Consider the following 576716-nt stretch of genomic DNA (forward strand, 5'->3'; position numbering starts at 1 on the left):
TTGGCAGGCGGATTCTTAACCACTGTGCCACCAGGGAAGTCCACAGTCTTATCTTGAGTCCCATGGCACAGAACCAATCACGTACCCACCCTTAAACCAACTGCTATCAATGGGGTCATGGCATTACCATGATTAGCTTAGATTAACCATGGTCACATCCTGTGCAAGGGAGAAGGGCTCACCTTCCCTGAAAAAGTCACCACCTTTTTCGTGGAAAATCCCCCTTTCTGAACAAAATTGGGGTTCTGTTACAATGGAAGATGGGAGGAAATGGCTGTTAGGAGGGCAACTGCTCAAGAAGAGGGGGCACAATGAGGATGGGGAATTAGATAGGTGGGCCAGATCACAGAGAGCCTCATAAGGCGCGGCAAGGAGTCAGGATTTTATTCTAAGGATAACGAATGACCACTGCAGGGTTTAAGCAGAGGAATAACATGCAACAATTTATGTTTTTGAAATGCTGTGCTGGGTGAAGGACTGGAAGCAAGAGCGGCAGTAAAGAGACCAATTAGGAGGCTATGGTCCTAGGTCAGGAAAGAGATGACGGTGGCCTGGACTGAAGGGTGGCAGGGCAGATGGAGAGAAGGGTGTACATCTGAGACATGTTGGATGTAAACCAGCCAAACTTGGTGGGATATGGGCTGTAGAAGGTGAGGGGAAGGAGAAATCAGGGAGGACTCCCACATTTCTGGCCTTGCAAATTGGAGGACATGGGCGCCATTCACTGAGATGGGGGAAGATGTAGGGAGAAACAGATCTGAGAAAAGAAATCAAGAGTTTGGTTTCTTTTTACATGTTTGGGATATCTGTAGAACATTCAAATGAATAATTCAAGTAGATAGATAGAATGGCAGGACCTGAGCTCAAGAGAGGAATTTGGAAGTTATCACTATATAGATGGTATTTAAGCTTGGTAACAGGTGAGTTCACCTAGCGAGGGTGTACAGATGGAGAAACAGGCCAAGGATCAAGACGTGGACATCCAATGTTTAGACAAGAGAAAAGGAGGAATAAACGGAAAGGGGGGTGTGGGGATCCAGAGAAGCACAGCCTTCGGAGCCTAGAGAAAGGGTTTCCGAGCAGGAGAGGGTGTGGAATGCTGCTGAGAAGCCAAGATGAGGACAGCAAAGTGTACGTGGGAGTGGGCGACATGGAAGCTACCGGCGACCTCCAGGAGCTGTGAAGTGGGGTGGTGGGGAAGGACGCCAGACTGAAGTGGGCGGGAGGGTGACTGGGGTGGACAGTGGAGGCGGTGTGTGCCGACAGGACTTCTGAGTTGTTTGGCTGTGAAAGGGAGCAGAGATGGCGCAGGAGCTGAAAGACAAGGTACGATCGCAGGCAGCTTGTAGCTTTTTCAAAGATGACAGATAAGAGAGCAGGTCCGGACACTGCTGGAAAGATCCCAGGTGAGGTCTCTGAGAAGGTGAGAGGCTGGGAGCCAGAGCACAGGTGGAAGGACCGGGCCTCGGAGTTTCAGGAGGGATGAACCCGAGCACAGCTGCAGTGGGCTCGCAGCCTTAGGGGCTGGAAGGATGAGGGGGCTCCAGTCTGATGCCTCCATCTCCTCCCACACCTTGGTGAAGTCTGAAGTGAGATGCTGAGCTCAGGCTGAGGTGTGGGAGGGGAGGTGGGAGATCTAAAGGAAGAGAAGGGAAGAAATAGGCACCCTGCAGAGTGAAAAGTGAGTCTACTAGAGAAATAGACAAAAAATCTTAAAAGGCCATTGTCTTGAACTCCTATTTTCAGTTAGGCAATCTCCACCCAGCCTAAGGGAACACAGGGCTGAGGGGAACAAGGATCAATTGGGAAAACAGTGCAGAAAGCTTAGTTCCCGTTGTCAGGGCTCATCATTAAAGAGAAACTGGTACATTTCTATGGGGGTCTCTGGCGAGCATCTCTGAAAGGGTGAGTGCGGTCCTGTTTTGGTGAGTCAGCCCGCATTTCCCTACCAGCTTATATACAATTTCCGGGATGCTTCATCTTCATTTCCGAAGGATCTGTAATTGGCACTGGTTCTTAAGCTTGAACATAAAGTTTTCCTGTCCCTAAAGTCCCTCTGTCTAGTACTTAATGGCCTGTAAACTGCTTAAATAAACCAAAGGAGCTCCCATTTTAAGGGACCCAGCAGCAAATCCTTCTGTCAAGTGACTTTTTGTAACGCAAACAGTCTGGGCCTAGAGGTTTTCCTAAAGGGAGGGCCACTTGCATTCTGAGCTTTGTGGCCAAGAGCAAGCACAGGTGGTTTGTACTGACATCTTTTATTTCCTAGGACATTGACACACATCTGCTCAAATTAATGACTCTTCCAAGATCTCTCCCCTGACTCATTGGATGAGAACGAGAGCTCCTGGGCGGATGCGAATACAGAAGGGAGGGGGGAGAGCAGAGCAGAGCAGGCCTAGCAGAGCAGGCCTAAAACAGTCTGCAACGTCTCACGATGGAAGCAACAGCACGCCACCACTTACAACCGAAATGTTTGTCTGTGAGCATCAATCCAGAGCCACCTGGGACAAAGATAGAGAGAGGAGAAAGCTGTTGTGACAGTCCCGATCAGGGGAACTCCAGTAAGAAGGAGCGGGGAGAGGCAGGGAGAGGGAAGGAGGCAGAAGGAAGCTGGGGTGCACACTGAGTGCATCCACGGGGAACCCCGCCAACACGCTTTTCAGTTAAACTCCTGCCATGATTAGCACTATGGCTACAATGAGCAGATATCAAGAGGCAGGGCATGAAAAGGTAATCAAGTTACTCAGAGAGAAGGTGGCCACGGATGGATGATGCCCCCCAAGGCACCAGCTCCCCTGCTGACCAGTGGCACAGCCAGGCCCAGGCCCACCTGCCAGACTTTGGGAGGACGGGAGAAGGGGAGACAGATGTGGCCGATCTCCCAGTATGGTGACTGGCCTCAGTTTACCCCTCCAGTCGAGAAGGAAGCAGGTTAAGAAGCCAGATCTCCTGTGACTTAACCACTGAACAATAACCATCACAATTGTGTCTCTTGGCCTTAGGTTAGGGTCAGCCTAGAGGAACCCAGGGAAGGGAGGGAGCTGAGTATTAGTTAAGTCACACCATCCCTAACCTCTCCACATCTTCATTTAACCCCCCTTTAAAAGACAGATAGTGATACCCAACCCAGGGGTTGCTGGGAGAATCCACAACGTGGGTAAATCCCTTAGCGCGGTGCCTGGCATCAGTAAGGACTCCACAAATGAAAGGCTACGTGGGGCCTGGGGGAAGGGACCCCGTGGCAGAGGCTGCCTCCAAAGTGCCATCAGATCCCACTGACATGGGTCACTGAGTCGTGCGTGTATCACCATATGGTCAGCCTTGGGGCTCCCAAGAAGTGGCCTGAGTCCAGATCAGGAGGTCAGTAAAGTATATTCACGCATCCCCTGACTTAACTGAATCGAGTGCCAATTACATGTGAGGCACTGTGCGCAGCCTAGAAATACAGTATGAGGGAGGCAGCAGGCCAGCAGAAGGGAGCACCTGGACATCAGCGAGCAGGGACTCATCACTAAAGTTTCACCTGGAGCCGCCGACCCCAGGCCACCAGACTGATCTGCATGGTCAAGGGTTCCTTCTGGGTAGGAAAGCAGAGCCTGCCCGATTTCATTCTATTTCTCTGGGGAAGACAAAGCCGGAGGCTATGAGGAAATGTGCCGCCCAATCAGGATGAACTGAGAAACCAGGGTGTGGGGAGGGGCCTCCTAGTGCCAGCTGAAAGGAAGCAGAGGCAGGGGTAAGTGACAGCTGCTGGGGAGGGGCTGAAACACTCAGGAGAAAGAAGAAAAAGCCAATGGGAATTAATCCTTCATGGATAAAAAAGGCATTGAGACCTCCCAGGCCCAGACCTTGACTTTTGAGATAGGTTATTTCCTTGAGTCAGCAGGATACATCAGTCAGAAAGAGCAGAGTCCACAGCTGACTCCGCCCCTCCTTTGCCATGTGACCCTGCAACCCTTACCTCCCTCTCTGGCCACAGGGGTTTGGGTAGAATAACCTTTGAGGCTCCTTCCTGCTCTGGTCTCCAGAAGTGATGGAGAGAAAAGCCTTTACATGTGAAAATGCCAGCAGACCGAGCAGGGTTGTGTGTGCCTCCCTCCGGCCTTTTTGGCCATCAATACCTTTTAAATATATATTAAAAGAAACAAAAGCACTCTGCCCTGCTAAGGATGGTTGTTATTGCTAATGAGGGGCAGAGCGGGCAGAGGGGTGGGAGGCTAGTGAGATGCCCTGGGGGACCCTCTGTGGGGAAGGTCATGTTTTGTTTTCCGAGGTCCCCCTGTGAGCCAGGGAGTGCAAACAGGGAGTGCTCCCAAAGCAAACTGTATTAGGCTCAAAGTCTTTGTGCATTTTTCAAACCTTCTGAGCCCCGTCCTTCTGCAGCAGCTGCATCTAATTCTAAAGCTTGACTGGCAGCATGAGACACGGATAGCCAGCAGTGAGGAAGCTCCTAGGGCTGAGCCAGGAGGAGTTCCTGAGACTTTACCTTGGACCCAAAGCTTGCTCTCCAACCTGCCGAGCCCTCCTAGAAAGGTCTTTACTATTTAGATGGTGCCCAAGGTAGGACTTCGACCTCTGCTAGGAAGAGGCCAGGCACTGCATACCTACAGCCTGTAGACTGTTTCGATAAGCCTGGGCAATGAGTTAAATTTAGATCAGTGTTTCTCAAAGTGTGGTCCCCAGACCAGCAATATTGGCATCACCCAGGAACTTGCTAGACATGCAAATTCTTGGGCCCCTACTGAATCGGAAATGCTGGGGAGCAATGCTGGGGACCCAGCAATCTGTGTTTCACAAGCCCTCCAGGTGATATGGGTACCTGGTAAAGTTTGAGAACCACTGAGATAGTATAATAGGGAGGGGTCATTCTTGGGCCCAACACAAGCTGTTTTAACAACTAGTGTCTTCAGGGACTTCCCTGGTGGTCCAGTGGCTAAGACTCCATGCTCCCAACTCAGGGGGTTTGGGTTCAATACCTGGTCAGGGAATTAGATCCCACATGCCACAACTAAGAGTTCGCATTCCGCAACTAAAGATCCCGCATGCCGCAACGAAGATACCACACGCAGTGGTGAAGATCCTGTGTGCTGCAACTAAGACCCGGAGCAGCCAAATAAATAAATCTTTTTTTTTTAAAAAAAAACAACAACAACTGCCTTCAGCTTGGCCTACTTGGTGCCTTTATGTTACCAGCCAGCTGGGCCCCACACTGCATCTGACTTTTTTGACCCTTGGCAGAGAAGGTAGTTCCATTCCAAGCAAAAGTTCCTGATGACCAAATGTCATCGATAGGTGAATGGATAAACAAAATGTGGTATATACATATATACATACATCCACATACAATGGAATATTATTCAGCCTTAAGAAGGAAGGAGCAACAAATAATCCTAAAATTGATATGGAACCACAAAATACCCAGAATTGCTAAAGCAATCCTGAGGGGAAAAAAAACTGGAGGCACAACCCTCCCAGACTTCAGACAATACTACAAAGCTATAGTAATCAAAACAGCATGATACTGGCACAAAAACAGACAAATCAATCAATGGACCAGAATAGACAGCCCAGAAATAAACCCACACACCTATGGTCAATTAATCATCAAGAAACGAGGCAAGAATATACAATGGAGCAAAGACAGTCTTCAGCAAGTGGTATTGGGAAAGCTGGACAGCTGTATGTAAATCAATGAATTCAGAACACACCCCCACACCATACACAAAAATAAACTCAAAATGGCTTAAAGACTTAAATATAAGACATGACTCCATAAAACTCCTGGAAGAGAACATCGGCAAAACATTCCCTGACATAAATCTTACCAATGTTTTCATAGGTCAGTCTCCCAAGGCAACAGAACTAAAAGCAAAAATAAATAAATGGGACCTAATTAACCTTATAAGTTTTTGCACAGCAAAAGAAACCATAAACAAAACAAAAAGACAACCAGGGGACTGGGAGAAAATATTTGTAAATGATGCAACCAACAGGGGATTAATTTCCAAAATACACAAACAGCTGATACAGCTCAATAACAACAACAAAAACACAAACAACCCAATCAAAAAATGGACAGAAGACCTAAGTAGAAATTTCTCCAAAGAAGACATCCAGATGGCCAATAGACACATGAAAAGATGTTCAACATCGCTAATTATTAGAAAAATGTAAATCAAAACTACAATGAGGTATCACCTCACACCAGTCAGAATGGCCATCACCAAAAAGTCTACAAATAATAAATGCTGGAGAGGGTGTGGAGAAAAGGGAACCCTCCTACACTGTTGGTGGGAATGTAAGTTGATATAGCCACTATGGAGAACAGTATGGAGGTTCCTCAAAAAACTAAAAATGGAGTTGCCATATGATCCAGCAATCCCACTCCTGGGCATACAACCAAAGAAAACTATAATTCGAAAAAATACATGCACCCCAGTGTTCACAGCAGCACTATTTACAATAGCCAAGGCATGAAAGGAAACTAAATGTCCACTGACAGATGAATGGGTAAAGCATATGTGCCCACTCCCACAACACACACACAATGGAATACTACTCAGCCATAAAACAGAATGAAATAATGCCATTTGCAGCAACATGGATGGACCTAGAGAACATCATACTAAGTGAAGTAAGTCAGACAAAGACAAATATCTTATGATATCACTTATATGTGGAATCTAAAAAATGATACAAATGAACTTATTTATGAAACAGAAACAGACTCTCAGACATAGAAAACAAACTTATGGTTACCAAAGGGGAAAGAGGGGGAGGATAAAGTAGGAGTTTGGGATTAGCAGATACAAACTACTATACATAAAATAGATAAACAACAAGGTCCTACTCTATAGCACAGTGAACTATATTCGATATCTTATAAGAAACTATAATGGAAAAGAATCTGAAAAAGAATATATTTATATACATAGATACAAATACTTATATATTGTATTTATATATAAATGAATCACTTTGCTGTACAGCAGAAACTATCACACTTTGTAAATTAACTATACTTCAATAAAAAATAAAAATTAAACTATATGGGGAGGCTAAAAAATAAATCAACAAAATTTTAAAATAAAGTTAAAAAAGAAGATGGAAGGAGCTTAAGACATTATGCTAAGTGAAATAGGCCAGACACAAAAGGACAAATATAGTGTGATTCCACCTACATGAGGCAGTTAGAGTAGTCACATTCACAGAGACAGAAAGCAGAAATAGTCCCCAAGGGGCTGGGGGTGGAGGGTATGGGGAGTTAGTATTTAATGGATACAGAGTTTCCATTTGGGAAGTCGAAAACGTTCCAGAGATGGATGGTGGTGATCACACCACAGCATGTGAATACACTTAACGCTGTTGAACAGCACGCTTAAAAATGGTTAAAATGGAAAATGCTAAATGTTATGATGTGCATAGTTCACTGCAATTTAAAAAACAAAAAACAAAGCTCCTTGTGAGAGTTTGCCGATGCCACAGCTTCTCTGAATCATCTGCTCATAAAAGGCTCCCCCTTATTTCCAGAATGAAGTCCTAACCTTCTTTTTCATCTTGCAAGACTGAAACTCTATACTCGTTAAACAATTCCCTTTTGCCCCCTCTCCCCAGGCCCTGGCAACCAACATTCTACTTTCTCTATCTATACAGATAGACCGTATACAGACCTATACAGATTGACCGTAAACCTCATATAAGTGGAATCATACAATATTTATCCTTTGGTGACTGGCTTCTTTCACTTAGCATAATGTCCTCAAGGTTCATTCATGCTGTAGCATATGACAGGATCTCCTTCTTTTCTAAGGTTGAAGAGTATTCCATTGTATGTATATATATACATAAACCACATTTTGTTCATCCATTCATCCGTCAATAGACATTTGGGTTGCTTCCATCTCTTGGCTATTATGAACGGTGCTGCTGTGAACATGGGTGTATCTCTTCAGACCCTGCTTTCAATCCTTTTTTCGATATATACATAGAAGTGGGATTTCTGGATCATATGGTAGTTCTATTTTTAATTTTTTGAAGAACTGCCAGACAGTTTTCCACAGTGGCTGTACCATTTTACATGCCCACCACCAGTGAACAAGGGTTCCAAGTCACATCCCTGCCAACAATTGTTGTTTCTGTTTTTTGACAGTAGCCATCCTAATGGGTGTGAGGTGGTAGCTCACTGTGGCTTTGATTTGCATTTCTCTGACGATTAATGATATCAAGCATCTTTTCAAACACTTACTGGCCCTTTGTACATCTTTGGAGGAATGTCTATTGCCCATTTCTTAATCGGGTTATTTGATTTTTTGTTGTTGAGTTGTATAGTCCCGATTTTCTTAACGTGAAACCCACCGCCCTTCCAGACTCAGCCCAGCCAACCTTTCCACTCTAATCTCTCACCACCCGCTATGCCAGCCAGCGATTCTCAGTGGGAGTGACTTTGCACCCAGATGTTTGGCAAGTCTAGAGACATGTTTGGCTGCCACAACCTGGGGACTGGAAGGGATGCTACTGGCATCTAGTGGGTAGAGACCAGGGACGCTGCTAAATATTGTACAATGCCAGGACAGTCCCCACAGGAAAGGATTACCTGGCCCGAAATGTTAAGAACCCTACGCTGCTCCCTGACACCACACTCTTCCACTCGTTATTCCAAAAACCTTACCCGTGGCTTACACCCTTGACCTCCTGGAATGCCTCCCGGGCCCTGACGCCTGACTGAATCCTCCTGAAAACCCCACTGCTGCTGTAAGGCTTTCCCAACCAGTCTCGTTCATAGTAACTCCCTGACTCCGAGAACCGAAAGTTTAGCCAGTAAATACCTTGTATTATGCCTACTGCCTCCACCTCCCAGAATCCCTATCCGCCTCTGCTTGCGCACAGTAGGTACCAGATACACGCTCGCTCATTAGTCGCCAGGCAGTAAGAAAGAGAGTCGACTGGCAGGGTACTTACCTCACTGTAATACTCCAACACCAAGAACGCTCTACTCCAAGAAGCTTCTGCCGCAGCTGACCCCAAATCCAGGCACAGAGAAACCCGAGGACGGGAGGCATGCCAAGAGCACCCACCTAAGCTCTTTCCTCCCTCTGGATTCCGTGTCCTCCAGAGCAGGCCACACATGAGCAGAGACAGGCGCTCTGGACATCTGTGTCTTGTTCACCTCCGGCCACCCGCCCTCCTGAGTCCTCCAGAGCTCACAATGCAGACCCATACACAGAATCCAGGAATACGGTTGGGCAAATCCTGGCAGCCAAGCGACTGACAGCGGTTTTCACCCTGAGCCCAGCAGGGCTGGAACAATGAACACGTATCAGTTTGGAACGAGAAAGATCTCTTAATAATGCAGCCAGTGGCTCCGCAGTGGCAACCTCGTCCAACAAGGCCCCGCTCCTCTCACTCAATTCGAAAGGCAGCTCAGCAGCCTCCCTCCCTATGAAGACTTTCCCAGTACCTGGACAGGTAATCCAGCAGACCCAAGACACCACAACGTTAGGCGTATCTGCCCATCCGAGCCTCGGCCCGGCCAGCCTCAGGAAAAGACATTTTCCCCTACCCTTCACGTTTCCTCTGGTTGGTCTAAGAATCAAATTGACGTGAGACATTAACAGGAGAAAAATCAAATCAAAGTTTAATAACATGTATACCTGGGAGAGACCCAGAAACACTGAGTGACTCAGCAAAATGGCTGAAACCCTCACCTTAAATACCGTCTTCAGATAAAGACAAAAGAGGGTGTTGGGGGTAGTGGTCTGGGACCTCAAAGGGGAGGAAGGGAATTCACATCGATAGGGAAAAGCAAATGTTTGGTAAGTGTTTGGCAGAGACAGTAGGACACAGAGAGGAATTTTAAGAAACAGACTTTGCTGGGTTCCCCCCCACCCCACCCCCGTCTACACTATAGTTCATACTATAGTGATCTATGCTGATAGCTCCTGTCCCGGAACAGGTCCTTTATCTACATTCTGTTAGGCAGTCGGGGGAAGGTCCGAGATTCTTCCTGAGTCTCTTGGGCCTTAAAAATATTCAAGCCTAAATGAATCCTTATGCCAAAGAGACACTTTGGGGTGGCAAATTTGCTCCCTGACACTTGCAAACAGGGTCTAGGATAAATGGGCTGGGCCTGAAGAGCTCTTGACTTGCTACACAAGTTCCCAGCCCAAGCACCTTAGCACACCCATCCCTACCTAGAACCCCCTTCTGGAGCGATCAAGATAATAATGACGACATATGTCTGATACTGTGCTAGGCAATTCACATCTGCCATCTCATTAGGTACCATTATCCCTATTTTGGGTGTCAGAGACTTGAAGTAATTTCTCCCAGGTGACACAGGCAATAAATGGCAGAGAGCTAGGATTCAAACCTTGAGCCATCTGATCCAAAGCCCAGGTTCTTCTCCCCTTACAGTCTTATCATACAAATTACAAGCGACATTCTAAGAACCTTTTTTCCATGTCAAAACGGCTGCGTGGTTGTTTCCCTCCAACCACCCCTGCCTGGCCCGCGCTGCCTTCCCTGGGGGGCCTCTCACCCCTGATTGCCAGTGTCGTTACATTAGGCATCTTTTCAGTCCAGTTCCCATTATATCATCTCAGCCTGGCATCATAAAGCAGCCCCACCATAAACATCAGCTTGATTACAAGCAGCGACTGTTGCCTCCAATAAAGAAGCAGGCATAATGTATACAGAGGCAGAAAGAGACACCTCTATATTTTCAGCTTTGTGAAGGCAAATCACCTCAATTGTTTAATCAATAATAATGCCTCTCTAACTCCTACTGTTATTATGAAGCAATTTCAGACAGAGTGAGAAAGGAGCATCACATCTGTACTCCTGTCAGGACAGACGGGGTCTGATTAGGCCGACGGATGAAAGCTCAGACCTGATGCCGGTCCACTGAAGGCCTGTGTCTGGATCCCCATCGCCCCCACGCCTGGGCAGAAGAGGAGCTGCAGGGATCTCAGGAGCAACTGCACATCAGGTTTGGGGGAGGCCGGAGCACAGAGATATTCACCTAAATGGTGGGGTTTGATCTAATCAGGGGATCCCTGGGGACAAGCACACTCTACAGGTCACAGGAAGGGCAGCCTTGCTGGTGGCGCTGAGGGAGGGGAGACTAGGAGTAGAGGGTACTCATCCTGAAGGTCTCACGTCACCTCTAACTCTCCATCCCTCCAGCCACTGCCAAGTTCAGACACTCTGCATCTCGCAATGAACATGTGTCTCCTCACTGACCTTCCTGATTCCTGTTTCATGGCCTCTAATTCACACTGTGGCCCTGGTCATTTACCTCAAATAAACATCTGAAGGAACAAGGGATGGCCCCTCCCTCACAGAAAGTTTGCCACTGATTCCCCTGATATATACACGAGAAAGTCCAAGCTGCTCTCTCTATGTAAAGGCCCTGCCTGAACTGGCCTTGTCTTCTCCCAGACTCCCGTCAATCCTCCTACCCACGCACCTTTTCTCCAGCTGCTCCAAACTCTGAAATTTCCTGAACACCCTACACTTCATGCCCTAAAGCCTGTGCACATTCTGACCCTTCCCCTGAAATTTCACTCCCCAGATCTTCTCTTGGCAAACTCCTGCTCACCTTTAAGACCCACTGACTTGATGTCCTCCAAGGCCTTTCCCTGCTCCACCCTATACTCCTGCCCCAGGGCTCTGCTGCACCTTACACACACCTCTACCTCTGAATTCAGCACATAGCACTCTTAAGTGTCAGCTTACCTGTCTGTTTCTACGTGCCAATGACTTGTAAAATGTTTGTCTCCAGCCCTTACCTCTGCCCTGCACTTCAGACTCATATGTCCAGCTGTCGCCTTGCCTAATTCTCTCAGGCCTATGGGCACCTCCAAAATATAACTCTAAACTTCCAATTCCCAAACTTGTTCTCTCCAAGGGTACCCCATCTTAGAAAGTGGCACCCTGATCCAACCAGTTAATTGAGCCAAAGCTCACAGTCACACTTAATTCCTCCTTCTCCCTCATGTTCCACATCCAAAGACAAGTCCTGTCAATCCTATCTCAAAAACATTTCTAATGCAATGAACTATCAGAAAGAGAAATTAAGGAAACAATCCCATTTACAATCGCACCAAGAAGAATGAAATACCTAGGAATAAACCTACCTAAGGAGGTAAAAGACCTGTACTCAGAAAACTATGAGACACTGACGTAAGAAACTGAAGATGACACAAACCAATGGAAAGATATAATGTGTTCATGGATTGGAAGAATTAATATCGTTAAAATGACCATACTACCCAAGGCAATCTACAGATTCAACGCCATCCCTATCAAAATACCAATGACATTTTTCAAAGAACTAGAAGAAATAATTTTAAAATTTGTATGGAAACACACAAAAAAAACTGAATAGCCAAAACAATCTTGAGAAAGAAAAACAGAGCTAAAGGTATCATGCTCCCTAACTTCAGACTATAATACAAAGCTACAGTAATCAAAACAGTATATGGTACTGGCACAAAAACAGACACATAGATCAATGGAAGAGAATAGAGAGCTCAGAAATAAACCCATGCACTTATGGTCAATTAGTCTATGGCAAAGGAGGTAAGGATATACAATGGAGAAAAGACACTCTCTCCAATAAGTAGTGCTGGGAAAACTGGACAGCTTTTTATTCTTTATAAAAGAATAAAATTAGAACATTTTCTCACACCATATACAAAAGTAAGCTCAAAATGGATTAAAGGCCTAAATGTAAGACCAGAAACTGTAAAACTCATAGAAGAAAACATAGGCAGAACATTCTGATATAAATCATAGCAATATTTTTTTGGATCTGTCTCCTACGGCAAAGGAAACAAAACCAAAAGTAAACAAATGGACCTGATTAAACTTAAAAGCTTTTGCACAGCAAAGGAAACCATCAACAAAATGAAAAGACAACCTACTGAATGGGAGAACATTTTTGCAAATGATATGACTGATAAGGAGTTAATATCCAAAATATACAAACAGCTCTTACTACTCAACATCAAAAAATTAAACAACCTGATTAAAAAATGGGTAGAAGACCTGAAGAGCCATTTTTCCAAAGAAGACACACAGATGGAAAAGATGTTCAACATTGTTAATCATCAGAAAAAATGCAAATCAAAATCACAATGAGATATCACCTCACACCTGTCAAAATGAACATAACAAAAAAGAAACAGACTCACAGATATAGAGAACAAACTATGGTTACCAGTGGGGAGAGGACAGTGGGAGGGGCAAGATAGGGGTAGGGGATTAAGAGGTACAAACTACTACATATAAAATAAGCTACAAGCATACTTTGTATAGCACAGGGAATATAGCCAATACATCATAATAACTATAAATGGAGTATGACCTTTAAAAACTGTGAATCACTGTGTTGTACACCTGAAGCATATATTGTAAATCAACTATACCTCATCATCAACAACAACAACAAAAGAATGATAAATAGCAAAAAAGAAAGAAAGAAAACAGTCTCTGCCACATAATAAAAATGCAACAAATCTAGGACCAAAAAAATTTTTAATTAAAAAAACCACATCTAATGCAAAAGTAATTCAGTGGAAGAAGGATATCTTTTCAATAAGTGGTGCTGAAACAACTGTATATGCATTTGCAAAAAAACAAAAAGCAAAAAAAAACCAGAACCTTAACTCAAACCTCTCACTACATTAAAAAAATACCTCAAAATGGATCATAAACTGAACTTTGAGAGGAAAACATAGGAGAAACTATTTGTGACCTTGGATTAGGTGATGAGTACATAGATACGATACCAAGAGCACAAACCATAAAAGAAAAAATTGAGAAATTTTTAAATCAAAATTAAGAACTTCTGCTCTTCAAAAAGCACTGTCAATAGAATAAAAAGAATCCAAAAGGATTAAAAGCAGGGTCCCAAAGAGATATTTGGGATATCAGTTTTACAGCAGCATTATTCACAATAGCCAAAAGGTGGAAGCAATCCACGTATCCATGAACGGATGAATGGATAAACAAAATATGGTCTACACACACAATGGAATATTATTCAGCCTTGAAAAGGAAGGAAATTCTGATACTTACCACAAGATGGATGAACCTTGAGGGCACTATGCTAAGTGAAATAAGCCAGTTACAAAAGGATAAATACTGTACGATTCTACTTAATGAGTAGTCAAATTCATAAAGACAGAAAGTAGAATGGTGGTTGCCAGGGGGTGGGAAGCTGTTATTTAATTGGTACAGAATTTCAGTTTTCAAAGATGAAAAGGGTTCTACAGATTGGTTGTGCAATAAAGTGAATGTACTTAATGCTACTGTACTGTACACTTTAAAAAGTTTAAGATGGTAAAAATTACGTTACATGTATTTCACTACAATTTTAAAAAATAGAAACAACAAAATTTAGACCGTCAAGATAGGATTCTCAAAGAATCTCAGGAAGAAGCAGCGGTCTTCTGGAACTATTCTCTGAATGACAACAGAGATGTGGTCTCTGATTTTTAAAATTATATATTTAGTCTTTAGTCTTGGTTCTGTTTTCATAAATATACTTGGTTTTGTGATTTAATTAATTAATTAATTTATTTATTTATTTTGGGCTGCATTGGGTCTTCGTTGCTGCGCGTGGGCTTTCTCTAGTTGCAGCGAGCCGGGGCTACTCTTTGTTGCAGTACACGGGCTTCTCACTGCGGTGGCCTCTCTTGTTGCAGAGCACGGACTCTAGGTGCGTGGGCTTCAGTAGTTGTGGCATGCGGGCTTCAGTAGTTGTGGCTCGTGGGCTCTAGAGTGCAGGCTCAGTAGTTGTGGCACACGGGCTTAGTTGCTCCGTGGCATGTGGGATCTTCCCGGACCAGGGCTTGAACCCTTGTCCCCTGCATTGACAGGCGGATTCTTAACCAGTGTGCCACCAGGGAAGCCCCTGGTTTTGTGATTTAAAAGAGAGAGAAAGTGAGAAAGACACAGAGACAGAGACAGAGAGAGGGAAAGAGAAATCACAGACTGGGAGAAAATTCTTGCAAATCACATATCTGAAAAAGGACTTGTATCCAGAATATATAAGGAACTCTCAAAATTCAAAAAAAAAACACAAAAAACCAAAAAAACAAGAATACAGGAATGTATGAAAGACTTAAACAGATATATGACCCAAGAAGATATTGAAAATAAACAGATGAAAAGATACTTACAGCTTTAATCATCAGGGAAATGCAAATTAAAACCACAATGAGATACCATTATATATCTATCAGAGTGGAAAAAATTGCAAGGACAATATCAAATGCTGGTGAGAATTCAGAGAAACTGGAACTCACATACATTGCCAGTGAGAATGCAAAATGGTACAGCCACTCTGAAAAACAGGTTGGCAGTTCCTTATAAAGTCAAACATACACTAAGCAGATGGCCCAGCAATCCCACTCCTTGTATTTACCCAAGTGAAATGAAAACAGGTTCATGTAACACGTGTACGCCAATGTTCACATTCAGCTGAGCTTTACTTGAAATTGCCCCAAACTGAAAACAACCCAAATGTCCTTCAAGTGGTGAATGATATAGAAGCTGATATTTCCGTAGAATGGAATACTATCCAGCTGTAAAAAGGAGAGTGAACTCTTTAGATATATAGCAACATGGATGATTCTCGAACGCGCGATCCTAAGTGAAAGAATGCATTATGCTAAGACTCCATCCGCTATATACCATATGATTTCATTTATGTGACTCTGTAGAAAAGGCAAACCTATGGGACAAAAAGAAGATCAGTGATGGCCAGGGATGGAAGACAGGAGAACGGATGACCCAAGGGGCACAGGGGAGTTTGGCAGGTGATGCAATGTTCCATATCTTGACTGTGGTAGTGGCCACACGATGACATTCGGTTGTCCAAACTCCTCGCACTTTACACTAAACAGGGCACATTTTATTGTATGTAAAGTGTACCTTCATTAAAAAAAAAGACAGCACACGTATCTGGAATGTGCCCAACAGGCATCTGCTGTTGCCAGGGCCACTCTGTTCAAGCCTCCATCAGCTCTCACCCAGCCTACTGCTACCCATCGCCTCTTAACTTTTCCTCCCCTCTCATTTATTCTTAAAGAGCAGTCAGAATTACTTTTCGCAAATATAAATCAGATTATGTCTCTTCCCTGCTTAAAACTCCTCCAGTGCCTTCCCATCTCTGTTTAGAATGCAATCCAAATTCTTCCCAGGCCCAAAGAGCCTGCTGGCGCTCTGGCCTCCCCACACACCCTCCCCTTTGTCGGCCATGAGCCAGCCACTCTGCCATCCTCTGTCTCTCGAGGACACCAAGCATGACCCACTAGGGGACTCTGCTCCCGCCTAGTTCCCCTGTGCTGGAGGCTCTACCCTGACCTCTGTCTTACCTTTCAGGTCTGAGTAAATGTCAGTAAATGTCTCTCGCTTAGTTCGTCGCACCTCGTCATCCTGCACCCTAACCCCTCATCCAGCCCAGGGCTGTCTTTTTTTTTTTTATTGAACTATAGTTGATTTACAATGTTGTGTTAGATTCAGGTGTGCAGCAAAGTGATTCCGTTTCATATATATATGTATTTTTTTTCAGATTCTTTTCCCTTATAGAGTATTACAAGATATTGAGTAGAGTTCTCTGTGCTATATGGTACATCCTTGTTGATTATCTATTTTATATATAGTAGTCTATATCTGTTAATCCCAAACTCCTAATTTATCCCTCCCCCCTTTCCCCTTTGGTAACCGTAAGTTTGTTCTCTATGTCTGTGAGTCTATTTCTGTTTTGTAGATAAGTTCATTTGTACCATTTGTTTAGATTCCACATATAAGTGATACCATATGATATTTATCTGTCTCTGTCTGGCTTACTTCACTTAGTATGATAATCTCTAGGTCCATCCATGTTGCTGCAAATGGCATTATTTCATGCTTTTTAATGACTGAGTAGTATTCCATTGTGTATATGTACCACATCTTCTTTCTCCATTCATCTGTGGATGGACCTTTAGGCTGCTTCCATGTCTTGACTATTGTAAACAGTGCTGCATCGTGTTCTGATAATATTTATTTACCACTGGTCACCCCCGCTCCACAAGAGTACCATCATGCTGAGTTTATTCACTTGTAGATCCTCAGTGCCAGGACAGGTCGTGGCACACAGTGGGTGTTCAATTAATGCTGTTTGGGCTGTTATCTTCAGGGAGGAGTCTGTCTCTGAGCCCTCCTAGGCACTCACGGTGGGGCTGGGGTAGAGAGGGTCACTCAGACGTGAGGAAAGAACAGCACTGCCCGCAGGATCCCCTACCCGACTCTGGGTGGAGTACATAACCTGGAACTTCCACTGGCCGGTTAGTGACACAGCTCAAACCCAGCCCGTGGAACTGGTGGCATTAACAACCCTCTCCACCTCCTGCTCTGAGGCTCTACAGAGATGCGTCAAGCTGGAGCCATGCAAGAAAGGAAGGAATACACAGCAGGGCAGTACCAGGATCCTCTGGCCTCCTTGGCCCAGCCCATCCCTTAGCCCTGCCCACTCCCAGTAAGACAGGCTGGGACCTGGAACCCTTTGCTGCAATGCTTGCACCTGGACAAATGTCTCCTCAAGCAACAAAATACAAAGAAACTATAAGGGACTAAAAATAACTGCACACATGCACAGTTGGGGCAAATTATGGACAAGATACAAAAAGACCACAAAGCCAGCTGCCACTTTTGAAGAGCCAGGAGCAAAAGCAGGGTACTGCATATGCCCCTGCACACAGCATCACCTAAGGGGTGGGCAGACCACCTAAGCCACCCCTGGACACACCCCTACGCTCGCCCCATATAAGGAACCAGCTCATCCCACCTTCCCCACCGTGGAAGCAAGCGAGTGAGCAAGGGAACCTGTTACTTGTTCTTGCACCCTCTTGCCGCAGCAGGAGCCCCAGAAAAGCCTTGCCTGAATTTCTTGTCTAGCCGCCTATCAGTTTCTATTGATTAAGGAGGCCAAGAGCCCTGATGGTAACATTAGGTTCCAGGGCTGAGGGACAGCTGCTGAGCGCTTCTCGGATTAAGAATCTGATGAAAATAGCTGTACTGAGAGCCAGGCGTGTGTCTGACACTGCGTTAGGCATCTTTCAGAGAAGGGAAGGTGGCTGGCGTGACTTACTAGGTGTCTGTATGTCCTAGAAGCTCTAGCCACGTTGTCTCATTAACACCCACAACAACCCTGTGAGGCTGGCAATAGCATCCTCATTTTTATGTGACCTCAGAGAGGTCATGCATTTTGTAAGTGGCAGAGCCTTTTGGACCTGTGAAAATTAATAAATGGAAACCTCATTTAAACCGGAGTCAGGAGGCCAGAAGCGGGCGCTCTCAAATCCTGCTGCTCAGGTCAACTGCATGCTCCACAGGCACCATGCACTCCCAAACAGGAGATGCAACTACTTTACTCTCCAAAGGAAGAGTTTCTCCTCGCTCAGCAACAGCCCAGCCAATGAGAAGCCATCACTGCCCTGAACTCCTACTTCCATCCAATGAACTTTCATTTAGAACAGCCCCTCCCACCTCCCCCCTTTCCCTATAAAAGTAGCTTCCCTTCCTTTATTCTCTGGACATGCCTGTGGTTCCCCATAGGCTGCACATTCTGAGTTGCAATTCTTGGCTGTTGCCAAATAAACCCATTTTGCTGGTAAAGTAACGTGCTGTTTCAATAATTTAATTTTTGTTTTTTTGTTTTTTTTTTTTTGCCACCCAGCATGTGGGATCTTAGTTCCCCAGTCAGGGATCAGACCCATGCCCCCTGCAGTGGAAGTGTGGAGTCTTAACCACTGGACTGCCAGGGAAGTCTCTGTTTTAATAATTTTAGATGAATAGAGTCCTTGTCTAGAGCTGGTTCCATCACATGCCTAAGGGCAACTCTACACACATCCTCTCTCCAGCTTCTTGGGGAGTATTAATTCAGCACGTCCTCAATCTAAGAGTGGGGGAGCAGACCAGAGCCCAGAGAATCCTGCTGCTGTTGTAACATCAGGCCCCCCCTTTGTTGCCCCTGGGCTGTGCCCACTTCTGTCCCTTCATATTCTCATTTCCTGTCTCCTGTGAGAGCAGACTCACAGCTAATGAACCAATGTCCCTGCCCTCAGGAAGACAACTGGTGCCCTTCTGTCTCCCTGCCCCCGGCCTTGTGGCTCCCCTTCTCCTGCCCCCATCTCCCTATCTGCCCCGTGTCTCTCCCTTTGTCTCTGTCTGTTTCTTTGCCCTGTGCGTGCGCACGCACACACACACACACACACACACACACACACACACACACTCTCGCATACTGCCACCACCCCTTTTCCAACTCACTTCCTTCAACTGTTGAATTCACTCTGCCCAGAGGACAGGACCATGACAGATTAAGCCTCTGGATAACCTGCTGCAGGGACTCCAAGAGATCAAAAGACTGTCCGGGCCGCGGCTGTGGTCCCCTGGGCTGGAGCCGAGAAGCCTGTGCACCGCGCAGGGGCTCGTGGCCACCTGGACCCTGCTCCAGCATCACCCCTCTTCATGAAGCTCTCAGCCTTGCTAAGTACATACCAGTCCACCCGTTGGCCATGGCTGCACACCTGGTCACCAGCGGGGAAGGGCTCTGTCCAGCAGGTGCTCTGGGCCAGATCAGCTGCCGCCCAGTAGTGTGGTTGGGAAGGGCTAGAGAGGCGAAGGCAGGGATTGACATAATTTCACGTCTGGCCTTTCCTAGCCGACAGGCAAAATGACTCTGTGATCCCCTAGCTCTCTAAATTAGTTGTATTTTACAATCCCCCTGTCTGGCAGGAAATGTCCCATTAAATCTTAATGATCTTTCTTCCGACAAACTCCCCAGGCCCTCTGTCCCCTGGAGGACACCGAGCCCTGGAAAAACAGGGTGGGGCGCTGGTTGGGGAAAGGGGGAGATGAACACCCAGGAGATGGTGTCCGGAAGGGGCTCCCAACACCCTTCATTGGGCAGCTGTCTTCAGAACAGGAAGTAAGAAGGTCCTTCTGAACCAAGAGCTCTCCATCATTCCATGTGCTTCACAGGACCCAACCCTCCCTCTCTCCTCTCAGGCCACAGCCTACCCACCTGTCTGAAGCCTGCCTGGCCCCCTCCATCCCAGGCGCCTGCTTCTGTCTCTAGGCTACAGAAACCAACAGACTCCAACTCCACGAGGCAGAGAATTCGGGACAGAGCTGCACCCTGCCCCACTTTCCATGCACACAGCCCCGGCCAGGGGAGAAATCTCTCTGTGAAAGAAAGACGCCGCATGACCTTCAGGATTATTCAAATATTAACTACCTGGATAAACAGTTTCTCCTATATTCTCATTACCACCTCTCTGGCTGAAGCTAAAGTGCAATATTTCTCTTTTATATCCAGAGTGAAGATGCTTCTGGTGGCTCCTGGGGAGAGGGGAAGGATGACGAGAAAGAGAAGGAGAGGTCAAGCTTAAGGGAGAGCGAGCAGGATCCTTCCAGGCCCCTCCTCCCCCAATACAGGCAATCTGGACGCCCAGCAGGAGTTAAGGGGAGACCTTTAGCGGGAGGCTAAAGGCCACCCAGGCCAAACAACAGCCAGCATTGTCACTGGCCCAGCACAGACTGGTGGTCACAGAGGGGTCTTGGGAACACAGGCTCATGAGGCTCCATCCATCCACCTCCAAGAGCCCCTTGCATGACCTTGAGCTTGTCATCACTTGGGCCTGCTTCTCAGGAGGCACCACCACTTGCCCCTGGCCAGAGGGGCTGTCCATGACCATCAGAGCTGTAAGCAGTGCTCCTCCTCAACGACCTTCAAGTAAACACTGCACGTTCTTGGCTGGACCCTTTCTTTTCTCTCTTTATTCTCTTGTCTCATGTAACCTTTGGTCTCCACCAGGCCAGGATATGAGAAAGCTAAGCACAGGTGTGTGATCCCTCCCTGTTTCCTCCACCACCCCTGGCCACTCAACACTCTCCCCAGGTCAGTAGCACTGCTTCTCCACACTCCCAGCACGCCCTAGAAGGGGAAGAGAAAAGGGAGGCCTCCGTCCTCCTGAAGTCCAGCCTCGCCCAGGAGAGGAGACAAATCCATTACCAACCCGCATTATCACAGCCCATTTTAAAGTTACTACTGTGGATTCTTAAGATGTCGACAATGAGGAATCCTATCATCCCACTAATTAATTCAGCAATCTCCCTGAAATAATAGGAGTTGTAATTGCAATTCCAAACTCACCCCTCGACCACCGGCATCAACTAATTAAACAACCATCAGCCAGTACCAGGCTTTCATGAGGAAGAGGGTCTACACCTTTTTATAGCTGCAATTAGGAGACACATTCAATAATCAGAATGAAATACAAATTAACCCAGGAGCCCAGTAAATTATGGCCATTCATACTCTGTTTTCCTACGGTCGCCTCCCAGAAAATGAAAAGGGGGCTGCATCTTCCAGCTGCAGCAGGACGCCACCTGGACCACCTCTGAGCTGCCCCTCAGGGTCCTCCTCAACAGCTCTCTGCTGCTCAGTTCCGAAGCGCCAGGCAAAGCGTGAAATGCGCTGGATGCCCACGCCTAGTTCTGCCAGCATCCCAGGGGTACGCAGCAGGAGGTCAGAGTGGCTGGAGGCGAGAATCGGAGTTGTACACACTGTCGTGCCTGGATGGGTGTGTGACGCACACGCCCCAAACACACACTCATGCTCTCAAGAGCACAAGCCCTTCAGAACACCCTTTGCATTGTCTGCAAAAATGCCCCAGGGCGGGAGAAAGGCTTGGAACGTGGGGGGAAGACCCACAGGCCAGAGGGAAGAGATGCAGATGAGTTTCAGGAGGAGCCACTGAATAAGGTGTGAAAATTAAATCAGGCAAAAGGCAGTGGCTGGGCAGGGAGAGGGGAGGAGAGTTGTGAGAAGATACACACGGAGAGATACCAGCACCACCAAGGCGTCCTCGGCCCACCACAGGCCGAGCGGAAAACCTGCAGTCTTCAGAATTTGCAAAAACGCTCATGTCCTCAGATGGAGGGAGCAAAAGATCCCAGCATTACAGCACATCATCGAATCATCTCAGTTGGTCTACCTGAGCGATCCTGGGCATGGCAGGGCTCTCTGAAGTCGAGAAGGTTCCAGAGCACGGCGCCTGTTCGCCCCTTCCAAGAACTCCCAGATGGCAAAGCAAGAGTGATTGACCAAAAGCACAGGAGAGCTTTAGGAGAAATTCAAATGAAGGGATTTCTTGGCAGAAGAAACTGGAAACTCCTTGTGGTCGCGGGCTCCTTCCCTGTCACTCAGTAGAGACCTGGGCACATAGTAGGTGCTCAATAAATACACGTTAAGTAGAGGGGCTGGTTTCCGGGACACCTCTCTACTCAGTGGGCACTGCGGGGAGACGCAGAGGAAAGAGCCCCCCTCCCTGAATACTGATTGACAGAGTGCTTCATGGACCACAAGTGATGCTCTCAGAATGTGTTCGTTCGTTCATCCAAAAACATTCACTGAGCGTCTACTCCACACCACCTGCGTGCCCGGCACCAGGGGCTGCATATGAGCAAGACAGGCAGAGCCCTGCCCTGACAGAGCCCACAGAGCCAGGGAACAAACGGCCAGGAAGAGCGAGAAATGCAGCAATAAGGAGGTGGAGGGTTACAGCCTCCCCCAGAGGAAGAGAATTCAAACTGAGACCTGAGGAATACATAGCAGGGAGCCAGGTGTCTCCATGCCCTCATCTGTGAAATGGAAGTAATAGGAATGCCTGCCTCATAGGGTTGTTGTGAGAATCAAGGAGATGATGTACGAAGGTGTTCTACCAGGTCTGGTGCCCGGCACACATGGCTTAAGTGTTTGCTATTTTACTACTACTACTTCTACTACTACTCTTATTATTATTACTATCATCCCCTCTTCGGGAGAAGACCTCTAACTACAGAGGTCCATCCTTCCCAGAGGCTTAGTCTCAGATGCTCTTCCCAGCACCGTGCCCTGCCCATTTAGGCATAATCACACAGTGTGGCCCACTGTTCAGTTCAAGCAGCATTTACAGAGCCCCTGCTGCACACCTGGCACAGGCTGGGGTGTGTTTTGGACTTGCTCATGAGAAGCTTATGATAAGGGTGGAGAGAAGACACACAAATTACTAAATCTCATATTTCCCAGACTATCCCGGACGTACTGGTATTGGCCCTGGAGGTGAGAGGATTTGTCAGGCGATGTTCTCAGGACTGGAAGGCCCTCCCAGGGCAGCAGCTCCCAGCCCGTGAGCCAGCGGGGATGAGTCAGCAGGAGCCCCAAGGCCTGGCCACCAGCCGCCTTCTGTCTGGGCCCCTAGGATGTAGAGGAGCCAAAGTGAGAGGCACCTCCAGATATAAGGGGCTGGGAGAGGGTCCTGAGCCCCAAGCCCTGGGCCGCGGTGGCTCCCTGGCTCCCAAGTCAGGCCCGTCCACAAACGGTGCATGGCGGCCAGGACCAGGGCCTGCTGAGTCCCAGTGCAGCGTCCCCCCACTCCTCCTTCCTTTCCTGGTCTGCCCTCTTACGTACTCGCTCATGACCATTCTGAGTCTCACATGCTCCAATTCAGACTTCCCATCCCCATGTGCAGCTCCTCCTCCACCCAGGGAGACAAGATTTGAGCTGGACACCAAAGGCCCGCCAGCGAGAGCGGAGGGACGCTGAGCTGGGGTCCAGGGTCCCCAGCAGCTGTGGGGTGGCATGGGTGGGGCAGCGAGGCCTGGACTAATTCAGTGACTTCTTGTTTTCTGCTCAACTTCTCAGCAATAAATTGCCAAGGCCTTTTTCATACGCCCCAGCTCTTGGAAACCATAAAGAATCGGATTGAGCACGCTTAGCAGCACATTCAAGGGGGAATTCTCACACACATGAGTACAGATGTGTTCCCTGATGACAATGGCATATTAGCTTTATTGATCAAGCACCAGCGTCGTCAACAACAAACATTTATGGGGCTCTGGCTCTGAGCAACTGCCTGTCCTTCAGCCCAAACCGTGGACCCTGAGGACCCCATATTGAACGGGCAAAACCAACCAGAGATTCACATCCTCGGGGTGATTACAAGTCACAAGGGGTCAGTTTGCTTTAAATACAGTTGAAATACCTCAAATGGAAAGACACTGGGCTTTTATCATGCCTAGAACTCTACTAGATCAATAATAGACTACTGAGTAAATGAATGAATGAGTGAGTAAATAGTCACCTTCAGTGGCTTTGAGCCTCATTACCAGATTCATGGGTGACTGAAGCCTCTTGCTTTTCCATCTTCTTGTAGCAGAATATTTAATGGCCTTACTTGGGTCACTTCATTGCTCATCTGTACCTCAATCAGAAGCAGAAGGAGGGAGCAGAGGGGATGAAACGGGGAAAGACACAAATCATTCAGTCTTGTTCTATTTAGCAGCTCTGGAAAGGTCTTGTGGGTAGGCAAGATTGAGACGAATGGCTAAAGCCGGGCCTGGGAGTTATCCGTGGATTTTTATTTATGCAAGACTCCTGGCATGCATTGCCATCTTGCTTGCACTCGGCCTGGGAAACATCCCAAGAAAAGCAATGCTCTAGGCGGGGCATGAAAGAGGGACAGAAGGAAGCCGGGAAGGAGGAGGCAGCGTCCTTAAAGCAGGCCGGGCAAGTCCTCCCAGAGACAGCCCGCAGGAAGACAGGCCCTACCGCTCTGTTCAGCATCTCAACACGCTCTTACCCACTGAGTTACAAGGGACTTCAGAGGAGCCTCACTCTCTCTCCCACGCTCTTTACTCCTTTACCTGCGGGATTCAGGCCTGAATTCTTTCAGGCAAAGGCTAGTAGGCCTGTTGGAGAGGGGATCCCTCCACTGACTTCCTGCCAATTCAAAGGGGCATGAGCCAGGGGGAGGGATACATTAGGAGTATGGGATTAACAGATACATCATTATATATACAAAATAGGGAAACAACAAGGATTTACTGTATAGCTCAGGGAACTATATATTCCATATCTTGTCATAACCTATAGTGAAAAAGAATCTGAAGCTGTGCCTGAAAATAACACAATTTAGTAAATTGACTATAGTTAATTTAAAAGGGGAGAGGGGCATGCGCAGAGCTGGAGGACAGGCAAAGCAAGCTGTAGGACAGTGATGGCCTGGATCCTTACAAGGACCCTGGATCCTTGAGCCAGTGGATCTGGGTCCAAGTCACAGTTCTGCCACCTACTAGTGTGACATGTGCAAGGGCCCCACCACCAACCGGCCTCCCTAAAACTCAAAATCCTCCAGCAAGATGAAGGAATAAGAAAAAGGACAATGTGAGCTACAGAAAACAGGAGGGAGAGGGGACTGCTGAGCACCAGGTGCGGAGGGCACTGGTCCAGAGTGTACAGTGCCATTCCACAGACTGTGGTCACCACGCCCTCGGCCACTGCACATCTTTCGAACCCGAGAAAACTCCTGGAGAATGTGCTCCAACAAAACAATGGAGCAAACCAAAAAAGAAGATGGAAGATCCTAGCAATAGGGAATGTAAATCACAGAAGAGCAAAGGGAATTCCCAGGATCAGAGCAGAGGGAGGTCCCAGGATAACACAGCCGCAGGCCTGGGAACAAGCTACCCCAGACAAGACAGAACAGAGGTGTCTGGGAGCAAAGTTTCCGAGAAATCTACTGGAACTGATTGATTGCCTGATGAGAGTGACCTTGAGGAAAATTATTCTGAGAGGCTATCGGTAGACACAAAGAAAATTAAAGCAAAAAAATTAAGCAAAACAAGGCAGTTATTAACAAAAACAGGAAAAAAACAAAAACAAAAGAAACATAACCACAGTATAAAGGTCAGTTGTGAATAATATTCAAATAGGCGTAACATTGTAAATCCTGAATATTGATTTAAGTAAAATTTGAATACACTATATAAGGGGTAAGAATCAGAGAGGAAGGCAGTGTGAGAGGACTAAATCCTCATTACCATAAATAGTCAGTAGACAATATAACCAATGCATTAAACTATAACAATATATACATATAATTTAGAACTATGGAGATACCGAAATGTCAGAAGAAACAGCTGAAAAGTCGAAAGCCATTGTTTCTAGGAAGGGAGGCTGTGGGACAAGGGGGTTTAGAGCAGAGAAATACTGTCTATTGTCATAAGCCTTTTAATACAGTTTGACCCTTTTTTTTGGTATAACAGAGTGAATCAGCTATACATATACATACATCCCCATAACCCCTCCCTCTTGTGTCTCCCTCCCACTCTCTCTATCCCACCCCTCTGGGTGGTCACAAAGCACCGAGCTGATCTCCCTGTGCTATGCGGCTGCTTCCCACTAGCTATCTGTTTGACATTTGGTAGTATTTATAAATCCATGCCAGTCTCTCACTTCGTCCCAGCTTACCCTTCCCCCTCCCCGTGTCCTCAAGTCCATTCTCTACATCTGCGTCTTTATTCCTGTCCTGCCCCTAGGTTCTTCAGAACCAATTTTTTTTAGATTCCATATCTATGTGTTAGCATACGGTATTTGTTTTTCTCTTTCTGACTTCACTCTGTATGTTGTTTGACTTCTGAACTACGAGCAATTATTACAATTAGTTATTTTTCATTTTTTTATTGTGGTAAAATACACAAAACATAAAATTTACCATCTTAACCACTTTTAAGTGTACAGCTCAGTAGTGTTAAGTATACTCACACTGTTGTGCACAATTTAGCTTTAAAAGTCCTCAAACCCTGACCCTCTGGTGAGGGCCGTGGAGGGAGGCTCTCCAGTGAGGCAAGGCAGCAGCCTCCTTCTCCCCTGACCTTTGTCACCTAAGCTTCATCTTGTCCTGGGGGGGTCTCACTCTCTCACTCATTATGCTGACACCAGCAGGGTGGTCTCAGAGGCAGTCACCACCCCTTTCAAATAATGCTTTGCTGTGGACAAGGGTCCGCTGCCTTCATGCCAAGAAACACAACTAATGAGACCGGAATGATTAAATAAGACTTTTCTAAGAGCCTGGAAATACAAAGGGGAAAGGAACAAGGAACCTGGCTTTTTGTGGGTAGTCAGACCCTCTTCGGGGTTCCCAGTTCACGCTTACGACCTAGACCCTGCCTGCCCATGCAGAGACAGCACCTTTCCCTATGCCAAGCCTCCTCCAAGTCTATATTCACAGGAGTGGGGCCCAGAGCTTCTCCCCTGCCACCCTGGGGTCCTCCTGGCCACTCCTGTTTCCTGGCTAACAACGCTCCTCTTCTCTCAGTGACTGACCCTCGGCGACACTGCCCTTTAGGGACGCCCACACCTCCTCCCCCAAATCAGAAAGCCACACAAAATCCCTGACACTCACAAGGGGACACCCACATACAGAAATGGGAGGATGAGAGACGGGGAGCCTCTTCATCTTGGACAAAGTAGTAAACACCTGAAAGCCTCAGTTTTTTCATCTGTAAAATGGGGACTATAGTACCTGTTCCAATCTTAGAGTGCTAATCAGGACCAAGATAGAGATGGCTAGAAGGCAGCATTGTAAACCCTTACAAATGTGAATTATTATTGTTAATACTAATTTTTTTTAATTAGCAGACTATGAAGAGATCTTTGAGTGGCAGGAGAACTGCCACTGAAGTTAAACGTCTCCACAGCGGGCAGCCCTGTCCCTCGGTAACCATGGGGTGCTTCTTGGTCGGTCTACTCTTCTCCTACCTGCAGTGGTGCCGGCTGCCCCGCCTGGAGCTGCAGACGCCCCGGGCACAGACCTTGATGCCTCCGGTCTCTAAACACCTGTGCCATTTCCCCTTAATAAAATAAAGTCGCTCACGAATGCGCCTCTGCTCCTTTCATACAAATGGCAACAGCCGTTGTTCTTACTGGATTGTAGGTGAATCACTTGGAAAATATTTTGGGACACATTATAGAGGGAATAACATAAAAGAACCTGCAAAATGTCTCTGTGTTGTTTTCCACTTTGCAAACCCAAACTGGATCCTGGGGTTGAATTACATATTTTTGTCTCCTGTTTTTGAACAGAAGTGCTTTGCTCATTTCCTCTCCACAATGGGGAAAGGGATGCGTGAATCACTCCTGAGTGGGGTGTGAAACCCTCCAAAGGCCGAGCTCCGTCTTTGGCAGCAAGAACTTGAGTGAGAGGAGAGATGGGACTTACATACCAGCCTTCAAATCTAGGAAGAGTGACTGGGAAGATGGCAGTGTACACCTGTCTCCTCTGAGGACAGAAGAGAAGGGGCGGCAGCAGTGAGAAGTCAGGCTGGACCCCAGGAGGACCAGCCTCACTGCAGGGAAGTGAGCAACATTTGATCGCATCCCCTGAAGAGATTGCAAAGTCTTCGTTGGAGATTTTATGGGGCTAGACAACCATCTGTATGGGATGTTTTGGGTTTATACCTGCCTTGTGGCAGGTGAAGGGACAGATGACTTGTGAAAAGCCCAACAGTGTGACATGCTAGTTACACAGGAAACTCCTCCTGTTGACATCAGGTGACACTCGGTACCTAGGGCCAGGCGCGAGGGTCTCAGAAGGGAATATGGGCTTCTCTTTCTGTCCTGGAGACCATCACTTCATCAGCCTCTTCCTCTGTTCAGGAAGGGCCAGCTGGCCACTCTGTGGCCTCTCTTGGGGCCCTGGCACCCAAGGCTTCCAATCATGTGTCCACGAGTCCATTCTACACCCATAGTTCTGCTAACCTCCACAGAAATCCCCTCTCCAGCCCCTCTCCCATCCTGCTGAGAGCTTTTAAAGTATTAATTCCAACATCAACACACCAAAAACATAGAAGTGGGTAAGAACAAGGACAAAGTCCTGCTAACATGCTCCTAGAAACTCCCTCCTAGCTGACAGACATCAACCCAGCGACTGCTCAACCAACTATGAATCCACTTAACTCCACCATCTCCCGTTCAGAAAACTGAACCTAAGAAAGCAAAACTATGGAGATGATAAAAAGATCAGTGGTTTCCAGGTGTGGAGAGGGGGAAGAGATGAATAGGCAGAGCCCAGAGGATTTTTAGGGCAAAGTACTCTGTATGATACTACAGTGACGGATTTACGTCATTATACATTTGTCCAAACCCATTAATGTACAGCACCAAGCGTGAACCCTTAGGTAAACCACGGATCTATGGGTAATTATGACGTGTCAGTGCAGGTGCATCCTTGGTAACAAGTACCATTCTGTGATGCTGATGGTAGTGGTGCTGATAACGGAGGAGACTATACATGTGTGGGAGCAGGGGGTATGTGGGAAATCTCTGTACCTTCTCCTCAATTTTATTGTAAACCTAAAACTGCTCTTAAAAAATAAAGTCTTTTAAAAAAAACTGAACCTAAAGTCAAAAACAAGTTTGCATGCTGTTAGAATAGTTTGTGATGTACATGCCAAGCACCTTCCTGATTCCAACTCTGGTAGGTCTAAAACCACATCATATGTTGGCCCAACTAGCCCACAGATTAGTTTGCAATTACCTCAAGTAGACCGTATTTTAATACAGCATGGATTTATCTGACGTCCGAGGTCTTATTCAGAAGGGATGTGAGGTCTGGTCTCCTTTCTCAGTCACTTCCTGGCTGGATCACCCTGGACACTGGGCCCCCGTCACTTCCCTCTGAAAAGCAGAGGAAATAATATCTCACCTTGATCAGAAGATCTCTCGAAATCCCTTAGATTGTTGCTCAAGGGCTATAATTCCTCACTAAATGGCCTCTACAAATGAAAAATTTTTTCCCGTTTCATCTGTCAACTAAAATCTGAGGCCTAATAAAAAGGAACGAAATTGAGTTATTTGTAGTGAGGTGGATGGACCTAGAGTCTGTCATACAGAGTGAAGTAAGTCAGAAAGGGAAAAACAAATACCATATACTAACACATATATATGGAATCCAAAAAAAAAAATGGTCATGAAGAACGTAGGGGCAAGACGGGAATAAAGACGCAGACCTACGAGAAAATGGACTTGAGGACACGGGGAGGGGGAAGTGTAAGCTGGGACGAAGTGAGAGAGTGGCATGGACATATATACACTACCAAATGTAAAACCGATAGCTAGTGGGAAGCAGCTGCATAGCACAGGGAGATCAGCTCGGTGCTTTGTGACCAGCCAGGAGGGTGGGATAGGGAGGGTGGGAGGGAGGGAGATGCAAGAGGGAAGAGATATGGGGATATATGTACATGTATAACTGATTCACTTTGTTATAAAGCAGAAACTAACACACCACTGTAAAGCAATTATACTCCAATAAAAACCTTAAAAAAAAAACCCTGAGGCCTAGGGTAACAGGCCAAGTATAGGCTTTGGAGTCTGAAGGACCAAAGTACAGATCCACGCTGCCATTTACTAGACCCTGGGATGTATGACTTAACCTCTCCAGGCCTCGCTCAGATCTCTATCATCAAAATAATGACAGCTACTGGCACCACAGTTAATGCATAGTGAACACACGATCACCCTCCTTCCGGCTTGAGTACCAAAGATCTCCCCAAGCCCAGAACAGCTACGCAGCTCAGCTCTTTCTCCTGGATTTCCTGTCTCACCTTTTCCTCCCTTTAGGAAAAGATGGCTTTGTCCATTCCCTACCAACTAATGTGCTACTAGTTTTCTCTTGTGGACAGATATTACCTCTGAATTATAAGTGGAAAGACTGAGACGTAGGGAAAAGGGGGGGGGAGGTAGTAATTAAGGAGACAAAGCCTTAGGCCAGACCCTGTATTTCTGCTCATTAACCAGTGAGCGCTGCTCTGGGTTGGAGACCCTCTTCCCCTACCTGTCTCTCCGCATTCGGCTGTTCTGTTGTATCTCCTACAATACTGGATCTGTTAAATGCTGTATATTCCATTTGTCAACGCAGGGCTGACTCACAGCAAGATTGGGTTATTACAAATTCAGGAGGCACTACATACACGGCTGTCATGTTTCAGTTACCCTTTCTCTCGATTTAATAAAATTTGCCACACTAATACAAAGCCATCTTTTATCGTTCTCCCTTCAGTTGTAACAACTTGTCCAGCTCCCTCCTGCTAATTGAAGGAGGAGGGGATGCAGCAGCTCACTGGGAAGCGAGTTTCCAGGGAGGCTGTCATCTTTGCAGCCACTTAGCTCAGGTTCTTACGGACCTTTAACGGCCCTCTCCTCCATGATAGGAGCCCTAATGAGGTCAGCAGCTGATGGCGACACGGCAGGCAAAGCCCTGCTTGGCGCAGCCCAGGTACCTCCACCCGCTGGCAGGAGAGGAGCACAGCACTCCCCCTGGGCTGGATGACGTGGGCTCCGCAGTCTGTCCTCCCACGCCTGCCCCAGCATCACTGCCTAGGCCCTGATGTGTGTGACAGCCTCCCTGGCAAAGGGTCCCCAACAGAATATCGGGGATTGGGAGGTGGGCAGTTCCTCCTCGCCCCATCCCCGCCGCCCCCCCGCCGGGTGAAGCAGATAACCGGAAAGGGGGAGGAGGTGGGAGAAAAGGAAATGGAAAGGGAAAGAGGAACTGTAAACAAAGAGCTGCCCTTGTGCGAAGTCCTGAGATGGGTCCAAAGCAGCCCGCTTCCGGAAGGCCCACGCTTCGTTCGTCATCCCACTCGGGAGCCTTTAGGGAGCGAGGCAAGGAGAAGGGCGCCTGTCTTCACTGAGAACATCTACCTCCGCGCCGGTCCCCATCTGTCCAGCTAATTACCTGCTACGGCAGCCAGGGCCACTGCCCTTTAACAAAATAAGGAGGCGCGGGCGAGCGGGCGCATTATTATTCCGGGCGCGGGCGGCCTCCCCTGGCGGGGTGGGCAGGCACCGGCAGACTGTGGCCGCAGGAAGCCCAGGGACGGGGGCTACAGCGCCCTCAGGGCAGCGTGGGGAGCCGGCCCCGTCCTTCCCCAGGAGACACCTCCTCTCTGGGTCCTAAGACCCTTTCCATCCGTGCGCTTCGACCAAAGCAGGTCAGGCCGAGGTCAACTCTAGGGCGGGGGCGCTTGGGGCGGGGCGGCCCCTTCCCGGCCTTCGGCTCTGCTCGGGGCCCCGCTGATTAGCATTCGGCGGCCGTCGCCTCTCCCTTCCCCCGGCGGCGCCCCGGATTCCCCGGCCCTCTCGCCGCGAGCGCACACTAATAAGTTTCCAAATGGAAGCCGGTGGGGCCGGTTGCAATAAAAGGCAGAAGCTCCGCTCGGGCGCTTCAATGAGAGCATTTTCCCCCGTAACAAGGGGCTGGATTCAGCTGCCTGCTGCCGTCTGAGCGGGGCCAGTTGCCAGAGTAACGAAAGCCTAGCGCACACTTGGGGAGAGGGAGCAGGCGGGGGCTCCAGCGCGCGCTGCCGCCGCCATCCGTGCCCAGGCCCTGGAGCCCTTCCTCAAGCCCACAATCCGTTCTTCCTGAGCATCAGCTGCCCCTCCCCAACTTTCCACTCTGCACGGGCTCTTACGATCCTGCCCACACCGCACACCCCCGCCCCCAGCCTCTGAAAGGTTCTCTGGGAGCTTGTATTACACCTGAGACACACCTGGAGCACCTAGTCCGCGATGGATGATGTGCCAGGCCCCCCGGGAGTCAGCCGGGCGTCAAAATGGACCATAGCTGTGCTCACGGCAGGCCTGGGCAGCAAAACTGACCCCTGGTATGGCAGGTGCCAGAACGGGCACAAAGAGCCAGCGAGAAAGCCGAAGGGGATTCATGTCTGTCTGAACACCAGGTGGGCTTTTCTGAAGGGCGGGGAGGAATTCAGAGCTAAATAATCCGGAGCGCCCCGTCTGATTTCCTTGGATGGAGGAGGACCAGAGGACAGAGTTCCAGAAATGCTGGGGTCTGCTAAACTGAGGGAGGAGGCCAGCTGCGTGATGAACAAAGCCCACATGCCCCTCATAACCACAAGAGGGCTGCTGCTGCTCTCCCCCAGCCCTCGGCCTAAGCGTGGCCAAGACTGAACCTAGCTTTTGGTCCTCAGTTTTCAGAAGTTCCCATTTTACTCTAGAAAGGCATGGTTGTCATCCACCCTGCTTTCCTCCCAGGGTCCTAAAAATATAAGGAGTCCCTTATCTCCTTTTACAAGCTTCTCCTTGGGCACCAGGTTCACCCAGGCCCCAGAAGTTGTCCCCTAGAGCCCAGAGAAACTGGAGTATGGGGGAACCTGGAAGCAACCCCCAGGACCTCACAGCTCCTGTCCCAAAGCTAGGCTGAGGGCTTCAGGGCAGCTGCCTTCCAAACGGCCATGTGCTGGTATCCTAGGAGAAACTAGGTCCAAAAGCAGTGCTTACTGGCCAAGCAATCCTTAAGCCACACAGGAAAAGAGGACAATAATAGACACTGTCCATATGTCCAATACACGGAAAGTCAACTTCCTTCGTAACCGACAAAGAAGAGGTTGTGCCTTCGGGGAGGGCGAGGCGGGGAGGCCCACTTCCCTAGCCCAGCTCCCGGGAGCTGGGCCAGCTGGGTCCCTGCCTGCATGACTGACATCTCAATAGGCACATGCATCCCACAGCCCAGTGGTCATAATGCATCTACTGCACCCACATGAAGTCAGAACAGGGCCTGTGTCCGCGGTGAGGATCGCCACTGCCACAAAGCAGGCAGGCCACACATATCTGGGGACTGGCTGCCCATCCTGGTGCCCCAGGCCTGGCTCCTCCCTTCTCCACAAATGACACTCCCCATGTCCAATCAGCACAGAGTCCTATCAATTCTCCCTTCTAGAAAATCTTTCAGATTTGTCCACTTCCAGACCTTAGTTTAAGCCACACACGTTTCACACTGATGTCTGCAGTGGCCTCGTGGTTTTTCTGCCTTCTGTTCAGCTACCGAGAGCAGCGGTCCCCAACGTTTTTGGCACCGGGACTGGTTTCGTGGAAGACAATTTTTCCAGGGACCGACCGGGGGTGGAGGGGTGGGGAGGGGGTGTTTTCAGGCAGTAATGCGAGTGATGGGGAGTGATGGGGGGCGGCAGATGGAGCTTCGCTCGCTCGCCCACCGCCCACCGCTCACCTCCTGCTGTGCGGCCCGGTTCCTAACAGGCCGTGGACCAGTGGGTTGGGGACCAGAGGCTCTCAACCTGGTCCCTTTTGTATAAATCCCCACAGTGGCTTCCTGGTGCCTTTAGTCTGACATACAAGGCCCTTCACGATTTAATTCCTGCCAACTTCCTAGCTTCTCCCCTTGCACCCTGGTTCCAGCTGCTTGCTGTGACCCAAACACAAGTCCTCACTCGCTTCTGTGTGTTTGTTGAAGCTCTTCCCCCAGCCTCATGATACCCTACCTCCCATTCTTCCCCCAGCTGGCTCCTATACATCCTGCTACATTCAGCTTGGGCATCACCTCCTCCAGGAAGCCCTCCCTGGTTCCTTGCCATCCATCCTAGACTGAGCTCCCCACTCAAATATATTCATCTGCTCTCTAACTAGACTGCAAGCTTCTCGGGGGCAAGGCCTGGCTCCTTCAACTTTTCAGCAAGGCCTTATTGGCAAGTGATTCAAAGTGACTGAAAGCCAGATTTCTTAGCTCTTCCATCTGGGAAGGTCACTTAATTTCTCTGAATCACAGTTCCCTTATTTAAGTGGATAATAGTAATATCTTAAGGATCTTAGGGTTAAATGAATTAATGTGTTGAAAGGATTTAGCACAAGGTTTGACACAAGGTGAGACAGACTCTTCTCTTTACTGTTTGTATCTCCTTGGCATTCAGTGCATCTGGCACGTTCTAGCCACCAACTCACAATGGCTGAGTGAATGAATGCCTGAAAGGAAGAACATGACATGGTTCTGAGTTCCCTCACCACCTGGCCAATCTACCCTAGATAGGCTTGGGTTTGTTTGTAGCCCTTTTTGAGTGGGTCACAAAGAGCTGGTGACCAGCTGACATGCCCATCATCATTTGTCAAGAGTCAAACCCGGATACCTGCATGGGTGAGAGTCAAACCCGGATACCTGCATGGGTGAGGAGGCAGGAGAAAGCAGCACAGACGGGGCTGCAGGTGGGTGCCTGTCTCTGGGTCATCTCAGGGCTTGAGGGAGGAGAAAGGGAGCCATGGGGATGGTCAAGGTCTATAGAAAGAGACTTCACCCAGATCTCCTCGTCTGCTGTTTCCTGACCCCTGGAGATACATGTGCTGCCCCCTCTGTGTGGTCCGAGAGACCATTTCTATGCGTGAGACCCTCTCACAGCGTTTGCCATTGCTGGGGCAGGGGATGCCCAGAACAGGCTCCCCAGCTTCCCAAGTGGCTCTCCAGCAGTGCCAGGAACTATCAGAACTGATGCTTCCTCTGAGGTGGGGTGGGGGGCGTTGCCTAGCCGGTGGGTGGGTGAGTAGGCAAGAAAACCAGGTAGGAAGCCTAAAACAGGAGGCAAAGAAGAGACAGAAGGGCTTGAAGCCCGGTTGGGGCAGCCTGGATGCAGATCTAGAACACAGAGCGGGAAGCCGCCATCAAAACTTCCGAACTTCGGGCTTCCCTGGTGGCGCAGTGGTTGAGAGTCCGCCTGCCGATGCAGGGGACACGGGTTCGTGCCCCGGTCCGGGAAGATCCCGCATGCCGCGGAGCGGCTGGGCCCATGAGCCATGGCCGCTGGGCCTGCGCGTCCGGAGCCTGTGCTCTGCGACGGGAGAGGCCACGGCAGTGAGAGGCCCACGTACCGCAAAAAAAAAAACTTCTGAACTTCCAAGTGGGCCGAGCTGATGACCCGCAGTAACCAGCCCTCTCCTGACTGCCCTCAGCCCAGGGTCTGCTCCTGTTTCTGCTCCAAAGCTACTGCTAAAGTAACACACCATTGTAAAGCAATTGTACTCCAGTAACGATTTTTTTTCTTTTGGTGGGGGTTGGGGGGGCTCTCGCTGTTGTGGCCTCTCCCGTTTTGGAGCACAGGCTCCGGACGCGCAGGCTCAGCGGCCATGGCTCACGGGCCCAGCCGCTCCGCGGCATGTGGGATCTTCCCGGACCGGGGCACGAACCCGTGTCCCCTGCATCGGCGGGCGGACTCTCAACCACTGCGCCACCAGGGAAGCCCCAAGTAACGATGTTTAAAAAAAAAGTTGCTGCTGCCTGGAGCCCCTGCTCCACCCACCCTCACCCTGAGACCACACACCAGGGAGCTGGACAGGCTGACTCCCTCCCTCGCTGGTTTGCAATTTTAATTCCTCACCTTCCTAAACAGCCAAGATTTATGGCACACTCGACAGAAATATTTAATTTTCCAAATGTCTATTATTCAAAGGCTGTGGAAATCTCCAGACCTAACATTTCTGCATTAATATCCATCTAGCACTGAGGCCAAATAAAGATCTTCCCAGAGACATGGAAGGGGGAAAGGAGGCATGTAATCCTGGGCAGAAAGGAAGGGCCCCTACACAAACCCCCACGAAGCTCACACCATCCCTACCAGATGCACCAAACCAAACAGCGAAGCCTTTTTTTTATCATCATTATTAACATGAGCAAATGCTTATTATGTGCCAGGTATTGCGCCAAGCAATTTTAACAGCCAGGACCTCATTTCATCCTTACAACCCTACGAGGTAGCCACTATAATTATAATTATCCCATTTTTCAGATGAGGAAACTGAGCCATGCAGGAATCAAGATCACACAACCAGAACCCCAATTTCACTAACTCTTACCCACAGTCAGACTGTCTCTTTTGTATACATGATGGAAATGCTCTCTTTCTGTCTAGTGGTGTAACTATTTCTATTTCCAGCGGAACTAACTATTCAATTTAACTCTCTATCTCAGTAAGTAGATTCATTGATAAAGTCAATGTGTACCTGTGTGTAAGGACCCTGCTATACATGGAGCACTGCTGTGGGCAAAACAAATGTAAAGTCAGGTCGCCTGCGGACCATGATCTGAAAATCTGGAAAACTGGGCACATGGGCCAACAATGCAGCGTCGACACAGGTAGTACCGTAATACCACCCAGCTGGGGGCCTCAACTCTACAGAGATAAAGAAGGAAACGGAAAGGACTCAGAACAAACAAGGGAGACCCTCGTGGCCGCCACTCTAATCCTAAATCCAGGAGAGTTTGTTCCCACCAAGTGCAGAACAGGGAAGAGGAAAAGGGAGGTCGACAAGCTGGCAAAAGTAAGAAGAGACAACCAACGAAGGAGGAGAAAAGAGAAAAATCGCAGAAAGTGGATAAGGAACCCAAGGAGTTCCGCTGTGGGGGGAAAACAGACTATCCCACCAGGCTCTGGAGTACTGGCTTCTTAGCACACAGGGTAGTAGCTAACATTTACGATAACAGCCCTGAGTAATGAAAAAATGAACCAATTTTGTTCTGAGTACACTGGTTAAGAAAGCACGCATACTATTTTTTTTTTTTTTTGCGGTACGTGGGCCTCTCACCGCTGTGGCCTCTCCTGTTGCGGAGCACAGGCTCCGGACGCGCAGGCTCAGCGGCCATGGCTCACGGGCCTAGCCGCTCCATGGCATATGGGATCTTCCCGGACCGGGGCACGAACCCGCGTCCCCCGCATCGGCAGGCGGACTCCCAACCACTGTGTCACCAGGGAAGCCCAGCATGCATACTTTTAGTCACGCTTTGTTCATGTCCATTTGGATGGAAAGAGTTCATTAAAGTGGCCAAAATGTGTTTTTTTTTAAGTTTTGCTCCTTAAAGAAGTGAGTTACATTCTGTAACTGGTTCCGTAATTAAGTACCACAGCCAGTCAGGACCGGGAGCTCCTGGCGGACAAGAAGATTGTCTGGCCCTCTCTGCTCAGGGCCCAGCACATGGAAGGACCCAACGAGGGATGACAGTCCTGTGGCTGCTGGTGCCCACATGCCTTATTCACACTGAGAAGGTAGGGGAAGCCAGGGAGTCCGCGCCCCTCTCCCCCAAAGCCAGTCCTGGGAAGCCGGAGACCTCATTTCCCAGTTCCCAGGAGGCCACGCTTAGAGCAGAATTGCCACCACCTAGCCCATGGGGGCCTTTGCTAACCCCTCCGCGTCACCACTCCCAGACTTCTCTAGAAGGAGTCCTAATCAAAACTGTCAGCAGATAATAGGGGAGGTTTCTCTATTTCCCTTTGCCTAGTCCTAAATAGGTCTAGTCACTTGCTGCCTGGAAAAGTGACAGAAAAATTAAACGAAGCAAAAAGATGAGGCCCCATCACCATCACCATGGTGAGGCTTTACTGATGATGTCAGAAATCTCTGTAAAACCAAACGCTCACAGTTAGTGAGCCAGAGCAAGACAAAAAGTACAACACAAAAGACAGACCAATCTGTGAAACCCATACCACGTCTGGAAGGTGAAAACTTCTGCCCATTTTCTTTCTATGGTGAACCTAAAATATCCCCTGAATCTGTCTACCTCAATCAACTGAATTCATCCAACTGTTCCTTCTATATAATCTGATTGCCTGTTAATTTTCTATCATTTATGTTGTGTATAAATGCCACTACATCAGTACGGCTGAACCAAAAACACCCATGGGGTTTTTAACTTACTTCGTATGGGGGGAAAGGCACTAACATTTATAGAACATTTACTATAATACAGACACTTCACACAGGTCTCTCTCATTTCACCTCATAACAGCCCTCCAAGAGGGATATCATTCCCATTTTACACATAAGAAAACCGAGGCTCAGAGGGGTTAAGTAAGTTGCTCAGAGTTGCACAGCTAGTAAAAGCAGAGACTGTTTCAGGAGCATCTGACCCTGACTCCGATACCACCACCGATGCCTTCTTGATGTTATCACCAGCCAAAGGGCAGAGAGAGGCCTCTCAGGTGGCAAATCCGGGAACAAGGAAGACTGCTTCTGACTTCAGACAAAAATGCTCTTCCTTTTTGCCCTAAGCCTGGCTGGCATTTCGGGGACTGACTCACATGATGAATGGGCTCAGGGCACACACGAGATGTAATATGTCTTGATTTAGTGAAGCGCTTGATAGGTCGTCTGATTAAATTTTACTTGCAAAATTAATTCAGATTGTCTTGGCTGGGTGCTCCCGTCACCCAGACAGCTGAGAGGCTGGGAAGCCGTAAACAAGTGGTCAAGAGAAGAGGCTGGTGATGGCAGAGCACGGCGCCAGAGGCAGGGAACTGCGTCAGCAGGAGGTACTGTTTTCTCTACCCCAAGGCAGCAGAACTAGAGCCTGCGGCAAGAAGGGGGCAGGTAGATGGAAGGGCACCGTGCAGAGCAGAGAGTTCCAACGGGAAGAGGGCGCTTTCTCTGGTGGATGGTTGGAAGGTGCTAGCTGATGGCAGAGGCCAGGGAGGGGAAATGACCTCGTAGGCCTCCTTCCAGTCCCTGAATTCTCTGTGGTCATAACACACGGCCCTGAAACACACTGCTAGAGCCACAAGAGAAGAAGAGTCAGCCCTGGTCCCTGAATGCTGTGAGCAGGCAGTTCTGGACGGAGGGGGTGCTCCAGTGAGGATGTCAGCTCTCACTGGGAAGGGGCGGTCCACCAGGAGGCCAGGGACCCAGCATAGGGTCCTTTGTGCCACTGGCGGGGAGGGAGAGTGACGACTGAGGAGGAATCATAGGCCCGGTGCAGACTGGTGGGAAACTAGCACGGGGGTGGGAATGTGTGACTGCAGGTCACCATTAATGGAGCAGTGGAGAGAAGATGAATTACCGTAATTATGAACCTATGGAGCACAGCTTTTTTTAAAGTGTCCTCTTATGTGTGTACGCAGTAGGTGATGGGGGGCGGGGTTTGTCCTCCTAAATCAAAGGGTAGGGGTTAAGCCCCAGATATTGAGGACTTACGCAGAAACCTAGGGACTTTTAGAGAGAGTGGGTGGGCAGAAAGAAAACCAGGCAGTACCCCAAAGAAAGCAGGCGCCCAAGGAATCTTTTTTTTGCGGTACGCGGGCCTCTCACTGTTGTGGCCTCTCCCGTTGCAGAGCACAGGCTCCGGACGCACAGGCTCAGCGGCCATGGCTCACGGGCCCAGCCGCTCCGCGGCATGTGGGATCTTCCCGGACCGGGGCACGAACCCGTGTCCCCTGTATCGGCAGGCGGACTCTCAACCACTGCGCCACCAGGGAAGCCCCCAAGGAATCTTGATCCCCACCTCTTTGTGGAGTTGGCAGGAGAGAAGTGGAGTTGGCTGGGGTCGGGGGTGGAGGGGAGGTAGATGCTGCCTCCTGGATGTACTCTGCCTTAACCTTGTGAAATGACTTGATCTGACTCGCATTTTCAAGGTTTACTCTGGTGGTGATGTGAAGAACAGACTGTGGGGTTGGGGAGAGGGGTGAACAGGAACAGAGAGTTGAAGAGAGGGTGGTAGTTCCATCACCAAGTCTTGGGTGATGGTAACTAGCAGAAGGTGAAAAGGGACTAGATTTGGGGTCTATTTTTCAGGTAGAACAAACAGGATTGTTGAAGAATTGAATCTGGGCTGGGAGATAAAGAAAGGAATCGTAAATGAATGAATATATGCATGCCCCAGCCTGGCTGCGTTGTTATGCGGACCCAGTGGAATGACCTTTCCTTCTCCCAGGCTGAGCCCCGCTCCCCATCAATCTCCCCTTCAATTTAAACCTTGACCTAGTCTCACCCCTTCCAACTAGCTGATAATTTACTTTAATCCAAGTTAAACAGCCCTTTGTGTGCTGGCAGAGAAACCTAACCATCACCTGAAAATGTATTTCTATGAGAAAAACTGTTTTCAAGTAGCCAACAGCCAAGTTATAAACAAACTGCTAGGAATACAACCTGTACATAAGTGGGAAGTGCCTATATAAACACTGTCATTGCCTAAACCATCAAGTCCAAGGCAAAGCAATTTCTGTGGCCTCCGAGACTACTGGGCACAGCCGGGCCGTGATTCTCGGTGGGCAGAGCCAGCGACAGTGATGACGGTGGGAAGAAGCCCCAAGGCCTCTCACAATAACAGAACAGCTGGGGATGGAGGTAAAAAGGACTTGCGGACTTGACGCCACTCAGAGATTTCCCAGAGGTGCAAAGGGCCAGGGGTAAAGGGCAGATCTTCTGTCTGCCCACCCCCCCACCAATGCCCACCTCACCACCTAGACGCTGGGTGCTTCTCAACTCTCTTTGTCAAATAAGAAACTGCCCAGAAGGGAAAGGCAGGTGGACCACGAGAGAGAAGGATGCCTGCTGTGTGCATCTGGCAGCAGCCTCAGCCCCAGCGTGAATTCTACTGAGGGCAGATGAGAAGATCTGGGAGCGTTGGCTGGGCGAATGAATGGAGTAGGTAAACAGACCCAGGTGGAAAGCTTTCTCAGCGACCTCGATGCAAATCAGAATCGCAGAAACACAAGCCAGCCCTGTGACTGCTGTGTCAGCTCCAGAGAAGCCTTTCTACCCTCATCTGGCCCCATGCCTCGCTGTGGCTTCTGGTTCACCACCCGGTAACGAGAGTGCCCAGCCCTAATGAGTCAGCAGGAAGCTGCTGACTGGGCTCTGCATTCAGAATCCCCGCCAGCGAAAACCACCAGAAACGTGGGCTTTCTGGGGCTGGAAATGTCTCCATGTGCAGGAGGTAAGCGTGGAGTCATGGTAAAGACTGGGAGATAGCACAGCGACACCTGGGCTCTGACCCAAGTGTGCGTGACCTGCCCCATCCAGCAGACCTCTGTGGACCACCCTTCCGGGACACCCGGTTGCAATGTGGCTGCAGTCTGCTTGCCACACCCTCAGGCCGAGCAGACATCCCTCACTTGAAAGGAAGGGGAAAGGGGCATGGAAGCATCTGAGTCCACTCACAGGAGACTGGAAAGGAAGAGGAAGCCAGGCCTCCCCTGTGACTTTATGCTACACACCAGTTTGGGGAGTGGGGAAGAGAAACTGGGAGAAAAACAAAACCAAGGTGAAGGCAGGAGTCCATGCAGGGGCTGCAAGGTTGGGAGATACTGTCGTCCCGCGCTGACACCTGACAGCAACCCTGACACTAAAAGAGACGGCAGGACATGCTGTGAGCCCGCCGTAAAGGCTTTCACGGTGCAGAATAATGAGTCGCCCCTCCGACGATCCCGGGCTGTTTTAGAGCATAAACTGTCTCTGCCAAGACATCCTGGGCTCAGAACCTCACACAATCAACGGACCTTTCTGCCAGTCCCCTGGGGGCCTGACCCTAGGTGTTTTAATGTCAGATATTCATTCACTTTTCTTTTGTTCGTGGAGCCTTACGGGTGCCTGTAGCTCAGAACTACTCCAGGAACTGTGGCGGGTGTGAAACCCTTAACATTCTCCCCAATGTAAGTGTCCCTCATGCATGCACCCCCTCCAAAGTGGTTTCTCTGTGTGAAAGCTTGGCCTTGTCACCGAGGCCTGGACCTTCCTCAGCCCCCTCCCCCCGAGCCCCACTCTGCCAGTATCGGGAAAGCACTGTCTGCTTTACTACGGAGTGAGAAACCTCCAGGCACAAGTGACTCGTGGGCAGGCAATTTACACTCACTCGCTTGTTCAGACTCCACAGGACACAGCCCTCGCCCCGGCCTGGTCCTGACCCCTTTTCACGCCTCCTTCCACGTCTCCAGGCCCAGAGCGTCCTCTCACCCACAGCTCAGGGCCCAGAGGAAGCCAAGTGCTGTTTTCTGGTTCCAGATATAACCCCCAAGTTCAGGTCCTAACTTCAGGCCCTGTAGCCTCTTGGAAAATTAATTAAACCCACTTCTCATTTCTCCAGACTCAGGTCAAGTTCCCTCGTTTCTAACACTGTTAATCCCTCTGAACCCACTCACGGTCTCCCCTCCCTCCCCCTCCCCTCTTCACCACTAGGTCACCAGTGCCATCTAAAGGAATAATTCCCGCCTCCCAGGATGGCTGGCCTGTCCTGCTCCTCCTTCCTTTGGTTTCCGTGACACCACCTCTCCTGCATTCCTCCCTCCCATTCACCCCCAAGGCTCCTCCACTCACCCCTTAAATGTTGAGTCCCAGGGTCTGATCACTGGCCCTCTTCCTTCCCACGCCGAACCCTCCCTGGGCAATCTTGTCTAAACCCTTCACCAATTCCCCGCTGGCTGATGACCCCAAATCTTTATTTCCACCGTCTTTTCTATCTCAGGAGTTCTTGGATACGCATAATTATTACTCCTAATAACCTCTCCCTTGCAAATGACCTCAATCCCTTTGCCCCTTCCTCCCTCCTTCCACCCCCCAGGCTGAGCCCCAAGTCCACCTGAATCCAACTCTCTATCTTCTCCACGCCTGCACCTCAGCCCCCGAACGTTTCTGGAGGAGACCGCAGAGCCAGGCTGACTTCTCGCACTTTAATTTTATAGCCACAAGCTTCAAACAGGCACTCAGCATCGCCCCGTAATATCCTCCTACAGATCCCTGGTGAAGTTACCCTCCAGTGCTCTCAGACTGCTGCTTTATGCCTTTCCTCCTTCCTCAACTGCCCCCCGCACTCTCAGCTCTTTGCCTTACCTTGTCGTCCACCGAGAAAACAAGGTAACAGAAACCCCCTTAATTTCCTACCACCAAATCGACAGCCTTACCCCCGGCCTGATCTCATCTTCTCTGTCGTCCCTCCACTTATGCTCCCAGCAGAGGCCAAAGCAGTTGTTTTCCAACCCCTCCCTTTCATTCAGGAAGGGATCCCCTCTTTCCTGTATTATCAATGTATTCCCCCTCCACTAGATCATTCCCATCACATTCACATGCTCTGCCATCTCCTGTCTTTAAAAATAAAGTGCCCTCCTCAGAACCCACATTCCCCTCCAGCCACAGCTCCACATCTGCTCCTGGTCATGGCACACCTCAAAGAACCTTCTGCAATCACTCCCCTACTTCTCCCGTTCACTCTTCAGTCACGCCAGTCTGGCTTCTTAGCACAGTCACCAATGACCGCCATGTTGGACACTTCTCTGTTCTTCTTTGTGTGACCCCCTCAGCACCCCTGGACACAGCTGACCTCTCTCTGCTGGGTGCTGTGGGCCCACAATGCCCTGGCTGGGCTCCTCCATCTCTAGCCACTCTCTCTCCATTTCCATCGCTGGCCTCTCCACTTCTACCTGATTCTAAGATTGGCAAACTTCAGGGCTCTGCCCTCAGCCCTATATTTTCCTCAGCCTCTATATTTTCTCCCTATGTTACTTTGACTTTCTTCCTGACCACTGATGATGCCCAAATTAATCCTGACCTTTCGTATGGGCAAGAGACTGTTACCCAACTGCTGACTTGTTATCTCTGCTTAGTTGTCTCATCAGCATCTCCGATGGAACCTGCTCAAAAGAGAAATTCCAACCCATCCCACCCACCAACCCAACACTCCTCAAGCCCTGTTCCCAGTCAGCGTCACTAACGGCCCCATCCTCCTGCCAACCATTCCCATCCTTCCAGGCCACACACAGCAGTCTCGTTGACTCTACACCAGCTACCCCAGGACTTGGCTGACATCTGCCCCCTCTACTATGACCACCCGAGTTTAAGCCACTCCTTCTCCCATCTAAAGGGCTGCGACGGCCTCTCGAGGGGTCCCCCACTTCCACTCGTGCCCCTCTACTGCCCATTCTCACCCCGCAGCCAGAGTGATTTTTTTCCACGTGTAAATTAGATCATGCGTTCCTCAGCTCAAAACCCTTTAATAGTTTTTCATTGCACTTGGAACCAAATCCATTGCGAGTAACAGAAAACCCAACTCAAACTGGCTTAAATGATAAAAACTAATTTATTGATAGCAGAATGTCGGAAGCCGTTGCAGACTGCGTCTCTTTGCACCTCAATATCCAGGGGAGCCTTTTCCAAATGCCACGAAGGGCCCCGGAGGCCAGGAGCGGCCCTGGTGTCGGGCTGGAGTCCTCAGCGCCCAGGCGCTCTGGACGCTCGCGGATTTCCCTGGTCTCCCCTCATGCGTAGTGGCTGCCTCTCCCAGCTCCTCCTCACCACCTGGGCTCCAGCCGCTGCCCAAGCCACCCTCCTCAGCCTCTGCCCGTTCCGGTCCCAGGCTTCTGCTCTGCGCCCAGCAGCATTCTGTGGCATGTAACCTTTCCAGGCTTGGGATGGGGGTGTTTTTGCTGTGCCTCTCCCATTTCCTCTCCCTCCCCATGTCCTTTTAAAGGATGGAGACCTTTAACCATGGGCTGCTGCAGTCCCCATGAAGGGTTCCCTCTTTCTTGCTTAGACTCTGTGTTGGTCCTCAACTACCGTCTAACAATATCCGACGGGGTGTGTGTGCGGGGAGGGGGGTGCGGCATATTTCTTTGATAAGAAACAGAGTATCCTTCAGAGCCCCCGGGGTCCCATGGCTGCCTGGGATGACAGACGGTGGCCAGGCCTGCCGGGGCTGTGTGCCCACCCCAGCGTGTCCGACGGGCATCGTATGGTTCCAGGTTCCCATGGGGCACACGTGCCCCAATTACAGAGGTGCTCTCCCATGCACAAAGCCCTTTCTCCCCTGCAAATCTGCCGCCCCCGGCCTGCTGAGGGACTTCCCATGAATCACTGAGCCTCTCAGGGCTCGGTGTACTGTCCACGAAACGTAGGGGCTGGGAGGGTGATCTCTGGGCCTACTGTGGCTCTAACATGCGATGCTTCTCTGGCCTAGAATGTTGGTTTAGAGCTGTTTCCACACAAAAGGCCTGGCCCCAAAGAAAAAAGTTTGCTGATGCAACACAAAGGGTCTTGGGGCTGAGGCAGGTGCCCAGGGCCGCGCCTCTGCTCCACGGCGTCTGTGCCCAGAGCCACACACCAGGTAACAGGTGATGACTCACACAGAGGCTTTCATCAGGACGCCTGTGCCTGCATTTCCCCAGTGTCTGTCCGTCACGTGAGCCCTTCCATGGAGACCCTCGGGACTCACCCTGACAAAAGGCCAAGCAGCCCCTCTTGCCCTGGCAGGTGCCCAGTAGCGGTAGGTTACAGATTCCCTGCACACCCAGAGCATTTATCCCCCTGACGAGAAGTTTCTTAAAGCTCTAACCAGGCTCTCTCCATCGAGCAGGTTCAGGAACAGATTCTTATAAAAAATAAATTCAGCACATTAAACCCCGATTTCAGCACATTAGTGGGCTCATGGGGAGGGGACTGAATTTACCAAATATCAGGCCGTTGCTGTCTTTTAATTAAAAAATAATAATGATGAGCTGTTGTAATTTCTGGTCTCTCCCTAAGAAAGATTTTCTCGTTTTCCCACACAAGACATTTTGGTAGAAAAACTGCATGTTCATGTTGGGACAAAAACCACGTCTGAGTGGCTGGAATCAGGGCTAAGTCTTCCCCGCTTGGTCTCACCAGCTCCAACCTTCTTTCTCCACTTATCTGATCACTGCCTTGAAAGTGTGTGTGAGACTGCATGCCTGTGTGGGCATCTGGCCACCTCGGATGATGATGCTGCCTGAGCCCCGCCCCATGTCATTGTAGTATTCATCCCTCTGTGTCCCTCCAGCCATTCAGCCACCTGCTGTGGTCACTGCTGCTGGGAGCTAGACATGCCCAAGGCAAGGTCTCTGATCTCGGGAGCTCACAGTGTAGCTTCAAAGAGAGAAGTCAAAACAAACGAGCACAGATGCTAAAGGAGGCCGCAGTGGACACAAGCCCAGGGTGTTCCTGGGGCAAGAGGAGGGGACTGTTTCTAGGAAAGGCTTCCAGGCGAGGCTTCACAGAGGAGAGGGCCGCTGAGCTGGCTCCTGAGGATGAGTGGGGAGGCGAGGGGGGCAGGCACTTCGAGTAGATGGGACGGCCGTGCAAAGGGACTGGGGCACGCCAGGCAAGAGCTCACAGAGGGAAAGAGCCAGAGCCCAAGGGGCAGGCTACCAGGGGAGGCACCCCGGGCTCTGTAGGCAAGAGGCTTAAGCTGGACGGTCAGGCAATGCCAAGGCCCCCTCGCTGTTCTGAAGCTGGGCTCGGTCCCAGAATCTGGCGGGATTAGAGATCAAGGTCATATTTGGTTCCTCTAGCAAGATTTTGAATTGTCTTCTTTATATTTCTGTGCCATACCCAGTTCATGGAGGCCTGAAACTCCCCACAAATTCCATCCTTACACCTAATAGCCACATGGTGGGGAGGTGACTCTGGGAGGGGGTGGTATCTGTGACTCAGAAAAGGGAGTGACACAGTAGGTACTCAAGGTTAATGGTTGAGCTGAGAAATGCACAAGCAAACCCACATCTGCTGGGGCTGCACCAACTGAACAGGAATGGCCATGCCGATAACATGAGGGGTGGTTTTCAGTGAGAGATGCTGTCTGCAAACACCTCCCTTCTCCTCTGCGCACTGGCTCCTTAGAAGCTCAGGACTGCCGTGCCCTGGGGCCAACACCTTGACCGACCCATGAGGACCAAGAAAAGACTCTGGGCCATTGGCCACAGGGGCACCAAGGGGAGAAACCGAGGGCACCCGGGCCACACTGTGGGTACCAGACCACAAAGCAGAGCCCAAGGAAGATCAGCCCAAAGCCACTCCCCTTGCCAAGGACAGAGGGAGACCCTGTCCCTGGCTCATCCCTGTATGCACGCAGCCTCACCCAAGGGAAGGGCTCAGGATGGAGTTCACCTCAGTGGCTCTCAGTACCTCCTCTGTCTTCACAAAGCCTAAGTTAAAGAACCGCTAGGTGTTGTTACCTAAAGATTCCTGAAACTCATGGTCCCCACCTGACCACTATAGTCATGATTTCTCAGGTCTCGAGTAGGCAAAACCCACTCAACAGCTTCAACTCCTCCCTTTCCAAATCCATGGCTATTTGCTATTTCACACAAGAAAGAGGGAATTAAGAGCCTGGGCCCTGGAGTCACATGTGTATAGTAAGATCTCATCATTTCCTGGCTGTGTAACCTTTGCAAAGTTACTTAACCTCCCTGAGTCTGTTTTCCTCACACATAAAAAAGGGTTAATAATGGGGCTTCCCTGGTGGCGCAGTGGTTGAGAGTCCGCCTGCCAATGCAGGGGACGCGGGTTCGTGCCCAGGTCCGGGAGGATCCCACATGCCGCGGAGCGGCTGGGCCCGTGAGCCATGGCCGCTGAGCCTGTGCGTCCGGAGCCTGTGCTCTGCAACAGGAGAGGCCACAACAGTGAGAGGCCCGCGTACCGCAAAATAAAATAAAATACGACATTGTTTCTCCCCATCAAAAAAAAAAAAAAGGGTTAATAATAATAGTGCCTTAAAGCCCTTAGAATAGTGCTGACTACACAGCATTCAACACGTGTCAGTTATGATTATTAACATTATTATACACGGTAGGATTATGGGCCATTCCCACTCTCTTACTGTGTTTTCAAACTCTCTTCAATGAGCATATATCATTTTATAATAAGAAAAAATTGTCTTAGGGAAAAAACCTTCAATTAAATTAATTCAATATCGTTTCAGCCAAAAGAATATTCTAAAGACTAGAGATTAGGTGGTTTGGAGTGAGCAGAGCTCCATTTCTGGTGTGACTACGTAACGCACAGAAGTGCTCTCGGCCCCGTTTTCAAAATGACTCCCATGTCTCCTCACAACCGTGGCTGAAGAACTATACCCCCAGGTGAAGCAGGGGCCACTGGTCCGGCCACCCCCAGGCCAGGCCCAGACCCTCTCTGGTTCGCTCAAGCCTCTCTGACTCTGAGATGCGTCCCCCAGCGCAGCCATGGGAGACAGCCATGCCCTGCCTCGCAGCTGGACCTCTGCAGCCAAGTTCTGACCCCACCCACCACAGACAAGCTGTGTGGCCTCAGGTCAACAGTGCAACCTCTCTGCCCCAGTTTCCCCATCTACAAACTAGAGAAAACAGGAATCTCCAGCACAGGGCTGTTGTGAAGATCCAGGGAGGCACCTCGGGCGCCCCACCTGGCACTGGAAGGGAGCCTGGGCTGTGCTCAACACCTCAGGTCCCGCACGGTGTCCTCTCCTCAGGCCACGTGTGAAACAGGCCACACATGGTTCCTTGATGACACCTCTGGTGACTCTCTCCAACCCTCCATGTCCGGCCCTGACCCCTCTCCTACCTTAAGACCAGAGCTCTGATGACCCAGAGGACATCCCCCTTCCTTCCTTGCCCTGGTAACCAAACTCAGCCCGTTCCAAACCCAAGGAAATATCACTGGGGAGGAACACAGCTTTCCCGTAACAGCAGTGCTGCAACTGTTCCAATTGCCAAGCTTAAAACAAAGGGTATTTTTTCTTGATACCTACCTGGTGTGGCCATTTTGGTTGAAGGGGCTTATTCAAGTCCATATAACACATTTTACTGAAGGTGGACCACCCCTGCCCTCGAGAAATACTTAGTCTTCTGGTGAAATAAACACAGGAATAAATGATTTGAACACACTGAGTGGTAGGTGCTCTAGTAAACCTGTTTAAGCTTTGATGCTGGCTCAAAGAGGGGGCAGTCGGCGCTGCCCAAAGGGGAGGGGTTAGCAAGGCTTGAAATGGGTCTTGAAGGATGAGTAGGAGTTTGGTACGTGGGCAAGGAAGCAAAGACAGAGAGAGCAGCACTGGCAAAGCCCCTGAACTGTGAACTAGCACGTTCAAGGAAGCTGCGCCTAAATCCCGTGCCTGGTCCCCAGGCTTGGGGGGAGGTGATGTAATATGCTGGCCAGGGCCTTATGCAGCACACGAACAGGTGGTGCTTTGTATTTCTGAGGCCATAGCCCTCTGTGAGAACCTGATGGACACTATCGACCTCATACCTCAAAGGCACAGATTCACAACTTTGCATCCAACTCTGGAGGCTTCCCAGCCCTGAACCCTATCAATGACCCCTGCATGTTTATGACGCCCAGGTTATGAACCCTGGGCGAGCATCCTCAGGAAGAAACCTGGTAACAGGTGCTCAGACCCTGCAGCCTGTGGTGTGGGTTATCCTTCCCTAAAAGCATCCTGACACACTTGCTCGCGTTAAAGCCACCCTGCTCTTTGCCGGCCGCCTGCCTAGGCCGGCAAGACCTTTAGTGATCTCTGGCCAGAGGCCAGGAAGCACCTCCGACAAACCCAGGGTTACCGTCATTCCCACAGGTGCCACTCGGCCAGGAAACACCCCATTCTCTGCTCGTCCATCCCACCCTTCTCTTTCTGCTGCCAGCTTCTCCACCGGTGATCGAGTCATAGCCACAGCCCTACGGTAACGCAATCCTTTAAAAATTGCCTTTGGGACTTTCCTGGCTGTCCAGTGGTTAAGACTCTGAGCTTCCGCTGCAGGGGGTGCAGGTCTGATCCCTAGTTGGGGAACTAAGATCCCACAGGCCACGTGGCCAGAAAAAAATAAATAAATAAAAATTGCCTTTGGCAGGCAACCTTGAGAAGGCCTTTGGAAGGCAAGCAGGTTGGAGCTGTTGGTTCCCCTTTACCTGGCTGCCTCTTCCCCTGTCAGGGTCCCCACTCACACTCCCTGTGCAGAGACCCACCATTGGGCTGCCAGTGGAGGCGTCTGGATGATACGTTTGGTGACCCTGTTCAGCTGGGAAAAGCTGACATGGCTTTAAATATTCCACCACTTTAAACACATAGGTAATGATAATAACTTCGCGGATGGCATCTCGAATTAAGCTCCAGATCCAGTAAGATTTGTTGAAGCCAAAATAGTTCCAATTAAGTCCCTGGCCAGCTTCCCTCACAGCAGACGGCCACAAGGGACAGCTGTGTATCCCAGACAGACCGCTGGCCTTGGAGTCCACTTGCGAAGAGGGACAGATAGTACTCTCTCTCACTGCGTTGCTGTGAAAAGCATGAGATCGTGAGATCGTGTTTGCAAAACTGCTTCCTTTGGCGACCTGTTATTAAGTGGATACAAATGTAAGGGATTATTATCACGGAGAGTTTAAGATGCTCCCTACTCATGCGAAGGTTCCACGCTATGATCTGCCACACCTCTTAGGCTCAGGACTGTCCCACAGGCCCCCAGAAGCCACCCCAACTCTGGCAAAGGGGCTATACTCTCCTCCCACAGAGTGATTCTTCCTCTGAGGGTGCGGTCCCCTAGGTGCTACTTCCGACCTTAGGGAGCCCTCCCCCAGCTAGAACCTGGGCTGAACGCCTTTCACCTGCTCTGGACGTGGCTCTGCTCTTGATGTTACCAGCGCTGCTTTCCTGCCCTTGCATAGAGTTCCCCAGCCTGGGGAGTAAGGAGAGAAGAAACCTCTCATCTGACCTCTGGACCAGTGAGGACACTGGCCTTCTCTCTGATGCCTCCGTTGGGAGGACCCCAGCCCATCCTGGGATGCAGTCAGAGCCCTGAGCCCCGGCTGGCATCAGAAGAATCATCCTGCAGACTTAGTTAGATTGCTTTGACTTGCCAGTGGAGAAACGCAGCCCTTTTTTCTTTCTGACTTTCACCTTCTCTGGGGTGAGCCAGGTGCTTGAGCAGAAGAGCTGCCGGTTTACGGGTCTCAGACAAACAGCGACTCTAGCACCTGGCCCAGCTCTGCACTTGAGGAGAAGGGCAGACCCGGGGCAGTCTGCCCACCCAGCCCCAAGCAGCAAGGAAGCCAACGACGATGGCTAATGCAATACACATGATTTCATCACTAATGTGAAAACTGATTCTAACTCACGGAGAAAGAAAAAGGAAATCTGCTTGGAGCGTTAAGTCCCAAGGATTCGGAATGGTTGGATGGGCCTGTCCTGAGAGAGTGGGCCTTTTACAACGTAGACCTCATGGGGAGGTAATCAGATAGACACTTGGGTGGTGGACTGGGGTGGGGACAGTGTCAGAGGTGGAGGTGTCACCTGGACACTTTCTATTTCCCAGAATAAGTGCCCACCTGTCAGTAACTCCTATGCTCCACTGTTTCTTCCCAGGAGGAACAGCATCTCCAGAAACACGCCTCCTCCCCACTAGCCTGGTATCAAATCTGGCTGGGAAAACAGAGCCACCGGGAGACAGGCACATGTCCGGAGGGCTGTGAGGGGCTTCTGAGACTGTGAGTGCTGTCGGATACCCAGGCTTCTTCCTATTGTGAGAGGATAGGAAGACTTCTGCCCACGTTAGATCTATGTGATACACGGCTATGACATCAAAACACACTTTTGTTTACTAGGGCTAAATAATTAAGACCAGGTTTTTATTTAAACATTGGCCTTGGCAATAAATCATGAACTTGCTCTGTGGTTTTCCTTGCTGTATGATATACAGCTATAGATCCCCGCCCTCCACCCTGGGTCCGTCCCCTTAACAAAGAAACCTCATTCAAAGGTTTGTTTTCGTAAAGAACAAGCAAGTATGTGTTCCAACCTGTACAGAGAAGAATACATATTTATTCTACAGCAGATTCACTCATTCATTATTGAGCAGCTACTTTGTGCGTGGCACGGGGCCAGGGCTGAGGCTATGAAGGGGAGCAGGCAGCTCCACAGTGTCGGGGGAGGAGCTGCAAACGCCCATCCGCGATGCAGCCCGTCCACAATGCACTCCGAGCTGCCTGCTGATAGTGGCGGGTACAGCGGGCTTGGAGACCAGAGAAGCAATGATTAATTCTGCCTCGGGCTTTGGGGAGAACTTCCAGGAGGCATCTGCATTAGCTCCCTTTACTGTGGGTTTCCAAGTGGGACTCCCCCGGGCAGTACACAAGCTGCTCTGCTGAGATCTCAGACATTTCATTTGTACACACTCATCTGCCTTCTTTTCATGCCCAATAAAAAGCAATGCAGCAGCCTTACTCAGGCCAGTGACAGTATATTTGGAAGCTGGCTGTATGGCTGGGACCTGTGAAGCATTTGGCCATCCCCACCTAGAAGCTCCCCACCTGACACCAACCCACACTTCCTCCTGCTTTCCATTCTCTCATTTCTAAAGAAACTGCTAGCCCGGTAAGGAGGGAATGCTGGAACTGTGGAAAAGAAAAGGAGGGGTCCCCTGTGTCTGCAGATGGGGCAAAGAATAAGGGACAGTGACACAGATAAGTAAGGTTCTCTCTCCTAGAACCACACGGTGGACCTCCCAGTGTTTGAAGCAGTCACCCGGAGTCTTCTTTCCCACCTTCTGCAGCCCCCTGGCCATCTCGCTGGCTGGCTCCCGGATACACTGAGGTTTTGTTTTGTTTTGTCTTTATTGGGGTATAGTTGCTTTACAATGTGGTGTTAGTTTCTGCTGTACGGTGAAGTGAATCAGCTATATGTATACATATAATCCCCTCTTTTTTGGATTTCCTTCCCATCTAGGTCACCACAGAGCATTGAGTAGAGTGCCCTGTCATTGGTAGAGCAGTGGATCGACCTACAGACTGTCATACAGAGTGAAGTAAGTCAGAAAGAGAAAAACAAATAATATCATATATTAACACATATATGTGGAATCTAGAAAAATGGTACAGATGAACCTATTTGCAAAGCAGAAACAGAGGCACAGACGTAGAGAACAAACGTATGGACACCAAGGGGGGAAAAGGGAGTGGGGTGAATTGGGAGATTGGGATTGACATATATACACCTGCTGCACTGCGGTTTTAATTGACCTGTCTCAGAGTGAGGCACTGGGTCCTGGGCCCAGGGCGCCCCCCACCATGATCTAATCAGGGCGTGGAGTGGGGAACACACCCTTCACCTCAACACACCGTCCTTTTCTCAGATTGCATTGGGGCCACATGGAGCTTGTGTCAGCCCCACCTCCAAGTCCTCTGCCCTGAACGAGGCCAAGTCAGGCCTTCCCGTTCTGTGTTCATGTAATCGATTTTTTCAAAAATCTGGATGCGAGACTTCTCATCTGCACGTGGTTAATTCCATCGGGATGGTTTTGGCCCGCTGTTCTGCCCATCGATCATCCTACATACGGATTATGTCACCCAATGGAGTAGCTCCTCTCCCTCCCAGCCTGGTAGCATGCGTGCACTTAATAATCTGCCTTCTTTCTCTTCATCTAGGACATCCAAAGATACGTCACCCAGGACAAGCCCAAGGATGACACCCTTGGCCCTAGAGACCTACAGGAGGGGCTCAGTTAATATCTGTCACACAAATAAGTGAGCAACTGAATGGAAGCTCAGACAAAGGTGAGTTCCCTTTGGGTCCACCTTGATTCTTAGTGAAGGCTCTGGATCCAACTACTCAACCAGCTTTGAATCCACCTGTCTGTACATCAGGGCCATTTACAGGTTTTCTTCTTATTCCTAACACGCAGTCAAGACTTGGCTTAAAGCTCCCTGAAGTTAAGACCCCCGTGTCTACGATATTTAGGCTCAGTAAGTTTTTGAAAAAAAAACAGAAGGTGAGGCTGACCTGGCATGTTCTTTGTGAGCACTGCTGGCCCTGGTGAGCACCTCTGTTTTCCCAGAGCTCCAAAACTATCTGCTCCACTCACTCTTCCAAAATGTTGGAGGAAAATGGCCTAACACTTATTGCTTCATAATATTTTTTAATCTACCTTTTTCTTCTTTGTGAAAACATCTGCCTGTCTCCAGACTTCTGACACCTCTCATCCTCCCGGCAATTTCTCGGCACAGGGTCTCTAGAATCACGTTGATAATCTTCCACAGCTCCCCTAAGAATGACTTTATGGTTACCTTTGTTGGTCCTCATCTCAGCTTGATCCCTAGCTTTGGCCCACGGAGGTAGAACTGCAGCCTGTGGTCAGGAGCTGCCTGTCAGGCTCACTAATACTGTATTCATGTGCACTCACGCCTACCACCGAGAAATAAAAACGATGCCTGCTGATTGGAGGCGGCTGTAGCATCACTTTCATATCTTGAGGACCGCTCATTATGTGCGGCGATGCAAATGTGCGTGGGTATGCGTACCAAAAACATTCAACATTCATTGGGCTCCTGCCTTAATAAGAATAGTTCATGTTCACGTCACTTACTACGCTCAGGTACTAAGTGCTTCGTATGTTTTACTCGTTTAATCCTCACTTCAGCCCTGTGTGGTGAGTGCTCTCATTATCCCCACTTTACGGCAAACAGAAGCACACAGCTGGAAGCGGTACAGCTGGAATTGGAACCCAAGCAGCCTGGCACCCGAGTTTGGGGTCGCAACGACTGTTGTCTTAGGCGTGTTTGTTTACATCAGCAAGACCCCATCCCAAGATTTCCACTTCGTTTCCTTCAATCCACCAGCACATCTCACATTCTTTACATCTGGGCACTCCTCATTATTCCCTGAACATTCCATGTACTTTCACACCACTGTGCTTCTGTTCATGCTATTGGCTCTGTCTGGAACCCCCTTCTTCCTCTTCCCCACTCAGAAAACTCCTATTCATCCTTCAAAACCCAGTTCAGTGTCATCTTTTCAGTGAAGCATGTCCCACTCCCATCCTGGATAGAATGATTTATTCCCTCCCTCTGGTCCTATAGTAAGCTGTCTGCACTACACAATATCATAACTGGTTAGATCAGGCTTTATAAATAGTGCAAGATTCTGGAACAGGGGTGTAGGAGCCAGGCAGCTGACAAAAAATAGCAAGAAAAAAGTTTGCAGATTATTTGGGGCTTTCACTTAATTCATTCATTCCATACATACTTATTTAATGCTAACTGTATACCAGGGACTATTCCAGATACTGGGGATTGAGCAATTAACAGAACACAGAAACCCCCGCCCTCATGGAGCTTACATCCTAGTGAGGGGAGATAGACAGCAACAAAACAAATAAGTAAACATACTAGAAGGTAGTAAGGAGAAAAGATGGGAAGGGGCAGAGAGCACAGGGGAAGGACAGGGATGTTTCGCCGCAGGATCCTGATCTCTGAGACTTACGCTCAGTTGCCACTAGAAGGTGCCAACCAGAATGGCAAAGAGGGTGTTCCTTTAACTTCTCACGGAACTTGGCCCGGGTCTCAGAGAAAATGCGGGCCCCTCGGCTGTCTCATTCCTACCTCTAGCGGTGGTGATGGTGCGCCAAGACTGTTCCATCAATTTGAGGAGGCAGATGCAGATTAGAAGGGCCGGCCGACGGCACAGCTGGAACTGACCCACAGCCGCAGTGATGATAGCTAACATTAACTACCCACACGGGTACGCTGCCCAACACTTTACGTGGATTATCCCTTTGAATCCTCCCAGGTTTATAAGGTGAGTGCTATTATTATCCCCCTTGTAGAGATGAGAAAACTGAGGCTCGGAGAGGTTAAGCATCCTGGCCAAGGGCCCATGGCGTCTAAATGATGAGACTGGGACTCAAACACGGGTCTGTCTGACGCCGGGGCCACTAAACCCCTCAAGTCATTAGTCTAGAGCTGCCGAGAGTCTTTTTCTCTGGGTCCCCAAAACATGCCCAAGAGCAGAGACAAAGTACACCAGGAGGGAGCAGGGGGGACTCTCAAAGCCCAGCCCTGTTCCAAGGAGGGAGCCTGGATGGTCCTGGGGTGGCAGCGGGGCTCCTGGACTAGGCATTCAGTTCTGCAGCCAGGATGAGGGGCTTGGCTGACGGGAGGGGCTCCCAAGCCAGGCCTGACCAGGTGCTTCCCTCCTGGGCTCCCACACGCCTCTCCTGCCTCCCCAGACTCAGCCCAGTGTTCCCGAAACCACGCCCCATCCTTCCCTGCTCTGGAAGAGGGTTTCTCCACGTCCCTCGCAGTACGGCCAAGTTACAGCACAGACACATCTACCCAAATGTAGGTCACACGACTCCTGACCATTGTTTCATCTTTCCCCAAACCAGCACCGACTGTACAACTTGTACCCCCTCTCTCCCCAGCTGCCTACTGAGCCCCGTCACTCCCTAAATTCCTGTGCCTCGGAACACAGTGGGTCACTCACCCCTTCATTCTCCAGGCCCAGACCCGCTCCACACCCTCCAGCAGAGTCTTCCCTGCCCTGATTGGCCTGAAATTCATGGCCGATTGCCTCGCTAACCGTAACCCTGAGCCCTCCTAGCCCGCCCTTGTCCTTCGATCACCCCTGTCCTACCAAACCCCAACTGGCCAGCTTCTTCCCTCCCGTCTCCTCAGCAGCTTCTCAAGGCTGTCAGAACAGTGTGGTGACCGTACGTGCCACCACCCACCCCGACCTTCAGTGCTGCTCCGTGACCCTTGGGACCCCGGTCTGCTCCCTCCCCCTTCTCCTACAGGCTTTCCCAAACTCCTCCAGCCTCTCCCCTACCACCTACCCCCTTCACACTCCAAAAGCGAGTTTGCCTGTCCTTCCTTGAGACCATCAAGGCCGTGGCAAGGCCCCGATGCCCCCACCCTGCATTTGGTCCACCCTTGCCTCCTTATTCTGGTTCCCACTGAGGGGAAGCCCCTCCTGCCCCCGGGGGCCCTTCCTGGGCTCTGTCTCTCCCTACCCCCTACCCTCTGTGTGCTGGAGCTGGCCTAGACCACCCACAGACTAGGCTGTGACACCTCTTCCCAACTCTGGATTCAGTGACATCATGCTGGTAGCTTCCATGGGTCACAGCAAGAGTATTCACACCATGAGAATCAGCAAACGCTGCATATCAGGCTTCCCCCACAAGACCCCTTGTCCAGCACCGACCAGCTCACCATGGGACTGAAGCTCTCCCAGGGTGACCAATCGTCCCAGTTTGCCTGGGACCATCCTGGGTCTTAGTCTCGAGTCCCAGGCATCCGGGACATTTGGTCACCCGCCCCTCTTCACAGTAAACTGTGCTCAGGTCTCCCTCAGGTTGGAGGGGCTTCCCAGGAAGCTCCGCCCCTGCCCAGGACGCCTCCTGGTCTCTCCTCCCCTCTCCTGCCAGGATACTGAGACCACCTATTACAAGTCCTCCCCTGTCCTGCCCGACACTCCTCCACTACTGCAATCACCTCCTCCCCGTGCCCCGCCCAGTCTTCTCCCTGCAAGGTCCCCAAGGACCCCTGAGTTGCCAAATCCCTAAGCATGATTTGCCCTTGCCTTACTCACTGTACCTTTCTGTAGCGTTCCGCACTGTGGACCATCCCCCCACTTCTACCTGGGCTTCTGTGATACCTTTCTCTCCAGGCTGTCCTACCTCTGGCTCTTTCTTCCAGTCCCTTTCGTGGGTGGACTCAGGCCCTCAATGTGGGCAGGCTCCACCACCCCATCATCAGCCTTCCTTTCTTCTCACGCTAAACATTCTTTCAAGGGGAGCTCATCCAAACCCGTGCGCCCCCCATTTGCCCCAGTTCCAAAATCTGCATCCCCAGCCGTTGCCTCTCTCCTGGGCTCTCGGTGTGTATATTCAGCTGCTTGCTGGACATCTCCATGTGGATGTCCCTCAGTCACTTCAAATCAGCTAGTCTACAAGGGAACTGAATCCATCACCTTCTACTGCAATCTAGTCCTCCCCTGTACACCCTGTCTAGTGAATGACTCCCAGCTGCCCCAAATGAAGATGCTGAGATTACAAATGCTGGAGAGGGTGTGGAGAAAAGGGAACCTTGCGCACTGCTGGTGGAATTGTAAATTGGTGCAGCCACTATGGAAAACAGTATGGAGGTTCCTCAAAAAATTAAATATAGAACTACCACATGATCCAGCAATTTCACTTCTGGGAATACATCCAAAGGAAATGAAAACACTATGTCAAAGAGATACCTGCACCCCCATGTCCATAACAGCATTATTTACAATAACCAAGACATGGAAACAACCTAAGTGTCCATCGATGGATAAATGGATAAAGAAGGTGTGGCATATATAACGTATAACTGAATCACTGTGCTGTACACCTGAAACTAACACAACATTGTAAATCAACTATAGTTCAATTAAAAAAACAGATGTGGCATATATAAATAATGGAATATTATTCAGCCATTAAAAGAAAAATAAGACAGAGGCGAATCCTGCCATCTGTGACAACATCGATGGACCCTGAGGGCATGTTACTAAGTGAAATAAGTCAAACAGAGAAAAGCAAAAACTATATGATCTCACTTATATGTGGAATCTAAAAAACAAACAAACAAATCAAAATTATAGAAAAGGAGATCAGACTTGTGGTTACCAGAGGTGGGGAAGAGGGAGGGGGTACTGGAAGAAAATGGTCAAAAGGTACACACTTCCAGTTATAAGATAAATAAGTACTGGGAGTGTAACGTACAGCGTGCTGACTATAGCTAACACTGCTGTATGATATATAGGTAAGTTGTCAAGAGACTAAATCCTAAGAGCTCTGGATTTAAGGAAATAAAAAAAATTTTTTTTACTTTCTCTTTTTACTGTATCTATATGAGATTATGGATGCTAACTAAAGTTACTGCAGTAATCATCTCATAACATATGTAAGCTAAACCATTACGCCATACCCCTTAAACTAATACAGCGATGCATGTCAATTATATCTCAATAAAACTGGAAAAAACAGAAAAACAAAAACAACTCTGTCCTATTAGAGTAACTCCTATTAAGAATTCTGTTAGCCAATAAGCCTTACAGTGACATTTAGAGGGCCTGAAGTACCAGAATGCTTTTTTTTTATTAAATCATGTTTAGTTAGTTTCAACTTGTATCTCGTCTGTGTTTTGGAAAACATGCTATCAACGAATAATGCTAGTGAGTCAATGGTATATCAACTTACGGTCTTCAAGATTCGTGCCACAGCTGAGTCTTCTGGTCAGCAGAATCAGCATGTTGCAGCTTGAAGGGATTCCTTTCTCATTTTAGGGAACGCCAGTGTGAGGTCTTTATATGATAAAGATATTTTTACTGATTGGGGAACTGTGATATTGGGATTTATAATAAGAAATATAGATGTCTCCATTTCTGGCACAGAGCTCCTAAAAACCCTGGAATTTCCTAAGTGATGAGAGTGAAAAATTATCTTTTGTTATGTTAATGAGGTGATGTTTGGACCCCACCTGAGGATGGAGGCTGGTTGCCAGGAGATCTGACCAATAATTAGAGGGTTCCGGGAGAGGGGAGGGACCGGAGGTTGAATCAATTGTCAGCGGCCAAGGATTTAATCGATCCTGACTGTGTAATGTAACTGCCATAAGAAGCCAAAAGGACAGGATTCGGAGCTGCCAGGCTGGTGAACACGTGGAGGCTTGGGGAGAGTGGCACCTCTGGAGAGGGCATGGAAGACCCTCACCCTTTCCCGGTACCTCGTCCTCCGCACCTCTTCCATCTGGCTGTTCCTGAGTTACATTCTTTAACAGGTAATCTGGGAAGAAAAATGTTTCCTCAGTTCTGTGAGCTGCTTGAGCAGATTAATCAACCCCGAGGAGGAGGTGGTGGGGAAACTCTGATTTATAGCCAGTCAGTCATCCTGCGTTAGAGGGGATCGTGGGAACCTCCATCCTGGGCCAGTGGGTCAGAAGCACAGGTAGCAGCCTGGGCTTGCCGCTGGCATCTGAAGTGGAAGATGGTCTTGTGGGACTGAGCCCTTCACCTGGGGAATCTGATTCTGTCTCTCGGTAGATGGTGTCAGGATTGAGTTGAATTCTTCAACACCCTTTTGGTGTCTGAGAATTGCTTGGTGCTGTGAGGGAAAACCCCTCCTCCTCCACACATTGGAAATTACTCTCAGAACACCAAAAGAGGAACTGTAACAGGTAATCATTTGACTTCTGATGAGACTTTATCCATGCACTTTAACAAAATAAATTTTTGTAAACTTTTGGTTAAAAAAAAAATCTAAGAGTCATCTAAACACCTGCCTTCACCCACCGTCCCTCCGCCTCATCCAATCAACCCCTAGGTGTCCTGCAGATTCTGCCTGCCCCGTGTCTCTCGAGCCCGTGCCCGCCTCTGCGCCCGAATTCCCCCGCCTTAGCCAGCCCCCAGCCCTTCTCGCAGGGTCACTGCCCCGCTCAGGAGCTGCTCTCTGTGCCTCCAGTCTGGATCAAGTTCCACCCACCCTCCACACTGCAGCTAGAGGGATTATTTCTAAAAACAAACCTGATCAAGCTATTCCTCTGTTTAAAATTTCTCAGTGGCTCTCTGTTGCTTTCAGGATAAAGTTAAAACTTTTCAAAGTACACACGTAAGACCCTCCATAATCTGGTTCAGCAAGGACACCCCAAGGTCACTGACCCATCCCTTGGTGTAACATCCCTGGGACAGTCACAGCCATGAGGCAGCAAGATGCTGAAGGAGGTGGCACTCCTGAATCAGACACCTGAGGTTCCCGTCTCTGGTCCCTTCACCAGGACAGGTGGGATACAGCCTCCGCCACCTCAGCCATTAAAGGAGGTGCCAATGGCACCTGCATGTGGGGTTTGTTATAAGGACTAAACTAGATAATCCAAGGAAAGCCCTTAGACACTGCCCGACTCTCAGTGAGTCTCAATACAGTATCATGGTTGTAACTATTATCAGTACCTGGCCTGCCTCTCGGCCACCTCTCCCTCCAGGAGCCCAGCCATCACTCGCTGCTCGCTCTGCCTGGGATGCCCTCTGCCAGGCTAACTCCTCCTTGTCCTTTGAAATGCAGCTCAAGCTGTTTTGCAGGCACTGCTCCTCCTCCAGGAAGCCTTTCCTGCTGCCCACATCTGATTTCAGTGTCCTCTCAATGTCCCCATGATCCCCTGCCTTGACCATCACACTGCACTGTATCAGTTGTTCACTTCTCCATCTCTACTACAGAATGCTGAACTCAGGAATTTGTCCCCTGTGTGCTGATCACAGGGCCTGGCATAGAGCTAGTGCCTCGTTGAATGAATGAATGAATGAATGAATGAATGAAGCAGCAAAACCAGGGCTCATCCCCTAGGTCTCCTGGCCACTTCCCTTTCCACTCCTTTCCAGAGAACATCTCAAAGCATTTAAATCCCCAAAAGAAACGCACCAAGCAGACTCCGTCCTGGGTCTCCAGTCGAGGAATGAGTCTTGGGAATCCACTTGGGAGGGACTAAGGGCCACAGGGAGGCCAAGGTTGGTGCCAGAAAACAGAAGATGCTTATCACGAACCCAGTGAAATGAAGCTCAGGTTGGGGTACGGGGAAGCAGCCCACATTAGAGAAAGAAAAACGAGGACAAAGCAAGCAAGCTATTTCAGCAGTCGACGGAGACTCAGGGGGGAAGGACAGAATAAATCAAACCCCTGACAGGCAGTCAATGGATATTCAATTAACAGGTATAATATTACTAATCTACACAAAATGTCTAAGCAATACCCATTCTCCCCGCTGCCAAGACCTTGCATTCAGTGCCTCCCAGCTGTTTGGACTTTCCCTGCTAACACTGCAGGGCCACCAGGCCCCGGTGCCCACACCTGCGGCAGACCCCATGGCAGTGCGTCAGCCAGATCAAAAGGCGCTGGGGTGAAGGGTGGGCCTCCGCGAACACTCGGAGTCTGGCCTCAGGGCTGGGGAAAGCGGCAGGGCCACTGGGGAGGAGAATCGAGGATTCAAAGAGGCCAAAGTCAGAATCAGGCAACCATCTCTGCATCTACAGCCCAGGAGTCCGAGCAGCCCCAGGCCCCAGCTTGGCCTTTGGGCGTCTGGCTCCCCGCAGTCCGTGGTGCTTGGAAGGTAAAATGCTGGCCAGGGGCATCGAAGTCTTTCTTCCTGCTCAGAGCATCCAGAGATGGGGCAGGAGGAGGGTCTCCATTTGGGGGTAAAAGAGAGGAAGGGGGATGGTAGCCACGCCACAGGGACACCCCGAGGTCACTGACCCAACCCTTGGCATGGCAGCCGTGGGCCAGAACCTTGAGGCAGCAGGATGCTAGAGGAGCCAGGCAGAGCTCGGGTCTAACCATGACCTTGGGCAGGCCCCTCACTGCTCTGAGCCTCAGTTTCCTGCTCCAGTAAAATGGGATAATACTGGTGCCCACCTCAAGGCTGGCTGAGAACTGGAGAACACGTGTGCGGAGCGCTGAGTCCACGGTGCTGGCGACTCTTGCACCAAAGCACTGATGTGGGCGGCGCTGCAGAGCTGCTGTCCGTGGTGGGGGTGGGGAGGGCAAAGGGAGGGGGCAGGGGAGGCAATGTCACTCCTCGTCCATCACTGCTGATGGATGCAATCTAAAAGATGCTGCAGGTACTACCTAGACACGCAAATCCCAAACCCCCTCACATTTTCTAAGCCCTGCAAAAGCCCAGCTTTAAGCAAAGCCATTTCTTGAGGAAAGCATGAGCACTGTCTTCAAATACCTGAAAGGCTGTCATATAGCCCTTCGACTCACACAGCCCTGTTTTCCCCCTTGATCCTATGAAGTGAGCCCAGTGGGTCTCATCACCCCCATTTGATAGATGAGGAAACTCAGTCACAAAAAGGTTAAATGAGTTGCTCAAAGTCACACAGTAGCAGGTCTTATCTTTCTTAAATTATATTTTTTCCAGCCTGCGATGCTCCTGAGACACAGCAGGACAGATGAATTACGGGGACAGAGGTGCTGTCTATCGTAGGGGAGAGGCGTGGTCTGAGTCCCCTCCACTCCCCAGGGCCTGCTGTCTCTCTTCCTAATTCCCAGGCATCGTGGAGCCTCTATGTCCCTTCATTTTTCTTACAACCTTCTTAGGTCTCTGCCCTGCCCGGCAGGGCCCATCCTGCTCTATAACTCAGGTGTCAGAAATGGAGGCACGCATCGGATGGCAGGCATGGGACCTTGCAGGAAGCGGCTTTCCAAATTACAGATTTTAAGCACAGAAAACCGAAATAGACACTTGAGAGCTATTCCCCCAGCCAACAGCTACCTCCTCAGCCTGGAGATGCTGCCACCGTTGGCAAATGCGCTTTCAACAAATTTTAACATGCAGATTAATGACTTCTCGAACTGGACCAGGGAAACGACCAGGTGTGGAGAGCTGCCCCCCAAAATAAGCCCTCCCATCCCCCAGCCCAGTAAGGAACCTGCAATGGCTTAGCCCCCCGTCACTCGTCTCCATCCCGGCATCCTCTCCCCACAGGCCATTGACCAATTCATTTGCTCACCATTATTTTTAAAACTCAAATTTTATTAGCAGTGCAGCATGAGTAATAAATAATAATACGCTGTTTGCACTTGAGTTGGCCCTGCCCGTCCTGAGACCACAGGGCTATTTGTCAAAGCCAGACTTCCTCCCCACCCGCACTCTGTGGTCGGGACAGGCCTTCCAAGGTCACGGGCTCTCAGGGGCCAAGCAAGGACAGGGGTGTGCTCTGAGGACTCACACTTTGGGGTTCCCTGACTCCTAAGCAGGGCATTGAGCTGCCTGGAAGGAAGAGCAGCTACAGTGGGGCTGTAATGCTAGAAAAAGAACTGGATCCTAGCCCTGCTGCTTACCAGCTGTGTGACCTGGGGCATGTCGACTTAACCACTCTGAACTTCCGTTTCCTCATCTGTAAAATGGGCCAATAACACCCACCTCTCAGGGCTGCTAGGAGGATTAACTGAGAAACTGGATGTGAAAGCACCTAAAAGCAATTTGCACACAGTGGGGACAGTAGCTGGCGGGGAGACTTCTCTCCACCACGAGTCTAGGCCACCTGAAACCACCTCCATCCAGTTCCATGGAAGGACAAAGGATGGGCGGCACCTTTCCTGGTTGCCCCCAACTCCCGACAGGGGGCTGACACATTTGAACTTCCAGGCACATTTGTGGGACACTCTGATGCAGCATCTGTGTGCAGATGTCAGGAACTCAGCACTGAGCAAAACAGATGTGGCCACTGGTGCCCACACTGGGCTCTAGACTCCTGCCTCTACAGCTGTTTGGGGGCTCAGACTCAGCTGGAGGGAGTCATGGCTAAGGGCATTCTTCCCAGGGCAGGTGGACACAGCAACTGGGCTCCCAAACTGAAGCGCTGGAACCTCACCCCTCACTTTGGTGCTCAACGGCCTCACTTCTTTCAGTAAACATTCAGCAAGATCCTCTGTGTTAGAGGCTGTGGCACAAAAGTGGATGTGATGGCCCAATCCAATCCCTGGCTTCTCAGAGCTTGGTGCCCAGCGGGGGAGACTGAACAATGAACAGGCCATTACAGTGCAGTCTGGGGAGTGCTCCGAAGGGAAGGAGAGCAGGAGTGGGCGGAGCTGCAAGAGGGGCCCCCTTAGGCTGCAGGAAGCAGCAGGAAAGGGCTTCCTGGAAGAGGAATGGAGAAGCAAAAGTAGGAGAGGAGGTGGAGGAAGGGGTTCCAAGCAGGTGAACAGCATGTGCAAAGGTCCTGAGGCAGAGAGTCAACTCTACACTAGGGAACTAGAGCCAGCACTGCAGACTGGTACTTGCTACATGGAAGGAATCCCTAAGGAAGGTCCAGAGGAAGGGTCCTCATAGTCCCTGCCTTCAGCCAGCCTCCAGGCAAATAGGGGTGACAGGACCAACGTACTAGAGATAGACTTAAGATAAAAACAATCAGAAACAACCAGAACTTGCTAGTGTGTTTACTCTGTTCACAGTGTTTATGTACCTCCTTGCTGAGGGCTGGGATGTAACCATCAAGAGCTGAAGGGGTGGGCTTCCCTGGTGGCACAGTGGTTAAGAATCCACCTGCCAATGCAGGGGACACGGGTTTGAGCCCTGGTCCGGGAAGATCCTATATACCACGGAGCAACTAAGCCCATGCACCACAACTACTGAGCCTGTGCTCTAGAGCCCACGAGCCACAACTACTGAGCCCGCATGTCACAACTACTGAAGCCCGCACGCCTAGAGCCCGTGCTCCACAACAAGAGAAGCCACCGCAATGAGAAGCCTGTGCACCACAACGAAGAGTAGCCCCTGCTCACCGCAACTAGAGAAAGCCCGCACGCAGCCATGAAGGCCAAAAAAAAAAAAAAGAGTATGTGAATTATATCCCAATGAAGGTGTTAAAAAAAAAAAAAGAGCTGAAGGGGTTTATCAGGGCAGGCCTCCCAGAGGAAGTGAGCGGCTCTGCTGGCACAGACGCTGTCTGCCCTGAATGATGCTACCAGGCCCTCGTTTTCCCATGTGATTGGAAACATTAGACAACAATAAGGCTTTATCTGCTTTGCCAGTTGCATTTAAACGCAAACACAATGGCATCTCTCTCCCACTAGACAAGGGCACAGGGCAGGGCTGCTTAGTCTGAGTTCTGCTGACTTGCTTAGCCAAAGAATAAAGACAACGAAAGTGCCTGACTTCCCATCTTCCTCCCAGCCCCCAGCCCACCCCGGGAAGAGGCAAGTGTGCCCCCCGCTCCTCCTGGCACAGCCTCTGGGGGTCGGTGAAGGAATTCGCATTATGCAGAACAGCTCCCTCTTGCCCTGGCTGCTGGCAGGAGAAATACTGCCATTGTCCCTCTTACCTGGCAGGGATCTGCCCTGGAAGGTTTCAGCTGAGCAAGGCATCATTTGCTCCGGACCCCCCACATAGTCCCCTCCCCTCCCCACCCGGCCTGCACGATCTAGAGGCTCTCCAGACAAAGGCGTTCCTCTGGTTCCTGCTTCCCACTTATTCCCATCCTGGAGGCATCTCCAGATTGGGACCAGCTCGGGAACGGCGCTGTTCCGCATCTTCCACCACAAGCTGCGGGCCAGCAGGGCCCTGGTACCTTCAAGTTAAAAGACAACACAGACCCAGGAACCACCGCCCCCCCACCAACCCCAGTTAGCCGAGGAAGGGGTCAGGGCAACATCTATGTCCTTCATGCTCTACCGAGAGGGCCGCTCTGGAGTCAGACCCAGCCTGTGCCCACCTCTGCCCCAGGCTGGCTGACTTTGGACGACTTATATAACCTCTCTGAGTCTCAGTTTCCCCACTTATAAAATGGGGGCTGTGGAAGGATTAAATGAGAAAACGCATGTGAAGTGATTAGCACACAGCCTGAAATATTCCACAGAAACCCGCTACGATTTCTATTAACGTCATTCCAGGTCTCCTCGTGGACATTCCGTCAAGCGTCTGGCTGTTAAAACCTGGCCATTCTAAGCATTACAAGCACTTTTTTAAGAAAAAGTTTTTAAATTGAAGTATAATGTACGTACAGAAAAGTGCATATAAGTGTAGAGCTCAATGAATTTCCCACAGAAACAGCTCTCAGATAAAGAAAGAGCATTATGAGCATTCTAGAACCCTCTGCATCCCCCTTGTCCTCTTCCAAAGGTAACTGCTCTCCTGACTTTTATTACCATAGATTGCTCTGCCTGTTCTTGAATCTTACGTAAAGTCGTACAATACATACTGAAAGTACCTGACTTAAGAAGCCCTTCCATAGATGTTATCCTATTTGCTCTTCCCCAAGCCCTAGCTTACGTGTTTTATTATCCCCATTTTATTGCTGAGCAAACAGAGGCTTCAGACATAGTAACAGACTTGTCCAAGGCTGCAGAGTAAGTAAAGAGGTGGGGACTCTAACCCCAGGCTGGCCAAGGCGCTCTGCTGTCATCTTTCTACCACACCAGGCTACTTCTCATACATCACACCAGCCCACCCTCCACCCCAAGCTCCAGGGAAGTCCCCTCCTCCAGGAAGCTTCCTGGGATTGCTCAGAGGAGAGCCATCAGCCTGTCCCACTCTGCCCATTTCAGTCTGGACACTGGGTCTTAACACACGGCCAACTGGGCATGTCCCTGTCCCTGACAGGTGTGTGTTTACTGCCTCCTGTGGGTTTGCAAGACGTCTCTGCCCGTCTCTTCTCCACATGGCTCTTGGGATCACAACTCCCAGAGGGCAGGGCCTGCTCCCAGGCTCATTCCCTGCCCTGCCCAGGACCGATGGGGCTGGCTAGCAGCTAGGGAGCATGGGGGCACCAGTGAAGAGGGAGCAGTGGAGCAGGGCACTTGCTCCCCTGGTGTGATAAAAGACTCCTGGAGAGCCAATCTAGTGAGAGGCGTGAGACAAGGAAGAACCAGGGGCCAGGGCACCCCATTTCGAATCCTGATGATGCAAGTGATGTGACCTTGGGCAAGTTACTGCCTCTCTCTGAGTCTTATTTTCCTCACTTGTAAAATGAGCTGATTGGACTAAATCCAACTTGACAAATTTATTGCACCCTGTGCCCCTGGAAGACATCCCAAGTCAAACCCAGGCCCCATCCCAGGGAGCCAACGCTCAGACCCAGACCCCTTTCAACCCAGCACTGCAGGCACCGCCACCAATCAGCAGAAGTGGGCCAAGGAGGAAACCCAGCAGACACCACTGACCACAGCCAGCACTAGGCAGCGGGCGTCACTGGGACCCTGCATCCACGGGCAGCACCTGACTGTGCCCCAAGATCCAGGGGCTGAAAGGTCACGTCCCAAATCCTGGGGCCCTCCATCCCCACAAAAGGCAATTACGTTTTCCTAGGTCCTCTGCCCCACTGTCCTTACGCCCACCCTGCCCGCGGCCCTTCCACGTTAACTCTACCAGAAGAAATGAGTTCTGGAGGCATGCCATCCCTGGCTCCCACTGCGTGTGTAGGGGAGCAGCCCTGGCGCTCAGGCCTCTGCTCCCAGAGCCTCCTCCTGACTCACAGGAGCGGCAGTGTCCCCACCCTGAGCTAAAAGTCAGAGGTCTCCCCGCACATGCCACCCCCGCTCCCACTAGACACCCCCGTCCAGTCCCCCTCATCCCCTGATGCCAGGCTCGGCTGGGTTTGAGGAGGGGTTGAAGTGCTTGGGGCCACGGTCCAGGAGGACCCGGGCTGCCCTTTGTACTGGTTTGGCTCCATCACGGGTTGTGTTAATCCCACTATCCACCGGGCAAATGTGCTTTGAGATCTACACAACTGACTCTTTGGTCCCACACGTTTTTGAGCTGAAGCAGCCCATCCAAGCTTTCCAGAGCCGAGGCTCACTGCTAGCCCTGGGCTCTACCATCCAGGGCCTCTGCACACAGGGGCTCCCCAAAGAGGCCATTCATTCAACAAATACGTATTGAGCACCTACTATATGCTGGTACCATCCTAGCTGTTGGGGATGCAATGCTGAGAAACAGACACAGGCCCTGTGCCAGTGGAGCTCATGTCCTGGGGAGACAGACAATGACCTCTGCTGACCTCCTTGAAGCATATGACTGTGGCCTGGCTGGCTTCATGGTCACCTGCCCTTGACCCTCCCTGAGGTGAGCCGTTTAAGTTCCTCCCCTACGGGGACTGGAGGCTCAGGCAGAGACACCTACTGGCTCCTTGGAGAGGCACTGACCACCAGGAGAAGCCACAGGTACAGAAAAAAGGGGCAATGCTATGGTCCAGCTGTGTGACCTCTGATTACCCAGCTCTCAGAGCATCCGTTATCTTCTGGGTCAAATGGAACCAATAATCCCTACAGTGTAAGTTGCTGTGAGGATTTGCCAGGACATATGAGGATGGACACTTGAGATGTGACAAGAGGGACATGGGACAAAGGTCCACCCCAGTTCCTGAGGCCCAAGGTCAAGCCCTGAGCGACCCCCTCTGCTAAGCCCTCCCCAAAGAGGAGCTGGGGAGAAGAGCGAGCCCACGAGCCGCCAGCCTGGCTGGCCTCATGCTGATGGACGCGCACTTCCTCAGCTGACTTCCCACTACTCGCCTCATGCAATTGCCTTGTTTGCTTCCGACCTGCACCCTACCTGGCAGATCTCATGTTCCAGCCTGTTTACTCTGGACTCTGGCAAGACTCTTGCTTTTCAAAGGAGAATGGTACAGTGCTACTTTCCATACTCACCCAAACCAGGTGACTTTCTCCACCTAGTTGCCTACCCTTAGATTTGGGTCATCTGAACTTTTCGGCCCTCTGGTGGGGCGTCTGCAGCATCACCTGGCCTCACAGGAGCTCGAAGGAGCAGGTGGTCACCTTGGTCCTCAGTCCCCTGCCCCCAGGATCTGAGGCCCAATCCATCATCTGACAGATGCAGAAGATACTTCCACACACACTTAGTAAAGGCCCAACCCTGGGGGGCGCCCACCCAGTGCCACTTCGTGGCCATGCCTGCCACCTACGAGGCACTCGGGCGATGTGTGCTATACATGGACATGACCAAGCATCGGGCAGCATGGGTGAGCCTTGAACAGAAACCCAGGAAGAAGAAGGCTTTGCTTCTCGCTCACGAGGTGTCTTCACATCCCCAGGACTGGAAGGAGAAGAAGGGTAGAAGTGCCTCACGGGGCTCCAAGGAAGGGTGTAGAACAAGGACCCGTGGGAAGTAGATTTGGCTCCTATGAGGCAAAACCTTCTGATACTTTTGGAAGAGAATCATTAGCATTTCCTGAATACCTTCTACAGGCCAGGCAATGTGCTGGGTGCTCCCACGTGCTCCCTCATTAACAGCTTCCCCGGGGAGGGATGGCCTGCCTCACGAATGGTCAAAAGCACGGCCCAGACTGCTGAGTTTATACCCAGGCTCCACCGCTTACTGGCGTGTCACCTTGGGCAAGCTATGCAACTCTCTGAGCCTCAGCTTACTCACCTGTAAAATGAGACGATAGTCCCTACTTCATAGGGCTGTTGGAAGATCAACTTAATACATCTCAAGCAACTAGAACACAGTAAGTGCTCAATAATGTTAGCTTTCAGAGGATGAGGAGGGACTTCCCTGGTGGCGCAGTGGTTAAGAATCCGCCTGCCAGTGCAGGGGACACGGTTCGAGCCCTGGTCCGGGAAGATCCCACATGCCGCGGACCACCTAAGCCCGTGCGCCACAACTACTGAGCCTGCGCTCTAGAGCCGCGAGCCACAACTACTGAGCCCACGTGCCACAACTACTGAAGCCTGCGTACCTAGAGCCCGTGCTCCACAACAAGAGAAGCCACCGCAATGAGAAGCCCGCACACCACAACGAAGAGTAGCCCCCGCTCGCCACAACTAGAGAAAGCCTGCGCACAGCAACAAGACCCAACGCAGCCAAAAATTAATTAATTTTTAAAGCAAAGTATTATTAACAAATGTTTTTTAAAAAAAGAAGATGGGGAGGAGGGGGAGGAAGAGGTAGCTGGGGCTAGATAACTAGCCAGGGGAGATTCTGTCCGTGGACACGAGGAAGGCATAGGTAGGATGCTGACTGAATGACCTCAAGTTCCTTCCAGGAATAAGATTCCGTGATTCATTTAATCTCCCTGGGTTTCAGTTTTCCCAGCAATAAAATAGGCACTATCATTCTTGGACAAATGTTGCTTTATTCTGTGCAACGTTCTCAACCTGAGGAAGAGAAGGTGTGCCCTAGGACCACTGCTTCCACCATCCGCACAGGCAGCGGTGGCCTTCAGAAGGCCTCAGGAGTCCTGGGTCCTGATCCAACCTCTCAATCCCTAACTCTTGTTTTTGGCTAGTTACTGAAATTCTGAGAGTCTGGAATGATAATTCCTACCTACCCCATCTACGTCACAGGTTTGTGGCCCTGTGAGATCCTTGGGGGAGAAGAAATCACCAAGACATCACAAGTCTCTGCATATGTGATACCCACCAGGAAGGGGCACTGGCAGCCTCAGCTCAAGGGCCAGTTGTGCTGATGGAGGTTTGAGGTGGGGTGTGGGCCCGGTGACAAGCTCCACCCACGACCTCCGCCAGGAAATGACTCCATGGGGGCCTTCTGCCCCCGCAAACATACTCTAGCTCTCTCTATGCCCGAAAAAGTCTTTGCTGCCTCTAGAAAGAGAGATGCCCAAACTCCCCCCGTCACCACCTTTGCTGGGGACGGTCTTCTGCTGTGATCTTATGAACCACACTAGGCCAGGGAGATGCTGTAAAGATCAGTAATAACCACACCGTAACAGCAGGGTGCCTTCAGATTTTTTCCAGGCTCCACGATGCTTCTGAGAGTCCAAGACCCCAGGGAGATCCCCTGATACTCTGGGCAGCCACGCAGAGCAGCCTGGACCGGGGCCCTGGGGTTATAGTGAGCACACTGACCCTGGCTGGTCTGGGCAGGGTGAGGCCGAGGACCTCGCGGGGTCCCGTGTCACCTGAGCTCCATCACGCTCAAACTTTTCAGTTCACGAGAGTCTTGTGAAGGCTTCGCGTGGCTGCCTCCTCTGGCCTCCACCCCAGGCCCTCGCCTGGATGGCCTCCATGTTGGAAAAGACTGGCACACGATCAGGTACCGCTGCAGAAGCTCTGTTGGGGGTGATCTTTAATCGTTCCCCCAGTGTTGCCAGTGTGCCCTTACTCAGGGGTCAAAGGAATCAGGCCAAGGGAAGACAAGCACCGGAGCACCAAGAGTCCACTGCTCCCTTCCATGCCTGGCCTCCTTGCCTACAGGATGGGGAAGAGAAGTAGTGAGGGAGCCAGAGGGGAGTCTAGGAAATTAGGGGAGAATCAGTACACATTCCACATACATGTGCATGTGTGCACACACGTGGATGCATCCACACACGCACACAGAAATTTTACCACCAGAGTGTGAAATCAGACCGCCTGGGTATAAATTCCAACTCTGCTTCTTACTAACTATGAGACTTTGGGCCAATGAATCACGTGCTCTGAATCTCAGCCTCCTCATCTGTAAAATGGGTGTAATAACAGTACCTTAAAGTTACTGAGAGGATGAACTGAGATCACATATGGAAAGCACTGTGCATCATACTTGGTACGTAATAAGCAGTCGATAATTATTAGCTGTTATTATTGTCATTGGTGGTGGTGTTGTGAACTAACTTGTCCACTTAACAAGTATATCCTGAGTACCTACTATGTGTCAGCCACGTGCTAGAGACAAAAACCCAAGGCTGTATCCCTGCCCCCAAGGAGTGCACAGTCTGCTGCCTTAAAGAACAAGATCATTCTCCTTCTTAGTTCTAATCGGATCTTGTTTGGATGCCGAGATGGGACCAAATGATTTGTAGAAGTCTCTCTTTTCCAGCCTCTCACTCCTGTGTGGAGGGCCACAAAGCCCAGTGAAAAGGATGCCCCAGCTCTGCCACTCCCCGCCTTATAACCTGGACAAGTGACTTAAGCTCCCTGAACCTCAGGGCCCTCCTCTGTCAGCGGTTTGGACTGAACTCACTCTAGACTTCTCTGATGATTTCAAAATATGCCCCTGCTGCCTCCCAATAAGGCCTTCCCACCCTCTCACCGACCTTGCCAGGGATGGTATTCTGTAACATCTTAGGAACTGAACAGGGCTGGGAGAGACTCTGTAAAGATGAAAACGTAATCGTACTTCTAACAATAGCAACTGCAACCATTTAACAAGCACTTAGAGCACCTGCTGAGACTTACAGAGGTGGGCACGTCGCTCCTCAGCCCCTGGCCAACACCACACGATGGGACTGGAAGACCTGGGATTGGATTCCCGTGCAGTCTGATCCAGGAGTGGCCACCACCGCCCCACACAGCCTCTGGGGGAAGAACAGGCCCTGCTCAGGCCACCCGACAGGCAGAGAGAAGCAGAGAGCTGTCCCCAAAAGATGACAGCAGCACTTCATCCCTAAACCCAGCCTCCCCACTCAGGGGCCCTGCCAGGCTGGACAGCAGAAAGGGCCTCGGCTGCCCCGGCGCCTGCGATGTGTCCATCCCCCTCGGCTTCTTAAACTTCTCCTTATGAAGTGCGCTTTGTAGCCGGCCTCTCACGTACACACCGTAACCTCCTCTGGGCTATTGACTTCTCATCTTATTAAATCCGCAGCTTTAAGTCTGGCCCTTAAACTCCAATTCTAGGTATGTGTTTTCTCCACAGCCACTCTCCCTGTCCTGGGGGGTCACACCCCTCCCTGCTCCCTCCTCCGGGGAACCTCTACTCCACGTGATTCTCTCACTGAATCGGGAACCCATGATGTCGAGTTTATCGTAGGCCCCAGATTGTAGAGAGAGGAACCTGAGGCAGCGAAAAGTAGCCTGGATTTCCCGTTTCCAAGCCAGTTCTCCCCCACGGGTCCACAGCATACCTCCTCCCTACCCAAAATGCCCCCCGAGACTGTGCACACCCAGCTTCCCTTTCAGCCTCTCCATGGCCAAAACATCCCCCCAGCACCCCAAAAAGAGATAACCACCGACACCTGGTTTTCTCTGCTTTCTCTGAGCAAACTGCTCCCTGAGAAAAGCAGAAGGAATGAGAAGGCAAGAGGGGGGCTTCAGGTGAGGGGCGGGGCTAACCCCAGGTGAGGGGCGGGGCTAACCCCCCCCGGTGGGGGCGTGACTAACCCCCAGGTGAGGGGCGGGGCTAACCCTGCAGGTGGGGCGGGGCTAACCCCCAGGTGGGGGGCAGGGCTAACCCCCAGGTTGGGGGCAGGGCTAACCCTCAGGTAAGGGGCAGGCCAGTCTCAAACCCAGGACTCAGTAACAAAGGGAGGCCTACCAGCCTCTGGACCCTCGCTCCTTCCAGCATCCTGGGGAACAGGCAGGTCCAGCACTGAGTGGGGGGCCATGGCGGGGAGGAGAGAGTCACAGAGATCAATGCCCAGTGTGACGGAGGAGCTCGGGAACCCTCACTCCCAGCGGCTGAAGGCCCACCCAGCCTTCCTCTCCCCTCCTCACCCACCGTGTTCTACAAACTTATCTCTGCAACAAACACTTACTAAACACGAGTTGAGGCCACTTAAATAAGACAAATATTTATTTAGCAGCCGCTCTGTGCAAGGCAGGTCCCCTGGAGGTGACAGGCACACTAAGTGCTGGGCACAAGGGGCCCAGCACCAGGAGGAGAGGACAGAGCGGGCTCCTAGGAGGCTGGGGAGTGAGATCCAGGCATCAGAACCGCCTGGTACCAGCCCTCTGGGCAGCCCATGCCCCTAGGCACGCGCCCTCGCACAGACTGGTGGGCTGCTGTCCAGGACCCCACGGCCACCCAGGACGACGCCCCATCGCCCTGCTCACAGCACGTCTGGGAACACACTTCCCAGCCTCCCTCAGACCCCCAACCCCACCCTGGCCCCCGTGTTCCCGAAAGCGTTGTTGCCATCCTCCAGACCGAGACTAGAAATCTCTGGAAATCTCAAAGTTTCCTCCGACACTTCCTGCTCCCTCATCTGCGAGCCCAATCTGTCAGCACATTCTGCTGCTCCGTGGAAGTGTCGCTCAAGTGCACCCCCGTGCCGTCACCACCCTCCAGGCCCGCACCCCCCTTCAGGCACCGCTCTCCTCTGCCCAAGGATCCCGAACCCCTTTTCCTTGGCTCTCAAGGTCCTGCAGCCTCGAGTTAGCTCTGCCCCAGCCCTGCCCTGCTTCCTCCCCGAAGACAGGACCCTGCCTCACCTGCCCCGTCCCTCTGCCCATCACCCAATCCCTGGGACACCCCCTGTCCCCACTTGACCTGTGCAGCCCCTCCTCGCCGGGAAGTCCTTCCTCCCATCCCTGAGCTCCAGCCCTGTCTGAACACCTGCTCATCCGGAGGCCACTGCGAGTCCACACCCATGCCGCACGTGCCAGCCGTGCCCTCCTGTGCTCTCCATTGCTCATAACCCTGCTGAAGGAGGCCCTGCCTCCCCGAGGTGCTGGTAACCACACCCCCATCCCTGCTGGGCTGCATGGAGATGACAGAGGTGCTCAGCTGTTTAAAGAAAGCCTGGGACGTATCTTTTTATAAAGAGCCTCTCCTTCCCTTTTTCAGGCCCAAGTCCAGGGGAAGGAAGTGGGGTTCTGGAGCCCTCCCTGGTCTGTGACATGGCACGGAGTGGGCTACACCTACACCACAGGGCCCCCTGTGAACCCCCTTCCTCACCTGTAAAAATGGAGATGATCACGTCTAACTCACAGGGTCTCGGGGGTGACTGAGTGAAATGAGCAGACTTTGCAGGCGGTATAACATTAAATTGACTCTCTCCTTCCTTCCCATCATTTACCTCAGCTGGTACTGTGGTTTAAAATGTTTTTTTCATATTGGAGTTGCTACCTGTAAGGCATACCCTATTTTATGTAACCAAATATTTTTATCAAGTACCAACTATTTCTTAGTTCCTACTATGAGCGGGGGCCGATGTATGGGGTTCTGAAGGACAGGGCTTGCTCCATGGGAGCCAAGGATGTGAAAAGGCACCAGGCAAAGGCCTTGCTCCTCAGGGGACCTGCCGTCCAGGTGGGGAGACAAACAGGGACAGGTAATTCTCCAGAGCAGGTAGGAGCTGGGAGCTAAACCACAGAGGCAGTGTGGGAGGAGCCACCGGGGATGCTCCCCGGACACCTCCACATTCCCATTCTGCTCCCATTCATGCCCACAACAACCCTTTCAGGCAGGTGAGATTACCCCCATTTTACAGGTGAGGCAAGTGAGAGGTTAAGCAATTTGTTCAAAGTCACTCAGGGAGTAACACCAGAATAGGAACCCCAGGTCTACCCAGCACTTAGCAGCTGAAGCTGCCTCCACTTCCTGCTGGGACGGAAGGCCAACATGGGGGCGGGGGGGGATCCTTCCCAGCCTGCACCTTGTGTGGCTCCAGCTGCACCTTGAAGGCTGGGAAAGGTGTAGTCGGGCAGAAAAGAGAAGGAAAGGAAAAGGCGAGGCATAGAGTGTCTGGGGTGAGGGGGGCAGAGGGTCACGTCCAGAGGCATAGTCAGGGCCAGCATGTGGACGTCATAAACTCCAGGCCACAGTGTGGGAACTCTCTCCAGAAACCCGGGGCCGCCGACGCTCTGGAGACCTGGTCACACGTTACAAATACCATCCTTTGCAGGAAGGCAGGTGTGGCAGCCGGGTGCCTGCAGGCTGCCCAGGGAGAAGGGTGTGTTACCATAACCCAGGGGTGAGCCACTGGAGCCCCAAATGGGACAGTGGCCGGGGAGAAAGGTCAGGCTGGGCACCAGTGGGATGGGGGGAGCCGTGGGTTCCAAGGTGACCAGACCACGTGCCTGGGAGAACCTGGAACTCTCTGCAGGAGGGGGTCAAGAGGAAGCGATGCGCTGGGGTGAGGGGGGCAGGGCACCGGAGCAGCCAGTCTACGGGCAGGGAGAATGCAGAACCAAGGACCAGCCAGCCCCCAGAGCGGGGAGAGGTGCTGAGCTGACGCTGGAGAACGTGAGGGCTCAAGCACGGGATATGGAGAGGAAGGGCTGAACAGCTGAGACTTTAAAAAGCAACAAGTAGTAGCACAAGAGGCCTGGGCTGGGAGCCCAGAGGCCTCAGGTGTGGCTGCAGAGCCTTGGACAAGTCACTTAACCTCTGTGAGCGTCAGTTTCCGGGGGATCAATAACAGCTCCCCGCAGGGCAGTGGTACAGACAAAATGCTTGTCTGGTTCAGATCAAGTGAAGTAAATTTTTCTAAAAAGCATTTGGAAAACTGCAGAGCTCAGTCCCCACATAAGGGATCCGTACTATGCAGAAGCAACAAGAGATGTTTTCTTCCCACACATATTCCCTGCCACTACCCACTCGCACCAGCCACATGGCCAACGGCTTCCTACTCGCTGTTCCTCCTGTTTTCCGCACAGCTTTTCCCCGTCACCCAGGACAGGTCATCCTGCCCTTCTTCCTTCCTTCCTTCCTTCCGTCTCGGTCGGGCTGAGACCCACACCGGGGGCAGCTGAGGCCCACTGTCCAGGAGGCCTTGCACCCCAGCAGCTGGGACCTTCTCCCTGGAGCTTCCACTTCTCCCTCACCATGCAAAGTTCCCTTTCCATCCTCAGGGAAATCCACACTGGACAGCCAGACCAAGCAGCAGACCCAGTCTCTAGGAAGAACTCTGAGTGCTGGGGAAAATGCTAGCCAACGATCAAGATGCCTAGGGAGGTGGGGTGACAGGGAAAACAGAAAACCAGAACCTCCTTTCAACCCCCCTCCACAAACAAACCCAGACACTGTAATGTGTGCATATGAGATTAACTCTCCAAAGGGTCGTGACCTTGAGGAACACATCCAGCCAGCGAGGAACACAATAAACCTGATTAATGAAGAGGCATGGGCTGCAGCTTCAGCAAATACGAGCCTGATGATGGCCAGCGGAGTTCCCGGGGCTTCCTTTCCGGGTGGGACCAGAGCACAGCTGACCTCTCCCCGGCCCTCGCCCCATCCCATGAGCACAGACACTTAGGGAGCAAACAGGACCAGATTTCTCTCTCAGGTGCCCACTGCCAACCCAGGCATCCTCTATCCCAGGGGATACCACGCCTGCCGTTGGCAGGTGCTCCTGGAAGCATCCCTGTCTCCCAGGGAGCTTAGGTGAAGGTAGTTCTCTTCGTTCCTGGCAGGTCTCCGGGCTCTTGGCCAGTCCTCGGACCTCTCGGTCTGGTCTTGACTAGCACCCAGTGCCTGGCACAGGGGCCCAGCCAAGCCCAGAGGGCCCCTCCTCTTTCCAGACAACCCAGGCCCTTGGGAGACATGCTCAGGAGAGCCACTGGAGGGAGGCAGGGAGGTGGCACCTTGTGGCATCACCAGACAACAGCACCAGGAGGAAGATGGCAGCATAAAGTAGAGATGCCAAGAGCTGTGCAGCCAGAGGTCCGGCGGGAGGGAAGCCTGGCCGCATTGCCCCGCCACTGCCAGGCCGGCGGCCCAGAGGGCCCAGGTCCTCCCCTGCCGCGACCTCCCCAGCCCAAAGGCCAACTCTCCCCGGGCTCCAACTCCTCCCCTCTCACTTTCCTCAGCTCAAGGGAGCCAGAGGCAGAGACACAGGTGCTCTCGCAGCCCCAAAACCCCTGTCCCAGCTGTCGCAAGCTCGCCACCAACCCTGGCCAGGTCTGAGCCTCTCACCGCTCTGCCAGTCCTCACTGGGGAGGATCTCAGGCAGCTCCCCTCCCCCTCTCCTCGCCAGCCCCCTCCTGCATCATACGCCCAAATGCAGGTCTCTAGAGTTTCTCCCTCACTTCCCACTCGGGTGAACTAGGGTGGGATGGGTAGGAGCCTCATTAGTCCAGGGAGAGAGGGTCATTTCTCATAGGACGCTATTCCCCCGAAGCGAGACGGCGTGTAGGGTGGGGAGGTGGTGACAGGAGTCCACGGAAGGGGCCGGGGGCAGTCGAGGCAGATGGCAGTGAGGAAAGGCGGAGGGGGCTTCGTGGGCTCCGGGCTGGGATGGGGCACAGGAGCCGGGGACCGAGGCGACCGAAGAAGCGGAGGGTGACGAGGTGTGGGGAGAAGCGCGGGGTGGGGAAGGGGCCGTCATCCCTGCAGGGGGCAGAGGCAGAGCTGGGAGTTGTACAGGGGCAGGGGGAGGACCAGAGCGGGAGGACGGCGAGCCCGAAGAAGGGATGCGGAGGGAGGGAGATGGGGATGGAGACTGGAGGAACTACGGGCGCAGAGCGATGGGGGTTCGGAGCCTGATGGGGAGACGCAGGGACCGGAGTGCAGGGGACAGGCTGGCTGAAGGCGGGAGAGGGAGGGAAGGGCGCAGGGAAGGGGGGTGGGGGCGGGGGCAGGGGAAGGGTGCGGGGCCGCGGCCCCGGAGGGCAGGAGAGGCAGAGACGTCAGAAGTAGGGGATCCGGGCGCGCGCGGAGCTCCGCGCGGATGGGACGCGGGGGGCGCAGGGGCAGCGCAGGTGCGGGCCTGGGGCGCCGCGGCGGGCCCTGCCCTTACCTGGGCGGCTCCGCACTCCGGGGGCTGAGCTGGGGCTGGCCGCTGCTCCGCTGACGGCCGGGCTGTTGTTTCCCTTTTTTTTCTTCTTCCGCAGCAGCCGCGGCGGCTCCAGCGCGATCCGCTGGCAGCTGAAGGCAGAGTCTGTGTCCGGCTGCGAGCGAGCGTGGAGCCGGCAGCGCGGGAGGAGCGCGGTCGAGGCGCGGGGCGCCGCCCGGCGGGCAGCGCGGGAACTGCGACGGCCCGCGCACGCCAGCCGCGGGGGCGCCCCTTCGGGGCCCGCGCGCCGGGCCGCCGGGCCGCCGGGCCGCCCTCCCGCCCGCCGCCTCTCCCGGCGCGCCCGGGGCCCGTGTGCTGGAGGAGGGCAGCGGTGGCGGGGCCGAGCGGCCAGGGGCAAACTTGCCGCCGCCCCGGGGATGGACCGAGGCCGAGCGGGAGGCGCGGGGCCGGGGACGCGGCTCCGGGCAGGGGCGCGAGGGGCGCGCGCGACAGAACAGCCGCGGGACGAAGTGTGGGCGCTGCGTTTGATCGACCTCTGGGGGACCTGGGCGCAGCCCGCATCCTGCACCGCCCTGCGCAAAGGGGCGCCCACCCCGGCACAGAAGAGTTCGAGCCCGGCCTGCTTCGGCGGGCAAAGGACGCCTCCTGGTGGGGCTTTCGGGAACAGCTCGAGGGACGAGCGAGCTGGTTACTGGAGACTGTGGCCTCAGCGGTGGCGAGAATGGAGAGCGCGAGGTCTCAGGGAGAGAAAAGACTAAATTGTTCCAGGAGTTTGGAGAGAGACGGCTTGTATTTAGTAGTTCCAGAGCACTATTTTATGAATACAAACATCTTTGGAGGAGCCGTCATCCTCATGTCACGGATGAGAGCCCCGAGGCTCGGAGAGACCAAGGGACCAGCCCAGGAGCCCAGGGCTCCACGTGAACAGCGCAGCGAACGGCAGCACCGGGAGGGCAACCAGGCTTTCTGACACGCGGTCGTGGCTCATTTTACTGTGTCACAGCTGTCCTCAGGAGGAGCTGGGGAATCGGGGATCTTGAGGAGGGCGGTCCAGGGATACGTGACCTCCTCAGACGTGAGTTCCTCCTTTCCCACCCGCACGGTCTCTGTCTGGGGCAAACAACGAACTGATCACAGAGCCCTCCCATCGTCAACGTCTTGGGCCGCCTCACGCAACTCTCTGCCTACCCACAACCTAGTCAAATTCTCAGTGAAGTGTTTGTTCCCAGACGCCCTTGGTTTGGTCTTGGGCATGAAAGGCTGACATCTGGACTAGAGAATATTCGATGACGCTGCGTTCCCCAGGGAGAGCTAACCACCCTGCTCTTCCCACTTCTCTGCCACCCAGGCTGCAGGGAGGAACGTGGGTCACAAGAGTGCTGGCTTTCCATGCCCACCTCCACGCAATGGGCTTGGCGAAAGCTCACTAGGGAAAACACCACGTACCCCTACTGGGTGCCAGGACTACACCACTCACACGAGTAACCCTCACATCAACTCTGCAAGGGAGGTGTGAAGGCGACACGAACCTCATTCCACAGATAAGGGAGCCCACTAAAGCGTAGGATCCCCCTGAAGGCAGCCACGCCCTGGGGTGAACAGGCTGCACAGAACTATCTAATTCCAGCTCTGTTTCCTCACACGGGGCCTCATTTGCAAAGAGGCCAGACAGCAGCATGGACAAGCAGACTGGAGGAGTGAGGGGCATCCCTGGGACCCCGGGCAAGCTACTTCACGTCTCTCCCCTTCAGTGTTCGCATCCCTAGATGTGAGGGAAGCAGACTGAATAACCTCTGAAGTTACTTCAAACTCTGAAATGCCAAGCCTGCGTCCTGGGCCCTTTTTCCCGGAAAGATGCAAGATCAGCGAGACCACAGAGGCTTAAGTGTTTGGAAAGAAAAATACCATCTATGTGAAACGCTTCATCTTATTCCTTTGCCTCCTGATAACCTGGGGAGGGGGGGGCGGGGTGAGAAGGATCTGTCGGCGAGATCAGAGGGATTGCAGACAGGTCTGGAGGTAGACTCAGCTGTGGCCTAACGAGGACCCCAGTTTCTCCCCTTGCTGCCAGGATGATTCTTTCATCCCCTTCCTTAAGGCCTCTGACCCTAGAAGCAAGGGGCCCACGAGCAGTCAGATGGTGGGCAGCAGTGGCAGAGAAGCCTCCAGCCCCACCCTGGTTGTCCCCCATCCACCTTGCTGTCTCTTCCTTCTGCTACTATAACCCCGGAGTTCTTCTGAGTGATCACTGCTTGCCGTCCACTTTCTTTACTCCTGAAAGGCAGTGCCATTTGTCAATCAAAACTTAATTCCAGGCAAGCTAAGTTCCCAGCTCGACTAGGGGTGGGGTTGGGGTCGGGGAGGTTGGTCCAGATAAATTTTGGATCCCACAGCAGGGCTGGGTCGGAGGGGAATGAGGCCGGCCCAGCTGAACTACCTCGGAGGCTGCAGCCTTGAATGAAATAGCAGAAGGGTTGGAAATGGGGGTCCCTCCCCGAGAACCTCTCATCTGAAGCACCCACCACAGCCAGCTGCTGGGCTGGGCTAGACAGACAGCGTCCCGGCTGCTAGGGCATCATGGTTAAATCTAGTGGGTTCGAGCTCTTTGGTGGCTGGAGCCCACAGGAAGGAGTTTGTTCTCCTGGATTTATGTTAGCGTCTTCCTTCTTTGTATTTGCTTCAGGTGTATCCTTGAAGAATGCTTGATCTTAAATTTACCAACCTGTCTTTTCCAAAGGTCCGTTTGAAGGTTCATCACAAGTTCATAATGAACCCATGGCATAAGTAGGGCCAACTCGGGCACACAGTGACCCGGTGATTTGTCCTCACTTGCTTAGGGGCACATGCCATCCTCACGTCACTGTCTCTTAGAAACTATTGCAACAGTCTTCTAACTGACCTCTCTGCCTTTAGACTGGCTCCCTGCCCTTTAAGCTACTTCACACTCTGGCTTAAAACCCTTTCACGACCCCAGATGGCCCCTAAGGTAAACCCGAGTTCCAAACTGCCTAGCACAGTCTGAAAGCTCTGCTCACGTCTCCTGTCTCACCCGTCTTCCACCACTGCCCCTCTCACACTCCATCAATACCAAACGCTTACAGTTAGTCCTCTGGTCCTCCTAGTTTATGCCTCTCTGCCTTTAACACGTTGACTTCTGCCTGGAGCCCATCCCCCCACTCCCACCCCGCAACCCTCACACACAGATAGACAAGGTAATATTTACCTTTCCCAACTCAGTTTAGGAATCTCTTCCTCCTGGAAGTTTCTCCTGACCTGCCATCTGGTCCCTTCCCTACAGAATTAATCACTCTCTTCTCTAGACTTTGCTTGCACTTATTAGAGCTTATGGCTACTCGTTTCATGTCTGCTTTCACTAAGAGGCTATGAATTTGGTCTCCTGGATTTATTTTTCTCTTCTTCTTCTTTGTATTTGCCTCAGGTATATCCACAAAGAATACTTGATCTTAAGTTTACCTACCATCTCTTTTCGAAAGATCCCTTTGAAGGCTCATCACAAGTTCATGGTGACATGTTGCTGTATTAACGGCACAATGCCTGGGAGGGTACCGGCGAGTAAATGTGTTCAGTGAATGAACGGCCATGCAGTAAGAGTTAGTGGCTCTACAAGTCTGGCAAATCAAGTTGGCTTCTGTGGTTGGACCAAACGAGTCAGATGAAATGACCTAACTGGCAATATGAAGCGTTGGTCCCCGCTACATTGAAGCCTTTACAAACCTAAGCTAAAGTTGGGGTTCACGTTTGAGGGAATGAAGTTGAAGGAAGCAAGAGCCTGATTGAATAGCCTTCTTGCCACACAGTATTAAAATGCAGCAATCCTGCCAGAGTACTGCTGCACTCAAACTCCGGATTAAATGAAAATGATTCTCTGTGTTCTTCTTGCCACCTGTTTGGGGATGAATGGTTCCTTCGTAAAGGATGATGTCTGACAGAACCAGTTTAGGAGCAGAATTGAAATTAGAAAGAGAACTGTTCTTTGACTTTGATTTTTACTCATGCCTTGAAGGATGAGACAAGCCGTGGTTTTGCCCAATGACATTGTGGCCAAGTGTTGGCAAAGAGCAAATATACACGCATGTGAGTTTAGACTTCTGTAGCCTCCGAGCCTCCTAGCAGCAGGTCGCTCAGCCTAGCTGGCTGCAAAGACTCCATCTGATGCTAAAAAGCCCCACCTCCACTTGACAACTACATTATCACGCACTTCCCTTCCCCCAATGCCTCTTGTCTCCATTTTACGAGTCTAGGCATAAAGAATACTGCTCACATTGAAATTAAAATGAAAACTTGGATCATCCCTGATCAGAATACAACCTGCAGCCCTGCTCTCACCCCTAAGGGGAGAACCTAACTCATCCCACCATGTATCTTGGTTTCCATTTACCATCCAGCAGAAGAGATAAGCCGCCGTGGCAATTACTTCTTCTTCAAGAAATTGTTGGTGCCTATTATGTGCAGGCACTGGAGACAAAATAGAAGACAAGAAAACAGACAAATCCAGGGCTTCCCTGGTGGCACAGCGGTTAAGAATCCGCCTGCCAGTGCAGGGGACACGGGTTCCCCTGGACATGGGTTCCCCTGGATAAGGAATTCCCGGATCCCTGTTTCCAGGAAGATCCCACATGCCCGGAGCAACTAAGCCCAGACGCCACAAGTACTGAGCCTGCGCTCTAGAGCCCACACGCCACAACTACTGAAGCCTGCGCGCCTGGAGCCTGTGCTCCGCAACAAGAGAAGCCACCGCAATGAGAAGCCCGTGCACCGCAACGAAGAGTAGCCCCCGCTCGCCGCAACTAGAGAAAGCCACGCGCAGCAACGAAGACCCAACGCAGCCCAAAATAAATAAAAATAAAAGAAATACATTTACTTAAAAAAAGAAAGACAAATCCAGCGCTTGGCCTCTAGGAGTTCACAGTCAAGTGAAAGATATGGGAGAGGTAGACATTCTCCTTCTAACAGCTGTGGTCCATTCTGACATCAGGTATCTTCTGTATGGTATTTCACATACAGTTAATTCAGTTACATAGTCATAGTCTAGGTTGGCTGACTGGGTGTAGGTGGGGAGCAGACTGCAGGGGCGTGTGATTCATGGCAATTCCGGAGTTGGGACTGAGGGCCTTCAGCCCACACTGCCTCGGGCCCACACCCAGAATTCTCAGCCTGGATCTTCTACGGACCTACACTATGGCTGGAGGCTGCACCTTGGTGGGAAAGAGGGACTGGATTCACCTGCACTAGCTCTGCCCAAGTTTGAAATACTAGAAGAGATGCCTACCTGCTAGCTGCAATTGCAACAAAAGTATTGTATTGGGTATTGCATGGTATAACAATCATTTCCATTCTTGTTCTTCCAGATTCCAGGCAAAAGTCTTAATTTAAAAGGCTCCAGTTATCTTAATTTGGAAAAGACTAAAGGAAGATGTTGCAGCTGTCTTCAAATACTTAAGAGCTTTCCTACGTTGCTCCATAACCAGGACCAATGGACAGAAGTTACAGGCTGATTTTAGCTCAAATAAGAAAGAATTTATGAGTTGCCTCAGGCGATAATGAGCTCCCCAGCATTGGAAGTATACAAGCAGATGGATGGCCATCTGCTAGGATTGCTGTAGAAGGTATTCCAACATTGGATTAGGAGGTTGAATGAGCTACCTTCCATCTCTAAATTCTTGGGTTCTTAGCCTGTCTCCTTGGCCCAAGGCTAAAAGGAAATTTCAATCTCTGAAGACATGTAATACTTATTGTTGAAAGTAAAAACATGCCGTATGTATTTGGGCCTTCTTAGATGCATGGGCACTTTTCTTTAAATGCAGTGAAGACACTGAATACTAGAAAATGCAGTAATTACTTAAATGCTCTCTTGACAAAAGTGACATTATTGACACACTCAAGTGTTACTAGGTAAACAGCATTAACGACCTTGTTCGAAAAAGGGAATCTATTTACATGAAAGGAAGATAGTTCCAAAATAAGGCCAATCTGAATAGATGAACGTCGTGCTTGTTTTTTAAATGACTTCTCATAACACACACACATGCATACAGATGCAGGAATGGAAACAGTGAGTGGAGCAAAAGGAAAAAGTATCTCAATATATCTACTGCTTTTAAGGCTCCGAATCAGACTGTAGCTCCTGCTAGCGGAAGGATGGTTCTCTTCACGCATTTTCAAGCACTTGGGTGAAGCTTGGCACACACAATAATACCTTGTTCTTCAGCATACAAATTGACCCCAAGTCACCCTTCCCCCAGTCTGACGGATGCACTGCTTTTTAAATGCTAATTAATTAGGCGCACTGTAGAGGTGATTATGATTGACTTAAACATTTGGTGGGGAAAGAGGAATAAAGAAAGTAAATAGAAAAAAAAAAAACCACCACAACAAGAAGAAAGTAGATGCAAGCAAAATTGCCTACACAGAAAGACATTTAATAACCAAAACAGGAAGCAAGTCTTCCCTGTCCCAACTCCCAAGGACAAGATTTTTACTTTTCCATAGTGCTCTAGGGATCTGGTTTATGGAGTAGTTGGATAAAGCGGTAGTTGGGGGCAGGCGTGAGAGAGGTTATTAAATAACAGAAGTTCCTGCTGAGGATGTGTTTTCAATCTTCAGCTGGGTTTGGTGAACAGTTGCTTAGTGGCTACTACTAGGCACCAGGCCCTGTCCCAGAGGTGAGGGACACACATGGTCCCTCACCCCTGTGAGGTCCACAGAGTCAACCCCATTGATTCCAGTCTTCGTAACACTGCTGCCCCTGCACCTTCCTTATTAAAGGCAAAATAAATCTGAATGCAGGAGTAAATACGTTTGGATACATTTCTTACAAGTAAACATATGCAAATGGATAGTAAGAGTTCGCAGGATAAATACTCTTCAATTCTGTCATCAGGTAGGTGCCTAGTCCATCTCATAACAATTAACGTTTGTACAGCACTTCACAGTTTACAAAGTGTTTTCATGGCCACCATCACATGGGTTCCTCATCTCAGCGCTTGTGACAATGTTATCTTCATTTCAAAGTTAGGAATTAACCTGTTCAGTAGTAAATCATGAGCCCCCAAGTTGTATTTTCTGATTTTAAACCAGAAAATTCCCCTTCTATTATGGTTTTATATATATATATATATATATATATATATATATATATATATATTTTTTTTTTTTTTTTTTTTTTTTTTTTTTTTTTTGCGGTACGCAGGCCTCTCACTGTTGTGGACTCTCCCGTTGTGGAGCACAGACTCCGGATGCGCAGGCTCAGCGGCCACGGCTCACGGGCCCAGCCGCTCCGCGGCATGTGGGATCTTCCCGGACCGGGGCACGAACCCGTGTCTCCTGCATCGGCAGGCGGACTCTCAACCACTGCGCCACCAGGGAAGCCCTATTATGGTTGTATTTTAACTCTGCCCTCCTCATGTAATACATATAGAACCTGTGGTATAGAGGGTGTAACTGACAAAGCTATGCCGCTTCTTGGTTAGGTGAGCTACAGTCCAGACTTAAACTCCTTAAACTTCCAGGCTTTCTCCTTGTTAACAGAGCCAAGCCACCAATTTTGCCCTGGGCCAAATGAAAAGATCAAAACGTTCTTTGTGGAATGAAAAACGAGGTGAAACCAAAATACCTGGAAAATTCAACCTATCACTTGAAATAAGAGCAAAAGTTAAATGTTACTTTTAAATCAATCTTACTTTTAAAGTGGGTTCCCAGTGTATTTTATTTCTGTCTCTTATTTTGCGCCTTGTTTTATATACATCTCCCCCAGGGGCAGGGTCTAATGTTTATTAATTTAATAGAACATATTTGGAAAACATCCCCTAGGATGATATGCATTGTCCACTATACCTTTTTTTTTTTTTTTTTGGTCATTAGGGCTAAAACGCAACTCCCATGTACTCTAGGTTCTTAATCCAGAGAGAACTATGCTATTCTTCGTGTTTTACTGACCATATGGTTGCCATTTAATAAATGTTAGATAATAAAAATAGAAGCAGTGCTTCCAAGTGACAATATCTGAACATCTCATTAAGCATCAAGTAAGGTAAACGAGCTGCCATCACGCATCTGGATCTGCGCGCATCCCTAGGCTGCTACAAAAGACACAGACCGGTTGGTCTCCCGCCGGACGTGCTGGACAGCATTTTTCACTCACCGCCAAGGAGAGAGAAAGAAAAACCAGCCTCTTTTGTTCAGCTCTCTTCCCTAATTATACCTGGGATCCAAATAAAGAAAATACAGCACACATGATCAGAAATAATTGAGAAGTAAATGAAAAGCAACAGAGTGGAGGGTTTAATCACATTATCAGTAGCAGGGTCAGAGGGACAGATGGGAGCGTCAAATTATCTACGGTGGCATGAAACGGAGAAAGAGATTCAAAACCAGAGGAGACGATTCAAGAAATTAAGCTTGGTTTCCATGTTAATTCAAAACGGTTTGGGGGCTTAAGGAAGGAGGAAGCGATGATAACTCCAGCAGGGAAACTGCTCATTAACATCCTAGCAAAACAATAACCTCCGATAATAGGAAATATTATGATGTCTCCAGATAACAGAGAGAAATTCAGATTTATTCTCCCATCCGTGGAGTTCAGTTTAATAGAGTATATTCAACACAGCTGAAATAAATGTCAACAAGAAGGTTAAAACGTTGATTTGGGGCAATATTTCACACTCCTGACATCTGGAAACAAACCACTTAGAAAAGCAGGCGAGGACACTACTACATATAAAATAGACAGCTAATAAGGTCCTACTGTATAGCACAGGGAACTCTACTCAATACTCTGTAATGACCTGTATGAGGAAAGAATCCAAAAAAAGAGTGGATATATGTATATGTATAACGGATTCCCTGTGCCGTACGCCTGAAACTAACACAACCTTGTAAATCAACATACTCCAATAAAATTTTTAAACAAGGGCTTCCTTGGTGGCGCAGTGGTTGAGAGTCCGCCTGCAGGGGACGCGGGTTCGTGCCCCGGTCCGGGAGGGTCCCGCGTGCCACGGAGCGGCTGGGCCCATGAGCCGTGGCCGCTGAGCCTGTGCGTCCAGAGCCTGTGCTCCGCGGCGGGAGGGGCCTCAGCAGTGAGGGGCCCGTGTACCGAAAAAAAAAAAAAAAAAGCAGACAGGGAGATTTAGGTTCTTTTATTCCTCTGAAAGTAACACTGGCTGCTGTTCCAGCTACCCAGCAGGAGGGAATGAGGTAGGGGGTGGGGAGGAGGAAGCAGAGGGAATGAGAGGTGGGAGTGTATGCTCCCTTGGTGCAAAGCTATTGAAGGCAGCTACTACTGGGTTTATTACGGTATTTTATGAAGCAATACAGGAGATTACCCAGACATCTTCAGCTAACACCAGGATTGCACTAGACGTGTAATATGACAAACGGCTTGTAAAAGGTTACCGAATATTCTAGATGATGGAACCTGCATAAACCATGCAGATGATGGAAACTGCACAAAATTATGGGGCACCAAATCCTGTCTAGGATTTGGTGCCCCATAATTTCAGAGCACTTGTCTAACCTTCGCCAAAACAAGGATAAGAAGGCTGAGGTTAGGACAAGAATCTAGGAAACGACTCCTTGTTGCTTTCACACACTTTACCAACTATCTTTCTGTGTATGTCTTTTAATTACCAAAGAGCGTTGGGATATTAGGAAGGTTTGGGTCAGCTGCCTTATGCTAAGTAAGACTCCTGTCAACCCTCTTAGTGTTATTGGATCTTTGGGGGAGAATTAAATGCAAGCTCTCCGGCACCTTGCCTGGTCACCATACCGCTGTCGAGATCCCAAAGCACCTCGGATCCCTTGCCACCCTGTGCAGGTGCCTCTTGAAGGGAAAAACAAAACTGTTGGCAAATTGACATCATTGACAGTAAACGCATCAGTAGAGCCTATCAAGATTCTTAAACAAAACCAACAAAAAACCATCTTCACCGCTTGTTCCCATAATGTCATTGTCCTGTGCTCAACTTGGTGCTCTAGACTTTTGGGGCTATTGGACCACCAAATCATTAAGGGTAGTAATTGGGTCCTTACTAGGTATTCGGTGCTGTTGAAAGAGCAGGCGATAAATAACAAAAAACTAAGTGTTACCACTTAGGGAGTGCCGACTCTGCACTTTACATGCATTGTTTCATTTCCTCAGTGCACTCCTGTGAGGCAGGTACTATTATTTCCCTCATTTTGCAGGTGATGAAATTGAGCCTTAGTGAAGTTAACTAATGTGCCCAATGTCATGCAAGTTAGTAAGTGGCAAAGCCAAGACTGTCTGACGTCCAAAGTCCGTGTTCCGTATCCACTATGCCACATACACCAGTTAGAGGTCCAAAAACATGGAATGAGTTACTGTGTGAGAGAGTAAGTTCCCCATGACAGGAGATGTTTAAGCATCTCCAGTGTAAGTAGAGGATGGATGAAAGCATTGAATCCCTCGGTGTGGAGCCAGAGTAGGTGATCTCCGAGGTATTTTTCTCTTCCATTTTTTAAAAGGTATAATTCACATGCCATAAAATTCACCCTTCTAAAGTGTACAATTCAATGGTTTTTAGTATATTTGCATTGTTGTATAACTATCACCACTACCTAATCCCAGAACATTTTCCTCACCACAAAAAAATTCCAGAATATTTTAACCACTCCATACCCTTAGCAATGTCCCCTCTCCCCAGCCTCTGACAACCAGTAATCTACTTTCAGTCTCTGTGGACTTACTTATTCTAGACATTTCATATAAATGAATCATATAATATATGGTCCTTTGTAACTGGTTTCTTCACTTAATGTTTTCAAGTCCATCATGTTGTAGCATGTGTCAGTACTTCATTTCTTTTTGTGGCTAAAGAACATTCCATTGTACGGATATGCACATTTTGTTTATCCATCCATCAGTTGGCAGACTCAGTACTTTCAACTCTCAGAATTTATGAACACAAGGCTCCTGTCCTTAATCCAGCTGGGACAACTCACATGTACGACTCAACTCAAGTCAGCTCCGGGACTGTATTTGCAGCTTCTTGGTGGACATCCCCAAGCTGATATACTGCTGCCTAAAACTCAACGTGGCCAAGTTAAACTAATTCTCCCCTCAAAGTCTATCTCTCCTCCACGATTCCCGACTTCTGTTAAGGGCAATACCAATCTCTTAGGTCCACGAAACAGTCCTTTTTTATGTGTTTTTGATTTTTTATTTTATTTTTTGGCCGCACTGCACAGCATGCGGGATCTTAGTTCCCTGACTAGCGATTCCCCTGCAGTGGGAGTGTTAACCGCTAGACTGCCAGGGAAGTACCTTTTTTCTTTTCCTTAAAATTGAGGCATAGTTGATTTACAATATCGAGTTAGTTTTAGGTGTATAGCACAGTGATTCAGCCAGATTCTTTTCCCTTACATGTTATTACAAAATATTGAGTATAGTTCACTGTGCTATATAGTAGGTCCTTGTTGTTTATCTATTTTATGTATAGTAGTGTGTATATGTTAGTCCCAACCTCCTAATTTATTCCTCCCCCTTTCCCTTTCGGTGACCATAAGTTTGCAAAACTGTCATTTTTTTAAGCTCCTCCCTCTCCTATATGTTTAATATTAACTTACATGCCAACATCTGTAAATTCTATCTTAACTATACCATTTCCCCCCCATTCTGTCACTTAACCAAATTGGAGCTTCCTGTTGGATATTACAGCGGCTTCCACTAGTCTCTCTGCCTCCTAACTCTCCCATTTCTACTCTACACAACTCAGTGTAACTCAGTTGCTGAATTCATCTTTTTTATGTTCAGCTGCGTCCAAACCACTCCCAGGGTCAACCACCTTAAATGACATGCAAAGTTCTGCCCCTTAGCCCAGTGTAAGTAACTGCAGTTTAGTAAGGGAGAAAGGTAGAAAAGTGATATTCATGTGTTTGTCTTTGCCATTTGATTGTAAACACTTTTAAAAACAGTGGGGTGGGGCTTCCCTGGTGGCGCAGTGGTTGAGAGTCCGCCTGCCGATGCAGGGGACGCGGGTTCGTGCCCCGGTCCGGGAAGATCCTGCATGCCACAGAGCGGCTGGGCCCGTGAGCCATGGCCACTGAGCCTGTGCGTCCAGAGCCTGTGCTCTGCAACGGGAGAGGCCACAACAGTGAGAGGCCCGCGTACCACACACACACACACACAAAAAAAACCGTGGGGTGTCCTTTCCACAGTGGAGTGATAAAGACAGGCTTTGGTGGAAGACAGACCTTGCCTTGAATTCTGGCTGTTCCACTGGGAACATCATCATCACCACTAGCTTCAGTTGCCTCATCTATTAAAAAAGGGGAGAAGCACTTAGCTCTCAGGGTGCTTGTAAAGATTAGGGGTAGTGTACAGAAAGGGTGCAGCACCTAGCCCCATGGTTGGTACTAATAAACTGTGGCTACTCCTTTCACACTCATGGTGGAGGCCTCCCCAGACGTAGCACCCGGCACTGTACAGAGCGGGCCCTGGAGCATACTCATCCTCTAAGTGGAAATGCAGCGGTCAGGTGGGGTACAAGGGAAAACCATGACTGCAGGAAGAGTTAGGCCAAGGGAACAGTAACTAGTGGTTGCAGGAAATGAAAAGGGTGATCTGGAGAAGAGAAGCGGGATCCAGTTAGACAGAGAGGAGGACCAGGTGCATTTCAGATGACGGACATAGAAGCAAAGGTTGAGGCAGGACCTGGATGCCAGGTGAGGAAGGCAGGGAGGAGGCTAAACCCTCCTGGAGAAGCAGGTTCATGGCAGGCAGTAGAGGGAAATAAGGTTGGCTGGATAAATCATGAACATCTCAGACACTAAGCAGAGTTTAATCTCTGTAGAGCAGTAACCGTAAAGTCATCGTAGGCTCTTAGACAGGCAAATGCGACGATGAGCGTAGTGTTTTTGGAAAACCAGATGGGTAGCCGCGTGCGTGGCAGATGGGAGAGCACGAGGAGGCAATTCTCGCGGGGTTTTAGACATCCACACGTGTGGCAAAATGACCTGGCTCCAGCGGGAACAGAGCAAGGGCTAAATCAAAAAGACATTTTGAATGGGAAAAAAAAAAAAATCACAGGCCCTAGGAACAAGCACTGTAAATGAGCTTGATCCCTAGCCTCCCTTCCCTAAGGCCTATGTTTTCTTTTTTTTCTTAAACCATTTCAGACACTCTACTCCTCCAAGTCTTCGTTTTCTCAAACAAAGGTGGGAATCAGTTGACCAATTAATCAATAAACTCTTTAATCGCTGCTGCTAAGCTGTTCTGGCCCAAGGCAGAAAGATTCCTGCTCAGAACTTCAGAACTGAAGACAGAGGAAGAAGGAAGTTGGAAATGTAAGTTAATCCATCATAACTCATGTCTGAAGACCCAGAACCTTCCCTACACACTCCTCCTAGAACGCAGATACCCGTCCCCCTCCCCTCCCCGAAGCAAACATTAAGCTTTATATGTATTGCAGCTAAATGTCACTGACTGCTGTGGCAGGTTAGAATGTATCCCAAAGGGCACAATTTCTAAAAGAAAAAAAAGTGACAGTCAAGAATATCTGAGTCGTCTACTTTCAGTAGGTGGCATGGCATAGGAACAGTCTTGTCCTTGAGCTGTTAGTTTATAAATATTGGATTGCATGAAAGCTTCCAAGTTCTCTGGGACTTCTTGTGGCTGGACCAGTTTTTCTGATAGTGCATTTTCTTGCTAAATAATCGATCCAGCTAGCTCATGTTGTGGGCGCTCAACCACTGTAAATTCTCTAAGTTTCATAAACCTTTCAGAATTGGCCATCACTCGGGACATGAGCTGGGATGGAGATAAGATCTGTCAGCCTCCCCTCAGCCGATGCTCAGAAAGTCTCCTCTGAACCAGGAATGTCAGATCTTCTTCCAGAAAAAAAACCCAAGTTTCTCGTAAAGTGCAGCGAGATCAGGACAAAATAAAAATTCAAATAACACTTCATCAGACTATAGGTGACACTGAACTAGAGGAAGCTATCAAAATAAGAAGATAAATATTCCAAAGAATAGGAGAAAAAGAAATGTCCTTCAGTGAGTGATACTAAAATTATACTCTTATTTGGAGCAACATACGAGGTGGGGAAAGGATAGAGCCTCCCTGAGACTAGCCAGCAAGCAAGAGGTAAGCTGCCTCTAGGTTCCTGTGTCCATTTCACAGACTTGCTCAGTGTAAGGTGAGAAAACAGAGGCTCAGATAAAGTAAGGACTTCTTCTAGGTTAGACAACCTGCTAACAGAACAGAGTGGAAAGAACTCAAATATGGTGTGGTTCTGCTTCCCTGGCCCTATGTATGGTCCTCTTCCTATGGATAGGAGGGAAGGCAGAGAGAAATCCAGAAACCCTGCCACACACTGGGCTTCAGGCCATGAGGTCTGCGTTTGGCTTCTCCAGAAAAGGTCGTCTTAAAGTACTACCGTGATTTGAATATGAAAATCACTCATGCTCTTTAGTGCTGTAGGAGTGGTGATCAGTGCATTTTTAGGAAAACACAAACTCTCATTAAAATTACCACAATATAACTCTTTCTCCCATTAACTAAAAAGAATGAAAGCAGTCATATATTTTAAGAGAATAAAGATGTTTCAAAACTGCCAAGATCTAGCTTTAAATGGAAGATAAACCCAAGTCGTAGTAGCACATTTCATTATAGAAGGGGGCAAGATGAAAACCACTAATTCCACATGATTACTGAAATTTCTGGAACATCTACTACCACCACACTCCACCCCCTTATAATAGTAGCATCAAAACAGCACAATACACAGGTTTCTCTAAAACTGCACCGGTTTTTTGTCTCCCTCCCTTCCTTCCTTCTTTCCTTCCATTTAGAAGAACAATCAGGTTAAACAAGTGTATTATTATAGAGGTCAGCAACCAATTCTTTAAAAATGAACATACACACAATATCACACACCCTAAGAACCTAGGGTTTAGACACACAAAACCATTATAAAACATGAAATATGGCTGTATTGGTAAGAGATATTTAACATATTCTAAATTTATTAATCACTTTTCACCTTTCCTGCTTTAAGTACTTAAATCTTACAATGAAAAAAAAAACCTTTGGAGAGACACCAGTTACATATTTGACGATTTCTCACTTACCAGTTCTTCCAACAACTGTTAGGATAAGTATTATTTACCCCGATTTACAGATTAGAAAATGGAAACTGAGAGAGTAATCTGCTCAAGGTTGCACAGCAAGTAAGGAGAAGAGGTGGAATTGAACCCAGATCATCTAAGTCCAGGCCCTTTTCACTACATCAACAATTCTGCAAGTGTGGTCTGCAAGCCTCCGGGGTCTCCAAGCCCCTTTCATAGTGTCCAGGGAGTCAAAACTATTTTCACTACTAAGCGTCCAGGGAGTAAAACTATTAAACTACTAAAACATCATCTGCCTTTTCACTATGTTAACATTTGCACTAAGGGTGCAAAAAAGCAATGGAGGGTAAAGCTGCTGGCATCTTAGCCTAAATCAAGGTAATGACGGTAAAGTTCACTAAGAGTCACGGCTTTCTTCACTGCCACTCACTTGCAATACAAACACGGCCAGTTTCACTTCAGAATGCCCTTGATGAAGCAGTAAAAATTAAAAACTTTATTAAACCTCAACCCTTGAGTACACATCTTTTAACAACTCTGACAAAATGGGAAATATGCATAAAGCACCTCTGCCACGCACAAAAGTACCCCAGTTGTGTCTAAAGGAAAAGTACTTGTGCAATTGCTGGAGTTGGGAGCTCAACTAGCCACTATTTCCCCCCCCAAATGGAGGATTATTTGAACTTGAAAGAATGACTGCTAAGGCGATGCTATTCAGATTTCTGTATTTGGCATATATTTTCTCAAAACTGAAAAATGTGAGCCTGTATCTGAAGGAAAATAAATGTATTTGTTGCCAATGGTAAAGTGTGAGCCTTTAAGCAAAAATTAAAAGCTTTGGAAATTTGTATATACCACCATGAGACTTTTCTGATGAGACTGGCTGTTGACATTAACCAATGTGATTTTTTTGATATTATATAAAGAAATGTATTAACATTTGAAGACCTGAATAATTCAGTAAACCAATATTTTCCCAATGATCAATACAGGGTATTACAAGATCATGCATGGGATGGGAAAAATATTCCATTCTTCACACATTTAAAGTATTAAATGGATTGGTGCATTTGACTGTGACAAAGTATAAAAATTTCATTGATATGGCTTCAGATTCCACACTGCAGCTACTTTTTGTAAAAGTTACCACTTGTCGGGCTTCCCTGGTGGCGCAGTGGTTGACAGTCCGCCTGCCGATGCAGGGGACGCGGGTTCGTACCCCGGTCCGGGAGGATCCCACATGCCGCGGAGCGGCTGGGCCCGTGAGCCATGGCCGCTGAGCCTGCACGTCCGGAGCCTGTGCTCCGCAATGGGAGAGGCCACAGCAGTGAGAGGCCCGCGTACCGCAAAAAAAAAAAAAAAAAAGTTACCACTTGTCAAATTTCAGTGTATTATCAAAAAGAATATCTAAAATTATCTGAAAAAGCTATTATTTTCCCTTTTATAAATATATGTCTGTGTAAGGCTAGATTTTCCTCATCTATTTCAACCAAAACAATGTATCATACCAGACTGCACACAGAAGTAGATATTAGGATTCAGTTATCTTCTATTATGTCAGGTCTTAGAGATTTAAAAACTATAAAACACTCTTCTAAATAAAGAAGAGTGGAAAATATAGGATTTTTTCATAAAAACCTGTAATGGGTTTACCATTATTTTTAAATGAATTAGTGTTCTTATTACTTTTCTCATTTCTCATAAATTTTCTCATTTTAATTTCTAATAAAGTAAATATCGATAGCTACAATAATCCACATGAACTTAAGTTCCTCCATAAGGTCAATAATTTTTAAGAGCATAAAGTGGTCCTGAGATCAAAAAGATTGAGAACTGCCACATTCTATCATGCTAACTGCCTTTAATATTTAAAATAATAAGATAGTAGAAAAAATTTCTCTGTATAGACATTTCTCCAAAATTTTTTAAAAGATCACCAAGATGTACCGTAATTATTGTTACTGATCAGAATGTGTTCAGGCAGCCCCAACGCTGTGGTCACACCTACAAAGAAAGGGATCCTCTGAAATCAAATGCTGTAAAGGATGCCTTAACTTATGGGTTCAACAGCACCCCAATCAAATGAAGGGAAAAGACTAGAGAGCTCTGCCTACCTTTAAGGATTTCAAACCAAGGCCTCAGCTGATGCTCAGGGAATGATGATGTCTCGCTAGTAATAATAGGGGGCAAAATAAAATATTCCCTTGAAGTGTTTTCAATCAGTCACAAGAATTATACTTGACATTACAGAAAAAAAAAAAAAAGAAAAACACCTACATCTAGCTAGTTATCTGTAATGTTTTATGACATTTGTCATAATGGAAGATATCAAGTTCAATTGAAAAGCAAATTTTTCATCAGTATAGATCCTCTTACCTTTCAAGTCAGTATTAAAACTTTGGTGAACCAGTCATCTGGCTTAAAGAGGATGGCAAAATGTGGAAGTAATTGCTCACATGCAAAGACAGGGTTTGACCTTCTCCATTCCTGTAAGAAGACGGCTGTCTAGGAGCAAGTGGGAATAGTATGGGTATTTATTTCTTCTATCAGTTATGTTTATAAACAGGGCTAAGAGTACAGACAGGTTAATTTCTGCAAAGTACATTTGACTTAATTTTTTTTAAGGTTTAAAAGATCTACAAAATCCTAAGCATTTTTATTAATTTATTTTTTATTTTTTGGCTGCACCGTGGGGCTTGCGGGACCTCAGATCCCTGACCAGGGACTGAATCCTGGCCACCCCAGTGAAAGCCCAGAATCCTAACCACTAGGCAACCTGGGAACTCCCCCTAAGCATTTTTTATTATGCTTATTAGCTCTATCAGCCAAACACCCTGCTGAATGACTGGAAACTAAACTATTATCCCAAGAATAAATCAAAGTATACCTCTGTGTCAAAACCAACATACAAAAGAGCCCAAAACTCAAGGTTTTGAAATGGGAGAGTTGGAATGGGATCCATAAAAGCACAGAAATGTTGGTAGTCTAGGAAGTCCAACACTGAGGATAAGAAAGGTAATAAAGATGTCTTATTTCATTTAGGGTAGCGTTAAACCAAAGTTATATTTCAGTGAGCCATAAAAGCTGCCCCATTTATCCCACTAAAGTACACTTAAAAATTCTGTTATATATATTATACCATCATTAAAAAAATAATGTAATATATAAAAAAAATCATTGCATTGTACATTTTAAATGAGTAAATTGTATGTTACGTGAACTATATCCCAATAAAGCTGTTAGAAAAACAACAACAAAGCTGCCCCAGATGCTGGGGCAATTCCAGCTGTGAGCGTCCTCATGGAAGTCTATGTATTACGGAGATCAACTCGCTGGTCTCACTAGTAAAGATGCTCTAACAAGCAGGAAGATATCTGACAGTCACTGCCAGTAAGATCACTTAAGGCCTCCTTGGTGCTAAAACTTTTCTAATATAACTTGTATAAGACAAATCAAGAGGAATATAAATAAAAAGTCACATACTTGGTTCCTTTAAGCATATTTAATATTTGAACTCTCATTTTCTATTTTCCCAGACCCCAGAAAACAGAGTTTTTAGATGACCAATATTTTGTTCCAGAAACATACAGCCTTATCAGCTAATTCATAAAAGAGCTATTTTACAAAGGTACATCTGGATAATTAGATCAATAAAGTCTTTTAGGCATTTCAAAATGTGATCAGTAAAAATACATGATTATTAATAAAGTTTTTTTTTAAGATAGTTCCAGATTTCTTTAAAAGTAATTTCTGTTAAAGAGTACATGATTGTATGGTGAACAAGGAAAATAAAATGTTCTAGCAGGAAGAGGCTGACTAAGAATAACCCACAGTGTGCATTACAGTTATGTTCGCAGTACGTCTGCTTAGCCATTGGCACCTGGAAATGGTGGACAGGGCTTCCTTCTAGGAGGTACAATTTTTTCCTACCAATTTATTTTCAAAACCATCAGTACCAGTGGGGAAGAATGAGGCAAAGGAACTCTTTTCTTGAGGAAAAAACAATTTTTCAGATCACTTTGAAAAGGGGCAGAAAAGTCAGCAAAGACATGATTTACAAAACAAAAATTGTAATACTGGGGGCAAAAAAGCTAGCCAGCAGAAAGCTGACTGGAAGTTCCTGCTAATTTTCTGTTCGAGGTCTTCTGTACACAGTTCTGAACGGTGCCCCCCATGACATATAGGGAAGGAAATATTGACCAAAGCTCTAGTAGCTCAAAATAACATCACATACCACCTTCAAAGAAGACAGCTTCCAGTTTGAAATACAGACTCTCCACATAATACACCAAATTTAACAATATCAGAACGAAAAGAAAAGTATGTGAGTAAAAGACAACTCACAGGAAGCATAATTATTTTCTTTAGCTTTGAAAATAAGGAAAAAATGGGCTCTTCTCCTCTACTATCACACTAGCTCCCCACCCGCTTCCATAAACACATTAACAAAAAAACTTTAGAGGGACTCATCCTTTCTAACAGCTGTTAGAGTTGTTTTAGGGAAAAGAAAGCCCAAAAGCTTATAAAATATACCTTCTGCGCAGCATAATATAATAGTAACCGTTTAGGTCCTAATAGCCAAGACAACTCAAGCAGTCCGAGTTAGCTGATTTTAAAGTATGCCAAATATATCGTTTCTAGGGCAGTGATCATGACTTTAAATTACAGCACTCTGGGGGTTTGTTGATTTGCCTTGATTAATTCTGTTCTCTGAAAAGGAAGGAGACACTCCAAATGTAATTTGCCACTTAATAGCAAAGGAGCCATTAGGGCCACATGAGAGAGCACAGGGTCACGGCAGGTCACTACAATAGAGCTCAAACCCAGCTCTCCTGCTCCGGGAAGGTTGCTTTGTCTACCACCCTTGGATCTTTCCGTATGGAAGTAGATTCCAACTTCTGGTCACGTAACTTTGAGAAAATGGCTTCGATGGTAACCAGCCTCACTCAAAGACAGGGTGAATACCTAATTCCATCATTCTGAAAGGCAGGTAGAGTATCAAAGTCGAATGGATGTGATTATAATGGCCAAAAGAAAATAGAGGGTGTGGGAGGCCAGCATGAGAAGAAGGGAAGAAGTTAGGTTGGTAAGATAAAAAGAACACTCAAAATTGTGGAATCTTTTCAGAATTAGACTTCATCTGGGGGCTTTGTTTGACAATCTGGATATGAATTTATTTGGAAGTACTAGAGCTATGGTCAAAATATTTTTCCAGTTAGCCCTGGTTTTGTTCCAAGGAGAGGTTAAACTTCAGGAAAAAGAAAAGCAAATAGTTGCTAAGGACAAGGGACTGGCTGAGCTAGAAGAGAAACCAAAACTCTGCTAACCTACAAAGCTTCTTTAAAGGAATGAGTGCTAGAGAATTATGCAATTACCCTGTAGCGTCTGAAGTTAAGATGAAAGTTCTATTTGTATTTACCGTTCTCCTGATTAACTGTCCACAGATGGTATTAGTGTCAAGTAACTACAGGTGCAATTCTTTTAGTTGGGAGTGACTACATTATTTCCAGCAGCACAATGTAACCATTTGGTTTTTACTTGCTTCTCTTAAGAGATACAGAAAGTTCAAGTCCCAAGCTTTACTTATATATTAGCCTCTGCTTCTAAAAATTTTAATCCCATTTTGATTTAATTTATACTTGGGCTACAACTCAAAATAAAATTCTAATTTATAGATGAGGTCCAACAATCCAAGTTGGTCTACTTAAAAACACAGATCAGTTTTGGAAAAACGGAAACAGGAATCTGGACGTAGATGAGCTTGTTAAGTTGTAGTGGTGTTTATAAAAGTAGTTGGGAAACCTTACCACTTGTGATGAGGGGAAATTTATATATATATATATATATATAAAAAATATATATTATATATATATATAATATACAATATATATATTTTATATATATATATATATATTTGGGCAGAGGGTGGGGGGATGGCAAGGAAGAGTAAAATTACATCCTAACTACCCACAGAGTTCCGAGGGCACTACTGAAAGATATGAGCAGTGGATGAACTCCTTGCATACTAACAGAATTTTCATATTTGACAAATGATTTAGTTTTAGTTGGCAAAAATACTCCAAAACATACATACCTGATGCACAAAGAAAACCACAGAAAGCCACCAGAACTGAAGGAGTTCTCAAGTTACAGTTCTGAAACATTTATCCTCTGGAGGGTGCTGCCAGTACTACTATTCATTCTAGAGCAGGCAGTTACCAATGCCTTGCCTGCAGTATCCAGTGTATGTTCTGGTCTGCAATTTTTAAGGTCAGTCATGCACCAGTGTGGAAAAGGCTCCAGCAGTGAAGTCAGAGGAAGTGCTTCTGGAGCTGGTTGGAGCAGCTCTGTCTTCTCCACCACAGCTTTCTCCGCTCCACTCTCGGCTCTCTTTTTAACTCAAAGAGCCCTTTGGCACCATCAGTGCAAAAATTAGAGTCAAACCTCCAGGTACTAAAATGTTACTGGCCTTATAATCAGCAGTACCCGTGGCTAATGAAAGCCATTGTTCAACTCAGTAGTGATTCAGTTACACAACCTTCCCACACTCTCACCCGCTCCCACCCCACCTTCCTTCAGCGACCCCCACCCCTGCCACCACCTGAAGCATCGCCGGTTGCCTGTTTTTACTTCCTGCCCAATCTGCAGGGGTAATTTTACACAAGTGCCAAAGTCTAATGTATAATTATAAAAATGAAACAATACCAAGAATAACAAACTTATAGTCAAGAAAATAAAATTTGCTTTCCTCTCCCTCCCAAATCCCAACCCTCAACAGAAAAGGAGACAACAGAAGAAAATACACCCATTTTCAAGTGCCTGCTCTCTAGTACATTGAGGATTCCTGTTCATTGGGAGTGGATCCCAGCTACAGAGAAGAGGTGCTTGCCTCGGGTGGGAGGAAGCCCTACCTGGGAGCACAGAGCTCAAGTCCTCTGCACTCAGGAGTCCCAGCAGACTACGCTTTTGAGGTGACCCTCAGACAAGCAGCCTACTGGATGGCAGAGGGCACGGGATGCAGTTTGGTGGAGGCCACATGCTTCCCCCTGCCCTGCTTACCCCGTCCTGCTCTTCACCTCTCTACCCCACCTCCTAACACCCCACACTGAACTCTTTGCTTCGGGAGCAATCGATGCTTGGGTGTACTAAGTACAAAGGGCTAAAACTCTCACTACTCAGTTAAAACAAAACATGGCAAAATAAAAATTAAAATGTGCTTTCAAATACGGAATGAAGTCAAATAAATACATCTGATTTTCTCTTTGTCTTAAGTCTAAGTAAAATTTCATATTCTACACCCAAAGCTCTATACATTTGGTTTTTGTTCTGAATCAAAATGCATTTCTGATAGTGAGGAGAGCAGAGTGAGAGAATGGACGTCCCCTCACTGACAGACTAGTGCAGCTGCCAGGCTGTGAAGAACCAGTCCCGCTCCGGGCCCCTGGGGCGTGGCTACCCCAGGGTGTTCGCAGGCAGATCCTCTGTCACACACTCTCTCTGCGTCCACACTGGAGCCAGGACGTGGTGATACAAGGCCGATGCTCAAATCCAACAACCTGCAGTCACCTCCAGGACACGCGGCTCTAACTTTTATCTGGGAAGAACAAGGAGATGAGGAGATCAAATCAGGAAGAAAGAACGAATTAAAATGCACACTTAGGGAATATATTTGAAATGTGTGGACACTGTTAACACCTTTGTTTCTGGATCAGAACAGCCTCATCCAAAAGCATGAAAGCGAATGAGTACAAATGGCTGCACTGAACACAGATCCGTCGGTAGCCACAGGGGGACACCGCTTTCACCGTCAGGGGAGACACAAAAGCACAGCAAGACCTGAGGGGGACCTGCCTCCACCACTAGGGAGCCTCAGTTTCCTGGGCCCACCACAGCTCTGCCTTCTGCTTTTGCAAAGGTGAAGAAAGACAGAAGGAGGGTGGCGTGGGGACTGAGCTGAGTCAGCAGACAGCGGCCTCTGCTTGATATATGATGTTTGGAAACAGGCAGTTTTTCTAAGACAGAGAAGAAATGGAATCTCAGAAGGTTTCCACTTGAAAGAATAATAAAAGAATAATAAATCATTCAATGCACTGTTCAGGCAGGATGATGCTTGAGTCTGAAATCCACAGTTTTCACATACCTGAGTGCTTGTCTGTGAGGGCTGATCCAGCCAGCCTTTGGCAAAGAATGCTGTAACTTTCCTCCACCTTCTGTAAAATAAAACCCATAGGTTTTTCATTTGAACATCATGAAAAATTTATTTTGAAAATAGGAAAGAAGCCTTTTTTATATTATAGGGACATGCTTCCAAATTTCAACAATTAACATCATTAAAAATTTTGTTAGTAGGCGAAAAAAGTAAATTTCATTCCTTTTACCTGTTCCTCTCTTGAGTGAATAACTTAAAATGTTCCCATATAGAAGAAAGTAGAGGAGAGGGCAACCGGTAGAGGTGATTATCCCACCGCCCCCCCTCCCCGCCCGGAGTCACCCTGAAAATGGTCCCACATGCAGCATGAACTAAATTAGAGCCAATGTGCCCTCAGTGGCCTTTTAGAATCTCATCAGCCACAGGGTGACCCTACATATAACCATATGAAGAAGGGAAAACCTACCACATGAAGTTAAAAGAAAAAGTAAGGGAGACCAGTCTTTAGCTAAGAGGCTAAGGACACTTTAAACTCTGGTCCCTGAAACCTCTACTAAATGATGCCATGACAAACATTTGGGCTCTAGCAGCTGTGCCTACTGATGGCAAACTTATAAAGTCCTGTTGTCAGAAATGACCACACAGGTCAGTTTTGCAATGGTGGCTTATGCAGCGACATCTTCAATTATCAATTTACAGAACTCCCACTCACAGGCAGGCCTTTAAATTACAGGAGCCACTGGAGACAATTTCTATCTGTCACAGCACCTGGGAAACTACCAACATCACCTAACAATTCACAGATAATTAATAGGTTATGGCAAGTTAAAGCATTTCCCAGCCTAGATTCCTAACTACACAAACCCCACCTATCTCAGCTTACTGCCCACATCTTCTCATGGAGGCCGGCCAATCATCCCAAATATATTTAGGTTCTTAAACTTAGAAACCCATACAAACACACAGTTTACAGAGCTACAATTGTTTCTGTTCTTGTGATCAGATTAAAAAATGCCGATCTCAGTTTTTCATCCAGGTCTATTCACAGACAATCGTCAAAGAAAACATACAAATCTAGACCCTGAGCAAGGTTACTGACAACAACCTGTTAATCATTCTACACTTCCTCTCTGTTAAATGTGTTTTTTATATCCGAGTCCTAAGGATGTTGAAGTCTGAGGTACCTTTAAGTGTTCCAGGTCAGCCTCTATCTTACGAATGCACTCCATGATCTGGCTTTGTGAATCTGCACAAGAGGAGGGACTCCGGATCTCAAGACAGGAATCCTCCATAGCTCCCCAGCGCTGCTGGACCAGGAATTCTGGGGTGAAAGGTGAAACTGCCCCATCAGAATGAGCATTCTGGGGAGAACGCTGCTGCCGGCGGGTAGAGTCCATAGAGGGGATGCCTGTCGCGGGCTGCGGGGGAAGCGAGGAAGCAATCTCCTCATCCGTGGAGCTCTCCTGCACTGTTTCATAGCCATCAAGGATCAAACAGGTTCCTATCGATAGAGACAGAACAGTTGGATGAGATTAGTGCTGCCACCATCACATCAGAAAACAGACATGGGGTGATTTGCTGACAACTTTAAAAGTTATTAGAGAAGGGGAAAGGCCATTAATTCCCAAATTCCCAGGTTAAGTTTTAAGTACCTCAGAATTTTCTTACATCAGGTTAAAGGTAAACTTAGCAAACTTTCTTGGTAATTTCTGAATAACTTCATATTCGTTAGCATTTTAAAAGTGAAAAGCTGAAAACTACCGAGTCCCTACATGATCTTGCCACCACCCTCCCTGCCAAACACCTGCCTTGCTTCATCTGCCACCACTGTCTCCCTCACCCTGCACTCTTTAACCACAGAACGCCTGCTCCTGCCTCACAGCCTGTGCGCTATTCTTCTCTGCTGGAACACTCTACTTCCAGGTACCCACATGGCTTCTTCTTCACTTCCCTTGGGTCTCTGCTCCCATGCTACCTCCTGAGAGGCCTTCTTCCCTGATCACCTTGTCTGCCCCCATTACCCTCTGCCCCTCAGTCTGACTTATTTTTCCTCCTAATTCTTACTATCTGACATCTATTTATTTGTTAACTCATTTACAGTTAGTTACTCTTTCCCCAAGCAGTGCTTAAGCATCATGACAATGGTGGATTTTTCCGTGTTTTATTCCATGCTATATCTCCCAGCACCTAGGACAGGGTGTGGCATAGGGTAGATTCAGTATTTATTTATTGCATGAAAGCACAGATACTACACACACACACACACACACACACACACACACACACACACACACATACACACACACGAGAGAATGCTTGGATACCCGAGCGACATCCATTTCAGCACATAGCACAAATAACAATGATTGAAATCAAAGTTTAAATGTGAAAGGAACTTGCCTGAGATGCGCAAATTAACATCCTTCTCTTCCTTTTTAACTGCTCCATCACCTTCTGATGGATTATCATCACTATGTGCTTCACGGGCATCAAAAAAGTGCTCTCCACTCTCATCAAGACCCCCTTCTGGCTCTGCGGGAGGCATCTCTGGGGTCATAATCATGTGGTCCATTACTAAAATGTTACTTGCCTGGCTATCTTGGAATGCCAGTACCACTGAATCCCGTGGAGCAGAAGATTCAGTTGAAGTCCGTGGACTGTAACAAGTTGAAATGTCACCAGTTCCAGTTCTAAAGGGCATCTGTCCTTCACAAGGATGATAGGCCTTAATATTGCCAGGCTTCTGGGTTCCACTGTCTGCCTGCGCCCCCAGAGAGGCTGTCCTGCATCTCGGGAAATGCGGCCAGTCTTCCTGAGTGCTCTTCTCAGTCAAACCCAGCTGTTGTACCAGCAACTGCTTCAACAAACCCACTAAAGGATTTAGGAAGGGGGGAAAAGCACACGCATTCACAACTATAACCTCAAACTGACAGAATTAAATTAGAGGAATGATCAGTTCTCTTAAAGTAAGTACCTTTTTAGTAACATGCAGGCAAAAATATTAATTTCATACAGTCATTTTTTGTTTTGAGAAATGAAATAAAACACCATCTAGAGAAAATTTAACATCAAACTTGTCTTTAAAAAAATTTAAGAATTCTCAGTGGGAATCCTCTTATTATTCTCCTATATGCCTACCTCCACATTTTCTACCATATAACTGGAATAATACCGCAAAGGTACTTCTTAAAAGGATGTTGAAAAGCCGTGTTAATCTAGACAAAAGAACCTGAAAGTTCTGCTTTTTCCAGAAGCAGACACTATCTACATAGGCATTATTTTTTTCTAATTTTATTAGACACAGAGAACATTTACTTTATCATCTATAATAACCCAAAGAATCTCCTTAAATGGTGAAGAAGAAAATAAAACTGCCCTGCAAATTTAATTCCATGTTTGGTAGCATGCATAATTTCAAAGGATAAGGAAATATTTATTAGTTTTTTAAAATGACCTCACTAGTACCACAGCTTCCTTTGGTTGTTGAATATAGAATGGATTTAATTTTAAATGGACAAGTGCGTGCTGTGAGGTCACTCACCCAATGAGAGGGACACTGGGACAATGTTAGTGGAACCATCAGAAATCATTACCACTGTTAACTCTATGAGTCTAGAATAAATTAGGTTTTAAAGAACTTGACCAATTCCGTACTTTCAACTCGGCCTTAATTTCTGTCTTCTGTCTCTTTAAATAAAGTTTCCACATAGGTTTGGGTCTTTGACCCTCCTTCTTTTTGCTCTGCAGTCACTTCCTGAGAGACGCTATGAATACTTATGGCTTTGACACTCAGATCCATCTCTCTCCCTGACCTCCTCCAAAATTCCAGTCTTAAAACTCTCAACTTCCTGCTCATCCTTCCTCTTAAATGGCTTGCCATTCATTACCATAATCTCAACATGTTTTAAAATTAAGCCCATAACCTATGGCAAAGAAAAGAAGGAAAAAAGAAAGTGTAGCAGTGGTGGTTCTTTTCTAATTTTTATTTCTGACAAAAATACTGAAATTTTCTCTAAATAGTCCCTTACCTTTGCCCTCACAGCCAAAGAAGCCAATTGTTTTAAGTATCTGTTGGTTTCTCACTTTATTTTTATTCTTCTAACACCATTCTAGCCCAAACCCTTTTAGCCTCAAGCCCAGACCACTCCAACTCTATTCCCATTCAAATCCTTTCGCAGATCTCAGCCAGAGTAATCTTTTTCCATTAGTCATACACCCTAGCTTAGCAACTTCACATGGTTCTTTCTCTGCAGCTAAAGCAATCATTCTCAGCCTTTTTCCCACCTCCAATACACCTGAGACATGTGATCCACTCCCACTTGTAGCAGTGGTTCTCAACCAGGCTGGAGAGGGAGTGGGTGGCTAACCAAGTGGCAAGGACCACCCATTCGTGTGTGTGTGTGCGTGTGCATGCGTGTGCGAGTGCGTGTGCGAGAAGGATGGGGCGTGGTGAAGAATACTACAATCTCCACAAGAAAACAGAAGAATATCTGTAGCCTAAAGAGGTCCTCAAAACCCTGCAGCCTGCCACCCTTCAAGTCTGGAGGACTCAACGTGCTCTTTAAGGTCCACAACAGCTGGGCTCAACAACGCATCCTCCACCTTTCTAAGCTTGTCCCCCATGACTCCTTTAGCTTGTGCGGTCTGCCCCAGGCCAGCTGCCCTACCCGCTGCTCTCGGAACACCCTCAGAGTTTCTGCCTCTGTGTGTTGGTCCTATTTGGTCCTACCATTTTTCTTGTCTGACTGACTTCTATATATTCTGCTAAATACCTATCTGAATTTTACCCATTCTTCAAGGCAATAATCACCTCTCTCTTGTTTTCTAATGCCTCCCTTCTCTGGTCACGGCAACCAGATCAATTTTGACATACCTATAATGTTTTTTTACTTAAGAAGGTGAGGGAAAGTTTTCTCTCATCTTCCCAACTAGACTGTAAAATTCTTGAAGGGAAAATTCATGGTACATTATAAAACTCTGGTGCTTAATAAGTATCTGTATTAACTTACGAATAAAACTTACAATTCCTTAGTGCATCCAACGCCCACCGTTCTTCTGAGACAGGCAAGTGTGGATCTGGGACTGTGATTTGATAATTGACTCCAACTTCCTTTAGGGTTCCATCTGCATGCTGCTCCTTTGCAAACTGTCTGTCAGCCACAAAGAGGTCATCATCCACCTCCGATTTCCCAGAGGTATCCAGTGAATGAGATTGAGGTTTTGACGACATTAAAGGAGACTCTAATCCCAAATCTCTGTCTGTTCAACGGAACAGAAAAAGCAGAACGTATCTTAACAAAACTTTTAACGTGAAGCATTCAGGAAATATTTGGAAAAAAATAACCGCATGAGCTACAGAGATTGTCCGCTAAGTAAAATACATGGCACTCAGTGCAGTGTGATAATGGTATGCAGAAGGCGCACAAGCAAATTTTGTTAAAGTGAATAGCTGATGCCAGATCCTGCATAAACCAAAAGAGTTAACGTTTCTTCACATTTTATTGAGTAATATGTAGACTCCATTCTTCCGGGTTAATTTAACAGATCAGTTTACCTGGACTCTGCAGACCAGAGACTGAAATGCCATGATGTTCCACTTTTAATTTTGGAGGTTCTTCTTCATCATTGTCTCCTCTATGGAAGGGAAAAAAAAAAATCTTTCAGCTTCATGAGGTGCCTAAACATCAGTGCAACAAAATGTTTATAATTATCCATTCTTTCTCTGACCAAAACGACAAAGTCGTTCCTACTCGGAAGCAAAGGCACACTCACTCGCAAGGTGGTGACTGTGGCAGTGGAATTGGCTTTGTGGACTGCTCCTTCACTGATGCGGCCATCCGACAGATTAGGTCCTGCCAGCTGCAGGAAGTTTGAAAAGAATACAAAACACAGGAGGGAAAGGAAAAAGAAACACACTTTAAATACACTCAGAAAGCAAAAATAAAAACTAACAAACCATACCAGAAACCGAATCAAACCAACAGTCAAAAAACACTATTTCTGCCAGAGAATAGCTTTATTTTGGTGACATACTATTAAGTAGAGATTAGAAAACCTCACAATGTTATGGATACACTACCCATGAAAGAAACTTCACTTGAAGCTTCTGAGAATTTTTTCTTTAGGAAAGATACTTTCAATAGGATAGAACCAAAATAAGAGAGATCCATCTAAAAGGGAACAAATTCTTAGAAGAACACCTCTCAAAGAATATAGAGGAAGTACTTGTTTCCACATAGTTTTTGGTTTTCAAAGTCCTTTTACAAAAGCAGTTAAATTGTGGAATGTTATATTCAGGATAATAAAACATATTAGAGCAAGGTAGCTATATCCAGTACATACACAGTCTTTTCAGAAACTGTCTGTGCCACCAGTTCATAAATTTGGGCTCCATTGTCAGACATGGAGATGACGAATAAAGCTTTGTTATCTGGGAAAACAAGACAAAAATTACTCTAACAATATGACCCACAGAGGCTGGGAGAGATGTTTCTAGGGTCCTGGTATTATTCTGCATCTTAATCTAGGTAAAGGTTACACCTGATCACTTTGTAAACACACATTCACTTTGTAAAACTCATCAAACTATAACTTAAAATTTGTGCAAATTATTGTATGTTAAACTATATATAATATACTTTAATAAAACAAAGATTATAAAAGCTAGCACTAATTCCACAGTAATTTCTTAAAAACAAGTGTCAACGTATCTAAATTACTGAACTATAAACACTATTGCTCTTTTTGAATTTATTCAGAATTGCCCTTTTGCTAAACAGTTAGTCAGTAACATTCAGTGGGTGTTGGAGGAAAGAGGTCATAAATTTATCTTACCACTATGGAACTAACAAGTTTTAAAAGGGATCTCCTTATTAGTACAGTTAATATGTAACTTCCTAACTGAAACTGATTTTTAAAAACCTAAACCACACCTACTTCTTCAGTTTTTGCCTTTCCCCCACCATATCAAAAAATGAAACCTTTTCAACGGGATTACCTCCAATTCATTGTCTTCACTAGTGTCATCAATGATTTGAACATGACATAAAGATAAAAGTAATACGCAGAAAATTTTAAAATGCAGAAAATTATTCAGAGAATCTAAGCATCCTCAATAATTTTGGGGTATTCACGTTCTAAGCAGTAAATAAATTTCATTTAATCTGTATAAGAATAGAAAAGGAACAAAACTCTACGCCAGCTGTGCTACTTCAACGACACTGAGTATCTTATGCAATGTTACGATGAACCTGGAGGTTAGCGTCATTCAGCAGACATACTCGCCTGTTGCCACTTGTCGAACCAACACTGTATTCAACTTGATGACAGGGCTAAATGTGTGTTTGCTATCACCTGTAGATGCCAGAATCTTACTATGACACCTTAACACCAGTCTATCGTCCTGCTTTTGTAACAATACAAGAATATCTTCCAGCAGCAAAGTGTATAGATCTAGAAATAAAAATGTAGGCGAGGTGATCAGTACAGAAATTGAGATGTGTTTTATAAACTTTATAACAATTTGACATCAAAAACTGATTTCTGTTAAATCTAGTAAATTTTAAAAATGTACTTGCTATTGTATTTTTTAATTTCATTTTTTAATAATTCATTTTTAATGTATTACACCCAAGTGTCAGTTTGTGACTGACAAGAGATAAAAAACACTGGTTCTTCACCACAGATAGTTTGAGATACAGTGGTTTAAAGGAAGCTGAGACTCATTAGAATACAAGGATGGAGACAGGACTGAATCATGACAAAATTTTCTGCTTCATCCCTAAATGAGTATTTAACATGCTTCACATGTAACAAAATAACATAAGCAGATCTTCTGTAAATGAGTAATAACACCAAGTACCATTGCTAATTGCTGTCACTGAAAAATGTGAACGGCTATCTCTTCTCTTTGGCATAAGGAAAACTTCCTATTCTTTTCCCTTCTCCACTCTCCCCCAAACCAACAGACAGTACACCTACCAATAGTTTTATCTCTATTCACCTTCCAAACCAATGGCCCTTCGTGAATCATCTTCCTTTTTGTTAAATCCAAATTCTGCCAAAATAAAGAGAATTACACACAAATTATTTCCAAGCACTTAGTGAGACGATATTCCATTTAGTCTCCTTTCCAGAAATTCTTACTATAAAAGATACCGTTTACATTCACTATTATTGATATCTGTCAACTACTGAAAATGGAATAAAAATCAGGTTAAAGTAAGCTGCATAAAATTTTCTAGAAAGGAAAAAGCATCTTGCAGAAAAACATTCAGGAGTACTGTCTTCCAAATTTCACTCTAAACAGAGGTAACAGCTAATGAAAATGAAGCTGTAAATATTCAGCTACTAGATTCTCAACCCCTTCCTTATTTTTTCTATGAATAACTATCTAGATGAGGATGATGTATAGCTTATCTGTAAGAAGCCTCTGATCTAGGCTCTCATTCCAAAAAAAGTTCTAAGGAATAGCATTTCACAGAAGTCCAGCTAGTACTGAGGCTTGCTCTAAATATTAGTAACTTAATAAGAGAATCATCTTTTAGCATAAGTAGCTCTAGAAAAATCTCATTCTCTGGAAGTTAAGGGGCGCAGCATATTAGCATGCTTTTTGATAAGCTCTTAAAATAAATAAATAAAAGTCTATTTTAACAGCCACCAAATAAATCTGCCAGAACAACCAGTGAAACAGTATAAGAAAGACTTAAATTCCTAAGTGACTCAATACAAAAGCTCCATGTACTAGAAGGGGCAATTAATAAATATTTTACTATCATTCCTGTAATGGTTTCAACTTTTATGCTTTTGAAGAGCTTCATAGAAAAATAATTATCTTCCTTTACTCAAAAATCTGGGAAGTTCCCACAGTAAACAGCCTTACTCTTATTCAAACTACAGAACACAATAAAATTAATTTTAATAATAAGTAATGTTCCTTAGTCTCCTACAAATCCTTGTCACAAAAAGTTAGTTTCACATAAAATATTCCCCTATTGAAAGACTAAAGCAATCCTCACACAGACCAAGACATTTAAAAGGAAGAACAGAACCATAAACACAGACAATCTATGATGCAAGAACTCCTTCAGGTCATGTATGTTCCCACTGAGATGTTAATTACCTTCCAAGTCTTTAGCAAATTTTATGTTTTAAATTATGATTAGACCATCCCTTACCCTGAGCTCTTCAACATTTGGGTACTCTGACAACTTCAGATTGGAGGTATCAAGGCGACGCTGATAATCTTCTAAGCGCTGAAAATGAGACAGGACACGGCTAAGGTTACTGCTTTGGATATCAATGACCTCCCTGTTCCTAGATCAAATGGACACTGTACCTGCATTCTGCTGAACTCTCTGCAATATCAGACACAACCGACAACTCACTCTTCCTTAAAACACTCCCTTCTTTTGGCTTTGGTGATATTACCCTCTCCTAACTTTCCTCCTACCTCGTTAGCTGTTCTTTTCCAATCTTCTTTTCAAACTCTCTGGCTGCTAACTAGCATATATTTACTTTCTAAATATGTAAATAATGTACATGGCACAAAATTCAGAAGGTAATATAAGGCACACAATAAACAGTAAGTCTCCCTCTAAGCCTGTCCTCTTGCCTTCCCAGCCCCAATTTTCCCTAAAGAAGAAACCTCTAATACCCATTTCTTGCGTAGCCTATGAGAAAAACTCTAAGAAAAAAGAATACATATGGATGTAAGCACGCTTGGCTCTGTTGCGTGTAGATATAGCTTTTTAAAAAGAAATATATGGTAACATAATACATTCATATGTGTATTACTCATTCAAAAGGTAATGCAATATATTCATATACACATTTCTCTCTCTCTCTCCCTGTGTGTGTGTGTGTGTGTGTGTGTGTTTATCAGTCATCAATATATCTTGGAGACTGTTCCACATTAGCACATAGAGAGAGAGTAGTCTATTTTTCCAGTGGCTGCATGGTATTCAACTCTGTGAATGAACTATAGTTTTTTAACTACACCTTACTGATGGACATGTATATTAGAATAAATTTCTAGAGAAACAACTGTTAGACTAAAGGGTACGTTTTTCCCCAAGATTATAAAAATTTCCAAATATACAGAAAAGTCTGAATGTGTACAGTAAACACCCATATACCCACCATCTACATTCCACAACTAACATTTGCTACATTTGTCTTATCATATACCTATCCATCTATTCATCCCTCTATCTATCCATCAATCCAGCTTGTATTTTGGATGTGTCTCAAAATGATATAACACACTTTATCTCTAAACATTTTAGCATGCATCTCATTAACAAGAGTTCAATATTTATTGACAGTTCTTTTTTTAAATTAAAATTTACATACAGTGAAATGTACACACTTTAAGTATACCTTTCCACCAGTTTTTACCAATGCATATGCCTGTGTAATCAAGCTCCTATCAAGATATGAAATATGACCATCGATCACCTCAGAAGGCTCCCTCATACTTCCTCCTAGCTAATCTCTGTCCCCAGATCCCCAGTGACAACCATTTTTCTGATTTTTTCCACCATAAATTAGTTTAGCCTTAGAAATTCACATAAATAGAATTACGTATTTGTACTCTTTTGTGTCTGGTTTCTTTCACTCAGTATAATGTTTGTGAGAGTCATCCATTACTGCTAGTATTACTTTAGTTTATGACTATATTTGCATTTGGTTTATGCTATAAACATTCCTGCACAAGTCTATGGGCACGTATCTTCATTTCTCTTGGGTAAATCACCAGGAAGAGAATTGCTGGATCAAAGAATGGACGTGTGAATACGTACATTTTTAATTTAAGTATAAATTGCCGAATTGTCCTCTGGGGTTTTTATCATTTTACACTCCAAACAATACATTTGGAAGTTCCCGTTTTTCTACAGCCTCACCAACAGAGTGAATGAATGAGCAAACAAGCAGCTAGAGATGCTCAAAAAAGCCAAATACCACTCTGATGTTCTATCCCAAATTGATCCGGACCCACCTACTACATGAATAGTTAACAAATATCCCGCCCTTCAATTATGTAATAACAGATTCCAGGTAACACTAATTTAATATTCTTATTCTCACTGTCATCCTGTGTCTTCTTGCTTTTTCCTTCTTACCTGCTTGTTTTCTGCCTCCTTAACAGCCTGATTTACATAATTTAAGATCTGGCGACAGTGATCGGCAGCTTTCTTCACCTTCTCCCTTTCTGTTGGCCATTCTAAATACGGCAAAGAAATCCAAAATGTAAAATGGAGGAAATAAGAAAAGAATGTAAGTATATACATAAATGAGATACCACTTTATTTCAACAGTTATAAAAGCATAGTAAGACCTTGAATATTTTATTTATTTTAACTTTTATTTTTATTTATTTTTTATTTTGGCTGTGTTGGGTCTTCGTTGCTGTGCACGGGCTTTCTCTAGTTGCAGTAAGTGGGGGCTACTCTTCGTTGCAGTGTGTGGGCTTCTCATTGTGGTGGCTTCTCTTGTTGCGGAGCACAGGCCCTAGGCGCATGGGCTTCAGTAGTTGTGGCACATGGGCTCAGTAGTTGTGGCACATGGGCTTAGCTGCTCCGTGGCACGTGGGATCTTCCCGGACCAGGGATCGAACCTGTGTCCCCTGCGTTGGCAGGTGGATTCTTAACTACTGCACCACCAGGGAAGTCCAAGACCTTGAATATTTTTATACCAGGCTAAAATCCTACAGCAGAATCTCAATTCAGGTAGTCTTTGGACAGGTAAGACTTCTTATCATAGTACTTTAAGCATCAATACTAACCTTTAAAAAGAAACCAAATCCAAGGAGAGATGCTTTATATCAAGTATCAGGCCCACCCAAAGGAGTGGGTTTCATTCACATTGTAAGCTATACAAATGGGACCCCTTTCCCCCTATCAAAGTGCACAGCCTACATGATTATGGACAGTGGACCCATTAAACAATATATTTTGAATGATAAAACAATTCAAAATAACTCCAAAATATGTTTCTTTGAATTTGGTATTATATTAAAGAAAGAAAATAGTTTACAACATTTGTATCATTAAAAGAAGATGAACTTCACCAAAATGTGTTGAGATTATGTTGAGGTTCTATTTTGGTAAAGAATACCAAAATCAGAATATTCAAAATTACAATCCTCCAAACAATAGTCCAACTATACTGAATAAATACATTAAAGTATAAAAGTTAATGTGTATGAGTATTTTCAAATTCCCAGCCATAAGAAACAGGCGTTTGATTGCATAGAATTATTAATGAGAGCTAAGTATAGAGCTCAACTGAGAAACTCAGATTCACTTCACGTTTCAAAACAGGAGAGTTGGAACGATATGCATTGGTTGGACTTAATGAAAGTATATATGTAGATACAAAACATCTCTGCAACCCAGTATAAGTCTTCTTCAAAGCAAATATGATATATGCTAGAGGAAGTATTGGTAAGCTTTTTTTGTACACTTTATGGGCCATATGGTCTTTGTCACAACTACTCAGCTCTGCTGCTGTATTACAAAAGTAGTCAGAGACAACATTTCAACAAGTGAGTATGATTATGTTCCAATAAAACTTTATTTACAAAAATACATGGTGAGCCAGATTTAACCCGTGATCCAGAGTTTGCTAAACCCTGTGCTAGAGCTATTAACGGAGTACATTAAATCAAACAGCCCAAAGAAGACTGGATTGAATCTTGTTAGAACATCTTGCCGTACTATTTGGAAATTCAATGTCCACACACCAGGATGCTGTGAGAGATTATTCAGCAGAAAATGTGTTTTTGTTGTTGTTGTTCCTAAGCTCTTTAATTTCAGTGAGAATGCTGTACCTGTGTATTTGGCAATATTATCCAATAGAAGAGGGTACTTAGTAAGCCTCTGCATTTGGGTGGGAATGATGTCTTTCAGCTGCAGACGACGACACAGTGGATTACTCTCAGCATCCTAAAATTAAAGTCAAATAAGTGAATTTGTAATTCTTATTAGGACTATGATTACCTAACACATACCACATATTCATCATGTAACTATCTACAGCAACACAGTTCTGGTTATTAAATCAAGACTTAAAACCTGCCAAGACATACCACTGCCACTCTACACTTCTGCTTTCTCCTTTAATCACATAACGTTGCCTTTATCACTCAGCCAATGGCTTCTGTGTTATCTATTCAAGCAAAGACTGAGAGCATCCATAATCAACTCTAAGAACTGCTTTCTTGTGAAAAAAGTTTTATCTTCACGTATTAAAAAAATCTAGTTACATTTTTCAACGACTGGCATTCCTACCAAAAGCTAGTCAGTTAATTTGCTGTCTGCCACTCCAAGTAGGCACAACAGCTCACCAGTCTCGATATATCAGCTCAACTGTACTAGGGTTCTGTAAGCTTTTCAGTGAAGCGCCAGACAGGGAATATTTTAGGCTCTGCACGCCATCCGTCTCTGCCACAACTATTCCACTCTGCTGTTTTAACACAAAGCAGCCACGGACAATACACAGAGGAATGAACTTGGCTGTGTGTAGTGAAGAGTTCTAAGATGGCCTCCAAGATGCTCACTTTCTGGTGTACACACCATACAATCCCCGCCCCCCTTGAGTGTGGACAGAACCTATGAATATGATGGGTTATCACTCCTGTGATTAGGTGACTATCAGTTAACTCTGAGTCAATCAAAAAGGAGATTGTCGTAGGTGAGTCTGACTTAATCAGAGGAGCCTTTAAAAGAAAGCTCTGTCAGAGAGACCCATTCCTACTGGCCTGGAAGAAAAGGACACATCCATCTTGTAAACTGCCTACAAGGGCCACGTAGCAGAGAGATGTGGGCATTCGCTAGGAGCCGAGAGCAGTTCCTAGTCAAACAGCAAGAAGACAGGGCTCCCGGTTATAGTTACAAGGAAACGAATTCTGCTGACAACCAGTGTAAGCTCAGAAGAGTGGCAGCTGAGAATTGCAGCTGCAGGTGATACCTTGATTTCAGCCTGGTGAAAGCATGAAGAAAGGACACAGATAAACTATACCTGTACTCCTAAACTGTAAAAGCTGTGACATAATACATTTGCATTAAGTTGCTACATTTGTGGTAATTTGTTATGCAGCAATAAAAATATCGACTGTGTAAATACAGCTTTGTAAACTTTATTTACTAAAACAGGGAAGAGGCTGGATATGGCTGGTGGGCTATAGTTTCCTGACCCTTGGTCTACACCAATATATGCCCTAGTAAGCATGACTGCTTGTTACGCTCTTCCCTGGGCTTGATATAAGGCCATTCTGATGTTTTGACGGTATTATTTTAATAGTGTACATGGGCCATTTCCTGACAGTATCTCCATGGCAATGTGGACTTCTATGTCAAGTATTGTAATCCTGCCATATATTCTTTATTATTCACCATTCCAGTATCATCTTTATATTTTCCAGTAATTTAAGAGAAAATGTATGGCTTTAAAAACGTAAACACAGACATAATCCTTGTAAAAAATTTAGTCGTAGGATTCCCCTAGTTTGTTCCGTAATTGATAAAAAATGGCATTTCTTTTTTCTTACATGACTCACTCAACTCACTTGCACAAAAGTCTGGAATCGAGAATCCTTTTTCTGACGAGACTTGATCATTTCCAGGGCAAAGGGTTGGTTACTGCAAAAGGTAGCAGCAGCGTGTTTCAACTTTTCCTCCCCGGGTCCACTGAACTGTGCCAAGAACGCAAAGAACACAACAGAGAATGGGATACTGAGTCTATATGAGGCCAGGCAAAATGAGAGACAGCCACAATCCTTCCAATATTCCAATAAGTATCCTCAAGTGACAAGAAACAGAAATCTACACATTTTATGTGGATTATCAATGATTCTCCATTAAAAAGGGTCTGACCCTGACATATCCAGACCTTTCCTGATCATCGTCCAATGTTTTCTTGCTTGTAGCCTCTACCATAACTTACTACTTTTTCAGTCTATTCCACTTCTAAATCAGATAGAAACGTTGACACTTGGGGGAATATGAGACACAAAATGCTTAAAGACTGGGATTAAATTTGATTTTCTTAGAATGTGACACCTTCACAAAAATTACTGTCTTACTGCTCTAGGAAGAAAATCCTTGGGATTCTAAGCTTACTTTCTTACTGTGGAATCCGGGGCAGGTCATAACTTTTCTGGGTCACAACAAAATTAAATCACTGCTGCTTCACCCACGTAGAAGGTAGGGATCCATCCCTTGAATTTCTCTTGGGGAAGATTCATGAGCCTATGACCCTCTTTTACTAGAAATTATACTTTTTACTGATATTTTTCATTTGTAAATTTAAGTTTGTACATGCCACGATTTTAAGGTTTCTTATAAGACACCTAACAAGTGCTTCACTCATAATAGGTATTCTTATAAGTACAGGTCGAATAAATGATTTTTAAAACCACCTTTATATTTGTAGCAATTGCTTTATGGTTTATAAAGAAGCTTTTCATAAAAATCTCCCATTTAAAGCCATATTTCCAAAAGTTTATACACGAAGGCATTTTGTAAAAAATCCTTTTGTAGGGCGTTTGTAGTTAAATTCAGAGTATTTCTTCTTCAACTATGACACATACGAAGTGATATTTTAATAGGTTGCTCCAATGTTGTATTCTTATTCTATTATAAATATCACTCAACATATTTAGAGATGAGACTGGCAGCATTTTTGGTATGTTAGTCAATCCAGGTGTCACGCAATTACTAACAGTGGCTGTTTACAAAAGAAAATAACACCCTAGCCGTAAGCAGTTTTACAGTGGTTTTACTAGCAGCGTAAGTATATATAAGGTGACCTCAAGGGACCAATATTGGAAAAATATTCTCCAAAACTATTTTTTAAAAAATAGAGTAGGGCTTCCCTGGCGGCGCAGTGGTTGAGAGTCCGCCTGCCGATGCAGGGGACACGGATTCGTGTCCCGGTCCGGGAGGATCCCACATGCCGTGGAGCGGCTGGGCCGGTGAGCCATGGCCGCTGGGCCTGCGCGTCCGGAGCCTGTGCTCCGCAACGGGAGAGGCTGCAGCAGTCAGAGGCCCGCGTACCGCAAAAAAAAAAAAAGAAAAAAAAAAATAGAAAAAGAAATAGAGTAAATCTAGACACCTGTTTATGATTTTTGCTTTTAGTATTTCTGGCCAACGCTTTGCCCTAAATTAACCCTTTGTACCTAGCAGCTGCTAACCAAATTGGTTAGTCCATTCTGCTTTTCCTCAACATTTTATAGGCATATCACATTGGTCAAGAATACAATTCTTTTTGAATGTTCTAAAATAAATTTGTGGTCCCACTTTTAAGAGGTATCTCCGCTTTATTTCACCATGTAGTAGATTTATGCAGTCCAAAGGACTGTGGTAAGAGGACCAATGTACTTCTGTACCTTATTAATGATGAATCTCACTTGACACTTGGTGTTAAACATTATTTTTATTAGATGCAAATTAAACTGCTTAGGAATCAAGATTGATATCGTTAGGTCCATATGACTTACAACTTTTTAATCCAAACTTAACAAGAAAATTGATGCTACGCTATGTCATACTACGAATTTTCTGTTTCAAGTTGAGTAGAGTGCTGCCAAGGCAACAGAACTCAGATATCAAGAAACAAAATGAGTCCCACCATCACAGAGTAGCCACAGAATAAGCTGGATTTTTCAAGGAAGTTAAGTCTCCTTAATAACAATGATGCCAGTGTGGGTCTAAGGAGAAAATGCTTTGGAAAGTTCAGTAAATCCAAGATGAGACTGGATTATGATTCCCTGATCTTGTTCTACGTGTCAAGTGGCTAATGGCTAAGAAGAGTTCTACTAACAGATTAGGAGATTCTGAGTTACAGTCTCACCATCAATGAAAGGAGTAGGATCAAGATTGTTTTAGTCAACTTTCTAGTGTTTAATCATTGTAAAATTATCAATCATTGTAAAATTCCCAAAAAGTTATCATTGTAAAATTACCAAAATCTTGTGACATTTCCTCAGTCTACATATTGAAGTAAATATCTGTCGGCATAGCTAAACAGTTCTTGTTCAACCAGTGTTAAAATTTTGAGAACTACATCACATATTTTACTATTATTCACAGCCTTAACTATAGTACTTTCTTTAAATGTCTGGATCAAACCCACTTTCCCCTAGTAAGATTTTCTGTATGTTCCAGTTCAGGTCTCCTTGCTATCTATTCCCATAATAACCTGTATTCTCCCCTTTTTGTAACACTAATCACACTTGAAATAACTAACGACTGTTTTTTAATTACCCTTGTTCCCTGCATCGGCAGGCGGACTCTCAACCTCTGCACCACCGGGGAAGCCCCTAACGACTGTTTTTTAATTTTTTTTTCCCATTGACTATAAGCTCCACTGGCGCAGGAGCCATATCTGTTTTGACTGCTACTGCATCCCCAGTACCTAGAACAGTGCTTGGCACGTGAGTATATATTATGGAGTATATACTGATAAAGAGTCAGCTGGAAAGATAACTACAATTTGACAAACAGCTACTATAGTCTCTGAACTCTTTCCTGGTACGTAAGATTAAGTAATTTTCACCCTTCTACTTTTGTGATGGTAGTTTTGGATCTACAATTGTCTAATGTTTTACAGTACAATTCTGAGATTTTGACAACAGAAGACAGTTAAAATTCTACATCGGTTAAATTATTTTTTATCAATATCCATGTTACTCTACATTCTTTTAAACACAAAGAACTAGTACCTTTAATTTGATGAGAAAGGAGCATGTAGTTGATTGGGCACTTATTAGAAGAATAAGTAAGAATACACAGTTGGACCCCTTTTCATCTTTACATTAGCTTTGCAAAATGGAGGAGTTTGCATATTTGGGAAGGTTAGCAACTTAACCTTGAATCTGATCAAGTGTCTACGACAATTTTTAAATTAAATAGCAAATCTCCTTACCCAAGTCAGCAAATCTTCCCCAATCTGATCAATAACAGATGTCTCATTCCTCTTTCGAACAGCCTTCATTTGCTCATTCAACCCAACTAAGGGAGAAAAAAAACAATGAAAAAAATTAAGCATACATTCATTTCAGGCTGAGATACTGGTAATACCACGAACCTAAATTTAAAAAAAAAAAAAGGATTTTCAGAGTAGCATATAGCTGCTTCTGATGGCCTTAAATATAAATCTGGACCCAATTCCTATAAACCTAAATGTTTTGAGTTCTATCTGAAAAACAGTTGCCAAAGCATAAAACAATGTGGAAACTAGCACATTATACACACTGAGGTGCATCAAATACGCATTTAACCTCAAGACTCCATCTATAACCAACCATGTTCATAAAAAACAAAGTTCAATTGTATAGGTGACTCCATCCACTGTTCCTCTCAAAATGTGTGTGTTCCCAGGCAATGGACATCATCATGCTTGAATGTGTCCGTGCACACTGGTGAGACCTAGGATCACCCACAAAGGGTGGGTGATCCTAGGTCTCACCAACCATTTGGTGGGAGGGTGTTGGTAGGTGGTGATGGCATCCTTGATGAAAGATAGACTGAAAACTAAGGGTCCTGGAGAAACAGTGACTTAAAAAGAGTACCACTCTTTTGGTACCACTGCCTACAAAAGTCCAAGATAACTACAACCAGGGAAAGCCAGCAAGACATTCTTTATGTATTCACTCAAGCATTCCAAGCAACAAAACAATAAAATAATTTAATTCCTGAAAATATTCCCACCATGGGATTATATGCTGTATATTACTACTTACAAAATATATTTATACATATATTATTATATAGAATACATTTTTTAAAAACATAAATATTGTAATCAATAGGGAATTTCCAAGGGTAATTTTAACTATTCATGTTTTTCATCTCAGGCATTGACTTTAGGCCCTAAGTCCTGTGTTAACACTTTGTATAAAAAAGCCTGATGGGGGCGTGGGGTGGGGGTAAAGGGTTGGGGAGAAATTCAAAGATCCAATCATTTCTTTATGTTATGCTCACATTTAATTATATAATTTCAGGAAAGCTAACACATGGATACATTTATAAGGTTTTACTGTTATGGTCCCTTTACATACTCACAGTCTTTTATCTATTGGAAATGTTAGGGAAAAAGATCAGAGTCAATTTCTCTTACTGTGAAGTTGAAGAATATCTTCTAAGTTTGAAAAAATTTTCCGTAGTTCTGAAGGTGACAGAATTCCTTCTCTGGAAACTCGCTGATAGAACACTTGATCTAGAACCTTCAATGTTCGAACGTGAGCTCTTTCAGTGTAGAACAATTCTAAGTAGGAAAAAAAGGAAATGTAAAATGTTACCTTACTTAGAATGGGATCAAACATAGGCTTTAGCTGAAATTAAGTAGCAAATGAGTTATATAATAATTATTTGTAGTTTTGAAAGGATATAGTAGCTCTGAAGTCACTTCTTGATTACATTAAACTCTCCTACAGAGGTATAAATACTGGCAAATGAAAAATATCATCAAAACTATTTTGTACTTAAAACTTAACAACGTACTCCAAAATCCATTGGTTGGGAGCACCAACCAATCACAACTCCAGCATTAGAAAACTGTAAGCCCAAAGAGCACACAGACTTTGAATTGAACCCTCCTCAGAAATAACAGCACTCTGTGTTACCTAATTTGCCTATAAACTCTTATTTCTGAGGCCAGACTTTATAATCTCACTATGTCTCAATGCTGCTAGAGACAGGAAGGATATTTATCCAAATCACAGCCTAAAGACAGCAGCAGGTACAGCTTCCATGTCATCTCTCTGTCACATATATGCTAGGATAAAATAAAGAACATGCACGAGGATAAAGGAAGACCTAGATTCTAGTTTTCTTCCAGTCACTTATCAGCTGTATGATCTTGACTAATTCAACCACTCATCCTGAGCCTTAGCTTCCTCATTTACAATCTATGCATAAAAATAACTTAGCCTGAAAGTAAAGTGATGGGACAAATGTCTCAATGATTTTTCAAGTTGAAGATCTATAATGCTATGAATTTTAAATAACCTGAATGCTAAATGCATTTTCCTTTTAAATTATCAATAAGAATCATACAATCATTTGCATTTTTAAGTTGGAAAGTTCAAGGATCATCGATCTATTAGTTTAATTTCCTCTCTGTTCAAAACAAAAGGCTAGCAGACACTTCGAAGCAAACTCCAAGGCTCAGGGGTTGGTTTAACTCTAATAAAACTCAATATATGTGAATAACAACAACAAAAACTAATTGAACTCACCATTAATTACTTCCTGTCTTTTGATCTCACAAGGCTTTAGTGCCAATAACACTTCTCGACTAACGAGCTGTTGCCAGTTGGGTGGATCTGTCTCTAAGTCATTTTCAAACTGTTCATCCTCACTTTGACTTTCTCCAAAAGCTATGCTGTCAAACCTAATGAAGAAAAAATAATGGATTCTATTTGAGGATATCACATGGACAATAGCACAAGTCTTTACACTACAGTAAATCAGTCATATTTCTGAAGGACTGCTTTGCACAGAGCCTGAAACATCATCCTCTCTTACAAAACAGCTTACATGTGTTATAAATACATCATCATCTCCTACAAAACAGCTTACGTGTGTTATCAATACCTCTATATATATCTTTTAAATAATTGTGTTTATTAAGAAATTTCTTTTATACTATCTAACAGATTTGTGTACAGGGTTTCTTTTCCTTTAAAACTAGGACTTTGGGGAGAAAAGATATATTTCTTAAAATATACCCTATTGAAAGCTACTTTAGGAATACTTACTTTCGAAAGGGCTTTGGTGTCCCATGTTCAGTCACCCTAAAATGATGGAGAACAGAGAGTCAACACAAAAACAAAACAGAAATCAAGAAATTTATGACAAAGATACTCAAAATTGTGTTAAACTACAGTGGCTGATAAATAATTCTGGATATTGCAATGATTTAGTATCAAATAAATTAAAAAACATTTCAGTACCTATCTAGTATTTACTACCAGTAAGTTCTACTTCTTCCCCCAAAAAACACATGGGGGAAAAATGCTACGGAGTGTAGGCATACTATACAGTGAAAAGCTTTTAAGCAATGTCCTAAACGCCCCTAAGATATCACTGAATTACCTTTCCACTTCCCATTCCTCCTCCTGCACTTGGTCTAATGGAGGAGGTGGGAAGTCAAAGATGGTACTGGGAGTACGAGGTGTGCCATCTAAGGAGTCTCCAGATGCTGGCGTTTCTCCAACTTGCTTTGATCCTGAAAAGACACAAGTCAGACATTCAGGTGCTGTTACTAAAGACAATGATTAAAAAAAAAAAAAAAAAGAATTAGTAACCCAGAAAGTTTCCACCTCACCCATAGCCAAATTCTTCCTTAAATAATTGCAGGTTAGCTAGAAACAAAATTCTAATATAAAAATTTTAAATGCACTAAAAAATAAACAGGAAAATCATTTTTAAGCAGGTTTTAAAAAATCAACATAAGATATGGCAACAACTCAGAAGGGCGTATGATAAGGAGACACATTCTCTTACTTTATCCTTTTTTACCCCCAGTGCCAATCTTTTTCATTCAAATTTTAGTTATTATGGGGGTCTATCTCCAAATAATAACCTCATAGTTCTTTTTCTTGATTTATTATATTTAGGAAATATCTATCTCTTCTTCCTCCGAGGATTTTGCTCACTTATATGCCCCATCTTCACTTCCCTCCCCTTTTTCTTCCCACTGTTTAATAACTATATTATTATTCCTAGTTGGCTTATTTGTTATTCCCTAAGCTTAAATGATAGAATTATATACATATCTTTTTTCCAACAAGGTGTTAGTATCTTAATTCTCCTCTATGTCAAATTGGGTATTTAGTGTCCATAACCTTCTCTTTAATTATATTTCTTTCCTTTACAACTAAATATTCTGTGCTTTGCCTATTAGGTTGATTCTAAAAGTCTGAAAACAAATAGTGTGCTTACATTATTATGACCATACACATATTGTAATACAACATATATATACATATTATTCATGCCAGGTTAAGAGGCATGTTAGTTAGGATTAGGTTTTCTTTTCTACTGGTCCAATCATACAACTCCTAGGCCACTTGAAATAGAGTATTTATTACATTAAAGTCATATACTCAATCAATTACTTTAAGATTATGCCATTTTAAAATTCTACTTCATGTTCAAATCATGACAACTTTCTTGAACAATTCTGTTCTTCTTAGCATTTCTAAATGCCTTTCTTTTATTGCTGTCAAAGTAATATAATTTTACCAAGTCACAGCCTTTTTCATCTGTTACTATAAACTGCTTAAAATCTCCTTTTCTCTTATCCCCTAGGTTCTTCTTGTGTTCCAATCTGGAACAGCTGTTCCCTTGGCCTGTGACACAACTATCATCCTAGAACTGCCCTTCACCACTTTCCTGGGTTGTTTCCACTGTTTCCTGGACCCCATGAGATTTTCTTTCTTAAGTTTTCTCTCATTTTGCTGGAGTGCGTATCTTAAATTATTTTCAAGGAAAGGGTGCAGTTCAGTTAAACTCTGAATCCTGGAGTATCTGAAAATGTCTTTGTATCTTTCTTCATATTTGATGGGTAGTTTGGCTGGATATAGAATTCTAAGTTCAATGCCATTTTCTTTCAGCAAGTTGAAGGCATGGCGCCTTTGTATTCTAACACCTAATGTTCTGAGGAATGTGACAGCATAATCTCCACTTTCTTTCTCTTGAAAGCTCTCAGGGCTCTTTTTCTTTATCTCTGATGCGCTGACATTTCCAAAGCTACTCTAGGCATGGGTCTTTTTTTAAAACATTATTACTCATTGTAGTTGGTTCTGGGTGAGCCCCTTCTGTTTGAAAGACATGTATTCTTTTTCAGCGCTGGGAAGCCCTCTTCTGTCATTTCTCTGACTGCCTCTCCTCCAGTTCCTCTGCTGATGTTTTGTGAATCTCCGTGGTGGCTCTCTACATAATTCTTGCCTCTCCAATTTCTATCTCTTGATGTCTCTGATACAGATTCTGAAATATTTCCTTGACTTTATTTTTAGGGACTTCTTTTTTTTCTTCTTATTTAATTATTAGCAGCTGTGGTGGTCTGAAAATACGTCCACAAATTCTTTGCTACTCCTCCCTTCACAGCAGTGGCACCTAATTTTTCTCTCCTTGAATGTGGGCTGGATTTAGTGACTTGCTTCTAACTTGCTGAAATAAGGGGGTATATCCATACAGACTAAGTCATACAGAAAAACACTGGGATTTCTTTCTCGCTCTCCTTTGGATCACTCTGGGAAAGTCAGCTACCACGTCAGGGAACACTCAAGCAGTTCCACGGAGAAGCCCACGTGGTGCGGAGCCGAGGCCCCCAGCAAGGAGCTAAGTCTTCCTGCCACCAGCCACCTGCGGAAGCACGGAAGAGGTCTACTGGCCCCACTAAGCTTTCAGATGGCTGGTTGACATCCTGACTATAGCTTTATGAGAGACTCCAAGCCAGAACTGCCCAGCTAAGCTGCTCTTGAGTTCCTTACCCACCAAAAATGTGAAGTAGTAAATATTTTTTGTATTAAGCCATCAAGCTTTGGGGTAATTTATCACAAAGCAATTAATAACTAATAAAACAGTTATTATATGTAATAGTTACATTAAAACATTTTGCTCTCTGCTCCCTTTTTATAACATCCTATTCTTGCTTTAGATATAATAACCTCTTTAATTTCTTCAAGAATACTATCTAATTTAGAGGTATTTTTGTAAGTTCTTACTTATTGCCTAAATTATTTTCTGCTAGTGGCAGTTTTTGTGTTTATTTTGTATTTTCTTTTTTATGCCACTAATATGTTTGGCATTATGTATTATCTTAGGTCTGGACTCTAATAACTTTTGCCAACAGTGAGTAATGCTGTTCATATGTAAGAATAAAAGACTGGGCAGCTGACTTGGCTTTCCGTTCTGCTATGTGGAAGTAGGGCCATTTCAGCCGGAAGCTCCTCAGAGCAGGGTAAGCCCCTGGCATGCCTATTGTCATGCTCCAGGCCCCCTAAAGTGAGCTCCAGGGCACTAATACCATGGAGGACTTAACTCTTTATACAATTCACTCAACTTGTATAACAAAGAGCATATTCATTTTCTTCCGACACAGGAATGACACACTGCTTATATTCTACAATGTAAGGATCAGAAGCTGCTGACATAACTGTTTTGATTACAGACCTTCAATTGATTCATCATTTTCAGCTTTACTTCTTACTCATGTACTCCATAACTTATGCCAACTCTGAGCCCAAAGTCTCTCCTGGGTTCTAATTGACAGACTGGCTCCCACCTTGGACTCCTTAAACGAACTACAGGCTCCGACTTCCTTTATGTTGTTTTATCCATCAAACCACTCTTGCCCACTTTCAATCTCCCCAAAATTTGTTGAAATCTCTTACTGAATGATAATATCTTTTCTTCCTCTACTTCTTTTCTCTTTATGATTTTTGTTTATTCATTACCTACCATGCTTTTATTTCAATGAGACATGAGAGCCATGAATTAATGCATTACTCAGTCCTACATCTTCAGAATTCCATATAAGACAGAACCTCCACACTTCTCTACAAATGTCACCCCTACTTCTTTGTCTTGAGTAAAAACTTTCGTATCCCATGGAAGGTAACCTCTTCTGCTACAGCCCTCTCAAACAGAGACTGATGTTTCAGTCATACACTGTGTACTGCAGGGTGGAGATGAGATAGAGACCCTTCTTTTTCCTCAGTACTACTTTTAGACTATTATCTTACCTTCTTATAAAAATCCCTTGCTCTACTGAGGCTCTCACTCTCTGAATAATATCACATGTTCTCCCCCCACCAACAACCATCTAGCAACACTGAACCTTTGGCTGCTGGCTCACAGTCTTCCTCTCTGTGCTATTACCATATGCAGTGATCTCAAAGTCGGTGGTATAAAGGTATTCAAACCCTTGGTTCCTTGTTCCTTACCCTCTTCATCTATAGTAACCCCCTCTTTGCCACCTTGGTGACCACTCCCACAGATTTATCCTTGATCTTGTCATACCAGAAATTGAACTGCTTCCAAAATCACCAATATAGAGAAGCATTTCCTTCTCCAAATAAAACCACCTAATTCTTCCAGATCACTTGCTTCAGAAACCCATTATAACAAGTATGAAGAAATATGGTAATAAGCTCTTTCCTCAATTATCTACAATTACTTCCTATCTTTCTTTACTTTTCAAATTCCCTTGCCCTTCTCACTAAACCCTAACTCTCAGCTAATAACCTTGCCCTTCACATACACCCCACATATCATCGCTTCTCTCCTTCTCAAAACTTTGTTCTATTGGATACATAGTCCAGCTCCCGCATTTTCAACCTCTTCCTCTCCATTGGCTTCCCCTTAGCGTTAAAAAAAAAACAAAAAACAACCCTGGTAATCTTAGATTTTTTAAAAAGTCTTCTTTAGATGCACCCCGCTCCCCGCATACACACATCTGCCTCTGACTTCTGACCAGTCCTCTCAACACTCCCCACGATTTGAAGTTTTTATTTGTATGACTTATCTTCCCAGAAGACTAAGCTGCATGGGGCAAGAATCTACATATTACTCTGTATGATAACATCTGGCACAGAGCTAATGCCTGACAGAGGAGTCCGTAATAAACATTTTTTGAATGGATAAGAACGCAAAATTACCGTTCAGCACAGATTTGTCACTGGTTATATAATATTAAAATATTAAAACTAAAACTGGGATTCAGTCTCGATTTAAATAACCTGCCACTCTATTTCTTAGTATAGTTGTTTTAAAATCCTGACACTTAGCTAAGTTGAACTACAGCATTAGCTCACCCATATCATTCTCTTTCCCTCCTTCCTGGGAAAGAGTGGCCCCTGAAACCATGGAGGACATGGAATTGGCTGGCAGGTATCCAGTGTCTACTCCTTCACTTGTTAATCCACTCTGGCGCAACTTAGCAGAGTCCTGAGGTTCAGGACTCACAGATGAGGGTGTGGATATGTGCTTAGGGTGACGCTGCTTCTGTAGTTCCATGGCTCTGCCAACTGAACAGAAAGCAACAGTTAATAATTCATGCTGCAAAACAGCTTAAAAAAAAAAAGATGCTGAAAAGAATCTAGAAAAATGTCTGGAACATGGTGGGCCCTAGAAAAATATAACGTGAATTATTATACAGAGTGAGGGATAGATAGATAGATAAACAGATCGACAGAAAGAAGGGAGGGAAAGGAAAGAAAGGAAGATAGAAAGAGAAGGAAGGAAGGAGGTAGGAAAGAGAGAGCAAGAGAGAGAGAGAGAAAAAAAGAGAGAAAAGAAAGAGAGAGAGAAAGAGAGAAAGGCAGGAGAAGGTGAAGGAGGATGAAGAGAAAAGGGTGGGAGATGGTAGAAGATGAGGCGGGTGAGAAGAGGCAGGAGAAGAAGGGGCATGAGAAAAGGAGCTGAGGAGAGCAACAGTGGGTGGGGGCAGAGGGGATGCCGAGAGCCGGAGATGGACACGTACGAAGCTGTATTCATTTGTAAGAGAGAAGATGAAGCCTTTTAGCTCTGTGAGCTCTTAGCAAGCCCCTAGCTTCTCGCTAACACTCACAACTTCATCATCACGACATGCCTCAGAGACCATGCAGAATAATCCTTATGCTGCCCATTACCACTGTTCACATCAGTCACCATGAGAAGCTAACGACTCTCAGCTCATCGTCCCCCATAACCTGGCACATCCCCACACAGCTTTGTACATCTCTAATCCTAAAATTCTTCCTTCCCCAATTCCTACAATTCCTCTTCTGTATCCCTTGGAACTCATGGTCAGCATCTGTGAAATGCTCTGTTCTCCTCAACCTCTTCTCTAAAAATTTCCTTCATCTTCTCAGTGTTTCTCAGCAAGGGGCACCACTGACATTTTGAGTGAGAGTTCCTCATTGTGTGGGACATTCAGGTTCACTGTATCACAATACCCCCCCAACTCCAGCCCATGCCAATATTTTCAAATGTGGTACCTGTCACCTTGAAGACCACTATATGAGCTAATTTCTCTCCCCACAGCAGCTCGCCCACCCCTACTTCTCCTGCAGCCCTCTCTAGGAGACTGCCTCTCCAATAGGCCTGAGGGTGGAGGGACATCAGGAAATAAAACACAATGAAGAGGTGGAAAAACTGCAGAAGTATGGAGTAAGTGAGTAATGTATGTATAAAGAGGAAAAACAAAGTGTGGTGGAGAAATCCATGCACATCTTGTTTTATAAATTTAACAATCAGAATTTGAATGCAAACAAAATCAGAACAGGTAAGTAAACTATGTTATGGACAACTAATGGAATACTCTACTGACATTAAATAAGATGTTTATGACAACTGTGAAGTCACATGGGGCTTTAGTTCAGAAATCACATTGAATAGAAACAACGGAAGTTCAGTGGAAGCACTTCTGGAACACCTTTTTCCAGCAACCCATTCTAACTAAATGAGCCTAGATGTAAAGACGGCATGGAAGGGTGGGAATGCAGCATTTTAAACTTCAACGTACTTGCACTGTTGTCATGACGGCTTGGTCTCCTTGGGGGTCCCAAGATGCTGGGGAATCCTCTTCGCTTCCCTTTTTCTTCGCCTTCCCTATCTTTCTTCATACTTTGCTAGAGTTGAGGTACAATCAAAAAGATAACACATACGTAACAGAGTAGATTTCTTTTGTTGCTTTTAAACAGAAACACATTCTAATGGTCAGTTGAAAGAAACTGGTTAAATGTAAATGAAAGACACACACAGGGCACTCATCAGAGGCTGGCACACAGTACTATGCACATACCAAACTCAAGATGCCTTTTCAAACCCTTCAGAACTGACAATTTTGGAAATTAAAAGGTAGGTTTATAGCACATTTACTGGGAGCCTGTTCTAAGTAATTCATTCATCTGTTGAACAATATTTACTAAGCTAATAATGTACGAAGGCACTATGCTAAAAGCTGGGGATACAATGAAGGAGGTCCTTATCTTCATCCAGATTTACAATCTAACAAAAAAGAAACCAAGCCATACAAAATTACAAACACTGACAGGTACCATAAAAGAAAAGTATGAGGCCAGAACAGTTAGGGACAGCTCTCTGTATAAACTACTAGTTTCACTTTTCACACTGCCTAATAAATTAGCTTGTATGGCTGGATTTCTCACTAGATTTTGAGTTTCTTGAGAACAGGGACCACATCTTATTCCTATTGGCATGCCTAGCACTAATTTGCTGAAAAAGTAAATACTAAGAAGAAGGAAAGCACTGCAATCAGATGTAAAGAAGCATGGAGACCTTAACACACTATTATTATTCTAGTCTTACCTTGATTTTTGGAAGGAATCCAATCCGACCTCGCTTGTGCTCCAAATTTCGAGGTTCTTTCACTTTTACTCCCAAATGCTTCATGTACATGAGAATAACATATTGCATTGTTGAACTGAGGGAGAAAGGATTAAGTAAAATAAGACTTCTGGGAAGGGATGGTGGGTAGAATAAAGGTATCAAATGACTTCCAAAACCCCAATGCTGAAATTCTTAGAATTCATCAAGTGAAAAATAAGGAGCTATCTATTCACTGTGAATAGTAAAGGATTCTACTCAAGATACTAGAATATTAGTCAAGTAAAATAGAGGCCACCAGAGGGAGACAGTCTATATTTTTATGTTAAAAGAAAGAAATCATAATTTAGGGCAGGAGACAAGATAGTTTCTTTTTTCCTTAAAAATTCTAGGAAAAAAGTAGTTATATTACCTCTTATCTTCTTCTACAGCCTGAGCAGTCATTCTAAAAATAAAAACATTTAAAAATGAAACATTAAAGTTTAATAAAAGAGCTGTTATTAAACTCAGATAACTGAAACAGCAGAACAGAACCAAATGCTTTGGGACCCACCCCAAATCTCTGTCACCTGGAATAAAACATCAGAAAAATTCTAATCCCTGAAGGAACCATATGCTTTTCACACTCATGTCATCAACCGTAAATGTCTGATAGCAAGAAACATTTCCAAAGTCTGTGAATTGAAGCCAATATAAGTATTCAACCTGTTTTTGATCAGTTAGAAATTTTATAGTAACTCATTTTACCAACACCCAGAAAAAGAAATACAAGAACGTCATCGAAAGTATCAGCATAAATGTAAAATTCCAGCTTCTCAAGTATTACGACAGAATAAACAGCTCCACATAGACAACCTGACCCCCCTTCTAAATTTGTTCACTTTAAGCACAATTAGCATCTTAGTAGAGAGGGCCTTTCTACATGTATTTCTGTTACTTACAACACTTCTTCAATTTTGGCAACAATCTGCTCTGCACATGCCCGTTCCTTCTCCAAAGTTACCCGGTCCTTGTCTCTCTCTGCATCAATTTTAGTCAGTTCGCTTTCAGCCAACGTCAGCCCCATGCTACGTTTCTGTCTAAAGGGAATAGGAGAAATTTCCTGAGGTAGCCTAGAGAAAAACTACCTCCCTCTGGAGATGTTTCATCAGAGTTTCCATAGCTGTGAATTTCTAGCAACAGGCAAAATGTCACAGTTTTCTATTTGGGGGCCCATGTCACCTAGGACACTGGAGGAAGAAAATTCTAGAGGCCATCACTCAACAGAACGCATATCCTGAAGGACACACTTAGCACAGAGTACTAATACTAGGCACAATTGCTGACAGCGTAAGGAATGGGGACTGTGCACTCTCAGTACCACGCCAACCTTCTGACTGCAGATGTGCATTAGGCTTTAGTAACAGTGCTAAAGACGATATGCTGAGCCAAGGACTTAATGTATAACCTTTTCCTACTTAAAAAGAAAATTAATTCAGAACAACCATATCAGCTTACCACCAAGCTTACCGAAAATCTTCCAAGTGCCTTTGAACTTCTGGGTGGACTCTTTCTTGCATAGTTTGGATATAGTGGCGATGTAGATCCTCAGGAATAAGCTCGGGTCTTCTTTTTTCTGCATAAATAGAAGAAGTCACCTGATCTAAGGCATATTTTTTGCATTATAACTGGCACTATTTGGTGCAAACTTAACTTGAAGTAAGACAAAGAGAAGTTCAATACAGTTTATGTATTTCATCTCAGAATTCATCTTTCATTTACCCTTAAATGTATTATGGGCTTTTTTTCTGCTGTGAGTCATATCACCTACTAGTCACCACGCAACAGATAGAAACCTTAGGGAGGAGCTGAACTACGTATCTGTAGAGATGTAATTCTCCAGCATATTGGTGCTCCAGACTTACCTAGATCTACTGATATTTCATCAGGAACAGAAACTTTCAGGTGCTAAAACAAAAATGCAAACAAAAAGTGAAATAGTACTAAGAGTTTTTCAGGATGCATATAAGGACTTATACAAAATAAAGAGATACAACTTGAATATCTATTTTTACAAAAATATTCATGTATAAGCTCATTTTTTGGGTTTCACCCATCTAAATTTCATAGCTCTGGAATGTTCTATTGTTAAACTTGAAAATAAGCCTTTTTCCCAAGGATCATATTATAATGGAAACATCTACACTTGTTTTACTAGATGACTGAACGCTTCTGTGCCTTACTTATTCCTGTTGGCTTTAGTTTTCTGAAATGAATCAATATTGGCTTGGGCTTTCTAGAATCATTGGTTAAGATAATCAGTTATACATCATTTGAATCAATACAGGTAAAACCTCAACTATGTGTATATCATATGAAAAATTTACTCATATATAATGATGATTTTTATTTACTTTTTTGATATACTCACACTACAGACCATGATATTCCCAACCATTTTGCTGTGTAAAGCTAGAGAACCCTCACAGTAATAGTCACACTCCCAATGAGAAAGTGTTGCATATCAATGTTGAGGCTCTGGAGTCTTAAATCTCTAGTTCTTTCATGTGTAGCTCTTACTCTTGAACTAAGACGACTGTGTCATAATTTACTTCTTCTTAGCTAGGATTTGTTCACATAATAACTGCAGTTTTTGGTCCCATTACCAGATAATTATCTCCTGTTAATTTGGGAAATGTCTTGGAAAAAAATTGTTTTGCGTTTGGAGAAAATATATTAACTTCTTCATGTTTACTTTGTATTATACACCTACTTAAGTCATATCCTTTCAGAATTTAAACAATTAACATGAGACCTGAAGTTTTACATTTGAAAATAAGTCACTGCTAAAAATTATGAGATCTCTAATATTTATTTGAAGAACAGTGAAATGGATTTCAAAGCTTTCTCTTTAACTGAAGTTGCCATAAAGTAGCTCAAATCAACTTTCCTAAAAGTATTTCTAGCACAAATGCAAAAAAGTATATATATGTTCATTTCTGTATGTGGGTATTTATATGAAATAAATATGACCTGTGGCATAAAAGCATAATTAGCAAATTAATCTATCAGGGTTCTTACACTTTCATTTTGATAAACTTATATAGATCACGAGCAGCAAAATATAAAGTTCTGACCTAGCATGGAGCAAGCACTCTTAAGAAATGTGAAATACAAATATACTGTCATTTCTTCATGAAAGAAAGTTATCTTAATAAATATATTGTGTAATATTTTAAACAATGGCAGTGTTATCAGAACCCTACCTAATCCATTCAGTAACTATCTGAGTGACCACTCTGCCAGGATCTATTCAGTGCTGGTGAAATAGCAGTGAACAAACAGAACAAAAATATCTGCCCTGATGGAGCTTACATTTGGGGTAGAAGAGTAGGAATATAGACAAAAAATAAATTAAAAAAGAAAACATAAATTCTATAGACAAAAATAACACGGGAAAGGTGACAGAAAGTTGGGGGAGATGAAATTTTAAGTAAATTGGTCAGGGAATTCAGGCTTCACTGAGAAGGTAACTGTATTCAGCCATGTGTAGGTGTACAGGTAACTTTGCAAAAAATACAAAGAAAATGGGGCAAGTGCTGGAGGAAGAAGTGGAGCCAAAATGTTTCTATGTGAGTTTGTTTTAAGATAAGAGAACTAACCATGTCTGCATGCTAATATGAATGATTCAATAGAAAACAAAAAAACTGATGATGCGGGAGAGAAGAACTGCTAGAATAACTAATCTTTAAGTAGGTGTAAGAAAATACACTCAGGATAAACAGGGGAAGAGGTGGCCTTAGATAAAAGCAGAACAATCCCTACATAGCATCAGGAGAGAGGGCAGAGCATATGGTATGATAGAGGTAGGATGATATATCTGGTAGAAGTTATCTTCTGTGTAATTTAAATTTCTCAAAGAAACAGCAAGGTCATCAGTTGAGAAAAGAACAGGAGAGGAAGTGATGGAGAGTTTAAGAGAGAAAAGGTGTGAAACAGTCATCTAAGAGAAATGCAAATATGAAAGAACTAGGGACATGCAGCATGATTCTTCAAGAGGTATTAAGGGCTAACTGTTATTTACCCTATAGCAGGGCTAATAATAAAACATACTAGAGCAGAAGCAAGAAGAACTACGATCCTGCAGCCTGTGGAATGAAAACCACATTCACAGAAAGAGACAAAATGAAAAGGCAGAGGACTATGTACCAGATGAGGGAACAAGATAAAATCCCAGAAGAACAATTAAATTAAGTGGAGATAGGGAACCGACCAGAAAAAGAATTCAGAATAATGATAGTGAAGATGATCCAGGACCTCGGAAAAAGAATGGAGGCAAAGATTGAGAAGATGCAAGAAATGTTTAACAAAGACCTAGAAGAATTAAAGAACAAACACCTAGAAGAATTAAAGAACAAACAGAGATGAACAATACAATAACTGAAATGAAACATACACTAGAAGGAATCAGTAGCAGAATAACTGAGGCAGAAGAACGGATAAGTGACCTGGAAGACAGAATGGTGGAATTCATTGCTGTGGAACAGAATAAAGAAAAAAGAATGAAAAGAAGTGAAGACAGCCTAAGAGGCCTCTGGGACAACAATAAATGCACCAACATTCACATTATAGGGATCCCAGAAGGAGAAGAGAGAGAGAAAGGACCCAAGAAAATATCTGAAGAGATTATAGTCGAAAACTTCCCTAACATGGGAAAGGAAATAGCCACCCAAGTCCAGGAAGCGCAGAGAGTCCCAGGCAGGATAAACCCTAGGAGAAACATGCTGAGACACATGGTAATCAAACTGACAAAAATTAAAGACAAAGAAAAATTCTTAAAAGCAACAAAGGAAAAACAGCAAATAACATACAGGGGAACGGGAGCTCCCATAAGGTTAACAGCTGATTTCTCAGCAGAAACTCTACAAGCCAGAAGGGAGTGGCATGATATATTGAAAGTGATGAAAGGGAAGAAGCTACAAGCAAGATTACTCTACCCTGCAAGGATCTCATTCAGATTTGACAGAGAAATCAAAAGCTTTACAAAAAAAAAAAAAAGCTTTACATTTACAGACACGCAAAAGCTAAGAGAATTCAGCACCATCAAACCAGCTCTACAAAAAACGCTAAAGGAACTTCTCTAAGTGCAAAACACAAGAGAAGAGAAGGACCTACAAAAACAAAACCAAAACAATTAAGAAAATGGTAATAGGAACATACACGTCGATAATTACCTTAAATGTGAATGGATTAAATGCTCCAACCAAAAAACACAGGCTCACTGAACGGATACAAAAATAAGACCCATATATATGCTGTCTACAAGAGACCCACTTCAGACCTAGGGACACATACAGACTGAAAGTGAGGGGATGGAAAAAAGATTTTCCATGCAAATGGAAATCAAAAGAAAGCTGGAGTAGCAATACTCATATCAGATAAAATACACTGTACAATAAAGAGTGTTATAAGAGACAAGGAAGGACACTACATAATGATCAAGGGATCAATCCAAGAAGAAGATCTAACAATTATAAATATATATGCACCCAACATAGGAGCACCTCAATACTTAAGGCAAATGCTTGCAGCTATAAAAGAGGAAATCGACAATAACACAATAATAGTGGGGGACTTTAACAGCTCACTTACACCAATGGACAGACCATCCAGACAGAAAATTAATAAGGAAACACAAGCTTTAAATGACACAATAAACTAGATAGATTTAATTGATATTTACAGGATATTCCAGCTGAAAACAGCAGATTACACTTTCTTCTCAAGTGCACATGGAACATTCTCCAGGACAGATTACATCTTGGATCACAAATCAAGCCTCGGTAAATTTAAGAAAATTGAAATCATATCTAGCATCTTTTCTGACCAGAACGCTATGAGGTTAGAAATAAATTACAGGGAAAAAAACGTAAAAGATCAAACACATGGAGGCTAAACAATACATTACTAAATAACCAAGAGATCACTGAAGAAATCAAAGGGGAAATCAAAAAATACCTAGAGACAAATGACAACAAAAACACGATGACCTAAAACCTACAGGATACAGCAAAAGCAGTTCTAAGAGGGAAGTTTATAGCAATATAATCCTACCTCAAGAAACAAGAAAAATTTCAAATAAACAATCTAACCTTACACCTAAAGGAACTAGAGAAAGAAGAACAAACAAAGTTAGTAGAAGGAAATAAATCATAAAGATCAGAGCAGAAATAAATGAAATAGAAACAAAGAAAACAATAGCAAAGATCAATAAGACTAAAAGCTAGTTCTTTGAGAAGGTAAACAAAATTGATAAACCTTTAGCCAGACTCATCAAGAAAAAGAGGGAGCGGGCTCAAATCAATAAAATTAGAAATGAAAAAAGGAGAAGTTATAACAGACACTGCAGAAATACAAAGCATCATAGAGACTACTACAGGCAACTCTATGCCAATAAAAGGGACAACCTGGAAGAAGCGGACAAATTCTTAGAAAGGTATAACCTTCCAAGACTGAACCAGAAAGAAACAGAAAATATGAACAGACCAATCACAAGTAATGAAATTAAAACTGTGATTAAATATCTCCCAACAAACAAAAGCCCAGGACCAGATAGCTTCACAGGCGAATTCTATCAAACATTTAGAGAAGAGCTAATACCCATCCTTCTCTAACTCTTCCAAATAATTGCAGAGGAAGGAACACTCCCAAACTCATTCTACGAGGTCACCATCACCCTGATACCAAAACCAGACAGGTACTACAAAAAAAGAAAATTACAGAAAAAACAAAAACATATTAGTTTAAAACCTTACTAAGATTTCTACCGGTAAAATAAAACACTACTATTATCTATTATCATTTATACTAGTAAGATCTTTTCCACCATTTTTCAGTTACCCTTGTGCCTCCAAACTTCAAAGAGGCCAACCAGAGTTCAATTACACAAATATTGCCCTTTCAATCCTAATATATATGTATATCATTTATGTTCTCTTTTTCACTCCCTCATCCTAAATATGCACATGTATAAACCCCAATATACATATATATCCCTTGAAACTTACCGTGAGAATTCATATGCCTACAACTAACTTAGAAATGATACAAAAATTACAGTCAAGAATAATCAGTAATTGAGATATAATATAGATGTCAGAAAGCACAATGAAGTCCAAAAACATGGGAGGGAAGACTAGAAGTAGGAGGCCAATACTTCAATGTACTAAAGCAAAGATTATAATATTAACTTGGTAACTTACTGCAGATCGATCCAGGAAGAACTGATGAAACTCAAGGAAGACACGACGAGTCTCCTTGGAATTGGTCTGTTTATACAGGTCTGAATAGAGATAACAGAGCTGTAGTAGAGAAAGAAATGGGGGAGAAATCATGAAAAATGTAATCTGCTGGATCCTCGTCAAGTAGGAATGCCTTGAACAAGTAGGTCACCATAAACAATGTAGTTATTACCATATAACCAAGTCTTATAAAAAAATAAATTAGTAACATTTTAATCATCTTTCGTATCTAATATGTTTAGAAACCTGAAAGAAGTCCATCCACTCATCTTGCTGAAGTGAAAAGTTTTATGGTATATGAATCAATGTAAGAACTCTGAATTGGTGAAATCATAAAATATATTACCAATGTTGCAGGGTCAAACTGTGAAACTACATGGTGTAAGAAAACAGCCAAGTGAGCAGGGCGAGATTTTAGCAGTTCAATGCTCTGGAAACAGCTGCACTGCCCATTGATCTAGAAAAAGAGGTAATTATACATCAATAATGCCAATATATAAATGCAAAATGTAATGTCAGCTCAATTAAACGTAACTGTCCAAATTTCACTTTAACCTACCCTAAAAAAATTCAAGATTTAAAAAAATTTCACTAGAATTTATTAGCAATACAGGCTATGGACTCTCCTCCTCTGAAAATAATCTCTTGGGAATAGGATGGAGGGAAGGCCATCCTGGGAGAATAAAAGTCCAGAAGATGATTATCAAAGAGCTCACATGTCTACAAATCAGTATGCAAAAAAACAGGCTAATAACACTTCTAAAAATGCAATGGAAGGCTTTTTGCCTAATAACAAAATAGCTGTCTTCCTTTCGAGCTAATCGTAGAAATGGTGGTAGGAAAGGGAGCTGTATGATTTTAAATAAGACAACTCCTAGAATACTTGTATATTCCCAAACTACACTGAACACAGAAAACAGCAATAGTTAAACTTAAGGTAACCTAGAATCATATAAGTTAATCTAAACAAATAATACCAATTCTACACAATCTCTTTCAGAAAATACAAGAGGAGTAACACTTCTCAACTCATTCTAAGAGTTCAGCATTACCCAAGTATCAAAACCAAAGACATTATTAAAAAAAAAAAAACTACAGACTAATATCCTCCATAAACACAGATGCAAAAATCCTCAGCAAAATAAGAGTTAATTGAATCCAACATTATTATGAAAAGGAAAATATATTATGACCAACTGTGGTTTATCCCAGGAATACAAAGCTGTTTCAAAATGCTCATAATATCAATTAATGTAATTTACCATATTGAAACTAAATTTTAAAAAACAACATATGATCATCTCAGTCATTCAACAAAAGTCAACATCCATTCATGATAAAAACTCTTATCAAACTAGGAATAGAAGGAAACTTTCTCAATTAAAAAAAACAGTATCTACAAAAAACCTATAGCTAACATCATACTTAATAATAAACGACTGAATGCTTTCTTCCTAAGATCAGGAATAAGACAAGGATGTCCTGTCTCACCACACCGATTCAACCTCATACTGGAAATCCTAACTAGTACAATAAAGGTAAGAGCAAGAAATAAAAGATAAACAGATTGGAAACAAGGAAATAAAAATTGTCTCTGTTCGTGGTTGTCTATGTAGAAAATCCTAAAAAGTTACTTTAAAAAGCTCTTAGAAGTAGTGAGTTTACTAACAAGATCATGGGATACAAGGACAAGAATAAAGCCAATCATATTCCTATATACCATCAATAAACAACTGGAATTTGAAATTTTTTAAAAAATTTATAATAACATACCCCTCTCCCAAGATGAGATACTTAGGTATAAATCAATGACTTCTTATCAGCTTCAAAAGCGAAGCCATTTCTATTGGTCAAAGCTAAAATAAGCAATTAACCTGGGTAATTAGCCAATTAATTAATCTTAGTTCTAAGATTTTAGCTTCAAATCCTTGTAAATATAATTTCAGTCTCCAGAAAGTGTTCATTTTTGCAAGAAATCAAACATCTCAGAAAATTAATAATTTGTTTTTTAGAAAAAAAGTCATCACCTGTTCATGTTCAGTACCAAAGTCATCATCCTCTGCTCCAATAATATGAGGTGCTATACGGGTAGAGGGACTCCCAATAAGTGATTGAGTGTCCTGGTGACAAGAAAAGGAACAGAAAAATTAGCCAGTGGTCAATTTCAGAGACAGGATAAAGCCAAACCATCACAAAGACATGTTTCACTAAACTGACTGGATTTCTTTTTATTTATCTTCTTTAGGTACTTTATTTTCAAAGTGGTTCTCAAATTTTCCAGTGTTGACTGTTTCTTGGGGGTGGGGGGCGGGGGAGAACATTTCCCCTGGAAATCGTAAACACCCTTTGCTTACTACACCCTTGGTTATCTGATTCTAATCCCTCTCTGTATACTTCATTTATTATTTCATACATATCTAGACCTTGTTATAGAAAGAAATAAAGCTGGCTTACATAAATAGTTAACAATTTTTAAAAGTTAGTTTAAAAGTGAATGAAGACAACAGGACAAAGGAAAAATGAGAAGAGAAGTAAGTTTAGCAGAGAGGTTAATACAAAAATTTCTATTAAGGTCATATAATTAAAAGCTGTCACTGAACCTTATTTTTTCGTTTAAAGTTCATTTTCATAAGCACACAATGCAGCGTTTTCAATCCTGGTACTGTTGACATTTTGGGCCAGATAATTCTTTGTTGTGGAGGCTGTCATATGCATTGTAAAATGTGGAGCAGCATCCTTGGCTTCTCCCCACCCACTAGATGCCAGGAGCAGCCTCCCAGTCATGACAATCAAAAATGTTTCCAGACATTGCCAAATGTCCCCCAAAGGACAAAATCACTCCTAGTCGAAAATCACTGCCATAATGCAATAAAATGTTCAAGTAATCACACAAACACTGCTATAGAAACAATGACAACAAGACTGTAAAAATAAATTGTAGGTCGGTAGATCTCACTCCGGTGCAATAGCTCATCTATGTGTCAATTCACTTACAAATTTGGATTTCACATGAAAAAGGCAGCCGTGGAACATTACTGTGTAGTGCAAAAAATAAGGAATATTTGAATACTACCAACACTGAAATCAGAGACCATACCGTATTAAGAGAAATAGAAAATTTGGAACAAATATGAAAAAAATGAGTTTGGCTTAAATATGACAGCAGTTGAATGCTGTACGATCTGGATTTGAGCAAAGAGAGTGAGGCTCTCTTTGATAGTGATTTGGAAGTTATCTGTACAGTAGTTACAGTTGAAACTATATACATGGACCAACAAGTTATAAATTAAGTGAATAATACATAGCTGTAGTTTTTCTTCCTTAAGTGTGTTGCAACGCTATGTATTTGCATTTCCTGAACTTGATTCCGCCTTTTTTACTCTTGTTTTTTAAACCATAAGCCTTTAATAATTTTTTTAAAAAATCAGGTATAACAACAGAAATTTGTTTAGAGTATCAGTGAGACAACTTTTTATTTTGTCTTTGTTTATTTTGATGTGATACTTCTGATTTTTCAACAGTCCTTCCTTATGTTGCTAATAATAGATGAATCACAATATGCTGTTCAATCTTTTACTATAAAACTTTATACAAGTCCTAATTAAAAAATAAACTCAGAATGCTAAAAGTATTCAATTAAGAAGATGCAAGATCTAGCAATTCCATTCTGAGCATACACCCAAAAGAACTGAACGGAAGAACTTGAACAGATATTTATTTGTACATCCATGTTCAGAGTAACATGATTCACAACAGTCAAAAGGTGGAAACAACCCAAGTGTTCACTGATGAATGAATGGATAAACAAAATGTGGTATAAACACAAAATGGATTATTATTCAGCCTTAAAAAGGAAGGGAATTCCGATACATGCTAAATCACTGATGAACACTGAAGACATTATGCTTAGTGAAATAAGCTGGTCACAGAAGGACACATATTGTATGATTCTACTCATATGTGGCTCCTAGTCAAATTCAAAGAGACAGAAAGTAGAATGATGGTTGCCAGGAGCTGAACGGAGAGGATAATGGGGAGTTAGTGTTTAGTGGACACCAAGTTTCAGTCGGGAAAGACGAAAAAGTTCTAGAGATAGATGTGGTGATGGCTGCACAGTGATGTGAATGTAACAATGCCGATGAACTTAAAAAAGGTTAAAATAGTGTATTTTATGATATGTGCACTTTATTATAAAAAAAATTTAACCACCTAATATTACTAACTATAGAGTAGCTCTCCATTTACCAAATCTTTATTAAGTTCCTTTAATAAGTTTAAGCTTTTGCTCCAAAAAAAAATATATATATATATACACACACACACACACAAATATCATATATCTCTGTCACTTAAGTATAAGGAAAGCTAAAGAAAACATTATCATTTCATGGAATTCATACTCACAGTGTCCTGAATTACTTCACTTTTCTCTGGGTTTTCCTCTAGATAAATCCTCTCTTTCAGGCCACTCTTGGGACTCTAATGAGGAAAAAAAAAAAGACATTCGTTTCATTTCGATAGGCTCACCAAAGGAGATAAAGAAAAATTGTGTGAAAGAATAATGTTCTGAATTTCATATCTGTGTTTGAAACTACTGAATATCTTTCATATAATACTTGGCTCTGCTACTTTTTACATGACTTTGGCAAGTCACTCATTCTCTTAGCTTTTTAGTTTTATGTTGATAAAACAATATAGAGTAGTTTTATTTCATCTTTAGGCCTGAGGGTTAATTTCTATCAAATAACTCTAACCAGATATATTATATATCACAAATTCATTATGTCAGGGCTTCCCTGGTGGCACAGTGGTTAAGAATCTGTCTGCCAATGCAGGGGACACAGGTTTGAGCCCTGGTCTGGGAAGATCCCACATGCCATAGAGCAACTAAGCCCGTGCGCCACAACTACTGAGCCTGCGAGCCACAACTACTGAAGACCACATGCCTAGAGCCCGTGCTCCACAACAAGAGAAGCCACTGCAATGAGAAGCCCGTGCACCACAACAAAGAGGAGCCCACACTTGCTACAACTAGAGAAAACCCGTGCGCAGCAACGAAGACCCAACACCGCCAAAAAAAAAAAAAAAAAAAAAAATTCTTCATGTCAAAATCAAACTGTATCTTTATCCATTTCCTCTAAACCTTTCTGCCCCAAACTATTCTTTCTAACCAAGTTAAAAGCATTTTGGCCTATTTATAGGAATGAAAATAAGCTTCTATTTTTCTGTTACTACCTCATGTAAACTGATCTACGGATTTTTATAAACTTTACATGGTATGTGTGGGATGACCTAATGTAAAATACAAACTATATGATACACAGAACTTCAATTTTGGAGGGATGAAGAACACCCCAAGCAACGGGAGCCATTCTTCAGAGCAGCTGAAAATGAGATACAAGAGATTTTTGTGTGAATGCCTATATGGAAGATATATGCTACCCATACATATGCCTAGATACCGCAAGATAGAGAAAACAGCAGTTTCAAATATAAGCCCCACCTGGGAGAAATGGATGACTCTGGGTCAAGAGATATAAAAGATAAAGTGAGAATAATTTTGTCACACCAAAATGAAAGAAAGCTATGTTACTGGGGAGTCATGTCAAAAGAACATAGAAGACAAATTGAGGGGACTACCACCAGCCCCAAAAAAGGGACAATTTAATAAGTATCAAAAAGAATAATGACTGCAATGGACTGAAATGCAAAAGGCAAATATGTTAAAAATCTATAAATTCAAAATATTACACAGGTACACACATGTGGGCACACATCCCACATTAGTGACCTTTGGAGTATGTTAGGGCATCAACTCTTCTGAAAACACACACATAAAGGAAAATAATCAAATGTTTATATATAAGCTATATTTTAGGGCAACTTAAAACTAGTAAGGGAAAATTCTTCTTTATAAAATAATTCCATCTAATAAATACAGAATGAACAACAATATTATATTATCATTTTGAAACCTCTAATTAAATAACGGATGCAGGCAGTTTGCTATCAATGGCAGGTAAAAACATTAGATAAAAGCTTAATGGAGAAATTTATAATGAAGGAATCATGCTGACATCATCTGAACACCTTATACAAACTTAACAATCACAAAAAGACAACCAGACGTTCTCCTCCTGATGTGATATGACAGGATATACACAGTACCACCCATGAATTGTTCTTGCCAAACAACAACTCTCAAACGTTAATCTGTTCAAGACTCTAGATCTTACTACCAATTTTCAGCAAATATATACTCAAGGAACATGCTAAACAACACCATGAAGATACAATTAGAATGTGGGTGGTTTTACTGGACATGTGACCCAGTTTAACAACAACAACAACAACAAAATAGCAAAAAAAAATAAGAGGAGGGAACTATTATAACTTAAGAGACTTATCAACCAAAGGCTGAAGACGTTGACTGGATCCTGATTCAAATAAACCCACTGAAAAAAGATCATTATAAGACTATTGGGGTAGTCAAATTGCATATTAAGAAAATATTAATTAAGATTTGATAATGGTATTATGGCTATCATTTCTTTGTCTTTTCTCTTAAAGATGCGTATCAATGAAATACTGTCTTAGACTTACTTAAAAATAATCCAGCATTTGGAGGGTATGAGGAATGAAGGAAGACAGACAAAAACAAGTTTGAGCACTTGTCGATGACTGCTGAGCTGGATGATTAGGTACATGAGGGGAATCATTATCTTAGTCTAGTTTTGAATAGGTTTGAAAGTTTTGAAAATAATTTTTAAAAAGTCAGGTGCAAAATGAAAACCAGAGAGGCAGATGTTCTAAGTTTGAGATGATGATTTGTGATCAGGTTGCTTCTCTTGTGAGAACCAGAAATGTGGCTATTCTTTAAAGCCTTCTCTGAGGTGATCAAAAGCAGGGAATTTTACAATGATAATGATATCACAAACACCATAAAGAGATTATTTTATAAAAAAGGAGCAGAAAATTGAAAAAAAAAGTTAAAAGCATTGATCGGTTCCTACAATCTTAATACAGTACAACTGAAACAAACATGGAAATCTGTAAGCTAAAAGCAGCACATCTCTAGCTTCAAAAAGACACCTGTACGAATTACACGAGTTTGTTAGGTGTTCAGCGAATATCCTAGTCTGCACCATATCATCTCTCACCTGGATTTCCACAACATCCACTTATTTGGCCTCAATTTCCTCAAGATTACAATGAAAGTTAAAAAGAATATCTGTAAAGCATTAGGTACAACCGCTGTCACAAAGTAGGTATTCAATACATGGTGACAATTTATCAGCCATTTAACACACATTTGTTAAGTTCCTCTTAAGCCAAGCAGTCTTCTTTTCCTGCTGATCTCCTGTCTCTTTACTCCAATTCATCTTCCACACTGACATGTTTCTGACTGTGCCTCTTTCCTGTATGCATGATAAAGCCCAAACTCTTTACTCATTCATTCTGTTGTTCAAATACCAATTAAACACCAATCATGTGTCAAACAGTCTTAATTCGCTGGAATGCCTGTTCCTACACTTGCCAATTCACTCTGTATTTCATAAAGTTATATTTCTAAGCCACAGATTTTATTGTTAACATTTCTCTAAATACAAGATAAAATTCAAAATTTTCATTTGTATCACTTGTTCTGAATTCCTACAATCTGCCAGTCTTTGTAGACAGAAAGTCAAATATGATGGGTGCTTGGCTCTCAAGAAACTTTCCATCTAATGGTAGAGACAAGCCATGCAAACAGAGAGGAGAGCCAGCACTAAATCAAAAAGGAAAAATGTGAGGATTCCCAAAAGCAGTACTGCTGAACAAGTTATAACTTGGACTCAAGGCTTTGCTTCTAAGATCAGTTCCAACCATTTCATCTATAATCCTAGTACACCTGTAAAATTCTCACTGTTCTCCCCAAATGTTATGCATTTGCATACCTTGGAGCCTCTGAGTACTGGTACTTTGAAACTAGGTAGAGGCAGATCACTTATTAGCTGGGTAAGCTTGGCAAGTTAGTTAACTCACTTTGGCCTCAGTTATTTCTTTTATTAAGCTGTGATAACAATACTACTACTTCATAAGGCTGTTCTGAGAATTAACTAAGATAAAAAATGTATAACACATATTGCAGCTTATGGTATATATGCCCAATAAACATAAACTACTATAATTGTTTTCTTGAGTCAAAATTGAAATCTTTCATTAAGACAGCCTATCCAATCATAAGATTCCTATCAACATCTTTCAAAAAAAAAAAAAATCCTCAAATTTTCCTTGCATGAGGAACTGAGTCACTGAGCGTTAAGCCTCAAAAGATACCCTGAATGATGGCTTAGAACAGTGGTTTTCATTTTTTTTTTTTTTACAACCTCCAATAAGAGAAATTTCACACTGCTAACCAGCATGTGCCCACATGCATACACACACACACTGATATATGTGTACATATACACACATGTGTATATATGTGTGTGTACAACAGAAGTCAAAAAAAGTAACACTTAGCTCTTCTACATGAAAAGTATTCATACTTCCTATCCTATTATTTTTTTTAAATGTTGGCCCCAACCCACTAAATTGATTTTATGACCCACATTGGGGGAAAAAAAAAAAACTGATTTAGATTACTTTCCTCATCACTTTTAAAGAGGGTGATCTATTTTTAATTCATTATTCCTATTATTGCACACTACTTACAAAGTATTGCTGAGTAGGTAACACTGAACTTAGCTTTTAAGTATTCATATAACTACGGTGCTACATCATATTCAGCTTAAAAGACTTTCTGATCATCTTCTTAACAAAAATCCACGTACATCTGGTAATTTCTGGGTTAATCAAGAAAGCATTACTAAACATGGGCTATTAACTAAAGTCTACCTAAGAGGACTAAGGCTTTTCCTCTTTGTAATGGCAAAGTGCCCCATGATTCAAGACTGAGTCACTCTGACCACAAATGGAATATTAACATGCTCTTAAAGATATCAACAGTTGGCCTCTCGGTTCAGTAAGAAAGCACTGGCATTATTAACTTCTCTACCCACAAATAAGACGCCTGCTGGGAAATTCCATCTCCTCAAAAGAAACATTTGGCAATGGTGTCCAAGGGAAAAAGTGAAGTCTGGAATTAAAAGCTCATATACAACGGTATCCAGAATTTCTGTTCATCAAATTGCTGTATTAAAGATGGTGACAATAAAAAGTAAGTAATAAGAAAACACCTGTAGCTCACAAAACTTACAATCAAATCGAGAAAGAGGCTGTAGAGAAAAATACAAGAAGATAAAGGGGTAGAACACTTACATCTGCACTTTCACTACTGGGCCGAGACGCATCTCCACTGCCATAGTCAATTCTGCCTAGTCCATCACCAGGATCTGCTTCTATTTCACTGACTGCTAGCCCATCGCCTAATGGCTTGGAGGATGTAACTGCAGCTCCATCCTAAAACAGATCAAGCACACACACACACACACACACACACACACACACACATTAAAAACAAACAAACAACAAAAAACCCTTTCATTATGGACTGTATAAAGAAACAGAGTTGCACTGCAACCTCAATGGAGACTGTTTAAATTCACCCAGTTTGATGTAATCAAGAATGCTAAAAGCTCTAAAAGTCAAAAGCGTAAATGACTACTAATTCTGGGGTTCTCAAATGGCATGACCTTAAAGACAGGGAAAGTGGTATTTCAGTAAAGAGAATAAAATCTCAAACTTCAAATAAAGCAAAAAGATAAAACAGTTTAACATATAATTTATATTCCCTGCCCTTTAGTAAAGATTATGACACTATAACTTGTGGTTAACTGCCTTCCAACACTTTAGAATTTCAATAAATTGCCAATTCTGGGACACAATGCTATACCATAAATTATTATAAGCTTTTAAATCAGGAACAACAGTCTTACTATTCAAACAGAGTAAGATTGTTGTCTTTGCTCAGTAATAACCACAACATAAACTGTCGATATTACTGAGGCGGAATACTCAAAACTTCATATAGCTAATGGGATTAAAAGTAACAACAACAACAAAAATGTGTAATGAGAAGTACACTGAACCAGGAAGTCGGGAGGCCTTACAGATGTGTGACCTTGTTTGAGTAACTTAACCAATTTAGGCCCTAGTTTTCTCAACCATTGCATGATTTTTTTTTAACTTTAAAATGAGCAGATTAGGATAGATGATTTCAAAGAATCCTTTTAGTTCTGTGAACCTACAGACCTAACTCATGAAGAATAACAAGTAAGCAGCTTTTACTCATTTCTAAATATTATAGAACATAAATCTGGTTGATGTATAAACGCTAAGCTATTTTTCTAGTGAGACTACCATCTTCAAAACATATCTATATAGCAAGTCTATTGAAATCTATTTTAAAATTAGAATAAAAATAGTTATTAATATGAATGTGCTTTGAATTCATCAGACTGGGTTTAAATACCAGTTCCATCACGTTTGAGCTACATGACCTCAGACAAGTCATTTAATTTCTCTGAGTTTCTCTAAGTGTTTATGTAAAATGGGGGGAAACAACAGTAACATCTAATCTCAAAGGGTGTTGTGCAGATTAAATAAGAAAAATCGTACGTCCCTACTTAAAAAGATAACTGCCGTTCTGTTTTACAATGGCAGAATACATCTCAAAAATGTAAATATATGTATCTAAATATATTTTTGTAATCTGTGATATCAAAGCAAAAACACTCAATTCTTTCTAAAATTACTGTGGAACAAAGAAGCATGGTATCATGAGCAAGCAAACAATGAGAAGCCCACATTTCTTTTAGTTAATCATTATTTCTGTAACATCCAACACAGGACCTCCTGTTGGCCTATGCTAGAAAAAATAACTTTAAAAAAAGGCAACTGCAACACTCTCTGACACATTCCCAGAAGAAAATTCTCCTGCAAAAGGTTGGGTAGCACTTTTAATAGCGATGCTACCTGAGCAGAGCCTGTGGCTTTGGATAACTGCTCTTGCAGTTGAGGAATGTGTTTCTTGGCCTCTTGGATCTCTTTTAGCAATCTTTGGGCAGGTGTTCGGCTGTAATCTTCCTGCAATAACTGAAAAGTTATAAAAATATTTCAAGAATTAATTACTTATGTCAAGAAAATCTTTAAAAGTCTATTCTTAATCAATAAAATAGCTGATGGCGTTGATTACAATAGTGCTTAATTATGATTATAATAAATACCAACTCAACTATGCCCACTCACATTTTTACTAGTCTATAAAACAGCCCCATTTCTAACTTAGTACCTGTAGCCGTTCCTGTTCTTTCTGTAACATTTTTCTCAGAATTTCTACTTTCTGGTTATGAACCACATTGTTTTCCTCCTAGAAAAAGACAAAAAAACAAACAAAAAGACAAGAACCAATACAAGGAAAGTGAAACTAAGTATCGAAAATGAGTCGTACAATGTTACATCTCAGCTCCAATTTTCAATACCTATCAGGATTTTCTTATTTCTGGTGGTTATGAAGACAAACTTTTAAACATGACACTTAAAGATAAAAGGTTACAGGGAAATGTCAACTCTTCTATTTCACTTTTGCTAAACTACGTTCAAAAAACATTAAATATTGATATTAGTTGAAAAAATGAAGTTGCCTTAAGTATAAGACTAATATCTTGGGCTTCCCTGGTGGCACAGTGGTTGAGAATCTGCCTGCTAATGCAGGGGACACGGGTTCGAGCCCTGGTCCACGAAGATCCCATATGCCATGGAGCAACTAAGCCCGTGTGCCACAACTGCTGAGCCTGTGCTCTACAGCCCGTGAGCCACGACTACTGAGCCCACGTGCCACAACTACTGAAGCCTGCACGCCTAGAGCCCCTGCTCCGAATGAGAAGCCACCGCAATGAGAAGCCTGCGCACCGCAACGAAGAGTAGCCCCTGCTCACTGCAACTAGAGAAAGCCCAAGCACAGCAACAAAGACCCAACGGAGACAAAAATAAATAAATAAATAAATAAATAAATATTTTTAAAAAAAGAAAGAAAAAAAGAATAATATCTTACACTTTCCCTCCTTTGGATTTTTACTATCAACCCCCGTGCATGGTTCAAATTCCCAGTATTTCCTACCTGAAGTATTAAGACAGATCCCTAATTCATCTCCTGTCATTTCTCCTTGTTTTACAACCCTATAATATTTTATCAAATAAGTCTTCCTAAAATCCTGTTATAATCACATCACTCTCTTCCTCAAAAAATTTGTAATATATGCTTACTGCCCATTCAGTTACTTGTAAATTAGCCTCGTAGTTGTGACTTTTCAAAATAAATAGTCTTACTTTTTTCTACTTTTTCCTCATCTCCTACTTCATAAATCTTTAACAGGCAACCAGCCAAACAAGAGTCCTGGCTATTTCCCCAAAATACTTGATGCTTTCTTGGCTCTTTACGTCTGTTAATCCTGCTTCCTCTACCTGGGTTGCCTTCCTCCCCACTGCCACCATTAGAATGTTAACTGTTTTTCAAGGCTCAATTTAAATAATAGCTTTCCATAAAGTCATTCCTTATCACAACTGGATATGCTTTCTCCCTCCTTTGAAATCTCATAGAACTTAATATTTTCCTTCTCATAATGTCTACAGCTGCCTCTGTAGTAAAATTACTTGTATACTCTTGATTCAATCTCAAACAACAAAGGTTTATTAAGTACTTAGTACTATATGCCAAGCAATATTTCAGGCTCTGGGGACACAACAATAAATAAAATAAACAAAAAGACCCTGTCCTCTTAGAGTATACATTCTAAGATAACAAAGGACCTTGAACATAGGATATCTTAATTATATTTTTGTGAGTGGCACCCTGTTTTGTATACGGCAGGTGTTAAATATTTGTTGAATTATATCTGCTATCTCAATACCCTGTAATCATTCCAAATTATTAGGTAATTATTTTTATCAGCAAGTTATTTTCTAGAATCTTAAACTTAAATTTGTTTATCAACTCAACACTTTGAAACTCAACATGAAGCAAAAGCATTATTATACAACTGAGCATTTACAAAGACGTTTTCCCACTCTTACCCCCATGAGCACAGGGCTAGTAATTCTCTCCATATTCCCAGATGCTCCAGGTGAATGAGGGGATGTCATGATGGGAGACATATGTCCAACGACTGATGGCTCTACTTCAGAATCAGCAAGTGGAAACTGGGGCGACCCAGGTGGGCGTCCCTGAACAGTGAGAGCTACATAGGAACCCGCTTGGGGTGGGCAGATGGAAGAAAGGGGAGGGAAGGGAAAATAACATTGTCAAAAAATTTTTACTACTCAATCTTTGATAGTTCTAAAAGATCCAGTTATATGAGAAAGTTTCATCATCTGCTAATCATTTCTCCACAGAAAAAGAATCCTATTTGTCATTTCTCTTTTATGGCTCCCCTAAAATTCTAAAAGAACAATGCAATTTTCAGATAGCAAATCACTTACTCATAAGGTCAGATATTACTTAAAAGCAAGTAAGATTTATAACTCCAGTAATTTTTTTTTAATTTAGAGAAGAATAAGTTATTATCAACTATCTACTAACGGCTATGTTCAATCAATTTCTCAAATGCAAATTTTAAAAATCACCATATTAAGATGATACTAATTAGACAAGGTTTAACTAATTTTCTGTAGTGATACAATTTTAAATTAACTTTAAAAAATGTGTGTGACAAGAAATATCCGACAAAAAGCAGAAAAAAAAAACCACAACAAATAAGTTGTGAGTTTTAATTTTAAAAATTTGGAGAAGACAAATTCACTAGGCATTTTACAGGGAAAAAACTATGGAAAGCAAAATTACCCATAACCAGAAAGACTCTGAAACAGACATTCATGAGTTATCTAGAATCAAGAAGAAATAATGCTTTCCAAATAAAAAACTTTTCTAGATAACTGACCTTTAATGACAAAATCTTTCTCTTAGACTTTTCAGTAGAACTTTAAATTGTATTTCATACTTTTTCTCCCAATTTAATCCTCCCATGAAACTCGCTGGTAATTATTTCACAGTGTTTGGGGTTCTAAAAAATTTTTTATACTTAATGATCACAAATGCTGTGATACTGGGGAGATTTTAAGCACATACACTTTTTAAAGTTTTTCAGTCATATTTCTCTCTGTCACAAAGTCATCTAATATATCTTATTGACTTATCCATGTGCTTGGTTCTCATAGCCTCCTCGTTCTTCCCTTCTCTTCTTTAGATGTTTTTAAACTGGTTTGATTTGAAATCACTTTTATTATGTCTAGAATATGCATTGAAGAGTAGGACATGAGGGAGCTCTACTACAAGTATAGCCCACAGGGTTTAGGCATTTCAAATTTATATCTGTTTTCGATACTCAGAGTGTTTTATGCTTATTTTGAGTTTTTAGCTAGGCTCTTGTTATTGGATAAGTAATCTATTGCTACAGTCTTAGGATTTAATTTTTTAAGTAAAATTGATATTGGAACAAGTAAAATATATAACCTAAAAAGCTAAAGAAATAATCTTTTCATACTCTGCAACAGTTAGTTACCAAGCATATATTTATTATCATAAACCATCATATTTATGTAGCACATAAAAATTCATAAATCACAATCTCATTAAATAAGTAATCAAATTTATTCTAGTATGAGGATCTAATTCTGATCATCCCATTGCTTTTTAAAATGTACTAAAGTTAAGAACTAAGATCAAAGTGATCATTTTAGAGCACTGGTACTCTGATGAAGAGATAAAGGGATTCACAGGTTGCTTTATCTGAGCAATAATAAGGCCAAGAAGGATTTGTTTATTAAATTTATTCTAAAGATGTCCACTTAATGAAAAGAAGTAATATTAAATAAAAAAGTAGTGTTTCTGCTTGGCCATAAACAACTATCTCTTAACTGTAGTCTATTACACTGTGAAATAGTCTGATGCAGAAGACTACAAATTCTTAACCCTGGAGATTTCCAAGAGAAGACCACTCCCCTGGATTATTTAATCATTTACTTATCTGAGGGAACATGATTATGCTACATGATTTTGAAAGTTCCATTTCAGTTCATCCAGGCCACTGTGTCTGATTTCTCAACCTCTTCTCTTTCAGGTCAACTCATGCATTTCTTTCAAATATACTTTCATTATCACCAAGAATAACAAGGATATTATAATCAACCACATAAATGAAGTGGACTAAAGGTAGTTATTAGTAAATTAAGAATTTTCACCTCAGACTTTCCTTTAATACAGGGGTCAGTAAACTCCAGCCAAGGGACTAAATTCAACCCACAGATTGTTTTGGCAAATATTTAGTTTTACTGAAACACAGCCATACTCATTCATTTATGCATCGTCTATGGCTGCTTTCACATTACAATGAGAGTCGAGTAGTAGATTATCTGACCCACAAAGCTTAAAAAATTTACTATCCGGCCTATTGCAGAAAATGTTTGCTTATCTTTGCTCTAAGGGTTTCAGAAAACAAAACTGAGGATAACATTCACCTACATTTGATTAGCTTCACCACTTCCAGATGGTTTGAATGAGTCACCAGAGTTCCATTCACCTGTAAGAAAATGAAAATAGTGTCTGTCAGATAATTCTAGTTGAGACAATTAAACTGACTTCAGGAATTATCATATGTAATACAACCAATTATAACATAGTAAACAGGACTATATTAAAATGCATATATATTTGGTTCAATAGTCACTTTTACCACTATTCTATAAGGTAAACTCAGCAACAAAATGAACTTGAGCACAAAAAAAGGCCTTGATTTAAAGAGATGCAAGAGCCGGGGTGGGGGGGCGGATATGGGGATATATGTATACATATAGCTGATTCACTTTGCTATACAGCAGAAACTAACACACCATTGTAAAGCAATTATATTCCAATAAAGATGCTTAAAAAAATAAAAAGGATGTTATAACTATTATAACTTATTCACCATGAAAAATGACAAAACATACTATGCAACAGACCTGCAAATCCTTCACAGTGAAGAACCCTTGCAAATTAAAAACTCCCTTTGCTTTTAATTACAAATTCACTGATTTTCCAAAGGCATAATAAATTTTTTAAAAGATGAATAAGCAATATTTCTCCAATAATATTCAATTTACTATTAGTTTTCCAATCATCACCTAACCTTTACAAAGAAAATTAATTTTCAGACACGCTAAATGTAGGATGTGTTATCCAAAGTTTCCACTAAACCAAACAAATTAAGGTAAAAATATCAAACATGAATCTAACATTATTTTTTCTCTGATGCAAGTAACACTAATTTTTACAAGTTCAAATATATCGGGGTATAAAATAGAAGTAAAAGTACACTTGTCATGCCCACCAGAGATGATCACTGTTAAGCATGATGTTTAATCTGAGACATATTCTAGCATACACACACCAGATACACAGACACACATACATATACTTTGTAACTGCCTTTTCCTGCAAATAAAAAAGCACTGTTTTATTACATCATGGACGTCTTTCAATATAGGTACAAACAGACCTAATCTATTCTTTTTAAAAGCTGGAGGTGAAATGCAATTTATTTCTTTAGCCCTCAGTATACGCATATTTAGATTGTTTACAAGTTTTCGATACAATAAAGCTTAAATGAATTTTCCTGTACACGTATCACTTCACATTTAAACACCTATTACCTTAGATAAGCTCCTAAAAGCAAAATTGTGGTCAAAGGTTATATACTTTTTTAAAATATGTAACTTTTGATACACAGTCACAAATTTCCATCCAAACAGATTTTACCTAATTTATATTCACAACAAGTTTATGAGAGTAGCCATTTTACCACACCCAAACTATGCCAAATGTGTATCATTAATCTTTAACATTTCTGACAACCAAATATATTTTCACCTATCATTTAATTTCTACTTCTTTCTTATCAGTGAGGTTGGACATATCCTCATTGATATATTATTTCAATTACTTTGGAGGATTGCCTTATAAAATTCTTTGCCCTTTTTTCTGTCAGACTATTTATACTTTTGTTAGTAATTTGAAAGTGCTCTTTACAATTAAGGCTATCATATTCTGTAATATATTTCAAATATTTATTTCCAGATAGTTCTTTGTAAATATGTTCATGGTGTCTTTTCCTGTATAGTAATTTGATTTTAAGTAATCACATTAGTTAGTTGTCTTAAGAGTAATTAGTGACTAATCCATTCTTTCCCTACTGATCAGAACTTAAGGGCTGTTTCTGGACTCTCTATTGTGTTCCACAGATAGGTCCATAGGTATAATAGAGTCACTTGCTTCAAATTAATCTGCACCATCTCACCTCACACTTATCCATACACATAATAATACCTTTGCAAAGTTCACTTAGAACAAATAATCATTTGGAAGCTTGACAAGGAATGGCACACCTCCCCAAATTTATTAATAAATTTTGAGGGAATTTCTTGCTAAGAGATTAACTTGGAGAAATATGATCTTTACAACAGCGAGTTATGACTCCATTTATTCAAGCCTTTTATTATGCTTTTCAGTAAAGGGTAACGCTAATTTTAGAATGAATGAAATAAGTTTTTATAGTCAATAAATCCATCATATATAATCTGTAGCTTTTAATGAAAATCCAAGTTAAAAAAATCAAAATATGGCTAATATATGCTGTTTTTTAATTGTATCATAAATTCCATAATAGTCTTTTCCTTACCTTGATGATTCGATCACCTGTCTGTACGCCAGCCCGCATGGCTGCTCCATCTGTAAGAGAAATTAATTCTTAAAATGCAATTCATTTACCTTCACTGATAATCTTCTTGAAAAGAGGCAGTGTAACAGAATGGTTAAATACATGGATTGTAAAGTCAGGCAGACTTAGGTCCAAATCCTGCCTCTGCCACTCACTAGTTGGTTGGATGACCATGGACAGATTTTATGTTTTTTTTTACTCTAAGCCTCGATATCACCTGTAATATAGAGATAAAAAATACCTACCTCAAATTACAGCAACCAAGATAAAGGAAGTATTCAATACATGGTAATAGTAGTTCAAGATATTATTGTCATTTGGGAGAAAAGGATGGATATTTTTGAGTCTACAGCCCCTTCTTTAATCTGTCTCTACCCAAATATCTCTGGTGCCATTAAGAAATAAAATTCCACAAACTTCTATAAGTGATGATGAGTAAAGTATCATGACTAAGGAGTCATATGATTTCTAAAACAATATAGAACTGTTTTCTTTCCATAAAGTACAAAAGAAAATCAACTGGGGTAAATTCATGCCTATAACCGTAACACTAGAGACAACTCTAGCACAATAAGGCCATATGACCTGTAATGTATGTGATTATTTTATTCTAAGCAATAGACATTTTTAAACTATTCTATTCTTACTCTGCTCCCAAGTGACAAGACTGTTTTTAAAAATGCCTTGCCTTCTTTGACAGACTGTACGAACACTGGATTGTCTCCACTGACCGTCAGCCCAAATCCATTGTCATCCTTCTGGATGATCACACAACGCTGAACAAGACCTGCACAAGAACCAAAGGGTAAAGAGAGAAGGAAAGAGAAAACAGAGAAAAAGACAATAATTACATATTAGTAATGAACTGTAGTCTGTCTGGAGAAACACAAGGTAGCACATGAAACCCATATAAAAAATAAGAGCACTAACCCCATAAGCAAAACAAACACAAGAATATCACAAAGAATCGTATATACTGGTTTCTCACAGGGGAGGTACAGCAGAATTGCTCCAAGATTAAAAACAGCTAAGGCAAACTGGAAAATATGAAGTATTAGAGAGGAGACAGACAGAATGCCCATTCACATCTATGCAATTAATTTGTAATATAAAATCCTCCCCCACCTCCCTGTGTTTTTGGTGCTCTAACTGGTGTTTAAACCCAAGATAATCAAATATTTTGGGACATTAGGCTAGAAGCATCCCATGGTAAACTCTAGAGAAGTCCAACCTTACTCTCAATAAAATATACTCAGAAAAACAGACTATAAAAAAGAAGGAAGTGCTTACAGAGCACCTGCAGCTCTTCTCCTGAAAGGGAGAAAGAAAAGGAAAAGTCCAAAGGAAAGAAAAGGAAAAGTCCAAGGGAAGAAAAACTTTGGCTCATAGAAAAAATAAAAAGAAAAGAGAAAAAAAAGTAGGAAAGATAAAGAAAGAACCTGTGAGTTCAACCAACTCTTTGATTTCTTTCATATACTTACCTGATTCCTACAGAGAATTTGTTTTCCTTCTAGTTAAATAGCAAACAAAAATTGTCAAGGCAAGGTGAGAAAAAGAAGACCACAACCAAAGGAATAGGGACGTCCCAAAACAGAACCCTGATTAGTGCCCAGGGCTGTTTTATCGTAGATCAAGATCAGAAGATCCTGAACTCTTTGTTAGCCAAAGATTTAATATATACTTCCAGCTTTTCAGAATCTAAGTGTTTTACCAAAAATCAGTATGCAAAACATGTAAACTAACACAAGTATAATGATTAGAAAACAAAAACTACTTCAAAATTAAGATTTTTATACAAAGAGCCATGATCTTTTAAATAAGTCTGATGTACAAAACAAAGGAAACGCTAAAGATTGCACGTTAATGAATATATATGCATATTTCTTGTTGTTAATGAAATGACACAAGTATGAGCCTACTACAGATGAAAAACTAGAATAACTGGATCCCAGAATAGAAAACACAAACTTGAACCTTAATTTATAACCCTACACAAAAATTAATTTACAGCAAATTATGGACCTGAACATAAAAGCCAAAACTTTTCATAAGAAAACATAGGAGAAAAGCTTCAAGACCTTAGGATAGGCAGAGATCTTTTAGGATGCAAAATGCATCCATAAAAGAAAAAACTGGTAAATGGGACTCAAAATTTTAAATAGCTGCTTTCCTAAAGACACTGATAAGAAAATGAAAAGGCAAGCACAGACTGGGAGAAAATATTCACATTACAAATTATCTGATAAAGCACTTGTATCCAGACATATATTTAAAAAAACAACTCTACAACCCAATAATGGAAGACACATTTTAAAGGGACAAAAGATTTGAACAAAGAAAGATACACCAATGGCCAATAAGCACATGCAAAGGTGCTCAACATTTGCAGTCTTCAGGAAAATGCAAATTAAAACCATAATGAGATACCACTACACACTAACTGGAATGGCTAACAATTAAAAGACTGATAAATACCAAGTGCTAACAAGGATGTGGAACAACTAGAACTCTCATACGTTGCTGGTGGGAATGTAAAATGGTGGAAATTTCTTATAAAGGCAAGTATATATTTACATATGACCCAGCAACTTCACTCCTAAGATAAATGAAAACTCATGTCCACATAAAGACTGGTAAACAAATGTTCACAGCAGTTTTGCTCATAAGAGACAAAAACTAGAAACAACTCAATTGTCCATCAACAGACAAATGGATAAACAAACTGTGGTACAGCCATTACAATAAAATACTACTTAGCAAGAAAAAAAGGGAACTACTCACACAGGCAACAAACATGGATGAATCACAAAAACATCATGTTAAGCAAAAGAAGGCAGATACAAAAGAGAGTACATACTACATGATTCCAGTGTAGAACAGGCAAAAAGTAAACTAGTAAGGAAAAGCAGATTAGTGGTTGCCTAGGGGCAGGATGGGGTGGAGAGGTAAGAATGACTGCAAAGAGACATGAAGGAACTTTTTGGGTTGATGGAAATGTTCTATACATTAATTAAGGTAATGGTTACATGAGTATTCATCTGTCAAGTCAAGACAACTGCAGCACTGAATATATATATTTTTCGTGCTATAATCATCCCTCCCAGTTATCTCATCTCACTTCCAAAGGGCTGAAAATGAGTGAACTGAAGGATTCTAATATTGATGTTTCCTGTGCTAAGCCACTGGGCTTCTTAAGCAGACTTTCTTCCAGGTCCCTGTAGTGAATCGGGTACTTGTACACAATGAGGGAGAGGAGTAGTGGGGGTTAAGAGTTTGCTATGTTTATGTATTTCACTTGAATATAATGTACCTAAAGTATTTAGCTTAATGCCTGACAAATACTAAGGGTTCATAAATGTTAGGTATTATTTTATTATGACTAGGGGTGGGTTGTGCTTGGATTTTCCTGCTCAGAAATACATTACTCATTTACCCATGCCATCAATTAAAAATACATTTGTGGGGGCTTCCCTGGTGGCGCAGGGGTTGAGAATCCGCCTGCCGATGCAGGGGACACGGGTTCGTGCCCTGGACCAGGAAGATCCCACGTGCCGCGGAGCAGCTGGGCCCGTGAGCCATGCCCGCTGGGCCTGAGCGTCCGGAGCCTGTGCTCCTTAACGGAAGAGGCCACAGCAGTGAGAGGCCCGTGTACCAAAAAAAAAAAAAAAAAAAAAAAAAAAAAATACATTTGTGTTAACGAACTCCTATCATTAATGTAAATGCTCCTCAGAAGGATCAATTCTCATTTATGACGTCTTTGTGTGAATTTTGTTTTGGTTTAATAGACCAGCAAATTACTTTGAGATGGGGAAGGAAGTAAGGAAATTTTACAGAGCTTCTTGTGATAGGTAACTTTAGAAGATGAGAGACAGCATGACGCCCTCAAGAAACAAATCATCTCCTCTTATAAAACTTTCCCTAAATATCAAGACGGTGTTAGGTGCCCCCTTCTAGACTCCCACTGCACCCTCTATTTACTCTCAGAGTATCTTTGTCACTCACAACTGATTTGTATTTGTTTCTATCCTCTCATTAGATTAAATACTCCCCTGAAAGGTTCAGGGGCTCTATCTTGTGTACAAACTTATCTCAGGACCTGGTATATGTTCTGGCATAAAAGGAAATTTTTTTTAATTGCTAATGAATTAACGAAAATCACAAAAGTATAGGAGTCTAGAGATGAACGGAAGCTCAGAAAGGGAGGCGATCAGAGAGAAAAAAAATACAACTACACACAGTTAACTTTAGCAAATATGCTTAGGGTCCTAACAGACTGCTAAGCACTGAAAGAATTTATTAGGGTTGCCTCAGAATACTGCAAACCTGTATTCTCCAATTCAAAACTGTTCAGCATGATAACTTTCCCCTTTAATTCTACATTAAAAGGAGAAGATAAGGAACAAAGAAGAAAGAGGAAAAAGGGAAAGAGCTATGTAAGCATCATATTCATCTTTTTCCTCTCCTCAACACCACTATACTGTCCATTTATCAATATTATTATTCTAAGTCCATCTACTAATCTGAGACTCTGATATACTTGAATATCTAAGAATTACTAGACTACCAATACAAAAAGAAAACATACATACATAGCCAATTCAGAATCTGTAGAATTCAAATTACTGAAATGTTCTACTTATTGTAGACCAGAAGCTATTTTAACCCACCACACAGGATAAACTCCACCCTTAACACTGACATCACCAATACTGACTATCATATTTTTGAAATGTCCTTTTTGACAAAAAAAAAAAATCCACTTTGTTTTAGCAAATTTGTATTGAGCATCTGTCTGCTCGTTATTTAACACTGTAACCTGCAGGTGTTATGAGGAATACAAAACAACTAGGAGTCTTTGCTCTCAAAGAACTTAAAATCTTGAAAGGGAAGGATAATAGAGAAACAAAGAGAGAAACAATGGCAACATCTAACTAAAATGATATGATAACAGGCCCTATATGTTATTAAAGAAGGGAGAGAGAAAAGGTGGACTCCTAATTCCAAAATAATCATTTTTGAATTTCACTAATTAAAAAAAAAACAACTTTCCATCATTTTAACTTTTTCTGGTTCTTACAAACACATATAGCCCATGGTTTGTTTGTTGGCTTATTTTGCTAATTCCCTTATTCTCTGGTATAAAGAGTATTAATTATAATCACCATACAAGTGTGTTTATCTCTGAATTTTCTTTTTGGGCGGTACATGGGCCTCTCACTGCTGTGGCCTCTCCCGTTGTGGAGCACAGGCTCCGGACACGCAGGCTCAGCAGCCATGGTTCAGGGGACCAGCCGCTCTGCGGCATGTGGGATCCTCCCGGACTGGGGCACGAACCCGTGTCCCCTGCATTGACAGGCGGGCTCTCAACCACTGTGCCACCAGGGAAGCCCCATATGAACATTTTTTTCCACAACTATCTAGTTTTTTGTTTTTTAAAAAAATAAATTTATTTATTTATTTTTGGCTGCATTGGGTCTTCGTTGCTGCGCGCGGGCTTTCTCTAGTCGCGGCGAGCGGGGGCTACTCTTCGTTGCGGTGCGCAGGCTTCTCATTGCGATGGCTTCTCTTGCTGTGGAGCACGGGCTCTAGGCAGCTGGGCTTCAGTAGTTGTGGCACGCGGGCTTCAGTAGTTGTGGCTTGTGGGCTCTAGAGCGCAGGCTCAGTAGTTGTGGCGCACGGGCGTAGTTGCTCCGCGGCATGTGGGATCTTCCCGGACCAGGGCTTGAACCCGTGTCCCCTGAATTGGCAGGCGGATTCTTAACCACTGCGCCACCAGGGAAGCCCCACAACTATCTAGTTTTTAAGTGCATATGGAATATTGGTAACCAAGTGCATCTCTATTATCATACTTACAAAAAAGCACTTCTTTTGTAGCAGACTGTAAACTTCTAGAAAGCAGGTACAGTCTCCTATTTTCTTGATATCTATCCCTTAACATAGTACCTGGCATATAATAGGTGCGCAATGAATATTTACTAAGTAAATCTGAACTTATTTTATACATAAATCATACTCAGTCACTTTTCAGGAAAAAGTAAAATCATATCCATGAAAACTATGCCAAGTAGAGAAATACTTCTACACAGACACTAACCTTCTGCCCTGGCTAAATTCTAACCAAAGTAATTTGATACTCCATCTACCCTAAAATAACTCCTCTAGTTCTTTACTTCCTGCCTTTTAAGGAATATGATATTTCACCTGGAAGCTGATAATAAATGTCATGCTTCATATTATCAGTGAAGTAAAGATAGATAGTCTATCAAATTTATGTAAATATTATCCTTTCCTACTTTTTTTCTCTTTAGAAACAAAGGACATGTTTTCCTGTTATAATAATGTGACTTTTTTTCTTTTTAAATGCTTTTTTACTGAAGTACCATTAATTTATAATATTCTGTTAGTTTCAGGTATACAGCATAGTGATTCAGTATTTTTGTTATAATCTATTACTACAAGATACTGGATATAGTTCCCTGTGCTATACAGTATATCCTTGCTGCTTATCTATTTTATATATAGTAGTTTGTATCTATTAATTCCATACCTCAAATTTGTCCCTCCTCCCTTCCCTCTTTCCTTTGGTAACCAAAAGTTTGTTTTCTATATCTGTGAGTCTGTTTCTGTTTTGCATATATTCATTTGTATTATTTTTTAGATTCCACATATAAGTGATATCACACAGTATTTGTCTAAGCATAATGCTCTCTAGGTCCATCCACATTGCTGCAAATGGCATTATTTTTCTTTTATGGCGATTTAGTTATATACATATATATATTTTCAGATTTTCCATTATAGGTTATTACAAGATGTTGAGTGTAGTTCCTGTGCTATATACATCTTCTTAATTCAATAATCTGCTGACAAGCACTTGAGTTGCTTCCAAACCTTGGCTGTTGTAAATAGTGTTGCTATGAACATTGTGGTGCACATGTCCTTTCAAATTAGTGTTTTCGTTCTTCCAGATATATAACCAGGAGTGGAACTGCTGACTCATATGGCAGTTCTATTTTTAGTTTTTTAAGGAATCTCTAAACTGTTTTCCACAGTGGCTGCACCAATTTACATTCCCTCCAATGGTGTACAAGGGTTCCCTTTGCTCCACATCCTCTCTAACACTTGTTATTTGTAGACTTTTTTTTTTTGCGGTACGCAGGCCTCTCACTGCTGTGGCCTCTCCCATTGCAGAGCACAGGCTCCGGACACGCAGGCTCAGCGGCCATGGCTCACGGGCCCAGCTGCTCCGCGGCATGTGGGATCTTCCCAGACCGGGGCACGAACCCGTGTCTCCTGCATCGGCAGGCGGACTCTCAACCACTGCGCCACCAGGGAAGCCCTAGACTTTTTAATGGTAGCCATTCTGACAGGTGTGAGGTGATACTTCATTGTGGTTTTGATTTGCATTTCTTAATAATTAGCAATGATGAGCACCTTTTCACGTGCCTGTTACCCATCCGCATATCTTCTTTGAAAAATGTCTATTCAATTCTTCTGCACATTTTTTGATTGGTTTGGGTTTTGTTTTGTTTTGTTTTTCAATATTGAATTGTATGAGCTGTTTGTATACTTTGGATATTAACCCCTTGCTGGTCACATCATTTGCAAATATTTTTCCCCATACCATAGGTACTCTTTTCGTTTTTTGCTGTGCAAAACTTTTAAGTTTAATTAGGTCCCACTTGTTTATTTCTGCTCTTATTTCTTTTGCCTCAGGAGACTGATCCAAGAAAACTTTGTTACACTTTATATCAAAGAGTGTTCTGCCTATGTTCTCTTCTAGGAGTATTATGGTTTAAGATTTTCCATTTAGGTCTTTAAACCATTTTGAGTTTATTTTTGTATATAGTGTGAGGGAATGTTACAATTTCATTGTTTTACATATGGCTGTCCAGCTTTCCCAGCACAACTTGTTGAAGAGACCTGTCTTTTCTCCATTGCATACCTTGCCTCTTTTGTTGTAGATTAATTGATTGTAGATGCATGGATTTATTTCCGGGCTCTCTATTCTGTTCCATTGATCTATGTGCCTGTTTCTGTGCCAATACCATGTTGCCCTGATTACTGTAGCTTTGTAGTACAGTCTGAAGTTTGGGAGGGTTATACCTCCAGTTTGTTCTTTTGTCTCAGGACTGCCTTGGCAATTTGAGGTCTCTGGTAGTTCCATATAAATTTTAGAATTATTTGTTCTAGTTCTGCAGAAAATGTCCTGGGTACTTTGATACGGACTGCATTTAAATCTGTAGATTGCTTTGGATAGTATGGCCATTTTAATATTAATTCTTCCAATCCAAGAGCCTGGGATATCTTTCCATTTCTTTGAATCATCTTCAATTTCCTTCATCAGAGTTTTACAGTTTGCAAAGTAAAGTTCTTTCACTTCCTTGCTTAATTTTATTCCTAGTAATTTTATTTTTTTGATGTCATTTTAAACAGAATTGTCTTTTTTACTTTCTCTTTCTGATATTTCATTATTAGTGTATAGGAACACAACAGATTTCTGTATATTAATCTTGTATCCTGCATCATTCCTGAATTCATTTATTAGTTCTAGTAGTTTCTCAGCAGAGAATTTTGTATTCTCTATATAGAGTATCATGTCATTTGCAAAGTGTGACAGTTTTACCTCTTCCCTACTAATCTGTATACCTTTTATTTATTTTTCTTTTCTGATTACTGTGGATGGGACTTCCAATACCATGTTAAACAGAAGTGGTGAGAGTGAGCATCCCTGCCTTGTTTCTGAATTTAGCAGGAAGGCTTTCAGCTTTTCACTGTTGAGTATTAGGTTGGCTGTGTGTTTGTTTTATCTTTACTATGTTGAGATATGTTCCCTCTATACCCACTTTGATGGGAGTTTTCATCATGAATGGATGCTGAATTTTGTCAAATGCTTCTTCTGCATCTGTTGAGATGATCATGTGACTTTTGTCTTTCCTTCTGCTAATGCGGTGTATCACATTGATTTGTGTATGCTGAACTATCCTTGTGACCCTGGAATAAATCCAACTTGATCATGGTATATGATCCTTTTTATGTATTGTAGGATTTCGTTTGCTTATACTTTGTTGAGGATTTTTGCATCTATATTCAGCAAAGATACTGGCCTGTAATTTTTTATAATGTCTTTGTCTGGTTTTGGTATCAGGTGGCCTCACAGAATGAATTTCGGAGTGTTCCCTCCTCCTCAATTTTTTGGAATAGCTTAAGAAGGATAGGTATAAGTTCTTTATATGTTTGGCAGGATTCCCCTGTGAAGCCATCTGGTCCAGGACTTTTGTTTGCTGGGAGCTTTTTTTTTTTTTTTAAAATCATAGACTCAACTTCACTTCTAGTGTTCAGTCTGTTCAAGTTGTCTGTTTCTTCTTGACTCAGTCTTGGCAGGCTGTACGTTTCTAGAAATTTGTCCATTTCTTCTAGGTTGTGCGATTTGTTGGCATATACCTGTCCATGGTATTCTCTTATGATTTTCTGTATTTCTGTGGTATCAGATGCTATTTCTCCTCTTTCATTTCTTTTTTTTTTATTTGTTTGTTTTGTTTTTTGGTATTTTTTTAATTGAAGTATTGTTGATTTACAATGTTGTGTTAATTACTGCTGTACAGCAAAGTGACTCAGTTATACATATATACACATTCTTTTTCATATTCTTCTCCATTATGGTTTATCACAGGATATAAAATATAGTTCCCTGTGCTACACAGTAGGACATAAATGTTTATCCATTCTATATATACCAATTTGCATCTGCTAATCCAAAACTCCCAATCCATCCCTCTCCCACCCCTCTCTCCCTTGGTAATCACCAGTCTATTGTTTACGTCCGTGATTCTGTTTCTGTTTCATAGATAGGTTCGTTTGTGTCGTATTTTAGGTTCCACATGTAAATGATATCATATGGTATTTGTCTTTCTCTTTCTGACTTACTTCACTTAGTATGATAATCTCTAGCTGCATCCAAGTTGCTGCAAATGTGGCATTATTTTGTTCTTTTTTATGGCTGTAGTATTCCATTGTATATATGTACCACATCTTCTTTATCCATTCATCTGTCAATGAGAGTTTGTCTCCATGTCTTGGCTATTGTGAATAGTGCTGCTATGAACATAGAGGTGCATGTATCTTTTCGAATTATAGGTTTGTCTGGATATATGCCCAGGAGTGGGATTGCTGGAACATATGATAATTCTATTTTTAGTTTTCTGAGGAACCTCCATACTGTTTTCCACAGTGGCTGCACCAACTTACATTCCCACCAAAAGTGTAGGAGGGTTCCCTTTTCTCCACACCCTTTCCAGCATTTGTTATTTGTAGACTTTTTAATGATGGCCATTCTGACAAGGGTGAGGTGGTACCTCATTGTAGTTCTGATTTGCATTTCTCTAATAATTAGCGATGTTTAGCATCTTTTCATGTGCCTATTGGCCATGTGTATTTCTTCTTTGGAGAAATGTCTATTTAGGCCTTCTGCTCATTTTTCAATCGGGTTGTTTTTTGTTGTTGTTGTTGAGGTGTATGAGCTGTTTGTATATTTTGGAAATTAAGCCCTTGTCGGTCACATCATTTGCAAATATTTCCTCCCATTCTGTAGGTTGCCTTTTCATTTTGTTTATGGTTTCCTTTGCTGTGCAAAAGCTTATAAGTTTGAACAGGTCCTATTTGTTTATTTTTGTTTTTATTCTCTTTCATTTCTCATTTGCATCCTTTTTTCTTCTTAGTGAATCTGGCTAAAGGTTTATCGATTTTGTTTGTCTTTTCAAAGAACACCTTTTGGTTTCATTAATCTTTTCTATTGTTTTATCTCTAATTAATTTATTTCCTCTCTAATCTTTACTATTTCCTTCCTTCTACTGACTGTGGGCTTTGTGTGTTCTCTTTCTAAATCTTTTAGGTGGTTAGGTTGTCTTTTGAGATTTCTCTTGTTTCTTAAGAAAGGCCTGTATCACTATAAACTTCCCTTAGAATTGCTTTTGCTGCACCCCATAGATTTTGGAAAGTTGTGTTTTCATTTTCATTTGTCTCAAGGTATTTCCCAATTTCCTTTTTGATTTCATCATTCACCCATTGGTTTTTCAGTAGCATATTGTTTAGTCTCTACATGTTTGTTCTTTTCCTGTAGTTGATTTCTAGTTTCATACTGTTGTGGTTGGAAATTATGCTTGATATAATTCCTATGCTCTTAAATTTGTTGAGGCTTGTTCTGTAACCTGGTATGTGATCTATCCTGGAGAACGTTCCATGTGCACTTCAAAAAAATGTGTATTCTACATTTTTGGGGGGAATGTGGTGTCCTGTAGGTATCAATTAAGTCAAAGTGATCTACTGTGTCATTTGAGACCTCTGTTGCCTTACTGATTTTCTGTCTGGATGATCTGTCCATTGAGGACAGTGGGGTGTTAATGTCTCCTACTATTATTGTATTACTGTCAGTTTCTCCCTTTACATCTGTTAGTATTTGCTTTGTATATTTAGGTGTTCCTATACTGGGTGTGTATATCTTAACGAGTGTAATACCCTCTTCCTGCATTGATCCCTTCTTCATTGTATAATCCCTTGTATTGATTCCTTTATCCCTTCTCTGTCATTATAGCTTTCGTCTTAAAGTCTACCTTGTCTGATATGAGTATTGCTACCCCCACTTTCTTGTTGTTTCTGTTTGCATGAAATATCTTTTTCCCTCCTCTCACTTTCGGTCTGTGTACATCTTTCACCCCGAAGTGAGTCTCTTGTAGGCAGCATATTGAAGGCTCTTGTTTTCTAATCCAGTCAGCCACCTTATGTCTTTTGATCGGAGCATTTAGTCCACTGACATTTAAGGTAATTACTGATAGGTATGTACTTATGTCATTTTATTCCTTGTTTGGCAGTTGTTTTTGTAGTTCTTTGTTCATTTCCTCTTCTTTTTGTTTCTGCCATTGTGGTTTGATGATTTTCTTTTGTAGTATGCTTGAATTCCTTTCTTCCTTTCTTTTACAGTACCCTCTACTGTAGGGTTTTGATTTGTGGTTACCACTGGGTTCATATATGTTGACCCATAATTGTATCTACTTGCTTTAAAATGATAATCATTGAAGTTCAAACATTCTAAAAGATCTACATTTTTTACTCCTCTCCCACACATTTTGTGTTTTTGAGGTCATATTTTATATCTTCATGCTTATCCCTTTACTGTTTATTGTATTTATAGTTGCTTTTACAATTTTTTAAAAGTGATCTTCAATCCTTACTGTATATTTACCATTCCCATTGGGATTTTCCCTTTCCTGTAGATTCTTACTTCTTTTCCATTTAGAGAAGACCTTTCAACATTTCTTTTACGGTAGGCTTAGTATTGCTTTATTCTTTTAGTTTTTGCTTCTCTGAGAAATTATTTACCTCTCCTTCTATTCTAAATGATAATCTTGCTGGGTAGAGTACCCTAGATTGCAGGTTTTTCCCTTTCAGGACTTTGAATATACCATGCCACTCCCTTCTGGCCTGCAAAGTTTCTGCAGAGAAATCAACTGATAGCCTTATGGGGATTCCCTTGTGTACACCTCTTTGTTTTTCTATTGCTGCCTTTAGACTTCTCTCTTTACCTTTAACTACATTTTGCCATTTTAATTATGATATGTCTTGGTGTGGGTCTGTTTGGGTTCATCTTGTTTGAGACCCTCTGTACTTTCTGTATCTGTTTCCTTCTTTAGGTTCGAAAAGTTTTCAGTCATAATTTCTTCAAATACATGTTTGATCCCCTTGTCTCTCTCTCTCCTCTTTCTGAAACCCTTTTAATATAAACATTGGCATGTTTTATATTATCCCGAAGTTCTCATATGTTGCTTTCATTTTTTTTTATTTGTCTTTCTGTTTGTTGCTTTATTGGGTGATCTGCATTATTCTATCCTCTGGATCACTTATGCATTCTTCTGTGTCATTCAGTCTGCTATTCGTTGCTTCTAGAGTGCGTTTTATCTCAGAAGTTGAATTAGCTATTTTTTATTGGGTCTTCTTTATGGATTCTAGTTCCATGTTAAAATGATCTGTGCTTAGATCAGTTCTCTTTCTTAATTCATTTAGCATTTTTATAACAAACTTCTTGAATTATTTATCTGGTAGACTGATTATCTCTGTTTCATTATTTATTTTTTCAGGGGTTTTCTCTTGCTCTTTTGAGAGTAGTTCCTCTTCCTTACCATTTTACTTAACGTTCTCTGTCTCTATGAATTTAGGTGAAACAGTTATCCATTGTGGTCTTGAGGGATGTTTTTATTTGGGAGCATCCCACTGTAGACTGTATATGCCACTGTCTCTGGTGTGAGGGCTGAACTTGATGTAGATGCCAGCCACATTTTTCCTCAGGGTATGCTAGCCACTATCACCTTGATAGGGAGTGTGGCTGGTGTTGGGGGAACTAGAGGCTGCACAGGGTCTAAGGCTAGATTTCCTCTCTACTCAGTGGCAGTCACCGCCTTGTCAGGGGTGGAGTCTGCTCTCAAATTGTTCAGAACTGCTCTCAAGTTCAGAATCTCAAGATTCTGAAGCAGAATCTCTGATGGTCAGGCTCCAACTGGCTCTGTTCCTTTTAAATATGTGTTTTGATGGCAAGCCAGTACCTGCATACTCCTCACAAGTCGAGTCTAGGCTTCTCCAGCCTTTCTATTTGTCCCACTGGTTCTCCAAGCAGCCAAGGAGGCCTGTCTCCTCTACACAGGATCCCAGAACTGGGATGCCCAGTCTGTGGCTCCCCAGGGTGAGTGTCCACCCATGCTATCTCCCTTTTCCTCTTAGTTCCCTTCTAAGGGAAGAGATCTCAGCCTGATGTTTTTCTTCCCATCCTACCCAATTATGTGGGAATCTTTCTTGTAGCCTTGGTTGTATAGGAGTTTTTCTGCCAGATTCCAGTTAGTTTTCAGTGAGAATTTTTCCTCATGTGGATGTATTTTTCATGTTTTTAGGAGTAGATGAGCTCCATATCCTCTTACTCTACCACCTTGATCCCCCTTTCCAATGCAGCATTTGAAACCCATATAAAAAAGACTGTTTTTTTTACTCAGAAGTGAATTACCAAGGATTGTATTTTGAAAGTGAAAAAAATTAAGTCTTTGTAATGCTTTGCTGTGGGGAGGGGAAGAAGTCTTTAAGGTATTCTGAAAAGGTGAAAAAGTACTCTCAAGTTTCACTGTAATACATTCCTTGAACAATACAACAACTATATTGCCAAACAGAAAACTAATGAAAATGCAAGGCAACATGCTAAACCTTTCATACTGCATTTACTTTAGGAAAAGCACATTAGTCTTTCTTCACCTTTGATTTTATTGCATGACCAAACTTCTCTAAGTCTCACCTCTTAAAAATTAGCTTCAGGGAAGGGTGTGGAGAAAGACCATGTGCAACTCCATAAAAACAGCTCATTTTTAAACTGCTGGCAGACATCATGTTTTATGAGTTAGACCTCAGATAATCCTTTGATTAAGAAGTTTCTTGATTCTAAATGCATAATGCTGCCAGCAAGAGGAGGCTTAAGTTCCAAGCATGCCGATTTCATTCTTTTAGACTATAACCAACAGTAAGTCTCTTTTCAAAGTTACATTTTCTTCTACCTTAAAATTTTTCAAAGGAAAGAAAAATCCAATTATGATGAATCAACATTGTATTCCATCAATTCTCTTTACTAAAATACTTCATCCCAATCTCAACAACCACTCATTCAAATCTCACTTAACTGAGTGACTCCAGTGTGTCAGGCATTATGGGAGATGCAAAGATGAATATAAATACAAATAACTTGATACAAAGCAGGATGTCGAAGTTGAGACAACAAAAGTAACTGGGTAAACCTAGGAAAGCCCTATGAAAGAGGCAGTATTTGAACCTAGGCCGTGAAGGATGGGGAGAATTCTAATAGCGAGTTATAGGAGATAATCCATTCAAAACAATGGGAATGGCATGAGCAAAGAAAGAGGACCAAGCCACATTTGGGAAAGGAAAATTTGGAGGACAGTCTGGTACCTTTGGGTGAACCGTACTAGATTGATGGAGAATGATGAATTGGAAACAAATTATGGCATATCTTAATAACTATTTGTACTTTCCCAAAAAGTGAATGACCAAATCCTTACTTTAGTAACACTCATCTGACTGAATACAGTAGAATGGAGAAAAGGAAGTGAATCAATGTGAAATAAACATGAAAGAAGGTTATGGGTCTATGAAAATAGTCTAATGACATGATGACAAACTGAACAAAGCAGTGGAGATGAAACCAAACAGCAGGGGGTGAAAAATAATGTGATGGCAGAACCAATTAAACCTGACAAGTAGTTGACAATAAGGGACAAGAGAAACGGAGAAGTCAAAGATAAATTTAAGAAAATAAGACTAAGTAAATGGGAAAATGACCAAGTCATTGAAAGAATCAGGGAAATCAAGGGGAAGACTGATTTCCAGCCATAGTTAACAATGATAAATTCCAGATTGCTCATTTGGATTTTAAGGATAGTTAGAGTGCAAGGATTCAGCAAACAGTTATAAATATGAGACTGGAAACAGGGAGAAAGATCAGGGACAGAAACTTGAGTCATGCCTATATTTATAAGAAGGAAAAAGAAAGCAAGTACAGAAAAGACAAAACCATTATAAAGAGAAAAGAAATAGGTTGATTTAATATTATATACACCAAAGAAAGGGCATCAACATTGCCTAATGGCACAAGGGGAAGGTGAGAACTGAGAAAAAGTTCATAAATTTTCAAGTTGGATATTTTGATTCACCTTCCAGATAGTACGTGTTCAGATTTTAAGAGGTTAGGAAGTGAGTGATTTATGAGGACACAGAAGGTTCATGTAGAATGCTCTTTGCAAGGTTGAAGAAAGAACAGGGAATAATAACTTGGTGAGAGTAAAAATCAAACCAAGAAGTTTTCATTTGACAGATATGAGAAGCTGGAATAAAAAGAAATATGAATTAAAAGAAAAGACACTCTGAAGTATCCAAACCTGGATATTTCAAGACCTAACAATTCACTTCTGTTATGGACTAAATGTTTGTGTCACCCCCACAAAATTCATATGTTTAAACCCTAACTCTCAACATGATAGTACTTGGGAATGAGGCCTTTGGGGAGGAACTGGGGTTAAACAAGGTCATAAGAGTGAGGCCCTCATGCTGGGATTAGTATCCTTATAAGATACCAAACAGTTTGTTCTCTGTTTCCCTCTCTACACATGCTTGCACCAAGGAAAAGACCATGTGAGCACAAAGCAAGAAGGTGGCCGTCTTTAAACCCAGAGAAGAGCTCTCACCAGAACCTGACCAGTGCTGGCAGCCTGACTGCATATTTCTAGTCTCCAAAACTGTGAGAAAATGAAGTTCTGTTGTTTAAGCCAAGTCTCTGGTATTTTGTTACAGAAGTCTTTTTGAAATAGACTAAGACAGTTTCAAAAAGACATGGTTTATTTTCTTGTACATAATATCATCAGCTGTAATCTCTTCAGGACACCAAGACAGAAGCTGTAGACTAACTCAAAATTGCCCTGTTAAATCTCTCATATTCCTCAAACCCCCACAAAATTTCTCTATTACGATATTAGTAAGGAAAATAGAAAATTAAGCGTCATTAGAATTGCAGATCAGAAAATATACCTGTACATGGTCAACAGACTCCAAAAGGTTCAGAGGGGAAAATAAGGGGAAAAGGAACAAATATTGACCTACTGCGCTGGGCAGAAACTTAACAAAGAAGTGAATACAAAACAAACATTTGGTTTCCTCTTAAAATGAGCAAAGTAAATCTATCTCACAAAATGGCTCTAAAAATGGCTAGGAAAGTTTAAATAAATAATTTGTAAGTGAATGACTAGTATTTGTGTGAAGTACCCAGCTAACAATTTTACCCCAAGAGAAGACAATGTATAATCTTAGAAGTTAAAAGTGGGCTTGTTAAGAGACCCTACACTAAAGCAATGTCACCAGTTGCTATGATTCTACTCAGTCATATTCCAGTATTTCCAAGCTTTCCATAACTCTCTAGAGATTCCTTTTCACCCACGCTAACTGGACACAGTCTGAAGAAGTCTATTCACACAGGTGATAAAATATTTGTAATGTCGAAGAGATTTAATTTAGCATGCTAGCTCTGTTCTGATCAACTCATCCCTCTCAAAAGTTCTTTTTGAGAACTCATGGCTCAGTTCCTTCCAAAAAAGGTATTTCAAGGGTTCTCAAGAAACAAACACAGAGAAGCCACACCTTACTTCCCCATTACCACTTAAAATGTTTCTATTACTACCAAGCCAATGGCATGTCTGAACTAGTGTTAATATTCCCATCTCTGGTAAGAAAAATCTTAGTATACTATTTCTAGTCATGGATTCCTAAATTGTTAGTCTCATCCAAAGCAAACAGCAAGCTTTTGCATACATACCACAGATCTAGGAAAATGGTGGGGGAGATGAAATTACAACATTGCAAAGGTTGCTGGAAAAGAATGGTGCTATAAAGATAGTGTTCACATTCCTAAGAAGAGAATAAACCATAGGAAGTTCTTTATATAGAACAGAAAGACACGGTCTCAAGAACTTATGAGGAGCCAAATACTTTGGAAGGAAGAAAAAGCATGAACTTGACATGCTATAGGGCATGGTACACATTTCCTGTTGAACTACTGTAAAAGGTTTAACTACACAGAAAAAGTACTGGTCACATAAACCCAAGCAAAGAACTATATGTATGTATCTAACACAAAATCATTAACTGATTTATAATCAAACACAGGCCTCAAAGTACTAAATAGTATCTGACATTATGTGTTCAAGTGTCAGGAGATATAAATTATAAAGTGTCTTAAAAGAGAAAGGGGGCATTTTCATGTATTTTTTCCTTTCATGTGTATATCAAGCTAGGAAACAGCTACACCTAAGGAAACTTCCACTTGATAGACTTTCAGCCTCTATTGGAGAAGACCTGGTTTTCCTTTGAGGCCAAATCTGGATTCTTCTTTTAAAAAAAAAAACTTACTGGTCTTTCAGAGATTATTTTAAAAGTCTAGGGCTTCCCTGGTGGCGCAGTGGTTGAGAGTCCACCTGCCGATGAGGGGGACACGGGTTCGTGCCCCGGTCCGGGAAGATCCTACATGCCGCGGAGTGGCTGGGCCCGTGAGCCATGGCCACTGAGCCTGCGCGTCCGGAGCCTGTGCTCCGCAACGGGAGAGGCCACAGCAGTGAGAGGCCCGCGTACAAAAAAAAAAAAAAAAAAAAAAAAAAAAGTCTAGGTTCCAGGCAGTGCTTCTCTTATCCACTTTCCTCAAAACACTAATTAGATGCCAAATCAAGAAAAGAGGACACGTAAAACTATGCAGAAGAAAAGGAAAAGGAAAAATATGTCTGAAATTCACAAACATGGTTTATATTATCTTTGGAAGACAGGACATAGCCTGGAAATATTAGTGTTTTAATCATCTGTTGCAAAACTTGACCATTCAGGTTAAAGCTGCTCTTTGCGAAGATTATTTTTTAAAGGTGTCATTTTGAAATTTTCCCATTCAGAATAAGCTTTAGGGAAACTTATGAAAGGCAGAGACATTCTTCATGCTACAAAAATAAAATACTTAGGCTATTTTTGCTGTTGTAGATAAATTACACAAGAACAGCATTTCCAGATGATGAGGCAATTAAAAATAAACAATTAAAAATAAAATTAAAATTCCAAAGAACTGCTAACACATCAAACTATACCAGTACTATACTTAGAGAAAAAGACTGGTAGCACTGATGAAATTCTACATGATCCAAACTCTGCAAACGGGACATGGGAAGAAAATGCCAAGAATTCAAAGCTCATCCATGTTATTTGGAGAAACTTGACCCAAACATATTAGAGATAATCACTTTCCTAACATAAACAAGACGAAAGAGAAGATGGGTAATGTGCCTATTCTTACTCTCCAATGTTAGTTTCTAGCAACCTTAAGCTTCCACATCACAGCCACATTAAAACCCCAGGCTCCCTTTCCCTGCAATAGATCATGCCATGCAGAGCAGACACAAAAGAGACTGCAGTTAAAAAAAAAAAAAGAAAGAAAGAAAAGAAACAGCATGAAGCAAGCTCCAAGGTGCAAGGCTGAATTGGCTACATTAGCTTACCATATATCTCGGGCTACATTAGCTTACCATATATCTCGGATCTACTCTCCTCTGAACTAGACTTTGTCTTCTTGGAGGAGCTATCTGCACAGGAGCGGGAGAAAAGGAGAGAGATATAGAAAATATGGAGACCAATGTAAGGGGAAAAATTCATGGGGGAAAAAAGAATGAATCATGAACAAGTTAAATCGTGCAAACACAAAGTATGAACATCACAGGTGATAGCCCTTAGAATAGTCACGAACAGCACAGGTAATGACATATTTTAGATTTATCAAAGAAAAGACAGTGCAATAAAAATATGTAACAAAACAATACATGGAAAGTCTACAAAATATATCATCTGACAATTGTAGAGATGACAAAAGCACTAAAAGCTGTAATAATCTCATTATGAGGCACTGAATACCACTTTGCTAATCTGTCTTTGGAGATAGGCACATCACAGATGACCAATACAGAGTTAAGTCAATCTAACAAGACTATAATGCTTCGATGAGCACAGGGCAGAAACATGTGACCCTAATTATCAAGACAGTAACTAATCATATAAATGAAAGCCTCTGAGCCCTATGACATCAAAATTAGGTGTCAGAAATAAAGGATTTTTCTTAATGGAGATGCAAGAACTTACATATTACATACTTCCACCACCAAAGCCTCCTACATTGATGACTGGGATTTTTCACCTACCACCCAAGATGCAGGTAACTTAGTAGCTATTCACCTCCCATTCTTCCCTTCCTAGATAATATTTATATTTTTCAAAATAAACTAGCAGTCTATACTAAAAGTATAAACAGCCTTAATTAGACACAAAAAATACTCCATTAAAAATTAAAAATTTTACTTCTAAGTGAAAATACTTAAAAATAGATATATTTATGTATCTGAGACCTTAGCATTTACTTACTTCATCTTTTGTCATAGGAACATACAAGTATAAAAGAGTATATGAACAAAGAATAAGTTTCAAATGACAAAAGCAAAATTATCAAGCAATTTTTATAAATTAAATACTGAGTGGGTTTACAAGGGGAAAGCAAAGGCCTATATATTACAAGGGGGTTCAACCTATAGATACAAAATTAAGAATATAAACAGTCAAAAGTCCACCAGCATGAAAACTCTAGGAAAGATCAACACTACTGAGGTTGAAAGACAGCTGTCTGAGTTTAGAATACTCCTTGAAGAAAAAGGGATTTCTATTTATTTGCTTATTCTAAAATGAGATGATCATCAATTTTAAATTATTTTATCTAATACTCCAATTTACCATGATCACACCTGAATTTTTAGATGACTACAGAATATGTAGTTGTTATCAAGCCTTGATTATAGCCTTGATTTTATAAACATACTACTGTTCATACCTAGGATTTACCCAAGTTCTTGGTCTGACCAAAATCTCCAATTATGATACAATAACCGTTTCTATTATCATCATTATTTTAAAATATAATAGAGTCTATAACGATGCTTCCATAGTGGAATCCATAGTGTTGAAAGTTAAAAATGCTTGTATTCCTCCTGAGTGCAAAGGTTTTATATTATGTAATTGAAGAGGAAGGAGAGTCTTAAACAGATCAAACAGCTACTGCTGAGTGTTTCAGGTGGTCATGCAGCTTAAAGTGTTATTACTGGAAACTTCACTACTCTCAATATTCTTTGGCAGAACAAAGCGCTTTACCTGTGGGGTCAAAATCATGTGATGTACTGCGCTCAACTTTCTGCTTCTTATCTGTTGGTGACTCTCGGTTCAAAATACTTCCATGCCTAAATTAAATAAAAGCAATTAAATATTTTATTATAAGGAAATAATTGGAATAAAAACTTAATTTAAAAATCCCAAGTGTGTCTTACAAAGAGAAACCAAGAAATCAGTTTACCTTACACAGTCTCATAAAACTCTCTAATTTATATTTTTCAAGAAGTTTTAAAATTCAGTCTATACTATGTTTAATACAGAGTCTATTTACCTGGTTATAAAAAGTGCTTAAAAATAATGAGCGGTATTTAGTAATAAAGTCTATTTTATTCTGAGAAATAACTGCTTAAAACCTTTTAGTGGTTTTCACAGGTTAATCACTATTATTTCCATTTAACAGATAAGAGAACAGTACCTAAAAGTAATTAAACATATTCCCCAACCCTATGTATATTATGGCCAGGTTCAAAAACACTGTGTAACTACAGCATGGATGAGAACAGTTTTAAAAAAGAAAAATCTTAGGCAAGGCTTTTTTTTTTAAAAAATTGGGGTATAGTTGTTTTACAATGTTGTGTTAGTTTCTACTGTACAGTGAAGTGGAGTTCCCTGTGCTATACAGCAGGTTCTTTTTAGTTATCTATTTTACACATATTAGTGTATACATGTCAATCCCAATCTCCCAGTTCATCCCACCCCCCCACCCCCACCCCCGCCCCTGCTCTCTCCCCTTGGTGTCCATACATTTGTTCTCTAGGGCAAGGCTCTCTTAAAGCCTGCCTATAATTCTTGCCACAGAAGTCTTTCCAAGGCCCAGATGGCATAAGAATTATTATTTTTCCTATGACCTACCCAATTATACTTGATCAGATAATGGCTGCGAAGCAAACAAGACCACTACTGTAATACATACACTTCTAATTACTTGAAATGCCAAGATTAGCATTGGTATCCTGGCCTATGCCATCACTAGAAATGATAAAAGTACTGTAATAATTAGGAATGACATACTACCTACATTTTAAATAATACATACAACAATTAAGATGAAAGAGAAAAAAGATGCTGAAGAACGAGTACTGAGGAAGAGCATTTAATCCCAGGAAATGAATAAATATGGAGATACAGGCACAGACATATTTGGACATTTTGGATTTTTTCCTTTACTGTCTTAGGGTAATTAAGACTGATCCAGTTTGTCAAAGTTCATTAACTAAAAAGGCAGTTACAGTTACCCAAGTGATAAAACACATCAAAAACTGGCAATCCATTTACACTCCCCAAGCTACTCACAACTGAAAACAGTCACAATAGATTTTTAAATTAAATCTCTTCATAGGGAGTGATCTTAAGTATCAATTTGAACAAACTTTTAAAATGCTTATATTAAAAACACTGGAAATGTTATCAAAATAATGCTGTCTTCCAGAAAAAATATGCAACACCTGTTATATTTTAAATTTGTAAAACATTTTGAAACTTTAAACTACTTAAATCCACATTTTCTAAAACCACAAAAATGTACCATAATTTTGAAGGAACACGTCTAAGTAAAATTTAACCTAAACATATGAAGTGCAACTGAACAACTTACCTTATAGGTTTTTTGAGGGGAAACCTGAAACAAAGAAAAAACAAAAAGAATAGATGTAGTTATTTCACTTGCAAGATTGTTATTAAGCTTATTCATTCTACAAAACCAGGATAAGGGATTTAAATCTTATACTAACTTTCCCAAAGCAAGATTCAACAAACAGGTGGAGTTGGATACCATTTTTTAACATCTTAACTACTTTGTTAAATCTTAAATTGCAGGTGTATTTACCATCAGCTGTCCCTGAGTATGGGTTCTCTTTTTAAAAATTCAAATAATAATAGCAATAGCTACATTTATTGAGAGCTTAGTAGATGCTAAGCACTATTCTAAACTGTTCACTTGTAATATTTTTTAATCCTAAAAAAAACTACGAAGATATTATTTCCATTTTACAGATTAAAAAAACTTAAGCAAAGAGAAATATTTTACCATTAAAATATTATATTTAGTTTTCCTAGCAAAAGTTCCTTCTTTACCTTTCCCCATTCAAAATATCTGGATACTTATTACTGCTCTATTGGTTGGTCTGTGTCTAACCTTTGATCATGATTAAATCATTCTTCTCAATTATTTATGTTTAGGTAATACCAGAAATCTAGAAAAAATTACCACTGGGGTACTATCAGTTATTAAAAATATATTCCAAAAGTAGAAAACAAAGGTACTTTAAATGTTTTTTCAGTTTGTAAGCTAAAAGAACTACAGCCTTTTCTCCTGGTTGTCTTTTTTAAAGGAAATATTACTGGAAGCTTCTTGATAAGAGTTTGATGCTATACATAAATGCTAACCTAAGTCTAAAAGAGTGTTCTCAAACATCCTCCCATTCCTCTTCTCATTTCTGTCCTTTTTAGAATTATCTCAACCTATAACATTTTATGTAGAGATTATTTAGGTGATAAGAACAGGGCTTATTAAGAATATCAGTAAATTTTTTTACGGCTACTAGTAACAGTAGTAAGAAATAAACATAAAATGATACCTGACTATTTTATTTGGCATGGAGGTAGTTTAGTTTAAAAAAAAAAAAACCTTAGTCTAAATATAACTTTAATTACAAATCCCTTTACCTCCTATATAAATAAAAATTGATTCAAAGAAAAAGACAGAGAATCTAAAAACTTCCCTAATAAGCGATAGCATATTAACTCTACGACCAAGTTAGGGATAATAAGGAAAGGGGGTTCTGGGATAAAAGAGAGGACACTGCTCTAGAGAATATACTGATTACAAAAGATAACCAAACCTTCAGAAATAAGAGTTCCTAAGTAGTCCATCCTTACTTGTTGGGGGAGGTGGGAGGGAATGGGATTTAAATTTAAAGATGAACATAAAAGTTGGCAGAAAAGAATTCCCAGCTGCATTTCTGCAAAGGACAATACCTGCAGTTAGCAACCTTAGCCACTTGGCCTGACAGCCATTATAAAAGCTCCTACCCAAAAACAATGCTGCTTGCGTCAGAAACTGCATCATCCAGAGAGATTCTGGTAAAGAAATCTGGAAGTTCCCAGACTACTGACTGTAAACCAGTTTCCTGAGTTATTTTCTCTTACAAGGGAATGGAAAGGAAGGGAAAGAGGACAAAAATGGAATGAAAAGATAAAGAAGGACCGCCCTACAGTATAACTTGCTTATCATAATCGACTTACTATATTCAGAAAGTACAAAGAACTTTTCTCAAGAAAAGCTTTATTTACATCACAATACTTTTTCTCTAGTCACCAAATTCCACTTTAAAGTATGTGGTAAAACAAACAAATATGTATGTACCTATGTATGTGCAGTTGCATGTATGCAAGTAACAAAGTCAACGGCCCTCCTGGCTATTTCATTCTTCCCTCTGCTCCAGCTAAGAAAATCACCAAGAGAATCCCATGGTTTTGTAAAATCCCTACCATCTGCTGGATATTGAGATGAAGATGTAATCAGATAGCTTGAAATAGAAAGCTAGAACTCCAAAGAAAAACTTGGGGCTAGAGTTGTAGATTTGAGTCACCAACCCCTGATGGCCATTGAAATTTGAAACAGCAGGTAAGGAGAAAACACCAAGGATCAAATCCTGGGGAAAAGAAACCTAGCTTCCGAACAACTGAGAAAGGATGTGAGAGCCAAAGAAGGAGATTAAGAAGATAAATCAGAATGGAGAAAGGGTTGCCCTAGGAACCAATAAAGAAGAGACAATACTATCAAATGCTATAGAAAGGTAGGTCTAAAGGCTAAGAAATGGCCATATTCTAAGCAACAGAGTAACCCAACACAAGGCTGATGAAACAATTCTGGTGTACAAAATCCCATTTTCAAGTCCCTGTCCATTGTATAGTCCAATCATAAAATTGTGAAAATCTCCTTTGGTTAGATATTTAAGTAGAACAGCTGTATCTGAATGCTGACATGTTGGATATGCCTAATTAATCAAACGTGTCTGGCTTTTGAAAGTATCATATTGATGACATGGACATTTAGCCAACAATGAACATGTTTCGTGCATATTTATATATGTGTATATGTATTCTGCTAGTTATAAGACAAAGTCAAACTGCCAATATGAAGAACCATAATATGTAAAGAAAAGGGTTATCAGGAATTTGAGCCATTGGGATAAGGTGACTAGATGCCCCTATTTTTGATTACCTATACTAAGCATACTCGTATGCCAAAAATCCTAACCAAGGGCCTTAAATGTCACAATACTTTCACTCACTTGACTCAGGATGCCTTTTCCTTGTTAGTTCTGAGCTCTAGCATTAAATCACTAGGTAGCAATATACAGAGGCCTCCCCCAATTTTTTATTTTCCCACTCCTCCCAATATGTTATTATAGAGGGAAATGTGATTTGGTAATTAAATAACCCTAACCTATAATTAATATATACTGGAGTAAAACTTCCATTTTTTAGCCAGGTTTTTGTTTTTTTGGGTTTTTTTAATAAACTTATTTATTTAGTTTTATTTATTTTTGGCTGTGTTGGGTCTTCTTTGCTGCACGCAGGCTTTCACTAGTTGCAGCAAGCGGGGACTACTCTTCGTTGCGGTGTGCGGACTTCTCATTGCGGTGGCTTCTCTTGTTGCGGAGCACAGGCTCTAGGCGCGCAGGCTTCAGTAGTTGTGGCATGTGGGCTCAGTAGCTGTGGCTCGCGGGCTGTAGAGCGCAGACTCAGTAGTTGTGTTGTATGGGCTTAGTTGCTCCGCGGCATGTGGGATCTTCCCAGACCAGGGCTCAAACCCATGCCCCTGCACTAGCAGGCGGATTCTTAACCACTGTGCCACCAGGGAAGTCCCAGACAGGTTGAACTATTCTACAATATACATACACATACACAATGCTATAATTGTTTTTAAGATTTTAAAACTTAAAACTTTTAAGATCGTTAAACAGAATTTCTTCTGGATCTAAAATATTGCAAAGAACAGCCAAAGTTTTGTGTCATCACATATTTGCTTATAATAAATAGCCTACTAGAAATCGTATTTTCCTTTTATTGATTTTGGTGAGAAAAGCTAGCCTTTTGATGCTACTCCAGTGAGAAGTGTTCTGAAAGCAGAAATAGGGATATCACAATCAAACCTTAATTCCTACTCTCTGCCTCCTCCAAGATATTAGATTTTTCTCCCTTGGGTTTAGTTATGATGAGGAATTTGGGAGTTAGATGGTTCTTAATAATGGATAACTGAAATGAAGGGGAGGAAGTTAAGGAAATCTTACCTACATTGGATAGTGGTCAAGCTTTTATTAACAAACAATGTTAGCTACTAAATTTAGAATTCTCAAAAATTCCATTGTAAGATACATCCTGATTTTAGTGATATTAAAATGCAGGGGGAAAAAAATCACTCCAGTGAGGAGAGTTACTAGACAAAGAACTCTGCAAAACAGATAACAATTAAGATAATTCTAAGGCTCAACCCCTCATAAAGTGATAATAAACAATAGTGGAAAAAACAGACTATTCCAATATTGTTATAGTCGATGAAAATTACAAGTGATCTCAGGGCCTTAGGTTCAGGGACTCCTCAGGAAAAATATAACTAGGTTCATATTCTAGTTTCACAATGAGAAGGTACTTGAACGTGGGCAAGTTGCTTAACCTATCTGTAAAACAGTGACAATACTAGACCTACCTCACAAGTCTGTTTTGAGGATTAAATCAGAAAATGAGAAGGATTAAATGAAAAGCACTGCCTAGCACATAGTAACCACTTAATTATTATTACCTATTAGGGAGAACAAAAATAAAATCTGAACTTTAGCTGCATGACTTCAAATTCAATAGAAAATAAAAATAAAGACTAACAATATTCCAATTCGTTTTTAGCTCAGTAAAATCCACAGAAATGCATAATTCAAAGCCAGTGATGAAACTATAAACTTAACTTGCCAAGTCATATTACATAAAATTAAGGGCAATACTCAAGTTAACAAACTTCCCAGATGCTACAGGGTAAGAAAAAATATCGGGTTACGACCAAAACTTTTAATTTTCCTGGCAAGTAAGGTCAGTGATTTTTATTTAAACATAGTGAAATTATGTTGACCATACCTGCCACTTAGCAAAAAAGTCCATTATTTCCTCATCTCCTTTAAAATATCAAGAATGATTAAGGCATTCTGTGTCCCAGATGTAAATCGAGCTTTTCATTTATACATTTCTATTAAATAATTTAAATAACCTGAAGTATAGCACTTAATTTTGAAATTACTCTAATATGAATATGAACCAGCTAGCTCAAGTATTATATCATTTTTCACAAAATAACAAACATAACAGCTAAAAGAACATTTGTCTACAATACACAGCGCCCGTAAGTATAGGGATTCAGACCATGGTACTGACTTCAGCTGAACTGTTAATTCAATCTTTAGATCTCTGGACAGCAAGATTCATAGAACCAAAAGTAGTAAATGACCACTACCACTTCCCTCCCCCCCCACCAAAAAAAAACCACACCAGTCATAAATTCTTATGCCACCTATAATTTATAACTGGTCTAGCTTAGAGTCACTAAAAGAACTAAAAAATTTGGAACTAGCCAAAAAAAGAGTCTGAACATTATCTACCATTGTACTTTTTTATTAGCATATAGATCCAAAGCATGAAAAGTTTAGCAGAGCTGGCAATAAAACATTAATTAGTTATATCAGACAGGCTCTAAAGCAGAAGCTACAGCTGACAGGATGACTCATGGAGAATTCTTCATGGTGTTATTAGTTTTAAACTTGTGGACCTTGCAATACAAACCACAGAATGACAAGGAACAAGGAGCTCAGTTCTGTGTAAAATCCAAAAATGATTCACTAGAATGTAATGTAAGGTCTCAAATTAACTTTTAAAACATAGCTTAGTATACTGCCACTTTTACTGAAGAACTTAAACACAAGACAGACCCTAAGTAAATGTCTCTTACTTCTTGGACATACTTTGACAAATCAAATAGTAAATTCTAAATTATTTTAATTCCCTCTGCCAGAGCTATTATAAACTGCATATTGGTTGTTTCTGAACTGGAAAAAGTAATTCACAATAAAAATAACAGCTTATTAAACTTTCACCTTTTTATTGACAATCTGGAACATTATCATTTTTGTGAGTATTTCCTGTAAGGGTTCTAAATAAATTTCCTTTGAGATCATGAGTATCACCATTAACTTAGTGTCTTTTTAGACTTCAAATTATTCACTCCAAAAGAAAAAAGAGTAAAAAAAAAGAAACTTGAAAAAGTCTGAGACCCTCAAACTACTTAAGTATCCTCATCTCATTAAATACCATTCAAGCCATCAAATCCATTATTAAACAAATATCAGCAAGAAACTGGACTCTACGGAATAATCTCATGACTTATAAATCAGGGACAACGTATGATTTTCATTAGATAAGGATTTAAATCTTAATCTTGTTTCACAATTCCCTATTTCAGGGTATGTTTGTGAAAATAAAAATGAGAGAGAGAATAAAAGGCCTCAATCTGGGATAGACATGTTTCCCAACAAGATTTTACATAACATATATTAATATTAAATGTTCATATTTTGTAAACTGAAGTGACAATGTGCAAAATTTGTTAGGACAAGCTGCTTTCTGCAAATTTGCAGAAAGATACAATTTTGCTTCTGAAGAAGTAGAAAGTCTTAGTTATTAGCTTTTTACCTTTTGCATTGAGGTGCCACTGAGACAAGCTTCAGCATTAATCAGAGCTTGACAATTTCATAAAATATAAAATTATAATATAAAATATGTCAAATAATATTTTATTTTCTATTATATAAAAAAGTTCTACTCAAAATTTAAATTATTATGTATCAGTTAAAAAATAGAATTCTGGGGCTTCCCTGGTGGCGCAGTGGTTGAGAGTCCGCCTGCCAATGCAGGGGATATGGGTTCGTGCCCCGGTCCGGGAAGATCCCACATGCCACGGGCCGGCTAGGCCCGTGAGCCATGGCCGCTGAGCCTGCGCGTCCGGAGCCTGTGCTCCGCAACGGGAGAGGCCACAACAGCGAGACGGCCGCGTACCAAAAAAAAAAAAAAAAAAAGAATTCTGTAGCAAGGAATATCAATTAAACAAGAAAACAAATTATAATGGATTTATCTCAAGTGCGCCTAAACATTTCTTATCAAGTGTCAACACAATTACAGGAATAGGACTCTTTTATTTCTAAAATCTTGGGAGAAGGAAAAATAACCAAAACTACACTAACTCCCAAATCACAAAAGATTATTCTTGATCTCTGCTTACCTTCAGGTGTTGGTACTTGGTGTGCACTCATTCCTTGAATACAGGAAGGCTAATCACTGCCATAGCTATACTTAACCCAAGTTAAATGGCAAGGATTGCCCCCAAAATCACAAGAAAATATAGGGAATGAGAAAAGTATAAACTTAGTTCCCACATACTCTAAAAATGTTCACAGTTTCCTTGAACTAAACCAACATATGTCTATTTCTTTTGAGGAGATAAAAACCTCATACACTTTCCAGGAAGAACTCTAAGGGAATAAGGATTGAGCATATTCTATGTTTTCTACTTACGATTTGTATAAATTATATAAGAAATGCTTTATGGGTAAGTATTTTGATTACATATCCTTATATTTAAGTCATATTCCTTAGTTGGTGAAATATTTCTATAAATAATGAAAATTTAGAGGCTATACAGATATAAAATATAGGTAAAGATAAGACTACTAAAAAAACTGATCAGAGCCAATATCATTACAATTAAGTTTTCTATATAACGCACCTTCCACATCCATAAAAGTGTTTTATTTTCTTCTGAGGAGATTATTTTTCATTGAAAATACTTTTACTGTCTATGTATACAATGAATGATCTGATGAAAATTTTGGTTTTAAACTAGAGACATTTCTCTTCATAAACACTTTGGTTCTGCCATCAAATATTAACAATTCCTCAATTCCTCTTAACTGTCCACTTAGTTTACCATAAAACCACACTTTCTGCTGCCAAACCTGAATACCCCAAACTTTCAAACTACCGCAAAGAAAAAAAAAAAAACCTCTGATTTTGTGGAGCAAAGGTGAGAAAATTAGTGATATGCATGCCATCTCACCCTTTCTTCTACAGAAGTTTTTCTTGATCTAAAACCAAGGAACTAGAGTTGAGGTATACTCTTATCAGTAACAATGGCTCGCCTCTGGAAAGGTGGAGAGAAAGGGTGTTTTAATTATTTTGACATTCTTCTTACATCATCCCAGAATTGAGGATCATTGCTTTACAAAGTTCAGTTCATTCTGAATTCACTGACATTCAGTTCCATTTTCTCCCTTAGATGCTAAAAATGTGACTTATCCTAACATGCTTAACACATAAGACTACTGATATTAATAATTTCTAAATAAACCTATGCTACTAATATCATTTTTATAACATTTTCAAGATAATTCCTCTCTCTCAAGGGATTGAGGAATGAAACTGTTATCTTTCCCAAAATGTAAAGTTTCCTATTAAGCAATGGTTCTCTACTTTTTAATATGAAAGAATATCTTTTATTCCCAAAGAAATACATGTACACAATTTAAAAATTAAAGACAAAACAGAAACCAAAAATCAGCTATAATCTCAACACCTAGCATTTTAATGAATATTTCCCCCATCTTTTCTCAAGATATAGATTACTGTATTTGTATATAGTATAAATACAGTGTATAAAAGTTCTTTTTATAAAACTTAAAGCATAATGGACATATTGTTTTGGTCATTTTTTAAACTTAATATCAACATAATTTTACATCATTACATTTTTCACTGCAGCACTGGTTTTAAATTGTGCTGCATAAAATCCTAGAGGTTCGAAAGAGGTCCCTCAGAGGACAAAATTGGGTAGATGAAGACTCTAGGTTCCCCATACATCAGAGCTGCTTAGCTTTTATTTATTTTGTATATTGAACTTACAAATGAGATAAAGATTTAAAAAAACAGGGCTCTAGATAATTCTTGATACCTGCAAAGTGCTTTGTGATATAGCTACTTAATTAATTTAACCAATTCCCATTTGTAAATACTTAGGCTAGATCCACTTTTTAGTATAATAAACAATGTTGTAACAAAATATCGTTGTAATTCAAGTTATGCACTCCCTCTTGATTTCTTCCTTAAGATGAATTTATCTACAGTAAGGAATCCACATGGGAGTTTGGCTAGAAGTAAAGAGGAGTTTCTGTGTGTACCAGGTAAACAGAAAAGAGAAGACACAGCAGTGTCACAATCCTCCTAGCTCAATCCCATGAACTCATTTCTATCCCTTAAGGAAACACACAGAAGCAAGAAGCTGAAGGAGCTGTTTTAGGAACAGACTTTGTAAGACAAAGTAACATTATGTTGGTGTCTGAGTGTCAAAGTTCGGCACAAAATACGTGAAAGAGACTATTGCTGTTAAAAGTAAAAACAGACAAAGCAGAGATCCACATAATAGCAGTTAGAGGTATATTATCCACAAATTGAATAAATGCCAAAAAGCTACAACAAACTCATAATATTTTCAAATGAACTTGTATTTATTAATTACAACACCATCACTGCATTTGAAAGAAAAGTAAGCAAAGATATGGAAGATGCTTTACTTATACAGTATGGGAATTGCACTTAGTATATAGAGAAATTCTCAGTTCCCCTGCATTAAACATAGAAGCAATCCCTAAACTGGGAACCACTACACTTGTTATGCATTGAATTGTGTCCTCCAAAAAGATATGTTGAAGTTCTAACCTCTGGTACTTGTGAATGTGATCTCATTTGGAAACAGTCTTTTGCACACACTTTTGGTGTCATATCTAAGAAACCTTTGCCTAACACAAAGTCACAAAGACTTTTCTCCTACATTTTCTTCTAAAAGCTTAATGATTTTCAATTTTACTTTCAGGTCTATGACATATTTTGCAATAATTTTTGTATAGGGCATGAGTATGGATAGAAATTTATTTCTTTGCATATGGATATCCCATTGTTCCAGCATCATTTGTTGAAAAGACCATCCTTTCTCTACTGAATTGCCTTTACACTTTCGTTGAAAATCAGTTGTAAATATATATGTGGGCCTATTTCTGGAATACCACAGAGGTGAAATGCCTTTCTTATCACATATCAAAGGATGCACAATATCAATGTGACATCACTAGCAATGTTAACCTTGATCATTTGGTTAAGCTAGCATTTGCCAGACTTCTCCCTGTAAAGTTCCTTTTTTCCCCTTTCCATACTCTACTCTTTAGAAGCAAGTCACTAAATCTAGTCCATACTAGGGGTTGGGAAGATTAAGCTCCATCTCCTGGAGGAGGCAGAATTTACATATGCTACTTGGAATTCTTCCCATAAGGAAAATTTGTGTCTTCTCCTCTTATTTATGCAATAATTTCTATCAGCATGAACTCATGTATACTTATTTTACACTTTGAGTTCTAATCCAATACTACATTATTTTCTTGCTCAAATGATTTCAGCTTCAGCCATTGAGAGTTCCTTCACCTGTATCCCTTTGACATGCCCCCACTGTTTTATTTTTTGAGCACTTCCTGTTTCTGGCACTACAAAGTGCTTTAGGCTCATCTTATATCTTCCCTACTCCAGCCCTAAAATCAACCATTTCTCTAAGGAGTCATTTTATTGGACAATGGTATTTAGAAACCAAGATCTGGGTGCTGAGTGTACTTGCTGCTACTGGGGTGTCAACACTTCTTGGCCCTAATTCATGTGTGTATACTAACTCATGTATAGTATCTATCCATCTGCATATTTATTAAACTAAATACGAGTTCATACTGATGTCTCTGATTCTAATTCAGTACTACAGAGTTCATTCACCCTCCCTCTTTGCTTAACTTCCCAATCTGACAGTGAGAAATCTAGCTCCCATCTATGTATATGTGTATATATATATATATACACACACACACACACACACACACATACATGTCTTTTATATGTTCATATATATGTATTTTATATGCTATTTATATATTATATAATACATAGGTATATATACTTATGTATTATATATTAATATTGTTGGGATTTATAAAATTCCAAACCATAATTCACCTAAATTGTTAAATTTACTGGCATGCTATTCATAATATTCCCTTATAATCTTTTTAATATTTATAGAATCTGTAGTGATATCACCTCTCTGATTCCTGAAATTGGTAATGTTTGTCTTCTTGTCTTTATTCCTGATCAGCCTGACTAGAGATTTAACAACTTTACCGATATTCTCAAAAGAATTAGCTTTTGCTTTCACTGTCTTTCTCTACTGTTTCTACTTCATTGACTCCTACTCTGATCTTTTTTTCTTTCTTCTGCTTAATTTGGTTTAAATTTCCTCTTATTTTTCTAGTTTCTTAAAACAGAAGTTGATGTCACTGACTTTAGATCTTTCCTCTTTTCTAATAGGTATTTAATGCTATAACTTTCTAAGTAATGCTTTAGTGGCATTCCACAAATTCTGATATTTTGTGTTTTCATTTTAATTCAGCACAAAATAATTTCCCATTTCCCTTTTGATTTCTTCTTTGAGACATGGGTTATTCAAAATTCTGCTGTTTAATTTCCAAATATTTGGGGGCTTTCCAGAAATCTTTCTTTTATTGATTTCTAACCTAATTCCATTGTGGTCAGAGAACATACTTTGTATGACTTAAATCTTTTTAGTTTATTCAAATTTATTCTGTGGCCCAGAATATGGTCTATCTTAGTAAATGTTCCACAGTGCACTTGCAAAAAAAAAAAAAAGTGCATTATGTTGTTGGCTAGAGTGTTCTATAAACGCAATTAGATCAAATTGGTCAATAGTGTTAAGTATTCTGTATCCTTGCTGACTTTCAGTCTACTTCTTTCAATTATGGAGGGATACTGAAATCACTGTTAATGATTGTACATTTGTCTGTTGTGGTTACATCAGTTTTTGTTTCATGAGTTTTAAAGCTCTGTTAATAGATGCATAAAAGTTTACAACTGCTATGTTTTCTTCTCCTTTATTGATCCCTTTATCATTATGAAATGACCTTCTTTATCCCTCATAATATTTTTGCTCTGAAATCTACTTTATCTGATATTAATGCAGTCATGTTAACTTTACTTTGATTAGTGTTGGCATAGCATATCTTTTTCTATCCTTTTACTTTTAAATTGTGTGTATTTATTTTTAAGATGTGTTTCTTGTAGGCACCATATAGTTGGGCTTTGCTGTTTTATCCAATCTGATAATCTCTGCCTTTTAATTGAGGTGTTTGGGCCATTTACCTTTAATGTGATTACTGATATGGATAGGTTTAAGTCTATCATGATTGGTATTTGCTTTTCATTTGTCTCATCTGTTCTTTGTTTCCCCTTTTCACTTTTTTCCACTTTCTCTTGGCTTCAATTATTTAAATCAATTAATTGATTTTTTCCAGTTTTATTGAGAAATAATTGACACACAGCACTGGATAAGTTTAAGGTGTACAGCATGAAGGCTTAATTTACACATATTGTGAAATGATTACCACAATAGGTTTAGCTAACAAACATCTCTTAAAGATACAATAAAAAGGAAAGAAGAAAAAAGGAAAAAAAAATTTCTCCTTGTGATAAGAATTCTTAGAATTCATTCTCTTAACAACTTTCCTGCCAGTTATACAGCAGTGTTAACTATAGTCATCGTGGTACATCATGTTGATTTTTTTGTTTTTTGTGTGTGTGTGTGTTTTTGCGGTACACAGGCCTCTCACTGTTGTGGCCTCTCCCGCTGCGAAGCACAGGCTCCACATGTGCAGGCTCAGTGGCCATGGCTCACGGGCCCAGCCGCTCCGCGGCATGTGGAATCTTCCCAGACCGGGGCACAAACCCGTGTCCCCTGCATCGGCAGGCGGACTCTCAACCACTGCGCCACCAGGGAAGCCCCATCATGTTCATTTTTAAAACAATTTTAATATTCTGTTAACTTGTTTGACTCTCTCACTAAACCTTAAATTATCTGAAAGTGAAAACCATGTTCTATCTGATTTTGTATTCCAATTAACTAGTAGAGTGCTGAGCATATATCTGACAATTCAATACAGGTTTACTAAATGAATTCATTCATTAAAAAAAATTTTATTAGAATTACAAGAGGATATAAGTGATTCCCAATCCAGAAACCATAATTTTACTACTACTTTCCTCAGAGCCCAGCTGACTCAGAGAAAGATGACTCCATTTGCAGCAAAAAGAGATGGAACTTTTTGGCCTAATGTAATTCCATTCTCGGGTAAGTGATTGATTCAGAAAGCGATTGGAGAATAGAAACAAAGTTTACCAGACACATCTGTGAAAGTATTTTCTTACTCTTAAGAGAGAACCACATGAAACTTCTTTTCCTCTCCCACTGGATGTGAATGAGGAAGCGAGTAGCCCTAACTTGCTAGTTAGCATCCAATCTTAAAGGTTAGTTTAAGATGAAGCTGACAATGATGGCAAAAGTGGAAAAATGGAAAGAACCTGGGTCACTGACACAGTTAAGCCACTAAGTCAAAAATCCCTCAACCCTCCCTCTAGATTCTTTATGTGAGCCAGTAAATGTCCTTACTGCTTAAGTCAGTTTGACTTAGTTCCTGTTACAGGCAGCCAAATGCATACTGAGTTACAGGAACAGCAATCTGTGCCAAAGCAGTTCTAGACACTAGAGGTTCATCGGTGAACAGATAAGGCCTCTGCTCTCAAGAAGCTTACACTCTACAAGAAGACAACAGACCAAACAAATAACTGTACCAAATAATTTCAGATAGTGGTAAGTGCTATGAGAAAAATAAAAGACATGTAACTGTGATTAAATGAGTTAATTTAGTTTATTCAAAAAAGACCTCTAAAGCATTTGAGCTGAGACATAAATGAGGTAAAGGAGCCAGCCGTGAGACGATCTGGAGCCAGAGGTTTACAGGCAAAGGGAACAGCCAGTACAAAGGTCACAAGGGAGAAGAAGCTTACTGTTTTCAAGAAATACAAAGTCCACTGTGGCTTGAGCATAAAGACCAAGAGAGAAGTACTAAGACAAGATCAACAGATCTTTTGACAGGAACCAGATAATGTAAGAATATGAGCCATGTCAACAAATTTTGATTTTATTCAAAGTACAATGGAACACCACTGTAGGTTTTTAAATCATGAACTGATTTATGTTTTAAAGGAGCCCTCTGATGAATGAACTTTCATATTCCATAGATTTGAACACTAAGAAAGTTTAGTTCAGTCTATGTTTACAGTAACAGTGTATTTTGCCCCCAAAATCAAATACTTATGAGGCACCTAATAGGTGGAGAATACTATATAAAGTTTATAATGTTGGTATATTCTGTCCCCACCAAGCATGAATTCCACATTATCTTGAAGTTAGGAAAAAGAATAAAATGAGGAAACTAGCAAAGAAAGGGGGGGTAGCTGTTAGATTGTCCTTTCTATCCTAATTTCTCTAGATAACACCTGAAACCCATAGACTCAATTTTTTAAATTTATTTTATTTATTTATTTTTGGCTATGTTGGGTCTTCATTGCTGTGCGCAGGCTATCTCTAGTTACAACAAGGAGGGGATACTCATCGTTGCAGTGTGCAGGCTTCTCATTGAAGTGGCTTCTCACGTTGCGGAGCACGGGCTCTAGGCACATGGGCTTCAGTAGCTGTGGCACGCGGGCTCAGTAGTTGTGGCTCACGGACCGTAGAGCACAGGCTCAGTAGTTGTGACTCACGGGCTTAGCTGCTCCGCGGCATGTGGGATCTTCCTGGGCCAGGGCTCGAACCCGTGTCCCCTGCATTGGCAGGTGGATTCTTAACCACTGCACAACCAGGGAAGCCCCTCAATTTTTTTTTAAGCATAACATGACTGAGAGCCATCTGGTAAACTTAGAACCATAGTTCAGCCATTTAGTCTCTGCCCAGGCAAGTGCTTCAGCCCTGTTCTAACACAAGTATTTGGATTTTTCCAAGAGCTGATGTCAGGGCTTTTCACAGAGACAGAATGGCATTTACAGGCCAGAGAAGGAAAAAGGTTTCCCCAGCAGCTATGCTCAATGTGGCCTTTGTACTGTTCCACTGCTAATGGCAGGAAGACCCTGCTAGATAAAGCTATTTAGTTCCTGAGAAAAATTCTACCCTGGGAGGGTGAATGGACAGATTCCCCATTAAGGGAATCCAGCTTAGTTTTCTATCAGTGCTCAAACCCAAATTTAAATGGGCTCATCATCAGAACAAAGGTTTCTGAATCCTTATGAGAAAAATCGTTCTGCTGAACTTGTATTTTAAAGAAGAGATAAACTGGCTGGAAATAAGCATAAATTAGAGAGGTAAAGAACAACACAGTAGGACTTCCCTGGTGGCGCAGTGGTTAAGAATCTGCCTGCCAATGCAGGGGACATGGGTTCAATCTCTGGTCCAGGAAGATTCCACATGCCATGGAACAACTAAGCCTGTGTGCCACAACTACTGAGCCTGCGCTCTAGAGCCTGCAAGTCACAACTACTGACTTCACAACTACTTTAGTCCACACACCTAGAGCTCGTGCTACACAACGAGAAGCCCACACACCGTAATGAAGAGTAGCCCCCTCCTGCCACAACTAGAGAAAGCGCACACGCAGCAATGAAGACCCAACGCAGCCATAAATAAATTAATTAATTTAAAAAAAAAGAATAACACAGTAAGCTGGCCATATTTCTTGAGGTTAGATTCCCTGAAAAATACTCATTTGGGAAGAATGGTTATTAGCTGAGGAACACTCAATACCTTCAGGTTACACTTGGTAGTTAAAAACTATGCTAGGCAGATTGCTCCAAATATACGTCCTCCATTACCCAGGATAAGAGTAATCATTAACAGTTAAAATCATGATTATATTAGCTAAAACGTACTTGAGTACTTACCATATGCCAGTCTCTGCATGAAGTATTTTATACGTATATATTAGTTAATTTTATTCTAACAAAAATTCAAAGAGAGAAATATTATTTTTAGCTTCTTTTTATAGTAGGAAACTCTGAGATTCAAAGAAATTAAGTAACTTATACAAGTTATATAACTAGTAGATGGAGGACTTCTGACTGAAACCCTCATAGTCTAACTAGAGTCCCTACTCTCAACCTCTAGACTACTACCTTACAAGAAAACATTATCTTCCCTTTGTACAGTTTTTTACAGTTAACTAAAAGTTTTCACATGAGTGAGAATCAGAAAACTATATCTGGTATAACTACAAAATATTTAGCTAGAAAGGTATTCATACCCTTTATTCGTTTTAGGCAGAGATAAGCCAATAAAAACTGGTTATGAAAAAATTCCTAACCCTACAGAATCTGTGTCTCCAAATCTCAAAGCTTGGTTGAGAATTTAGTTAACATCTACTTGCCACATGGGCAACTTGCCAGCTATGCATCTAAGGAGAAATCTGTTTCCACCTGAATGTGTTTATTCATGGCAATGTTCTCACAAACCACTCATTCCTTCAATGCAATAAATATGCACTAAATTCCAGGTAAAGATGAAAAAGAACGAAAGCAGTTTTACTCCACTAGCCTTCCTCAACACTAAAAGCAAAAATAGAGGGGAAAAAAAAAATCCATCTTCCATGAAAGAAGGACATGAGTATAACCTTAAACCACTAACTACAAAACATACTTGCCAAATCTATTAAATTATCGATGCATACCAAGGAAGTCTTAGCAGACCTGAACAGGAATCAGATTTCCTTAAGCCTAAGGACCACAGATCTGAATTGAAGATCTAACTATCCTTTGACTAGGAACACAACATCCAGATGTGTGGCTAGAACAAGGGAATAGCGGGTCTCTGTAGAAACAGAAGAACAGGAGGAAGTAAAATTAAAAGGAAAACGAAACAAAACAAAACATGTTGAAACATTCCTAGGTTTAGGAAAATACTGGAGGTAAATTGGAGATAACGATAGAAAGACAGAGCAACTGCCACACGACACAGAAAACCCTGTGACCTCAAGAACTTTGCTGTGAGCCACACAGGCCTTTTGAACACTAACAGAAAAGAATAGTAGGTAACAGGAAAATGGAATAGTTAATAGTAATATCTAACACTTACTGTGCATGTAACATATGCCAGTAACTGTTGCAACTGCATTTTTTATATATATATATATATATAAATTCATTTAATCCTCAGTAAATACTACTATTATCCCTGTTTTAAATGAAGAAACTAAGGAACAGAAAGATTAAGGAACTTGCCCAAGGCCAGATAGTAAGCAGAGAAGCTGAGTTGTGAACCCAGACCTTACAGTTCTAGAGCCTTGTTCGTAACCATTATGCTTTATAGGGATAAAAAGAATATTCAAAAATATATTTTTAAAAATTCAAAAAAATACAGAATAATTTGTATCTGAAGATGGGAAGGATACAATACACCTTATAAAAACAGGCACAAAATAATCAACCCTAACACATACACTGTTAAAGTTATAGAAATTTAAGATTTTTAAATAAAGAGTTATATGAGCACCTAGACAAATAAATGTAAGTTATGTGCAAATGGGAAAGATTAAGTTAGCCTCAAGATTTCTCCACAATAAGACTCCACATGCTAGAAGATATGACTCCAGTGTGAGAAGAGAAATGACACAATGTCTAAATTTCCTTTAAAAGTTTTTATACATACTGGAAATAGAAATAAAAGAAATCTTTAGAGAAATAAGGTAATAAAGCACCTATGAGCTCTTCTTGGAGAGGAGGGAAAATCTACTTAAAGCCAAAATCCATCCAATAAAAAACAGTCAAAATAAACAACTCAGGAATGTAGAAGCTAAGGTGAGAGAACTGAGGGTAAGCACTAAATCAACTAACATACAGAAATTAACATATACTTGTAACAAAAGCCACCCCCCACTGCCATCCAGTGAAAGATGAGTGTTTCCTCAATGGAGAATTTGTCTTAATCTTGTGCCCTCACTATACCCCATATTGTACTCATTTTTTAAAAAGCATTTATTTGTTGATCTATCACCCATCCTACCCCTAACCTGCAGGAATATAAACTCTATGATGTAAGGATCTCTGGTTCACTGCTATATCTCAGGACAGTACTAGGCACAGAGTAGGTGCTCAATAAATATTTGTCTAATGAAAGAATGGATATTAGACATTGTCAGATGGACTTCCTCTACCTTCTGGGCCCCAACCAACTGCCGTCTGGGCATATGCATTTAGATATCCCACTGGCATCTCAAATTCAATAAATCTATAACTAAATTCTTACTCTGCCTCTCAAAACCTGCTTCTCCATCTTAATAAACAGACCTCCATCCACCTAGCTGATCCAGTCAGAAATCTAGAAATCATTAATGACAGCTTCCTCTCCGTGAGGCCCCACATCCAATGCATCCAACTCTCCATCCATCCAACAATATTTATTGAGCATTAACTGTATACCAGGCACTGATCTAGAAATTGAAGACACAAAATAAATGTCACTATTTTCAAGGAGTTAACATTCACCATCAAAGTCTACTGATTTTACCTTCGATACATATCTCATTTGTCTTTTTCTGACCTTCACCAGCTCTGCTAGCCTAGAGCTAGGCATCTCATCTCAAACCTAGACTACTGCAATGGTTTAATAGGCCTTGCCACTTCTAGTCTTGCACACATCCTCCAATTCATTTTCCCATACAGCAGCCATATAATTTCAAAACACCAATATTAACATGTCCTCCCCCACTTAAATTCTTTCCCACTGCATTCAGGAAAAAAATCCAAACACCAAACATGACATGCAAGGCCCAAATATGAAACATAACTCTTGTTACCTTTCTAATCTCAACCTTACCACTCTCCTGCTCACTGCCTATGCTCCAGCCACAATGGCCTACCTTTAGTGCTTCACATGCATGCTTCCCCCCAAAAGGATATCTTGTATTCTGCTCTGAGACACTCTCCCTACCAGCCCAACTCCTGCGTATACTTTAGGTCTCTGCTTAAAGGTTTCTACCTCAGAAAGGCCTTTCCTGACCTCTGCTCTCCAATTTAAATTAAGCTCCTCCTGTTATTGTCTCCCATAATCACCCTTTTCTTTCTTTTTTAATACCGTTTACCACATTTTATAATTATTTAATTATTTTGTGTTTAATGTTGGTCTATATCATTAGACAGCTCTGTAAGTACACAGTAAACCCAGCACCTGGCATAGCTCCTCAAAATGTTCAATAAATATTTGTTGAATGAATTAATAATTCAACCAAAGAAAAGAGTCAACTAGAGAAATTATAAGCAAGGGAAGAAGCATATGCTGATGTGTTTGGAGAAAATGCAAGTAGCTCATTATGGCTGGAGTATGGGGGTTGGGTGGGAGGAGAGTAATGATGTCTGGAAAGAATAAACAGTAAGCAGATCAAAGGGGGTCTATATACCGTACGGAGGAATTCAAATTTCAGTCTGTAGAAAGGTTCTTAATCCAGGTTTCAGCTTCTATAGGTATTGAAAATTTTAGACTATGAGACTCTCTAGAGAGGGTTTCAAAAGAGGTCCATAACACTCTTCCTCCAAAAAACCACTGCTAAAGACAATGCAGGAACACCAACAGATTGTAAGCCAGGCAGTAATATGATCCAGTATGTATTTTAGAAATACCGCCTTGAAAACAGCATGAAGAATGGGCAGGAAAGGTATGAAGCTGAGTGCTGGAAAACTAATTAGAAAATAATAATATTACAGATTAAAAAATGATGAAGAGTGCAATAACAAAGGAAATGAAGAAAAGGGGATAAGTACCAAAAATAATACTATGAAAATAAGCACTGAAGTTCCAGCAGATTTAGGAAAAAAGGTGGAAAAGGATTTTGGCTTAGATAGCAAGACATTTGTGCCACTCACCATGGAAAGAAATGCAAGAGCAGGTTTTGGAAATAAGCAGTTTTATGTTAGTCAAGGTACCTTCAGGACATCATAGTAGACATGTCTACTAAGGACTGGAGTTCAGAGAAGAGACTGATTTGGCAATTCAGATTTGGATGACATCGCCATGATAGCAGAAATCATGAAAGTACATGAGACTCCCCAAGAGATTCACTTAACATCATCTGTAAAATGTAAGGGTTAGACTAAATCTGAGATATACTGCGAAAGTTATATGATTTTACTCCTTATTATTGATTTTTATGGAATCAAAATATCCATAAACTTATAAAAAAGCTTTATTTTAAAGGACATTTTATGTATCTCTAGTTTCTACTTCCCCATCATGTTCTTATAATATCTTTGACTCCAAATTTATGTCACAACAATTACATAGCAGAAAAAATACTAAAAATGTTTAGTTATGATGCCCCTTGCAATGCCAGAATATTGCAGTGGTGGAATTCACCTGTTAAAAGAGTATTAGAATGAAAAATACTCCAAAAGCCTTTCTTCGTAAAAAATGTAAATGTGATCTTTTCTACTTTTAAAAACCTTTATTTAATTTGAGCAATAGTGTTATAAATTACATTTCTAGTTCTTATAACAATAAACACTCATGAAAAGCCTAACCTGATAAATGGCATCTATAAAACACCCTGCAGCTAACATCATGCTTAATGTGAAAAATGGAATGCTTTCCCCCTAGGATTAGGAACAGGACAGGGGTATCTCCTCTAACCACTTTTACTCAACACTGTACTACTCTAGCCAGTGCAGTAAGTCAGGAACAAATAAATAAAAGGTATCCAGATTGGAAAGGAAGAGGTAAAACTGTCTTTATTCACAGATTACATGATGATCTACATAGAAAACTCTATGAAATCAACAAAAAAGCTACTAGAACTAATTAATAAGCTTAACAGGACTTTAGAATTCAAAATCAATTGTATTTCTGTATATTGTACTAGCAATGAATGATTAGAAATTAAAATTGAAAAGACAATACTATTTACGATAGCATTAAAATATTAAATATTTAGGGTAAATCTGACAAAAGATATATGAGACCTGAAAACGGAAAACTAGAAAACATGGCTGAGAAAAATTAAGATCTAAATAAGTACAGTGATATGTCATGTTCATGGACTGGAAAACTCAATATCATTAAGACATCATTTTAACAACACTGATTCAACAAGATCTACAGATTCAACGTAATACCAATTAAATTTCCAACATGCTTTTTTTTCAGTAATTGACAAACTGATTCCAATGTTAATGCAGAAATGCAAAAGGGCCTAGACCAGGTAACAATTTTGAAAAACGAAGAACATAGAGGACTAACTCTATTTGATTTCAAGACTTATTATAAAGCTACAGTAGTCAAGACAGTGTGGTTTTGGGGTCAAGACAGACAAAGAAATCAATAGAACAGAATAGAGACTTCATGTATATGGACAACTGATTTCCAACATAGGTTCAAAGGGAATTAAGTGGAGAAAAGATAGTTTAAGAAATGGTGCTAGACTTTTGAATATTCGTATGTAAAAATATATACTTCAATCTACACCTCAAGCCATATTAAAAATTACCTCAAAATGTATCACAGACCTAAAAGTAAACTTAAAATTATAAAACTTCTAAAAGCAAATATAGGAAAAATATCAGTTAGGTAAATATTTCTTAGACATACCAAAAGCATAATCCATAAAAGAAAATACTGACAGACTGAGATTTAAAGTTAAAAACTTCTGATCTTTGAAATGTGAACTACATCTCAATTAAGCTTTTTAAAAAGAGAGAGAATACCAAGCAAATGAAAAGACAAGCCACAGACTGGGACAAAATATTTCCAAATCATATATGTAATAATGGACTCATATCCAGAATATATAATGAACTCTTACGACTCAATATTAACAGAGAACACAATTAAAAGCAAGATTTGAATAGATAATTCATGAAAGAAGACACAGGGACGGTAAATAACACATAAAAAGATGCTCAGCGTCACTGATCATGAGATGAAATGCAAATAAAAGCTACAATGATACCATTACACACCCACTAAAACGGCTGAAATGAGAAAGATTAACAATACCAGGTATTGGTGAGGCTTTGGAGCAACTGGAACTTTGCTGGTAGGAATGTGATACAATAAAACCACTTCAGAAAACTAGTTTGGCAGTTTCTGAAAGAGTTAAATACACTCTTACCACATGATTCAGCCATTCCACTCCTAGGTGAAATGAAAATATATGTCCATACAGAGACTTAATATGTCCAAAGCAAATTTATTCTTAATAGTCCAAAACTTGAAAATAACCCAAATGTCCATCAATGGATAAATGGGTAAACAAATTGTGGTATATCCATACACTGGAATATTATTCAGCAAAAAAAAAAAAGGTATGAATTATTGATACACACTACACCATGGACAAATCTTAAAGTAATTATGCAGAATAAAAGAAAAACAAAAAGAACATACACTGTAAAATTCCAATTATATAAAATTCAAGAAAATGCAAACTAATCTAAATGACAAAAAGCAAGAAAATAGAAACTAATCTATAATGACAGTATCAGTGGGTGCCTGACGATGGGTGGGGAGGGTTGGGAGGGAAGAATTACAAAAGGTATGGGGTGATGGATATGTCTATTATCTTGATTGGGGTGGACAGTTTCCCAGTTGTGTGTGTATGTGTGTGTGTGTGTATATATATATATATATATATATATATATCAAAACGTATCAAATTTTATACTTCAGACATATACAGTTTATTATACATCAATTTTTACCTCAATAAAGCTACTGAAATCTCAGAAAGTCTAACATTCAAATGAACCAAAACTACCAGTTAACATAATGTCATACTTCATAATGTCATACATTATGTCATATGACATAATGTCATAATGTCATACATAATGTCATGAAATATCTTTTAAGTAAAAGACTCAGTGGGGTCTGAATATTTTCTGTCCATTGTAAATTAATAACATTTGAAAGTATACATAAATTAACAGATAAACCAAAAAGGAACTTTGCTACTATGTTTTTCTTTGCGTATGTGAAAGAATCTAAAAATGCTTTAGTATTTTAAAATACAATATTGGGTAAACCTATGGTTGGCAAGTTCTATACTATCAATAATTTTGTATGGGGAAGTTCCAACAAATTTAAGTTTACTTGCCTAAACTCAATTGTTTTGTAGGTTTTCTTCTTTTCAAAATTCTCACACTAATTAGTTCCTTAAATGGTCATTGTAATAGTAAAATGAATAATGTTAGCCCCAAGAGAATCTGTTGGTATTAAAAAGTATGAAGTTACTTATGTATCTTACCAATGTACTATAAAAGTCTATTATTCATTCATTCAATAAATGAATTTATAACTGCATACTATGTACTCAGGCACTAGCCTATGTCCTTGCAATGTATCTGGGGGAAAGGCAAGAGGCAGACAATAAACAACAATGATTTAATATATAAATGTATACTGTAATATATTAGGTGGTGATATGCACTACAGAGAACCTCTGAAGAAAAATCAGAGCAGGTTATAAAGGATCAGGAGTGGAAACTAAATATATTTATAATAAAAACTTGAAAGTAATGATATTTGTTTCCATAAGTCACACATGAAAATCTCTTACATGGAATACAATCATATAATGTTAGAACTGAACTTTAGGTGACCTAGTCCAACCTTGACATTTTATAAATACGATGCTAAATTTTTTATCCATTCAATTTCTGGCAGAGACTAGGATCTCCTGCTCACTCTATTGGCATCACTCTTTGTGATGTCAAATAATTGTGATAAAATGTTTTAATCTACTCATATTAAAACTACAGAAAGAGTTTTAGAGTTTGACTGACCTGGGCTTCATCACTTTATGGTTTTGTTACTTATGATGAATAAATTAACCTCTCAAAATATAAATTTCCTCATCTATAAAAGAGGGATGGAGATAGTTTTGTGATGATGTTATTATGAGGATTAAATGTAGTAGTTTATGTAAAATACCTGCATGTCAGTACGTAAGTATACAACCAATACTTGTATTCCAGCACACACACACATAAAAAAAATAGTGCATGATATGCATAGGTTTTTTATACCCTCTGCTAGACGATAAACCATGTTTATATCTAAAGTACTAAAGTAATGTAAACTCAATGAGCATTTGTTAATTTATTAGTATTCTAAGGAAACAACCAGCTTTCAAAATGTGGCCAATAGTATGATAACTCGTATCACTATGATGGAGATAATCAAACTAACTGAAAGCTTCAGAGTATACTTTAAAATGTTTTTGGTCTCTCATTTCTCAACAGAAAAGTCTGTAGCACTAAACACTTCTTAGTATCATAAACTATGGTCCTGGGTCTTTCTGTTTAAAATAAAACAGCTTCCACCATGAAGAACACCTTCAGAAGAAAGCAAAAAAGCCTGCGGCATTTTATACCACTTCTACTTTTTACATTCATGCCTCTGCTCCTGTATTCACAGATATGAATGCAAAAAAAAAAAAAAAACACCCCTCAGAATTGCAATTTCAATGCCATCACATAGTAATCTGGCAGCTTCTTCTTATTTATAACCACATTTTAGCTGATAAGAGCAAAAATACCACAAACTGAACAAAGGATAAAATAATTCAAATTGATAAGAGTGTTTGGTATCATGGATATCGTCACCATTTCCAAATGATTGTATATTTCAATTTAGCTTCAAATGAAAGAAAAATCATGAAGATTACTCTGTAAAAACATTCCCTTCCCCCACTATAGGATTAATCCCTGGCCCCCTCATATCCCATCCAAGGTCTCTTAGGTATCAAAGGGAAACAAGCATCCTGAAGCTTCAGATAATTAACTCACAATTTATAGAATAATAAATCAGAGTCCCTAGCTAAGATTCAAGAAAAGTTATGTCAATTCAGTTCTCAAAAGGTAAAAGAAGGATGCTGCTTCCTATCCTTTTGAATAAAAATATCCCTGCAATGCTGGATGTTAAAACCTTTGTTCTCAAGCTAAGCAATTAAAGCACAGATTTTTAAAACTAGGAATTTTCTTCCTTTAGGTCAAATTAGTCTCTTTAAACATGAAAAAAAACCTTAAAAGCTATTTTAAGAATAGTGAACAATGTAAAAATACCCTTTTCCTTTTAAATTTTATTCCTCTTTTATAAGTATATCCCTTTCACTAAAGCTATTTTTCTACCATTTTGCTACATTTCATACACCACCGAGAAAACAAAGACTGCTATAGATTACCTGGATCACCGGACAAATCAGCAGACAAGTAAAAGCTCAAAAGGCTCGTTTCCATGGAGTAGAGGAGAATGAAATCCTCACTAAAACACCACTCCCTTAGCATTCCTAGGCTTTTCCTTTATATATACTCGACATCCTTGGAAAGGCATTTGTCGGATGATTTTACTGACCACAAGAGGGATGATATGAAGAAACTCCACCTCTTCTCCACCCCCCAATCATCCACCATCATCAACCGAAGCCCAACACTGTGCTGCTAATGGAAATGCAAAGAACAGCATGCACACACACTGCTCTAAAAGATTACACTGTAAAATTACATAAATGATAAATAAAGCAAAGATGCAGCTGGCAATATGTTAAGGGGGTGGGCCAAGCAGCTCCCACAAATTAAAAATACTTGTAAAAGGTCCAATTCTAGAGCCACAAAAAATTAATTTTCTTCATAATTTCCTGAATAAAGTATGATTTTTAGAAAAACATACAGTGTCTCTATCAAAAATGGAGTTCCTCATATATCTTAAAATTTGTTGTTGCCACTGTTCCTTTCCCTAAAGCCAAATAAACCAAATACATTAGGATTAACCAAAAGAGTCCCCTTTTGTTGGTAGTGTGACCCCTTCAAAGATACTCTGGAACAAGAGGTGGGGGTGAAAGAGAAACAGATAAAAAATGGGAGGAGGAAAAATATTTTCTGACCCAATAAGCCTAATTAAGTTTGTAAGCAAGGCTGAGAGGATTGAAATTTCTTCATGCTACTCTGTCAACTTGTGTTTGATTATTGTAAATCTTCTCTGGTCTCTAAATATGCCCCAGGCACTATGATGTCTGGCATTCTGTTAACTAGCATCCCTGCCACTTACACTAGAATGAGGGACGGACAATACACACACTCATTCAATCTAATCCCTAGAAGCCATGTAATTCTTCTATAACACTAATTTTCCCCAAACACTGTTCTCTAACAAATGCACTGACACACTAAGAAGACTCATTAGCCTCTACCTTCCTCTTCTGAAGAATCAACCCAACTTGACAATTTGCACACACATAATTCCTGGGATCAATGCATTAGTAATGAATGAAAAACATACTCTTTGTTTCATAAAACACATTCCCTAAAACATTTGGATATATCTAATTATAAGTTAAACCCAGTAATCATGTCATTCACATAAATTATAGCCCAGAGTTCTATGAATTTATGGATGAATTCACAGAATCTCAGAACCACAAATAGTGATCTATGAAGAATCGTCTTCTAAGAAAGCACACCATGGCAAATGTAGCTTGTAAAAAATAAACAAAAGAATAACGAAAGGATAGATAAATCAGTAGATTTTACAGATTTTTTAAACTAGAGACTGATTTTAATGCTCTCCATGGGCAATATTAAAGGACAGATTTACTGAATTTATGGTTTCTAAGTACTTAATAGAGAAGTAGTGATATGATTTACCATACAACCCAGAAATCACACTTAGGTGTTTACCCAAGTGATGTGAAAATTTATGTTCACACAAAAACCTGTCCATGGATGTTCATACCAGCTTTATTCATAATTGCTAAAAACTGGAAGTAATCAAGATGTCCTTCAATGGTGGAATGATTCATCCACACAACAGAATACTCTTTAACAATTTTAAAAGAATGAACTATTAATTCACACAACAATATGGATAAATCTTAAATGCATTTTATTATGTTCAAGAAGTCAGATGCAAAATCCAAAGATTTTCATACCATTCCATTCATATGCAACTTTAGAAAATGTAAAAGTTAAAAACAGATAAGACATAAAACAGATTAGCAATTACTAGGGACTAGGGGAGGGGAGAGTGACTGACTACAAAGGGGACACACAAGGGAACACTCAGACTGCAGGATCTGTTCTGTATAATACTAGGGTGGTGGATACATGACTCAACTCTTTTGTCAGAACCAACAGAACGGCACATTAGGAAGAGTGAACTTCACTGAATGCTGACTGTACAACAACAACAAAAACCATCAATCAGACGGTTGGAAGATTCCAAGATGAAATGTGGACTGTGACGAATGAATCTAACAGCATTACAAATTATGACATACCTGCACCAAAGGGATGGGGGAGGGGAGGAGCTGACCTAACTAACTTTGGAAAACAATGTTTTGACTGGAAATTGTAAGGCTAATAAACAAAAATAAACACTGTACTCTAAATGGAAAATGTGTTTCTCGTGGGTATACGGAGTAATGGTTCTAAAATAGCTTTTCATGTATACTGGAGTTGAACAAATAAGTAAATGGATAATGGATGGTCAGAGCCAGGTTTCTCACTGTCAGATAGGGAAGTTACACATAAACAAGAAAGGAAGAATAGAGTGAACCCTGTGGTACTGGATTAAAATCAGAGATCAGTATGAACTCATGTTCAACTTAATACAGATACAAATGCATACAGAAACAAGTAGAGATACGTGTGTAGATATACATACATTACTAGCTCTACCCCTCAAGAGGGCCTAAAAGCAATGGCACCTCAAAAGCAATGAGCACACCCAGTGCCCACACTGTGGCTTCTAAAAACCATTCTCCAATAAAAGGAATCATAGCTCCTTGGGAAAACAGCTGATTCTATAATCAGGGCAAAGAGTATACAATATGAGGCTGAGCATCTTAGAGCACCAGGAAGTAAGGAAGCACTCAAAAAACAAAAGCATAGGGGCAAGGGCCAATCTGAAAGCCTTTCCAGTGGTCAAAGTTGGAACAATATGAGCAACAAAATAAAAACACAACTGGATTCGAACTCAAAATATGAAATAAATATACAACAATCCATATTGATATAGATAATTGAGTAAGTAAATAAGTGAGGGAAGACACAAATTTTCCTTACAGAAGAATTCCAAATCAGATACGTACATACTTCCTTCTCCCTCAGGTGTGGATTGGAGTTAAGTGACTTGCTTTAAAAGAATAGTATATGGAAAGAGAAAAAGAGTAACTTTAAAGTGGAGAAAGCTGGCAAACACTATCTTAGCCAAGTGGTTCAGGTTAATCCCATCAGTGATGCTACATGAATGTCATGTAGACTTCATATACCCTGATAAGATGAAGTGAAAAGAGGACTTTGCCTCTGGATATTCCTTCCACAAATGCATAACCCTAATAATGAGACACAGCAGCAAACCCAGACTGGAGAATATTCTAAAAAATACCCAGCCAGGACTCCTCACGGCTGTTCAGGTCATGAAAAACAAGGTAGGCCTGAGAAACCGCAACAGACTGGGGAAATAAGAAAACTAAATGCAATGTGGTATCCTGGCCAATGAGACCATTAATGAAAAATCTGGTGAGATCCAAATAAAATCTGTAGTGTAGTTAATACCACTGGTAGTTAATACCAATGTCAGAGTCTTTGTTTTGACAAATGTACCACAGTAATGTAAGATGTTAACAATGAGGAAAACTAGGTATGAGGTATATGGAAACTCTCTATACTATTCACAACTTTTCATTAAATCTAAAATTATTCCAAAATAAAAAGGTTATTTAATAATTAGCTTATGATGCTAAAGTCAGAACAGTAGGCACTCTTAGGTAGTGACTGCAACTGTTGGTTAAAAACATTCCCACAAAAAATATTCTAGGCTCAGATGACTTCACTGATGAATTCTCACCACACATAAAGAGATGACAGGGACTTCCCTGGTGGTACAGTGGTCAAGAATCCGCCTGCCAATGCAGAGGACATGGGTTCAATCCCTGGTCCAGGAAGATCCCACATGCCGCAGAGCAACTAAGCCTGTGCGCCATAACTACTGAGCCTGTGCTCTAAAGCCCACAAGTCACAACTACTGAGCCCATGTGCCACAACTACTGAAGCCCACACACTCTAGGGCCCTCATGCCGCAACTACTGAGCCCATGTGCTGCAACTACTGAAGCCTGTGTGCCTAGAGCCATAAACAACAAGAAAAGCCATCGCAATGACAAGCCCGCGCACCACAATGAAGAGTAGCCCCCCCTTGCCACAACTAGAGAAAGCCCGCGTGCAGCAACAAAGACCCAAAGCACCCAAAAATAAATAAAATTTAAAAAAAAAGAAATAGAGACAATAACATCCTATACCCACTCTTCCTGAAAACAGATGACACTTCCCAATTCATTTTCTGAGGCCAACATTACCCTGATATCAAAACAAGTCAATGACATTACTAGAAAATAAAAAACCAATATCCTTTGTGAACACGGATATAAAAATCTTTATCAAAATATTAGCAAAACAAATCTATCAATATATACAAAAATTAATACATAATGATGAAATGGGGTTTATCTCAGGAATGCAAGGTTGGCTCAGCATTCAAAATTCAATGTAATTCACCATATCACCAGTCTAAAAACAAAAAAAACAAAAAAACATATCATCTCAGTAAACACAGAAACTGCGTTTTACAAAATTCAATACCCATTAATGATAAAAATTTCTTGCAAACTAAGATAGACGGTAACTTCCTCAAACTGATAATGGACATCTATAAAAAAGTAAACACAGGGGCTTCCCTGGTGGCACAGTGGTTGAGAGTCCGCCTGCCGATGCAGGGGACACGGGTTCGTGCCCCAGTCTGGGAAGATCCCACTTGCCGCAGAGCGGCTGGGCCCGTGAGCCATGGCCGCTGAGCCTGCGCATCCAGAGCCCATACTCCGCAACGGGAGAGGCCACAACAGTGAGAGGCCCGCGTACCGCAAAAAAAAAAAAAAAAAAGTAAACACATTAACATCATACTTAACAGACTGAATGACTTCCCTCTAAGATCAAAAACACGGCAAGGATGTCTACAGGCCTGCTCTCACAGCTTCCATTTAACATGTTAGTCAGAGGAGTAACACAATAAAAATATAAAAGGCTCACAGAATGGAAAGAAAGCAGTACAATTTTCTTTAATGAAAGGTGGTAATCTATGTAAAAAATTTAAAGGAATTTATTTTTAAAAACTAGTAGAACTAATAAGTTTAGCAAGAAAACAGTACACAGATCAATACACCAAAAGCAATTATATTTCTATTACTAGCAACAAATCAAAAATTAATTTTTAAATATCATTTAAAATAACCTCAAAACACATGAAATAGATAGAGATGAAGTTAAACTACGTGCAAAACCTGTACACTGAAAACTGTAGAATCTTTTGAGAGAAACTAAAGACTTCAATAAATGAAGAGTGAGAATATGTTGATGGATCAGAAGACTCATACTGTTAAAATACTGTTTCTCCCCAATCTCAACTAGATTCAACATAATCATACTCAAAATCACAGCACTTTTTAAAAAAACAGAAACTGACTTGCTGATTCTAAAATTCATATGAAAATACAAAGGACCTAGAAGAGCCAAAAGAATTCTTAGGAAAACAACAAAGTTGGAAGACTTACATTATCTTATTTCAAGATTTAAGGTAAAGCTAAAACAAGACATAAGGATAAGCATATTTATCAAAAAAAAAAAAAAAAAGTAAGAGAGAGCATAAATAGACCCAGGAGAAGATGGTAAGTTTTTAACACAGATGTCAAGGTAATTCTATAAGGAGAGAATAGTCCTTTCTACAAATAGCACTAGAACATATGCCGAAACAAACACACACACAAACAAACCTCAATCCTTACCTCACACCATATACAAATGTTAACTTGACATGTATCATAATGCCTAAACATAAGAGTTAAACTACAAGACTTCTAGACAAAAAATCAGGAGAAAATTCTTGTGATCTTGGGTTAGGTCAAGATTTTTCAGATAGGATCCACAAAGCAAAAATGTAAACAGTTAATAAATTGAACTTCATCAAAATTAAAAACGTCTGTTCTTTGAAAGACACTGTTAAGGAAATAAAAGGACAAGCCACACACTGGGAGAAAATTTTACCGAAAACATACCTGATAAAGGGCTCTTATCTTGTATCTCAATAACAAGATAAGCCAATTTTTTAAGATTTGAACAGACACGTAACAAAAGAAAACAAATGGCAAAAAGCATGTGAAAAGTCCTCAACATCATTAATCTTAAGAGAAACGTAAATAAAAAATACAATGAAATGGCCATTCACACTGACAAAAATGACCAAAAAAACTGGCAATACCAAGTATTGATATGGATGTGGAACATGTGAAACTCTCCTACCTTGCTGATGAGGGTGTAAAATGCTAATCATTTTGGAAAAGAGTTTGACAGTTTCTTGTAAAGTTAAACATACACTTACCAAACAACTCAGCAATCCTAATTCAGGGCTTTTACCAAAAAGAAACGAAAATGTGTATCACACAAAAACTCATATGCAAATGTTCAGATTTATCTGAAATAGCCCAAACTGGAAATGATCCAAATGCCCATCAACAGGTACATAGATAAACTATTCACACAAATGGAATACTATATGGCACGAAAAAGAAGCAAACTGCTATAATATGTAACAACTTGAATGAATCAAAAAAGCATTACAGAAGACAGACATAAAAAGGTTATACACTGTTTGATTTCATTTACATGAAGTTCTAGAAAAGACAAAACTCCTGTGACAGAAAGCAGATCAATGGTTTTAGGTGAGTAAATGCATGAGCGAACTTCTGAGAGTGACAGAAATGTTCTGTATTTTAATTACAGTGTTAGTTAAACTATAGTGTTAGTTAAACTATAGGGTTAATTAAAAATTATATACACTTGTCAAAGCTCATCAAAATATACACTTAAAATGAGTGTATTTTATTATATGTAAACTGCATCTCAAAATAAGTTTATTTTTAAAAGATAAAATAGAGTAAGTCCAGAATTTAAATAGCTTATAAATTGACTAACTCCTGTAACTTCCTACTTAAAATATTAAAACCTTAATTGTTGCTTTAGATAAACATAAAATCTTTAGAATGACACAGGAAAATAAACTTTTATTTCAAAGATAAAACTTGAAAGCCTGAACATTTTAAAAATTTAATTCTTAGCTCTAAAAATACTGTTTGTAAAAATATTTAACATTTCAATGAGCACTATATCAATATGATGATCTTTTTGGCCATGCCGCGTGGCATGCGGAATCTTAGTTCCCCAACCAGGGATTGAACGCGCGTCCCCTGAAGTGGAAGCACTTCAGTGGAGTCTTAACCACTGGACTGCCAGGGAAGCCTGATGACTTACTTTAATACCTAAAGCCAAGTAATTACCAGAGCAATTCCTGTAACTAGGATATTCTTACCAGAACATTCCAACACTCTATAGTGGAGAAACCTAACAAACACTACTTCAGCCCAGTCATCAATGTCACTGTCAACAGTCATAAATCATGTTGATGGTATATACCCTTGATATGGTATGATGAAAATGGCACTATATCTCTGTGATCCTCCTTCCAACAAACCATAACTCCAGTCTAATTGTGAGAAAAACATTAGACAAATTGAATGTAGCAGCATATTATAAAACACCTGACCAGTACTCCTCAAAACTATCAGGATCATCAAAAACAAGGTAAGTTTAAGAAACTGTCACAACCAAGAGAAGCCCAAGGAGACAGGACAACTAAATGTAATGTGGTATCTTGGGTGTGATCCTGGATCGGAAAAAGGAGAACAGGTAAAAACTAAGGCAATCAAAATAAACTTTGGACTTTAGTTAATAATAATGTATTAAAACTCATTGATTAATTGTAACAAATGTACAGTACTAAGGTAATATGTTAATAATCCGGGAATCTGAGGTCAAGTATGGGATACACATTCCCCTCTGTACTAGCTTTTCAATTTTTCTATAAATGTAATCTATTCTAAAAAATAAACTCTTAAAAAAAGCTCTCCCTCCTCCATTCCCTCATTGCGAAATTAAAAAGTCCATCTCATCAGTAAAACTTAGAACACTACAAGAGAGGAAGGGAAAGAAACAACGGGAAGGGGATCAAGAAAAGGATGGTACAGGTGTTAATTTAAAGAACATCATTACAGCTTTGGTAGAAAATTACATTGTGAAGCCTTTTTTTTTTTAACTATTTAGTGGAAGAAGAGAATGCACAAAAAAAAAAAGGTCAAAAGATGATCTAACAAGGATGTTAAAAATACTCTTCCCACTGCTTATACAGCTGTACTAGTGTTTTGACGTCAATCTCAAGACTCCCATGGAGTATACCAACATTTCACTCTTTGGTGTTTGTTGTATAAATTTCAAAGTAAAACCACTTGTTAATGAATGTCAACAGTTTCCATGATGAGAAAACTAATTTTGCTTAAACTCTGAGAATTATAGTGGCGAACTATGGGAGGAGGAAGGGCAGAAATGGAGAGGGTCATTCGAAGCATGCTTAAATTAAGTTTAAATTAAGTCTTCTCTCTTAGCTTTTTAAGTCATTTAACTCTCATTCTTAATCTTCACTGGGAAACCAGAGTGAAATACCAATCTCTTTCATTTCTTTTACAAGTCTGAAAAAGATTTGGTTGGGTAAAAGCAAACTGTTAGTGTGCCCTTCAAAATTGAGGGTGGATTCCAACATTTTTGAAACTTCAAAATCCAAAATATCTGTATTCTGTATCATAGATTTAACTTAATAGAGCTATGTTGATTTAAATCACTAATCTACATGATTCAGTGTAATCAGTTATTCACCAAAACATATTCTTTGCTAAAACCATCACATAAATTGTTCACTATTCAAAGAGAAATTTGTTTTTAAAAATATTTTTTTCTAAGTTTGCAACTTATAAGGACTGAGAATGTTATATCAAAATTCACAAGGTTAATTTTATACACTGAAAGGTAATTTCTGCAATGTTGTATATGTTGTATTACTGAATTCTGAATTAAGTAAGAAACTTAATTCAAAAACAGGGTAAACAAAAATCAAAAACACACAACAGATTCACAAAAACCAAAAAGAAGAGAACACAAGCATAATACAAAAGAAAACCATCAAACCACAAAAGGAAAAACAAAAAGAGCAAAGAAGAAATACAAAATCAACTGGAAAACAAGGTTTAAAATGGCAATAAACACATATCTATCAATAATTACCTTAAATGTCAATGGACTAAATGTTCCAATCAAAAGGCACAGACTGGCAGACTGGATTTAAAAAAAAAAAAAAAAAAACAAAAAACCAAGAACCTAAAATATGCTGCCTACAAGAGACCAACTTTAGGGCAAAGGACACACATAGACTGAAAATGAGGGGATGGAGAAAGATATTTCATGCAAACGGAAATGACAAGGAAACAGGGATAGCAATACTCATATCAGACAAAACGGACTTTAAGACAAAGGCCATAAAGAAAGATAAAGAAGGACACTATATAATAATAAAAGGATCAATACAAGAAGAGGATATTACACTTGCTAACATATATGCCCCCAATATAGGAGCACCTAAATACACAAAACAAATGCTAACAGACATAAAGGGAGAAACTGATGGGAATACAATAATAGTAGGAGACTTTAATGCCTCATTCACATCAATGGATAGATCTTACACATAGAAAATCAATAAGGCAACAGAGATCCTAAATGATACAATAGAATAGTTAGACTTAATTGATATTTTCAGAACATTATATCAAAAAAAAAAACCAATACACATCCCTTTCAAGTACACATGGAACATTCTCTACGATTAACCACATACTAGGACACAAAATAAGCCTCAACAAATTTGAGAGGATAGAAATTATTTCAAACATCTTTTCTGACCACAAGGGCATAAAACTAGAAACCACCCACAGAAAGAGAAACAAGAAAAAACCAATTACATGGAAACTAAACAATGTACTACTAAAAATTCAATGGGTCAACAACAAAAATCAAAGAGGAAATGAAAAAATACCTTGAGACAAATGACAATGAAAACACAACCATACAAATCTATGGGATGCAGCAAAAGCAGTTCTAGGAGGGTAGTTCATAGCAATACAGGCCTTCCTCATAAAACAAGAAAAATCTCAAATAAACAACCTAACCTACCACCTAAAAGAATTAGAAAAGAACAAACAAAACTTAAACTCAGCAGAGGAAGGAAATACTAAAGATCAGAGAGGAAATAAAACAGAGATTTAAATAAATAAAACAAAGATTTAGGGGGCTTCCCTGGTGGCGCAGTGATTGAGAGTCCGCCTGCCAATGCAGGGGACACGGGTTCGTGCCCCAGTCCGGGAAGATCCCACATGCCGCGGAGCGGCTGGGCCTGTGAGCCATGGCCGCTGAGCCTGCGCGTCCGGAGCCTGTGTTCCACAACAGGAGAGGCCACAACAGTGAGAGGCCCGCGTACCACAAAAAAAAAAAAAAAAAAAAAAAAAGTGGTTTGCGAAGTCTTGTGCTGGAGACTTCTTGCTGGACGGTGCTCCATGGTCGGGTAGACCAGTTTGAAGTTGATAGCGATCAAATCGAGACATTAATTGAGAAAAATCAACATTATACCACGCAAGAGACAGCCGACATACTATAATCTAAATCAAGTGTGGAAAATCATTTGCACCAGCTTGGTTATGTGAATCGCTTTGATGTTTGGGTTCCACGTAAGTGAAAAAAAACTTCTTGACCGTGTTTCCACAAGCAATTCTCTACTTAAACGTAACAAAAACGTTCCATTTTTAAACCAAATTGTGATGGGCAATTAAAAGTGGATACAGTACAATAATGTGGAATGGAAGAGATCACAGGGTAAGAGAAATGAACCACCACTAACCACACCAAAGGCTGGTCTTCATCCAAAGAAGGTGATGTTGTGTATATGGTGGGATTGGAAGGGAGTCCTCTATTATGAGCTCCTTCCAGAAAACCAAATGATTAATTCCAACAAGTACTGCTCCCAATTAGACCAACTGGAAGCGGCACTCGATGAAAAGTATCCAGAATTAGTCAAATGAAAACGCATAATCTTCCAACAGGATAAGGCAAGACTGCATGTTTCTTTGATGACCAGGCAAAAACTGTTACAGCTTGGCTGGGAAGTTCTGATTCATCTGCCGTATTCACGAGACATTGCACCTTTGGATTTCCATTTACTTAGGTCTTTACAAAATTCTCTTAATAGAAAAAATTTCAATTCCCTGGAAGACTGTAAAAGGCACCTGGAACAGTTCTTTGCTCAAAAAGATAAAAAGTTTTGGGAAGATGGAATTATGAAGTTGCATGAAAAATGTCAGAAGGTAGTGGAACAAAAGGGTGAATACGCTGCTCAATAAAGTTCTTGGTGAAAATGAAAAATATGTCTTTTATTTTTACTTAAAAACCAAAGGCACTTTTTGGCCAATCCAATATATTCAATATCCTGTAATAAACCATAATGGAAGAGAATCTGAAAAAGAATATATATATATATATAACTGAATCACTTTGCTGTACACCAGAAACTGACACAGCATTGTAAATCAACTATACTTCAATTTAAAAAAAAAGAAAGAAAGAAACTTACTTCAAGAAATTCTTAGCTTTGTAAACTTCTGGATGGAAATGAGCAGAAAAATCAGCTAGAGATGTTCAGTAGCTCAGTGAAGCTGTTTTTATCAAGTATCATGATGTTCACACACATACTTAGTTATAACAATAATCCAACTTAATCTCCAGAAGTACCTCCCTACTCTTTAAAGGCAATTAAATCAAAAGGAGTGAATGTTTCTCCTCCTCCCAAGAATAAAATATCCAAGCAATGCTTAACCTGCTGAACTGCTATAGAGACATTTAAAAAATGTGGGAAATCCCACAAAAAATGAGCACCTGTCTTACCTCTAAAAAACAAACTTCAGTTTTCCATAAATAAATCTTTCAAATGCAAGGAGTTAACCAAGAAAGGATTCTTACATTCTGTTGCTCACTTGCCTAGAGAAGATCAAGATATGTTTACGAGCAGATCCAACCCTGCAAAGCAAACTGATTAATAACACACTGGGAGAAAGGTTTGCTAAAAGAACTCTGTACTAGCCTAGTACATGACACAGTGTGTAGTGAAGCACAAACAACTATAATTCAGAGACATTAAATAATATCAAGTCAATGTTAAAGATGGTATATCTATTAGAACATATAAGAACTTTGCTTCCTGAACACAAAAGAAAACGTTATTAGAGCAATAAATAGTTCTCCTGAAACCCATATTGCAGTGCTAATGGGGACTACTTAAATAATGACATAGCTGTGGATTCTTTTGAAATTTATAAGGTATTTTTACTGTGGTAGTGGTTATCTTGTAGTTACTATTACTTATCTAGCATTCTCTTGAAAATTTTAGTGGCTTTAAGGTGTCACCATAAATTCCAATATTCAAAAGTATGAAGGTAACACAAAAACGTTTATATAGAGTACCACTTCTCTAGATTACAATCCAAGTTAGTGCCTTATAAATTAGATTACAAAATATCTAACTGACAGTAGCTTAGTCCACTCAAAGAATCAGTTTCAGTGAGTTATGCTTTATAGTACCTCCTCAGTTTTTTATTAAAGGTGATTAGAAAAGACATTTTTAAAACTGCTTTTAACTTGTCATGAAACTGTTGTAGGAGAAACAGTATTGTCATGAAACCCATGTGACTAATATTTTTTATGAATTTAATGGCAAATAATAAAAATTTTGCTTCGTTACAAAGGAGGAAATATACCCACTAATAGCCAAATCATATTTATCTCTTTCCCACAGCATCCCAAAAACAGAGAGGATTAATCACAATGGTTGTATTAATCATAATTGTAATATTTGCATTTACCTCACTGTAATAACTTGACTTCCTATTTTTCTTTTAATGTATTTAGTTGGGATGTATGTATATGTGTGTGTTCTTTATTATAAACCACTTCACATCCTTTTGGGCAAGTGGAGTATAAACATTATAAATAATTTTTAAGTCAAAATAAGTGTATGTATTCATGCATTTTTCTTTAATATTATTGATTTTAATAAATATCTCCCTCTGCCCCAAAGTAACAACTTTTTGCATTGAGTTTTTAATTAGAAAAAAAAATCAAATCTCATTTGATCCTGTGATGTAGATGGTATGGAAGTATTATTCTCCTATATAGATTAGGAGAATTAGGCTCAAAAAACAAAACAAAAAAGTTGACTTAGTTATCATGTCATCCTTGAGGTACAAAGCTAGGATTCATTTTAGCAATTCTGACGTCCATATGCTTTCCTCTATGCTACACTACTTTAAACAGAACTTTTGGCGAAGACTACACAAAATTAAAATATTAGATGATACAGAAGGGAGGAAAGGACAGAGGTAAGGAGATGGGAATGGTAGAGGAAAGAAGAAAAAAATGAAGGAAGAAAGAAGGAAGAAAGGGAGGGAGGAAACAGAAGGAGAGGGGAGGGAAAGGAGGCCAACCATTCATAACAGCAGTGAAAATTATGAAGCATCTAGAATAAACTTAACAGAAAATGTGTTAAGACTTCTACAGATAAAATTACCAATTATTATTGAAGAACATAAGAGAAGACCTGAAACTTCTTAAGAAATACCATGTTCAGGTATAAGAAGACAACATCATAAAGATGTTCATTTTCCCCAAATTAAACTCAACCTTCAATGCAAGCACAATTAAAAACCCAACAGGGCTTTTTATGGAATCTAATAAGCTGATCCCAAAATTCATACAGAAAAGAAAAAGCCAAGAATAGCAATGAAAATTTTGAAAAAGAAAAACTGAGTAAAGGAGACTTACTCTGCTTACAGAGCTTAAGTAATTTGGACAGCTTGGCGGTATAGAAAAACTTAAACTGACAAAACAGAATAGAAAGATCAGAGACAAACCCACAAAACATGGAAACATGATATATGACAAAGATGGCACTGCAAATCAATGGTGAAAAGATAAACTGTACAACAAAAGGCAAGACAACTGGTAATCTCTAAGGAAAATAAAACTTACTCTCTACCTCATACTATATTCATATTTTATTAATTAAAAAACACCAGTTGCAAAATATACACAACATGAATTCAAATTTTTATAAAGTTAAAAAATCTGCCCCCCTAAAAAACCTCTAAAATGTTTGAGGATATATAACTATGTAGCACAAGTATAAAAACATGCATGAGAACAATAAACACCAAATTTACCAGAGTATAAGTGAAGAGGAAGAGTAGAGACCACAATTAGAGAAAAGTATGCAGGAGAGCCCCAACTTTATCTGTGATTGTTATTTCTCCTCCTTCCCACCAAAATGATGATGCTACACAGTAGGTACCTGGATGTTCATTATGTTCTTTTTTTTTTTTTGTCTTATGCTTGCAATATTCTACAATGAAGTAAAATGAGGGGAAAAGAAAATTTTTTAATTAGATGTTGCAGCTAACTGAGACTTCTACTTAATAACAGAGAAAGCCAGGTTTTTTCAGTTTTTAAATTTAGAATTCATTTAAAGAATCAAACATTCTTTTATATCTCAGAATACTTTTGTTAAAACTGAGTAATTCCAATTAATTTCTATAAAATGATAAATATAATGCTTAAGTGGCTTTTACCACCAGTTCACTGACTTAAAACTCTCTAAAATTAAATAAATAAATAAATAAATAAATAAATAAATATGCTATTCAAATATAAGACTACCTTAAATTCCATACAAGTTTTTTCCTCTATTCCACAATGAAATCTTTGGGTCTTATTTTATCATTAAAAAAGTATTCCAACTTTTTTAAATTAAAAAAATTTTTAATTTAAAAATTCCAACTTTTAAAATTTCCAAGATTAAAAAAAGTTATTAAAAGCATCTAAACAACAGAAATTATTGATTTTTTGTGCTGTTCGATAATCCTTGGAAAAATTCCCATTAACGTGCTTTTCCCCAGAAGTATAGGAAAAGTTCCAAACTTATTCACATATGACAACAGTTCTGAGATGTGAATAGCAGAACTGCAGATCAATCATCTACTCTTTCCTTCCCATAGTGTGTGATCCCTATTTGTATAATCACCAGAAGAATCGGATCCAATAAGACTGTTGGACAGTAATTAAGCTTCTTAAAACTACCTGACTCTACTTTGCCATAGTGTAGTCTAGTTAAAATTTTTTTCTTTCCTATTTATTTCTATCCACCAATGGAATATATGTTATCACGTGACCCTGAAGAAGGGAAGATGGGTAAGTTCAGAATTAGGAAACTGGAGTCAGGAGGTTGGGGTCAGAATGTGGTCATATTATTTACCTGCTGCTCACAACCAGAAAGAGATTAGCCAATACTTTCGTGGAAAAATAAGGAAGTTCATATTTGCAATACAAGAACAAAACACTCGCTATATTATTTTATTGCCCAGAGCATCATGAAAAGCTTTAAAAAAATTTTAATATAACACCCCCAAGTAGATACATTTAAATTTAAATTTAACTTCAGGACATCAAGAAAGATACCTTTGGTATCATTTTCTGTTTTTAATTGACCCTTTCTCCAGAGTCTTGCAATGGAGGAATAGTTGGCAGGATTTCTTTTTTTTTTTTTTTTGACTTTTGCTGTTGAAAGTGCTACCAGGGGTACATGTAATTACTACAATTTAACATAAAAATTATCCTTCCCTACTTGTGAGGTGCTGTTTTTCACTAAGATTATAACTTTACGAGTGGTGCACATAAATTGGTGAGCAAGTCAGCTAATACTTATCAAGATAAGCAGGTTCACTAAACCGGCAATCCACAGGGTGACAGACGTCAGAAACACATTATCTTCACAGTCATATCACCTATTTGTTCTTCTTAACCATAACAAATTAGAAGTAAGATCTTCAACAACATATAAAATTTAAAGAATTGAAGTAAATGGGAAAAGGAACCTGAAGTTGTTAATAACCTCATTGAATTTAAATATTCCCCAAATAAGAATACCTTTTTTTAAGAGCCAAACTTTCATCTCAAAACCTTTGCATTAAACATTCAGAAATTTGGGAGTCATCCTAGATCCCTCATTTTTCTTTGTCCCTCTAGCTCATTCATTGGTCACTACAGTCCTCTCCAATCCATCACCCCTGCCCTAGTGCAGGAACTTCTCGTATCTCCCATTATAGCCTCCCATTTGCATTCCTAGTCTCAAGAATTACTTCCTTCTGATCTTCTATCAAATTACTAACATAGTTTTTCATTAAAATAAAAGTCAATCAATTAAATAAAACTAAATAGAGTTTTTACTTAAAAACAAAACATCTCTAATTATAAAAGCAATATATATTCATGGTTGAAAACCTCGAAAATACAGATAAATATAAACAGTAAAACAATCATTCATAATCTCACAACCCAGAAACATTTAAAAAATTAGCACAAGACCTAGAAGTCTTTTTTTAAGCATTATATTATTATGTATGTTTTTAAAAACATAACTGGCATTGTATTTGGAGTTTTATCTCCTACTTTTCACACACCATGGACACCTTCCTATTAAGGTTTACTTGAAAATGTCTTTAGTGCTTATATAAATCTCTATCAAATGTCATAAGGTAATTTATTAACACCAGTCTCCGGGAGCTCCTTGCCATCACCTCTTCAGAGGCACCTGACTTAGACTGGTTCTTCTTTGCCCCTACTAGAAAGAATGGTGTGGCTGACATCTTTGTATAAAACTTGATAACTAAATCTTTACTTCCTTTACATCTTGAGAAATACACCAAAATTGGCATTACTGGATCAAAAGGTTTACATATGTCTTAGGCTTCTGAGCTATATTTGTAAAATTATTTTCTATAAAGTTTAAACCAATTTATATCCTCAACTGAAGAGTACAAAAAACACTGCCTTATCACAATCCTCCCTAGCATTCAGTATTCTTTTAAATTACAATTTAGAAAAGGAAAAAAAAAAGATGAAGTTCCCAACACAGTAAGACACTATCTCAGAAATTTTCTGCTCAGTACCCAAGATTATGCCTTATGCTACGGCACTATACCTCTTATTTGGATTTATTTGTTAATTTACTCATCAATTCAAACATTTACTTCACGGTCTTCCAGGTACTGGGAACACAAAAGTGAATAAGACAGACAAGCTCAGTAAAGCTGAAAAAATTAGTTCCATGATTCCTTCACCTAAAGGATTGTCCTCAGAACTATCAAATTCCCTCTCTACTAACTACTTTATGGGTCCGGTCTGGGCTCAGTCCTTGAGAAGAGGCAGTCCCTATGTTGATCAACATGACATTTGTGATAACAGAAAGCAGTGAGACATAAAGCTGGAGAAGTCAGACAAAAGCCAAGTAGTGAACGGTCTTAAATGTACGTTAAGGAACCTGCCTTTAACCTCGAGGCTGTGAGTCCCCAAATACTTAAACTCTGCCTTAATCACCTGCCACCGTCACATAATGCTAATGTTCTGTTTTCGTTTCAAAAGGAAACTTTATTTCACTATTATAAATTTAAAAACCAATATTATTTGACATAGAAAGCAATAAGAGACAAAATACACAAATTATTATTAAATTCTTAAAAATTTAAGATGAAATGCAAGTAAAGCATTCCTGGAAATAGGAACACTAACAATTAGCGCACCTGTAACATGGTCATTATAGCAGCCTTGAAAAAGAAGCATTTCATGTTTCCTTCTCTTCCAATCTCCTAAAGTTATGACATGCCTCTAGTCATACAGTAAAAACTGTCCTATTCAATTAATTGGTACCAGCGATTGGTCATTTAATGGAAAAGAGCGGTTAGAGTAAGGAACCGTTTCAAAAAAACACACTCATACACAACTTAAACTTCATTCCAATTTAAAATATATATGTGTACATTTATTTGCCAATTTTTAAATGCAGGATCAAGGCCTTTTCTTTCAGTAACAATGTGTTGGAGTGCCCTATGATCCTTCTTTTATACACCATGCTAAAATACACATGCTATGTTTATTTCCTGTTTCAGTTTCCTTACAGTGGACAAAGAAGCTAAAGATAATCCCTGGACTCTTTTTTTTCCCAAATAGCTAATAGTTGTTTTTCATCCATCTCTAATTTGACAGCAATTTCTTTAGTTACAAGTCCCTACTCGTGCTTCCAAAGCACATACAACTCAGTTTTCACAGAAATAACTTTCTTTTTTATGCTCATATTTCATCGGTTTTCATAATATTTAACTGAACTATCTAATTCCAATACAAGTACAAAAGGTTGGGATTATACAGTTCAACTGCAAGGAGTAGAAATATTCAAACATACTACAAGAGGAGCCTGTAGATGTAAGCATTTAACCCACTGTGGGTAAAAGTCATGCTCTACAGGGGAAATGGAGCGAGTCCACTAAATTGAGGTTAACGAAGAGATTTCAACTACTACTTTTCCCCTTTCTTCTTTAATATATTGGTCACATCTTTCAAGACTGGGTAATGTTAGCTTCTCTTGATTACAGGATTTTGTGAATTCCTAAATGACCACTCATCTTTACCACATGTTTCCTGCAACAGTTCCTTAAATGTAATCAGCCACCTTGAGACACTCCAAAACTTTTATCTTAACATCAGGAATGCTACTCTTTCTTGGCACTTTTGCAGCATCTCTAACACTATTATTTGCAGGCTTTTTGTCAGCCATTACAGCTCAAAAACATTCATTAAAAATCTTATAAAAGTATTCCCTATCTTAACTTCAAAACTAGAACTACATTACAGAGTTTGGCAGAAATAATGGAAAAGTCTTCACACATCCATTTGAATTGCAGGAAGAATTTCAAATATTTCTGGAAGAAATCTTCAATTTGTGAGATAATATGCATGAATGAGACAACTTCTGCAAATAAGCACATCTTGAAAAATATATCTGCTCATGCGAACAACTTACATTTATCCTGACAAATTTAAGTATTCCACATACAAAACAAAGCGAACAAGATAGGTGCAAAACTAGAACTATGAAATACATAAGTGAGTTGGATTCTTGTTCCCCTCTGAAAAGACTACTTAAGGATTCCTCTGAAAAACCACTGAAAGTATTCTGAATATTATAAAAGATGCATGGAAGATCTGATAATTTTTCACAGGAATTTTCCCAAACTGGATGGCAGCAAAGAGGAGACGAAGAACCCCTTTTCTACTTCACGAACACGAACTATTAACTCGACACATTCAGAAGAACAGATTCTAAAGATTATGTTAGATGGTTTCTTTGAATAAAAGGCCTTTTATTAGTATTTAAATGTAGAACAAAGTTGACCATTAACTATTTTCTGATCTTTCCAACCACAAACACTTGTGAGTTAGGATTCTTGGTGCTTGTTAACACCAAAATTTAAAAATGAAACTGTCCCAATGACCTTAAATCTCATGTGAGTTATATACCAAGCAATGTCCAAAGAAGTATCCCTTTCTTATTGACTAAAAGCAGTCTTTCACTGAGGAAATGATTTTTCAGGCAGACATTTCTGTAAACAAAGGATGCATTACTGTATTTTTTTTTTTTTGCGGTATGCGGGCCTCTCACTGTTGTGGCCTCTCCCGTTGCGGAGCACAGGCTCCGGACACGCAGGCTCAGCGGCCATGGCTCACGGGCCCAGCCGCTCCGCGGCATGTGGGATCTTCCCGGACTGGGGCACGAACCCGTGTCCCCTGCATCGACAGGCGGACTCCCAACCAGTGCGCCACCAGGGAAGCCCCTGTATTTTTTTTTATTTTTTTAAATTTAATAATAGTTTGCAATTTTTTCTACTGTTACCTTCTGTATATAGCAAAAATACTGATTTTCTATTTATAATAATGAAAGTTTCCTTTGGAAATGGACTTTCAATTTAAAAAGTAATGTTACAGAAGATTAAGTAACTGATAGATGAGGGATTAAATTATTTGGATACTATCTAAGTCATTAAGTTAATATCCAAATAATTTAAGTATGGGAAACAACAGCCTTCAAGATAAAGGCAAGTTCCTTTACATGCATTCAAGACCATTCTAATTATCCTTCCAGTGTCTTTTCTCACCACTTTCCCTCATCACAAACTTCATGTTCCAGCAATACCCCACACATAACAAACCAACCTTTCTGCCTAAAATGTCTATTCTATTATCCATATTATGACCACCACCACCTCCATAGACCATGCCCCACACACACACACACACACACACACACACACACACACACACACACAGAGACACACTATACCTAACACCCAACCCAACTCCTTACATTAAAGAGGCTCTACACTAAGGTATTATCTTCCTCCGAGAAATTCTCCGTAACCAGATCTCCTCAGGCTGTATTATATGTTATTAGAGACTTTGTTTTACTCATCTATATTTCTTTCTCTGGTTCCCAGCATATTCGATAGATAATTTTTGAAAGAATGACTCTTACTTGACTAGTTTGTATCATTTAGCAATGCTAATTACACTCTACTTTCAACTTTTATCCCTTCATGAAGGCTCCTTTATAAAGTACTCCCCTGGTACTCCTACTCCTCTGTAAGCATTCCTTTGATTCTCTGTAACTTTGATTCTCAACAGCCTTTGAAAGCACTTCTCTCTTCACCAAAACATGTGACCCATGATACTATATGGGCCATCCTTCTGGTGCAGTCTCTTTCTTGTTGAACTCACCTATTCAAAGTACTTCAACTACCATCACAAACACAATAGCAGTAGCCAAGCCCTCACTCCTTTACATCCAGTCGCCTACTGGACATTTGCACCTGGATGCTTCATAGGTACCTGTGGTGGGCAGCCTCTAAAATAACCCCCAGTTAATTCTGCCTCCTGGAATTCATGCCCTGTATAGTTCCCTGCCACACTGAACAGAGCTGATCTCTCAGCTGAGCTGAGAGAACTTTACAAAAAAGAATGTGACTTCTGAGGTTAGCTCATAAAAGTCATTATGGCTTCCACCTTGCTGTCTATGATCACTTGATCTGGATAAAGCCAGCTGCCTCAAACACCACCATGAGAGGTCTTCCTGGTGAAAAACCGAGGTCTCCTACCAACAAACAGCACCAACTTAGCCAGCGTGTAAGTGAGTCACCTTGGAAGTAGATCCACCAGGTCCAACCAAGCACTCAGACGACTCAAGCCCTTGCTTCAGTAGCAGACATCCCAACTGCAGCCTCATTAGAGACCCTGAACCACAAACCACCCAGCGAGGTTGCTCCCAGGTTCTTTATTACAGTAAACTGTATGAGATAATAAAGGTTTAGCACTGTCCAGCAGAACTTTTTGCAATGATTAAAATGTTCGATGTCCAATGTCCAAAACAGTGGCCATTGGCTACAAATGGCTACTGTACACTTGAAAGTGGTTAGTGTGACTGAAGAACTAAATTTTCAACTTTTTCTAATTTTAACTAATTTACATTTAAATAGCCATGTGTCTTGTGGCTCCCATGTTGTATAGTGCAAGTTTATTTATTGTTTTGGGATAATCTATTATGCAGCGCTAGATAACTGATACAGTACCTTAAACTAAATCTGTCCCTTACTACCTCTGTTTTCTTCTCCATCTTTCATCTTATCAGTCAACCAAACAAAAATAAAACAAAACTGTGCCTCCTCCCTTTTATATTCCACACCTTAGTGAATGGTACCACTACCCATCCAAACACCCAAGCCAGAAAGGCCCTCACTTTCACCAGCTACCCTTCTTATACTACTGGTATTCTTAACATTTTCTTAACAGCTCTATTTGTCTCTTCTCTTTTAAATGTAATGTTACAACTTTAATACTTTGTTCTTTTTCATTATTGAAAAATGTCTCCTTATTGGTATCTCTGCCCCTAAAACTTCTCAAGACTAATCAAGTCTTCACACTGCCGCCCAAATGATCTTTCTATAACATAACAATGATCGTACCCCTCTGATTAAAGACCTTCAGTGGTTTCCCACAATCCAGAGGATAAAACCCGAACTCCTCAGAAGAGCATAAAAATAATATGATGCCTCCTATCACTGCAACTTTACCAACTGTTGTGACGGAAGTCAACCTCCATGCTCTTCTCACACTGAACTACATGCGTTCTTAGAAAAGGTGAGCTACTTCACCTCTGTGCCTTTGTTCATACTGCTGCTTTACCTGAAATGATCTCCCATTCCTCACCTGTCTGATAACTACAACCCATCTTTAAGGATTCAATGGAAGTATTCATCTCTTGTTTCTGATCTGTCCAGAAAGTATTGATTCTTCTCGAGTCCCACTGCACCCTGTGCAGCTAGCTGCCTACATGTCTGTCTCCTTCTATTAGACTAGAAGCTCCTAAAAGGCAGAAAGAGTACCCAATTCAAGGCTGATTCTATCTGGCAGTATAGCATAGTGTTAAGAGTGCAGGTTTGGAAGTCAGACAAACTTAAGGTTAAAATCCCAGTTTTGCCACTCACTAGGTATGCTACTTAAACTTTCTGAGCTTCTGCTTCTTCACCTGCAAAATGAAGATTATATAATAAAACCCACTACCTCACAGTGTCATTGTAAGGAATAAGTAAACTATTATGTATAAAATGCTACAGTGCCTACTATATGATTTTTAATGAATAAATGTATTTTTGATGAAGAGATTAATGAGTCACTACCTCCTAGGTGGGCAAAGAAAGGGTGAGATAGGTCAAAATAAAAAGTATCATCTCTGAAATCACTTTTGCTAGGCTACTCTAAAGAAAATTGGTAAATAATACCGGAAGCCTCTCACGTATCTACCATGTGGTCAGAAAATGACAGAGAACGGCAAAAGGACTCAACTGGAAATAAATAAAAGTTTGAGGAAACTAAAAGGTTGAGGAAGAGGAGAGATTCTAGATGGGGTCAGATGGGAGAGATCAGAAGCCCAGTGATGACAATGAAGGCAAAGAATGCATAGAGAAGGGAATGGGGGGGAGAAGGAGAAGTAGAAGGTAAGAAGTAGAAAAACACAAAAACTTGAAAGTAGAATCTTTCCAAGCAACAACAAGATCTAAGATGTAGTCATATAGATCCTAGGATAAATCACATGAAACTGCAAATATTGAACTATTTTCGACTAAAAAACCAGACTGGTCCATTTTTAAAATAATAAATTGGACCTTTTTTAAATAATAAAATTTGGGGGGTTACATATTAATTCCATTAATTCCATTTTACATTCTACCTTTTGCCTTGAGTGCCTGAGACAATGTAGGGCTCCTAAGAAAATTATGGAAAACAAAAAAATTACTTTCCTATTAAAATGTCCTGGATGTTCTCTGGAACACAATTTAGAAATTGCTGCTGTAATTTACATTAAAAGATAAGAGACTAAATAAATAAACTTCTTTGGCTGAACCCTCTCATTTGAATTTTATACTTTCTAGTTGTGTTTGGATTCTAACTTCATAGAAATCATAGTTACCCAAAATTATGTGCAGTAACAAATACAATGAACCAAGAGTCATAAGACCTGGATTTTAAAGCTGGTCCCAAATATGTATTAGCTGGGAAATACTGGGCTAGTCAATGAATGTCTCTGAATCTAAGTTTTTTCTCATCTGTAAAACAGGAATAACATCTGTCTTGTGTTGTTGTATGTATTAAATATAATGCCTATAAAGCACCTAGAATTATACTTAACAAATGGAAGCTTATTGTTACTAAATGAGGAAACAACTGTAAAAGCGTAGTAAATGAGAATGTAAATTACTCTAGTATCATACAGACAAAATATATGAAAGTGACAATGATTTGACTTGTTAGATGTGACAAGATTGAAGTGAATCATACTGTTTGTGTGATAATAACCTGCTCATTTTTAAATACGGAAAACAAGCATGGGCAAATATTTCTATAATAAATAGATTATTTACAGGCTGTGAATTTGTCATCTACCTTCTCATTATATTTTCCAATGTGACTTTTAACTTCATCAACCCGAAAAGATAACAACATTCTCCAGACGAGTCATATCGATAACAAACTTTGCAAGCTGGATAAGCAAAGATTTCCTTATTGCTAACAGTGTGAGGAAGCAATGCTAGCTAAAATGAGATATGGTAAATATTTATGCAAAATTAACAGAACTTTACCCCACAGGGAGGCTGCAAGCATGGGAAAAAGCAGCTTCCCAGAACTCAGCATAGCGGATGTCTGTAGATCTCCCTAAGGGCTATAAAGTCCCCACATCCATAAGAATGCTTCAAAGGGCACTGCCTTTTTGCATGCAGCCTCTTTGTAAGTCTGAAACCTAGTAAAATTCTCAAGTCAGAATTCTCTACCTAGAAACAGTACTTATTAAATAATGATTTGGTTTGTGGGCTTCTTTTTTAAACCAACTATCTGCCTATCTCTGTTCTAGATTCTCTAGGGTTACTAAGAAAATGCAAGAAAACAATTCATAGCTCAAAAGAGTTAATAGGTTAAAAAACAACACACTGAAATATCTCTTAAGCAAGTTTTCCAATGTTATGGCATAAAGAGTGGCTAGACTAAAACGATTCATGCCACGGAATTGTCAGTAACAACAATAAAAAAAATCATTTACAAAGAAGAAATGAAGATTAAAAGTAACAATGTATTATGGCACAGAAGATGCATCTAGAGCTAGAATAAAAGGGATATTTCTTTAAGTGGCAGAAAATATAAACTAAATGACAAAGAGAAGATCACTACTATAACAAGAAATCTTTAAAAAGAAAATATAGTCTCCATTACCACTTAACCAAACATAGATACTTGCTAAGAAAAAACTTAAACCCAATTTGCTTATATCATTTGTTCCACAAAGGCCCAATCACTTACTATTAAAATCATTCATTTGCTGCCTTTTCTTACTCTTATGTACTCAGTATAACAATTTTTTGAGTCACTTCTGTTTTGTGTGCCTATAATAAAAAATAAATAAATAAAACTTGTATTAGATGGGCCTTAAAATTCTTCTATTTATTTATTTGTTTGTTTGTTTGTGTTGGGTCTTCGTTGCTGCGCGTGGGCTCTCCCTAGTTGTGGTGAGCGAGGGCTACTCTTCGTTGCGGTACGTGGGCTTCTCATTGCAGTGGCTTCTCTTGTTGCGGAGCCCGGGCTCTAGGCACGTGAGCTTCAGTAGTTGTGGAACACGGACTCAGTAGTTGTGGCTCGTGGGCTTCAGAGCACAGGCTCAGTAGTTGTGGCGCATGGGCTTAGTTGCTCCGCGGCATGTGGGATCTTCCCGGACCAGGGCTCAAACCCATGTACCCTTCATTGACAGGTGGATTCTTAACCACTGCGCCACCAGGAAAGTCCCTTCAACTTCTTAAAAGAACTTTGGAATAGTTATAATGTAAAATGACTTACAAGCAATACATATTCGGCTTCAAAAAGTCCAATGTTTACAGATGTATGTATATATTTTCAAAAAATGAGTAAGAAATGGAAATACAATGTAGCCATTTTTTAGAGGAAATGAGACAAAATCCCTCTGGAAAAGGGAGTAAGTAAATAGGCGATTAAGAGTAAAAAGAATAAAACATAGTTATGAAATTATAATGTAAAGACAACACTTTAATGGTTTTGTTGAAGACAAAATCCACTTTCTGGGTGTCATCCAACTGATTTAAAAGATCCACTGACTGGTCCAGATGAGCCAATCATAGTATAAGCAAACCTGAGACCAGTAGGCCAGAAGAAAGTGGGCATTGGAATCATAATCCCAATTCTTCTGTTTAGAAACAATGTGACCGCAATTCTTCTGTTTTGAAACTATATGACCTTGAGCAAGTAGTGAAGGTCTCAGAACATCATTTTTCTCCGTTTTAAAATAGGAACAACAGGGCTTCCCTGGTGGCGCAGTGGTTGAGAGTCCGCCTGCCGATGCAGGGGACACGGGTTCGTGCCCCGGGCCGGGAAGATCCCACATGCCGCGGAGCGGCTGGGCCCATGAGCCATGGCCGCTGAGCCTGCGCGTCCGGAGCCTGTGCTCCACAACGGGAGAGGCCACAACAGTGAGAGGCCCACGTACCGCAAAAAAAAAAAAAAAAAAAAAAAAAAAGGAGTTTTATGTAAAATAGGAACAACAATATTTAACTTACATAGCTGAGAAAAATTTAAAAAGACGATGCACAGAGAGCACCTAGGACAGTGTTCAGCATTTAGTATGTACTCAATAAATATAAAATCCTTTACCACATCCCAAATTTCCTTATAAAACTAAATTTCATCTCAATTTTTGTTTGTTTGTTTGTTTTTTTGCGGTACGTGGGCCTCTCACCGTTGTGGCCTCTCCCGTTGCGGAGCACAGGCCCGGACGCGCAGGCTCAGCGGCCATGGCTCACACGCCCAGCCGCTCCGCCGCATGTGGGATCTTCCCAGATCGGGGCACTAACCTGTGTCCCCTGCATCGGCAGGCAGACTCTCAACCACTGCGCCACCAGGGAAGCCCTCATCTCATTTTAAATGTTCATTTTTCCCCTAGTTTCACCTTGCCACCTTTCTAATGTGTAAACTATTAGAGCAACAAGTCATCATGACTTAAGCAGTCTTCCTAATAATCAAACTACTGTAGTTTCCAGAATCTTCCACTGATCAACTCATCACCGTATTTATCACTGGATGACAAAGCATAGGCTTAATGGGTTGCTACTACCTTCAAAGAGGTAGCTAATGAGTAGAGGGGTTCTCCTTCAAGTAGTGACTAAAGCAATGCCTAATCAATAAAATGTGATTTCTTCTATGCAAAAGCAATGGACATCTAAAAGCTTCTTAAATTTCAACCTATTCCATGCCCTTTTCATCTTAGTTTAGATAACTCACCAAAAAACAATTAAATTGAAAAATAGAAATGAAACATAAAAAGATAATATATGATAAAAAGTAACATTAATTTTTTTCTTTAAAAAATAAGATAAATTTAACAATTATGATTTCATACCATTACTTCACCAAAATACACATGACTTCCCACCTTAACCTTCAACACTAATCAATGAATATCACTCTTACAGGTAAATTTCTTAATTCTTAAATGTAAATCAGCAGGTAACAAGAACACAAAATAACTCTGCCAACACAGTGACCTACACAGAGTAGCCATTCAATATTTAACTGAACAAATGAATAAACAAATGAACTGATGTTGTCCAGACAGAACTGGACAAATTCTGAGTGATCTAAAGCAGATTTAAAAGTTGATTGCCCTAATAAGAACCTGCTGTATAAAAAAATAAATTAAATAAAATTCAAAAACAAACAAAAAGAGGTTGATTGTCAATCCTAAAGTCTTACTGATTCTGTAACTAGAGATGTTATTGTTTCACAGTCTGAGTTGAAATAACTGTCTCTTTAGTCTATTCCTCACTTGCAAATGCACCTTAGTTCTAAGAACAGCCTATAATTTGAAATATAAGAGAAAGGGAATATTATCACAGCAAGGAAAAAACACTGTCACAGCAGTAGCAGCAGCAAATACATATGAATTAAAAATCATTTTAAATGCATAGATCAAAGTTGTAGGAAAACCTAACTAATTTCTGAGGTTTAAACAATAAGAGCTATTATAACTTACTGACCTCTTTAATGTACTTAAATACATTCTCGTTTAATCTTCATGACGACGCTAAAGGTAAGTGATATTATTCCAATTTTTACAGATGAGAAAACTAAACTGTTGTTCAGAGACGTAAATTTGGTCTTCCAAGCTTATAAGCAGAACAAGTCTGACGCACCAAAACCCAGGCTCTTTTCTCTACATCATCCTCATTCATTTCCCTTTTACTACTCCTCTCTTACAAAGGCTAAAAAATTAAAATTAATATATATATATAATTAAGTGCTAAAATATCTTTTCCTTTAAAAGCTGCTTTTAATCTCTAACGAAGAGAAAATTTCAAAAAGAACTCTGCCAGGGAAGTCAAAATTAATATAATTACTAATATTTATCAATAGATATATTTTACTTAATTCTTTTTTTGGAAACAAATTATACCTTGTATCCTGTTATGCAATAATTGCATGTTAAGAACCTTCTCTCTCTCTTTTTTTTTTAACTATTCACATCCATTTACTAACACACCCAATTTACTTTTAATCACTGTCTCAAGAATTCTGATCATGTAGGGCTTCTGGATAAATACACAAGAAGCACAAGTAAACACAAATACATAAGTTACAAGAAACCACAAACCGTTCCCCAAATTACACAATAAACAAATGCAACTAAAACGCAACCAAAGTGCAAGTATATTATTCTGACAAAGGTACTAACAAACTATTATCTCTGAAAATGAATGTTTTTCAATCATGATACAACAGAAAAATAATATGAACAAAAGGCAAATCAAAGAGTTATTCTCCATGGGAAAAAAACTGCTTCTTATTATTTTTATTAAAAATAGACTGTATTGCCCCAAAGCCAGAATCAATCCAATGCCAAGAAAAAATCAAATTTAAATAAAATTTTATGTGCAAATCAATGATAGCCAATTTTCTACTTCAGTCACTACATGGATTCTGAAATGAGATTAACAATATAACTTAATTAAAGAAAATGAAAACTACTTGGATACCTAGAAAGACCACTTTAATCTAAGTATTTCTATGCACAGTGAAAGAAGCCAGTTAAGAAAACATAATTAGATAACACTATACTAAAATAAACTATTTTCTTCATGTTATATACAATAATTTATTCACTAGCCTGAATAAATCCTCTTTGATCACCTCATTGTCACCTGCCAATCTACAAACTGAAGAAGGGATTATATCTGTTTTAATTTGATTCCCACTGTTACATAACACCCCCTCCCCAAAGAATGTCGTGTGAAACTTATGATTCTAGATCCATAATATAATGTCTATTACTCCCATAACCATAGAAATGATAAGTAAACTTACTGTATTACACTATATGCTAGTAAAATCTATGAAGTCTTGAGTCAAAATGGAGGCTTTAAAAAGGCCCTCAGATGAACTAACCTAAGCAGTTGAAAGTGACTTTAATTATTTCTAAACTAAAATTAGACAGATTCACTTCCATACTTTTTATATCATCTTAGGGATCTCCTTAAAGATTTGATAGAACCTTTCTCTGCACAGCAAACAGCAGAGGTGAATACAGAATTTTTATAAATGATTCTGATGTTTGTCTCCAGAGTAAATAACATCACTGACTGGGAACTCCCAGAAGACTTAGAGCCATTAAGGGCTGGGATTCCTTTCAGTTGGCATCATTCCAACAGAGGCTCAGTGAGAAATGGAACCTCCTGCAAATCAAATCTGTTGCAATGTTATTTTTTCCAGAGGTTAATTACCTGCTTATACCACACACACACACACACACACACACACACACACACACACGCACGCACTAAAGTAGAGAAAAGGAGGAATTGGAAAAATAGATGACATTCTGCTGTAAGCCTCCTCCAGAAACACTCAAAATGAAATCAAAACAACCTTCTGGCTGTCAAATCCTAGACATACTTCATGAACCTCCTTTCCTACTTGACACCTGTCAGTCCACAGTACCATTACCTCCAACTAAATAGTAAGAATTTACTAAAAGAAGTTACACTTTCATATTTTATCTTTCAGAGATACTCAGTGAAATATTTATGGGTGAAATTATGATATCCAGCAACTGCTTCAAAATAATCCAGTGGAGAAGCAGGGAAAGGAAACAGATGAACCAAGATTGTCCATACACCGAATGTTATTGATGAGAACATGGAGGTTTATCATACTATTCTCTGTACTTTTGTATATGTTTGAAATATTCCATAAAAAAAAACTTTCACATTTAACAAGCATTTATTGATCACCTCCAGGGGTAGACTATATTATTGCTCCTAATAATTCACTCTCCCATTTCCTTCCTTAAGAGGATTATACAGCCTCACCCATTATCATTTGACTTGCAATGCCACCTGTGGGAGGCGTATACATCCGTGGCCCACTGACAATGAGCGTGACCATATGACTGCTTTGGCCAAGGACATGTAAGTGATGTAATGTACACCTTGATTGAGTAGAAGTTTTAAAAGCCATTGTATGTTTGCATGAGCAGTTTTCCTGCTCTTTCCCTCTGCCACAGTAATAACATATTGGGTTCCAAAAATGCTTCAACCAATCCACAGCTGACAAGATGCAATGTAAGCAAGGAGTAAACCAGTAAGCCACGGATATTTGAAGGTGTTGCTATGGTAGCACAACCTAGCAAAAGCTGATAGATACACCTACTACAGGCTAGGTACAAAGAATATTAAAATATTATAAGAATGTTTAGGAAAGTAGACACACACAAAAATGAACTATAGTTATCTTTGAGGGGAGAGTCTGAGAACCAGAGGGTGTATACGGATAGGGCTAAGATCAGAGGGAGACTTTATATAGTATTATATCATATTATCTATCACTTGAATTTTCATGCGTGTGTACGTGTGTTTGTGCGTGTGTGTGTGTGTGTGTGTGTGTGTGACCTGTATGTGTGACCTGAATAACGTCATAAGGACAGCTGGATAATTTGGGCGATTTTTTTTTCTTCCTTATGCTTTTTAGCATTAAAAGGGAATAAAAATATAATAAAGCAGATAATAATTGATTAAAAATGAATAAGAACTATCCTCCTACCCTTAAGGAACTCGAAAATTAGTTGCAATTTAGCTTTAAAGAAAACTTCTTTCCATAAAACATTCATTGTTAATTCTTTAAAGTGGCAAAGGCTAACTGGGAAAACAACGTTTTTAAAAATTAGGAGTATAACACATGCAATTCTATCAGTTTGCTCATCCTAAGGTTTCAGCAAAGCAAATATAGGGTTTTGTATATGGGTGGTGCAGCTACCGATCTCAAAGGAAATCCTCTCAATTACATTATTTTAGTATGCCAATTAAGCTGCTGAAGAAGCTCGCTCTAGGTGTTAAGTTTTGTGAATAAGCCTTAACCACAGACAAGCCTTAACTATAGACAAGGTATCTACTCCACTAAGTTAACCCATGTAGGGTAAAATTATTTTAAAAAGAAAAGGAAAAAATTCTAACCATGACTCTTGTGGTGATTAAACAACACTTGAATGGTTACAGAAGTCTCAAGGCCAATAAACTAATGCTTTACTACATGACTATGTTTTTACTTAAATTTGAGCAATAACCTGCAAATATGATTAGGGACATGTCCACACTTTTCATCTTAGGATCTCAAAGCACTTTACAAACATTAATTTAACCCTCATATCGCCTGAGAGTTAAGTATTATACAACATTATAACCATCTATCCTGCCACTAAAAAATATTTAAATACCCCTTCAGCAGTACTTGCCCTGAGGAGGTCTTGCCCAAACAGCCAATAAGACAGGAAGTAAGCTGACAGTGCATGGCATGTGCTACCAACAATCTCTGAAAAGATCAGACCCTTACCCACAAGAACCACTTCCCCTGAGTAAACCACAAGAGACTGTACAGGACAACCACAACAGATCAGCTTGTGTCTGGAACACAGGCAGAGTTTCCCATCTAAAATCTATGGAAGGATATGTCTAAGCACCTTCACAAGGTATATGTATTTAAGTATATAAGTATATTTGGGGGACTTGTTACTCTTCTGGACAAGACATAGCCACCTTCTGCCTTGTATGATCAATTTCACATATAATTTATTCAGATGCTGAGAAGTCTCCAGTTTTTCAACAACAGAATAATCTACATTTTCTGAATCCACAGAAGACCTGCAAAATCCTCCTTAAGCTCAAGTGTGTGAACCTAAGATCACCATTTAAATGTAATATTTAACCAAAACTGTAGTCTCAGAGCAATACCTTTAAATGCCTACAATAGGCAACAAAAGACAAAGCAGTGTGACAAGTGGCTAAGAGTAAACATTAACTAAACCAGGTTTTCTTACATATTTCCAATTTCTTCATGAATTGTTACTCACAGTCCCACGACAAGAAATCTACTTTTTCACTGCCATTATTAGATTTGCTTCTCTCTCAACACTGGGAAGCCACCCAGGCCTATCATGTGACTGTGATCTCAAAAACCAGGATTCAGCACTTGAATTAGTAAGAGATCCTGTTTTGGTATGAATCTAAACTGTCAGCTGCATTGGTGCATGTTAATTTAGTATGGAAAATTTAGTATATTTCTCCTTTTACTTAAAGTCAGTAATGCATTCTTATGCAATTTAGGCAAGGCCTCTGACCTTTGGCACCATCATGAATTACCTCTGCAAAATCAAAGAGCTGAAAATTATTCTTGGTACTAGCTTCATAGGTTTGTCTTGGAGTTAGAAACTCTCTTATAAACTTCTTTCTTATAAGGCTATCTTGGTACTCTAGATATCCTAAGTAGAGAAAGTAAAATGCCCTAGATCTGGCCTGTTTCCAAAATTCTAAAGTTTGAGGAAACAAAATCACTAGCAAAACACAAAAGAACAAAGACATCTATTTAAATAATTTTAAACTAAGTATCAACGATAAAGGTCTACTAATACAACATTCAAAAGCTTTATAATCTTACATCTATATATCTTATAATAATTTAAGTACCCACTTTTCCCTTCTGTTACTTATCATTAATAACAATTCTTGTAAATACAGTAAGAAACTAAAACATTATTTCAACATTAATAACAGTATATCTTACTCAAAAAATAGTGCTAAGCATTGAAAGTCTATTTCTTTTCACCAATATGTAGAAATAACAAGAAAAAATAAAGTAAAACAACACACGCACAAACAATGGAAAAAATGACACACAATTTAAGATAAGACTGAAAAACCACCGCAAAAAAAAAAAAGAAAGGAATAACAACTTACAGATGTATCTCACCATATGGTAACAGAGATTTTACTTTAAAGCTACAATCACATCTCTTCACTTACTTCTAAGTTCAGAGATGTTTCACCTTCATTTCTGATTAATTTTCAACCAAGGATGGCTTATCATTTGCTACACTTTTGACACATAACTGATAACACTGGTTACATTAGGGGCACTCATATTGGAAAGAATCACTTCGTAAACAAGGCTTTTATAACATGAGTAATTGCTTAATTAGTCGATTTGCTAATTATGCTGTTTATATAAACCTGTTTGGTTTTTTTTTTTTGATGGTGACATCTCCCGCATCCATTCTAAAAACTATCTAAAGTAAAACTGAGTTAAAATGATCTTGAGAATCTCTTTACTCATAATTTTGGGCTATGCCTGCAGAAAACTGAAGACCCCTGTATTACAGTAAAACTAAACTGGAACTTGATGTTCTAGCATATGGGTAAACATAAAATACAGAATATCATACTTTGCAGTAGGACAGCGCCAAAAGAAAAAAAATCACTTTGCACTAGAAGAGCAGTTGGAGAAAAGTTAACAGAATATTAAGAGGAACAGGTTAATTTTAGACACGAATCAACAGAACATACAACTTGGCTAAGCAAAGAATAAGGGTGGGGGAAGGAAAGGGTGGTGGATAACCGTCTGAACCATTCACAGTCACATAAACATAAAATGGGAGGAGATCATTATTTAGCCTGGTAGAGCAAGTATATACAAGTAACAGGACAACTTAAAAGAAAAGTCTGTGCTAAAGATCAGGAAAAACTTCCTGACTACAAGATCTATCAGATTGTTGTTCAGTCTCCTGAGGAAGTGACGAGAGCTTTATCCTCTAGAGATACTTAAAATTAGAATGGATAAGGTACTAGAAAGCATCCTGTAACAGAAAAATCCAACTCTGATTTAGTCAGCTTGGAAAGTTACAAGAGAAGTAGAACAGAAAAAATACACATAGAAAGACAGTAATTTAAAGTGAAAAGTGGGGGACTCGAGAGCCAGAAAATCTAGGTCATAATCCAGTTTTATAATCTTGACCTAAGTGCTACGAGTTGCCTAAAGTGTAAGTGATGACCTGCCTCACGCTGAGCTGAAGAACTACACTACTATTGGATATCATTACATACATCAGGGTATTTCACACAAAAGGAAACAAAATATTTATAATTTTGCTGATTTTAAAACTTCAGTTCAAATACCACTATTCTGAAGACCCTTAATTATTAAAAGGAAAAGGAGCATGTCTTCAAATGAAGCTTTAAAACATCATCCAAACCAAGTTTTAATGGTTGAGACTTAATGAAGTTAAGCTCCCTGTTTGTGAAAATGTGGCATGGTCAATTTCTAGGAGATAAGCAATTATATGATAAGAAACATTTTTAGTAACTTTGTTAGACAACCATGATGTAAAAGCGCTTCTCCAATTACCTCTGGAAAACCATTAATATATTCTGCTGCTTCTATAACCCGTATCAGTATGGTAGGCAATTCATACCCATTTCTAGACAGCTTTCAGAAAAGGCAATCACATTTTGTTTACTCAAAGATTTTCCAACTGTTTTCCCTAGAATCACAATGCTCCACAGAAAAATATGTAAAATCCATCATTTATGGGTTTCATCAATGTATGCCTCAAATATCATTTCCTAAATTGAAATTTTAAAAAAGTCGTACATGTTAACTCAATGTCATATGCTACATTTTAACAACTGGAAGCCACTAATGTGTTAAGTGGTATTACCAGGTTAACATATTTTTGTAATGATTCAAATAAAGCTTCTCTTGTCATCTCACTGAATACATATGAACATCTTATAAATGTGCCATTTATCTGTAAGACTATAGCGCTGTACTTTTAAAAAAATTTACTTCGGACTGTACATGTTGACTCATGTAAAAGTGTACAAGTGAATGTACTACTGCATACCTGTATGAATCAGGATTTTAAACTGAACAACTAGAAGAAAAGACAACATAAAATTGAATACGAAGCTAGCACTGTGATCCTGGTCCCCACTTTCAATTTGGTATTTACCAAATGACTGATTTTGTAAGTGAATGTGACAAATAATCTCACCTTGCAGATGACTCAAGCAGCCTTGAAGATAGCACACATACAGAATTTTGTTTTGTTTTGTTTTTTAACCAAAAGCATTCTTATATGGCAGTGTTGGCAGAAAAAGTATCATGAATGAAAACGCTAATTACTGGGTAAATGCATATAAAGCCACAGGTTTCCGGACTCACTTTAAAAACTTGCTTCAAAAAAAAACAAAAAACACAAAGAACAAAAAATCTGCTTCAGTTAAACGAGCTTAAAGCTGACCTTACAGTTTTTTTTAAAAAAAAAAAAAAAGCCAATATATTTAAAACCTTTGTTTATCTATAAAGCAAAAACAACAAAATCCACAAGTCCTAGACAAAAGTTCATTTACTTCAACAAAGACCTTTATAACAAAATCCCACCTGTATTGTCCCTGAAAACTCATTGTTCTAGAAGATAGCCTGAAATAATTTACTCAGTCCATTGAAAAAGCATTCTCTCCTCGTATCCCTCAGAAGAAATTCCAATTGCCACACAACCCCTAAACTCTCAGGGAGACACAAGCATCTAGGAGGATCAGAAACAATTAGGATATATTTTAGGACTGAATGCAGCAATCAATATAAACCGAACAGCAGCAATCAGATATTTCTACCACTTTTAAAGTGCTGGTTCTAAAAATTGAAAAACATAGTCTCCAGGTCTCAAAGAAGTTACAGAGCAAGACACTGGATGGTATTCAAAAGCTGGTTAGATTTTTTTTTTTTTTAACAGTTCAGATACACTACATAAAAACAGTAGCTACCGTGAACACACAGTTTGAGTTTTAAATTGATAACTACGCCTTTAAAAGGGGGGCTGGAGAGCCTGAGGAGTAGAGGATGAAGAGGAAAAAAATGGTAGTAAACAAATGTGTTAATTTAACTGCAAAATAATAACAGGATATAACAGAGTTCTGAGTATCCAAAGTAACCAATCAGAGCCTAAACATAGCTGAATTCCATCCCAGCCCCAGCACGTCCCTAACACAAGAATAAAACCCTTCTTATCTTGTTCAGCCATGTGTCGCCTGCCACAAACTGCAAAACAGAACAACGCCCAAAACCAGCTAGTCTGATTTCAACTGAGGACAGACAGACTCTGTAGTCAGAAGCACCACAATGAAAGAACTCTAACTCACACAGCTGGCCTGGTGGGTCAGCACACTCTACAAAACAAAGCCACACCACATACAGTACTTCAAACTTGAAAGGACCTTTAAAAAGGCACTGTTAATTTGCCAACAGCTCTAGAATCAGCAAAATATACCTACAGGTCACTGGAGTCAGACAATGAGAAAAGAGGATGAGGTAGGTAAGGCTGAGAAGAAGCCAGGAACTATTCTATACTCATAACTTTATTAAGGCATCCTGGCACAGAAATAACACTAAACCAGTACTTCCAGATTTCACCCCTACCTATGTTCAAATCAGGGACAACTACTCTCCTAAGAGCCAATGGATGCTTGATATTTACAGAATAAGATACGTTCAAAGAAAAAGCAATGGTCACATAAGAATAAATCTTGTGTGTGGGGGGGGAACTAGTAGTAAATTCCAAAGAAACACAAATCTATACTGTCTCAGCAATGCACATTAAATTAGGTGGCTTTTAAAGTCTTTCTTCTTTTAAAGAATATGTGAAATCAGGCAGCACCTGAACTCATCCAAGAATATTAATACCCAAACCAATTTGCAGATTCATCTTAGAATATTCATCTCGTAATCCTTTGTGCCTAGCACAGTGCCTGGCAAAAAACAGGCATTAATTAATTTCATGCTTATTGTACATTTTTATCTCATCTAAGTTACAGAAAATACAAATCCCAAGATTTTATTTCCAAGATAATGGAAAGAGGAAGAAAATCTCTGAGAAGCAAAGAAGAAGAAACGTCATTACTTGGGGGCTTTTAGGTGATTTTCATGCGGAATGAGCTAGTGACCCTAGGTTCTGTTTCTACAAAATTAAACACCCCTACTATTGCAATGAAAACTACCAACACCACATTAGTTCCTAATAAGACTTGTCTGCAGGGTCAACAGAGAAGGCAAGAATTGAATGAACAAGGAAAACAATTAACCCACACACCCATGAAAGTGATTTCTCAGAGGCAAAAAACACCCTGAAAGGAAAAGGAATGGGAATAACTAGAAGAAATCAAGATAAGCATTGTTGCTACTCGTATTAAATGTACTCTGAGAAGCTGAAAATTAAACACAGAAAAAAAAATACACAAACAAAGAATAAATAGTTTAAATATTTAATGGAATCTCTTAGGTGAACATTCACGTGATACTGAAAAGCATCAACAGGAACAGGAAATTCTGTTTCTGGAGTAGCTGTTATGGTATGACAATGGAATTTGGCCCTTTTAAAATCAACAAATGAGTCTTACAATTGGGTGAAACTCTCTTATTAGGAAATTCAACTACTTTCTGCTGGAGTACTATTGTTGTACTTCTCATCAAAGTGCTTTCTTTGGGCCCTTACTTCAGTTATTTGATCTTTTTTTTTTTTTAATGATGCAATAGTTTGAAGGTTGACCAAAAAAACAAAAAAGCTGACTGAAACTTGGGACCTGGATACAAAGTCATAATTAAACTGATAAATAAAATGTAGTAAAGGAATATGCTTTTATCACTTAACCTAATATTCCAAAGAATAACTCTTAAGAGTAAGGGAACTCCACTGAAACCACAAATGGTTTAGCTCAATTCACCAACCACCACCAAGCAACACAGTTAAGTACTATAAAGGACTCACCCAACTCAACAAATCCACCTGCCAGCTTCTACTACATAATTCGCTTAGGCTTTACACCCCTTAAATGCAAATGTTTCTGGAATATGAAATCCTAAAAATGCAATAATTAAGATCAAGCCCCATGATGTTCCTGAGCCCTTTTTCAGTTCCTTGATACTGTTCCCACCAGGAACCTGTGATTTACTAGTACTTCCAACATTCTGGAAAACTATTAGATAATAAACACTGTGCAAGTCAATGCTTCAAGGGCATCAAATTCATAAATCATGCGGCAGTCTCAGAGTGAAGTTCACAAACAGAAAGTCCTAAAATGCAACAGGCTCTAGAGAACTACAGGACAGGAGTAAAACTGATGATGCACCAATACCCCAGCCGACATCGGGCACTGACTGACCTTCACCCAAAATGACCTTCCTCTCTCTGGTTCCAAGATCAGTACAGAATCCTAATGCACACTAAGGGCAGAAAAACACAATCGTGGCTTTACCTACCCCTCCTCCGAGAATCTGGAGAAAAGTTTCTCTCCAGAAAAAACAAAACAAAACTACGTTTCCAAATTCAATCAACCGGGTAACTTGGCAGCAACCCCAGACTAATTGGAGAGCTCGGAAATAACCCTCTGTCCGCTGCCTGTCAACTTCACTCGGCAAAGGCAATCAGCAATCACTGACCCTCCTGCTAGGTCGGGCCCCATCCTGGGAGGCTAAGCGCAGGGGGAGCTTCATACCAACCTGTCGGTGATAGTAGACTGTGTGCCACTCATTGGGGCCCTTGGCGAGAGGTCCTCCTTTTATCCAACTTGCATTTTACAGTAACACCTCCACCCCACCCCCAGCGCTCTGGGATCAGGCCCGACTCCGTAGGGGACACAAGAGTCCAACTCAAAACTCCATTCAGTCATCTAGAACGTCCGACTGGAAGTGGTCAAGGAAAGGGGATGTGGGTGGGAGTGAGGCAAGTTATCTCCCAAATCAAGCCGAGCAAGTCCGCCAGCAGGCGAGTTCTAGAGCTAAGGAGCGATCCTCCTCGGGAAGGCACCGGAGAAAACTTTGTCACGGAGAGAAGTCGGCGAGCCTCGGGGAAGGCGGCCCGGGAGTCCCTCCGGGGCCGGGGTGGGATCGGCTCGGGGCTGGATGTCGGCTCCTCCTCGCGGCCTTGGGGGCCTGAAAGTCTCCGCGCCGGGCCGGGCCCGCTGGGCTCCGCTGTCTATCTGGGGCTGCCGGCCGCTCTTGGCCGCAGTCTCGGCCGCGTCTCGGGCCGCCCCGCGCCAGGCGCGCGCGGCTCCATGGCCCCGGACCGGGGGACACCGCTCGTTCTCCTCGCCGCCCCCACCAGGCTCCGGGCGCCGGGACAAGCGCGGGTGCCGGGCAAGGGGGGGTCCCGCAGCCGGAGGTGACAGGAACCTGGTCTCTCAGCGCCGCGGGCTGCTACTCATCCCTCGGAGGCCCGGGCTCTTCCGCGGTCTGCACAGGCGGCGGCAGCGGCTCGTCCCCGACGCGCCGGTAGGCGACGGTTCCCGCGAGGGGCGGGAGGTTCCCGTCCGACCCGGCCTGGAAGCACCAGCGCCGGAGGCCGGCGGCGACTCGGAGCGCAGGGCCGGCTCGCCGGGTTCTGGGGCCCTCGCGGGAGCGCGCGCGGCAAGCAGAGGAGGCCGCCAGCGGTGGGGGCCGCGCGACAATCGCAGGCGCGCGCACGGGTTCCGGTTCCGGTTCTGACTTCCCGGCCCCGGCCGCATCCAGCGCGAGCTCTCTCTTCCCCTCCCCCGTCCACTTTTTTGGCCTCCTCCCCTCTGACTTCGGGAAGCCGTCTCACCCGGGATCCCTCCGCGGCGCGCCGAGCCGCCCCCGCCGCCCGCGCGACCCGCGCTCGCTGTCCCGCGTACCGCCCTCCGCTCGCCGACCGCGGATGTGCGCCGCCCCCGCGCGGACGCCTCCGCCGCAGTCTTGTTGGAGGGAGCGAAAAAGTAGTTCTGCGGGGCGGAGGGAGGTGGGTTCCGTCTGGCTCTGGGAGTTCCACCCGCCAACCCACCGTTGTCCCCAGGTCCCCGGGAATGCCGGAGATCTGTACTTTGGAGTGTAGTTTGCACCAACTCGGCTTTCGCCTGAGACCGCCAAAGAGCACGCCCCCAATCCCAAGGAGTTGTGGATAAGAGGCTTTTTGGAAATTACCCACCCCCTTGTCCTCGAAACTTGTATTCTTTAAGGGAGCATACTTGTTTTCCTTTTCCGATAACACGCACATACTGCTTTTGGCCGATGGAAGCGAACTCAGATCCGGGTTGCCGGACTCCACTCCTCTCTTGTGAAACAAACCCCAGCAAAGAGAGGTTTTGGCCTTGGCCGCTCACCTGGGGCACCTGCTGGCCGCATCCCAGGGCAGGGGCCGCCGCACACCAGTTTTCGCTGCACGCACAGGGTTAGAGGATGGAGGTGTATAGGGCTGGGGAACTGGAGCCAGGATTTCTTCGTATAATGTTGCTTTTAGGCTGCTTCTGCCTTGGCAAAATGATATGTATTATTTGCCAAATTGAGCAAGCATGGTGCTTTCCACAGCGAGTTAACAAGCTTGTTGTGGAAAGAAATGGGAGCAGAAAATAAAATATATTTATCCAGTAAATAGCATTACAGTTCTCTTTGAAGAGTTCCCCAATAATATTTTTTTTCCTGCTGGGTAGATAGATTTAGATAACCGTCCAGTTTTGATTGCATAATTCAGGATTACAGCGATTCAAGTACCATGTATAATGTATTTCTTCAATTCCGCCTGCAAACATCTGAAGTGGCTGTCTCTTTATCCAACTATTTTCAGACTTTTGAGTTCAAACCTGTATTGATGGGTAAGGGTCTTTAGCCTCTTTGTGGAAATCAAGTGGCAAAGCAAATCTAACAAACAGTGGACGTGGAGAGGGGAAACAATTACTTCTTAACAATGCTGTTTCTAAAAGTCAATCCGCAACAGTGCATAAAAGGATCATTATCCCTGAATAGATGCATGAGCTAAGGCTGACGTTAGAACGGGTAAAAAAAAGAAAAAGATAAACAGAGGCCAAAGATGACTCTTTATTGCTTGATTTTTTTTTTTTTAAGTTCAGCGCACAGCCAGCTAATTTTGTAATGTTTATTTTGGGAAAGAATAGAAGCAGATTAGGGTTCCAAGCCACTTTCCTAATGATCCAACCAGGACACATTGCCACCTGCTGGTGTACCCTAGCATGATAATTCTATCTTGAAAACTCATAATTGCACATTTTCTATATGTAACTGGAAAGAGCTCCATCAATCTACAAAAAATGACCAAAATGCAAACCTTATCCCCAAACGTTTGTCTTTCTTAGACATACTAAATATCTTTTTGGCCCTATTCTAATAATTTTATAGTGTGGGTATCAAATTAATTGGACCCAATGACTCATCAAATCATGCATTTTAAAAATGAGTTCCCCTCTTCTCTTCAAGAATGCCTCACTACACGAACTTCAGGAATAAAACAAACTGGGAAAGTTTCCTAATTCACCTTCTCTTCCTTGCATACAAAACCTCTTGGCAGGCTGCTTTCAAGATCTTTCCAAACTTAAACAGACCCAAAGTTCTAGCTGTGAGCAAAGAGGGCATTTGCTGTGGGAAAGCTTCAGAAGATGGTAAGCAAAGGATTTAATTAAGTCAGTCGTTATTCACTCCAGAGCTATTTTTTTTAATGATGAAAATCTCTATATTCAGGCACAAAGCTCTAATGGTAAAAAATGTCCCTGAAAGCCTCTTTACAGCCGTTGATAGCTCTAGACTGTTTTAAGTCTGTGTATAGAATACCTTCAGAAGAGTCACACCAATTTAAGCAGAACACACGCCCCAGGGACATTAGTCCTTTACCTAGAAAAATGACATTGGTGACACCATCCACTGTGCATGCTCTTTGAGAACGTTTTCCAATGGGGGGTAATTCTAAACTACATCCTCATGCCTTCATCCATTCTTTCAACCTGCTTATTGAGCACCTACTATGTGTCTAACACTGTTCCAGGCATGGGAAGCAGAGTCCGAGGACAGCCGAAGGGCCTGTCTTTGTGGACCCAACTGGACATCATCATTCTCAAGGCAACTGCTCAAACAGGTGGCAAAATAAGAAAGAAATTAAGTTCTTCCTCCTTCTTTTGGCAAACTGTTTTCTATATGTAGATTGTTGCCTCAAAAAGTAAGCAGTATGAGGAATGGTGGATGATAAGAACAGCTACGAAGTATTTTACCGATAAGTATAAATATGGGTCAACGTTTCTGCAGGCCAAAAGCCTTTTTTTTTTTAAAGCTTCTGGCAGAACCAGAACAAAGACATAAAGCCAGACTCTGGGTTGATAAAAAGTTGTTTATTTTTATAAAATTTAGTACAAATCTCACTGAAATATAAATCCTTCTTGGGCAGTGTTAATGACTATTACATAGTAATCTAAATGCAAATGAGTAATGAGTACTCCATGTGTCCAACCACACCACATGTTAATGAGCCCTTCATGTACCTCTCATGTACAGACTCAGCATCTTAACTGCTGAGTCACCTTCATTTCACATTTTTCTCTCAGCAAGTTTCCTTCAGAGTTTTCAGCTACAACAGCAAGAAAAGCTGAAATGAGGGATTCTCCTTCCCTTATCACTAGATAGGTTTCTCGAAATTCAAGAAACCTAAGTACGTTCCCCTAAAAGAGCAAGGTCTGCAATCCCTTCACTTCTGAGGTGGAAGGAGAGAAGAATGGTACCAGATTAAGTCTATTCATTTGTCTGGTGTGGGACAGCTTGCACTGTGCCAAAACTCAAGAGACGGCTTTTTCCTTTTCTTTTTTTTTTTTCTTTTGTGCCAAGCCACTCTTTTTTTTTTTTTTTTTCTAACTAGGCTTTTGCTAAAATCAGCATTCCCCAGCATCCTACTTGGACCACAATTTTGTTGGAAAGAAGCTAACCAGCATTTCAGGGATATTGATCATAGAAAAAAAGAGATGGAGATGCTACTGTCAGATTATTCTCATGTCCAGCAAATCTCCTTAACCTGAAGACAGTCATTTTAAAAGACCCACGGTTAACATGCCCTTAAAGCCGCTTTTCTCAGAGCAATGATGACCTCATGCAGTTCCAACCACTTGGTCATACCTAGACAATGACGTCCATCTTCAAGACCACTCATTAGGCTAGGATTACCATTGAATGGGCTGATACTTCCTACTCACGTCCAGCCTTGACTTCAACATCCCCATACCCTCGCTCATCAGCTGAGCTACTCGCTCACCACTGGTCTCAACAACGCAATCAAATGAATAAATAAACAACAAACAAACAAATAAAACTTCCCTTTTTTCCCATAAAAGCCCTACATTAAAGACCTGCATTAATAAAACGCCACCTAATGCCTCTGTGAAATTCACAACGGGGTATTTCCTTAATTGACAATGGGGTTTAAACTGAAGCAGAGTAAACAAGTGACCTGCCCAAATGATCTGGCAGGTGAGTAGCCAAACTAGTTCAAAGAAACAAGAATTCTCGGTTCCTAAGCCCTTCTTCTACACTTACGTTCTTGCTTTTCCTAGCTGAGAGACTACTGATTAAGAAATATTTTTTCTTTCCAACACGGGCCTTGCCATGATATATTATCCAGAGAGAGTGGCACCTTTTCCAGAGAAAAAGTAGTAACAGGAGGAACAGGTAATGTATCTGAAATGGAGAAAAACAAATAGGCTCATCACCCTGAGGCCAGGACATTTGGTCTTTGGTTCTGGTTTGCAGTATGTATAGCAGAGCTGAAACCTGAACTGGCATCTCAAGCCCAGTGGAATCCACATGGTAAATCCCTATGGAATTCAGTCACAGCCTCTCATGCCTAGGAGATTAATGCACAAAAGCCCTGAGAACTGGCAGAGTTTTCCTGGTAGGGCAGAACTGGTACAACAGGGCCCGGTAAATCTGCCCACACCTCATTCATCTCTCATCCAAAGCTCTAGCTCTATGGTTTTTGTGCAGAAAAGAGTTAATATAGTAGGCCTGGAAAGGGCTGTTTGCAAGGTTGGCCCTTGGCTGACATCTGAAGACTTCGATTTCATTGGGAAGGTTCCCACATGAACTGATGAGACTGGCTCACTGGCTCTAAACTGTTTCTACAAACAATGTGGTTCACCGTGAAAACCTCCTTTCCTTCTGGGAGTCAGGAAAAGACTGCCTACATGACCAGCCCCCCATTAAAACCTTGGGTATTTAGCCTCTAACAAGCTTCCTTCTAGACATTTCACACATATTGCGAACAAATCGTTGCTAGGGGAATTAAGCACATCCTGCATGATCCCACCGGGAGAGGGCTCTGGAAGCTTGGGCCTGGTTTCCCCTGTACTCTGCTCCAGGTGCCTTTTCCCTTGGCTGATCTTTTGTTGTATCCTGTTGCTGTAATAAATCAAAGCTCTAAGTGCAACTGCGTGCACTGCACCCAGCCTGAGGGTGATCTTGGGACCCCCCAAGTACAGGGAGTCCTTTATGGTATATACCAAGTATATGGTATAGGGAGGCTCAGTAAGTAGCCCCACCCCCACCGTCACGGTTTCACCCACATCCTTCTCTCATCCTTCTGTCGCCCCATTCAATTTCCTCATCCAATGCTCAGAATGCCAAAGGCACGTATCTTCCTGAAAGTTCCTCACTTTATAGTAAATGAGGTGCATTTCTTTAAGCTGCTACACAGAAAGTAGGAAGAAGTATTTGTTGAAGGAGTCACTTCTCAAAGGAATAAGGAAGAAACAGCACTCATGCTTTTTGAGTTCCTTTCTAGGCTGTCTGATCACCAAGCCTCCCAGAGACAAAGGAGCCAGGGTCACCACAACTTAAAAGGAAGGCAGCATGCTCACCTCACAGTTCTGACTTACAACTACTGCTGGTAGTCTCACTTTCTACAACTGCACAGCTGCAGAAGTTAGTGTTTTAATACTGCGATGTGTCCCGCTCCAAGACTGACCAAACGGATGGATAAATTTAGCCCTTTTTAGAAACCTAAGCTCGTCATAAGCAGGATTCTGTAACAGCCATATCTCCAACCTGGTTCCCGTGGCTGACTTAACCCAATCCATTGTCTGGAGCAAGCCTTGGCTAGTGCGTCTTGAGAAGTCCATTGTGTTTTACCTGCCGCTCCTCACTCCGCCTGCTTCTCCAGGTGTGGTACTTCTTGCTGCTTTTCCTCCATGCAAAACGCCAGATGCTAACCATGAAACACCAAGACACAGCATACATCGCAACTCCCCCGACCTTCACAAACCACTTGGGCTTGGGTGAGACCATTTCACAGAAGAGGAGGTGAGCTCCTACGCCAATCCTCACTCCAGTGAACAGAGCTGCAAAGAGGAAATCCACCACGTCTCCAGTGAAACTATGGTAATGGCCTGTTTCACGAAGAAACCAGCGCATCTGTAGCAAGGGATTGGTAATCTCGCTTCCAAAGAGGACTGCATTGACCTCTGTGCCTGACTCTCCAAGCACCAGGGCCATGATGATGCCCAAGATACTCAGTGTGTGGTGAGCCAGCATCAGGGCCCCCTCAGACTGGAAGTAGATGCACCAGCCCAAGTCGAAGATGAAGTAGCCCAAGGTGAAACACAGAACGTGCACTTGGAGAGGTGTATTGGGTGAGCCTGAAATAAACCAAGACAGAAGCAAATTGAGTGGCTGGGAATCGTGCTACCTTACGCAGAGATCCTGGGTTGCTCTTTCTCAAACTTTTCTGTATCACTGAAAACAATTGCAGGCATGTGCTTTTTAAAGGGAACCAAAAAATAAAAAACCAAAACACTAAAATCTAAAACTTTGGTCTTTATCAAACCAATGTTACAGGGCCCAGGAAATGCTGTTCTGAAGCACCAGATCTCAATGAGTGATTTAAGCACCAGCAATTATCTCAGCATCCTCTCTGTGTAGCAGCATAAAATCCAGTTATTTTGTTCTTTCAATTAAAATCCTACACAGTCTCTTTCTTGTCTTTTTTTTTAACCAGCTAAAGCTCTGTTTCTAGACTCTTTTAGTTATTCTCTCCCACTAGCAGCAGATGCTAACTATTATATATAGAATGGACAAACAACAAGGTATAGCACAGGGAACTATATTCAACATCCTGTAATAAACCATAATGGAAAAGTTATTCTGTCCCAAATGTCAGATTAATTTCTTAGCTTAATGGGTTAGATTATTGGACATTGGTGGCCCTAACTCGTCTTGAAAGTGGACTCTGGAGAGAACCCCAAAAGTTAGTATGTTCCCATGTCCAAGAACATAGCGTGCAAGGACCTGACATGTTTTGAATCCATTAAGAGCCTTCATATAAAATATAAAGCTTAAGAGTTGCTTCCTATCAGTTTGACAGTTTGGGGGAAATTTCAGAAGCTCAATATGGGAATCTAAAGAAATTATAAAAAGAAAGAATCTAAGGAATTAAAAAAAATCATATTCTAGGGAACTTATGGACTGAACTATGTCCCTCCAAAATTCGTATGTTAAGCCCTAAACTCCAGTACCTCAAAATGTGAATATATTTGGAAATAGGGCCTTTGAAGAGGTAATTAAGTTAAAATAGGGATGTTAGGGTAGTGTTCTTATAAAACAAGGACATTAGGACTAGGATGTAGATAGGCACAAAGGAAAGACCATGTGAAGACACAGCAAGAAGGCAGCTCTGCACGCAAAGGAGCAAAGCCTCGGAAGAAATCAAACCCGCCAACACCTTGATCTTGAACCTCTAGCCTCCAGAATTGTGAGAAAATCAATCTCTGTTGTTTAAGCTACACAGTCTGTAGTATTTTGTTATAACAGCCCCAGCAAACTAATTCAAGGGGATATAGGTTTTGTATTCTAAGGGAGTAACACTTGTATCAGTACATCTAGCAGCTTAAAAATTAATATAGCTGCCCCCAAATAATGCGGCATTGGTTAAATAAAAGATAGTAAATGCATACAACACAATATTATATAACAACTGAAAAGGATAAGGAAGATCTATATATATAGACATGGAAAGATGATGTCCTTTGAATATACAATCAAGTAAAGATTGCAGGTTACCAAAAAGTATGTTTAATGCAGTCCCTTAGTGTCTGTTTGGGGCTGGTGGTAGATGTTGATATTAGCTTTATGATTTATACATTTTGGTCGATTAAATTGTGAAAAGCAATTAAGATTTGTTTTAAAAATAGAGAGTTATGAAAAGCAGAAACAATAGGTGACACATACAAATCAGCATTAACAATGAAGATGAATGGAGACTCCCAAAGCACATTATAATAGTAATTATTCTTCAATATTCTTCAGTATTATACAAATTCTGTGGAAAAGTCCCATCCTTCTAAGACTACCCCCAAATCATAAATTCCTAAGGGAAAACTCTCTAATGTCTCCCACCTACCTGGGTGGGTAAAAGGCCAAGGGCCATCAATGAAGCCAATATAAGCTGAGAGACCTATCGAGAGGACTCCGTGGGTGAACGTAACCAGCCGGCAGCTCCACTCATAGCTTCGGTGATTATTCAGGCGACAGAAAGAAATGTAGAGCGAGAGCCAGCCCCCCAGGCTGCACAGCGCCTGCAGACACAGAGCTAAGGCCATCCTACGATGAAAAGACCAAAACCAGAAAAACAAAGGATGCACCCTAAGAAAACAGCATTGGGTCATTTTGTGTATACGTCTTCATTTCTACTCTAAGACAGTACAAAAATATTGCCTTCCCGGAAACACTTTTTCCTTATCTACAGAGCCAAGAATCTTCTACTGAAGCGTGGCTGTATTTCTGATTGCGTGTTCCTTAGAGATAACTGGTCAAAACTGTAAACCGAAAAGCAGGAACTGCATTCTGAGTTAGCAGATGGTCTAATATGGTATATGTTGTTATGATGAGTAAATGTCAATAACCTCCCAGTGATGACTGACCTTGGACTACAATACACAAGTAATTTAATATGTGTATTAGATAATGTGTTCATATTTCAAAAATCTCAATAAGAAGCCCTCACGGAAAAACACCTCCGCCACTTGTGGTCTCTGCTAGAAGTCATATGACACGTGGCAGTTTAATGTGGTTTTAAGCTGATACTAAACTCAACTGAAGTCTGGGTTTGGATCATGGGTTTATCAGTCAAAATCAAAACTTGAGGTAAACCTAAAGACAGAACTAAACAAAGACCTAAATAGTTTGGAAGGGAAAAAACAATAAACTCCTAGTTCTATTCAGTTCTGAAATCCAACTCAAAGACTGACCAAGGGGGAAGCAGGAGTTTGAGGTACAAGTGGGGAGTTTTTGTTAAGATATAAAAATATCTTTAAGACAATTATTTAGTTAAAAATGAAACAATGTCAGAAAGCCACTGACTGAAATTTTTACCGGTGATAAATGTTTCAGGACAAGAATGAGTGTAATGGAGTCAATATAGTCAGACAGGACTAAAATCTGAAAATAGCCAAGATGTCCTTATTAATATTCATTAGCTCCTCTATTGAAAGTACAAATAAAAAAGTAAAAAACATTTCAGATATCTGTCTCATCTCAGCAGGAATTTTCTGCATGGCTACACTTATTGCTTAACCCTATTCTGACAAGTGAAATAGTGTCTGTGGACCAACACACTTCAATACACAAGCCACTCCCAAGAATGCTATCCAGAGAGGGCTTTATGAAGGTCAAGTGCTGTACAGCTTTCATCTGAAATCAGATTAGAAAACAGCAGTTGTCAGTCATTGACCTGAGTTCCAGTTCTGTCTCTGCCCCTAAATAGCCATAAGAGTGTGAGCACTCACTTTCACCTCCTGAGACTCAGTTTAAAAAAAAAAAAGAGAGAGAGAGAGAAGAAAGGAAAGAAAAAAGGATTGAAAATAACTCTATGATCCGGCCCAGTTCTGACAAGGAGTTCTGAGATAATTTCGTAAAACATCCAGGCCAATTTTCAGAGCAAGGGCCAGAGGTACAAAGGACCCAGAGTGAAAAGAACTGTCCTCTCTCACTTCCTTTTAAAGGCCAGGGTCACCGGCCAGTAATGCGGATCAGCTCATTTGGATATGCCGATTAGTATTTTTAGAGTCCTCTTCCCTCAATCCTAATTCCCTGGCAGAACAGAGGACACGGTAGCCCATTTACAAACAAATAAAAGAATGGACATTTATAAATGGCAGATACAACTCTGTGACCTTGGGAAAGTCACTCCATCTCCGCGTTTCGGCTTTTCACTTTTGGGTGAAAGAATGACAGGGTATTTAGATGGCCGATGGCCGTTCCAGCTCAGAATTCCAAGGCTCCTGTCCTTGCTCCTCCCGGTCCAGGGCCAGATTCGGGAGGAGGAGCGCTGGGCGGGCCCACCTGGCTCTGGGCCTCGGAGCAGGCGTGGCTGGAGCGAGCAGCAACCTCGGCGCCTGGCAGGCACCGCGAGCGCATCTCCCCCGGACGCGCCTACCTACAGTGTGGTCACGCCCGGCTTGGGCACACCTGAGCCGGACCGCTATGCCAGCATCCCACCCGGCGCCCGCGCCGGCGCCCAAAGCCAGAAGGAACCCCCTCCCCTCAGAGGCCAGGCCAGGCCATCTGCCCGCTTCCTTCCCCCGCAGCGGACCGCGCAGGCCGGGCCATCCACGTCCGGAGCCCATCCCGGCCGCGGGAACCGGGCGGTCCCCGCTGCGCAGTTACCTGGCCGAGCGCCCCGGGAAGCCTCGGGAACCCCGGCCCCGGGGCTCAGGGCCCGGATCCCGGGAGCAGGAAGCAGCGGAAAGAGGGAGAGAGGACGAGGCTCTGACGGCTGCAGAGGAGGAGTCGGTGGTCTGGGGGCACCTGCTGGCTGGGAGGACGGAGCGCACAGCCAGAGCTGGACCAGAGACTGTTCAGAAAGCGGGCGGGAGGGTCCTCCTTCTACGCGCAGGCCTGAGGGGGCGGGGCGTTGGTGGTGAGGGGTGATGATGACCTAGTGGTGACGTGAGACCTGCAGGCCGTTGCCCTTGCTTATGTGTTTGTTTGTTGTCTGTTTGGTAGAATAAATATCCATCCCCTCCCCCCACGATGGGACAGCCCATCCCATAACCAGTTGTAGAGCACCTACTAAGTGCTTGCACCCCTGCTAGGCACTGTGTGAGATGAAAGACATAGTCCCTGCCTTCACGCTTGAGTCTAAGTTGTGAAACAAGCACACAAATAACTAATTTCCAGGGAAGCGCTCAGGCCTGAAAATTAGAGTTACATATTCCTTCTCATGTCAACCCTGTCACCAACTTGGCAGTAGAGTATAAGGCTTGAGGGTAAACCTGGCTCCGTTACTGACTGTGTATTTTTGGACAAGTTACTTTTCTGTGCCTCCGTTTTCTCATTCATAGAATGGGGATAATAATAATAGCTGTCTCATAAAGTTATTGCAAGCATTCTACACACTTTTCATGTGGAAAGTGCTTACAGCAATGGCTGGTGCATGGAAGTCGTTATATGAATGTTAATTATTGTTGTTGTTACCTCACTTTGGGTTAATCCTCTCTCCTCTCTGGATCTGTTTTAATACCAGGGAAAGTAAGTTTGAAGAGATAACCAAACATAAGTGTGGAGATGCAAATGGGGTAAAAAGAGCATCTGAGTTGGTTGATCAGGACAGGCAAAGGTAGGATGCTGAGAGGCCCAGACATTCTTAAGAAGAGAAGACCTTGAGCAGAATTGTGAGCATTTAGGCCATGTCTGGGAAATAATAAATAGTCTTGTTTGGGTCATTTGTCTTGCCAGCCCTTTAAGAGTAAGGATCACACTCTTTTCATTTTTGTTTCCCTAGTACCTGGTACAGAGGCAGGCGCAATAAATGTTTGCTGGTTGAATGAATGGGCAATGAGCCTGGAAATGTATATTGGAAGCATACTGAAGCTCCTAAACCTTCATGACCATCTAGACCACTTGGGAAGTGTTTTCAAAATACCCTTTGTTCAGGCCGCACCTTGAAGGTTGTGCTTTAGTAGGCTTGGTGTGACGCCCAGGAATCTGTATCTTTGAAAATCTGCCCATAGATCTTCAGATGATTGGTCACATTTGGGGACCACTGATGTTTAAGGACCTTAAATGACTGATGCCAGCCTAAGATGCCAGGCTGAGGCATCTTATTATGCGGATAATAGGAAACCTATGATGATATTGGGCAAAGGGAATAATTTTACCATGCTCTCCAAGTCCTTGCTACTGAAAGTCTGGTCCAGGGACCAGCAAAATCTACATCACCTGAGAATTTGTTAAAAACACAAAATCTCAGACCCTAACCCCAGATCTACTGAATCAGAATCTGCATTTTAACAAAGTCCCCAATGATCTGTATGAACATTCAGGCAGTGGTTCTCAACCTTGACAGAACAATAGAATCACTTGAGGAGCTGTTTAAAATCCCAATTCCCTGGGCCACATCCCAGACAAAGTAAATCAGAATCTGTGTGAGTGTCAAATTTTTTTTTCAAGTTTCCCAGGTAATTCCATTGTGTAATCAAAGTTGAGAATCACTGCCATATAGAGACTCAATGAAAATCAGTATAAGACTAGTTGGAAAAGACCAGATAAGAGATAGTAATAGCCTGCAGGAAGAAAACAAGGAAAGATCCATTTCACTAAATGAACATATAGTATGCACATCTCAACTTTTTCCCCATTTGTTTTTGTTGCAGTGTTGTTTTTTTCTCCTAGTATCTGAATCTGGAATTACCGTCTTGCTGCCACCATTTCCCAGGAAAGAACAGAGTACACATTAAAGGCTTCAGGAGTCTAAAGACTGAGGGGATAAGGGAAGGTGCTAGTTCTTCCAGTGGAGCCTTTATTGGGCCTTTATCCTGGGGTGACTGGGATTCCAGGTTCAAGCTCCATTACTTGGGATTAAATTTTATTAATTCACATATCTTTGGCCACAACCCTTGTTCCACCAAATCATATGCTTGTCAACTGTGGTGTCCCCCAGGAAAGTTCTGGGCTGTTAGAGAGAGCAGAGGACAGGAAAGTCTCCACCAATTTATTTGAATAACAATAATATCATAATAATCAGGATAATAACAGATAACACTTATTAATGTATCAGGCATTGTTCCAAGAACTTTACATATATATATATTATATATATATAATATATATATTCATTCATTTAATTCTCACAACAACTCTACGAGATGGCTACTGTTGTTATCCCCATTTTACAGGTGAGAAACTGAGGCACAGAGCACTTGAGGAACTTGCTCAAGGTGACATGATTAATAGGAGGCAGATTTGGGTATGAACCCAGGCGATATGGCACTGGAGATCACGCTCTTAACCACCAAGATAGTCTGCCTCCACTACAGATGGTACTATATTTTTCTATATTCATAGCTCCTAACATCAGTGAAAGGCACTAGAAGTTGTTTAGAGGTTGAAAGAAAGCATTCAACTTTTAAAAACCTGAATTGCATATTATGTACTAGTCGCAGTGCTAGTCATGGGAATACAGAGAAAAAAACAGACTCAGCTACAAGGAGCTCCCCACAGTCTAGCACTAGAAGCAGGCGAGTCAGCAAAACCAGTCCATGAATGTAGCATGGGGATGCAGAATGCACAGGGAGAAGAGGCACTGAACCGGCAACCTGGGGCCTCAGGACAGGATTCCTAATTTGAGTCTACGACTAAACTCATTCTCTGAGTTGGACCAAAAGCCCTTAGTATTGGGCGCCCACAGCTGGGCCCACCAGTCTTGAGTCAACTAAAGATCGAAGTTTTGCAAGTGCAAAAAGCAGCGGCAACAATTCTTTTTCCCTTCCTTCCTCCTAAACAATGACTGGTTGTTGCCCTTTGATTCTCTTGTGCCTAATTAGATGCTGGAGAAGCTGACCAGGCTTCTGTTAAACTTGACTGGAATGATGAGTTTTACAGAATCTTGCAGACATGAAATGTGAATTGGTACCCACCTTCAGGTTTGACTCTGTTCAGCAACTGTCCAAGGCAATGGACAATGGAAGCTACGGGAGGCTGAGCAGTTAGACTGTAATTCTGTTTATTTCTTTCATGAAAACCATGGTCAAATAGACCCCCGTAAATACAGTCAACTGATCTTTGACAAAGGAGCAAAGGCAACACAATGGGACAAAGGTAGTGTCTTCAACAGATGGAGCTGGAACAACTGGACATCCACACGTGAAAGAATGAACCTTGACTCAGACTTTACACCATCACAAAAGTTAACTCAAAATGGATCACAGACCTAAATGTAAAACACAAAACTATAAAACTCCTAAAGATAACAAAGGAGGAAACATACATGATGCTGGGTGTGGTGATGCCTTTTTAGATACAACACCAAAGACAACCCATGAAAGAAATAATTAGCAAGCTGGACTTCATTAAAATTAAAGACTTCTGTGAAAGACAATATCAAGAGAATGAAAAGTCACAGACAGGGAGAAAATATTTGCAAAAGACAATCTGATAACGGACTGTTACCCAAAATATACAAAGAACTGTTAAAACTCAACAGTAAAAAAAAACAAACAACTTGATTAAAAAATGGGCCAAAAATCTTAATAGACAGCTCACAGAGAAGATACACAAATGGTAAATAAGCATGTGAAAAGTTGCTCCACATCATGTCATCAGGGAAATGCAAATTAAAACAAACAATGAGATACCATTATACACCTATTAGAATCCTGAACACTGACAACAAAATCCTGAACACTGACAACAAAGGCTGGTAAGGATGTGGAGCGACAGGAACTCTGGTAATGTTACTGGTGGGAATGCAAAGTGGTACAGCCACTTTGGAAGACAGTTTGGTGGTTTCTTACAAAACTAAATATACTCTTACCACACGATCCGACAATCACGCTCCTTGGTATTTACCCAAAGGAACTGAAAATTTATGTCCACACAAAAATGTGCATGCAGATATTTATAGCAGCTTTATTCATAATTGCCAAAATTTGGAAGTAACCCAGATGTCCTTCAGGAGGTAAATGAATAAATAAACGGTGGTACATCCAGACAAGAGAATATTATTCAGCATTAAAAAGAAGTGAGCTAGCAAGCTCATGAAAAGACATGAAAGAAACTTGAAGGCATATTACTAAATAAGCCAACCTGGAAAGCCTGTATACGATGATTCCAACCATGTGACATTCTGGGAAAGGCAAAACTATGGAGACAGTAAAAAAGATCAGGGCTTCCCTGGTGGCGCAGTGGTTGAGAGTCCGCCTGCCGATGCAGGGGACACAGGTTCGTACCCCGGTCCGGGAAGCTCCCACATGCTGCTGAGCGGCTAGGCCCGTGAGCCATGGCCGCTGCGCCTGCGCATCTGGAGCCTGTGCTCTACAACGGGAGAGGCCACGGCAGTGAGAGGCCCGCGTACCGCAAAAAAAAAAAAAAAAAGATCCGTGGTTGTAAGGGCGTAGCAAGGAGAGAGATGAATAGGTAGAGCACAGAGGATTGTTAGGGCAGTGAAAATACTCTGTATGATATTATAATGATAGATCTACATCATTACACTATTGTCCAAAGCTGTAGAATGTACAACACCAAGAGTGAGCTCTAAGGTAAACTATGGACTTTGGGTGATTGTGATGTGTCAGTGTAGGTTCATTCTTGGTAAAAAAATTTTACTTTCTCGTGAGTGATGTTGATAATGGGGAAGGCTACGAACGTGTTTGGGCAGGAGGTCTATGGGAAATCTCCACAGCTTCCTCTTAATTTTGTTGTAAACCGAACACTGCTCTTAAAAAATAAAGTATTTTTTAAAGGGTCAAATGAGTGAAAACCAGCCTCATGGACAGTGCAGGACATCAGCTTTCAGCACTCACCTGAGCAAGATGTCAAGGTGGCCAAGACTGCTGCAGGAAAGCATCAGCTCCGGCACCCAGGAGTATGCAAGGAACAGTGCATACATACGTGTGTGTGTGTGCACAGGTATGCACAGCTGGGCTCATGGGTGGCAGAGTAATTTCTTTACATACTTTAATTATTGCTGCAGGCTCCTCTTGTCTCTTTGACACATACCGAGCCTCTTTCAACTGGATCTTTTCTTGACAAAGTAACCGCTACCAACAGGCTTTCTTCCACTTCATGACATGAAATACGAGTCTTAGTATAAGCCCCATCCAAACATGAAAAGCACTTAACTTGTGGTTATTTAGGTATGGATTTCTCCCTTGGATATTAGTATTTGCAACAAATGTTTAATGCCAATTTTAGTTTCTTCCCTTCAGTCATTACATTTTTGAAGGGCCTCCCTTTCCCACCACAGGTCAATGTTTGCGTCAAAAATGGTAACTCTTTAACTTTTTATTAACCCAAGAAAAACCACAGGGATAGCCTCCTTGCCCCTCAACCCTCTCATCAAAAGTCACAGTGCATTCCAAAGCCAAATAGATTTGACTTTTGAATTATCCCTTGTCTCAAATATCTATCACTTTCCATTGCGAATAATGAATAATTGACCTTCGGGACATCCTGAGATATGAACTATTAGCCTCAGCCTTCACCTCTTAAAGTCTACAAATGACTTGACCTTAAACATTTTCCATTCTCCCACTTACAAAATGAGGAAGCCAATCTCATACCTACTCTGTCCTCAAGGCTGTTCTGTCAAAAAGAGTAGAAACTCTGAACTCTTTGGAGTCCTGTATTAATGTATATCATCTTTAGCATCAGTTCAGGGAGTCACAGACTTAATCCACCAACGTGAAACCCTTTCTCCATCCCGTTTCATTACACGCACTCACATGTCCTGCACAAAAAAAGACCCAGAATAATCTAAACCTCTTCTTGCCAACAGTGGAATACTGTATATCATCACCATACAAACTTATTTAGGAACAGAGAGATTCCTTTGAATCTCATCGTTTTCTTGGACATGCCGTCTCTAAAAAAAAAAAGTTACCATTTCTGGAATGGCTTCATGTTACATGTTTACACACTGGCCCACAAAGAAGGAGACTCGAGAAAGAATGTTCCTGCAGAAATCAACAAGGATTCCCAGCCCACGTGGGAACTCTTGTGGAAGCTAGCACGGTATTTCACACTTTGGTATTGTTTTTCCTTTCTTTTTCTTTCTTTTTTGTTAAAGAAGATAAAATATTACAGAGATCTTCAAAATTCACACCTGAGTTAAATATTTTGCTGGAAAATTCCACACTAAAGAGAGAAGAACATAATGCAAAAAAAGGAAAGGGCTATATACAGGTATTTACCAGCGTAATTGTTGCATGTGTGCTTTTGTGTTCTTCCTTCTGCACCAGGAGAAGGGAGAGAGGACGAGATAAGGAGAAATACAGGAAAGGAGAGAAAGAACAAGCGTTTCTGAACTCTGGGGCAGACGGAGCAGACAGAAGAACACCTGTGGGCAGAGCATGTGCCCAGGGGGCTGAGTGTGGCTCAGCGTTCTGTAAAGAGGAGGGAATTCTGAGAACACAATCATGAATGGATGTGGTTCTGGAAAAGGGGCGGGGCTAAAGAGAAAATAGGGTGACCTGAAGACTCAGTCAGAAGGCTTTGCTGAACAGAGAAGACATCAGAGCTTTGGTGGAGACATCAGATTCAAATCTTTTCATAGATTCTAGAATCAGTTCGGAGATTGTGGCTAAGTTCAGAGTCAAAACCTTCTCACCCCTCTGGTGGTTTGGCACCAGGCAAATGGCTGTGCCCAGAATGGTCCTTTTTTTTTTTTTTTTTTTGCGGTACGCGGGCCTCTCACTGTTGTGGACTCTCCCGTTGTGGAGCACAGGCTCCGGACGCGCAGGCTCAGCGGCCATGGCTCATGGGCCCAGCCTCTCTGCAGCACGTGGGATCTTCCCGGACCGGGACACGAACCCGTGTCCCCTGCATCAGCAGGCGGACTCTCAACCACTGCGCCACCAGGGAAGCCCAAGAGGTCCTTTCTGAAAGACCACTGTCGCAGTGAAGCCATCTGACATATTTGGAACGAGAGGAGAAGGGCACAGGCAAGGAAGGTAAAAATGGTCAACTCCTAGGCGGGCTGTGCGTTTCAAGAGCACTAGGGAGCCAGCACACGGTTCAGTTGCAGTTTGGATCTCCAGAGGCCCTTGCTCCTGAACAAGGCAAGAGTTTGGGTTCATTGATAGTGGAGGTTCTCTTCTACTGTCCTGAAAGTAATCTGTCCATACAGAAAAGGCGTGACTCCCTTCCTTCCAGTGGGGAATACAGGGCCAGGTGGCATAGGAGAAACTTTTTTGGTCTCAGTGGAGGTAGGTGGGATGATTCCATCGGTACCAAGATCTAGAAGGAAGGAAGAAACAAGTCAGTTGGACAGCTTCTAATGAGGAGGGAAGATGGGAATGAGCAGTGAGTGTTAGCAGGTAGGTATGGGGTGGGGGGTAATGAAAATGTTCTGGAATCAGATCGTGGTGACAATTGCACAACCTTGTGAATAAACTAAAAAGCAGTGACTTGTACACTTCAAAATGGTAAATTTTATGGAAAGTGAATTATATCTCAAGACAATTCTTTAAAATGTACATTATATGTTTTTCTCTCTCTCTCTTTTTCTTTTTCGGTGGAGACAGCTGAGGAGCTCCAACCTTTAGGGCTGTGCAACAATTGGCCCATAAGGGGTGGCTGCCTTGCTGAACAGTCTGGGTGTGGACCAGCGGGTTCACTTCTTCCGACAAGCTCAGGTCTTCAACCAATCGCCTAACTTGCAAATCTCTGTTTTGTTCTGAATCGGGGAAGGATCTCTCGAGGCATCCGCTGAGAGCACCTCTTAGAGTAGATTCTTTGCTTCATTAATCAAAGATGGGAGGCTGCTTTTCCTGCTGCATCCCGGGTGGGAGCATGAGGTTACGGGGTAGCACTCTCCTGCTCTCACGGTGTCAGCCACGCTGGAAGCTCAGGCTCGGGGCAGAACACCCCAGAGCGGAGGGGCTGGCCTGGAGGGTAACTCTCCTCAGCCCAGTGAAGGACCTGGCCCTTTCTGACAGGAGGGTTTGGAAATTTCCACCCTCCCAGTGAGGAGGGAAATGTTGGCTTTGTTGACATCAGCTCCTTGCCAGGACTGCTCACTGGCTAAGGCTTCTCTTTTAAATCCCACTCCCTAGGGAGAGAGTCCAGTCTGGCGCTCCACCCTGCCCCCTCCCTGCCCCCCCATTCCCCTTGTCCAGCCCCGTGACAAGCTTTCCTTCCCAAGGTGTTGACCCAGACGCAGCTTCTCACATGTCCCTCGGCCCCGCTGAGGTATCTCTGGGCTCGCCCCTCTGCCTCACCCTGAAGAGTTAAAACTGGTGGAGGAGTTCACAGCCGCTTTGGAGTTATTTTGAGATGCAGTAGGGCTGCTGGCGTGGAGTCCTGGGCCAGGAGACGAAGGCCTGCTGTTGTTCCCAGAGGGGCAGGATGACGTTACTGAGAACAAGGAGAGGCAAAAACAAGGGGGAAACAATGAGGCTGGGTCTGGGGACCTCGTGACATTCAGACACGTATCCTCCAAGGGGGCTCACCCTGTCCCTACCCGCCACCCATCTGCCCAACTCCTACCATGTTAGCATCGACACCCGGCCCCAAAGGGGCCCTCCTCATACACGCTCTCCTCTGCCCGGGCCCTGGAGAGCGGCGTGGCTGGTTCTGCGAGTCCCAGACTAGCCGAACGCAGGAGATACAGATGCCAAAATCATCCTACTCCAGGACACGCCCTGGGCTGGGCATACGCAGCCCCGGACCACGGGGCAGGATGAGCAAAAGAACCAGAAGCCTTGGAAAGGAAGAGAGGAGGAAAGAAAGCAAAGTGCTCGGGGAGGAAAAGAGAAGCCGAGAGCACAGGTAAAGACGGCCAGCCTCTCTGATGTTGCCATCTCCAGATGGTTCGTGGTCTTCCAGAAAGAACACAACCAGGAGTGAGGAGTCCTGGGCCATTCACTAAGCAGCTCTGTGGCCTGTGGCAACTTGTTTCACTTCCCTGCATCCCCTTGCATCCCCTTTTCGACCTCTGTAATATGGCAGATTTGGATTAAACTGTATTTGAGTTTCCCAAACAGCATTCCGTGGAGAAGGTGACATATATTTCACCCTACAAGCTAAGATGCTTTGAAGGGTCGAAGGCACTGCTATCGATAATTATGTCAGGACAAGGGACTGTCATATGGTCATCCTCTCTAGCTCTTTGAAATGCTTTGGAATACTCTTTGAAAAATAGAGTTCTGTAGAAAATTGGTTTGGAAAACCCTGCCTTCCATACAGCTCATTTGTATGGAGAAACTGCGACAATTAAAACAAAAACAAACACTTGTTCAAACGTTGCCTACCCAGCATTTCCCAAACTTACTTGATCACAGAAGCCTTTTCTTCCTAGCACAGATTTTAACATCTTTTGAAATACGTTTTGGGAATGCTGACTTATGTAGGTACCTCTCAGTTCTCATATCCCATTATTTAAAAGAATTCTGGTACTATTCAGAAACCTCATGTTTAGAGCTCACCTGTTCCAGGCATGCTGCTGTGGACAGGAGGGACAGAGAGGGGCCCCAGAGACCCAGAGGGAGACACCTGAAAGGCAACAGAAGCTTATAAATGTCCACTTCTGCTTCCTTCTCCCACCTCTCGCACTTCTCCCAGGATGCTGGGCCCCAGACTCTGCAGAGACAGGGCTCAGCTTCCCGGATGATTTCCTAATCCCAAACCTGCACTCTGTGCCTTGTTTCACAGGAAGGTCTCTGGACCACGTACAGCACCCAGCTCTGGCTCTGCCCTGCTCCCGCGTCTCCCTGCTGCTGACACCAGGCCCTCCCTTCCCTGCTGCGTGTCCCCTGGCAAGGTCTCTTGGGCACTGCCAGGCTGAAGCTGCCCTGCTCAAGTGCTCCGGTGATGAGAGGAGCATGCCTCCTGGACCCCGCTGTGGCTGACACTGCTGGATGGCTGCCTGTCTTCCAGTCCCTTCTTCTTCCTTTTTAAAAAAGTATTTATTTTATTTTATTTATTATTTATCAATTTCGGCTGCACCGGGTCTTATTTGCGGACTTCTTAGTTGCGGCATGCGTGTGGGATCTAGTTCCCCGACCAGCGATCGAACCCCGGGCCCCCTGCATCGGGAGTGTGGAGTCTTATCCTCTGGAGGACCAGGGAAGTCCCTCTTCTTCTTTCTTAAAAGACCCCTGCACTTGCTCAGGGCAGCAGAGCCCCCAGCCCTCACCACCCTGTTTCAGGCTTCCCATCTTGACACGTGAGTAGACCATCCACTCTCCCGAGGTAACTGGACGAGATGAACTGCGGTCTCTGAAGCCTTTCATCTCGCCCTGGATGCCTCACAGCATCATCAGCTCTGAGTCTGGAAGGGACCTAAGATGACTTGGCTTAACCTCCCACACAGTTCAGGGATCCCCTCCCTCAGCATGACTGTCCTAGCACAACCTGGAACAAGATATAATAAAAAGAACAGACATGTGGCCCAACAGATCTGGGGGGAGCCCTGGCTCCACCACTGTCTGTGTGATTTGGGCAAGTCACTTAACCCCACTGAGATTTGGTTTGCTCATCCGTAAAAGAGCAGTAATACCTCCCTCATATTTTCTTTTAATTAAGATTTAATGAGATAATGTCCGTAAAGCTTCCAACTCAATGCCTGGCAAACGGCGCACGGCTGTTAGCTCCCTTCCTTCCAGCAGGAAGCTGTCAACTGTCGTGTGTTTCCAGCTAGAAACTGTTTATTTCTTCATTTGAGCTGAACCCTGCATACTTTTCCTCCCCCTTATTCTTCTCATGCTGACCTGGGACGCTCAGATCGACCTTTACAAAGGACCTTGCAAGGAAGTTCTGCTCAGGGAGCTGGGATTGGCCATCCTCCCCTCCCCAGTTTGGAACATCCCATCCCGACAGGATGCAGCATGTACTCATTTCCTAATTAATCAGCAATGGTTCTGCTGCTTTCGTTTACCTGCCCTTTTACAAGGAGCGTCCTCAGTCGGCTGGGGCCCACCAAGGGTGGAGACAGGTGTGGAGCAGCGTGGTAAGAGGTAAGAGATGTTATTGATAATCTCCCTCTCTCTTCTCCTCCGCCCCTCCCTGCTGCCACACCCCCAGACATTTGTTGTTGTTTTTAAATAAATAATGATTTAGTCACTGCGACCAGCTTCTTCTGCTTCCTTCCGGAGATGGACTATACATATGCAAGCAGACATAGATGTGGTTCCTTTAACATTTTGTATATAAATGGAAGCATTCTGTGCACACTGGTCTGAAATATATTTTGCCTTTTTCTTTTCCTTCCTTCTCTCTCTGTCTCATTCTTTTTTTTCCCCTTAACTGTGTATCTTAGCGATCATTTCACATCAGAAGCAGAAGGAACTATGTCTTAGTCCCACGGACAGTGTCCCAATGAGACCTGAGGAGAAGACAGGATTAGAACATTTTCTCTAGTCTTCCTTCAGGATGCCACAAGTATTAATGTGATTATTTATTTAACATCTTTCTCCCCCACTAGGCTGGGGAATTCATGAGGGCAGGATGATGCCTGCGTGGTCCCCTGCTGTGTCCTCAGTGTCTACTGCAGTGCCTGGAACTTTGCGGGTGTTAAGTCAATATGTGTTGAATGCACGATGAGAACCCATGACACTCCTTTACGGCACCTCCATGCCTCCCACCACTTTCCTCCACGTTGGTGTCCCAGGCTGGGATTGAACCAAAGTGATAACTGCCTCCCATCTATTCTAAACAAAGCCCCATCTTTAAAGATTCTGACTCTCTTATGACATGGTTCAGGTTCCTTAACATGGTCTACAATGCCCTACATGATTCCCCCGCCTACCACTGCAGCTTCCTCTTTCACACACTCTCTCTCACTCCTCGGGTTCCATTCCAACCTTCTTTCTTCCTCTCCCCACCCACCCCAGCCTCAGAACCTTTGTACACACAGTTTCCTCTGCATAGAATGTCCTTCCTGACACTATCTCCACCCTTCCATCCTGTCTCCCACTGCAACTCAGACCTTTTCCCCATTCAAGTCTACTCTTTCTTCTGCTGTCAATTTGAGCATCATTCCTGGAGAAGCCCCTGACATCTGGGCTAAGTTAGGTCCCTCAGATACCCACACATCTTATCTGGAGGCTTCATCACAAATTGCATTTGTTTAATGTCTGTTTTCCTTGCTAGACTCTCAGCAGAGATCACCAATAAGTATCCTGTGCACCACCATATCCCAGTGCCAAACAGATGGTGGGTGCTCAGTAAGTATTTAAGACAGGAATGGTGAATGAATATCACATTGTCCCCAACCTAAAACTGTCAACGGTTCTTCATATCTTTGAGAGTAATTTAGCATCCACGACCCACCATGATCTAGCTCTCATCAACCTCTCTTAGTCCTAAACCCTTAGCTCCAGCCAGACCAAAAGGCTTGTGATTCCCCAAATGCATCACGTTGTTTTATAATTCCATGCCTCTCACACACTGTTCCTTCTGCCAGCTATGCTGTTCTTTTTGCTAACTCCTAATCTGTTCTCCAAACAAATCAGGGGGTTAGCCCTCCCACACCCCATTCTGATTTGGGGGTCTTTTATCTGTGTTCCCAAAGCACTCTTGCAGGGCTCTTCGCATCTGCATCACCCCTCCATCTACTTCATTGCAATTTTTTGCATTTTCTGGTTCCTCCTTCTCAGTTTCTTTCCTTGGTGCTCTCCCTTTGCCCATCCCTCAAAAGCTAGTGTTCCCCAGGGTTGAAACCTCAACTTTCCTCTTTGCTTCCTCTGTACAAACTCCACAGGTGAGCTCCTCCTTACCCAGGATTCCAACTACCACCTGTGTGCTTACGACTCCCAGCCCATTTCTCTACCTTAGCCTTTCCTCCTGACCCCCAGACCCATTATTCCAAGTGCCCGGGGCATTCCCACTTGGGTGTCCCACAGGCCTCTCTGTATATCGTAATGATGTAAAGGATTGAAATCATCATTTTTTCCTGCTCCTAAGCCAGCTCCTCCCCCCGTGTTTCATTGTTCCGTCTACAGCACCAGCTTCTACCCAATCAGCCCAGCCTGACTGCTGAGAGTCATCTCAGAGTATTCTCTTTCCTTTCTCGCTCTCCCTGCCCCACCCAGTTTTCCATTTATTAACCAAGACCTAATAATTCTACCTTCTAATTATCTCCTGAATCTCTCCCATCCCCTTCATTCTTACCAAATGGGTTTGCTTCAGCCCTTATAAGGTCACTGCTGGATAACTGCAGTCACATCTAACTGGTCTCTCTGAAACCAGATGTGATGCCTCTCAAACCACCCTTTATAACTACAGTCAAAGTGATCGTTCTAAAAAGCAATCAGATCACACTAATGCCCTCCTTCACGTCCTTCGGCAACTCCCCAGGGCTTCAAGTTCCTTAGCCTCGCTCACAGCCCCTTGTGTCTGGCCCTTGCTGATCTATCCAGCCTCATCTTTCAACATTCCTCCACGTGGAACCACCGGCCATTCCGTGCATGTGCTCTCTTCTCCCTCCTCCATACCACTGTTCTCATACTATCCCCCTGGGGGAATTCCACCCCTCACTTATTTGCCTCTTCACTCCTCCTTGTCTTTTTAGACTCAGCTCAGGTATTAATTATCTCCTTGGGGAAGCCTTCCCTAACCACCACCTCCCAAGGCTTTGTTAGCTGCTACTCCTAAGTTCTCCAAGAGAAATCATCGTGTTGTTTATCATTTGTTTATTTGTCTGTCTCCTCTGCTAGGCAGTGAGGTCCTCTGGGACAGGGAACAAATATTACTTCTTTGTGCATCCCCAGCACTCAGCACAAGGACCAAAACATAGTAGATGGTCTATAAATGTTTGGTGAAAGAATAAACAAGAGTATAGTTTTATGAAGTCGCTATGTCCCACCCAGAACGAGGCTGAATTTCACCCATCCTTGAGTACTGAAAGACAGAGGACAACACCATTATCCCCAATTCCCTTAACCTTCAACCATCACCATCCCTAGGGTTGAAGAAGAACCTTCCCCCCCGCACCCTCCAGGCACCATCTCTCTCCTAGATGGAGAAGACATTGCGTATCCTCCAAACTTCCCATTCTGCCTGAACTTCAACTTATTGCCAGCCCTGACTTCTCCCCTTGAACCCCAGAATCACAGATATAACTGTCTGCATGACCCTTCCTCTTGGATGCCTAGGAGGTAAGTCTAACTTAATAGGACCAGCTCTGAATACTTAGTCTTTTTTCCCCCTCAAACCTGTTCCTCCTGCAGTCTTCATCATCTCCCAAAATGGTAGCACCGTCCAACCAGCTGCTCATCCTGGCCTCATTTCTCACGCTCCATATCTGAGCTAACAGCTCATCTTGTTGGCTCATGGTTGAAATTCATTCAGAATCCAGCCACGTCTCCTCACCACCATGATCTCCACCCTAGCCCAAGCCTCCACCACTCTCAGCCTGATTGTTGTAATTCTCAGGCTGGTATCCTGCCTCTACACAAATTAATCTCCACATAGCAGCCCATGTCAGTTCTCCAGTGTCTTCTTATTTCACTCAAACTAAAAGCTAAGGTCCTTTCGATGGCCTGCGAGACCGCGGTGAATGGCTTCCTGTTACTTCCCCGTTACTTCTTGGACTTCACCTCCCACTTCTCACCTCCTTCCTCACCCTGCCCTGGCGACACTGGCTTCCTTGCTGTTCCTCAAACATGTCAGGTCTTCTCATTTTCTGGTTTCTCTACCTGGAACACTCTATCCCTCAGATATTTCATTCCCTTTCAATACTTAGATCCCTGCTCAAATGTCACCCTATCAGAGAGGTCTTTTCTTACCCCTCTACTATAAAAGCATCTCCCCGTAATCACTTTCTATCTCCTTATCCTTCTTTATTCTTCTTTATATTATATATATTTTGTATACAGCCTCTCTTTGTTTATATAGTTATTCCTTGCTCCTCAACCCCCGTCTTCTTTAGGACGGGGAGGACTCTTTGCCCTCCAGGCTTTATCTCCCCCAGCGCTTGGTGGGCAGCTTGGCTCCTGGCCACTCACCAGCCGGGAACTGTACGTGGGTGATTTGATGGGTGTGGCCACAGGGCAGTTGATTCGCTTCTCCTTTTGACGGCGGTTGCAGAACCAGACCCTCACCACCTCCTTCTCCATGGACAACTGCTCTGCGATCATGGAGATCTCCTCTGAGCTGGGTTTGGGATTCTACAGAAACCAAAGAGATAGAGTAGTCAGGAGGAGAAGGGAATAGGATCAAGAATTGTGCGTGGGGAACAGATGTTCCGAAGAAGCAGGATAGAACAATAGATGGAGCAAAAGCTTTAGAATTGGACCTACGATGGAATAGTGGCTTGAGCACTTACTCTGTGGCCTTAGGAAACTTTCTGAACCTCTCTGAGCCTCAGTCTTATCATCTATGAAATGAGAGAAATAATGCCTACCGTATAGGATGATTATGAAGATTAAATGAGAAAATGTGTATAAACTGCCAAGCACAGGGCCTGACACAGGGTGGAGGCTCTTCTCTCGCTCCTTCTTCAGAAGTTCTGAAAAGAGGAGCCCACTGATGAGTTAGGTAGGGCAGGCAGAATCCCCAGAACACACGCTCCCTTCTGTTCTTTCCTCAGAATCTGATACCCTTCTCTTGCGTCATTTCTTGCTGCCTACCTCAAAATAGGAAATGATAAAGTTAAAACATGAGGACCCATCAAGACTATAAAGGAGACATGTGTGTATATAAATAAATAAATACACACACACACACACACACACACACACACACACACGTTCCAATACACATCCATCACTCCTTTGTTCTGACCCCTCCCACCCCCACCCAGTCTTTGATCTTAGCTCCCTTCTCTCTCTTCTGCACCCTCCCTTACTCTTGCTGCTGTCAGAAACTTAATCAGAAGGAAAAGCCAGGTCTTGTCATCCTGCCAGCAGGATGCAGCCATCAAGTCCTGAGTCATATGTGCTGGAGAGTCTGCTGGAGAGACAGGAGTCCTGGAGGTCTGGGGCCTGCAAGGTGGAACTAGGCCACAGGCGAGCCCTGTAGGGACCGTGTGGTGTGGATGGAAGCTCTGGAGGCTGGTACCTAAGGGGTCCTGATTAGAGGCTGTTTAGACCACACCTGTTTATCCCTCTTCTCTTCCCCAGCTCCCCCGGAGCACATAACTGGTATTATCAGTGTCCACATATTGGCTCAAGAATATACTTTTGCTGCAAGTTTAAAAAGGTGTCTACGTAATATGACTACAAATATTGAAATATACGTAGAAGAGAGAAATAGAAGGACGTGCATTTAGATGGCATTGGGTGGTGGATTTTTTTCCTGCCTCCCTGCATTTTCCAAATTGTTTACAACAAGCATTTATTATATATATAATTTGAAAAATACAGAACAATGCAAAGAAAATAAAGAATTTATATACAATGCCCTGGCTTTGCTCCCTTTATCTCAACTGGATACAGAGATACACTCTCCTCTGGGATTCTATACCCCTGTCTTTAAATCTCCCGGCTCGAGGGACAATGGGCACCAAACAGAGGTCAGGGCGAGAAGGGTCAGTGGGGGAGGAAGTTTCTGGAACCCAGCCTCTCATTCAAACACCGGGGCACCCGGAAAGGGAGCGTGTCTATGTGTCCCGACCCTTTCCCAAGGCAGGTGCATGGGGGCTCAGGGGTGGCGCCGGGGGGGTTGTGTGCGTCTGCTCAACCTCTGTGCAAGTCGGCCCACCCGTCGCCACCCAAAGGGCCCGCTCACATCTTGAAATCTCTTCTCCAGAGTCAGGCGGATGCTGGTCTCGATGCTGGTCCGCTTCTTCCTCTTCCTCCCGAACACTTCACTGAGGGTGGGGTAAGAGCTGGGGGTGCTCACGGAGGGGTCTGATGGAGAGGATTCTGTGGGGAGGGGAGAGCAGAGGAGGCTCAGGGAAGGGAAAGCAGCTGGTTCAGGCTCTGGCTCGATGGACTTGGGGTCCAATGACCCTTCCCGGCAGGTTCTGCAGCCCCCTCCCCGACACAGGGGAACCAGACAGACCAAGAATCCTGCTTCCCCTCGTTGCTCTGGGCAAAAGGTCCTCTATGCCTCTCACTGCCGTGCCTCCAGCGTTTGCGGTCATGGTTCGGGGACGTCCAGACATCCGCGGCACGTGTGGGTGTGAGTGGGGGCAGGCAGAGCTCCTACGACTGACGCCCATGAGCCTGTCTTTTATAAGCAGGCCTGGATGTGAATCCCGAGGAAAATGAGGACTGGTGTTTTGAGCTAAAGGCAGTGGCACTTGGTGGCGGAATGTTGGTGTGGAAGCCACTTCCTTTTCCGTGTGAGTGTTGGGGTTGAGGCTGTATGAGGGGTCGGCGGGGATGTCCCCTAGGAAGGATTCAGGCGCAGCCAGGGAATCGCACAAGAAATGATCCGCAAGATCTCTTCCCGAAGATAAGACCTTCTGATCACCTCTTTCACTTCGGCGCTCCAGTAAAACCGCCGAGGGATCAGCCTTCCATGGGTGGGGGTGGGGCGGGGCGGGCTGGGGAGCTTCCTCACCCCCTCCCTTGTTTCCACGTGGAGCACCTTCCGAGAGGGTCACACCCTTGGCTGCCCATACCCCACTTTCCTCTCTCTCCATAGTAACCACTGACCCACATTAACTACAGACGAGAGCCCAGCCCTGACACTGGCTCTGCTCCTAGACCAGTGGTTCTCAACCTGGGGCGAGATTCTGTACCACCCTCACTCCCCCAGGGGACATTCGGCAGTATCTGGAGACATTTTTACACCTGTCAACAGGGGGCGGGTGCTCCTGGCATCTAGTGGGTAGAGACCAGGGATGCCGCTGAATAGCCTACAGTTCCTAGGACCGCCTCCGCCACAGATCAGTATCTGGCTCAAGCTGTTGCTAGTGCCTTGGTTGAGAAACCCTGTCCCATGCTATGCCACGACACCAAACTCTTCCATTCATTATTGCAAAGGTTTTGCCCTTGGCCTACAACCCGGACCTCCTGGCCGCCCACGCCTGACTGAATCCTCCTGCAAGCCCCACTCTTGCTGTAAGCCTTTCCCAACCAGTCTAGCTTGGAGTAACTCCCTTCCCTCTGAAAACCTACTCAAGAATTCGCCAGGTGAAGATCTTGCGTTGTGCCTACTGCCTCCTCCTCCCAGCCATGAGACCCTAGAGAACCTACTTCCCTAACCCCCTGACCTAGACCTAGTCCAGACAGCATTCTGGGTAAGTGCATTTGCTCTGCAGACCCGACCTTTGTCTCTGGCGAGCTGTCCTACGGTCTAGGCTGGGTGTGTCTGGGGTAGGGAATAAAATGGGGCAGTCTTCGTGGCCACAGACCTAAAGCTATGTCTTCCATGCGCTTTATCAGTAGTGAAGCTGACATTTTCATCTCTACTTGGCTGTCTCCTGTGTCTTATTTCTCAATTGGTTCCAGACTCAGGAGGAGAGGAAAGGGTGCTATGTATTGACTGCCAAAAGCCCCAACACAGAGGACTTCCCCGGTGGTCCAGTGGGTAAGACTCCACGCTCCCAGTGCACGGGGCCCGGGTTCCATCCCTGGTCGGGGAACTAGATCCCGCATGCATGCCGCGACTAATAGTCTGCGTGCTGCAAGTAAGAACCTCGCGTGCCGCAACTAAGGGTCCATGTTGCAACTAAAAAATATATCCCGCATGCTGCAACTAAGACCCAGCGCAGCCAAAAAGAAATAAATAATAATTTTAAAATGTTGTTTAAAAAAGAAAGAAAGAAAGCAAGCAAGCCCCAACCCGGACCAGTCACCACCCCCTTCCCTGCAGACCTCCTAAGGCTCCATCCGTCCTCGTGTCCCTGAGGCCCACCTGCATCATTCAGCCACTTCTCCAGCAGTGGCTTGAGCTTGCACATGTTCTTGAAGCTCAGATTTAGAGCCTCAAATCTGGAGATGGTAGTCTGGCTGAAGTCGTTGCCATACAGCTTTCCCATCGCCAGACCCACGTCTCCCTGCACGCGGGGATGGAGAGGGAAGAACTTTGAGAGGTAGGCCCCTTCTCTCCTTTGTCCACATCCCTCACCATCCTAGCGCCTATCCACACCCAGCGAACCTTTGCTCACCGTGGCTCCCTTCCAGTTTCTTCCCTCCAAGATGGAGACTTGGTTATTTCTCTCCCTGGACTCTGAGAGCGCTGTGCCCTCGGGCCTAGCTCCTTGCCTGGCTCTCATTCCTCTCCCCTCCACCAGTGGTGTTCCCATTTTCCATACCAACGGCAACTGTGCCCCATTCTCAGGGGACGCAGGAACACGGTGGGTTTGCCCCAAACACAATGAGCTCTTAAAACCTCCACTCGGGAACCCCAGTCTCTACTCACTCGACCCAAGTTCTTCCACCTCCTTGCCCCAAACCGAACCTGTGTGAAGCCCAGCTTAATGCGCCTCTGCTTGAAGGTCTTGGCAAACTTCTCCAGCTCCTCCAGGTCACTGGGCTCATCGGCTCCTCCAGAGCTGGGGAGATGCTTGGGGACTGGGAGATGCTGGGATGCTTCCAGATGCGGTTCTAAAGAGGATCCTGGCACCCCAGGGCACCCAACTGCCTAAGAACAGACACACACCAAGCCAACGCACAAACAGTCAACAGATCAAACGCATTTCCTGATATTTTGTACGAACAGGTCCACTTAGAGGATGACAGATTGGATTCCTATGATTTCGATGGTGTGCAAGTGGAAATTGGAGTCTCCATGAAGGGACTGGCAAATAGCTGCAGTAGCTGGGGTAGAAACAGTAGGAGTGCGGGACAGGGAGGTGGCCTTTCTGGGTTTTAGTCTATGACTCACTATTTGAGTCTGAGCAGGTAACTTCCTCCTTTCAGATTTCTACCATAAAAGGAGCTAGCAGACTCGTTTACAAAGATCCCTGAAACAGATCTCAGAACGGGACAAGGAAAAGTTTGTTTGCCTTGCCTGTTCTTTTCCACAAAGCAAAGTAACTGAGGTGTTCAACAGGCATTAACTGAAGATAACAGAGGGCATCTGAAATTCACTGCATTAATGGAATTTCCACAAAATTCCAAACTCTTATGACTGCCATTTTATTTTCTAAACAATCATCTTCTTTCCGGAGAGTATTTTGGTTTTTGTTTTTTTTAATCAGAGGTATTCCAGTGCTGTCTAAGCACACCTTGATCTCATTTGTCGTTGTCAGGAGATATTCTTTCTTTAGTTTATTTTCATAGGAGAACAGACCCTTATACCTAGAATCCATGTTGTACCCATTTGGGGTCAGGAATAAATCCAACCCGTCCACAGAGAAGAAGCAGAAACCCATCAGGCTTGGGGTCCTCATGGGCTTGTGTCCAGGGCAGGGGCTGCTACCGATGTGGATGGCATGGTCTAAGTCCACCCTCTTCTCACTCCTTTCCAGTTTACTCTTTTCCGAGACTGGGGTTAACTTTACTCCTTTCTTCCAAGATATTCAGGCTTCCCATTCAGACGGGCCGCCTTGTGATGACCAGAGAGAAGTTAAGGACTCTTTTCCCCCGAGGGAGGGTCTTTTAGAACAGAATGATTTGAAACCATTAAGCTTTGATCCTGTTCTGTGGGAGAGAAGGTGGCGTGGACCAGACCCTCAGGACAAGGCCTCGGTCCTCTCTCAGCCTTCCTTTTCATGAACTCATTTGTTCTTTCATCCCACAAACGTGTCTTGAGCTCTCTGCTAGACCTTCCCCCTACTCCCTTCACATCCGATCAGCGGCCGAATGGCACTGAGTCAACTTCCCCAACATCCCCTGTCAGCCCCTCCTCTCTACCCTTATTGCCACCACCCAAAGCCAGTCCCTTTGCCGCTGCTCCAGGATGATCTTAATAACCTTCCAAACAGTCTCTCTGCTTCTGGTCTCGCCCGGCTCTCGTGTTATAAGACACGAGAGGTGATCTTGAACCCTCTCTCAGATCTCTTCCAGATCTAAGTCTGTGATGATGCGATTCGGAGAGCAGTCAGGAGAAGGTCCAAGAGCTCAGGACTCTTGGTGTCCCCATTTCTATTAGCCACTAGGGGGCACCCACCCCCTTCCAGGGGCCTCCACTGGACTCTAGCCCTGTAAAGCCAGGGCCCTGAGTGATCGATCCACGGGGATCTTAGCCCCGAGAAGGGACATTAGGGGCTCTGCAGTCATTCCCAACTATTCCACACGTCCGTCTCTGCAGAGGCGCCTCATGCAGCAGTGCAGCCGTTAACTGCACCGGGTCACCCAGATAAGGGGAGGAGTGGCAGCTCCAGTGTAGCTCCTGTTGCCCTCGCCAAGCCACACTCCCTGGCGTGAGGCCGCGTCTGGCCAGAGGAAGAGGTGCCTTTTTTCTCCCTGGAAAACAGGTGCTGTGTGACACCACGGCAGCTCTGCAAAGGGCCCTCTCGCAGGCCTCCGTCCTCCTGACCCTCGCTTTGTCCCCTCCAGGAAGCAGTCTAGAAGAGCAGTTCTTAAGAGAGGCCCAGAGATGAGAGGCCCTGGCTTGGTGCTCTCAGAACATCAGGTCTCTGGGCTTCTGGTCTCCCCCTCGGCGCTTGAGAGCACCTGGGCAGGGCTGGCAGTCACCTTGGCGTCCCTGGAAAGTTGGCTGATCCCAGGTTCTCAGAGGAGTGATGCCAGGGCCTGACTGGGGCGGGAGTGGAATGCCTGCACACAGAGCAGGCTAGCCCGGGAGCTGAAATCTCTGGCTTCTAATTCTGGCTCCACCAGTGATACTGGGTCCCTCATCTCCTCTGGCTGTGGCTTGAATTTGCCCCCGTGCCGACTGGGATAATCCCTCGCGATTCCCTCTTCCCAGAGGGGTAAGTGTACCGTATAGTGGGTGGGGGAAGCCTAGGAGCTTAACTCTGTCAGGAGCTGGGACAGGAAGAACGTGGGTGTTTACCTGGGACGCCAGGCCAAGCCCCGTCTGTGGGAGGAGGAGAGAGCTTTGCTGCTGTGGAAAGGAGAGAAGATTTGACTGCAGACCTGGGTGAAAGGGGGAGGAACAAAGGAGCAAACGAATCAAATCCAGGCTGAAAAGACATGCTCTACAGGTTTGGAACCATGATAACTGTCCCCGCCCCCCACCCCGGCCCACTACCTAATCATGTCCATCCACCCCGCCTCCAGCCTTGTGGAGAGGCCCCCATGGGCACTGTCAGGATTGCCACACACAGGTGGAGGCGAATCAGACACAGGGATACACAGATGTAAACAGCAGTTCCCAAACCAGTCCTTCTGCCTGCCCGCCTGTCTGGAGTGGTGCAAAGGCTGAGGAGGGTCAAGGCAACCTGCTCTGGGATTTGAGAACCAGGCCTGGAGAAACCCACGGGGGAAGGAGATGTGGGGATGACTACTAAGAATTCAAGCTGGAGCTGAGGGTTTCCGTTTTGCCTGCAGAAGCACCTGGGATGGCTACAAAGGCCTAGCCTGATCTGCAAAGATGCCAGATCAAGGGAATGGTACCGTACAGCTCCAAAGGGCAGCAGCCAATTGGCAGAGGCTCTCGGCAGGACCCAGACATTGAACACTTGGGAGGAAAGGCTGAGAGAGAAGGGAAGAGCCGGGGGCAACTCTACCTGGTGGTATGGACTCTACCTGCTCATTGCACGGCCTGAGGATCGCTTTCTCCAGGAAAACTGTCCATGAAGGACTCTGCCTGGATGGTGGTCGTGACAGTGGCCTCCCTCTAAGAAGAGCCACAGCCAGGAACTCTCACTCTCACTGTGGGAATGGGGCCATCAAATTACCGAAGCCCACGATGAGGCAGGTCACCCCAAGCACTCAGCACACAGCAGAACTTTGGGCTCTCTGTCGTCTCTAAGCTGTTCTGGGTCACTGATGTGTAGATCTACTGATGCTGACCGTTTTGCTCCTCAGTCTAAAACAACCAGGGCTTAATTTTTCGTTATTAAAGTACATAGGCAAAAAAGCTCTTGTAAGGAGCCCTGGACTGGGAGTCGGAAACTTGAGTGCTAATAGTAATCTGACACTTACGTTGCCTTTTGAAATGTACAAAGCCTTCTCACATGCATTATTTCAAATAACTCTCAATAAGCTTGTGAGGCAGAGTTTTACTATGATTCCAGTTTTAGGGAGGAGAAAATGGAACCTCAGAGAGGTTAGGTAAGTTTCTCAAGGAGACACAGCTAGCAGGGGACTTTTTTTTAACCAGTGAGTTTTTCTGATTCCAAATACTAAGCTGTTTCTTTCCCCCTGGGTCACACACTGACCTCATTGGTTACATGCCTGAGCCAGTTTCACAACACCGCCTTTCAAAAAGAAACAGAGTGAACTGTTACCTTCCCTTTCCTATTCCAGAAGTATGATATGTACTGTTTAGCTAAGATAAATACTCACAGGTTCACATATGTTCTCATTCATCATCATAATAACACTCTGAGATGACTTGGTAACTAAGGATAACTATAACTTGGGCAGGTGCTAAGGACAGAAGGCAGAGTTACGTTTTCTTTGGGTTCTGGGTTTCCAAAGCCTCTCCTCGTGATTTGTACAATGGAGGGAAGCTTATACTTCATCACTTTCAGCCCTAGTTGGTGGAGATGGGAGAGGGAGAGGCAGTACAGTGCAATGCCAAGAACGTGGGTTTCCGGCAGACTTTTATGGAACTTTCTAGTAGGTCACCGGTGACATAACACAAGGTTATTTTGAAAGATGTCAGGAAAATCACTCCGCAGAGCTCCTGGCATATCATGCTCAAGAAATGTTAGCTATTATTGTGAATATTCTAATCTGTTTGTTCTTGGCCAAGGAGAAGTTGCCTGTGAGTAACTTCCCTGCCAAAGAAAACCTGAAAACGCTCTCCACAGCCTGTGGGCGGCACTGCCGCTCTACCCAAATGGAATTCCAGCCTCCCAAGGGTGGAAGTCTGAGTCCACGGCCACAACCTGGGGAGATTTCCAAGGATCCGGGACTTATCTGGACTGCGATTCCCAAGGGGCTCCTCCTTCCTTGTTCTGCCCCAGCTCCTGCCACCCTTGCGCCTTCGGTCTCAACTGGCCATGAAATTGAGGACGTTGGGAGGGGGAAGCAGAAAAGGAGACTCAACCTGGAGGGCCACACCAGGTCGCCCTCGGGCCCTGAGGTGGACAAGCCGCTCTTAATACTAGAGGGTGAGCCAGTCAGCCACGCCCCACACTTGGGTCCCAGCAGGCAGAAGCAGATCCTTAGCACACTCATCTATGTAGAAGCCCCCAGGGTTTCTCACCTTGCTGCCCAGGCTGGGACTGAGATAGCAGGAACTGGGAGACAGACTGTAGGTGTCCGGGAACCAGCACAAGCTGCTGGAGCGGGTGGAGGGAAGCCATGTCCTGTGCAGGGAGATACAGGCATCACAGAATTTACAAGCTGCAAGTGTGGGCTCCATCTGCCCGCCGCCCATCTGTCCTGTGGGTCTCCGTAGGGACCTTGCCCTATGCCTCTGTATCCCTGTGTCTGACACATAGCAGCTACCCCATTAATGATGGTGTTGTTACACCTCCTGCACTGAGCCGAGCTGTGCCTTGCTTAAACCTTGCCTTGTTATTTAACTTTTTTGTGTATCAGAAAGGTCTCCCAGCTAGACTGGTAATGCCCCGAGGGCACAGACTGTGGGTATTACCCATCTCTCAGAGGTTTATCCTAGAAATGACATGCAATCCCAACTTTCTAATTTTTTAAAAAAAAACCTCACGCCACTTGATATGCTAAAAGCCGCTTTTGTCTTGGCCATTTCCTGGTCCTGAACCTTTCCTGGAGGAAGAGGCACGTTATTCGTTCTTAATAAAACCACTTTGATTAAACAGAAAGTCCATTTCCCCTGGGTTCCTCCCAATAGCCCCCAAAAGGGAAATACTACTTCCCAATACCTGGGGGATCTGGGAGTCCTCTGTGACCTAGACCCCCAGGGTTCTGTGACCCCACAGGACTGAGCTTAGGTCTGTGCACAAACGAAAGACTTGGTAAATCCTTGCTGAATAAAGAAGTGACGGAATAAATGCACGCTCTAGTCTTAAATATTTCCAGGGAAGGGTCGGCTCTTTCCTCCCCTGGGTATCCAGATCGAGAAAGGGGCTTGCCGCGTGGACACCCGCCTTCTCAGACATTTGTCGTTACTATTTCAGGTGCCTCTTTATTCCTTCTAGTATGACAAAACCTTGGGGGAGGAGAATGGGCTTACTGGGGACGGAGATGCTCTGTAACCACAGCAGCAGCTGTCATCATGGGGCTCCCCTGAACATGGCTGGCAGACCCCAGCCCCATTGTTAGGGGCTAGCTAACCCCATTGTAGGGGTTAGCTCCATTGTTTTGGCAAGATTGACTCCTATTTCTTCCCGAGAGGTGGAGACCTCCTTCTTCCCATAACTAGCCAGGCTTCATCTTTCAGAGGATTTTTCTGTAGCCCAGCCCCCCTCCCAATGCAGGCCTCCAAGTTTCCCTGCAGGGGATTTTTTTTAGCCCAATCTGCATTCACTGAGAGTCAGATCTAGAGGTGAAGCATTTTGCAGGAGGCTTGACTTAAACTCACTGGCCCTCTGAGAGTATCAGGGCTTCCCGACTCGGGCTGCCATTTACCCCAGACATTTGGTTTCCAGGTATCATGGCAGGTCCTTGACTCAGGTGGCATGGCCGATGAGAGAGGGTCTGCTGCAGGGAGTCACTGAGGTCCTCGGTTTTAATCTGTAAGTGGAGGCAGCGGGGAGAGCATCAGTTCTGGGCCTCCCCAGGCAGACAGAAGTAGAAACTTAGAGAAGACCGAGGCAGGAGATAAGTGACAAGCCTGGAGAGTCAAAGAACTAGCTCAGCGTCTACTGGGCTGCAGCTTGACTTTCCTGCCTGCGTGAGCCCTTCGGGCCGGGGCAGCTGGTAAGGGACAGAGGTGAGAGTCTCTCTGGAGTAACCATCCTCGAGATGGGGAATCCACCTGGATTGATCGTTCCCGAACACCATTCCGGGGCATGTGCTGGTACATAGTGCAATATATGCTCTTCCTCACTGAAACGCCAAAAGACGAGGAATTTTTGTAGTGACTTTAGACATTTCTTTTAGATTCCAAGGTGATGTTCTTTTTTCTTGGCGGGTGGTATGTTAGAATTTCTTTTAGGAAATGATGGTGATCCTAGATGGTATTTTAAAAACTCCCCACTTTCACAAATTAAAAAAAAAAAAATTGGCAACCCTTTACCAATCTCCTTTATATTATGTTTTTTTATTTTCCTGGTCCACGAAATCCCAAAGTCTGGGAGCCAGTTTCCCCTCCGTCCCCCCTTGTTTTCCACACTTGTCTGCCCTCTGCCTGCTGAGCTACCTTTGCAGCTGGCCTCTTCACCCATGTGGCTTAGGTGACAGTCCTTGCCTGTCTCCCTACAGGCGGGGACACGTCTCCTTCACAATCACTGCTGTAGTTGCAGCCTGAGGGGACTGTGGTGGTGTGCAAACTCTCTCCAGCCTCCACCACCCTTCGGTGGCAGCGCCAACCACCCACCCGTGGGCTTTCCAGGTGTCCAAGGGCAGGGCAGGAAGCACTACTTGTGCCCACCCCTCTTCCCACCCTGAGAACAACTACAGTAGGTCCCCTACATACGAACCTTCAAGTTGCAGACTTTCAGAGATGCGAACATCCATCTGGTTCCAGCAAGGAACCAGAACCTGTGCCATCACTGTCGGGCGTGAGTGACATTGCAGCTTGTCCTCCGTCTCTTATTGCTGACGATCCGTCAGCTCTACAGTCTCCCACCTCCTCTCCCTCCTCCAGTCAGTAACTCTTCTTGTCTGTTCACTTGATGCCAGCCCCTGTATGCCAGCGGTTGTACTGTACTACTGTACTTTTCAAGGTACTGTACTGTAAGATTAAAAATGTTTGCTTTATTTTTTGTGTTTGTTTGTTATGTATTATTTGTGTGAAAAGTATTATAAACCTATTACAGTACAGTACTATATAGCCGATTGTGTTAGTTGGGCACCTCGGCTCTCTTTGCTGGATTTGTGAACAAATTGGACGTAAGAATACGCTCTCAGAATGGAACTCATGTGTATGTAGGGGACTTACTGTACCCTCTTGCAGCATTTCAGGAAGTCCATCGTGGTGATGGGGGCGTTGGGTAGGGAGTATGCAAGTGACTTTGGATTCATATAAGCTTGGAGCTTGGGATCTAGACCATACCTTATAAAAGACATTGGGCGACCCTCTGATGGAACCTCCTGGCCAGAGCGACCCTGGCTTAAAGCATTTTCATGGTCTATACAGGGAATATCACTGACATCCTGGAACCTTTTCTGTATTAGTTTAACCCAAGGTAAAGGTTCAGACTAACGGCTCTACTTGTGTTTAATCGCTGTGGAAGAGTGGTGCTCTGGATTACTCAACCAAGAGTTCCCTTTGGTTGGAGAGTTAGGAAGACCTTGTTGAGTGACAGAGACTGAGGAGGGAGCTCACGTCCTAAATATGGTGCCTTGTACAGAGTGGGAACTGAATGCATGCTAACTGAATCAAAGACATAATCAGAATCCACCTCTCCATCCTTCAGCGGGATACAGCGAGGAAGACATCAAACAGGGAGCTAGAACTTGTTTCCAGTCCTAACTCTGACTCTAACTGATGATATAACCTTGAGCAATCATTTCATATCTATGAGACTTGGTTTCCCCATCAGTTGTATGATTCTACATCATTTTTCTTTCAGTCCTAGAATGGAATTATAAAATTCCAATTCCGTGGTGTATTTGGCAGAATCTGGCTAGTCCACGTTGCTGTAGTGTTCTTAGATAAAGCAGATCTAAACAGCACTAGGAAGTCCTAGTTGCACCCAAATTGGTAAGAGGATGCTTCTTTTAGGGACAGTCTTTACAAATCACTTCTCTCTTCTCTCACCTAAGGAGGCTATTCTGGAGTCTTGGAAGCAAAGAAGAGGAAGGGAGAGTGTCAGGAAGCAGCACAATGGGGGCAGAGAGTTAGACATCAGGAAAACTCCAAAGGCATTGCCCCCCTGGAGTGATCCCCAGGACAGCCGCCATCCCTACCCCCAGTGCCCTTCAGCTCTCCCCACCCACACTTGGTATCTCCATCTAAGAAGCTTGCTGTCCTAGATCTTCCCCCAGAAATTAGAGTTTTCACATCCTAGATTCCGGGGAAACATTTGTTAGCAGGTTTTAAAAAGCTCAAAATAGATGGTAAACTACTTATTTCAAACCACCACCAATCTTAAGCTTTGCTCAGAGGGGAGATTTTACTTAAGGGAAGCCTCCCTTCCCCACATCTCCCTTCTGCAACCCCCTCCTTCTCCTGGACGTCCCTCATCCCGAGTGGGGATAGGTGAGGCAGGATGGAGGGGGACGGAGGGAGAACATGGAAAATTGGAGCTCAAAGCACACTGGTGGAACCACCGCAGGCAGCTTGGCGCGGCTCCAGCTCAGAGGCAAGTGGCAGGGTTCCTTTATAGACTCATTATGCGCAACGGGGAGATAAGGGGGTGCAGCTATGACACAGCTTGAAAACATGTGCTTTGCCTCCAACCTGGGTGCTATCTGTTAGAATCAGTGCCAGGTCTTCCTGCAACACTTAATTTCAGAAACCAGCACCATCATGAAAGAAAACTCACTCTTTCATCTGCTTCCTGGATCAATTGCCCTCCAAACTCTTTTAGGGGCACTGCCGACCTCCCACTTCTGAAAATGAAGTGTCTGATAGCAAAAATAAATCCCTCTGGGTGTTAGCCTGGGGCGTTTTGACAACTCTGTGTGTTCCTCTTCTCAGTTCTTGCTTTATTAACCTCTTACTCTTTCATTTTTCATAATTCATTACCCCTTGTGTGTGAGCTGCTGACGGTAAACCCCAAAGGAGACAATCCTAAACAAACCAATCTGAAAGGCAGTAAAGCAGACTGCTTCTCCTGTGACAAATTCTAAAATGTCCACTTTGGTCGGTGGGTCTCAGAAAGAGTAGAGCTGTACCAGGAGGAGAAGAAGATACAGCGGCAACTCTGCCTGCCCTCCCGACCCCGGCACACTTCTCCGACGATTCTCTGAGAGTTCAGGGGCTAGCTAAGACAATAAGAAATCAAGTCCCTTCCAAATCCAAAAAGCCCTTTCACAGCTGTCGAATGGAAAAGTTTGGAGCCTTTCCAGGCAACTGGGTGTTGGCCGTGGATTGGGAAAACGAGACAGACTTCTGTTGGATCTCATTGACTTCTAATGTGAGAACCGGAGGCAAATTGGATGAAGACCCAATTTCCCCCGTACTTGTGAAAACCCAACCAAACCCACAGCCTGTCTGGAACCGTGAAGATCGTCTCCAGGGTCCCTTTGGAGCTTCTTCTCACGCAAGTGAAATATTTCTCCAGGCCCTGTTTGGGATGGACTAATCCCTGGGGATGTGGACCACCACAGAGGCCTCTGCCTGGTCACAGCCATCGGTCATCCCGTCCAGATGTTAGACATGGCTTGTTAGTTCAGGATCTTCTCCACCCACGGAGCTGTGCAAAGGTGTTACACTGAGTCTTGGGCAGTAACCCGGGAGGTAGAAAGGTATCGTGGGTGATTATCTTTTCTAATCCCAGCGAACTCCCCGACATCACCTGCTTTAGAAAGAAATAGCCTCATTCTGGGAAGAGAGAGCCCCTTCTGAGGAACTGGAAACCCTTCATACATTCCTTACTTGGCTTCACCGCCCAGCCAGGAAGTGTGGGGATGAGCGTTTATCTTCCCATCTCACAGAGACCAGGAGTGCTTCAGAGATGCGTGTAAAGTTACACGACAAGACACTGGCTAAACGCTACAAGACAATGGTCCTCTGACCCTCCCCAGGCACTCTATCTACAAAACAATACTACAAACATCTCAGGGATGGGAGAGAGAACAGACCATAGGTGATGTTCTGGCCCAGACCTACACTTGGACCTCCTTATTAACCATCTGTTTGGGGTCATGCAATGGGGCTGGAGTACTTAGCCTTAGCCCCCTCCCCGGGACATTTCACGTGGCTCTCTCTTGGGGGGGAAACAACTCAACATTAATGAATATATCACTGGTGATGAAAATGATCAAAGCTGTAGTGCCAGTTGCATAACTCGTTTGTGGAAAGTGTTTCATAAACATTTCACAAGAAGGAGAATTTCAAAGCGTGAACATCTCCCAACCTGCCTTCAATTACAGGCAAGATTTTTTTTCTTTCTTCCCCCCTTCTATACGTCTCCCTAGCAGTGAGGAAGAGTTTCTGTTTCGTAACTGATCTATAAAAGGGTTGACAAACGTTTTGCTCATGAAAAGATCCTAAAAATATATTCCAAGCGGTAGAGTAGGGCAGGCTGGTAACTTATCTCAGATGAACAAGGCTGAGAGCCCCCTAAGAGATGCTGGCTGTATTTTTGCTTGGGGGACTCTCCTTTCTCCATGGCTCCTGGCCGCTCCCTATGAGTCCAAGGCTCCTGCCTCTTTGGATGCTACCCTGAATTACCTGGGGAGATGGCCTCATCCAGTCCCTGGTCTCTAGTCAGACCTACGACAGACCAGCCTAGGCACACCTTTGCCCATGCACATTGGGATCTTCTGGAAAGCATCGAACTTCTAGACAAAAGAGTGATGGAAGTGAGGAGACATGGGGCCCTTTAATAAACATACGGTTTCTTAGGAGGCTGGAGCCACTTAGAGTTGTTCCCTCCCGAAAAGAAGCTTTCCAAAGAGGCATCCTTGTTTTTCCTGCTTGTACCTCCTCTGGAAAGGCAAAAAGCTTATCAGTCATGTTGTTTAATGCTTTGGCTTCAGTTCTTAGGGCACAGCACTGCTAGTGCTGACACATATCTGAAAAAACCCCGTCATTTTAAGCCCATAAACATTTTCTTCTCCCTCTGGCATATAGGTCCGTGCATTCAAGTTTTAAAACTCTAGGAAGGAGCTGTGTTCTCTTTGAGGACACATCCTCTCAGATACTTTTGGTGCCCAGGACTTGAACAACTTTAACCATTGTACCACTTCCCAGCCCTCGGGAGATGCCAGCAGCGTCTGCTTCCAGTGAGGAGCTGGATTGATGCAAGTTCTCTTTTTTGACCCAGATCTTTTTTTTTTTGGCCACGCCACGCAGCTTGCAGGATCTTACTTCCCTGACCAGGGATTGAACCCCGGGCCCCAGCTGTGAAAGCACCGAGTCCTAACCACTGGACAGCCAGGGAATTCCCAACCCTGATCTGTCTTGAGTCAGAGTCTTCTGGTTTTCCTGGTTTCCTACCTGTTGGACAAGGGCACAGAGCTACCTTCTCTGGTTCTTTGGCTGGGAAGGAGCGCCACACAGAACTGTTGATTCGCCCACATAGATGGCTGCTCTGCCCCGCAAGAAGTGGAATGGCAGGAGGTGGGGTGGGGTAAGAAATGCTGAGCACGGTCTCAGAATCAGACTCTGAGAACTGTTTGCCAGTGGCTCTTCTTGGGAATCATCTTGTGTGTGAGTGCTGGCTGTCATCACACTGGGTTCTTTTGCATACATTGGGTTGCCTATCATGGGAAGACTCTGTAATCCTTTTTAGAGCAGGGAATGGAAAAAAAAAAAAGAAAAAGACATCCAGGAAACAAGTACAAGGCTCAGGAGACCGGACTTCGGGCTCTGTCCCTGCCTCTAAAAACCTGCATGATCTAATATTTATTTACTGCACTCATCCATGTAGGCCTAGATTATGCCTCCACAAAAGGAGGAAAATAGATGAGATGGAACCTACTTAAGAAATTTGGAATGTATAGAAGAGAGAGTAAGCATTGACTTGTGAGCCTACAAATGTGTTTATTGTGTCATTAGACCCATTTTGCAGATGAAAAGACTGAGGCTTGGAAAAGTTAAGAAACTGGCTGAAAGTTACACTGCTGGTAAATAATAGATCTGGGATGTCAATCCACATCTATTTGATTCCATAGTTCTTCTACATAAACCTGACTACCATGTGTGATAGAATCATAGACTCTTCAAGGTAGCTTAGCGCGGACTGTGTCGGGTGCATGCAAGACATTCAACAAGCGTTGGTTCCCTTCCTTCTCCATCAGAACTGGAAGGAAATGTAGCTATCACCTGGTTCAACTGGCTCATTTTACAGCTGTGACTCCTGATGTCCAGAGAGGAGAAATCACCTGCTCAGGGCAACACAGCTAGAGCTGCAGGCAAGCCAGGCCTGGAGACTAAGGCAGGGCCCCTGAGGACTGGTCTCCTAACGCTCCACCCAGTATTTGGTCCATTCCACTGCACTGCAGCATGGCTCTGTCTTCTATCTCTATCACTCTGATGCTGTTGCCTATTCTGGCTCCTCAAGTAACTCAGTAGTAACCCTAATCCCATTGCTCTAATAAGATTTAATCTCAGTCCCGATTCAGAGTTCTCCATTACTACACAGGGTAAGGTTTAGGCACAGATAAAGCACACATCTACTTGATGTGTAACTTAATACACTTGGTTTGAGAACGAGCATTCTGTATTCCCTTGACTCTCACATGGATGAATTAACTCCAGGGGGTTGATATTTGCTTTCTTCCTCCCTCATCATGAGGAAGAGAGGTAGAGAGGGGAAAGGCAAGGCTCAGCCATGCCATGAAATCCTCACGCCAGTGGACATTTTACTCTGGGGCCCAAAGGAGACTAATGAAAGGACGGACAGATGCCTTGCTCGTCCCGGACACACAGGCACACATGCACACACATGCATGCATATACACCAACCTGTGACTATGAAGCACTATACAGATTAGCTCCAAGAGCATCAGTTCGAGAAAGGGAAAAAGGAATATTTTTAAAGCATTTTAGAAATTAAAAAGCACTTTCAAAAGTATCATCATTTATTCTTCATGATGATTCAACGAGGGAAAAAATCTTATCCAACCATTTATACAGATGTAGGAACCAAGAGTAGGAGGAATTAATATGTCCATCACACAGCCAGGAAAAGCAGAGCCTGACTCTCTATTTGGGTCTTTGGCTTCCAGGCCCTCTTTTGCCTATACCACTCTGTCAGGCGGCCCCACTGGGTTGCCACCCAGAATTTCCCATGTAAAAATGAGCTTGTTGACCTCTGCCTCCCCATGTGCCATGCTGTTTGCACGTGTGGTGCACAGTTGGTGTAAACATTTCCATACGCAAGTGTAGCCTGGGACTTTTACATGGATGTGAGGCCGACATAGTTATCGGAAGCAAACTTTCAACAAGTCTGAATGAGATTCTCTTCGGCATCCCCTGGGGAACTGCCTGTGACCTGGAAGCCTGTCTCTGAAAGCCTGAGTGTTGGCTATAAATGCACGTAAAAGGCTTTTCCCTGGTAAGATTCATATTTGAGAACAGTCTTCTAAGTAAGGCTGAGGCCCTTATCTCTTGTATTCTTCTTGTACCCCAAATAAAACGAGGCACCTCTGTGGCCCTCTGACACCGGGTCTGCTCCAACAGCAGTTGGAGTAGACAGTCCTCCATGTGGCATGCTTTAAACAGAGGTTTTCCTGCCCCATAAAGGTCCCCTTCCCAGTTTAGCTCAATAAATATTTGGTATACACCCATTGTATACCAAGAGGAACAGGGACACAAAGGTGAATAGGACCTTCCAGATTAATTAGGAGACAGCAAGTAAAAAAGCAATTACCTAGAGTGCAGTACTTACAGCAATGGGAAGGCGGTAGAGTGGTCACATGGAAAGGTTGTGATTTGCTTTGTCAGGGCAGAGGATAGCTAGAGAAAGGGGAATGAGGTAGGAAGTCTCCACGGAAGAGAAGTGAAGCCTCTGAGGAGCCCTGAAGGACAAAGACAGTTTCACCAGGAGAAGATAAAGCAGGGCATGCCAGGAAATGGGAGCAGCTGGTACATAGTCACAGATGGTGAAACAGGGCTTCATGTTCAGGAGCGACAAGCTATTCAGCGTCACAGCAGCGTGGGGTGGGAGAGGCCTGGGCAAACAGCCAGGGCCTGATGACAGAGGTCCTGTGGGTCACACAAAGGAGTCAAGGCTGGACTTGGGGGCAAAGTGTAACTCAAGTAAAGGGCAGGGACACGCGAGAGTTTTGTTTAGTTCGATTATGTTAACAGCTGTGTGGAATATGGATTTCAAGAGAGGACAACTGTAAGTGGGACAGCTAGTTACAAAAGCTGTTTATTGCAATAGTCTAGGTAAAGAACTGATGAGGACATGCCTAAGGCCAAAACAGTAAGAACGGAGAAGAGGAGACAGAATGGGAAGTTTTTAGGATAGAAAATGTATTTCCACCCCTAAAGGTTTATCCTTTATAACAAAGGACTATTTCAGGAATTCTCTGTTGAATGCCTGCAGGACTGAAAGAACTAACACAGAAAAAATTCTGAAAGGACATAATCCAACTGCTAATAAGAGATAGAGTGGAGGGTATTTGGGGTTTCAGAAGGTATTCACTTTCTAAGTCAAATATTTCCGCAGTGTTCAAATTTTTAAAGGTAATTATTCATTTTAAATTAGAAAAAATTAAGATTAATCTTAATTTAAAATTAATATTAAAAATAGTAAGCACTCAAAATTTCATTAGTCTGTATGGAAGTTCTTAGTTTATGAGGTATTCAAGTTAGTTACAGTTCCCTCCTTTACCTGGTGAAAGGGAAGTCTTGAGAGGTTTAGGGGCACATTTTCTAAATAAACACACATATATGCAGATATGTGTATTCTGTGTGTGTGTGTGTTGTGTATGTGTGTGTATTTTTTTTAGCAATAACTGGGAATCCATCTCCTTCTTCTGCCGCATCTTGAGTCATTGTCTACCAGCAGGCAACACCTGTAGGTCTGTGGCCTACAGACCTCACTTATACCTTTCCATGATGTTCTACAGCTTACAAAGTACTTTCAAACATATCAGTTTGGTCTATTTTCAGAATATTCCCATGAGATTGAAAAGGCAAGTGATGCTATTCCTGTTTTACTGTTGAGGAAAACAAGGTTCATGAAAGGTAAATGGTGTATCCAAGGTACATGGCTGGCTAGCAGGAAAGCTCTGATTTGAACTCAAGTTATCTGATTTAAAATTCAACACTTCTTTCAAATTTCTAGGATTTTCTGAGGAAGTTTCCCAAATAAGTGGATTTTCAGTCACTGAAATATATTTCTTACATCTCCAAACCCTTTATTTCAGTTTTGGATAGATACTTATTGGTTTCATTTTTGAATAGAGATCTTGTATTTTATACATCTCTACTTGCCCTTAAAGAGTACTTGACAAAGATATCACAAATAAAGAAAATTACAGGCCAGCATTACTGATGAACATAGATGCAAAAATCCTCAACAAAATATTAGCAAACTGAATCCAACAATACATTAAAAATATCATGTACCGTGATCAAGTGGGATTTATTCCAGGGCTGCAAGGATGGTTCAGTATTCACCGATCAATCTGTGTGATATACCACATTAACAAATTAAAGAATAAAAAATTATATGACCATCTCAATAGATGCAGAAAAGGCTTTTGACAAAAGTCAACAACATCCTTCTACAAAGACTCTCCACAAAGTGAATATAGAGGGAACATACCTCAACATAATAAATGCCATATATAACAAGTCTACAGCTAACATCATACTCAATGGTGAAAAACTGAAGGCATTTCCTCTAAGATTAGGAACAAGACAAGGATGCCCACTTTTATGCAACATAGTATGGGAAGTTCTAGCCACAGCTACCAGACAAGAAAGAAATAAGAGCTATCCAAATCAGAAAAGAAGAAGGAAAACTGTCGTCACTGTTTGCAGATGACATTATACCATACATACAACATCCTAAACACACTACCAAGAAACTACTAGAGCTCATCCATGAATTCAGTAAAGTTTCAGGATACAAAATTAATATACAGAAATCTGTTGCACTTCTATACACTAACAATGAACTATCAGAAGGAGAAATTAAAACAATCCCATTTAAAATCACATCAAAAAGAATAAAATACCTCGGAATAAATCTAACTAAGGAGGTAAAAGACATGTACTCAGAACTGGTGAAGGAAACTGAAGATGACACAAACAGATGGAAAGACACACCATGTTCATGGGTTAGAAGAATTAATATTGCTAAAATGACCAAGGCAATCTCTAGACTCAATGCAATCACTATCAAAATACCAATGGCATTATTCACAGGACTAGAAGAAATAAAATTATTTGTTGTATGGAAATTTGTACGGAAACACAAAAGACCCGAATAGCCAAAACAATCTTGAGAGAAAGAACAGAGCTGAAGGTATCATGCTCCCTGACTTCAGACTATATTACAAAGATACAGTAATCAAAACAGTATGGTAATGGTACAAAAACAGACACATAGATCAATGGAACTGAATATAGAACCCAGAAATAAATGCACACACTATGGTCAATTAATTTACAAAAAAGAGGCACGAATATACAATGGGGAAAAGGCAGTCTCTTCAATAAGTGGTACTGGAAAAGCTGGACAGCTACTTGTAAAAGAATGAAATTAGAACATTTTTTTTCACACCATATACAAAAATAAATTCAAAATGGATTAAAGACCTAAATGTAAGCCCAGAAACCATAAAACTCCTAGAAGAAAACATAGGAAGAACACTCTTTAACATAAATTGTAGCAATGGTTTTTGGATGGATCTGTCTCATAAGGCAAAATAAAATTAAAAAAAATTAAATTAAATAAAATAAACAAGACCTAATTAACTTAAAAAGCTTTTGTGCAGCAAACAAAACCATCGACAAAACAAAAAGACAGCCTACAGAGAATATCTTCTCCTATGGGAGAAGATATTTGCAAATGATATGACCAATAAGGGGTCAATATCCAAAATATATAAACAGCTCATACAACTCAGTATAAAAAAAAATCAAGCAACTCAATTAAAACCTGGGAAGAAGTACTGAATAGACATTTTTCCAAAGAAGACATAAAGATGGCCAACAGGCACATGAAAAGGATGCTTGACATTGCTAATCATTAGAGAAATGCAAATCAAAACCACGATGAGATATTACCTCATGCCTGTCAGAATGGCTATCATCAAAGACCATAAATAACAAATTTTGGTGAGGATGTAGAGAAAAGGGAACCCTTGTATGCTGTTGGTGGGAATGTAAATTGGTGCAGCCACTGTGGACAACAGTATGGAGATTCCTCCAAAAACTACAAATAGAACTACCATATGATCCAGCAATTCCACCACTAGGTATATATCCAAAGAAAATGAAAACACTAATTCAAAAATTCTCCAATGTTCATTCAAATTCCCCAATGTTCATAGCAGCATTATTTACAATTGCCATGATATGGAAGCAACCTAAATGTCCATCAACAGATGAACGGATAAAGAAGAAGTGGTATATGTATACAATGGAATATTAGCCATAAAAAAGAATGAAATTTTGTCATTTGCAACAACATGGATGGGCCTGGAGGGTATTATGCTTAGTGAAATAAGTCAGACAGAGGAAGATGAATACTGCATGTTATCTTTTATATTTAGAATCTAAAAAATAAAACGAATGAATATAACAAAACAGAAACAGACTCACAGACAAAGAGAACAAACTAGTGGTTACCAGTGGGGAGAGGGAAGGTGGGAGGGACAAGATAGGGGTAGAGGATTAAGAGGTACAAACTACTATGTATAAAATAATCAAGCTACAAGGATATATTGTACAGCACAGGGAAATAGCCAATATTTTATAATAACAAATGAAGTATAATGTATAAAATTTTTGAATCACTGTGTTGTATGCTGAAACTAATATAATATTATAAATCAACTGTGCCTCAATAAAAAATCATTCAACACATCTTTCAAATTCCTAGCATTTCCTGAGGAAGCCTCCCCAAATAAATGGATTTTCAATCGCTGAAATCGATCTCTTGTAGCTCCAAGTCTTTATTTCAGTTTTGGATAGATATTTATTGGTTTTGTTTTTGATATTTATTAATGTATTATATACATCTCTTCTTTCCCTTGAATAGCACCTGAAAGATAATTTAGTCAATGACTCAATCTTAATTGTGAACTCTTTTTAGAAGCAATCGTGCCCTCGGGGACACTGAAGTGCTTGGCCTCTCTGTTGGCAGTAGCACTAAATGGCCCTGAATTGCCTCTTTTTGTTTTCGCAGCTCTGCTTTTTTCCAGGTTTTCTGCCTCCTTTCTCACAACCGGGTTTTTATCCTACTGTTGGTATCCTTGCTTCTAGCAGCCCCTATTTCAGCTCAACTTCGCAACTTCTATTTGCTAAGGGCTAGAAAAAACAGATAGTTAAGTTTGTTATAACTGTTTCTAAAATAAAAGTTAGAGGCTCTGAGAAAGGGTTTGGCTCCAGGTCTCATTTGCTTCCTTCTTATTCTCAGCTGGATTCTAAATTGGTGAGGCTGCTGGCTCTCTGGATAAGTGAGGCACTGCAGTGGCTCTGTGTAGCTGTTTGACATGGGGCTCGCCCTTTGGCTCAATTTTTACTGACTACGTATCAATCCTGTTACCCTTATTAGCCTGCAACAGGGCTCCAGGCACAATGGTTGGCTGAACCCACACAACTGACAGTGTAAGATAAATTCTCTAAGGCTGAGGAGCAGTTACCAAATTTATTGCCAAAAGGCGGAGTAAACTTGAGCCAAGGGACTCTCTGACAGTATATCTGTTTCCCTACTTACAAAAGGAAAATCATCTCTGAGTCTTACCCGGGTCTCAAGAGTTAGGGCTAAATGTCTATAAAACCTATTCTAGGAAGAGCTTTCCCTGCTTTTGTCACCAAAACGATATGAAGTTAATGATTCTGCACATTTACTAGCTGGGACACCTTTATTGCTTGTCTGTCACTTAGTAAGTGCTTAATTAAATAGATGCAGAATTGATGTATAAATACTTTCAATAATCCTTGAATTTAGGAAACTGGGTCTCAGAGAAGTCAAAGGATTTTCCAGAAGCCATACAGCTAGAAAGCGGCAGAGCTGGAATTTGAACCTACGTCTGACCAGATCCAGAATCAACCCTCTTTCTATTGTATCACACTGACTTAAAAAGGCATGCCGAACTAGGCTCATTTCCTTTTATACAGGGTTCTTAGAGATGAGGATCAGGTGAATGCTGCAATTATTGTATGTATACATATATACATGTCCCTGGAGGTCAAGGTGGGGTCATAAGAGCTGAGACAGTGTTAGTTAATGAATCAATGCCATCCAGGAGGGATGTCTCCAATGGCATGTCATGGGACTCTCTTCATCGTCCAGTCTTGTTAAGAGTGTTATCAGTACCTTAGAGTATGATGATGTATGTGCCCTGCATACATCTCTGTATGACGAGCAGGGCTAGCTAGTACCTTGCACAAAGACATCAAGGTTAAAAAAAAATCCTGAAATTGTGCAAGGAAGGGAAGAAAGTAATAAGATAAAACATAAGAGGAACTGTAAAAATCTTTTACTATGAATATGAAAATTAACTGTACAAGTTGAGGCAACAGTGCAGATTTTTTAAAAAAAGACTTGAGAGGTGTTAACTGACCCTAAGAGCATGTAAGTTGAAAGTGTGATACAATTATCTTTTAAAAAATCTGTAGGGTAGGCTGTACCATCCTAGTACAGTAGAGTATGGAGGGAGGTTCCCCTACTTAACCATGCAAGTTCAGGCGGAACAAGGCCTGCCACTGTCTTACCTGGGCTTGGAAAGAAATCAGGGCATGATAAAGATATGGTACCCGCTCCACCAAGTTTTGTTGAATGAATAAATGGATGAATGAATGAACCGAGGGTCCCACTGTGCTCTGGCCTAGCCAGATGTCATCTGGGTATTGAAAGTTGTACGCTTGTGGATACTACACTTAAAGAGGGTGATTGGAAGACCGAAACCTATACATATAAAGGCATCAAGGCGCAAACAAGTTCAAAGAGTTTGTATAGCATGGTACAAAAATATTTGAAGCAACCTAATGCCCGTTGATAGGGCAATGGAACAGTAAAATTACATGGAAACAGTAGAACAGTATGTGGTCATTAACAACGATCATAATCAATCCTATACGTACTGCCACGAAACAATCTCTAAATCTTATTTTTAAATTTCAAAAGAAAGTCTCAAAAGAATACACACTGTATAATTTATACCTACCTACATATGTACCTATATATGCATTTTTAAAACTCCACGTATATTTATACATTTCCGTTTGTATTCATATCCATGTACGTGCAGAAAGAAGATTCTTCTAAACACATACACACCACACCGATAAGAGGCGTTTCCTCTGGGAAGAGGGCTGAGGCTGAACAGGGAACAAAATTCTTCTTGTTTATCTCTATTATTAAATATTTTCACAAGCAAGTATACATAGCGTTCACGTACTATGTGTGTAATTGCTTTAAACAAGGCAATCAGAAACCTGATACGTGAAACTATTGAAGGAATTCTGGATGTTTACACGGAAAGGGGAAGACTTAGGCGTGAGAACTCTTCTCGGATACTGAACGGCTGTCAAGTGAAGGGGATGGACTCGGGCCTTGGAGCTGAGGCAGGCAGAGTGATGACCACGGGGGGACCATCACAGGGAGGTTGATGGGGTCTATCAGGAGGAAGAATGGCCAAGCATTGCAACCCGCTCAACCCTGGAGGGGGCTGTCTTCTGGGTGGTGAGCCCCAAATTCCTGGGAGAGCTTTGGCAGAGGTGTGGAGCCGGCGTCCATCTGTCAGGGGTGTCAGCAGTGGAACATGTGCCCCAGGAGGTAGGTTAGGCTGGAATCACACTGGTTCCTAAGCTTTTGAGGCTCCTGACAAGTAAATCTTTTTTTTTTTTTTCAGACTTCAGAGAATACTCTTTTATTTTGCCAAATAATATTAAAGTAACCAGTATCACCTACTCAGGTCATCATTTCATTACATACCATTAATATTTTAATACCAAAAAAATGCAAAATCTCAGACTGTTAAAATTGAATACATTGAGCTTTATAAAAATTTGCTGTTTTCTTCTTTTAAGATGTCACTGTGGATGGTGAAAATTTAGCCATAAGATGTAATATTATGAATAAATAAGTGTATCGACAGACAGGATAGGAGAGAGGAAGAAGGAAGGAAGAAGAAAGCCAGACTGCAGAGGTCTGTGGAACCCTTCTGGGAACAGGGGGACAGGTGCTAAGGGACCCTTTAGCCCTAAGGGTTTATGTGTCTCTAACTCACTCCAGAGTTAGAAGCTCAACCCATATTTGACTCCACAGTTGACGAAAAATAAAGTCACAGTGATATCAGATGTCACTGGATATCCCCAACCACACTCTCCATTGAAGTGGCCAGGAGAAGGCAGTCCCAGGAGAACCTCAGTCCTGTCTTCCCTAAGGGGCATTTGTAAAGGGCCTATTCTGGCTTGAGATATATAGCTTGGTACTGAACTCTCAACCTCAAAGACTTTAAAAAAACTAGGTTAGCCAGAGTCCTATGTGCAGATGGATCCCTGGAGGGTAGGCCTTGGCACCCAGCGCCCACTGAGCAAACAAGCTAAGACGCCTCATCCAACAACTCCTGGGGCCCAGCCAGCAAGTGGCGAAGTTGGGAAATATTTCCCAGAGCTGACTGGATGGAGCCCACCACACACGCTACCTGCAGACACCCAGCAAGCTCCCCTCCCTGGGAAAAGGGGTGCGTTTCTGCGGATCGCTGGCTGAAAGACGACAGGGAGCAGAGCAGCATGAGGAGCGGAAGGCCCTGAAAAGCAGAGAGATGGGAGTTCCTGGCACCCAGGATGGAGGGATGGGCGGATAGGTTCATTCCAGCTATCCATCAATCCATCTACTCAGGAAACACTTATTGAACGTCTGCTCTGCACCAGGCACTGCTCTACCGTAATCAATACAATACAGGCTGTTTCCTCAAATATTTCCCATCTTCTGGAGGGCTACCTGGAGAAGAAGACATTTGAGCTGAGTTTGGAAAGATGAAGGAGGGGCTGGCAGGGCGATGGGGAGTGAGGGGGCGGGGTGGGGGCGGGGGTGTGTGCGGGTAGAGAGGCCAGTCCTAGGGCTCATTCAAAACAGAGTTGAGCTGGAGCTCGGTGCTTTGTGACCGCCTGGAGGGGTGGGATAGGGAGGGTGGGAGGGAGGGAGACGCAAGAGGGAAGAGATATGGGAACATATGTATATGTATAACTGATTCACTTTGTTATAAAGCAGAAACTAACACGCCATTGTAAAGGTGCTGCCTCTTCCTTTATTCTTCTCTACTTTCAGGACACTTCCATCATTTCAAAGAGGCTCATTTCCCGGCGGTACTTGGAAGTCCTTAGGACGGGGGAAGAAGGGGGCCTGGGGTTCCCTTGTGAGCTTAGACCACCCCGATCCTTCTCCCGCCCACGCAGGATGGGGCAGCTCACACTAAGAGTGCTGGGCCCCTGCTGAGTGGCCAGATTCTGGGCAAAGTCCCAAACCCCAGGTCCTGCCATTCCCCACCCTGCTTTATTGCAGAAGAGTGTCTTTCTCTTCCAGGCCTCGGGCCAGGCCAGGCTGGGGAGTGCCCTGATAGCCAGGAGGTTGTTCTCTGCCCCGCCAGGCCCAGTGTAAGGGGAAGCACCAAACCCTCAGAAAGGAAGTCGGCTCTGGTTCACTGCAGAGAGGAAGGGACTCCTTGCCTTTGGGTGGCTGCACTGCTTTCTCCTCCAGAGTGCTGTTAACCCTTTCTGGCCTGGGGGCTCTTACCCTAGCAGCCTCACCTCTGAGAGTCCCAGCCCGGGACACGGGGCACAGAAACACTCCACCACTGGTCCCGGCACGAATCAACATCTATCCCCAGGGACTGGGTGTCCAAATCTTTCTGGGCCTCAGTTTACCAGCTACCCAACTGGCCTGCAAACCCACTTCCAAGCCCTCAAGTGAGCCAGTCCACAGTGATGGGGTAAAGTTTAAAATTTTCCTCGTTAGGATCACACACTTTCTTTGAGAAGATGTCATCGAGGGAAAGCCAAATTGATATGTAGCTCACTTTAAGCAAACCCTATAAATGATGCTTGGCTCCAACTGCCTGTAAAAGGGCATGCTTTATTCTCTGAAAAGATCCAGTGTAACATTTCTTTAAATAGCAGGCTCTTGGTGGAAAAAAAAAAAGAATTTAGTTGATAAAACTTTGACTTAGGTACAGTATTTCAGGAACCACCCTTTTAGGTATGGTGAGACATGCCTGTATTTACCCGGCACCAACTGAGTCTGGCATATTTTTCTTATTATTCCTCTAGTAACAGGCTGAGTCAGGTACAAGGGCACAAGTAAGAGCACTCAGAGGGATGCCAGCAGTTGAGGGGAAAATGAGCAGAACTGCCATCTGGAAAACGGTGAACCTCCGGCCTTCAGAGGATCCCAAGGGCAGAGCTAAGAGGAAGCGCAAGCTGGAGCCAGGCTGATGTGAAACGGGGCATCTAGAACCAATCCTGTTGCAAGAGCAACAATAGCCCAGTTTATTGAGCACTTACTATGTCCCGGACAGTTTATACTCAAGATTGCTTGTAATCCTCCTCCTAACAATACTATTAGGTTGACGCTATGATTTACCCCTTTTTTACAAAGGCAGAAACTGAGGCTTGGGGAGGGTGAGTGACCGGGTTCCACAGCTTCTGTTGGTAGAGCTGAGATTCAAATCCAGGTCTGTGTGACGCCAGAGCTGGACCTCTGACCACTACTACACTGCCATGTGCAAGTCTAAAACCAGACACCCTGCAACAGTCCATGCCAGCGAAGTCTGTGGAGAAAATGTTAGAAGATGCCAGCTCAGGGGAGGGGCTGCCAAGACAGAAAAACGAAACAGGGTGTGAACCAAGGATCCTTGGGGGTTGGGAGCCAAGGGTATTTTAGTGGCCTCGCAGGGGAGAGGGAAGGGAGTCCTGACACCGGATCTGAACAAAAGCAGCAGAGGCCCAGGCGGCGATGGGGGCGATGGGGTCAGCCGATTAGTAGAATAAGCTGGATTTGGAGACAGCAGACCAGCACTGGACACAGCGCCTATTATCAAGTAGACACTGAATAAAGGTACATTGAGTAAGTCCTGGCTCTGCCACTTAATTGAAGTCACTTTATCATTCTGAGTCTCAGTTCCCTTGTCAAATGAGAATGATAACACTTGTTTAATAGCTATTGTGAGTTAAAACTTATTGGCTTAATGGGGTCCTCGGTAAGTTGTCAAGCAGAGGGGGCTGTGAGATGGGATGTGGCCTGGTAGGGAACTGAGCAGCTACAAGGAAACAGCTCCTGAGCCCTAAGCGCTGCCTCCAAAGCCATTCTCAGGCTGGACTAGGAGAGGGAAGTTTGAGGGGGAAAAGTTTATTTTCTGCCACAGCTGTGATTCTGGGAGAAGGAGAATCTCCCAGGTACTAGAGCTGCCTCGGCAGCCCTCTGACAGGGGGGCAACGAGAAGGGCAGGTCCCACCCCCTGCCCTGCAGGCACACACACAAGAAAACGCCCCTCTCCTCCCTGCACCCTTCTCACGCACAGGCCCAGGGAGGTGCTCCGGCACTTGGGGTAGGGGAACCCTCTGGGTAGGAACCCTTCTTCGCCCCGCCCTTCCCCTGGCAGCCTTCCCTGAGCCTGCAGATAGCATCTCTGCCGTGCGAGCTGGCAAGCCCCGGCCGCGAGAGGTCTGCGGTGTGAGCATGAGGGCTTGGGACCTGTGGAAAAGTACTGTGCAGATATCAGATGAGGGGCTCTGGGCAACATTAGGGCTTGTCGATTTGCAGGATCTCTCTGTCTCTCGCAAAAGCAGCCTGACACGGTGTAGAGTCAGACAGGCCTGTTGTATATCTGAGCTCCACCTTGGGTAAAAATTACTTAACCTCTCTGAGCTCTAGTTACCCCAGCTATATAATGGGAATAATCATGCTTACCTCACCGGGCTGTCGTAAGGATGAAGTAATATCCAGTAAGATATAACTTTAGGTAAAGTGCCTCGCACATCCCATCATCCTTGGTTTGAATCCTGGTTCCAAGCAAGTCTCTTGACCTTTCTGAGACTCAGTTTCCTCATCTGTAAAATGGGAGTTCTAAAAGCTATTGCTCTAGGTTGCTGTAAGGTTTCAAGGAGATACTGCTTATGAAGGGCATGGCCCAGTGCCTTTCAACTCAGGGTGGTATTAACTTCTTCTGCCACTGGGGCCAACTCCAGCTTCCTTTTCAAGACCCCTGCTCCAAAAAGACTCCTAAGTGAGAGGGGGATGAACTGGCCCTGCTTTACCAGAATCTATACCCACCAAAGGCAACTCGTTCAAATCTCCAAAGAAACCCCCCTTTTGGATCCCTGCAGAATCAGGGAGAGGGTTCTGACACTTCCCTCCTCCTCTTGTGCCTCACCACTCTGCACCCCACACCTGAGCGGAGAGGAACATTTGGTCTCCACTCGCCATCGAGATGCACTGTGGGCTTGTGCCCGTGCTGCAGCCTGAATGAGCTGGCCCGACACCCAGTACCCCAGAGAGGCTTTGTGCTGGTGTTGTGGGTAGCTGGGTCAACCAGGGTGTTCTAGGGGCAGGGCTCCCGAAAACCCCGGCCACTCCCATTCCTACCTGCTCCACACCGTGCTGCTCTCAACAAGGCTCAGTCCATCGAATGCCAAGGCTGCTGCCCAGGCCACAAACAGGACACAGTTGACAGCTGAGCCTCAGGCCAAAGAGCAGAGCATGATTGGCAAAGGAGGACAAATTTCCACCTCCCCAAATGCAAAGACACTCATCATTTGCATCCCACCCAAACTTGGGGTAGGTGGGGGAAGCTTAGATGGAGAGATCGTGGATCTCAGAAAAAAATTTCCTTTCTGATAACATCTAAACACCAGTTTAGATGCAGCCCATCTAAACTGGTGCAAGCCCAGTGCAGCAGCCATCCAGGGAGAGAAGGGGAAGAGAAAATGATGGGTTCTCATTCATCAGAAGTAATAGCAGCTAATGTTTATTGGTCGATGACTGTATGTCAGAGCCTATTCTAAGTTGTGTATCTTATCTATAATTAACCCTTACAACATGACTGGAAAGTAGGCTCTATGACTGTTCTCACTTTTGGATGAGACTGTGAGACGCGGAGAGTTGGCCAACACAGACAATCGGCTCAGCTGCTACGTGGAACCGCCTCCTCCAAGACGAGCAGGGCCATGGAGCAGGAGAGCCATGGAGTCTGGAGTCTGGCCAGCCTGGCTTTAAATTCCCCACTTATGGATGGAGTGATTGTGGGAAAATTCCTTAACCTCTCAGAGTCTCAGTTTTCTCATCTATAGAATTGGAATAATCCCAATGACCTCACAGTGTCGCTCTAAGTAATAAATGGAACAATAACCATGAAGCGTTTGGCGCTCAGCGCCTGCACACAGGCAGGATCCAATAACGATTTCTATTGTTATATTATCTTGACTACAATGGGGAAATCACTTTGGAGAAAGGAATCATTTCTTCTCACCAATGATCTCCTGCCTGAAAATTCTGTTCTCCATCAACCTTGTTACTCAATAAGCCCAGCTTATTCCCTGTTGAAGCTGCACTGGTTTACGTATCCCTCGTTCTGACATTTTAAGGAACTTTTCAGACCTGTCTCCTTCATTGGATAGCAAGTAAGTTCTCTGAGGGCAGGTCTGTGTGTATTATTTGGGGGTGCCTCTTCCCAGTGCTGGGGAGCCTCCATTTTCCACTGCCTTGTCTTTCTGTGTGGAAGGATCACAGCTAGAGGAGCATCTCGCCCTCTGCCTCCTGGTAGAAGCGACCTATGTCCCTGGTGAGTCTAGGTCAGCTGTCCTCACTGGGGATGACAGCAAACCTGAAGGTCATTCTCTGAAATCTATGTGGTGGCTTTTCTGTCTTGATAATTAGGTAAATTTGCATTTACCAGGCAGAGGACAGGCATTCTAGACATCCTGCGACGCAGGAGACAGTACCAGACAAGAAACTCTTGTTTGTGTCCTGTACAACTCGCATCCGACTTTCAAACGCCCCACTGGACACTCGTGTCAGTAAAAAGCCTGCCTGTATCACACGAGCCTAGAGCCCAGTTCCAGTTTTTCTGCAGGCGCAACGTATCTTTGGCACACTTCTGATATGCACTGACTTTTTCCGGGATGCCATTTTCTGTATAAATTGAGGAAAGATTATATTTTATTTTGTTTGGAAGTTTACCAAGAGTTGTTTAACATTTTGGAAAATCATGGCTTTTCAGCTGCCAGCAGAGCATACCAATATCAGTCTGTACTTGTGTCTGTCACCTTCATATAGGCTCAAGCATCCTACTAGCTCCTCAAACCTTCCAGAGGAATGTGCCCAAGCATTTACTTGCTGAAATACATATTATATCATTTTAATTTTTTTCATTCTCCTTTGAATCCTTATTCAAATGAGAGTATCTTACCGATTTTTATGTATGTTTTCTATAAATTTCATTCTAGGATATTGAAGGGGCTTTATAGCATCCTTGTTACAAGGAACATTCGGTCTGATAAGGCTAAGAACACAGGTTTAGAAGGAAGTGGGTGTGTGCGACTTGACTCCTTCTGAGACCTGCCTGTTGGCTAGGAGGGTACTTTATGGTCTGTTCTCCACCAGCTTTATCTGTGCCAGGTGGATGTATTTAATTCCGGAGCAAGGCCTTTGAAAGTCCGTTGTGGCTACACATCAAAGCCATGTCCCCCAACAAGTTAAGTGAATATAAGTTCTGGCCTGTTGTTCAAGTGCAGCCTTTTAGAATAAATTGTACATTTTTTAAAGGGTATCTCCTAAAAGCAATATTTTATTGCGCTCCTCTCCTCTTGTTTGACAAAGATATAAGAGCTATGTTTTGATGTCCACTCTACATTTTTTGTCCATCTAGGCTTTCTGGTAGAATTATCCACTATCTTTGTCATTACTTTGTCTCTATAATTTTATTGTTAAATGATTTTTATAGCAATGTTTCCTAGGGTAGCCGTGTCACTTTCTTTTTGGCGATAAAAACACTCTAAAAACAAACAAACAAAAACCAACCCAGTCCCCCCTGCAGCTCTATCTGTCAGGCTCCTGTATCTATTTTTTTCAACTGCTTTGGTACCTTGGAGGGGGAAGGAAGAAGGATGTTATACATCAACACTCTAAAACCCAACCCTACTGCTTAGGGTTGAGCAAAATGTGGCTTGCTGGCTCTACACCCTCTTCTCTTAGTCTTCCCATCCACCCTCAATAATCCTGCCTCAACCCGGAAGTACAGGACCAGAAGAAGGATCTTGCAGCAGAGGGAAACAAGCCTCAGAGGATCAAGAGTTTCGCCATCCTTAATTCTCATCCTCCAAGGTCTTTCACAGGGAGGTCTCAGAGTCTCCCGCCAGCTTATGGGGCCAACTACCCCTGGCTCTACACGCCTGCCTGGCTTTCCTAGACTCACTGAACCAGCCCCATCAGGACTGTTACAGTGCAGGGGCCCTCCCTCCCCTCCGCAGCCTCTGCTGCATTTTCTTCCCACCAGCTGGGAGCTCCCGTGGGCAGGGACCACGTTCTACTCCCCTCTGACCCCTCACAGCTAGACACAGGTTTGTGCAACTAAACGGTCAAATGTGGTCAATTAATTCCCTCCCTTGTCCTCTGGCGCTCAGCTACTGTGGTGCCGGCCCTCCTGGGGCTGCTCCCTGGGTGCCTGGGGGAGGGGTTCACTATGTCTTCACTGCAGACCTTCACTTGAGAGTCTGGTCCTGCCTCCCCTGTGTCTCCATCACGCGCCTCCCCGGAGAAGCCTCTCCATCGTTCAGAATCCTCAGAGACCTTTCCTTAGTCTGAATTTTGTTGATTTTAGAGAAGATGTCCCACTGAGCTGATTAAACACTACAATCAACGCATGCCGGGAGCAGCCAGAATCCGTGGGACTGACATATATACACTAATATGTATAAAATAGATAACTAATAAGAACTTGCTGTATAAAAAATAAATAAAATAAAATTCAAAAAAAACACAAAAGAATCCGTGGTAGCTCACAGTCATGAAAACGGCGAAGGAAAATCCCATTTGATTCAAAACCAAACGCTCTATGGGAGCACAGTGGGACCACTGCTCTGGACTAGCTGGACGGGTTCCCGAGAGAGGGACTGGAGGGCTGAATGTTGCGGCCGCAGGAGAGCTGAGAATGCTGCCAGGCCTGGGGCTGAGATAGAATCCCAGGCCACTGGGTCTCAGTTTTGGGGGTAGGAAGCTCAGGGAGAGAGACACCTGCCAGCTTGCTTCAGACTCTCTTCTGGCCTCAGAGAACTTTTGTGAAGACTTCTAGCAAGACTTAGCTTTCAACAGCATAGGTGGAGACATCGCTCTGATGGGTCTGGTGGACATCCACAGCCCTGGATGACGAGGAGCCCAGAAGTCACCGGCACAGAGCAGGGCAAGGCTCCCCAGGTGTGCATCTGTCACTGTGGACTCTCCAAGCCCCTTTAAGCCAATGATACTTCCTAGTGTTCTTCTGAAGTTAGCTGTTGGTTGAAAGAGCAGGAAATGGGGACTTCCCTGGTGGTGCAGTGGTTCAGAGTCTGCCTGCCAACTCAGGGGACATGGGTTCGATCCCTGATCTGGGAAGATCCCACATGCCATGGAGCAACTAAGCCTGTGCACCACAACTACTGAGCCTGCGCTCTGGAGCCTGTGAGCCACAACTACTGAGCCCGCAGGCCACAACTACTGAAGCCCACACGCCTAGAGCCCATGATCTGCAACAAGAGAAGCCACCACAATGAGAAGCCAGCGCACCACAACAAAGAGAGTAGCCCCCGCTCACCAGAGCTAGAGAAAGCCTGAGCTCAGCAACGAAGACCCAATGCAGCCAAAAAAAAAAAGAGCAGGAAATGGAAGTGGAGAAACTCTGTGAACAGGAGGCTGTCCCTCAGGCTCCTGACTTCACCCACAGGGCACTCAGCCTTTCCTCCCTCCCTTCCTCCCAGAAGAGCCCTTCTTTTCTTCTAGGCTAAACCCTGCACCCATGTTCTCTCTTTTCTGTCTCCTCTATGGCATCTCCTATCTCTCCCCAGGCCCACAACCCACCAAAGTCTCCCTCATCCCCAAAACCTTCCCTTCACACTGTCTCCATTTTCAGCCAACATCTGCATCCCTTTATCATCCCACTCCTTGAAACGGAATTCTGCAGTCCTCGTCTCCATCATTTCCTAACTTCTCCTTACCTCTCGACAACAGCAATCTGGCTTCTGCTCTCACCACAGATGCTAGAGATGCTATGATGAGGCCACCAGTGTTCACCTCACTGCCAAACCGTGGCCACTTCCAGGCTGGGGCTCTACAATATCTCTGCGTGCTGTGATGCTGTCTGCTATCCCACCTTCATATGAAAGTCTCTCCTTTGTGGGTGTGGTTCTCCTCCCATCCCTTTAACCACTCCTTCTTGGTCTCATCTATGGGTGCCCATTCCTCAGCCTGTCCCCTACATGTTCCTTGTCTCCAGGTCTGCCCTGGGTTCTCATCCCAGTCTGTGCACCTTCCCTATAGGTGACCTCACTCCCTCCCATCACTTCGGTTAACACGATTCGATGGTGACTCCTCAGTATGCATCCTGACCTGACTGCTGGGCTCCAGGTCCAAATTTCTCATCACGTATTGAGCGCCTGTTGTCCATTATCTGCCCTTCGTCCTCTTCCCATCATCTGGACAAACTGGCTGGACCTCCCGTTCTCTTGATCTCTGGTTACAGTCCCACTAACGCTCAGTATCCCAAGCTAGAAACCTAAGAATCCTGCTGGACCCTTCCCCTTCCTTAGCTGTCCATATCCAAACTGTTGACAAAATCCTCCTGATTTTATACCCAAAATCTCTCTCAAATCTGAGTCTCTCCATGCTTTCCTGACACAGGAATAATAATAGCAAATACCTATACAGTTTACACGTTCTAGACATTGTCTAAGAGATATACACGCGCACGCGCACACGCACACATACACACACATGCTAACAACAGCCCTGTGAGATAGGTACCATTATTATCCCCACCTGTAAGATGAGGAGACCGAGGAACACAGAAGTTGAAGAACTTGCCCAAGGTCACACCGCCAGGTAGTGCCAAGCCCAGGAGTCAAACCCAGGTCGTCTGGCTCTAAGTCTGTGTGCTTAATCCCTCTCTTTGGCATTGCCAACTCCTCCTACCACAATGGCATCCCATCAGGCCTCTCTTGCATCAGTGCATCATTCATCCTTCCTTCCCTCCGCACCCACACCACCTTCTAAGGCTCTTCCATTAAATCAAACTAGTTATGCTTGAAAATGCCCACAGGATAAATCTAAACTTCTTGGGAATTCCCTGGCGGTCCAGTGGTTAGGGCTTTGCGCTTTCCCTGCCGAGGGCCCGGGTTCAATTCCTGATCGGGGAACTAAGATGCCACAAGCCATACAGCACAGCCAAATTAACAAATAAATAAATAAACTTCTTTGCTGGGTGTTCAAAAGTCTGCACAATCCGGCCCAGCCTCATCTTCCACCATCACATCCCATGCTGACCTTCTCACAGTTCCCTTTTACATAGTGAGGCTTCACCCTTACTGTCTCCTATGCCTGGAATATTCTTGCCTCCCCTCTCTGCCCGTCAGTCAAACCCCCTTCTCTTCCCTTGTCAACCGCTTCAACACCATCTCTTTGGTGACATCCTTGGGCACTATCTCAAAGCTCAGTACTCTTACGTCTCTTACAGAATGCACTGCAGAGTTCATTGCCATTTATTTTCTTACCAGTGACACACTCTCTCCAGCTCTTAGGAAAGACTAAATATTCAAAGAGTGAATGTTTGGCCCTAGATCCAACCTGCTGGGCCCTCCTGTCTCTGCCCCTTGAATTTCAAAAGATTCTTTTCGCTGGATCACACAAGATCATAAAGGCTGGAAAGATTCCATGTGACATATTTCTCCTCACTCTCTACAGCTCAGGGTGAAGAAATGGACACTCTCTTCCCCATTTCTCTTCAAAGAAAAACATGAAAGGAAAGTGGAAGCAAAACCAAACAGAATATGGCATGAGAATATTGATGGGACCATAACGTACAGACTGCCGGGGCCTTAGCAATCATCTCAAGCAAACGTCTTCCTTTTATTCACGAGGACACTAAGGCCCAGAAAGAGGAAGAGGACTGTGCAGGGTGGAAACAGCACCGGCACCCAGGACCTCTGATTCCCTGTCCAGGGATCTGGCCTTGTTCGGTTGCCTCCCAACTCTGTCTTAAGCTTTCCTGGGGACTGAGGGCTGGCCCTGTTTCTGGGTCTCTGGGTCAGCTCACAATTATCTCCCAAACAGGCTCAGGCTGCTTTCCTGGGACCAGGAAGTTAAGAGGCTCATCATGAAACCTCATGATGAGGCAGCGTCCTTCGCTCATGCAACCTTAGGACAGCAGTGCGCCCAGAGCCTGGCTGCAATTCCCAGCTGCACCGCCTGGCTTGGGGCCTTCCAATGTGAGCCTCACCAAGGGCAGCGACTCATCCTTTGCTCTCCTGCGTCTGCCACCCCGTCTCTGTATCAGACACAGAGGCCGCGCCTACACAACACTCCTTCTTCCCCTCCCCGCTCCCTGCACCTCCCACTTCCTCCCAGTTAGTCATGGTGAGGTCACACCCAGCCGCTGGCTCCCAGGCCTCTCTCTAAGGACGATGTGTATGTTCAGGAAGAGGGGGGTTGAGAGACTGCAGAGGAGGAGGCTGCAAGGCATCATGGGAGAAATGAGCTCTGGAGTCAAAGAGATGTGGGTTCAAGTCCTGGCTCTGCCAGCTGACCAATCGGAGTGACCTTCAGCAGATTGCTTAACCTCTCAAATCCTTTGCCTAATCAGGTGGGGCTGCCTGGGAGGCAGTTTCCTTACCTGTCTAAGGGGGATAGTAACACTTGGTATACAGTGAGAATCAGATGAGATAAAGTGACAAAAGCACTTTACCCAGGGGCTCGGGGTCGCCAACTTTGGTTTACTTCCCTTGTTATGAAGCACGAGGGTATCACTGTCAGTGCAAGGGCCTGAGAAATCCTGGCGCCCACCTGCAGGCCCGCAAGTGAACTGGTGAGAGTGTGAGGGTGTGGGCCTTGGTATCTGAGGCATCCGAGAGACAGTGAGAGGGAGCGAGGAGGGCCTTGGGGAGGGCGTGGACATGTGTGCTTGTGCACAGAGAAGAGCTCCAGTCTAAGTGTGTAAATGAGCGTGACCAGCTGAGCCTCTCTTCCTCCCAAATTCCAACCTCTTTAAAGAAAAGATCTTTGTGTCTGTTCTCGTCAGTAATGAGAAATCCAAAAAGCCTTCCCAGGGGAGGGTGGAACTGCCCCCTTCCCACGAGGCTCATCAAAGGGAAGTGAACGCTAGTGAGGCCCTCCCCTGACAGAAGCCAGGAAACTTTCTCCCAACTGGTGGGGAAACCATACCCCAAAGGATGTTCAAAGGGTCGGGGCCTCTCTGTAGGCTGCTGGGGCCAGAGGGGCTGTCCCTAGCCTTGTCCTAAGCACGAGGGTTTCCCAAGCTCTAGAAAGATCACACAGGCAGCCAAACCCACCGGGCCTGTGGAGCGGGCCACCTCCGGGCTGGGCTGGTGCCACCACGTCTTGGTGTGGGATGGGCTCCTCCACGTGCATCTCGTCCAAGGGACTATGAGAGGCGGACCCTGGGCTGGGACCCTCGGAAAGCACAGGCAACAGGCCGCGTCCCAACCTGCCGAGGGCTCCTTCAGGGTCACTCAGTCCTCGGGAATGTCCTCCATCCTCCTGCCCTGGAAACAAACCTGGCCAAACTATCCCTTAGCTGAGAATCTGTCTCATCTTTAAAGACCCTGAGAGAGAAGCTGATGCCACAGTCTCCCTCCCTTGGTAGCTTTTCCATTGTGTGATAAGCCACATTGGCTGCAAGTCCTTCCTCGTAGCTCACCTAGATGTGTCTTTAACTGAAGCCTACCTCTGTCTTAGGTCTTGAGGGAAGAGGGAGAGTAGCTGGCCTCCACGTGTTAGCAAACTTCCCCAATGGACACAATTGCAGAAGTTGCCTAAGAGGTTTTGGGTTAGGACTCCAGATTGTTCCTCTCCAACCGTGAAGGATGTACCCAGAGTTAAAAGCCTTTCAGGAAATGTTGGTAGGGACTTCAAATCACTCTACAGATCAAGGAGGAGAAGAACATATGTCTGAGTTTGACCTCCACCCCTGACTTGCTTCTAAACTTGGACTCTGGATATGAGTGGGAAGGACCCCTAGTGAGTATCAAATGTATCCCCAAATTGGGGCTGTCTTTCCTTCCCCCTGGCTGTCTCCTTCTCTAGCCCATTCTTCTCTGCTTGACAAACTCTACTGACTCTTCAGAGCTAGAATCAAATATCACCTCCTCCGTGAAGCCTGCCCTGAGCTACCGGGAAGAATGAAGTATTCTCATTTCTGTTTGACACCATGCTTTTTACACTCCTTCAATAAAGCATGAATGAGATTTTATTATAATTATCCACTCAAGAGTTTCTCTCTCCCCTCCCCTCTCCCTCTCCCTCTATCTCTATCTCCCCCACTCCTCAATCTAGACTGTGAGCTCCTCCAGGGAAGAGATCATGTCTTAATTTTCTTTGTATTCCCACATCTGGCACAGTACATGTTCCCTCCCCCACCCCAAATTTATGAAATAAATTAATTTTTCAGCTGAGAAAACTCATACTAAAATTATTAAGTGACTTGACCAAACTTATACAGCTAGCTGGTGGCCCAAACAGGACCCAAACCCAGGCTTTCTGACTTTGTTTCTAATTCTCACGTCTCTGCCTCACTCTAGGGCCCAGTGTTGCTTCCTGCTTGTCTCCAGTTTAGACTTTGTCCCCCCAATGAACCCTCCCACCATCTGCCTCTGACATCACACCTTGTCTTCGCCCTCAGCCCCCAATCTTCCCATCAGCCTCTAACTTCAATGGGAAGGTCCTCTCTTCATTCACCCTCCTCTTTACACATCCAGATCTATCCATCCTTCAATCCATCCAACACCACCTTCCCCTGCCTGAAACCCTCCCCGACTAACTTGAACTCCACCCAGCTTGTTCCTTTAAAGGCGCCCACCTTGTATCTCCATTGTCCCACTGAGCTGGGTTACACCCTCCTTCCAGAGCTCTTTTTGTCCTGGCTCCCCTGTTTTGTCCTCTATCTTCTTTTAAATCGGGAGTTCCTTTGGCTATTTACAATAGCCAGGACTTGGAAGAAACCTAAGTGTCCATCGACAGATGAATGGATAAAGAAGATGTGGCACATATATACAATGGAATACTACTCAGCCATAAAAAGAAATGAAACTGAGTTATTTGTAGTGAGGTGGATGGACCTAGAGTCTGTCATACAGAGTGAAGTAAATCAGAAAGAGAAAAACAAATATCGTATGCTAACACATATATATGGAATCTAAAAAAAAAAAAAATGGTCATGAAGAACCTAGGGGCAAGATGGGAATAAAGACGTAGACCTACCGAAAATGGACTTGAGGACACGGGGAGGGGGAAGGGTAAGCTGGGACAAAGTGAGAGAGTGGCATGGATGTATATACACTACCAAATGTAAGGTAGATAGCTAGTGGGAAGCAGCCGCATAGCACAGGGAGATCAGCTTGGTGCTTTGTGACCACCTAGAGGGGTGGGATAGGGAGGGTGGGAGAGAGGGAGACGCAAGAGGGAAGAGATATGGGGACATATGTATATGTATAACTGATTATCTTTGTTGTAAAGCAGAAACTGACACACGATTGTAAAGCAATTATACTTCAATAAAAATGTTAGAAGTAAATGAATAAATAAATAAATCAGGAGTTCCCTGAGGAACCCAACCCTCCATCTTTTGCACCTCCACAAATTCCTCTACACATAGTCAGGCCATGCAAACAGACTTGCCCAAGAGGCAACTCAAGCTGAGCTTTGATGGGAAAAGAGTTGTGGTCTTAGATTCCAGACCACATCCAGCCTACAGATAATCCTAAATAGGGCTGCGCTGTCAGTACTCTTTTGAGGACATCATGAAGAGGTGACCCCAATGTTGGATTGTGGATTGGGGGAGAGGTTGGATGCAAAAGCCCTTGAAAGACACCTTTCAATTCTGAGACCTATGAGTCTATGAATAAACACCCTCAAACTTCCCTTAATCTTCTTTGTGTCCCCACACCTAACATAGTATGAATGACCCCCAAAATTTATAGAATAAAGGTTTTCTTCTGAATGTCCTTACCTGCCTGTTGAAATCTAAGCCGTTTCGATCATTTCCTGGAAGAGATTAAAAAATAAAAAACATTAATAGCTAGCAGGATTGGAAGAGACTGAAAGTTAGTGGAAAATAGGATGTTGGGATGGGCTTATCTTTATTTTGAAAAAGAACAAAATGCCTGCCCTATGGCCAGAATCTTCTTGCTTATCCTGTTTCCTGGAAAAGTCTTTGGAAAATCTCCTTCAGGAAGGTAGGTAACCAGGGAAAGGGGAGATTGACTTGTCCAAGGTCACATAGGGTCTAACTGAGATTAGAACTTGCCACACCAGATTGCTTCTGCCAAATGCCCTCAGACAGAAGCTGTGATACATGCTGTAATGGAAAAGCAAGGAATGGCCGGCCACAAATCCTAAAGGAATTGCCCGAAGGCAGGAAGGCCTCCCGCTATCCCAGCCCTCCAGCATTGATGACACCTAAATCATGTCAGGTAGATGAGTGTCACCCCTGTTTCCACCCACCCCCAACTTTCATTCTTGGTTTTATTCATCTTTTTCCCTTTATAATAAATGTTGGGTTGAAAAAGTAAATGTGTGCTTAATAGAGAAAACTTTTTGATACAGAAAAAGTAAAAAGTAGCAGAAAAATCCATCTGCAGAGAGGCAGCTGCAATTAATATTTTTGTATATTTTATGGTCTTTTTTATGCTTGTTTTTCCTCATTGACATATATCGCTCTGTATAGATTTTTTTTTTTACTCAATTTTTTTTTTTTTTGCGGTACGTGGGCCTCTCACTGTTGTGGCCTCTCCCGTTGCGGAGCACAGGCTCCGGACGCGCAGGCTCGGCAGCCATGGCTCACGGGCCCAGCCGCTCCACGGCATGTGGGATCTTCCCAGACCGGGGCACGAACCCGTGTCCCCTGCATCGGCAGGCGGACTCTCAACTACTGCGCCACCAGGGAAGCCCTGTATAGATTTTTTACCCTGCATTTTCCAGTGAGCGTCATAATCTTTCTCCTACACTATTAAGGAACGTCATAAATCTTTCTCCTATGTTTGCAAAGATCATTTTTAATGGCTCCATAATATTCCATTTATGGAGATACCAAAATCTGCTTAAACATATACCTGTTATTAGGGAAATTGCTTCCATTCTTTGCTATAATTATATTTCCTATTCATACAGCTTTTCAGGGCAGGAGCTGCCAAACAATCTTCCTTTGTGCCCCATGGATTATTGGCTCTATAATGGCAAGAAAATGATATTAAATACCACCCAGAGCCTAGCACTAGGCTTAGTATATAATAGGAGCTCAAGTTATATTGGTTGAATGAATGAATAAATGAACATGTGAATGAATTCAGAACTTTCAATCAGAGAATTCTTCTGCTTTCCATCGGTTCTTCAATAGCTTTGGAATGAAGTCCAAATTTCTTAGTATAACATATAATTCCCTGTATGACCTGGTTTCTGCCTACCTTCCCTGCTTTGTCTGCTGCCTCTCATGATCTCACCTCCCTCCCTCCCACGTACCCTGTGCTCCAGACTCATGGAAAGCTCGCTCATGTCCACACGCGCCACACCTCTCCCGTTTCCACACCTCCACGCACTGTTCCCTTCCACAGAGTTGGTCCCCCTTCTCTCTGGTCCTTCAGGCTTCTCTACCAGCCGCATGGCACATGTCATGTAACTCTTTATTTGTCTGCATGCTTCTCTCTCCCTCTAGTCTCTGAATTCCCTGAAAACTAGGAGGATGACATTCATTTTTCTCCTCGATGGCCACCACAGTTCCTAACATGGGGCAGAGGCTCAAGAAACACCTGACAGATGAGTGAATGGGGTCCAGGAGAATCCTCTGGAGCCTTAACCTAAGGCCCCTTCCCTCTGCTCTGTTCTAAACAACGGGTAAGTGAAGCCCTTGCCTGTATGATTGGTTGTGAAGCGTCTCCGAGAGCAGCTGGGCCAGCAAGATGACAGCAGAAGTTGAGGGCTCCAGGATTCCGAGAAAGAGGAAATTCGTGAGACGGGAAGTCCTCTTTGAATAGCAGCCTGATTTTGAGACTAACAAAGACTAAATAGATAATCTGTGAGGGGAGTTAAGATGGGAAGGGCCCACAGACTGAAAATAGCGTGTGTGTGTGTGTGTGTGTGTGTGTGTGTGTGTGTGTGTGTGTGTGTGTAGACTTAAAGATAAAATTGCTTTTATATTAAAAATTATTTCATGACATTGTAAAGGTGGCCTAGTAAGGAGTGATTTTAAAATTGGACCAAAAAGCAAATTCATTCATTCCACAAGTATTTGCTAAATACACTCTCTATACCAGGCACTGTTCTAGGCACTGGAAATATAATACTGGAAAAGATAGACAGAAGTCCTTGACCACACGGAGCTTCTTTTCTAGTTGAGGAGACATGAAAGGAATAAGAAAACAAATATATAATTTCATTTAGAGAGAGTTACTATGAAGAGCAATAATACATGGTCAGGGGAAGAGTGTGTCAGAGGCTGTCCATAAGCAGGGTGGTCTGGGGAAGATCACTCCAGACAGAGGGATCGGGACCTGAGGGAGGCAAGAACAGGCTTGCCTGCTGAGGAACAGTGACGAGGCCAGCAAGGCTGGAGACATGTGGATGGGTGTGACCAGGGGAAAGATGCCGTGGGTCTGGCAGGCGGGTTGTGCTGAAGACTTCAGCTTTCATGCCAAGGACGTTGGGAAGTGATCAGAGGGTTTTGAGCAGAGGAGTGACATGATTTGACTTAAGTGTTTACACCTGCGGTGATCAGCTGTAGGGATGAGCAAGGAGGAAGGGAGAACAACCAGGAGGTTATCGCAGTGGGTCAGATGAGAGGGAGCAGTGTGCAGGATAGAAGGGCAGCCGTGCAGGTAGTGAGAAGGACCTGGATTTTGAATTGATAGCTGACAGGGCCAGCTGATGGCTGCAAGGAGTGGTGCAAGGGAAGGAGAGACAGGATGATTCCTAGGGTTGGGCTTTCTCCATGGAGTGAGTGGTGGAGTCATTCCCCAAGATGGGGGTGACTCAGGGAGGAGCTGGCTGGCGGTATAAAATCAAAAGCTATGTTCTGGGACGTGTTAACTTTGAGATGCCAGTTAAAGATCCCAGGAGAGACAGGGAAAGGAGTTTGGACTCAGGCTAGGTGTCAGGTCAGAAGTACAGGGTGGGTAGTTTTCAGCTTATCGGTGGTATTTAAAGCCATAGGACTTGATGAGTTTACAAAGGAACTGAGTCCAGATGAAGGAGAGTAAAAGGGTCAAGGTTGGGAATGATGGGGAAGGGCCAGCAAAGGAGACTAAGAAAGAGTGGGCACTCAGGTAGGAGGAAGACCAGGCAGGTATGGCGTCTGGAAGGCAAGAGAAGGTGTAATATCATTACCTCCAGAAGAGGTAATAACATACATGTGAATGAGACCTAGAAAGGGGGAGAAACCTTGAGGGCCAAAACAGTCTATCCTGGAGAGGTCATCGGGATTGTGAACAATTAAGAAGTCTTTACTTTCGATATCTGCGGATGCCGTCAGAGTGTTTTTTGTGAGATCCACAAAACGCAAACGATAAGCAAACAGCGCGCGGAGATTAATTTTAAAACCCACCAGCCAACAAGAGAACAATTTCTCTTGTCCAGGAGTTTCTCCAGGGTCTTTCTCCAGAGGTCTCTCCCCTTGAGGACGCACCTGCTGCGCCTGGAGCCTGAACATGGAGTCTCCCCTTCTCATCAAACTCATCCTGGCCTGCATCGGTATCATGACCTAGTCCTCCTGGAGTCCCAGGCTGACTGAATGGCTGGACTGGAGGGACCCAGGCCAGCCAGGCCTCCCAGGAGACAGACCCCTTTACTCTGGGGCAGCAGAGAGTGGCACTAGCTCAGCACTGGGAACTGAATAAAGGTTCAGTCCCCCAAAGTGACTTCACCTCCGATTCTGATTCCACTGCTAAGCAGGTCAGAGTATTCTCAGGAGACATGGCTTCCCCCGGCTGGGGAGAAGGAACTCAGAGCATCTGGGGGCCTAGGTGGAGACACCATGACGTAGTCTAATACAGGCGCTAGTTCATTTCTGATGACACTGTTGATTCTCTCTCCAGATCTGGCTGAGGGGAAACGGCCTCAGCCCTCATTTTAATGCTGCTTCTTCCTGCTTCTCTCCCATGTTCATGGACCTTGTTCCACCTGGCACCTCTCCCCACCCAGCCTACAGGAAAGGCCTGGGAGGCGGTGCCTGGCAACTCTGGGACAAGATCAAGCTCACTGGGGTTCTGCTGCTGCCCTAATGCTCTAGGTTGAGAGGTGACCGACAAGCCATTCCCAGGACCCAATTTATTCATTTTTGAAACAGCGAGGAGGGCACCCCTCTTTCCTAGAGAAAGAAAGGGATGCAATCACCATATTGTGGGAAATACTGGTCCACAATCACCAGAAACTTGTTTTCTACCCCTTTAAGCTGTGGTGTGCAGGAGTAGTAGGGCATACTTGAAACAGTCCTGGACTTGAAGTCTGAGAATTAGGGCTCAAGTCCTGGCTCCATCGCTCCCAAGCTGTGTGACCTTGGTCAAGACAGGAAGCTCCAGAGCGTCAGGCATCTTGATGGCAAAATAAGGTCATAGTTTCAATTCCACCCACTTCCCAGGAATACAGTAAAGCTCAACTATATGCTGGGAAGCACTCTCCAGTTGCGGGCTGGGCTCCACACGTCCCGGGCCACTCCTCCATCAGGCTGAGCCTGCTCCTTTGTCAGGGACTTTGCACACGCTGTTCCCTCTGACTAGAATGCCCTCTCTCCCTAGAATATACACATTCACCCTCCAAGACCCAACTCAGATGTCACGTCCTCCATGAAACTTATCCAAAGCAAAATGAGGGATTTCCTCCTCTACGTTTCCACCTCTCCTACTTATACCTCTTCCAGCACCTACCACATTTTTTAAACGTCAGTGTTTTGTGTGTCTGTTTCCCTCATGAAACTGGGAGCTCCTAGAGGCCAGGGTTAATACATCTTATTCATTTTTGTACCCCAAGAGCCTAAAACAGTGTTTAACACGTAGTAGGAACTGAATGACTATGTGTTTAATTGATCCAAATCACTAAGAAACTGCTACAGAAACGAATCTTCTATTCAGATCTAAGACATCACAGGTGCCACCAGCTGCAGAAACCTGATCATATTCTATTATCCAAGTTCTGGCTTTGACAGATGGCAGCCACTTGCAGAAAACAAACAAAGCAGGACAGACACACAGAGGGGCCGGAGCATTATTTTCAGCATTGGAAAGATACTGAAGTCCAACCTCAGAGGGGAGCACCTTGCGGTGGTCACACAGCCTCAGAGACCTTGATTTCGGACCAAAGCTTGGATTTTGCAACTCCCATACTCACACAATTTTCGCAATAAACCCACTGCATCCCAAGTCCAACACAGAGAAGACCAAGTACTAGACTGTAATCAACAGTTTAGGCAAATAAGCAGTATTGATGCCAATCAAATCTGGAAGTGATTTAAGGCAGAGAGCGAGATTAATTCAGACAACTGGATGATGAAATCAGGATTAGAAAATATTTTGGTCGATTCTAATAAGAGGCCAAAACCAACAACATAGAATGTAACAGGAATACATCTAAGCCCTACATTTAGGTTAAAAAAGGTCAATTGTATACATAAAAGACAGAGGAGGCTGAAATTAGAAATGATTAAGGTGGTAAATTTTATGTTTAAATTTTACGTTTTATGTTTAAATTTAATATTGTATGTTTTTTACCACCCAAAAAAAGGAGAAAAAAGTAAAGAGTTTTTTACACTTAGAGAATTATGTTTTGACAACTACTCTAACCCAGAAAGCTAATTTTCTACCTCATACTGGGTAGGCAACTAAAGAAGTCAAATTGCTCAAAAGTATGCCCTACCTTTAGCCTATCTGCTACATACGATCTGGCAATCCTACTCTGGGTGTATAGCCACAGGAAATGAAAACAGGGTATCAAAGAGATAGCTTCACTCCTCTGTTCACTGCAGCATTATTCACTATAGCCAACCTAAGTGTTCCTCAATGGGTACATGGATAAAGAAAATGTTATGTATATATAACTTGTTACATGGTTACATTCAGTCATGAGAAAGAAGGAAATCCTGCCGTTTGCGACAACATGGATTGACCTTGGGGGCATTACGCTAAGTGAAATAAACCAGACTGAGAAAGACAAATACTGCAAGGTATCACATACGTGGAATCCAAAAAATAAAAATGAAAAAGAGTCAAACTCATAGAAACAGAGAGTGGAAAAGTGGTTGCCAGATGCTGGAAGGGTTCCGAAATAGGGAGAAGTTGGTAAAAGGGTACAAACTTTCAGCTATAAGATGAATCATGTCTGAAGATCTAATGTATTACATGGGGACTATAGTTGACAACACTGTACTGTATAATTAAAAGTAATTAAAATTAATTAAGATTAATTAAGAGTGGAACTTAAATGTTCTCTCTCACACATGTAAAGATAAATATACAGGTGATGGATGTGTTAATTAACTAGATGGTGGGAATCCTTTCACAATGTATACACGTATCAAATCACATGATGTACATTGTAAAAATCTTACAATTTTATTTACCAGTTACACCTCAATAAAGCTTAAACAAAAGACTCTGGGCTACAATGTGAAACCTGATAAAGAGTTTTTTCAACAATACCAATAACCAACCTCAAACTAGAGCAATGGAATAACACAGCAGATACATATGGTGATTAAAACTTCAAGTGTGCATAATTTAAGATACTTGACCATCAAAATATCTATACTCTGTATTTTACATTTTCAAAGAGGTTAAATCTCCTAAAGAAATATAATATAACTCTCCCTCCCAAACAAAAACAAAAAAGTGATTCCCATTTCTGTTTATTGGCAGACAGTATCTGGAAATAAACAAACTGCAGTTCCTTGTGGGGAGGGGAAGAGAGAGGAGGCTGGCGCTAGTGAAAAAGCGCATGTGAAAAAGAAACCCAAAAAGGGAGAATTTCAGTTGACTGAAGCCAGTATTGGCCTGAGTGTACTGCACAGGTGTGGTGTAGCTGCTTAAAGAGCTAATGCTATCCTGTGCATCAGCAGGCATGCAGACCGTTGCACATCTCTGCTGAGAGCATCACGTCCAGTTCAGGGCAACATTTTTTAAAGGGACCCTGATGAACTGGGCTGCGCAACATGAGGACCAAGACGGTAAGGGGCTTAGATGTCACACCAAATGAGGAAAGGACATTTAGCCTAGAGAGGAGAACACTTACCCTTAGATGTCTTTTACATTTTAGACACACATACTGCCATATTTAGGATTGAAATGTTATAACGTCTATAATTTACAAGAAAATATTCCAGTGACGGGAATGGCAGAAATGTGATGGTTGTTGAGAGTAGGCAATGAGTATATGGGGCTCATCATTTCAGTGTCTACCTTTGCGTGCGTTTGAAATAAAAAGTTAAAAATAAAATATTTCCCCCCCCAAAAGGATGAAACCAACATGGCAAGATGTTAACAACTATTAAATCCAGGTGATGGGTATACGGCTGTTCATTAACAGCTGTTACGGCTGTTTCTTCTCTTTTCTGTGTATCTGAAGTTTTTCAAAATAAAAAATTCTTAAGTAATTCAATGAGGGAACATTTGTAAGATCTTCTTGGCATAGTGCCTGGTGCATAGTAAGTGCTTCAGTAAATGTCAGTGTACTCTTCCTTCCTCCCCCAATATTGGCATGGATGTGAAACAGGCTTAGTCTGCAGCTGCAAAGACCCAGCTCCACAAAGGTCATTGGTAGAGGTTCCTGGGAAGCAGGCTTCACCTCAGTATAGGGAAGAATTTTGTAAAACATGGAATTGTCCAGCAGTGAAACCCACAGTTTCACATCAACAGGGCTCCCCATTGCTAGGAATATTCAGGCAGAGGTTGCTTATTTCAGGGATGTTATAGAAGTGGTATTCGAATTGAGGGGCAATTTGATAATATCAAGAGGAGGCTCTCGGGTGATCTCAGGGGACTGAAAATTCCTCCCATCTCTAAAGTCCTAGGATTCAATGCAGTGGATTGAAATGTACCAGGGCTTTTTCTTCCCTTCCCAGAAGCTGGTCACTGTGTAGCATTTGCAGAGGGAGGCAAGGAAGGACCAAAGAACTCTCCCCACCGTTTCCCTCTGTCCTGTTTGTTCTGCCCACAACTAAAAGATATGAACACAGAGGGCAGAGATGGGGCAGAAAGGGCTCACAAAGGAAGCTTCAGAATCCTCTCTTTGGATGTCTTGGGGCAGATGGGTAAGAACTGTGCCAAGCTGGAAGGGACACCAGCTAAGGTCTCGCCAAGCCTCTTTCGGTTCTCATGGTCTCCTGGGAATCTCTGGACCATGAAGCTTCTAGCAAGAAAGCCAGAGCGCAAACACCTTGGAACTATGGCTCACGGGGCTGGGAGGAACCTGAAGAGATGATCAGGGCGAGCGCTCTGCCTTTGGGAAAATGAAGCCTTATTACTCACCCCCATTTTACAGTGAGAAAACTGAGTCTCAACAAGGTTAAGTGATAATATGTACGAAGTAACAGAGCTTTTAAAGTATGGGCATGTGTTGGGAATGATCCTCAGGGGAAGACAAAAACCCATGTCTCCAGTCCCAACGTGGTACATCCTTCCCACGCTAGCGTTAACGCCACTGCTAGCATCTCTAAAACTCAGACAACGTCTGAGGACTCCATCCAAGCTCCAGCTAAATGGCCCAACTCCTGAATCTCCCTGGTCCCACACGGTACCCAGAACTGTTCATCTATACCAAAGAGCTCCAGACAAAGGAAGAGGCCGAGAATACAGTTCGAGGGATTTGGGTTAATTATGAAGACAACATTCCAGTTCATAGAAAATGGGATTTAGTGACCAAAAGAGGGTAAAAGGCACCTTGAATTGGTGGGGAGGCCCGGGATTCTGGATAGAATTTCCTTAGGCCAGGATGGCCGTAATACCCAATGGAGTCCCCATGAGAAAGGCCATAGATCAGTCTGTAGGAGGTGCGCAGGGGTCAAAGGCAGCTTCCGCCTCTGCCTCTCCTTCCCTGGCATCTGGTGGGCACCAGGTCAGCAGTCCGAGCCACCTGGCAAGGACCCCTGTCCGACAGTAGACAGGAGGAGCCGGCGCCAGCCCTCTGCTTTCCCACCTCTGAGCCACAGCCTCACAGGCCCGCTGATTTGCATGCGTTGGCAGCGCTGGGATGTGAGTTTGCCTGGGGAGCAATTCTCTGGGTGAGGGAGGTGGAAGCACAGGAATCCTGTTCCAGCAGGATTTTCACTCCTGCCTGGTAAACATGCAGAGAGCATTCTGCAATGCGGCCGAACCTCTCCCATTTCCGGGCTGCTTCTCTTCTCACCAGCTCCGCTCCCAGGTTAACCCAGCAAGACTTCCCCTGTCATTTTATGACCACTTGGCAAATGTGCTGCCACTTCCTGGGATAGCAATGATTAAAGCAACCAGGACCTTGGAAGCACTGCTGGGCAGGCAGCCGCCAGAGCAAACCACGAGACTTCCCAGTGAGGTCATTCAACCCAGTCAAAACACTTTTCCCCAAGACCCCACAGACACTATGCCTACCTTTTTTGTTACTTGAGATCCCTCCAAGGAACTGGGCACTGTTGCCTAATGGTCAGAGCTCTGTACAGAGAACACACTGTAAACTGAGCTTGAGGGTTACTTCAAAGGCTGTTTTATGCTGGACCTTGGGCAAGTTGCTTGACCTCCATAGCCTTCAATTTTCCTTACATGTTAAAACAAAAAATTCTGCCTATATTCCTGCCACCTGCTTCGTAGGAGCAAAGAAAATGCCCAGGAGGAAACTGAGGCTGGCCCCTGAAGCCACCTGCAGAACAGGACACAGGATGTCCTTGATGGGCTGTGGGAAGAACACCGGCATAGGGGATGGGAGATCTGAGCTTCAGGTCTCCACCAGCTGAGTGTCCCCGGCTGTGGATAGCAGATGCAAAGATGCAGCGTGTGAGCCATGCCCAGGGCAGACATCACTAATGGACCACCTCACTTGCTTCCTTTTCCTAAACTCAGTGCATAGTGACCACCACTGATGATCAGAAACAGCTCTCCTGAAGAAACCCACTTGCTACCCCAGGACAGGATGGTCTTACAGGGTCCCTCCACCTCTGACCGTCTGTGGCTTTGGGGATTTTCATGGGTTAAAGCTTCTTCCTCTCTAGAATGGCAGAGTAAACGCGACTGACCTCAGGGCTTCCTTGCAACCCGGCCTGTGTGAGCGTTCCAGTGAGTTTCTCCACCTGCACAGTCATGAGGCTGAACCCCGAAGCCTTGGTCTGCAGGCCCTTAACACAGATGTCAGGAGCGTGGAGCTGAGGAAGGCACTCACTGCCCACCTTTGCTAAAAGGGAAGCCCAGCCTCCTCCGACTTCCCTTTATTATCTGTCATCATTCTTTGATAAATGAAAGGCTCCTCGCCGAGGTTTTCGAATTTTTTAGGAAATAAAATTCCTGTTTCTTCTCAGTCTGAGCTATAGATGGGGCTCTCTGGGGCCCCCTGCATTGCCCCTGTACCTCCTGCTGGCCTCACACTGAGGCCCAAAGTGGGCAGCATGGTCAGAGGCTATGCTGAAGAGGCCAGGGACTCAGGCCCCCGCCTGGAATGGGGCCAAAGGGCCAGGTTCCCCAGCAAAGTCTCGATTCATGATCTGCTGACCCTAGAAAACAATAAAAATCCAACTTTAAAGGAAAAACTCTGTTAAAGAAACCCAGGGTTCCCATCGCTCCTAAATAAGCGCAGGTCAGAGAAGCACCTTGGTCGCTACTTTTCTATCAGAACTTTCTTGTGCTCGAGGGGACCACACAGACACTCCCAGTGCAGCACCCACCACTCACAGGTAGGGAAACTAAGTCCCAGAGAGGATGAGTGACGAGCTAAAGGTCACACAGGTAACACATGGCAAAGCAGGAACAAAGCCCGAGCTCCGATGCCTAGACTTGTCTCTCCACCATAGCCCAGGGGTTCCCTAAAGGTCACCTCCAGACCAGCCCCTTCTCTACTCCTTGCCCAGCCCTGAGAGGGGAAGAGGTTCAAAGAGGTTTAAGGTTGGTAAGAGACACTTCGCCACCCCCTTCCCGGGACTGAGTGAAGTGGGGGTGAGAAGGGTGGGTGGGAAGAGCAGGGATAGCTACCGAGAGGGGCGTGCAGCCGGGCGCTGGTCCTCACGTGGGCACACAGATGTCCTTTGTGCAGCTCAGAGGGGCACGTGTGTGGTAAGAAAGCTTAGATGGGAGATGCTATCTCACATTTGTAGAACAACTCTCACTTCTGAGAGCTGCCACAGATACACTCTTGTTTCATTCATGCCTCACAACTTGTTTTACAGATAAGGAAACTGAGGCTGGGCCATGGCGCCTGAGCTGGAGGAAAGGAAGTTGGATCTCAGGGCTCTGGCTGCAGGGCTGGTGCGCTGGCCAACACGCATGGGTCTTGGGGCGTGCACTGGGTTTGTTCCTTTCTGTGCAGTGCACTTTCGTATCCAGTCCTTATTAGAGTCTCGCCTGCCTGTGAGTTCTACAGAGCCGGGATTCCAGAACTCCTGTTTCACCAGTGAGTACAGTGAGGCTCAGAGAGGGCGGGGCTGGTTAATGTCACACAGCCGTCTTCCGCATCCAGACACCATGCCATGCCCTTTCCCTCACGCGGGGTAACATAGCTTCCTCTCCTTCTGGGGCCTGTGTTCCTAGGGCTGGAGGGGCCACTTCTGAGGGAAGGGTGATGGGGAGGGGGGAGACTTTGTCCAACAAAACAAGGAAACAAAAGCATAAGACAGGGGACTGCCTCTAGGGTAGGGAAAGGGCTTTTAAAGAAACAGGGATCTCAACCCGTTGCTGTGACCTTGAGAAAGTCATTCCTCTTTTCTGACCCCACTCTCTTTCCCATAAAATAGGAGAATGGGACTAGATCAGAGAATTTTCAAACATTTTGGCAGGAGAACACTATTTTCAAATAATAGGGATTAATTAATAGTTGACATTTATTGAGCATTTACTATGCACCAAGGTTTGTATTAAACATTTTATACACAGGAGAGCATTTAATCCTCACAACCACCCTGTGAGTAGGTGCTCTTATTATCCCCATTTTACAGATGAGGAAACTTGAGGCTCAGAGAGGTCAATCAACTTGCCCACCGTTACTGATTAGTAAATTGCCGAGTAGAAACTCAAGCCCACGTCTGTCCACCAGCCAAGGCTGACCACACCACAGTATATATTGACATACTATCTCCAAACGAAAACACATATGGAGTCGCCACAGAAACTTGAGGGGGGAAAAAAAGATTTTTCCAGAACTATAAACATCATCTAGTCTCCTTGAATCTGTACCATCCTTAAACACTGGGTCCTGGGAGGAGGGGTCTTTCCACCAACTCCCTCCCCTTCTTCCGGCCATTTCCTGATTGCCTGGAGTCAGTTTGTTTGAGGGTCCTTCACCAAAGCACGCTTCCCACTCCCAAGCGCAGGTGGATAGGACAGTGTGTTGGCCAGGAGTGAACGAATTCACAGGTAGGTCTACTCAGGAGACAGCCCATATTCCTAATAGAGGGCCCCTAGATTGGCCATTGGGTCACGTGTGGACACTCTGTCCTTCTGATACTAATACTGGCAAATGGCATTACTGTATGGCAGGCTCTGCTCTAAGGGCCTTACACACGTTGGCTTATTCAGTCCTCACAGCAGGGGCTTCCCTGGTTGCACAGCAGTTAAGAATCCGCCTGCCAATGCAGGGGACATGGGTTCGAGCCCTGGTCCGGGAAGATCCCACATGCCGCGGAGCAACGACGCCCGTGTGCCATACTACTGAGCCTGCGCTCTAGAGCCCGCGAGCCACAACTACTGAGCCCACGTGCCACAACTACTGAAGCCCGTGTGCCTAGAGCCCATGCTCCGCAACAAGAGAAGCCACCGCAATGAGAAGCCCGTGCACCGCAACAAAGAGTAGCCCCCGCTCGCCGCAACTAAAGAAAACCCGCGTGCAGCAACGAAGACCCAACGCAGTCCTAAATAAATGAATAAATAAATAAATTTATTAAAGAAAAAAAGCCAAAAAAATCAAAAAAAAAATTCCTTACTCTCCATAATATTAAAAAAGAAAAACAAACAAAAAAAATCCTCACGGCAACTCTAGGAGCCTATCCCTGTTATTACCTCCATTTTACAGTCTAGGAAACCGAGCAGAGACATTAAGTAACCAGCCCAAGGTCATATAACTAGTAAGTAGAAAAGCTGGGATTCAAATACAGACTCTGGCTCCAAAGTCTATGCCCTTAATGCCTCCGCCTTGGTAAGCTGGGGGCAGCAGTGCCCTTCCTAACACGTTACAGGAACTGAGAGGTACAGCAACCCCCACCTTTCAAATAATAACCAGTGAGCACAAAGGGTCAGCATGTGCTCACGGATCTCAGCATCTTAGAGCCGGAAGTGATCTTAGAGACTCTCAAGTTCAGACCCTCCGTCCAATGCACGAACTCAGGCCTGAAGACGGGAGGTGACTTGCTGACACAGGTTCATGGTAGAGATGAGTCCAGATTCCATCTCTCCTCACATCTCCTCAACCACACGAGAAGGTGCAGACTGTTTCTCCAGTTTCACTGGTAGAAAAACTGAGATGACTAGTCTCTTGTCAGCAGAGGGAGACAGGCCTGAGCCGAGGACCAGAACTCACTCAATGGTCCTTAAGAGCCCAAGCATCCTGTGACGCTGGGGTAAACTGAGTTGGGGCTAGGCGGGGACGGGGACCCAGCTGGTTCTCCCGAGAGGCAGAGGTCACAAATACCCCACCCAGCCAACCACCCTCAGGCCTCCAGGGCCCTGAGGGGAGGGGACAGGGACAGGGTGGGAGCAGCCAGCCCAGTGCTACCTCCCTTTGATACCTTGGAGTCCAGAGCAGACATTTCCCAGCAGGCTTAACCCTTCTTGTGCGTGCTTCCCTTCTCAAGAAAAGCTTAATCATCCTCATTTGAATTTCAAATGACCTCTCCCCTCTCCCCACTCCCTGCCCCAACAGGCTTTGAGGCAGGGATATGGAAATTCACCCAGCAGTATGGAAATCATTGCCCTATGCAAATTGGGCACCAGGACCCCATCGTCATAGCAACTACTGGGTTTCCTCTCCTTTTGGCCCCTCTCTGGGCTCTCTGGCTTAGATTTTTTGTTCCTCTTCCCAGCAGGCGGGGGGGGGCACCCCTCACCGAGGTGCCCAACGGGGCCCAGACCCGCCAGGCTTCCTGCCTGCTTCTCTAGTGCAAATCTGGACCCAGATTTGGTCTCAGCCAAGCGAGACCAGCCGCTGTTTTTTCCTCAGGCTAGCCTAATCCGAGGATGGGCTGGATGGTGGTGAGGAAGTTCTGGAGTCTGGAGGACACAGCGATGCCCCTAGAGGGGGTGACAGGAGAGGAGAGACCTAGAGGGCTTCGGTGGTGCCAGTGATAGGAGATGGAAAGCAGGCACGGAACCTGTATGTAAAATGCCATGCAAATGAACACCTATTATTTTTTGAGTCAACAGCACGAGTGCTTTCTGGGGAGATGCCTGCAGCTCTGTTTCCCGTGCTCCGAGCTTGGCACAAAGGCCTGCCGTCCCTGAGTCTCCCAGGGCCCTGCTGTTACCCAGGAGCTCCCCCACAGTCAGCTCTAAGCCCATGGAGAATCCAGGAGGGGACTTTGAACTGTCTGTGGCTGAAGTCCCTAGAAATGAAATTCAGCCTCCTTTGAGGACTCTGGTCATTCGCTCAGCTTCCCCAGCCCTGGCCTACCAGACCCTCAGGCTCCAATGAGAGGAACGCAGCCCCAGTTGGGATGACCTCAAGGGGCTTCCCTTTTAAGGACGTGTCTGCCCCTCTTCCCCTTGGCTGTGGGGAGTGGGGAGTGAGAGGAGGCAAGGGGAGCTGCACCTGCTTCTCCCCTCAGCAGCTCTTCCTAAGGATGGGTCATCCTGTCAGAGCCCTTCCCTTCCCGAGGGGGACCCACTAGCAAATGCGGGCAGAGACTCCAACTTCCGTCTCCCCTACCCTTCCTGTAGTTTCACAAACCACCCCCCACCACCACCCCAGCCTGCCTTTGATAGAGCCTTGACCAGAAAGGAAGACTGCCAGTGGGTGTACCCCACCACCAGACTGCCCAACCTGCCCTGAGGGCTTTGAGGTGGGGATTGTGTGAGTCGTGTGTGTTTGCACGTGAGTGTGAGTTGGGCGTGTGTGTGTCTGTGTGTTTGGGAGTGGGGCGGACGGAGTGTAACTGCATTTCAGTTGTCCGGATTGGGGCTGCTCTTTTTTTTTTTTTTAATAGGATTTACTCTTTTTTTTTTTAAATTTATTTATTTATTTAGGGCTGTGTTGGGTCTTCATTTCTGTGCGAGGGCTTTCTCTAGTTGTGGCGAGCAGGGGCCACTCTTCATCGCGGTGCACGGGCCTCTCACTATCGCGGCCTCTCGTTGCGGGGCACAGGCTCCAGACGGGGCTGCTCTTCAAGCCCGAAGACGTAACCCTAATTTGGCTGCTCATTTCTTTTCAAATTCTTTTTCCACTTGTTCAGCATTTTTCCACACCAGGTGTTCATTGCTGTAACTGTTTCTTAAGGAGGAGGGTGGACCCAAGAGACCAAAAGCATTTACTCACAGCTTATGAGGGAGGGGGGCTGCAATTTGGGTGCCTTAGTGAAGGGCTAAGGCCCAGAAGCTACAGTGTTGAGTCTCTGGACGCTGCTCAGGGCCTGTGTGTGTGTGTGTGTGTGTGTGTGTGTGTTGGTAGCAGGTTGGGGGTGGGTGTCATTTCACCCTTGGCAGCAAAGGATAGCCTGGGACTGACCTCTCCTGCTGGATCTCCCCATCATTGCCCCCACGGCACCAACAGTGGGAGTAGGAGGGATGCTAAGAAGGTCATAAGATGTACCCATTGCCCATGGGATGCCAAAGGAAAGGGGCATTCTTATGCACACTCTTATCCTCTAATGCAGGGCACCTCCAAGTGTGGTCCAACAGCCAGGCTGGTCTGAGCTGTTCATTAAGGTCGGAGACCAGATGCATCCAAACACAGAGAGTAAGAATTTAGAAATGTTCACAGCACCCCAAGTACGTCATTAGTGAGCGCTCCCTGTGGACGCAGTGGAGACAAGTCTGGGCCCTGTTGAATGTGTGTGGTGGGTACGAGCTGCATACCAGTCCTGCACGGTGGGACTGTGGACTGCTCTGTGACAGACCGGAAGTAAAACGACCGGTCCTGCAGCCCGCGTTGTTTGAAGCGGTGCCCTAAGGAATGACTGCTGATGAAACCAAGCGGAACTCCAGATGGTAAAAGCCAGCACACAGATGCCCCCCCACCCGGCCCCCTCGCTTTGTTCCCTCTTAGGCTGGAGAGAAAAGGAGGTCCATGTTCTTCTGGGGGCTGCAGAGATGGCAGCTGGGGTGGGGAAGGTGGCCTTCCTTAAAGAGATCTCCGAGAGGAAGAGGGACGGGTGTCAGGCAGGACTTGGCTCATCCACCTGCACTGGTGCTAAGGTTTAACGTAATTTTATATTTACAAACATACCTGCTACCCAGAGGCAAGTACTAATTTAGTCCATATGGACTATTACCCCTCTTGAGATTGTGACATACACACTCCTAACACACTCATATATAGTGTGCTTAGACTTTAAAGTATCTTGACTCATTTCTGGACACGAATGTGTTATAAACCTCCTGATTTCAAGCAGCATATAAAAAACCACTGCTATTAAAAACACTTCACAACACTTTCATCTGAGCAGCATGGTCCTGCCCTGTGGGCTTGGGTTTGGGACTAGATGGGTGAGAAAGTGTGGCACAGGTGGGAGCTGCTGTAGTAATTCTTCTATTTGCAGAGGTTCTCTGTGTGCTAGAGGCAGGTACCTCCTGACGCCACAGGCTGCTCCCCCGGGACCTCTGGCACACACAGCCACAGTATGAAGCCTGGATGGTGAATTAGTACCTCCTCATCTCCCTGCACAGAAACTGGAAACGTGGTGAGATGGAAGCCACTCTGGTTTGAGAAGGCCAGAACCAGGGGCAAGGGGCTTAGGCTGCAGCATGAGGGCTGTAGACAAGAGATAGGAAAGGACTTCCGACACTGAGAATTGTATCCTACAAGAATAGGTGGCCAAGAGAAATTGTGGGGTTAGCTTTTCTTAAGGATGGAAGATAAATGAGGGGAAAATAGCTCTAAGAACAGGCTCCTTTATTTTCCAGGGATGGTTTTGAAATGGCTTCAAAGGAAGAGAGAGGTACGGACAAGATATCCTCTCAGAATCCAGGGATTCATGTCAGTTCCCCCTGGACATCTGGAGGGGCTGTGGCTTCCTTTTTGTCCTCCAGAGAGGTAAGGGAGAGAGTGGGTACAGACCAAGGCACAGGACCAGAGTCATCAGGCTTGAATCCTAGAGCCCACCCAGCTCATTCTCTTCACTTTACTCCCTCAAGCCCTCTCTCCCGCCATATTATGACAAGGAAACTCAAGTCTAAGGCACAAGCAGACTTGTCCCACACTCTGCTCAGTGACAGAGCTTTGTCTTGTCTCCTGAACGTTTCTGATAATTCTCAACCTAATGATGGACTGTATTTGTATGGTGACATTCACTTTGCAAAGTGCTTTCACACCCACTCTGTCATTTAAGCATAAAAGGGTGTGTGTATGTGTGTGTGCGCGCGCACGCACACGCGTGCGCCTGTGTGTCTCACTTAGAAAGAGCTGTCAATAGGAGACTGTTCTGCACCTTCCCCCAAGTCTCACCTCACCCCAGGTACTTCCTAGACTTCTCTCGTCCTCTCTGTCATTGAAAGAATAGTTTTATTCCATAAACATTTGGGTTAAAACCCACACACGTCTCTAGAGCCTTCCACCTGTTTCTGCCTGGAACTGTACCTCTTCGTCGCAGTGAGACGTAGTTTCTTTATCCTTAGCTCTTTTCTTGGGGACTCACTAGGGTGGAGATGGCGAGGTCCCAGGAATGAACTGACCAAGACGGGGCTTCTCTTCTTGGGTCAGTTACTCATTATTTCTTTGGGCCTTAAGGAGAATCACTAACCTCTCTGGGCTCCCCTATATAATCGTGTCCATTCCGTCTTAAAACCATGCAGAAAGTTGCCAGATTTAAGTGAGGAGACTCTCTCCAAAGGGTCCCCACACAGCTAGCTCCCCTGGATGGTCCTTCCGGACGGTGGGACACGGTGAGCCATTTCACCTCTCAGATAGGCAACTGAAGCAAAGAAGAAGGGCAGCAGGAAGGGATGACTGAACAGAGTCCGGTCCCCACCCCCTTCCTTCTTGCTCCCCTTTTCCTCCCCTGGGCTCCCCTCGTGGAGCCCTTCCTTCCCAGATCTCTGAGCAGCACAAGGGTCCTAAGGCATCTGCTCCACTGTCATCTGGGCCTGCAAACCCCCACTCCACCCATGACAACTGAGCCTGCAGAATGCGGGGAGCCGGGGCTGGTGTGTCAGTGAGGCTGGCCCAGGATGAGAGAAGAGATGGAGACAGTTCTCTCCAAGGCCAGATTCTCCCTCTCCACAGTTCACCAAAGGGAGTAAGTGGACCCCAGCTCTTTCCCTCTCTTCCCCAGCAAGCACATTTTGGCACCAGACAAGGCTTCTGCCTCTTGGATGAGACCAACCCCCCAGCAGGGGCTTGGCTGTCCTCTGGCCAAGGAGGAGAGCCAAGCCCCTTGGCTGGAGCCGCCTGCCATAATTTCGGCATCTCCCTGATGCCGCCACTCTCTTGTGTCCTCTGTCCCTGGTTTCCTGTGCTGGTCCCCAGTCTTCCCACCACCATCTCTGGGTAAATAGTCACTAGAAAGACCCAAGTTTAATTCTGTCATTTGCTAGATACAGAACCCTGGGGAGATCAGCTAACCAGCCTCAACTTCCCCGTCTGCAAAGTGGGATGGTGTCATCTACCCTCACAGAATTGTTGTAAAGTCCAAACGCACTGTTTGAACGTGCTCTTCCAAACACAGGTTGGCCCTGTGATCCACTCCACCATGAAGCCCTGGAGGAAAGCTCCTGGAAGACAGGGACTGTTTCGTCATCTTTCTGAGCCCAGGGTCTGACACAAGCGAGGACTGCCAGCGAGGTCAGAGAAGAGGACGGAGCCTGAACAGAGCAAGGCAGCTGGAGGTGTCAGAAGGAGAGCGGGCTGAGAGGGGTGGTGGAAGGAGAGGATATAGGGGCTGAGGGAGGTGACGGGGTAGACGGGCAGAGCTCAGGGCTGAGGAAGTCCCCACACAAATGCACAGTGTGGGAACTGATGGCAGAGAATATGGAAAAGCAGAACTGCATACACATCTTTAAAAATTCAGCCCTTAGAGGCTATCCAGCCCCAAACCCTCCTTAATGGGGAGGAAAATAAATGTCTGGGTGGGAAAACATTTGCCCAATAATCTGCAGGGAGTTAATAGACTGCAGTCAGGATTGAGTTTGATTACTGGTTAGAAGCTGTGTGATCCTGGGCTAGTTAGTTTCTCATTCTGAGCCACAATTTCCTCATTGATAAAAATGGCAATTGTAAGAATTAAATGAGGTAATGCATGTACAGTTGGCTCCATGGGCCTGGGTATGGGAAGGAGGCTCCGTGGATGTGACTGGCCTTTCCCTTCTTCTTCTCAAGCCCACCGTATTTGTCCTCCCCCTGTGTAGGAGGCTACACTGTGACCAGAGTGGTCAAAAGTCATAGGGTTATCTGCTTGGGTGCTTGGGGATGGTCAGTTATGGAGCTGGGAGCTTTTGAAATGTGGGTAAGGCTATGTTCTTATCAACCACTCAGTTGAGAACCGGAAAAAAAAAAAAATCGGTGTCAGTCTCAAGAAGGAAGGAAAAGTAAAAACGGGAAGTAAGAGGAAGGATAGAAAAGCTGATAGTTCAGAAATCTAGAAACAGCTTGGCCTCAGTCTTCTGCAGGGTGTGGAAACAACACTGGCCAGGGGATCGGGAGTCTTCTCTGGTCCCGAGTGCTGTCACAAAGACACTGAATTTCTCCTCTGTCCACCCATGCCTCGGCTTCCTCATAGACCGAAGGAAAGGAAAGGATGAGCTAGCTTCCCTGCCACGTCTCTACCAACCGGGAGGTCTGTGTCTGGACTAGAGAACGCTCTCCTTTGCAGTCCTGGCCAGTGTGGAGGGGAAATTCACTTCCCTTTCCCAGCTCCCACCTCGTGCACCTTGGGGATTTCACACAACACAGAGGGTGCTCTCAGGGAGCTGGGGCTTTCTAGGTCACCTTTGTTTATAGTTTCTTTAAAACCCAGAGACAAACCACCCCTTAATTCAGGCACTGTTGGGGAGGGGAATCTGCCTTTTAAAAATCCAAAGGAAGCCATTAAACCAAGTTGGTAATCGCTGTGACTCACGATAAGTTTTCCTCTGTAGAAAATGAGTCAGAATGACTTTCCAGGAAGCTTGGTTACTTTAATTAGCTGCCTCTTTTTTTCTTGCCCTTAAAAACATGCAGTAATTTGACAGTCACCTAAGTAAGGATGCTACCAGCCACCAAGCTGAGCCGCTAGAAGTGAAGGATCTGGGAATGGAGGCGTTCTGACAGATGAACTAAAGGGACTCTTTGGAGTTGAGGAGGACCCACACAGACTCTTTCCCTGAATGGTGGAAGGAACAAAATCAACCTGTAGGGTTGATCCACTTGGCCTGAGTGAAGGGGAGAAGGGCACCCCAGCTACCTGCAGCCCCAGAACACTTAGCATCAAGTCTCGTTGTGTATATTACAGAATCTTAATGATGCCATTAGAGGAAATGATGACCGCAGCTGTCAATGTGCCAAGCACTGTGCTGAGGGCTTTAAATATCTCAGCTAACCCTCAACCCACTCTCTACGATGGACATTAATTGTCCTCTTTAGAAGAGATCAGGCTAAACTAACTCATCAGATCACATAAACCAGTCAGCAGCAGAGCTGTGATTCTTACCCCAGGTCTGTTTGATTCTAAATCCATACTCTTCAAAGGTCATCTGTTCCTGCCTCCTAGGGAAGCAAAGCGGCTGGTCCAAGGTCACATTCTGAACTGGCAGACACTGAGATGACACTCATATTCTGAAAGTCCCAGTTTATGTTCAGACTCTTTCTCCTTCAACCTTTCTCCTTCAAGCTCCCACAGTCCCAGACAGGAGGCCAGAGCTTGCTGAGACTGCCTGTAACGCCTTAACCTTCCTAATCCCCAGGTTCTGAACTCCCTCTGTCTCCTGGATCGCTTTTCAGGGTCTCATGTAGGTCCTTCTCACTCCTGACACAGTTGTCTTGACTTGGTCCCGTAACTAATAACAGAGCACCAGAGCTATCCTGTTAAGTGTGGACTTCCACCCTCATGGACACTCTCTTAGCTGTGTCACCACATACCTGGGGCAATATACCTGGCCCAGGTGAACAGGGTCAGCTCTAGCCAGCCTGCTACTGGGAAAGGGTGACTCAACTTCTGAATCAAGGCTTCTGGACTCTGGTTTTTCTCTAGGGAAGAGTTCAGAGCAGAGATGTACCTATTACTACTCATCAGGTGAACTGATATGAAAGCCTTGCTGGAGTTCTGGAGATGAAAGGGAATTTTCTTCACAACTGGGGAGAACAGATACCCCACTCTACAGACCTTTAAACATACTCAGCTAATAAATCAATTGACAAATGGTTGCAATTGGCCCACTCTCTCCAAGCTTAACTGTTCCCAGACACAAAGCAAAGTATAAAACATGTACCACTACCCGTGTAAACAGACAGTTTCAAGACTAAATTGAGGGCGGAGGGGCAGAAACGTTTATGGTAAATGTATGCTGCAGATGCCTCCACAAGACCCCCAATTATCATGTCCCTGATCCTGAGTCTTTTAGCTTCAAGAATGGAACTAGACTGCACCTGAAGACTTGGGAAAAGATTTCAGCTCTGGGGGACATCGATTCTCTTCCACTTCTAATTTCTATGCCTCTAATGATCCAGATGAAAGACTAATTGAGGTCTTGTTGGGATACTATTAAAGTTATTTGGTGGTGTTACAACTTATGCTCATCTTTCTTCAAGTTCTTTTTAATTATATGGAGTTTTCAAAGCAAGGTTTGGACTATGGAGTTAAAAGAGAGAGCTAGGGGCTTCCCTGGTGGCGCAGTGGTTGAGAGTCCGCCTGCCGATGCAGGGGACACGGGTTCGCGCCCCAGTCCGGGAAGATCCCACATGCCGTGGAGCGGCTGGGCCCGTGAGCCATGGCCACTGAGCTTGCGCGTCTGGAGCCTGTGCTCCGCAATGGGAGAGGCCACAACAGTGAGAGGCCCGCGTACCGCAAAAAAAAAAAAAAAAAAAAGAGAGAGAGAGAGAGAGCTATGAAACTTTCTTCTCAACTCTTCCCTCTCCTTTTCCTTTTATTCACAAAGCAAAGACATCTAAAGGCACCAAGCCCTCCTTTCTGGGTCTGTTTGCCACCCACATGCATGTAATTTGGAAGAGGAACACTTGTCCATGGGCCTCTTTGATTAGTTCCTTGAGTAGGATTATTGAGAAATCTGGGGTTAAAAGGCCTTAGTTCCCATCTACCAGAGACACATTCTGACTTCCGTCAGTCAGTAGCAGCTGGGAACACAGCCTGCTGCTTCTAGGGGCCTTGAAAAAAAAATGGTACTGATGAACCTTGTTGCAGGGCAGGAATAAAGATGTAGTCATAGAGCATGGACTTGAGGACATGGGGTGGGAGGGGGAAGCTAGGGCGAAGTGAGAGTAGCATCGACATATATACACTATCGAATGTAAAATAGTTGGCTGGTGGGAAGCAGCAGCATAGCACAGGGAGATCAGCTCGGTGCTTTGCGATGACCTAGAGGGGTGGGATAGGGAGGGCGGGAGGGAGGCTCAAGAGGGAGGGGATATGGGGACGTGTATGCATATGGCTGATTTGCTTTGTTGTGCAACAGAAACTAACAGGGTATTGTGAAGCAATTATACTGCAATAAAGATCTATTAAAAAAATAGTAAAAAAAGCTAAAAGCAAAAAAACAAATGTTACTTAAAAATGAAAAAAAAAAAGTGAATCTCCTCCCTGACTTCTTGTTTGTTTCTAAGGATCTGGCCCTTTCCTAGCCTAGTTTCAGAGGCTTTGTTCCGTTGTATACCGATGTCTACTGTTCAAAGGCTCCAGGGTCATACCCCCTGTCTCTAGGGAATCCCTTCATTTCCTAAGACCCAGCCTTTGGGTCTGATTGGCTGAAAGACCAAGCCGGAAGAGGTACCACGTTATTCCATTATTCGATGAATTCCAGTAACTCTGTCCTGCCCTTGCTTTTCTGTTTCATTTCCCAGAAGAGAAGACCCTTACCTGTCTCCACCTGGCTGAGAGCACTTCGAGCAACTGTAGAATCTGCTACATCCCCACTCATCTTGATATCTGCAGGGAGAACACAACTGATTTTAGTAACAGGTCACAATTTTTCTCGCTATGACATATGTGGCTTTAACTAAACAGCGAAGATGAATGGGTAATTACAACAAGCATCAGACTTTCAAATTCCTGATTCCTAAACATACAACTATTAGAATATTCATAAGCTTGGAGCACATATCCCCTCGTCCCAGGCTTGCCTCCTTTCCCCCTTTCTCCAGTGCTACTGCAGGGTCTCTCCCCTTTGCATCATTCACGGCCACTTCCTTCTATCACCAGGCTCAGTTGGTAAAAATTTAACAAGGGGAAGGGTACAGCGGAGGGAGGGGAATGGGGGAGAATGCTCCTCATTCTCCATCCTCATTTCCTTTGGGATTTGGGGGATGTCTGTTATTTTTTAAAGTAGCACAAGAAATATCCATCTCCCGTCCTCCCCCTCATAATAACTCTACCTTGACAGGTAAGAGCACCCTTGAACCAAGGCTTGCCCTTCTCATCTTTTTTAGCCAATCCTGCCTCTATTCTCTGCCTGATTCTCAGAGGTCAACCCACTGTCTGGTGATCAAACCCTAGTTCCTGTGTGGCCCTCCTTGGGAACCCTTACCTTCTCTCCTACTCCTTCAACGTTCTCAGTAAGAAAGGGATGGCAGGCGGGTCAGCGTCCCGCGGAGAGAGAAGACCTACACAAGGCCCCCTGTCTCAGCCCCCAAGTGCTGCGGGTCTGGCCTCTCTGCCCTGCTTCATTTCAGTAAATTAAACATTTACCCACAACAGACAGCTGCCGCTGCCTAAGAGGCCCCTAAGTCTCCTCAAGGGTCAGCAAAGAGAAGGAAAGAGACAACTTTGAGCTAACTCACTCTCAGCTCCTCTCCTTATGAAACCACCCCAATACTGAAGCCGTTAAAGACAGAAGAATATTTTATTCAAATCATGTTGACCCCCCCCCCTTCTCTGGGGCAGCACTTTAACTCTTTCAAACCAGATAAAGTCTTGGTGAGCCAATTTGCATACCCGGCCCCCCAGCCAATCCCGGGTAAGCAGCCCATCTTAATTTGGGCCACATAATTGGGCAGTTGACAGTCTGGATGTCTGAGGTCTGGAGATGACCAGGACGAGGGAGAAGGGTGGACCTCCACCCCAGGAAAAGCAGGAAGAAACCGACTTTTATTTCTTCTTCTTCTTCTACTTTTTTTTTTTTTTTTTTAGGGCAATGATGTGTGTGGCTCTGGCAGAGGTTTAAAGTGTGGTCCCAGGGGATGCAGTGACTGCAGTGCAGGAGGGGTGACTGTTATGCCAAGCAAGACAGAGATGGGGAGTCCCGAGGTTCTACAGCCCTTGGAACACCCCAGGAGCAGGGGAGGGAGTAAGCAACCTTGGGAGCCACTGTAGTTTGAGGAATAGTTTTGAGACCGGTCAAAGTGATGACTCCCAGGTAAACACTTGGAGCTCCGTACAGCCCTCCCCAGACATCCACACTGTCCTGCGTGGTTACAGACCTCTAGGGGAAACCCTGCAGCCACACTTGCCACCCCTCTCAGTGCACTACATTTAAGAAGGCATTTCTCCAGCCTAACCAAAGTCCTTCCTGCTGCAGTTTGAAACTTTTTGTACAGTCTGTCATGCATGAATATGCAGAGTAACTAGTGTGGGCCACCCGGACAGGTCTGCAAAGGGCTTCTGCTACTCCACGCTTTCTGCTCCAGGGGGGAAATGGGCTTAGCTTCGTCCCACCCATGAAGGGCCACGCTGGAGCTGGGCATTGCCTATTATAGATCGGCTCAGTTACACTTCCCCATAGGGATCCTTCAACAGTGCAGAGAAAACGTCAGAGACTGCTGGGAAGGGGCGGGAGGGGGTGAGTGCTCACCACCTCTCCCGTTGCTGAGCACAGGCTCCGGAAGCGCAGGCTCAGCGGCCATGGCTCACGGGTCCAGCCACTCCGTGGCATGTGGGATCCTCCGAGACCGGGGCACGAACCCATGTCCCCTGCATCGGCAGGAGGACTCTCAACCACTGGGAAGCCCTCTCAGTGGGCTTTTAAACATGCTTCAGTGGCGCTGGGAATTCAGAGCATGGGTTTTGACAGCAGACAGACCTGGATTTAATCCCAGTGCCATCCTAACTAGCACAGGGGGACCCTGGCCACATATTTGAACCTCAGTTTTCTCAGCTAAAAAAAAAAAAAATGAGAAAAATGATACTTCCCAGAGTTATAGTGAGGAGCAAATAAGATACTGAATGAAAACCGCCTGGCACAGTTCCTGGCACAAAGGAAGCACGTGATAAATGAATTAACTAAACAGATACTTAGGCTTCGATCGGAGTCCCCTTCTTCCATTACAGTTAACAGCTTTGGTTTTTCTGTCTAAGCAGTATCATAATTTGTCCTTTACCTGGGAAGCCATCTGCATTCTCCCAATTCTGACTTCATGGGAAAAACGCTCATGGGGACAAGAAGAGTTTAAGAGGTAGTGAGGGTGGGATGATGACCAGGTATTCTGAATCAACTTATTTCAAACATCTGACGTTTAAGAAGGGTGACATTTTAGCTAAACCGTAATTCTATGCCTGTAACCCAAACACTCCTCCAACACCCATTCCCTGCACCACCTTTAACTCTACCCAAAAGCCATCTCTCTGATCTTTTAAATTAGCATAAAAGGTAGTCCTAATCATGTCTAAAATTAACTTTTGAAGGAGTCAAAGGCTCCACACTCTTCCAGGACATCTACTCATTGGATGTACCCATTATGGGAGCAACATTGTGACACTTCGGGATTGGACAGGGATTTGAGTCTGAATGGAGGGTCAGGCTGAGATGATCTGTGAAACCTCTTAATGCCCATAGGATGTTAAGACACTGAGAACCTGTTCCTGTTGGGTAGGAGGCCGAGGCTGATGGGTGCGACGAACTCGTGGGTCTCAGCCTAAAAATGGGCCAACACCGAAACTCGCTGAGACGCCACAACCCTTCGCCTGTCGGACAGCACATGCCGGAGGTGAGTGAGAGAGGTGTGGGGTGCGGTCAGGCTTCTCTGCTGTTCTAATCTCAGCTGGCAACTGAGGAGGCTCCTTGCCATCACTCCCTTCCCTGGGGAGGCTCAGCTGGTCTGTGTAAGAACCCAGATACCAGACGCAGCCCCTCATCTGCTTCACCGGCGCTGTCACCCGCTGAAGCTGGAGCGAAATGTTGGCCGCTGGCCTTGACCTCCCTGTGCCTTGGCATGACCCAGCAGCAGCCCCTCCTTACACATCTGTGAACCAGGATGTGTGTGTGAACCTGCAGGAGCAAAGTCCAAGGGGCAGCACTTCCCCAGGCTGCAGGCTGAGTGTCCACGGTGTCCTGGACCTCCTGGGTCCAGGCTATGCCAGGAGAACAAAAGGCCCACTCCTCTCTCTCCTACTGTCCATCTTCATCTCTTCGGAAGGGACTGGAGCTCCCTCCTGACTTCTCCCTCCCACACCCACTGCTTCAGGCACTTCTACCAGAGGGAATTCAAGGGGCCACCGGTCCTACTTCTGAGCGAGCCAGGGTTCCAACTCTTCCCTGGAGGAGATGCTTCTCACCTCTTCTACAAGAGAAATGCACTTCCTCTCAAGAGACCTTCCAACCCCCTGAGCTGGAACTGGTATCAGTCTGTGAGACTCGATCCTCCTTTCCCAACGCTGATAGAGAACAGCTCACAGTGAGGAAAAGGGCAAAAAAGAGATGCTCTGGGACTAACCAGCTGTCCCCCTCCAGCTGGTTTCCCACTGTTTCCTCCATCTCTTCTCTCCCTCCTGAGCTTTCTGTCTGACTCTTGTCTACCTGCATTGGGCCTGGGAGGGAGGAGCCCCTCCTTAGCCTGGGTGCCCCTGTGTCTGGTGACGTCATGCCTGCTCAGGTGTTTGTGCTTCCACGTGAGAGGTGTGCTACAAAATACAAAGTGCTGAGGTCCCAGGCCAACCTGAATCACGGCTGGTACCCAGGTTATCAGAGCAAAAAGATGGGCTGACTCAGGGGCCGCAGTGCTTGCGGAGCTGCTGAGTGGGGGACCTTACGCATTACTTTGTGTGCCCCTGCTCCCCCTCCAACCCCCCCAAACTGTTGCAGTAGATCCATGGAGGGGGAATCCCCAAGGGCCTAGGACTGGGGATTTACAGGGCAAGTGCTGCTTATAACGCATCCGCAGGACACAGGATCACTGGGAGGGGAAAAGTAGGGCTCAGAAGAGACCAGATTTCCACAGAGAGGATCCTGGACTGAGACACCCTAGAGAGGGGCCCCCAGGGAGACACTCCATAGACGGATCCTCCCTCAGAGACCCCACAGCAGGGCCCTCGATGAAAGACCTTACAAAGATGACCCCGGACTAAAAAGCCCACTGAGAAGACCCAGCAAAGGGAGCCCTCAAATGGAGACCTAGTTAGAGAGGCCCCACAGAAAGTCCCAAATTGAGCGATCCCTTTGAGGTCTCCAAAGGGGAACCAGACACCACAGAGAGGCCAGGAAACCTCACAGGGAGGCCAGGCAGCCCTGAGGGGAGATGGACTACAGAAGCGGTCTGGGGAGCAGTGGCAAGCAAATGTAGAGAGATGACTCAGGTCACCCACCCGAGGTAAACAGGTGGACGGAGAACCCACCTGAGGAGTCAGCGCACCCTGGGTTTAGCTCAATCACCCCCTTTGTGTCTGCCTGCAGGGGACAGGGCTGGGGGAGGTGCCCGGGCTTCTGAAAAGCGTCAGCCTGGAGCTTCCTCCCAGGCCAGGCATGGAGGGCTTGGCCTCCTCACCTCAACCTCACCCTCTCTTTCCTGCTCTGGGCTAGATCCTCTTAGCCCCCAGGCGGCCTCCCTGCTGGGTCCCAGCTGCCCCCCCTCCTCCCACTTCCCCCAGAGCAGGAACCCCTAGTAGACAATGAGGTGGAAAACCCCCAGGAAGTCTCTGATCTTGGTCCTAAACAACTTCCCACTGGGGGGTGTGCCTTCAGGTTTTGCTCCCATGCACACCTAGGCCTTCTTGGTGGAAAGTGGAGAAAGGAGAACCCGGGATCTGCCCCCAGCTATGTCCAGCTCCATGCTGGTACTACGAGGTCTGAAAATGGACTTTCCCCAACCATTGGATGATACCCAGTTGGATGATTCTTTCCGCCACACCGAGCCCTCCCTGGCATGTCCTGGCACCTGGGGATCCACTCAGAGCTAACACCTCACCGTCTGCTGGTTTTCACTCAGCCCCACCAGGACTGCGTCTGGGAAACTGGGTCTCCCCCGTGCACCCACTGCTGCTTGATTTCAAGGATTGGCGGCTCCAGGAAGGGCCAAAGCCTCCAGCCTGCCCTGCTCCTTGGGGTAGGTCATGAGAATTGACTCCCTCACTCTTCCTCCAGAAAGGAGAGCAGGTAACAAAATTCCCGTCAACAGCCCTGAAGTCCTTAATGAAGGTCATTCATTGGGTGTTGCTCCCTGTAAGAGGCAAGTTGCTGGTTTGAAATGGCCAAATCAGGCTCAGCTTTCTCCACGTCAGTCCGTCTCTGCTCAGGCCCTCAGACCTCCAGAAGGCCCACCCCGACACCAAGTCCGACCTCCAGGATTAGTAGCTCCAGTCCTTGCCTGGCTGTGGAAGGAGGGATCAGCAGGGTGACTGGAGGGGTCTTGGTTCACTCCATGCCCATAGACCTTTCACGCAGGGGAAACTGACTCCCAGAAAAGCATTTCCATGGCCTAGGTTCCCACCCCTGAGGAGAGGAGGGCTTGGTATCTAAATCCATGGGACATAGAACACAGAGGATGTATCTCTCACTGCCCCCCTCACCCCCCAGACACAGAGATGGAAGCGCTTTCCCACAGGGTCCTGTGCAGGCTTCTCCTCCTGTGCGTCCCAAAGAGCTCCGGCTCAGCCCCCGCACGCGGACTCCCCAGCCCCGCCGCGCACCAGCCTACGGCACTGCCTAGGCTCACGGAGCAGGGGAGCAGGTACACCTTCACGGGTGGGGTCTGCTCCACCTCCTCTCCCAACACACATGGGCACAGGTAGACTCACCTCTGACACACACGGACACATGCTTCCCTAGGCCCTGATCAATACGTGTGCACCGTGGCACCTGCCCCAGGTGTGCCTCTGTAAATGCCCAGCTCCACTCACTTTTCCTAGGCACCCCCTAGACCTTACCAATAACCACTCTCCCCATACTTCACGTAAATGCCTGGGACACCAAACACGCAACATGTGGATACACGTATTTCTCTCACTTCTGCACTCCAAGGTCCACACCCCTGGCTGAGCCAGTGAGCCACCCTTCTGCAACCAGTGAACAGGGCAACTTCCCCGAGACTACCACAGCTCAGCACGCCCAGGTCCCACAGGGCTGCCGCTCTCCAGATGCCAGCGCTCTCCGGATGCGAGGCTTCAGAAGCCCTCCCACCCTCCACCGCAGCCCCTACCTTCATTCTTCCCCAAAGTCCCCCAGACGGACCCTGCGCCCGCCAGCTCGGGGCGACCCGCTATCCACACTGCCCTCTCCTGGCCGCTGGGGAACAAGACCCCCCGAGAGCGGCGCCCCTGTCATTCGCCCCTGCCCGAGCACAGTGACACCTGTCAGAGCTCGCGCCCTCCGCCCCTCACCTGGGTGCATGGGTTCCAGATTCACCATCCTGCCCCAGGCGGGGCCAAAGCCAGCTTCCCCCCAGGCCCCTCGCGGCTGCCCCAGCCGGGCCTCCGGGGAAGCCAGGGTCTCCTTCCTCCCGCCCCCGGCCGCCGCCGCCGCCGCGGGAGCCGCCGCCGGAGCCGTCGCCGCAGCCGTAGCGCGCTCCGCTGCTCCCTCCCGCCCACCCGGGCAGCACTCGGCGCGGCGGGATTGCCACACGCCCCAGGTGAGCACGCGGCGCGGCGGGGCGGGGGCCTCGGGCCACGCCCCCTGGCAGGGCCCCCGCGCCTGGCCCCCGGCCCAGGCAAAGCAGCGATTTGCATTCGGGGAGCCGGGGGCCGGGGGAGGGGGCAGGCGGTGCTGCCGGGGCGGGTCCTGACCCTGCGGAACACCTGTCCACCTCGGACCCGCCAATGGCCTCTCCCCACCGCGCCCGGCCCAACAGCTTGCCCTACTGAGGAACCCCTGGCAGATTAACCAGCGGGGCGGCGGGGGGACGGGCTGAGCTTCCGTCTGGACAGACACCCCAGCTCTGCGAGGAGCTCTGGAAGTGTTTGGAGAAGCCGCGGGAGTGCGCTGGGAAGAATCTGGTGTTGGAATCCTACCTCTCTGCCGCTTACCGGGCTGTGTGACATGAGACAAGGCTCATCACCTCCCTGAACTCAGTTTACTCAACCGTAAAACGGGGGCAGGTGTTAATCTTAACTGGCATCTATCTATCTGAAGTTAGCAGGTGGTCAAGCTCACCTAGGCCCCCCGTGCATCCTCACCACAACCTGGGACCTAGATGGGGCCCAGCTAATTATCACATTTTCTGGGTGAAGATAGTGTCTCTTGCCTGCCCTACCAGGTCCCAGGTTGCTGCGAGGCTCTATGAGAGTATGATGTGAAAGCTATTTACTAGTGTCAGGGGCTGTGGGAACAGCCACCTCCTCATTTACAGAACTGGGAAGTGACTTGTCCAAAGGCATACAATTCCCTAGTGGTGGAAGGAAGCTGGCTGGGATCAGGTCTCTGGACTCCCACTCCAGTGCTCTCTGCAGCACCCATCATAGACTCGTCACCTGAGCTTCCCCCACCCTTCTCCTCCACTCTTCAGGTCCCAGGAAGAGGTGGCAAGGCGAAGAGACCACCTGTGTATAAGCCTTGAAAGCCGTGTGCCCACAGCAGGCAAGACCTCGCCTTTCTTTCCAGACAGGTCTCCCTGTCAACCTGCTTACAGAACAAGTCCTGGGCTTTTCTGCCTCTATGCCTTGTTTGCACTGTTCTTTCCAGTTGGTGTGTCCACCCACCATCCACCCCAATAATCCCCATTAGAATATCCAGCATTTATTGAGCTTTCAGTGCATTAGGCACTGTGCTAACCAACACTTGAGAGGCACCTGATCTTGTTTAGTCCTCATAACAACTCGAAGACGGGACTGTTATTATTTCCATTTTACAGATGGGAAAAATGAGGCTTAGAGAGTTTAGTGTGCCCACAGTTACCCTTCCAGTAAGTATCAGGGCTCCTATTCTAAAACTCTGCACTCTTCTCCCTTCGTGCCCAATTCAAATGCCACCTCCTTCTGAAGCTGGAAGTGATCTGATCTGTTATTAAATTACCATAATGTTTCAATGCTCTTACTAGCCCTGTGGCTCGCTCTGCAGGACTTTTCTTATCCTATCTCCTGGCCGTTAACTGATTGGCTGCCCCCACAGCACCAAACACCGTGCAGGGTACACAGCAGGTGTCAGAAAGGGCCCAGTGGGTGCCACAGTGGCCCTGGAGGGAAAGTGTTTAACAAGTGCTTCTTCGGGTCCACACAAACCACTCTCCCCCAATCGCACCAACCTTTCTTCCTCCCACTCTTGGCAAGAAGGGAGGAGACTTTCTTCCTGTTTCTTCTGGCTGAGGAAAGAGATCAGTAGCTTTTCAGAGGCCTAGTGAACCCAGAGACACGCCCCCCACACCTTGGCACACTGCCAGACTGTCCCTTCCTTCCCTCCTCTTTCCTCTACTTTCCCTCCCTTCCTCCACTTCAGGTTTGGCCCCAAGCCTGAGGCCATTTCTTATCTACAACTGCACTTCACCTACCATCATCCTAGAAAAATGCCTGCACATAGTTTATATACCCCTGTGCGCTTGTGATTTCCATATCTCTATTTACATAGCATTTGTGTAGCCATGTTCCCCAAGGGTCTGATTCTCTGACCACCAGTATCTGGAACCTGTTTCTCTTTTCCATGTGCAAAGTTACATTTCTTTTCTGGGCTTTAGTTTTCCAGAAGCCAGAGGAGCATGTACCTAATGATTTCTAAGGGTCTTCCAGCTCTAGCAGCCTAGGATACTGGGGTCCTGGGGATGCGGGTGGGGGTGGAACCCTTGGAGATGGGGCCCATTGGGGAAGAGATGGGGCGTTATAGCTTCAGAGTTGGAAGGACAGTTTTGGGTTCCGGACCAGGAGAGGGGGTGATTGGGGGAAGGATGGGAAGGTGAGAGGGGTGGGGGAGAGGTAGCAGACAGGACCTCACCTTCATTCACTTACTCATTCATTCAATCCATATTGATTGAATGCTTTCTATAGGCCAAGAAAGTGCTACGTGCTGGGCATGTACCTTTTTATTCAGTCATCACACCTTTAGGAGGAACATACAATTTTTAAGTTCCTTTTATAGGTGAGGAAACTGAGGTTCAGGGAGGTTAATGCAGCTAGTAGATGGCAGAGTTGAAATTTAGACCAGGCCTGCCTGACTCCAAAGCTGGTACTTTTAATCCTGGCCTCCAGTGTCTGAGCCCGAGTCTCCTCTTCTCTGCTCTTCCCTTCTATGCGCATACAACTCCAGGTGGAAGGAACCTAGATAATCATATGAGGGACCAGAGGTCCACAGGGGGTGGGACTTGCCCAAGGTCACACGACAGCAAGCAAAGGCGGAGCAGAGACCCTCTGTTCTCTCTGCTCCTCCTTCTTCTGTTCTTTCTGGGCCTTTGAAGGGTGGGTGGGGCAAGGGGCAGGGTTCGATGATTTTTATTCCTTCCCTCTGTGACTTGCTTGATGACCATTTCAACTAGATGAACTGGAACAGGAGTGCACAAGACTCCTTTGTCCCTCCCTCCTTCGTGGAGACCATGAGTGCTTCTGTGGAACACTCATGGTCTCCATGAAATCAGCTCTTTGAGTTCTGGGCAGGTGGGAGGTGGGGAAGGTGCCACCTCTGTGGCCTAATACTCCATTTCTCTGTTTAGCCAGGAAGAGAAAAAGCTGTGGGGGAGAGGAGAGAGATAGGGAGTTGCCTGGAGGTTAGAAAGGAACAGAGGAAAGAAAGGGAAAAAGAAGCAAAGACAGGAAATTTCAGTGCCTTTGGACATCAAAAGAGCACCATGCAAATCACATACAAATGATATGCAAATGACCCAGCACTTCCTCCTTTACCCCCTACCCTCTCAACAGCTGGAGGGCTTTTTCAGAGAGCAGCCAAAGCCTAACTCCAGGATCCTGTTGTCCCCAAACTGTGATCAACGTGGATCCCTCCTGGGGGTCCTTCTGGTCCTCCTGGGATTACGTCTGATCCCCTCGGCTGCACCTCTAGGAAGTTACGAGCCCCCCCCCCCACCCCGCCCCGGCCCCATTTCTATGTGAGCATGCTAGCAGCTTCTTTTGCTTCAAGGACGGAAGGCTCTAGGAGCTAAGCCTCCCCGTCCAGACACATTGCTGGAAACAGGCTGTAGCCCTGGAGGAGGTGCTCGGGGAGCTAGGTGGGCCCGCACCCTGTTCCCTACCTCAGCAAAGTGGATTTCTTGGCCGCAGGCCTTTCTGCTCACCCTCATTTCCTGTCATGTCAGCTGGTGTGAGTTGTCAGGATTGGGAGAAGGGTGGAGAGCCAGGTGTCCTGGAAGGCCACCAAGTAGCAAGTCCTTTCTAGCTCTTTCTGTCTGCCAGATGGGCTGTAGGGCCCAGGGCGGGGGGATGTGGGGCGGGGGTCAGCTCCCTGCCTTGGGGTGACCTCAGGGACTGAATCCGTGCTCAGGCTTCCTAAAAGAGCGGATGGAAGGAAGATAGAGGCCTTTTAAAACCACACCTCAGAGTCAATCTCATGGCACATTTGCCAGGAGGAGTATTGCAGGATGGGGGTGGAGGGGGTTCGTGTCAGGGTGACAGAGTGAGAGGTGCGCTGGGAACCAGAATAAAGCAAATTTCCAGGGAAGTGGATGGGAGAGGACACAGCTGTTTCCTGCCCCTGATATCCCTAACGCTGAGCCTCAACCATGGACATCCCACCCCACCCGTCTAGAGGGAGTACACACAAACTCATTGCCCATTTTGCTCTTGAAGGTTTTGAATAATAGATAATAATATATGTATTTAATTTTAAAACAGCATAACAATCCTGTCCTCCGATGAACTCTTTTGACCTCGGGGCCAGCATTGGGTCTGGGTCCGGCCACTCTAATCACACCTTGGGGCAGAGCCCTGCCTCAAGACCAGCCTCTCCCCGCCTGGTCCCCCTGCACGCTCAGGGCAAGTCTAAGCCCAGGGCGCCCTCTTGTGGTTATAGGCGTGTATGATCCTGACTTGAGTCCCCACGCCCACCCCCACCTCCACCCCGCCCCGCAACCTCTCCTTCCAAGCGGTCTCGCCGCCACTGTCTCCTGTGGTGAGTGGCGGTCCATGTCTGGGGGAACCCCAGGCAAGGGCCCCAGTTCCAGGCCAGCTGGAGATATTGAGTGTTAGTTTCAGGCTGCTGTTGGGTCTTCTGGTCCGTGCTCCCCATCCAAGGCCAGACTTTACCATGGAAGCCCAGTTTTGGAGTCACCCAGTCACCGCCTTGACGGGCTGTCAGTCCTGTTGCCGGACAGCTCTGCTGGTTAAAACGTCCTACATCCCACACTGCCCTCCGGAGCTTCTGAGCTCCACGCCAATCCTACACCCGCACACATAGGAGGACAGTGTCATCGGTCCATTCATCCATCTGGAGCTGGGAATTGAGTACCCATCGGAGCTGTGCATTGGGCTAGGGGCAGGGAACGGAACAGAGACCAGGCAGTGTCCCTGCCCTCAGGAAGCTCACAGGCTGGCGATGCTTGCGGACCAGCGAACAGTAAGTCCGTCATCCTGGGGCCTGTGCTGTACCAGGGAAATAGGGGGGACTATGGGGGCCCACAGTAGGGCACGACTTACCTGAGTCTGGGGGTGGGCATCAGGAAAGGCTTCTTAGAGGCAGGGACATCTAAGCAGAAATCCCCAGGGAAGAGGTAGTAGGAGGAAGGGAGCCTAAGCCGTACAAGCAAAGGGAACGGCCTATGCCAGGAGGGTGCGTGGCACACTGGGGGGAGCCCACACAGTACAAGGCGGCTAGATCACAGAGTACAAGACGTGGAAAACCACGAGTGAGTGAAGGTGATGGTATTTGCACAGGGAGGACCTTGAATCTGGCCTAACTTAGGTGGAAATGATTCACCAGTTTCAGGAGCAGGTGACTTTTCCTGACTGCATCACAGCATAGGTTTGAGTGCCATGGCATGGGGGAGGGGGAGAGAGGAGGGGGAGTCTGGCAAGAGGTTTGACTGTGAGGACACAAGGAGAAATAGGGCAGAGGTGGAGTGGGACTTGGGTTTGAGGTGCGTTTGACTGCACTTTTTAAATGGGAAAGATTTAAACACTCTCAGCACAGATGGGCAGGAGGCAGGAAAGAGCGAGATGCCAGGGGAAGAGCGGAGAACACTTCTCCAGAGAGGAAGGGGAAGGGCTGGGATTCAAAGCCCTGGAGTCGGGCAGAAGGGACACTTCCCCACCATCAGGACGGGCGGGAATCCTGAAAGGCAGGTATGGATGCAGGGGGTAGAGAGGTTTCTGCTCCTGGCATGCAGGAAAGGAGGGCACTGTGGGTGCAGTGTCCCTTCATCCCGCCCCCCGCTCCCCTAGGAGTCAGGACATTCTCCCAGCGGGAGACCCACAGCGGGAGCCAGGACCACTAATTCGCCACCCCTGAGAGGCTCTGCAGGCCTGGGTCCTGAGGTAGCTTGTGACCTGCCTTCTCTCTCCTTTGTTTGACCGGAAGCCCCCTGAGGTCTGGACCTTCTCCCAGGGAGAAGCATGTGGGCCTCTGTCCACCTCACTTTGGCCCTCTTCCCGTCCACCGTCCATCCTTCTGGGTCCCCATCTGGGACGGCTGTCGTCATCAGGATCTCTACGGGAAAACAATCAGCTGAACTCAGAAGGCCTTTGATGAAGTATTGCTTATTTACAGAGGGGCCAGCAGGGTTACGGGACATTGAGAAGCTAGGGCTGAAGAGGAATGAGTAGCTGTCCAGGAGTGCAAGGAGGTCTGGAGCCTTGGAGGAAGGAAGCCAGGGCCAGACCCGTGGTGCTGAGGAAGTAAGGGGCGGGGAATCCAAGCCCCAGAGTCTCTCTCATCCTGCCCTCTGACGTCTGGCGCTTTTCCTGGCTGAGCCAGAGGTGAGAGAGCCCAGGGGAGACCAATCCAGAGGTCGGAGTCCTGGGGCGCAGAGCAGGGCAGAGGGAGGTGGAGAATGCAGGGGGCGAGGGGCAAACAGGGAAACAGCGCGGCCAGTCACCTCTCTATGGTCACTTGTTCGTATCGGAGGATAAACCCTAGAACGCGTTGATGCTTCTCACAGTCAAGATGACCAACGCTTGGTGATAATATAAAGTGATGGCAGGTGTGGTAGTTAATGTTCTCTGTCAGCTTGGCTAGGCCATGATGCTAGTTTCTGGTCTAACACTAGACTAGGTGTTGCTGTGAAGGTATTTTGTAGAAATGATTAACATCTACAGTCAGTTGCCTTTAAGTAAAGGAGATGACCCTTGCTAATGTGAGTGGGGCTCATCCAATCAGCTGCAGGCCTTAAGAGCAAAAGCAGCCTTCCTGAAGAAGGAATTCTGCCTCAAGACTTAACACAGAAATTGAATCTGAGTTCCCAGCTGCTGACCTGCCCTACAGATTTCAGACTTAAGGCTGCCACATCAACTTCTGCCTAGCCTGCCAGCTGCCAGCCCTTAGCTGCCCAGATCCCCAGTCACGTGAGCTAAAATCAATCAGTGTGTGTGCGTGCGCGTGCGTGTGCGTGTGTGTGTGGTTGACCCTTGAACAACATGGGTTTGAACTGCCTGGGTTCACGTATCGGGGGATTTTTTTCAATAGTAAATACTATCGTATTACACGATCCACAGTTGCATCTGTGGAGGCAGAAGTGCGGATGCTGAGGAACCACAGATACGGAGGACCAGCTATAGATCATGTCAGAGGTTTGATTCCTGCTCCCCTAGTCCTTGCCTTGTTCAAGGGTCAACTGTATATGTATGGATACAGTTGTGTATATGTATGTATGTATGTATATATATATGTGTGTGTGTGTGTGTGTGTGTGTGTATTCTGTTCTGTTTCTCTGGAGAACCCTGACTGATACAGCAGGAATGTGTGGAAACAGGGCCTCTCACACACTGCTAGTGAGAATGTAAATTTGGACAGCACCATTTGGAGGTGAGTCGACAGTATCAACCAAATACTGGCCGTAGGAGCCAGTCCATTGCCATCAGTAGCCAAATGGCTACTAGCCTGCAGTAGGATGCCAGGCAGCAGTTACACGGTGAGTGCCAGTGTCGGGGAGGACAGTCTAGACAAGCCCTCTCTCTTAGGGGATGATGGAATTGGGGGCTTGGAAGGGGAGGTGACCCACCCAAGGTCACCCAGAGGTGGGACTAGGCCGGTGCCCACGTTCCTCACGTGAATTTTTAGCCTCAAGTTTTGCTCCTGGGGAGCGGCCCCTGCCCCACTTTTTGCCAGATTCCTTGACAGCTCCACGCACCCTATCCAGGTCCCACGAAGGCCCTGGGCAGAGATGCTCCAACTGTAGGGCTCCACAGTTTCCCCACCGAAGACATCCAGTGGTTAACAAGACCGCAGGGAGAGGAGCCTGAAGAAAACCCACAGAAAGTACAGGCCCGGCCACGCTCGGCGGATCCCGCCGGGGAGGCCTGGTACCACTTGTAGCTCCTCTGGCTTGAAGAGGCACTGCTGAGATCTGGTCTCCTGGGCTCCCACCCGAGGGCCTTGCTTACCTTAGCCAAGGGAACCAATCAGAAGCCTGTTCCTGCCAACATCAGTCCCAGGGGAGCTTTGGGAACCCCCCCCCACCCACTCAGTCCTCAGTGATGGCTACTGCAGGGCTGGCCCTGCTCACCCTCCCCCGGTGCGCCGTGCTGAGGTTCCGGTGGGCCCATCCGATAAACCCATTTGGGTTGTAAGTGTGCGTGGCGTAAGAAGGCTGGGTTTGGATTCCTCACTACTCTCTGACCTTGGGCAAGTCCCATCGTTTCATAGGTGAGCCGCATTCATGAAATGTCACAGAAGCGCTGAAAGAAGCCAAGTGAGCTCATTCGTAAGAAGGCGCTTCGTCAACCCTGAAGAAATGAGAACTATTGTAGGTATATGACCTCTCGCAGGTGTTTTCTCACATCCACAAAGGACTGCTGAGGAAAGTAAAGCCTTATCTCTCGAATAGCGGACCATCTACATCTAGGTAACAAGCTCCGAGTCTGATAAACACAAACACGACACTTCCAATTGGAGGCACCGTCGCAGAGCCAGAGCTTGGCTGGGGAGGTTGGGAGGGTTCCTTGGAATGATGGGAGGCGTGGACTCCGTCTGAGCATAGGGTCGGGCCAAAGTCACAGGGAATCTTCATCCTCATCTCCATGCCCTGAGACCGACAAGGGGCCCCAGGCAGGGTGGTCTGTAGTAACAGTGTCCAGCAGGCCCCTCCCCGCAGGACACAGGCAGGCTTGGAGGTGCTCATCCCCCCCTTCCCAAGGAAGATCAGAAAAATACTCCAAGTCTTGAAAACATTACTTTTTTCAAAAGTATTATTCTTGGCTATTTGGAAGTGAGTAGGGAAGGCATATGGTGTGGGGACCACCACCCCCAGCAATGAAGACACACCCACAGAGTTAAGAGGGGTGGGAGATGCCTTCTCCAAGTAATTCCCTCCCTCACCCGGAGCAGGGGCTGGGCAGGAGGTGAAGGAGAAAAACGCTTGGGGAGGAAGGCCTCCCCAAATTGCCCCCCAGCACGGGTGAAGCTGGTTCTTGAAAACAGGTTCAGAGAGAGGCACGCCCACTTGAAAAGTATGTCTCCCCACTCCTCTACCACTAACTCGACCATCAGGCAAGCCCAGCACAGTTCCATGGGCAACAGCAGCCTGTTCTGGGGGTGCTGGGGGGCAGAGTAAGGGGGACAGCCCTGCCAGCCCCTTTCCTTCTCCAAGGCCTGTGAGGAAGGCTCTGACTCCCCGCCTCCTCCCTCCTAAGGAGATGGGACCCCTGGGACTTGCCCAACGCCTGAAAGACTCCAGTCTCTGCCCTGTGCTCACACAGTCCCCTCCACCTTGCCAAATCCCTACCAGCCTGCAGCCTCAACCCACGTCCCATCTTGTCCAGGAAACCTTCCCCAATCAACTCAGCCTGCACATCCCTCCTCCTTGAAAGTCCTCAGTGCCCAGCCCAGCACTTCATGTTACAGCCTCTTTATACTAGAAGATACTCTTGAAGCGAAGAGGCCTTCGGGATGTCTGGCTCCATTGTGTCGGGTTTATAAATGAGGAAACGTCTGCTCTTTTCACTAACGGTAACAATATTAATAGCAGCTAACACAGTGAGCACTCACTATGTGCTGGGCACTTGACACGTATAAATTCACTTCAGTCTCACAATTAAGCCCATTTTATAGCTGAGAGAGCTGAGGCACAGAGAGGTAAAGTAACTCAAGATTGCACAGCAAATAAGAATCATGGCCAGCAACAGGGCCATGAAAAGATGCTCAACCTCGCTCACAGAGAAATGCAGATCAAAACTACAATGAGGTATCACCTTGCTCTGGTCAGAATGGCCATCATTAAAAAGTCTACAGGTAACAAATGCAGGAGAGAGTGTGGAGAAAAGGAAACCCTCTTGCACTGTTGGTGGGAATGCAAATTGGTGCAGCCACTATGGAGAACTGTATGGAGGTTCCTCCAAAAACTAGAGTTGCCGTATGATCCAGCAACCCCACTCCTGGGCATATATCTGGACAAAACTCCAAATCAAAAAGATATTTACATGCACCCTTATGTTCACAGCAGCACTATTTACGATAGCCAAGGCATGGAAACAACCTAAATGTCCACCGACAGGTGAATGGATAAAAAAAGATGTGGTGCATATACACAATGGAATACTACTCAGCCGTAAAAACGAATGAAACAATGCCATTTGCAGCAACATGGACAGACCTAGAGATTATCATGGTAAGTGAAGTAAGTCAGAAAGAGAAAGACAAATACCATACGATATCACTTACATGTGGAATCTAAAATATGACACAAATGAACTTATCTACAAAACAGAAACAGCCTCACATAGAGAACAGACTTGTGGTTGCCAAGGGGGAGGGGAGGAAGGGGGTGGGGGAAGGATGGACTGGGAGTTTGGGACTAACAAATGCAAACTATTGTATATATGTATAACTGAATCACTTTGCTATACATCAGAAACTGACACAACACTGTAAACCAACTATACCTCAATAAAATAAATTAAAAAAAAAATCATGCCCAGTATTTGACCCCTGGAAGTCTGGTTCCAGAGTTTTCACCATATCTCACATCTCAGTCTATGTCACGGGGTCTTTTACTGCCTGGCTTGCCCATCTATGTATGTCTCATCTTCTTAAGCGCAGAAATTTTGTCATATCTTTTCCTAATAATACCCACCCCCATCTACATCCTCTCCCCCCAACACAAGGCTGAGCACACAGTAGGTGCTTTAGGAGTTGTTGTCCCAAGATGGGTCACCAAGAGCACAGGGACACTTCTCCTGACGCCAGGTGGCAGCATTGGCCAAAAGTTCTCTCAGAACTCCGAGTCTAGAGCTATCAGCCAAGTAAAAATTTAAACTTTTATTTCTGGTACAAACGATAAATACTTTGCATTAAAAATCTGGGATTCAAGTTTTCCTCATACTTCATGCTCCCTCCCTGCCCCAAAACCTTACAAAAATATTTCTGCTTCGAGGGTGCAAGCCGGCTCCAGCTCCCTCGGCAAAGTCCAGGTCTGCGGAAAGGCACCTGTGGTCTGTCTCGGGGTGGGGGGCCCCCAGCTGGCCCCCGGGCAGCCTCAGAGGCCAGTAGTGAGAGGAACGTGTTGAGATCCGCTGTCGGCGCTGCCCCCTCCCTGGGGCAAGGATCCCCTCCCTGTTGGGCAGCGGGAAGGTGCACAGGGGCCAGCTCCTTCTGGAGGGTGGGGCAGGGGGCTGGGCGTGGGGAGGCGGGTGTCACAGGCATCGACGCCTTCCAGGGTCTAAACCTGCAGAGAGTTAAATAGAGTCACGCGGTCCTATTTTGGTTGCTTGAAAGCGAACATTTCAGGGGAGATGCGGGGGTCAAGCTTGGAGAACCGCCTTCTCCCTCCGTCCCCATGGGAGTGGGGGGCTGCCTTCATGAGTTAACCCCTGCCGTGCCACACCCCTTTTCACAGTGACAAATCAGGGGCCAGAGGCTCCGGGATTAGGAGGGAAGGAACAGCAATAAGGCCTCGGTTGGGGGTGGCCACGCCCTCTGGCGGCTGGGGGAGGAGCAGTGGGCCCCCGCAGCTGCCTCCGGGACCAGCCCTCATCCCGAGCCGGCTAGGGGTCCTCATCCCAGAGGCACAGCTGCCTCTGAGGCACGTAGAAGTCGAAGCTGTAGCTCTTCTGGCAACTGCGGATGCCACACTTGTAGGGCGTTGGGCGGTCACGGCCGCGGCAATACTTGACCATGCAGGGGTACCAGGCCAGGCTCAGGCCGTAGCGGCAGACGCACGGCTTCCCGCGGTCCCCCACCTGCCCACAGCGAGGCAGCAACATCGGCTCTGAGGCCTTGGGCAGGGCCTCGAACACGAAGCTGTCCACACCTGGGGGAGAAGGCGGCGGTCAGGGATGAGGGAGGGGAGGGGACCTCCTGGCATGGCCCCTTCAGGCATCCCGGCACCCCTACGGGCTAAGTGTTATCATCCCTGTTTTACAGATGGGAAAACCGGCCCAGAGAGGTTTAACCATCTGGCTGAGGTCACACAGTAGGTAGGGGAGTCAGGACTGAATCCCAGGTCTGTCTGACTTCAGGACAGTCCTGGGGAAGGTGACCCAGAGATGGGCCAGCAGTGAGGTCCCATAGGCCGGAAAGGCAGGGACCGTGCAAAGATGGGAGGCGTTCTCAAGGATCCTGGGAAGGTGTGAAGGGAAAGAGAGGAGCTGATCTCTGAGAGGTGACAGAAGAGGTGGCAGCTGGGAATGGGCATCTTTGGGCCCCATCCAGACCCTGGTTCCTGTTCCCGTGTCCCACGACAGAAGGTTCCATCTGTGTTCTCACTAAGGGCAGGGCTGATGGGGGCTTTGCCTGGGCATTCCCTCCCCGGGGCCTAGCAGAGTCACAGTTCTCCACGTCCCTACCTGGAATTGGTTCCTTTCATCTGCTGACTCCTCTCAGTAAAGAGCCACACAGGCATCACTTCCTCCAGGAAGCCTTCCCTGACCAGTCCCAGCTGGGTTTAGACCTCCCATATCTCGTCATTGCTTCCCATCATATCTGAGACGATACGGCAGCGGGCAGCACCCAGCTGACCTTGCTCCAGCCAGAACCGGACGTCCTCCTGGCGGGTATAGATGGCATCCGCGGCCTCGGCACACACGTTGCGGAGATGGGGGCTCAGCAGGCCCCCCTGGCTGAAGTTCACGGTGACGTCCATGTGCATCTGCTCCAGGCCCCGCACCTCCTCAGCCTGCCGCACTGCCCGTGGATTTTTCTGCGTGGAGAAGAAGAGCTGTTCCCACCCGGCCTCAGAAGGCCCCCTGCCCACTCTTTCCCTGGTCGCTGAGAGTCAGACAAGCCCACGCCGGCTGTCTTCGGATCCTTGGGGCCACCGGCAGGGTGGCAGTCAAGGGGCACCCAGCCCCCTTCCAACTGGCGGAGAAACTGATACCCAGGGCACAGTCGAGCCTTTTCAGCCAGCGGCCGCCCGGGCTGACCTCTGGGGCCTGAGGGAGAATTCTGACCCGTTGCTGGGGGGTGGTGTTGGAGGTGGGCAGGCGAGGCGAACTGTCCCAGGGTCAGTGACCTCTGGGGCCCCGTATTCTCCAACATCCAGGCAACTGAGTCACTCTGGGAAAGGCAGGTAAAAGGGAGGGGCCTCGGACAGCTCCTGCTGGGTAGTTCAGGGAAATTAAATGAGGCCGGGGAGAGGCCCGGGGTCCAGGAAGGGACCGGGAGAAGGGCAACAGGCTGAGGGTTTCAAAGGCCGCACTGAACACTTAACATGCACTCTCCCACTTAATTCTCACCATAACCCATCTCTCAGTAAGAAAACAGGGGTTTTGAAGGCGAGGTGACTTGTCCAGCGTCACCGGGACGATGAGTGGTGGCCCTCGGCCTGGAGGCAGATCCGACCTGCCTCCATCATAAACGGGGAGGAGCTGAGATTAGGGGACTGGCAGAAGCTGGGAGATGGTGGTTCAGGGCAGATTAGGGATCTGGGGTTATGGGGTCAGGTTTGGCATATTTAAGGGGTTCAGGACTAGAGGGTAAGAGTGGGGTGCCGGCAATCAGGTGGGAGACTGAGGCTGGGGTAGGGTCCAGGCCAGGAGTCAGCTGCAGGGGTGAGGGCTCTGGGTCAGGTCCAGGGTGGGCACTCACCTGTCGGAGCTTGGCCATGGCCTCGCTGGGAATGATCTCATTGTGGTGCAGCCGGGTGGCAAAGCAGAGGGCCTGGAACTGGCTCTGCCCCTTCTCCAGCTCCCCTAGGATCAGGGCCCGGAAGATCTTCACATCCTGATGGAGAAGAGCAGAAGAATGGGAACCGGCCAGAGGGGGCGGGGCCTCCTCACCAGCCCACCCAGTGCTCAGCTCAGACCCTGCAGAGGACACAGGCCTGGACGCTGCCCTGCAATAGACGCCTCCCTCTTGCCGGCATGGAAAATTTTCTCTTTCCCGTTTAAACCTGTGACTTAAAAGAAAGAACATGCCCCAGATGTTCCAAAGCCTCCTGGAAAATTCACACAGGGAACTGCTGGAAAGCTTTCCAAAACAAAATTGTTTAAAAGTACAGAACGTCACCTTAAAGGAAACAGCACCCTTTTCGGCTCCTGGTTCATTCATAGCTGATGCTTCCCCTTGGTGGTACCCCCATATCACCCTGATCAGGGTGAGTCAGGGCCCCTACAACCACCCGACTACGGCATCATGGGAGAGGGCTGCATTTTTACAAGTACAGATTCTAGAGTTTCTCTCGCTGACTTTCCCATTCAGTAGGTTTGGGGAGAATGCCCCCGGTGCTTCTGGTCAGCCAGGCTCCTAGCCACCTGCATCTCAGACGGAGGTAGTGGGGTCAGGGTGGGGTTAAGGGCAAGACACAGCAGCAGCTATTGCGGCCTTCTGACCTGAGGGAGCCAGGCTGGCTCACCTTTCCCCTTCCCTCTCCACTTCCCCTTTCCCCTCGGGGTTACTAATGGCATTACCAGCAGGCCAAGGGCTCTTTCCTGTCACTGATTCACTGCATGAATCAGAGAGGCTGGGGGAGGGGGGGCAGAAGGAGAAGGGAGAAGGGCGGTGGGATCGGGTCCCCTTCCCAATCTGGCTGCTGGAACCCTGGGTACCTGAGGTGTCCCTGGCTCTCACCCATCTCTGTGCCTTGGCTAACAGCTCGCGGTGAGAGGTCAGCAGGTCCCAGTCAGAAGTGGTCTGAATACGTCAAGAGCCCCCCTGCGAGAGACCCAAGCCACAACGATGGCTCTCCTCCAGGAACCCCAATGGCCCTGCACCAGCACGGAGGGTATATAGCCCCGTGTAGCTATGCATCCTTCAGTGTCCGTGCCCTGGCCTCGCCCACTGAGAGCCCCCATTCACTGAGCACTTACTGTCCATGTGCCAGAGTGAGATACTCTGAGAACAGGGTCTGAGGGTCCCCCTTGGATTCCAGTAGAGGCAGCGAGGGGCCCAGGGTTCCACTCCAAGTCTACACTGTATTAGCCGGCATACAGGTCTATCTCCCACCTTCTCTAAGCCTCGTTTGTGAAATGGGGATGATGCCACTTTTTTTTTTTTTTTGTGGTACGCGGACCTCTCACTGCTGTGGCCTCTCCCGTTGCAGAGCACAGGCTCCGGATGCGCAGGCTCAGCAGCCATGGCTCACGGGCCCAGCCGCTCCGCAGCATGTGGGATCTTCCCAGACCGGGGCACGAACCCATGTCCCCTGCATCGGCAGGCGGACTCCCAACCACTGCACCACCAGGGAAGCCCAAGGGGATGATGCCACTTTTACCTGGAGGCTTATGGTGACGACTAAATGAGTTAGTGTGGAGGGAAAGCACAGCAGAATGTCCGCCCGGAGTACGTGCTCAGCGGTGGTAACTGGGGCCACTGTCATCACTGCAGGTGACCAGCAAGTGTCCCAGGTGATCTGAAACTAGTCAGTGCTGTCCTCACACAAACCCCCATGCCCTTTGGAAGTCCTCTGACTCTACAAGGACATTTCCCTACTTCCTTTCACTGTAAATGATCTCTGGAACATTGAGGGGTGGGAGTGTCCGGGGAGATTTTCCGCCAAGATTGCAGCAAGGGAAACTGAGACCCAGCTGGTGAGAAAGGTTCCATAAGGTTCCTCATGGTCCCAGACTTGCAGGCAAGGTGAATCAGAGCTCGGATAACCTCAGCTTCCTCTCCACAGGAAATCCACTCTCGGGCCACGAGGCTGGGATCTGCTTGCCCCGCCAGCCTGGGCCATCCAATCTTCCACCCCCTCAGGTCGTTTGAGGAGAGACTGGAGGCTGGTACACTTGTGCATTTTCTGTTCTGGGCTCAGTTCCTGCCAGGTGAGACTTGATACCAGACTTTCCCTCCCAGGGCTGAGTCAGGCGGATGTCCCTGGCAGGACCCCCAGGCAGGATCCAAGTTCCACCTCCGGGGTAATTTCAGCAATGACCCTTTAAAAGAACCCATCTGGTATATTCACAGCATCTTCTCCAATACCACAGGCACGTGTCACCGCCTGTGGTCTGAGGGATGCCCCAAGTGGCCTCGTTGCTTGGATATCACCCGTCTACCATTAGCAGGAGAAAGAATTTGAACTTTTAGACCAGACCAGGGGGCGAACAAAATCTGTTAGAGTATTTTCCCTGCTTCTGTATTAAACAACAACGTCAACGACAACAACAAAACGCTACCAAAATGGGAACTTGACTGGGGGTGAAGCGAGGGGATGAGAATTATTTTGTTGAGATAGATTTCCTCTATATCTCCTATTTATTTGTGTAGGACAAAGCTGTATTGAAGTTTATAACTGGAAGGGACAAGTCATTGTTACCATGAGTCAAAAAGGATGTATCGTCCGGTTTAAAATCTTTATAGCAAGAGGAGATAGGAACTATGATTATTACCGAGTTTGGAATGGATAACTTGCTCAAGGTCATGGGACCAAGAGGAAATGTAGTCAGAATTTTAACCCAGGCGGTCTGACTCCAAAACCCAAGCTCTCACAGCCACAGTGCACAGCTGCGTCCTAAATCAACGAGTTCGATTTCTTTGATGCCCAGTTAAAGAAACTAAAGCTCAGGCCCAGAGAGAAAGTGTGGTCTGCCCTAAGCCACACAGCTGGCGAGTGGCAGAGCCAGGATGAGAAGGCAGTGCCCTCTTCTAGCTGTGCCCGTCGGCGGTGGTCTGTATGTCCTCTGCAGACCTGCCCTGGGAACGTGGCGGCTCCTATCCAGGGCTCTGTGTGACTAACAGACAACAGCATCTGACGCAAACATCAGGGTAAGATGATGCAGGATCGCCCTTCTAAGCCCTCTGCCTGCCCTGCCCAGAGCCTCTTTAAACCCTGAATTCTCCAGCCTTCTTAATCCTATGTCTCCGGGAAACCATACTCCATGCGCTGAGCCCCGGGAGGCAGACAAGCGGCCCAAGCATCTGGATCTCCGGCTCCGTCATCATGACCAGTGTCCCTCCTACCTTCTACTCCCCACACCTCAGACTCACTGCTAAGGTTCCAGGGCCCCCTTTCCCTCCAGCACAGAGGGCAGGGCAGGGGGAAAGGTCTCCCTGCTCCAAGGAACATCTGGCTAAACGCTAAGCCCAGGCCAGATGGATGCCTGGCTCCCAGGTTCCCTGCTCGCCCGAGAGTCCCCTGGGATGGTCCACCCAGAGGTGCCCTAACCCCCAAGGCGAGACCACACAGCTGGGGAAGAGCCCATGGCAGGCTCCCCAGGCCCAGGACGCAGGCTAGGGTTCCCAAGATGGGCAGTTTCTATAAGGCTTCTTCTCCCACGAGCTCCCAGGAAACTCCAGCCCACCAGGAGCCAGGCCACCAGGAAGAAGTGGAGTGGCCAGTACTAGGGCTGAAACTGGGCCACACAGAGCGTATGGCCATGGAGAGAGCATTTGCTGAAGTCCTTTGGGGGTGGTTTTAAGGTTCCCAAAGAGCACGGTAGTTAAGAGCAAAGGCTCTGGAGCCAGTGCTGGCCGCGTCCAAATCCTGGCTTTGCTGATATGAGTCCTGTAACCCTGAGGGATTTACTTAACCTCTCTGTATCTTAGTTTCCACATGTGTAAAATGAGTACAACTAACAATACCTACACCTCAAGGGATTACTGTGAGGAAAAATGAGTGAAAGGTCTCAGAACAGAGTGGGCCGGATTCCTTAAGTTTCTCTATTATTGCTGCAATCCCTGGCCTTGCTCCAGCTGTGATCTACTCCAGACCTGCAGAGGCAGGACAAAAAATTTTTCTCCCAGAGATGTACCTGAGGCCCAGAGAAGTCAGGTGGCTGCTGGATCTCGCAGGTAATCTGTGGGAGGGCACTGATTACACAGGGCAGAGCCTTCACGGGCGCCAGGGCGGGGCAGGGGAGTGGGCACGGCCAAGGCCAAGGCTCCTGTCTTAAGGGGCTCAGAGGAGAGGCTGACCTCCAACTGATGTTGCGCACTATGATAAGGCCTAGGGTGAGGTTTATGCAAAATGCTATAGGGCAAAGGATGGAGGAGGGAGCGTTCTTGTCCCCTTAGGGATGGGCCTGGGAGGGGTGGAGGGAGGAAAGGCTTCCTAGAGCGGAGGACATTTCAGTGGTTCTGGACAGTCAAAGGATGGGTGGCTTTCTAGCAAAGAGAGAGGCATGTACAGAAGATGGGAAGGTACCAAGGCCTCTTAATGCCCCCACCCCATCCCTCCCTCCACGCTACTGTCACACAATCTGGCCCAGTGCCCTTCCAAGGCTCCTTTTGTCCTCACCATAAAGTGTACCCCCCAGAGGCTGAACCAAAGAGATGGCAGTTCCCAGAATGAGCGAGGCCATGAGCTGATGCCTCTGCCAGGGATGAGCTGTCCCCTTCTGCCCATCATCCTTCAGGACTCAGTTCAAATGCATCCGTCACCCCTGCCCTCACCAACCCTCCAGCAGAGTTGGCCAGGCCCAACCCCTAGCCTCCAGAGCACGAATCCCACTGTGTCTGCAATGATCTCTTTCCTTCCAGACTCAACTCCTTGAGGCTGGGAGAGTATCTTATTTGCAGTGTATCCCTGACCCCTGAATACAGCAGGCGCTCAGTACCTATCTGGAAATGAATAAATGAAGCGCTGAGTGGGCAGACAAGAGCAGGCCAGGGTGCTGAGGAAAGGGAGGGGGGTACCGGGGAGGGGAGGGCTGGGTGTGGAAGGAGGAGGCTGGCCGGCAGGAGGGCAGGGCACAGTGTCCGAGAGCCCAGCCAAAGAAGTCTGAGCTTCATCTAGCAGATCACTGGGCGTCATCTCTGGGTTTTGAGCCAGGGTAGGACGTGAATGGATCTCTGGCTTAGAGCTGAATCAGAAACTCGAGCTGTGCTGGGCCAGTGTGCATCTGACCTAAACGCCTCGGCAGAGGGCCCCGTCCTCATGTAGCGTCTTCTGCCTGGGCAACACGTGCCCCGGGCCCTTCGTGTTGCGCCCCAGCCCCAGACGGGGCTCCACTTATTTATGCAGCGTCCTCAGGGTCTGGCACGGAGCTGAGAGAATGGACCGGTGCTCCGGGGCCTCCATCAACCCCCTCGCCTCCAAAAAGAAGACGGCTCTCTCTTCTTGGGCTTCCTTGTAACTGGGCTTCTGCAGGCTGGTCGTCCTACAGCTGTAATTTGGGCCTCTAGAAGATTTAGGGGATCATTTAGTTCATGCTCCAGTGAGGTTCCAGCAGGGGACGTGACCTTCAAGGTCACACAGCTGCAGAGCCAGGCCCAGGAGCCCAGATCTCCTGACTCAATCCAGTGATCCTTCTGCTCTTGCGAGCTCCCCCTGCCCCGAGCCCCTTCCCAAATATTCTATTCTTCTTTGCGTCCACTCCCTGCCACGCTGTATCTCACAGAGAGAAGGCTGTTCTGGGAAGAGCAGGGGGCAGCTCTCTGTACTTCCAAGAGCAGACAGTCCATTACAGGCCTCTGCTGCTGCCTTCCTGGGGAGAAGCTCCAGGGAAACCTCAGTGTTGAGGATGGGTGGCAATCCCACAGACGGAGCCCACCGGAGCGCTGACGGCTGTGATGCGGTCACATCAGCCCAGCTGCCGGCTTCCAGCCTTAGATGAGACTGAAAGGGGGAAACAAATCTCTCTCTTGCTCCGGCTGCTGGGGGGTTTTATGTTACTCACAGCCAAGTTGAATCGTAACTGGACGCACAGACACTTGCTTTCCCCCATTCATGGGTCCCACGGCCATAATCTTTCACCCAGACGTGCTGATCCTCCCACCACCTCCCACCTCTCACCCAGCGGCACCCAGGCCCCCCAGGCCCCTCCCGCCAGGGCCCACGCCGTGGCTCGGCTGTACGGCCCCTTCTCCCTCACACCGTTGCTCCTAGGAGCACGTTTCCTCCCTCACAGCCTCTCCCGGGAGACTCCCCACCTCCCCCTTTCTCTCAGTCACACGTGGCAGCCCTCACAGATTGTCTCACAGGCCCACCTCCTTCCGACAGTCTCTCCCACACCCTCCCTCCCTCCTTGAATTCCCCCAAAGTCTCACACGCCATGTCTCACACCCCATCTCACACACGAGCCTCTGCACACATGCTGTTACACTCCGCTGCCTTGCACACCCCCTCATGGGCATCCTCTCCTACGTTCGTTCGCTGCCCCAGCCTCAGCCTGGCCGACCTCCCCTCCTCCTCTGCCTTCCTGTCACCCTCCCAGGGGCCTTCCTCAGCCCCCCAGTGGGGAGCAGTGGCGGGGGGGGCTGTCCTATCTCAGACCTTGCTGTCAGCCCAGCCTTGCACCACAGGGGACCTGAAAACTAAGAGGGCCTGACGGCGGAGCTGCCCTTCCCTCAAAGCCCCTCTCCCAGCCCACCTCTGTGCCACGGCGGCTGCACAGCCCAGGCTGAAGGCCACCTCTCCAGGGTCTCCACAAAGCACCAGCTCCCCTTTCCTCTTTGCCCTTGGACGGCTGATGCTGTCTCCTGGGAGTTTCCTCTACCATCTTGGTCTCCTTCCCGTCGTCACACCGGACTGTGTGATTCTGAGGCCCGGGCTGAGCCAACCCAAGTATTTATGGCGCTGCTCCTGGCTGGGGCTGCTTTATGGCTAGAGAGGAGCGAACTTCACTGCACTGGGGAGGTGAGGGGTCGCCCTGGAGGGGCAGCCAGGAACCAACACCCTCTTCTCCCCATGCTGGCTGCCCCGGGGCACACTCAGGGGCACCTTGGCCCCTCTGCCCTGTCTCTCCAAGCAGGTACAGAGGCGAATGGACTCAACCCAAAGCCAGGCCGAGCACGTTCCCTGGCCGGTGCCCGGGACGTAGGCCGCCCCTATTACGAGATGCCTGCAGACCCTCAAGGCTAGGCCCGGACAGAGGCTTCTTGTTACAGGTGCCACGACCAGCTGGGGGCAGTGCCGCCTGCCCCCTCCCAGTGCCCCCAGTGCTTTGTCAGCCAAATCCCAGAGGTCGCCAGTGTCCCGACTGCCCCTGGAACAACGTGTGGCTGTATGTGGATCAACTGCGCCCCAATGTCCTGCTGACTCAGGGCTCCCGAGGCGGGTGCCACGCTTCCCTCTCACCTGCATTCCCAGCCCCAGCCCCGCCCCCAGCCCTTCGTGGGAACCTCAGTGGCAGCCACTTCAGCGCTAGCCAGCTGAAAGGACGGGAATCCTAATAATGCTCTGGTCCCCAGAGCAGGAACCATCTGCTTAACGGCCTGAGGAAGCAGGGCTGGGGCCCCGGCTAGAACTGCTACTTCTCTTCTCACGTGCCCTCGCTGGCCTCTGCTTCGCTGAGGCCTCTTACTCACTTCTCACAACACGCCTGCCAGCATCACACTGTGTTTGTGTCATGTCTGAACCTGGGGCTCAGAGAGGTTACGTGATTTGTCAAGTCACACAGCTGGGAAAGGGCAGAAAAATGTCTAGTGAGTGCTCAGTAGTATCTGTGAGATGTTTTAAAAATGGTCCCCTCACCCCCACCCGCCATCTCTCCAGAGGCCATGGCGGGAGGGGAACGGGGAGTGTCTCAGGCACAGTGAAGGGGTCAAAACTTAAAATTCGTGGGAGGGGTGGGGTGGGGGAATTGTGATGAGCCTGGGGGAGGGGTGCAGCCCAAATCTGTACAGAGGAGGTTTTCTCTGTAGATCTGTTCCTCTGCACCGAGGCTCTTTTCAGTCTCCTTCTTCCCTCTCCCCTCCCCTATTCAGGTTTCTTCAGCCTTCTAGGAGGAGCCCGCTTATATGCCGCAGTAGCACAGGCGGTCAGAATGTAGTGGAAGGCTCCCTGGGTCCCAACCTTGGGTCATTAGCTACTGATCTCGTGCAAGTCACTTCATAGCTCTGAGCCTCAGTCTGCACGTCTGCAAGATGGAAGCCATACCTGCTGCACGGTGTAGTGGTGAGGATCGAATGAGGCCAGGCGTGTGAAAGCAACTGTCAGTGTGTGATCTGACAGCTCAGACATATGTGATTCTTACCTCAAAGCTGGCCTCTGCTGCTCCACCATCACCACCTCTGTGTACCCTGGGAAGCCTCGTAGGAAGAACCTCACTTCTGCCTCTCCCCGTCATCCCAACAGGCCACTTACTTGTCCCAGGTGGCAGTCCTCACTGCCTGACCCGGGATCTTCTGCCAGGACTCCATCTGGACATAGGCATTCGGGGGATGGGAGATGCCTGGCAGACGCCAGGAGCTGGGCTGAACCTCGGGGCAGGGCTGCTGATCCCTGATGCGGGGAGGACTTCCTCAGACATGGCAGAGGGACTGCTGTTAGACCGGAGGGTTCCATGGACACAAGCCGGATCATTCTTTCTGGTGACTTCTCATGAACCGCCAGGGTGGGGAAATACCCTGGATACCAAAAAACTCTGGGCCTCTCCTGTAAGCACCTCGACTGCCCTCTGTTCCCCCAAAAGACATCCTCTCCAACAAATACCCCTACTACGAATCACCAAACTGCAGGGTAGGGGGAGACTGGACTCCAAGAGTTTGTCCTGCCTGACAGTCCCGTGATGTGATATCCCGTTAGAATAAACAGCCTCCGGCAGCAACATGGCCATCTTTGCTGACTACCTCTCACAGGCTGAAGCTGCTCCCCGCACCAAGGCGGGGAGCCCCAGGGCAGGGACGCTGGTGCTTTCTGGACCATCCGGGCCCAGAGCAGGGCGCAAGTTTCCCATCTCTCTGGGTCCCTCAGAGTGACCTCGAGCTCACCCACCCTGTTATACGGCTTCCCCTATCTTGGCGCCAGCCCGAGGCCCCTCTTGACCCCCTCCCTCTACACATTGGATATGGCTCCTTCCTCCCATTGCAGCCTTGACCCCCCCCAACCTCCACGCAGCTGCTCAGGACTTTCTCTTATCTTTCAGCCCCACCCTCCCCGTCCAGTCAGCACCAAACCGCTTGAGCATGACTCATCCCCTCCCACAGCTTTTAGACAGTCACACTGGGAGACAGAGGGGAAAGAGATACTTGGACGGGCACAGCAGCCTGGGGGACGGGGACCAACAGGGCTGTCAGACCAAAAGCCGGGATGGTGCCACGCCCGCTATTAATATGCCCAGTAAGTCTGTACATCCGGGTATAATTACATACCTGGGCTTTGGATTCTCAAGAAGAGCACTGCCTGTTGACAGTGTGTGATGAATTTTAGTTCCTGCACTGAGGACACGGAGAATTAAGCCTCGATATGCTGTTGAAACACATTAGGGACTATTGCGGGTAGAATGACAGGTTTCAACGAAGTGACCGAGTTTGGGATCTACCTTCATTTACCAGTCTAACCTGAAACCTCCTGCAAGCCCCTTCTTCCCTGGAGCAGCTATGCCAATGCTTCCCAAACTTTGCTGCTCATTGGAATCACCAGGGGCTCTTTAAAATTCTGGCTGCCTGGCTCCTAGCCTCAGATAGTCGGACTTAATTAGTCTGGCTTCGGGGTTTTCCAAAGCTCCCTCCCCAGGCGATTCAAATGTGCAGGGAAGCCTGGGAGTCGCTGAGCTCTAGCACTTCTTTGAGAGCGGCAGCCTGATCTGCTTGACGGGCAGCAGCCTGTGGGCAGGGCTTACAGTAACTCACGATGGTGATTCGGTAGCTCCAGGCTGCTTGTGGAGTTCGTCATCCTTGCCCGGGCTCCAGGCTACATACGTGTCCTAGAGCAGGTTGACTACTGTTACAGCTTTACTGGCTTCAGGTCGTGTGGCTGTGTGGGGAGGGCCAGGCCATGTTAGAGACCCATCCCGGCAGACGCAAACAGGGAGGGTGGAAGGGGTGGGGGGTGGGGTGTGTGGGTGTGGGTGTGGGTGTGGGTGTGGGTGTGGGTGTGTGGTGAGATCATCCAGACAGAGGGCTGCATGGCATCCAGCACAAGGGGCCTCGCTGCTGCCCTGAGTAGACTGACAGGACAGGGATGGCTGCTCCCTGCTGGGGGGCTGGCCAGCAATTTTGGAGTGTGATGGTTAACTTTATGTTTCCACTTCACTGGGCTAAGAGATGCCCACATAGGTGGCAAAATATTATTTCTGGGTGTGTCTGTGAGGCTGTCTCGGAAAGATATGAGCATTTGAAGTAGCAGGCTGAGTAGAAGGTGGCCCTCACCAGGGTGGGTGGGCATCATTCAATCTGTTGAGGGTGTGAATAGAACAACAAAGGTGGAGGAAGGGCAAATTTGCTCTCTCTGTGTGAGCTGGACATCCATCTTCTCCTTCCCGCAGACATCAGTGCGCTTGGTTCCCAGGCCTGTGGACTTAGACTGGGACTACACGGGCTTTCCTGGACCTCCAGCTTACAGACAGCAGACCATGGGACTCAGCCTCCGTAACCGTATGAGCCAACCCCTCATAATAAAATCTCTTTCTGTAGATCTGTATTTCTACCCTATTATTTCTGTTTTTCGGGAGAACTCTGACTAATAAATGGAGCTTCAAAGAGAAGCTTACGATGAAGGATTAAGGCTCTTCCAGGCTCAGTGCTGACCTTCTGTGTGACTTTGGGTCGGTCATTCAACCCCTTTGCACCCAGGCTTAGCAGGGAAGGTCCATGTTGAGATGCGACGTGAACTATGATTATGAAAGTTACTGGCTTCTACTTCTGGAGCACTGAGTACAGCCGCTGACACACAGTGAGTATTTCATATGCATTGCCCTGTTTAGTTCTCACAATGGCCATGGGATCGGTACCATTATTACCCCCATTTTACAGATGAAGAAATGAAGGCTTGGACAGATCAGGTAGCTTGCCCAGGGTTAAACCAGGTCTGTCTCATTTCAGTCTGGACTGTCTCCCAAATGTGCAAAATGGCCAACGTCACTATTGCCAAGTGGACTAGGGACTGTTTCCAAACCACCCCAAATGGATTTGGTACATGAAACAAAAGAAACACCACATCCAGGACTTTTTCCTACAGGAAAATCATTACTTCTAGATAGAAGCTTCTCGTGGAAAGCTGCCAGAGATCTTGAGGACTGGGCGGGCAACAAGAGAGGTGACCCACCCCAGAAGGATCCCGTATAAAAGCTGCTCTGGCCAATGCAGACAGTGGACTGGGGTGGAGATAAACCCCACTCCCAGCCTTCCCCAACTCCACCCTGCTCCAGGCCATCTGAGACACCCAGAGTTAGAGGGGACCTTGGAAAGCTGGTTCCCTTTCCATACTTTCCACTCCCAGTTCCCTCCCTTGCTGATGAAACTGGAGATGCCAGGGGTGGGTGTGAAATGCCAGCTTCTGGGTCAGAGGCTAACCTGAAAAGCACACTCTGGAAACCTGGGTGGTGGTTTGGACCGCTGTGGGGATTAAAATGTGGCTCTTAATGCCATTTGCGGCATGGATGGACCTACAGATTGTCAGACTGAGTGAAGTAAGTCAGAGAAAGAGAAATAATGCTTGTATGCGGAATCTAAAAAAAAAAAATGCTGTAAGTGAACTTATTTAGAAAACAGAAACAGACTCACAGACTTAGAGAAGGAACTTACGGTTACCAGGGGGTAAGGTTTGGGGGGAGGGATAGTTAGGGAGTTTGGGATTGACATGTACACACTGCTATATTTAAAATAACTAACAAGGAAAAAATAAAATAATAAAAAAATAGCAAAAATGAGGCTCTTACAATCAGCTCTGAATCGATTCTCTAACTGGGCAGTCAGCCCCCTACTCCACCCTCAGCCCCAATCCCCAGGCCTTCACCCCACTGCCACCCCGCCTCTCCCCTCTCCTCACCCTCAGGGTAGAGCAATAAAATCTTTCATGCTGCAGCTAGAGGCTATAAAAGCTGAGCGCTACCCCTTGACTCTTTCAACCAGTGTCCTAGCCACAGCCTTGGCTGCCAGAGAGGTGGCAGGGTCGGGGAAGTCTCTCTAGGGCTTCAGCACAGCCGTAGAACAATGTGCAGTGGGCAGGAAGGTGGGAGACTCATAGGCTGGCCTGACGCTCACTCACAAGGACAAAGGGCTTCAGGGGAAGGTCAGAAGGGAAGATCAGATCCCTGTCTCCTGGGGAGGGTCCAGCCACTATTTGGGTTTTCAAGGAAAAGAAGAGACTTGACAAAATTCCCCTGGAGTTTAAGTGGGGACTCTGGGGGTGTTCTGGCCCTGTCAGCTTCCCTCTCTCCGCACACAAACTCACCTGCCCCTACCTGAACTGAGAACCTAGCTTGGGCCTGCTGAGTGAGGAAGGGTCGCAAAGTCCTCCCCATTGTGACACTCAACCGCCCCTCCCCCCACAACCTGCCACCCGCCACTGGTCTCCCTACATCCCTTGTCAGTGAAAACTCAGTAGTCCAGGGACAGATCTCCGTCAAGCCCCACCTCCACCGTCCACAGAATCACCACCCACCCACCTGGTACTATCTTCGGGTGATTCTGCTGGGTCCCTAGCTGACACTCCAAACTCTACCCTTTCCCCGCCACCCCAGCTCCCAGTCTCTAAGAGGAAGGAGAGAGAGATAGCTCAGGCAACAGTCCCACCGCCCCGGGCTTCCCCAGCTGCTGCCTATGTCATGGGCCTCACCTCTCCACTCCCCCAGAGACAGAGCCTCACAGGGCTTCTTTACCAGGAGAGGGACTTGGGGAGGGGACTTTAGGTGATCAGGAGACTCCCTTTGTGTACCTACACCTTACCCACCTTCCTCCCCTCCAGGATTCCTGCTGCTGGGTCACCGTTAGTCACTCACCGCCCTTCCAGGCCCACTTCCTGATAAGCCCAGCACCTCCACTCTCTACCCCAGCCCCAATCCTGGGGGTCCAGGCCCACCTACTGGTTCCCTCCACCACACACACACACACACACACACACACACACACACACACTCAGGAGAGGCTGTCTCTACCCACTTCCCCACAATCTAGGCCAAAACTGGGGGTTGGCCAGCCCTCCTGCCAAGCAGGGTGAGAGGCGGCACCTCTCCCATAGCCTGGGGACCTCATCTGGGGCCTCTCCCCAGGTCTTCCGCTACAAGTTTCCCAGACTTTTGGACCAAAGAGGAGAAGTGGCTTGGGAGGGACATGGGACAAGCAGCTCTTCCCAGGAACCCCCTCCCCCAGCCCAGGAAAGTGAAACAAGGAGAAGTGGTACACAGCCTCCAAGATGTCAGGGCTGGGAGGCCTGGCGCCACCGGCTTGCTCTGTACAGAGGTGAGAAAGGAGGCCCGGAGAAGGAAAGGAACTTGCCCTAGGTCACACAGCGAGAACCCAGGACCTCTGATGCCTGGCCCAGGATTCTTCCCTGATAGAGCCTGAGAAAATGACTCCAAAAAGGGAGACGGGGTTATTAACATTGACTCCCTTGAAGTAAGGTCTGCACCTAGAGGGCTCTCGGAGAGTGGAGAGTTGAAAGACGAAGTGGGGAGCTGGTCTGGTGGCCTGGGCAGCCAGAGAGAAGAAGTGAAAGGCTGGAGGGGAGAATCGGAAAGGCAGCAGAGCAGTTCGTGGGGGAGAATGAAGGGCCGGGTCTAGGCGCTGGGGAACAGGGCAAAGAGGTGTGGATAAGAGCCCGGCGTGACCTTGGCTAAGTCGCGTCCTTCTCCTGGCCCAGTCTTCCGTCTGCTGGCCTCGGTGCGACTGGGACCCCGGAGCGCTCAGGCACGCAGGTCCCCCCGGGGCGAGCGAGGGTGCCTCACCTTCTTGAAGTCGGCGGTGAAGGAGATGAGGGTGCCGTCGGGCTTGCGCAGCTCCAGGCTGATGCTGTCGGCGTCGCTGTCCGCCTGCAGGCTCTCCTCGGTCACCTGGCCGTCGGGCAGCCGCACGCGGACCCGCAGCTCAGACGGCGCGCCAGCCCCGGTCCCTGCGCCCTCGCCGCGCGGCGCCCCCAGCAGCTGCATAAGCACCGGCAGCAGCAGGAACAGCAGCGCAGGGGACGCCGGGGGGACCCCGCCGCGGCCGGGTGGGCGCATCCCCGGGGACCGCCGCCGCCCTCGCGGTCCCGGCGCGCCGCGGGCGGGCGGGGAACGGCTCGGCCAAACTTCGCCCTAACTTGGAGGCTAGTTCGCGGCGCCGGGGCGCGGCTCCCCTAGGGGCTCAGCCGTGGGGCGCCCGCGACGCGGCGCCGACGCACGTGGGCTGCGCTCCGTCGCGCGTCCCCCGGCGGCTCCGAAGCGGACACCGCGCTCCCAGGGCCCCCGACTCCGGCGCTCCGAGACTCTGTTTTGCACTTTTCATTCAATCCCACCCCCCGTCACTTCCTTCAGAAAACAGAAACCACCAGGACCTGCCTTAAAGAGACCGCGCACCTCTCGGCCCTTAAAGGGCCCGCGGAGGCTCCCCGCGCTCGGCGGCGGCCACGGACGGGGCCGGCGCGGGCCGAGGGGACCGGTGCAAGGCGGCCTTGTGGGAACAGGGCTTTCTCAATCGCCCTCCCTCCCCGCCGCGCCCGGCAGCGACCGGGCTGGCCCAGGAGTTGACTCTCCCAGCAGGGGCGGGACGGGTGACTCTTCCCCCGCCTCCCTTTTTTTGGCTTGTTCTTGTGCCACGTGGATGAGAGAATCGGGCTTGGTGTTTTAGGGGTTTTGTTTGGTCTTTCAGTTTCTCTGACGCAGCGAATTTCTACAAAGCTTCTGCAAAATCAGACCTCGCCTCGCATTCAGCCTTTTGACTGCCCTGGGTCGGGAGAGAGGGGCTGGGGTTCTGCTGGCGTTGACATCCGTCAGGTGTGAAATCTTGATCAGTCGGGGCACCTCTCTGACGTGGTGGCCCTGAAAGCGCCCGCATTCTGTGAACCCCTGTGCAGTTTCTTTTCTGTCTCGTTGCCCTCACTTCCCCCATTCACGACCTTTCCCCAGTCCTGCCCACCTCCCCAGACCCCCATTCTCTCTCCCAGTAATAGGCCAAGCAGATTCAGGGAAATGTTACATTCCAGGCCACTCTGGAGAATGTCTGGGGATTCAAGATGCTCTTGACCATCAGAGGCTGTCCCACAAGCCCCAAGAAAGTAAGACTGCCCTGCCATGCACCCCAACAATGAACTGGGCGAAGGCAGGAGGGATCTGGATTCCTGCTTTCTCTCATTAACTGTGTGCTTCCGACACATTTTAAAAATTCTTCGGGCCTAGGTGTCCCGCTGGGTATAGTGGGAGTTGCTGAGACATACAAAGTCCTGCCAATCCCGGAAGAGACAACCCCAGGGGGATGCTCTGAACCTGGGGTTCCTTGATGTCCATTTCACTTCTGTTTATTCTAGGGCCCCCTATTCTTTCCAAGATCTTGATCACAGATGGTGAACACCCTCCTCTGCTCTGCAGCCGCCTTCCCTTCTAGGTTTTCCCCAGCACAGGGTTCTTATTAGTACCGAAGATGACAACAGGTACTCCGGCACCCAGGGACCTTGAAGACACCAGCAGACCAGATGCCCCTGAACTGCAGGGTGGGGCCCAGAACCCACCTCCTTACTGCTAACCCAGGGCTCTTCTTACTACACTTTGCTGCCTAAATTTAAGACTGAAAGTGATTCAAGAGGTTATCTAACTTGATGTTTTTCAAATTTGCCTTATCAAAAGAATCACCTAGGTGCTTGTTAAAAACACAGATAGCTGGATTCCTAAATCTAGTCCATCAGACTCCTTAGGAAAAAGAACTGAAAATTTGCATTTTAAACAAACGCTCAGCGATGCTTGATATCAGGGATGGATAGCTGGTACTTGACAGAGGGTTAAGCTTAGAGGATCTAAAACAAACAGCATCTTTCCTGGGGAAACATCCTGGTCCCAAAGGAGTTTATCTCTCCATTATGGAGATAAGGCAGGCAGGCAGAGAACAGTGGATTAGCATAAAGACTGCTCCCCTAGGGCTTCCCACTCTGGGCTGGCAGGGCTGGAGAGGTGCCCAGGGTCTCAAAACTGGCCTCCTGCCTGACAGGACACTCATCGCAATCCAGCCTTAGAGATAGGTCTTCTCACGTGAGTCATTAGGGCCTCACCCACATTTCCTAACTTCCTCTGTTTCAGATCCTGTCCCCCATCCATCATCAACTCTGCCCCCAGCCATATTCCTAGGCCCCTTCCTCTTCGCCCCAATGAGATCCCAGAAGAAGTAAACAAAGAAGCCCTGTGTTTGGTTTCTTTTCTAGGTGTAGGCTGTCTTTGTCTCTATTCAAATTCTGGGTTTGGAAACAAGGGTAGAAGACCTCATCTCTTCCTACCACCTCTTACCCATAATCAATGTCCTTGTTGAGTTCAACCACAGATCAAACTAGATTTTTCTTTTAGGATAGAGAATTTGTAGTCTCACTCCACTATGCAAGCCCTCCCTCTGTCCCTCTCCTTCCTTTTGATTTTACCTGACCAACTCTTCAAGATCCAGGACAAAACTTGAGTTTCCCAGGAAGACTTTCTCAGCTACTGACCTACAGCTCTGCACTATTCTCTCCTGGCTCTGAACTCCAACAATAACAATTATCATAGCAGCTACCATTCACCGTGTTCTTATTATGTCCACGTTCTGTGGCAAGCACTTTACATGTATCATCTTATTTAATTTTCGTGGCAACCCTCCAAAATATGTTCTATTCTTAGCCGCCTTTTACTGACTAGGAAACCGAGGCTTCCAGAAGTCACACAAGTAGGGGAGCCAGCAGGAATTCAAACACGAGGCCGCCTGACCACAACCCCCTTGCTTTTAACCACAATAACATCTGCCTGCCCGTGGCCCTTGCTTTCTTCCACCCCATTTGGACATGCATCCTGTGCTGTCTTCTTCTGTAATCTAATGGTTCCAAGTGTGGCAATCTTGTACCCCAGTGAGGCTGTCAGTTCAAACAGGACAGCTCTGTTCTGGGAACAGAGACTGCTTCCCTTAAACCAGCCAGGCACAGAAGCATCTATTCATCTTACACGTAAAGGCCCTCAGAGGAAGAGCTCTAACAAGCCCAGTTACTCTGACTACAACCAAACAGCCCTCATTGTCAGAACATTCTTAATGTCTAATCTCAAGCCCTCTGCCACACCATAAACCAATTTCCTTCCTTTCTGATCCCTAGTCCTAGGAAAGCAGTTGTGAGTCGTGGTTCAAAACAAGGGCATCAGCATCTCAATCCTGGAGCTTGGCCACTCAGGAGCTGTGTGATTCAGGGAGCCTGTTTCTTCATCTGTAAAATGGGTGCATAAATGCTTACCTCACTGGGTTGTTTTAAAAATTAAATAAAACATTATGTACAAAACACTTCACAACGTGTTTGGCATATAGTAGAGGCCCAAGAAATGGTGGCTATTATTACTTTAAACTGTTTACCCACTCCTCTTATATCAACTATTAAGTCCCTGTTTGACCTACACGGGGTCCCCCCTCCCCGGCCCACACTCCATGCACACGCACAACTCCCTCCGGAACACTTTTTCTATTTATTCTCTTTAGGTCTTCCAGTTTATGCTACCGAGACCACTGAAACTGGGAAGTGGGCAGCAACACCTGGGCAAGCACCTCCCCTTTGCTTTTCAATCTTAGGGTGCCTCAATTTGGCAGGAAGAGAAATGCCATGCCATCTCCCGATCCCTGTCCAAGAAAACAGGTGCTGACGGAGCCCTGCGGAAGGCTGAAAGGGAAACTGAACCAGTGACCTCTATCTGGAGATGGGGAGAATGCGATAGGGAGCTTGACTTTGCAACAGTGGTAGGAGTTTTCTTTTAATTTCTTTCTGTGGCTGGCGTCTGGGTTGGGTTACGGTACAGTTGCTCGGTGCTGGGCACTTGCCGATGGGACTGGTCATTCGTGCTTTGAGTCTGAGAGGGACCTGGGGATGGGGTGAGGTGCTCGCCTCTACCTCTCCAGGTCACTGCAAAGCTCCAGTCACTGCTCTGCCCAAGCAGAAGTGCAAATTAGTTTTACAGCATCACACAGCTACTTGGTTACATAAATCCAAGGGCGTGGTGGGAAAGTGAACTGGAGAGGCAGCGGCCAGGATAGAGAGCGGGAAGGGCAGAGGGGCCAGGACTGCTGGGTGAGCAGCCATTCTCCCCAGGCAGAAAATCGGGCTGAGGGAAGTTTAGATGAAGTTGGGCTGAGTCAGTGACCTTTAGGAAGGAAAAGGAAGCCTGAATGATCGGAACTGCCAGAGAAGGTACATCTCAGCTCATCGATTCTAGACCAGGGACTCTTGAAGTTCTCAAACATAACCATCTTCTTCTCCATGCTAGTTCTTTCCGGGGGCCTTTCTTACTCTCCTACCTGGATACTTATCCATCCATCCATCCCTCCATCCATCCATCCATCCCGTCAGTCATCTAGTCACATACTCTGCTAGATGCTGTGGTCACAGCGGTGGAACAAAGCAGATGCAGCATTTCCTTATCCTGAGATGGAACCTCCAGCTGCAAGGCAACTAGACATTAAAAAAAGAAGTGCAGAAACAAATATTTAAATTATAATTGTAACTGGTACTGTGGAGAACTAGAGGAGACTCTAGCTTAGACCCACAATGTCTAGGTTGACTTAAAAGATGAATCAGGATTGATACGCAAAGATGATATTCCAGGCAAAGGGAATGGCTTAGGTATGGGCCTGAGCCTGGTGGGCTTCCCAGAAACTTCACCAAGTGCCTGAGGTGAGATGAGGGGAGGAGAGCTGCTGGAAATAATGCGGGGCCTTGCAGGCAATGTTAGGATGTGAGTATAGTTTTGTTTTGTTTTCCTAAGAACAGGGGGGCAGTCACTGAAAGGTATTATATAAGGGAGTGACATGAGCAGACTTGTATTTTGAAAAGGTCACTGTGGAAGTGGATTGCAGCAGTCCAGAGGAGAGGTCATGGTGGCTTGGACCACGGTGGCGGCAGCAGGTGAGAGAGGTGTTGGACTTCAGCTGCATTTTGGAACTAGGATTTGGAAATAGGATTTGATGTGTCTTCGGACTTGGGGTGGAGAGGGAGGGTCAAGGACATTTGGCTTGGGCCATTGGGCAGCACCACGCATGGGGATTGGGAAGCCTGGGGAAGAAGCCCTTACATTACTTTTTTGGTAGCTTTTCTGGTACTTTTCACCCTTTGCCTTTTGTTTTAATGATTCCACAGCATTTGTTCTTGAACCAGAAGGTATAAAAGAACTGAGGGGGAATTCCCTGGTGGTTAGGGCTCCGAGCTTCCACTGCAGGGCCACGGGTTCGATCCCTGGTTGGGGAACTAAGATCCTGCATGCCCTGCAGTGCACCCCACCCCCCAACAAAATAAATTAAATAAATAAAAGAACTGAGGCCCGCTATTAGTGGCTCTGCTCAGATTAGAAGCCAGCTTTAGCCTCCTCTGTGATGCCTCACAGGGTTTCCCTTTCATGGCTGGGGCAGGGTGTACTGGCTCATCTTCGTATTCCCCTTGAGCCCAGCACAACACCCTGTGCACAGAGGGTTTCAATAATGAGGTTTCCTACAGCCCTGTGTACCTGGCACTGTGCCGTGCAGTGAGGACCTGAGGCATAGTCCTTGCTCTCAAGAATCTCACTGGTCGTGTGAGAACAGGGCCCCCTCGGGTAGCAGGCTGGGCCACGTCATCAAAACGGAAGCCCTCAGGCCATCTGCAGAGGCCAGCACTGCTCCCTACTGCTGGAAAGCACAGATGGAGGGAGATACAGATGTGTGTCCCTGAGGGCATCCTGGCCCCTCACGCACCAGTAACTCCATCACCATGGGGCACCCTTGGAGACCTTGCAGAAGAGGGGCCTTGCTTCTGCTCTGCGGAGCCACACCTTCAGCTCCAGCAGAGACCTTAAGCAATAAACCTGCAGCAAAATGAGGGGACCTGGCAGGGTGTATGCCTTGCGTTTATTACATTTTTCATGGGTACATATCCTTTTCTTTATGCAAAGCCCTGAGGAAGTTTATTACTAAAAACTGGAGGGACTTCCCTGGTGGCGCGGTGTTTAAGAATCTGCCTGCCAATGCAGGGGACACGGGTTCGATCTCTGGTCTGGGAAGACCCCACATGCCGCGGAGCAGCTAAGCCCATGCACAACTACTGAGCCTGAGCTCTAGAGCCGCGAGCCACAACTACTGAGCCCGCGTGCCACAACTACTGAAGCCCGCGCGCCTAGAGCCCGTGCTCCGCAACAAGAGAAGCCGCCGCAATGAGAAGCCCGCGCACCGCAACGAAGAGTAGCCCCCGCTTGCTGCAGCTAGAAAAAGCCCGTGCACAGCAACAAAGACCCAACGCAGCCAAAAATAAATACATTTATTTTTTAAAAATTAGAAAAACCAGATTTTTAGCCAGGTTTTTACTGCTTTTACAAAATGAATGTACCTGTTATGGCTTTGGGTGAGATCCTGCTTCTCATCAGGGAGCTGAGTATGAGTGAGTTGGGCCTGGACAGGGGCCGTATCTGACCAGAGTCATCAGCTTTCCCATCACAGGTGCTGCTAAGGGTCTTTAGCATCTGTTTCTCTGGCTCCGATTAGATTGAAAGAGGGAAGGTCAGGTCCTAGCTGGGGCCAGAAGGGTGGGGAGGATCACATCTCTTCCTTACATAATGGAAAAAAGAACATCCTCCTTCTCCAAACTGGGGATCTCAGAACCACCATCAGTGTCATGACTTTTTTTTTTTTTTTGTGCTATGCGGGCCTCTTACTGTTGTGGCCTCTCCTGTTGTGGAGCACAGGCTCCGGACGCGCAGGCCCAGCGGCCATGGCTCACGGGTCCAACCGCTCCGAGGCATGTGGAATCTTCCCGGACCGGGGCACGAACCCGTGTCTCCTGCATCAGCAGGCAGACTCTCAACCACTGCGCCACCAGGGGAGCCCTGTGTCATGACTTTTTAAAAGAGGTTTATTTTATTTTTCTGAACAAATGGAAAAATACACCAAGGGCAAACAATATGGTAACAATACATACATTTAGTGCACTTTCAATGATCTCAATAGGACTTTAAAACATCTTTCCAGTAGACTATTTTTCCAGCGATTTTAGGTTCATAGCAAAACCGAGTAGAAAGTATGGAGCTCCTGTATTCTCCCCGCCCCATACACACAGTCTCCTTTACTGTCAGCCTCCTGTTCCAGAGTGGTACCTTTTTTACAATCCATGAACCTCCATTGACACATCTTTATCACCTCAAGTTTGTAGTTTACACTGGGGTTCATTCTTGGTGTTGTACATCCTATGGGCTTGCACAAATATGTAATGGCATATATCCACCATTACGTATCATAATGGTGATATCATCATGTATCATACAGAGTATTTCACTGCCCTCAAAATCCTCTGTGCTCCACCGATTCATCACCCAGGGGAATATATGTATATATATATTCACCTATATATATATATATATATATATTTGTCTATATATTTTTAAATGCATACAATGGTCCTGATCAATATTTATTTCAAAGTATCTTCTGAGCTTTAGGGCTTTTATGAAGCTATCAGGGCAAGCTTTGTGTTTCCTGTTCTGCTTTTCTCAACATAATTTCATACCTGTATTTCCATATATTGACACCGTTCACATGTCATTCTTAATAGTTATGGAGCATGCCGTGTCTAAACAGTTGGTAGCTCTCACTAATCATTTGTTATCATTTTTCTCCTATGTGATATTGCAGAAAAGATTTAAAAGGAGATGTGAATATGATTGTAAGATGCATCACTAGAATATGAATAATAACAGCACTCTTTGCAAAGGTTGACCCCCTGGACATAAGCATTAATTCATGCCTCCAGCCAGGGCATATACAGCAGCCTCTGAAACAGAGTGTTCCATCTCTGTTTTAATGTCTGTGAAGGGAAAGATCCCATTATGTCCTGAGGGGACTCATTTACTGCTGTGTAAATACAGGATCTTAGCCAGCTTTCAACTAGAATGTTCTTTCTAATGTACAACACGAATCTCTTTGACGTGATTTAAGCTTTCTACTCTTCCTCAGTGTGGACAGTTTCTCTGACCTGCGTATAGCATCCCTGTGCAAATCGGAAGAGTCTGATGAGTTATGGAATCACTTATATGGGCTAATATTCTGCTGGGGGATGGCAGAGGCTTTTCATGAATTTTCATCAAATCCTGAACAATGCTTTGAGGTAGGTACTATTATGATTTCCATTTTACAGATGAGAAAAAAGACGATTCAATCAACTCCCAGCTTTAAAAAATTATGTCTCGGGGCTTCCCTGGTGGCACAGTGGTTGAGAGTCCACCTGCGGATGCAGGGGACGCGGGTTCGTGCCCCGGTCCGGGAAGATCCCACGTGCCGCGGAGCGGCTGGGCCCGTGAGCCATGGCCGCTGAGCCTGCACGTCCGCAGCCTGTGCTCCGCAACGGGAGAGGCCACAACAGTGAGAGGCCCGTGTACCGCAAAAAATAAAATAAATCAATAAAAATTATTTCTCATTTTACATGTCTCCCATTTGGAATTTCAATGTACTTCTCCCAAATACCCAACTTGTTAAAAACGAAGTGGTGAGAGGCCCTGTGACTACTCATGGATTGCTTACTGTGAGCCTGGGAACTTTGGATTCATTTTCTTACTTAATTCTTATGATATCTCTGGGAGGCAGGTATTATTACTCATTTAATAGGTGAGGAAATTGAAGCTCAGAGAAGTGAATGTACTTGCCCAAGGTCACACCAGAAAGGAATGGGACTCGACCTGGAACCAAAGTCCAGCTCCAAGGTCTTGAGCTTCCAGCTCTGCCTACTGTCTTCCTAAATGTCCCGGCATCTCTCTCATCTACACAGAGTCTAGCTCTTCATTTTATTTGTAAGTTTTTGCCTCTTCCTGGAAATAGGGGATCTGAAATTCCCTCTGTGTGTATGTGGTTGCCCTGCTGCCCCTGAACAAGTCAGAGGAGACCAAGCAAGCCTTCAAACCCAAGACCTTGCGTGGGTGGGGGTGGGGGACCTGGTCAGGGCCCTCAGGGTGAAGGCAGAGGGGAAGGAATCTCCTTCTCACTGTCTATTTGGAACCTCCTTCTCACTTCCTGCAAATAACCGAAGGGAAGCTCAGAAAGGGCTGGCAGTGGCACCAGAGGAGGACAGAGCAAAACTGTCCCTTGAGTATGCAGTTTGAGACTGTCCCAGTCCCATCGTTCAAGGACGATCGCGGCTTTGGTGTTTGTTAGGCCTGGTTTTGAAATCTTGGCTCTGCCTTTTCCGGGCTGTGTGAGGTTGAGCCAGTGATACCCCTCCCCCGCCCAGTGAGTCTCCGCGCCCTCTGTCACATGTGAAAAGGGGATAGGAATTCCTGCTAGTGGTTATATGGAGGACTAAATGTGATGAGATGCACAATTAGCCTGGCGCCTGCACCAGCTGCAGTTTAGAAAAACCTCTTTTCCTCTCCTTCCTTTACTGCCTTCCCTGGGACACTCTTGGGTCATCTCAGCTGCTTCCTGCCCCATGTCTGTCAGAACCCCAGCCCTGCCCCTGCTGCCCTAGCTGCCCCTCAGCTCTCCTGGAGAGATGGAGAAGGAAACAAAGAAACCCAGGCCAAACCTTGGCTTCCTGCCCACCCCTCTCCCCAGGTGGGGGCAGAGCCCCGAATGCCTCTCCCTCTGTCCAGACACTCCTCTGGGCCCTCCCCTCCGCTTGCCCACCTCCCAGCAGTTAACAATGACTCACAGATCAAAGGATGCCCCAGCAGGGATCCTTAACCACCGAGAGCTTCAGGGTCCAGAGCTCTGGATATTACAGGCAAATCTTTGCATGTATTTGCATTTTTCTGGAAATAGAATCTTCAGGGATCCCTGACCTCTCTGGTTAGATTGGAGGTGGGGAAAAGGACTCTGTGTGTTTCTTCTGCATGGACTAGAACTTTCCTTAGAACTTAGACAGCCACTTGCAACTTCAGCGGAAGAAATCTGGTCCCACCCACAAAAGGGAGTGAGCCAGAGAGGAGGGGCCCACTTTTCCGCGAGGGAGGGCATTCCTAGAGGAAGGCAGATCTTCGGTTATAGACCCTACAGATACTCAGTCTCCTTCTATTCTGCCCACTCACTCACTCACTCATTCATTTTATTCTTCAATCAGCATTTATTATTGTTGCCTACTGTGTGCCTGGCTTTGCACTAAGTAATATTGGACATACAAACATCAGACCGGCGTTCTCTAAAGTGTGGTGCTGCAGACCAACCTCATCAGAATCCCCTGGGTGCTTGTTAAAAACACAGGTCCCATGCTTGGTGTCAGTTGATTTATCTCTTGTAAAAATAAAATACAGTGTGCGTGTGTGAAAAAAAAAAAAAAAAAGAGTGAACTTCCAGGAGTGAGATTAACAAATTAAAGGAAATAACTTTTTGTGGCACTACTCATAAATGCTTTCCAAAAGTGTTATACGTATATACAGATGCCTTATAATACTATCAGCTTTGGATGCTATGTTCTCGCAATTTTGTTACTATAATAATATTACCTAGTATCTCTGGATTTTAAAAATTTATCTTTTCTAATGATTAAAAATAAATAAATATGTTATTTTTCATAAATAATTGTCATTAAAATGAATATCCCTCAATAGCAAAAAAAAAAAAAAACAACAAAACAGGTCCCTGGACCTCAACCACTGAGGGCATTGCCTGGGACTCTGCATTTCAAACAGGCTCCCCGGGCTCATTAAATTAGTTGAGAGCCATTGCCAGAGACTGGCGTCTCTCACAGCCCTTGGCGTTCATAGCACGAAGTGTGTTAGCTGGCCTGAGAACATGGTCCCGACCCTTTCATAGGAGAGGTAGTCCCATCCCTGCCTCTCCCCTGGCTCGTCCCTGCCCTTCTCCATGCTGGGCCCTGTGAAGAGGAGGGAGGGGAGAAGCTGCCCGCCCATCCACCCACCACAGCCACTCTGGGGGTAGAGTCTTGGGCAGATGGTGAATCTCAAGGGCAGAGAGGCTGTTGCAGCCTGCACCACTCCATCCTGACTAGGCAAAGACCTGATAGCCTCAGTTAATGCCAGCAAGGCTCCCTCACGGCCTGGGCCTGTCCCGAGGCTTTGCTAATTAATACCTCTACGGTCCCTTGGGTCCCTGGATGAAAGGTTTGGGAAGACCTGGGGAAACTGAATGGTTCATCTAAAAGGATCTTTCTACCTATAATAAGTGTAAGGAAACTGAAGCTGGAATCAGCAGTGGCATGGGAAGTGGAATCTAGAAATGTACCAGGTAACACTTCTGGAGCTCACTACAAAAGCTTTAAATACAGCATCCCATCAATACCCACTTGCACTCCAGGTGGCAGAAACTACGACGCCCCCCACTTTGTAGGGGGTCACAGTGAGACACGGTGTTCTGTCCAAGGTCACGCAGTTAGTGCAGCAGAACTAGGGCCACACCCAGGCCATCTGACTCCGAAGTCTGGGCTCCCACTTAGATTCTCCAGGGGCTTCTGTGCTACACAGCCCTGGGTCCCACCCAAGCCGTAGCCTCTTGCCCAGGGCCAGATGTGCCCTGTGTGCTCGGCCCCAGATGGGGAGGGCAGGGGTGATGTCCCCGCTGCTGCAGCCCTTGGCTCCCACTCCCAGCTGAGCCTTTGGACCTGATCATGGACTTCCTGTTCCTGGGGAGGATGAGGCAACAGGGAGTGGGGGAGGGCGGGGACAGGTCCTTCCCCTCTCCAGGGTCAAGGGCCTCTAGGGGAATCTACACCCTGGGCCTTCCTGGACCGTGCAACTTCCCTCTCTAAGGCCACTGGAGAGCAGACTCCACCTCCCAGGAGGGCACGGGGGAGGGCGAAGTGGGCTGGAGCATTATAAACACATGGCCAAGGTCTTGCCCCAGGGAGCCTGTCTTCAGCATGACTTTGGGGCAACTTTGAGCCAACTTCAGATTTCTAAGAAACGTTGGGTCTTGGGCAAATGCCGTGGTTCCAAAGTGGGTGGTAGAGCATGGGCAGTGGAATCAGACAGCCGCAAGTCTGAACTGTGGTTCTGCCACTTTCCAGCTGTACGGCCTTGGATGTGTAGCTAAGCCTCTGAGACAGAGAGCCTCAAAAGTAATCATTCCTATCTCATCGGGTTGTTGTGATAATTTTTAAAAATATTTATTTATTTATTTGGCTGCGCCAAGTCTTAGTTGCAGCATGAGGGATGTTCGTTGCCACGTGTGGGATCTTTTAGCTGCGGCACGCAGGATCTTTAGTTGTGGCACGTGGGATCTAGCTCCCTGACCAGGGACCGAACCCGGACCCCCTGCATTGGGAGCGCAGAGTCTTAACCACTGGACCACCAGGGAAGTCCCGGGTTGTTGTGATAATGTAAGGAAGTATTGTATTCTATGTCCAGGCATTCACCTCTGCATTTGGGCCTGTAGCAGAGGTGCTGGGCAGAGGGCAAGTCCACACAGCTGGAGGTCTGGGCTGCGTAGCAAGAGGTACCTGATAGTCCTCTACACACGGCAGCAGGTTTTCCATAGGTGCTTAGCCATTGGCAATGTCGCCTCCTATCTATTAACTGGAGACAATGGAGGCCAATTTGGGGTGACACTTTTAGACCCCAATCAGAAGGCACTGAAATCCAGAAATAATTCCAGGGCATCTCAGGCACTCCTGCCTGGCGTTCTGCTTTCCCAGTTCCCCTCCGCCTTTCCCCTCCTCCCTCCCCCCTCTCCCTCCCCCCTCCCACCATCCACATCTGGATTCAACTAGAGAACAATAGGCTTTCTGTGAATGCCTCTACCTTCCTCTGCCCTGGGTCCTCCAGTTCAGAACTATGGTTCTCACAGGCGTGGAAGGGGGAGAAGTGGCCAGAAAATCTGAGGGATCTTGTTTCCCAAACCTATAGTGCACGCCCTCCCCGGGCCCCATTCTTAATGTTCCCTGTCGTCCCAGTTCCAGCCTGGAGCCCTAGTTCCAAGCTGGGGCCGGCTGTCCCCAGGCACGAGGAGGAGATTGCAGTCCTCCACCCTTCACCCCCATCCCAGGCCACCCCTCCTGCCAGGGAGAAGTCCTGCTGTACTCCTGGAGGCCAGGCCATAAATTGGAATGCCGCAGTCACAGTTGAAGGCGGCTGTAACTCTCATTAAAGTGACATCAACCCCACCACAGGAGGATGCTGTAAATCCAGGGAAAGGGGGCACTCATCCAGGGAGAACCGCAGGAGCAAAGAAAAAACCCATAAATAGAGGAGACATGGTGTCTGGAATTAATGGTGGAGCCCTGCCCAAGGCCATGCTGAACTGGGGGTGGGGAGGGGCTCCCCGGCCGAGGAGGGCTGAGGGTCCTGAGGTGGGGGCTCAGTCTCAGTGAAGTTAAAGGGCGCAGCCAAAGCCCCTCCCCATAATGATTCTCCGCTGCCCTTTCTGTCCATTCTCGGGCTGGCGCTGGGAACAGAGCTGGCTTGTGTCCCCGGGAGAACTGCTGGGGACATGGGCTTTCTCAGGGACAAGAGGAGCTGTTGGCATTGGCCATTAGGACTTTTTTCATGGGAAAGATCAGTCATGGGTCAAGCTCTGGGCTTGTAGCTGGCCGTGGGGTTCTAATCTGACTCTGCTGCTTGCTTCCAAGCTGTGGAACTTGGGAGAGTAACTTCGCCCTTGGAAGCCTCGATTTCCCTCCATCAGAAAAATGGAAACGGTCACCTCTACCACACAGGCTTGGGTGTAGATGAGCTTGTACCGAGTCAGGCAGGCTGTAGGTGCTGTTTGTTGAATGACTGAATGAACTGACAAATCCCTGTAGCCTCAGAAGCTGGGATTCGCATTCAGATCAATTTTCCTTCTGCCTGAGTTTGGGTTCAGCCACTAACTTTCTGAAAGACTTTGGGCAAGCGACCTAACTTTCCAAGACTTCGGGTGTTTCCTGGGAAATGAAGGGGTTTTAAGATGTTGACTCTGGCGGGGAGGGGATGGTGCTGCCTTGGGGATCTGTGGAATGGCCCAGGTCTCCAGGTCCCTAGGAATGTTGGGCTGCATTCCAGAACCTTCCCCTCGACTCCCTCCTCACCACTACACCAGGAACCTCAGACACTCTGCTGGGAGGCCACACCCCCCTTTGCTCTCCAGTGCCGGTGGCAGTGGCGCTAATGGTTGGCCTGTTCTGAGGTAGGGTCAAGGCCAGCCGTGCTCTCCTGAGGTTGACGAAGGGGGCTTCCTGCGTGGTCTTCTTCGGAGGGCATCAGAGTCACCTGGAGGGCCTGTTCAACGACAGGTGGTGGGGTCCCCCTACCCAAGTTCTGTTTCAGCAGTTTTCAGGTGAGGCCCAGGAATCCTGACAAGTTCTCAAGTGACGCTGCTGTTGCTGACTGGAGTGGTCTTGCCAGATTCAGGCTTCCTTTCCTCTCTTACTGCAGACCTGCAGCTGAAGCAAATGGGCAGCTGAGGCGGACTCCAGAGGCCAGTGTGCAGACTTCCGAGTCACCTGGGTCCCTCCGAGGCCAGCCTTCACAGATGCGCAAAGAGCTGGTGTTGGAGGCCTTAGCAGAACACAGATCCTGAACCTTTCACAAGCTCCTCGGCCACAGAGGCACTGGCATTGGAAATTCAGTGTCCTTTGAGGGTCCCCCTCCCTTCTCCCCACCACAAAGACTTAGAGAAAAAGGGGGTGAGGAGAGAAAAGAAGCAGGAACTCAAATGGGTAAAAGGGCTTAGATGGAGGAGTCCAGGCACAATCAGTGGAAAGGAAAAGCATTATAACCAGCCTTCTGAAACACCTAGAAATGATGCCCAAAGCTGGGCTTGGGGGAGAAAATGTGACTCACCTCTGTCGAGGGCCAGACAGACACGGTGTGGCTAGAAGCAGCCTGCTGATTTAAAGGATGTTTCTGGGTGCATCTCACTCCCAGGGAGGGCAGCTGATGACGGATGCAGGTGGTGGCTGAGACTTCCCAGCGGTCAGGAGCCGACCAGGAGGGCCACTTGCTCCACCTTCAGGACCAAGAAACGAGGCACTCCGAGCAAGCGCCCCAGTGCACGGCATCTGCTGCCTCCTGTCCGGGCACCGCAACACTGTTCTTCAGCCTCTTGGAAAAGCCAGGCCTGAGCCCAGCAAAGGACAGTGTCCAGGGGCTCAGGGCCCTGCTGTCCGCACACCCAAACCAATTCGGGTCCTGCAAGCAACACCTTTGTCATTCCGCTGCCCTCTGGGTGGGCCGTGGCTGGGGTGATCCATGCTCCACGCCTCAGAGAAGGACACACAGCCCGACAGGAAGGCATGAGCTTATGGGCGCACAAGTAAGCGTAACTGGAATTAGGACTGACTCTGAATTTATGGTCTGTGTGGGCACCATGCTGCAAAAATCCCACCGGCTTCAGAGCATTTCACAATTTGCACGATGGCCTTTTAAGTTCCCCACAGCCCCCTAGGAAAGGCAGAGAGATGAGCAGAGCCTATTTAAAGATGAGCAAACTGAGGGTAAAGAAATGAAAGAACTTGTCCAAAGCCCCACATTTAAGAGTTTGGGCCCAAAGAGGAATGGCGCCCTTCTCATTCCCAGCCTGTGTTCGTACTAGAGTGAATTTAACTCACTTCTTGGAAACTGGTATTAGGTTTGGGGCAGGAGGAGAGAGCTGAGAGGCTGTAGGGCGAGGTGTTGCGGTGCGCAGCCCAGCGCCCCCTTTAGGACGGAGGCGCTCATTGCTGCCCAGAGTCACGTCCCTGCAGAATTGCCCTCAGCCTGGGGGCTGCACTGCCCAAGGTCATGCCCCTTCCTAGGTTGGGGGATACCTTGCATCCAACGACCAGCTGCCGTCGGGTACAAGGCTTAGCCTTCTTGCCTCAAGGTGGGTCATCTCTGCAGGGCCACCCCAGCTCCAAAGCTCCCAGTGGGGTCGGCCGAGGCCTTGGATGCCACTGCATCACAGACCAACTTCTCCCTCTACCCAGCCCTGCTTCCTTCACTCGCCCACCAGCCTCATCCCAAGAGCACGTCAGTAAGTGTGTACCAATCTCTTAGAGTCTGTTTCCTAGGACCTTAAGGCAGAAGAAGAAGGGGGCGACAACAACTGGGTGCTGGGTTTTTTTAGACTGTCTTCTTTAATATAAATCTGTAAAATAATATTTTTTGCTATTTTATTGTTGTAATGACCCAATAGTTCATATCTGGCAAAGCTGGGACTCTGAGCCAGATCCGCTTCGACATTGAAAGTGCCCAGGGACCCTGACCTGTGGGGTCTCTAGTGGAAAGAGCTGGCCAACCAAAGACCTGCCTAACATGCTCAGCAGGGATGTAAACACCCACGAGAGGGGCGTTCACACCTTGGGTACAAACTGGGGGGAAGCAAGGGAGGAAGATCAGTGGCCGCACGTGGCAGTCTCTGATGGCTAAGGGGGCAGCAGGAAGCTCAGGCGGAGGAAGACCTCAGGCTGACCGTGGGTCCCGGAGCTGAGCCACAATCAACGCTAAGCCGCTGCCAATGGCAAACCCCAAACCTGCTCCCCACAGGTCAGGCATGGTGGGGACTGCTGGCTCTGCATCTGCTCTGGGGTTACAAAGAGGGGTCACCCATGCCCACGCTGGATGGCAAGACCCAGGCCCGATCCTGTCCCAGTGGAGGACGGGGGCTCCCTGGGCTTCTCTGCGGGTACGATGCTCTCTCCCCTGTCTCCACACAGCCAAGGGCTCACCCGTGCCTGGACTCTGGGGCTGATCTGCTGGTAGTCAGGGGCGGAAGAGGGAGTTCCCGGTTGCCTTGCTGCTGCAGCAACAGGCCTGTCTTATAAATTTTCCCTTGGGCTCCAGCCCCCAAGCATCTGGAGACAGTGGGAAGAGGATCCTTCCTGAACTTTTGTCTCTTGAGGCCTAGACCAGACTCTAGAGGGAGGCTTAAAGCTAGAGCCATCCCCCTGAGCGGCAATGGCCCTGGAATCGCACCTGGGGAAGAGAGCAGGCACGTTGGTTCTGGCTCATTTTCTTGGCGCTAATTGCAGCCCCTGTCAGCTTTGGCATCAAACTGGAGAGAGGCTCATTGGGCCGGTACTATCGCCTGGAGATTCCGAACTTTTTTTTACAGTTCATACAAGTAGAAACAAAAATAGCTTATCTCCTCCTATGAACCAGGTCCTTCTGCTGTGACCATGAACTGCAGACAATGCAAGCCTTCCCCTGAAAGTGGGACCCCAGGCATCCAGATGTGACACCGGCTGAATACTCCCTCGGGAATTAACAATCTCTAATTTCCCTAGGATGCTTGACCAGCGTGGGCAGAACTCCCCTCGCCTCAGTGATGGATGAGTGCCTTGAAAGGGGAAGGCAGCCTGGGTCAGGAGCTGCGGTGCGGGCTTCGGGTGCTGGCCAGCCTTCACCCAGGAAAGAGTGGCGGCCCGGCCCTGCCCTGCCCAGCGCCAGGCCTTGGTTTTCTCACCTGGCGGGGAATGTCCTTTCAGCCACTGGAGGAGGTATGTCTGTGACTGCTTTTTCTTTTCTTCTATTTTTTTAATTTTTGTGAGAAAACCCCTGTGGTTCCACTTGTTTTCTTGGAGCTGTTTTGTTAGTTGAGGTGTTTCCATTGCTGAGCAACACACACTCATAATTTCCTCCTTAGCAAAACATTAATTATCCCACCCGGTAACCTTTCTCGCTGGCATTTTTTTTTACCACCCCCTAAGCTGTTGGGCACCAAGCAGTTTCTGTATTTTCCCATCACTGCAGCAAGCCGACTGCGTGTCTGGGTAAGAGCTGTCCCATGTGGCCCGGGGCAGGCCCCCCCTGTGCCCCAGGCACCCGGCTGCTCTCCCAGCCCTCCTCACACCAGCCGGGAACCATCTGTTTACATCTCGTGTGGTCTCCTCATGAGGCTGTGAGCGGACTCACTTCTGTATTCCCCACGCCCAGGATGGTACCTGGCATGTTGTATAAATGTTTGCTGCAGAAGCAGGTGAATGAATGAACATGAAAGATGGAAGAAAGAAAGGATGCTCAGCACAAGGTGCCGGGGTAACAAATGGGGCTCCCCTTTGGCACCACCAGCCCCCCATCTTTTGCCTATCTGCATGAGGAGCGCTGGAAGGCTCACTTCTGGTCCTTTGCTGTCCCATCCCCTGTGCTATCTGCAGCCGTTCTCAGCTGCCAGCCAGCCGGCACCTTCACTGGAAGCCCAGTTTCCTCTTCCGCAGGCTCCCCTGGGCTGAGAGCAAGATAGGTCCTCCTCAAGGGCTATAGATGACAGAAGGGAGAATTCTGGAGTCTGGGATGGAGGGACTGGGGGACAAAGGCAGGGCTTAGCAGTCATCTGGCACCAGCTCCTCCTCTCCCTGGTCAAAGAAAAGGCCCAGAGCGCCGAGCTGTCTGGTTCAAGGTTCCCTGGCTGGTGAGTGGTGGTGCTGGGACTCAGACTCCAGGCACGTGTTGAGAAACAAGAGCGTCCTAATTAATTCTGGGTGGAGGGCCTTCTAGTCTGTCCTGCTACCATGTGCAGTGCAGAAGAGGCGAGGGAGCAGCCTGATCAGCCCCGTGTGTGCAGCACAAATGCCTTTCTTCTCCTGTCTCCTTTGACCTACACAGCATCCCTCTGCAGCAGGCAGGTGGTGATGGTTGTCTCCATGTCACAGGCGAGGAAACAGGGGTGCAGAAAGCAGAACTGACCTGACCAAGACAGCAGAGCTGGTCGGGGTTAGAGTTGGGGCTGAAGTTCTGTTTATCTGATAAGTCCAGAGCCTGTGCCCTCACCCACTCTGTCTCTCCTGTCTGGTCTGTTCTGCTGCTCTGCCCCTTCTCTCCAGGACCCTGGGTTCTCTGACTTGCCCTGGCTCCGATGAGAGCGATGAGAGATGCCCTGCTTCAGAGGGGAGTCCTGGGGGTCAAGACAAGAACCCAGGATCCCTCCTCCTGGCTCCGGGCCTGGACGCTGTAGACAGTGCAGCCTCCCCGTGCAGTGCTGGACTTCTCGGCTCTAGGACGGGAAGCAGGAGGGCTGGGGAGTCTTCAGTACACAGGACAGCAGACTAACGTGCTGAAGTTGCCAAAGCCCCCCTCCTGCATCTCCAGGCCTTCCTGGGTGATGTTTGCTGAGATAAAACCTCCCTCCAATGGGAGAAAGTTTAGAGTGAAACCTCCCCAGAGCATTTGTCCTGCCCCGCTTGGGAAAGTGGGCAGGTGGCTCACAAAAGGATTCTCTCTCAGCTCCCACCTACCTTTCTGGTTCTAGAATCGAGCGAGCTGCTCCCCAGCGAGAGTGAGACCCTGGGTGCTGGCTTGGTCCACACTCTAAAGGGTGGAAAGGGGCGCCTAGGACAGGATGAGTGACTAAGCCACTCTCCTCTCGGAGAATGCCCGAATGCCTCCTGTGCTCTAGATGCAGACAATGATACGGCTGCTCTGTAGAAATGTGTTTTCTCCAACACAGGACTTTTGCATCATAACCCATCTCCACCTAGGACTGATTTCTGTTGGCTGGTCTGAGGGAGAAGCTAAGGAGAGAAGACTTATCTGAGTTTATCTTATTATTTTTTAATTTTTTGACCACACTGCATGGCATGCAGGGTCCTAATTCCCTGACTAGGGATCGAACCCGCACCCCCCACCCTGGCATGGGAAATGTGGAGTCCTAACTGCTGGACCACCAGGGAAGTCCTGAGTTTATCTTGTTTATTTGATAATCTGTTTTGGTCTGTCCTACCCCTATAATGTAAATTGTAACGCTGTAATAGGTTTATATAGAACCCTGTAACGCTAAAGGTCATACACGTGAATCCTGCTACTGTATGGAGTTCCCGTGTCAACTGGCTCCCTCTGAGACCCAGATGCCCCGCAGTCAAAATCATTTTGCACTGTCCATAGCTGGCCCAGGTGAAACAGAGCAGGACCCTGTGGTCCTTGCCCCCCATGTCCTCAGCCTGCCTTTTGTCTGTGGAAGAACTTTAGCTGAAGAATAAGTTTACTCGGAGAAGTGAGAAAATGCAGAAACAAAGGAAAACAGTCCAACAAGATTAACTAATATTAGTTTAGTCATTAAGCAAAGTCAAGGACCTTTAGGTCCTCCTCAAGGGCTATAGATGATATTCTGAGCCACATCCTGTGAGCTGTCTTATAGATACTGAAACCCCCATCAGGTGGAAGAAGTTAACTACATGACGAGCAGACTGTAGTCATGACATAAGCTGCCACAATTCTGAGAACTGGCCTCAAAGAAATGGGAACAAACCGACCCTGGAACTGAAGACTAACTGTACTTAAAAAACGATCCAGATGACGCTGATCAGATGATCACACGACCAATCTCAAGATGACTGTCAGAGCCGACCCTGCCGTTTCTGCACGTAGCCCCCTCCCTCCGCCTATAAAAGCTCTTGCCCACTGATTGTCAGTGGCGGGGTGCGGGGGGGAGTCGGCCTTTGTACAGGCGTCCGCCCTCCCCCTGAGGTTGCCAGCCTCTGAAATAAAGCAAACTTTCCTTTCCTCCAGCCTTGCCTTTTTATTGGCTGTTGAGTGGCGAGCAGCTGGACGTCACTTTCTGTAACACGGGGGCTCACTGGTCTGTTCACGTCAGTGCCCTGCTCCAGACCTAATGGCTTCCTCAGCCTGGCCTTCAAGGCCCAGCACCATCTTCCTCCTGTCACACCATGCGTTCCGTGTCCTTGTGCGCTGGCATGAGTCTCTTACCCTCTCTTTCTTTTTTATTTGTTTTTGAATTTTATTTTATTTACTTTTTTATACAGCAGGTTCTTATTAGTTATCCATTTTATATGTATTAGTGTATATATGTCAGTTCCAATCTCCCAATTTCTCTCCCTCCCTTTCTATCTTCCTTCCATGTTTTAAGGAGCACCAGACCCCTTTTGAAGTGCAATGGACTTGCTTTCCCTTACATTACAGGGGTGGACAGATAAAAATAGATATCCAAATACACAAAGTAAATTTAGAGAAGCGCTATATGCATGCACCACAACAGGGTGATGTGCGAGTTCTGTGGGGTGGGAGTGAGGCCACACGTCTTGACCTACTCCTACGTGGGCAGAGGGACATGCCCATGGGTAGAGGCTGCCCGCAAGCCACTCCCCCGGGAAGTCCATCTGCTTTGGGGGGCTGGCAGCGTTCTCTCCCACCTGTGGAGTTTATCCCTGTTTCTGACACGGTGTCTTGTGGCTTCATTACAGTCCATGCCCCATCTGCTGCTGAGCTGTAAGCTCCCTACGGGTAGAGAAAGCAGCTCTTCCGGTCCTGTGCCTCTCACCTGCCCCACACGTGCAAGGCACAGAGTAACTGCTCCAGGAGAGTTTGCTGGGTAAGATGTGCAAGGATGTCTCCCACCTCAGAGGGCAAAGGCAGAGGGGGCCCAGCTCAGGATCGATGCCTAGAAGAGAGCCACTTCTGTGCCCTGGAGAGGGACGAGGGAGGGGTATAGTTGAATGGGAGAATTCATCACTGGGGGAGGGGGTTTAAAGCAGCGCAGGTAATTGTGGGACAGGAACTAGTCAAATTCTTGTAAAGCTTTAAATGGTTTGCTCTGATGAAGAGCCTGAGAACAGTATCAGGCCTATTCCTTGGCTTGGAAAGGTCTGGAACTGCATATGGGGGCAGACTTTGATGAAGGCTGGGGAGTGGGTGTGCAGGATCACTGCCTGTGGAGGTGGGCGTGTATGGTTTGGAGTGTGGTCTGGCGTTAGTGTGCAGTGGGGCAGTTGTGTGGTGTCTGTGATTGTGGTTCTGAAATATTGGCATAGGATGTGAGGGAGGATGTGTGTGTGTGTACGTGTGTGTGTGGTCAGGTGTGTGGGTGGCGGTGCCGTGGTGGCTGGGTGCATGTATATGCGAGGTGCATCCCTGACACACAGCCCATGGTGTGGAGGGGATGGAGGTATGCTGGTGTGTTCTCCCAGAAGACAGTGGGGCACTTGCCCAGGGCCCTGCGGGGGACCCTGCTCCCTCACGGAGAGGCGTCAGGAGAGGCGGAGTGGCAGTGGGCTGGGAGCTGGGGGCCAGCATCCCTGGTGGCTGGAGACATCGCTCTCCCAGGTGGTACCTGGGGCCCTACAGCTGAAAGCCATCAGAGACTCCTGCCTTGCCCCCAGGCCCCACACTGGCCTTTGGGGGATGGTCTTTCTTCTTCAGTTTCCCTGTGACCTGCAGTCCCTCCTTTTTGAACCTTATCCTCGAGCCCCATCCCCATTCTCTATCCTACTATCCAGAACAGACACCAAAATATTTCTGCGTTTCCTCTGGAAAAATCCCGGGAGGTCTGCTTATGACTGCAGCAGAGCAGCCCACATCTGTGCACAGTTCAGCTGGGACAGCTGGAAACCCAGGCACTGGAGTTGGCCGAAGCTCGGAGCACATCAGTGCTTCCCCATCTCTGCACGACGGGCACAGCAGAGTGAATTCATGTGCCTATAGCTAGCCCTTCACGGGTCCCTGTATGCGCACACCCGCGTAGGCAGACACACTTGCACACAACAGATTTCCGTAAGACATACGGAGGCTGGACAAGGACACACATGAGCACACAGGTGAGCCGGAACATTCTGAGAACCACCTCAAGACATAGAGGCCCGGTGCCCTGGGGCCTGTCCCACACGTGCAACGCCTCCCTCCCTCCCTGGACGTGCAGGACAAGGCACGCTGATTCAGCACGCCCAGAGGCGGACGTGCAATGCATGTGGAGGTGTGATTCACTTTCAGCCCCCTGGAAAGCCCTCCACACCCAACCTCAGGCAATACCTGCCCTTTCAGGTGGACAGGCCTGCCCTCCCCTGGGAGAGCTGGGTACTCCCGACCCGGCGAGTGTCCCTGTCCTTCCCCATTTTCTGCCCTTTCCCCGACAGAGGCTGCCCGCACCTCCTCTTGGGCCCTTTGCACCCTGGATCTCCTCCTCACCAAGTGATCAGGAGCTGCCCCTGTGTGGCTCTGGGCCTCAGTTTCCTCCCTGCAAAGGAGGGGCTGGACTGGAGGACTGCTAAGTCCTGTCCATTCTAACCCTGGACTCTACGCCAGTTTCTCGAGGCCCGACTGGGCTGGAAACAGGCCACCTTCCCAGGCCAAGTGCTCAGGCCATCTGGGGAGACAGGACTGCCAGCCTCTCTGGGAGGACTGGAATCAGGGACCTGCCCGTGTGGAGGAAACTGGGGACAGGGAAGGGGGCAGCCTCTAGGAGCTGGCTGGGCAGGCCGCGGAAGGCCACCATGTGCCAGGATGCTAGGAAGTGTGCGAGGGAGGGGGCTGAAACAGGAGGAAGCCGCCCAGCTGTGCAAGGGTTAACCTGGGCTGGCGGAGGGGGAAGCCAGCCAGCCCTGCTGATGGGGCTTCAGAGTGTTGTTAGACACAGGCCTGGAGAGGGTGAGGGCCCCGAGTCAGCACCCCGAGTCAGAGCAGCTGCCGTGCCTGGCAAGGCCCAAGGCTGCCGGTTTGCCACTGACGTTTTGGTCTCCCCTGGGCTGGGCCCCTCTTCTTGACTTTTGCTATCCATGGCAGCCTAGACCAGACGCCCTGGGGGCGCTGAGCGGGACTGGAGGCTGGCGGAGGCGGGAGTGCCTCCCCAGCTGCCCCCCACTGCCATGGCCCCCGCTGGAGGGCAGGGCAGGGAACCTGAGAACCCCCTATCCTCCACTCCGCATCTCTCTGGAAGCCAGGTGGGTTCCGGGGCCAGTTGTCCCACCAGCCCCCCTCCCCCTGCCGGGAGCGCCCCTCTCCCCATTGCTATGACCCCTCCTTCCTTCAGTCCTGCTCTCGGAGCTGCAGCCACGACTGCCTCTTCTCCCTTAGCCAAACCAGGCCTCCCAGATTCCAGCAAAGCTTCTCGGTCAGGATAGGAATTTGCTCTTTAGGGCAGATGGGGGGAGGGGGGAGCAGGCCAAGGAAGGGGGAACGGGGAGAGGGCAAATGGGAAATAAAAGTGGAAGGAGACGAAAAGAACTGACATTTGCTTGGGTCTCAGAAGGAAGGAGGGGCGAGTTAAGTGTGGCTGCAGGATGCCCGGTGTGTGCGTGGCCAGGCAGCAGGTGTGGAGGAAAGCAGGGACCGAGCTCTTCAAGTTCCCTTGTTCTGCTGGGGACCCATTTTAAGGCACTGCCTGCTCCACATGGGGACAAAACCTGTGTCCTTGGTCTCTCCAGCAATGTATCCCAAAGACCTGATCTTCTCAGGCCAGAGCAGGATTCTCCGGGACCCTTGGAGGTGTGTCCTGGGCTTGGGGTGCACTTTAACGCCCTTCATCCATATACAAGGCCATCTTGGTGGCTTCCGGGTCCAAAAGAATATCCAACCTCTGGGACCTTCCCGGTTCCCCTTGGGACCCTCCCTCTGCATACGAGCCCAGGCTGCACACAGACCCTCACTCATCCTTCTGAGCTGGAACACCACAGCTATACTCAGCTTTCTGTCCACACTCTATGAATAATTCTGGAATGTTTGAACTCAGTAATGAATTAACCCCCCCTCCCCCCACAAAAGTCTACTGGAAGCCTTGAGGCATTCTCCACCCTTCATTTCATATTTGTGAGGTCTGGGGCAAGTTTCTTCAAGGCTTTGCACCTCAGCTTCTTACAGGCAAAATAGGGACCCCCCCCCCACCATCCCCCAGTAGGACAGTTGGGCTGTCAGTGTCTCCTGGGCACCCAGCCCAGTGCCTGATAATAGCAGGAGGCCCTTGATCAGCGTTAGTTCCCCTCTCCTTCCTCCCCACCCCCTTTTAGTATTCTGACACCATTTAAGCCCAGGAGGAGCAAGCTGACCCCACTGCCCTGGGACAAAGGAACGATGGCCTCCATTCAAGGGCAAAGTACAGGAGTTTTTGATTAACTCAGGAACACCACTGGCTTCCAGCAGCCCAGCTGCTGTGGGATGGGGTGGGGAAGGGAGGGGATGTTGTTGAGGGAAAAAATTCAGAAATCCTCAGAGGACAGGAGGGCTGAAAGGCTGTGCCAACGCCCTCTCCCATCTCTCCTCTGCAGCCCCGGAAGGCCACAGCCCAGGGGCAGAGGCTGGGGCCCTGCACTGACTCCACCGGGAGCCTTAGTGAGAAGGTGGATTCCTGTGGGACTGAAACGGCTCCTATGCTCCCGTCCTCTGCCCCAGGCTCCCTGCCCCCAACCCTGAGTGCGTCAGATGTGTTTCTTTCTGGACTTGGCTGGGGTGAGGTCACTCTGGCTTTGGAGGGGAGGAGCTATGCAGCCTCTAGGTCAGTGCCCCTGTGGAGCAGGGACTTGGCCAGAGGGCACTAGGTGCGGAGGGTGGAGGTGTTGGTGGGGCCCAGAGCACAGAGGGCACAGTGCTCCCTGAAGAACCCCGGTGTGCTCCCATCAGAGGGTCTCCCAGGGTCAGGGGGCCCCTCCACTGCCTCCAGGCCAAAGGACTCCCCACCTACCCCAGGAAGCAGGCCAACTCTGTCCTCCAGAGAGAACATTCCACATGGAGGCTGTCCTGGTCTGCACAGTCTTCCTGATTTGTAACCTAAATCTTTCCTGCCAATCTGATAGAATTCTTTAGGTTTCAGGATATCAGTTTGTTTTTCCCCCCGTAGATAAACAAAATTTGGGGAAGATTCTAAATATCTTCACCCTCTTTCATCCAGCTCACACCCTCCCAGCTTCCTCCCCACCCAAGGACATGGGAAAATCTCCAGTTAGCCCTCCCAGTCATGCGAATGAGACCACGAGTCAGAGGCAGTGGGCAAGACGGAGGCCACCCAGAGCAGCCCGAAAGAACCAGCCCTTTGTGCCGGACTGGGGTCCTTGGGGGATGAGTGCATTTTTGGCGTATTTGGAAAGATTTCTTTTTTATAATGAGGAGCAGAGTGGGAGAGCCAAGGGAGAGACAGAGAGGCCAAAGGCAGGACTTGGGAAAAGAGGAGGGAGGAGGAGGGGGGAGGGCCGGAGCGGGGAGGGCCAGGGAGGGAGGTTGTAAGAGCACATGGAGAAATGTAAAAGGAAGCACAGCTCGGGAAACGGGAGACGGGGCCCAGCAGGGCAATTCTTAGGACAGATGGAAATTGCCCCGTTGCCGAAACAGAGAGCTTCTGAAGAGAAAGGGTGTTTGTGTCTGGGGGCAGAGGGGTGGAGGAAATGCAGGTGCCCAGAGAGGGCTTTACCTCCACTTTACACGTGGGAAAATCAGGCCTCCAAAGGGATGCAGGAGTTGGTAGCCAAGCTGACCGAGCCTTCGCACCACACGGGGCATAGGGCATCGTGCCGAGGGCTTCACAAGCAGTGGCTCATTTAATCCTCACGGCAGCCACACGTGGTCCGGGGTCTGTCATCACCCCCACTGTGCAGGAAGGTTGAGAACCCGGGCACCATACTAACACTTAATGTGACGTCAGCCAGGTAAGAAGCCATGGTGCTGGTGCTGAGCCTGCAGAGCTCCTGGGTGCCTCATGCCGCTGGGTGGGGCGTGGTGCCATCAGGGGTGACAGAGACACAGAAGCAGGGGCGGTGAGCACACTTGAGGTGCCCCCTGGCCGGAGACGATACATAAATTCCAGCTGTAGACTCCACGCCTGGTCCTTCCTCAGGTGAGTTCAGAAGGTCTCACGTAGCTTTTGACACGATGCATCATCTCCCTCCTGCCCGCGAGCATGTCCCTCCACCATCTGACTCCCTTTGAGAAAAAACTGTTTTTCTTTTTCTTGAAATGCTCTGTGCTATGGGGGGCCTAGGAAACACCTTTCCTCCTTAGCTCTTTGTAGAGCAGACGTCAGGCCCTAGTGTGTGAGGAGCCTGGGATGGGGTGGGGTGGAGGGAGGAGGGCAAGTCCCTGAGGGCTTCCTGGACGAGGTGTGGACAGAAAAGAGTCTTGAAGAAAGAGAGATCCTCACCTCCATCAAATTCTGGAGGATTCTGATTCTCTATTCCCCTTTCCCCACTCTTACCATCCATTAAAAAAAAATAGCAATAGTTCATTCATTGGTTAATTCATTTGAAAAATACTGCCGGCCCGATGTGTGTCAGGCCCTGTGTTAGTCTTGGGAACTCAGCAATGACTAAGAGCTGGTCACCACCTGGCCAGAAGCTCCCAGATAAGTGAGAGCCAACAAGCAGGGAAGCAGTGACCCCCACGGGGCCCACCGTGGAGTCCAAGCCAGGGCAGCCCTTTCACTTGTCCCTCCCTCCCACTGCCATTCACGTGGGCTGGTGGCTTGCCCAAGGTCACGGGGCAAATAAGTAGGGGATCTGTGTGTGACCCTTCCTCAGTTCTCAGGCTCCAGGACCCTGTTCTTGGCTCTTACCAGTCTGGTCCCTGCAGGAGCAAGGGGCTGAAGGTGGGCTGGCTACCTGGGGGTGACCGCTCTTGGGGTTGGGCTGCTGGGTCTCCCCTGAGAAAGTGGAATAGTGCCCCTTTCCTCCTGGGCGACCTGTGGAAGGTCTGGTGCTGGGTTGCGAAGGCAAAAGCTCTAGGGGGTGTCCCTGGGGGCGTGGCTGAGCTGGCAGGTCAGGACGCCCCTCCTGTACCTCTGCTCCTTCTTCCTGCCCCTCCCCATCTTCCCCCTCCCCTCCCCCATATTCCCCTCCCCCTCCCCATCTTCCCCTTCCCCTCTCCCTCTTCCCCCTCCCCTCCTCCATCTTCCCCTCCCCCTCCTCCATCTTCCCCCTCCCCTCCCCATCTTCCCCCCTCCCCCTCCCCATCTTCCCCTCTCCTCCCCCATCTTCCCCTCTCCTCCCCCATCTTCCCCTCCCCCTCCCCCATCTTCCCCCCTCCCCCCTCCCCTGCTCCAGTAAGTCCCCCTCCTCCTCCTCTCTCCTTCCCTTCCTGCCTGTTTTCTCCCCCCACCATCCCCTCCTCTTCTTCCTCCTCTTCCTTCTGCTTTTCTCCTTCAAACTAATTGCTTAAGGGGTGAAGACCAGGTCGGCTTGTGAAAACTCTGATCCATCGCCATGGTGATGCTAATTCAAGCTGAGTTCAAAGGAAATTGTTCCAGTTAAAACTAACAAGCTGGAGCTGGGGCCCCAGGAAGGACCAGTGCCAGGAGGCGCGAGCCCCGGGCCCAGAGAAATAGGAAAAACAAAGCCAGAGCTGGATCCTCACACACCAGCTCTGTTCTGTTCCGAGCCCTCCCTGGGCCTTCAGATCTACCCGAGATGAGAAGGAACCTGAGAGGTCATGGCAGGGAGTCCCCTGCCTCCAGCCAGACTCCACCCAAACCACCGCACGCAAGCCAGTGCATCGAAGCCCTCCCTTGAAGGCCTGACAGGGTCGCCCTCACTCTGTGGTTCTGGGTTGTAACCACCTTTGCTTCTGGGGAGCTCTCCACAGTTCACACGATGCTTCCCAGCACTTTCTAATAAACGTGGATTTGAAAGCAACCGGAGTAAAGCAGCCAGTACTCCAGGAGTGTCTGCTCTGGGCTGGGCTGGTCCTATTACCACTCTTATCAATACTTTTTGGGTTTCCAGGCATGAGAAAGCTCCCAGCGGAAGCACCTGCTTCATTTGAGCTTAGCCAGGTCTGGCTAGTTCAAGGGATGGACCCTGAACTGGGGGGAGATGCCTGACCGGTGGACAGGGGCAGGTCTTGAATCCCAAGTACAGCGAGCAGCCTCTGTGCTTTGAACTGACCAGCCCTCCCCTTCCACCTCCAGTCTGCACAGCACGTTGCCTGGACCTTCCTGCATCCCGGCTCGTGTCCCTTTCGGTCTGGGTGGCTGCACGCGTTCTTCTTGACTCTGAGGGCAGGAACCGTGTCTTCTTTGTCTGGGGCCCGTGAGCGGCCAGGCTGGGGCCAGGTTAACCGTTGTCTACCCATTGGAATGCTGAATGGGCCCCTAGTCCCTCTGGAGGGGGATGCTTTGAGGCCCGCCAGGTGAAGGAGGTTTGGGGAGCCCCCTCTCATGGAGGCCAACTGAAGACCAGCAGGAGACTTTCTGGGAGGACTTGGTGGTTCTAATCCGCCGGCAGAGGCCAGCACTGGAGCGCATCCCTTGGCAGCCCTCGCCTCTCCACTCTGACCTTCCAGGAGACCTCACTCTCTTGCTCAATCTCCTGTTCTTTTTCTTAACCCTGAAGTATCCAGTGATTTTCCAGGCGCTGAAGAGGTACTGGTTGAGCACGAGAAGACATTCCTTCAGGCCGTGCCCGTGCGGTGCCTCTGTCACAGCGCCGGCAATACAAAGCACAGGGCGGGAAGCTCCTAGGAGAGCCTCAGGTTTAAAAGAATGAGTAACCGGGGTCTGGCTGCCCTCTGCGGGGAGGACGCCAGGGGGCAGAAGGCCTCAGATCTGCTCTCCCCTCAGATGTGCCCCGAGACCTTGAGAAACCTCTCCAGCTCTTTGTTCCTCACTTTCTTCAGTGACCCACCGCCCTCTCCCAACCACATTCAGAGGGCGGCAGGAAGCTGTAACTGCGTGGTAGCGTCCCCACTAGCATCAAGGCCAGAGCACCTCCCTCCCCTCCCAGTGAATGGAGGGTCATGCCTGGCCTGTGTGCCGCACACACTCTCTGGGAACGCCCCATCCCCCCCTCCCCCCTCCCCGAGCTGTCCTGAAAGGGGAGTTTGGTGTCTCTGGATTACAGAGGCGAAATCCAACCAGGATGGAGGAAGTGACTCAGCACAGGGGCTGGGGAAGGCCCAGGGCCAGGTCTCCCACTCCCAGGACAACTCGCACTGTGCTTTGTACTCAACCCAGTGCCTTTCATCCCAGCATCTCAAAGCCCCTTTCAAGCTGCAGCAGTCCTGGGAGTTGGGTCATGATCTCAACCAACACCGCTGGCTTGGGTTGCTGACTCAGGCCATTGGGTTGATGTCCAAGGACGCCTGTGGCTGCAGACCACCCACCTCATCAATGCCGAGCTTCTCTCTCTGGCCCTTGTTGCCTTCCTGGCCTCAGACACCACCTCCCTCTCCCTTTGTCTTTGAACGTGGCTCTGGACGTAGCCAGGCATATCTGCTCAATAACCTCAGTATCTGACCCTCAGTCTTGCCCTTGACCTTTGTGTAAGCCCGTAAGGTGAAGGGAGCGGGCCTGGCCCTTTCCCCACGTGGACCTTTTTCAAAGCTTTGTTCCAGATTTAGTCCTCCGAGTCCTGCCATCAGCTTCCCTGCCTGTGAGCCTGATTCGTCTCGCGGCTGCTGTAACAGGGCAGTGTGTTGCAGAGAGGCCAGCTGTGGCCAGGAGGCCCAGGTGCGCCTCGGGTTTGCACGTGGGTTGGCTTTTGTCCTGGGCCGGGAGTGGGGGGTAGGTGAGGAGGACAGGCAGTTGGGAGCGTCTCCCGCCAAGGCAGGAGGACGCGTGAGGGTGGGATGGATGGAAAGGGTTCCGAAGAGGGAGGGAAGCTGGGCTTGGTATCAAATCATAAGGAGAAAAGAATTTGAACTTTCTTCTGGGGTTTGAATTCTAGAGTGTGGTTTCTTCAGCATGACCTCTTCGATCCTTATCCGAGGCTCTCAAACAGCTTCCCATCCCGGCCTCCCTGACCCCCTCTGATCCAAGTCCCCTATTACACTCACTTCTAGCCTCAGGCTCAACATTTTTCTGGAGCTCTTTGCAGTCTTTGGATGGGTATAAATTCCTGCATTTTGCAGATGGAAAAACGGAGACTTAGAGAGATCTGGTGATTTACTTACAGACCCACAGCCAACAATGTTAGAGCTGGAAAAATGACCAGGTCCACCTGGCTCCGAAGTTGTGCTCCTTCCATTACACCCTCCTACAGATGTGCAGGGTGTGTGTGTTATGTGTTCATGTACGTGTGATTTCCCAGAAGTCCTTGGAAGATTGTGTACTGACCTCTCTCCCCTCCCTCCCTCCCTCCCGCCTTCCTTTTTTCCCTTTCCTCTTCTCTCTCTCCCTTCTGGATGATGTAATGGGCTGTCTGTGTTCATGACATGTTTTCTTTCCACGTCTACAAGGATCAGAAATGCTGGCGTTGGTCTCTCCGCACCTTCGGGACACCCAGCATCTAGCCCTGCCTTGGGAAGAGGCAGGTGGTTTCGTTACTCTTCCCTGGCATAGCGGCAGTCTTGGCACCAGTCTTGGCTTCTAGGTGGAAATATAAAATTAAAAAAAAATGTAAAGTGGAGAAAGCAGGAGGGTCAGGGAACCTGTGTGCTAGGTTTGACTTGGCCTTTTACAGATTGTGTGACCCTCTGAGCTTCAGTTTCCTTAACTGTATGATGCTATCAGCCTCCCAGGAGTTGGATTAGAAGACATACTGTGTGTCATCATGCTTGGTAAACTGTAAAGGGTCAGGTCCACTAATGTCAACCCAGAGAATCAGGGATGTTTGGACACGCTCCCCCCGTGTCATTCTGACGGTGACATCAGGAGACCAGCATCCTCTCCACACCCTTGTCAGAGACAGGACCTACTTGGATGGACACTCCTTGATGATAATTCTTATTATGGTGGAATGAACTACTTGGTGGCCTCTCCCCCTTTCATCAAGGGGGTGTTAGGAGTTAGGACGAATCTAATTAGAGTCATTCCAGATGCTGAGAACACTTAACAGCTGACGTGGTGACGCTTCTACTGTGAGCCAAGCTCAGGGATGAGTGATGCTTTCTTAGATGAATTAATGCTGGGGTTATTGTTTTATAAAGGGCAGGGTCAAAGTCAGACGAAGAGGAGAAATAGCCCTTCCCAGGAGGAGACCAGGCTGTGTTGGCTCTGGGGAAACGTGCGTGCTCCCCATGACTGGAGGCAGGCTTGCTTCTTGACTAATGAGAACGCTCAGCCAGTGGGAGGCGGAGTGGAGTCAGGGAGCCCACCGCTGCTCTCCTGAACTAACCACTGCTGCCAAGAGCAGAGGCTCCATGAGCATCTGGCCAAGCTCTAGGCCATAAATAAGGGGACTTTCTGTGGGGAGGGAAAGAGTAGGGACACTGGTCCAGGGAACTTGAAAGAAGGGACTTTTAGCAGAAGGATGGGGAATTGAGGAGACAAAGAGCTAAGAGCATGATCACTGCCCAGAGGAGCAATTGTTTGCTGAGGGTTCATCGCAGCTGGCAAAGGGCAGGCCCCGGAATTCATAGTCATCAGCCACGAAACCTTTTGCAAAGGAGCAGGTGAGCAAGCCTGCCCTTCTTTGCCTCTGTCTGAACCTGCTCCCTGCCCTTCCCTTGGGTTCCCACTCCCCTCCTCTCGGGTCCTCTCAGCTTCCACACCTTCTTATAGAAGTGAAGGGGGGGAGAAGTGGGCTGAGCAGTGGGACAGGAATACCCCTTGAACTCGGAGCCTCTCTTGATTCATCAGAGGGGGGCTATCTGGTTGCTGGAAGGAGTGGGGAAGGAGAAGGGAGGGAGAGCGCTCTTCAGGCTGGGAAAGATCCAATCCAGAGCTCCCATTAATGTCTGACACCTCCAATAAAAGCTGCATATTCCCCAAAAGCAAGTTTGGAAAATCCTAGACTCTTTGAAGCTTGGTGTTTAACTGCCACTCCTTCCACACTTAATAGGAAACCAAGCCCCTTGGCTTGCGCGCAGGGCTCCCATCTGGGGCGGTTTCCCTCCTCCAAGCATTTGAGGCCCTTGTGTGCTTCTTGCAGCTGGGCATGAAAGGGACGCCTTGATCCTCACAGAGTGAAGAGTAGCCACCCCGGGGGCAGTGGCTGTAGTGCAGACAGGCTTGGAGGCTGGAGTGGGTCAGGGCTGGGTGGGAAGGAAGCACGGCTAAGACTTTGGAAGTTGGAAGGCGAATGGAGTTGAGAAATGGGACTGAGCCCAAGCAGTTATTTTTCTAGACTCTTTTTCTCCCCTTCATTTAACTGAAAAAATTAGCACATGTATAAATGCTAAAATAGGAAGATACTGAAAAGCAAGTCCCCATTTATGCAGACGACCTGCCTCTTAGACGGCCTCTTACACTACAATGAACAGCTTTTTGTGTATCATTCAGGAATTTTCTATGCTTAAATGCATTTACTTCTTTTTTTTTTTTTTTGCCATCAGCAGGAACATATGATACCCACTCTTCCATATATGACTTGCTCTTTTATTTTTTAATTTTAAAATTTTATTTTTAATGTTTTATATTCATATTTATATTGCCATATATGACTTGCTCTTAATATATCTTACAGATCGTCATATAAATCTACTTCATTTATATGCGCATATATTTCTTTATATACACACATATCTACTTCATTCTTTGGCTGGTATTGTATAGCGTAGATGGACCATAATTTATTTACCCCACCCTCTAGTGATAGATACTTAAGTTCTTTTTAGTTTTTAGTTATCATGAGCAAAACTGCAGTGGACAGCCTTATACATACACGTCTGTGCAAATATAACTGAGGGGTACATTTCTAGGAGAGGAATTGCCGTGTCAGAGGCATGTCCTTTAAGCTGACAGATGTCGTTCGGGTTGCTTTCTGGCCAAGATTGCATCCAAAGTGCGGGGAGAATTGGTTGTCAACCCTCCATCTCTCCCCCACCTCATCTGGGAATAAGGTGACCCCCAGGGTGGGTTAATGCCCTAGGGGATGATTGAGAAATCATCTCTGTTTGGCTTTGGGATGCAGGAAGAGAGGTGTTTTCTGTTCGGTTTTTTGTTTGTCTGTTTGGAATAGTCTGTCCTCTTCATGATGTTTGCCTGGTGGAGGGCTTCTTGCTTTCCCTGAGCAGCGCTGCACTGCAGAGGGACTGCCAGACTCAGGGGGTGTCAGCTGGGCTCCCTACAGAGTAGAGGGGCCAGCTGGTCTGCCCCCAGGGAACTCCCCGGGCTTCCCAGCCTGTTCACCAAACTGCAATAATGTTGCAATCATTTGCCTGATGGATTTAACTTTTCAAAGACTTTTGTAGCCAATGTTTCATTGCATTTCAGCTGTGAGGGAGGCCAAACAAATACTCTTAGGTCAGGTGAGGAAATAGACCCAGAGAGGCTGCCGTGATGGGAGTGTGGTCATGAAAAGGTACTGGGTCGTGAGCTGGGACCCCCGGGTTCAAGTTCAGCACTGAGGTGTTAGCGGGGTGACCCTCTGTGGAAGCAGTTGGATGGGATGGTCTTCCAGCCCCTCCCCATCAAGGACGTGGTTTGATGACTGTCTAAGGGCCTGCAGTTAGCTTGGGGGCAAGCTGGCCCTTCATGATTTGTGAAGCCCATCCCACAGCGGCTCCAGGCTGGTACCGCATCCTGATGTGGCTTCTACAGAGGAAGCAGAGGGTCTCTCTCCTTTGGGTGATGGTACATCCTCCAAGACTCCTCAGGGGTGGGTTTGGTGGGGCGCGTGGAGAGGGGGCAGGAAGCACAGCAGTGGCTGGAGCTGATGTAACTGGGCCAGGCTGCTAGAGAAGAGGCCCTGCACCAACACCTTCCAAAGGCACTGTGGGTAGAGCTCTGCTGCCCCATTAAAGCCCCTATAATTCATGCCATCTGCCCCCCGTAAAACCAACCAGTCTCCGGAGTCTGACCCTGCAGATAGCTTTGGGACCTAATCAAAGCCAGACGTCCCTGGTCTCCTCCGCTTCCACTGGTCTGTGAATAGCCTTCAGCCATCCTGGCTCCACGCCCCCTTAACCCCTTCATCCCTGGCTTCCTTTCTCTCCCCCAGGATCTCTGTTCTGCTGCCCTTTCACCCCCTTGGACTAGGGTCACACAGAGGAGCCCATTCCAAAGCCAAGTGTGATGTCTTGAAAGAATCTAGGTTGGGATCAGGAGGCCAGGGCTCCTCCCCTCGGGCCACCACTGACTTGCTGTGTGGCTTCCAGAAAGTCATTTAACCTTGTGGGGCCTCAGTTGCCCTGTCTTTGGCAACCAACATTTATATTTTAATAAAGAGCTTTCAAAATGTTTTTCACCTACATAGCCCCATTTAATGTTTCAAAAGGAGATAATTATGCCTCTTCTAATTACCATCACAGGGAGAAGTTCGTGAGAAGGTGGGTTGTGGAGGTTAGGAAGCAATACCTAGGTCACCAGTTCCCCTGCCAGACTGCGGAGGGGTCTCCACAGAAGACGGCACAAGCCTCTCTGTAGCCGGTCAAGGCCTTCTGTGGGAGGGGCCAGGATTTCCTAAACACCACCCAGGGGACCACAGCACGTGGGTCCACAAGGGAAGCAATTCCTGCTCCAGGCCACTCAGCTTAACCCAATGAGGCGGAGGTGTGGGTAGTGACAGGCCTTGCACTTGCCAACAGTCAGGGCCTGTCTCCCCTGAAGGCAAAACAGGAGGAAACACGCTAATAGTAGGGGAAGGATTGAGGACAGACCCATGAAGGGCTGTGTCAAAGGGAGCCGCGGCCTGGGTGGCTGGTTGAGCCGGGGTGTGGAGACACCCTGTGGTGGGAATGAGGAACCACAGTCTGGTTCCCTCGGAAAGGTGATGGGGCAAACGCGGGATGCGGCTTACTTGAGTTTACACCTGTGCTGGGCAGGTGCTTTCCCCAGCTGACCCTTGAGTCCCCAAACTGCCCTCTCCTCTGTGTTCACGCTGGTGTTCAAGAACACCTCCTCTCTCCTCAGCTTTCAGACAAACTTCCCTGGGCCCAGGGCAGGGAGGAGAGTGAGGATCCAGCCTTCACCACCCTTCAGGCCAGAGCTCAATGAGTGAGCTAACGACAGCAGGAGGGACTGTAGTCGGATACCAGAAGGGACTTACTGGGTGGAAGATTGTTCCATGGTGGCACGGAAATCCTTCTGCCCAGGCCAAGTTCAGTGACAGAAGGTAAAGGAAGGGGAGAGACTGTTTCCCAGGGTGCTCAGATGACCACTTCAGAGGCTGGTCCCATTGCCAGTGGCCTGACATTGTTGTTCTGATGGACAAAGTGGACACAGCAGGTCACGTGGGCATTGCTTAGTCCTCGGCTCTTAAATGTCTAGGCCAAACCCCAGCCATCCTTGGCACCAACTTGGTGTAGCCAGTGAGACTCCTCCGGGGTCCCTGCACCATGGGCTTGCTGAGGACACTGACTCAGGCTGAGAGCTGACTGTTAGGGGCGACTGGGCATCTCATGTTGGGTGAGGGTATGGCTCCTGAGCCATGTGGGTTATGGGGGGGGGGTGGGTCATAGTAACAAGAGCTAAGACTCACCATGCATCTTCCTTGTGCCAGCAGCTGTGTGTCCACAGTCCCTCCCAGCGACCCTATGCGGTAGATCCGTCATTTTCTCCATTTTACAGGTGAGGAAAGTGAGACACAGAGAAATTAAGGAACTGGCACAGAGCCACACAGCTGGAAGCCAGTGGAGCCAGGATCTTAATGCAGGCGACTGGACTCCACAGCCCACTCTCGTCACCATTACACCTGCCTAAGGGGTAGGATGGTCGGGCTGGACCGAAAGTGGGCTGCGAGGTCAGTGGGGGTAGAGTTGGAGCAGGAAAGGGGGCTCCAGATCCTGGGGGCTGTGAGGGCTTAGGGAGATGGGGGCAGGCTGTGAGGAGGGGAAACCCAGCCGTGTCATTGGACCACCCTGTGAGAGGCTGAGCATGCTTGCTCAGAAGGGCTAGAGGTTGTACAGTTCCACCTGCCCAAGAGCAGAGTTCCCATCTGTGGGCAGGGCACACTGATGTGCTGGGAATGAGTTACAGGTGTTCTAAGACAGAGATCTCCTCCATCTGATCCTCCAGATGGTCCCAGGTTCCCGGGGCATCTGCCACCCCCTCCCCCAGCTGTAGCCTCTGGCTGAAAGCAGCCCCTCACTTTACTTCAGTGGGTCGTGCCATGCCATGTCGTCGTTTTTCTCATGTGCCGTGCTGTGACAAAGTTTGGGAAGCTCTGTCTCAGACAGGAGCTCACACGGCCTCTGAATCGTTCTAGGAGCTCAGAACATGAGATGCTGCTTCAACAGCTGCTAGTACTGCTTGTCCGGGGTCAAGCACAGAGAGCTATCCCTACACTGGAGTGCTTGGGGAGCTGTTGGTGGGGTGGCATGGGCCTGGCTGCCAGGCTGGGCTCTGTGACCTGGAGCTGGCTGGCGGAAGCCCACGAAGCTCAGGGAATCTCCCGTGGGAACTCATGCGTCCATCCAGTGCCTCTGCGCCTACTTGCTTCTAGCTGCATGGTCCTGGGCAGGTGACCTCCCTGAGCCCCAGATTCCTCATCAGGAAAATGAAAATAATAAACGCCTCTTCCCCCTGCCCCCCAGAGGGTACTTGTGCCTATTCAGCAAGCCTTTCCAATCTTGCTCTGGGCCTGGCAGTGGCTGGTGTCAGGGATGGGAAGTGAGTTAGTACACCGCAGCATCTCTGGGCAGAGAGAGGAGGGGACCCAGGGGCAGGGAAACAGACCCAGAGACAGAAACCCAGATACTTAATAAATGGGGCTGCGCACAGAGCCCATACAAAACGCGCCACCAGTAAATAACCTGCTGGACTTCCCTTTAGAACAAGAATGATCGGCATCGTCCCGGTGACCCGCTGGACGTTGGACTTCAGAAGCGCCCTCTGCCTCCCTGCTCAGTTTGGTCCCTCCCCTCACTCACCCCAACCCCTGGGGGGCCAGAGAGAACGTCCTGGAGCCCGGGTCCCTGCCACCCTCAGAGGCTCACTGGGCAGCAAACTCAGGTCCCCGATTCTCCGGTCGCGGGGAACCCGCGGGCAGACACAAAACCCATTCCATCGTTGGGCATGAAACAGGCCTTTGTGCCTGGCGAGAGCAGCCATCCAAGCCGAGCGAGCGAGCGAGCGGGGCCAGCCCGGAGCGCTGAGAGCCTGGGCGCCGCTGGTTCCCACCGCGGCCACCGCTCCCACGGGCGCCGCCGCACCGCCGCGCCTCTCCAGACACGCGTCCTCGCCCCTCTGCCTCCTCCGTTTCCATCCTCCCACTTTTAACTTCAGTGATGAGGCCGCTCTTACTTGCGTTGCACGTTTACAGCTTTGGGGAGCACCTTTCACTCCAGTTGAGTCATTTGCTCTGCATCACAAACTGAGGAGGCATAAGGGGGCCACTCAGAGCTGTCAAGTGGCTCCTTTGTTCAGTAAGCACCTGCTGTGTGCTAAGTTCTGAGGATACAAGGGCAGGGCTGGACTTTGCAGGGCGTTGGGCCATCTTAAGGACGGGGGTCTTATTCTTGAGAGCTGTGGGGTGCCACTGGAAGAATTTAGGTAGGGCCAGCATGTGAAGAAGGGAGGAGATGGCAAGTTCACATTTATGTTTCAGAAAGACCCCCCCCTGGCTGCTGCATGGATAATGCCCTGAAGTGAGCCAGAGGCATTGTGGGGAGAGCAGCGGGCAGCTCCTGAGAAGGCCAGGGTGGTGATGGGGACAGGGTCACACAAGTGCAGAATTCAGTGAATGACAAGTGTTGTGGGATTCAGCCCTTCATCCAGCCCCTCACACGAAATTCAGGGTAAAGCTGTTTGTAGGGTGAGAAGAGGGAGGGGTATGGGGACATTTCAAACTAGAAAGATTCAGGGGAGGCTCCCCGTCAGTCGACTGTGGTAAGACTTGGGTATTGAAGTTGATTATTAGCCACAAGACTTTGGGCCAGTCACATAATTTCTCAGTGCCTCAGTTTCCTACTGTGTGAAAAGGGATAATACAGTTCTGGTTTCTAATAATGGAAGAATAGCTTTGTGGGACTTACCCATCCACCCACCCCCCAAACAGTCACCGGCAACAGATAACAATTATAAAATCTGGGAAAGTATTAAAAAAAATTATTTGAAGACACTGGGGAATGACTAAAAGCAGGCATAAACTGAAAGGGTGTCTACCCTTGAAAAAAAGTAAACTGCAAGGAGTGAGTTTGTAGCCATTTTCTAATGAAAACTCTGATACCCACGTGGATCTAGTGGTAGAATCTGCAGCCTCACTAATTTGGTAAGGGCAGAGCAACCAGAAAACTGAGGGGGGCCTGAAAAGGAGGGAACTGTAGCAGGGGTGAACCCCCAAATCTACATGGAAAATCTGTTCATATTCTCTGTTGATTTTAAGTTATTAAGCTAAACTGTCAAGCATTAAGGAGAGTCCAGGCAGCCTGGAAAAAAAGCAGTGGCTGGAAGCTGAAGGAACCGAGCAAAGATGTCAGATGTTATTCACCATAGTGGAGACAGAGCTTGGAGTTTCGGTCCAGCTAAGTTAACTGACAGCTTGAATCAAATTTACCCTTCAAAGAAATACAACACAATCCAGAGTCCATACCATATCATTCATAATGTCTAGTATCTAATCAGAACTCAGTAGACATTCAAAGAAACAGGAAAACATGACCCATTTTCAATTAAAAAAAGCAGTCAGTCAACCCACAACCCCCATCCTGAGATGATCCAGATGTTGCAGTTAGTAGACAATGATTTTAAAGCAGCTGTTATAATATGTTTTCTTAAATTAATTAATTTATTCATTTATTTAATTTTTGGCTGCATTGGGTCTTTGCTGCCGCACGTGGGTTTTCTCTAGTTGCTGAGAGCGGGGGCTACTCTTTGTTGTGGTGTGTGGGCTTCTCATTGTGGTGGCTTCTCTTGTTGTGGAGCGCGGGCTCTAGGCGCTCGGGCTTCGGTAGTTGTGGCATGCAGGCTCAGTAGTTGTGGCTCGTACGCGGGCTTAGTTGCTCCACAGCATGTGGGATCTTCCCTGACCAGGGCTCGAACGTGTGTCCCCTGCATTGGCAGGCAGATTCTTAACCACTGCACCACCAGGGAAGCCCTTTTATAATATGTTTGAAAACTTAAAAGAAAACAATTGGGTTATGAATTAACGGATAGGGAATCTTGGCAGAAAAAAATACTATAATAAAAGAACCAAACGGAAATTCTGGAACTGAAAGTTACAAAAAATGAAATAAAATGTTTACTGGGTGGGCTTACAGCAGAGTGGAGAAGGCAGGAAATAGAGTTAGTGAACTTGTACACAGACCAATAGAAGTTATCCTATATGAAGGACAAAGAGGAAAAATATTAAAGAAAAATGAAGAGCACCTCAGAGTCCTGTAGGACAACATCAAGCAATCTAACATGAATGTATCTGGAGCCCAGGAAGGAAAGGAGAGAGAGAGAATGGGTAAGAAAATTATTTAAAGAAATAATAGCTCAAATCTTCACAAATTTAGTGAAAGACATCAATTTAGAGATCTTAGAAGCCCAGTGAACCCCAAGCAAAGTAAACATATAGAAAACCACACCTAGGCACAGATGGTCAAACTGCAGAGCTAAAGAGAACATACTGAAAGCTTGCAGAGAGGAACAATGGTACAATGATGGCCAACTTCACAGCAATGATGGAGGCCAGGACACAACTGAGCAGCATCTTCAAAATGCAAAAGAAAAAAGGAAAAATAAATCCCTGTGAACTCAGAATTAAAAATAATTTTTTGATCTTTGTTTTTCAGAATTCTATATTCAGCAAAATTATCTTCAAAAATGAAGATAAATTAATTTTAAGAAAAACGAGGTGAATTCATTAGCCATCACACTTAACACTACAAAAAATGTTAAAGGAAATTTTTCAGACTGAAGGGAAATGATACCAGATGTTAACTCAGATTTATAGGAAAAGTGAAAATCATCAGACATGACAAATATGTGGGTAAATATAAAAGACTATACATATTTTGTCTTTTCTTCAATTCTTTAAAAGACATGACAATTTAAAGCAAAAATTACAACACCGTAGTGAGGGGTCTATTACATATGTAGATTAATATATATGACATGCAGTGAAAACTATGATGGCAAGTGTAAATGGAACTGTCTTGTTGCAAGATTCTTATATTTTATGTGAAGCAGTACAATATTAACCCTAAGTAGATCGTGGTAAGTCAAAGATGTACATTATAATACCTGGAACAACTCCTACAGATGCAAAAATATATAGCTATAAAGCTAATTGAGGAATCACAATAAAATATTTTAGAATATTTTATTAATTCCAAACAAATCAGGAAAGGAAGAACAAATGAACAAGGAAACAGATGAAATCAATATAAAACAAATAGGAAGTGGCAGACCTAAACCCAAATTTATCAATAATTACATCAAATGTAGTTTTATGAATTATTGATGAAATTGATGAATTAAACATTTTAATGAAAAGGTATAGATTGTCTGACTGGACCCAGATATGTGTTGACTCTAAGAGGTGTACTTTGAATCCAAAGAGACAAAGTGAAAGTAAAAGGATGGAAAAATATATACCATTTGTGATAATTAGTTTTATGTGTCAATTTGATTAGTGCCCAGTTATTTAATTAAACACTAATCCAGGTGTTGCTGTGAAGGTATTTTGTAGATGTGATTAACATCCACAATGAGTTGACTTCAAGTAAGGGAGATTATCCTCTGTCATCTGGGTGGGCTTCATCCAATCAGTCGAAAGGCCTTAAGAGCAAAATTAAGGTTTCCTAAAGAAAGAAGAAAATTTGCCTATGAACTACAGCTTCAGCCTCTGTCTGAAAGTTTTGAGCCTTCCAGCCTGCCCTACCCTACAGATTTTGGACTTACCAGCCCCCACAAGCACATCAACCAACTGCTTGAAATAAATGTCTCTCTATCCATCTCTCTTTTTCTTCTTACACATAAGAAAACATGGATAGATAAAGAAATATTGTTATAGATCTCCAGTAAGTTCTATTTCTATTAGGTCTCTAAGGCAGCATTTAAATAACACATAGGAAAGCTGGAGTAACTATATTAATCTCAGACAAAATACACTTCAAGTCAAAGATTATTACTGGAAATACAAGGAATATTTCATAATGATAAAATGGTCAAAACATTAAGAAAGCATAATAATTATAAATCTGTACTAAGATATAATAATACTTAAAATAATTGTTTGTAATCTGTACTAAATCTAGTAACAGAGCTTCAAAATACATGAAGCAAACACTAACAGAAGAAAAGAGAGAAATAGACAAATTCACAATCATAGTTGCAAATTTTATCACCCTTCTCTCGGAATAACTGGACAAAAATTTAGTTAGAATATAGAAGATCTGAAGGACACAATAGACTCCCTCAGTTGAATTGACATTTATAGAATACTACCCATAACAATTGCTATACACATTTTTCCCCCAAATGTCCATGGAACATTCACTAAAATGGATTATATGCTAGATAAAATAGCATCTCAATAAATTCCATAGGACTGAAATAAGATTGAGGATGTTTTCTGACCAAAATGGGATTAATTTAAAAATCAATAAGATATTTAGAAAAATTCCAAATATTTGAAATTTTAAAAATACAGCTTTAAATAACTTGTGGGTCAAAGAAAAAACTAAAAGGGAAATTTAAAAGTATTTTGAACTAAATAATAATGAAAATACAACATATCAAAATTTGTAGCATGGTATTTGGAAGAAACGTTACAGTTTTAAATTCTTCTATTAGCTAAGAATAATGGCTTAAAATCAATCATCTAAATTTTTACCTTCAAAAACTGGAGAGGAGGAAATTAAACTGAAAATAAGTAGAAGAAAGGAAATAATAAGGGCAGAATCAATAAAATAGAAAACAGATGATAGAGAAAAACAATGAAACCAAAAGTTTTTTCTGGAAAAATTAATAACATTGATAAACCTCTATCAAGACTGACCAAGAAAAAGAGAGAAAATATCAAGTACCAGTATCTAGAATAATAGAGGAATATCCCCACAGATCCTATAGGACATCAAAAGGATAATAAGGGACTATTATGAACAACTTTATGCCAATAAATTTGACCACCTAGATGGAATAGGCAAATTCTTTGAAAAAAGCCAACAGACCAAAACGGACGTAAAAGAAATAGAAAATCAAAATAGTCCTATACCTATTCAGTACATTGAATTTGTTATATAAAACTGCTCTACAAAGGAAATTCCAAGCCCAAGTAGTTTTACTGTTGAGTTCATTACATATGTAAGGAAGAAATAGTACCTGTGGTCTTTCAGAAAATGTAGAAGAAGGAACACTTCTCAGTTCTTTTCATGGGTCCAACATAACCTTGAGCCCAAATTTGACAAAGGCAAGAAAATTATAGGCCAGTATCTTGCATAAACATATATACAAAAACCTTTAACAAAATATTCACAAATTGAATCCAACAATATTTAAAAAGGATCATATATCTGACTATATGAGGTTTATCCATTTCATACTTGTAAATCTGTTATTATAATCCACCTCATTTATAGAATAAAGGAGAAAATTCATATGATTATCTTAATAAATGTACAAAAAGCATTTGACAAAATTCCACTCAGTCATGATAAAAACTCTCAGAAAACTAGGAAAACAAGAGACTTTGTCAGTCTAATAAAGGGCACTATATGAAACCTACAGCTAAAATCACCCTTATTTGTGAAAGACTGAACACTTTCCCTGTAAGATCAGGATGTCTACTTTTATTACTTCTACTTATCATTGTACTGAAGATCATAGTCACTGCAACAAGGCAAGAAAAAGAAATAAAAGACACAAATATTGGGAAAGAAGAAGTAAAATAATGTTTTCGCAAATGACAGGATAGTTTATGTGGATAAACACCTTACCAGAACTAATGAATGAATTTAGCAAAGTTGCTAGATACAAGGTCAATATATACACATAAACTATATTTCTACGTACAAGCAGCAAACAACTTGAAAAATTCCACTTAGTATTATAAATAACAAGATACTTAGGAAGTCTTTAACAGAAACTATGCAAGAACTGTGCGCTGAAAATTACAAAATATTCCTGAGTGAAATTTAAAAAGACCTAAATAAATGGAGAGTTATATAACATTTATAATTGAAAGACTCAATCTGGATAAGATGTAATTTTTGCCAAGTTAATACGGAGATTTAATGTAGTTCCATTCATAATCCCAGAAGGGTTTGCTAATAGCATTTTATAGGCTATTCTGAAATATATATGGAAGTTCAAAGGACCAAAATAATCCTAAAAAAGAAAAACAAAGATGAAGAGTTTACGGTAGATTACTTTAAGATTTATTATAAAGCTGCAGCAGGGACTTCCCTGGTGGTCCAGTGGTTAAGAATCTGCCTTCCCATGCAGGGAAAGTGGGTTGCACCCCTGGTCGGGAACTAAGATCCCACATGCCGCAGGGCAACTAAGCCCGTGTGCCGCAACTACTGAGCATGTGAGCCACAACGAGAGAGAAGCCTGCGTACTGCAACAAAGAGCCAGCATGTCACAATGAAAGATCCCACACGCTGCAGCGAAGATCCCATGTGCTGCAACTAAGGCCCGAAGCAGCCAAAAATAAATAAATATTTTTTAAAAAGCTGCGGCAATCAAGACAGTGTTGTATTGACATAAGGATAGACAAACTGATCAACAAAATACAATAGAGATTCTAGAAATAGACTTGCACTCACACAGTTAACTAATTTTGAACACACGTGTCAAAGCAATTCTATGGAGAAAAGAAAATATTTCAACAAATGGTCCTGAAACAACTGTACCTGTTTATCCAGAAAGAATAAGCCTTGACACCTGAACTTTATATCATATATCAAAAAATTAGAGTTGGATCATAGACCTAAATGTAGCAGCTAACACTACAAAGTGTTAGCATAGGAGAGAATATTTTTGAGACCCAGAAGTAGGCAAAGAGGTCTTGAATAAGACCCAAAAGTCAATAACCAAAAAAGAAAAAAAATGATAAAGTAGGCTTCATTAAAATTAAAAAAAAACAAACAAACTTTTGCTCATCAGTGAACACTTCTGTTTTCATCATGATGGAGTAATGGGGAGCAGATCTACCCTGTCACCTTAAATAAGTAGAAAATTGGAAAAAATATATGGAACAATGCTTTTCAGTTATTAGATAATAGCACAGGGCTGTGATCCTTGAGAGAATGGAAAAAATGAAGTGAACCCTACAAATACCTTACTTTATTGCCTGGAGACATTTTCTAGGTCACAGAACAGGGAGAGAGAAGCCAAGCGGTGCCTGGTGATCTCATTGAATTGAGGAGAAAGTGACTGGAGGTCAGGGAAGCCAAGGAACCGAACTTGCAGGGCAGGGTACCAAAGAGGAGGGAGCCACAGAGGAGAGAGAGCTCTGGAGATCTTCAGAGGTGTCCCTTGCGTCTTTGACTGGTTATTGATTTACAATGTGTGAGAGGAAATGAACCAAAGCTAGGGAAAGGATTCCCAGAACGGAGTGGGCAAAACAATTTCTAGAGCCCACATAGAATTGGAACTTGTGTTGTTACCAACCAGAGTTGAGAAACCTTATAATGCGTGGGACATTGGGTTAAATGCTCAGAAAGGTATTGCCTTAGGAGTGGAGCTAAATCAATTCTGGTCTAAAGGTTGCTGTGGACCCACTTTAAAGAAGCTTAGACACAAGTCTTGAAAGCCTTCAACTGATTACAAATCACTTACCTGTGCATCAGGATAAAGTCCAGCACTTAAAGGAATGCAACAAAATTCAGCACCCAGCAGATAAAATTTACAATGCCCAGCATTTAATAAAAATTTCCAAGCATGAAATGAATTAAGAAAAACATGACTCATAATCAGGAGATAAATTGGCCAATAGAAAAACAGAGAAAATAAAATGAACAAACAAGAGTGTTAAAAGCATATTATAAATATGCTTCATAGATTCAAGAAGGTAGAGGAAAACTAACATAACGTGAGAAAAATGGATTATATAATAAACCCAGATGGAACTGCTACAGATGAAAATATAATATCTGAAATAAAAAATACTTTGGAAGGAACTAAATGCAGGTTAGACACTGTGGAAAAAAGGAGTAATGAACTTGAAGATCCAGCAATATAAATCATACAGAATGAAACACAGAGAGAAAACTATTGGGGGAAAAAATGAACAGAGCTTCAATGATCTGCAGAATAATGCCAGGCAATCTAATATTCATGTACTTGGAATCTCATAAGGAGAGAGTGGGGCAGGGCAGAAAAAGTTTAAACCCAATGCAAGAAATAAGAAAAACGAGAGCAGAAATTCCTGAAATAAAAAGAAAAAAATCCGAGAAACCTAAAGCTTACTCTTTGAAAAATGTTTTGATTTCCCCCTATTCACCCAGTTGGTGAGACAGGGATTCTTGCCCATGAGTTAGGAAAATGGTGGAACAAGTAACACCTGACACCAGACAGATGCAACTGGCAGGAGTTTATTAGTCACATATACTCACAGTCAGGGGGAGGAGGACACTGCATGCCATTCAGGGCTGCATAGGGGTTGCGCTTGGGAACAGAGTGAACACCAGGGGCTGTTGGGAGGCAAGCTTTGTCGTACCAAGAGGTTGAGGTGCCCCATCATTCCTAGGATGTGATTGGTGTGTTTGAATAATTCTCCCGGCTGTCAGGGAACTGAAAATTACTATTCAGGGACAAATAGGCAGTGCACCTGGTCTTCTTGATAGGGTGAGTTGTTTGGCTAGAGGACCTTATTCACAGGAACAGAGTGGGAAGGGGAAGTTGAGGTTGGGCCAGATGAGGCCCTCCTGATTTCACTAGGTGTCAAGGCAGCACCTAATATTGGACCTGAATTTTAGGCCTTACACCATAGAAAGATCAACATAATTGATAAAACTCTAGCCTGACGGATCAGGAGAAAAGAGAGAAGACCCAAATGACCAATATCAGGAGTGAAAATCTCTATAGATTCTACAGACATTTAAAAAACCTAAGGGAATATCATGAACAACTGTATGCCAATAAATTCAGCAACTTAGACGAAGTGGACATATTCCTTGAAACACAAGCTACACAAGTCACACAATAAGAAATAAATAATTTGACTATCCCTATATCTATTAAATAAATTAAATTAATAGTTAAAAAACCCAAACCTTTTTATAAAGAAAACTCCAGGAATGGCTTCACTAGTGAATTCTACCCATTGGTGTGTTGGTAAATGTTTCACCTGTGATTTTCCAAAGGGAAAAAAATTCCCTGGTTTGTAGCATTTGCCAGTTTCCATGGTGTAAATATTCCCACCATGACCAATTTCAGGTTACCAATGTGATGTCACTGATCATGGAGCTGGGGAGAGATGTGCAGTAGAACACCAAACGGATAAAACAGTCATAAATGTCCTCAAGAGCACTGCTACTAATAAAATGTAGCAAAAATAATTAAGAAGTGATGCACAGTCATTCAGGATTTATTACCTTTGTTTTTAATATAATTTATTTAATTTTTAATAATGGCTGTGTTTAACAACGGTTCACAAAATTCCTAAAAATTTAACAGTCGGCTATCATGAGCCAGTACAAGCCAGTTCTGGTACACCGATGATTCTACTAAACATTTAAGGTAAAAATAACACCAATTCTATAAATACTGTTATAGAAAATAAAAGAGGAACAAACATTTCCAAACTTACTTTAGGAGGCCAGCATTACCTGGATACCAAAACCATACAAAGACATTATAAGGAGAAAAAAAAAACCTTAAACTACAAACCACCGTCACTCAAGAACATAGATACAGAAATACTTAACAAAATTTTGGCAAAGAAATTTCAGCAATATGTAAAAAGGATAACAAATCATGACCAAATGGCCTTTTTCCCAGGAATTCAAGGTTGTTTTAATATTCAAAAGTCAATCTATGCTTTATCATATGTGATAGACAGAATATCCATTTCTTAATCCCAGAACCTGTGAATATGCTGCTTTCTGTAGCTTAAGAGATTTTGCAGATGTGATTAATTTAAGGATTTTGAGATGGAGTGGGATTCTCTCCTAGAGCCTCCACAAGGAAGATAGCCCTGCCGACATCTTGACTTTAGCCCAGTAGGATCCATTTTGAACTTCAAACCTCCACATTGGTAAAATAATAAATCTGTATTGTTGTTAAGCCACTGTTTTTAAGCAGTGGTAGGAAACGAAGTAGAAAACTAACGCATCATTTAAACAGTCTTAAAAGAAACAATATACAATCATGTCAATTGATGCAAAGGAAGTTTTTAACAAAATTCTACATAGAATAAATAAACATTTATTTTACATAAAATTTTACATAAAATTTACATAAAATTTTAGCAAACTAGGAATAGAAGAGAACTTACACAACCTGAAAAGAAAGGATGTCTATAAAAAAACCTAAATAAAGATGTTTAAAATTTTTTTTAAAACCAAAAAAAACAAAAACAAACCAAAAAAACACACCTACAGCTAACATCATAGTTAGTGGTGAAAGACTGAATGTTTTCCCTCTCAGATCTGAAACAAGGCAAGGAAATCTGTAAAAACGATTCCCCCCTCCAGTTTTATTGAGATATACTTAGCACATAAGATTGTACTAGTTTAAGATGTATGACATAATGATTTGATGTATATATTGCAAAATGATCACCACAATAAATTGAGTTAATTTATCCGTCACCTCACATAGTTACATTTTTTGCTTGTGATAAGAATTTTAAGATCTACTCTCTTAGTGACTTTCAAATATACAATACATTATTGTTAACTATGATTACTATGCTGTGTATTACATCCCCAGAACTTATTAATACTATAATTGGACATCTTGGTCACCTTCACCCATTTTTCCCATGTCCACCCCCCTTTTATAAATATTTCTATTCAACAGTGTACTGACGATCCTAGGCAATGCAATAATTCAAGAAAAAGAAATAAAAGGCTTGTTGTTTTGAAGGGAAGATTCAATATTGTCTTTGTTTACAGTCAACATGATTGTCTATCTAGAGAATATTAAGGAATCTACAGAAAAGCTAGGGTACTAGAACTAATAAGTAAGTTTGGCAAGATTTCAAGATACAAGTTCAATATACAAAATGAATTGTATTTCTATAGACTAGAAACTAACAACTGGATATTTACATTAAAAATAACATTTATAATAGCATAAAAACATGAAACATTTAGGGGAAAATTAGCAAAATTTATACAGTACACTGAAAACTACAAAATATTGCTGGGAGAAATTAAAGAAGATCTAAATAAATAGAGAGATAGACCATTTTCATGAACCAGAACCATTGATATTGTTAAGATCTCAATTCTGCCCCAAATTAATCTATAATGTATTCCCAGTCAAAATCCCAGCAGGTTTTTGGAGAATTTCACAAGATGATTCTAAAATTCATGTGGAAATGGAAAGGACAATAATAGCTAAAAAAATTTTATGAAAAACAAAGAACAAGGTTGGAAGAATTATTACCTGATTTCAAGACTTACGATAAAATTACAGTAATTAAGACAGTGTATTATGGTGTAGAATAGAGATTTGGATCAGTGGAACAGAATAGAGCATCTAGAAATACTTACACATATACAGTTAATTGACTTTTCACAAAGGTGCCAAGCTAATTCAATGAGGGAAATGGCAGTCTTTTCAACAAATGGTGCTGGAATAATTGGATGTCTACATACAAGAAAAAACAATGACCCTTGTCTCACACCGTAAACAACAACTTGAAATGGTGGGGCAAAGACCTAAAATCTTTGTGATCTTGAGTTAGCCAAGATTTCTTAGATAGGACACAGAAAGCACAACCTCTCTCTAATGAGAAAAAAAAAAAATCAGTATATTAGACTTCATCAAAATGAAAACCTTTTGCTTTTTAAAAAAGACATTGTTAAGAAAGTGAAAAGGCAAGCCACAATGGGGGAGAAAATATTGCAAATCATATATCATCTAATAAAGGACTTGGATACAGAAAATACATGGAAAACTCTTACCACTCAGTAGAAAGACAAATAACCTGGTTAAAAAGTGAGCAAATCGGGCTTCCCTGGTGGTGCAGTGGTTGAGAGTCCACCTGCCAATGCAGGGGATACGGGTTCGTGCCCCAGTCGGGAAAGATCCCACATGCCGTGGAGTGGCTGGGCCCGTGAGCCATGGCCGCTGAGCCTGCGCATCCGGAGCCTGTGCTCTGCAACGAGAGAGGCCACAGCAGTGAGAGGCCCGCGTACCACAAAAAAAAAAAAAAAAAAAAAAAAAAAAAGTGAGCAAATGATTTGGAGAGACATTTCACCAATAAAGGTAAACAGAGCAAATGAGCATGTGAAAAGAAGCTCAACATCATTTGTCACTAGATAAACACAAATTAAAATTACACTGAGATACCACTTAACAACCAGTGGAATGGCTAGGACTTCAGGAGACTGATTTTACCACGTGTTGGCAGGGTGAGGAGAAGCTGGAAGTCGTGTGAGTTGGTGGGAATGAGAAATGGCATGGCAGTTTTGAAAAACATTTTGATAGTTACTTATAAAGTTAAACATCCTCTTATTACATGACTCCACAAACTCACGCCTAAGCATTTTCCCGGGGGAAATAAAAAAAAGAAACACATAAAGACATTTATGTAAATACTCATAGCAACTTTATCTATAACAGCTGCAAACAGAAACACCCAAAAGTCCATCAAGTGGTAAACGGATAAATTGTAGAATGTCCATACAATGGAATACTATTCATCAATAAAAAGGAATTATTTATATAGGCAACAATGTTAATGAATCTCAAAAACGTTATGCTAAGTGAAAGAAGCCAGACAGGAAAGATTACAAACTGAGAGACTCAATTTGTAGAAATTCTGGAACAGGCGAAACCATGGTGCCAGGAAGCATGTCAGGGATTTCCAGAGCCTAGGGGGAGTCGCTATAGAGGAGCACAAGGGATCTTTTCAGAATGATGGAGTTACTCTAGATTATGCTTCTCACGCTGGTTATATGACTGTACACATTTGTCAAAATCCTTTGAGTCGTATACTGAAAACAGGTGACTCTTATCTAAATTATGCCTTGATAAATCTGATAAGAGGACACCATTAAGAAAATTAATAGGCAGGCCACCGATTTGGAGAAAATATTCAGAAAACATATAACCGACAGAGGACTGAGTACAAGAATAAACAAAGAACTCCTATGATTCTATAATGAAAAGACAAGCAAGTCCATTGAAAATGGGCAAGAGGCTTGAACAGATACTTCACAAAAGATGTAGGAATGCCAGTGGCACATGAAACATTGCTTGACATCATTAGAATAATGCAAATTACAAGCAGTACATACCAGCCAGTATGGCTAAATTTTAAAAGCCTGACAACCACCAAATGTTGACGAGACCATAGAGCAACTGGAACACACACACGTTGCCGGTGGGAATGCAAACCAGTACAACTGCTCTGGAAAAGGGTTTGACAGTTTCTCATAAACTTAAACATACACCTGTACACCTACTCTTTGACTCGGTAATTCCCCTGGTAGGTATTTATCCAAGAGAAGTGAAAACATATGCCCACAGAAACAAATGTTCACAGAAGTTTTATTCACAGTAGTAACATACTGGAAACAGCCCAAATGCTCATCAACAGGAGAATCGCTAGACAAATTCTGACACATTCCTACAGTGGAGTACTAGTCAGCAATGGAAAAGAAACCAACTACTGATGTATGCATCAGGATATAAGAGTCTCAGAAATAATATGCCGTGAGAAAGGAGCAACGCACTCAGGAGTACATATGGTATGATTCCACTTATGTGAAGTTCTAGATTAGGCAAAACTATTGTTAGCTACCAATTAGATCAGTTTGGGGTGGAGGTAGGTGGTGGGATTGACTGAGAATGAACATGGAGAATTTGCCCGTGAGATGGTAATGTCATATTATGACAGGGACGCGGGTTACTTGGATATAAACATTTATCAACATTATACAGCTATATTTGTACATTTTAACGTATGTAAATTTTCCTAAGAGTAGTCATGTCAAAAAATAATAAAAATTGAGTGGGTGAAAATATAGTGAAAGGAAGAATGGCACAGTGAGATAATTGTTACAGCGAGGCGATGTGTGCATAGGGATTTAAATTATACCATTATGTCTACTCTGTGTACTTTTGAAGTTTTCCGTAATGAAAAGTAAAATAAAATAAAAGGAAAGAACAGCTTAATGATACCTCCTGGAGCTGTTGTGCGTTCATTGAAGCCGTGCCGGGGAAAGGGTTTTGGAGTCTGGGAAGTATGTTTTGACACAAGCTTTCTCCACCAGATCTGCCTTCCCCTCCCTCTCATTTACTCACTCTAGTTCTTGCTGTCTGCTGCACTCTTGTTCTGTTTTGTCCTTCTTGCCGCTCTGCTTTCTTTTTCTTTTCTTTCTTTTTTTTTTTTTACATCTTTATTGGAGTATAATTGCTTTACAATGGTGTGTTAGTTTCTGCTTTATAACAAAGTGAATCAGTTATACATATACATATATCCCCATATCTCCTCCCTCTTGCATCTCCCTCCCTCCCACCCTCCCTATCTCACCCCTCTAGGTGGTCACAAAGCACTGAGCTGATCTCCCTGTGCTATGCGGCTGCTTCCCACTAGCTATCTACTTTACGTTTCGTAGTGTATAGATGTCCATGCCACTCTCTCACTTTGTCCCAGCTTACCCTTCCCCCTCCCCATATCCTCAAGTCCATTCTCTAGTAGGTCTGTGTCTTTATGCCCATCTTACCCCCTAGGTTCTTCATGACATTTTTTTCCCCTTAAATTCCATATATATGTGTTAGCATACGGTATTTGTCTTTCTCTTTCTGACTTACTTCACTCTGTATGACAGACTCTAGGTCCATCCACCTCACTGCTTTCTTTTTCATTTCCCACCTGCCTAGCTCCCTCCCTTCCCCTGCCTGCCCATCGCCCTCTGTCGACTGATGCCTCCAGATCTGCCGCGTTGGGGCTCTGGTGGCTGCAGACTGGGTGAGGGCGGTGTCTTGAAAATGTGGCCGCACAGCAGCAGCCGGCTTGGGGAGGTCAGGGAAGGTGCTACTTCTTGCTTTCTCCTCTTGCAGCCCGCAAGCTCGGCCACCCTGTGTCTCCCAGGCTGCTCCGCTTGCCTTGCAGCCTGAGAGCCAGCACTCTAACCAGACGGACAGGCTGCCATTGCCCTGACAACGTCTCCTCTACTTGGCTTCCCTGAAAAGTGTCAGATTTGAGGGAATTTTTTTTTTTTTTTTTTTTGTGGTACACGGGCCTCTCACTGTTGTGGCCTCTCCCGTTGCGGAGCACAGGCTCCGGACGCGCAGGCTCAGCGGCCATGGCTCACGGGCCCAGCCGCTGCGCGGCACGTGGGATCTTCCCGGACTGGGGCATGAACCCATGTGCCCTGCATCGGCAGGCGGACTCTCAACCACTGCGCCACCAGGGAAGCCCCTGAGGGAAATTTGAGCCAGTTTCCCAAGCCCTAAACCCCAGCTCATCTCCTTTCTGGAGCCGCCCTGCCCTACTCCGACCTCCCGGGGGAACTGCCTTTCGGCTGCCGTCAACATCTCAGCCCTTGTACCTTGATCTGTTCTTGCCAGGCCCCAGCTGAGTGCCTGGCGATGCTCCGGAAACTGTGGGCTTCGGGGCAGGATCCACAAGATGCCTACAGTCTGCTCTTTCTTTTGTTCTGTTTTAATCATCCGTTAACTCAACAGATATTTATCAGGCCCCCACTGTGTGCTGGGCACCGAGTGAGACGCTGATGGCTGTAGAGCTGGCCTGGTGGTGGGAGGAACGGAAGGTTACAAGGCAGCGAGCGTGACCGGGTCAGCCACCAGGGAACTCGGAGGAGGGGGGTTGGGGGTTGGGGGGAGCGGGAAGGGAGGGGTCGCTCGGCCTGGATTGGGGTGACGGGGTGTCAAGAAGCAGTTCTTGGAGGAAATGCCAGCTAAGCGAAGACCCAGAGTGGGTGGAGCGGCAAAGAAGCAGCGTGTGAAACAGCCCCAGGGTGAGTGCTCTGTGCAGGGCCTTCCGGGAGCTGCAGAAAGTTCAGTCTGGTTAGACTTTGGGTGTGAGGGGGTGTCCAGCCCGCACGTGAGGACTGGAGGGCCCCCTGCTCCCCGGTCAGAGCTGCCGACCAGCCTCCTCGGGCGCCCCTCCCCGGGCGGTGGTGCTTCTGCCTGGGCCAGGAGGCCAGGAGGACTCCAAGGTGGCTGGCGCCGGCCTCCCCTGAGCAGCACAGGACGTGAGTGGGGCGGTGCCAAACAGGGGCCTGGGTGCTCCGCAGCTGCTCCCCCTCTTCCTCAGCGGTCCTCGCCCCCTGAAGCCCTCAGTGACTCAGGCCTCGCTGGCCTCGCCTCCTTCCATGTGACGCACACCTTGTGCCTCTGTGGGGTCAGGCAGCCTCCTCTGTCCTCTTTGCCTTTCAGGAAATGCTCTGGCTTCCCTTCCAGTTCCGGTTCCAATTCTTGTTCAGGTTCTGGCTCTGGTGCTGGGCTCAGCTGTACCCACAGGTGAGGCCATACACAGAAGCCAGGCCTTGCCAGGGCCAGGAGAGCCGATTCTGACCTCAGAGCCTCCTCCTGGGGAGGGGCCTCCCCCATCCCTGAGCCAGGATGGGGGCAAGGGCGGCCATGGGGTGATAAGACAGACTGTGGATGAACTTCCCAGAAGTGGAGGCTGGAAAAACATGGAAGATATGGAAGGAATTTTTAGGGACATCACAAAGGTAGCCGTTAGACTCTAAAATCAGTTCGCATGCTTGGCTCAGAAGAAAAAAATTTAGCAGTATAGTTTAAGGGATTAGGAGGAGAGCTCTGGAGTCAGAATTCAAAACTCAGTTCTGCTACTTATTAACCTTGTGACCTTGGGCAAGTTACTTAACCTCTCTGTGTCTCAATTTCCTCCACCATAACATGGGAAGAATGACAGTACCCACCTGGTAAGATTATGGGGGGGCTGAATCAGATAATTCATATTAAGGATTTGGCCTAGTGCCTGTTACATGGTGAAGGCTTCATAAATAATAATAATAATAAAAAATAATGCTATTTACTGGTATTATTCTCCTCAACCCCTCTGATAGGTGGGTGAGTGACCTTGGCCTGGCACCCACTGAGGGCTTCACAAGGGTTTACTCCCCCCTCCCCCCACCATGGGATGAGAGAGTGGCAGAATGGGGGTTCTGCTGGGATGTATGCCATCACTGGTTAACAGCTGAGTGACGGAGGGCGAGTTGCTCAACTTCCTGGTCTTAATTGGTCTTAATTTCCTCATCAGTGAGATGGGGATAATGCTATCTCACTTGTGAGTAGTAAAGTTTGTATGGTATGGATGGATGGCACAGAGCTGAGTGTCAGCTCTGCTGTGTGAACTTGGGCAAGTTGCTTCACCTCTCTGGACCTCTGTTTCTTGGTACTACGTACCAGGGAGAGTTGTGAAAGTGGGGATAATCTATGTAATGTGCCTGGCAGAGAGTATGACTTCAGTAAAAACTAGTCACTAGTATTGTTATCCTGATGGTGAAGGTGGGGAAGAAGTTCAGGGCTCTGGGAGGGAACTGGTTGCCTCTGGGAGGGAACTGGTTGGATCTAGGTGTTCCTTGGGAGAGAGAGCTACTTGTCGCAGCCTTAGAATGAGATGTGCGTCTTGTTTTCCTTCATGTCTTCCTGAGATGTAAGCACTGCCTGCACCTGGGCAGGTTCACGTTCAAGCTGTGTGGAAGGGATGGGGAAGGAAGGTGACCTTGGAGGTCTTAGGAGCAAACCCAAAGCAGAGGCTTCTCTGTGGCCGACCCCCCACCTCACTTTGTGGGGCTTGTGCTGACCGACCCCCTCATCCCCTCCAGGCCTCCCCGGCTGACAGTCCATGCAGGGCAGCCGAGTGATGCTGGACCAGCCCTGCCACACCTGTTCCGTCTGCCCTCCTGTTTGTTTTTTTCCTTTCCTCCTATCTTACAATTCTGGGGAAATTAGTTTCTAGAATTCAAACAGCCGGGAGGAAAGCCGGAGATTATCCAACACATTTCCTACCACAAGGCAGGTCTGCAGCAATCCCATCCCCCCATCCCCCCCAACCCCGCGCCCCCCAAGTCCTCTAAAGGAGACGGTATCTTGGGCGAGGCAGACAGCCTGTGGTCTGTCTGACCTCAGTCCCTCTAGCTGGGCTGTTAGCCTGTGCCCTCTTGTTTGGCCCTCTAGAGAGGTGGAAAGAAGCTGGCCGGCCTACATCCAAATAACCCTCCCGAGGTTAAGAAGGATGTTATTAAGGCATCCCTTCTCCAGGCTAAATAATCCTAGTGCCTTTAACCCTTTCCTCTCAGGTTCTGTTTTCCAAGTCTTTAATTATTTTCATTGCCCTCTCTGTAATTTAGGATGCCACCCTATAATCATAGAATTTCAGAGCTGGAAGGTTCCTAGGAGAGGTGTGGAGGAGAGCCAGATGCAGAGGGTTCAGGCCTCTTCTTGCCCAGTCGCCGGAATGGGAAGGAAGCCCAGTAGGCTCCCTTTCACAACGCCCTTCCCCATCCCTCTTCCAGCAGGGGAGAGCCCTGCTCATTTGTCCTTAAAGCAAAAATTGATTGAGCCATTCTGGTGAGCTGTGCGCTGTCTAGGCATTTTCAAAATTGTGACCTCCTTAATCCCTCCACTGTCCTGCCGGGGAGCCTCATTTTGTAGGCAAGGAAACTGGCTCTGAGAGATTAAGTAACTTAAACAAATTCACACACGAAGAAAGTCGCAGGCCCCTCCACCCAAACTCCCTTCTCCTGCTACGCTCACCCCAATCCCAGTGGCGCCCACAGAGTCAATTCCCACAGGCCTTTATGGAAGCATCTCTCTCCTGGAGAGGCTGTCAGGCTCCAGGGAGGCCAGAGCTGGGCTGCGGCAGGAATTGTCAGGATTCTCTCTATCTCTCTCTCTCTCTCTCTCTCTCTCTCTCTCTCTCTCTCTATATATATATATATATATATATATCTTTATATATCTATATATATTTATCTAAAGAGGTTCATTTATATATCTTGGACTTGGCCCGTGCAGTTGGGAGCTGCTAAGTGCGAAGCCCAGAGGCCAGGCCGGCGGGTTGCAAATCAAGCGGGATCTGATGGTACAGTTTTCGAGGCAGAATTTCTTCCACAGGAAACCTCAGTTTCTACTGTTAAAGCCTTTCCACTGATTCGAAGAGGCCCAACCACATTAAAGAGGGTCGTCTCCTTCACTTAAAGTCAACTGACTGTAATGTAACCACATCTACAAAATACCTTCGCAGCAATACCTGGATTAGTGTTTGATTAAATAACTGGGTATTATAGCTTAGGCAAGTTGACACAAAAAGCTACCTATCACACGCTCCTTTATGGGTGTCGATGGGGAGAAGTTGGCTTGATCCAGTGGGCCTTTTCCCCAGAGTCCCAGGCAAGTGCTGGGAAGGTGTGGACCTCCCCATTATGAGGGTGCTAGGTCCCAAGGTCAGGGTTGTCCCACCAGATCCACACCAGAACGCTTTCCCCTGGGGATATGCTGCCTTCGTCTGCTTGAGAGCTGCATTTAAGACCCAGGGACTTTTCAGGGGGCAGAAGGCTTAGAAGGAGCAAAGGGCAATCCTCGGAGTAGGAGCAAGAGGACTGTTGCCTGAGTCCGAGGGGCCAGGTAGGCCAAGAGCCCTTGAGGGTGCGGACCGTGTCTTATCTCTCTTTATCCCAGGGTTGGGACCATGGCCCACGGGAGACGTGCTACAAATATCTGTTCCTTTCCCTTCATCAGCCTCCCTGGTAGGTGCCTAAAACATTCTAGGCAGGTAGAAATCAGACCTGTTTTTACAGTTCTTCCAATAAGAGCATTTACTGATAACATAAACAGTATTTCCCAGTCTAGAGAGTTCTCCTCCCCCTCCCCTCCCCTCCCCTCCCCCTCCCCTCCCCTCCCCCTCGCCTCCCCTCCCCCTCCTCCTCCCCCTCCCCTCCCCCTCCTCCTCCTCTCCCTCCCCTCCCCCTCCCCCTCCCCTCCCCCCCTCCCCTCCCTCCCCCTCCCCTCCCCCTCCTCCTCCCCCTCCCCTCCCCCTCCCCTCCCCTCCCTCCCCCTCCCCTCCCCCTCCTCCTCCTCTCCCTCCCCTCCCCCTCCTCCTCCTCTCCCTCCCCTCCCCCCTCCTCCTCCTCTCCCTCCCCTCCCCCTCCTCCTCCTCTCCCTCCCCTCCCCCTCCTCCTCCTCTCCCTCCCCTCCCCCTCCTCCTCCTCCCCCTCCCCTCCCCCTCCCCTCCCCCTCCCCTCCCCCCTCCTCCTCCCCCCCCTTCCTTCTCCTCCTCCTCCTCCTCCTTCTTCTTCTTCTTCTTGTTCTTCTTCTTCTGGTCAAAGGGTATAACCTTTTCTTTTTAAAATAAATAAGTCCTGGGGATGTAAGGTACAGCATGGTGCCGATAGTTGATAATGCTGTATCGTGTATTTGAAAGCTGTTAAGAGAGCAGACCTTGAAAGTTCTCATCACAAGAAAAAAAAGGAGAGAGTGCTTCTCCATATAAAATCAAAACCCCCCCAGTTTCAGGTCAAACTCTGTGGGACTAGGACAGCAGAAATGAGTAAATTAGACTTCAGAGATTTTATTGTTGCTCTAAAGTTTGAAGCAGCACAGCCTTCTGGCTGCTGTTTACAACTAGAGGCACACCAAAGGACAGAGGTACCAGCAATTCAGAAGACCCATGCAAGCACTAAGGTCGGACCAGAGCCCTCCTCTCACAGACACAATTGCGCCTCATCTCGTCTTTCGCAGGGCTTGAGGCTCAGAAGGACTCAAGGAAGAAGTTCCTGCAGCAAACAGTCCTACAGCTTGAAGTCACATGGCTAAGGGATCCTGTGAAGTCTCTTTCTTTGCAGGTCTTTTAGAGGACGTTTCTAGATACAGCGTTTCTTAGAGGCAGGGAGTGGACCAGCTGGCCGCTCCCTCTCAACCCTGGGATTCCAAGGGAACAGGAGGAGTTTTCTCCTTTTAAGGGGTTTCCTCTTTCATCTGGAGGTGGTTGGTGAGAGAATCAGGTGTTGCCAGGGCACAGCAGTGGGTGGGTGAGGCTGCCCCACCCGCTGAATCCAGGGAGGCTTCCGGGAGGGGAATGGCTTGGAGGTGCCTCATGAAACAAGCCTGGGAGGAGGCTTGGGGTTGGCTGATAGGTGGGTATGGGAGGAAGGGACTTGGTGGGGGCTGGCTGGAAGGGCAGGCCTAGTCTGAACAGGCAGGATCCTCCCCAGCTTCACGGGAGTCCTTCTCTGGAAGCCATACCTGTCAGCTCTTCTTACCTCCTAAACCTTGCGAGGGATGGGGATGGCAGCCCGTGACATTCCACCATCGCTTGGTATAGGGAGAAATGTTGCAGCAGGAAGGCTTTAAGCTAGACCAGAGGGGGAACTGGATAAGATGGGAGATGAGTGACTGAGGGGCTCCAGGGGCCCCTTTCTTTCAAGGCCTTTAAAAACAAAGAGGTTTCTTCTGCTCCCAGCACCCCCTCACCTCCAAGCCACAGTGATGGCTATGACAGCCTTTGGGGGCTTTTCGCCAGTCTGCACGTAACACGCAGGTTCTGTGAGCCATCAGGAAATGCCCTTTCGTGGAAACTGTGCAACTAGCTTTGGGACTGAAGAGCAGGCAGACCCCCGCAGATAGTGTAGAGTGTAGTTTTGGGGGGCACAATGGCAGAACTGGAGTGAGGGGTTCGGGGGAGCTCTGGGAGCAATCATTCACCCATGGATGGCCCACGGTGTCCACACCAGACCTCAGTACTCCAGAGGCTAGAAATCCTTGTCTCTCTAGTTCAGCCCTGGGACTGGTGGGCATGGAGTCATGGGGTCCCTGGAAGGACAATCATTTCTTTGGCTTCTTCCCTTTTTCAGCCCTTGGATTCTGGAGGTTGCCAGGAGACTCTACCTAGAGTCCACCGTGCCTTTGGAAGGAGCACCCACACCAAGGGAAGGAAGGGCCTGAGGCCCTTATCTGGGAGGGTAAACCAGTGCCGGTAAACCAGCACTGACACAATTCAACTGAATAAATCTGCCGAGTCAAATTAAATGCTGCCTCTGTCTGGCCAGGGAGGATGCTTCTGTGCATGGGAAGTGAGCCATGCTCAGCCTGGTGGGAGGGACCAGCCTCTCTCCGCAAGGCCTGGGCCCTCCCTCCCCACCCAGGGCAGGCCAAAACTCTCACATGATTTCTCTCATTCACGGACATGCTGGATTCAAATGACTGACTCACTGGTTTGTTTTCCCACTGGACTGTGAGCTCCCCAGCCACGGGATCTGGGACTCATTTATGCCTGTGTGATCAGTCTCTTGTTTAGAGCCTGGCATATGGTAGGAGGCTGGAGAAATATCAATGGGAATGAGTGAGTAATTAACCCCATTGGGTGGTCTGAGCTAAATACCTCTGAGTAGGACAGACAGCGATGTAACAGGGTTTCAGAGGAGGGAACCATCACTGTGGGCCTGGGTCAGAGGGAAAGCCTCGTGGAAGAGATAAAGTAGCCTTATCTTCTATTGCCTTAAAATCACTTGAGCCCATTTTGCTCCCTCAGGACAACTGAGAGTTGAATTCTCCAGCATCCCTTTTTCTGTCCTCCTTCCTACATTAATTCGTCTACCCCAGTCACCCGCTGACCCTCCGTGATGTGCCGGAGTGACTCACAGTGGCCTGGGGGAGCTGACTGTGTTCATCTCTTCCCAGCACACCTCACGCTGGTAGCTCGAAACTGGCCAGGGAGGGAGAAATTGGCAAACACTATAAACCAGTGCTAGAAGAGTTAGTTGCTAAACGTTTACCAGCACATTTGCCTACCTACTACCTGTCCATTTACTACCTGTCCATCTCCTTCCTTCCTTTCTCTTCCCTCCTCTTCCCTCTCTCCTTCCCACAAATCTTCCTTCCTTCCCTTTTCCCTTCCTTTTTTATCAATTCTTTTATCCAGTTCCCCACCTACCTACTCATCCGTCCAACCACCATCCATCCACCATCCATCCATCCATCCATCCTCCATCCTGCCACCATCCATCCATCCATCCATCCACCATCCATCCATCCATCCATCCTCCATCCTGCCACCATCCATCCATCCATCCATCCACCATCCATCCATCAGTCCACCATCCATCCATCCATCCTCCATCCTGCCACCATCCATCATCCATCCATCCATCCACCATCCATCCATCAGTCCACCATCCTGCCACCCACTCACCTATCATCCACACATCTACTCTCCATCCACCCATCCATTTCCCACTTGGATCCATCTAACTTTTATTTCCTTTATTCATCCATCCATCCATCCATCCATCCACCCACAAATGCTTTCTGAGCATCTTCTCTGTGTCGGCCTATTCCCCAGGCTCAGAATCTTTCCCAGACTCCTGGAAGATAGGCGCATGAAGGACTAGTCCTTACAAGGACTAGCAGAGGTCTCCCAGTGCAGCACCCCAGGGTCAGCCGGCACTGATGTTGGGTTCATAACCAGAACACTCTGGTTTTCCCTTCTGCTGCTCTTTGCCCCTCATAGCCTGTTCTCACAGGGTCCAGGAGACACTAGCAGGGGAAGGAGAGGCATGTCGCCATCTCTCACTCCCTCCACACCTCAGGCAAGAGCCCAGTGGAATTGGGCCTGACTTTGAGAAAGGGTTTCCTGCCCCCAAAGTCCCCACGAGCTCTTAGACAACTTACCAGTGAGTTCAAACAAGATGGGACTCCCCTGGGGCCTGAGAACAGAGACGTGAGGTGAGAGGGAAGCCCCGTCATGAAGCAGCACCCTCTGCCCCCAGCACCCCCCCCCCCCGCCCCTTAAAGCTCTGGCTGCTCTGTGAACCAAGCTTGTCTCTCGTTCCCAGAGGCTGTTATTGCAAAGGGTTTGCTGTTCAGCCTGGTGAGCCAAAGGGGCTGTAGGGCTCCCAGAGCCCAACCCGGAGTCGAGGGGAAGGGAGGGGAACCCACTGCCCTGCACGCAGTCCAGAACCTGCCACCTCAGCCACGCCCATCTCCTGCGCTGCCCCACCCAGCCCAGCCTGGGAGAGGCACAGCCCTTTACTCTGTGCGGGGGTGTTGGCTTCCCTGGACCATGGCAGAGGGTCGTAGCCCAGAGGGGACCACGTGGCATGTCCTGGCAGGAGTGGAGGGTCCCCAGAGTTCCTGCAGGAGGTCAGAGAGAGGAAGTGGCTAGAGTTGTTTTTTCTCACTTCTTCCCCTGAGGTCTGTGTTTATATGACAGTCGTACCCAAATGTCTCACTTCTGAGGGTATCTGAGTCCACACTTCACTGGCTTCTTTTTGGAGGGTATTGCCCGTGGCCTGGAACAGAGAGGGCGGGCAGATTTTGTTCTGAGTCACACAGCATACCTACTGTGGAGACAGATGAGAGTGAAGTGTGTGGGCCCCGAGGATGCAGCCCCCTGTCCTGGCACTGCGTGCATTCCTGTCCCTCACTACTATTTGTCTGTCCTTTGGATCCAAGCAGTTTATTTCTACCTGCTCTGAGAGAAATAACATAAGGCTGTATGCATCTTGTTCGTGCTTCTGGGACAGACGTGACTTTCCGAAGCTGTCTTCCATTGCAATAGTCAGGTGGCTGACGGGACCTTAGCATCTCAAAGGCCTTGGGTTCAAATCTCAGCTCCACCCGGACTCAGCTGACTTAGGCCAGCAAGTTACCTTCTTAGAGCTTCAGTTTTCTCATCTATTAAATGGGGATCATTGAACAGGTTGCTGTAAGGTTTAAGTGAGCTCATACAGGTAATGTAGCTAACACAGTGCCTGGAAGTTGGCATACAGGGTTAAATGATCAGTAGCTACTTCCCTCCAAATCCTAAAATCCAAATCCAACTGAACCCATCATTCCCTTCAAGATGAGAAGCAGCTCCGTTGTCTCAGGGCGGCGGGGGATCTTCCTCTGAAACCTGGGCCCTCAAATGACAAGGTTATTTGGCTTGTGTGACCCAATTAAGAGCCCTCTGTCCTGTGGGCCTCGCGGGCACCTCGCCTTCTGTCCCGGGGACTGCTCACCTCAGTGAAACCTGTGAGGACAGAGGCTCCCATTTCCTGATGAGAAGAAAGTGAGTCAGGAGGAAGCAGCCCGACTTGTTGCTGAGCCGTGGAAAATAGTTAAACTGGGGGAGAGAAAAAGCACTTATTTAAAAAAGCAGGCTAGGTATGAACGTGTAGGGTGTGGCCCCCTGTATAATTAGCTGCTCTGCTGGCTCTGGGAGCTGCCTGCCTCTCCGGGCCCGGACCGCTGAGTCAGGCTCGCCTGTGGCCCCTCCTCTCCACTCCTTCTCCCCTCTCCCCGTAGGTGTGTCTCGGGCTCTGCGGCTGCCTGTCCCACTCCTGCCGAGACGCCGCGCGAGAGGTCACCCACCGCACCTCCAGCGAGCCCGACACAGACCAGCCAGGCAGCCCACGATGGAAGCTACAGATGCCTCCAGGAGCGGTGGGACCAGCCCGGAAGCCAGGGGTGCCCGCAGCTTGCTGGGCCCCAAAGGCAGCCTGGAGACTGGGGCCAAGGCTGAAGGCAAAGAGGCCAGGATCACCAACGGCCACGGCAGGGAAGTGGCCGAGGGCAAGAGCCTAGGTGGCTCCCTGAAGCCAGGCGAGGGAAAGGGCTCCCTGTTCTTGGGCAACAAGGGGCGGGGCGCCATCATCCAGTATGTTGAGTCTGTGGATGACAAGGGCTCCAACTACTTCAGCATGGACTCTGGAGAAGGCAAGATGTCCCCCTACGCCAGGCTCCAGCTGGGGGCCACCAAGAAGCCACCTGTCACCTTTGCTGAGAAGGGGGAGCTGCGCAGGCCCATCTTCTCGGAGCCCCGCAAGCCCACAGTGGCCGTCATGGAGCCCGGGGACCTCCAGCGGAACATCTCCCCCCGGGCCGCCTCGAGCACCCTCCTGCACTCCAAGTTGGGCTCCGAGGAGGTCCTGTGCGACTCGTGCATTGGCAACAAGCAGAAGGCCGTCAAGTCCTGCCTGGTGTGCCAGGCCTCCTTCTGCGAGCTGCACCTCAAGCCCCACCTGGAGGGCGCCGCCTTCCGTGACCACCAGCTGCTCGAGCCCATCCGGGACTTCGAGGCCCGCAAGTGCCCCCTGCATGGCAAGACCATGGAACTCTTCTGCCAGACGGACCAGACCTGCATCTGCTACCTCTGCATGTTCCAGGAGCACAAGAACCACAGCACCGTGACCGTGGAAGAGGCCAAAGCCGAGAAGGAGGTAACAGCGGGCCCCTCCGGTCTCTCCTCCCTCAACGCGTCCTCCCACCTCATCTTCTCCACTGGGGGTTCCCAGGGTCTGGGGCTCAAGTCTCTTGCTGTCCCTTGTCCTTTCAGAAAACAGTTCTTTCCCCTCCCGCCCCCAGGCTGGGCGTCAGAGACGGTTCCCCAATCCTCCAAGGCCTCAGGAGACCAGGCATCTCCTAGATGAGCAAATGGGGGCTCAGCAAAGATGCGGGGCTTGGCCAAGGTCATAGGATAAATTCAAGTCAGGTTAGGGAATCAGCACGCAGTCCTGGGCTCTGTGTCTAGCTGGGTCTTTTCCTTCTTCCTTCCTTCCTTCCTTCCTTCCTTCCTTCCCTCCCTCCCTTCCTCCCTCCCTCCTTCCTTTCTTTTCTTTTCTTTCTTTCTCTTTTACTTAAGGGAGAGAGAATTCTTCCCACGTGAGCAGGGCTGGCTCCTGGGATGAGTCACGGGTGAGGAGAAGGGAATTTGAGGACCGCTTCAAGGCCCTTTTTTTCTAGCTTCAGAGTTGGCTTTTGCAGTCCAGTGGCTCCTTCTTGTTCTATCTGATCCCGCAGCCAGTCTCTTGACTCTCCCAGCGGCCTCCTTTATCCTTCCCTCCGCTGGGCCCCGTGTGCTTTGTGTGTGGAACAGAGTATGTGCAGACGTACCTCTGCCTGTAGGTGGACACTCCTGGTGAGGGCTGGAGTGGGGGGGGAGGGGTGTGTTGTATTCATATGTGGATGTTTGCATATGACTGTGTATGTGATACATTAAGTGTGTTTGTGTTCTGTGTACGTGATCCCGCATGTGCTCCTGTGGGGAGGAGCGGGGGCGTGTGGAAGCCTGTGAACGTGGACACCTTACACCTGGAGAGGGTGCGCTGGACCAAAGGCTCAGCTGTGGCTGCCGCTCCTGACTCCACAGATGCTGGGCTGGTGCCCCCGCGGCCACACAGCTCTGTGACATGGCCGGTCTCCAGCCGGTGGTCAAGGCAGGGCACCTGACTTTCTGCACCCTGCAGAACGGGGCAGCACAGGACACCCTCTGGGCCCAGCCTTCCTAACCGGGAGTCTGTAGGTTACTCTCTCCTACCCATACCCCTGGGCAGGAAGGATGAGTCAGAGATGAGAAGAGACTCGAAGATCCTTTGCAGAAGCCTCATGTGGCCCAGGAAAAAGGTGACCCCAGTTTCCCTAACTCCCTGACCCCAGTCTGGCTTCAAGCTTCAGATAGGGAGATGGAGATGGGGCAGGGGCCATGGTCCCCGCCTCCAGGACCTCACCTAGGAGATCGAAACAGAACGAGGGCCAATCACCCTCAGCCCCCGCAACCAGGAAATTGCAGAGCCCCAGGCTGTGTTTTAGGAGACCTGACTTCTAGTCCTGGTTTTTGCCTCTAACCAGCTGTGAGATGGTGGACAAGTCCCTCCCATTCTCTCAGGCTTGGTTTCCCTTCATGTGAAACTAAGGGATTGGACTAGATTGGAAGTTTTCAAATGACCCCTGGAGCCCTAGGCTTCTTGGGAATGTCTTTGAGGCATCAGGGATGAGGCGGGGGGCTAATTGGTGCCAAGAAGTCAGGGGACCCCTGTTCCCACCCCCAGTGCAAGCAGTGCATGCGCTTATTTATCTATAGGTTTGGCCCCAAATTTCATCTGAAACGAGGGTATCTCCACTTAAGAAAAGCCTGAGTGCCCCTGGAGGACAGGACGGTCTTGGGCAGTTTTCTCTGGTGGCACCTGGGACTAGGACTTCATGTTCTAGTACTGGGACAGGACTCAAAGACACAGTTCTCACCCTTGAAGGCTCATGATGTAGGTCAAGAGGCAGAGCTCAGATGCACAAACCAGTCTGGGGCGCAACCCCCCAGTTACACAGCAGTGGCTGTAAGTAAACATCAACTTGCAGAGGACAGAACGTCAGACTGGAGCGTTAGCAATCTTGTCAGTCCACCTTGCATGGGGACACAGGCCCAGAGAAAGGAAGAGACCTGTCCAAGCTCACTGTTTGAGGAAGAAGTTCCCTGAGTCCTCAACCAATGTTGGGGAGCAACTTAGGGGAAGGGTTAGGGTTCCTTTGAGGGGGATGGGATTACAGGGACTCAGGGGAAAATGTCTGATTCACTGGAGTGACCTTAGGGGTGGGAGCTTCAGACTGTATGTGTGTGTGTGTGTGTGTGTGTGTGTGTGTGTGTGTGTGTGTGTGCACCAGCAGTGTAGGTAGGCAGGGGTGGTGGTGCCGAGCTGCTGAGTGGAGATGGAGCTGGAGTGGGGTACTTCGTCCCGGTCTGGCTCAGCTGGAATGTCAGACGTGAGGGATGTTGGCACAGAGCAGTGTTAGACGGGTTGACAGATCAAAGTGGACTGGCGTGTCAATCCTGGCATCCTTTGGAGGCAGCCCCTGCAGACTCAAACATTAGGGCCCCACACAGCTTTTTGCAAGGAGCCCCGTCCAGAACCTGTTCTGCAGCCTGGTTGGTGAGGCCCAGGTGAGGTGATCGCTGACCTATCTTGGTTACTTGCACAAAAGTGTAGACAACACCCAGGGCTGCGGTGCTCATCTCTCGGGCCTCAGATCTCGCTACAGACTCCGAGCAGAGGTAGTGCTGGAGAAAAGCCACTTGGGGTTGCAACATGACAATCCTTCCTCTGCTGACCCAAGATCAGAAGGTCTCCGGTTCCACTCCGAATGTCACAAGGACGGTGCACAGATGTCCTGTGGTCCACCCCTCTGCCTCTGGGCATTTCCCAGGCTGCATTAGACTGATGAGATGTACATAACATCCTTTCCTGTGTCTCGTGGCCCTTCCTTCTGCCTATCCCGAGTGCCTCTGCCGCACCGGGTCAGGGGGGAGGATTCCTGGCCATGGCTGCGTGCGGCAGGGCGGCCTGCCTGTCGTGGGTCCCCTTGGGCTCTGGGTTGGCAGCCTGGCAAGGCGCCGGGAGGAGTGCTCAGGCCAAGCATTGCTCTGGAGGGCGAGGTCCTAGCTCGTCAGCGCGGCTCAGATTCCGTGCCTCGGTCGTTCTCCTGACGCCATCATTTGGCTCGGTTCCTCTCTGTCACCGTGGCCTGTGACTTTGCTTCTGGCCTCATTGCCCAATTCTTCCTTGAAGGCTGAACCGCCGGGCTGCTGGGCATGGGCCGTCGCTGCTCATTGAGTTTTGGGAGCTGTGCTGGTCTGGGCTTTTGGGGCTCTTTGGGTGGACAGCCATGACCGGGGTTTGGGAGGATGAGCCAGGCGAAAGGCCTAGGGTGCAGTGGCAGGTGCTGAGACCCTCCTCCCCAGAGATCCTAGGGGAAAGCTTCTGCTCTGGGACAGGGTGGGTGAGACAGGAGGTGGGATGAACTCTGTGGGTGCTGGGGAGGAAAGGACAAAATAAAAAGAGGTACAGAGACAGGAGGCAGGGAAGGAGAGTGCCAGGGAGGCAGGCAGGAGACACCCCTGGCTTTATGGAGTACATCTATGTGCCAGGCGCTAGCCTGAGCCTTTACACGGTTAGTTCTGACGACGGTCCCACGGGGTGGGAGTAACTGCATCTATTTTATAGGTGAAGAAATGGGCTCAAAGTTGCCAAGAAACTTACCCGACGTTACAGCACTGGGAGGCGGCAGAGCTGGGATTCAGATTCACTGTGGCCGTAGCCCAGCCTGTTTTCTCGCCACCATTTTAAATGTTGTTTTTATAGGGGTGGCATGGCTCCTTGGGGTCACCTGGGAGGTTCTGATTCAGGGGGTCAGGGCCTGGGATCTGTACTTTTAAGTTACCCTCAGGGATTCGAATACGTAGTCAGATGGAGGAGTGTGGGAGAAGGGAACAAAGCAGGCATTTAGGGACAGGCCTGGGCAGGGTGTAGGGAGTGAGCTGGGGAGAAGGAGGAAGTCGGGAGGGAGGTGTAGACAGGGGTGGAGCTGAGGGGAGCTGAGGCCCTGTCAGACATCAGGAGATTTAATCAGATTTCAAGGCAGGAGGGAAAGAAGGAGAAAGTGGGGCCTCAGGGGGTGATGGGGAGGGTGTGGGGAGGAGAGGAAAAGAGGCAGAATTGATGAATTGTCCCGTCCGTGAGGTGGGGGAGCTTGGGCAGGGGTGAAGGGCACGGATGATGTCCTGGAAGGTACAGAGAATAGCCCAGAGGTTGAGGCCATGTAACAGAGCTGAGTCCTGTTGCTGTGTCGTGGTCTTCCCACTTCCTCCCTGGGAGAACTCAGGCAAGCTCCTCAATGTTTCTGGGCCTCGGTTTCTGCATCTGTAAAATGGGGATAACATGGCTTGCCTCCCCAGGAGGCTTTTGCAGATGAAAGGAGAAATGCAGGCACATAGTAGATGCTCAGTAAAGCAGTTAGGGTCCTTTCTTCTAAGGTTGCAGGAGAACCCAGTATATTGGAGCCTTCCTATGTTTTATTGTTTCCTATATCCTGCCTTTTCTGGCTTTTATGTAACCCTGCCAGCAGGGAAAAATGGCCAAGGGCTAAACAGATGCTGGACATATCCCCAGAGGTCTCACCCCAAACCCTCTTCTCCTGACAGGGTAGCACTCATCCCAGAGGTGAGAGCAGACCTTTCTAGTAGCACAGAGTTCGCAGCCCAAGGTCCCTGGTGCCCTGCAAGTCTGGCCTTGCAAGGCCCCCTCCCAGCGGATGTTGACTTCCCTGGTGCCCCAAAGAAACCAGTAGACTAGTTTCTCCTCCGCCCTGACTGATATTTCTGCCTACTGCTGCAGACAGGGCGGCTCCGCTTTGACCCTTCTCTCGCCTGTTTCCAGATCGGCTGCCTCTCCCTCCGGCCCTCCCAGGTCACTGGCCGACACCTCTGGCTCTGCTCTGTGCACCGCCCGCTAGCCTCCCTCTTCCCTGCCTCTCTTGCTCAGGATGGACCCCAGGGGCTGACTCCCGCCACCCTTGGCCGAGGCCCTTCATTGTTCTAGAGCCCCTGGACTCTCCCTCCTCTGTACTCAGTGCCTCTTCCTCCCTCTTGGCCAGGGAGTCTGTGCTCTGCGGGTAAGACCTTTCCTCACCTTAATGCCCCATGCCCCACAGCTGCCAGCAGGTCCCCCGAGCGCCTCTGCTCCCTCTGCTGCTTCCTTACCTTCACCTTCTCTAGGCAAACCTTCTCCCCTCGCGCAGGGGCTTAGCCTGCCTGCACCACCCCCTTTATCCCACCTCCTTCCCGCTTTCCCCAGTATCCTCCAACCTTCAGTTCCCCACCATCTAAGCCTCCACTTTGCATCTGCAGCCCGATGTCTTGCCCTCCCTCCCCTCACCCCCGGACGATTCACTCTGTATCCCGACTGTGTACGCACCACCCCTGGGCCCCAGCACAACGGCACCCTCCATCCCCACCGCTTGCCCCTGCCCACTCCCCTCACCCGTGCCCTGTGGGCCTGCCCGCCACCCTGTCCTCTCCCCTCCGAGCTCGGGTCCCGGTCCATGGAAGGTGCCCCACCCAGCAGTGGGGATGGGACCGCTCAGCAGCGCTTTCTCTGTGCCAGGTGCTCTCTGAGAGCCTCACCTGCCTGGTCCCAGTTCATCCCACACCTGGCGGGGAGATGACCTTCATACTACCTCCACGAAAAATGGAGTCACCGGGGCACCAAGTTTGGTAACTTGTGAAGGCCACCTGCCTAGAGGTGGTGGTAACTGGATTCAAAGCCTTGGAGCCCCAGTCCTGGGCTCTGGGTGGGCTCCCTCCTGGATCCCCCAGGCTCATTTCATGGAAGAACTGCCCTGCGCCTGCCCCCCGGCCCCCCAGACCTGGGGGTGGGAGTGAATGTACTTCTGTTCTCTGCTTTCCTTGTGCTGGGTGCAGAGGTCAGGTGAGAAGCCCCAACGCCAGCCGCTCTATCGCTGAGCTGGTGAGGACATCTCAGCTGCGGGGGGAGGCGGCTTCCGGCGTCCCATCCCCTCGGGGCCTTGCTTGCTGGGGGTGAGGGGCTCTCCAGGGACGGGAAAGTTGCCCAGCACAGACCCACTGTCCGGCCTTTAGGCTTCTTCCTCACAACTCAGACCCACCTACCAGTCCCAGGCTTCTCAGGAACCCTCCAGGCCACCGGCTCCGCCAACCTCGGAGTTCGGGGCTCTCGCTCTGCCCCCGCAGAGTCTCCACTGCCCATGTGGGGTCTGGGTCCCTTGACTCTCCAACCTCCCACCGCTGTGTCTATTGACAGCTGGCTTCTCCCAGCCTTTGTCCAGAGACCAGGCCAAACCCTCATCTTCATCCGCGTCTACTCCTCTGCTTAAACGTTTTCCATCCCTGGCGATGGCATTTTCCGTGTTGTGAGATTTCCAGCACGTAGCTCGTGGGGCACATGCTTTCTGAGAAGAGCTTAGAGTCTCTGGCCTGGGGAGCCCAGGGGTGTGGGCAGAGCGGGCGGGGTTGGAATCCCGGGCTGTCTGGCTGGGGGCTCTGCACCTCCTGCTCTAGGCCTTCCCACCTTCTCCACCAGCTTCTTGGCCCTCTGGGCACTTTTTCAAGAAAGCCAGGACACTCTCTCCTCCATCGATCCACTTCCCTGGGTGTCTGCACAGGGACCCACCAGCAGCCCCCTGGCCTGGGAGAGTATCCAGGAGCTGTGACGTGTGCTCCCAGCCGCTCAGGACTTCTTGCCAAGAGAGCTCACGTTCCTGGTGGTTTGTGGCTTCCACATGTTGGCTCTTCTTGTGCTTCCTCAAGGAGATGGCTGGAAATGGGTGGGACTCTGTCTTCAAAACCCAGTGTGGTGGGGAGACCGGTGAGTGCTCCGGGGTGTTCTCAGATGGCTTGGTCTTCCTGCCTTCAGGTGGAGATCACCCACCTGTCTTCCAAGCTGGCGGGTGCTTTGGGAGCACTAGTGGGGAACCCACAGAACCAAAGAACCAGCCGACCAAAGTTGGCTGACCTGGATTGACCTTAGCTTCACGCCTCCACTTTTGTCTCTGTGGTAGCTGCTTTTCAGAGAAGGACATTCCTCCGCTGGAAGGAAACTATTATCCATACTTTCCGTATCCATCAGAGCTCATGTCCCAGCTCATTCCTGATAGATCCTCTTCCCAACCCACCCCAGACCCTGCCAGCCCATGTTCTCTTCCTGAGCAGGGGTGCCTAGAACCTCTCCTTCTCTTGTCCCATCCACCCTCACTGCCTCACTTGCTGGCCTCTCTCCTCCCCCAGGGACCCTGAATAAAGTCTCGATCTTGCCCAAACTGCAGACGGCACTCCCTTTCCCATAAACAGGTTTATAGCTGTGCCTGCCCAGACAGTCCCCGCTGGCGGCAACCCAGGCTGCTGCTTGCAACACAAGCCTCACGTCATATCATAGAAACGCTGCACACTGCTACTGCCACGGGACCCTCCCTGGGCTGGGCTCTGCTGAGCTGGGCTGCGTGCCCTTTCTCCCCTAAGCTGCTCCCTGATGGCCCCAGATCCATTGAAAGGAGTGGGAACCCCATAAATGAGCTTCCTTCCTGCTCGCGTTGGGTGGAAGGCCTGGCAGAGGGTCAGCCTTATGAAGACATGGCTGGGCTGCCCAGCCCCAGAGCCCTGAGTTTACAATGAGATGGCATTTGTCTTGTTGCTGGATCCTCGGTGACTGCTTTGGTGCCTGGCATATCCGACGGCCTGATGAGTGTTTGCTGAATGAACGGCTGAAGGGCTGAGTGGTGGACCCTGCTCGAGTTTGCCCCCTGGGTGGGCCCACTCCTTGACTCTCTGGTTCTCTTCCACCTCTTCCCCCTGACTTCTCCTCCAACCCCGGCTCCTTCCCTGCAGACAGAGCTGTCACTTCAAAAGGAGCAGCTGCAGCTCAAGATCATCGAGATCGAAGATGAAGCTGAGAAGTGGCAGAAGGAGAAGGACCGCATCAAGGTAAGCCGCCTCCAGGGCTCTCCCCAACCTGTGCTGCCCGGAAGAGGCAGGCCTGTGCTCCAGCTCGAGGTCTCAGGCCCACAGTTACAACCCACACTCGTTTCTTCTGGGTTCTCTTGCCCCCTTCTAAGTGTGGGCCAGACATCCATGTTGCCCAGCACCTAATGCTCATTTTACATCATCCCAGCAAATAAAGACCCTGGACCAACTTGTCCTCCAGTGTGGCTTCCAATGTCCACCGATGTCTGTTCTGCCCACCAGGCTACCCAGCCACCAAATGCGTGCTATTTTCCCTTTACTTGTGTCAGTGTGGCTAGATGTATGTCTGCCATGGTTTGAATGCTTGTAAACTACAACCTGAAATCGCTGACTCTTGACCCTGGCTGCATAAACAGCTCATTAATTCACTTTCTGAATGATGTTTGGGTCTGGTTGAAGTTTCAGTGGACACACCCTGACTCATCTGGGAACTTCTGGGCCCATGGAGTTACCCAAGGGTAGAATGATGGTTCATGTCAACCCACCAAGGGGGAGGAGCTGCTGATAGATAAGGAAAAGTGGGCTGTTAAAAAAAACCCTGGCCATCTCTATCAGGAGACGGCATCTCTCGGTGATGCCTTTGAATGAGATTCTTGGTTGAACGGGCTTGCAGGGTCAGGGCAGTAGAAGTGCCCTGACTCTATGTTGGGGACCTGAAGATGCACCCTCTAGGGAGATTTCTAATTACTGAAACCGTCCTTCCTCTCTCCCCTCACTCTGGACGCAGAGCTTCACCACCAATGAGAAGGCCGCCCTGGAGCAGAACTTCCGAGACCTGATGCAGGACCTGGAGAAGCAAAAGGAGGAAGTGAAGGCTGCCCTGGAGCAGCGGGAGCAGGACGCTGCAGACCAAGTGGAGGTGATCGTGGATGCTCTGGATGAGAGGGCCAAGGTGCTGCAGGACGACAAGCAGACCAGGGAGCAGCTCCACAACATCAGCGACTCGGTGCTGTTTCTGCAGGTAACAAGCAGCTCCTCTGTCATTCAATCCCTCACTCCTTCTATCCACTCCCCCAGACCCTCATCCAGTGTCCATCTGTCCATCCATCCATCTATCCACCATCCATCATCCATCCATCTATCCATCCATTCGTCCCTCTAAGCTCCATTCCATCTGTCTATTTAATTTTTCCATCCAAGCCATTTCCTTACCTACTTTAAAGATGGCACACAATATCGCTTTGTCCCAACTTCAATTGATAAGTACACATAGTGCTCCAGGCTCAGTAGGAAACCGTTCTGTGATCGATTGGTGATGCCTGCACGGGGTATGGGGGTGTGTGACACATGAGCGCTGCATATTTGTTATCCTTCCTCTTGTCTGTCTGTCAGTTCCTCCATCCATCCTTCCACCTGCTAGACTGTGTCGGGTACTGCATGCCCAGTACTCTATTAGGTGCTGTGGAGAATAGAAAGGTATAAGACATGGTTATTGCCCTCAAGGAGCTGCAATCTGGCTGGGAAGATAAGACACGTACAATTAGAGAACAATATAGAAGAGAGTGTAATTAAGTGATAAAGCCTATGGTTCAGGAGATAAGAGCCTGTGGAAGCTCTGGGATGGGCAAACAGGCTGGAGACAGCTTTGTGGAGGCCGTGGAATTTGAACTGGGTCTTGAAGGCCCATTAGGATTTGAGATGAAGGGATTCTCCAGTGAGAGCGAAGGGAGGTGAGAAGAGCCAAAGCGTAGAGGCAGTGAGTGGGCATGTGCAGGGAGAGAAGCCACCGTGACCGACCCGCACGCTCGGAATTCCTTGCCTTTCTTTGGTGCTTTCACGCCCAAAGACTTCACAGCTTGTGTCACACCCATAAACCCCTGTGAGGTGACGGGAACCACGGGAACCACGGAGTCACAGGTCTCGGTGCTAGTGCCGTTAGGGATATTAGCATCTAGTGGATTTTAGTTGAACCCTTTCATTTTACAGAAGAATAAGAAACAAGTGCCTAGTGGGAAGCAGTGGGACTAGTTAGTAGCAGAGCTAGATCTGGAACCCAGCTCCTCTGCCTCCTGTGCTGAGTCTTCCAGCTGGACCATGAAAGCCCCGTGCAGAGAAAGGTCCCCATAGCTCCCAAAGACCCAGAAAGTTAATGGCTTCGTTCCTTTCCTGGTAGGAATTTGGTGCCTTGATGAGCAGTTACTCCCTCCCCCCGCCCCTGCCCACCTACCATGTTCTATTGGAGGGGGAGGGCCTGGGGCAGTCGCTGAACAACTTCAAGGACGACCTGCTTAATGTATGCATGCGTCACGTTGAGAAGATGTGCAAGGGGGACCTGAGCCACAGCTTCATCGAGAGGAACCACATGGAGAATGGTGAGTCCCCTCTTGTGGGCAGGCCCCAAGGCTGTGGGTGTTTCCTCCCAGGTCAGTTCCTGCCGCCTGGGGCAGGCCAACATCGAGCCAGCTGGCCCCTCACTGTTCCCAGCCCCCCATCCCACTTAAGGGTGTTTGGACTAGGATTCAGGGATGGCACCCCCCTCCCTTGAAGTTGCTGCCACGGTTGTGCAGCTATTTACAAGGGGCCTCCAGGGCAGGAAGCATCCCAGGCACTGGCTGCACAAATGTCCTCTCTGTGGGTTGTCCATCAAACTCAGGGATTGGTTTCATTCAGCTCTGCGTCTGCTTGGCGGACCCAATCCAGCAGCTGTGTAGATGCTGCAGCTGGTAAGGGCCAGACTCCAACCTGGTGGCTTTGCAGGTTCCAGTGCACATGACCTAGAACTGCATGTGTGCTTGGAGGGAGAACTTGCCTGTCACCGTGGGCGTGCTCAGCAGTGTTGAGCCCAGAGGTGGACTTGGCCTGGTGGCCCGGCTGGAGATGGTTGGACACAGCGTGTCTCAGTGACTCACCAGCTCCCCTGAAGTCAGCTTCTCTACTGAATCACTCTATCCTCTGCAGAGGCGACTGAATCACCTCACAGCGTCCTAACATGAGAAACTGCCCCACTAAGTGCTTTTCCACCAGTCCCAGCCCAGTCCCTTTAGGGCCTGAAGCTGGACACTTTGCCCAAGCCCCACCCAGTGGCCCAGGCCTTGAGGTTGCAGCCTAACTAATGACTTCTAGCCCCAGCACCCCGAAGGCAGCGACCCTGGTCTTTGGTCTCCGAAGGGAGCATGTGATTCTTTGGGGGATGAGAAGGGGGTGATAGTGCGCAGAAGGGCTGGGACTCAGGGGGCAGCGTCTGTATGTCTTGGGGATGGTGATGTCGCATAGTGTCCCCGTGAGATGTGAGGGACATTCAGTCACACCTGAGGACAGATAAGCCATTTCAGCAAGACCATCATTGGGCTTCAGTGGCACCTTGGTCCTGAAATCCTCCTAATGGCCATGGCGACCATCCTGAGGGGACGGCTCACAGCGATTGGGTGCTCCCTGGACGCTGGCTTTGTGTGAACGCCTCCCTTACATTATCTTAGTCTCCCTGTGGGATGAATTGCACGTCACAGATGAGAAGGCTGAGGCTTAGAGAAGAAGCTTTTCAAGGGGCACACGGCTAAGCAGGGGGCGAGCTGGGTTTCACGCTCCGCTGTTCAACGCCTCCACCCGGTGTCCTCTCATCTGAGAAGCAGCTGCTGCTGGTGGCCGTGCACAGGAGCTGGGAGTGTGACGGTCATGAGCCCTGGGGTACACACCTGGTACAGGAGCCCCTCCGCTGAGGTCTGGTCGGACCGATGAGGACAGCCCCGAGCGGGTTGGGGTGCCCACTGTGGCATTTCGAGGTCATGATAGTGCTGGCCATGGCCTCTGTGCAAGTGGGGCCCTGTGCCCTGTCCAAGGTGTGCCGGGAAGCGGCTGCCAGGAGAGGATGGGTGCTACTGATGTCAGCAGCCCTGCACCTGTGCCTGGGGCCCCGGGCTTCCCTGTTGGCGTTTTGGCACTGCTGTGTGCTTGCGAGTGTGTCTGGCTGTAGGAGGCGGGGCGTGGGTGGCCGGTGAGTCAGACCCTGGAGGGACCGTCTTCTCTCCCTTGATTGCAGTCTGCCCACCGGACAGACCAGGGACTCAATCCCCACCATCAAAGGTGTGGGGTCTGAGACGCACCGGAGCGTCTTCATCCTGGGCTTGGTGGGGACGGGGCGGGGCCGACATCAAGAAGGGTTTCTGTTTGTCGTGAAGCGCCTACTGCGCGCCGGGACCCTGCTTGGCACACGTGATGGCGATGAAGGATGAGCACCCTCACTCCTCCTCTTGCCCGGGAGAGAGGGAGACGGAAGGGCAGAGGGAATGTAGGCGATGGGGAAGTAGCGGGAGAATGGATGGGGGCAGAGGGCAGCTGGGGAAAGGCAAACTTGGAGTCACAGGTTTGTTTGGGTTCAAGGGGGTCTGCCGGTGGGTGTCGGGGGGAGTCAGCTAGAGTTAGCTCCCCCTCCTGAGTAGCTCACTCTCCCCTGCACGGCTCCGCAGCTGGATCCCTGGCCATGGAGGCCAGTGCTGGGACTTCATTCCATCTCCTTCCTGGGCTGCCAGCAGCGGCTGAGACAGAGCCAGGAGACAGGGGTGAAGGCTCGAGCCCCACGTCTGCCCTTATCGGCCATGTGACAGGGGGCAGTGGCTTCACTCACCTCCTGAGCCTAGGTTTCCTTATCTGTCACCTGGGCGTCTTCATATCAGCCCAGGGCTTGACGCACACATCAAACAAGAGATGAAACTCGGTAGCACCTTGGAAACTGCAAAGCGCCTTGCACACGTCTTCCTCACGGGGCCCAGTCCCAGGGAGGGTGGATGGCCCACCACACAGACCCTCTCTCGCCCCCCAGGAGCTCAGGGCCAGAGGGGATGCTGGGCAGGGAGCCCCCTTCTCCATGGTTGGGGACCTCGCCTCTCCCTGGGACAGAGGGGCTCTAGGCTGCCTCGGCGACACCCTCAGTGGCTGAGTTCATCCCCCCCCACCTGCCCCTCTGCTGACCCGACCTCTCTGCTTCCCAGGGGGTGACCAGCGCTACGTGAACAGCTACAATAACAGCTACACCAGCGACTGGGGTGCTCCAGACACCGTGAAGAAGTACTCCATGTACCTCGCATCCAAGGGTAAGGGAAGGGAGCAGATCCTCTGCTGAGGGGATGGTCCAGGAGAGACGCAGCCAGGTTCCCCTGGGGAGTGACCCTCGCGGACAGGCCTGGGAAGGTCCTGGTGCCTACCTGGTTCCCAGTGTAAGTAGCAGCACCTCCTCTCGCCCTCCGTCTGGCACCTGCCCCTCAGCTTCCCTGCCCTGTGCCCACCCCTCCCACCCCTGCGCCTCCAGCCCACACCCTCCTTCTCTTTCCTTCCGGAGGGGCTCCTGGCTGCTGGCCTCAGCCACTCCCATCCACCGGGCTGAGCTGGGTTTTGCTTCTGCTGAGGTTTCTGTGGTCCTGAGGGAGGGCCGGCTTCTCCAGAGCCATCCCGCTTGTCCAGGCAGGGGGACTGATGGCTGCGCTTTTAAATTCCTCACCACCCCCCCACGCATGCCAGCCCCTCAGCCCTCCTTCCCAGGCCCTGGCGAGGCGCCGCCTGAGGGGCGGCAGCCCAGCTGGGCGTGGGTAGAGACCAGCGCCTGGCTGTCCTTGCCCTGTGGTAGCCCATCACATTCTTTGGCACCAGCAACAAGCCACAGCGATGCCCGTGACGTAAGGGTGGGTGTGCCCGGTGGACGGAGGGGTGTGTGCATGTGTGTGTGTTGTGAGGGGCCGGGGTCAGGACAGGAGAGGGTGTGCAGAGAAGGGGGAGAAAGGAGACGTGGGGAAGACGCCAGGGCCTGGAGCGGGGAGCCTCGAGGCCCTGGGCACTAATCCACATGCCTCAGACGTGCGCACACACACCGACCCGGTGGGAGGGGCCCAGGGGAGATGAGCTCAGCAGAGAGGAACCTTGGCCGCCCCACCCAACTTGAAAACAACACCTGGGCTTCCGGCAAGGAAGCTGGACCTGAGTACCCGGACCTACGTTCCTGGTGGGGGCCTGGGCCCGGTGGGTCCTGCTCGCTTCCCTCCCCCAGGGCGCTCTCCTTTGGGTCTAGTCCTGTGAGAGGGTGAGCTGCGTTAACCAGCCCCATTCCAGCATTACTGGCCCTGACCCAGACCCTTCTGGCTCCCCAGCTTCTGAGGATCAGACCCTGGGGTGGTGTCAAGTCCCCCGACTGGCCCCTGCTTGACTGGCCTGCTCTGTAGAAGGCGGAGGGGAGCGGAGCAATAATGGGGGATTGAGGAAAGACCATGGACCCGCCCAGATGTCACCCGAGAGCCCGGGCCTGGTGACCTTGGGCTGGTCACTGCCCCCTCAGTATCCTCATCTGAGAAGAAGGAGCTTGGACTCAGCTGTTAGGAGAGCTTCCTGCTCTGTTACCGTGAGTCAGGCTGTGACATTTGTAGGGAGAAGAAACAGGTTCCTCCAGTGTCTCTGCCCCTTCACTGGGGACCGGAGGGAGGAAATCTGGGAGCCCCGGGCTCAGGGTAGAGGCAGGGGAGGGGCCAAGGGAGTCAGCAAGGAGATCAGGAAGCAAGGCCACCAAGGGACAGTGGCCTGAGTCTGGGAGCTTTGGGGCAGTGGGACTGGGCAGTGAGACTTCCAGGAGAGATTAGTTTCCAGGCTCCCTGCAAGAGGGGCCAGGGGCTCGGTAGAGAGGACGTGGCTGTGATGGACAGAGGGCGCAGGGCGAGAGGGATGGACTGCAGGGATGCGGGTTTAGAGAAGGACCAGCTGGTGCTCGGCCAGAACGGGAGTGGGGCTGGTTAGGCGGGAGGGCAGAAGCCGATGGAGGACTCTGACCCACGCAGACGCACGTGGGGGACGCGTTGTCTGCATCTGTGAAGCAGCCGCGTGTGGAGCCCGTTCTGTCTGCCTTCCTCCCAAGACTGTGTGGAGCCCGAATGGGGGAGGGAGGGAAACACCTGTGCCATGTAGAGCTCACCCCTGGGGAAAGCATCCCTGTAGTGGGGGAGGTATTTTTGGCACAAGCTCATCAGGCCCTGCAGGTGGCCGCCCTCATTCGGTCAAGGGCCCTACACCTCTGTCCCACGGTGGCCATGGCCCAACTTCCTCATGGGCACCCCATTTCCCAGCCTCTGGGGTCTCAGTCACACAGGGCCTGGCTCAGGAAGGCTCTGGTGACCCTCAAAGCCCCTAATTAGGGCAACCATACCTCTAGGACTCTCCAGGTATACACCTGGTCCTCTCAGCATAACTGTTCATAGCACACTTTCACGCGCAGAACCATTCTGATTGGAAGGGTGACTTACGTGGTCACCTTATCCTAGACCCAAGGGAGCTGTCTTGGTGGGGGAACAGGCCCTGGCACAGGCAGAGGCCGCTGTGTGGGGGCAAGGAATCCTGCAGTACACCCCTCAGGTCAGAGCCACAGGCCCCCGACTGAGCCAGGTCCCCCTTTCTGCGATGACAGCCCCTCCTCGTGTGCTTCACAGGTGGGTCGAGGACGTCGTACCAGCCGGTGTCCCCCAGCCGCCTCTCCAAGGACAAGACCTTCAACAACCTGTATGGTACCAAAGGTAGGAGGTGGCTCAGCTGGGGGGTGGGCAGGGCCTGTGTGGGAGCCACACAGGAGGGGCTGTGGGCTGGCTCATGGGCAGGGGGCCTGGGCTCCCCACGTGAGGTGAATGTGGGGTTGGGGACCCAGAGAGGGGTGACGAGGGGTCCTAGTGGGCTTAGGGCGTGTGCGCAGGTATGTGCATGTACGGGCGTGTGTGTGTGTGTGTACGCGTGTGTGTGACGTCGTCAGGCCGAGGAAAGGCAGCCGGGCACCTCGGCATCCCTGGAAGTCCCTGAGTGCATAGGATCTTCTCCCTGAAGTCTGAGTCAGGGGGAAGTGAACACCGGGGTTAGGTGTGGGGACTTCCCTCCGCGGATGTCGGGGCAGGGGACCACAGAGGACCTCTCCTGATTTGTGTACTCCTGGGTCGGAAAGTCATGCAGTGGTTAAGACAGACTAGGGGAGCCGGAAACGAGAAGTCAGGCATGCTATGAAATGGGCCATCCCTGGAAACCCAGGAGGTGTTGTTGCCAGGGAGGTGTGTGGGCGACTCGTCCTTAAGACCCGGGAGGGGTGGGATGGGCGTGGAGACACGGCTTCCCCAGGGAGAGCTGCTGAGCGCAGGGTCCCCTCTGCCCACAGCGCTGAAGGCACCGCTGCACTGAGGGCAGGGCTGACCTTCGATGAGCCCAGCTTCTGGGGGCTCCTGCGGGGGGGGTGCCACATGTGGTGGGGGGGGAGGGGACCGGGCCAGCTCTGCTAGAGCCCCCCTCGGACACAGCACTGGGACGTCTGAAGAGACGTGGAAGGGAGTCGGGGCTCGGTAGTGAGGACGAGGCCCCCGGAGATCTGGAAGGTCAGGGGCACCGTGGGCAGGGCCGTGCCCAGGCCTCTAGGTGCAGGACTGGGTTCACCACCAAGCACAGGAGACTGTGAGCTCCGTGAGGGCAGACGCTGGGTCTGCCCTGTTCCCCGCTGCGACCCCAGGGTCCAGAAGAAGGCGGGGCTCAGCAAACATTTGTTGAATGAGAGGAAGAGGGGACCAATGAATGGGCGAAGGAAAGGGCGAGGCGGATGGCCCCTTGGAGCCTTGGCAGGCATACTCAGTGAGGGCCTTGCTGCAGAGTCTGCCCGAGGTCCCTGTGGGAGGGGGTCCACGACGGGGCAGGCCACCCGCCCCAACCCCATGCGACCGCTGACCCGGCTCCACCCCGCAGGCAGGAGCAGGAGAAAATCGCCAGGGCTGGTGGGCCCCGCTGCGGAGTGAGCTCAACCCAGGGGAGGTCCCCCACGCTCCGGGCTGCTGAGAGGGTGCGCTGCCCACAGGGGCTCTTGAAGGCCCTTGCGGTGCCCCTGTTGTCCCTGCCACACCGTCCCCACGGCCTCTTTTCTGTCCACCTGCAAATGGACACTTGCAGCCTGTTCAACCTGACAGAGTTTCAGGACTTGTATCAGCTGCTTCCGCCTCCAAGTTTTAGCCTGTGTTTGTATTTATTTGCTCCTTTACTCATTCATCCATCCATCAGCTGTACAATGAGCACCTTCCAGGAAGCAGGCTGGGTGCCAGGCACTGGGTGTGATGCTGGGCCAGATGGGCCTCCCACCTGCCCCCTCAGAGCCCAGTGGGGGACGTGGACCATTAAACGTGGAGTTACAATGCGATACGGGGCATGGGGCTGAGACACAAGCAGACCTGGGGGAGGTGACACGGAAGCTGACCCCTGAATTTGCTAAGCATTCAGGTGGGGGAGCAGGTGGGCTATTCTAGGCGGAGGATCTGGTCTGTGCAAAGAGCCTGGGGCAAGCGAGAGCCTGGTGTGTGTCAAGAGCTCAGAGTGCAGCCTGGTTGGAACGCTGAGTGATGGAGGCCCAACTCCAGGCGAAGGCAGAAAGTGGAGACCGTGGGGAGGGGGGAGGGCCTCATGAAAGAGCTGAGGGCTGTGCTAAGGACTTTGTGCCTTAATCTGAGGGCAGCGGGCTGTTAGGTAGGGCAAAGACCTGACAACACTTGATAGTTGAAAAGGACAACTTGATGGCAGGAAGGATTGGCCAGAAGTGTGACGAGGGCCCAGCAGTATCCTGGCTGGAGACGTGCAGGGGCTGGAGAGATTCACAGAAATGGCCACGTCCCGGCCTCCGTCCCCCATGCTAAGCTGTCCAGGGCTGATGCCTCTTCCTTTCCCCACCAGGTAACTACACCTCCCGGGCCTGGGAATACTCCTCCCCTGTCCAGAGCTCCAATGACCTCCCTGCTGTGCAAGGCAGCTCTTCCTTCTCCCTGAAAGGTGAGCCCACCCCATCCAGAGTGCCTTGGACTCTACTCACAAGCTCTTACCTTGTAAGGATCAGAGCCCTGCCTCCACGTCTCTGCTGTCAGGAGGGCTGGGCCACCACACGCCAGTCCCTCAGGATGTGCTATGATACAGGCCTCGGTGTCAGGGAGGTGCGGACACACGACACCCTCTACACCCCCCACGCCAGACATCACCAGGGTGCTTCCATCAGGCACCGGATCTTCCTACTGCGGAAAGTTTATTTAACTCAGTCAGCCAGTGACTCCCAGTCTTGGTTGACTCCAGAACCCTGTGACCACACAGCACCTGTGAGCAGCCCGTGGAGCCAGAGTCCTGCCGCGTCCCTGCTGGGAGAGGCAGATGAGAGGATCTCTAAGGCCTCCCAAGTCTGATTCTGCCCCCCAGAGCTCTTCGACAAGGCTGAGCAGCCGATGCCTCCTGTCCCCTGGGGATGGGGTCACCCTGAGGGGCAGGCCTGAGCCAGGCCCCAGCTCACAGTGGGGCCCGCGGCCCTCCCATCTCTTCCGAAAGGTGCATGGGGCAGCTGTGGTGGGCTGAGGTGGGAGCAGGCCTGTCTGCCTTCTGGCTTGGAGACCTCTGGCCTGGGAGACAGGATAAGCAGGTTGGGTGAGCTCAGGCGGAGGGGGTGGGAAAGGGGCAGGCGGACCTCCAGGCAGTGGCCTGGGATGGTGGCTTTATCATCCAGCATTCCCTTCCGGGCTGGATCCCAGCCTATACCCAGGGCTGGGATTCTTGGATCCACCAGCAAGGAGATATGACTAGAGGGTCCCAGCCTGCAGGACTCCCAGGCCTGGGGAGTTCTGGGACTCGCTTTGGCCTGTCTGGCTTCCAGCAGATCAGCCCTGCTCTCTGGTCAAGCTGGGATCAAAGGCCACCCGGCAGGGAAGACGGCCACCCTTGGGTGTGATTTGGAGCTCTCGCGCTCCCTAGCATCTCCCCGTTGGCCTGCAGTCTCCCCAGGCGAAGGCCTTGTCCTAGGAGAGCCTCTCCTCAAAAACACCAGGACCTCGAGACACCTGTTGTCACCTTCATGCAGACCAGCTCCCCAGATCTGCTGGGAATGGCCTGTATGGGGGTTCTGGGCAGGGCTGCCTGCCTGGGAGGACTGGCCCCACCTACTCTGGGGCGGGGGGAGGCAGGGAGTACACTCAGGCTGCCAGGGAGGACTGAGTGAGGGCTTTGAGAGCGGCCGTGCCCGTGGGACGTGTGACACCCTCTGGCCCCTCCTGGGACCAGTGCTAATGGCTCTCTCTCCCGGCAGGCACTGGAAAAGTCCCCTATCAGTTCACCACCTTGGGACAGGCTACCACAGAGTTTTCCAAACCACTGGACGGCAGTGGGCTGTTTAAATATCATCCTGGTACCCGCCTGTTTTACACCCCCCCACCTGTTCCCTCCCACAGCAGGGCAAATGGGACACCCTGTGGGGCTCTCTGCCACTTCTAGGGTATCCTGGTCCCTCCTCCCCAGAGCTGCCTGGAAGAGGATGCATGCCCCTCGCCCCCTGCCATCCCCAGCCCACCTGCCCTTGGATGCTGCCTGCTATACAGGCTGGTCTCCTGGACCACAGCCCTGCCGTACCACCATCCCCACTTCCCTCATGGCTGGCTTGGGATTTTCTTTCTGGGAACTGAGAAGTGAGACTTGAATTCCCCGCTCTCAACCTCCCACTCAGGACCTGAGGAACCCTCTCTTTCCAAGGCTGCCCCCATCCCCAGATGCAGGGAGACAGCCGGGTTCTCTGCTCTGTTTCCACCCCCTTGCCAACGCGGGGAAGGGCCGGCCTCGCCGGCAGCCTGGCAGTGCTGCAGGTGGTTTCTGGGCCTGACCAGCTCATCCGCCTTCGAGCAGGCCGGCCTGCCCAGGGCTCCAGCCTGCCCGGGCCAAGGACAGACCCTGTTTATTTCTTGAGCTCCTCCATGGCCGGGCACAGCCTGTTCCTTGCCAGGCGCCACCGCCAGTCTCTGCAGGCTGAGGGCTGACACCGAGAGCACTTTTCACAGTTCTGTGGACTGGAGCTCCTTACAGACCCGCTGGGCTGAGGGGGAGGGGTGGGGAGGTGGGCTTGGGCAGCGCTGCCCCGGACCAGCGCCTCGAGGACCCCAGGCCCAGATGACGCCCATGTGCTCCAGGCCCCCTTGGGCTCGCTGTTTTAACCCTGGACCGCAGCCACATGGCTGCCCCTCTCTGGGCCCCAGCCTCCTGCTTGTGAAGCAGGGAAGGGGGAGCCAAACTAGGCAGACAGAACGCGAGGATGGGTTTTGGAGTCCAGCAAACCTGGGTTCTAATTCTGACCATTGATTATTAGCTGTGCAGCTCAGGGCAACAGAAACAGGGAAGACCTCTGCGAGTCCCAGCACAGCGCCCGGCGCGCGTGCAGCCAATACGTGGGGAGCCTGTGCACACGGTCGGCGGGCGTGGGGGGAGTTGGGAGGAGTGCCTAAGGGTGGAAATCCCGGCAGGTCGTGCTCATAGAGCGGCTTCCCTGGGCTTTGGGGAGGGGAGGGGTCTGTGGGGTGAGCCTTCAGGGTGGGTGGGGGAAATCCCAGCAAGTGGTGTGCTCCTGACCTGGATGTGGGGTGACCTTCCCCTGCCGCCTGGCCCAGCCCACCTGGCCCGTTGCTCCTCCTCCTGTCTGCCTTGGTGCCCCTCCCCTTGGCCCACCTCCTCAGGATTCTCCATTGCAGCCCTCCTGGACCCTACACGCCCCCTCAGGGTTGGCTGCACTTGGTCATGGGCTGGATGGAGCTTGGAAGTCACTTTGGAGATGGCGTCTGTGCTGCTCCGGCCCTGAGCCCCTGACCGCCAGCCCATGCTCCCTCTGACCAGAGCCTCTTGTCTCCCCAGGCTATCCTTCCCTCCTCAGGAGCCAGAGCCCCAAGGCCCAGCCCCAGACTTGGAAATCCAGCAAGCAGAATTATCTGGTGAGTGAGGAGAGCCTGCCTGGGCACGAGCGTGTGCAGAATGGGCACGGAATGGGGCTCCCAGGAGCAGGTGGTCAGGGCCTGTGGGAGGATGGTGACGTGTCTGGGCCGTGGGTTGGAGGTGGCAGTGGCCTGAATACCTGCGTACAGCAAAGGGTAGTAAAGAAAGACCCAGGGCTAATGGGCAGGGGGCCTGGGTAAAGATACACTTTTTGGGCCTCGGTTTTCTAATCTGTAAAGTGGGCAGCCCAGGATTTTTTTATGTGCAAATGGTTGTTTGCTGCCTGTGCTTGTTGAATGGTGGCCAAAATGCTGAGTCCAGGGGACGGGCATCCCAGAGGTGAGTCTCGCTTCCCTGGGGGCCAGCTCTGACAGCAGAGAAGCCTTTGGGCTGATAGCGTGGGCAAGGCAGAGGCTGCAAAGTTAGGAATAGATATATTTAGGGTTCGATACCTAATGACCCTGAGCTGGGGCATCAAAGAGCAGCACGAGAGGAAGCGTGGTCTTGGGGTCCAGCCACCTGCTGACTGTGGGGTCCTGAGTGAGTCAGAGCCCTCTCTGGGACTCTATAATGCGGTGCTGAGATGGGGTTGGACTCTAATACCTGTAGACCCGACATGCCTGAGCCCTGCCCGAGACCTCAGCGATCAGGGGCTGTCCTTCATATGCTGTGCTTTCACTTCCCCGCACGCTCTCCTCCAAGGCCCGTGCCAGGCCCCGCTGAAGGCGTCGGCCAGCTGCCTTGGGATGGGGGTGGCATCTGCTGGGCCCAGGGGCTGGAGACCCCGGCTCCCTTCTGTCTTTGCATTTGGAGGTCAGAGCATGGAGAGGTGATTTGCTTCAGGTCGCAAAGAGTGACGGGGGCTGGTTTAATTGGAGAGAATCTTTAATTTGCTGGCGATGGAGCTAAGTGATGGTGTATGTAATCTGAGCCAGGTCCAGGCCCACCGCAACAGCAGGGCTGCACAAAGCAGATATGGAGAGGAAAAGGAAGCTTTCTCTCCCTGGACTCGGTCCTTCTCCTCCCTCCCACTACTCTCCCTCCCTCCCAGAGCTCTGATCCCAGCAGAGACGGCTCATCATCGCCTTGGGATGCCTGGCATGATGGGTTCTGGGGTCCCCAGCTGGCACCCAGCGCTCGGGGAATGGAGGCAGGTGCTAGTGTAGGAAGAGGCTGGCCTGGCCCCAGTCCTCTCACCAGCTTGCCACGCAAGTCATTCTTCCCCTGTGCCTCAGTCTCCCCATCTGTAACGTGAGGCAGATGGCCTGGATGCTTTCCTAGCTCTTCCAACTTTCATGTGCTGTGACCCTGAGCCAGGGAGGGAACGGGGCAGGGGATGGGGGTGTGTGTGCGCAGGGAGCATCCTGCCCAGGTGCTCTCTTTGTGCCCGCCTACCACCCTGGACTCTTGACAAGACAGCACCATTCACTGACCTGTGATCTATGTGATTGACCCAGCCTTCCTGTAAGAAAGGCTTCAGCCATTTTGGGGTCTATTCACTTTGCCTTACTGACTCCTTTGGGGGTCCAGGCTGGCACCTGGGGATTAGGAGACCTGGTCCAGGCCCTGCTCTGCCACTGAGTAACTTTGGCTGTGTCTTTCCCCGCCCTGGGTCTCCATCTCTTCCGTTGTTTAATAAGTGTTGTAACCAAGGCCTGAGCTAAGTTCCCTCAGCCCCCGCATTCCACAGGCCCCCAGTCCTGCTGTGGACCAGATGTAGGCAAGGAGCTACTGTAGATGCAGGTTTCCAGGCAGGCAGGGCCAGGGCAGGGACTGGGATCACCCTTGGGGTCTCCTGTACTGGGGTCATTGGGGTGTGAGGCGGGCCCAGGCTCTGACCCAGCTCAAGGGCAAAGCCACTTCTGGAGGCCCTCTGGGGGCCAAGGGTGCTCACAGGGGCAAGCAGCCGCTACAATGTGCTCTTCCCTGCAGGCTGGAGGGCGATTTCTCAGGGCCCTGATGAAGTGATTGGGAAGAGGAGGGAGTGCTGATTTTGTGAAATTGCTGTGGGATACAATACACAGGCTGGCAAGAAAGTTGTCGCCGGCTCTGTCCTGAGAGATGCGCCCTGAATCCCTGAGGGTTCCGGGATGAGAGAGGCGGAAGGTCTGGGATGGGAGGCTCCCAGTAGGTGTTGGGCTGGGGCGGTGGTTTGCCCTCTCTGCACCCCTTCTGTCAGGGAGAATTATGCAGAGAGAGCAGAGACCAAGTCTTGAGACTCAGGAGAGGTGCCTTGACACGGGTGGGGCTGGGGCTTGGGCTCTGGAGCCAGGTTGCTGGGTCTCGAGTCCCAGCTCCTCTGCTTGCCAGCTGGGTGACCTTGGGCAAGTTGCTTAGCCTCTCTGTGCCTTGGCTTGTTCATGTATAAAATGGGCATGGTAAGAGTAACCCACTTAATTGGGTACTTGTGAAAATTCATTGAGTCCATCTATGGAAAGCCCTCATACCACTTCTGTAGAGTAGAGAACACCGTAGTAACGGGAGCTACGCTGGTGCTGGGTGGGGCTTCCTGGGAGTGGAGAGACCGGTTGACCAGGCTGAAGTTCAAGCTCACCAGTCGACTGATGGAGTGAATTCTAATTAGGATGTGAACCCAGAGACTCTGATAATACTGGGGCCCAACTCCCATCCCAGGGTAGATGGAGCTTGTGGGTTAGGCCACAGGCCCCTAGAATTATCGGGGTTCAGACCACTGCTGCTTCCTGGCGGAGGTTAGGGGCTGGGCATCTGGCTGGTGAGCTCGAGTGCCCTCCGACCTCCCTAACGACTCCTGTTTCCCCCGCAGTCACAGTACCGGCCCTTCTGCGTCAACAAAGGCAACGAGATCAGGCCCAGCGAGGCCCCGTGAGTGCCAGGCTGGCGGGAACGAGGCGCCGCCACCCCTGCCCGCCCCGGCGGCCCTGCTGCTCTTGCTGTTCTGCTCATCTGGGTGGGAGGGGGCCCGGCGCTCCCCCTGCCCCGCCCCGCCCTCCCCTGCTCTCTCAGGGCCGCCTGGCCTCCCCCTCCTCCCCATCAGCCGGCCCCATCCAGGACCCCTCCTGCTCTGTGACTAAGGATCACCATCTTCCCTGTGCTCAGAGGCCAACCCTCATGCGGGTGAGAGATGAGGCTTCTCCCCCCTGACACGCCACATTCCCCCTTTTGGGTGGGATCCTTGGGGCCGGTAGTGGGTGCCCACATGGTACCGGCCTGCTTCCCCGGCCCAGGCCCCTGCTGCCTTCAGGCCTGTTGGCCATTTCTCTCCAAGGCCCCTTACCCCGTGATGATGTCAGTAGGTGCCTGGCCATGACAGCTGCCCATCTCCCACCCACACGGGGCCACTTCTTCCCAGCAGCCTGGCCCCCTAGGAGAAGACTGGCCCCATGTGCCCTGCTCTGGTCCTACCTACCCAGGCTCAGCCTGGCGGGGCCTGCCACCCTCGGCCACCACAGAGGAAAAGCTCTCAGTGTCTTGGCATCACCCTGCCCGGCCTTGGGTCTCCCCACATCCACCGCAAGTCTGTGGTCCCTGAGGACGGGCTCTCCTGGCTTGGCAGGATAATCTTCACCAAGATATTCCTTTCTTCTACCTGCTGAGATAAGCGATTCCCTTGATGTGATACACTCCACCCGTGAAAATAGCTACCAGCCCAGCTGCTCCGAGGGAAGTGTTTCATTGGTTTCATAATTGTGATTCTCCCTGACAATGGGAAGTGAGCAGGCTGGCGGAAGTGTGGCTGGGCTGGTAGCCGCGGGTGCTTGTGCCTTACCCCCTGCCCGCACCCCATCTACTGCCCCCACTAGGGTCTCCCTCTTCCCTCTGACTACCCTCCATGTTACATGTTGTCATGGGGCCCAGGGCCTTGAGATGAGCTCACACCAGCAGCACAAATGTGGGGTCATCCCTCCTCTCGCTGTCCCCCTCCCAAGGGCCTGTGGGGGCTATGGGGAGGGGTGCCAGCTGGCAGGGGTGGGAGAGGGAGGGAGGGGGGAGGGAGGGAGGGGGGAGGGAGGAGGGAGGGAGGGGGGAGGGTGGAGGGAGGGAGGGAGACACTCAGCTTGGGCTTTACCTTCCTGAATAAACCACTGATCACTCACTTCTTTGTATTGAACAAGCGTTTCCCTGAGGGTCACCGGAGGGGCTGGCTGCAGTTCTTCTGAACACACTTTCTCCACCTCTGATGAGTATGTGGTCATCTCCCCTCTTTCCTCCAGAAGACGTGGTTCCTTTGGGTCTCCCTCCCACCCCTCCCCACACCCACCTGAGTCCCTAGTGGGCAGTGCAGGACACTGGACCTTTCTGAAGCGGCCTCGGTTAACAGTGAGCAGAAGGGAGGATGGTGCAGGTGGGGTCCGGGGGATCACCTGAATACCCCGAGGGCTGTGAGAGCTCAGAGCCCCTGGCCAGCCTACCTCAGAGTCCCCAGAGGGGAGCCAGGCCCAGGAGTGGCTACCCACAGGCTGGGGTGGAGGCCAAGCAGAGGCTTCGGACCTGAGAGCCTTCTTAGTAGGGGGAGGGCTTCCTGGGCAGGGGAGCCCACAGCTGAGGCCTGGCAGGGGAGCCCCGCTCCCGAGGGCAGCGCCATCCTGAATTTGGGCCATGGGGAAAGGAGATGAGGCCTTCCAGTCCCTGGGAACCCAGAGAGGCCTGGAGAGGCAGTCAGGGAAGGCTCCCTGGAAGAGGCAAGCAAAACAGAAGGAAGTATGACTTGGGAGGGAGGGAAAGAGGGTGCAAGAAAATTACACCCCTGCCCCGGTATGGCTGGGACCCCCCCCCCCAGTCCCCTCCATTCTCATGTCCTTCTTTGCTCCCCACCAGGGGCCAAATGATCCCAGGGGAGCAGCCCCACGCACCTCAGTAAAAGAACCTCAGTGAGCTCACTGCTGGTCCATCGTGGAGGGGCAACACCCTCCTCTTCCCCTCCCTGCCCTGCTGGGCTGGGCAGCAGCCAGACGTCCCAGAAGGGGGCTCCTGGGAATCAGGAGAGATGGATAAGAGGATGACCGGGAGGAAAGAGGGGAAGGAAGGAAGGGAAGGTGAAGGGAGAACCTTCTGCCGTCATCAGGAAGCAGAGCTGACTGCGCGTGGGATGCTCTGCCCCCTTGGTGTCCTCTCTTGAGGTCTGGGAGCAGGGTCCTCGGCCTTGGCTGCTCTCCCCACAGCCCTGGGTGCTGCTTCCATGAGCAATGCCCTCTGAGGAGTGTTCCCCTCCCAGCAGGTCCATCTCAGTGGCACCCAGTGCCCCGTGGCCTCCCCTACCTTCTTTAGGACCTGCAGTCCCTGTGGCTGTCATGGTAAAGAGGGCCACCACCCCCGCCCCCGGGGCTCCAGGGGCGCCCAGATGCTCTGAGAAAGGGCCTGTGTGCCCACATTTTGGGCCCTTCCCCAAGCCCGCCAGCTCGAGGAGGGGAAATGCACCCCGGTCCTGCTGAATTCTCTGGGCTTAGAGCCATGGGGGCGGCTGGGCCCCTGCCTGTCTGAGGCCTGGGCCTCCCCAGGAGCGGCCACCTGCAGCCTGGAGGCCCTGGGCCCTCTGCTGGGACCTGGGTGAGGACGTCCCCCAAGCACGGTGCTCCCACATCCATCCCCACCATTTCCATTACCGCCAGAGCTGTGATTATAAAGCAATCAAGGGAATCCTTTCTTCCCACTTCTTAGAAAGCCTCCCTCCTCAGCGTGAATGAAAACATTGGGACTATCGCAGGCCCCACGTGGCTCAGGGAATGGGAGGGGACATGTCCCTCCCCAGAACAGGAGAGAAAGGAGAGAAGCAAGACTCCATTTCTAGTCTAGTGTCTCTCAGATCCATGCTCCCCTGTGCCCTGTCCTCACAAGCTCTGTGCCTCAGGTGATTCCGGGGGTGCTGTGGGTAGCCTGCCGGCACAGGGGTGAGGACCTGTGGGGTCTGGGCTGGAGGAGGCAGCGTGGCAGAGCTGGGGCTCAGCAGGGAGCTGGGCCAAGTAGTTGGGATTTCTTTTCCTGACTCCATCACTTTGGGCTGTGTGATCTGCTTGCCCTCTCTGGTCCCGACCTTCCCCATCTAAAAACTGAGGTGTTTTCACTGGATCGTTCCTGCGGTCCTTTCCCAGCTCTGTGCAGCAAAGATCATAGCGTGAGTGGTTGGATCGAAGGGACTGAAGAATGGAGCTTGGTACCAGGTTAGAGCTCTGATCAGGACCTGGTCGAGAGCCAGGTGGACTGGACTCCTGACTCCCCACGCCTCCCCTTACCCACCCGACTGCCCCCCCTCACCTTTAGACCCCGACAGTATGGGGCTTGGGCCTTCCCTGAAGAGATGCCTTTCCTGGTCAGGAGCGGGGAGGCGGGGGCCTCAGAAGCGTGGAGCTCTGCTCTGGACCTGCATCTTCAGGACCCACTGGAATATGGACTCCGTGATATCAGGGGTTACTCTGTTTTGTTCTCCTAGAGGAAAGTGGGCATGTGGACAGGACTTGGAGGCAGAGAAACAGCTATCTGGGGGGAGGGGTGGCAGCTGGGAGATGAAAGAAAAAAAAAAAGGGGAGTTGGGGAGAGGTCCAGTGAGGGGCTATCTGGGACATTCCATCGGGTGGGGAACCGAAACGTGGGCTTCGGAGTTTGGAGGACAGAGTCTGGAGCCAGACTGCCTGAGCGAGTCCCGACTGTACCGCTCAGCAGCTGTGTGACCTCGGTGAGCTCCCTGGCCTCTAGGAGGGTGAATTCCGTAAAGGCATCCTACAGGATTGTTGGGAATGTGTGAAAAGCACCTGGCACAGCAAGCGCCCAATCATTGATACACGATAATATGACTGTTGTGAAATCAACATCCAAACCTGAGAGCAAGCTCGGGTTTCTGGTCCTTTCAACCTTCTGCAGTCGGACAGGGGCTACTGGCAGGCTGCTGGGCAGTTTCTGGTCTCCTGACCAGCCCCAGGGCTCCATGCAGTTCTGAGATATGGCCAGCAGGTGGCAGCATTTCACCACAAGTTAATGGGCACTAAGCCTCCCTCCCCTAGCCCTGCAGTCAGGAACAGCCCCTCAAAGGGAGCCCCTTTCTTCCCTCTTTCTGCGTTAGCTAAATAGACCCTGAGGTCCTAGGCTGTGGAATGCATCACGACAGCTGAGCAGGAAGGAGGGGCTTCCTGTTCACCCCATCAAACCCTGTCCAGCCTGGCATGAAGGTTGCAGCGTGGTGCATGGGGAGGGTCCCCTCCACGTGGGCGCTGCTGCCCTTGCGCTGTCTTTGTGGGCCTGAGGAAGGGGGCTGGGTGGGCTGGTCAGGGTCACTTCTGCAGCCCCCGAAGGCGGGACTCTGTACAAGGCAGACCCCCAAGTGAAGTGCGAGATGGAAAGTCAGAGCCCTTGAAATCCAAAGTGAGAAAAAGCCGAGGGGCTGCAAACTGCAGAGCCCACTGATGTCTGTCATCCTCAGACTTGCTGCTCACATGGAATGGGGGCGATCTTGTACATTCCTCCTGATCAGCTCTATGGGGAGGGCAGAGGCTTCAGGAATAACTCTGGGGAGGGGTGGCAGCTTGGAGGCAAAGATGTGGGCTGAGTTCCTACCCTGTCCTCGTCTTCCCACCAAACCCTCACATCACCTCCCAGGAGTGACCCAGGCAGGTTTACCTTTCTGAGTGTTGACCATTAAGTTTGAAAATGAACTGTTGTCCAGGCACACGATCAAGAGAGATAAACGCTAATTGCTGGATGGATGTGCTAACTCCTGGCTCCTAATTCGTCACCTTGCCTAGGCTGAAGCTGAGAGAGGCAAGGGAAGGAGGAGGCACTGGGGCCAGGACCCTGGGAGCCACTAGACCCTCTTGCAAGAGGATGTGGGTGAGTGAGCCAGGACGCCCTCCCCAGGGGATGAGAAAGATGCCCTGGGTCCCTGAGGCTCTCCAGGGAGGACACGTAGCCAGGTGAGGGAGGGGGAGGTCTTCGGCTAGCTCATGTTTATTAGCAAATTAATCCCAAGTAGACTGATGATTTGTTTCCCCACTGGCCTTGCGGTTGGCCTTGGGGAGCAAACTATTTCTCTGAGGCTGGTTGCATCCTCATGTGAAGACGCTCAGTGGGCTGCAAAACCCATGATTGATTGGCAACTTGCTGAAGGCGGAGCTGGCAGTGGAAGGTGTGGGACTCACGATTATTCCTCGAGAGGTGAGGTTGTGGGTCTTTGGTGGGGACCTGCCTAGAGTAGGATCTGGACTAGATGACCTGGCGCAGATCCAGGTGAGAGCAGAGGGGCGGGAACGAGGAATCGTGTGGCAGCAGGACTGGTGGGAGCTCCTTCGCTCATTCCTAGGATCCGTGGCATCTCAAGAGCCTGGCCCTTAGTTTTCTCATCTGCGAAATGGGGCTAGTAATCACAACCACCCGTGTGTTTTGTGAGAATTAAATGAAAGGAAGTAAGTAAAGCGTTGCCACAGTTCCTGGCACCTTATCCCTCAAGAAATAAATGTTCAGTGAGTGGGTGTCGGGCTTCGCTTTCTGACCCTGCTTTTGCTGGCGGCAGAATCCAACCTCACCATTCCAGGGGAGGGCCTGCCCATCCCTTAAGACCACCCACTCTGGTTTCTGGGGACGAGACGAGTCTGGGCCCCTCCTTCCCCGCCTGGGCATGCAGCCACGGGTCCTCTGGCTGCATCTGGCAGAAGAGGCAACCGCGCACGGGAAGGATGGAGGCTAGTGCGTCTCCTCCCAGCATGCGGGGCCGGCCGCTACATGCATGAGTGGCCGGGGTAATTAATTTACACATTTCATCCTGCTTAAACTAATAAGCTTCTATATCCTCCTTCTCCACTGAGCCTGAGCCTGAGCCTTCGTGCTGGGCTGTCATCCTGGCCCCAGGGAAGCTGTCACATTCCCCGCTGCCGTCCCGTGGGCTGGGCCCAAGGCTTGGAGGCCCTGTGTCCACGCTTCTGAGCGTGCTGGTCCAGGTCAGCCTCAGAGGCCGTCTCAAGGTACCCAAGCAACCTCAGACCTGTCTGGGAGTAAAGGGAGACCTGGCAGTCCATCCTTGCAGCCCCCAGCCCCTCAGGCTCCCCTTCCTGGAGCTGCGGGGTCTGGTACAAAGATGGCGGGGGACATGAAGACATCCTCTGGGCAGGGATAAGAAACAGCCTCCAAGAAAGGTGGTGAAGTGAAGCTAGTGTGGGGGGATAACGTGTGTCCTATTCTGTTCTGTTAAGAAAGGGAGAGAAGCGTGTGCGTGTTTGCTTGCAGGATAAAGCCTGGATGGGTACACAGGAGACTGGCTGCCCCCAGGGAGGAGCTGGGCTGCGAGGCAGGCGGAGGGAGACTTTCACCCTTATCCTTCTGTACCTCTTGAGCCTTGAGCACTGTGAACGCATCACATATTCAAAAAGCGTCAGCGGTTCGACGACAAATACAAATGTAACGTAAAAGCCCCGTTTGTCTCCAGCATGTTCTACGGATACTCCGGTGGGCCTGGTGGTGAGGCTGCAGGAGGGTAAGTCATGACGCTCCCTTCAAAGAAGGGGTGGGGAGCGAGGAAAGTCCTGGATGATAGTGACTGCGGTGAATGGAATGCCTGAAAGCCCTCGGGCTCATGGACGAACCCCAGTGGGTAATTCAGGAGCTGCCTGGAGGAGGGGGTCTTGGGCCATTTTGAAGGTAGTGTAGGAGTCCACCAGATGGAGAGGAGAGAGAAGGGCTGGACGGGCTTGAAGTGTGAGTTCCTATTCTGACGGCAAAACCCTGGGGTGCATTTGGGCCCTAGCGTTCTCATCTGTAACATGGGAAGAATCCACTCGGGGAGCCAGTAAGGAAAGCGATTCCAGCCCCTAAAACTTCAGTGATCACCATCCCCTTGTGGTCCTGGAGTGGAGGCTGTAGGATCCAGGTCTGTGCATCACAGAGAGGCTTTCTCCACCAGCTCCTTCTGACGGCTTCCTCCTAGTTAACAGATTCCACTTGTATGCTCCGATTCCGAATCCCGCAGGATTTAATATCCACTCTGTAATCTACTAGCACCAATAGGCATTATGTAACTAAACCTTACATTGAAAATGCTAGGCTTCCATTTTCCCCACGCTGCCGGGAGAAGTCGGGGCTCTCCTCGCCCGACGTGACTGACTCTTGCACTAAGTAAAGTACTGTCCGTGCAGGCACACAGCCTGCTCCCGGCACACCCCACAGCACAGCCTGAGGGGACCAGCCAAGGTAGGGCCCTGGGCTGGCCATCCTAGTGGCTGCAAGATTGGCCCTGTGTCTACCCTAAATATCACTTGCTTTAAGCCCCTTTCGTTTCCAGCTCACTGGCTGCAATGGCCATTCACTCACTCACTCACTCACTCATGCATTTATTACGCACTCATGGCAGGCACAGAAGTAAAAGGTGCTAACACGTAGTCAGGCTCTTCTCAGCTCCTTCCCTCTTTTGCTGTGACAGCTTCATACAATGCCGGTTCCCAGGCCATACCAGTTTATAGAGGAACCCAGAGGAACGGATAGCAAGAATGCCTAATGTTATAGATGCTATTCTTCTACAGGTATCTTCTTCATGAGGTAACTCTCTTTTCAAAAAAGTAAACTTTTAATTTTGAGATGCCTGTAGTTTCACATGCAGTTTTAAGAAATAACAGAGAGAGAACCCGTGTATCCTGTGTCCAGTTCCCCCCATCTTGCACAACCTTAGTACAGTATCACACGCGGGATACTGACAGGGATACGGGCAACATACAGAGCATTTCCATCAGCAAGAGGATCTTTTCTGTTGCCCTTTATAGGCACCCTTACCTCCCCCTTCCTCCCTCTTTCCTGATCCCTGCCAACCACTGATCTGTTCTCCATTTCTATCATTTTGGTATCAAGAATGCCAAACGAATAGAATCGTAGAGTGTGTAATCTTGTGGGATTGGCTTGAAGGACTCATTTAATCCTCACAACACCTCAGCAACATAAGCATCCCTATTCCCATTTCATAGAAATGCAAGTTGAGGCCAGGGAAGTAACTTGCAGAGGCAGGATTCAAGCCAGCCTCTCAGCTAATACGGAGCTGCAGGAATTGTTGCAAACAAGAGCCCTCGGGTCTGCTCATGTCAGGGGAGCTCCCTCTGCATCCAGGACACAGCTGGGGGTCCTGGCCCTGCATGCTGGGGCTTATGGTCCTAGCCCGTCTAGCGCAGCCTGAATTCTCAAGAGCAGGCATAAGGGAACCCCACCCCAGGACCCCTGCTGTGGCGAAGAGACAGAGGTGGGGCTCCCTCCTTGTCTGGAGGGGCTGGCCGAGGGGCTCAGGTACGCTGTCCCGCCTGACGGTGCGACAGGCTGATTGCGCTTCTCGGGGGATTGTGGGGGGGGGGCCCTGCACTGAAGTCCACCCCTGCTCCCCCCCAGGCCTCCCAGCCCACTGGTTGGGTCAGCCTTGGGGCCAGAACAGGTCAGCTCTGAAGCAACATCACTCGCAGAGCTAACCAAGCGTGGGATTGCTCAGATCGCTGGAATGAGCAGCTCCCCGTGTACACCCCTCCCACCAGCCAGCCACAGGCTCTTCCGGCTCTCGCCTGGCTCTCGCTGCTGCCTTAACCCGACCTGGTCTCAAAGCCACATGGCTCCCACATCGCAGTTGACGAGGGCCTCATCTCCCTGTGGAGGGCTCAGGCCCTGGTTCCTGGGGAGGGGAATCTGGCTCTCTCTGTATCCAGTGGGAGGGCCGGATGGACCAGTGGGAGTGGTCACTCCCCAGACTCAACCCTGGAGCGTGGTCGGCAGGGCAGGGCTGGGGCTCGTGCATGAATGTGGGACACAGGGGACCTCTTCTGGACCAGGGTTGGAGTTAGCAGCAGTGACCCAAGCCCCTACACATCAGGAGTCTGCTAGAGGGCAGAACCAGGGCCAGTGGGAGAGGTTCTGATGAGGGAGGCAACTTTTACTCAATGAAAGAAAGAATTAGCAGTAACTAGGAATGTCCAAGAGTAGAGCAGACGACTTTGTGAGTAGTGAGGTCCCCGTCAGGGAAGGCATGCATTCACTCATTCATTTAACCCCTGTCAATTGTCTGCCTCGGGAAGGCAATACACCGTTGTGGCTCTCAGCACTAGAGTCCCCCAGATGTGGGGTCTCCCCGCTCTGCCACTCCACAGTTTTTAGCAAGTTCTCTGTGCCTGTGTTGCCTCCCCTGCAAAACAGGAATAATAACAGTTCCTTACCTATCTCAGTGGGAAAACTGTAAAGACTCTCAGCCCCATGCGTAGCACCAGCTAAACACAAGCAGCGCGTGTTATTTCCCAGGTGCCGTTACCGCTATTCTATAGATGAGTTAAATAAATTCTCTGCGACTCAGTGCCTGAGTGGGGATTTGAACCCAAGCTGGTCTCATTTCAGAGCCCATGGTCCTCCCGCTCGACCATAAAGCTATGCCAGTTAGGTAGGTGTTAAAATCTGAGACGAAGGGACTTAAATCTAGAGCATATAAAGAACACTTACAAGTCCATAATAAAAAGACAACCCAATTAAAAAGTGGACAAAGTATCAGAATGCATATCTCTCCAAGGAACTACACATGGCCAATAAGCACATGAAAAGATGCTCAACACCGTTAGTCATCAGGGAAACGCAAATCAAACCCGCCATGAGACGCCACTTCACGTCCAGTAGGTTGGTGATAATCGAGAAGACAGATAATAGCAAGTGTTGTCCAGGATGTGGAGAAATTAGAACCTCATACACTGCTGGTAAGAGTGTGAAATGCCTCAAATGGTTAAACATAGTTACCGTATAACCCAGCACTTCCACTCTTAGGTATATACTCAGGAGAATAGAAAACATACGTCCACACAGAACCTTGGATGCCAACGTTTATAGCAGCTTTCTTCATTAGAGCCAAAAGGTAGAAACAAGCCAGTTGTTCACCTAGTGATGACCAAGATGTGTGTATCCGCACAATCTCATCCAGCCGTGAAAGGAATGGAATGCTGACACATGCTACCATGTGGATGGACATCGAAAACCTTAGGTGGAAGAAGCCAGTCCCAGAAGTCCACTAGTACGCAATTCTGTTCCTACAAAAGTCCAGAATATGCAAATCTGTGGGGACAGAAAGTAGGTTAATGGTTGCTTAGGGACTTGAGTGGGGCTGGGGGGGTGGAGGGGTGACGGCTGAAAGGTACGGGGTTTCTTTTTGAGATGATGAAAATGTTCTAAAGCGAACTGTGGTGGTGCTTGCACACGTTTGTGAATAAAGTAAAAACCATTCAATTGTAGACTTTAAATAGGTGAATTATAGGCTATTTGGGTTGTAGCTCAATAAAGCTGTTCAAAAAAGAGAAATAAATCCATAGAAAAAAACTGAGGCTGAGGGGAGAGGTATGGGTGGAGACAGAGGCTGGGGAGTTGCTAATGGAGAGCTTGGTGGGGGGATGACCTTGCTCAGCAAGCATTTCCCAAGGGATGGATGATGGACCCTGAGGGAATGCCTTCATGGAGGAAGAGGTGTCACTCAGGTGGGTGAACCCCTGGGAAGTGCTGGGCAGAGGGCTGAACCGGTGACCTCTGGCGGCCCTCAAACCCTCCAGCAGGAGAGGGCTGGTCGGTATTGGGTAGGGGATCTGGGGTTCTGCTGAGGTACCTGCAGCTCCAAGGAGCAGTGGCCCTGTCCACCCATCTACCTCCAGCTGGAGGTCATCACACCACTGATGTGACCTTGTGCAGAGGGACAGGACTTGACCCAGTCAGTGTCCCCATGGGTGAAGCACAAATGATGGGAGCTTGAGTTTGGAGGCAGAGGACCTCTCTGACCTCAGGCTCCTTATCAGTAGTCTGGGGTGGTCATTTCCCCCTCCATGGGTTGCCCTGCATGAAATTAGATGCTGTGTTGAAAGCACCCGGTAGGAGTTCCAGTGGTGGGTGAAAACTGATCTCAGTTGGTGTTGGCATCAACCCTGTGAGTTGATGGGGCAGGTATTACATGAGGTATCACAGAGGTCACGTGTCTTGGTGACCCGAGAGGGAGGGCAGAACTGGACCCTGCCTCTGGGATGCCTTGCACCTGACAACGCAGCAGAGCTGACACCTCGCAAAGCACTGTGGGCAAATACTCTCATTTCACCTTCGGGACAAGCTTCTGTGTAAGTAGGATGGGTATCACTAGCCCCGTCTTACAGGTGAGAAAACTGAGAGTCAGGGATGTGTCTCCAAACATTACTCAGAGCACCCGGACTCCTGCTGGCTTTAGAGCCGTCACACCCATGATCCTGGAGGCTTCTAGACTCCAAGATGCAGCAGGTTAAAGGCCTTGCAATGAAGGTGGAGCCGGGCGGGAGGTGCTGAGGCTGGAAGAGGCCGAGAGGTGGGTCTGTGCTAGGCCAAGTGTGGGTAGCTCTGGCAGCCCCTTCCGTGGACCCATCCGCCTCTCCCTGTTCCGGCGGGAGGGAGGAGACTGGGGGCTTCTGTGCACAGGGAAGGTGGCTGCATGTTCAACGGGAATCACACAAGCACTCTTGATAAACAGCAGGTAGCCCCGCTCCCGCTAGCTAACAGGATTAATTTAAATGCATACAGACGCAGCTGGGCAAAATCAAAACACAGAACCCAAGCTAAATTACACCACTTAGTGGCGGGGCCCTCAGAGCCTCCGAACGTGTCACCTGGGTTGCTCACCTGCTGCAGGAAGAGGCCACGAGTGATGCTCATGTGCGGCACAGGCATCAGGGGGACCCTGGAGGAGGGCCGGGGGCCGGGGCACTCAGGCAGGGCCGTCTCCGAGGGCCCATAGCCTCAGGTGGGTGGTACATCCTGGAAGGCTGGGGCAGCTTCCAGGCCTGAAGAAAATGGAGAGGCCAGGATGCTCCTGTGACCAGCATCCCACCTGCTGGTCCTGCCTGATGAGAGTCCTGCCTCCCAGGGAACCTGGCCCCAGGATGTCCACACAGAGAGCGTCGGGTAGCTCTGCCCAGTGGTCTGGCATCCTAGGCTTTATTCTGGCCTCCACAGTGAGGGAAGGGAGAGGGAGGGGAACTCTTAACCACGGTAACCACATTCAATCCCCACTATGGCTATTATAACCCCACTTTACAGATAAGGAAACTGAGGCAGAGTTAGGTTTCAGATCTGTTGGGATCCAGAGTCCACGCTCTCGCACTGCCCCAAGCTTCTTCCCCAGTCATAGCTTTGATGAAGAACAAATCTATCCGGGGTCTGCCTTGGGCTCAGGTGGGCTCCAAGCCCAAGGTCAGGGCAGAAGCTGCTTAACTCCCCAGGGTCTAGAGCCCTGTTTCCTTCGCTTTAGCTTGGGACACCTTGGTAATGTCCTCTGGCTGTGGGCATCTAAGCCCCAAAAGCTGCACAGGCAGGGGACTCTAGGGGAAAATGAGAAAGGCTGTGAAAATGACTTTCTGGGCCCGTCACCCTGGGAGGGAACTGGGGGGTCATTATGTCCATCTCTTGGCCAATGAGTGGCAGGCAAACCATCAGGGCAAAACCCCTTCCCTTAAATCTTAGGAACGATAAATCCATTGCTCACGTCAATTGAGCACGTACTCTCTGCTAGGAGCTCTGCTAAGCCCTTTGAATCCATTCTCTCTCCTAATGTGCCCAGCAACACTAGGGGGTGGGTATTATCTTCATTATAACAAGGAAGTGGCACAGACCCCAACGTCCTGTGATCTCTCTCCTTCCCAGGATTCGGTCATGTTAACTGGGTTCTCCCGTGTGACCCACAGAAAGGGCAAGGTTGGGGTGTAGTTCCTGCTCCCCCCAGCTACCTGGTTCCATGGTCCCGGGCAGCCCGGGGCTTCTTTGAACTGGGAATTCCTGGCTTGTAAAACAAGAACACCCTCCACCCTACCTGCATTCCTACCTTATTGTGGGAATCACAGGAGAGAAATACACCCTGGTTTTCATGCTGTGAGGCACTACATAAACGTTAGTTATTGTTCCACACCCTAGAGCAGGCCTGTCCCAGAGCTCCGCATGAGGTTGTTTTTTTATAAAATGAATACTGTTAGGAATGAGAATTACTACTAATAAGCCCATTGCTTGTCCACGTACGTCTGCGTGGGGACCTCGATGTCCCCAGGACACAGTCTCTGCCCAGGGTCTAAGAGGAAGGGATGGTGCTCCCCATTCTGCAGTGGGGTAAACGGAGGCCCCTGGCAAGAACAAAGGGCGGCCCCAGGTGCCCCAGGCCTCCAGGGGAACGGGGATTTCACACAGGATCTGGGATTTCCGGTGTTCTCCCTCCCGCTGTGAGGGCTCCCAGGCCTCTCCCAGAGTGATTTATGGCAGCATTGTGCACAGCCAGTGCTGTGTCAGCGCCTCCCTCCCCTCCTGCCTCCCACTCTGGTCTCTCCCCAACCCCCATTTCAGCTTCTCACCTGTTTCTCCCAATGCTGCCGCTCACCTCTCACTGGTTCTCCCCTCCCTGAGTGAGTTGCCCAAGGCTGAACTGGGCCTGCTTTCAACTCCTTTCTGGGCTGAGCTGTCCCTAGCAGCTGAGAGATCTGAGGGTGGGGGAAATGCTAAGGAGGAGCTCCCCCTGCCCTGCCCCACCCCTCCCGTGGTCCCAGGAGAGCTGCCCTGAGGCCCTTGGTGGAAAAGGAGGGAAGGGGGCCTGGAGCCTTCGCTTCCTGTCACCTGTCCAGTGGCAGGACCAGCTCTGAGCCTCGGTCTGTGGGACTCCCAGGCTTATGTTTTCCCCATCTCCAGGGCTGAAAAAGCCTGGACACTGGGACTGGGGGCATAACTGGCCCCTCAGGGCCATGCAGACCCCTGTGCGGAGGTCCTGGTGCTTTGCCACCAATTGCAAGGCACCGGCTGCCGCAATGCAGATTCTAGATCCTGCGGGGAAGGAAAATCCAGGGGGAGTGAGCTTCCAGACTGAGGAGTCAGGGGATGGAGGCCAGAAGCAGACACTGAATCCTTCTTTCCATTCTCCTATCAGAGCTAGTGAAGCAGGAGACCAAGGGCTTCTGGGAAGGCAAACAGGGCCCACGAGGGGGTACTGCCCAGAAAAACATCCAGATCATTAAATAGTTAAAAACAATAGAAAATGTATAAAAACCCAGAATTTAGTGTATTGTTAACTCATTTTCTAACATGGAGAAAATGGAAACTCAGAGAGGTTCTTTAACTTGCCCAAGGTCACACAGCTAATGGATTCAGAAAATACAGCTCTAGGCTGGTGGGCTCTCCGTCCTGTGCACAGAAGCTAGGGTGTGGGCCAAGCTCTGGCCAGTCCCTGGCTACACTCTCCCTGCTGCCCTTGCCCCTTCCAGCATCCCCAACTTCAGGAGGCCTGCTCTGCCCTCAGCTTCTGAGCTGGGTCAAATTCAGAGCGACCCCACCAAAAGCCTCCCTGGGGTTTAGGACTACACACTGCCCCTCCCTCCACGTCCAGGACCTGGGTGGGCCTGGGGAGGCTGGAGAGGGCCTGGCCTTGCTATCATAACTCTCACTTCTGGGACCCAGAGGGTCAAGTAGGCATTTTGGAGGCAGTGATTGGTAGAGAAGGAACTTGGGGAACAAAAACAGGATGCTGATGACTTAAGGGGGTAAAGGGGGCTGTCCTCCCAGGCGCAGCTGGTATCTTTGGGGGCTAGTTCCTGCCTCTCAACCCCTCCCTTGGCCCCTAGCTCATTTCTGGGACAATGAAACACTAGTGCATTGGGCCAGCAGGCCAGACACTCCACCTAATTCCCTTTGGCCTGAGATCCCCACATGCTGACTTCATGACGAGCCCAACCAAAGAGGCTGGCCCTGTCACGTCTCCCATCCTGTGGACAAACTTGTTATTTACGTTGATTGTTGCATGATTAACAGCTAATTTGTTAATCAACCACAGGCTATGCAACTTAGGTGCGGCTGTCTCTCCATGGAAATCCACCAAGGTCCCATCCTGAGAGGCTAGCCTGGCAGCTGGGGGAACAGGTGGTGGCAATGGGGGTGTGGGCTTGAGGGCCCCTCCCATCCACAGCCTCTATCGACCCTCCCTGCCCTTGTATGAAACTTCTTCTGGCCCCCTGGGGTTTCCACCGTCCTCCCCTCACCCCATACCCGACACCCAAGGCCACCCTCGCTCAAGGCCATCAACTGCCAGGTGCCTTGGGCAAATCACCTCACCCCTCTGAGCCTCAGTTTCCCCATTTTTGGTCTCCCAGTTGAGAAGATGGGTGATTTCTGTGAAAGCACCATACAGTCAGTAGGGTGCCAGAGCTGGCTGGTATCGACTCACAAGAGTCAGTTAAACTTTCAGTGATTTTTGCCAGCTGGTTGATAAACATGGCCATTATTAAAAATTAAACTATATAAACTTACAATTAAATAAGTTACATTGAACACAAAGGTAATAAATACTCAAAACTCATTACTTCTTAATTACTTTACTATTATCTGTGCTCTTGAGGTTATTTACGTTGGTTGTATCTGTCTGTTGGAAATGCTGTGCAATGACTCACTGCTAAGCATCTCTTTCCAACTCCACATTCAATGACATCACCTTGGTAGCTTGAAATCAGCCGGAGGCGGGGGGGATTCGCAGCATGGAAATTGGCAAATGCCGTTAAGTCAGGACTTCATTTATTGTTTTATTATTTGTTTAGACTTAAAAACAGTGATGGAGAAAATCTTAATGATGCAGATTAAACCTAAAAGTACGTGGTGTGTGTAGCTATTACACTGTAAATAACACAAAAAAATTGAGGAAATATTCTTGCAGTAATTGAAAACTATTATCTGATGCAGCAAAGAAGCCACATCATTGACGGAGGAGGTTCCCACAAATGTCTTTGTCGTTTCACTTTCCTTTTACCCATTAATGTAAATGCAAATATTAACCAAAATTCATGTGAGAACTACACTCATTTGTCAATTGCAGCCATAGGTTGGCTACGGATAGAAGAGTTCTGCAAAAATCAGCAGAAGCATTCTGTGAAAACCAATTGGATATGTGGAATTTACAATAAAGAGTGTTGTACATTTTATTATTTTTTGTAAAATATATGCAGTGCACCCTTTATATCAGTAAAATCACAAACACCCATATTCACACACTTTTCTTTTTTCCTGGAGAGCCAGTTGTTAAACCTTTCCCAGCACACCACTGACGGTACTTATGGGAGAGACCCTCATCCCCTTCCTCTTCGCCCCTCACTCTGGCTCTAGGACTTGTATGGTGTCATCAGCCTTTAACGGCTGCACCAGATGTGGAGGAAGGAGCTAGAACTTGGCTGTCTCATCCTCCTCCACAGCCCCCTCCAAAGAAGGTGGATTCCTAGTTGCGCCCCAGGAGACACATCCCTGGGCAGAGAGAAGAAGGACCCAAGACCCTTAAACTTGCCTGCTCTGCTTTCAGGGGTGTCTCCACCTGTTGGCTGACTCCATCCAGAATCAGACCTCTGACACTACCTTGGGAGGGGCCACCATCCTCTTTGTCTGGATTTTGACAAGAGCCTCCTAACTGGTCTCCCCATTTCTATCCTTGCCCCCTTTACAGTCTGTTCTCAACAGCCAGCCAGAGGGATCTTGTTAAAAAACAAAATCAGATCATGTCCTCCTCTACCAGAAGCCCTGCCGTGGCTTCCCTTCAAATCTCGACAGCAGCCCTGTGTGACCCAGCCTCCTGTTACCTCATCCCTGTGTCCTGCCGCTCTGCCCTTCTTTACTGTCTCTCCGAGGCAGCCGAGCTAGCCTCTTTGTGGTTCCTTGTGCTCACAAGCACCTCGCCTCTTAGGGACTTCGCACTGGCTGTTTCCTGTTTGGAATGCTCTTCCTTCAAACATCTGCTTGGTTCGCTCCTTCACCTCCTTCAGATCCACTCAAATCTCACCTCCCCATCAAGGCCGTCCTTGATTCAACACTCTTGCTCCCACTCCAATGCACCTGATCCCCCCCCCCGCTTGATCAATTTTTAATTTTTTCATAGTGTTTCCCACCTTGTAATATACTAATTTCCTGATTACATCTGCAATGGAAACTGAGTGTCACGAGGGCAGGGATCTTTGCTTCATTCACTGACATACTCCCAAAGCAGTGCCTGCCACAAGGTAGGGGTAAGTAAATATTTTTGAAGAAATTCTTTGTGGGAGGGAGGGCAGCTTCTCCAAGGAGTCTGTGCAAGAGCAGACAACCCTTCCTTTCTCGATTGATGTGGGGATGGGAGGCCTCCTGCCTCAGTCCAGCCCAGTTTTCTAGCTCATCTCCTAAATCAGAACCTGTCTGAAAGCAGTCAGGATTCTCCAGAGAAACAGAACCAAAAGATATATGCATAACTATAGCTATAGAGATATAGAAGAAGAGTTATTATAAGTAATTGGCTCATGTGATTATGGAGGCTGACAAGTCCCAAAGCCTGCAGTCGGCAAGCTGGGGACCCAGGGGAGCTGGTGGTGCAGTTCCAGTCTGAAAGCCAGCAGGCTTAAGACCTAGGAAGAGCCGATGTTTCCATTCAAGTTCAGAGGCAGGAAAAAAATGAATGTCCCAGTTCAACAGCCATGCAGCAGGGGTTCCCTCTTACTCAGCCTTTTTGTTCTATTCAGGTCTTCATCTGATTAGATGAGGCCCACCCACACCAGGGAGGGCAATCTGCTTTATTCAGTCTGCAGGTTCAGATGTTCATCTCATCCAGAATCATCCTCACAGACACACCCAGAATAATGTTCGGCCAAATATCTGGGCACTCCATGGCCCAGTCAAGTTGACGCATAAAATTAACCATCACAGGCCCTTCATCTCACAGAGCAGAAGGAGAACAGGATGCAGCAGACTGAGTAACACACAACCTTCTACCAGCTGGGCAATGCTGCAATTAACATGGCCTGTTAGTACCACGGTTTCTCTTCTCCTACTCTCCAGGGACCTAGAACCTGGGTAATGAGGAGAGGAAAGGAGGCTTAGAACAACATTTGTGGCCTTGGCCTAGCCTCTGTTTTCTCATCTGTAATATGGACTTATACTGTATTACGCATCTCACAGCTGTAAGGCTCAAATGAGAAAAAGCTTTGTCAAACATAAAGCCTTTTGCAAGCCCAAGGTATTCATCTTGCAAACTCACTCCTACTCATCTCTGACAAGTCCCTAGCCCTGTCAAGGGAAGGGTTAAGCCCGCCTTCTTTTTTATTGTTTCCCGTGTCCTAAGAGGGAAGTGCACGGGACAAGGCATAAGTAGGGCCAGGGTCTTTGAAAACAGCAGCAGTAACAGCACATGTATTTGAGAGGCTAAGTTGAGGATTGGTGCTTTCTCCAACCTGTGGCAGGAGAGAATCATCAGACTGTTGGTTTTCTCCACTCCTGTGCCATTGCCCATTGGGAAGGTCTGCAGTTCTGAACGTGGCTGATGAGACATCAGAGGAGCTTTCTGTCTGGGGGCCGTGGAGGAACAGGTCTGTCCTGGGTGAGTTGTGTGCAGGCGAGCCTGGCAGCAAGGGGATGAATGGGGAGATCTGAGCTCCTATCTGCCCAAAGAATGTCTCCTCTTATTGGTGTTTCCCCACCGCCATTAGCACATCCCTTTCCCTTGGTCCTGTATGGTTGGGAATCAGAAATGAGAAGGCACCTTCCTTTGCCTAGATCTCCATTCTGGCTCCTCCATCCAGTCACTGGCAGAGCCAAAGTTCAGGTAGAAACTTGTCCGCCTGCATTGCCAAGATTGCCGCGGCCACCCACTGCCCGGCTCTGACAGCTGTTTGGCAAGATGGAGCATGGATGCCAGTGCTATGGTAATGGGTGCCGAGTGGCACAGGGCATTCCCAGCACAGGGGCCTATCAGGGAGACATGTGACTGTTGGGAAACTCATTGGGATGGGATAAAGTAAATATCCAAGAGACAGGAAGGCAGGCAGTCTTTGCTCTCCCATCCCCTGCTGACAGCAGAGAACATGGGCATACCTCACCCTTGCCCTCTGGGAGTGCCACGCCCCGATGCCCATCACTGGATACTCTCTGTGTTTGGGGCTTCAGGTCAGGGGGTGTATATGGAGCTGATTGCTTTCATGATACAGTTACGGTAGAGCTGATTCATTCATTCATTCAACCATTCACTTATTCCATAGATATTTATTGAGAGCCTCTTCTCTGCCTGTATGCTGGCACTGTTTTATTTTTTTTTTATTTTAAAAGATATTTGTTTTCTTTATCTTTTGGCTGCGTCAGGTGTTACTTCCGGCATGCGGGATCTTTCGTTGCAGCGCGGGTTCTTCGTTGCGGCGCGCGGGCTTCTCCCTGGTTGGGGTGTGCGGGTTTTCTCTCTCTAGTTATGGTGCACAGGCTCCAGAGCGCGTGGGCTCTGGAGTTTGCGGCACGTGGGCTCTTTCGGCGAGGCAGGCGAGTTCAGCAGTTGCAGTGCGCAGCCTTAGTTGCCCCAAGGCTGCGCCAAGGGGCTGCCCCAAGGTTGCCCCTGAGTTGACCCAATCTAAGAATGGCCGTGATTTTATCCAAGGCCCCGGGTGCTTTCTCTTTCACCAGTGAACTTTTGGCCTGATTTTGTCTTCATTTTATAACTGTTAAAAACATGTGATTGAGCGTGAAGACACACATACACACACAGAAGCCAAGCCAGCTCATGATTATCGCTGCTGAGCTGGGACCGAGAGAACCCGAACTTCATGTTTTGCCAACAGCTTTTACCTCTTATCAGCCAGTTCTTTTCCACGGCACACGCCAGAGAGCCAAATGGCATAGTCTGAGCTTGGTCCCTTTCCTGCCAGTCACTGGGCGAGGCTCTGGCTGTTGGCACTCTACTCTGCTGTCCATCGTGAGGTCTCATCCACTCCGCCTGGCACGGGAAGGGGAGAGCTGGCATTGTCCAGCAGGTAGGTGCTTGAGGCAGGAGGCCGAGGAGGCTGGCTCCTGGCAGGCAAACCTGTTGCCACTAAAACTTGGCACGTCTGGACGGCTTTAGCAGTCCAGACAGAGAATTAGCACAGAGGAAGCGCCTGTTCCGCAACGCCGGTCTGGCTCCTTGGTACTCCCCATGGAAAGCATGCTACCCATGCGCTCTTCCTTGGTCGCAAATTTATATGAAGTGGGGTAAAGAGAATCCCAGCATGACTATGACCCCAATCATCTGGGAGTTTCCTCCTGGGACATTTTGCCGAGTGCCTGGGGATCCTACATTTTTCTGAGCCTTTCCAGCAGAGGTAACGAATGCCATTTCTGAACTTTTGGAAATTGGCGGGCTGGTGATGTCTTAAGGATGTTTCTTGCCTGCTCCAGGAGTACTGTCTCCCACTGTCACCCCGAGCCCTTGATGGAGTCCTTGGCTGGGACACAGGCTGCTCAGCCAGGTGCCTTTCTTTCCACCTGCTGGCAGATGGAGGGCACTGCGTGTGGAGCCAGGAGACGGGCATCTCAGGGCAGCACTGCCTGGCGCACACCGTGTGGAATGTGGACAAGCTGCTTAACTTCCCCGGGCCTCAGTTTCCACAGGCCTTATCTATCGTCGTGAGGATTGAATGCGGTGATGCAGGTGAAGGCAAACTATACACTGAGAAACCTCAAACACAGGCAAGGCATAGATGATGGCTCTCCACATGCAGCCTCCCACCAGACCAGCGCCGTGTGATCATTTTTCTCATTCGATTTTGTTAGAAAGCTGCTTACTTGGATAAAACCTTCAGGAGGAGCAAGAAGTCCATCCCTGGGGAACCCTACTGCTTCCTGGCCTGTCTTGATTCATAGATTTCTGTGTACTCTGAAGCTTGCAGCCACCTCCAGAGCAGTCCCTGGGCAGGCACGGACTTGACGAGGGGAAGGCTGCGCGGGAACAGCCACAGAAACGAAAGATTACGGATTCTCTTTCTATTCCTTTCTTGATTTCCTGTTCTGAGATGGGCGAAGCAGGCTGATTTATTTTTGACAAACGTATCTGCATTATGAATTATATTGGGGATGGAATTGTTACATTAAATCAATGTTAATTTTTGACTTCTGTTCAAGGCGCCATAAATAATCAACTCCAGGGTGAGGTTATGGACTGAAGTCGCCCAAATCATGCTAATGAGGATGATTAAATTTTTGAATTCTAAGTTTCTGTAAGAATAACAATCAGTTAGCATTTACATTTCTGCCATGCCCTAGGATTTGCAGCTTTTTCTGAAGCTGCTATTAAATATAAATAACAATACCAGTTTTTAAAGCCAAGTTGGGCCCTTTGGGGCATATTCTATTCTCTTTCCTGATGCTCTGCTTCTGAGGCTATGGAGAGGGGCTTAGGTTCCATGTCTGAGGCTAGCAGAGATGGAAGGGAGGATTGCCACGGGAGTGCCACAGGAGCCGGGCAATTTGCATTTGACTTGGAACTGCAAAGGCACCTTCAAGTTCTAAAAGAGACAATAATTCAGTTTTGCATCGCTCCATTTGGTGAGGAATGCCGGCAAGCCCCAACAGGCTTTAGAAGTGCTACCCCCAGTGAGCAATGATTTCGGAGGGATCTGAACTTAGGATGGGGGACCAGAGCTTAGCCTCTCTTGCCTGTGTGCTGTGGGTCTTTGGGGCTACTCCATTAGCTTTCTGTGCTTTGTTGTCCCTCCACAGCCTCTAGGGACCTTTCCTAGGATGCCACTCGATCCCCTAGTTTAGCTCAAGAAAGGGCAAAAAGAGCTAGTTGATTTCCAGCGTTCTGTTTAGCCACCTGTTATGAAAGCTGCCCAGAGATGCTCATCCCCTGATGTCTGCGTGAGGCCCAGGTGGCTACCATCGTAATGACAGGTCAGCTCTTAGGTCAGGCTGCTGGCTGAGTGACTATTGTTTATCCCAGTTTCAATTTCATTGTCATGGCAACCCACACAAGTCACCGTCCGAACCGATGCCTCTCGCGAAGGTATGTGAGAAACGGTCCTCTGGCTCGCCCCGCCTGTGGACCAGGACCCATCTCTGCCCTCGGGGGGCGACTCCTTCCTTTCCTCCATGTACTCAGGGTGATCTTATTTTCTTCACCACTTACCCAGAAATTGTCTTTGAAAAGTGTCTCATTTCAACAGAATGTGGTCTAGAGTGATTGGGAACGCTGCTAGGCAGGGTTTGTTGCCCAACCCTCCACGTGAGCCTTCTCACCGGCATCCTTATTCCCACGGGTTTCTAGAACTGCTGTGGCCACTGGTGGGAGGGGTGTTGGCGGTGGGTGGGAAGTCTGCCCACTTGACACTCGTGGCATCAGAGGGAAGGCCTCTTGAAGGTTCTGTCCCATAACCTGGTGTGATGTATCTCAGACGCGAAACCCGCCTCAATGCATCTTCCCAGCTGAGGGGTGCCCCCTCCTTGATAATTTCAAGAGACAGACGGCTGGAGCTTCTGTTTTGCGCTATTGCTCTGAGAAAGCCTCATGTCTGTGTGGGGCTGTTTAGGCACCAGCTCTGGATGTTAACGTCAGGGAGGCTCGAAAGAACTGCCTTGGCGGAATGGGACTGTCTGGTGAATTTCTCTTCCGTGTCTACAAGTACTTTACGATTCTGAAAGCACACACGTCTTCGACTGAGTCTCAAAGAGGGGCTCTTCTTCGAGCTGGCTCTGTGGTGAGTGTGTGGGGAGGAGGCCTTGGCCAGGGCTGCCCACTGCGAGGGTTACGAGGGAGGCCCAGCACCAGGAGGAACGTTGCCTCCCCGTCAAGCCCTCTGCTGGGTGTGCCTCAGGATCACCTGTTTTGGCCAAACCAATGGCTTATTTCCCTAAATAAAATAACGAGGGATTTTCTCTCTTTCTTTCTCTCTCTTTCTCCCTTTCTTACTCTCTCTTTCTTTCTTTCTTTCTTTCTTTCTTTCTTTCTTTCTTTCTTTCTTTCTTTCTTTCTTTCTTTCTTTCTTTCTCCCTTCCTTCCTCCCTCTCTTCCTCGCTCCCTCCCCTTCCTTCCTTCCTTCCTTCTTTCCTTCCCTCCCTCCCTTCCTTCCTTCTTTCTCTCTCTCTCTCTCTCTCTCTTTCTTTCTCCCTCTCTCCCTCTTAGATATTGGGGTTTCTCTGCCTGAAACAGAGAAGCGATGAGGGACTGGAGAGCTAATTAAAAGTCTCCAAATCAAGGGAGATTGTTATAGACACAAGTGAATCCACTGCTCTGGGAAATGCTGAGGTTACTTCCACACGTCTTGGCCCCTCTGTTGCCATCGGCATGGGTCAAAGTTGAGCCGGGCAATGGGAGAGGCAGAAGGCAGGTAGGGAAGACAAGAGCCAGGGCTGAGGCAAGCAAGCCTAGGGCAGGAGTCCTGTTAGAAGGTGGTGGGATTTGGGGCCAATATTCTCCACCTTCTTCCCCTTCATTCATTCCACAAACCTATTTGGAGTATTTACTCCGTGTCTGGCTCTATTCTAGCTCCTCGTGAGCCAGTGGTGAGTGAAACAGACAAAAATGCCGACGCTGCTAGAGCTTTACTTTCTACTGGGGGCCCCAGATAGTAAGCAGATCATTGAAGCACCTGGTCAGATGGTAATAAGGGCTACATTAGGAGAGGGGCAGAGGGAGTGTGGAGGTGCTGCAGTGTAAGACAGGTGGGCAGGGCAGGCTTTTGATGGGCTTCAGTGAAAAAGTAAAGGAGTGAGGGCTGGAGCCATGGGGATGCTTGGGAGAGGAAGACCCAGGCAGAGGGAACAGCAAGCCCAGAGCCCATGGGCCTGGTGTGCTGGGAGAACAGGGGTGGGGGTCTGCATCACTGGAATGGGGTGAAGAAGGGGAGAACCGCAGAAGACAAGGTCCAAGAAGTAACCGGGAGCCTGATCGCCCTGGGCTTTGCGGCCACTGTAGGGGTTTTCTGGGTGCAATGGGAAGGCATGGGGAGGTTTGACAGGGGAGGGATATACTCTATAGGCTCTTACAGGATCCTTCTGGCTGCTGTGCTGAGAATATTTTAAATTTTAGACCTTGTCTCCTCAGATTAGGTCCTCACTCTGTCCTTGTCACTGGACTGGAGACGGTCTACATGATTATCAGATTAAACTCTACTAGGATTGGAATATTTCTAGGAAAACAGTGAATTGAATATGTCATAAATTTGTACCAATGAGCAAAGTTAAAGAGAGACCGATTTGGCCCAATCTGGATTGGCCATGTGGGTCTCAATGCTATGAGAGGGGCTGGGCCCACGTGACCCAGGATCCGTCCCCCTATAGCATTAAATGCATATGCATAATGTCACGCATTGGTGCCCAGTGAATGGGAACTCACTCTCCTGCTTTACAGGGACGGGTCCGGAGATGTACTTAGGGATGCTCCTAACTGCATTTCTTCCACACCACTGATGCCAAGGCTTTGTGAGTTACCGACTGAGGAGAGATCTGAGCTGGCAGAATCAAAGGCAGTGGGTTTAGGAAAGGGTCCAAATTACATTGAGGAAGATCTCACTGCTGTTCCAAGCGCTCTAATGCCGCCTTTTGATTGAATAGGCTTGTTATTAAAAATGCATTTTAAAAAATGAAATCGAAGCAAATCCCTTCAAATAAGATTTCAGCCTTGTCTCAAATCCAGGGGTTTATTTGGAAGCTCTATCTTCTCACACTCTGTACAGAGCTGTGTTGGAAAGATCACAGCCTCCGATGCCCTGAGTGTGATGAATCAGGAAGGTAGATATCCATCAGGTTTCCCGAGATGGCTGTGCAATGTCCCTTTGTTGCTTATTTTCTGTGCTACTTACATGGGGCAGGTGGTCACGTGAACTGTGTTAAATGTTGCTCCACCCAAATTCCTCATTTCCCTAGAGGACTGAACCTGAGTTGATTTGGAATCTGTGCACCCCCAGGAGGCTTCTGCTCCTCTGTCTACTCCCTCCCCTAAACTTGGGCCACATTGCTGCTTCCTGCATGTCGGCCAGATTGGGGACTTCCCCACTAAGCTACATTCATAGGAAGCTATTCTTTATTGTATTAGGAAAAACACCACACTGCTTCCCTATGACCTGTCCCCTCTCCTCATCTGCTACCCTGTGAAAGAAAGGGATGGGGCCAGGGAGGTATGGCAGCCAGGACAGCGTTAACTTTAATCCTATTTAATTCTAATTCCATGATGAAAGGCTCACTTTGAGACTTGATTGAGGTGAGTTTCGGTCAAATAAGAGGAGGTTTCATTCAGCTCCACAGTCAGTTATTCATCAAACAATCGGAGCCAGGCTCAGAGCTTGGGGCCGGGGGTCAGAGGAACCATACTTGGTCCCTGCCCTTTAGGGAGACAAACAGAAACAAATAGGAAATAACAAGATGTACCATCAGTTCTGAAGTAAATGTATGTACCAATGCTGCAGAGAACAGATGAGAGCCCGCTGGGACTCTGGAGCAGGGGATCAGGGACGAAACTGACTCTTACGGTGGGTTTTGAAGGCTGAGTAATAAACTCATGGAGATAGAATTATGGAACTCATTACCTCCTGGAGAGATTACTAGCAGGAATTGTACATGGATTCTGATAGATGGGAGAGCATATGTGGTTATTATGAGAGGGAAGCCTAGACTTGACACCTGCAGGTGAATGTCCGGGATGTGATACCTAGTAAGTTACTCAACATCCTTGTGCCTCAACTTCCTCATTTATAAAATGGGAAATGTAATAACGATGCCTGTCCTGCCAACCTCATGGGGCTGCTGGGAGGATCAAAAGTACCAGTGCATATGAACATGCTAGAAAACGGTCAAGTGCAAGGCAAATGGAAAGGCATTTTTAAGCATTTTATTTGGAAAGAATTGCAAACTCACAAAAAGTTGCAAAACTAAAAATCACACAAAGAACATCTGTATACACTGTACCCAGATTTACCTATTGTTTACAGTTTACCCCATCTACTTTATGATGTATTTTCTCTCTCATACACACAGTTATATATGTTTATACATAATTTTTTTCTGAACATTGCAATAAGTTATATACATCAGAGCTCTTTATCCCTAAACACTTCCGTGTATATTTCCTAAGAACAGGAATATTCTCTTACATACCACGGTAGAGTTATCAACTTGACTGATGTACATTATCTAAACTGTCAGCCATATTATAATTTTTTCACCTGATCTAATAAGAGAAGTTTTCGCTCGTGTAGGATCCAGTCTAGCGTCAGGTATAGCGTTTTGATTTCATGTCTCTTTAGCCTCCTTTAATCTGAAACATTCCCACAGCCTTTCCTTTGTCTTACACGATATTGATATTTTTGAAGAATACAGTGCTCCATTTTTAAAATAAGCTGTTTCTCATTTTGTGTTTGTGCGATGTTTCTTTGTGATTAGAGTGGGGTTATGCATTCTCAGTAACAATACAACGTGGGTGATGATGTATACTTCTTGGGGTATCACATCTGGAAGCATGTAATGTCCATCTGTCCCTCGCAGGTGATCTTAATTTTGTTTGTCCAGTCAAGGTGTTACCTGCTTTCTCCACTATTAATTACGATTTCCTCCCTCTGCTGCAACTAGTAAGCAGTTTGTGGGGAGACAGCTTACCATTTGTCATCAAAATTTTCTGCTAGATTTAATATCCATTGATGATTCTTGACCGACCCAATCTTTACCATGATGCTAATCTCCCGACTCCAGCATTTACCAGTTTGCCCTCAGCATTCTACTAAGCAAGAGCCCTCCTTTCATATCTGTTTATCTATCTATCATCTATCTACCTATCTATCTATCTAAATATATATTTTTGCTATGGGCTCATAAATTCCTATTTTTTCAGTGGTTTATAATCCATTATTCTAGCTCATTCTTTTGTTGTTCAAATTATCCCAGATTTGGACATTGGGAACCCCTTCAATGTGGTTCCTCTGTTCTGTGACATGCCCCATTATTATTATCATTATTATTGGAACAATCCTTTACTTTGTGGCATAAGATGTTCCAGGCTTGTCTTGTAGCTACTCTGCCCTCGTCCTGGAATCAGCTACTTCTTTGGGGAGTCATGGTTCCTTTTAGTGGAAAATAGTATTAGAGACCAATATCAGGGGGCTAGGTGTACTCATTGCTACAGGGGTATTTTTGCTTCTTGGCTATTTCAGTGGTTGAACTAGAAAATATATGCATGTGTATACGAATGCACATACACACGTATGCGTATACAAATGCATCTGTACACACATACCTAGATTATACACGTGCATGTGAACATTCATATACGTACGTACCTTAGAAATCATGAGTTCACACCAATACTTCCAATTCAAGTCTATTTCCACGGGGTTCTTGCCTTACCCCTTCCGTATTTGCACATCCCTTCTTCATCAGTAAGAAACCTGCAGTTCATTCCACTACAATAAACAAACCTCCTCTAAAGAATCCAGGATTTGTCTGCACTTCCTCCCCTCCCACCCTTCCCCCCACCCCAATACACGCATACACATATACACTCCCTATCTTGCCCCAGACTGAGGGTATGTGGTCAAATACTACTTTTCTAAGTCACTTGGATTAGTTCTTTCCCTCCTCCACTTCTGTGTGGTTATAATCCTCACTTGAAATATATAGTTTCATTTGTTTCAGTTTACTTTCCATCTTTTCTCTGTCTCCAGTCTTACCAATTTAATTTGTTTTTAGAAGGTATAGAGTATTGACTTGCTTACAAAAGTCAAAATTATTTTAAAAAGATATACTCAGCGAAGTACCACTTCTTCACATATCCCTTCCACCCCATGTGTCCCTGTCTGTTCAGGTTACTATAACAAAATAGCATAGGCTGAGTTGTTTATAAACAATAGAAATTTATTTCTCACAATTCTAGAGGCTAAAAGTCCAAGATCAAGGCCCTGGCAGATTCAGTGTCTGCTGAGGGCTTGCTTCCTGGTTCACAGACAGCTTTCTTTTGGCTGTAATGTCACATGGCAGAAGGGGAAAGGTGAGCTCTGTAGGTCCTGTTATAAGGGCACTAACCCCATTCATGAGGGCTCCACCCTCATGACCTAATTACCGCCCCAGAGGCCCTCCACTTCCAAATACTACTCCGTTAGAGATTAGATTTCAACATATGAATTTGAGGGGACACAAATATTCAGTGTATACCAATTTACCCTTGACCCCCCAAATTCATTTCCTTCTCACATGCAAAATACATTCATTCCATCCCAACAGCCCCCAAAGTCTTAACTCCTTCCAGTATCAACTGTAAAGTCTGAGTCCAAAGTCTCACCTAAGTATCATCTAAGTCAGGTATGGGTGAGACTCGAGGTACAATTCATCCTGAGGCAAATTGCTCCCCAGCTGCGAAACTGTAAACCCGAACAGGTTATATCCTTCCAAAATACAATGGTGGGACAGGACAGACATTCCCATTCCAAAACGGAGAGATAGGAAAGAAGGAAGGAGTGACTGGTCCTGAGCAAGTCCAAAACCCAACAGGGAAAACCCCATTAGCCCTTAAGGCATGAGAACATTCTACTGCACACACAGGGGCAGGGGTCCTGCCTCTGCAGCTTTGCTAGACAGGGGTTCAGCACCTGATGTTCTGGGTAGCCCTGCCCCACCACTCCACTGGGCATTGCCCTTGTCCCTGCAGTGGTTCTGTCTGGACCCTGCTCCTGCAGGCTGGGGTCCCCAGCAGTGGCTCTCCTAGGGTGGGGTTCTGAACCTATGGCTCTGCCAGGTAACCTTAGAAATCTAGGTGGGGGAAGCCACGCCTCCATGGTTCGTGTACTCAGTGTGTAGGCCCCAGATGGTCCTGTAGGGAATCTGCCGAACTCTGTATCTAGTGCCCTCCAAGAAGGGCAGCCACCAAGGCTGAGCTGTACCAGGGCCTAAATCACCCTGGAGGTTAGGGGGTTCATTCTTCCACTATCCCGAGCTGACTAATCTCCTTATCAAATGGTCATTTGGCCACCTTCTTAGTGTTCTCTCCCTAACAGCCTTTCTCATTCTTTTCAGTATGGATAGGCTGAGAATATTACACATCTTTAAATTCTGCTTACATTTTGATTAACAAATGGATGTCTTTTTTCTTTCTTTTTTAAATTGAGATAGAATTGACATAGAACAGTGTATTAGTTTTAGGTGTATAACATAATAATTTGCTATATGTATATATTGTGAAACGATTACCAAAATAAGTTTAGTTAACATCCATCGCCACATATAGGTACAGTGTTTTTTTCTTGTGATGAGAACTTTTAAGATCTACTGTCTTAGCCACTTTCATATGTGCACCACAGTATTATCAACTATAGTCACTTCACATACATACATATGTTTGTAACATCCCCAGGACTTAAAACTGGAAGTTTGTACCTCTGGAAGCCACCAATCTGTTCTTGGTATCTGTGGGTTTGGTTTTTGTTTTGTTTTTGTTTTTTAAGAATCCATATGTAAGTGAGGTCATACAGTACTTGTTTTTCTCTGTCTGACTTATTTCACTTTGCATAATGTCCTCAAGGTCCAACCATGTTGCAAATAGCAGGATTTCCTTCTTTTTTTATGCCTGAATAATGTCCCATTTGTGTGTGTATGTGTATAAATAACATAGATAATAATTTCTCTTTTCTTATATTTCACGGTAAGCGGTAATGAGGAACCAGGTTGTCCCTTCAACATTTTGCTTAGATATTGCCTCAGCCAGATATCCAATTTCATCGCTCGCAAGTTCTACCTTCCACAGAACACAATTCAGCCAAGTTCTTTGCCACTTTATAACAAAGATCTCTTTTCCTCTATTGTGCAAGAACATGTTCCTCATTTCCTTCTGGGACCTCACGAGAATGGCCTTTACCGGCCGTGTTTCTACCAACACTCTGCTCGGGGTTACTTAGGTATTCTCTAGAAGATTGAGACTTTCTCTATAGCTCTCCTCTTTTCTTTCTGAGCTCCTGCCAGAATGAGTCTCTAATGGTCCATTTACGGCAATGCAGGCTTTTTTTCAGCATGTGCTTCAAACTCTCACAGCCTCTACCCTTTACCCAGTTCCAAAGCCACGTCAACATTTAAAAGTGTGTTTGTTACAGCAGCGCCCCCACATCTGGGTACGAATTTCCATCCCAGTCTGTTTGGGCTCCCATAACAGAGCACCATAGGCTGTGTGGCTTATAAACAACAGAAATTTATTTCTCACAGTTCTGGAGGCTGGGAAGTCCAAGTGCCCTGGCAGAGTTTGATGTCTGGAGAGAAGCCACTTCCTGGTTCATAGACTGCAATCTTTTTTCTCGTGTCTTCACATAACAGAGGGACGAGGGAGCTCTCTGGGGCCTCTATTATAAGGGCACTGATCCCAATCATGAGGGCTCCACCCTCGTGACCTAATTACCCAAAGGCCTTACTTCCCAGCACCATCACATTGGGTTTAAACATATGAATTCTGGGGGGATACAAATATTCCAGTCTAAAGCACCATTTCTTCCTACTCCTTGTAGATAACCGTCATTATTTTTTGCTTTATCTTTCCTGTGTTTCTATTTGTAATCACAAGCTGATATAGGTACATTTTATTATTTTCCCTTATTTCTTACACAAAAGATAGCATGCCATCTATGCTCTCTTGTACTTGCCTTTTTCACTTACTAACATCTGGAAATCATTCCATATCAGTTCACAGTGACTTCCTCTTTTTTTTTTTTTTTTTTACAGTTGCATAGTGCTGTGTGTATGTACCAGAGTATACTGAAGCAATTGCTTCTAAAGATATTTTATTTTTCAAGATGTTGACACTTTCTCCACCTTTGCAAGCTAAGTGCACATTATGTGCCACAGGACGTTCTGAGCATCTTGGTATAAGCTAGGAGTCAGTCCCACCACCCCTCATATTAAGGTCGGGTGTTTCTGCCAATTGGAGTTGTTGAGCAGTACCTCTCCCAGTGTGTATGCTGATTTGCGTGAGGAACAGGGAGCTGTCTGGAATTATAAGACAAACCTTGGATACTGTTGGGGCATAGACACGTCTGATGGAGGGGGAGCTGGAGGGAGCAGTGGGTAGGATGAGAGCCAAAGGAAAGCAGATAACATGGGAGAACGACGAGGGCACACAAAATGCACTCACCTAAGTGAGAAAGGTGTCTAGAATAGGAAACCTGGCCCAGTCACTGACTGGACTCTTCATAGGGGAGTGTTTGCACCCCATCTTCATGTCCCAGCCCCTTGGTGACTTGTGTGGTTTGAGATAAAGGGGCTTTGTGTGCCTGTGAACTGAAAAATCTGGAACATGTAGCTAATCAAAACTCCTTGCTGTGTGACACCCTTGTCTGCGTGAGATGAAGCATTCTCCTTGGTTGCAAAGTCAGAGTTTCCCTTGGGGTAGAAGCAGGGGCTGGTTCATTGGAGTCCGGACTGTGAAAGCTCCGTGGTGGAGGCCCATCCCCAGCCTGTTTGGGGGAGGAGAAGAGCTGTTGACCAACTGAATAGCATTTCAGGTACCAGCCTTTTTTTCATTCTCTGTGCTCTGAGCATTTCCCTTTTACTTTGCAAGAACGACAACACCAGTAGTGGCACACTCATAGACACAGCCTTCCCAGTCACTGACTTTGGGCTTCACTATAGAGTCATGGACCTGGCAGTGGCAAAGTACTGGCAGTGCAATGAGGTCCTAGAAGTGACACATCAGGGATGCTGTTGGGCCTGGGACTCGGTTGGTGGGAGTAAACAACAGGGCAGGGAGGCTTTGTGTCACCTGGGACCTCGCTGAAGCATCTCAGGAATAGACAGAAGTTACTCCCTAAAAAACTGGACTTCTTGCCACCACACAGCTGGGCACTTGCAGCACCAAGGTTTAGGCACAAAGGTTAGTGGGACCAGCTTTTCACCTTCCAGCTGGGGAAGCCTGGGACACGCAGGATGTACTTGTGATAGAACTGACGTGGAGACGACTGCTGCTCCCTCCGGCCCAGCAGCCTGCCTGACAGATGGTCAGTGGGCTTCACGCTAATTGTCATTTGTTGTTCTGTTGCTGTGTGCACGCCTCGTGCCCTTCCTAGTGTTCTCACCCCATCCCCCTGAAGGCAGTGGCTGTCTCTTCACTGTCCCTGTGTCCCCACACTGTGCCTCTAAACTAGGAGACAGGTCCTTTTTGCTCATCACTCCGAGTGACGGGTGCTCAGATCTGGCCTGACACCTGAGCTGGGGAGGTAGGAAATGGGGTACTTGGCAACTAGCTCCCTCCTTACAGAGACCTGCGCTGACCACCTCCATCGAAACAGCACCCCGATGCCATCCACCTTCTTAGCTGACTTAGGTTTCTCCATAGCACTTTTCACTCCCATATTTTCCTGTTTGTTTATGATCTCTCTCCCCCATTAGCACTGAGCTCTACAAAGCCAGGAGTTTCTGTTTTGTTCACTTCGAGTTGTCCATGCCCAGAACAGTGCCGGGCACATAACAGGCCCTCGACAGGTAGTTGTTGAATAAATAGAACACTGGTGCCGTAGATAAGGATGCTGATGGTGAAAGATTCCTGAGTCGTTTTAGGCCCTTGCTGCCAGAAACAGAGAAGTACAGGCATTTGGTCTTCTCAGTCTTCAAAAAATCAATCCAAAAGTTTTTCTGTGATTTGAAATTCACTGGGAAGATGCCCCTCCTCCTGTTCTCGCCCAGGTCCGCCTCTCGGGGGGAGGGGCTTCTTAAGAGGCCATGTGGTTGTCAAATCTGGGGCCTCACGTGGAACTCTGTGTGGTTCAGTGCTCTCAACAGTGTTCTTGAGAGGAGAGACCCAGTGCGACCTGGACGGGTCTGGCTCCAGGCCTCAGTGTCCCTCCAAGTCCTGACACAGCCCCGTCTCAGATGAATCTTGAGCCCAGCTGGAGGGAATTAATAGTTCCACCTTGGTGCCCAGGGATTCTGCTTCAAGTTATGCTGGCTGCCAATGAGGCCCTAGCCTGCCCCTCAGATCTGAGAACCAGGCACTTGCTGTGGCATGTGTTCAAATCTCATGCTTGGCATGGCACACGGAGTCATGCCAGTTTCACTCTTTCCATGACCCAGTCACGGTGCCTGGCCCCTGGAGGCCACCTCTGGGTCCCAGTGCCCGGGCTGGACTACAGGGTAGCATAGGAACTGGTGTTGGAGGCCCTGTGGTGAAGTGGCAAGACCATAAGTTCAAATCCCACCTCTCTAGCTGAGAGACCTTAGACAAATATTAATTAACTTCCTGAGCTCATCTTGAAGAGTTGTTAGGGACATAAAAAGAGAAACATTGAAAAAAAAAAGCTAAACAGTAGCTTTTGTTATTGACAATGGCTGGCTCCTTGACACTGGACTCCTTGCTTGTCCCACTTGTCTCCTGGGTGCCATGTCCCATCAAAGCCCCCTCCCCCACCCTCAGCCACCAACTCTTCTGTGTCTCCACTGCTCCTCACCCACCACTTTGGGCTCCTCAGCCCAAATCAGGGCTCTTGCCCTCCCGAGGCTCTTTTGATTTCTAACAAAAACTCACTCAAGCTCCTGCCAGAGTGTATACCGTCATTTCTAATGCACGTTGCTGTGGTTATTCACCTTGGCTAATAAAGAAGGGCAATTAACCATCAGCTCATACCTATAATGCGAGTATTACCATTTAAAACAAAGTACAAATACACATGTGTTTTGGTTGGCAAGACCTGAAAATTAGAGTGTTTTGGGTCCTTGTGTGCCCCAACTTTGTCTTCCAGAGGAAGATAAAGCAGTTGAGCCAAAAATAGTTAGGTCCTCACATCTAAAGAGGGGATTAAAGGGCAAAAAACTGTGGTGTGGTAAGGTGGGGCAGTGGTAGTGGTCATCCCAGACGCCGGCAATAGGATGCATGCTGTCTGCAGAGAATTTAGAAACACCAACACTGACTAAAAATCAGTCAGCTTTCTAGTACCATCATGCAGTGGAAATTCTAAACATTGGTGATAAAATACTCCCTGGGAAGTCTCCTGTTGGCCTAAGTTCTAAATAATTTCAACAGTTACTTTTGAGTGTTAATAATGTATATGTAAGCCTCAGAGTAGCCAAAGCAATCTTGAGAAAGAAGAACAAAGCTAGAGGCATCATGCTTTCTGATTTCAAACTATATTACAATGCTATAGTAATCAAAACAGTATGGTATTGGCATAAAAACAGACATATAGATCAATGAAACATCATAAAGAGCCCAGAAATAAACCCACGTGTATATGGTCAATTAATTTATGACAAAAAAAGCCAAGAATATACAATGGGGAAAGGATAGTCTCTTTAATAAATGGTGTTGGGGAAACTGGATAGTCATATGTAAAAGAATGAAACTGGGTCACTCTCTTAAACCATACACAAAATTTACTCAAAATGGGTTAAAGACTTGAACCTAAGATCTGAGACCATAAAACTCTTAGGAAAAAAACATATGGGGTAAGTTCTTTTTTTTTTTTTGCAGTACGCGGACCTCTCACTGTTGTGGCCTCTCCCGTTGTGGAGCACGGGCTCCGAACGCACAGGCTCAGCGGCCATGGCTCAGGGGCCCAGCCGCTCCGTGGCACGTGGGATCTTCCCAGACCGGGGCACGAACCGGTGTCCCCTGCATCGGCAGGTGGACTCTCAACCACTGCGCCACCAGGGAAGCCCGGGGTAAGCTCTTTGACATAGGTCTTGGCAATGATTTGGGGGGTTTGACACCAAAATAAAGGCAACAAAAGCAAAAATAAACAAGTGGGACTACACCAAACTGAAAAGCTTCTGCACAGCAAAGGGAATCATCAACAAAATGAAAAGGCAACTATGGAATGGGAGAAAAAAATCTTCATTTCTCCAAAGAAGACATTCAAATGGCCAACAGGTACATGTAAAAGTGCTCAACATCACTAATCATCAGGGAAATGCAAATCAAAACCACAATGAGATATCACCTCACACCTGTTAGAATGGCCATTATTAAAAAGACAAGAAATAATAAGTGTTGGTGAGGATGTGGAGTAAAGAAAGCCCTTGTGCACTGTGGGTGGGAATATAAAACAGTATGGAGGTTCCTCAAAAAATTAAAAATAGAACTACCACATGATACAGCAATTCCATTTTTGGGTGTTTATCTGATAGAAGTGAAATCACTATCTCAAAAAGATATCTGCACTCCTATGTTCATTGCAGCATTATTTACCACAGCTAGACATGGAAACAAGTGTTCATTGATGGATGATTGAATTTAAAATGTATAAACATGTATTATTCATATATATATATTATTCAGCCATTACAAAAGGAGAGAAATCCTGCCCTTTGTTACAACATGAATGGATCTTGAGAGCATTATGTTAAGTGAAATAAGTCAGACAGAAAAAGAGAAATACTGTATGATCTTACATATAAATGGAATCTGAAAAAAATGAACTCATAGAAATAGAGAACAGACTGGTGATTATCAGAGTCTTGGGGTTGGGGGGTTGGACAAAATGGGTGAAGGTGGTCAAAAAGTATGAACCTTCAGATATAAGATAAATAAATCTGGGGATGTAATGTGCAACATGGTGTCCATAATTAACAATATTGTATTGCATATTTGAAAGTTGCTAAGAGAGTAGATCTTAAAAGTTTCCCCAACAAGAAAAAAATTTACAACTATGTATGGTGATGGATGTTAATTCAACTTATTCTGATAATCATTTTGCAATATATATATATATACATATATATACATCAATTCATTATGTTGTACACCTAAAACTAATACTCTGTTATATGTCAGTTATATCTAAATAAATAAATAAATGTAAGCTTCAAATTAGCACAATTTTATGACGTATTCTTTAATAAACACTGTATGCACATGGAAGTTAATTTGGAGAATTTCTAGTGTTCAGTCGCCTCTTGACACACATGGACTCAGTTTTACAGGTCAGTTCATAATTGTTTGGGATTGAGTTTGCTTCAGGTGGAGTTTGTCTCCAACCCCTGGGGTATGACATATTCCTGCACTTAAACAGTAGACTCTCAATCAACAGTGACAGCACAGCAATTTTACAGAAGAGCCCAGATCTTGAGTTATTTCAGTTTATGTGACCACTTGGAATTTTTATTTGTGTTTAAAATTTAAAACAATGAAACAAAGTGCAAGTCATGAATTGTAACGTTTTTGTTTGGCAAAGTGCAAATTTTCGTTCACATGTGAAATATTTTGCTTAATTTAAATAATATCTTTAAAATTAAAATTTATTTTTCTTTTAAAAGTACTAATTGTTTTAACGCTAAAGAATGATTCCAAGATATAAAATATAATATCATTGGTGCAATTTAATATTGCCTAAATTGTGCCATTTGCAAATGCTTGGGTTTTATTAAAATTCAATTATTAATCATTAGAAAATTATTTACCTAAAATATTATTTTTTATTTTTTATTGGCATGCTTATATATATGAGGTTTAATAAAAGAACATTTTCACTGTGTTTCTTTTCTGGCCATTATTATTATTTGTTTATTTCATGATTATTACTGAAAATAACGTTGTTGAATAGAGGAAAGGACTCTTTAAAAAATGCACTCTGAGTGTGGAGTACGCTAGGATGCCACTGCATAAGCCAGTGGGAGTCAGCACCTGCTTCTGATGTCCTGCCCCTCAGAACAAGCACCTGTGAGGTGCAGGACCTGCTCTCATGGACAGAAGGGATGTGTGGGAATCTTCTAGAGGGGTGGGGTTGAGCCTTGCCATAAAGTAGGACAACTGTGCTGAACATACCGCTGGTTGAAAATTGCACTAAAACCCTACAGTTAAGATATGGATTCAGCTGCAGTAATGCTATAACAAAATCCAAAATAATAGTGGCTTATACAAAATAGTTTATTTCTCTCTCCTGCAACTGGACTGGAATAGTAGCTCCATGGTATAGGAACCCAGGCCCCTCTACCTTGCTGCTCCGGCATTGCTGGAGTTGCCCTTCATGATGGTTAGTTTTATGTGTCAACTTGACTGGGCCATGGGGTGCCCAGATATTCGGTCAACAATATTCTCGGTGTTTCTGTGGCAGTGCTTTGCGTGAGTTCAGCATTTAAATCGACAGACTGAGTAAAGCCGATTGCTCTCTCAAATGTGTGTGGGCTTCATCTAACCGGTTGAAGGCTTGTCTAGAACAAAAGGGCTGGCCCTCCCCCAAATAAGAGGGAATTCCTCCTGCCTGACTGCCTTCAAGCTGGAACATTGGTCTTTTCCTACCTTCAGATTTGAACTGGGCCTTGAACTTGCTGGCCTTTGGACTAGAATTACACCATTGGCTCTCCTAGTTCTCAGGCCTTCAGATTCGAACCGGAACTGTACCATCAGGTCTCCTGGGTCTCCAGCTTGCCAACTACAGATCTTCAGACTTGTCAACATCCATAATAGTGTGTCAATTCCTTATATCTCTGTATATATAAAGGTGAGTATGTGAATATATAAAATAAATATATACATATCTCACACACACACACACACACACACACACACACACACACACACACACACACACACACATCCTATTGGTTCTGTTTCTCTGGAGAAACCTTGTTGATGTGGTCCAAGATGTCTCACCACCAGCTCTGCATTCCAACCAGTATAGAAAGGGAAAAAAGGGGCAGAAAGGGCACACGCCTTTTCCATAAGCCCTGATCTATAAGTTGTGTACATTACTTTTGCTCACATCCCATTGGTCACAACTTAGTCACATGGCCACATCTAGCTGCAAGGGAGGCTGCAGAATACATTCTTTATTTGGGGCTGCTATGTGTCCAGCTAAAAATTCTATTACCACAGAAGAAGAAAAAAATGAATATCTGGGAAGAGCCAGGGTTAATGCAGTGGTTTCTACCACTGAAGATGATAGCCCAGAGGAGCTAATTCAAGGTCCTGGAAGTGTCACTGATATCATATCCATCCTGAGGGAAACTGTTCCAACTGTTAGAATATCTTATCTTGGGGCTGGGATGAATGGAGGGGATAAGAAATTTGTGTAACTGCCTTTTTTGCCTGGCTGTACCCCAAAATGGGCATTTTCCCTCTTTTTTTTCAGCAATGTGGTGCTGCATATTCAATTCACCTGACTCACACAGAAGAAACAAGGAGGATGGGAGTAAACCAGGGTCTCCTTAAGTTGCCATAAGTCCACCCTGGGTGTTTGTAAAAAGTGCATATCCTGGCCCACCCTGGAGATACAGATTCAGTGGTCTGGGAAGGAACCCAGGGGTCTGTAGGTTTAACTGCCTGTGTGATTTTTAATCAGGTAAATTTAGGACACACCGTGCTGTTTCCCCAGCTTCTCAGGAGCCTGTCCAGAGCATGGGGATTTATTGCAAGGATATTCATGATTACATCTCAGGACAGAAGCTGTGGCATGGGGCTTAGACAGGAAGATGGGGTGAGGTGGGAGTCCCAGGTAGCTCTCAGGATGTGGTTCTCCGAGGACCCGCAGCAGCCAGCGTTTGTGACTCTCCCCTCCAGACTCTACCACCGACGGGACTCATCTGCCTTCTCTTCTGTGGCTTCTTACTTCTCCTGTGCCTGCCAGTGGCTTTATTCTTTCCTTTTCCAAAAAGAGAGAGAGCCTGATTGGTTGAGCTAATTGCTTTCTGTACCTGGTCATTTCAGAGGCCTCCGGTCAGCCTATGAACTGGTTGCCCTTGTCTGGTGCCCAACCCCATGTTCAACCAGGTCATGTGGTTCTAAACAGGGGACAGCCTGAGGCCAAGCCCCAGCCCATTCTATCCTGACTCCAGTCCCCCAGCTTACCATTTTGCCTTCCAGACCCGTCAGCATCTCAGCTGCCCATCACATAGCCCTGGGGGGTGGGGGATAGGGGTGGGAGTTGCTCCCTCCTTTCTGAAGTCAGGCAGCTGGGGACACAGGCCACGAGGCAGCCCTCCGAGCACCCATGTCAATGCTGAGATTGGCAACAAGTAGCAGACCCTTCCTCTGGTCAGGATCTGTCTTTCCCAGTCCATTAACGTAGCACATGCAGAGCAAGGTTAATGGAACTGAGACGGAGCTGCCAGGAGAGGGACAGGCCTTGGCGACCATGCAGCCTACCTCCTGTCACTCAGCCTACTCTTTCCTCCTTCTCAGCTCTGGGCACATCCGGAGAATGTGTCCACCTGGGCACCTTTGCTTCAGAGAGACATAGGGGAGGAGGGGAAAGGGGCACAGAGGCGAGGGGGTCAACATTCTCCAGCACTCTTACCCACGGGGCCCTGAGGGAGGGCCGCCATCAGCTCAGTTAAGGGAGTCATTAGGAGAGAAAATCCATTTTGCTGCTCATAGGCAGGGTGGCGTGATTGAACTGTGGGTGCGTACAGAGGCAGGCTGCAAATCTCGGAGCTCTGGAGCCTCTGTGTGTGCTAGGTGAGGTCCTGAAAGGACGAGAGAGAAGGAGCACGACCCCACCCCCTCCCTGGGGTGAGTGTGCTGTTCCCATCAGCCCAGCTCCCTGGAGCCATCATTAACTCTTAAGTGGAAGGAAATGGCTCCAGGAGATGCAGATGGGTCTGAGGTCTGCCAGCATATAAGATGCACATTAAATTGGAGGGAGGAGGTGAGAAAGTTCCCCATCTTCAGGGAGGATATGAGGTCAGTGGGTGCAAATTTCACAGGTAAAAATGACACATTTCATAACCCAAGTTCTGGGTGGATTTTCACACCCATTGATTTGAAAAACAGTCAAAGCTGCTCAGATGACCTTCCTTCTGATGAGGAAACTGGAGAGACACTTCTGGCAGCCTGGCTCCACTCTGTGACTTTTGGGGTAACGGGGGTGCTCCCAGAATCCTGCCTTCCTCCACCTCACCAAGCTCAGGTCCACTTACAACTTAAACTGTAGCTGTTTCAGAAAGAATGCAGGTGGATGTAAGGAAGGACTTGGCAAGCAGCTGTGAGACAAGGGCAGCTGTTCCTGGGGAGAGCAGCAGGATTCTTTTTCCTGAAGACATTTGCAAATAGGACTATTACTGACACCATCTGAGAAGTTCCGCTATAGCTCACCTTTGCATAGGAGCTGGCAGGTTAAAAGCATTTTCAATCCATTCGCATTTGTTCCAGTAAGGTATCAGATTCCATTATACTCGTTGTACAGGCAAGGGAATGAAGCTCATTGGTTAAGTGACTTGACCACGGTCACACAGCCAGTAACTGGGGAGTTGGAGCCACAGCTGAGCTCTCTGGACCCCATTTCTTCTCCATCTACCTCATGCTGTGTCTGGCATTGCACGTGAAAAGCTGCTGTGGATGCCTCTGGAAGGTTCTGCCCAGCAGAGAGGATGGGAGACCTGTCACAGAGCTCCCCCACCTCCTTTGGATCTATATTCTTAGCCCAGGGCCCTCCCACCAAAACCAAAATTAAACCCAAACTCAAGAGGTAGGCCTGGAGCCAGCTAAAAGAGGATGCTGCTGGCTTCCTAGGGCAGGAGTGGCACTTTGTCCCTGTCCTCCTGGTTCTGGCAAATTCTTCCTAGACTCCTTTTTGGGCCATTTCCCAGCAGATGCTAAATGGGGAAAGTGGAAAAGTGTTCCCTGACTCTTGATTCATGGGGGTATTTCAGTCTTCAGGGCTTGGAGGGGTATTGAAACCAGTGGGGTGTATGTATATGTGCATGTACGTGTGTGTGTGGTTTAGGAACAAGCAACTTCTCCTTCATAATGAAAAAATAAAAGCTTGAAAGGAATTTGTTAAATCAATTAAAAGGGGGCCCTGGGATCTCTCTCTCTCTTACGCACAAACCCTTTCCCAATGTACAAATGAATCAGGACTACGTGGATCAGATTTCACTCAGAGACTGTGCTGGTTTATAAATTCCAGAGAGGAAAATCATCAAAGGCCACGTTTGTTTTCATCTCTCTGTCCACACGCTCCCAGAGGCTTGTTCTGGTCTCTCCACCCTCTGGGGAGATGGGATGTTTGCCTGTTTGGGTAGGAAGAGGATGGAGAGAGGTTCTCATCATGCATTTCTTGAGTCCAGACCAGGTGAGCTCCTGGAAAAACTGCAACTAGGGGCTGTGGGTCCTGCTTTTGAGACACAAAAATTCAGCCTGGAAAATGGAGGGGAACAGATGTTTACATCCTCGATGAAGGGGCTCAGCGAAGATGGGAGAGTATCTTTGTCCTCCTTTCTGTCTCTCCAGGTCTTTCTCTAAAGGCCTGCTTACGAAGGTGGTGTGCAGGATGGGGCTGGCCAGAAAACAGTGCTGTTTTATAGTTGCATGACCCTGAGCAAGCTACTTCTCACCTTATGCCTCGGTTTCCTCATCTGTAAAATAGGAATGATAATAGTACCTGCATCTTAGGGTTTTTGTGAGAATTAAATATGATAATTAATATGTGTAAAATGCTTAGAGCAGTGCCTGGTTCACAGTAAACTCTGAATAAGTGTTGTCTTTTGTTACTCCCTCCTCTTTCTCACCCCAGAGTGCTGGGAAGAAACCACTGTGAAGCAAGGACTCTGTCCTTGGCATTGTTGTCACTGACTTACAGGGGGAGGTTGGGAGCTAGTGTAATGGGCTGGGGTCTGACTGGGCCTCTTCTTGGTCTGCAGGGACTGTAGGGGGAGGGCTAGCTCACCCCATGTAGCAAAGGGTCTCTGCCACCCAGGGGGAAACAAGCATACCGTCAGCTTAGTTTCCAGGTGTCCAGACCACCCTGCCCTGAGCAAACCTTCTGATTTGGGGGAGAGAAGCCTTGGTGACCATCTTCCCCTGTAGACTCCATCCCCGTTTCTCAAGCCCTATTCCAAGGGCTCCCAAATTGAAGCCCAGACAAGTCACGCAGCTTGCCCAAGATCACACAGCATATAGTGGCTGTTTCTGGGCACAGATGCAGGTCTCCTATTTCCTGGAAAAGTGTTGAAGCCAAAGGCCAGGCTGCTTCTCCCCTCTCTAGGGGAACATGGGTTGTCCTGGCGCCTCCACTGCTTCTCATTTCCCCAGCTGCTTGGGTGCCTGGGTCCTCTGAACTTTTCAAGGAATTACTTGGCCTCATGATGCCAAAAGAAAACTCCAAAATCAATAAATGTTTGATTACATGTCTGTAGAACATGTCAACTAGCCAAGTGCCACTTAATTTAACTCCTAGTTATATCTAAATTATAGTTAATGTAAAATGTGTATGCAATTTAAGATGATTGATGTTCTGTGTGGCCCCCAACTATCAGACTGAATAGAGTACGGTGATCATAGAGTGACGCCGTCCTTCCCCATCTCTGCTTGTGAATCAGAAAGCTGAAGAGGGACAGGAGACAGGGAGCTCCCGGGGCAGGAGCCCAGCTCTGCTCCTGACTCAGGGGCTCCTGGACCAAGGAGGGGAAATCTAGTTCATGGGCCTCCCTCTCCATTAAACTTTAAATAGCTCCCCATTTTCCATCTTCCTGGACAACAGAGCTATATAGTCAATTCAAAATGAAGGTCAATCCAAACAGCATTTGAGGTTGGCTTAGGGCAGTATCACACCAAATACCCCTGGGCTGGACCCCTAACTTTCTTAGACTCAGTCCACCTGCAAATGACCGGGGGTACCAGTGGGGTGGTGAATAGTCCATATTTATTCAAAACGTTCAATAAATTCTTGTCCCAGGCATTATGTCAAAAGCAGGGTGTGCAGAAGTGAGCAAAACAGACCCCAAAACAGACCCACAGACCTCTCATGGAGGTTAGCGTCTAACGGGTACCATTGCCAGTTTTGTACCATAACCTTTTCTTTTTCTTTCTTTTTTTTTTTTTGCATCTTTATTGGAGTATAATTGCTTTACAATGGTGTGTTCGTTTCCGCTCTATAACAAAGTGAATCAGCTATACATACACATATGTTCCCATATCTCTTCCCTCTTGCATCTCCCTGCCTCCCACCCTCCCTATACCACCACTCTAGGTGGTCACAAAGCACCCAGTTGATATCCCTGTGCTATGCGGCTGCTTCCCACTAGCTATCTATTTTATGTTTGGTAGTGTATATATGTCCATGCCACTCTCTCACTTTGTCCCAGCTTACCCTTCCTCCTCCCCATATCCTCAAGTCCATTATCTAGTAGGTCTGTGTCTTTATTCCTGTCTTACCCTTAGGTTCTTCATGACATTTTTTTTTCTTAGATTCCACATATATGTGTTAGCATATGGTATTTGTCTTTCTCTTTCTGACTTACTTCACTCTGTATGACAGACTCTAGGTCCATCCACCTCACTACAAATAACTCAATTTCGTTTCCTTTTATGGCTGAGTAATATTCCATTGTATATATGTGCCACATCTTCTTTATCCATTCATCCGATGATGGACATTTAGGTTGTTTCTATCTCTGGGCTATTGTAAATAGAGCTGCAATGAACATTTTGGTACATGACTCTTTGAATTATGGTTTTCTCAGGGTATATGCCCAGTAGTGGGATTGCTGGGTCATATGGTAGTTCTATTTGTAGTTTTTTAAGGAACCTCCATACTGTTCTCCATAGTGGCTGTACCAATTCACATTCCCACCAGCAGTGCAAGAGTGTTCTCTTTTCTCCACACCCTCTCCAGTATTTATTTTTTCTAGATTTTTTGATGATGGCCATTCTGACTGATGTGAGATGATATCTCATTGTAGTTTTGATTTGCATTTCTCTAATGATTAATGATGTTGAGCATTCTTTCATGTGTTTGTTGGCCATCTGTATATCTTCTTTGGAGAAATGTCTATTTAGGTCTTCTGCCCATTTTTGGATTGGGTTTTTGTTTTTTTGTTATTGAGCTGCATGAGCTGCTTGTAAATTTTGGAGATTAATCCTTTGTCAGTTGCTTCATTTGCAAATATTTTCTCCCATTCTAAGGGTTGTCTTTTGGTCTTCTTTATGGTTTTCTTTGCTGTACAAAAGCTTTGAAGTTTCATTAGGTCTCATTTGTTTATTTTTGTTTTTATTTCCATTTCTCTAGGAGGTGGGTCAAAAAGGATCTTGCTGTGATTTATGTCATAGAGTGTTCTGCCTATGTTTTCCTCTAAGAGTTTGATAGTTTCTGGCCTTACATTTAGGTCTTTAATCCATTTTGAGCCTATTTTTGTGTATGGTGTTAGGGAGTGTTCTAATCTCATACTTCTACATGTACCTGTCCAGTTTTCCCAGCACCACTTATTGAAGAGGCTGTCCTTTCTCCACTGTACATTCCTGCCTCCTTTATAAAAGATAAGGTGACCATATGTGCATGGGTTTATATCTGGGCTTTCTATCCTGTTCCATTGATCTATATTTGTTTTTGTGTCAGTACCATACTGTCTTGATTACTGTAGCTTTGTAGTATAGTCCGAAGTCAGGGAGCCTTCTTCCTCCAGCTCCGTTTTTCATTCTCAAGATTGCTTTGGCTATTCTGGGTCTTTTGTGTTTCCATACAAATTGTGAACTTTTTTGTTCTAGTTCTGTGAAAAATGTGAAAAAAAACTCTTTTCTCATTTGATTCTTGAAAAAGCCCTGGGACCAGTCAGGGCAGGATTAGTTTGGTTTTATCACCTTTTATAGTTGAGAAAACTGGCACTCAGAGAAGCCAATCAAGCTGTTTAAGGCGGCAGCGACAAAGCCTGGACTGAATCCCTCAGGGGCTGTTTCCAGATGCCTAGTTCTTTCCCTAATGCCACCAGGCCTCCCAGTGATGGCCATAGGGGCCGTCCAGACAGCTAAGGAGCAGCTGTAGTCTGCGCAGTCTGCTGTCTGAGGCTTCTGGCTTTGGGACTGACTCTGGGGCTGAGCCCGATGACACCCTGCACACGCGAGAGGGCTTGTCCAGTAGCGGCGAGGTGGCTGCGTGCCCGCCGCGCTGCTCCGCGCGCTCTCTGAGCTTCCGATGCTATTTGGAACCAATTAGCCATTTATTTCAGCAATTCATTATGTTCTCTTTGAACCACATTTCCTTTTCCCGGAGAAAAGCTGCCTTGAACTTTGAATGTTGCGGGCCAAATGTGCTCGCGGGCTTTGATTCCGGAGCCAGCTCCGCACGTCTCCACGCTGTTGCTGCGCCCTCGGCCGGGATGGATGGGCTCAGCCCCGCGGCTCCGTCCCCCGAAGCACCGGTCCTGCCGCTCCGGTTTTCCAAGGTGCTAAACCACCCCTGCGCCCCCGCCCCCGGGGCCGCGGCCGGCTATCTCCTGCATGAAGTGTCCCCCGTGCTCCATCAGGCTCTGCAGCAAATCCTTCGTCTCTGGCTTCAATCCCTCCCGAGCCGCTCTCAGCGTCCGGCGTAGCGCTGCTCTAGCCCTCCCCGTGGGCTCTTTCACCCGCCTTCACCCTGCCCTGATCATGCCATCTGCTCCACCAGCCCCCCCTCTCCCACCGCAGCCATCCCAGGGGAACATCGACTGCCTGCTGTCACTCCCGCTGGTCTCTTTCCCCACCCGCCTGCTCTCACATCCGATTTTGCCACCCAGCGTGATTGGCTGGCCCATCCTAGCCACTTTCTGACTCTGGGTGAGGACAGGACGTCAGGGTTGTGGGAAGGTGGGAGGGATGGGCGGGGGGGCTTTCTTCCTTTCAGCTCCAGACTCTCCTCAGGTGCTGGTCACGGTGGGGTCAACTCAGCAAAGCAAGCTGGGAAAATCCCCAGGAGCCTTGGGTCACCGTGGCCTGCCGCTCCTCCCAGCTTCTCCCCAGCCTCAAACAGTCAAAACCCCAAAGAGTATGGTTTCACTCTAGGACACTGTCTCCTGGTGAATGCGATAGTCTCACCTTGGGGCTGTGCCACCTGGCCTTGGGAGAAACAGAGCCATCTTGAGAATGTATGTCATCAGCAGCTCCCCAAGATCACCGCTGGGGGCCCCCATGTGCCCTGCCAGGGAATCTGGTTGCTATGGCAACAGGAAGGCAGCCCCCACCGGTGCAGAGGGTAGGGGCCTGCAGAGTTCAGGGGGACATAACACTTGACCACTGTGGCTGTCTGTGTTGTGCTTTCCTCCCCCATCTCAAGGGAAGTGGCCCTGCAGGAGCACAAGTGGGCAAGTGTCCTGCGGGGGCTGGGAGTGGGGGGCGAAGGATGCTGCCTTGTGGCAGAACTGGCAAGGGAGCAGTAGAGGGGTACCACTGCAAATTCAGCCTGTCGTCCTGGGGGATACGGGGGACCCATGGGATGTGGAGCACAGAAATAGAAGAATTATCCTCTAAGTCCAAACCCGTGATACATCTGTCTGGCCAGAGCTCGCCTGTGACAGTTTTTCCCAGACCACTTCACGGGAAAGGCTTTATCCTAGAAGCTATCAACATCAGAGTCATGTCCCAACACCTGCCACTTCCCTAACAGCCCGTTGAGAGCTAGCGTTCATTAGTGTCCTAAACCCTTCCCTAACCTATTTGTATTTTCATACTGTGACACTTCTTAGGGAACTGAGCTCCCTGAATTTATTCCCAGCTGGTCTGAGGAGCGTTCCCCTCTGATCTGCCCTGTAACCATCTGACGTAGGTGTCAAAGGGATCTCCCAGGTTCAGGATTTGGAGATTTGGTGAATTACTCTTCATCCTACCCTTCCAACCCTGATGATATTATATACTTTAATTTCACAGATGAATATTTCGGAGTGCCTGCCGTGTTCCAGGTGACTTTAAAATATTACCTCATTTATCCCTCAAGACCTTATGAGGTAGGAATTATAATCCTCATTTCAAAGATGAGAAAACCAACGCAGAGACAAGAGTCGACTTGTCCACCAGTTAGCACAAGGCAGAGGTGGATTGGAACAGGTCTGACGACGCGCTCAGCGTTTTTCCCATGAGGACCCAGCTACTTTTGAGCCCATTGGTCCCGGAAGGGTGAATATAAATTAAACTAAGAGATTTAATCCTCTTAAGGGAATTAAGGGAGGAGAGAGACATCCTTCCCCCTCCTTTTAATTTCAGAATTTTTTTCTCTGTCCTTTCCAAATGTACATAAATCTTTACAATGGTTAAGTAAGTTTCTAACCAGTCTCACAATGCAGGTATTTCCCCAAGGACCCAAGACCATCTTTTTGAAATGCAAACAACCAGAGAGATAGCGCCCGCTGTCCCAGTTCCCATGGGAGGGTAGACACCTAACTTTGGTGGGAGCCTTTCTCCCATTGGCAAAGCTTCCTCCTGTCATAGTTATGAGTTTGTTTTTCCTCTAGATAAAGCCAGTAAGCTAAAGCAGATGTCACCCCAGTTGCCAGGTAAAGGCAGGATGAACTATGTGTGACAAATGGTGCTGACAAGATCTCTCAGGCAGGGACTAGTTCTTGCTTATCTTGATGTACAAACAATGGCTATGCCTGTAATGGATTATATCCGCTTGGCTATCAAAGGCGGGGCCAGAATATGTCACCCCAAAATATGCCTTTTTGGCATACGGATCATTTTTGAGCTGAAAGCCTTCGAGGAACAACAGATGCAGGAAAAGCTCTAAAAACAGGGCATAGGTTTCCCTTTTGTCAAGGCAGCTTCCATTTGTAAACGTGTCTCCCTCCAGTAGCAAGGAAGAGGAGACTCTTGACAGCTCTTATCAAAGGAGAAGGCGCTGCCTTAAATCTGCATAACAAATCTTACTAAACAACCCTAGTTTACCCTACTTTCTTGTCACCTTCCCATAACTTTCACCTCCACGCCCCCAACCCCAAACCCCTTTTCCTTTTTCTGGCCTCAGATAATATATAAGCCCCTAAATTCTGGCTGCCTCTTTAAGCCACACTTTCTTGGTGAGTTTCTGTGCGTGTGTTTGTCATTAAAGCTTTTTTCTCTTGTTAATCTGCCTCTTATCAGTTTGATTCTCAGGCCCCAGCCATTGAACCTAGGAGGGTAGACGGAAGGAGGGTTATCTCCCGTCCTCTGTGTAAGGGGGTGAGATTTCATTCTGTCTGTGCCATCTCTTAGCGGATTGCCTATGATGCTCATCGCATTCTGGTTTAATGCTCATCCAATGAGAAAACTGTTTTCTGTCTCCACTACCTTTGTGGAGAGGTTTTCTGGGTTGGGAGAAGATCCCTTTTTCTAATTCTATTTTCCCAACAGTCCCCTTGCCTTGCCTGGTCTTTCCAATCATAGATTTCTGCCTTTTGACTCCATTCTTCTCACCCCTGACTCCTCCAAGACTCCAGACTCCCGCTGACCCCCACTTTCCCATTCTGTGCGGTGTGAACTCTGATTTGCATAAAGACTTGCTGGTGTGTTAATAGATGTCAGACCACAGCTAAGGGTGATCCCACCGGGCCTTCTTAGGGAACCGTTAGGCCAGTCCACATTTAAGGGAGGTTTCAGCAGCTATAGCTTTAGCCCCCAGAGCTGCCCCCACTGATGGTACTTAAAAACATTTGAGGTCTAGGAGGTAAAGTCACAGCTTAGTCATGTAGGGACCCCAGAGGCCGACTCAAGCCTACCTTTCCTGCCATACCTTCTGCTGCTCTTCCAGTTTTATCTCTCGGATCTTCTGCCCCGCCCGCAACCCCCATAGTCCACTCAACAATGCGCTCACTAAACTGACCTCGTTCCCTCTGGCCTGAAATGTTCCCTCTCTACTTTCCACCCAGGCAAAGTCTGTCTATTCTTCAAGGACCTCTACTGCACATCTCCCACTGCACCAAGCCCAGGGCCATACCTGGCTGCATGAATGAACTTCCAGGCAGCCCCAGCCTTGGTGGGTCCTACAGTCTCAGGCCTTGGGCTGCACGGTGCAGGGTTTCCAAAGAGGAGTTGTTAAGGGAGTTACACTTGTTCCTCTGCAGTCTGAGGGTCACTGACTCTTTCTCAGCTAATCAGCGGGTGGCAATGTAGCCATCCCACCTGGGCCACCCAGCGCACAAGACCTTCTTGCTCCCCTTCTCTCTCCAGAGTAATAAACAGAGTCGTTACCAGGTGCCTCTTGCAGCCTCCTGTGTTGGCAGGTTATTTATATGTAAATTTGCCTGTCTGTGGTTGTGACGGTTCAGAAACACGATAACAGAAGCCTCTGTAGGAGCTGGGATGTGAGGGAGCCGGGGGGAGAGGCCCTGTAGCTTCTTCGGGGAGAGTTAATATGAGATTAGCTACAACCAATTAGATGGTATCAAACCCAAAAGGATATAGCTGTTTAGCTAAACTGAAGATCCGCTGAAGGAGGGGGCTGTGGCTCTCAGGAAGGCATCCGGCATTGGCAGAGCCATCCCCCAGGAAGCCAGGCTTTGGGGCAGAGCCCAGGCCTCTTGGGAAGGGGCTAGGGGCGGAAGGGCATCACCTTGACCTTACACTGGTCCTGGCATCCACAGGTTGGGGGCGGGGTGTGGGAGGGGAAGCGTCCCTGCCCAGGAGGTGCAAAGGCATTCATTCAGCCCATTCAGGCTGCATGCTGTCACGCTCAGGTACCTTCACACACACTGACCCCTACTCTGCCTGGTAGACTGCAACTCATCCTCTGGGACCCCCTGGGATGTCACTTCTCCTGGAAAGCCTTGCTTAGCCTGTCCCTGCTCTGAGGTCCTGTGAGACTTTGTACATGACTGGAGTACCACTCATCTCACTGTTCAGTTTATGTGTCTGTCTCCTGTCCATCCTGCAGGTGCTTGAAGGGCACACATAGCTTCGTTGTCTTTGACTCCCCAGGGACAGAACAGTGTTTGGCACAAAGTAGATGGTCAATAAATAGATTTTGAGAGACTGGAAGGGAAATACAAAGAAAGCCAAGGATATTTGGGCTTAAATGCTGACTTGTGGCTGAATATACCACCTCCTAATATGCCTCTTTGGCATAGGGTTTATTAAAGAGTTAAGATCCATTAAGAATCAGCAGACGCAGGAAAAACTCTAGAAACAGGGAACAAGTTTTCCTTTTGGAAAGGAAATTTCCACTTGTAAAAATGTCTCCCTCTCCTATAGCAGGAAGAGGAGACTTAACAGCTCTTATTATTCAGTGGAGAAGGCACTGACTTACTGCATCACTAACGTCACTCAACAACTCTGCTTACCATATTGTTGCTGGCCACCTTCCCATAACTTGCCTCCTCCCACTCCCCCTGAAGCCCGCTTTTCCTTTGTGTAACCTAAGATGGTATAGAAGCCCAAGTTCTAATCACCCCTGAGGGTTACTCATCACTGGGTGCTCCCATGTATGCATGCATATCGTACACATTAATTCACTTGTTTGTTTTTCTCTTGTCAATCTGTCTTTGGCCAGTCTAATTACGGGGACCCAGCAGCTGGAGAACTAATGGGTAGAGAAAAGTATCTTTTTTCTTTCCTACGTACTGATTTTGTGATCTTGGGCAAGTTATTTCACTCTTTGAGACTCAGTTTCCTCATCTGTAAAATGGGGATGACAGTCCCTCATATGCTATCCTATGTATGGAGATTGTAAAGCCTGGCCCTTGAGAGTTTGCTCAAAAGTTAGTTACATTTCTCTTGCCATTAACTTCTTCCCTTCCCATCCCTCCAGGGCGTCAGACCACAGGTCAAATAGTCTCTTTTCTCTCAGGGGAGTTCAGTCCCTGGGGAAGGTAATCAGAAAAGAATTCAGCAATCAGGAAAGCAAAGACTTGTGGATAATAGAGCAGGGAGGGAGAGGAGAATTGGTTGGGAAAGGGAACGGAAAATGAGCCACAGCCTCTGAAAGTGTCTTTTTATTGTAAGGGTATCCCTGAGAAGTGGCGGGAAGCATGGAAGAAGCTGTGGGCTCAGAGTAAGGGGTATTAACACTGGTCTGCTTTCTGGGCCAGTCAGCGAGCAGGAACTAGAGCCTGCCCCATGCCAGGCAGCCCTCCTACACCCAGCAGAGGAGATGAAGGAGGCAGTGGAGAGAACAGAGGCTGCCCTCAATTTACTTACAATCCAGGGACCCATGGCCAGGCTTCAAGCTCGCTCTCTAAGAATCCTTCCCTGCTGACCCTGGGAGCTGGGGGTGGGGGTGGAGGGTGTCTGGCCACATCCCCAGGCAGCTCCGTGCATTCTGCTCCGTGATGATGCATTCTGCTCCATCTGGCACTGGAGCATCCACACAGCCTCACAGAATGTGCTGGCCAGAAGGAGCTGCGTGGAACATCAGGTCCAAAGCACTTGTCTTACCAACGAGGAGAAGGAGGCCTGAGAGTCCATGGGATGTGCTTCATCTCACACTGCACCTGAGTCCCAGGTCAGAGCTCTCTCGGCTGTTTCCCATTGGTGCAGGGAGGGGTCAGCTCCCTTCAGCACTGGCTTTGGAGATCCTCTTACTGGTCAGTGCCCTGCCCAGGCAGGAGAAAACAACAGGGCCGTGGAAGCAGGGCAGCCACGAGATTTCCTCCCTCCCCAGGGTTGTCAGCTCCCAGTGGAAGTGGGAGTCTAGGCTCTGTGCTTGTCACCAAACGCAAGTTCATGTGTCCAATGCACAGTGCGGCCAAACAAAATGAAATGTTGGAGTTTGGAGCAGAGAAAGGTTGATTGCAGGGCCAAGCAAGGAGAATGGGTGGCTTGTGCTCCAAAAATGCGAACTCCCTGATGGTTTTCAGGGAAAAGTTTTTACAGGCAAAATTTGGGATGAGGGCTGCAGAGTGTGTTACTTTCTTCTGATTGGTTGGTAGTGAGGTCACAGGGTGGTGCTCCAGGAATCTTGTGCTTAGCCTGAAGTTACCATCCTCCACCTAGGGGGGGACCTAAGTTCCTGTAGAAGAACTCAAAGATATAGTTACGTATATCCCTTGATGAGGTACCAAGATCCTGCTTTAATTCCCTGCACTGTATTTATGGATTGCTCCTTCTTTGTTTCTGCATTCCCTTATTTCCCTGAGTAGCAACTGTTTGAATCTGCTCTTTGGGACTCAGAGAGGTCTAGGAAGCTGAAGATTTTATCCTGCAAATAAGAACCAGGGGACACAGAAAGGCTTTTGTTCCCAGGAGGGCCCCACAGGGTCCTGCTCGGTTACATGCTTATAGCTGTTTGCTGCCCAGATCTTTGGGGATACCTTCCTCTCCACTCAGTGACTAGTCCCACCATCCATCTTCCTATTAGTCCTGCTGGAATCCTGGGAGACTGTCGTGGTTCCATCCTCTCCTAGCCCCCATACCCAAGGGCTAGAGACCTGGGCTTCTCTGGAAGACCCCACACATCCCATAACTTCTCTGAATCTAGTCGTTTCCTTCCTTAACTCTCAGCACAACCTCGACATTCCCTGGCTTGACCAAAGCCTTCTAAAACAAACAGGCAGATTGGCCTGGCAACCTGGTTTTTTTGCCATAAAACACACAGATATTGTCAGTTCTCCCTGTGCGTATGAAAAGCCCAGGCCTCAGAGGCACGATGGCTTGGCTTCCCTGCTGGGGTGGGAGTGAGGAGGAAGAGGGGTGGAAATACCTTTCATTCTTTACCAAGGAGCCTACAATGGAGAAAACAAGACACAGCTAGTCTCTCAATAGGCTATTCTGCCACGTTACATTCTTAACAAACCACCCTGCTGCATTTCTAAGACAAATCTGATCATGTCTCCTCTCTGCTGAAAATCTTTCAGTGGCTCCCCACTGCCCTCTGGATAAAACCCAAGCCTCCCCCACCACAGAAGAACATCACGATCTTGGCTAGATCTTACTTCTCCAGCTGGTACTATCGCTCTCCTCCCCACTCCGCTGTGGCCAGACTGATCTAAAATTTGACTGCGTGTTTAACACTGCTGGCCTGGCCTAGAATGCTCTCTCTCACTTGGTTCCTTGGACCTGCTGTTCCTTCAGCCTGGAACACCTTCCCCATCTTCCTTTATTCCTCTTCATCCTCCAAGATTCAGCGGGTGGGCCTGGTGCAGAGTGGAGGCTCACTAAGGGTTAAGTGAATCCCACCCTCTGAGATGCCCCCAAACTTCAGGATAGGCCACACAAGTGTATCCAAGGCATCATATGGCTAGTTTATACTTGGTGATTTAGCTTAAATATCAGGACCTGCTCAACTCCTTTTTATGAGATTCATAGTTTCCTATTTTGTCTTTAAAATGATTTGATGGCGGATGTGTCAATTCAGAGGCAGCTGGGTCTGTAGCCTTTGTTCCTGGTGAGGAGGTGGGTGGATGCTCCCGTTACTGTCTCTAGTGAGAAACATCATGGAAGCCCAGGGGCTCTCTTAACCCCCAAGGGAGGCCTCCCCAGCATCCAGAGTCCACTGCAGTCCCCGGCCCTGGAGAGCACGGGGTCCAGCCTGAGGCCAGGCCCAGATTTGCTGGGAACATGGTGTTCCTGCCTCCTGGCGCCCAGATTCATCCAGGTCCGAGGGAACAGTTTCCCAAATTCTTTTCATCATCTTTGTCTTGCAATCCAACCCCATCCAACCCATGAGGACCCTGAGAGAGAAGCAGACGTGGAGCATCTGCAGGGAGGGCGCTGAGGGGCAGTCCTGTTTCACATAGGCAATAAGCCAAGTGGACCAGAATCCTGCAGGGAGGCCCTTGGGGGTAGGGCACAGTGGAGGGTCATTATTTAGTTACACTGTTGCCATTGAGATCAGCATCCTCCTTCTTCAAGTGCTTAAAGAAATCCACTACATTCTCTTTCTTTATCACATTTCTTGATGCTGGGAGGTGGGCAAGAGATGAAGGCCATGTCCGTGGCTGAGTATGGTTCCAGCAAATGCTGACTGTCAGCCGTGTGTGGTTGCCTTGGAGATGAGCTGCACTGTGGCCCTGCTGTGTCCTGCTTCAATGCCAGTTGATAGAACCTTTGCTGCTGGCCACATCACAGGGCTGACCCTGCATGGGAAGGAGCAGCTCATTTTGCCCTCAGCGACAACCTCATAGCCCCCGTGCACCAGATTAAAGTTGGTTTGGCTGGTCCGAGGGTCTTTAGGACACCATCCATCCAGTCATGAACACATCCTTGGCACTGCGGGGAAGGGGGGTGTGGCACTATGAACTTGAGAGCTCATATGCCTAGGTGTGTGGGAGGAGCCTGGGACAGAAGACCAGGCACTTTGGGATTGCCATTCTCACAGCACCTTCTCCAGAAAGCATTCCTGAACAACCCCACCAGACACACTTTACCCATCAGAACCTCACCAAACAGTGGTCTTAATAGCACTTCCCTTCTCCCAGCTTCCAGGGCCCAAAACCTTGGAGTCAGTTTTCTCTTCTTTTCCATGTCTCCATATTGAGTTGGTCACTAGGTCATTTCCATTTCTCCTAAGCAACGTGTTTGAGGCCATTCTTACTCTGGTCAACCTGGTCTGGGTTTACATCCTAGCAGGCCTTCAGCCTTCAGGCTCTGGTCCCTCTAATCCACTTTACATACAAATGTCCAAACGAATCTTCTTTGCATTCAGCTGTCATCCGTGCCTCCCCTATTATTAATCTTTCATGGCTCCCTCTTTTCTAGTACATAGAAGCCAGTGTATTATCTAATTTTCTTCTCTCTCAGCTGATTACCAATGACCTTCCCATACACAAATCAATGGTTCCTTTTCAGTCCTTACATTTGCTGAAACTCTTTTCACCCCAGACTTCCTTAAGACTACTCTATCCCATTTCTCCTCCTACCTCTCCTCAATTCCTGCCCAGTTTCTCAGATCGTTCCTGCTTATTTCTTTCCATCCAACTCTTAAATATTGATGTTTCCCAATTTTCCATCCTTGGCGCTTTCTTCTCTCTCCACGTCCATACTCTCCTTATGTGATTTTATCCAACTGCCGAGCTTCAGCCACTACCTATTTGCTGTTGATTTATAAACCTAGATCTTTAGTCTAGACTGGTGGCCTGCAAGAAGCTATGTGCTGCATGATCTCTTGAGGTATAAGCAGAAAATATTGTTTTAATTTTTATCTAAAAAGTAAGAAAGAGGGCTTCCCTGGTGGCGCAATGGTTGAGAGTCCGCCTGCCGATGCAGGGGACACGGGTTCGTGCCCCGGTCCGGGAGGATCCCACATGCCGCGGAGCGGCTGGGCCCGTGAGCCATGGCCGCTGAGCCTGCGCGTCCGGAGCCTGTGCTCCGCAACGGGAGAGGTCACATCAGTGAGAGGCCCACGTACCGCAAAAAAAATAATAAATAAAAAAAATAAAAAGTAAGAAAGAAAATAAGCTTTGTAAGTATATAATATACATATTGACATACATGCTAATTATATATGTTACTACATAATTTTGAAAAAAATTATGTACAAATACACATATATTGGGGGGGGTATGTGCTCAAAAATGTTTTACTAATGGGATATGTGGCAGAGATTGCTAGCCATCCAAGAATATATGTTTTTCCCTTCCTCCGTAGTAACAATAAACTGTGCACATGGCTGCCTGGAATAATATGTTGCCCAGCCTCCCTTTAACCCTGATGTGGGACCAGTTTCTGGGATGTGAGCAGAGTCGTGTGTGCATCTCTCAGGGTTATGTCCCTAAAAGGAAGGGGCTTGCCCTCCCCTTGCCCAGTGCCCCTTTTCCGCTGGCTGGAATGCAGATGGTAGTGAGTCGTCTTGGACCATGCACATACAACAAGACAGGGGGAGCCGGGTCCCTGACCCCTTCGAGCGCCACAGCAGCCCTGGATTGCTTATGCTTATGAGAGAGAGTGAAACCTCATCCTCTTTAAGCCACTTTTATTTTGGGTTTTGTAACAGTAGTTGAATCTGTATCCTATCAAATATAAGATATATGGTCTAGATTTCTCTTCTGAGCTCCAAACCTGTACATGCACCTGGTATCTAGGGCATGGTGAGCTCAAGAAGTCTGAGTCAGAACACATTAGATCCCCCTCTTACCACCATCTACTCCTCCCCTTCCCTGTTTGGGTCCATGCACCTCTGTGACCTGGAGCAGGGCTCCCAGGCCACTCCAGGCTAGGTGCAGGGCTCAGCTACTCAGATGTTTGGAGGACTGGGGCCCCTGGCGATATTAATTCTCCCTAAGCTTTTTGTTTTTATGCTAATAGAGGATGAGAGAAGTTCTTTTTTAAAATGAGTCTTCAGGGAGGTTGAGGGGACAAGTGGAAGGAGGTGATTGGGACAATTGTGGGGAGGATGGGTTATTGGGAGTGGGAACTGGGATGGCGAGAGGGTTGAGGCCTGAGGCTGAGGGAGCTGTTTCCATAAGCACAATGGTTTTTGAAGGAGCAAATTCTGCTCCGGTGTCTCAAAGATGGACGGTGGGGAGCATCAGGAGATTGACTGATTGATGATGGGGACCACTGGTAGGGCCAACTAGGAAGGGGCCTACGGCAGAAACGATGCTATAAAGGCACCCAGTGGGACTACATGTCCCAGCCCCCTAGCAGGTGATACCATTTTTCTAAGAATGTGGACAGAGTGATGTGCTCCACTCCAACGCCTCACCTCCCTCTCATTAAATTTAGTTTCTACACTCTCTTTCCTCTGCTGACTGGACGATGCTGGGGCGACTGTGAAGCCACAGAATGGTGGCAGCATACGGCCACAGCACCACTAAGAGGAGAACCTCCCAGGAGAGCTGCCCAGTCGGGAACGTCCCAAATGCGTGTGGTGAGCAGAAAGTAATTTTTATTATGTAAAGACACTGGGATTTGGAAGTTGTTTTGTTCTAGCAGCAACCATTAATTATCCTAGCTAACAGAGTTCTCTAGTGGCTTTGTGAGTGAAGGACACTGACAAAGGACAAGTGAAGACCAAGAAAGGAAACAGGGACATTGTATATGACTGGAGGTGGCAGACAGATGTCCAAGGGTGTGCGTGATACCCTTTACAGGGACATCAGGGAGGTGAGAGTTTATTAACCCCTAAGTCCAGACAATCTTTCCCATAATCCTTTTCTACTTTCCGTCACTTTGGAACTTGCAGAAACCCATGCATACTTCTGTCTTTGTGTATGCGTGTGTGTGTGTGTGTGTATAACTATAGACATTTTATATATATATATATACACACATATACAGATAATTTACACTTTTTAAAAAGCCCATATAATCTTTGGAGTTTGCACTATGAAATTATAAACAGCATGGGATTTAAAAAGTTAAATTTTTTATTCTGAGATAATTGTACATTCACATGCAGTAATAAGAAATAACACAGAGAGATCCTATGTACCCTTGTCCCCTTTACCTGGGTTCCCCCGATGGTAACATCTTATGAAACTGTAGTACAGTGTCATACCCAGAACGCTGGCACTGATTCCATCACCACAAATATCCCTCATGTTGTCACCCAGCATAATTCTCCAGGTTGTCACGTGAACCCAGCTTGTTCTGTTTAGTGTCCAGTTTTGGACTATGGTGAATAAAGCTGCTATAACATCCATATACAAGGTTTTGTGTGGGCTTAAATCTTTATTCTCTAAGATAAATGCCCAGGAATGCAACTGTTGGGTCATGTGGTAATTAATTGCACATTTAATTTTTTTGTTTTTTTTACAAAACTGACAAACTGTTTTGCAGAATGGCAATATCATTTTCAATCCCACCAGAAATATATAAGTGATCCAGTTTCCCTGTATTCTTGTAAACATCTGGTATTGTCACTGTTTTTTATTTTAGCCATTCTGATAGGTGTGTAGTAAGTCGTATCCTATTGTTACCGGCTCTAATTTACATTGTCCTAAGGGCTAATGATGTTGAGCATCTTTTCATGTGCTTATATGTCAGGTGCTTACATGTCAACTGTAGATCTTCTTTGGTGAAATGTCTCTTCACGTCTTTGTCCATGTTCTAGTTGGATTGTTTGTTTTTTCACTGTTGAGTTTTGAGAGTTCTTTATGTAGCCTAGAAACCAGTCCTCCGTCAGATATGTGGTATATCTAATAGTAAATATTTGCAAATATTTTCTCCCACTCTGTAGCTTGTCTTTTCATCCTCTTAACAGTATCTTTCATGGAACAAAATTTCCTAATTTTTTTTTTTTTTTTTTTTTTTTGCAGTACACGGGCCTCTCACCGCTGTGGCCTCTCCCATTGCGGAGCACAGGCTCCGGACGCGCAGGCTCAGCGGGCATGGCTCACGGGCCTAGCCACTCTGCGGCATGTGGGATCTTCCCGGACCGGGGCACGAACCCGTGTCCCCTGCATCGGCAGGCGGACTCTCAACCACTACGCCACCAGGGAAGCCCCCAAAATTCCTAATCTTGATGAAGATCAGTTTATCAATTTTTTTTTAATGGGTTGTACTTCTGGTATCAAGTCTTCAATCTCTCCTTAGGCATAGATCGTAAAGATTTCTGTCTATGATATTTTCTAAAAGGTTTATATTTTTACATTTTATATTTCGGTCCATGATACATTTTGAGTTGATTTTTGTATAAGGTGTGAGACTTAGGTCAATGTTCAGTTTTTTGCCTATGGATGTCATTTGCTCTAGTACCACTTGTTGAAAGGTTATTCTTTCTCCATTTAATTGCTCTCACATTTTTGTCAAAATCAGTTGGAGATAATTGTGTAGGTCTAATTCTGGCTTCTCTATTCTGTTCCATTGATCTATGTGTCTGTCCCTTTGCTAGTATCGCAAAGTCTTAATTATTATAGCCATATAGTAAGTCTTGATATTGGGTACATTGATTCTTTCCACTTTATTTTTTCTGAAAATTGTTTTTGGGGAGAACTGACATCTTTATTATGTTGAGTCTTCCAACTCATGAATATAGTACGTCTTTCCATTTAGTTGGATCTGTGATTTCTTTCATCAGTGTTGTGTAGTTTTCAGCATACAAGTCCTGTGCATGTTTTGTTAGCTTTACAGGTAAGTAATTTTTTTGAGTTATTGTAAATAGTATTGTATTTAAAATTTGGTGTCTACATGTGCATTGCTAGTATACAGAAATACAGTTGATTTTTTGGTATGTTTTTCTTGTATCCTGCAATATTTCTAAATTCATTTATTAGTTCTAGGAGGTGTTTTTGGTAGATTCCTTGGGACTTTCTACATAGACAGGTCACCTGCCAATGGGGATAGTTTTATTTCTTTCTTTCTGATCTTATTCTTTTCATTTACTTATCTCATTGCATTGGCTAGCTCTTCCAGCGCTGTGTTGAGCAAGAGTGGTGAGAAGCCACAAGCTTGTCTTGTTCCCAATTCTAGGGAGAAAGCATTCAGTCTTCTATGGTTAAGTATAATGTCAGCCGTAGGGTTTTTTTTGGCTGTGTTGTGTCTTTGTTGCTGCTCGCGGGCTTTCTCTAGTTGCGGTGAGCGGGGGCTATTCTTCATTGCAGTGCGCAGGCTTCTCATTGCGGTGGCTTCTCTTGTTGCAGAGACAGGCTCTAGGTATGTGGGCTTCAGTAGTTGCAGCACATGGGCTCAGTAGTTGTGGCACACGGGCTTAGTTGCTCTGCAGCATGTGGGATCTTCCTGGACAAGGGATCGAACCCATGTCCCATGCATTGGCAGACAGGTTCTTAACCACTGCACCACCAGAGAAGTCCCAGCTGTAGGTTTTTTGTAGATGCTCTTTATCAAGTTGATTAATATGTCACCTGATTTTTCTTCTTTATTCTGTTAATATGGTCGATCATATTAATTTTCAAACATTGAACCAGCTTTGGTCCCTCTAAAATATCCCCAGTTAGATCAGCTCGGTGCTTTGTGACCACCTAGAGGGGTGGGATAGGGAGGGTGGGAGGGAGACGCAAGAGGGAGGAGATATGGGGATATATGTATATGTATGGCTGATTCACTTTGTTATACAGCAGAAACTAACACACCATTGTAAAGCAATTGTACTCCAATAAAGATGTTAAAATAAATAAATAAAATATCCCCAATTTATGGCAATTCCTTTTATTTATTGCTGAATTCTATTTGCTAATATTTTCTTAAAGATTTTTATGTCTGCACTCACGATTAATATTGGTCTATAGTTTTCTTTCTTTCTTTCTTTCTTTCTTTCTTTCTTTCTTTCTTTCTTTCTTTCTTTCTTTCTTTTTTTTTGGTATGGTTTTTGCCTGATATCAGGATAATACTAGCTTCAAAAAATAAATTGGAAAGTATTTTCTCCTCATCTATTTTCTGGAAGAGATTCTATAAAATTCGTATTAATTCTTCTTTAAGTATTTGGTAGAATTCTCCCATGAAGCCATCTAGACCTAGAGATTTCTTTTTTTGGAGTTTTAAAATTATGAATTCAGTTTTCTTAGTAGTTACAGGGCTATTCAGTGAAATTCTACTTCATATTGGGTAAATAGTGGTAGTTTGTCCTTTTCAGAGAATTGGTCCATTCTGCTTAAGTTGTCAAATTTATGTGTGTAGAGTTGTTCATAATATTCCCTTATTATCTTTTTGAGGTCTGTAGGATCTTCAATGATATTGCCTGTTGCATTCCTGATGTTGGTAATTTGTGATTTCTCTCTCTCTCTCTCTTTTTTAATATGACAGTCTTACTAGAGGTCTGTCAATTTTATTGATCTTTCCAAAATACTTTTTGTTTCATTGACTTTGTCTATTATTTTTCTCTTTTCAGTGTTATTGACTTCTGCTCTTATCTGCGTTATTTCCTCTCTTCTTGTTTACAGTTTATTTTGCTTTCCTTTTTCTAGATTCGTGAGGTGGGGGCTTAGACTGATTGAGCTTTTTCCTCTTTTCTAATGTATGCATTTTAGTGGTATAAATTTCCCTCTCATCTTTAGCTGCATCTCATAGTTTTTTCTATGTTGTATTTACAGTTTTCATACAGCTCAATATACTTTTAAAATTAGCTTTGAGACTTCCTTTATTGCTTAGAAGCGTGTTGTTTAGTTTCCATCTGTTTGGTGATGTTCCTGCTCTCTTTCTGCTGTTGATTTCTATTTTGATTCCAGTGTTGTTGGAGAACACATTGTATGATTTCAATTCTCTTAAATTATGTTTAAGAGAATTGAAATCATATTCTGTTAACTTTGTCTTATGGCTTAAGATATGGTCTATCTTGGTATATGTTCTATGGGCACTTGAAAAAAATATGTTTTCTGCTGTTGTTGGGTGGAATGCTCTATAAGTGTAGATTTACATCACTTTGCCCTCTCCCATTTATAGTATCATTGTCTTAAATATTTTATTTACATACATGCAGAACCACATCAGTGTTATAATTTTTGCTTCAACCATAAAACAATTTAGAAAACTCAAGAAAAAAAAGGAAAACCGACCCATGTCTACCCATGCTTATCATGTTCTTTCTTCTTTCCTGATCTTCCAAGGTTCCTTCTTTTATCATTTCCTTTCTGTTTAGAGAACTTCCTTTAGCCATTCTCTTAGGTGGCTGCTGCTGACAAATTCTCTTAGTTTTCTCTCATGTGAGAATGTCTTGATCTCCTTGTTATTCCTGAAGCATAGCTTTCCCTGCTGTAGGATTCTGGGTCGCACTTCTTTTCTTTCAGCACTTTAAAAATATTCTGCCACTTCCTTCTGGCCTCCATGGTTTCTGATGAGAAATTTGCTGTTATTCAAATGATTTTACCCTATAGATAAAGTGTCATTTATTTTTTCTGTCTGCTTTCAAGAATTTTTGTCTTTAGTTTTCAAAAATTTAATTATGATGTGTTTGCATCATAATTGCTTTGAGTTTATCCTGTTTGGGATTCACTCAGCTTCTTGAATTTTTAGGTTGATATCTTTTGTTAAATTTGGAAAGTTTTTAGTCGTTATTTCTCCTGGTACTTTTCAGCCCTGTCCTCTTTCTCCTTTCCTTCTGGCACTCCAATGACATGAATGTTAGATCTTTTGTTATAGTCCCACATGTCCCTGAAGCTCCATTCATTTTTAGTTTAAATCATTTTCTCTGTTGTCTGTAATGGGTAATTTCTATTTTCTATCTCCCAGTTCACTGATTCTTTCCTCTGTCCCCTCCATTCTTCACTGAGCCCATCACTGAGCCTTTTATTTGGATTATTATATTTTTCTGTTCAAAAGTTTCCATTTGGTTATTCTTTATATCTTTGATTTCTTTACTGAGACTTCTAATTTTTTATTTGTTTCAAGCGTGTTTTTAATTACTCATTGATGCATTTTTATCATGGCTACTTTAAAATATTGGTCAGATAAGTCTAACATCTCTGTCATCTTAATTTTGACATTTATTAGTCCCCTTTTTTCATTCAGTATGAGATCATCCTGGCTCTTAGTATAACAAGTGGTTTTCAACTGAAACCTGGATGTTTTCACATTATGAGATTCTGGATCTTATTTAAACCTTCTGGATCTTATTTAAAGCTTCTTCCACATGGAAGTGGAAGTCCAGGTTCCCCACTCAGCCTTTGTCGACACCTGATATGGGTGGGGGGAGGGGGGAGGAGCTCCTTGTTTCTGATGGTTGGGGTTGAGATTTACACATCCCCACACAGTCTTCATCAACACCATGGTGGGTATGGCCTTGTTACCAGCAGGCAATGGTGAATGTGCTGACTCTCCAGTAGATCTCTTCTAGCAGGGGAGGGGAAGGGCACCTCATTACTCCTCGGTGGGGGTGGAAGTGCAGGCTCCCATGTCATCTCCACTGACATTGCATGTGCTGGTGGTTGGGGGATGGGGTGTTTGTTACCAGCTGGTGGGATGAAAGTCCCAGCTTCCTACTCGGTCTTCTCTGGCTCAACCCCAGCAGGTGTGTTGGGACACCTTGTTACAGTCTTGCAAAGGTGGAAGTCTAGGTTCCCCACTCAGCCACTCGGCCTCTGCTGGCATGAGTGGGTGTGGGCCCACAGGGGTTTTTTTTTTGTGTGTATGTGTGGTATTTGGAGTAGAGCAGTTATTATTATTTTTTTTTAATAAATCTATTTATTTTATTTATTTATTTTTGGCTGCATTGGGTCTTCATTGTTGCGTGCAGGCTTTCTCTAGTAGCGGCGAGCGGGGGCTATTCTTCATTGTGGTGCACGGGCTTTTCATTGTGGTGGCGTCTCTTGTTGCGGAGCACGGGCTCTAGGCACATGGGCTTCAGTAGTTTTGGCACGCGGGCTCTAGAGTGCAGGCTCGGTAGTTGTGGTGCACAGGCTTAGTTGCTCTGCAACATCTGAGGGATTCTGTGGGATCTTCCAGAACCAGGGTTCGAACCCATGTCCCCTGCATTGGCAGGTGGATTCTTAACCACTGCGCCACCAGGGAAGCCCGTGGAGTAGAGCAGTCATTGTCTAAAAGTTTTCTTCTAGAAAGAGCAGGCTTCTGTTGTTGTTTTTGTTATTATTATTGCTGTTGTTGTTTTGGTCTGTGGGCATTGGTGTCTCCAGTTTGTCAGCCTCTTCATCTCCAAGAATATATAAGATAACCCAGAGAACTCACCATTGTGTCATTCCTTGGGTCCTGGGGTCCCTAGCAAGTCTGTCTTCTCTCCACCTTTTGGAGTCTGCTTATGTTTGTTTTATATATAATGCCCAGCGTTTTCAGTTGTACTTAATGTGAAGAATAGAGAGAAGCTCATTTATATTTACTCTATCTTCCCAGAAGCAAAAATCCCCCTACTATACTTTTTAGCCACTTGACATTTAATTCACATGCCATACAACTCAGCCATTTCAAGTATACAATTCAGTGGTTTAAAATACATATAGTTGTGCAATCATTAGTATGACAAATTTTAGAACATTTTTGTTACCTCTAAAAGACACCATGTACCCTTAGCCATTAACTCCCGCTCCCTTCCCCACGCCCCACTCTTCTAGCTCTGGTAACCACTAATCTGCTTTATGTCTCTGTAGATTTGCCTAGGCTGGGCATTTCGTTTAAATGAAACCATACAATATATAGCTCTGTGTGACTTGCTTCTTTTGCTTAGCATAATACTCTCATGGTTTATGTCATAGCATGTACCAATACTTATTACTTTTTCTTTATACCAGTATGTTACAAGGGAATTAGAAGAGTAGAAAATGATAGACCAATCCGTCTCACAGATATAGATGCAAAACTCATTACATAAATATTAACAAATGGAATCTAGTAAATATATAATCACCAGTGGAATTTATTACCAAAACACAGGCTAGATAGAATCAATGTATTTCATGTGATTAACAGATTAAAAAAAAGAGAAAATCTTTTTATGTTCCCTGAAAGATGAAGGGAAAAAAGACTTATTTTTTATGGCTGAGTAATATTCCATTGTATGGATATATCACATTTTATATATCCATTCATCAGTTGATGGACGTTTGGGTTGTTTATACCTTTTGATTTGTGTGAATAATGCCACTATAAACATTTCTGTGGGAGTTTTTTTGCTGTTGTTTTGGATATATGCTTTCATTTCTCTTGTATATTTACCTAGGAGTGGAACTGTTGGATCATACAGTTAATCACTGAATGAATTGTCAGATTGTTTTCCAAAGTGGATGCACCTTTTTACATTCCCACCAGCAATGCGTGAAGGTTGCAATTTCTCCACATCCTTGCTAATACTTATTATTACCTGTTTTTTGTTGTTGTTGTTTGTTTGTTTTTTTATTATAGCCCTCCTAATGGATGTAAAGTTGTATCACATAGTGGTTTTGATTTGCATTTCCCTGATGACTAATGATGTTGAGTATCCTTCTGGCGTTTATTGGCCATTTGTATATCTTCTTTTTTGGGGGGGGTCGGATAATTGCTTCACAATGTTGTGTTAGTTTCTGCTGTACAGTGAAGTGGAGTTCCCTGTGCTATACAGCAGGTTCTTATTAGTTATCTCTTTTATACATATTAGTGTATATATGTCAATCTCAGTCTCCCAATTCATCCCACCCCCCATCCCCCCTTGGTGTCCATATCTTTGCTCTCTACGTCTGTGTCTCTATTTCTGCCTTGCAAACATGTTCATCTGTACCATTTTTCTAGATTCCACATATGTGTTAATATACAATGTTTGTTTTTCTCTTTCTGACTTACTTCTCTCTGTATGACAGTCTCTAGGTTCATCCACATCTCTACAAATGACCCAATATCATTCCTTTTTATGGCTGAGTAATATTCCATTGTATATATGTACCAAATCTTTTTTATCTGTTCATCTGTTGATGGGCATTTAGGCTGCTTCCATGACCTGGATATTGTAAATAGTGCTGCAATGAACATTGGGGTGCATGTGTCTTTTTGAATTATGGTTTTCTCTGGGTTTATGCCCAGTAGTGGGATTGCTGGGTCATATGGTAATTCTATTTTCAGTTTTTTAAGGAACCTCTATACTGTTATCCATAGTGGCTGTTTCAATTTACATTCCCACCAACAGTGCAAGAGGGCTCCCTTTCCTCCACACCCTCTCCAGTATTTATTGTTTGTAGATTTTTTGATGATGGCCTTTCTGACTGGTATGAATTTTATGATGATGGCCTTTCTGACTCATTGTAGTTTTGATTTGCATTTCTCTAATAATTAGTGATGTTGAGCATCTTTTCATGTGGCTCTTGTATATCTTCTTTGGGGAACTATCCACATTCTTTACCGATTTTTAAATTGGATTGTGTTTTTGTTATTGAGTTGTAATAACTCTTTATATATTCTAGATACAAGTCCCTTATTAGATATATGATTTGCAAAGATTTTCTTCTGCGGGCATCTTTGTACTTTCTTGATGGTGTCCTTTGAAGCACAAAAGTTTTAAATTTTGATAATGTCCAATTTATCTATTTTGCTCTTTTTAAAATAAATTTATTTATTTTTGGCCGCATTAGGTCTTCATTGCTGCGTGCGGGCTTTCTCTAGTTGCTGTGAGTGGGGGCTACTCTTCGTTGCAGTGTGTGGACCTCTCATTGTGGTGGCCTCTCCTGGAGCACAGGCTCCAGGCGCACAGGCTTCAGCAGTTGTGGCACATGGGCTCTAGAGTGCAGGCTAAGTAGTTGTGGCACATGGGCTCAGCTGCTCCATGGCATGTGGGATCTCCTGGACCAGGGCTCAAACCCTTGTCCCCTGCACCGGCAGCTGGACTCTCAACCACTGTGCTACCAGGGAAGCTCTCTCTTTTTTTTTTTTTTTTTTTTTGTGCTATATAAGAAACCATTGTCTAAGCCAAGGTCATGAAGATTTACGCCTGTATTTTCTTCTAAGAGTTTTATAGTTCCAGCTCTTTCATTTAGGTATTTGATTTATTTTGAGTTAACATGGTATGAGGTAGTACTCTGACTTCATTCATTATAGATATCCAGTTGTTTCTGTACCATTTGTTGAAAAGAATGCTCTTTCTCATTGAATTGTCACCCTTGTTGAAACTCAATTGACTATAAATGTGAGGGTCTGTCTCTGGACTGCCAATTTTATTCCACTGATCTGTATGTTCCTTACTATATTTTGAGCTCCTTTAAAAGATGCCTATTCATTTTCATATTCCTGGCATATGTTTGGGTCTGTAGGTAAACCTAAGTACTGTCTGTTGAACTGAATAGAAAGCAGGAGTATTTGCCTGGCATCTGGTGACAGATGAGAGGCAGAAGGATGAGGCTGCCCCAGCTGAGCATCAGCTGCTCAAAATGCAGCAGCATCATGCCTGGCAAGTACGGGTCAGTCTGAGAAGTTAGCCAGACTTCCTCTAAGTGAGGGCCTGGCAAGGGACAAGAGGGCAGTGTGGGCTGTTCTCTTCCTGTGTAAGTGATGTTTGCGAGAGACAGAAACAGACATGAGGGTTAACCTGTGAGAGGATGGAGAGACCCATCCTGTGTATGGGTATGATTGAATGGAGAGCGTGTGCAGGGGATATTACTCCCTATCCCCAGAGAGAGCCAAGAGGCATGATAACTGTTTCTCCTACAGTGATTTCTGCTTGTTGTTGCTAAACAGTTATTGTGAACATTTGTGGGACAGGTACAACAGCTAAGCCTTGGCTGGACACACACACACAGAGCGCCTCCCTACACAGGTGCAGGCCCCTTTGCTGGGAAGCGCTTATAGTATAAGGGTACTTGGCATCTTTCTCTGTGGCATCCCTGGGTTTCTCTTAGGCTTTCACACGTTGTCCATTCTCTGCTCTGCTTGGGGGTAGAGCAGTGGGGTCTTGTGAAAGCGCCTCCCTGAGATGCAGCTTCATCATCTTTATCATAGAGATGTGAAATGCTTGCCCCCAACTTTTTAACCCATGGGCTTTTAGAAAACTTTGACATCCAGTGTCAATGGGAGAACAAGAAGGATAGATGAGGGGGATTGCTAGGGAAGGAGGGCTGAGATCAAGCAGAAGGAGAAGAATGGGAGGAATCATGTGTAAGGAGCTTCCAGTGCCTCCCAAATTGGGCCCAAGGTGTTGTTATTATTTCTGGTGGAGGCCCAGACAGCATTCTTGCAATGCAATAATATCAAAAGGCTCATGAGTAAGCAATTGTAATGGTTTTCATTGATCAGGCCTTTAAGCTCGCTCATTGCCTTTCAGGAAGTTCAAGTCAGGGTTGGGAGCAGGTTCAGGCAGAAGGAGAGAAGGCTGGGAAGTGAGCTCAGAAGTCAGTGCATTCTGAGTGGAAAGCGGGCATGACCTGGGCATGGGGGGCTGTGTGGACATGAAGCCAGTCTTCCTTCTGCACAATTCAGACGTGCTAGTTAATTTCATCCCCTCTGGGCTGTAGAGATGGGCTTCAGGCCTGGAGTCTCAGAGTCCCAGAGGCTGGAATGGATCAGAGGAAGGTGAATTTACCATCTCCTGCCTCCTTGGGGAGGTTGGGAGGTTTTCAGCCCAGTTTCTTCCACCCTCCCAGGCTGCAACACTGAGGCTTTTACTTTCTTCCAATTAACAACCCTCAGCTGTGAAGATATTTAAACCCCAGGTTCCTTCTCCACCTCCCTGTTTTCCTGTGGGCACGTGGTTTCTGGGCCACAGGGCCTAGTGATGCCATCTTGCATGTCTCTAGGGCTCTCTGCCTTTCACTGCCCCTGCATGGAGCATGTCCTTCCAGGCCTCTTGACAAACTTGCATGCCTAGGCACAGAGAAGCAGGTCACTGTTCTACAGAGCAAACTGGTAAGGCCATTAAGACCAGAACTCAGGGGTCTGGGTGCCCAGTTTCTACTTTTTCCAGTACATCTCATTTCCTAAACAGAATAAGTGCTCAAGTAACCCCTGTCCATTTTATCTCACTATTCTCCTTCACCTCCCTCCTCATCCATGGGGTCTAGCGGAGATTTCTAAGAATGGTGGGTGGACTGCTGGAGAGAGCCCCATTTGTAAACATTTCCTTAGGACTTGGAATTCTGCTGGGAAGGGCTCCCGCTGGCAAAATCTGGAACAATCTGAACATTGAAAAGAATAATGAGTACTACTGATTGTTAAACATTGAACAAATAGATATCCACCAGACCATGGTAGATAGATAGATAAGCAAGTAAATAACTAAATAAATAACTGTCTGAGTTGAGAGATAGAAACTCATTTACCACCATTGAAGGTGACTACTGAACCAATTCTTTATTCAGGAAATTCATAATTAAAAAGAAGGAACTAAGCATTTACCTGACTTTTTAGGAGGAATTGTTCTTAATTCCTGCTGATGAGGGAAAACCCTTCTTTGTGAATAACATGAACCAGTGAGTGTGAAAAGAATGATATAATTTTAAAAAATCATCATTTTTCAATATTTAAAGGAATAATTGACTCAGGCCAAGAGCATCAGGAAAGGTTAAATGCATCAGGTGACCGAGTTGAAGAACGAGGTATTCCAGGGGGTCAAGGTATTGTCCTGCAGATTACTTGCTGATTGTAAAAAGGGAAAATAAACCTTTCAATGGATTTGCAGGGGCCGCCTTAACCAAATGATGAAAATTAGTGGGACAGCTTGGTGGTATATGCCTTCTGATGCGATGAAACATGACGTTGATAGCATCCCCTATGAAGCTGTATTGATTATCTATTGATTTATATATTAGTCTGCTCAGACTGCCGTAACAAAATCCCACAGACCAGGTGGCTTAAGCAACAGATATTTATTTCTCACAGTTTTGGATACTGAAGTCCAAGATCAAGGTGCTGGCTGATTCGGTTTCTGGTGAGAGCTCTCTTCCTGACTTGTAGACGGTCACCTTCTTGCTGTGTCCTCACATGGTGTGGAGAGAAAGATCTCTCCCGTTCCTCTTCTTACAAGGCCACAGTCCTATTGGATTGGGGCCCTGCTTATGAACTTATTTAATCTTAATTACTCCCTAAAGATCCTATTTCCAGATACAGTCACATTAGGGGGGCTTCAACATATGAATTTGGGTCAGAGGGAGACAATCTAGTCCAAGGCAGTGCATAACAAAATATCCCCAGACCTAGTAGCCTAAAACAACAAACGTTTATCATCTCACCGTTTCTGTGGGTCAGGAATGCAGGCATAGCTTAGCTGGCTCAAGGCCTCTCCTGAGGTTGCAGTCAAGCTGTCACCTGGGGCTGTGGTCTCACCTGAAGGCTTAATGGGGTGGAGGGAGACCTGCTTCCAAGCTCACTCACGCGGTTGTTGGCAGGTCTCAGATCCTAGTCACATGGACCCCTCCACAGGGTGCCCCATGTCATGGCACCTGGTTTCCCCCAGGATGGGGGATCCGAGAGAGAGAAAGAGAGAGAGAGAGAGAGAGTAGCCATGACAGAAGCCACAGTTTTTCATAATCTAACCTCAGAAGTGACATCTCATTATTTCTGCCATATTCTATTTATTAGAAGCGAATCACAAAGCCCAGCCCATGCTCAAGGAGAGGGGACTACACAGGGTGTGAATGCCAGGAGGCAGGAATCAATGGCGGCCATCTCAGAAGCTTCGACCACTGACGGATTCTTACCTGAAATCTTTAACTTGAATCGAATCAAGCTGAGGATCTAATGTGCAGTTTACAGGAAATACAGGGAATCAAGTGACAAGTTGAACAGCACCATAAGGAAATAACCAGGCAAGCTCAAAGAGTGGGACATTTTGCGAGATCATCAGCTCAATCACTTCAAAACGTTGATGTCGTGGCAAAAAGAGGGCTGGTGTAGCGGCAAGGGGACTGCTATTTTAGATAGAAGAAGACTCAATAGACATAACAACTAAATGCCGTGTTTGACCTTTGGAGTCTGCTGTGAAAATACAGCTATAAAGACATTTCTGGGACAACTGGAAATTTGAATATGGGCTGGATATTAAATAATATTAGGAAGTTATTAATCGTTCTTAGGTGTGATAATGACATCTTGGTTACGTAGGAGAACGTCCTTTTTAAGAGATACAGGCTGAAGCATTTAGGAGTGTGCTGTCTTGACGTCTGCAGCTTACACTCAAACCGTCGAGAAAAACACATAGATAAAGCAAAACTGACTAACTGTTCATTGGAAAATGAAGATTTTGGTATATGGGCTATTATTATCTTATTCTTGGAGATTTGCTATACGGATGAAATCTTTTTGTAGTAAGAAGTTGAGAGGAACAATATTCAGTCTTCTGAACGCACGTATTCAACTCACAGAGATGAGCCCCATTACATTCCTCAGGCCTCGTGAAAAATGTCTCCGTTTTTCTCATCTAGACATTTAGAGTTTGCCTGGTTCGTGTCCTATCTTGTTACGGAAGAAATTTAAGGTAACTTCTCGCCCCACCTCGCCTGGCTTCCTGGAGGAAGGAAGCAGAGGAGCTGGGCCAGCGCTGGCTCTACCTGGGTCTCTGGTCATTCGGGGGCAGATGGCCGGGCACAAACTGAGGCAGACCCGGACTGGATTCCTGGGCAAGCTTTTTTTTTTTTTTTTTTTTGTGGTACGCAGCCCTTCCACTGTTGTGGCCTCTCCCGTTGCGGAGCACAGGGTCCGGACGTGCAGGCTCAGTGGCCATGGCTCGCAGGCACAGCCGCTCCACAGCATGTGGGATCTTCCCGGACCGGGGCACGAACCCGCATCCCCTGCATCGGCAGGCAGACTCTCAACCACTGCGCCACCAGGGAAGCCCTGGGCAAGCTTCTTAACTGCTCTGAGCCTCCCTCGCCTGAGTTGTCTGAGAGGAGAATAACCTGTCCCAGGGTTGAGGGAGGGGTTAGAAGCAGGACATAGCAGGGAGCTCAGGGAAGGCTGGTTGAGAAGAAGATGAAAAAGATCCAGGAGCGTGAGGCTTCCAGGTCCCGGCATCCCGAATGCTCTCGATGGGACTCTCTTAGGCCCCTGAAGAGCAGAGGAGAGAGGGGGCCAGAGAGCGTGTTTTAGGGATACTGCGAGTGTGGGGAATGAGGGGTATTCGATAAGCAGGTGCCCTAGGGCTCTGGGCCCTGTGGCCTTATGTATGTATGACCCACAAGGCAGACCCTGGGCCCAGGAAATAGCTCTTCTTTTCCCCTTGCTCACCAGCACCTTTCCTTGGGATCAATCACTTGGAAAACATTTCCACGGTCTTGTCCACCGGGCATAGCTTGGGGTCACAGTGGACACCCCTCTCCCGTTCATCATGCATCTCCCCCCTCTTTCTCACCAGTCCAGCTCCTGTAGGGGTGGGGCTTGGCTGGGTTACCGACATCACCTGCCTGCCCACCACTGTCTCAGGAACAAAGTCTCTCTTTTGTCCCAGGAAGCTCGATGGCCAGGGAGATTATCTGCAGAAGGAGGGAGCAGGTGAGATGCACCAATACAGTCATCAGTTCAAAACCCCCAGAAGTGAATTTGCTCCCCTCCATCCCAGAAGTCTCCTGGAGACCCCAGCCAGGGGCGGCCACTGGTCTGACGAAGACCTCAGAGAGGCTGCTGAATGAGGCTGTCAGGTTCCCTAGCTTTGCCCATGATCTAGAAATCTGTAAGTTTCAGAGTCACAGACAATGGAGCCTGGGCTTGTGTGCAGCTGACAGGCGGGGGAGAGGAGGGGAGGGAGGCGAGCGGCTCCGTGGTCAAGGGGAAGCACCGGATCCACAAGGAAGCAGTGAGGAGGCTGGCGAGCCCTCAGAGGGAGTAAGCGGTCTCAGGGCCCCTCTGAATGGTGTGGTCAGGACGGGAAGGCCAGGAGCCCCTCCTGAGCAGGCGGGGCCCTGACCGCTGGTGACCTGAGAAGGCTCAAAACCCCACCCTTTACCCGTTATTCCCCTGGGTTAAGCATTGCCTTCAAAACAGAAAATATCCTTAAAAGAGTAAGGAAGGAAGTCACCGAAGCAACCCCTCGATAGACTATATGCACAGACACAGTCAGCCCTCGGCGTCCACGGGTTTCCCATCAGGCTGTGGTGGAAATTGGGAGCCAGTGTTTGTTTTGTTCTGCGACTGTCTGAGGCTGAGACCAGGTGGGGAGAGGGTGCCCGATGGGGAGAGGGGAAGGGAGCAGGCAGCAGAGGGCTGGGGTGCCCAGGGGTCGTCTGTGTCATTTTGCCTCTGTGCTGAGGGCTGACGGGGCCAAGCTGGTGTGGAGAAGACAACCTTCGCCATGGACAGGCTAAGGAAGCACCGGGCTAGAAGTCAGAGGACTGGTCTCTAGGCTGGCCTCCTTCACCAGGGGTCTGGGGCGGTCACTTCTCCTCCGATTTGGGTTCTCATCTGTCCAATGGTGGTTTTCTAGGACCCACCATCACAGAGGTTCTCAACCTTTGGGATGCCTGGCCAACCCCAGACTCACCCAACCCCATCTATAGGGGCGGAGCCTGAGCATCTCCTTACCCAAACGTCTCCTAGGTGATTCTGCCCACAGACAGGGCAGCTGAGGTTCAGGAAGGCAGCAGGGGATGGCGAGCGAGGAGGGAATCCAGGGAGACAGAAGCTTCTTCAAACCTCTGAAATCCCAGGACTTCTTTAGTGAAAGCTTTTGAGTTCAGAAGGTGACCTGAGGACATTCAGACCTCCTGCTGATGGGTTAGATGGGCTAGATGACGTTGCCAGGCCCACAGCATTTAGCCTGAGCTCAGTCAATATGCATCTTCCCTGCTCTCACTTCAGTGCATCCCTACTTGAGTGGCTGGGGCAGAAGAAATCACCTGAGAACTGAGAAATATGGCAAAACCTTGTGAAATATCTTCCAGGAAGGAAATGCGGGGGGTGTGGTGTGGGGGAGGAATTCACAAAAATCCCCATGAGGTCTCTAGGCTTCTTTTCTTTGAGGCCAGTGACAGAACTGGTTTGCCGGATCTGGAGTAAAGAGGCCTTTGATGGGGTGACCCCTGACCCCACCCCCAGCATCAGAGAAGACTTCAGAATGACACTGGAGGTCTCAAGGGCCACCTTGGTTTCAAGGCTCCACCTCTCACTGGAGGAGCAAGGGCCACCCGGAGGAGGACAGGACTTCCAGCTTCCCCCGAACTTGAAAGGACAAAGCAAGGAGGCAGTTCCCCCGCGGGGCTCCTGGCCAGGGCCGTCCCACTGCTGTCTGGAGGACAGCCCATCCATCCGAGGCCTTGCTCCACGCGCTTTAGGGTGTGGTGTCCCGATGCTTCTTTTCTGTCAGCTTTGGGCCCTAATTTCCTACTCTGGGGTCGCAGCGAGAGTCCCACTCAGTGCCCTTTAGACTTGAACCCAAATATCTGAGACCGCTGGCTCCGCACGGCACAGGGATGGCCCGGCTCAGGCTCTGCCTGGACTCAGCTCTCCCGCCCCTACCGAGCAACAAAGGGGTCCCTGATTTCCCACCCTCCTCGGATGAGCAGTGAGGCCTGGGTAGGTCAGAGATGTCTGAAAAGCCAGATGCTGCCAGTGTAGCCAGTGCGTCCATCAGCCCTGCTGCCCTGGCCTGGGCTCGTCCTCCTGCCCCAGCCTTCTGTGGTTTTTCTGCCAGGACCACCCTCTGTTCTTGGCCTCCAAGACTTTCCTCCCATCCTTAATCACACACCCATTACTTTCCAGAGCTCCCCGCTGCCGTCCTTCTCCCTCAGCGGCTCCTCTTCCCCCCGAGACCTGAGCTCCCTCTGGCAACCTGTCCCATCCAGCTGAACCCAGGCCATTTCCCTGAGGGACCAAGGCGCGGGTGTGGAGAGGCTGCTCTGTACGGCTGAGGCTCCTCGCCGTGGAGCACGTACCCAGCCCGTCTGGGTGACGGTCCTTCGTCTGATGTACCAGAGGCTCGCGACCAGCCTGGCTACGCCGGCACCAAGCTCAGCCGCTGTCTCTCTCACACAAACACAGACGTACACAGAGGAGGCAATACGTGGGGATGGTGTAGACGGGGGGAGGTTTGTTTAGAAAGCAGTGAAGAGGGGATCTCTTTTTCTAAATTAATTTATTTATTTTTGGCTGCGTTGGGTCCTCGTTGTTGGGCGCGGACTTTCTGTAGTTGCGGCGAGAGGGGGCTACTCTTCGTTGCGGTGCGTGGGCTTCTCTTTGCAGTGGCTTCTCTTGTTGCGGAGCACAGGCTCTAGGCGTGTGGGCTTCAGTAGTTGTGGCACATGGGCTCAGTAGTTGTGGCTCGCGGGCTCTAGAGAGCAGGCTCAGTAGTTGTGGCACAGGGGCTTAGTTGCTCCGCGGCATGTGGGATCTTCCCGGACCAGGGCTCGAACCCATGTCCCCTGCATTGGCAAGCGGATTCTTAACACTGTGTCACCAGGGAAGTCCAAGAAGGGATTTCAATTTCCTTTGAAAATCGCAGCACAATGGTCCCATGGTGGCTTTTGCGGGAGCCATGAGATTCTGCTCTCAGAGCCAGAGACTCAGGACATCAGGAGTCAGGGGAGGTTGTCAAGAGGGTCGTGTGAGGAGCTTCAGGCATTAGTGAGGCTGCCTATAGGGTGCAGGTGGTTGGAGGGAGCGCTGGAAGGCTCTGTGTGGGAGGGGTCAGGAAAAGTTGCAGTGGGGGCAGCGTGGGGAGGACTTGAGGGATGGCCAGATGATGGGGACATGCTCGTACACTGTCCTACAGGCCTGGACAAGGTGAGGCCAGCGAGGCACCTCGGGTATAGAATGTAAGAAGCATCACTCTCAGGTTTGTGCAAGTGGATCCTGATTTGCACAGGGTGTTGGCTGGGATTCGTACCAAGGGGGCACTATGGACTTAGGGCCTTGCAGTCCCCCAATGGACAGGTGATGCAGATGACAGATGGAGGGACGATGGGCAGAGAACAGGCAGCAGAGCACAGCAAGTGTGTTTAGTAACAGGGTGGTGTCCTGTCCAGGAAGGTAAGGTTCAGGAGCAGATAACTCTCCTCTATTTCTCTGGGAAGACTTCCTGGAGGAGGAGGTAGGGATGGTTTGAGGAACTATTTGATTTTTGGCAGAGCGGAGGGGGTGTTGCTTCTGTGTGTGTGTGTGTGTGTGTGTGTGTGTGTGTGTGTGTGTGAGAGAGAGAGAGAGATACTCTGCCTGTGGACCACGGCATGCACCTGCTGCTGGAACGCATGGATATACAAGCCTGCAAGGTCAAGCTCAGCTGATGCGGCGTCCGTGCTCCTGGGAGCTGGTTTTTGGGAGATTCATGGCAGCATTTGAGGAGCTTTCCCCACTCCCTTTTGCGTCAGGCTCCTGCCTCAACAAATACCTGTTTGCTGGCTGATGAAATGGAACATTAAGTGTGGAGAACACTGAGAGGGTTAACTGAGTGTGCAAGCAGGGGCCTGGCCCTGCTGCCAGTGAGATGTGTGGCCTTGGCAAATCTTGACCTTCTTTCTCTTGTGACAATAGCTTACATTTTTATAGCTCTTTAGGTGACAGGTAGTCTTTTATTTACTGCTCACCAACTCCTGAGGGGTAGCCGTGGATAAGCCCATTTTACAGATAGAGACACTGAGGTACAGAGGAATGGTCAATATTACAGTTTACTCCTGTATAAAATGAGAAAGTGGGGCTGAGTGATCTCTAATGATTCCTTTCACTGCCCAGATTTTATGATCCTGGGGAAATCTGCCACCAGAGTAGACTCCTAAACGGGCAATGTTCTTGTTTTACCTCATGTGTTAATTTCCTCTTGTTGCTGTAACGAATGATCACGAGCTGAGTGGCTTAGAACAACACAGATTTATTCTCTTAGAGTTCCTGAGGTCAGAAGTCCCAAACCAGTGTCACTGGGCTCACATCAAGGTGTCAGCTGAGCTGCCTTCCTTCTGCAGAGGCTCTGACGGGAAAATCCACTTCCCTGCCTTTTCTAGAGGAGAGGCTGCCATCGTTCCCTGGCTCATTTTCTCCATCTTGAAAGCCAGCAATGGAGCATCTTCAGATCTCTCTCTGACCTCCGCTTTCATCGTCACACTCCTGCTTTCCTCTTCTAAGGACCCTTGTTAACCCTGATAATAACCCTTTATTGGGTCCGCCCAAATGATCCAAGATCATCTTCCCATCTCGAGCCTTATTTTAACCACATTGGCCAAGTCCCCTTTACCATGTAGGGTAACAATCACAGGGTCTGAGAGTGAGGATGTGGATTCCCCTGGGGGGGCATTATTCTGTCTACCACATAATCCTCTCCCCTCTCCTCTCCTTCCTTCTTCCCCCACGTGTGCTAAAACCAACATTAAAAGTGTATCTGGAAAAGGCGGTGGGCTGAGCAAACATCTGCCCACTAGTGAATGAAGCTTATTGTAAAGGTGGACTCTGAGAGAAGAAGTGGGTTTAAGTTACAAATCAAGGGCATGAATATAGATGTCAGAAAGCACTTATACAGAGGACTGTCTAACAGAATTGAGGCAGCCTCGGCTGAAAGGCAAAGATGACAGCTTGGTGGTTAACGGCACTGACGGTCAAGCCAGACAGACTGGAGTTTGAAACCCAGCCCCTGCTACCTTTTAGCTATGCGACCTTGGACTTCTGTGGGCCTCCTCTCTAAGATACCAATAAAACTATGAATTGCATCAGTTTTTTTGTGAGAATTATGAGGTAACATTAGGAAGTGCTGAGATTCTCATGACATCAGAAGGTATGGTCCTGCCCAGAGAGAGGGGTTGGAAGAGATGACTTTGGAGTAACTTGGGGGCTCCTTGAAGGTGGGGCTGAGTCTATATATGTTGAGGCCCTGAGTATATATGCAACCAACTTTTGGCCCTCCTGTCTCTGGCTTCTGCAGACCAGCAGAGCAAATCTGTGGCCTGTGGAAGGGCCCTACAGGGACGTAGATAAATCACCTGCTTACCCTGTGGGCCTAAGGAGCTGGGTGGGGTCGCTGGCCTTGGGCCCCTGGAGGGGCCAGGACTCCTAAAGATGGAGAGCAGGGCAGGGCCCTTCCCCTCTCGGCAGTGGAAAAACACCTGCCCCTTTGCCAGTGCACATGCTGGCCTCACTCTGTGTCAATATGCTTAATGATTTGTGACGTGACTGATACAGAGAGCGAACTTGCTCTAATCCATCTGTTGAGGACGAAGCTGTAGCAGAGCCAGACATTCAGGGGAAATCAGGACGTTGTGCCCTGCTTGTCGCTCGGGCCCTGGGCGAACAGGAGGGCCATTTCCGGCAAGTCACACTGTCTCCAGCCTGGAGCTGTCTGGGGAAGATGGAACCAAGGGAAGACCACACACCAGGAAGGGACTGAGGTGGCAGAGCTGGAGGCAAACATCTCAAAGTGAGGAACCTGGGAGCTGGAAGCCCTCACTTCCTCTGTGCCTGCACCCGGTCTGTGCTTTTGCACCTTTAGTGGACACAGGCGGTGCCCTGCCCCGCTCCCTTCGTGTCCCTCTCATGATCTATGTGTGTGCTTCCCTGCTCAGGGACTGATCAGACAGCCTTCAGAGGGTTGCTCCAGGGCTCCTGGAGCCACCTGACCAGCACGTGCCTGGGAGGTGCCAACCCCGGTCACCTCCACCCACCATTTCTGGGGGTTCAAGAGCCCAGTACCTTTGCCTCAAATGGGGAAAAAATCTGACACTGCAGAGCTTTCCATGGGATCAGGCTGAGGCTGGGACTTCACTTGAAATCACACCCTCCCTTTGTTTCTTCCCCTTCTCTGTTCCAACGGGCCTGCTACCTGATCAGTTTCTCCAGGTAGCACTCCCCTAAATAAATAAATACCCCGCCCAGGCTTCTTTTTCTCAGGATCTGCTTCTAGGGAACCCCACCTCAGACAGCCCCTGAGCAAAGCCGGAAGAGGTCAATAGGAAGCTGCAGGCGGTCCACACATTGTTTAGTGTTATATCAGGTGCTAAGGTGTGATCGCCCCGCCGGGACTGTCAGGTCCCGAGTATCCACACCAGCAGCTGGAGGTGGCAAGGCGGATCCTCCCAAAGCACGTATGAGGTGTGTCCTCACGTGCATGGAGGTGTACATCCAACTTCCTAGGTCTGGCGCTGGAGGATCTGTGTGATCTCCCACCCCAGCCCCACTGCCTGCCTGCTCCTGCCAAAAGCAGATTTGCTTTCCGATGTCTGCTGTGCTTGGACGGATGTTAAAATGAACTCACGTGCCCTGAGTACACGCGGTGTGATGCCTGGAATATGGGAGTCTGAGTCAGCTCGGGCTTCCCTAACTAAATTTCATGGAGCGGGTGGCTTACGTAACAGACATGTATTTCTCACAGCTCTGCAGTCTGGGAAGTCCAAGATCAAGGTGCTGGCAGGGTTCAGTTCCTGGTAACAGAGGTCTTCCTGGCTGGTCTTCCTTGCCTTCTTGTTATGTGCTCACATGGCCTTTCCTTGGTGTATGTGTGGAGACAAAAAGCTCTGGTCTCTCTTCCTCTTCTTATAAGGACACTAATCCTATTACATCAGGGCACTACCCTTCTAATTCCATGTAACCTTAATTACATCCGTAAAGGTCTTACCTGTACATACAGTCACATTAGGGTCTAAGGCTCCAACATGTGAATTTTAGGAGGACACAATACCGTCTATAGCAATGGGATAAAGCCTTTTTGTTTGAAGGGAACTTGAAAGTAATTTAGTTTGGCCTCTGAGTTCTGCTTGGAACCCTGCAGCGCCAGGGCCTCTGGCCTAAGGTTAAACCTGTGACCTGGATAATCCAGAAAGAATCTACCACATATTGATAACTGAGAATTCACTGTTAACGTAGAAAGATTCTCAGAACACATTCTTCTTTTCGCTGGCTTAGACTTCCTTGAGTGAGGAAGAAAAAACCTGTGCGCTTTCTTTCCAGAATACTTTCCCACTCCTGTTCAGAGGGTCAGTCCCTCATCTGTTCATTCACAGGGTAAATACTTACCGAGCATCCGTCGTATGGACTTCTGTTGTTTTGGTCTCCCATGCATGCGATCAGGCCTGGCCAATCAGAGCGCTGCATCTCCAGGGAGATGTAATTAGTTCAAGGATGGACAGATGACCAATCTGGTCCAGCGAGAGTGAACTCAGCGTTTTTGTTTGACTGTTGGAGAAGAAATAGTCTAACTTTAACCTGCTGGACATAAATTGGTGAGGATATAGGTCTGGAACTGTAGGCAAGCATGTTGCTAACCACAGGGAACTTGAGACAAAACTAACGTGGGTGAGAACAGACCTAAGAAACAGAGACCGGGTCCCGATGATGTTGTTTTAGGCCCCGAAGCCTGTTGTGCCTGGAGCCAGACCCTGGACTTTCAGACCTACGAGTCGACACATTTCTTTTCACTGAAGATAGTTGTGTCTCTTTTGTTACTTTTAAAAACTGATGCTAGTTCCAGTAGCGGGGATGTGCAAGTGACAGGCCACCCTGAGTGGAGGGAGCGTGCGGGGCAGTGAGGACGCGTGTACCCTGGGCTGAAAGGTCAGAGTCCTCGTTACACGGAAGGGACGTGCTGCAATTTCCTATTAGAAAGTGACAAACTTGGGTTGAAACGGGCTTGCTTGAAAGCAGAGGGCTAAAAGCCCTAAAAAGCCCCTCGAGCTTGACGAAGAGAGCTACTTCCTGCCCATGACCTGAAATCCGAAACGGCCAAGAATCCAGGAATCCGGAGGCCGGCAGGACTGGAACGCTAAAGTAGCCTTTCCAAGTAAAACTAGTGTGAATAAAGACAGGAAAGTGGGAAACTGCAGAAATCAGATAAGGACCTGGGAAAATTCTGGTCTCCTAGGCCCTTCGCCATCACCTCCAGTGATGAGCTCCTGCTCAGTGAAAGCGATGCAGCCGGGGCCGAGGAGCCAAATAATCCCCTCCCACCCCCAGGCCATTGTTTCAAACGACCTTAGGGATGCAGGGTCTGGGATGGCGGTCAGGAAGCTCTTGGCCTGGGGGATGGGCAGAGGACTGGCCAGGCTATGCCTTCAGGGACTATGCCTTAGCAAGATTTCTGGCTTCAGGTACTAAGCCCTGGAGCAGACCAGAAGCAAACACCAAGAGCCTACTAAACACCAAAGAGAATGGCTCTACCATAGAAACACCCAATCTAGCCAATGACCTGCGTAAGATGCCATCATCTAGGGCCGTCCTCAGGTCCCCAATTCCTCACTGAGTAGAAGAGCTCCTTTTTGGGTGTTGCATCTTCCCCAGGATCCATCTCAAACGTGGCTACGGAAGGCAGTGGGCTAGGGGGACCTCTCAGAAAACACACTGAAGGACAGAGGACCTCGCTCTCCACAGGCATGGAGAGAGGGCTGAGCTATGGTCTGGTATCCTCTGTGCACGCTGTTCCCCAGTCTCTTCTTCACTGCACACGTTCTGTTCTCTCCCCACCATTATCCACTGTGGACGTCATAGGGGCAAGCAGGCGATGTTACTGTATCATTTAGGCCAAGACCGTAAGAGGCCACGTCGGGACTGACCAAGAAAAAGGCACTTCTCAAGGGGGCAGAATGTTGTAGTGTCTAATGCCCGGACTCCGGAGACAGGCTGCTTCCTTTGTTCCCTTACTCCTTCAGTTCACAGCTATGTGATCAGCGTAAGTTACTTAACACCTTTGTATCTAGGTTTCCGCATCCGTATGAGGGGCTAATGATGGTACACACATCTTGGATCACCTCTCTGTGGCCACCGTCTTGCTACCACATGGATGTTGAGATGGAGGCCACTGTGCAGAGGGCAGTAGAGCTGGGGGGTGGCATGAGATCGGGTGCGGATGACATTGGGTGAACCCCTGACCCAGTCATGCCTGAATCCAGCCTTATGCCTTCCTGGGTTACTTATGTGGAGAACACACTTCCTTTATACTAAGCTAAGCTGATGGATTTTTGTCATTTGCAGTCAGAAGAGGCTAGCAGATATACCTCTGTGTGTGTTAATCCCTGGGCATACAACCCCCGCCAGCACCCCACTCTCAGGAGTTCTCAGATAAGTAATGCAGTGTGGAAGGTATTGGGATAGGGAAGCATACATGAGGAGCAGCCCACCTAAGTATGAGGGATCAGGAGAAGCTTCCTGGGGTAGGTAGCATCTTGGCTGAGGCCTGAAGGAATGGTCGGAGCCAGCTGCAGGGGGTAGAGGAGAGAATGCACCATCCCGTAATGGAATGGTCAGTCTCTCACTCACTGCAGGTTTTAAGGATGGGCTGGAGAGCAACTTTCCAGAAATAGAGGACTTGTGCCTTGACTGGGAGGTTGAATCCAATCTTTCTCGCAGGGAATACAGCCCTTGGACACCACCATGGGAGCCTCTCAAGCAGTATCTCAACTGGGTGTTCAGTGCTTTGGCCTGAGCACGTGTTTTGTCTGGCCCATACCATGTTGAAAATTTTTAAAATTTGTTGCCGGTATTTAAAATTGAGACAGTTCACATAAAAGTTCGGATTTGGAGCTTCTGTTGAAAGATCAGAAGGCCTGACAGCACTGGTCCTGCATTCCCACTTGCTAACAGTGGGCTGGCTCTGAAAAATGATGCTCCACTCACGTAGGACTCATGTGTTCCTGGGCCCACCGCAGTCCCCACCACTCCATCTTGCCCATTTCTTTACCTTACAGGTAGGTCCCTGTAGGAGTTTGAATTTGTGAACCCTGTTACAGAGTAAGGATGTACTGAACATGGATTAGGCTGCATGTGCTAGTGGGTGATGCCCTAGGAAATGAAACAGACCTGAGTAGGTGTCTGAGTAGGTGCCCCTTTTTGGGTCCTTTCCTCTGGGTGCTGGTGGGGGTGACTTACAGGGGCAGAGCAGATTTGGAGACTCCGGATTTGAGCACTGGGGGGTAGGAGCACGAAGTTGGAGGAGGGGACTTATTTGGTTTTATACCACTCAAGGCCACCTGGGCCAGAAAATGGAACCTTCCACACACTCCAGTCTAGCCTCCGAGGCTTCTGCAGTGGGGGCCGGGGACAAAGCCATGGCTGATAAAAAACTTATTTGTCTTGCTTTCCTTCTCTGTATACATTCCATTTCTTTAAGGGGTCTCCTTAGGGAGAGCTTTCAGGCATTCCTGGGTCCCCAGGTCAGAGCCCATCATAATAGCATCTTTTTGTGTGTGTGTTTGTGTGTGTGTGTGTGTGTGTGTGTGTATACACATAAGCTTATCTGTGTGTATGTTCTTTGAATGTTTATTTGACATTTATTCTTTTTATTCTAAGTTTGCATTATATTTCAATGCTATTAACTTAAAGGTGTCATTTAAACCTAAAGTTAAGGTTGTTCATAATAATCTTGTATGTAGCCTTTCCCCCAATTTTATTGAGGTATAATTTATGGTCCTATTTGGAGCGTACAGAGCTCCGTGAGTTTTGACAGATGTTTAGCCGCATGTAACCACCACCACAATCAAGATACAGACATTCCCCAAACCCCAAGGTTCCCTGTGCTCCTTCCTCGTCAATCTCCACACCCCTCCTGGCCCCAATCACTGATTTGCCTTCATGTCATTTTAGATTAAATTTCTTTATTTTTCTAGAGTTACATATAAATAGAATTAATACTATATACTCTTTTGTATCTGTCTTATTTCACTCGGCATAATGTTTTGAGATGCATCCATTTTGTTGCACTTATGAGGAGTTCATTCTTTTCCTTTTTCCTGAGTAACATTCCATCGATTGTATAGTGACACTGTCATTTGCTGTTCTAGTCACCTGTTGATGGACATTTGGATTGTTTCCAGCTTGGGGTATTACAAATACATCTGCTATGAACGTATATGTATGGGTCTTTGTGTAGACATATGTTTTCATTTCTTTGGGGCAATACCTAGAAATGGAATTGTTGGGTCTATGGTAGGCGTATGCTTAACTTCTTAAGAAACTGCCTATTTTTCCAAAGTGGTTGTTGTGCCCTTTTATGCTCCCACCGGTAATGGATGAGAGTCCAATTCGTGGGGCCATACAGAGTGTACGTGTACTGTTCCACATCCTTCCAACACTTGGAGTTTCATTCTTTCAGGGTTTAGCCATTCTAAGGGGTGTGCGGTGGTATTTCATTGTGGTTTTAATTTGCATTTCCCTGATGACTAAAGATGCTGAACGTCTTTTCATGTACTTATTGGCCATTTGTACGTCTTTTTGTACATAATAACATCTTAATACCAACTCAACCTCTAGTAGAGGCAATAGGAGATTATACATAAAATTAGTTCACAGTATAGCAAATCAGTTCTATGGAAAGACCTGATACAAGAATGTAGGTGTGAGAGGGAGGAGAGGTAACATCTGATCTCTGAGCTGGAACTGGGATGCTGGGATTTTGACTTTTTCCCAGAACTGAGCAGCTGGGACGAGAGACAGGCAGGGATCTCAGACCCGTTTCTGTGATGGGGATGGTTCAGTGCATGGCTAGTGTCTACCTCTCTGTTGCGCTCCCCTGCTGGGCAAATAACTGTGGGGTGGAGTGCTGATAGATAGAGTAGCAGACCCATGGCCTTGCCTCCTTTTGATAGGTTTGCTTGTTCCTGGATATACGTTCTGAGCCTGCCTGGACTCTCCAATCCATTGAAGCCACATCTGCCCTTGGCTGCAGGGTCAACCTGAACAAGTCCTGGCCCTTGGTCTCCCCCTAGTGGCAGGGGCAGGGCTGAGCTCTGCCTGCTGGTCAAGGTCCCAGGCAGCTGGGCCGTAGGTGAGTTGGTCCATGCTCACAGGTGGCTGGACCCTGTCCTGTGAGATTTCTACTGCGGGGCGAGCAGATCTAATCCCGACATCACTCAAAGCTTTAACTCAGCCTGGATGAACTGTAGGACCTCAACTCATCAGGTCCATCCACTGACCAGTGTGTTCAGTGCGAAAACTGCTTTGATTTGAGTGTTTTCAATGACTAAGCCTGCTGTCTGACTGCACTAATCAAAATGAAATTTGACTCAGCATAAGGATGGAATGTCTTGTTCTTTGTCAGTTTGGCTTATCTTCTCTTCCAAGAGCTCATGGGTTTGTCATCTGCATCAAAGTGCCCACGTCTTCTGCCACTGATTGGCTGTGTTATCAACAGGACACAGCGAAAAAGTCAATGGTTTTGGAATGTACTGGAACCCAGGTGTAGTCTCAGCTCTGTCACTTATAAGCAGTGTCACCTTGGGCAAGTCTAAGACCACAGTTTCCTCTGTAATATGGGGACAGTAAAATTTACCTCACTCACTGTATCGTTTTGATAATTAAATTTGACAACGGACGTGGTGCTGAGTTATTTTGTAGCTTGTACTGGCTCTGGGTTTCAAGCTTTTGCCTCTGCAGAACAACTTAGCGGGACCAGGTAATCTCCCAGGGCCATCCTACTCTGACGTATGATTCTCCTATTTACAGAAATCCCAATTTCTGTAAAGAGGAGGAAATTTTAACCTTAATGACAGCCAGTTTAATGCTTACACAGTACTACCCCCTGGGCTAAACTACATTCTTCTTCCTGCTCCCTCTCCAGGCAGCAGCACCATCCGGCAGGCCCCTACATTTGGGTAAATAGTCTACAAAGTCAAAACCAAGTCTCAGATCCAGTGGTCGCCTCTGTCACAGACTTGGAGGGGGTACCTTGTGATACCTCAGTTTCTCTTTCATCCCAGGAGTTCTGCAGGGCTTACTCGTTCCCTCCTGGTGTCAAAGCTGTGATTTATTCTCTCGAACGCCCTCCGGGTCCTCCAATAGGAGTTGGCAGGTTGAGTAGCAAGAATTATTATTAATTAGTGAAAATATGTATAATCACATAATTGGAGTGTATAATTGGTGCTTCACTGCTACAGGCAGAAATGGTGGGGATGCGTAGATGAAAGCCAGGGAGCAGGAGGCCGCCCTAGATCCCACCTGCTGTCAGGAATGAGAAATATGGAGGGTTTAGTGCTCCTGGCACCTGCAAAAGGTGGACTGACCAAAGGTCATGTGCTGGGGGCTTAACGATCATAGAGGCAGTGCACAGACAAGCCCCTAGTGTTAGTAGCTGATGTGAATAGAGCTGCTTCCCCCAGGAGGTCGTTTTAAGCCCACATTTTGAGCCAGCAGGTCTGTGTTTGTTTTACAGCAGTGTCAGATTTCTAATGAAGAGCTCAGCCGATATCTGCAGTAGCCCAGGAAGAGATGATAGCATCTCACCTGTGGCTGGCTTCCGGACTGTCCCCTGATTTCTCGTAGTTTTGAGCCTGTGTTGCTCTGTCAACACCCAAGCAGAACTTCCAGCCCTTCCCTGGTCCCAAGGGCCTGGTTTATTATAAATGAGTCGTGACGTCTGGGGTCTACTTGTTTCAGGGCTCATTGGTTGGAAGAGGGGGAGTAAGGCAGCAACTGAAGAGTCTCTTCTCGAAAATACGCACTCGTATTTTCCTCTGCCCCCTGAGGTTGTGGAAGGAGGTGTGTGTGTGGAGGTATGTGGGGATGGGGAGCTGGGCCAGGAAGCAGGTGTGGGTCATTCTTGGAAGGAGGAAATAATAATAACAGCAGGCACCGTGTGTTGAGTGCTTCCAGCGTGTCAGGCACTGTGCCGGACGTGTGCTGTCTGCTTTAGTTCATGTCATCGTCATGCACTTCTGTGATGTGGGTGCTGTAATTAGCCCCAGTCATTGGAAGGGAAACAGAAGCCAAGGGAAGAGAAATAACTCGCCCAAGGTCACCCAGCTGATAAGGGATGGAGCCAGGACTCCAATCCAGGTCCTGCTCCGAGCCCACACCTGCATCCGCCACCTCTGCTCCTCCGGGCACACACAGCACTGTCAGCTCTGCTGCTGCTGCCACCTCCACCTGTGTCTCACCCCCAGCAAGCCCCCATCAACCCCACAGGCTCGTCGTCGGGATCAAATGAGCTCATGCTTATTAACTGCTGAGAACAATGTTTGGTCCTTATTATTATTATTTTTCTAAATGCTGTTTTTTCTCTGTGCCAGACACTCTGCCGGGTGCTACAGGGCTACAGAGGTAAATCAAACATGCTTCCCATCCTCCGGAGAGCTCCCATTATAGCTGGGAGGTAGGACAGACACACACCGGTAATAAAAGGCAATGTCTGAGACATGTCAAACATGGCTCATGGAGAAAAGGCAATAGAAATCCAGGGTGAGGACGGACGCTGCTTGGGGCGAAGAGGGATGGCTTCATGGGGGAGCCGAGGTAGGACCTACAGCTGAAGGAAGGGCTGGATTTTTCAAGTTTAAGTTGGAGTGGGTGAGGCCAAAGCCTTCAGGTAGAAATAATGACACCGAATGTCAGCTTCTCCCCCCAAGAATGAGGGTGGGGATTTTTTTAATTTAAAAAAGTTGTCATACAATTTTAAAGGTTTCTTTTTCTTGACAGTTATTACAAAATATTGGCTATATTCCCCGTGTGGTACAGTACATCCTTGAGCCTGCCTTACACCCAGTAGTTTGTACCTCCCACCGCTCCACCCCTATGACACCCCCGTCCCCCACTGGTAAGCGCTAGTTTGTTCTCTATCTGTGAGTCTGCTGCTTTTTGCTGTTGTTGCTATATTCACTAGCTTGTCGTATGTTTTAGATTCCACATATAAGTGATATCATGCAGTATTTGTCTTTCTCTGTCTGACTTATTTCACTTAGCATCATAGGGTAGGGATTTTTGTCTGTTTTGTCTGCTGTGTCCTCAGTGCCCAGAAGAGTGCCTGGCACCGAGGAGCTTCTCAAAAGATATAGGTTGAAAGAATGGATGAGACAAAGGAACGCGGGAAACTGTAAGGTCTGTTTGGGTAAACCGGCAGACTGGTCTGGCCAGAATAGAGAGTGGGCGGTGGTGGTTGGAGGAGAGAGGCTGGAGACAGCATGTAAGTGGATCTTGAAGAATGAGTTCGATTTTGATAGATGGAGAGAAATGAAGGCGCTACAATAAGGCTTGGCGTGCCCTCAGACGAACGCCCGGGAGAACGAGTGAAAAGGTTCACCACGCACAGACCTGGAGTTCTTCCCCACCCTGGGCACCTGGAACAGAGGAGGTAGAAATGAGAGCAGGGAACAGAGCAGAACGCAGACCCCGGGCTGGGCTGCAGCACAGAAATAGCAAACGCAGCACACAGATGCCTGGTCCCATTCCCCTGCCCCCCATTAGCATGAATGTCCCCGTCACAGTTTGCAGCCCACAATCATCACCTGCTCCAGTTTATGACAGTGCCTTCACTTGCCAAAGGCTGGTCTCAGCTGCCTCCTTAAACCGACTGCTTGGCATCTCTAATCTAAGCAATTGCTCAGTGGACTTGGTGTTCTTACTTTCCAACAGCCTGCCCAGGGGTGGTACAAGGATGGACTGAGCATTTCTTAGTAAGTGCTGGAACAGCTCACACGTATATCCAGCTCTCAGCTTAGGCCTTTTGCTCTTGGAGGAGGAGGATGTGTTTTCTATTTTCTTTGCTCCCAGGTGCCTGACGTTGGCCTGAAATGAGTGATACTAAGAAGTTGAACATTTGAAAAAAAGTTCCTGTGGTCTCAGTGGACCCAAGTTAATGCTTTCAAATTGAGAATGCGTAAACTTGGAGAGTAAGACGTTAGACTTGGAGCAGGGTAATCTACTGGTTGATCCCAGTGACACATGTAAAGGATTAAATGTTGGGGTAGGGAATGATAAAAGCAGAAAAAAACATAATGACAGTCTCATTATTTTCCCATAAAGGGGCAATAGAAAGAAAATTCTTTTAAGTTGACAGATCTGAGTTTAGCCTCTGTTATTTAGGAGTGGAGGGACTCTGGAAAAGTCCCCTAACCCAGTGGTGATTTTTGTCCCCCAGAAGACGGTTGTTGGCTTGGAGTGAGGGTGGGGGGTTAGTCCCTGGCACGTTGTAGGTCCTCACTTTGGTTCCTGCTGTTTCGCTCTCAAGTGTCTTCTTCATTCTGGGTGTGGAGAAGTTGAAGAGAATTCGCAAGCATTGCCAAGGTAATCACAGGGCAGGGAGTAACATTCTAAAGGAACATGAAAAGAACTGGGATTTTTTTTTAGCTTGAAGAGGAAAGGTGGCTCAAAGGTGATTTAGTACTAGTCTTAAAGACTAAGAAGTGCTGTTATTTAGGAGAAGATAATCCACTGCTTTCCATCTCCACTGGAGAATGAAAATGGACCACAAGCAGGGTGGAATCAGGCTAGAGAGAAGGCAGAACTTCCCGTCTACAAAGGTCAGCTGAAGAAAGAGCCTTCTGCAGCATCGTAAACCCAAGGACTATCCCACATTGGAATTCATTCAACTGAGATTAATTAACAACTTCCTGTGTGTTGGGAGAGCGGTGGGAATGGTTGGGGTCCGGTGGGTGCAGGGGAGGTGCAACAATGACGATGGAATCGTCTCCGCCCTCCCATCTGAGGCCAGACCGTGGATGCCCTGGAATGCCAGGCCGAGGGGCGTGTCCTCAACTCCACAGGGACAGGGCTATGGGCAGGGAGAGTCCCTGGCTCAAGCTATGCTTGGGAAGGTTAATAGGTGAAGGTCTGTAGTTTGGGCTGGAGGCACCCTGGGGGGCAGGGCGGTCAGTTGAGGACCCAAACCTGAGGACTAAGGTCAGGTGGGAGGTAATGAGGGTAGTGGCAGCTGGGAGGGGCTGGAAGAGCCTCTCTTGAGCCCTATTTCCTGGGTGGGCCTCTGGTCTCTCCATTAGGGTGGACTGGTTGGCTCCAAGCTGGGCCACCTGTTGACCTCAGCACCCTAGAATCCATCCTGAGAGCTGGATCCTTTCTCTTCCACTCTGCAAACTTGCAGCGTGGCTGGATGCCCTGCCAGCCATGGGCTCAGCCACTGCTGAGGCTCTGCTTGTGGGGATGCATGAGGCCCACTCAGGCTGGCCCGGACACCTGCTTCCCCTCGGTGGTTTCCTCTGTGTATCCTGTTATTCCCTGCCTGGTCTCACTCTGGGTGGTGCTGCTGGGTGGAAAGGGAGTGCAGAGGAATGGCAAGCACTGGAGGGGTCGGGCGCGGGGAGCAGAACCATCCAGGCCTAGGAGGAGGGCTGCCGATGGAGACCTCCATCCTGCCTGCTGCTTGGCTTGCCTCTGAGTCTGTGCAGAGTCCCCGTACTGCCAGACCCCTCCCAGGGCCATCCCTGCAGCCTGTGGCAACAGGAAAAACAGCTGCTCCCCCTGGGGTCCCACCCAAGCAGCAGCACAACTTAATAGTCTGTACAGCCCCCGGCAGGAAGCTCCCGCAGGGGGTCTCCACGGGTAAGGGTGTGGGAGGGTTGCATTACAAGGCCTGAAGATTAGGGCTGACCCAAGGGAGGACTTCCTGACCTGAGGTCGTGAGGTGCTGCCAGGCGCAGTGAAGGGAGCTTCAGAAAATGCAGGGGCCTCCCTTCCAGGTCGTGCATGGGAATCACCAGGGGAGACTGGGAAACAGAGAGCTCCCCAGGCTCCAGCCAGACCTACCGAGTCAGGATTCAGGGGCACTGACCAGAGCCACACCTGCCCTCTTCCCAGTGGTGAGGCCTCTCTCCCTTCATGTTCGCAGGGGCCTCTGCAGCCCTAGAGAGCTGCCCTGCAGAGCTGCCCTGACCTGCCCTGACCTGGGACTGCAGACACACACGGCTGACAGAGGCAGTGCCGTGTAGCACAAAGAGCTAGGACTTCAGCGTTAGGAGGACCTGGGCTTTGAGTTCCGCCCCTATGATATTAGTTCTGGGACCATCCACAGGTACAAAGCTCAATTTCTTCATGTTTAATAGGAGGGTGTCGGTACCTGTTTTTAGGGCTGCTTTGAGGAATAAATGAAATAATATATTGCCTCTATATGGTTGGTTCTCAACAATTAATATGCTTTCCTTTTCTGTGCCTCATGGCCAAGGGCAGAATGAGCCCAGCCAGGCAGCTTGAGGCCTTCTCTGGAGGTGTTCATTCTCAGACGCTGGCCTGGGCTTGCAAGAGCCCTAGGGTGGGCACCTCCTTCAATGTTGCACCCTGGGGGCCTCACTTGCTCACCCTAGTCCCAGCCCTGCCCTGCTTGTTAGCAATTTGTCATCTCAGGTGCAGGCTCACTCAGGTTAACAAATCCTGGAGAGGACCCTCAAGGTCCTCAGAATCTCCTGGGTGAGGTGGAGCAGTAAACACAGAAAGTGCACTGTGATAATCAGAGATGGAGATAAACCCGGGGTGATGAGGGTGCAAAGGCGACGTCCAACCCAGACTGGTGGGGTGGGGGAGGGGCGCCAAGGAGGGGGTGGGGGAGGGGCACCGAGGAGGGGACAGCAGAGCGGAGGCAGGAGGGTTAACCAGCATCATGGACTCTCCTGCAACGGGATCCCAGCCCAGTTAATCTTGTTCTACTATCAGGAGGACAATTTGGCCCTTGCCCGCTCTGAGATCTTACAGTTGTGCCCACAGGACACCAGCAACCTGTACAGAAAGTGTAAAGCCCACCAGATGCTTCTGGAGCTCAGAGGGTTGGCATCACAGAGGACTGGCCCCCATCAGCCGGCACAAGGCAGCCGCAGAGGGGTCTGGGAATATCCCCACCGGGAGGCAGATCTCCCCGCCACTCTACAGCAAGGCCACTCGCTTGAGGAGTGAAGGCACTGCAATCATGAATCTCACCATTCCCCAATTATTTTGAAAGGAAGCTTCCGCGCTGAAGGAGGAGAATTACAGAGAGCAGTGCCAGCGTTGGGGAAACATGCCCAACTTCCATCGGCAGCCGTCACTTCCTTTCTCTTTGCTCGAGGTGCGTGTGACAGGAGCTTCCAAACAGCTTAAGCGCCGGGAACTCTGAGTGTGTGTGTTTGTCTCTGAGTGACTTTCATCCCTCCAGAGGTTCAATCTGTCTGCAAAAGCCCTCCCTTGTCAGCGGCTGTTGAGGCAGCTCAACAATGGAACGAACTAAACTTGTTTCACCGTCTCCAACTGAGAGAAACTCCCCCAGCTCTCTCTCCCTCTAGCACAGAGACTACATCTGTACACGGTAATTGACCCACTGGCTGAAGGTGGGGCACTCGGTATTGTTTCCCCAGCTTGAGTCCCGCCCCGGGAGAGCTCTTCTCTCCACCTGCCACCACAGAGCCATCCTCCACCTCTGGCTGCAGCTCTGTAGAAATTCCAGCTAGCTCCAGTGAAAATCCCTGTGTGGGTGATAAACTCTCTGCCGGACAGGGCCGCCCAGGGACAGGGAAGTTGTAGAAAATGACCTCTGGAATTTGCTCCAGACTTTATGATGCTGTGATTAGGAGAAGTGTTCCTGGGGGCCTTTGAAGTTCCTTGCTGTTTCAAGCCATTGTCCTCTATGGTAATGACCAGATTCTCCATGACTGGAAAGACTTTAAAAGTCATCTGGTTCCCTCTCCTCTCCCTCCCCTTCCCTGCCTCCCTCTCCCCACTTTCCATGCTTAAATCTCCTCTGCAAGTTGGGCATCAACCCACTTGCATGCTTCTAGCAACAGGGAACTCAGTATGTCTTAAGGCCCGGGGCCACCTGCATGGTTCCCTGGTTCTTCTTCCACTGAGCTGAAGTCTGTCTGCATTGAGTGGACAGCCACCCCACGGAGCACAGAGATGGAATCTAATCTCTCAGCTCCATCACCCTGGAAGGTGGCTCTCATGTAAACCTGAGGCTTCTCTCCTCCGGGAGAACAGCCCTACTTCCTTAAGCTGCTCCTCTCTTTCATGTCCCTCTGATTGGAAATGAAATCCATTCTGATTCAGACTTTTTCCTTCCTGGATATTTAGTGGGCAAACACGGCCAGCTCTGAGCCCAGTACGTTGGTTTATCAAACTGACATCATATCTGCTACTCCCAGAGTAACTAAGCCCTGCAAACTTTGTCTGCCTGGTGACGCCTAGAGCCCGGGGAGTCTCATTCTGTCCAGAACCCGGGCTTAGAGAGGAGTTCCGAGGAAGGAGGAGACTCGAGCCGGCTCTATGGGGCTCTCAGAGGAAGGCTGGCTCGAAGAAACAGGAGAAAGAGACTTAATGACTTTCGCAAAGGACCCCAGAGAAGTACAGTGAAGAAAGTGCAAATGGTGGAGGAAACGCCCAGGTGTCCCGGTGCCAAAGCTTTTGGGGGAAGCAGGGTCACCATGCAGGAGGGAGCTGAGAGCAAGAGGAAGAGGAAGGCCCTTCCTGGCCAGAGATTCAGTCACATGTGGGGGCTGGAAAGCCTGAGGGAGTTGAAAGGCTGTGCCAGGGGTAATGAGAGCTTAGAGGGCTGCGTTAGAGACGGAGACTGTACAGGCAACTCCAGCAACCTGCGCAGAGGGCTTCGCGAGAGGAGCCCTGCACCTGTGAAAACAGTCCTTTAGCAAGGATGCTCCTTTTCTGTTTCCAGTTGCTGAAGCCCCAGGGGACTCTCAAAGGACAGCGGACCCTTTAGATGTGGAACTCAGTGGAGCCCACACCTGCACGCTGGCTTCTTTGCACACGTGTACAGATGTGTCTGAACTCCAGCACTTTCACTGAAGTCAAGATAAATATTTTCAAGGGTACCCAGGCAGCCCTTCACCTTACCAGGAAATCCTTATATAAGAGAGAGGTGACTGTGTCTGCTAAGTTGATGTTCTCATAGAACAGGAAGAATTCCTGGACAGGAGATGCCTCTGATGCCTCCACTTGGGCCACCTCTTTGCTGGAGCAAAAGCAGTGCAGTGGGTTCTCCTTCACTCCAAGGAAATGCTATTCAGACCTGCTGGATCTCAGGTCCTCTGCAGAAAGACTAGCCCTTTGGGGAGCTGCCTCCCTGCTTGAGAGTGTTCCAATTCCTTCTACCGCCTCTGTGTCTGATTTCTAATTCGTTGGTGTTTTCCATTTCATTTCCCCCTTTTGCTCACGTCTCCTCCCTGTGGAATCTTTTGGGGCTTTGATTTTCCTTTGTCAGAATGAGCATTTCCTTCATATCACAACTGTTCCTCCCTCCTCCCACCCCCATGACACTGTTTAATTCGGCTGCTTCCTGCACCTGGCTTTGCCTCACACCAACCACGGGGGAAGAATCGCAGCCCGCAGCCCCTGCTTTTCCTCCCTCCATGTGAGACCTGGGCCTCTCCAGTTACACTTGCTTCTGCTGGTGTCAGGAAAGAGTGAACTTTAATTACTGACACTGCTGTGCCTGGAATGGGGGCTTGGCGAAGGCTCCACTCCATCCCTGGTGGTCTGCCCAGTATCGTGGCAACAGGATGCTAGGATATTCCCATAACCCTCTGGCTGGTGGAGATCCAGTCTCTTTCCCTGTGCTTCCAGATAGGACTGTCCCACAGCCACTCTGCCAGGTTTGGGGGGGTGGGGGTGAGGTGTGGGAGAAGATGTAGCCTCTTATAAGAACTTCAGAAAAGGAAATTCTATTATCTGTCTCCCATGCTCTCCCACTTCTGGGGTCTTCCTGTGGGAATGAATTGCTCTAACCTAAATCCTACCCACTGTCGTTTTAGATTTTTGCCTTTATTGGTGACCAATCTGGCTGTGTTATCTCTCACTCCCCTGATCTCCGAGGTTGGTCTGGTGGGCGAGGTGTTGGGGTCAGGGTGTCCCTGTCTCCTTCATGGCTTTACTCATCTCTCTCCATCTCACCTCCATCTTTGGTTCAGGCTCCACAAATGGCTATTTTCCTGTTAGCATCTCCTTCGCATCATGCACGATTCCCAGTGGTGATGGAATTGAGACAGAGAAGGCATAGCTCTGTGGGGCAATTGTTTACTGGATGTTGAGACCATCACACCAATTTCACTAGGCCAAGATTTTGATTAACGTACTCCAACCTGTAATCCATGGCCATGGGGATTTCTAAGTCAGGAAAGGCCCTGGTCTGCTGAAGTAGTCCATTCATCCATTCATGGAATTATTCATTTAACAACTACTTTCTGACTGTCTTATCCCCAGCCAGTCACTGGGCAGAGCACAAGGAGAATGAGCTAAGAAAACATGGTTCTTCTTTCCAAGGGGAAAGACGTATGTACCCGTGTACATGTTACAGTGTCATGTGATGAGCGCTTTACACGTACCAAGTGGCATGGGAAGAGAGCGGCTGCACCTGGGGACTCAGGAAAGGTGTCGAGCAAGAGAAGACTCTTGAACCGTGCCTTCGAAGGAAACACAGAAGCTCTATGGACAGTCGAGAAAGTGGAGGGAAGACTTGATGTTACATTGTTCAGGCAAGCAAGGCACTTTCAACTGCATTCCATGGGGTTTGCCTCAAACTTACAGAGACTGTGAAATTATGAACTATATCGTCGATTCTTTTAATCTGGGACGGTATCTGTTCTCTGGAGCACCTTGCATGTGGCCTTAGCTGCTATTCATAAAGCCGAGGGATACCAGGCCACACAGAGAGCCCAGGCAGTAGGGCCTGGAACCAGGTCAAGCCTTCCACGCCTCACGGAGGCTAATGCAGACACCTTCCAGGAAAAGCGTAGAGGGCTCTGCTTATAGCCTGAGCCCTGAGTTCCTAGGGGTGCCAAGTGTGCACTAGCTCAAGATTTAGAGGCAGGGAGAGCGTAAATCTGTCCAGCCCCAGGGCCAGGGGAGTTCTGATTTCGGTGTCTGCTCTTTAATCAATAGCATTAGGTTTTCCGATTAAAAGGTCTTAACTTGATAGGCTCCCAGAAGAGTCATTGGTTCTGACGTGGACGTATTACGTGGCTTCCTGACTACCAGGGAGATGCGGCCGGCTTCCCAAAGGAGCAGGGATGCTGCTCTCTTTATGTTCTCTTTGGATCAAGAACCAGAAATGAGCTTGGTTTTCATCACAACTTCAAAGATGAATGTTGGAGCAGACCCTGGTTAGTTTAACGCTTCTGCCCCTGAAAAGACCACAAAGGTCCTTGGGGGACCGCATTAACCAGGTGAAAATAGATCCTACTGCCAAAGAGAATCCATGATTTCCCTGCCAGAGGACTCTGAAAGAAAGCCCTTAGTTACATTTAAATAATTCAAGCTGTAGTTTAGACGTTTCCCCATTTGTTCTTCCAGTTTCCTCCACATTTCAGACCTGACAAGCTTATCACTGAGGAGTTAGAGGAAGCTCTCAATGGAAGGTATTCTGGGTGGGTTGGTGGCCGTTGGCATCATTGCTGGGAAGCAAGGGAGTTAATGTGCTCGAGCTGCAGCTGGAAGGAGGAATGGCCTGTGGAATTCATTCAGCTCAGTGCCCATGACCTCTCCCCAGAGAGGCCTCCCCGGTCACTGTACACAAAACACCCCATCCTACTGGCCTGTTTCATTTTCTTCATAGTCCTGCTAGCTACAATCAGCTTAGTTATTATCCATTTCCCCCTGGAACGTAAGCTCCACAAGGTACAGCATCGTCTTGTTTACTGCTGTATCTCCTGGTGTATTATAGGTGCCCAATGAATATTTGATCAAATAGCTGATTAAAAAATATGAAAAGAAAAGAAAAAAAAGAATATGAAAAGTTTTTGTGTAGACTCTGAAATACAAGCTAGATACATGTTTTTCTGGACTCACAGTTAAAAGACCAAGTAAATGTAACCCTATGTCACAGGGTCACTGTGAAGACTACATGAGATAATATATGTGGAACTCCTTTCTAAACTTTAAAACATTATATAGACAGGGAGTTCCCTGGTGGTCCAGTGGTAAAGACTCTGCGCTCCCAGTGCAGAGGCCACGGGATCCATCCCTGGTCAGGGAGCTAAGATCCCACATGCTGCACGGCTTGGCCAAAAGATAAAAATAAAAAACATTGTATAGACAAAAAATGCAGTAGATACATAATGTTTATCTATTCGTCCTCTCTTCCTTTTGGGCCCCCATGGTTCCAACTGGCCTGTTAATCACAACAACAGGTTACAGGGATAGGCACATGATCCAGGCCTGGACAGTCCCACTCCCTTGGGACAGTGATTGGCCCAAGAATTGAGCACATGATCCAAATAGAACCAATTAGAGTTCTTCCCTGAAATTTATATATTTGTACTAAGAGGATAAAGACAAACAAACAAACTATAAATCAGGGCATCTGAAGGCTAATCTTCCTTGTCAAAAGGGAATAAAAGTCTTTCTCCGCTTGAAACAAACAGAAATGAGATGTGAATGTTGAGATGCAGGTGTCTGATGACCCTGACTCCTAACTCTGGCTCCTGATTGTTGGATCCCCGGAGCTCTTCATTCTTTGAACCCTCTTAGTTATTTTCCGCTTCGCAAGCCAACATTTTGCCCAATTAGTTTGAGAGGGTTTTCATTTGTATGCAGCTGAAACAAGTTATTCCTGGTCATTCATTTATTGGTGTTTTCATTTATGAATTTAGTCATTAATATATTTAACAAAGATTTATTGACTATAAAACACCATCGTTGTATAACAAAGAATTTGACTGATCTTTGTTTTTGGTTCCTGGGAGGGAGCTTCTAAACCCTTGGAAGGTGTGCCTTTGTTATTCATGGTGGGCCCTGGGACCACACCTGAGTTTGTACTAAGGAGTTGACTCTGGATGGGCGTTGGTCCTGCAGTATAGACAAACCTTGTGATTATAGGGTTGGGCTTTAAGCTATGTGATGTTGGCCTGACCTCCTCCAGAGAAGGGAAGGGGTTGGGAGATTGAGTTTAGTCACATGGCCAAGATGGATGTCTACATAATGAAACCCCAGTAAACATTCTAGGCACCAACTCCTGGCTGGTGAACACATTGCTGTGTCAGGAGAGCCACATGTCCTGGTTCCAGGAAAAGAGGGCATTGGGTCTCTGCATTTGGGGTCCCCCAGACCTTGCCTATGTGTCTCTTCATCTGGCTGATCCTGATTTGTATCTTTTATCATAAATTGTAAGTATAGTATTTTCTAGAGTTCTGTGCGTTGGTCTAGTGAATTACAAAACCCAAGGAAGTTGTAGGAACCTCCGAATTTGCTGCCAGTTGTTCAGAAGTGCAAGTGGCTTGGGGATCCCCAAACTTGTGGCTGGCATCTGAAGTGAAGGGAGTCTTACCCTTAATCTCTGGAGTCTGCATTCATTCAGATGGTTTGTGCAGAATTATACTGCAGTATTGTAACCCTATATATGACCCAGTCATTCCATTCTAGGTATTTATTCAAGAAAAAATGAAATAAATAATTTTTCACCAAATGAAAGCTTTGTATATAAATGTTTATAGCAGCTTTCTTTGTAATAGTCCCAAACTGGAAGCAACCCAAGTGTCCATCAATAAGTGAATGGATAAACTGTAGTACATCTGATCAATGGAATACTACTCAATGATCAAAAGGAACAGATTATATACCACATCTTTATCCATTCTCCATTGATGGACATTTAGGTTGTTTCCATGTCCTGGTTATGTATACAATGAAATACTACTCAGCCATAAAAAGGAACAAAAGAATGCCATTTGCAACGACATGGATGGACCTAGAGATTGTCGTACTGAGCGAAATAAGTCAGACAGGGAAAGACAAATAACATATGGTATTGCTTATATGTGGAATCTAGAAAAATGGTACAAATGAAGTTATTTACAAAGCAGAAATAGAGTCATAGATGTAGTGAAAACAAACTTATGGTTACCAAGGGGGAACGGGGTGGGGGGAGAGATAAATATCTATACACATGTAAAGAGATACATATCTATAAAATAGATAACTAGTAAGGACCTACTGTACAGCACAGGGAACTCTACTCAATACTCTGTAATGACCTATATGGGAAAAGAATTTTCTAAAAAAGAGTGGATGTATGTACACGTATAGCTGCTTCACTTTGCTGTACCCCTGAAACTAACACAACATTGTAAATCAACTATACTCCAATAAAAATTAATTTTTTAAAAAAGAACGAATTAGTGAAACAGGCAACAACATGGAGAGTCTCAAAATAGTGGTACCAAATGAAGGAAGCCACCCAAAAAAGTATACACTGTGCGCTTTCATCTACATAAACCTCTAGAGAACACCAGCTAATCTGTAGTGACAGGTCAGTGGTGGCCTGAGAGAGGAGGTGGGGACGGGTGGGAGAGAAAGGTTGTGATGGGCAGGAGGATAATTTTGGGGTGTGGGTGTGTTCACTATTTTGATTGTGGTGGTAATTTCTCAGGTATAGATCTATGTCAGAACTCATCAAACTGTACATTTTAAATATAAGTAGTTTATTGTACATCAATTAAACCTTAATAAAGCTGTTACAAATACCATTGTGGTAGGTACTATGAAAGGCTGTTCCTTCCAAAGATGTTCCTTCCAACATCTCCCGTACCTCCGACTCAGTACACCCCAGTGGGACTCCTCTTCTGACCTACCTCCAATTTACCCTTGCTCTTGACATATGCTCTCCCTGTTAAGGACACTACCCTCTAGTCAGAACCCAGAAACCTAAGAGCCTTTCTGGACTTCTTCCTTTTCTTCCACCAACAGCCAACTGGAAATTAAGTCCTGGTGATTCTCTTTCCATTTTAACATCTCTTAAATTCGACCCCTCCTCTCCAGCCGAGTCTAGGCCATTATTACCCCACATGTGAAGTGTTACGATCGCCTCCTAACTGGGTTTCTAGTTTCCAGTCTTACTGTCCTGCACACAGTCCCAACCCCCCCTTTATAAGGCTCCCATAGTATCCATCCTCTACACTGCTTCCAGTGGGAGCTTTCTAGAACCTATGTGTGATCTCTACAGGGCCTTAATACATGCAGTTTCTTCCAGATAAAAAGTAGAAACTAGGGACTTCCCTGGTGGCGCAGTGGTTAAGAATCCACCTGTCAATGCAGGGGACACGGGTTCGAGTTCTGGTCCGGGAAGATCTCACATGCTGCAGAGCAACAAAGCCCGTGCGCCACGACTACTGAGCCTGCGCTCTAGAGGCCGTGAGCCACAACTACTGAGCCCACGTGCAGCAACTACTGAGCCCACGTGCCACAGCTACTGAGCCCGCATGCCTAGAGCCCGTGCTCCACAACAAGAAAAGCCACCCCAATGAGAAACCCGTGCACCACAACGGAGAGTAGCCCCCGCTCGCCACAACAAAAAGAAAGCCAGCACGGAGCAATGAGGACCCAACACAGCCCAAAATAAATAAATACATAAATTTATTAAAAAAAAATAAAAGTAGAAACTAAATATTTCTCTCCTCTCTTTGCTTAGATAATACTTACTTTAAACCACTGCTTCTTCATAGAGACCTTCTCCACCCCCAGTCTAGTTATGTCTCTGTTAGCACCTGGAACTCCTCCTCGGTAAGAGTCTGTGCTACTCACAAATGCTACATTCATGGTTAATTTACTGTCTGTCATCAGACTGTACTCTTCATGAAAGAATTATGTCCATTCCGCAGTGTCTTGCTCAGTGTTTGGTCCAGACAGGAGTTCCATAAATATCGTTTTACCAACTCAAGGAGAGTTCAGTCTACTAGGAACCTAGTATGACAGGGACACCAATATATATATTAGGCAAATGTTACGTGCCTTAAAGCATGGCCCAAATAAAACACTGCAGTGGATCAGAAAAGGGAGAGAGGTCTGGCTGTGGAATAAGGAAGGGCTTGAAGAAGGAAGGGACAAAGGGAGCTGGGTCAGGCATTTGATAGGGAATGAACTTGACAAAGGAGAAGATGCAAGAAAGTCTACAGTGAACGTGGAGACTAGAACAGTCCACTTTATTCAGATTATACATTTACTGAGTGAAAACAGTAGGAAGAAGGAAGGCTGGAAACGCCTTGAGGCCAGAGCTTGGAGGGTGTTAAATACTCAATTATTTGGTGGCCTAGGGGGACCACTAAGGGTTTTTAAACAGGAGAATGACTTAGCTGTGCTGCTACCAATTTTCTTCTTCTCTCCTCCCCTCCCGTTCCCCCTTCTCTTCCCCTCCCCGCCCTCCTTTTTGGTGGGAGGAATCATGGTAGCGACGAATCACAGCACAGATTAGAAGGAGATAGAAACCAGAGCTGGACACCTACTACTTGGACTATGGTCCAAGCCCTTGGGTGTTAGCCTTGAAAATAAAGGAGCAGCATCAGATGTGAAAGAAGTGGTAGAAATAGACTTCGTAGGCCTTGGCACTTGATTACTCAGGAGGATGAAAGAAAGAGAACCTTCAAAGATGAATCAGTGGTTTCAACCCCCCTTCGCCTGGAGGATGATGGTGTCTTTATTAACTATCACCAAAGAGTTGCTTTGGTGGGGAATCTGACTGGGGTAGAGAGTGGGAAAGTATTGGGAATGAATTTGGCCTGCATAGCCAGATGAATGCAGTTCCTGGCAGTCTTTGATCAAGAAATTCCACAGGCTTCTTCCCTGTTGTGCTCAGTTCGCTGGGAACCTCTGCCAGTCAAGTGGACGGGAGATCCGTCTTCACGAAGAGATTTTTTTCCCCTTAATAAATAACAATGCTAAACTGCAAGTGTGTGGGGGTGTATCAGGACATCGCTCCTCTATCCTGCTGTTGTGTCCAAGCTCTGGATAATTAGTGTCTGATAGTTTTAAATAGATGGGTCTCTCTGGCAGCAGGGATTACAGCTTGAAATCAATCCTGAACAAATATTATATTAATTTCCCAACTCCCTCTCTCTGTGGACAAGACCTGTTCTTTTCCTCCGAGCGCTGTAATGACGAGAACATTAATCTTAGATCATTTAGAGATGAAACGGGAGTGGTAGAGGAGAAAGAAGGAACTGAACTTAGGAGCCAAGGAGGAGGTGGATGCTGAAAGTTTCACGTGGCTAGATGCAGACTGGAAGCAGGAAAGGACGTTCTGAGAGTACACGGGGCGGGGCTGGGGGTCTGTTCTGCGTTCCGGCATTCCCCCAATGTTCAGCTTGAGCCTGACATTGGCACCTGCTCTGACAACAGCCTGGGTAGTCTCTGATGTTTATTCAGTCTCTGAGAGGAGACCGGTTCTACATAAATAGGTCTGCAGGGGGCCTGGCTAGACTTCTGACTTTCCAATCAAACTGGGCAATCTACAATTCAAAAACAAACCGGGCTGCCTGGAGTGAGTCTGGGAAGCACAGCCTCTTCTCCTGGACGGTTAAAAGGGAGAAACCCACCACCTACAACCACATCCTTGTGTAATGGCAGGTGATGAGGCCCATGCTCCTGTTCCCAGCCTTGGGTAAAAGCTAGGCCTGGAAATGTTTAAACCTCCAGGCAGTCAGCCCTTGATTATTAACGCTAATGTAATTCCCGAACAATTTCTCTTTGGCTTTGCAGGTTTTTCGTTTGTTTGTTTTTTGTACTTCCATCTGGCCTTACCTACCTAATCATGCTTGGCCCAGGTTGACATTGAAACATGAAACTGAGCAGCAACTGGGGTGTTGTGAAGAGAGCAGCGATTGGGAGCTGGTCCGGTCCTGCTCGTGATGAGTCTTGAGGTCAGAGCATCTCAGTTTCCCAAGTCCGTAGAATGGGGACTAAATCAGCCCTCCCCCATAGTGTTGTTGGGAAGGTCAAATACAATGACAAGTGGACCTAAGCATCTGTGAAAGCCCAACCCCAAGTAGGATTATGAAAATATCATCGCTGCCCAAGCCCTGGATTCCTGGGGATGGGAGGCTTCGAGAAAAAACCCACCTGCAGATGAATGTGAAGGGTAGATGCAGAAAACACTGCTGCAAAGTCCTGGAGAGGAGTCTGTGACCACTGGATATTCCAGAATGTGAATTGGAGGCGGGGCTGGTACAGTTTTATGTAGCGGGGGAGGGGAGGAAAGCCGCTAGGAGAAGCCACTGAAGGAGGCAGGGGTGCAATAGGATGGGAGAGTGTTGAGGATTGTGAAGGGTCTGGTATTTTTCCCTACTTGCAAGCTAACAAGTTAGCCTGCCACGGTTTCCGGGATGCTGGCAGAATACATGAGACTTCTGAGTCAGAGACAAAGGTCATCACAGCAATGACAGTAGCCGGAGTGCTAGCATTTGCACAGTTCCCAGATCCCCAGTTCGTACAGGGTGACTGGAAGAGGGCCGTGTGACACCTGCACACTCAGGGTTGCTCTTCCGAGAGCAGTCCTGAGCTTAGGGAACCTGAATCTTTTTTTAGTGAGAAGTAGGCCGTCCTGACCTTTGCCCCAGAAGGAGACATTATTGTACTGGACTCTAAGCCAACTTTTCCTTTGCTCCCAAGAGACATTGTCTCTATCATCCAAGGCTGTTTGCTTTACTAACATTCTTAAAAAGATAATTCAGAACAAAGTCAGTTAACAGCAAGACGTGCAGAAACGCAAGAGGCCTAGGGAACATCGTCGTCCTGCAGACTTCTCTCTCTCTAACAAGAGCAGAACTCTTTCCGAGCTGAGTCTACCCCTGATTGCAATGGGAAGCGACCGGAGATGCTGGGGTCCCAGCAGCTCCCAACAGGCACCCACTCACTCCACCACAGTCACCCTTTGCCCTGCAGCCAGGTGAGACCTCTGAAGGGCACATCTGACTGCTTCTCAGCTGAAAATGCTTCATTGCTCCCCTTTCTCTTAGAGCCTTCTCCACTTAACATGGCTTGGAACAGAGCAGTGCTGGGACCAGCCAATCAGCATCACCCAGGAGTTTGTGAGAAATGCAGACTCTCAGGCCCCACCCCAGACCCAGTGAATCAGACACTCTGGGAGGGGACCCAGAGCGGAACAAGCCTTCTCGGTGACCCTGATGTGTGCTCAAACTGGAGAACCACTGGATTGGAAGATCTTTCAGTATCTGGCTCTCGCTTGGTCATGTTTCAAAAGTTCTAGACAATTCGTCAGATCTTCTAAGGCACAGGGTTCTCTCTCACCTACGAGCTTCTACGTTTATGTTTGTTCTTCCCCTTTCCTAGAATGTCATTCAGTCTCTGGGGAGTTTTTCTAGATAATTCCTACTTATCCTTCAGTTCTCAGCTAGTGGTCACCTCCTCCAGGAAGTCGTCCTGATCTCCTCCAAGTCTGAGTGAAGTATCCTCATTAGCGTTCCCAAAGCTCCCTCTCTTTCCCCCACCAGAGCACAAACACCCTGAGCTGACATTACTTGTCTAATGTCTGTCTTGTCACCTTTTATCTCTGATCCAAAGTAAGTACTCAGTTGGTACTTGTTGAAAAATTAGTTAATTATTTCACCTAATTCCAGGTCAGTGGCCATGAGGGATGCCACACGTGGGGCTAGAGGGGCCAGGTGGGAACTCTGAACCTTCTGCTCAGAGGCTTGACCTTGCGGGAACGTTCCTAACGAAACTTGAAGGAGCTTGACCCACCCTTTCTACTATAACCCAGGGGATTCTCTTGGGGAAAGAGCAAGGTCCTTAATCTCCCATCCTAGAGATGCTTGGGGACACACATCCTACACTGGCCCAGGTCAGCACAGCTTCTAAGAGCCAAGAGCAGTGGCCCTGCCTGCAGGAAGCATCATCTCAATTCTAGGAAAGAAATAGGAGAAGGGGAGGGAGGGGTGGAGAGTAACGTTTGCTAAACTCCTAGTATGGCCCAGGTACCTTAGACACATTAGCTCGCTTAACCATCACCTGACAGCCTTGTTTGACTGTTACTCAAAGACATCTTTAAAGACAAGTGGAATACAAGCTCAGAGAGGCAGAGAGGGTCTTCAAGGTCACAGAGCATCTATATGGCAGGGTCAAGATTCAAGAACAGGTCTGCTCACCTGGGTGCTACCACGACTCCTCCTCTCCTCTCTGTCTTGGTCAATGTACTCAGGAAGAGGTTTCCAGAAGCCAAAAGGTTTTGCTGTCCTAGGCCCCCATGTTTCAGTGGCAGGGCTGGAAGTCCTACAGAACCAGAAGCCCCAAGAGAGACATTATTATATAAAGGATAAGGCCCAGACCTCAGACAAGTGCTCAGTGACACTAGTTAGATCACACCCTGATCTCCTTTGTGTCCTCACCTGTACAACTGGAGATGGTTGACCTGTATGGCTTCCAATAACCCTCCCGTATCTGACATGATCCCAGATGCCAGTGGGCTGTTTCCATACCCTGCAAATCCCGACGTAGACCATCCCGAGATCAGGCTCACCACGCCTGGGGGAAAGAAACAGTGGCATTCTTAACTTGACCTTCATTGTTGGCCATCCCTTCAGCACCTTCAGGTCTAAATTGAGGGGTGGAGGTGAAGGCAGCAGTGGCAAGGGTCTTGAGAAATATGGGCACCCTTGACCCAATCCCCCGGCCTCCACATGTCCATTGGTAGGTCTAGCCAATTAGAACAGTGGTTTTGCACTTTGGTTCTGCAGTGAAATCGCCCGGGGAGCTTTGAAAACTGTTGATACCTGAGATTCTGATTTCATTGGTCTGGGGTGTGGCCTGGACACTGGGATTTTTAAATGCTTCCTGGGTAATTCTAATGTGTAGGCTGAGAACCACTGAGTTAGAATAAGATTAGCATCATCCTTCCTCCCTCTCATGGTGATATTTTGAGAAAGTGATAGCCTATACTTTTGATGGGAACAGCTATGCTTTCATTACTCGCCCCAAAGACAGGCTTCAGGATGGCTGTGTGCCCCTGCTCACTCCAGGTTGCACTGTATCCTTGGTGTTGGGTCAAAGCCCTCCCCAAATTTTCATTTTGGCTTTTCCATCTTCCTAGGTTCCAAGTTTGCTGGCTGTAGGGTCGCAACCAGGGAAGACAGAGGTATGTGAGGAGGTGATGTCCAGGCAGGCAACACCTCTTGTTGGTTAAACCTGCCCCATCTCCAGCCCGGCTTAGGGAAACTGGGCCTTGGGCTGCAGGAGCGACAGGTGCAGACCTGACCAGTTCACCCTAAAGAAATGCCGCTGACCTGGACCTGGGTAATCAGTGGGGCAGCTGTTGGGCTGGGCCAGAGCTGGGACTCATCCATTCCAACGTTGGGGTATTGAGCCCTGCACTTTGCCTTCCAAGCAGGGCTGTGGGAAGTAGCGGTGGAGAGGCCAGTGGTGGAGAGCGGTGGAGAGCGGATGCTGGAGGCTGTCTTAGCTCCGAGGCTCCACTGCAGCTCATCGGCCACTCGAATCCGTGCAACAGAACACAAAAGATTTAAAATCTCAGCCCTCAGCGGCCCAAAGTGTGTTGGTGGGAGAGGACAAACTAAATCCCTATTTTCATTCCATCTGCCAAATGGAGCTCACATAAAGCCTTTAAACTATCAGCTTTTATTTGTTTTTAGTGTCCAATTTAGGGCTTTGCACGGGACTCCCTCCAGGGCTTTCTCAGTGGATTTATATCACAGTCAGATAACATCTCTGAAAGTTTGTCTGAGCTGGAAAGTAGAGAAACATCCTTCTCCTTTGTCAGGTGACAAGTGATGGTGCCCAGGCAGCCGGCTAGGGTGCATGGGGAACCCATTCTGTATTCCGGGGCTGGGCTGGGTCCTGTCTGGAGAGGGGGCTCCGAATTGCCTTTCCTCTTCTGGGTGCAGAGACTCCAACTCTGAAAGCCTTTCAACAAAGCACTGGCTGTCCTCTGGGCCTGTCCCCTGCGGGCACGAAGATGTCAGCTCCCTGGCCAACCACCCAGTGTCATTTGCAGAGACGTGTACGTTGGGGTTAGAGGGGAGAGCGCGGAAGCCTGCTCTGGCTGGCCCGGTAGGAAACAACAGCTCTCTTCTCCACGGCTAAGCCGCCTCTTCCAGCTTCCACCAGGAGCTGCATTAACCCCCTCCTCTCTGCCTACCTTCCCTCTCCTAGCTGGGCACTCATCGTTCTTTCTTCCCATACACATTTATTGAACATCTACTATATGCCAGGCAGTATTAGGTATGGGGGTTCCCGTGCCTAAGTTGCTCATGGCAAGTGTGAGAGGCAGAGAGGCAAGTAGGTGCTGACAGGGCAGAGATAACTGTGAAGAGAGACGGAAACATGAGGATTTGAGATGGTTAGAGGAGGAACAGAGAGCCGGCCGAGGGCTCAGGAGACGGTCCTAGAGCAGAGACCCGTGGAGTGGTGAGCATCCCGGGCAAGGGTGTGGGGCAGGAGGCTTCTTTACCCTAAGAGACCGTGGCCCCGATGAGCGTTCCTAGGAATCCAGGGCATTCCTGGTTTATACCTGTTGTCCTGGCAACACTTTCATTCTAAAAATGTCACTGGATGACAAACCGTCATAAATGAGAGCTGTTCCTGAAAATTCTATGAATACCACATTCACAGGGCAGACGTAACCCGGGATTGAAATCCTATTTTGTGACAGAGTCGGCGTGCCTGGCGTGTCCTTGTGTGTGTGTGTGTGTGTGTGTGTGTGGCAAAGGGCTGTCAGGCAGAGTGTGTGTGTTGCCTCCATCGAGTCACTAGAAATTTCAAAAAACGGCCGGGGGGTTGGAGAAGGTGGTCATGAGAGACAATAGGAACCATTTTAATTCACTTCTACCTTTACAGTTTAGGAGACTGAAGTCCAGAGAGGCGATGGGAGGAGCGAAGAGGAGAGGAGAGCCGTGGTTGTGTGCCTGCTGTGAGCCGCACACCTTGCTGCACAGTCTCCCTGTGAATCAGAGGTAGGTACGTGCCCATTTTCCAGATGAGCATGGAGGCTTGGAGAGATTCTATAACTTGCAGCTACAAGGTTGTTCAGCTCCAAGGAGCACATGACGTTTCCCAACTCGAGGCCAGTGCCCCCTCCGTGACATCTCAACTCATGGGAGAATGGCTTGGATGGCCCTGGCCAGGGCTGTGCTAGCTCCAGTTGGCCTCTTTTCTAGTCTTGCCACTGTCTCCAGTCCCCAAGGGCCTCTCCCACTCCTTGAGAGGCATGTCTTCTGGGAAGCATTGGATGGAGTCTTCCTTAGCCCCTGACCACTCAGCCCTTGCACGTCACATCCTAGGACCCTGAGGGACAGGCAGGAAGAGGGGCCTCAAGCAGGGAGGAGCTGGAGACAGGCTGGGCTCCCGGTGGGATCGGGAACTGTTTATTCCAGTTGTGTGCCCTTGGGTACCCCTGCCCCTCTGGTCTATGAGGGATGTGCAGTGAATGGCTGGAAAGATACTCCCAGCTGTGATGTGGCTGTGATTCCAGGGCTGCTGGCCTCACGTGTGCCACAGGAGCATCCTGATTCTGTGGTTAAACAGTGGGAAAACTGCATCTTCAAAAACCTTTCCACCTTCTCATTACTGATTGGAAAAGCAGATTTGCTGGCGGTGGTGACGGCTGAGGGAGGGCCCCAGAAGCTCAGAGATGAGGCCGAAGGTGGCCACTGTGGGGAAATCTGACATGAGTGTGCTGTACGGAGCGACGTCTGCCTGCTCATTGCTTGGTCCTGAGCCCCAGGTCCCTACAAGGGACGTGGGGCTTGGCTGAGAACCCTAAGGGAGCTCTTTCCTGGGGCAGAGGTGGGAGGAGGCTGGGGCTGTTTTTCCAGGCAGTTGAGCAAACAGCCCTGCCCAGACTTGCCTCCAGTAAGTCCCATTGGCATGAATCCCCTTGTCTGGCGTCCTTTCCTACGTCAGATTTCTGCCCTGCCCCCTCTGAGAACAGCTCGCTGGCTCCAGGCCTTAGAACACCTGCCGCCTTCCCTCCCCCGACATGGGGGCCATGGTTCCCGCTTATTGGCAAGGGGCTCAGGAGCGGCTGGAAAGGGGAGAAAGCAGTGAAGGATGGAGATCATTTGCACACCCAGACTTGTTCTGCAGAGCTGTTGTCAGGGTGCCCAGAGCGCTGAGCTCCCACCTCGCCTCTCCCAGGTGTGAGAGCCGGCGGCGGCCTGCGAAGCCCAGGTGAGGGCTCCACCTCGGTGCTCCGGGCTGGGGGGCGGGATATCCACAGACCATAAGAAAGTCAGCCCCTACTGTCTGAGGGCCGCACAAGGGATGGAGGGACCCTGTCCTCCAACTAGTGCAGGACCACTTCCTCCCAGCCTGTCTTCTCCCTACCCCCGACCAATGGGGCCAAGGTCACTGAGCTTACCTTCAGCCCCCCCTGGCTGGGTCACCAATCTCCTACCAAAGTCCAGGGTCCCAGTTGGGACCGTGAGACTCTCCCCACTTCAGGGACTGGGGGAGCCACAGAGCCCTTTGGTGCATTTCTGTGTATGTCTGTGATGTTTCCTCCTATGACTCCACTCTGACCCTGCCCTGCTCCTTACCCTGGCCCATGCATGGCCTCAGGGTCAGAGGGTGCCTCTCCCAGAGCATCCAGGGTCATCCCAGCCCCTAGGAAGGAGCTCCTATGTAGGGGGATGGAGGAAGGAGCCGGGCCAAGCGTGTACACATGACTTTAATAACTGCATCTATCTAGCATCTTATGTGGTATTTTCCCATCTGTTTGCTAACTCAAGGGTTCTGTTGAGTCCTGTGAGGTGGCAGGGCAAGTGTTAGCACCCTTCACCTTGTAAGTGTGGAGTCCCAGGACCTGGGAGGAGCAGGGACTTGCCTGAAGTTAAGAGCAGGCCCAGGGTGCAGGCCGGGCCTCCCTGTGCAGCCACCACTGGCTCCCTCCGCGTGTGGGTCTAGCCTGGGGCCCAGCTGTGCCCTGAGCCCACAGGGAGAGCTGGGGTGCTGAGCACCCTGTGTTGTGCCAGCCTCTGCCTCCTAGGAGCCTGGAGCTGCGGGAGACCCTGGAACCCCATGGTTCGCAGCCAGAGGGCCTGGTGGGAGGAGGCTGGTTCAGCAGACAGGCTGCCACCAGGTGTAAAGCGGGAACAGGGAGACTTGGTGAGTGAGCACCAGGGTGGAGGGAGCAGGGTGACGGGAACACGGTGCTGGCAAAACGAGCCAGTTGGTGCAGATGCAACTATTGACTAAGTCCTGCCCTGGTCCTGCCTGCAGGTGCGGGACTTGGACAGTGAGAGAAAGCATGGGCCGCGCGTGGAGTGAAGTGAGCAGGCATTGGCAGGGGTACGTGAGACAGGCCCACACAGTGGGTCAGTCTGCGTGGCTCCCCTTTCCCAGCTCCTCTACCCCCAGAGACCCCAACGCGCCCTCTGCTGGGATCCATCCCTTCAGACTTCTCACTGGCGTCACGGCTCATCAGCTTGGAGTCTCTCTCTCTCTCTCTCTCTCTCTCTCTCTGTTTCTCTCGCAGGCAGGCATCTTACCCATCCTGTCCCTGGGCTGTTACATGCCAGCGTCCTCCTCTAATTCTTGCTGCCCACCAGGCCCCCTCCATCTTCCTCCCTTCCGCCCCCTCTCCATCCCCAGCACAGCTTAACTGTGCTGCTCTGTCTGAGGTTCTCCCTTCTAGCATCTCCTTGCCTTCTCAGGGTGTCACGCTCATCCCGGATCCTAACCCAGTCCTGGCCTGCAAGGCCCCTGGGGGCCTGCTGCCCTCTCAGCTCACCTGAAGGGCTCAGTCACCAAAGGTGCTCGCCAAGCCCTCCCTGCTCCACCCCCAGCAGGTGGGCAAGCAGTCACCTGGTCACCAGGTCCCTCCCAGATCTCCACATCACAACCCAGATTTTCTCCTAATGGTGTTGATTTCCTCGGCCACACTACTGGGATCAAAGGCTGCCCCAGCAACTCGGCAGTTCATTAGGTCCTGGAGGTCCCAGGGGACTGGCTGCAGATAAATATGTCAGGCCAGGGCTGAGGGGCAGGTGTGGCGCGGAGTGCAGGACAGAGCAAGGCATCGGGCTTGGTGTGGATAAAACAGGCAGGAAGGGAGGCCCCAGACAGACCTTGCCATGGCTGCAGTGGGAGCTAAGGCTTCAGGCCTCTCCTGGGACCAGCAGCGACCCTGTCCCACCTGATGCAGCCCCCGGCTCACGCCCATCCTCCCTGCTATCTTTCTGACTGTCCTTCCAGCAAATACCTAGCAGGCCTTGTTCTGGGCACCCGAGATGAGAGCTTCCCAAGATTATCCCTGCCCTCAAGGAGCTAGAGGAGACAGACTCAGACAGAGCAGGTTGGCTGTGTTCATTTCCGAGTGACCCCTGAGCCAGGGACTCAGACAGACCTGGGGCTGGGGCTGAGCTGGGGCAGCTGCTGGATGAGGGCATTTTGGGAAGTTTCCACAGTGCACCATAAGAATCACTTCCCTTGTTCCAAAGCTGTGTCACTGGCGGTCGGAGTCTACACTCACGCGGACACTCCCCCTCCTCCTCTTCTGGAATCACTCAGTCATCCCATCAGCAGCTGTTTACTGAGCGCCTACTGTGTACCGGCACTGTGCTTGGCCCTGTTGCTACAGTGGCGAGGATACAGACACGTCCCCTTCCCTCTTGAGGACTCTGAGTCTGGAAGTGAACTTTCGTTTGTCAGCCTGGAACCACACCGGAGCTCTGGGATAGGGCACGCTGGCCCAGAGAAGAAACTGAAGTTTGAGTTAGGACTGTCAGGGGGCCCAAACTGAACCTCTCCTCCTCCATTGGGCAAAGGTCGACCATGCCCCTCAAACACCCTTCCCCACGGGAGACTCCAGGGAAGGGGTCTCGGGATAGAGGACAAGCACTTGTTCGGTTCCTGGGTGTGTCTCAGTCCTTTCCGGCTGCTCTATCAAAAACACCATAGGCGGGCTTCCCTGGTGGCGCAGTGGTTGAGAGTCTGCCTGTCGATGCAGGGGACACGGGTTCGTGCCCCGGTCCGGGAAGATCCCATATGCCGCGGAGCGGCTGGGCCCGTGAGCCATGGCCGCTGAGCCTGCGCGTCCGGAGCCTGTGCTCCGCAGTGGGAGAGGCCACAACAGTGAGAGGCCTGCATACAGCAAAAAACAAACAAACAAACAACAAAAAAACACCATAGGCTGGGTGGCTTACAAAACAATTTATTTCTCACAGTTCTGGAAGCTTGGAAGTCTAAGGTAAATATGCTGGCAGATTTGGCATCTGGTGAGAGCCTGCTTCCTGGTTCATAGACAGCTGTTTTCTTGCCGTGTCCTCACATGGCAGAGAGGGCAAGGGAGCTCTCCGGGGTCTCTTTTATAAAAACATGTATCTCAGTCCCGAGGGCTCCACCCTCAAGTCCTCCCAAAGGCCCCACTTCCTAATACCATCATCTTGGCTGTTGAGTGTCAGGATTTCAAGATATGAATTGAGGGGCAGGGGAAGGGGGAACATAAACATTCTGTCTACGGCACAGTGCTTCACATTTCATATCTTAAGCCTCATCAAAACCCTAAGAGATGGGCTTCCCTGGTGGTGCAGTGGTTGGGAGTCCGCCTGCCGATGCAGGGGACGCGGGTTCGTGCCCCGGTCCGGGAGGATCCCACATGCCGCGGAGCGGCTGCGCCCGTGAGCCATGGCCGCTGAGCCTGCGCGTCCGGAGCCTGTGCTCCGCAGTGGGAGAGGCCACAACAGTGAGAGGCCTGCATACAGCAAAAAACAAACAAACAAACAACAAAAAAACACCATAGGCTGGGTGGCTTACAAAACAATTTATTTCTCACAGTTCTGGAAGCTTGGAAGTCTAAGGTAAATATGCTGGCAGATTTGGCATCTGGTGAGAGCCTGCTTCCTGGTTCATAGACAGCTGTTTTCTTGCCGTGTCCTCACATGGCAGAGAGGGCAAGGGAGCTCTCCGGGGTCTCTTTTATAAAAACATGTATCTCAGTCCCGAGGGCTCCACCCTCAAGTCCTCCCAAAGGCCCCACTTCCTAATACCATCATCTTGGCTGTTGAGTGTCAGGATTTCAAGATATGAATTGAGGGGCAGGGGAAGGGGGAACATAAACATTCTGTCTACGGCACAGTGCTTCACATTTCATATCTTAAGCCTCATCAAAACCCTAAGAGATGGGCTTCCCTGGTGGTGCAGTGGTTGGGAGTCCGCCTGCCGATGCAGGGGACGCGGGTTCGTGCCCCGGTCCGGGAGGATCCCACATGCCGCGGAGCGGCTGCGCCCGTGAGCCATGGCCGCTGGGCCTGCGCGTCCGGAGACTGTGCTCCGCAACGGGAGAGGCCACAACAGTGAGAGGCCCACGTACCGCAAAAAAAAAAAAAAACCTAAGAGATACACAATCCCAATCCCAATTTACAATCCCAATTTACAGACCAGGAAGCTGAGGCTCAAGGGAGCAAATGATCTCATCCAAAGTTTTCATGGGCAGCACAAAACCAGGTCTGGCTCCAGAGCTCATGCTTTTCCTCAGCACCATGTTGTCTCTGAAACACACAAAACCTCCATCCTCCGCTCCCGTCTGAGCACTGCAGACACACCAACACCCTGACCTCTGGGAGGATTGCTCCACTCAAGGCTTTGAAGAAAATTATAGGGAAAGTGCCAGAGTGAACACTCGCTTCCCTTCCTTAACTTCTACATCCCTGCGTCTTCCTAGTCCTGGCAATTCCAGTCTCCCTTGTCTACACTGCTCTTGCCCCAGAAAATCCCAAGAAGGCTTCACGTGGCTCTATTTAAATCCCCTTTCAGCACTCAGAAGCGGCTCTGCTTCCCTGGTGCGCTCTAGGTCTCCATCTGGTTCGGAGGCTATTTTAATTCACCGGATGTAGATTAGCTGTGATCTGGGGCTGAGCTGCTGGAGAGATGCCTTTGTCTACAGAAGGACAATTTAAAAACTAACTCAAAGCATAGAGAACAAATAAATAAATTCTTCTTTCTGTCTCCAGCACTCTCCATCTCATTTTCACAGGTAATTGCTGAAGGATTTTGCTTCCCACAGGCTCTTGCTTGTATGGGGTGTGCAGTGCTGCAGCGTGGACCAAGGACAAGCAGCTTCTGGCCAGAAATGCCAGGTGAGGGAGAAGGCGGCTCTAGTGGGGTCAGGAGAGGGCATGTCCCAGCCCGTGGGCATGGAGCAGGGGGTGTGCCCTTCCACGGCGTGCTCTAATGTAAATGTTCCTGGGGCAGGAATCACTTCCCCCTTCTCTAATCATTGAGAAAGGGGCCTTCAGGTCTGCCCCGGCCAGAGCCCAGAGAATGGCTGATGAATTACATCAACAATGTCCTAATGTTTCGGGAGTTCGTGACCCCTGAAATCTGCTTCTGCATCACCCAGGGTGGTGGGGTGAGCGTGTCCTGGTTTGGGAGGCAAAGAGGGGCCCAGAGGCGGGAGGGGAAATCTTGCAGCTCCTGAAAAGCTGTGGATTCATAGAAGAGGAAGAGAAGAAGAAGAAGTCTGTACCTCTGCCAGTTTCTCGTCTACTCTTCCCAGTGAGCCTTGGAGGAGAGCTGCACCATCGCCCTTCATAGATGAGAAAACTCTGAGGAGGGACGTCCAGCTTCATGCAGCAAGTGCAGAAGCTTTTCAAACACGCGTCTTCTACGAGAAGTTCCGGGTCTCTCCTCTGCACCACTGCTGCCTCTTGAAGAGTTTCAAAGAGCTGGTGAGGGTTTAAATGAGCAGGGAGGGGATCTTTTCCTATCTCCTCCTCCTTTCCTCTCCTTCCCTCCGCCCCCCGCCCTGATCTCACCTGGGGCAGCTGCCCCCTCCTCTCTGGACTGTACAGGCCCCTTATCATGGTCAACAGCAGTGTTGTCCACAGTAGGTGACCAGCCTTGGTCCAGATCCATGGAGGACGGGTCTGTCCTTTCAGTGACATGGGGCTCAGGACGACATTGAGAGTGACCATCAGAAAGCAAAAACACCTCAGGAGGGCAACTCTGGGCTGAGTGTGGGGCAGTGTAGATGGGGAAGGGGGCTTACAGGTGAACCTTGAACTTGCCCTATCCAGACTTGCCCTGTGCCAGCTGGGCACGTGGCCTCCCCTCAGCCCAAGGTGGTGGTTCAAGGCATTCAAGACCTTGCTTTGATATCCTCGCCTGAGAGGCCACTATTATCTCCCCTCTTTATGGATGCGAAGGCGAGGCTCAGAGATCACGTGCATAGCAAGCTGTAGATCCGGCATTTGAACCAGGCCTGCCGCATTCCAAAACCAGAATTTCTACCAGAAAAAACAATAATAACTCCAAGTAGTGTTTCTGGAGGGCTAACTCTTTCATCCTCTGTGCTGATAACTGTGCAGACAGCATCTTCACGTAATCCTTAGAGGCTCCCTATCCTTCAGATAAGGAAACTGAATCTGAGAAAGGTCAATACTTTGCCATGATGACACACATCTTAAGTTGAGGCCCCAAAGCCTGTGCTCTTCACCTCTAGGAAGCTGCCACTCACAAGTGGACCCCAAATAGACAAGATGGACAGCTCACACCTTATGCAGGGCATGTATAGGCACTGTTCAAGTTGAAGGGGGAGAGGAGGGAGTTTGCGGAGGGAAACTATGCCGCGTCCTCCCCTTCCTGCCCTGGGACCACCCGCTGGAGCTGGCACTCAGCACTGTGCAGCGTGCGCCTTTATCATGTATCTGCCCCATGGCTGGAAGGGAGCTCCAAGAGGGTAGGGTGGGGTCATAGCCCTTTTAGTGTCTAGCTGAGGTTTACCAAGTGTTTACAGGCGAGGAAACGGAGCCCAAATGGTTTAGGTGGGCCTGAAACCCAGAACGCTTACGTTGCCAGTGGTGACAGATCAGGTGTCTCACACAAGTTTGGAGGCGTTGCTACTTTGTAGTCCAAAGACTTTCTTTCTGAAGGCCCTCCAATCACCACACAACCATCCTTTTTTGCTTCCTCTCCATAAGTCAGTTCTGCTCCTGCCCCTGTGTTGATAAGAGCTGGGGAGAGAGGAGAAAGCAAGCTCATACCACCAAGAAGTCCAAGTTGTGACTTTTGTCTCATGATACCCATTTTGCAGGTGTCAAAACTGAGGTTCAGAGAAGGACAATGCTGCAGACTTAGTCCCCCTGAAAGGACAAGCCTCCTAAACAGTGAGTGAAAAGACAGTTCCATCCTTCAAGACTTAGACCCTCCCTGGGTTCTTTCCTGTAGGAGTGAGTGGTGTGGGTCTGCAGTTTGACCGGAGGCTGTTAGGTGTCAGGATCACGCTTAAGGAAAGGAGGAGCTGCCTGGGAGAGAAGACTGGAGCTGGTGTGGTCTGTACACTGCTGATGACGCAGGAGATGAATTTAGATGGTAAAATTTTTATTGTTGCCTTCGATTTGTGGCAGGGGCTATGGCTTTCCATATATAGTAATGATGTAAGATTTAGTTTCTAAAAACATTTAAGTAAATAAAGAGAGTCAATTTAAAGGCAAGTACGAAACAATGTGGTTTGACTTTTGAGAAACTGACAAGGGGTCCTGAAAAGGTACTCCTGGCCCTGAATTTCCTCCCAGACAAGCTTGTGGCAATTCATGGACTTGGGACCAGGAATTGCCCATTTTGGGAAACCTCTGTTCAAGCCTCAGGCGGCCGGAGCTAGAAGACATTTGAAGGACCGCCTGCCTGATCCAACATTTCCTATCAGAGATGAGGAAATGGAAGCCAGGGCTGAGGTTGTAGAAGGTGTGTCAGCACACACTTTCTCAGAAGGAGCCTTGATCTGATTCGCTTTCCGTCTGAGACCCCTGGGGTGCAGGGCTGAGCCAATGGCCCAGGTTCACACCCCCAAGAGCAAGGTGGAGAAGCACAGGGTGAGGTTTTGAGCACAGTGGGCTTCAAACTGACCAAAGCAGCTTTGAAAACATACAGATGCCTGGGCCCCATTCCCAGAGATTCTGATTTGGTGCTTTGATTTGGGGGCAGCATTCAGGGAAACTGTTCTTTAAACATCTCCCCAGCTGCCCACCCTAAACTGGACACCGAGGACCCGACATGACATTCTTAGGGAGGACAATCCTTGAGTTACCCTTTCTTCTGCATTTTCTAGGCTCCCCCAATACCTAACGCAGAGCGGGGTAGGAGAAAGGAGAGAGACGGGGAAAAAGAGAGAGAGAGAAAGGAAGGGAGGGGAAAAGAGAGAGAGCGTAAGTGAGCAAGTAATCATGGGCTCTGGACCTAGAGAGGTCCGGCTAACAGTACTGGCTGCACCACTAATATTTACAAGATGTGTTACCCAGGGCATATTTCTCAACTTTGAGACTCAGTGACTTCATAGGTAAAATGACGATAATATTCATCAGTGCCTCAATAAACTGCAGTGAGTTTTCCATGAGATGCATCATTTAAAGGGCTTAGCACAGTGCTGGGCACATGTCGTGAGCCCTCGATGAATGCTAATTCTTAGCCTCATCATCTTTATCATTACAGCCAGAGGCCAGGATGATCTTGTTGTTTAGAGGAGCCAGGGACTCACGTGGAACATTCTTCAGGGCAGAGAAGAGTTCATTAAATTGCTCAGAATTAAGATGGGCAGGAGCTAAGGAAGAGCGGGACTTAATTCCCTGGCACACCCAGGGGAAGGGGCTTTTGGAAGAGATTTGCATTGGCTTTAGTTGATTGCAATTACGCTGTCCTTCGCTGTGCTGAAAATAAGATGAAACCCTAACAAAATTCCAGGTTTAATTGAAATTTCCTGGGATCTGTTATTACATCGCCGTGATTGTTCTGTGCCACTAATGAGCTGTGCTAGCTGATTATCCAAGTGTCTCTCCAGTCACTGTTCCATTATTGCATTATTAAAGATTAGATATGATTGTCATAGCCGGCAGTGTGAACATCAAACAGCAGAGACAAATCAGAGAGCCTAGCGATGGACAGATGGACAACGTTGGGTGGAGTGGGGCCAGTGGGCTGGGTGTGCTGGCCAACTACTTGGTACCCAGAGTAGGACGGGGAAGGGTTATGGATGCTAGTGTGGTGAGGAACCAAACTGAGGGATAGGGGCCATGCTGGAGGGGGTGGTGGGCTGGGCATGGTGACCACTCAGAGGTCAGTATCTAGGAGCTGACGAGGGGAACCGTTGCCTATAAGTTGGCCAGTGGCTCCTAATTCTCCACTTACCTGGAGTAATAGCCAATGACTCATGATAAACATAAAGAAACAAAAACCATTTCCAGATGAACAAAGTCTTGGGGGACTGGGAAATGGGAAAAGACCAGTGTAAAGGGCAGGGGTGGGGAGAAGGCTGAAAGGGTCATTCTACCTACACAAGCCTGGGTGTTCATTTCAAGGAGCTAATGAGCACCTTTTTCCCCAGAGCAAGGCTTACCTTGCAGTGAGAGGGTTGGTGGACCCTGGAGGGGGCAGTCATTTGTCCTGGACCCTGCAGGGGAGACCTGTCTGGAGACTGGGGCTAGGCAGGATGACCTCAACAGAGCCCTCCCAGCCCAGTTTTTAACCAGTCACCTCCTGGTACCCCGGAAGTTAGAAGGGAACCTGCATGCTGGTGCTATGAGAGAAAGTTTGAAGGGTTTTCTAGAAACTGCCAGATGCTAATAGTCTTCCCCAGAGATGGTAAAGAGCTGGGCTCCAGAGGTCTCCGTGAGCCCCAGGCCCCACCCTGCATGCCCCTCATGTGTGGGCGGTGGCCCATTTACATCTGGAGAGCCCACAAGGCCCACAGCTGGTTTTCCTGGCCTCTGACCCTGTGCACACCTCCCCCGCCCCCAACTCCCTGCCTTTCAGGAGGCGTCTTTCCCGAAAACACCAGACAGGATGAGGTCACACTAGGCACTCGGTTGTTGCCAAATTTCATTCTTCAAAGATCAGTGTTGCGCGAACATGAAATGCGAGCCAGGAGCGGGGGAGAGGAGGGGGATAGACTGACGACACGGAGGGAGAGAAACCCACGCGCAGGAGAGAAGGAATTGACATTTGAACATGGTTGTGTAATCGGAAAATTGATCCCAAGGCCGCCCCCTCCCCCAGTAACAGGCATGGGGGCCGCTGTTTCCCCGAAGCTCGTGGTGGGGCCCGGTTCTGTTACCCTCGCTGCCTTCATCTCGCTGTCTCCATGGCAAACAGGCGAATGGCTGGGGGCTCCAGCAGCCATGGTTTCCCTGGCAACCCTCAGGCGGCAGCCCACCCTAGGTTGCACAGACTCGTTTGTCCCCGTCACTGCTGTGCTGTCGAGTTATTTCCGAGCAACAGGGGCCCTCTGCCCACGTAGCCACCCATCGTCCCACCAGCACGCACGCGGTGCCTTCCGCGTGCTCCTGCCCCCGCGGGAGGGCTCCTGGCCGCCTGTCCACCCACCACACACATTCTGAACCTGTCCAGCTTGTAGGGGGCTGGGCTGACCGGCCAATCACAGAGACGCGCTTGGGGTGTGCGTGTGGAAGGCAGGGACGCCTGGGGTAGGCAGAGCCTGAACACCTCCTTCTCAATCCTCAGGGAGGACTAAACAGTAGAGGCAAGACCTCTAACTAGGAGGATGCCCTGCCCCTTCACTTCTCCCTCCAGGACCGTGCGCCAGTCAGTCATAAGGATGATGTTGAACACGATCATAATAATCCCACCTTGCAGATCTTTCGTCCTCCTTAAGGAAGCAAAACAGTTACTATTATCATCTTCAACTTACAGAAGTGGAGGCTGAGCCCCAGAGAGGAGATGGGCCTGTGGCTTCCCCAGCACCTACTGGACAGGTGATGGAAGAGGGGTCATCGGCCCGGGGCGCAGCCTCTGGCAGTGAATGTGCCGACCCCATAAACACACTGGAGCCCAGCACTGGCTCCAGAGCAGTGACTGTGCAGCCCAGTTGGGGGTTCCCAGAGACCAAACCTCCGGCCCCCTCCCCCGCACCAGAGGAGGACCCCCCAGGACCCCCCGCACCTTTCCTTAGAAAGGAGCATCTGTCTTGTTCTTAACCTTCTCCCAGGAACGAAATTTCACTCGACACCTGCTTTCCACATCGCCCGGTCTTTGTCAGGAAATTTAGATTTTCCAGAGTCTGTGCTTTGCCAGGTAAAGCAATTTACATATACATTGTCTCAGGTGAGGCTCACCGCGGACCTGCAGGGCTGGGAGGGCAGGACTAGACCCATTTCACCAGGAAACGGAGGCTCGGGCGCTTGGGCTGAGTCAGTTCCCCACAGGGACCAGCTCCCAAGGGTCAGAGCCAGGATGTGAACCCTTGATTTTAAGTCCTGCCTCCTGTCTCCCCGACAACTGGCCACAGTCCCAACAGCGGTGCAGCCGCTCTCCTGTAAGGGTGAAGTAAACAGCTCTGCAGCCCCTGGAAAACTCTGCAGCCGCCCTCTTAGGCCAGGGACAGGCCAGAAGTTCGATGGAGGAGGCCTGGCGTCGCTCCACTCGTGCCCCGCCAGCCCACTCACAGGGCCACCCCTTAGTCAGCTGCTCAGCTCACAATAAAAGATATGGAAGATTCCTCAGTCCTTGTCATCTGCCTGTCCCCACCCCTTCTGCTCTGGTCTGAAAATGTTGAGTTGATTATATTCTGTGCTCAATCACCAGAAATAATCAATCTGTAATTACGAGCATCCTCCAGCCCTTTCCGAGCCCCCACCACTGCCACCGCAACCACCACTGCCACCCCTTCACCTCCCCCTCCCACCTGCCTTTTCAGCATGGAATCGTTTTAATGAGATTTCTCTGTTACAAAAGACCAGTTTGTAATAATTATATCTTGTGCGGCAATTGTGGTTTAAAAATGATTTAAAGCAGGGAAGTCTCCAATTTATTAGGCATCAAATTCTCTGTGGTGAACTTTTTAACTGGAAGCAGCCGCTCAGACACGGAGGGGCCCATCTCTGCTACCCTGGGCTGAGCAATAGTCCTGAAATATGAATGGCTTCAGGATGGAAATGTAGCCGAGGAGATGTAACTTGGATTAAAATAAATGAATCTCGCAACAACAGCTGGTCTGTCCTGGGTGTCCCAGCCCCTCCTGGGTGGCAGATGGAATGGGGAGCGGGCAGAGGAGGGTGAGAAGGGCTACCACCCAAAAAAGAGGAGGGATGAGGAACGCGAGCTTCTGGACTCACTGCCTGAAGCATTCCCATGCCGGACGTCTCCAAGGAGAGTCATCATGGTGTGTTTTTTTTTGTTTGTTTTATTTTGTTTTGTTTTTTGTGGTACGCGGGCCTCACACTGTTGTGGCCTCTCCCATTGCGGAGCACAGGCTCTGGACGCGCAGGCTCAGCGGCCATGGCTCACGGGCCCAGCCGCTCCGCGGCATGTGGGATCCTCCCGGACCGAGACACGAACCCGTGTCCCCTGCATCGGCAGGCGGACTCTCAACCACTGCGCCACCAGGGAAGCCGCACGGTGTGTTTTTTAAATTCTATAAAGAGCTTTGGTGGCAGCCAGAGCTGGGGAGTGTGTGGGCTTCTGACTTTAGAATGAACCTGGGTTCAAATCTGAGGTTTGCTACGTTCTGCCTGTGTTGCTAGTGCTTTGCGTTTATTAACTTACGAGGGCCTCACAACCCTGCGTGTCACCTATTGTAGGTATCATCATCCCCATGGGGAAATGAAGGGGTCTGGACAGGTCAAGTGCTGCCCCAGGGCTGCACTTTAGGTGGTGGAGCTGGGTCATAGCCCCCAGGCCCCTTTCCAGCCCCCAGCCCCGGCACCCTTTCCTTGGTATACACCCGTAAGTAGAAGTTCCCTGGAGGAAGCAGGACTGCCATGGTGATCGAAAATAGCAGTGTATTATTTCAAAATATAGCTAGAAAGGTTCAGGTCTGATATCAGGAAAACCACCTTGGTGCAAAAGGTATTGGAAGAAAGGAGATGGCTGAGGAAGGCTAAACAGACCCTTCACCTTTCAGAATGTGGAAGTTTCCGTGTGTCGTGGGCACGGCCTCTTTGGGCCCGGGCTGGTGTCCAGGTTATATACCCGCCAGAGCCGTCCTGGTATGGTGTTGCGTGTGCGCTCTGTCTTCCGCTGGAGCATGAGCTCCCCAGGGCAGGGGTCCTATCTCACTGCCCGCCTCCAAGATAGTAGGTGTGCGAAAACCTGAACTGCACACTTCCTGCGGGCAGGTCCCGTGCCTGTTTGGTTCATTCCTGGAGGCTAACCTGGCACATAGTAGGTGCTAAATAATCATTTATTAAAGGAGTGAATGGGGCTTCCCTGGTGGCGCAGTGGTTGAGAGTCCGCCTGCCGATACAGGGGACACGGGTTCGTGCCCCGGTCCGGGAGGATCCCACACGCCGCGGAGCGGCTGGGCCCGTGAGCCATGGCCGCTGAGCCTGCGCGTCCGGAGCCTGTGCTCTGCAACGGGAGAGGCCACAGTGATGAGAGGTCCGTGTACCGCCAAAAAAAAAAAAAGAGTGAATGAATGAACAGACACTTTTTGTTGCATTAGATGGAACGGTCTCTCCCCTTCTGACCCCGCTCTCTGGAGGGCGCAGTAGTGTCCATCCTTTCTGACAGAGGGGCAGTGACCCCACGATGAAGGTCTACAAGGAAGAGAGTTCACCCTCCCTGGCCTAGTGGGACTCCATCGTGGACTCTGGGACTCTGGCTCCTACACCAGGAATGTGAAGACTTACAAAGCTCCTTATCCATCGAGTTCTGTCTCAGGGATGAATCGTGGGACTGGGTTGGGGGTCAATGGCCCGGTGGGAGTGGGGAGAAGGAAGGAGCAGAAGGCAGAGGTGAGGGCGCCCCCTTCTGTCCATCTCTGAGTACACCCGGCTCGGGTCTGTGCCTCGGGCCCTTGTCTGGGCCTGGGAGGATGGAGAGAGCACTTGCTGGTCCACCCCAGTTGCGTGAAAAGGACGCTTGCCACCAGGCTGTAGCCCTGCGAGATTTCCCTCCAGGTGGCACACGCGGAGCGGCAGTGGTACCTTGCTTCTCTCACTGCTGTCTCCCGGGAACGGGTTTCAAACTGTTCTGGGGACCATTATGGAGACAATCAGGGATCTCTTGAAGGGCAGGGCAGCACCAGAGAGCTGTACGGAGGCTGGAGTCCTCAAGCAGGAGACTTGAAGATGAAATACAGTGTTGCGCCGTCAAACTTTTGAATTTGAATTCATAGGAGTCCTTGTCCCCAGAAGGTGGTGGCCTCCTTATAGGCGCGCCGTGGCCCCCGACATCCCACATCAGGCTTCTCCAGCCACATCTTGGCGCTCTGTCACTGGACATCTCACCATTTGGTGACCTCAGGAAGGGTTTTGCCAGCACAACTTTGCTCTCCGGGGGCCCTCCTCCAGAGGGGCGGAATGATGTACTGAAAGCCTTGGCATCTTTATCAGCAAGACACCAACTCTGAGGTGCAGCTTCGCCCCAAGCTATCTCTCAACTAGTCACAAGGTCCTGGGACTCAGTCTTATCCTCTGTAACACGGGGCGATGACTATAATTCTTGCTCTATTGGCGTTCCTGGCCTGGGAGAGCCTGGTGAACAGGGGCCAAGGCCATTCCACTTGGCTTCCCCAGTGGGTCCCTGCACAGTGCCTGGCCCAGGGTGAGTGCCGACTGGAGGAAGGACTATCGGGAGAGGCGCAGAAGCTGACCCCTGGGGGAGTTTGTCAGGGCTCCAGTACCCTACAGACACGAGGAATCCGTTCCTGCCCTGGCCTGCGGTTCTCTTGGAGTCCTTCTATTCTGGGCGTCCCTGAGTCGAACAGATCTGCGTTTCCCACGTGCCTGCTCCCTCCCCTTCCCCAGGCACCTGCTTTCTGTCCTCCATCAAGCTGGTGATGTTCCATGTCTCCATAATGGAGTTTTAGCCCTGTCTGGTCCCATCCCGTCAGTTACACCACACTCTCCCCCTAGGCCCATGGCTGGGGGGGTGGCAGCACCCTGCCTGCCGTGCCCCTGCACCCACCCCATCAGCCCCCTCCTGGACACAGAGTGGGCCTCCAGGGCAGGTCCCCTCCTAGCCAGCCCCTCCCCCTGCCTCTGTCTGAATTGACAACTGACCCCACAATGCCCTAGCTTACAATTCTTCAGAGGCATGGCATTATCTTTTCTCTGATGACAGTAAATATTTATTTGGTACCTACTGTGCACCGGGCACTCTGGGTACAGTCCTGACTCCCGGGCCTCCATACCAACCAGGTCCTTGGGGATCGGGCCCTGCCCTGTGCACCCGCCCCAGGCTCCAGGCACGAGAACTGCTTGCAGGTCCCCGAGGGTGCCACACGCTCTCACACCCCCGTGCCTGTGCATTCGCTCTCCACCCCTTTCCTGTGACACTCTGCTTCTCCCCCTTGCTCCACCAGCCCTCTTGGCTTCATTAACTCACCTTCTACGATCAGTTCTGCTGTCACCTCCCGCAAGAGCTCTTCCCCGCATCTCCAGGCTAGGGTCCCATGCCGCCTAACGGTACCACTTACCACCCTGTGTTCTAAGCGTGTGGCCCGGCCGTCCCGCTGCCCCTCTGTGAGCACACTAGCATGGCCACAGCTCATGCCTCGTCATCTCTCTAATGTCCTGCACACAGTAGAGTCTCAGAATAGGTGTTTTGAATATCAGCTATATTCTTTAGCTTTTATAAGCTGAAAGCTTTCTAAGCTTTTGCTTCTGTTTTTCAGTTTCTTTCTAACTTGTATGTTCTGCAGCAGGGACAGGCCTAGTGAATAATAATGACAGCCACAGTTCCTTAAGTGCTCACTATTTGTCAAGCATCTGCTAAGCTCTTATCATCCATTATCTCATTAAATCCTCATTACCAGAGGTAGATACTATCAAGCATTATTATCTCCATTTAACAGATAGAGAAACTGAGGCTCAGAGAGTTAACTGCTAATGCCGACACTTGAACCCTTGTGTCTAATTCCAATGCTTGGACACTGATCACTGGGAAACCCTGTCACCACCCACCCCTGGGATTAACCTGCCTGACCTAACCCCTGGGGAGGAGGCTCGGGTGCCCCAGTCCCCTAGTCGAGGCTTGGCCTTTGTGGTGCTCTGCGGTTGCTGTCCCTCTGTGCCAGATATCTCCTGCACCGAACAGCAGAGGGAAGGCGTGTCACCCCAGTCCAAGGCTGGGAGCAGCCCATTCGCGGCCCTGGAGCGAGGTAAGTTGGGGCGGGGGGCGGGGAAGGGAGGGCCAGCCAAGGCCCGCTTCCCACTGCCCATCTGCTGAAGGACAGCGAGCCGGAGAGTTTGGGTGGGTGCGGAGCTTTGAGGGCCCATAGGAGACTCTGTTAATTTTGGCTCTGAGTCCGTGGTGGAGCTAAATAACTGGAAGACTCCCTTGAGGGGGGCGCGTGAGGCCAAGGCAGCTGCAGCTCCGACAGCCCAGCCACGTGCCAGCGCCGAGATCAAGTCACTTACTGGAGCACCCTGGCAGGAGTGGCTTCTGAACCTGTACTAGAGGGCCACACAGCCAATCACTGCCCTGTGGGGGGCCGGAGGCAATAAATGGGGGGGAAAAACACTTCAGAGTCTGCCCGGGCCCTGGAACTCACACATCCTTCCCAGCTAGAAACTCATTTGTGGAAGTAAGTTCCAGAACTAACAAGGCAGGCTTTCTTCTGCCTCACTTCCAGGAAGGAGAATCGGCCCAGGCACAGGATGGACCAGTAGATGGCTGTCCAGACCGCCCTAGCATGTCCTTCAAGGCAGCCCAGTTGGGCCTGTGGCTTCTGACGTCCTGAGAAATTGCCATGGAGTGTAGGATTTGATCCCAAGAAACAGGAACCAGAGTTTCTCAGAAACCTCTCCTGGAGGGAGAGTTTACCCCAGAGGTTATTATACTATTCACAACGTCCTGTACTGGGGCTTGCGTTTGAATACGTGAAAATCAGCGTGGTGTAGAACAGGTAACTGGGATCTTGATAAAATGC

General features: G+C 46.6%; 5 protein-coding genes and 1 long non-coding RNA gene across 33 annotated transcripts; 2 read left to right on the forward strand and 4 right to left on the reverse strand.

Annotated features, from left to right (window-relative positions):
- Nucleotides 1-97422: 97422 nt before the first annotated feature.
- On the reverse strand, nucleotides 97423-241746 carry ARHGEF12 (Rho guanine nucleotide exchange factor 12). 6 transcript variants are annotated; one of them, XM_019941752.3, is made up of 41 exons: nucleotides 240729-241746; nucleotides 177863-177886; nucleotides 176251-176336; nucleotides 174588-174644; nucleotides 156128-156226; nucleotides 155401-155450; nucleotides 153207-153264; nucleotides 150764-150942; nucleotides 148983-149060; nucleotides 148667-148786; nucleotides 147011-147151; nucleotides 142112-142186; nucleotides 139735-139827; nucleotides 138054-138164; nucleotides 137669-137767; nucleotides 132332-132374; nucleotides 131937-132042; nucleotides 131369-131506; nucleotides 130840-130872; nucleotides 130410-130524; nucleotides 129604-129709; nucleotides 127913-128125; nucleotides 123186-123318; nucleotides 122849-122884; nucleotides 122327-122481; nucleotides 121207-121353; nucleotides 120013-120098; nucleotides 116654-116779; nucleotides 114917-115031; nucleotides 113208-113308; nucleotides 111261-111338; nucleotides 110065-110140; nucleotides 109369-109536; nucleotides 108427-108514; nucleotides 107857-107943; nucleotides 107639-107718; nucleotides 107107-107343; nucleotides 104485-104955; nucleotides 103269-103585; nucleotides 102076-102145; nucleotides 97423-101529 (listed from the first exon to the last, which is right to left on the reverse strand). In XM_019941752.3, exons 1-41 carry the CDS (start codon nucleotides 240758-240760, stop codon nucleotides 101519-101521), a joined length of 4638 nt encoding a protein of 1545 aa, XP_019797311.2. In that variant the 5' UTR covers nucleotides 240761-241746; the 3' UTR covers nucleotides 97423-101518. The 6 variants fall into 6 exon arrangements, with proteins under 6 accessions (XP_019797311.2, XP_019797312.2, XP_019797313.2 ...); XM_019941753.3 differs by lacking the exon at nucleotides 174588-174644; XM_019941754.3 differs by lacking the exon at nucleotides 148667-148786.
- Nucleotides 241747-244335: 2589 nt separating this feature from the next.
- TLCD5 (TLC domain containing 5) lies at nucleotides 244336-254847 on the reverse strand. Of its 3 annotated transcripts, XM_073808086.1 has the most exons (3): nucleotides 251667-254847; nucleotides 249403-249602; nucleotides 244336-247642 (listed from the first exon to the last, which is right to left on the reverse strand). In XM_073808086.1, the coding sequence occupies exons 2-3, from the start codon at nucleotides 249599-249601 to the stop codon at nucleotides 247104-247106; spliced, it is 738 nt and encodes a 245-aa protein (XP_073664187.1). In that variant the 5' UTR covers nucleotide 249602; nucleotides 251667-254847; the 3' UTR covers nucleotides 244336-247103. The 3 variants fall into 3 exon arrangements, with proteins under 3 accessions (XP_073664187.1, XP_073664188.1, XP_004316929.1); XM_073808087.1 differs by lacking the exon at nucleotides 249403-249602; XM_004316881.4 differs by having other exon boundaries at nucleotides 249403-254847.
- Nucleotides 254848-254986: 139 nt separating this feature from the next.
- POU2F3 (POU class 2 homeobox 3) lies at nucleotides 254987-338485 on the reverse strand. Of its 19 annotated transcripts, none has more exons than XM_073808076.1 (14): nucleotides 331355-331423; nucleotides 308009-308043; nucleotides 282503-282595; nucleotides 278476-278729; nucleotides 277463-277567; nucleotides 276117-276219; nucleotides 273792-273874; nucleotides 271293-271475; nucleotides 270747-270888; nucleotides 268668-268804; nucleotides 266945-267106; nucleotides 261425-261491; nucleotides 260219-260354; nucleotides 254987-259235 (listed from the first exon to the last, which is right to left on the reverse strand). In XM_073808076.1, exons 4-14 carry the CDS (start codon nucleotides 278506-278508, stop codon nucleotides 259196-259198), a joined length of 1191 nt encoding a protein of 396 aa, XP_073664177.1. In that variant the 5' UTR covers nucleotides 278509-278729; nucleotides 282503-282595; nucleotides 308009-308043; nucleotides 331355-331423; the 3' UTR covers nucleotides 254987-259195. The 19 variants fall into 19 exon arrangements, with proteins under 19 accessions (XP_073664177.1, XP_073664181.1, XP_073664185.1 ...); XM_073808080.1 differs by having other exon boundaries at nucleotides 277416-277567; XM_073808084.1 differs by lacking the exons at nucleotides 277463-277567; nucleotides 278476-278729; nucleotides 282503-282595 and adding exons at nucleotides 309906-309973; nucleotides 338021-338485.
- Nucleotides 338486-348948: 10463 nt separating this feature from the next.
- Nucleotides 348949-366385, reverse strand: OAF (out at first homolog). Its single transcript, XM_019941766.3, has 4 exons — nucleotides 365636-366385; nucleotides 351741-351875; nucleotides 350673-350853; nucleotides 348949-349965 (listed from the first exon to the last, which is right to left on the reverse strand). Exons 1-4 carry the CDS (start codon nucleotides 365906-365908, stop codon nucleotides 349700-349702), a joined length of 855 nt encoding a protein of 284 aa, XP_019797325.1. The 5' UTR covers nucleotides 365909-366385; the 3' UTR covers nucleotides 348949-349699.
- Nucleotides 366386-428534: 62149 nt separating this feature from the next.
- Nucleotides 428535-453895, forward strand: TRIM29 (tripartite motif containing 29). 2 transcript variants are annotated; one of them, XM_033861908.2, is made up of 9 exons: nucleotides 428535-429493; nucleotides 437239-437334; nucleotides 438101-438334; nucleotides 439487-439685; nucleotides 442299-442400; nucleotides 444771-444854; nucleotides 447025-447120; nucleotides 449998-450074; nucleotides 452861-453895. In XM_033861908.2, the coding sequence occupies exons 1-9, from the start codon at nucleotides 428690-428692 to the stop codon at nucleotides 452921-452923; spliced, it is 1755 nt and encodes a 584-aa protein (XP_033717799.1). In that variant the 5' UTR covers nucleotides 428535-428689; the 3' UTR covers nucleotides 452924-453895. The 2 variants fall into 2 exon arrangements, with proteins under 2 accessions (XP_033717799.1, XP_033717800.1); XM_033861909.2 differs by lacking the exon at nucleotides 447025-447120.
- Nucleotides 453896-558739: 104844 nt separating this feature from the next.
- Nucleotides 558740-567385, forward strand: LOC109550957 (uncharacterized). Of its 2 annotated transcripts, XR_012333294.1 has the most exons (4): nucleotides 558740-558853; nucleotides 564900-564972; nucleotides 565392-565563; nucleotides 566928-567385. It is a non-coding gene; the product is annotated as an uncharacterized lncRNA (long non-coding RNA). The 2 variants fall into 2 exon arrangements; XR_002177660.3 differs by lacking the exon at nucleotides 558740-558853 and having other exon boundaries at nucleotides 559858-564972.
- Nucleotides 567386-576716: the final 9331 nt, after the last annotated feature.

Source organism: Tursiops truncatus, chromosome 8, assembly GCF_011762595.2.
Source record: "Tursiops truncatus isolate mTurTru1 chromosome 8, mTurTru1.mat.Y, whole genome shotgun sequence".
NCBI lineage: Eukaryota > Metazoa > Chordata > Mammalia > Artiodactyla > Delphinidae > Tursiops > Tursiops truncatus.

Coding starts and splice junctions, on each gene's coding strand:
- ARHGEF12 (XM_019941752.3), bottom strand. CDS start 240,760: ATGAGTGGCACACAGTCTACTATCACCGACAG. Junction 122,885..123,185: donor GAGGAATGGGAAGTGGAAAG/GTAATTCAGTGA, acceptor CCATCATTTTAG/GGTGACTGAACATGGGACAC. Junction 116,780..120,012: donor GGGAAGATTTGCTGACTTGG/GTAAGGAGATTT, acceptor TTCTTGGCACAG/TTCAGTGGACCCGGGGAGGA.
- TLCD5 (XM_004316881.4), bottom strand. CDS start 249,667: ATGACCCAATGCTGTTTTCTTAGGGTGCATCCTTTGTTTTTCTGGTTT. Junction 247,643..249,402: donor TTGGCCTTTTACCCACCCAG/GTAGGTGGGAGA, acceptor GGTTTATTTCAG/GCTCACCCAATACACCTCTC.
- POU2F3 (XM_019941756.3), bottom strand. CDS start 338,048: ATGGTGAATCTGGAACCCATGCACCCAG. Junction 273,875..276,116: donor GTCCCAGCCTGGGCAGCAAG/GTGAGAAACCCT, acceptor CCTTTCACCCAG/GTCTGCAGTCAAATCTTCTC. Junction 271,476..273,791: donor GGCTTGGCCTGGCGTCCCAG/GTAAACACCCAC, acceptor GTCTGTTCTTAG/GCAGTTGGGTGCCCTGGGGT.
- OAF (XM_019941766.3), bottom strand. CDS start 365,908: ATGCGCCCACCCGGCCGCGGCGGGGTCCCCCCGGCGTCCCCTGCGCTG. Junction 350,854..351,740: donor CCATGGCCAAGCTCCGACAG/GTGAGTGCCCAC, acceptor TTCTCCACGCAG/AAAAATCCACGGGCAGTGCG. Junction 349,966..350,672: donor CCGGTTCTGGCTGGAGCAAG/GTCAGCTGGGTG, acceptor CTTCTCCCCCAG/GTGTGGACAGCTTCGTGTTC.
- TRIM29 (XM_033861908.2), top strand. CDS start 428,690: ATGGAAGCTACAGATGCCTCCAGGAGCGGTGGGACCAGCCCGGAAGCC. Junction 439,686..442,298: donor GAGGAACCACATGGAGAATG/GTGAGTCCCCTC, acceptor TCTGCTTCCCAG/GGGGTGACCAGCGCTACGTG. Junction 444,855..447,024: donor CAACCTGTATGGTACCAAAG/GTAGGAGGTGGC, acceptor TTTCCCCACCAG/GTAACTACACCTCCCGGGCC.